At 42.7% G+C, this 505,499-nt stretch overlaps 56 protein-coding genes and 1 long non-coding RNA gene across 108 annotated transcripts; 24 read left to right on the top strand and 33 right to left on the bottom strand.

Annotated features, from left to right (window-relative positions):
* Positions 1-7,003: 7,003 nt before the first annotated feature.
* On the bottom strand, positions 7,004-9,680 carry metap1d (methionyl aminopeptidase type 1D (mitochondrial)). Of its 2 annotated transcripts, XM_047027962.1 has the most exons (10): positions 9,581-9,680; positions 8,978-9,141; positions 8,672-8,821; positions 8,443-8,591; positions 8,311-8,353; positions 8,048-8,211; positions 7,857-7,954; positions 7,698-7,745; positions 7,545-7,623; positions 7,004-7,441 (listed from the first exon to the last, which is right to left on the bottom strand). In XM_047027962.1, exons 1-10 carry the CDS (start codon positions 9,618-9,620, stop codon positions 7,357-7,359), a joined length of 1,020 nt encoding a protein of 339 aa, XP_046883918.1. In that variant the 5' UTR covers positions 9,621-9,680; the 3' UTR covers positions 7,004-7,356. The 2 variants fall into 2 exon arrangements, with proteins under 2 accessions (XP_046883918.1, XP_046883919.1); XM_047027963.1 differs by lacking the exon at positions 8,978-9,141 and having other exon boundaries at positions 7,011-7,441; positions 9,581-9,599.
* Positions 9,681-10,765: 1,085 nt separating this feature from the next.
* Positions 10,766-19,187, top strand: slc25a12 (solute carrier family 25 member 12). The gene is made up of 19 exons (XM_047027908.1): positions 10,766-11,057; positions 11,158-11,234; positions 11,940-11,993; positions 12,977-13,122; positions 14,006-14,121; positions 14,504-14,643; positions 14,722-14,868; positions 15,004-15,133; positions 15,399-15,492; positions 15,598-15,682; positions 15,762-15,843; positions 15,999-16,157; positions 16,566-16,618; positions 16,807-16,884; positions 17,049-17,189; positions 17,310-17,448; positions 17,544-17,702; positions 17,804-17,894; positions 18,025-19,187. The coding sequence occupies exons 2-19, from the start codon at positions 11,223-11,225 to the stop codon at positions 18,245-18,247; spliced, it is 2,049 nt and encodes a 682-aa protein (XP_046883864.1). The 5' UTR covers positions 10,766-11,057; positions 11,158-11,222; the 3' UTR covers positions 18,248-19,187.
* On the bottom strand, positions 19,065-25,871 carry LOC124472822 (dynein, cytoplasmic 1, intermediate chain 2a-like). 4 transcript variants are annotated; one of them, XM_047027909.1, is made up of 17 exons: positions 25,566-25,871; positions 24,743-24,851; positions 24,530-24,665; positions 23,901-23,985; positions 23,501-23,563; positions 23,179-23,306; positions 22,980-23,069; positions 22,693-22,855; positions 22,501-22,600; positions 22,284-22,409; positions 21,980-22,126; positions 21,690-21,803; positions 21,433-21,566; positions 21,206-21,350; positions 20,940-21,080; positions 20,660-20,785; positions 19,065-20,486 (listed from the first exon to the last, which is right to left on the bottom strand). In XM_047027909.1, exons 2-17 carry the CDS (start codon positions 24,848-24,850, stop codon positions 20,373-20,375), a joined length of 1,920 nt encoding a protein of 639 aa, XP_046883865.1. In that variant the 5' UTR covers position 24,851; positions 25,566-25,871; the 3' UTR covers positions 19,065-20,372. The 4 variants fall into 4 exon arrangements, with proteins under 4 accessions (XP_046883865.1, XP_046883866.1, XP_046883867.1 ...); XM_047027910.1 differs by having other exon boundaries at positions 22,980-23,066; XM_047027911.1 differs by lacking the exon at positions 23,501-23,563 and having other exon boundaries at positions 25,566-25,870.
* A 1,455-nt stretch (positions 25,872-27,326) lies between these two features.
* LOC124472819 (serine/threonine-protein kinase tousled-like 1-B) lies at positions 27,327-35,866 on the top strand. 2 transcript variants are annotated; one of them, XM_047027904.1, is made up of 22 exons: positions 27,327-27,887; positions 29,012-29,133; positions 29,307-29,375; positions 29,827-29,865; positions 30,007-30,082; positions 30,223-30,266; positions 30,357-30,452; positions 30,525-30,611; positions 30,694-30,786; positions 30,876-30,986; positions 31,088-31,224; positions 31,381-31,575; positions 31,748-31,814; positions 31,943-32,040; positions 32,142-32,223; positions 32,310-32,401; positions 32,493-32,582; positions 32,723-32,892; positions 32,994-33,129; positions 33,266-33,377; positions 33,474-33,581; positions 33,689-35,866. In XM_047027904.1, exons 1-22 carry the CDS (start codon positions 27,764-27,766, stop codon positions 33,842-33,844), a joined length of 2,304 nt encoding a protein of 767 aa, XP_046883860.1. In that variant the 5' UTR covers positions 27,327-27,763; the 3' UTR covers positions 33,845-35,866. The 2 variants fall into 2 exon arrangements, with proteins under 2 accessions (XP_046883860.1, XP_046883862.1); XM_047027906.1 differs by lacking the exon at positions 29,827-29,865.
* Positions 35,867-39,676: 3,810 nt separating this feature from the next.
* gorasp2 (golgi reassembly stacking protein 2) lies at positions 39,677-44,075 on the bottom strand. 2 transcript variants are annotated; one of them, XM_047027933.1, is made up of 10 exons: positions 43,728-44,075; positions 42,897-42,977; positions 42,470-42,673; positions 42,259-42,345; positions 42,035-42,165; positions 41,815-41,947; positions 41,488-41,587; positions 41,253-41,360; positions 40,961-41,086; positions 39,677-40,851 (listed from the first exon to the last, which is right to left on the bottom strand). In XM_047027933.1, the coding sequence occupies exons 1-10, from the start codon at positions 43,788-43,790 to the stop codon at positions 40,502-40,504; spliced, it is 1,383 nt and encodes a 460-aa protein (XP_046883889.1). In that variant the 5' UTR covers positions 43,791-44,075; the 3' UTR covers positions 39,677-40,501. The 2 variants fall into 2 exon arrangements, with proteins under 2 accessions (XP_046883889.1, XP_046883888.1); XM_047027932.1 differs by having other exon boundaries at positions 41,473-41,587; positions 43,728-44,073.
* A 2,110-nt stretch (positions 44,076-46,185) lies between these two features.
* On the bottom strand, positions 46,186-58,135 carry gad1b (glutamate decarboxylase 1b). The gene is made up of 17 exons (XM_047027981.1): positions 57,572-58,135; positions 56,441-56,586; positions 54,342-54,395; positions 52,868-53,005; positions 52,346-52,588; positions 51,220-51,310; positions 48,497-48,609; positions 48,282-48,397; positions 48,022-48,101; positions 47,876-47,930; positions 47,651-47,767; positions 47,496-47,560; positions 47,328-47,406; positions 47,085-47,234; positions 46,887-46,994; positions 46,692-46,781; positions 46,186-46,509 (listed from the first exon to the last, which is right to left on the bottom strand). Exons 2-17 carry the CDS (start codon positions 56,514-56,516, stop codon positions 46,336-46,338), a joined length of 1,749 nt encoding a protein of 582 aa, XP_046883937.1. The 5' UTR covers positions 56,517-56,586; positions 57,572-58,135; the 3' UTR covers positions 46,186-46,335.
* A 488-nt stretch (positions 58,136-58,623) lies between these two features.
* erich2 (glutamate-rich 2) lies at positions 58,624-61,370 on the bottom strand. Of its 2 annotated transcripts, none has more exons than XM_047027973.1 (12): positions 61,153-61,329; positions 60,819-60,864; positions 60,634-60,682; positions 60,497-60,554; positions 60,325-60,364; positions 60,144-60,183; positions 60,024-60,060; positions 59,810-59,904; positions 59,546-59,676; positions 59,350-59,407; positions 59,182-59,253; positions 58,624-59,061 (listed from the first exon to the last, which is right to left on the bottom strand). In XM_047027973.1, the coding sequence occupies exons 1-12, from the start codon at positions 61,158-61,160 to the stop codon at positions 59,045-59,047; spliced, it is 651 nt and encodes a 216-aa protein (XP_046883929.1). In that variant the 5' UTR covers positions 61,161-61,329; the 3' UTR covers positions 58,624-59,044. The 2 variants fall into 2 exon arrangements, with proteins under 2 accessions (XP_046883929.1, XP_046883928.1); XM_047027972.1 differs by having other exon boundaries at positions 58,626-59,066; positions 61,153-61,370.
* Positions 61,371-70,935: 9,565 nt separating this feature from the next.
* LOC124472847 (kidney mitochondrial carrier protein 1-like) lies at positions 70,936-75,721 on the top strand. Its single transcript, XM_047027971.1, has 9 exons — positions 70,936-71,159; positions 71,266-71,413; positions 71,538-71,632; positions 71,950-72,035; positions 72,499-72,594; positions 72,883-73,007; positions 73,155-73,278; positions 73,407-73,487; positions 74,043-75,721. Exons 1-9 carry the CDS (start codon positions 71,096-71,098, stop codon positions 74,085-74,087), a joined length of 864 nt encoding a protein of 287 aa, XP_046883927.1. The 5' UTR covers positions 70,936-71,095; the 3' UTR covers positions 74,088-75,721.
* Positions 75,722-84,219: 8,498 nt separating this feature from the next.
* ednrba (endothelin receptor Ba) lies at positions 84,220-88,789 on the top strand. Of its 2 annotated transcripts, none has more exons than XM_047027935.1 (8): positions 84,220-84,318; positions 84,622-85,100; positions 86,028-86,140; positions 86,277-86,481; positions 87,106-87,255; positions 87,414-87,547; positions 87,727-87,835; positions 87,999-88,789. In XM_047027935.1, the coding sequence occupies exons 2-8, from the start codon at positions 84,663-84,665 to the stop codon at positions 88,131-88,133; spliced, it is 1,284 nt and encodes a 427-aa protein (XP_046883891.1). In that variant the 5' UTR covers positions 84,220-84,318; positions 84,622-84,662; the 3' UTR covers positions 88,134-88,789. The 2 variants fall into 2 exon arrangements, with proteins under 2 accessions (XP_046883891.1, XP_046883890.1); XM_047027934.1 differs by having other exon boundaries at positions 84,228-84,529.
* A 2,555-nt stretch (positions 88,790-91,344) lies between these two features.
* LOC124472830 (ETS-related transcription factor Elf-1-like) lies at positions 91,345-98,486 on the top strand. Of its 4 annotated transcripts, none has more exons than XM_047027927.1 (8): positions 91,345-91,604; positions 93,674-94,205; positions 94,296-94,413; positions 95,393-95,500; positions 95,663-95,815; positions 95,937-96,017; positions 96,182-96,374; positions 96,535-98,486. In XM_047027927.1, the coding sequence occupies exons 2-8, from the start codon at positions 94,143-94,145 to the stop codon at positions 97,223-97,225; spliced, it is 1,407 nt and encodes a 468-aa protein (XP_046883883.1). In that variant the 5' UTR covers positions 91,345-91,604; positions 93,674-94,142; the 3' UTR covers positions 97,226-98,486. The 4 variants fall into 4 exon arrangements, with proteins under 4 accessions (XP_046883883.1, XP_046883885.1, XP_046883884.1 ...); XM_047027929.1 differs by lacking the exon at positions 91,345-91,604 and adding an exon at positions 93,134-93,224; XM_047027928.1 differs by lacking the exon at positions 91,345-91,604 and adding an exon at positions 93,428-93,497.
* Positions 98,487-98,622: 136 nt separating this feature from the next.
* sugt1 (SGT1 homolog, MIS12 kinetochore complex assembly cochaperone) lies at positions 98,623-107,152 on the top strand. 5 transcript variants are annotated; one of them, XM_047027941.1, is made up of 13 exons: positions 98,623-98,728; positions 98,820-98,865; positions 99,442-99,532; positions 99,641-99,710; positions 99,807-99,877; positions 100,266-100,319; positions 101,166-101,194; positions 101,417-101,442; positions 101,527-101,623; positions 102,493-102,600; positions 105,620-105,710; positions 105,906-106,078; positions 106,227-107,152. In XM_047027941.1, exons 1-13 carry the CDS (start codon positions 98,715-98,717, stop codon positions 106,326-106,328), a joined length of 972 nt encoding a protein of 323 aa, XP_046883897.1. In that variant the 5' UTR covers positions 98,623-98,714; the 3' UTR covers positions 106,329-107,152. The 5 variants fall into 5 exon arrangements, with proteins under 5 accessions (XP_046883897.1, XP_046883900.1, XP_046883899.1 ...); XM_047027944.1 differs by having other exon boundaries at positions 98,817-98,865; positions 100,266-100,315; positions 101,171-101,194; positions 101,420-101,442; XM_047027943.1 differs by having other exon boundaries at positions 98,817-98,865; positions 100,266-100,315; positions 101,171-101,194.
* A 1,360-nt stretch (positions 107,153-108,512) lies between these two features.
* LOC124472838 (leukocyte cell-derived chemotaxin 1-like) lies at positions 108,513-113,728 on the bottom strand. The gene is made up of 7 exons (XM_047027947.1): positions 113,498-113,728; positions 113,082-113,219; positions 112,440-112,580; positions 112,171-112,284; positions 110,497-110,650; positions 110,207-110,313; positions 108,513-109,507 (listed from the first exon to the last, which is right to left on the bottom strand). The coding sequence occupies exons 1-7, from the start codon at positions 113,717-113,719 to the stop codon at positions 109,283-109,285; spliced, it is 1,101 nt and encodes a 366-aa protein (XP_046883903.1). The 5' UTR covers positions 113,720-113,728; the 3' UTR covers positions 108,513-109,282.
* Positions 113,729-114,545: 817 nt separating this feature from the next.
* On the bottom strand, positions 114,546-118,595 carry LOC124472815 (protocadherin-8-like). The gene is made up of 3 exons (XM_047027901.1): positions 115,997-118,595; positions 115,664-115,877; positions 114,546-115,576 (listed from the first exon to the last, which is right to left on the bottom strand). The coding sequence occupies exons 1-3, from the start codon at positions 118,427-118,429 to the stop codon at positions 115,212-115,214; spliced, it is 3,012 nt and encodes a 1,003-aa protein (XP_046883857.1). The 5' UTR covers positions 118,430-118,595; the 3' UTR covers positions 114,546-115,211.
* A 20,055-nt stretch (positions 118,596-138,650) lies between these two features.
* Positions 138,651-140,702, top strand: zgc:153935 (uncharacterized protein LOC777611 homolog). Of its 5 annotated transcripts, none has more exons than XM_047027965.1 (6): positions 138,651-138,936; positions 139,083-139,217; positions 139,464-139,586; positions 139,665-139,814; positions 139,903-140,085; positions 140,180-140,702. In XM_047027965.1, the coding sequence occupies exons 1-6, from the start codon at positions 138,733-138,735 to the stop codon at positions 140,321-140,323; spliced, it is 939 nt and encodes a 312-aa protein (XP_046883921.1). In that variant the 5' UTR covers positions 138,651-138,732; the 3' UTR covers positions 140,324-140,702. The 5 variants fall into 5 exon arrangements, with proteins under 5 accessions (XP_046883921.1, XP_046883923.1, XP_046883922.1 ...); XM_047027967.1 differs by having other exon boundaries at positions 138,657-138,936; positions 139,710-139,814; XM_047027966.1 differs by having other exon boundaries at positions 138,657-138,936; positions 140,183-140,702.
* A 167-nt stretch (positions 140,703-140,869) lies between these two features.
* On the top strand, positions 140,870-144,286 carry LOC124472326 (the record flags this gene model as incomplete). The annotated part of the gene is made up of 12 exons (XM_047027101.1): positions 140,870-140,932; positions 141,112-141,195; positions 141,324-141,449; positions 141,537-141,650; positions 141,820-141,984; positions 142,164-142,358; positions 142,490-142,661; positions 142,750-142,857; positions 142,990-143,406; positions 143,489-143,608; positions 143,705-143,839; positions 143,988-144,286. Coding segments are annotated over exons 1-12 (1,998 nt in total), but the record flags the coding sequence as incomplete, so codon positions are not given.
* Positions 144,287-144,438: 152 nt separating this feature from the next.
* Positions 144,439-149,379, top strand: LOC124472824. Its single transcript, XM_047027915.1, has 12 exons — positions 144,439-144,779; positions 145,253-145,390; positions 145,472-145,609; positions 145,716-145,811; positions 146,004-146,111; positions 146,267-146,422; positions 146,536-146,739; positions 146,876-147,037; positions 147,129-147,339; positions 147,723-147,814; positions 148,161-148,298; positions 148,447-149,379. The coding sequence occupies exons 1-12, from the start codon at positions 144,443-144,445 to the stop codon at positions 148,539-148,541; spliced, it is 1,875 nt and encodes a 624-aa protein (XP_046883871.1). The 5' UTR covers positions 144,439-144,442; the 3' UTR covers positions 148,542-149,379.
* Positions 149,380-149,976: 597 nt separating this feature from the next.
* On the top strand, positions 149,977-153,051 carry LOC124472851 (SH2 domain-containing protein 1A-like). 2 transcript variants are annotated; one of them, XM_047027977.1, is made up of 5 exons: positions 149,977-150,652; positions 151,888-151,948; positions 152,030-152,174; positions 152,302-152,369; positions 152,817-153,051. In XM_047027977.1, exons 1-4 carry the CDS (start codon positions 150,462-150,464, stop codon positions 152,322-152,324), a joined length of 420 nt encoding a protein of 139 aa, XP_046883933.1. In that variant the 5' UTR covers positions 149,977-150,461; the 3' UTR covers positions 152,325-152,369; positions 152,817-153,051. The 2 variants fall into 2 exon arrangements, with proteins under 2 accessions (XP_046883933.1, XP_046883932.1); XM_047027976.1 differs by having other exon boundaries at positions 149,990-150,652; positions 152,787-153,051.
* LOC124472833 (granulocyte-macrophage colony-stimulating factor receptor subunit alpha-like) lies at positions 152,598-156,794 on the bottom strand. 3 transcript variants are annotated; one of them, XM_047027936.1, is made up of 10 exons: positions 156,711-156,794; positions 156,185-156,255; positions 155,839-156,095; positions 155,505-155,698; positions 155,164-155,369; positions 154,547-154,686; positions 154,290-154,422; positions 154,084-154,192; positions 153,619-153,700; positions 152,598-153,546 (listed from the first exon to the last, which is right to left on the bottom strand). In XM_047027936.1, the coding sequence occupies exons 2-10, from the start codon at positions 156,246-156,248 to the stop codon at positions 153,451-153,453; spliced, it is 1,281 nt and encodes a 426-aa protein (XP_046883892.1). In that variant the 5' UTR covers positions 156,249-156,255; positions 156,711-156,794; the 3' UTR covers positions 152,598-153,450. The 3 variants fall into 3 exon arrangements, with proteins under 3 accessions (XP_046883892.1, XP_046883893.1, XP_046883894.1); XM_047027937.1 differs by having other exon boundaries at positions 154,290-154,362; XM_047027938.1 differs by lacking the exon at positions 155,839-156,095.
* A 49-nt stretch (positions 156,795-156,843) lies between these two features.
* LOC124472834 (caspase-8-like) lies at positions 156,844-160,142 on the top strand. The gene is made up of 8 exons (XM_047027939.1): positions 156,844-157,049; positions 157,250-157,569; positions 157,729-157,757; positions 158,188-158,245; positions 158,354-158,382; positions 158,751-158,862; positions 159,057-159,636; positions 159,727-160,142. Exons 2-8 carry the CDS (start codon positions 157,266-157,268, stop codon positions 159,869-159,871), a joined length of 1,257 nt encoding a protein of 418 aa, XP_046883895.1. The 5' UTR covers positions 156,844-157,049; positions 157,250-157,265; the 3' UTR covers positions 159,872-160,142.
* A 54-nt stretch (positions 160,143-160,196) lies between these two features.
* Positions 160,197-163,448, top strand: LOC124472841 (ciliogenesis associated TTC17 interacting protein). The gene is made up of 9 exons (XM_047027961.1): positions 160,197-160,669; positions 161,198-161,383; positions 161,471-161,526; positions 161,682-161,768; positions 161,870-162,037; positions 162,209-162,333; positions 162,429-162,505; positions 162,593-162,681; positions 162,789-163,448. The coding sequence occupies exons 1-9, from the start codon at positions 160,585-160,587 to the stop codon at positions 162,975-162,977; spliced, it is 1,062 nt and encodes a 353-aa protein (XP_046883917.1). The 5' UTR covers positions 160,197-160,584; the 3' UTR covers positions 162,978-163,448.
* Positions 161,207-163,736, bottom strand: LOC124472857. Its single transcript, XR_006956662.1, has 3 exons — positions 163,674-163,736; positions 161,939-162,063; positions 161,207-161,775 (listed from the first exon to the last, which is right to left on the bottom strand). It is a non-coding gene; the product is annotated as an uncharacterized LOC124472857 (long non-coding RNA).
* On the top strand, positions 163,385-166,630 carry casp8 (caspase 8, apoptosis-related cysteine peptidase). Of its 2 annotated transcripts, none has more exons than XM_047027926.1 (12): positions 163,385-163,524; positions 163,702-163,873; positions 164,011-164,201; positions 164,320-164,425; positions 164,560-164,689; positions 164,824-164,864; positions 164,965-165,022; positions 165,185-165,240; positions 165,350-165,461; positions 165,662-165,789; positions 165,936-166,312; positions 166,416-166,630. In XM_047027926.1, the coding sequence occupies exons 2-12, from the start codon at positions 163,766-163,768 to the stop codon at positions 166,540-166,542; spliced, it is 1,434 nt and encodes a 477-aa protein (XP_046883882.1). In that variant the 5' UTR covers positions 163,385-163,524; positions 163,702-163,765; the 3' UTR covers positions 166,543-166,630. The 2 variants fall into 2 exon arrangements, with proteins under 2 accessions (XP_046883882.1, XP_046883881.1); XM_047027925.1 differs by having other exon boundaries at positions 163,386-163,524; positions 166,413-166,630.
* A 401-nt stretch (positions 166,631-167,031) lies between these two features.
* Positions 167,032-171,938, top strand: LOC124472843 (protein lifeguard 3-like). The gene is made up of 12 exons (XM_047027964.1): positions 167,032-167,291; positions 168,578-168,883; positions 169,035-169,108; positions 169,243-169,307; positions 169,394-169,447; positions 169,549-169,599; positions 169,732-169,771; positions 169,849-169,886; positions 170,005-170,092; positions 170,181-170,276; positions 170,436-170,489; positions 170,583-171,938. The coding sequence occupies exons 2-12, from the start codon at positions 168,583-168,585 to the stop codon at positions 170,730-170,732; spliced, it is 1,011 nt and encodes a 336-aa protein (XP_046883920.1). The 5' UTR covers positions 167,032-167,291; positions 168,578-168,582; the 3' UTR covers positions 170,733-171,938.
* On the bottom strand, positions 170,863-173,769 carry si:ch73-71c20.5 (DUF4748 domain-containing protein). The gene is made up of 3 exons (XM_047027975.1): positions 173,626-173,769; positions 172,995-173,298; positions 170,863-172,359 (listed from the first exon to the last, which is right to left on the bottom strand). The coding sequence occupies exons 1-3, from the start codon at positions 173,669-173,671 to the stop codon at positions 172,194-172,196; spliced, it is 516 nt and encodes a 171-aa protein (XP_046883931.1). The 5' UTR covers positions 173,672-173,769; the 3' UTR covers positions 170,863-172,193.
* A 15-nt stretch (positions 173,770-173,784) lies between these two features.
* Positions 173,785-179,534, bottom strand: mcm6 (minichromosome maintenance complex component 6). Its single transcript, XM_047027903.1, has 18 exons — positions 179,336-179,534; positions 179,010-179,156; positions 178,752-178,862; positions 178,529-178,616; positions 178,256-178,417; positions 177,990-178,155; positions 177,667-177,812; positions 177,378-177,528; positions 177,122-177,263; positions 176,889-177,030; positions 176,668-176,775; positions 176,395-176,550; positions 176,148-176,276; positions 175,522-175,686; positions 175,246-175,366; positions 174,942-175,157; positions 174,690-174,829; positions 173,785-174,533 (listed from the first exon to the last, which is right to left on the bottom strand). The coding sequence occupies exons 1-18, from the start codon at positions 179,431-179,433 to the stop codon at positions 174,423-174,425; spliced, it is 2,499 nt and encodes an 832-aa protein (XP_046883859.1). The 5' UTR covers positions 179,434-179,534; the 3' UTR covers positions 173,785-174,422.
* Positions 179,535-181,648: 2,114 nt separating this feature from the next.
* LOC124472837 (C-X-C chemokine receptor type 4-like) lies at positions 181,649-183,725 on the bottom strand. Its single transcript, XM_047027946.1, has 4 exons — positions 183,672-183,725; positions 183,056-183,264; positions 182,561-182,844; positions 181,649-182,427 (listed from the first exon to the last, which is right to left on the bottom strand). The coding sequence occupies exons 1-4, from the start codon at positions 183,684-183,686 to the stop codon at positions 181,832-181,834; spliced, it is 1,104 nt and encodes a 367-aa protein (XP_046883902.1). The 5' UTR covers positions 183,687-183,725; the 3' UTR covers positions 181,649-181,831.
* A 934-nt stretch (positions 183,726-184,659) lies between these two features.
* Positions 184,660-186,991, bottom strand: si:ch211-227n13.3. 12 transcript variants are annotated; one of them, XM_047027948.1, is made up of 6 exons: positions 186,468-186,881; positions 186,260-186,308; positions 185,673-186,141; positions 185,487-185,562; positions 185,272-185,385; positions 184,660-185,147 (listed from the first exon to the last, which is right to left on the bottom strand). In XM_047027948.1, exons 1-6 carry the CDS (start codon positions 186,515-186,517, stop codon positions 184,805-184,807), a joined length of 1,101 nt encoding a protein of 366 aa, XP_046883904.1. In that variant the 5' UTR covers positions 186,518-186,881; the 3' UTR covers positions 184,660-184,804. The 12 variants fall into 12 exon arrangements, with proteins under 12 accessions (XP_046883904.1, XP_046883905.1, XP_046883912.1 ...); XM_047027949.1 differs by having other exon boundaries at positions 185,673-186,090; XM_047027956.1 differs by lacking the exons at positions 186,260-186,308; positions 186,468-186,881 and adding an exon at positions 186,905-186,991.
* Positions 186,992-187,471: 480 nt separating this feature from the next.
* Positions 187,472-190,411, bottom strand: LOC124472828 (serine/threonine-protein kinase pim-2-like). Of its 5 annotated transcripts, XM_047027921.1 has the most exons (9): positions 190,336-190,411; positions 189,068-189,892; positions 188,838-188,932; positions 188,670-188,720; positions 188,334-188,570; positions 188,055-188,211; positions 187,883-187,977; positions 187,716-187,797; positions 187,481-187,636 (listed from the first exon to the last, which is right to left on the bottom strand). In XM_047027921.1, coding segments are annotated over exons 1-9 (1,635 nt in total). In that variant the 5' UTR covers positions 190,337-190,411; the 3' UTR covers positions 187,481-187,544. The 5 variants fall into 5 exon arrangements, 4 of the variants coding, with proteins under 4 accessions (XP_046883876.1, XP_046883877.1, XP_046883879.1 ...); XM_047027920.1 differs by lacking the exon at positions 190,336-190,411 and having other exon boundaries at positions 187,472-187,636; positions 189,068-189,911; XM_047027923.1 differs by lacking the exon at positions 190,336-190,411 and having other exon boundaries at positions 188,838-189,157.
* A 164-nt stretch (positions 190,412-190,575) lies between these two features.
* On the top strand, positions 190,576-194,286 carry LOC124472825 (UDP-glucuronosyltransferase 1-6-like). 2 transcript variants are annotated; one of them, XM_047027917.1, is made up of 9 exons: positions 190,576-190,745; positions 192,097-192,160; positions 192,248-192,396; positions 192,504-192,631; positions 192,710-192,803; positions 192,899-193,027; positions 193,103-193,190; positions 193,289-193,508; positions 193,612-194,286. In XM_047027917.1, exons 2-9 carry the CDS (start codon positions 192,109-192,111, stop codon positions 193,880-193,882), a joined length of 1,131 nt encoding a protein of 376 aa, XP_046883873.1. In that variant the 5' UTR covers positions 190,576-190,745; positions 192,097-192,108; the 3' UTR covers positions 193,883-194,286. The 2 variants fall into 2 exon arrangements, with proteins under 2 accessions (XP_046883873.1, XP_046883872.1); XM_047027916.1 differs by lacking the exon at positions 190,576-190,745 and adding an exon at positions 191,203-192,013.
* Positions 194,287-194,378: 92 nt separating this feature from the next.
* On the bottom strand, positions 194,379-195,489 carry ndufb3 (NADH:ubiquinone oxidoreductase subunit B3). Its single transcript, XM_047027979.1, has 3 exons — positions 195,382-195,489; positions 194,729-194,857; positions 194,379-194,626 (listed from the first exon to the last, which is right to left on the bottom strand). The coding sequence occupies exons 2-3, from the start codon at positions 194,854-194,856 to the stop codon at positions 194,476-194,478; spliced, it is 279 nt and encodes a 92-aa protein (XP_046883935.1). The 5' UTR covers position 194,857; positions 195,382-195,489; the 3' UTR covers positions 194,379-194,475.
* A 291-nt stretch (positions 195,490-195,780) lies between these two features.
* pecr (peroxisomal trans-2-enoyl-CoA reductase) lies at positions 195,781-198,008 on the bottom strand. The gene is made up of 8 exons (XM_047027970.1): positions 197,868-198,008; positions 197,495-197,628; positions 197,235-197,400; positions 197,070-197,151; positions 196,860-196,956; positions 196,661-196,771; positions 196,393-196,504; positions 195,781-196,299 (listed from the first exon to the last, which is right to left on the bottom strand). Exons 1-8 carry the CDS (start codon positions 197,977-197,979, stop codon positions 196,217-196,219), a joined length of 897 nt encoding a protein of 298 aa, XP_046883926.1. The 5' UTR covers positions 197,980-198,008; the 3' UTR covers positions 195,781-196,216.
* A 468-nt stretch (positions 198,009-198,476) lies between these two features.
* Positions 198,477-199,985, bottom strand: rpl37a (ribosomal protein L37a). The gene is made up of 4 exons (XM_047027978.1): positions 199,924-199,985; positions 199,246-199,374; positions 199,076-199,158; positions 198,477-198,649 (listed from the first exon to the last, which is right to left on the bottom strand). The coding sequence occupies exons 1-4, from the start codon at positions 199,924-199,926 to the stop codon at positions 198,586-198,588; spliced, it is 279 nt and encodes a 92-aa protein (XP_046883934.1). The 5' UTR covers positions 199,927-199,985; the 3' UTR covers positions 198,477-198,585.
* Positions 199,986-200,425: 440 nt separating this feature from the next.
* On the top strand, positions 200,426-202,602 carry cfap410 (cilia and flagella associated protein 410). Its single transcript, XM_047027974.1, has 7 exons — positions 200,426-200,629; positions 200,754-200,772; positions 200,875-200,921; positions 201,235-201,464; positions 201,599-201,749; positions 201,864-201,963; positions 202,065-202,602. Exons 1-7 carry the CDS (start codon positions 200,553-200,555, stop codon positions 202,227-202,229), a joined length of 789 nt encoding a protein of 262 aa, XP_046883930.1. The 5' UTR covers positions 200,426-200,552; the 3' UTR covers positions 202,230-202,602.
* A 137-nt stretch (positions 202,603-202,739) lies between these two features.
* Positions 202,740-207,041, bottom strand: orc2 (origin recognition complex, subunit 2). The gene is made up of 17 exons (XM_047027918.1): positions 206,912-207,041; positions 206,634-206,705; positions 206,380-206,535; positions 206,183-206,269; positions 206,002-206,091; positions 205,853-205,884; positions 205,635-205,692; positions 205,336-205,541; positions 205,160-205,258; positions 204,941-205,050; positions 204,700-204,832; positions 204,493-204,589; positions 204,252-204,398; positions 203,959-204,130; positions 203,392-203,453; positions 203,179-203,297; positions 202,740-203,025 (listed from the first exon to the last, which is right to left on the bottom strand). Exons 2-17 carry the CDS (start codon positions 206,701-206,703, stop codon positions 202,942-202,944), a joined length of 1,722 nt encoding a protein of 573 aa, XP_046883874.1. The 5' UTR covers positions 206,704-206,705; positions 206,912-207,041; the 3' UTR covers positions 202,740-202,941.
* A 372-nt stretch (positions 207,042-207,413) lies between these two features.
* Positions 207,414-210,006, bottom strand: zgc:162816 (uncharacterized protein LOC571260 homolog). Its single transcript, XM_047027945.1, has 10 exons — positions 209,838-210,006; positions 209,404-209,550; positions 209,142-209,271; positions 208,914-209,064; positions 208,639-208,819; positions 208,336-208,454; positions 208,109-208,235; positions 207,952-208,014; positions 207,768-207,873; positions 207,414-207,618 (listed from the first exon to the last, which is right to left on the bottom strand). The coding sequence occupies exons 2-10, from the start codon at positions 209,547-209,549 to the stop codon at positions 207,529-207,531; spliced, it is 1,113 nt and encodes a 370-aa protein (XP_046883901.1). The 5' UTR covers position 209,550; positions 209,838-210,006; the 3' UTR covers positions 207,414-207,528.
* Positions 210,007-210,884: 878 nt separating this feature from the next.
* On the bottom strand, positions 210,885-222,181 carry col6a2 (collagen, type VI, alpha 2). Of its 2 annotated transcripts, XM_047027899.1 has the most exons (32): positions 221,897-222,163; positions 220,771-220,861; positions 220,454-220,554; positions 220,029-220,172; positions 219,557-219,919; positions 219,269-219,289; positions 219,016-219,081; positions 218,827-218,925; positions 218,700-218,726; positions 218,495-218,521; positions 218,315-218,359; positions 218,093-218,146; positions 217,874-217,936; positions 217,730-217,792; positions 217,492-217,545; positions 217,361-217,396; positions 217,212-217,274; positions 216,910-216,972; positions 216,743-216,805; positions 216,520-216,582; positions 216,379-216,429; positions 216,147-216,245; positions 215,995-216,057; positions 215,469-215,504; positions 215,329-215,374; positions 215,059-215,211; positions 214,806-214,900; positions 214,532-214,713; positions 214,259-214,437; positions 214,114-214,152; positions 211,996-212,330; positions 210,885-211,821 (listed from the first exon to the last, which is right to left on the bottom strand). In XM_047027899.1, the coding sequence occupies exons 2-32, from the start codon at positions 220,850-220,852 to the stop codon at positions 211,555-211,557; spliced, it is 3,042 nt and encodes a 1,013-aa protein (XP_046883855.1). In that variant the 5' UTR covers positions 220,853-220,861; positions 221,897-222,163; the 3' UTR covers positions 210,885-211,554. The 2 variants fall into 2 exon arrangements, with proteins under 2 accessions (XP_046883855.1, XP_046883856.1); XM_047027900.1 differs by lacking the exons at positions 210,885-211,821; positions 211,996-212,330 and adding an exon at positions 212,539-213,801 and having other exon boundaries at positions 221,897-222,181.
* A 2,574-nt stretch (positions 222,182-224,755) lies between these two features.
* On the bottom strand, positions 224,756-239,397 carry col6a1 (collagen, type VI, alpha 1). The gene is made up of 35 exons (XM_047027898.1): positions 239,125-239,397; positions 237,889-238,018; positions 237,459-237,659; positions 237,143-237,302; positions 236,706-236,819; positions 236,557-236,577; positions 236,386-236,406; positions 236,243-236,287; positions 236,092-236,145; positions 235,739-235,783; positions 235,598-235,624; positions 235,397-235,423; positions 235,182-235,226; positions 235,035-235,088; positions 234,372-234,434; positions 234,156-234,218; positions 233,977-234,030; positions 233,844-233,879; positions 233,684-233,746; positions 233,527-233,589; positions 231,847-231,909; positions 231,624-231,686; positions 231,430-231,480; positions 231,310-231,345; positions 231,093-231,155; positions 229,390-229,455; positions 228,249-228,284; positions 228,125-228,161; positions 227,808-227,816; positions 227,535-227,668; positions 227,304-227,413; positions 226,934-227,120; positions 226,456-226,627; positions 226,311-226,340; positions 224,756-226,225 (listed from the first exon to the last, which is right to left on the bottom strand). Exons 1-35 carry the CDS (start codon positions 239,213-239,215, stop codon positions 225,603-225,605), a joined length of 3,057 nt encoding a protein of 1,018 aa, XP_046883854.1. The 5' UTR covers positions 239,216-239,397; the 3' UTR covers positions 224,756-225,602.
* Positions 239,398-241,570: 2,173 nt separating this feature from the next.
* Positions 241,571-246,476, bottom strand: LOC124472817 (zinc finger protein 665-like). The gene is made up of 7 exons (XM_047027902.1): positions 246,320-246,476; positions 245,271-245,473; positions 245,092-245,184; positions 244,878-244,976; positions 244,648-244,758; positions 244,384-244,513; positions 241,571-244,297 (listed from the first exon to the last, which is right to left on the bottom strand). Exons 1-7 carry the CDS (start codon positions 246,321-246,323, stop codon positions 242,403-242,405), a joined length of 2,535 nt encoding a protein of 844 aa, XP_046883858.1. The 5' UTR covers positions 246,324-246,476; the 3' UTR covers positions 241,571-242,402.
* Positions 246,477-247,031: 555 nt separating this feature from the next.
* On the bottom strand, positions 247,032-250,462 carry zgc:171422 (uncharacterized protein LOC100001353 homolog). Its single transcript, XM_047027907.1, has 7 exons — positions 250,327-250,462; positions 249,767-249,969; positions 249,564-249,659; positions 249,373-249,465; positions 249,181-249,291; positions 248,903-249,026; positions 247,032-248,783 (listed from the first exon to the last, which is right to left on the bottom strand). The coding sequence occupies exons 1-7, from the start codon at positions 250,328-250,330 to the stop codon at positions 247,285-247,287; spliced, it is 2,130 nt and encodes a 709-aa protein (XP_046883863.1). The 5' UTR covers positions 250,331-250,462; the 3' UTR covers positions 247,032-247,284.
* A 2,567-nt stretch (positions 250,463-253,029) lies between these two features.
* Positions 253,030-283,706, bottom strand: LOC124472942 (sodium channel protein type 4 subunit alpha-like). Its single transcript, XM_047028114.1, has 27 exons — positions 283,353-283,706; positions 278,566-278,872; positions 277,499-277,617; positions 276,352-276,441; positions 275,452-275,580; positions 274,630-274,721; positions 274,229-274,471; positions 274,034-274,097; positions 270,562-270,703; positions 270,188-270,385; positions 269,827-269,994; positions 269,310-269,681; positions 268,954-269,098; positions 268,441-268,679; positions 267,893-268,066; positions 267,005-267,361; positions 262,691-263,116; positions 260,779-260,896; positions 260,467-260,621; positions 260,044-260,217; positions 257,416-257,538; positions 256,914-257,186; positions 256,209-256,262; positions 255,930-256,067; positions 255,690-255,794; positions 255,250-255,520; positions 253,030-255,094 (listed from the first exon to the last, which is right to left on the bottom strand). The coding sequence occupies exons 2-27, from the start codon at positions 278,830-278,832 to the stop codon at positions 253,851-253,853; spliced, it is 5,880 nt and encodes a 1,959-aa protein (XP_046884070.1). The 5' UTR covers positions 278,833-278,872; positions 283,353-283,706; the 3' UTR covers positions 253,030-253,850.
* A 938-nt stretch (positions 283,707-284,644) lies between these two features.
* On the top strand, positions 284,645-291,740 carry LOC124472148 (WD repeat-containing protein 48). Of its 4 annotated transcripts, none has more exons than XM_047026812.1 (19): positions 284,645-284,725; positions 285,548-285,688; positions 285,822-285,897; positions 286,007-286,089; positions 286,318-286,447; positions 286,614-286,702; positions 286,782-286,883; positions 286,977-287,201; positions 287,359-287,433; positions 287,720-287,822; positions 287,927-288,024; positions 288,157-288,264; positions 288,379-288,475; positions 288,578-288,673; positions 289,128-289,233; positions 289,469-289,556; positions 289,738-289,814; positions 289,985-290,177; positions 290,293-291,740. In XM_047026812.1, the coding sequence occupies exons 1-19, from the start codon at positions 284,678-284,680 to the stop codon at positions 290,386-290,388; spliced, it is 2,031 nt and encodes a 676-aa protein (XP_046882768.1). In that variant the 5' UTR covers positions 284,645-284,677; the 3' UTR covers positions 290,389-291,740. The 4 variants fall into 4 exon arrangements, with proteins under 4 accessions (XP_046882768.1, XP_046882766.1, XP_046882767.1 ...); XM_047026810.1 differs by having other exon boundaries at positions 286,318-286,489; XM_047026811.1 differs by having other exon boundaries at positions 285,819-285,897.
* Positions 291,741-291,789: 49 nt separating this feature from the next.
* Positions 291,790-296,336, bottom strand: gorasp1a (golgi reassembly stacking protein 1a). Of its 3 annotated transcripts, none has more exons than XM_047026814.1 (9): positions 296,159-296,336; positions 295,591-295,671; positions 295,261-295,464; positions 295,063-295,149; positions 294,809-294,939; positions 294,578-294,719; positions 294,207-294,357; positions 293,838-293,984; positions 291,790-293,637 (listed from the first exon to the last, which is right to left on the bottom strand). In XM_047026814.1, the coding sequence occupies exons 1-9, from the start codon at positions 296,219-296,221 to the stop codon at positions 293,105-293,107; spliced, it is 1,539 nt and encodes a 512-aa protein (XP_046882770.1). In that variant the 5' UTR covers positions 296,222-296,336; the 3' UTR covers positions 291,790-293,104. The 3 variants fall into 3 exon arrangements, with proteins under 3 accessions (XP_046882770.1, XP_046882771.1, XP_046882772.1); XM_047026815.1 differs by having other exon boundaries at positions 293,844-293,984; XM_047026816.1 differs by having other exon boundaries at positions 294,240-294,357.
* Positions 296,337-296,643: 307 nt separating this feature from the next.
* Positions 296,644-302,931, bottom strand: LOC124472149 (cysteine/serine-rich nuclear protein 1-like). Its single transcript, XM_047026813.1, has 5 exons — positions 302,740-302,931; positions 300,519-300,734; positions 299,164-299,426; positions 298,721-299,023; positions 296,644-298,507 (listed from the first exon to the last, which is right to left on the bottom strand). The coding sequence occupies exons 2-5, from the start codon at positions 300,706-300,708 to the stop codon at positions 297,497-297,499; spliced, it is 1,767 nt and encodes a 588-aa protein (XP_046882769.1). The 5' UTR covers positions 300,709-300,734; positions 302,740-302,931; the 3' UTR covers positions 296,644-297,496.
* A 5,791-nt stretch (positions 302,932-308,722) lies between these two features.
* Positions 308,723-323,340, top strand: xirp1 (xin actin binding repeat containing 1). 2 transcript variants are annotated; one of them, XM_047027549.1, is made up of 8 exons: positions 308,723-308,779; positions 309,291-309,428; positions 309,527-309,569; positions 309,732-310,073; positions 310,170-310,251; positions 314,565-314,716; positions 315,057-315,098; positions 315,889-323,340. In XM_047027549.1, exons 2-8 carry the CDS (start codon positions 309,313-309,315, stop codon positions 323,071-323,073), a joined length of 7,962 nt encoding a protein of 2,653 aa, XP_046883505.1. In that variant the 5' UTR covers positions 308,723-308,779; positions 309,291-309,312; the 3' UTR covers positions 323,074-323,340. The 2 variants fall into 2 exon arrangements, with proteins under 2 accessions (XP_046883505.1, XP_046883506.1); XM_047027550.1 differs by lacking the exons at positions 308,723-308,779; positions 309,291-309,428; positions 309,527-309,569; positions 309,732-310,073; positions 310,170-310,251 and adding an exon at positions 311,517-311,784.
* Positions 323,341-323,690: 350 nt separating this feature from the next.
* On the top strand, positions 323,691-327,867 carry LOC124472858 (LIM domain and actin-binding protein 1-like). The gene is made up of 3 exons (XM_047027983.1): positions 323,691-323,817; positions 324,048-325,760; positions 326,910-327,867. The coding sequence occupies exons 1-3, from the start codon at positions 323,708-323,710 to the stop codon at positions 326,974-326,976; spliced, it is 1,890 nt and encodes a 629-aa protein (XP_046883939.1). The 5' UTR covers positions 323,691-323,707; the 3' UTR covers positions 326,977-327,867.
* slc22a13a (solute carrier family 22 member 13a) lies at positions 327,749-332,073 on the bottom strand. The gene is made up of 11 exons (XM_047027984.1): positions 331,536-332,073; positions 330,749-331,182; positions 330,532-330,635; positions 330,221-330,375; positions 329,888-330,056; positions 329,668-329,788; positions 329,294-329,388; positions 328,739-328,953; positions 328,516-328,624; positions 328,198-328,404; positions 327,749-328,099 (listed from the first exon to the last, which is right to left on the bottom strand). Exons 2-11 carry the CDS (start codon positions 331,121-331,123, stop codon positions 328,024-328,026), a joined length of 1,626 nt encoding a protein of 541 aa, XP_046883940.1. The 5' UTR covers positions 331,124-331,182; positions 331,536-332,073; the 3' UTR covers positions 327,749-328,023.
* Positions 332,074-332,457: 384 nt separating this feature from the next.
* On the bottom strand, positions 332,458-341,861 carry LOC124472986 (serine/threonine-protein kinase OSR1-like). The gene is made up of 18 exons (XM_047028187.1): positions 341,620-341,861; positions 340,805-340,917; positions 340,070-340,178; positions 338,929-339,070; positions 337,407-337,462; positions 337,126-337,235; positions 336,937-337,038; positions 336,634-336,767; positions 336,447-336,495; positions 336,293-336,358; positions 335,985-336,107; positions 335,710-335,745; positions 335,371-335,502; positions 335,236-335,291; positions 335,074-335,126; positions 334,875-334,943; positions 334,670-334,734; positions 332,458-334,530 (listed from the first exon to the last, which is right to left on the bottom strand). The coding sequence occupies exons 1-18, from the start codon at positions 341,687-341,689 to the stop codon at positions 334,456-334,458; spliced, it is 1,560 nt and encodes a 519-aa protein (XP_046884143.1). The 5' UTR covers positions 341,690-341,861; the 3' UTR covers positions 332,458-334,455.
* Positions 341,862-343,618: 1,757 nt separating this feature from the next.
* On the top strand, positions 343,619-351,612 carry LOC124472985 (1-phosphatidylinositol 4,5-bisphosphate phosphodiesterase delta-1-like). Of its 2 annotated transcripts, none has more exons than XM_047028186.1 (15): positions 343,619-343,898; positions 345,623-345,781; positions 346,950-347,178; positions 347,315-347,444; positions 347,615-347,843; positions 347,953-348,154; positions 348,349-348,493; positions 348,668-348,820; positions 348,997-349,152; positions 349,320-349,479; positions 349,672-349,788; positions 349,999-350,177; positions 350,342-350,474; positions 350,585-350,734; positions 351,073-351,612. In XM_047028186.1, exons 1-15 carry the CDS (start codon positions 343,868-343,870, stop codon positions 351,162-351,164), a joined length of 2,265 nt encoding a protein of 754 aa, XP_046884142.1. In that variant the 5' UTR covers positions 343,619-343,867; the 3' UTR covers positions 351,165-351,612. The 2 variants fall into 2 exon arrangements, with proteins under 2 accessions (XP_046884142.1, XP_046884141.1); XM_047028185.1 differs by lacking the exon at positions 343,619-343,898 and adding an exon at positions 344,821-345,296.
* A 942-nt stretch (positions 351,613-352,554) lies between these two features.
* Positions 352,555-366,452, bottom strand: LOC124472987 (CTD small phosphatase-like protein). 2 transcript variants are annotated; one of them, XM_047028188.1, is made up of 8 exons: positions 365,761-366,452; positions 358,986-359,143; positions 358,696-358,728; positions 357,241-357,342; positions 356,617-356,673; positions 356,048-356,140; positions 355,358-355,543; positions 352,555-355,204 (listed from the first exon to the last, which is right to left on the bottom strand). In XM_047028188.1, the coding sequence occupies exons 1-8, from the start codon at positions 365,834-365,836 to the stop codon at positions 355,079-355,081; spliced, it is 831 nt and encodes a 276-aa protein (XP_046884144.1). In that variant the 5' UTR covers positions 365,837-366,452; the 3' UTR covers positions 352,555-355,078. The 2 variants fall into 2 exon arrangements, with proteins under 2 accessions (XP_046884144.1, XP_046884145.1); XM_047028189.1 differs by lacking the exon at positions 358,696-358,728 and having other exon boundaries at positions 365,761-366,451.
* A 1,279-nt stretch (positions 366,453-367,731) lies between these two features.
* hhatla (hedgehog acyltransferase like, a) lies at positions 367,732-375,739 on the top strand. Its single transcript, XM_047026803.1, has 12 exons — positions 367,732-367,914; positions 369,869-369,981; positions 371,287-371,354; positions 371,442-371,555; positions 372,146-372,340; positions 372,714-372,923; positions 373,111-373,282; positions 373,400-373,544; positions 373,852-373,887; positions 373,990-374,191; positions 374,299-374,440; positions 374,665-375,739. Exons 2-12 carry the CDS (start codon positions 369,876-369,878, stop codon positions 374,814-374,816), a joined length of 1,542 nt encoding a protein of 513 aa, XP_046882759.1. The 5' UTR covers positions 367,732-367,914; positions 369,869-369,875; the 3' UTR covers positions 374,817-375,739.
* An 839-nt stretch (positions 375,740-376,578) lies between these two features.
* On the top strand, positions 376,579-380,027 carry klhl40a (kelch-like family member 40a). The gene is made up of 6 exons (XM_047026802.1): positions 376,579-377,840; positions 378,170-378,330; positions 378,610-378,717; positions 378,811-378,996; positions 379,423-379,572; positions 379,666-380,027. The coding sequence occupies exons 1-6, from the start codon at positions 376,722-376,724 to the stop codon at positions 379,775-379,777; spliced, it is 1,836 nt and encodes a 611-aa protein (XP_046882758.1). The 5' UTR covers positions 376,579-376,721; the 3' UTR covers positions 379,778-380,027.
* Positions 380,028-380,918: 891 nt separating this feature from the next.
* Positions 380,919-396,159, bottom strand: LOC124472145 (vasoactive intestinal polypeptide receptor-like). 2 transcript variants are annotated; one of them, XM_047026805.1, is made up of 13 exons: positions 395,304-395,528; positions 393,652-393,739; positions 392,706-392,819; positions 389,043-389,149; positions 388,637-388,734; positions 387,612-387,744; positions 385,980-386,133; positions 385,511-385,571; positions 385,136-385,202; positions 384,957-385,048; positions 384,537-384,666; positions 383,575-383,616; positions 380,919-383,327 (listed from the first exon to the last, which is right to left on the bottom strand). In XM_047026805.1, the coding sequence occupies exons 2-13, from the start codon at positions 393,737-393,739 to the stop codon at positions 383,136-383,138; spliced, it is 1,278 nt and encodes a 425-aa protein (XP_046882761.1). In that variant the 5' UTR covers positions 395,304-395,528; the 3' UTR covers positions 380,919-383,135. The 2 variants fall into 2 exon arrangements, with proteins under 2 accessions (XP_046882761.1, XP_046882760.1); XM_047026804.1 differs by lacking the exon at positions 395,304-395,528 and adding an exon at positions 395,797-396,159 and having other exon boundaries at positions 380,920-383,327.
* Positions 396,160-399,730: 3,571 nt separating this feature from the next.
* On the top strand, positions 399,731-401,680 carry LOC124472979 (mitochondrial ubiquitin ligase activator of nfkb 1-A). Its single transcript, XM_047028176.1, has 5 exons — positions 399,731-399,848; positions 399,998-400,125; positions 400,231-400,318; positions 400,389-400,509; positions 400,653-401,680. Exons 2-5 carry the CDS (start codon positions 400,009-400,011, stop codon positions 401,143-401,145), a joined length of 819 nt encoding a protein of 272 aa, XP_046884132.1. The 5' UTR covers positions 399,731-399,848; positions 399,998-400,008; the 3' UTR covers positions 401,146-401,680.
* An 89-nt stretch (positions 401,681-401,769) lies between these two features.
* Positions 401,770-406,606, bottom strand: eif2b5 (eukaryotic translation initiation factor 2B, subunit 5 epsilon). Its single transcript, XM_047028175.1, has 16 exons — positions 406,406-406,606; positions 405,802-405,926; positions 405,501-405,686; positions 405,178-405,355; positions 404,968-405,048; positions 404,772-404,849; positions 404,332-404,644; positions 404,099-404,244; positions 403,769-403,916; positions 403,588-403,686; positions 403,338-403,445; positions 403,155-403,245; positions 402,945-403,068; positions 402,713-402,838; positions 402,448-402,558; positions 401,770-402,273 (listed from the first exon to the last, which is right to left on the bottom strand). Exons 1-16 carry the CDS (start codon positions 406,571-406,573, stop codon positions 402,223-402,225), a joined length of 2,133 nt encoding a protein of 710 aa, XP_046884131.1. The 5' UTR covers positions 406,574-406,606; the 3' UTR covers positions 401,770-402,222.
* Positions 406,607-407,158: 552 nt separating this feature from the next.
* On the bottom strand, positions 407,159-410,561 carry selenoj (selenoprotein J). Its single transcript, XM_047027343.1, has 10 exons — positions 410,347-410,561; positions 410,076-410,142; positions 409,706-409,882; positions 409,456-409,554; positions 409,287-409,379; positions 409,030-409,186; positions 408,272-408,387; positions 407,977-408,054; positions 407,697-407,836; positions 407,159-407,477 (listed from the first exon to the last, which is right to left on the bottom strand). The coding sequence occupies exons 2-10, from the start codon at positions 410,140-410,142 to the stop codon at positions 407,376-407,378; spliced, it is 1,029 nt and encodes a 342-aa protein (XP_046883299.1). The 5' UTR covers positions 410,347-410,561; the 3' UTR covers positions 407,159-407,375.
* Positions 410,562-411,273: 712 nt separating this feature from the next.
* Positions 411,274-437,142, top strand: LOC124472481 (guanine nucleotide exchange factor VAV3-like). 3 transcript variants are annotated; one of them, XM_047027339.1, is made up of 28 exons: positions 411,274-411,690; positions 413,644-413,760; positions 417,258-417,316; positions 417,456-417,521; positions 417,858-417,972; positions 418,118-418,210; positions 418,338-418,406; positions 418,500-418,603; positions 418,693-418,792; positions 418,897-418,992; positions 420,280-420,348; positions 421,271-421,357; positions 421,448-421,533; positions 421,686-421,818; positions 422,911-423,020; positions 424,299-424,400; positions 424,613-424,704; positions 424,891-424,913; positions 425,333-425,369; positions 426,768-426,898; positions 428,825-428,890; positions 429,099-429,133; positions 429,311-429,427; positions 430,537-430,624; positions 430,793-430,922; positions 435,155-435,211; positions 435,730-435,878; positions 436,048-437,142. In XM_047027339.1, exons 1-28 carry the CDS (start codon positions 411,487-411,489, stop codon positions 436,087-436,089), a joined length of 2,577 nt encoding a protein of 858 aa, XP_046883295.1. In that variant the 5' UTR covers positions 411,274-411,486; the 3' UTR covers positions 436,090-437,142. The 3 variants fall into 3 exon arrangements, with proteins under 3 accessions (XP_046883295.1, XP_046883298.1, XP_046883296.1); XM_047027340.1 differs by lacking the exon at positions 435,155-435,211 and having other exon boundaries at positions 411,275-411,690; XM_047027342.1 differs by lacking the exons at positions 435,155-435,211; positions 435,730-435,878; positions 436,048-437,142 and adding an exon at positions 433,297-434,959.
* Positions 437,143-443,381: 6,239 nt separating this feature from the next.
* LOC124472806 (netrin-G1-like) lies at positions 443,382-474,414 on the bottom strand. The gene is made up of 7 exons (XM_047027882.1): positions 474,361-474,414; positions 469,835-470,436; positions 458,820-459,463; positions 450,985-451,157; positions 448,608-448,634; positions 447,862-447,906; positions 443,382-444,726 (listed from the first exon to the last, which is right to left on the bottom strand). The coding sequence occupies exons 2-7, from the start codon at positions 470,078-470,080 to the stop codon at positions 444,482-444,484; spliced, it is 1,380 nt and encodes a 459-aa protein (XP_046883838.1). The 5' UTR covers positions 470,081-470,436; positions 474,361-474,414; the 3' UTR covers positions 443,382-444,481.
* Between the last annotated feature and the right edge of the window lie 31,085 nt (positions 474,415-505,499).

The raw sequence follows: 505,499 nt of genomic DNA, 5'->3' as shown, positions 1-505,499 counted from the left end.
AATTCACATTGTCACCAAACACCCCTGGAAACCTTCCAGTTTCACGCCTGTCCTCTGAGATTAAACACTTACAACCCACCAAACTTCCGTTTGTATCCAGACACCACACACACACACACAGACAGACAGACAGACACACGCACACAAACACATCATGCCCTTCTATTTGATGCCAAGGAAATAGACACAATAGCATGACTCAGCCTAGCTCCCGGGCAGGAGAACTGGCAGTTAACCCCATCATGTCCAGACAGGCATGGCTGTTGGTCAGCATCCACTCCACTAGTCCTACACACCCCAGTGACCTCATAGAAATACAGTAGCAAATGGACATACTTGATCTGTAGCTCTCTAAGGCCTTCCGGTTACTCATAACATCAAATAAGGTTCAGATTTATTTCAAGCGGAATTATAGATTAATAACCGAATGTAAAGTTTAACTGTTGGTCTCTCCAGTGAGTCACATCCACTCTGAGATGTGTGAGAGTCCAAACGGCTGCAAAGTCACAAACAGATTTTTTTAGGACATTCCATGAAACACTGACCCAAAGCATGTCCTCACATTAGCAGACAACGCTGTCTTTGTGTAGCACTTAGAAAGAAAAGAGAGAAAGAGAGAAGGGGGGAAGGGAGAGTGAGGAGAAAGGGAAAGGAAAGGAAGGGAGGGGAGGGAAGAAGAGATACAGTATTTTGAGGGAGGGGGGAAAGTGTTTGTGAGAGTCACAGATTAACCAAGAAACACAAGGCTAAACCACTGGGTGTTCCTACTACTGGCAAATATGACAAATCATTATTTACCAATTCCTCGGCAGTAAGGAAGAGGGGAATAAAACAGCTGAGGAAAAAGCTTTTAAAAATCAGAAAGCTGCTTTGTAGAACCATTTGCGCCAAAATAATAAAAAAACTTATTTTCCAGATAAAAACCTAAGGTTTGCAGTAGAATCTTTTTTTCAGGTCTGCAAGGTGCTCTTTGGAACACTAAACTGTTCTGTCAGGCCACAAAATGGCATGGATTATTCTAGCCCCTTTTTCTATTGAACATTCCAGATTAGCTGTAACATAGCAGGGTTAGCTGTTGGCTGGGTAGATGGGCCATGGCTGCCCCTTAACAGAGAAGGAAGCAAGAGTCAAAGCAATTGTTTTTAAGGAGAGAGGATAGTGGGAGTTTTGTCATGCTTCCAGGAGAGACTGGGAAATACAGCATATGTGTACAGCATGTTGCCAGTGTGTGTGGTACCAATTTAAACTGTGCTGACTCCAGAACACATAACTTGTTTACATGTCTCTGCTATTTATCAAGAAAAAAAACACCTACACTCACTTCTCTCCCTTTCTCTTTGTCTCGCCCTTTAGTCAAGCAGACTGTGAATCTGATGAGATGACAGACCTATTTCTCTGTTCCATAGACACATCCCTCTCACACATCAATCATTGCTGCATGTCTGGAAAAGGCCTCAAACTGTAAAATTCCTTATAATTAGTGTGTGTGTGTGTCTTCCTTCGAATCCCTCCGTCACTGTTCTTACACTCAGATCTCTCAAACTTCCCTCTAGCTTTCTCCTCTCCTCTCCTCCTCTTCAACCACCTCATCTGCTCCTTCTAATTCCCTTCATCGTCCCTCCACCCCCCCCCCCCTCCCCTTCCCCAGATCCTCCTAACATGTAAAAGGTCACAACCTTTGTCTGCATACAAACAGCCACTCATCTGTGCTGTCTCCAAGGAAGACCCGACTATCGAGGTACAGGAGTCTGCTCTTTAGACACCCAGCCGGTCCCACAGAGAGACAGGGAACAGGGGACTTTTCTCCATTCTGTGTAAAGCATCCACAGCACAAACCTGGTGCCCTTTTCAGTTTGGATAACAGTACTGTGCCCTTAGATACAGAGTGTGTTGAGAGGGAAAACTTTCCCTGCAGGCACATTCAGACAAACAGAGGTGAGGCCACGCCCGGACTTGCTCCAGCCACCACCCTGTTCAAGATTATGCATGCATTTGTATCCTGGCGTTCCAGGAGGTGTGCTGGAGCACATACTGTGTGTGTGAACAGGGTGCGTCTCTCCATTATAGATAGCCTGAGGGGTGATGTTTTAACACAGAGAGACGTTGCACAATCCGTCACCGTGCAATGTCAATCACCCGAGATTTCACAACCCTAGCTGTGTGGCTGGTCTGAGGACTATGTTCTGATAGGACTAGTCTACAAAGAGACTTCAAGATAAACTCTGTGTCATTTAGCTACCTTCAAACCAGACAGTCCTGGTTCCCAGTATACAGATGTGGACATTTTTTCCCTTCAGGGGTGGGTAACAGATAGCGGGCAGGAAAACAGAGACATTAAGCACCGACATGCAGTCACCAGTGCTGACTCAAGCGTTGCTGGTGTACATTTTTGGAGCAGTCATGCTGTGCATATCTCTTCCAATCAAGAGCCTTCGACCCAGGGGACGCTGCAGATGTCTTTTGGGATTGTGACTCGGTTTCTCTCAACCATGAAGATACTTTAGAAATGTCTGCTGAGACATCTGCATGTAATTCATTAAAAAAAACATTTGTCATGGGGCGCAGTTAAAAAATACATGAAATACAATGTTGTTTTTTTCTTCTGTGACTACAAATGAAGAATCGATTCCAGCTGGCTCTGAAGTATTTGTTTTGTCTTCATTTGCATTCCAAATGGTTGATTAATTATTCTGATTATTGATCCTTCTACTTAGCATGTGTTTCACACTCCAATGGTTAAATCATGAAGACAACACTACTGACGTGTGCATACAGAACTACACACACAGGGGCAGGTCCTGTACCCTATTGATGAGTATATTGATTACAGTGAGCAGGGACTAATTAATGTCTTGTCTTGTCCTACAGAACAGCAACCTCCACAGTCACTACACAAATCATGCTTACCCCCCAAACAGCAAGTGTTATGTGTGTGCGTGTATGCGCTGGGTAGTTCCTGAGTTTCCAACTGTGCTCCAGAAAGAGAATATTGTGGACCCTGAGGGTGCAGAAAGGAGGGGCAGGATCCTCTTCTACCACCAGACGTTCATACCCGTGGAAGGACGTACCAGTGAAAGACAAGCTCCACCTTCACTCTACCTAACTGATAATATCTGCTATGGCTGTGGTTTCATGAAACACTATCTGCAACTGATATAGCCCTCTCTCCCCCTCTCCGTTGACTGACTCAAAATAAATACATCAACATTTAAATACATTTTTACGGCTTGTCTTTCGTGAGGGGGAGACCATTTTTTCAGTTGATAGTTTCTCTCGCTCTCTCTCTCTCTCTCTGGTATATTGAATGTCTACAACAGGTGAAATTCCAAACCAGAACACATTGAGCATGCACCCATGTCAAGTACCCTCTTTTTCTCTATCTTTATTACTCTCTTTCACACACAGACACACACAGACACACACACCAAACCAGTGAATTCCTGTGACAACAGTTCTTGCACGTTGTTGGAATGACATAAGACAGGCTCAGGTTTCTCCTGGTGTTGCTATGGAGAAGGAGTTCAGGGGGTGAACATATAGGATCACTAATATGCCTCCACTTGTGACCTTCCCCTTCAAACCTCCACAAGTCATCATCGGCGCTCACCCCAGGGGAGTATGACTGTCCCCTCAGTTGGGTTGTCTACTTGTGGGTCTTCAGATAGATGTTAAGGTGGATCCATTCTCCCCAGGTTTTGGTGCAGTGTGTGCAGGGGAGAGTGGCCAGGCGGGTGGAGGTGTAGCCTTTCTCTGTCTCTCCATGCGGAGCTGCTGCTTTGTTTCTGCGTCACGGTGGCATTTAGTGAACTTCCATCAGGGAACCTCCACAAATAAACCCTCCACTTGAGAACCTCCAAACTTCAACTATAAAACCTCCACAAGAAAACCTCCTCACAGAGGCTTAGAGAGCCCTGCAGTGTTTCTCTGACTCAGAGCTCTAGTCTGGACCTGTTGTCTCTCCAAGAAAGCAGAAGACAGTTTAATTCCCTTCTTCCCTACAGAGGTAGACACACACTAGCGACACAAAAGTGCAACCCAGCAGACAATTACTCAACTAAGGGGGCTGCTTTGGGAGATAAAAAATGTACTTGAAGTTTGTTAAAAACTTCCTTTCTGCTCACTGGATACAGTATATCAGTGAACGTAAATGTTCAAAATCTTTGGAATGTCCTCACAGTTCCTCCATTGAGCTTGGCATCATGGGTAGAGCTTCCTCCCCTGTACTATTGTTTTTGAAACACACACAGACATTGTTGTAACGTTAACAGACAAAGCTCGGGAAACGAACAACTTAGATGTATACAAAGACTTAACTGTTACTACTGCTGAAAATTATAGTATATTATGCAGTATTGCTCTTGTATCAGAGCAATACTGCATCAATATTTAGTTAATTTACTTGTCACTTTATCTTTGACACTTGAGCACACTTACATTCACTTACAAGCATGAACATAAGCAATGGGCCACCTATTGACAATTGACAACCAATGGGTCTGTCAGTAAGATGTTTCTATACAATTCCATAGGACACACTAACCCTGGACACACTAACCCTAACCCCTTCCACGCTCTTATCTGATCCAAGAATGTAACTAATGTCTCCACTAGTCCCACCATCACATGCACAGTAAACACTCCAAATTGGAGGAGAAAGGGAAGTACTGAAGCAAAATGCAGTCTCTGAAGTAAATCTGTCTAACCGGTTTTCTCTAGTTCACTGAGAGAGAGTGAGAAAGAAGGGGCATTGTGGAGGCCTGTGGCCCACAGTGAAGAGGGTTGAAAGTGTGTGTGTGTCTGTATGAAATTCCTGCAAGAAAAAGAAAGTGATTAAGAATAGAGAACCAGACAGAGAGCACAGCCATAGATCCCAGATGTTTTGTACAGCCTTCAGCAACACATACATGAATAAAATGTAACTTTTGAGATTTGCAGGCTCCAGTTAGGAACTCAGATGACATCCTTCAACAGATTCACACTTGTCTTTCACTGATTCAAGAACTAGACAAACGGTCCACAGTCTGAACATGCCAACATACAACTCCCGTACATTTTGAATTGCCTGTGTGCATATATGTGTCGTCAGACAGGTAAAAGGAGCTGACTATGCTACATGGAGCATTCTATCAACATACAAACCCTTGTGTTTACATCTCCATCTCCCCCTCTCTCTCTCTCTCTCTCTCTCTCTCTCTCTCTCTCTCTCTCTCTCTCTCTCTCTCTCTCTCTCTCTCTCTCAGACCCGCCTGAACAGGTTGGAATGCAAGGTCACCACTGAGACATGGAATTCTACTGGTCACCAAGGTGACTAAGGATTCCTGTGGTCCTGAGTGGAACAAGTCCCAGGAAGGTGTGATATATCCCACTCCCAAACACACTAGTAAACAGGCACACTAGGAGAGTAATTTTCATTAACCACATTGCACATGAGAAAGTTTTTTCACACAACTCACACATAACTCGCACACTGCCACATGGTAAGCTTAGTGAAAGGAATGCATTTGATATGAACATCATGTGTGACCGTCTTTTCTGCTGTAGTTGAGTGTGTATGTCTAACAGGAACTCGACCTGAAAAGGTATGGTCAGAGAGGAGGGGGCCAGAGAGACAGTGTTCAAGGAGAACAGGATCTGTCCCAACAGGAGAGAATTCCTCTGCAGCTCGCTCTACTCATCCCCTGCCCCTCCCCTGCCCCTCCCATTCCACCTCACACCTTTCCTAACCCTTCCCTTTTCCTCCATTAACCTTCTGTGTGTTTGTGTCTGTATACAGAAGGGGGTATACCAAGGACTGTTTGCTAGACTCTTGACTCAGAGGAATTGACTGTACAGGAAGTGTGTACTGCTCTAGGTACACACAATCCCCACCCTGCTCTTTAATCAAACAGCAAAACACTTGAGCATAACAAACATAACAGTGAAATGGAGGAAAATATCAGAAATATTGTCTTTTTTCTCATAAATTCTAAAGTAAAAGTAAATCAAGACATTTCAGTTGTTATTTTCTGAGCTGGACAGCTTGATGTTAGCCAGCTGGGACAGACTCAGTTGATCTGTTATCCATTCCATCTCCTTACCACCTGACATGACCAAGGCCATTACTAATTGATAACAGATGATAAAGAAAGATTGGTGGATGTCCTCAGCATGGATGGATGTTCTATTCCTGAGTGACTCACCTGTGTGGGATCTGATCCAACCCACAACACACCCACATGACTGACACTCTGGCAAGAGCAAAAGAACACACACACACACGCACATACTTGGAGGGGCATATGAACACTTCAATGCATGTACAAACACACACTTCACAGGTACATCAGCAGGATGTGCTGACACTGACTGACTCGCTTATACAGTAGGATAATTACCCATCTGCTTTTCTGTAAAAGAAACAGTAGGACAGGATCAGACAGCAGAGGATTTATTCTATTCAGATTATTTCTGAACTAGCATCTTATTCTTTATCAAAGCCACATGTAGCCAGTGAAGAACAGAAAGAAGCATGTGCTGCTTCTCAACTATGCCAGGAATGAGTCTTGTAACAGCCTTTTTCTTGGCGGCACATAGCAACTCTAAAACCACGGACTCAAACTACACAACCTAGTATTTTTGCAACTGGTGTCAATCCACCTTTCGCCAGTTCTTGATTCATTTAAACAGCAGCGGACTCAAATTCACATTAAAGGACACAAAGGCTTACATGCTCATACCTGAGAAGAGAACAGTGTGCAGTTTGATGAAACAAACTGTCTTTTTCAATAAAGATCATCATTAGGAACCAGTGTGAAGTGAAGAGCTGTGTGCAGTCAGCAAACACAGAATGGTTTATACTGCCATCTAGTGGCCAAGTCAAGTATGAAACAAACTAGTTTCGTTCCCTCCTTTTAAAACCTCATGCACACGCAGCCTTGCTCTGGGAGATCCCAACCATCCCCGTCCTCCTGACGGGATTCTCGGAAGCTGCATTCCAACCCGGAATAAGGAACCAAACGCGTTAGTACTTAAAAGTGCTTTATTTAAATAATGACAGACTGGCAAGTCGCAGGCAAGATTCGCAGTTCCATGTCATATGGGCAGCTTGGGTCCCATGTTCTCAGTACTGTTAGCTTCTGACCTAGTGCCTCAGCTGGACTCCTGAGGGTCTCTGATCCCAGAGCAGTGGGCAGCTGGACCAGGTTCCAAAGTGCAAAAACTGTCAGCAAACCTCTACAGATGGTTTTTCCATATCTCCTGCTGTCCTGGGAGACGTCTGCAGACTGACACTAAAACTATTCTTTTCAGCTCCTTCTACTGATGAGCCAGGGTCAGCCAGGGACTTGACTCTGATGCATGATTTCCCTCATCTCCTGTTCAGGGCTCATGCTCTTCTGGTAGTTTGGTGAGAATCTCCACGCCATCAGAGGTGATGACCACGGTATGTTCAAACTGGGCTGATCTAAACAGACACGCATGCATTAGGAAAGTCACCATCTTCACCAAAGACTTCCGTAAGATACGGCTAAATGCGAGGAGGTATTACATGTAGCTTGAAGTGTCACCTTTTTTCATCTGCAGACACGGCTGTCCACTTGTCCCTCAGGATCCTAAACTCTGACGACCCCTCCATCACTATAGGCTCTGTATGCACGGAAGAATCAGGATCAATACATAGCCAGGAGAACACAAACATGTGAAAATGTGCCAAAACTGACCAATGGTGAAAGCCATGCCTTCCTCCATGGTCATGTCGTTGTCGTTAGCTGAAAGACAAAGTAGAGGGGGGGGGGGGGGGTATAGAGGTATATAGTATAATCTCAGACAAAATCTTAATTGGAGATATGTAGATAAATGAGTTCCATTTATCGACTGACCATGGTGCCATATCTCAGGGTGCCCGTGGAAGTAGGAGCCAATGCCATGACCGATGAAGTAGGGACACACACGGAAGCCATTGGAGTGTGCTATATCACTAGAGGGGTGGAGGGAGCATATATTAAGACCATGGGGTGAGCTAATAGCTGAAGGCATGCTGTTTAAGTGTGTGTGTGTGTCTGTCTGTTACCTGATAGTGTTTCCTATAACACAGAGCTGTGCTCCAGGCTTACAGGCAGCGATGGCCTCGTCTCTACACTTCCTGGCAACTTCCACCAGTCTCTGTCCACCTTCATCCACATGACCCATCAGAAACGTCTCGGATGTGTCGCCATGGTAACCCTCCAAATACACCTAACATGGGGGAGGCATCAACCATGTACAGGATTAATGAAAGGACTGCATGGAGAGATTTGTTTCTGTGTGCAGGGAGGCGGAGGGAGTTGAACTCACAGTCACATCAATGTTGATAATATCTCCATCTTCAAGCTGCCGACTGACAACAAACAGTTGGGAACAGGTTAACATCTGTGGCAATGACAAAATGTGTGGAGAGCAATGATGAAAGAAGGTGAATTTGTGTACCTGTCAGGTATGCCGTGACAAACCACATTGTTGACCGACGTACAGACAGACTTGGGGAACCCCCCGTACCGCAGAGGAGAGGGGTACGCATTGTGACGGATGGCCTCCTGGTGAACGATGAAGTCTATCTCATCTGTCGTCATGCCAACCTGGAGGTGAACGGTCAAACATGATAGGTCACAACCCAGACAATAGTCAAGCAGTAGAGACAGTGACACACACACAGTACCTTCAGACTGCGGCCAGCGAGCAGAAGTATGTGTCTGGCTAGCTGACATGCTCGAGCCAGGCCCTGTATCTGTTCCTCGTCCTTGATCTCTATGTATCCAGGCCAGTCTGGTATGACCCCACTAAATACATAGTCAGGACGCTGGATGTGCTACCGACAAGGAGAAGAGAAAAGACAGGTTCTTCAACTTGACTGATATGCTTTTCAGATCATTTAGAGCATCTGGATCATATCAGACCAGAGTTTCTACAGTGAGTATAAAGTCACTCAAGTTCTGCCTATTGGGTAAGAGAGTTCTGACAGCACCTTAGGCACTGTGTAGGCTGGCCTGACAGTAGCAGGGCGGACAACGTTGTGAGAACTTTTCCACTTGCGCCAGAAGAACAGCCTGTGCTGCTGGGATAGGCTGCAGGCCCAGGGCCGTCCAGAACCCCTTGCACAACACCCCCTCTGAAGGAATCCTCCCAACCCTCCAGGTAGAAGGGAGATGTGGGACAGTTTGAGTTAAACGTGCTGTCATGCTATTACATCCCTACTGGAAAGGATTACTTAGCGTTTTAAAGAGCGAAATAAGTTTAATGCAGCTAAAGATAATTGTATTAATAGTAATACATGTACACATTTACACGCTCAATGCTACTCAAGTTCATGCCTAATCTCATTAAAGATAACTGTTAATTGTGACTTTGTAGTGGAGTATTGGTCGTGAAGTAGTTATAAGCAAGCTACAACAGCACGACATATTGCTAGCTAGCTAAGCTAAAAGGTGGAGTGCTTGAAAAACAATGCAATTCATCTATATGTATCAATGTAATAAAATGCAGTGCATACACGTTGTTATTTTTGGTTCTACATATAGTCGTTTGTCTTCTCACTATTAAAATAATGAGAGTACAGGAACGTTCTTACCAGCTCTTGATATGAATCTAGCGGCACAGGGCGCCGCCATGTTTGTATTTGGATGGCGGTCACGTGCTTTGCGTTCATCGGCGGTTTCATCCAAATAATTTTCGGTTTTGGACACACCCCAAGAATTCTTTTAATTTATAGCCTCTACCGTACAGTTACTTTAATTGCACCTAGATGACGTGTTTCTTTTTAATTGACGCATTATTTGAAAAGGGTTATTTATCCCTTACTTATCTCATTATTGTGATATTCGTATATTAAAGATGAAACTTGTTTTTTTCAACATGAGCTTGTACTGTACTCCAACTTTATTCTACGAACCCGAACATCATCCCGTTCCTCTTCTACCTCTACCAAGGTCATATCACCAGATAGTTCCCTCTGTTGGTCACATTAAGTATTACAATTGATTCATTGCACATCAAAACTATTATCTCTGTTTCAGCACGGGGACGTCTCTTAAAATGAAACGTGCCCTATGTCACAAAAGAATACCTTTAAATACCTGTTCAATATATGGGTCAGAAAGGCAGCCTACTTCCAGACTTATTTTAACCCAAGAAAGGCCATATCAGGTCCTGACACCAAATAATCTATAGAGCAGTGTGAGCAGTGTGAGCAGTGTGAGCAGTGTGGGCAGTGTGGGCAGTGTGGGCAGTGTGGGCAGTGTGGGCAGTGTGAGCAGTGTGAGCATCATAAACTGATTTCGTCGATTTTGAAATAGTGGTGGTGTTTTTACCAAGACCAGCATGAGTAAACTGGGTGTTGTGCTTCTTCTGGGACAGCATCAGTAAAACAGTATCTGTTCTAAGAGCAGCACTGTGCTTATTGCCCATTGCTTAGGTATGGGTCAGCTGCAGACACAGACACACTTTGTACATGGAAGATTAGTTGAGTGTGGGAGGCTCCACAGCAAGACTGCCTCACGGTGCATTTATGTGTGAAAGAGCGTAAGAAAACACCGACAAAGAGTAAGGCAATATGCCAATTGGCTTCAGATGTGCTCTTCAGTCCAAACCAATGTTAATTTAATTGGATTAACGCTACAGCTCTTGTGTACCAGAATCTACAATTAGGTCAGTCAGTGGGATCTTGTATGAGACAGCCAATGCCAACAATAATGAGGACCAGCATATCCGGCATTGATAAACAACGTTGGAGCTTCCCCACTTGACTCTTGAGGCGTGCCAAGACAGTACAACTGATATGAGATGGCTGCCGCTGAAATACTTCAATTCTAGCAAGGTTTTGGGCATTCATCGTGCATATGTTAAACTTATTTTTAATATGAAGTTTAACCCACAGTAATTGACAAAGAAAAGAGCTGCAGTGTCATGACAGCGTAACTAACGACAGTAAAACGTCAAATTGCATTACTAGCAATGACATTCCAGTGATGTAGGCTACTCACACGACTATCAACTGACAACCACTCACGAGACGACAGAACCGTAAACAGAAACCAGTTTCAAGAAAGGTAATCACACAAGACAGGCTACACAAAGGAATACGTTGTTTGGGTCACATTGCGGACTTGATTAACCCTGGCTCGTTTTGTGATTTTTTTGAGAGACTAGTTTGGATTGGAGCGCGTGCGCGTGCGCCAAGCAAGCAGATAACTGTACGTGACGTCAAAACCAGCATGGCGGTCAAGGTGACTTCGGCATCGCAAGCTTTGCGTTTCAGAAATATATATAAATGTTGTTTACAGGATTTATTTGTTTTATTGTACGGGGAATGTTGTGTTAGCAATTGGTGTTTTATTCTAAAAGCCTTTTTGCGAATATGGTGACCTCTCTGCTTCTTGCATTATTGCGCTAACGCCCGGTGTCTGGCCTTGAATGAAACATCCACAGCCAGAGCTAGCGATACGGGCTAACCGGCTGTGCATCTCTTGGTTGAACATAGATAGAAGATAGCTAGCATTCAAATCTGAAAAGCTGAGTTGACTATTCTTTCTGGGCTCTTTCACATCTGATTGCATTTTGTTTTGTCTTCTCGCTTCTATTGCAAACTCAGCTAACCTGAAACGGTAACAGTTTGTGTCCTCGTTATAGAACTGAGCATAGGCGAGCTGGTCAATTAGCTAACTTCCTTAGCTAGCGACTTAGCTTGCAACACTACTAGTCCATGACCCTAGTAGTTAGAACTAGGTGGATTTAGTTGTAGTTGCATGGAGTTACAACTTTTGGCTTTCTGCATCTTTGCAAGGAGATGCTACGTGTGTACTACTCGCTATCTTGCAAGGCAGAAAATGTATAGTTCCCTCAGTTACCTAGCTTGATCAATGAGAACCTATTTGGTGTGATTATATTGCTGTCATTGGTTTCAAATGTGACTAATGTTATTATTGCTGCAGGTGCAATCCACTAAACGCGCGGACCCGAGTGAACTTAAGGGGATCTTCCAAAAGGTAAGACAACTTTGCCCTTCAACGGAGCTTGTACATTATATATTGCTGCTTATGCGGGCTTTTGTCACTGTGTCATGGCTTGTTAGACACTGTGAGTTAATTAATCTTACAGGTTGATGACCTGTAAGGGTTTCGGACGATCATTATAACTCTTGAGATGACGAAATCATGCTACAACGATTTTGTATTGACTACAACTGATTCTATCAGCGTTCCATTCGGTGCCATTCCACGTCGACCGGTTAACTACCTAGCTAAGCAAGTCTGACCCGTAGAAAAGCAGAGGACACAAGAGGTCATGTCACAAGCGGTCATTACATGTATTTAGATAGGCATTCAGAGTGGTTCTTTAATACTCTGCATCAATAAAGAAAGAAAGCTTTTGTAGTTGGAATAAGATATGGTAGCGACTTATGTTTTGTACTCTGGCATCTGGGTCAGCAGTTGTCACAGTGTCTGTGAGTGAGCATGAGCAGGTATGGTGCCTACACTGACCTCTATGTTGAATGTGTGTGTGTCAAGGTTGTGCTTTTGTTATGTCATGGCACAGGGGTCTTAAGCTGTCGTGCCACGTATGTGCCACACAGGTATGAATGTAAGAAGATCAGATGCAACAAATCCTAAGTGATACCCTGGGGCCTGTAGTCAATCATGTGTGAGTCTACTGTTGAGCCAACAGGCGTTTCCTGTCATGTGTTAACAGAACTGTTGAAAACATACAGCTTATACAGTACCAACCCTGGTCTCAGAGATGGCTTAAAGCTTGCAACATAAGAATGAACGGTAGAGATGCAACTCCATCATGTGTATGACACATGCTTGAGGTGCTCAAAGTAAGGCCTGTAACTGTTGACCCCATTTTCCTAAATTGGTTATTCTTGTTACCTCATCTAGAAAACAAATGTGCATTGGTGTTGGAGTGTAGTGTGGATGTTACTACTGTTTATCTGACCTCTTTCTGTGGCCCCCTCGTTACCGTGCAGCATGCCAGCGTGGTGGACAAGGATGGAGAGAAGTTTATGACCCCGGGAGACTTTGTGCAGAAGTACCTTGGATTACATACACAGATCCACCACAACCCCAAAACGGTTCAGCTCATCGCTGGAGTGGCCGATACTACTAAAGACGGGTATGTGTAAAAGTATGAGCACCCTTCTCACACACACACACACACACACACACACACACACACACACACACACACACACACACATTAAACTAAAAAGGATGCGTCTCTTTATCAATGCTAAAATGATGTGTTTGGATTAATCTGAACAGTAGCTACTAGCTACCATAATTGCCACTCATTGATAAGATAAAAGACCTACTTGCATGCAGCTATGCACACGCATACTCACTGCATTATACTCTGTGAGTTAATGATTCCTGTCATTCTGAAACCAAGTATTGCTTCAAGGTCTAAACCTAAACAGAGCAATACGGCCGCAATAGAAATATGTTGTTAATTAGCTACAAGGGTCAACATTTGTTGAAGCCTATCAGTGAGTGAGACACAGAGTACATGTGTGTAGAAACGCGTGGTGTGTGTGTGTGTGTGTGTGTGTGTGTGTGTGTGTGTGTGTGTGTGTGTGTGTGTGTGTGTGTGTGTGTGTGTGTGTGTGTGTGTGTGTGTGCGTGCGTGCGTTGCTTTACGTGCGGTTGTGTCTTGCAGGGCTCATGTTCAGAGGCATACTCCTGTGTCATTCAGAGCTTCTGTTGAAAGTAAAGACCTCCCATCAGCCATCAAACTGTCAACAATTGCTGTTGCATGTTGTAATTAACCAAATACTGCATGATGTAATCTCCTTAATATATGTATATATTTATTGCTGTTGATATTATTTGAAGAATTTAAGAATATTTTAAGAATTCTGTGAAAGCAAACCTTTCTCCTTCTGATTGGGTGCCTAAGCTTTGTGTTTTAATGGTGCCATTGTCATACAAGGCTAACACACCTTTTTTTTTCTCTCTGTGTCCATCACTCCCTCACACACACACACACACACATCCAGACTGATCTCATTCCAGGAGTTTCTGGCTTTTGAGTCGGTGTTGTGTGTTCCTGACGCGCTCTTCATCGTAGCTTTCCAGCTATTTGACAAGACGGGCACAGGAGACATCTCCTTTGGTATGTACTTCTCTGTGTGGGTTTTCAGTGTATGCTCAATTATCCATTCACATTTACACAGTTGGGGCTCTGGAGTTGTGTTTCTTTGTCCAGCTAAAGGAATTTCCTAATCATTACATTGTTAACCGGATTATGCTTTCTGACTAAGCCATTGTACATGGGCATGCACGCATGCATGCACACACACACACACACACCTACCTCCTTCTCACTCTCTCTCTTGGGCTGCGAAGACTGAAGCATAGGGATGGTCACTAGATTGATTTCAACAGGGAAGAATACTCCATGGATGAATCCAGTTGTAACAAATACAACCAAATATTGTTCAACTCAACTGTGTGTTGACATGGTGTTGATGCTTTCTGTGCTGTGGGGAACACAGATAATGCCCGTGACATCTTCAGCCAGACTACTGTGCACCACCACATCCCCTTCAACTGGGACTGTGAGTTCATCCGCCTGCACTTTGGCCACGACCGCAAGAAACGTCTCAGCTACCTTGAGTTCACCCAGTTCCTACAGGTATGCACACACACACACACACTATCGTCCGAGTGTCAACCACACCTTACTCTGTGCCACCTGTTGGGCGCCTTGCAGGAGCTGCAGCTGGAACATGCCCGCCAGGCGTTTGCCCAGAAGGACATGGGCAAGAGTGGGGTCATCTCTGCCATGGACTTCAGTGACATCATGGCCACCATACGGCACCACATGCTTACACCCTTTGTGGAGGAAAACCTGGTGTCGGTGAGGACTTGACAGGGATGCTTGATATCATGACAATCAAAACACATGAACCGGTAGAATGCCAATAACATGATGGATGTTTTGGTATAAAAGCTGTTAAATGAGCCGTCCCCTGCGCTGCGTCTCCTCTCCCAGGCTGCAGGGGGTCACATGGTCAGCTTCTCCTACTTCAACGCCTTCAACGCCCTGCTTAACAACATGGAGCTGATCCGCAAGATCTATAGCACGCTGGCTGGAACACGCAAGGACACACTGGTTACCAAAGGTAACACATGCACACACACACACACTGCCACTAAAGCAGAGATGGAGTGGGATCATACTGCTACTCTGCTTTTAGCTGCAAACATGTTGTTGCAAAGTTGACTGTTAATCGAGCCCGGGAGGTCCCCATTAGGGTGACCTGGTAAGTCATTATGTACTAAGGCTCTGCTCACAGGTATTATGTGTCACATTCGGTCTCTTTCTGGTTCTCATTTTCCCTCTCTCACCATCCCTCGCTCCCTGGTTTCTTCCCCTCTCTTTTGTAGAGGAGTTTGTTCATGCCGCTAACAAGTTTGGCCAGATTACTCCCATGGAGATTGACATCCTGTACCAGCTCTCGGGCCTTCACTCCCCCTCTGGGTAAACACACGCACGCGCCAGGGGTTACATGAGCCTTGCATGTCTGTACCTGACTGGAGGGATGACAGTTATGTTATTGAGTGTGTCTTGGTGTGTGTGTGTCAGGCGTCTGAATCTGGCCGACATCGAGAGGATAGCCCCACTAGAAGAGGGGGCTCTGCCTTACCATCTGGCTGAAGCACAAAAACAGGTATTGTGTGTGTGTGTGTGTGCGCACGCTTGAGTTTTGACAGACAGTTGTGTACATCATGCCTCTGGTTGTGCCGCAGGCCCACGGTGATGGCTCCAGGTCAGTGGTGATGCAGGCTGCAGAGTCTGCTTACAGATTCACCCTGGGCTCCATCGCTGGAGGTAAGGTCACTACTCTTCACCTGCCCACGATGGGGCCTCAAGGCCTTCATAGCTGGAAAAGAGCCTTTGCATAATCCTGTGCCCTATGATTTATTATACATGATAATGAACTATAGAGCTAATGCTTGAGTTTGGTTGTGTGTGTGTGTGTGTAGCTACGGGAGCGACAGCCGTGTATCCTATAGACTTGGTTAAGACCCGCATGCAGAACCAGCGCTCCACCAGCTCCTTTGTGGGAGAGCTCATGTACAAGAACAGCTTCGACTGTGCCAAGAAAGTGCTGAGATACGAGGGCTTCTTTGGCTTCTACAGAGGTACACTACTCTCTCCCCCCTCTGTCTTCACCACGTTGTCTTACCCTTTCCCTTTCTCATCCTTTCTTTTGTGCAACACTCATTCCCCATCTCTCTCTCTTTCCATCCAGCCTGCTCCTTGGTAGAATTCTGTAGCAAGACTTCCACCTATTGGTTCTTTGCCAATGTTGAGCACTCAACCATTTTCCTTCTGCTCCCTTTTTTTCTCCTCTATTTTTTCTTTGTTACCTTCCTCTCAGCTGCCTACCTACTCTCTTCCATCTCTGTCCCATATTCTTCCCTCTGCTTCTCCCCTCCTCCCATCCTCCTTTCCTTTGCTCTGCCTCATCTCCCACCCCTCATAGAAACTGTAGTCATATTCTGATTCTGTCCATCCTGTTGGACTCAATCCCCCATGCTGCCCTGCAGGTCTGGTGCCCCAGCTGATAGGTGTAGCTCCAGAGAAGGCCATTAAACTTACGGTGAGCCCCTCCCACCATCATTCTGCGTCATCCTACCTATGACAACCTACCTACCTATAATGTATATATGACAGAAATGAAAATATATGTATATTTTCTAACAGCTTATGTTCTAAATGGTAAGGGTTAGCACTATGGTGTCTGAATTATCTGACGCCGGCTCTGTTCTCTGCCCCTCTGCTCTACAGGTGAATGACTTTGTGAGAGACAAGTTCACCACCAAAGATGGTATCCCAGCCTTTGCAGAGGTGCTGGCAGGAGCCTGTGTGAGTATGAGGCAGGACCAACTCTCCCTCTGTTCCAAACCGCCCCTCAATCCTGGTGTCTAACCTCACTTGTGTGTCCACAGAGATGGAACAACAGACAACCAAAGACCCACGGGTTCCTTATAGTTCTAATACAGCCTGTTTGTGTGTGTGTGTGTGTCCAGGCTGGTGGCTCCCAGGTGATCTTCACCAACCCTCTGGAGATTGTAAAGATCCGCCTGCAGGTGGCAGGAGAGATCACCACAGGCCCCAGGGTCAGCGCCCTCAACGTGGTCAGGGACCTGGGCTTCTTTGGACTTTACAAGGTTGGTGTGTGTGTGTGGAGGTATGCTTGGTTGGTTACATCCCACACATCTACTGCTTAGTTTCTTAGTGACCTAAAGGCTGCACACGTCTGTGTTGTGTGTGTGTGTGTGTGTGCGTAGGGGGCCAAAGCATGTTTCCTGCGAGACGTCCCCTTCTCAGCCATCTTCTTCCCAGTGTACGCCCACACCAAGGCTGAGTTTGCCGATGAGCAGGGCCGTCTGGGACCCCTGCAGCTCCTAACAGCTGGAGCCATCGCTGGTACGCGCGCTTCCTTGCTATAGAGGTGGCATTTCACCCAACTTTGAGGGGGTCCAAACCTTCTCTTACACATTGCTCCTGACTCAATGTCCCAGGTATCCCTGCGGCCTCCTTGGTGACGCCCGCGGATGTCATTAAGACACGTCTGCAGGTGGCGGCGAGGGCAGGGCAGACGTCCTACACAGGAGTCATCGACTGCTTCAGGAAGATCATGAGGGAGGAGGGATTCAAGGCCCTGTGGAAGGGCGCCGGAGGTACTGTGTGTGTGCAAGTGGGGGTGAGGGGCAGTGGTGCGCTTAGCCCGTCAAAGTGACTGGAGAAACCAGTCTATTCTAACCTCCTGACCCCTCCCCAGCCCGTGTGTGCCGGTCCTCTCCTCAGTTCGGTGTGACCCTGGTGACCTACGAGCTCCTGCAGAGGTGGTTCTACGTGGACTTTGGTGGAAGGTAAGGCACGGCATCAAAATATGGAATAGTATACGTAAGCTCCAAGAGGATCGTCAGTCGCATCCTGTCCATGCTCCTGGTGGTCACTGTGGAGCAACGCTGAGCCCTCCTCTCTCTCTCCTCTCTCCAGTCGTCCCGCAGGGTCCGAGCCCACTCCCAAGTCTCGTATCTCGGAGCTTCCTCCCATCAATGCGGACCATGTGGGAGGCTACCGACTGGCCGCGGCCACCTTCGCTGGGGTGGAGAACAAGTTTGGTCTCCATCTGCCCAAGTTCAAGTCCTCTGGCGTGGTCTCAATCCACACAGAACTCCCCAAGGAGGAGGCTCCTCCAGCCGCCACACAGGCCCCCTAAGGACTCCACCCTTCACCATCACCCCTCTTCTCCTCTGTCTGGGGCTACGCACTTTAGACACACACACACACACAGGAACATACTGTACGCACAACACACATTCCACATAGGGGCCAGTGATGCAGAATCGCAAAGATATTTGCATACATTCCGTTCCTAGGGGGCCATTTACAAACACACTAATAAACACACACACACACACTGCCCTGGCCCACCACTGTTTCCAGGGTCTGCTCCAGTGGTCCCAGCCCTGGTCCTGGAGACTGACACCAGATCAGTGTTGAAGTGCAGACACTGCCCAGAACCCTGGAGGGTTCTGCACTTCCAGTGGCTGCATGTTCCTCTCCCTTTCCACTCCTTGCCCATCCTTTCCATTTAGTTGTTCCTCCCATCTCTCATCTAAAACCAGTGTCTGGATGGAGCCTGTGTGGAGCCTCCTCTTTTTCATGAGTAGCTGATTTGATTTTAGAGCTTGTCATATTGGACGGTGTGCGTAGGGGCTTGACTGGCAGCATTGCAGAGGGCTCTCCTGTTTGGTCGTCACACAGGGAGGTAGTGTACATATTGTAGATCGGCTGTACAGAGACAGCATACAGCTACAGACCAGTTATGTTTCAGTAAAGCAGGAGAGCTTTCACTGTAACTCCAAAAAGCAACACTGTTGTGGAACGCCATTAATAGTGGCATAAGAATGGTTTCACTGTAACCTTATAAAATTGTGTTGTGGTGACATTGGATCAACGTCACACTAATATAATAATGCGGTTATGGTGATGTTGAAATGAACGACTGAAAATCACTTACTGATGTACAGACATTTTCAATAAAGTGTTTATTGATAAATGAGCAGAGAATTAGGTAATAATAAATTAAATGTATTTCAATTCATTCATTGTATTGTATTTTATTGAAATAAATCATCCATGTGGTTTTAATTGTATCCACATGAAAATGTCTTCATTTCAAAGGGCAGAAGCAACCGTTTGGTCATTACTGGACTGGAAGTGTCCCATCTCAGAAAAATGACCCAGTATAAAAGAATCTATAACCAATGACAGACCTTTGGGAACTGGGGAATATTTTAGTGCAATATGTTGTAACCAATAATTAATATGACCGGTTCTGTCATAGAATGTTAAGGGGTAAACATACATAACTGAAAATGATTCAGGCTTCATTATAACCCTTTAAAAAAGGGTAAATAAACTTGGTTTATTACTAAACATTGTTTGTGTATGTCTAACACTAAATAATACTAGCTTTGGTTCAGAAAAACAACACCTACATTAAGAACCTAGTGTTAAATCCTACAGGGCAAGTTAAGTACTTTTGTCTCGTAGTTAAAAGCTAGACGTAGTGCTCATGTTAAGAATGTAAAAGTAAAGCTATCAGCAGAAACAATACTTCGATATATTACTACTACTATGAAATGCAACAACAGGATAAATAATTTAGTGGTCAAAACACAAGTAGGACACACAACTTGCACCATTCTGCAGTGAGAACGTGTGAGAGGTTCTACTAAAGAACGTTCAAATAGCATAGCTTGAATGGGCCTCGATAACTAAGGAGGACAAGTCGTTTACCATACAGAAGTATCCTTATCCCCACTAAGGTGACAAGTCCCCAGGACCAGCTACACACGCCTAGACACCGGTAAAACATCTGTAACATATATTAGTGTATAAACACACAAAAAGGCTGTAAAAGGTCCAAAAGTTCAAAGCTTTGCATACTGTGTGTAGAAAAGGACAGAGTTGGTCAAGAGCTCTAGACAGAAACCCTGAGGATATCGTCATGGAGATAGAATGATGCAAAGAAGTTCTCCCGCCCCGCTACCCACCTCCACACACACACACAATAGCAGCCCTGTTCGACAAACAAAAACGTTATTAAAGGGTATCAGTGGTGAACTTGTCTATGCCAGACGGAAGCAGTCTGATCATGGACATGAGGTGTGACCCCCAAGCCGCTGGTGTTGTTGTTCTACTCGTTCTAACTCTATGCAACGTGATGCAGCTGGAGACAGGAAGGGGAGAAGATGCTGGAAGCAGAAAGGAGGGCTTCTTTTTTCCACTATGACACGTTTAGCAGGGCTCTTCCTGTTTCTCTGTAGCCATGGTGATTACGCCACCAGGCGCTGTGCGGCCAGCTCCTCCCCTTCATCTCGGTTCTCGTTGATCTCGGCGAGCGTGCGCACGAAGCGGGTCCACTCATCAGCCTTGGGCACGCAGATTTGCTGGAGAGGAATTCAGGGGGGGTATTAGAGAGTTCCTATTCCTACCCAGCGATTCAGACTGGTTCTGGCTACGTTTGATAGTAGACGTGTTTTACACAGGGTAAGTTGGGAGTTGGGTAGGAGGATGAGAACTGTGGGCGTTATGGGAGTTTATGGAGGGACAAACGTCTCACCTCTCCCACGTCGTAGACGAGCACCTGTCCGTCCGAGTCTCCGGTGGCGATCTCTCTCCCAGAGTGAGCCCAACGCACGCGGTTCAGCGCTGGAGCGCCCTCTACACACACACTGGCACTGGGGACCTACACACACACACACACACACACTGTTACATGCAGTGTACACTAAGCATAACTATACACACTGCTAGGAACATGTCCTTGAGTGAATACAGTACATTGGCAGCACAAACATCACACATCAAATACTATTAGAGTGTGTGTGTGCGCGTGCTACCTCTGTGTCGTTGTTGAGGTTCCACAGGTCCAAGTGTCCCGCTCCGTCCACACAGGCGAACAGGGCGGGGTGTGTGGGAGACCACATGACGTCATAAACATAGTCATTACTGTCCTCAAACGAGTACAGGGGACGGGTGCTCTGTGGGAGTGGAGGGAGAGGGAGAAGGTGAGGGAGAGAGAGGAAGGTAGGACTGTATGTAGCTGTTTTGGCAAGTCTAATGTGAATGTCAACTGTGAGAGTGAGGGAGTGTGTGTGTGTGTTACCTTGGTAGTCCAGAGCTTGACGGTCCAGTCGAAGGAAGCAGAGATGAACAGATGAGAGAAGTCGACAGGTCCCCCAGCACTGTGACAGCTCAGCCCAGTCACTGGTCCATGGTGGCCCTCAAATACCTCACTGATACCTGCCTTACTGGAAACACACACACACACGTTCAGTACACCCTCCCTCGCACTGCCCAGTAGAACCATTTTTGACAGTGACACACACACACCTCCCATGGCGACAGGCTGTGTAGACAGAGCCATCTTCACTTCCCACCACAAAGTTATTGACATCCCCCAGAGGAAAGGCCATGGAGGTGACGGCCACCGCCTTGCTTTGTTTGAACACCAGCTCCAAACTGTCCTGTAGCACACACACACACAGAGACACACACACAGACACACACACCTTTAACACCAGTTTCAGATTCTCTTCATTCAGATCTAGTCTTTGTTACGGGAGCATTCAGCACACAGGTGCTGGTACCTGAGGCTGGGACAGCATATCCAGGCTCCAGGAGCACATCTTGCCGTCGGTGGAGATGCTGATGAGGTTGTGAGCATTCTGGGTTCCCACCACGTTCACACAGTACACAGGGTGCTGCAGGGGAACAGATCCACCATGGATCCACAAATTACTAAACAACGTGAGACACAGGTCTCTAACAGTCGATGTGTGTGTGTGTGAGAGAGAGAGAGAGAGAGAGAGAGAGAGAGAGAGAGAGAGAGAGAGAGAGAGAGAGAGAGTGAGCGTGTGTGTGTGTGTGTGTGTGTTACCGTGTGTGCAGCTGCAGACAGTGGGGTCCTCTGTACAGGAGTGCGTTTGTTGCTCCTGTTGTCCCATAGGACAATCTGTCCGGAATAAGTCCCGCCCACCACCAGGTTAGGATGGAACCTGGCGAAGGCCGCTGACATCACAGCTGACTGGAGGAAGAGGCCAGACATGTGGAGATGACACACTGCCCTCACACACATGGGAACGACCACACTCAATCCCATGCACAGCTTTGACGGGAACATATTTTCTGTTCTTTTATATATGCCTGAACATATATATGTGTATGTGTGTGTGTGTGTCTACCTGGCAATGAAAGGTGTACTCTGGTGTAGTTTTCTTGTACTTCATGTTCCACACCAGAGCCACTCCATCAGGCTCATGGGGAGCATCCTCGTTGTTGTTGTAGGACGCCACCAGCAGCTCTGGGTACTGAGAAAGACCAGGGTCAAACTGGGGTCAGATGGGGTTCAGATGAGAGTCAAACGGGGGTCCGACAGGGGTCAGGGCCTCGCTGCCTTACCTGAGGGGACCAGTCCAGACAGGTGACCACTCGGTTCTTGGACCAACGCTCATCTGAGAACTGCCTGTTGAGAGACAGCTTAGCCCCCGCCTGCATCTCACTGGGGGAGGGAGGGAGGGGTGGAGTTCATTAAATATATCTGCTGCTCCACTCTGTGTGTGTCGTGTCCTTGCGCGTGAGTGAGAGCCTCACCCCTCCCTGTCCTCCAGGTCTTTCCCACTGTAGTCGAAGCAAACGTCCACGCGCTCAGAGAGGGCGCGCTCCACGATCCGGCTCCCTCGCTCGAAAAACGACATGAACTCTTCAGAGTGAAGAAGCTGCATCTTTTCTTCCTCTGTCAACTCCTGAGGAGGAGCTGTTGGACACGCACACACACAACACGATTTGCGGTAAGGCGTAAGGTCGAAAGGGAGAGCCCCACTACTGGTCGGTCATCAGACAGGAAGCAGTGTGAAAGTGTAAATATGACGAGCTCTTGCCCTCCTCCTCCTGCTCTCCTTGTTCTCCTTTTTCCTCTGGACTCTCCTCAGCTGGTGCCACTACAGCCATCTCCTCTTCGTCCTCTTCTTCTGCCACACAACACACACACACACACAGCAAGGGATGAAATTGATTAAACCATTGAACTGAAACTGTGGGTATGTGACAGTGTCTTAGGGTTACAGAAAGCATGTTTACCTGCTTTGGCCTGGGAGTGTGAGAGCGTTTGGGTGGGTGTCTGAGTCTCCTTGGAGTAAGAGACCATCTCTTTTGGAGGAAAGTCCACCTGGGTCACCTTTGCCATACCCAGCCTGACAGAACCCCGCCTGCTCAGACACACACAGAGTCTGAGAGAGGCTTACACACACGACAAGAGACACACTTACATCCTCAATCACAGTACCACTAGAAAAGATACGTGCAAAAACATGCAATAATCCCACAGTAAAAAAAGAGAATGTTTCCCTGTATTAGACCAAAAGGGCAGCAGGGGGAGGAAGGGGAGGAGGAGGAGAAGTACCCCAGTAGCTCAGAGTCGGAGTGGAGCTGGAGAGTAGAGGGGTCAGGATCCCAGTGCAACGTCCTGATACAGCCACTCACCAGAGGGCGTTAGTCACGTGGAGGGAGGAAGAGAGAGGAAGAGGAAGAGCAAGAGCAAGAGAGAGGGAGGGAGAGAGAAAAGGAGGGAGACAGAAAGAAAGAGAGAAGAAAAAGAGAAAAAAAGAGAAATAGAGAAAGGTGGGAGTGTTAGTTAAAAAGGTAGAACAGCAGCAGGCAGTAGACGGCACAGTGGAGACCAGGAGGAATTGCTATAGCATACATACAACACACTTCGCATGCAGGCATGCAGGTGACCTTTCACACACACAAACAATATGGATATACCGGCGTAAACAATCGAACACGGCACACAGACACACCTTGGTCCGGCATTTCCATCTCCAGAGTCCTGGCTTCCTGTCTCGCTGCCCACTGACTTGTTGGAAGGGGACATGGGGGCGGGGACTAAGTAGTGAAACAGACATGTGTCCTCTGTTACTACTCTCAGAGGCTCAGCTGTGGGTGTGTGGTCCACAGTGTGTGCATGCCAGTGTGTGAAAGAGGGTTGATGTAAAAATTGGAGGCAAAAAAAATAAATAAAAAGGGGGTCAAAACAAGAGAAGAACAAAAGGGAGGAAGAAAAAGAGAAGACAGACAGGGGGTCAATGGAAAGCATGCTTACGGTATCATGCAAAAGAACCAGCAGTATAAAAACAGGGTCGTAAAAACAGAGGGTCATAAAAACGGTTAGAGGATATGTGAAAATAATGTTAGGTATGTGATTAGAAAACAAGGCAATAGTCTCGGCAGGGCAAGGGTTAAGCAGATCACCATTAGATTAGATTGTATTTGTCATTGTGCAGTAAACGAAACGTTGTATGGTTTTACTGCACAATGAAAAATAAATGCAACCATGCAATGTTCACATTTGTTGGGTTATTTTCACTGGAATGGGGAAAACTCACGTGAGAATGGAAATGGCAGAAAGTGTGTGTGTGTGTGTGTTCACCATTGGGAGTATCAGGGGTGATACCCATGCTCTGAAGTAGAGCCTCTGCATCTCTTCTCTTTTTCTCCAAGTCAGAGTCTTCTTGAGGTGCTGTTGACCCACCCCCTGCCCCCTCCCCTCCACGCTTGGAATCTCCCTGTAAGGCACAAAAGAACCCTGAATAATAGTAACCAAGCCTTAACGGTGCATGTCATCTTTCCTCTTTTGACTCACATCCTTCTTTTTCTTCTCCTCTTCTTTTCTCTTCTTTTCCTCTCTGATCTGAGCAAGACGCTGTTTCTTCCTCTCCAGCTCAGCTTTCAGCTCGCTCTTGTCCGACATGCTGCAAGAGGGTAACATGCAAGACACATTTCGGTTATTTCAAGACTCAAAAAGCTGTTCTTAACAAATAGGTAGTTGATGAGCTAACTTTTGAAAAGGGTCAGATATCTGATACTGCAGCCATGGCTAGCTGATAGTTCTTAGTACATAAGTAGTTTTGATTACAAGGAGAATACGACAAATACGTCGGTAGCTAGCGGCGGTATCACATTGGTACCATGTGAACCCAACACAAATGGACTACAATATTGTCCTTGTCTGGTGATGAATGCAAGATTTAGCTCATGCAATATTACATCACTTGTACAAACCAGAACGTAAACTATGTTTTACAGTTAACACTTCTCACGTAACAAAATAAACACTGTGGTAAGCATTGTCTGGTAAGGATATGGTATGTTATACCTTGCTAGTTGTCATGTCGTAACGTTAGCTACTGTAGTTAGCTTCAGTATTGAGTAAATGATCTTGTGTAGCCAGTAACTACATAATTGAATTACTTTCTGGCACAATTCGTTAATCATAATATCAGTTAGAGAGCTAGAAAATGATGAACAAACCAACCTAAATCTGCTGTGCTGGTCGCTGACAGCTGGAACTAGAACATTGATGTTACAGTACTACTAGACTAGCTATAATCTACTGTAACGCCGCTATCTGCACTGAAAAAGCTAGCGACATATCGTTGGTTTAGCAAATATGAATGCACACTTACCTGATTGTGGGATTTTTGATCCACTAATAGTGCAGTTCGCAAACTATATATCGATACCTATAAGCTATCAAGGTAAATTAGCTGGTTGATAGCTACAGAGTGGAATGTGAGACTCCACTCCCTGACAGTTCGCTAAGCTATGAGCCGATGATGTCACACTGTGTAACCGTCAATGAAGCAGCCGGCCTGTCCGTTTAGCTGATCTGTGTCAAGTTTGACGATATTCTTTCATATTGGAACATAATGAGTTTTGAGTACGAAACTGACTCCAGGCCTGTGGTCTGCACAAACAGAGAACTCGGATGGAAGGAAAGGATAGAAGGACAACGGGGGTTTTTGGATCGCATTACCAATGTCAGATTTTACCACTAGATGGAGCTAATAGCTCAGAAATGCAACGGTAAGGGACAATAATTTGTGTGCAGCGAGACGAGGTTGTCTCTGTCAGAGGCTTGGGGAAATTGTATTGTTGTGAATTAGGCCTAACAGGCGTTTTCACCCCCCCCCCCCCCCAAAGAAAATAGAATAGGTAAACAAATAAACTAAATAAAAAGTAAACAGCCTAATTATACAGCTGTACTATAACCGAAGGTTAATTGGTGACAAACAGGGCCACTAGTTGTTTTCCACGTGTTGTGTTGCATCCCACACGTAATGTCAAAGTGTGCTATGAGTAGGCCTATATTCAGTAAATACTGACACTGGGACTTGGTGTAACTGTGCAAGAACAAACATAATTCACATAAAAGCTCAAATCTGGCTTGATGCAACATCATTAATAGTTAATTATTGTATCTAACATGTTACATTTTTCTGAGACCATTCTCAAAATGGCTGCCACTGTGCCTGCTACTGTAATGGCCTGCTCTGGGACATTCAGTGCTCATGGAATGCACTGGCTCTGGCTTTCATCTGATGGCAGCAGCCATCACAATCACTCTTCCTACATAATGGAGGTCAGGAATGGTTTATTCTCCCCCCTCTCTCTCTCTCTCTCTCTCTCTCTCTCTCTCTCTCTCTCTCTCTCTCTCTCTCTCTCTCTCTCTCTCTCTCTCTCTCTCTCTTTCTATCTATTTATCTACCTACCTATCTGTGCTTCATCTACAGTAGTAGTGTTCCCCTGTGCCTGAAAAGGTGATGGCTGTTACCATGGAAACCGCAAGTCTTAAAATTCTAGTTAGGTACTCTGAGCAGGTGCACATGGTGTGTGATTTTTTGTTTTACTGCTGGTTTCCTGATGCAATTCTTCTGCTACTGTACTGAGAGGAGGAAGAACTCTGCCCCCGCCCCTGTGTGTGTTTTTTCATGAATTTCATTTTTATGCTTTGCACCAAATTGGGACTAAATTGTGGTTTGTAGCCTATCTATGTCCTGTTTATTCTGTATTCTGTATAACTGTAAATTGATCGACCCAATGAGAAAATCCTGTAAATCCAATACAATTGTAACAAAGAGACTCAATACAAATACACATTTAATTCGATACAAATTATTAATTGGATATCCTATGTAACAAGTTTCTGTCTGTGTAAATAAAACCAGTGGTTATGTACATTGCATTCAGTTGAAAATTATCAAGGTTTGACATTTTATTATGAACAATGGAACCTCCGTAACCCCCCCCCCCCCCCCCCCCCCCCCCAACCCCCCCCCCCCTCCAAAAAAAAACATTTCAAACAACGTCGGTCTATTGTTACATTCCAGCATAAAGCTGCTAGAGACGAACTTTCGGCCATTTTTGGGGTGTCTCTTCATTGTTTTGTCTACTAAGATGCCTCTACGACTGGTCTAAGGTCTGTGTTTAGCTAGCTTCCTCTAATGAGGACGATTGCGATTTTGGGTATGTAAAGTGATCCTAGATCAGTGTCCACGGCTGTTTTCGCATCCCTGTAACGAGCTAGGTGCGCGCCAACCTCGCGATAGCCACTTCCAGAATCAAAGCCCCGCTCGCGAACTGATGCTGACAGACGCGCGGTCATCATGCAAAGGTTACATACTGCTAGATTCAGCGAAGTACACGACGAAGGCGCAGTGCAGAATTAGCTATCTAAAAATACGGAATTTGTGTACAAAAATGCACAAAAACGACACCGTCGTGGCTCTGTAGCAGGTGTCACACGATGGATGCATGTTTGGCACATCGGATTTTCACTGACGTTGGTGTGTGTGCTCGCTCCACTCGACAGTAAAGTGGCTTCATGAGTGTCCAAAGTAACAGTGGAAGTGGTGGAAGTTTGGAGGCGACGCCATCTTGGTCGCAGCTCTCCTCGTCCCCAACGATTTCTCAACAACATACAACGGCGACCGTCAAGACCAAGGAAGGTAGCTAGCCAATCCATTAAATGGCATTACTCCTCCAAGTGTGTTTAATGGAGAAGTGGAAAATGTAGCTCGCTTAACCATGTCTGACTAGTTCAAGGGAACGTGATGTCAAGTTCAACTGATCTGATGGCGTGAATTGGAAGCCAAAAGCTGTCAGCTGTCAGCAGCCACAGTCACAAGCTAGCTGGCTAAAGCTAGCGTTGGAGTGCACATACCAAAGAGAACCATGGCTTAAATTCTCCCTTCTAGCTAACTAGACGGGAAGAGGACGAAAGCTAGGATACGTTTTCGTCCCTCTGCCTGCTTGGATGTCAGATGGTGTTTTAGGGCTACTTCCATGTCACATTGTAAACATGAACACACAAGATTTGATGATTGATTGATTGAAACAATAATATAACAACGCCTGCTTTTTGAATTGCCCTTTATGCGCCATCATTATGGACGTTTATCTTGTATTGAGATTGGTATTTCATTTTTATATTAATAACATACTGGATAGCGCTAAATGGAAGACCACACCGCCGAGAGTCGAATGATTATCATGAGCATAGCTAGGTAGCAATAGGTTTTATTAAGTTACTTTTCACACCGTTTCCAAGCTGTCAAAGACGACAACAGATGACACAACAGTAGCTTTGTTTATTCACAGACTATATACCTGTTAAATCTCCTGATGGTCAGGTGTAGCTTGTTGACTCTGGTTAATGATGAATCGCTTTCCCAATATCATCTTGAAAATGCATTTCCTAACCGTCAGGTATCTCCTTCCTGTCCTTAAGTTACCCCATCAGACAACGGCCATTTGCATGTTAGCCAAAGGGATAGAATGCCGACAGAAATGTTATCCGGAAATGCCTGCTAGGAAATGGGCACGTACACACACACAGGGTCACCTGGAAGAGTTTTGGAGCACAATCTTTGGTTTCAATTGTATTCAAAAATAGACGTTAATGTTGCACAGTTACAATCGGTCAAATGTGTGTGAGTATGTCTATATTTCAGTCTGTAGTGGTGTGGATTATTATAACCCACAATCTGACCTTTTTAAATGTAGGTTCTTAGTCAAACCTACCCAATGATTTGGTATAATCAGATTAACTGACTGTCGGAATGATTGGCAGGCCCCATGGAGGAACTGCACAGCCTGGACCCCCGCAGACAGGAGCTTCTGGAGGCAAGGTTCATGGGAGCGGTCAGTGGAAACACAGGAGGCAGTACTGGGAGTGCCAGTGGAGGAGCTAAGGTCAGGCTGTAACATACGCATTAAGTCAAATGCACAGCCATTTTGTGCTCCCAGTTTGCTGTACTTGCAGGCCATTCTATAGCTCCTCTATTAGTATTTACTGCTGTGTTTGCTGGGTTGTGCCATAGCTTTTAATGCTCACATATGTTTGCGTTTGTTGTTTCTGTGTTCAGGGCCTGGCCAACGAGTGCTCCAACCACAGCTATGGCAGTCTGGGTTCCTCCAGTGACAAAGAGTCAGAGGTAACACACACACACTGGCCTAGTTTTGATGTGCAGATGTCACAGATTCCCAGGTGGTCTTTTGCCTGGGTAAAGGGGAAAAGTTTCAGTTTTGGAGTTGTAGTAAGATTAAGTAAAGATATGTGTATGCACTATCTCCATGTGTGCATTTGAGAGAAATGGATGACCACCTTGCGTTCAGATAACAAATCCTCCTTGAACCGTATGAGGTTGCTACCAGCTGCTACCTGGGCAGAGGAAAGATTGTGGACAGAGAAAAGTGGATTTGACATCTGTTTATTATGAGAGGCCATGTTGCCATGGTGTAGCCTTTTAGCTACTGGAACAATTGTATCAGGGAGCAGAATGATATTACCTTCGTCCTTGCATGTCACACCTCTCTTTGGCTCTTAACTTTCTCTCTTTTTCTGTCTTTGTCTCTTTCCCTATATCCCCCTCTCTCTCCCTCTAGAACTCTGATTTGAAGAGAGGGAGTTCTCCTGCCTACTCAGTACGTACTCTTATTTCCCACTGTTCAGCCCTTCTGCTTGTTAACTGTAACCATCAAACGTAAAATGTGTCAGAACCACCAGACGCATTACACAAAACAACTGTATAACAGCACTGTTACCCCTGTCTGTCTCTCCTACAGACCCCAGAGAAGAAGCACTCTGAGTCATCCAGAGGAAGAAAGAGGAAAGCTGACACCCAATCAGAGAGCAGCCAAGGTAGGACCGCTTGGATTGTATACTGGGTTTAGAACCATAGGCACCAGAATCAGAATGTTGTGTGTGATAAACCAAACACAAAAATCGTTTTAGAGGGTTTAGGCGAACTTCTTTGCTGAGTGCTCTTCCCTGTCATTTAGGGAAGACTTCCACACGTGGACCGAAGATCAGTGACTACTTTGACGTGAGTGCTCCAGAACTCGGTCTATAGCTCTGATGACGATAGTTGATGATATCTCACCCTGTTTCCAACACTGCTTCTTCCTGTGTGTAGCTCCAGGCAGGAAATGGTTCCAGTCCAGTGAGGGGTCTGCTACCTGCCCTCCGCTCCCCTCAGAACTCACACTCTCACTCTGCTCCTGGGTCTATCGTAAGTACGCGCACGCACATAAAATCAATGACCCAAGGACATGACCTTACATTTATTCCTGTCTGGCTGCAGGTCAGACAGAACAGCTCTTCTCCAACCAGTCTGAGTTTTGGAGAACATCTGATGAACCCCAAAGCCTCCTCCAGCAAATGTGTACAGGTAGGTAACACACACACACACTCTCAAGGTTACACGTCTTGTGTTGATCTGTCTTTTATGAAGTGTCTCCTTCTCTGACTAGACTGAGCTGACAGGTCTGAAACTGGCAGCTCTGGAGAGCAACAAGAGTCTGGATCTGGAGAAGAAGGAGGGGCGCATTGATGACCTGCTCAGGGTGCGTGTGTGTCACGTTGTGTAGTGACCCCCTCATGGTACCTATTCATCCTCGGAACAGCTTGTTTGATGTGTGTCTCTCTCCTGAAGGCTAACTGTGATCTCAGAAGGCAGATCGACGAGCAGCAAAAACTACTAGAGAAGTACAAGGAGAGACTCAACAAGTGCATCACTATGAGCAAGAAACTCCTCATAGAGAAGGTAGAATGTGTGTGTGTGTGTGTGAGACAGAGAGAGAGAGTGGTCCTATGCGTATGCTTTTTACATGCAGGTGTATGTAATGTGTGTGTGTGTGTTTACAGAGCACCCAGGAGAAGCAGTCTTGTCGTGAGAAGAGCATGCAGGATCGTCTCAGGCTGGGTCACTTCACCACTGTCCGACATGGAGCCTCCTACACTGAGCAGTGGACTGACGGCTACGCATTCCAGAACCTGGTCAAGTAAGAACGCACACACACACCTTCTCTCGCATGCACACACACACATTTGGGAGCAGAGTGCTCAAATACTTTGATCCATATGTTTGAACTTATTTCAGTAATTGGTCACTGTCCTGTTTGATGTGCATGACATGCTTGTTGTGGGTTTGTCTCCAGGCAACAAGAGGGTATTAACCAACAGAGAGAGGACATTGAGCGTCAGAGGAAGCTGCTTGCCAAGAGAAAGCCCCCAAACCCCTCCTCTTCCCCTTCACTCTCCCTAGCAACCACATCTGAACCCAAGCAACGCAAAGCCAAGGTTGTCAACGGCAACGACCCCGACCCCTTCCTCAAACCCTCCCTGCCCCAACTGTAAGTAGGCTACCCAAACATGGACACACACAGACACACGCGCACACACCTTACACTGATGGGGTGATAAGCTAAGCTAAGCTGGCGACGGACGCAGTCCGCTCAGTGGTATATTAGGTCTGGCACACGCACACTCTCACACGCAGATGCGGTTGTTGTTTCCCCGTGCCAGGCTGACTCTGGCCGAGTATCATGAGCAGGAGGAGATCTTCAAGCTGAGGCTGGGACACCTGAAGAAGGTCAGTGTGGAAGACATCCATCTCACTCCTGTACGGCTCCTCAGGAGCCTTACTTTTCAGCTCTGGGGGGGGCGGGCAGGGGCATTGTTCTGGAACAGTGTCTTCACCTCTTCTGTGTGCCCGTGCAGGAGGAGGCTGAGATCCAGGCAGAGCTGGAGAGGCTGGAGCGAGTGAGGAACCTGCACATTAGAGAGCTGAAGAGGATCAACAATGAGGACAGCTCCTCGTGAGTAGACACTCCCACCATCACGGCCTGTGTTGCTGAGGGCCTGGTAGATGTGACAGGCGAGGGGATAGCTGGGTCTGACCTATCACTGCCTCCCCCAGGTTTAAGGAGCACCCCACTCTGAACGAGAGATACCTGCTGCTTCACCTGCTGGGCAGGGGGGGCTTCAGTGAGGTCTACAAGGTAACACTGTGTGTGTGCTGGTTTATCATGATCATAATTGTTGGTTAAGATGGGTGAGTAATATGTGTGTGTGTGTGTTTCCATAGGCCTTTGACTTGTTCGAGCAGCGCTACGCAGCCGTTAAAATCCACCAGCTCAACAAGAACTGGAGAGAGGAGAAGAAGGAGAACTACCACAAGTAGGTCTCATCTGATTCTGACAGCACACACACACACACACCACAGTTTCCTGTCTGTGTTGTCATGGTAAAATGCGTTTCCTGTCTTTAGGCATGCATGTAGGGAGTACCGCATACACAAGCAGCTGGACCATCCCAGAATAGTCAAGCTCTATGACTACTTCTCACTGGATACAGACACGTGAGTCATCCCGTGATCCCTGGTCATCATGCTGCCAGTCACACAACCAGTCTGAACATGCACCTCCTCTCAGTGGAAGGTACACAGCACACTCAAATGTAATGTCTCTCTTCACGCCCTTCTTTGTTTCCTTCCCTCAGATTCTGTACGGTTCTGGAGTTCTGTGAGGGGAACGACCTGGACTTCTACCTGAAGCAGAACAAGCTGATGTCAGAGAAAGAAGCGCGTTCCATCGTCATGCAGATCGTTAATGCCCTCCGATACCTGAACGAGATCAAACCTCCCATCATCCACTATGACCTGAAACCAGGTAGGCAGCTCAACACACGCGCACACACACACACCCACCCCTGTCTGGAAGCAGACACTGCCTCACACACACACGTATTCCTAACTCTTCTGTATGTTTAGGGAACATCTTACTGGTGGACGGTACTGCCTGTGGTGAGATCAAGATCACAGACTTTGGCCTGTCTAAGATCATGGACGATGATAACTATGGAGTAGATGGAATGGACCTCACATCTCAGGGGGCTGGAACCTACTGGTGAGACACACCCGCACTCGCATACCACGATGGAGGTAGAGGATTGTTGGATTGTTTGATTCTGTTAATTTTGGTCAGGCACCTGTAAAGATGTATCAGAAGTCCACTGATGTGTGTGTGTGTGTGTGTGTGTCAGGTATCTTCCTCCCGAGTGTTTCGTGGTGGGGAAGGAGCCTCCTAAGATCTCCAACAAGGTGGATGTGTGGTCTGTAGGAGTCATCTTCTTCCAGTGTCTGTACGGACGCAAGGTAAACACCCATCTACAAGGCTAGCATACGGCTTCCGAGGACCGGCTTTCGGCTTAGTTCACTAACTGTGTGCACACGTTTGTGTTTTCTCTCCAGCCTTTTGGTCATAACCAGTCCCAACAGGACATCCTCCAGGAGAACACAATCCTTAAAGCCACAGAGGTCCAGTTCCCTGCAAAACCCCAGGCCAGCACTGAGGCCAAGGTAAGTCTCTGCCTCTCTCCCTCCAGTGAGGTCACACTAACAAACACGCACATGCAAGCCCTGCTTGGAATGCTGACTAATTGGCCAAGTGTCCTCTCTGTGCTCAGGCGTTTATCCGGCGCTGTCTGGCGTATCGTAAGGAGGACAGGTTTGATGTTCACCAGCTGGGGGCTGACGCCTACCTGCTCCCTCACATGAGACGCTCCAACTCCTCCGGCTCCCTACAGACCGCCTCCTCCTCCTCATCTCTCTCCACTTTCTGACTGGCTGACCCACATGACTGACAGGCCCCCTGGCAAATCCCACGGCAGGACTGATCCTACTACAGGAAACGTGCTCACTGTATCAGAGCTTTTCCAAATGGATCAGAACTGGTGGCTGGATGGAACTGGGAAGCGATAGCGAAATGGAGAGGTGGATATAATGGAGGCTCCTGGTGAAGATGTAGCACAGCCCTGTTGTAAGGAAGAGAGTGAAAGTAGATACAGAATGATAGAGAGAGCTAGAGAGAAGAGAGAGGGTGGAGGGAGGTAGGGAGAGAGAGGAGTGATGAAAGTGAAGGAGTATTGTCTTGAGAGTGGGGAGAGTCAGTGGAGATGCACCACACTGCTGGCTTGTGCTGGACTGGCCTCCCATTGGTGGAGAGGATCTCTAAACAGGAGGCCGGTGTTTATTTGTCCCTCCTCCAGAGACTCGGCAGTAGCAGCCTATCTGCTGATAACGGGGGTCCTCCTTCCACCCCCACAGAGTTATGGACATGACTCCACCTAGTCTCCGAGGCTAGGTGGAAGCCTGGCCATGGTGTCTACCTGGGAACAGAACTGACACAAGGCCTCTCCACAGCTCTAGATAAGCTCAGTAATGTGAACCCTATTATGGGACATTCCCACTGACCAAGACAAAGCTGTTGGACTGAATAGCACTTCCTAATCCAAGATCCTGATCTATTTGGTTTATGGACATGAAATAGTCCAGGATTATTGTTCATCTTTTGAGTCTCAGAACCAGAGGCATGTAATGTTCCCCCCTGTTTTCAGTTCTTCAAGACGTAGCTAGTTGAAAATGGCGTTGTGCCCGAGTGTGTGGCTGTAGGTGTTTGGACGGTGTGAGGATGATGATGATGATATGGGTGCTGGGTGCTTTGCTACAGTCGGAATGAAGAGCAGTGTTATCATCACAATGTTGTCACCAAATACAGTTTGTTGTCTGCCTGGATTAGTAAAGGTCAAATGAACGTGAGGATCAACTATATTAACAACCGGACTCCTCTGCTGGAACTAAATAACTCACTAATCAGAGGTCTGTTTTGTACTGAACATCTTCGCTTGGTCAGCCTTCGGACTGAACAGCTGCACCTGGTCAAACTTCAAACCAGTTTTTCTTCTGAAGGGAAAACTTAAAAAAATAGAACATGTCAGACAATAAATACTAGATTTTTTTTTCTTCAAAGCTTTGGATGCTCATCTTGCATCCCAGATTAACTAGACTGGGCAGAAGTTTTCCTTTCCGAGCTATGCTGTTGGCAACAAAGGCAGAAACCTTCCCCAGCTGAGCTGCACAGTGACACAACATGCCCATCCTATCATTCTCTTCAAGGTCGGACCTTCTCCGACATTAGAATCTCTAGGTAGAAAACGGAAGTTAACATTGTCCATGTGCGCATGTTCAGTCCATCAGAACCTTGGTTTCTCACCTTTCTTTGTTCATTTGTGTTCTGAAATGTGTTTTTATTTTGCTGCTATAAACAACAACGCTTTTAGTTTGTAAAGCTGGTATTTTAAGCTGAGGGTATGCGTACTTAAGACCTGTGATGAAAGTACACTCCCTAGGGTCATCTCCGAAGTGTATACTTCCTGTTCTTTGAGAAATAATGATGATTCTACCAGAGGGATCCCTTCAATTCATAATGTATTTGAGCGCATCAATGTTTTTGCAGTTGTCTTGAAAATATTTTATGAAAAGCAACTGTCAATGTATGGAGCAACGCCCCCATGTACTGTATGAAGAAGATAAAATATTTGAATGACATGAATGGTACAGGGAATTAATTAAATATGTCATGCGGAGAGAGGAAGCGTTCTGTGATGGTAGACATAAGGCGATAGCCATGGTGAACCCAGTGGTTGGTGTGCTCCTTCTCCACCCCGACCTTAGCTCTGTGATGGGGTACGTTTGATACCACAAGCATGAAGTCTTAATCCCCCCCACCCGCCCACCCAGGTGTGAGCCTGGTCACAGACATAGTATCACAAGCAGAACAGTCACCTTGATATCAACACCACAGCAGACAGACCACAGACATGAAAGGAACAAAGTCTCTGCTCATGGGTTTTTCTGTTCTCTCCTTGTACTCCTGAGTGAAGTGAGACCAGTTAGAGAGAAAGCCACAGCCTGTACAGTCTCGGCCTGTTTCGCTAAGCTTTGTGAGCTAAACGTTTGGGGGGCCAGTGAGCAGACCCTTGCAGTTCAGTGTTCCTAGTTTTCTCTGTGTGAGCCTAGTTGTGGTGAACACAGCAGTACTAAATGGGCTTAGTAGCAAGTGCATAGCAGGTAGAGCACAGCTGAGTAGCGACTGCTGGTGACGCCACCATGAAGACAGGTTCAGGTGCTGTCTCTGAACTGAGTTCAGATGGCATGGCTTCGAGGCAACGTCAGGTCCTGTCATTCATATGCAATAAAGATTGCCTTACAAGTCCTACCCTGGAGTGTGGCCTGTTTCCTTTGTTGCTGTTGTCACATCAAACACATCAGCAAAACATCTCATGTTGGAGCTAGTTTTATTTAGTGTTCAAATATTACTGAATATTTTAAACACAAGATGAATGCAAATGAAATTGACAGAAAAGGCTGACACTGTTGACACCCATTAAAGGAGCTATACAAGGCCATGGAGTCCATGGAATGAGGAGCGTGTGGAGAGTGTGTTAACAGGCCATACAGGAATCTGCTGTTTCAGGTTCCAGGGTCTGTATGGACCAGCGCTGTGATCGCCATCTTCCTGGTCTGTCTCAGGCCTTTCCTACTCTTAATCACCCTCTCCTCCTTCTCACCAACTTTTTCACTCTCTTCCTCCCCCTTCCCTCTCTTCTCCACCTTCTCCTCACTCTCCTTCACCCTCTCATCCTCCCTATCACTACCCTGACCTCTCCCCTTCCTTTCTCTCCCCCTCCAATTACCCTTGTCACTACCCTTCCTCTTAACCCATTCCTCCAACTCACTCCCCCTCTCCTCCCTCCTAAATCCACTACCGGCTGTGGAGCTTCCTGAGCAGGAGTCAGTGGCCCCCTGGGGAGGTCTCTGAGGGGGGTGGGAGTCAGTGTGCCTGGGGTGGGACGAGAGCTGAAGAAAGAAAACATGAATGAAACACTTGCTGATAAATGTGTGGGTGTGTAAGACAGGGAGAGGGAACACTTACTTTCCTTATCCCTGAGATTGTGGTGAAAGCGCCATGGTTGGGCTCACACCTGAAAGACCTGGAACCATGGATACTGCCATTGTTGTCTCCACCTAAGGACCAATGGGATAGGGTATCACTGTCCCAGTCCTATCTTATATAGATAGTGATGTCACACACATACACTTACAGGGTGTATCCAGGTCCACTCCAATGTAGACATCAGTGTTCTGTAAAGGTCCTATAAACCTCACAACTCCTCTCCTTTTCTCTTTTCCCCTCTGCTTTTTCTCATCTACTCCCCTCCGGTCGCGTAGTGTCACACGATCATTCACCTGGAGACGATGTCTCCGCCTGACACACACACACACGTGCACAGGTAAACATGCATGCATTTCCAAAGAAAAACATATGACGTGTACTGAAATGTAGGGCTGGATCAGTCGACTGTACGTTGTGGAGTTTGGATCCAGACCCTCTTGATAAAGTGCTGTGGCATCTTGCTCATCATTCTCTTTCCTGTCCATCTCTTCAACCTCTTTTCTCTCAGCTTCACATGAGGCACTCTTTCGCAGGACTGTCTTCTGCTCACAAACAGCAGCATGTGAGGAGTACCTTTTTTTAAATTCTGGGTTTCAAGGGTTTTATTCAGAAGAAGCTATGGCAGCACGCTCACCTTCAGAGCCTGAGCATTAATCTCTGTCTCTGGAGCCGGAGCAGGCAGAAGACCCCCTACTCTCTTCCTGACTGGAAGAAAGGAGAAGCTAAAGAAGAACCCAACACCTAAAAAAGATGGACCTGACACAGTGTTATGTGACCAGACACTTGCCTGTCGCTTTAGACCACCCATCATGCTCAGGGCCATGAGCGTCCCACTCTCTCCTCGGCTGGGGAGAGTGAGGCATGCTGGGTATCTCATTCTCCTCCACGCAGGGCAGAGAAGATGGCTGACAGAGAAGTCATGTGATGTCAGCATTACCATCAACAACAATAGGTACGTTCGACTTCATGCAGCGCCGGCGGCGCAGACAGTCGGCTGCAGCTGGCTGACTTGAAGCAGTGAATGCCATTGGCTGCTTCAAGTGCATGAAGTCGAACACACCTAGTGACATCATCATGAAATACACACACCACCCGTTCTGGTGGAGGGAAGTCACACCCACCTGCCGCCTACAAGGGGTAAGGAGGGCACGAGGATGGGGAGTCCCAAGTCGGGGCAGACAGGGAGGTGTGGTGCTGGAAGACAGACTGCCAAGCCCAGAGCTGCAGCTATGGGAGGAGGTGCTGGGGGAGGAGCCTGACAGAGAGGGGAGGTAGTGTGGGAGGGTGGGGGAGGTGGTCAATGGGGGATATGGGAGGTGATATGTGGATGGGAGGAGAGGGAGAGGAGAGGGGGAGGGAGCACCAGGGGTTGGTGAAGAAAGTGGACCCACTGGACCAGCAGTGCCCAGAGAACACAGAACCCTCAGCTCCTCTATGTGGACTCTCTGGGCCTCCACTGTCCTGTGCAGACTGCAGAGATCAAACCACACATCACAATAACACACATTGGCAAAAGTTGAATATCAACCAAAGCTAGGGTGACCACCCGTCCCGCTTTGCCTTGCACCCCACAGAAAATCGCATATTGAGAAAATGTGCCGCATTTTCATCAGTCTGTTGGTTTTTAATTATCATATTCAGAAAAAATACGTGCGTTCTTTTGCTTTTTTAAGAAAGCATTTTGTTTATTATTTTTGCGGCAAAGTTTTTTTTCCTATATCGCTGTTTATTAAGTTAGATAGACATTAGCTTATATAACAGTTTCTGGTTAGGTTTTAGTGTGGGTAACTAACATGTCCCACATTGTCCCACACAAACGTAGTAATCGTCCCACATTTGGTTTGTTTGATGGTGATCACCCTAACCAAAGCATGAGAGGTTAATGGTTAACCTGAACATTAAGGTAGGCTTGAGACCTCCGTCATGCTGATGGAAATGCAGAGCTCTTTAGAGATGTACACAACTCTTGTTCTCACCGTTTATTCTCACGCAGTAGCTCTGCAATCCTCGAACACAGGTGCACGTTGCCCTTCCTCGCGCCACTTAGGACGAACTGGACAGCCAACGACGCGATCTGCCTATCCTCCTCCATATCCCCAAGGTCTAAGTTTTGAAGAGGTTTTGTATAATCAGAAGTCATGCGGGAAGAACTATCCAAACGAAGAAATTAGTTGTATTTTTTCAAATGACTACGAGGCGGTGTGGAATGTCTTCCAGGTTTAGTCCTACCTGTCCTAGACGTGGTGCATGAGTCTGGATCCAAATCTAATGACCTCGACTTGCTTCTGGCCTTGTCCCTTTCTTTCATCTCCATTTTCTTCTAGTTTAATTTAACTTAAAATAACACTAGATTTTCCTTCGGATTTGTTAGGCTACTACTCTTAGCCTATTGACAATCATGTTCCCAGTCAGGCTTTGCGCTTTGGTTGTCCCTGTTGTTAATTAACCGTACGTAACCTGTGCGTAAACTAAATCGAGAAACACCCATGATTCGTATTGGATCAGATTTTTTTGAATTAGGAGGGAAAAAAGTAAGGCCAACTATCACATTTAAGCTTGGCCCACCCAAATCTCGCCAGATCCAGATTTTTTAATGTTTAAACCTTAATACCTTGTTTAAAATGATTAGGTCTAAGAAAACTATACACACAAAATAACGTAAAATGCCATTGATTTTATTGCTGGTACATGTTAAGAGACGGTTGTTACACAGCGACATCTTGTGGCTGTACAGTATCAGTCTTCCGTTTCAGTCATGCATGAGGAGACAATATTTTACTGTCTAGCCCTCAAGAACCCAGCCACAACTCTCAACTTGCCCTCTTTAATGTCACTTAAGACTATAATCGAATCATCATTGTGTAATTTTGTCCTCTGTAGCGTGGTCATCTACTGACCACCATTCCCACACGGCAGACAAAGGTGTTTGAAGTTGGTTCAGAATTATGGTGCATAGACATACATGGGGACAAACATGCCTAATCATTTCATAACACAAATGTGGTGCAAAAAAATGCAGATTCGTTCATAACTGAAACAATCATAAATCCATTGAGCAAAATTAACATTGGAAGGTCTAAGATAATCTAATGGTTATGATCTACAAGTAGGTAGGTGTTATAAAATAAAAAGGTAAAGCACAAGAAAATGTCTCGATGAAAGAAAAGCCCCTTTTTTATCTTATTCTCATCCCCTTTCTGTGTTGGCAAGTGTGTAGGACCCAGACAGTAGTCAGTCACATGATGAAGACTTCACCTAACCTTTCTGCTGAGTGGGACAGTAGGCTATCTTCAGCTATAGTTCTAAAATTACTCAGTAAGAAACTCAAACTGTGCCGCATGTCGGATGACCCCATTGCCTCTTGAGTAGACCTGCCTTCTGTCCATCCTGGCTAAATAAATATGAGAGGAGGAGACAAACAGAAAACCCAGAGGAAAAATACAGAGGGATAAAACTGTATGTATAGTGTAACTTCCTTCCTGTGTTACGAGGACGCTGCTGTCGTTTCCGTGGTGGCCGGTGACTCCGTGGTATCCGTGGGAACTGTTTCTGAGGCCACCGCAGGCTCTGTGGGGGTGTCGGGGCTGACCTCTGCACTGAGGTCACTAGAGGGCGCTGTTACAGTAACTTTGGAATCAGGGATGGAAACTGAAGCGGCTGCTGCTGAGGGTAGTGTGACTGCTGACGGGGTGAAGGCTACCCCCTGTGGCAGGAGAGGGAGATGGGAAGGCAGTACGGTAGGCAGGGTGGGCAGAGGGGCCAGGCCAGGCAGGGTGGGCAGAGGGGCCAGGCCAGGCAGGTTCAAGGGTGGGAGTGGGCCCAGCGGAGGGAAAGCTGAATGGGAAGAGCAACAACTCTCAGATCCCATATACAAATCTCTCTCAGCAAACCACCAAATATAAATCACTGTGGCTCTACTGTCAGATTCTCGCTGTGTGCTTACCTGTAGTTCCAGGTGGGGGTAACCCAGCGATGCCAGCTAGTGACATGGTGCTGAGGTCTGGTAGCGTGAAGTTGAGGTTGGGGAGGTTAGTCAGGGGGGGCAGGCCACCTGGGAGATGCATCAGACCTAACAACAAGAAACAGGAAAAGGGACATTTAACAATCCTCCCACAGGACTGTAATGAGGATGAGCTCATTACAGAGGATGAGCCCCCCCCCCCCCCCCCCCCACACACACACACACACACAGTTTAAAGACATATGAGTGTCATATGACTGTGTGAAGCCTCCACCTGGTAGCGTGGTGGCAGGGTTGAAAGTGGTCGATGCAGGGTTCAATGGGGTTAGGGGGCTCAGGGAGGGGCTGGTGGATGTGGGCAGCAGGGGAATGGTGGGGAGACCTGAGAGAGAGAATAGAGATAGACAGGTCAGCATACTAAAAAGACAAATGATTATATCTATGGTATCATTGTGATTTAACAGACAACTAATTATACTGGAGAAATGCGATACCTGTCTGAAGCTCACTTGGAATGGTTGACAGAGCTGAACTGATTGACAGGCCAGAAAGAGAATCTTCCAGGCCCGTGGGAACTGCAGGAGGAGGTGTTACAGCAGACAGCTGAACCTGAGGCAGAAAGAGAGGTTGTTAAAAACATTCATGAACCCCATTACCACAGCTTGACACATGCTGTGACTCGTATGCAATAATGGAGGGTTTCCATTAAGAGTGGGCACCAAAAACACAAAAGACAGCCATCAGACACCTAATATCTGTTCTACCAAAACATGTGGACAAATCATTCCAGAATGTTGAATTTACAGTGACAGGATGTGTGTTGAGGGTGGACAGACCTCAGTGAATCCATCCTTCTGCGGGCTGACTGGCTCACTGGGAAGGTGACCAGGGAAGCTGATCTTCTTCCCTTCCTCGAACGGCCTGGTGGGAATCCTGTGCAGATATCCGTACCCAATTCCACATCCCAGACTGCAGCAAGACAGACATGGGTCAGGTATGGGTGACGGGTTGTGCGTGGGAATTTGTGTGCGTGTGTGCGCGCGCATATGTGAATACCTGCCCTCCCCTGCCCAAGCACTGTTGGGTGTGATGACCACCTCTCTGCAATTGTCTGTATCAGTGTTGTACACATAGAGCTTCAAGCCTTTACCCTCATGGGTCTCTATCAGAGAAAACAGGTCCTCTGACTGAAAGAGAGGAGACAGGATGGATTAAGGGATCTAAGGAATACTTTTCCCCTTAGAAACCAGTTTCACTTGTTTGTTGGATACTTGTTTCACCTCATTCATGACCGTATCGGCTCCTATGATGTAATCAGTGTGTGGCCGCAGACCAGCCAGGGCTGCAGGAGAGTTAGGCTCCACCTCCTGATACGACAGAGAAAGACAAGAGGCCATTCTTAGACAAGTCTCAGATGAAAGACATCTCCGTCACATAGGCATTATCTACCGACAAATACATTCACATTATCAATGACTGAAGTTAACTCACCAGCACATGCCAGACATTCTCATTGGCTCCCTCGAAGCTGCAGAAGCGAATGGAGACGCCCAGCAGACCTTGGCCTCCCCACATGTTGCTAGGGGTTACGGTGGACTCCCTCAACTCCAGGGTCTTGGAGGAATAGACCAACATCCTGACTGGCTTCTCAACGCTGGCTTTCAGCAGGTCCTTCAGTGTGTCATTATCTTTGTTCTGGAGAACATGTGCAAACTTAGGAAACACTGTAAAAGTTTTCACGATGACCTGACACATAGAACAGGTGAAGGCAAAAGCTTTGGTCATCAGATCTTTAGTTACTGCTAACTGAAGTGAGGCAAGCTGTCATGCCAAACTTTGTTGCAGAAAATGTATTTTATTTAAAAACCACACTGACATCAGATTACCCTTTTCACTTTCCATACAGCCTAATGCTTACCAGTCTAGTGTCGTTGATGGAGACGATGAAGTCAAAGAAGGGCTCGAGCCCTGCTCTGTGCCCAGGCGAATTCTCTTGGACCTGCATGGAGAAGATACTTTAACCAGCTAAGTACCATCATCACAGCTCGGTGAGTAGGCTTTGAACAGTAAAATAGCTATCAAGCTAAATTGAACGCTTGTATATACGGAAATAAATTGTGTACACCACTAATCTAACTACCAACCACGAGCTTGAATTCATAACGTTATTCCTCTCTGGCAACAGTGAGTAATGATATGGCCCACAGTACGGTGACAGACTAGCCCAGCAGTACTGGTGGTAGCTAGTGGTAACGCAAACTCAGGCAAGACTCCCTAGCTAGTCACGCTTGCTAGTTACTGTTGTTACCCCGACTGCCCGACTGTCTGCAGTTGTAAGAAAGCCTGTGTCAGTACTTTTTCATCTATAAACACCTCCAATTGTACATTCTGCAAAATGCTGAATGGTTATCAGCAGTACGTAGTGTTCGCTCGACGCTCAGAAATAGCTAGTCAAGCTAGCTAGCTCAATATTTGCCGAGCGTACACAGTTGGGCCACAGAGCAGATCCATCCACGGCCTCTTTCCATACTAGCTAGCTACTGTATAAGTAGCTTGCTATATTCCTTGCAATACGGATGGAGTGTACTGTCCAGCGTAGTTAGCCTAGCATTGTTCGTAATCATAGCAGTTAGATAAATCTAGTGGCAGTACTACTAGCAAGAGCTAGATAGAGCTAAACTAGCTAATGTAACAGCTAGCTACAGTAGTATCTCACAAATATATGATCATAATAAGCACTAATACTCACCCGAAGAACATGGTAGCCTTCGGACCCTCCTCCCGGTATCTCGACACTTTGTGATCCCCCCATGACAACCCCGGTTCACGACGTTTTCGTCCAATTTTGTCCAGGTAGCCAGCTAGCTGTATTGCTTTCTTCGTTTAATTTGCCAGCTCCACGTCGCCAGCTCAAACGGAGCAGCTGAGCGCAAAACGCAGTGTTGTTACGACGTGGCACTAATTCCCGGAAACAGGAATGCCGCGAGTTTGAATCTTAATATTAGATCTATGGTTTGACTGAAATAAAAATGTGCTCCTGATTTAGAGGACATACGGTTGTAAATCAGAAGTAACTCTCCCCTCTATTTCTGTCCTGGTCTTTAGATTGAAAAGCTAGTTGTTTACAATACATCGCATCAGTGTTTGGGACCTCATAAGCATAAATAGGGGACATTTTTCTTTTATTTTGACTGAAGAAATCTTACTTCTTGTAGCTTTAAATGTTGGGATTAGGGATAGTTTTAGGGTTAAATTTCTAGATACATTTTTGTGTTATGGTTAGAGTTATGGTTAAGATTAGGAATAATCTTAGGTCTAGGTTTTTGGGGAAATAATTTTGAATAGCAATTAATTTAGAGTCCCCACAATTTTTTCGACGTTTGGGATGGGGCCAACTTCACCTAAAATGACCATACGTACATGTGTGCGTGTGTGCGCGCACGTGTGCGTGCGTTGGTGGGTGTGTATATGTAGGGCATGAGCAAGATACATCAATGAATGAGAAGATAAGAATGAACTCCAGTAACAGGCAAACTCAATTTTTTTATAGACTTCTTTCATAGACTTTATTAGAGATTAGAGACATTGTATGCGAATTAAAGTGCCTGCTGAAACCTCCATAGGATGAATCTTTTTGCTGATGGCTACACAACTTGGTCACATTAATCAGTTATTGGTCACATATAGTAAGTATATTATCATACACATTATTTATGTAATTGTGCAGTTTACATATGTGGTCCCTAGATACCATAAATACATTTAATACATCTGTTTCTGTACTGCAATACACACACATTTACAATGGAGAACAGAAGAATATTGTGCAAACATCATCAATTAGAATACATTAAACTTTTTTTCTGTACCTTGTATAATTTTTTGTGAGTTCCTGAATAGTGACAGTGCATGACACAATAAATATATTACACTGAATATATCAAGAATAAAATTGATCTAAAACAATCCTTTCCTCCAGCCACTAGGGGGAAGTACATTCCAACACAGAGCCTTAACAGCCCTGTGCTTCTCACAAAACAAAGGACTGGCTGGATTGCCAGATTGTTTAAATGAGATTATAATCTCATTGAACTGTCAATCGTATCCCCTCAAAACATTCAGTCTGAAAGACCCCCCTTCACAAGAGACACTAAACAGATTGCACTACGATTAAGGATAAATAACATTTGAGATGCATCTCATATATGATCTTGTACCTATAGTCGTTTTAAATTAAGGGTTGTGGATTGCTTCATGTTTAAATTCTCTTTCTTTGGCTGCCAAATTCACAAAATATTTTCTAAGTGTTAGACACACTTAACACATTACATTGATAACATATATAAATGTTTACAAAGAAAAAAGATACATTACAATTAAATATCTGACTCTTTAAATTCAATAAATAAATCATTCTTGTTTTAAGTATGTAAAGAGGTTTATATATATATATATAATATTTAAGTCATAGACAACATATGTGTGTTTGGGACATTTGACAGCTGCATTCACCAAATAATTTTGAGGTGCTGATCTAGTTTGCTTCTTTAAATTAAGTGAAGTGTTTAAAAGCATAACTCACCAAGGTCCAACTGGTTTCTAGAGACCGTTTCACTCTTACACACACATTGTTCCTTTGTTGTTAGCTCTGAAAACACAGTGCTGGGATACATCACAAAAAAATCAACACTGTTCCACACACACGTACACTTTCTTCATTAAACACGCATTATAGTCAGGGGTTAGTGTTGGGAGATGGGAGATGAGTTGGTGCATTTATATATATACACAATTGAGCACCAATGCATAATACTGTTTTCTCCTAGTACACATAGTACATACGCAAATCATCACAAATGATACTGTATAATCTGTGCTTTCATCATCTTAAATGATCATTCACACAGAGACACACAGGCACACACACACTTCTTTCTTTATCTTATCTGGTACTTAGGGGGTTCCTACTGTTAAAATGATGACCCCCGGGAGACAGGAAACGCACACACAACACAGGACGCTACTGCACACATGTTTATAACACGCTAGTAACAAGCTAGTCAGAGTATCTATTCAGGTTAGGGTTTTCCTATCCTGCTCAGTGAAGGAATTGTTTAGGAGAGAACTTGAAATTGTTAAGCAGAGAACCCAAGTGGTTCTCATGGTGGTGAGGAGGTGAAATCCTCAAGGTGTACAGACAGAAATGTGGCTTAGAATGTGCTAATCTATTATTAGTTTTATCAGGTATGCACGGTTCAGTTTGTAGCACAGTGAACATTTGACACCTCTGGAGAAGGCCTTGGAAATAGCCAGGGAATGACCTTCAGCCACTAGGGCTGCAGTGATTTGGCTTCTGTCTACAAGTCGTTCCCTAGCCTCTCAATCTCGTCGATAAGGAAGTCGATGTCTGATTGGGTGGCGGCAGGGTTGGAGACGACCATACGGAAGAAGTTGACCTTCTTTCCCTGAGGCTGGTAGCCCACCATGGTTGTCCCAGACTCCATCATCATCGACTTGATCTTGGGCGCCACCTAAAATAAAGGGGTTGTTTTATTTGCATAATTTTCATTGTCTATATAATTGTCATTTTATAGACAATTTTATAAGCATTATGGTATTATATCGTTATATACAAATAATGCTCTTAAGATATATAGTCAAAGAGGCAGAATGACACGTTTCTGGTTGGTTTCTGGATTGACAAGTGTCTCACCCTGTGGAGTTTCTCTCGTCGCTCCTCACTGGGGGGCATGCCTCGCAGGCTGGGTGGAATGTACCAGAAGCACACATTTGTGTGCTGGGGCTATGGGGAGAGTGAATACACACACTTCAATATCTCCTGGAGATAGTGTACAGTGTATGCAAAGGCAGAATGGAAGGAGGCAGGGAAAGGGAGACAGCCACTCACCACTCCTTCAAACACCATCTCGTATCCCTCCCTGTTCTTGATCTTGTTGTAAAGGTACTCAGACAGCTCCAAGCACCTGTCAATGTGCTGCTCAAACCCTATTGTGCCCTGTGGGACCAGCAGAATGTGGCTGAGTTTTAAGTAGTAAGAACTGTGGATTTCAGCTGTGTGTGTGTGTGTGTGTGGTAAGAGGCTTACCTTGGCCTTCCACATGAGCCAGAACTTGAAGATGTCGACGTGGCGGCCGCATTGAATGGCCTTGTCCCCTGTGTCATAGGTGACATCATACTGTTTGTCTGGCTGGAAGAGGTAGCCTGCACACATGGAGTTACAGCCCTCCAGAATGCCCTGCAGAAGACATTCATACAGTGTAATGTTAAAGAAAGTGTGTGTGAGTGCATGTGTGTGTCTGTAAGTGTGTGCGTGCATATGTTTACTCACCTTCTCTCTGACTAAGATGGCTGAACACTGTAGGGGGACACCCATCATCTTGTGAGGGTTCCAGGTGACAGAGTTTGCCCTGCAAAAACAAATTGATTTGATTGCACAAAAGCACATAACTACAGTAGGTATGTCGTGTATGTGTGTGTTGTGTGTGTGTGTACATACCTCTCTACACCGCTAAGCTTATGCCGATGTTTCCTGGACATCAACAGCCCACCTCCCCATGCCCCCTGCAGAGACAGGAACACACCGTTAGGAACACACACTGAGTGTGTTTAGCACCACCACACACACACACACCAACTACACACACTACTCACATCAACATGGAGCCACAAGTTGTACTTCTGACAGATGTCAGCAATCTCGATGATGGGGTCAAACGCGCCATATACAGTAGAGCCGGCTGTCGCGTTCACAAACAGTGGAACATAGCCCTGCAGTAAAGAGAGACCACATGTGACAAACAGAGAGGGAGAGAGGCGGGAGACGAAGAAAGAGAAAGAAAGAAACAGAGAGGGAGACCAAAGAGGATGAATACAGACCTTCTGCTTGGCATCAAGGATCTTAGCCTCTAGATCTGCTGGGATGACCCTTCCCCTGTTAGAAAGACGGAGAGAGGATGTGATTATTTGTACACTGTCTTTTAATTACAGTTATCTTGGGTATTGAATGGGCTGCATGAATGCACCTTTCATCCGTGCTCAATAAGATGACGTTCTCAGAACCAAAGCCAAGAGCTGCTCCTGCCTTCTTGATAGAGTAATGGCTCTGTAGGGAATGAAATACACCTTACAATTTACATCTGGCATAAAGAAGTACATATATTAGACATATGAACATGATTCAAGCTAATTTACTGTATTGGAACATGGACAGTTGAGCATTTTTCGAAAAAGCTTCCATCAGCACAGTCATTATGGATGTGTGAGTGTGTGTCCCGTCACCTACATGTTCTGACGTGAAGAGCACCAGGCGGGGAGCCACAGACATGCCCTTAGTCTTCACCTCTGGATAGTACTTGTAGCGAGCGATCATCACACTGTACATGTTGGAGATAGCACCCCCTGTGGAGAAAAGGGGGAAGGTCGACACCCTGGATGGCACTGGCAGAATGGCTGGGAGACCTTGATGTAATAAAGTACACACACACACACAACACTGACCTGGTGAGAATATGCCGTCCCCCTCCCCTGAGGGCCAGCCAACCATCTCTATCATCTTCTTGAGAGTCAACTGCTCCATCAGTACAAACACTGGAGCAATCTCATAGGTGAACCTGCAAGGCAGATTGTCAGGTCAGACTGACCAATACATCCATTCACAACATCAACCCATATAATGATCACTGTTAAATCCATGAATTAATAAAGAGCCGCTCCATTATCAAAAACAAAGACAATATGTATAATTGTATCAAATTCTCCTTTTCAACATCCTTTAGTCAAGTCTGTCTGTCACTACACAAACTATGTAGCCCTGGCGGACAATGAGTTAAGCTAATTAAAAACGGTCTCATATGAGATATAAAACAGACATTCATATTTAAATCTTTTAAAACTTCAGTCACCGGTTTAATTAAAAGCACACAAAGCTCTGATGGGTATCTGTCATTTCAGTCGGTCTGAATGGAGTGTTCTGATTTGATGGCTGACTGAGTGTGTGTGGGTGTGTGTGCACAGGAGGGCATGCTAAAGAGAGATAAGAATTGCTATGGTTCCCTGCATCAGAAAATGGAGGGAAAGAAAAGAAGCCAGAGGATGGTAGATGGGGGGGGGGGGGGGGGGTTGGGGAGCACATTTTTTTTCTTTAATTGAATGATTTTGTAATTTCACTAAAAGGCTGAAGCAATTTAGAGCACCATTCCATTGCCCCCTACCTAAATAAATAACACTTTAAGAAAATGGCTATTGTTTGCAGAAAGCCCTGTTTAATGCCAATACTCCAGTAAAGGTAGTAAATCGTCACCAGCTCTAATGCTAGCTTGAATGCTTGCTAGCTTACCCACTTTTACTTCCCCCTCCTACCCCTGCTATTCACCCCACCCCCTTCTCAGCACCTCCCTCCCAGTAGACCACCCGCCTGTACACCTCTGCTACACCCAGTGTCTAATAAGGACAGTACAAACCTCCATCACGCTTCCCCCCAGACACCTCCCCACACACACACACCCCTCCACAACTAGCATAGTCCTCCCCCAGTTCTTTCTCTCTTCTGTCCTCCCTCTATCCAGGTCTACTTTACAGGACGCTCTGTTTCCAGCTCAGGAGATGAAGGGAGTGTAGGTTGAGGTGGAGAGAAGAGGAAAAGCTCATAGTGTGATGGGAGAAGCAAGTGAGAGAAAGAAAATGGGTTGAAAAAGAAAAGGAGAAATAGATGAAAATATAGTCGAAAGGATGCAGAAGGGGAGGGGGGGAAAGGGGGAGATAAAGGAATAAAACATTAAAAAAAGAGAACATTGAACACATGTCCATGGCATGAGACAGGAAAGTATAACATAGAATACCACATTTTAGGACTAATGATCCAATCCAATGCTCATAGATTACATATGGAAAATCCAGTATACCTCATATTCCACACAAATCACACAGAGTAGAATACATCGAGTCCTTGTTCTACCATCTAATATGCCTTAAACTGGGTTCTGGCTTCAATAGAACCAGAGCATCTTTTCATGTTCCTGACCTCTCGCACAGTCATTTCATGCTGTAATGACAATAATGGAGATCATTATCAAAATCAGAGCCAATCATTGCTCTTTTCAGGGTGAAAATTACCCTTCAGTCACCTGCCTCTCCCACAGGACAGGCCCCTAAATGCCCTTATTATGATCATCAAGGGCACTGTGTGTGTGTCTGTGTGTGTGTGTCTGTGTGTGTGAGTGTGGGAGTGTGAGCGAGCAAACAAGCGTGCGTGCATGTGTTAATGTGTCCGTGCGAGACTAGCCAACCCCTGGCCCCCACCTCCCCCTTGTGAATCTGAGGACCATTGACTCGGTCTGTGTCCACAGGGACAATAGATGGGGAATGAGAGATCTGCAGGGAGCTGTAGCAGCCAGGGCCACGGTATGACAGGCTCCTCAATGTTGCCGTCGGCCATTGTGTGTCAGTGTGGGGCCCAGCTGGCCTATCTGCTAAGACCAGCTCACAATGAGCCTGCAGTCAATGGGGTGGAACCCTATCTGCTGTATCTGGGACAGGCAAGGCGGGTGTGTATATGTGTGTGTGTGTGGTTTTGTGAGGATTTTTCATCCCAACATTAAGTTTTTCTAGGGGGGTTAAAGTCAAAGACGAATCAGGTCTGACATTCAATGTTTTGCAAGTATGTTGTAACTCCAGGAAGGTCTGACTGTCCATTTGCCTGTTCAAAATCAAATCTATTCTTCGAATAAAATTAATTGTCCTGTCTGCTCTCTGTTAATCTATTGTCCTTGTGTAACCTGTCTCTTGTGTGTATACTAACTTACCTAGTCAAGCAATATCTAGCACTTGTTACAAGTGTGAAACTGTGATGTGTGACTGTGTGTCTGGGGGGGGGGGGAGGTTATGCCCTCTATCATGTAACTGTGAGCTCTGATCAATATGCAATCTAACCGGCCCTGCGGCTACACTTTTTGGTGGTGTGCATGTACAGTATTCAGGCCTGCTGTTCAATACAGCCTCTGTCTTTGTACACTACAAGTTGTGGCCAGTCCATACAAATGTATATAACTGCCCTTGGCAGCCATGTTGACCCTCGCGTAGGGAACACTTTAAGGGAGCCAGACCAAAGTAGAACTAATGATTGATTCTATTTTTGTATCAAAGAGGAAATCCCCACGTCAATCACAACCCATTTCACAAACATGGGAAACATTCCATACAACACAACAGCCCCAATCACTTACATGTTGGTGTTAGCAGTAGAGGTTAGCCATTCTCCAGCCAGACCAATGATGTCAAGCCCTGTGGACAACTGGTTAAAGAACCGTGGGTGGCCTGGTGGGGGTAGAGAGAAAGAGAGAGAGAGGTTGTGAGATTGCAGTCTTTTATTATCAGAAATAGCTGCAATAATGACATGCTCTCCCTCCTTTGAAAACCATGTTAATATTTTCAGAATAATGATAACAATTCCTGTCAACTACAGGAACAATATCCACTGATATTGTCAATTTGGTATATAGGAATGTATTATTTGTGACACACATGGAAGATTGGGCAGTATACTTGAATTGATTATTTTATCATTGTCATGTATTATACAACGACGTTGCTCTATAATACGTAAAATATAGAATTTCTTTTTTTTTTTTACTGACATGAAGCAGGCGAGTGCTTCTGTTCTGTTGGTGGATATTTCAGCACCACGGATAGTTCCACAGTGTAGCCAAGCAAAGCTGCGGCACTCAATAAATACTGTGACAGTAGTTTCTTCTCACTTAATGTTTCTAAATGACCAGTGAATTAAGCTACAGGTATATGGTTGCAACTTGATATAGTCCTTCTGTAGGAAATAAACCCAAGGGACAGTTTGAATGTTGTCGTTCCTAACAGCGTGTAACAGCGCGCACAAGCTTGCATCCCCTCAGGCGATACTTGCTTTAATAAGAGGGAAGGAGAGAAAGCTGTCAACCGAATCACCGGTTACACAGTCCGTTATTGGGATGGGATGTAGAGCTGAGAACAATGACCGCCATATAAAATGGCTCAGGAGTATATAAGTAAGCATTAGCTCTTTTGTAGTTATCTGAAGTTAGGCCTATCAAAAATCCACATAATTCGGCCCAAACACCAAAACAAAAATAGGATATCACAGGCTAGCCTGCATTGAAAATAATTGGGCAATTATTCAAAACGAATTCTTTAAAAATGAACATCAAATACTTTACATCTGGAAAACTGGATGAGGGCCTGTATGCCCTCATTTAAAAGTTAATCAATATGCTTGATCAAATGATCACCGGTGATTATACTTTATGTTTCGATATATAACGATATATTTCAGTATATATCGTTTTTTGTGTTTTGGCCTACCTGTTCGCACGCCATACTTAAGAGTGTCCCGGCAGTCAACGAGAATTTGCTCGAGCGACTCTGGCTGGTCAGAGAGCTCAAGGTTAAAGCCTTCCATGCCCTCGAGGAGCTGGTGCGGGTGGTGAAAATCCAGGACCTTGGTGGAGCGGTCAAACGTCTTCCGGACGTAGTTGGTGAGAATGTCGACCACTTCCAACATGAACTGCATGGTGGGCTCCTCTCCATTTTTGGCTGGCAGTAAATCTGTTGGAAGCAGACCATAATAAATATGTGTTCAAAGGAATTAAATCAAAGTGTCATTTGTTTTTGTTTGAAAAAAGGTTATAGGAAAAGGGAAAGGTTTGTAATACTGAAACTAAACTCGGTTAGGCCTATCCATGACATATACATTTTATCTCCATTTGATTATATTGACAGAGAGCAGAGACAGATCATTTTACCATTAATTTAACTTGAATCAATCTTGTTGGTCTGCCTCTTTGAAAACAAAGGATGGTAGAAAGATATCAAATAAATTCTTACCTCTCGCGAACAGATTGGAAAAGTCGGTTTCTGTGCGGCGAAAGCGCGCATCCCGGTCACTGTTGTCACAGGAAAGAAGGTTCTTCTGGCCTGCAAGCCTCCCCTTTTCCTCAAGGCTGTTGTTCTTCTGTAGGAATCCTAGGGTGTTACATTGAGGGTCGTTAGAAGAGGGGCAAGAACGGTTATTACTGCCCATCACCACAATTACTGAGTGCAATGGTTTGCACCTAAACGTTTTCCAATGTAGTGCAGATGAAATGAATGTTCCAGTTTGACCATCGAAAGCAATTCAACCACATCCACTCTCCCAGACTATCCCTATGAGTGGGTAACTTTTTGGATCAATTTAATAACGAGTACTGGTGTGTGTGTGTGTGTGCGCGCGCGCGCGTGCGCGTGTGTGTCATGTCCACTGCCCTGCCCCGCCCCAACAGTATCCAACTAATTCATGCGACAGAAAATAAACACCCAAATAAATCCAGCGATGATCATCTTCTGTCCTCACGAATATTCACGCCTGAGTGAAAGGTGCCCTGCGGAATAAAGGCCCAAAGCAGCCTATGGGTCTCCTGATTGTGCCAAGGGATTTCATGAAGTCAGATGTCTTCTAAATTTCTGTTTGTCTCGACCAGCAACAATATACAATATATTTTGTTGTTTGCTTAACTCTTTCTAGGCCTTGGCTATACATTTCCGTAAAGCCCACACCAGACACACCAACGAAACGAAATAGCCAAGGTATTGATTTGTACATAGATTGCCTAATGGAATTGTAAACTAAAGCACTATCAAAAAATCGCGCAAATGCTTGATTGTTTATCAATTCATTTATTTTCCATTTGAAATCGACCAATTAGCTATTTTGGCTTTATCTCGCAATATTGTTTAAAACACACTTTTTTTTAAACCAAACCATTACCAAACCAAAGTACTCTGTTCCACGTCCTATCAACGTCATTTAAATCAGTTAGGCAACCCCTTGTCCATAAGGATATAAAAGCCATGTCCATATATAGGCATTGCATTGAAAGATATATGATAGAAGCTTTAAATCGATCTATCTAGATAATACATGTTTTGGAACGGAAAATGTCTGCTCAACTTGTTTGTTATACCCCTTGTTTCCCCATATTCCACAATGTTATGATATGAAGTGGTGAGATTGTAGGGACACTGCAGGTCTCCAGGGGGTCTCTGTCGCGCTTCTCGAGCCCTAGGGCTAATCGCTACTGACCTTCGAAAGATGAGAACATCGAGTGACAGTCATGGACGTCCCTTACGCTGATAGGCTACTATCACAAAGCATGCATAGCCAAAGAAGACGTATAGTAATTGTTCTTGTGTCTAAAAAGTAGGTTACCCTAGACATTTTGAAATCTTGTATAGTGTAACTAAGGCGACAGGTTGTTAACTAAGGCGACTGGTGACAGAATTGTATCTGTTATGAAATGATTTGAATGGGCCTAACACTTACCACATATCTTCATCCCCAGTTTCCGAGTACATCCGTGCATCCACGCGTCATAGGCTAAAACAGAATTTTTGGGGAGATGCTGAGTGTACAACAACGCTTATCGGATTATGCCAATGCAATAGCTTGATTGGGGTGAAAGTACTAAAGCGCTGGATGGGAGTGGCGAGCGAAGGCATGAGGCAAACTGGCAGCCCAGTGAAATGCAAAAGCGGTCTCTTTGCAGGGTGTGTGACTTTTTTATTGGGGCATACAGGTTTCCTCGCCATTCGAACGGTTACGAGTCCAGTCCAATCAATATAAGCCATCAGAGGGTCGCACGGCTAATACACGCTGGCACACACCCGGCCAAGGGGAGGTTTGGAATTAACACCCGTGAAATGAGCTCGTGGAAGACGGCGGAAATTAATTGGGTGAAACACAGTATGTGACTGGCAATGTCTGGCCGGCCGGACAGGTTTAACACAAAAACAGAAGTGCCACTCTTTTTCCTCCCACCTCGTTCTCTCTCTCTCTCTCTCTCTCTCTCTCTCTCTCTCTCTCTCTCTCTCTCTCTCTCTCTCTCTCTCTCTCTCGCTCTCTCTCTCGCTCTCTCTCTCGCTCTCTCTCGCTCTCGCTCTCGCTCTCGCTCTCGCTCTCTCTCTCTCTCTCTCTCTCTCTCTCTCTCTCTCTCTCTCTCTCTCTCTCTCTCTCTCTCTCTCTCCCTCACACACACACACACGCAGATAGGAATCTTATGCAGTGAACGTAACACAAGCACGGGCAAAAATGCAATAGCGAAGAGAAGACAGCAGAATCAGAAAACAATGAAACAACTGACAGAGGCAAGGCTACAGTAAACAAATGGAGAAAAAAAATATTTTGGAAACTATTTAGGCTAATATATGAATAAAGGCATTATTGTATGATTCAGTGGGAAATCTGATCTGATAAACTCAAGATGTCGCTCAAGCCGGGACTCGAGTAGACTTTTACCAATAGGCTGTGTAGGACAACTCAAGCCGCCTCACTCTGCAGGAGTGAGATGGAGCGTGTCACAGAGATAATTATATCATCCAAAAGCAGAGCAAACTCAGACAAAAACACTTAAAAATATGTTACATGGACACTGATATTCTTCACAAATAATGATACTGCACATTTAGGCCATTGTAGCCTACAACAGCCTAACGTTGGGGCCTTTAGTTGTATACAATTTTTTTCTTCACCATTATCTTCAGAACCTGCGGATATACGATTGGGGGATTGTTTTTACAAAAAATTATGTAATTTCAATCAAGAGAATGCTAATGCAGCAGCAGGCCATTATCCACCACTGACCAAAATATGGCCTATAGCAGCATTATGCCCCCATCCGTCCACCTGGTCTCGAACGTTGCTTCCAACCTCACCTGCTGGTATTTTACGGATCCTCGTTGAACACAAAAGACAACCTTGTCTGCATAATCACAGCCCCGAGAAGATACAATAACCCGCTATTGTCCTAATTGTGCTGGTGTGATGGTTCTCATTGCAATGGGAGCCACTTTACGAATAAATTGGACAGTAACCTTTTTTGTTGTTTTGCATATAAAGATGGCATTCAATACAAACATCAAATGAGGCCAACATTTAGTTTTTTTTAAACCCATGACATCAATAAAAACGACCACTGAAAAACGTAAATTGTAAAAAATAAAATAATTATTGGCTCAGGCAGCGTAAATAGGCTATCAAATCAGGTCAGAATATTTTAAACCAAGCCAATATTAAATTTAACAAGGAGATATACTTTATTTATTGCAGGCTTTTACTTAAACGTAGTGTCCAAACAAATTAGTCTTTTAAAACATTTCCTACATTAATTGTAGGCTAATAGTTTACTCTCAGATGTCCGCTTCAGTACGCCGTTTCTCCTCGCTACAGTGGAGGTCTATGTGGCAGGAGGTGCGTTTCTCAGCGCTCGCTGCTGATCCATTAGACAGCGGCAGGCAGCTGTGATAGCTCTGTTTTTAACCCGAATGATTAACGACGGCACACACAAGTAAATGGCCTGGGTGATAGACCATTTTTAACCGTCAGAGATGGAGGGAAAGGAGACTTGGTAAGGGAGGGTAGCCTACTTGTAGATGGAGGTCGTAAATTGGCTGAGTTGGGGTCTTGGTCCCCGCCGGTGGCTGTCGGTTCGGACGTGGCCATTAGTCTTCTTTTATTCCCGCGCGCTCCGGGACTGCTATCTGATCCTTAACGGGAAATATCTATCCGGTTACTGAAAACAAACGGCCCAGAGTTAGTGTTGCCCCTGAAAAGCACATCAATAATGTATATCAGATTAATAATAGTATCACCTCTAACGAGACAATTTCCTGAGAAATAGTTTAAATTTCCTTTATCATGGGTAAGTCTGTCTAGAATCAGTGGCCTACATTTTAAGGTTAGCCTTTGCCAGACTATAAAGGTGATGAGGCAATAGACAATGATGCATCGTTTAATGCTGTAATCTGCCTCACCGATTGGAACAATTTATTCTCGGACGTCAATCGACAGGCGAATTTTGCCGGAGAGATGAAGCAGTGACAGCACAGTTTGGGGACAATTTGTCTCGTGCAATACCACACACACTCAGGCTTGCAGCCAGATCCCTGTCACTAGCCAATGTGCTTTTTGAGATGACATCTCGTGCATTTAATTGTGCTATACTTCAAATATTCAATTCTGACAGAATTGATGGGTACAAATGATTACAGGAAAATTATACCTGCCTAATCTTTTGAACCTATTTACGTACATTGGATGTAAACAGGAGTAAACATTTTTATATGTTTTTAAATCTCAGATCTTTGTAGGACTATGAACACTCGAGGTGCACACCAGGCTGTAAAGTCTGTTTAACAGTTTCATAAAATCGCGGGGATGTCTTCGTCACTGTCTTTGAATAAGAAACATTCATCAAACTAATGAATGAATCCTGACATATTTAACTAATAAACATATTAACAAGTTACATCAATCTAAACGTCTCCTCAGCGATAAACTTAGGGCAATTACAGCAATTAGGCTGAGCCACAGGTCATTTCATTATTTCTTCCTGCATTCATATTCCAACAGGCTTTTAAAAAGCCAAGGTAAACTGTGGACACGCTTAATGCGGCAGCTTTTGCATAATAATAAAAATAAAGTACAAGTGATTTTGAAACATGAGTGAGTTTGGACCAAACGGTCGCGACTGCAACGTAAAACATTTGTTTCCTTACCGTTAGGGTGCACAGGTTGTTGTGTCCAGAGTAAGGTAACTGTAGCATGTACCAAATATTAGACTTCAGTTCTGCATCCACCAACGCTCGACGCGAAACAGTCCAGAGCAACGACAGAGGAATACCAATAGAGCGCGTAAAATTCCATCCACCGACGCGCGAGTGACCTTTTTTTTCCTTCAAGAGTGTTTTATTTTTTTTATTTGAGCGCTCCAATGGTCCTGTTATCCGCTATGCGTGCAAATAAGCGTGAGTCGCAGCATTACCTCTCTATGACGCGAAATGAAGCGTACTGCTCGTGACAGTCAGGGTCCGATATATTTAGCACCAAAAAAAAGAGAGAAAAACTGTCAAAATTCAACAATATACGGGTCCCGCTTACTGTTTATACGATGACTCAACGATTCTACAGGTGTAGGCTACTTATCGAATTAGCTTAACATTGACTATTTGGAATGGCAGGATCAGGATTCAACTGATCTTATGAAATAAGGTAAGTAGCACGTTTTCAAAGTCTCACCCAAACTTCAATTTGTTCCCTTACGCGACAGCTTCATGTATATGTCAATTTATACAGCATATGTAGCTGTAGCCTACCATTCGAAGGGAATCGAGACGTCTAATCCATTTAACACCAAAACCTTTGAAAATGCATACAATTTATTTGCGTATCATTTTTTCTGACATTCAGACGAGTCGATGTAATCTAAAAAAGACTGGAGATCTATTCTCAAATAAGTGTTTAGAAACACCAAGTATAGCCTCGGGCCTACGTCAATAAATTTTTCATATATTTTCATCCCAAAGTCAATCTGGAGACAGGGATGTGTCTTTTGGATGCTCAAGTGACGACAGAAACCACGCATGTGTGACGTGGAACAGATTGCTGGGGCGTGTGTTACGTGGGTACCATTCATTGATTAATAGAAAATTGTGCATAGCAGTTACATAGCATGATGGTGATATCACTATAGTTTATCTTTATGCACGGATTACATCCTAAATTCAACAGAAACTTTCCATGATATAATAGTACTCAAGAGGCCAGAGGTATCAGGATAGTGGAGTTTATTTACAGACTGAAGAGCCAATGCTTTAGTGACAGAATAATGAGGATATACTGAAGTGTTGCACACAGCTCGCTGGAGCCCTAAACCACACATTATGAGCTGAGTGAGAGGAAAAAATTCTCAGGTTAAGAGAAGGAGAGTCAAGACTCCAACTCCAAGACTAGACTAACTGGGTAACATGGCAACTGGTGATGACTAAGGGGCTAGGTGAGAAGGTGGGCATGGTTTGTGTCTCCTCCCCTGCTTCTCATCTTCTTGTTCTTTCTCCTCCTCCTCCTCTGATGAAGATGAGGAGGAAGATGTGGAGGAGGAAGAGCTGCCTGTGCTCTGAGCTGACTTCTCTTCACTTCCCGAGTCCTCTGAGTCATCTTCGTCACTGGAGTTAGAATCATCATCCTCTTCATCACTCGGGTCTGCTGCCTGCTCTAAAGGAACAAGCCCCCAGGTCACAGCCCGTTACCCCATGTTGTTAAGCATGATTGAATAAGACACATTTTTGTCTCATAAGTTTTGTTCTGAGTGTGTGTGGAACTCTCTCACCTGTCAGCAACTTGTCCTGGATCAGCAGGAGGAACTGTGTGGCCTCTGGGTTCTCTGGTTCATAGATAAGAACTGGAAAACAAGCAAGGAGAGTCTCATGAATGGGATGCACACTGTGGTGTTGGAGAGACAAGGAGAAAAAACAAAAACAAAGTATGAAACACATACTCATCTGACACAGTTTCTTGGCCAGAAGGTAGTCTTTCTCCATCACAGACTTGAGAAACTACCAACAAACACAGATACCAAATCACTCACATAACTGTCTATGTACTGAGAAAAATCACTGATACATTTGGCCCAGTAGTATGCAAATTCAAGTTATTTATAGCCGACAAATTGCGTCATGGAATATTAGGTTCACCTCAGCCATCAGTTCAAGTGGAGCTTGGTACCCTTCACCCTGCTCCTCTTCCTCAGTGCAGTCTTCCTCTTCCTCTGACTCCGGGGAAGGGATGAGCACTGCGGGTGATGGCGAGGCACAAATCTGTTTTCCTGCATCACAACCCAAGACGATCATCATTTTCACTACCAACAGTAACATCCTCAACATGTGTGCAGTTCTGTGTGCTACTATGTAGAACAATGATAGTATTCTATTATGTGTCCTGTTACATTATCACCATACCTATTGTCTGTGATTTTGACTGCTTTGGGCTGCTGTTATCATTCCTGTTAGAGACTTGATTGGAGAATACAGTGACTCCTGCTTTTTTCCCTATTCTGGAATCATCAGTGATGTTAAGACACTGGATGTAGTTGATATTTAGAGCTCTTACTGCTGTAGACTACACAGTGAAAACACGTATAGGCTACAGTCTAGATACCACTTTGGTACTGACCCTGATATGCTCTCCCTGGATTTCTCTGGAGCTGGCTCTATGAAAGATACACAAAAAAGGATCTCTGAATATAGACATCAGGCACACCAACATGTGTACAAAGTGAAAGCTAACTCTCACCTCCTGAAGACAACACGTTCCGTGCTACTGGTGGACCATTCTGAAACAGCAATGGCAGATTTGTAGGAAATACAAGGAGTCTTGGTACAAAGAGCCACAGATGACTTTTACTGTATTCCCTATGTCAACTATGATCGTCACTACGTTGCAAAATAATCAGTGTAAGTGCATTGATACCCACCTTCATAGAATGTGTTACAGCAGTGACAGGTTGGCTCCTTCTGTTAAGACATATTGGTTTTCAGAAGTGTATTCACTCTTATCCAGCAACTGACAAACCATGTGAACTTTGACTCCTTAGAATATTAATATAAAAACTAAGATTTGAAAAACAAAAAATGCCAGTGTCTCACCGAGGATAATCAGTGGGGGGCTTTTCTCCAACAGTCTCTGGAACTACAGTCACATGACCTGTTTGGCAAAATTCAACACAGCTCCATCGTTGTGCACACTATCAAAATGAAATGCCAAGAGGAACAGAAGACTATACCTTGTGGCCCGGGGGGCTCAATGCATGCAGGGGACATCTGTAAAGTTTCCTATTGGCAGGTGTATCATACAGTGTATAGTGAGCATTAAACAAATATTACGAAAATATATATATACAATGTTCAGCTTTAAGCAATTTGAGAAAGTTTAAGAAATGTTGAGAGACATTAGAATTTAACAGCTTACCTGTTCACGTGGTGTTTGCTTTGAGGACCTCCCCACACATTCTAATCTGAAGATACAAGTGCAGTGACGTAAGCAGACATGTAGGCTAGAACTGGGGCCTACTAGTACGAATACCACAAATACAAACCCCACTGCTTCCCCTCAATTCCAATACTAGACTAACATAGTTGCATCTTTACATGAAACGTGGATGTAGCATGTATGGCAATTGCTACAGTTATTGAACGTTATTCTGTCACTAATACGTCTCAATAAATAGTTAATGCTACTTTGTAACAAGTTCGTAGCTAGCTAGAAAGACACGTTTAATGCTAGCTAGTTCTAGTCCGCTCACCTGCTCATGTGTGCAACTAGAGATTTGCCGACAGAGTTTGTTTGCAACAAATAATTTGTACTTCAAATATTTACACGATTCTTACGATTTACTATATTCCTTTATCTTTCCGACCCACAAAATAGTTAAACCACCTAGTTGTTGTGGCTAAACTATAACCAGTCAACAAGCTGCACACAAAATGAGAAGAAGACACAAACTTGCGTCTCCATGGCAACGAAGCCCCTCCGCTGTTCAGTAAAGCTCGCCTTCAGCCTAGTCCCCCATTCTCTTATTCAGATCCTTTCTTCCTGTCATTAAACCGATCGCATTTTATCTATGAATTAGAAGTAACTTCAACAGTATTTGTGCGTTTACGCAGTTACTTGTAACTATGTGTATCGCACAAGGAAATAGACAGAGGGAGAGAGAGACATACACTCTATCTTCCTCTATGATAGAGGGAGAGATTATCTGGGTCAATTTGGTCTCACCTCACCGGTCGGCAAGGTCCTGCCATATCTTGCCCTCTTAAGCTGGTCAAGTACCCGCTGTCTCTCTAGATTTTTGTTAATAATTGACTGTGGAGGAAGAACTTGGTAAATTGAAACATGTCTAGCTTGCTCAAACAGACAGAGGTAAACACATTTGATTGACAGTCTTGCAAATTATTTGGGGTGAAACAGACTTAAACCCAATGACAGTTGGGTCTGCATCTCTGGCCTTACTGCCTGCCAGACAACCACCCAGTCGGGCAAGGAGTGTCCTACTCAACTGGGATGGCAACATGCCCCAAATAATATGTTGTATGTAGACAAAGAAGAGGTAAGTAGGTTTCTCTCTCTCTTTCTATCCTCCCTCTCTCAACCCCCCCCCCCCTCTCTCTCTCTCTCTCTCTCTCTCTCTCTCTCTCTCTCTCTCACACACACACACACACACACACGGCAATTACCCAAGGCACTGGCCCTTAATGCTGAGACAAAATGCTCCTTTGGGATACCTCTCATGCATGCTGAACCATGTGTGTGTGCATGTATGTGTGTGTGTATGTGTGTGTGTGTCTAGACCATCCTAGTATTCTTGTCAAGACAGAGAGCACTTAGGAACCAGCTCACTTGAATAAGGGAGGTATAGAGTGTTTAAAAACCCTGAAAGAGTGACACTCAGTGGAGGGGCTGGGTGGAATGGTGTTTAGTGTCTTTGAATGCCATGATGAAATGACAAAAACAAAAACATAGCAAACAGGAATCCAAAACTGAAAACTTCAATTTACCAGTGTTGAAATGCCCCTCCAAAAACATATTGCCACCTTGATGCCCAGTGCGTTAGGCAGATGGATGTAACTCAGCGGACGCACACGCACACACACACACACCTGCCACAGACGGTTGGTGGGAAAATATATTTGAGACAGACGACATGATAACAGAATCATTTCACACTCCACTGAACCACCCTGTAGCCTGTGTATGGTAGTGGGCTTGTGTGTGTGCTTGATGGTAGCTATGGTAAGGTGCCAGAGACTACCTTTCACTAAATCACATGCCAGAATCCATTTTGATACTGTGAATAGAAACACATCAGGAGAGGGAATACGAGGGGTGTTTTGTTGTTGTGACATCACAATGTCCAGCTCACCGGAATCTATATCTCTGTGACAGAGCTGTGTACTGTAGTTACTGCCACCAAAACTTACATACAGAAATGAGTTCGACATAACAATGAACAGAATCCTGAAGAAAAAAAGATCACGTTTGAGACGTTTTGTCACGACAAATTGATTTTGTCACCAAAAAACAGCGTTTGTGTCCGTGCGTGCACATGTGTATTTGTTTCGACTCTCCTCATGCTTCAGAGCCCTGGCAGAGGGAAGGCTAATTGCAAATGCAAATTGCAATCAGAGGAACTGATTTGAGAGAGAGAGGATAATTACCCCATTATGGCTAGTGTCATTGTGTGTGTGTGTGTGTGTGTGCTCTTACCAAGAGTCATGTGATGACTTTACCAAAAGACTACGTGATTTTGTAGACAAATAATTAAATATCAGCTAAAACAGAGCAGATATGCTACTTTTTCTGTGTATTCTGCTGCCTCTTACCCAGAGGAGTGTGGCCTCTAGTGGATGACTAAGCTGTGGATGCCTACCCACATGTATTGAGAGTGAAGGACTAGCCAACATTAACATCACTTAACGCATGAGCCTAATACTGAATATGATCGGACAGTGCGCTTTAATATTGGTTCAGTACATTGAACTTAATGTGGTGTGGAAATCTATTGACTCATTTGCTTCAGAAGGCACCGAGGAAAGTGCATAGTCTATTTTCTTCACCACAAATTGCATAGGAACCATGCTGCTGGAAGCCAGGTCTGTTTAGCTCTAATGGCTCCTATTCTGCACGTGTGTGTAAGAAAGAGATAGAAAGAAAGAGAGAAAGAGAGAGAGACAAAGAAGGAAAAGAAATAAAGAAAAGGCAAGAGTTATTGTTTCAATAACAAGTTGAGTTTTTATGTGTTCTCATTTAGAGGCCTATTACACTTGCAGTCTTGTTTCTGTCCTTGTAACATAGGCTAAGGGGCTTTTGGCTAATCTGAATATCATTATAGAAGCTTTGCATATAAAAAGAACTCTGTTATGGTGAGTGACTTTTGCCCCGGGACACCCATTGTGTGTGTGTTTGATTTTAACATGAGTGAAACGGATAAAGAGTTCTGTCTCATTGAATGTTAGACTGTTATTATCCACAGGAGTTGTCATTGTTATAAGCTCCATAAGCGCTCTCTCTCTCTTCACTCTCTTTCTTTCTCTTTCTGTCTTACCAGACTATACCTCCCCTCTGTCAATTTATCATTCCACTGCTCATCTACTCTCTTCATCTCTTCATTTTCTGTCTCACTCCGTCTCTGTCGTTCCCTGTCTTGTCACTCTCTTCTCAATCCCTTTCTCTCGTTTCAAGGCGTCTCCTGCCTGGAGTTGCTGTTCTTCACCAGTCACACAGTTATATACATTTTAGGTTGCTTCAGGGTTTTATATTACATTTGAATCATTTCGGTGTTTTCAGGGTATTCCCTTTATTGGTAAAAAGCTCTGAAAAATGTAAATAACACCATTGTCACGAAGCAAACTAGGAACATAGAGTAAGAAGATGGTGGTGATAAATTATGTTTTTGCAACAAGACATAATGAAAGCTAACTATTCTGGATGCTTCGATGCTAAACTGGAATCTTGGGATTTTAACACGACAGACAAAATGACACACACACCCCTGGGGTACACACACATCCAATGTGTTTATGTATGTCTGCCCCCCCCCATCACTCTTCAGTGCGCACAGGGTGACGGGGGGACAAAAGCTGCTGACAAGGAAAGAGAAAAACATCCTCATTCTCTTCTTTCTGCTCCTCTCCTGCTCTCCCTCTTGAAGACATACATGATTTGGCCATTTGAGTGACAGGTAAATTGGCCCTTTGAAATCACTCGAGGGACAGAAAGACTAGTCCAGGCACTTGGCCTGCATCCTTGTATTATGTCATACGTCATGTGGGCATAGCAGTATCACATCTGCTTTAGGTTACCATAACACTGGGTATCATCAAGAAAATCCTGTCAGCACTATAATGAACGAGCCGTCAGTGTCCCTCTTCCCTACATCTTCTTTCTATCCCCCTATTTCTTCAATTTTCCCTGTCTCTTTCTGTCGTTCATGTGTGTATGTGTGTGTGTCATTTAGCCCGGTTTTGTGGGGGCCATTTGTCTTCTCTCACAATACACCTTGTGAGTGTTGATAAGGGTTGAAAAATTACTGAACACAAGTTGCTCCCGTCACATGCATGCTAGTTCAGATCACACACACACTCCCTCTAATATTTCACGTACAGAAGAAAGGAGGGCATGCATCATTCTGACGGAGGGAGAATGGAGAGAGACATCTCTCTGTTATCTGCACACGCTCACTGTAAGAGATTTATAGTACACGGCTTTAATGGTTCTCCCCACCCACCTTCCCCCTCTCTCTCTGTCTCACCTCCAACTCTCTCTCTCCCTCTCTCTCTCTTGTACAAACACATTTTCTTCCTTTCCTTTTTTTACCTCCTTCTCTACTCACATGCCTCTACTCTCCTTTCATCCATCTTTATGTGTGAATAAAGACATCAATATCTGAAGTTGAATTTGTGGCTAAAAACGATCTGTAAATTAGGACTGAGACAGGGGAGAGAAAAGAGGGTAGGAACCATCAGATAGGAGAGGGGAACACACCTCAACCAGTGTGTGCGAGTGTGTTTTGTTTTTGTAAATAAGTTATGTCCCCTAGTAAACTATCAGGCTAAGCCTTGTGACATCAGTACATGACTCCTTAATAGGGTATGTATCAGTGTAAAGCACACACCACTTAAGGATGTGATTTATAATGCGTGTGTGTGAGTGTGTGTCCAAGTGTGTGTGTGTGTGTGTGTGATTATGTTCAATCAGAGTACATCAGTCCTGTGCTCCTAATGGCTAAGATGACTGGAACAGAAAAATTGTTTCCTCTTGACCTCCTTTTGCTCATTTTATATAATAAACATGAAGCGAGTGGAAGAGAGGAACAACAAGAGGGGGAGAAAGCTAAGCTGGGTGTACAGGCAGAGACCTCTGTGTTGCCTAAATAGATACCCATCCACCATTGACCTATGATGAGTTTCAGGCCATGTCCTTCTCTCTCTCCACACCTATTCCATGTTTAATACAGTATCCACAAACTGCTGCCCACCTGTTCAGTATGATCAAGGGCAACACAAGGACGCCTCATTTTTTCTCTCCCTCCCAGTCGTCTTTCTCTCTCAGCTTTTTTTTAGCGCAGCTCTCTCTCTCTCTCTCTGTCTTCTTTCTCTTTCCCTCAGCTCTCTTTCTCTCTTTCCCCATTTGTCCCACAGCTATACAGTGTAACAATAGGCTCAAAGGCCTGTGTCTGAATGTTCAGAATTCTACATAGTCTAAAAATGTCTGCATTACTGACCTAGATCACCAATCCATAAGATTGTGTGTGTGTGTGTGTGTGTTTGTGATGTTCCAGATATTCTGTCTGTCAATCTTATTAATTGTCCAGATAGTAATTGGTACAGTCTGAATGAACATAATTTAATTTAAAAATAAAATCTTGCATGTTGGTATTCAAGGGGGGTTTGCACTCCACACCCCTACCCACTACCCCTCACCCAACCCATACAAGCACACACCCTTTCACCCACCAATAGAACCCTATAATTTGCCAGATGCAGCAAATCACTTGTTACCATGGCAACTAAAATGGGTAGAGTTTTTTTCTCTCTATTCTCTTTTTTGGCTGAGGTCTACACACACATGCAGCATAAAATGACAAACACACACAGATGCACACACACTGTGCTGTTACTGGTTGAGGTGCAGCAGAGACTAGGGAACAGAAAGAGAGATAGCAGAAGTCTCTCCCATTTAAGTGGGTGCCCCCAATCATCTGATGCCCAACACATTCTGTAAAAAAAAATGAAACCACGTCAATATGAAGAAAAAAAATACAATCGATTTTTGATGATTTTGTGTATCAGCCCTGGCATGGTCTAATCCAGTACCCTTGGAAGAGATGGAGAGGATCCTGGGAAATAGAATGAGCTGAACTGACACTAACACTGAGAGACAGGCTCATTGACTCTGAGCCATCCTGCATACTAATTCAACAAAATAGAAAACACACACAGGCAAAACACAAATACACACACACACACAGCACTGTCACTGCACAAAACGATGAAGAGGTTACCCCAATGGTCAACTGGGTATGTGCATCAAACCTGTTCTAAAATTAACATAATTAACATTTATGAAACAACCTTTATGGTTAGGTAGGAAATGCTGGTGTTTCTATAATAAGCCTTCTGCAACCCAAAGTAGGGTAACGCTGAGCTTGTAGAACCTAGCGGACAGGGGATTATCCTCACCCACACACACACACACATATGCACGCGCACAACTACACACTGTGGCTGCGTCTGGTTGGAGCTGATAAGAGGAATTTTCCTCTCCTCAGGGAATCAAGTAAGAAAGCAAATAGAGGGATGGAAATGTGGAGAGAGGGATGGGGGTGGAGTAGAATGAGGGATGGGGAGGAGTGGAAAGAGGGATGGGGGCAGGAGTGTACTGTAGCTGATGCAGAGGGGATAGTTGAGATTTGAGGGATGAGTGTGTGTGAGGCCTCCCTGTCATCTGTAACACAGAAAGGCACATGCAGCTGCCGTCATCCTTACATGCCTGACAGACATCCAGACTCTACTTGCATCTAAACCACTGTGGCCAGTATTTTGCTGGTGCACAGCACTGACCAAACTCTAAAAGCAACAAATGCATATAAATTGAGGCGAAAGCATTTTCTGAGATGAAAACGAGAGTATCTGAGCAAAATTCTAAACTGTGACGCATTCTGACAGTTTGAGAATGTTATTTGGTTGTTGCTCTCTCTCCATGTGTGTGTGGCATGCTTCTTTAAGGAGATGGCAGCTAATCAATAAACACCATGTAAAGCCACATACACAATGTTCTACAGGGGGTAAGTATCGAGCATCCGACTCCATATATCCCAATACTCCTGGCACAGTTAGCTAAGTGTCAAAGCCAGAGAAATTACGCTTGAGCATGGCTGTGTGTTTGTACATGTGTACGCATGTGTGATGATCACAGTGACGTCAGTATTCTTCCTCTTCACTTCCTGTCAAGTTATGCAAATCTGCATTTAAACCTAGAGAGTCTGCATTTAACTCTGCAGGGGTTTAATACTCTGGCCAATCAGAACTCTGCTCTGAGCATTTACATAGATCTGCATATAAGTAAAGTGCATGCAATTCTAGGCAAGCTTTTGGCTACGTGGGGCCTAAGCTAACTTGATGGCGGTCCTAGGATGGGAGCGGGGGGTGCTGACACCTTCCTGTAATTCTATTTATATATATTTTTCAGTACAAACTACCTGGGCATATCAAGCAGATCAAAAAATAGCCTTTTCAGGGTATTTTGATGACCAAGGCCATGGGTTGCAGGTCTGGATGAGAGGATCCTGCTGACAGGACAGAAGTGACATCTACTGTGACCCTGAGAAGACGGGGGACTCAGCTGGATTCAGGACAATCTGCTGAGAAGAGCACGAACAAGGCCTTCACTGGAATACCAGAAGACCTCAACCTCAACAGTGTTTCACACATATACACACACCCATAAAGCTGAACTGGCCACATAACTGGGAATGACCTGCCAAAGAGCAGCAGAGGTAAACTACATAATTGAGAAAAGGACGGTGATCGTTACTAATAATAGGCGTCGAATGTCTGTTTACGTCATGAACTTGTGGATGTTTCTACAAGGGCTCCCTCACTTAGACTTGATGCTGATTGGAGGCAGGCAGGCTGCAGCACACACTTGAACCAATCACATGGTGATGTGTCACATTTACCCCCCTTTTGGTGTCCTCGTCCTCACAGCTAGTGGGTGTGGACATGATAAGCAGCCAGGAGTCACACAAACACACACACAAACATGCTAACATCACTGGACAACCTTTCACTTCCCATTAAGTTCAGCGCTGCCCTGAGGAGGGGGGTAAAAATACCTCACCATAGAAAGGATGAACCAAAACAACACTATGAATGTATGTGTGCTTGTTCATGTGGATCATTGGTTATGCCTGGTATTGCTGACCACTGCTTTAAATTTTTGTGGTTGTAATCCAAAACTACAGCAAGTTTGAACACTATCACCATCACATTTTACTGACTGTTCAGATTTAGTTCACTCAACAGAGACAAAGGTTGTTCAGCAATGTGACTGATTAAAATGACCTTGAATTTTATTTTTCATTTTTATGAAACACGGTTATTTGCACACTTCACATTATTGGGGGGTAGAGTACAAATGTTATCACTGTTTAGCATTTACATGAATCATTCCTATAAATATTGTGTGTGTGTGTGTTTGAAGCCAGACAAAGACAGCTATCTAGGGCACTGCGTGGGTGTTTTAAGACCATCAACAGATCACATCAAATGCTCAGGCTTTTGTTGTCATCTTTCCATTTTTTTATCCATGGTTTCCTTTCTTCTCTCAAGTAGTTTTATGGCATGCTTTCGGAAGAGTGTGTGTGAGCATAGGGTTACGTAAATGTTTACAACTGATTGTGTGTCTGTATAACAGGTCAGCTATCGTGCCGAGTTGTCCACCTATCACTGCTAGTCACCATCACGCTCAAACATGATCATACGCAATCTTGTAAACCTTTTCACTCGATTAAGTGGAGGGCTGCATATTACAGCAGTGAAACCATGCTCAGTTACATTAACACACTCCCTGATGTCACTCAGCCAGAGGGAGGAAAAGACAGCACTTTTGTTGAACAGATTAAAGTCACGTCAAGCACAAACAGGAAAATACCTGTGTATAAGCACAAACAGTGACACGCACACCATGTTGACCTCAGAAAGTTGGAGATCTTTAATGGTTCACTCTGGCCTGGTTTGGCTGGAGGTGGTTACCGAGCACATGGACCAATCTAGATGCTGATGTACAGGTGTGAGATTATATATGTCATATGTACAGATCAACCAAATGGTGACTGAAACTGTACAACTCTATTAAAAAACATACGCGTATTGATACACTCACAATCTGTTTCTTTCTCTCTCTAAATATCTCAAACACACACACACAAACACTCATATGTCCACCAACAGAGATGTACTTCTTTGCCATCCCGAAACTCTGCCCTCACTACATGACAAATCACCTTATTAAATGTTGTCCTTTCAGATGCACCACACTTTCCTCTGATTATTGGTTTCAGATAAAAGCAATATTTCCTCTCATCTATTTCCGCCTGGTTGCTGTGTGTTTTGCGTGCGCACACACACACATAGACACACACACACATTTTGCCCCAGTCATTAATAATCTTCTGATGGCAATACTAAGGTTAGTGACCCATAGCCAACCTATTAATCAAACAATACAAGCAGCATATGATCATAATAAATATGCTTTAATGATTGTCCTCCTTTATCATAGATGATATTTCTACTCTGCAGTGGGTAAAAAATAACAGACCACATGTGAAAGGACCAGATGTATCCCAATTAAGGAAAGGACATGCCACCCCAGTTCAGGAGATCTAAACTCAGGAAAACCAGGGCAGGTGGACTAAGGACTGGATTAGTCAATGGAGCAGCATCCTCCAAGATGATTGGCCTACAATAGATATAACTGGGATTTGAAAATAATTGATAGATATCAAGCTGATTGGGTTTTTAAATAGTCTGTTTGTATAATTTCATGTAAAAAAAAAACTTTAGGCAAGTAGGCCGAGGTAAAAGTTAAGAACAAGTTTACATTTAAATGTGGCGTCAGTATGCCCTCCAGTGGTGAAAGATAATCAAAACCCACCAGCTGGATGATGGGCTTGTAAAGAGATGTGGCGCCACCTAGAGGTTTCAATTCCAATGTGTGTGTGTGTGTGTGTGTGTGTGTGTGTGTGTGTGTGTGTGTGTGTGTGTGTGTGTGGTGGCAAGTTGTGAATCACAACTCACATGGATTTGTAGTGCATCAAGCAACTTTTTATTTCACTAATCAAAGCATTTTTGTTTTAGTTTTCATTCATTTGAGAAGAAGTGCAGTATATCTGAACAATTAGGCTTCCCATCACTGCAGTACTAAAACACACGCAGCCACAGCTGCTAAGCAACTAGAAAAGGGGAGGAGTGGGGGAGTGGCGAGACCAGGGAGAGACAAATTAGGAGCCATGCTAAAACGAGGGGAGTCTTGGAAGGTGTGGTCTAGCAAATGCCGGCTAACCAAACAAAATAAAGCGGAATCGATTGGTAACTGCCCTAGTTCAAATAGTAGCCCCGGCCTTTCAAGAGTTTTTATTCCGGTAGGATTTCTTTGCAAAAAAATTAAGACCCAGCTTTATCAAAATGTCTAACGGCAATTGGAAACCATTTATTTTCGGTGGTCTGGCTTCTGTTACTGCAGAGTGTGGTAAGTTGTGTGGCTGCAAGCGATTGTGTGTGCATTCATTGTAGGCTACTTATTAAGTATTATATTTCCGTTTATTGGCCTAATCGTGTTTCTCATTGCTACTTAGGAACATTTCCAATCGATCTGACCAAGACCCGTCTACAAGTCCAGGGCCAAGTAGGTGATAGCAAATATAGAGAGATCCGCTACCGGGGCATGCTACACGCCATCAGCAAGATCTGCAGAGAGGAGGGGCTCAGAGCACTGTACTCGGGGTAATTGGAATGGTATTTCTTCGAATGCTCAAAAGTCATGTATTTGTAAAAGAATACAGACGGTACTCATAATGTCTACATCCTTTCCCCCTGTCCGTCTCGTCTATCTGTCTGTGTGTGGCAGTATTGCTCCTGCAATGTTGCGTCAGGCATCCTATGGGACCATTAAAATAGGGACCTATCAGAGTTTCAAACGACTACTGGTGGACAGACCTGAGGGTGAGTGCATATTGAATCCTGGACTCACGGACACACTTAGAGAAAGGTTGGTGTTGGTGGGACAGTGACATTGTTATGAGGTTAGAGAAGCCCCAGGGATAGGTGGGGATCAGTTGCTCACACAGATTCCTACCTCAAGTAATAGACTGGTTATGTTGGTCTTACCTCCATGTATTGGAAAGCATGAGAATGTTACCCCCAATACACATTACAGAGCAGCGTGGCAACTTTTCAACATAGTGTGTGAGATATGGGTATGTTTGTGAATAGGCTAAGATTGTTTCACACCTGTAGTCCCTTTTCTCTCCTCCTTCTAGATGAGACACTGGTGACTAACGTGTTGTGTGGTGTTCTGTCTGGGGTCATATCCTCTTCCATTGCCAACCCTACTGACGTCCTGAAGGTATAGCATACCTGCATGCACGCACACACACACACTAACACTGAATAGGTTTGGGATTACTAGCATATAGAAGTTTGGCTCCTGTCAGTGGGGAGTTGCTGTGTTCTTGGGATAACAGCATGTTAAAACATTGTGTATCAGTGTCTCTGCTGGCAGTGCTAAGTTATCATGTGCTTGTGAGGCTTTGGAAGCCAAGCTCAAGTTGTTCAGTTTCATCACACCATGTGATCAACTAGCTTGTTTTAATTATAGGTGGTTTTAAGGCATGACATTACAGGACCACATACTTTCACTGGACATGTTAGTGGCTATTGGCTTGACTGGAGTCATTAAATGCATAAACTGTGTCAATTTACTGGTTTGAATGTTGACCAGCTTAATATAGGCAAGAACACTTTATTAATCCCCAGGTGGGGAAATCTCACACACTACCACTCTCACTAATTCTTGTGTGTGTGCACAGATCCGTATGCAGGCCCAGGGCAGTGTGATCCAGGGGAGTATGATGGGGAACTTCATCAACATCTACCAGCAGGAGGGAACACGAGGACTGTGGAAGGTAGGTAGAGAGGGAGGGAGGGATTTCCACCTCCAAATTCGGCTCGTCCCATGTTCTGTTCTGCTGTAATGATCTGTTCTAGATGCTGTTGCGAGGAAAAGTAGGAGTGCACACACACACACATATACAGACAGGCCCCTCTGGCTGACAGACATCTCGTTAGTGCTCTGTGTCTGTCAGTAAGGTTTGAGATTGAGCTGTGCCCCCGCATACCCCATATACCCATATAGTACACATGTCTCTTCTAGATGTTTCACTTGCCCTCCATCTTCACTTTCTTTCTCTCAGGGCGTGTCTCTAACGGCTCAGAGAGCAGCCATCGTGGTGGGAGTGGAGCTGCCTGCCTATGACATCACCAAGAAGCATCTGATCATGTCGGGTCACATGGGTGACACGATCTACACACACTTCCTGTGAGCGACTTTAATGCCAGAGTACATGTACTTTGAGTACAGATTACACACAGTATTTTTCACACACAGATACACCTTGTGCCAACAAACGTGTCAGCACACGTAGGTTTATCTGTGTGTGGTCTAGCCTCTTGTCTCCTTCCTCAGGTCCAGTGTGATGTGTGGTCTGGCGGGAGCTCTGGCCTCCAACCCTGTAGACGTGGTCCGCACACGCATGATGAACCAGAAAGGAGGAGCCCTGTATCAGGGAACACTAGACTGTATAGTGCAGGTGAGGCGGCTAGGAGAGGTCTGTCTGTCTGGGTTTGTCTCTTGTCTGTCTCTCTGTCTGTCACTCGCCCTCCTGTCTTTGTAACCAGGAAAAGATATGAGGACTAACAGTGATCCTTCTTTTCCTAGACGTGGCGGTCAGAGGGCTTCATGGCACTCTATAAGGGATTCTTCCCCAACTGGCTCCGTCTAGGACCATGGAACATCATCGTATCCTTTCCATTGCGTCCCTCGTGAGCGCATGTGTTGGTTCATCGACACAGAGATGAGCTCTGTACTCATGTGGCGTCTCTCTGTGCGTGTGAGTTGCGCTTGCCTTCATGTTTGGCACATTCCGGCCAGGCCAAACTTGGATCATGGAAGCTGAGGCTAATTCTCGCTAATTCGTTATGTAATGTCCTATTTTAGCCTATCATCCATGGGCCAGGGGCCTGGATTGGGGCAGGAGGGAGGGAAGGAAGGAAAGACAAAGCTAAAACACTTGGATTAATGGATTGCTTGAAGGAGTTGAGAGAGGAGTGGTTGTACCCACTGGTTAAAGGGGGGGACTATTGGATAAAGATGGTTGAGTTAGAATCACAGAGAACTGCAAATACGTCAAGTCTGGTGACATAATCAGATTATTACTGTGTGGTAACCAGGGGGAAATGGAAAGGGAGGTAGTATGGGGGATTTGATATGGGGGGGGGAGGCTAATACCCTTTGTGGGAGCTTGGTCCTCCATGTTTCTCTTCCCCCTCTCATGGCCCTTGACTCCTTCATCAGTTCTTCATCACCTACGAGCAGCTGAAGAAGGGTCTTGAGGTCTAATGGACAGAATGAGTTTATAGGTGAGGGGAGAACAAGACCTCTGCAGAGAATGGAACAAAGACCAAATAAGTCCAGACAGATGTGTATGGAAGATGAATCCCCTGGACTGAATGTCTGTGGCTCTTCTTGGCATATGTGCGAAAACATCCAGTAGGTCCTCCAATCCGACTGGTCTACAGGGTTCACATAGCATGGAGATGCACACCTGTGTGCCAACACGTCCAAACTCAAACTATCTCCAACCTCAGTCTTCTGTGGACTATACCCCCTTGACTGGATCCGTTGTTCTCATTTGCTGCAGTCCCAAAGAAGTACAGTAGTGAGGAAGTTAAAGAAAGATGCTAAGTTCAATGTTGTAGCTTGACCAAGGGACTTCATGTTAATAATGCCGATATAATGTGTGTTAAATGACTGGGGCTACCTTCACAGTAAAATGCCACCCTGTCCTGAGGGTTTTCCATTTCCCCAAAGGGCACTGGGGGACACTGACCCAATAGCAAGACTTATGTCAGATTGATGACCTGTGGTGACATTTATACTGCTCTATGTTCCACTCAGCTGGTGAACATTAGCAGTACACTAAGTGCCTTAGTATATATACATTTACATTTATTCATTTAGCAGACGCTTTTATCCAAAGCGACTTCCAAGAGAGAGCTTCACAAAGTGCTTAGGTCACTGATAATAACAACAAGATTGCCCCACAGCATTGCGGGTAGTCAAAAACAAGAAGTACATATTGTGAACAACCAAAAAATAGTGCTAAAGGGAAGAAACCATAAGAGCATGTAGTTAAACAAAGAGCACGTAGTTAAACAAGTATATGACACTGCTGAGTACCCAAGTTGTGAGAAACATATTTAAAGACTGTTCTTTGAATACTTTATCAAACTTGCTAATCATTATGAAAGCTCAACATCATCCATGAGTTGTTCTAGATTCCCTTGGGTGTTAATAATCTGAAGAAACACTGCCCAACCTATTTTTTATGATGCATCGTGTACACCTACTTTGCTTTGAGTGTGTCGTGATTGGACAGACTCTACTCTTACAAACCATTTACTATAGCGCCAGCTGTAAATGAAGTTTGAAGATCAGAGGACAGGTGGCCACACACACCTGTTTGGGGTTTCCATTTGTTTGTTCCCTGTGGGTGACGGGTTGGAGATACCCATATTGGTCCGAACAAGATGTACAAACTGAGGGTGTAGGTCAGATATATTTAACCCAACACAGCGTGACACACAGCCCCAGTAGCCCTCACCATCTATTAATGGAACAGGCGTGTGCACACCCACACACCCACACATTCAGATGCCAGATATTATGTTGAATCAGTTAGGATTTACATTTCTATTAGGGTTGGCCAAGATGGTCGGGAATTACCTCTTCTGTAAATCCCCCTACTACAGTAAGGGTGGCAACTTTTAAGGGTACTTGGCTGGCTCTCCAATAGGCTTTTTGGCCTGTTATGTTACTTTTCCTTTGCAACGTTATGCTTTGTAAGAACATTTTAAAACAAAGTAATTTCATTACTTTTTTTTAGCTGCAAATGCTGCATAATGCTGCAGTGCCCTTTTTGTTATGTACTAGTTATTCAGTTGTAAAGGTGGATCTATTTCATTAAATAAAATACTTTGCTGTTGAAAGTGGTTGTTCCCAGTGTTTTTTTATAAAGATCAGTGCACTATGACACTGTTTAGGTAAGTCGTTGATGTAAACAGATCATATCTATTTAAAATGTGTGACCATTAAAGATAGTTTCTGAAAGCATGTTCAAAGCTCTAAAACTTTGTTGCACTGAAATGTGGAGTTAGACCGTTGAACATTTTCCCACCCGTTTTCAGCTCAGGTTTTGTTTAGGCGGGCTTAATTTGGATGGGTAATTAACAACACATTCTTCTGTGGTGTGATGAACTTAAAACTAATTTTCAGTTCCACTTTACAGCATCTTTTAAAGACATTTTCATGCCAGTGGGATCAATGTGAAGCTTTATTGCAGAGTCCTCTTCCTCCAATGGGTGGCGCTGTGAACCAAGTGTTCCGCGTTTGGTTCTCACTCGCCTCTCCTTCAGGACCAGAAATCTAGCACAGCCTTGTTGTTTCAGAGCGACACCATCTAAAACGCGCGCACACACAGTATCTCAAATAATGACTCATGAATAATTCACAGCGTCTCAGATCTAATTGTTCTTTTATTTCTGTAGATAAATTCCCAGTTTTCCTCATCAGAGCTTTTTTGAGGAGATGATGGAAACTCAGGGGACACAGTGGGAGAGATTGCCATGAACTCGATAGTGTTTGTGTGTGTATTCCTTGTTCTTTTATTTAGGAATAGGCACCATGGGACTCATTATCTATATGAGAACGGTTGTTATTGTTCTGGTGTATCTGAGCCACTAAGGGGTGGGTTCTGTCATGACGACCCTTCACTGATGACACGTAGCTCTCTGCTGCTGCTTCTAAACTTCTCTTCTAAACTTGTGTTCGGGAGGCAAGTCTGCCTGATCTGAGCTGTCCTCGGGGCGGAGCTGTGAGCCAGAGGCGCTACATTCTGTGGGTGTCAATAGGCCACTGTTGAAATCAGGCTTTCCGTGTTTCCTGTCAGATCAATGTTGTTTTATTTAGACACACACACTTTGGTGTGTGTGAATAGGGGGTTCTGTCTGCCTGTCTAAAATTGTGGTTCACCCAGGACTGGCATCACTAGCCTGGTGTCTCTGTTCTGGCACCACTAGCCTGGTGTCTCTGTTCTGGCACCACTAGCCTGGTGTCTCTGTTCTGGCACCACTAGCCTGGTGTCTCTGTTCTGGCACGACTAGCCCAGTGTCTGTCCTGGCAAAGTCTCTCCAGCAGCTGTGAAACACGAGGTGCCCTGGAGGATTCCAGCAGTCACGGACACGGTGTGATTTGGGTGTTAGTTGACTGCTGCCCCCCGGAGGCCGTAGCTGGGTCTATTGTGTTTGAGGGATCAGAGTGTCTGTGCTGAAGGGATAAGGCTCTGGCCTCCCATTCCAAACAGTTATTCTCTCTGTGATAGTTTGAAACAACTGAATGTAAGGACATACTGATGGACATACAGACGGTTTGACAATTAGACGTAGATACTGGCAGGCAGACAGAAGGATAAACAGACAGTGTGGACAGAGTGGATGTGTGGTTCGATTATAAAGCCACATTTAATTCGTTTGGCAATTGCTTTTATCAAGTCACATACAAATAGGGCATAGAGAAACTTTACTCACGAGGGACCACTGAAAAAGAAAGTGCTTGGTTCAGAATTGGGCCTGGGTTTCTGTAAAAACAGAACAAATTCAAGACCCTACAGCTAGGAATGGAAGAAGGCCCAAGGAGTGGGTAGCATGAGGGCAGGAGGAGTCAGACAGTACTGTCTGTACAAAACTACTGGAGAGGACATGAACACACTCCGACTTTCAGCTTCTCACTGGGAGGATGTTGCAGTGAAATGTTTCACGCCTATTTAACACCTTTGAACCATAAACACTCTAATCTTGCTCTTTCAATAGTGTATCAAACTGACCCAGTCAGGATCTAAGAGAGCCTGAACCCCACACACTAGCAAAGGCTTGTGGCCTACATTTAATCATCTGAACGAGAGAGCGACCCAGGGGAAGGAGGATCACATGACTGAACTGCTGGTGAAAGTGGAGGAGTGGTCCATTTAGAGACAGGAAGTGAAGAAAATGGTTCTGGCTATGTTCCATTTCAATCTCTGTAAGTGTGATTTGCCGGTTGCCAGAGCAGGTCAAAGCCACGGTCATTCTCAGGGGTTTGAAGAATTAAGAATCCCAATACATTTGGAAGAATGTGACCTTGAAATATCCTTGTCGGAGCTTTGAACTGACGTCAGTGTATCCCCCCCAGATACCTATCACACACTGTGAGGGAAATGTAAAACTGACCCTCAATGTTTAGTCCATCGTTAACACCCTTATGAACAGCCATAATCTGACCCATGTCGCTTGAGGATGGAGCAGTGTCATTGCAGATACCCAAACTGACACTGGGAAGAGCTGTTTCCCTACCGCTGTGTTGAAGAGAGAGAGAGACTGATATTATTCTCTGCTTGTCTCCCTACCCCACCCCTCTGTCACAGCTCCCGCCTCATATCCCTGCTCCAGATAAGGAATAAATATTTTGAAATATCAGTTTCCCTTGGACGCCCAATTTTGAAATGGTCTACCCTGAGGCATAGCAGTCAGTTGTGCGCGCCTCACACAAAGGCGCACACTTACAGATGGGCACACACACGCAGCCATGTTCAAATAACACCCACAAGCAGCATCAGCAAATCACACACAGTCACTTCCATTTCTGGTGGAGGCTGAAACCAGAGAGCAGCTCTTCCACATGGAGTCTGGGTGTCTGGTGGCCAAACACTGTGACTCTCTCTGTCCATCCAGATGAGAGTCTGTCGGAGGAGAGCCAAGAGAAAGACAACTGCACAAAGAGAAAGGTGGAAAGTAGAGAGAGAGGAGGTTGATTGGCGCAGACAGGAGGGATGAAGAGGAGGACGATAAGAGCAGCGGTGACAAGATAGACACAGAGAAAACGACAGGCACCCTGGCTGTCCAGCTGTGCTCCAATCCGCATCCATAGCAACAGTGAAGCACGCTGTAGTGAGGTGAAAACAACCCAATAAACAAGAACCCAGATGGTTCCTCTAGAGTACAGGGAACCTCTTACCCTTCTCTCTCAAAGAACTGTCAGACACGTTTTTCTTTCATTTTTAAGAAATATGTTTATATCAAGTTCATACAACAACTCACAGGTTCTGTATTGCAATTAATTCCGTTGCCTCACTTTGTCGCGAAAGACAAGTTTGTGTTCTTGTCAGAGAAGACTGTAGATAAACGACAGGATAGTAGACTCACCCTCACTCCAGACCAATAACATGGCCTGCACAGGAGGTCACCCTTCACTAGCTCAAAACAAAGAGAGAGAACAGGCAGAGATAGGCTACCAAAACACACAATAGTCAAACCCATTTCACGTCTGAGTCAGATGAGGGTCACATGTGGGTAGTGAGTCTATCCCGGTGATCTCCAGCACAAACAAGCCTGCTGCTGCTCCTGCTGCTTACCAGAGCACACCTTTAACACTATCACAGCATCATTTCTCATCTCTCTCTCTTTCTCTCTCTCTCTCTCTCTCTCTCTCTCTCTCTCTCTCTCTCTCTCTCTCTCTCTCTCTCTCTCTCTCTCTCTCTCTCTCTCACTCACTAACCCTAACTGAGTGATTCCCGCTCCACATCCTCACTGTCTTTCACAATGATTGTCTCTGTCTCTATATGTGGTAACTACAAACTGTTACTGTAATATGCCATGGTCATACAAGTTCTCCACAAGAAGGAACACAATTATACTGACCCTTTACTGGAATTATCTTTTTTTAAATAGAAATTCAATAGATTAGAATTAAAGATTCATAAAATCTTCCTTACAAGAGACACTTCACCATACTATACAGTCCTTCTTTTTGTAGGTGGCACAGCTGTGGAAACAAGTCGAACAAACACACACACTCAGTTCTTTCACTGAGCAATTGAGTCTATTTTATAGTTTGTTTCTTTCATCGTGGCAACCGTCTGATTTGTATACAACAGGGTCTTTCATGAAAAAAGAATAAGTTGACCTAATGGCTGATGTGAAGAGTCAGTCTGTGTGTGTCATCATGCGCGTGTGCATGTGTGTCATCATGCACACACTGGTCATGCACACACTCATGTCAGAAAGGCCTAGTTCTATCATTGGTTTCAAATAGCACAATATAGCATAACAACCTTTTGCCCTTTTGTGTGTGTATGTGTGTGTGTAGCCCAGAATAGTTCCGAACAGAATAGTGTCCAATCAAAAGACTCACTGAGCCTGACCCATTGACATCAAGAGGTCAGTTTCATTGATCGGCCTGACTGAAAATACAATGCGTAGCATTAAGAACGTCAGGAAGACAGAGAAAGAGAGGTCTTTTTGAGTTAGCTGATGGTAAAACAGACAGCCAGCCTCAGGGCCTATAGTCGTTAATGGAATTCCTTCCTTTCGCTTCACTCTCCATGTCCTGTCACCCTCCTTGTGTTTCCTCTCTCTCCTTCCATATTTCAATTGATACAAAGAGGCAACCACATTGAGGAAGAACCGAGACAGTACACATCATCCACACAGCATCTGCAGTGTACCTACATACAGTGTATGAGCTAATAACATTAGGAAGCAGTGGTCTCTCATTAAACCCTATAACTGACCACACACTCCTACCCCTCCAAAACACACACACACACACCACCACCACAACAACCACCTCTCCTCCCCAAGTCTGTACTCTTTAGCCTTTTCCCCTGTGCCCCAAGGTCGATTTACTCTAATACACAAGATACACACACACACTCACACACACAGAAGTCTCTTGTCCGTGCAGAGAGAGAGAGGCCTTGATGGGAGGCATGCATCGCCAATCTCGGCATTAACTCTTCATTCCTGCCTTAACCCACTTAACTCATGTCTCTCTCTTTCCTCATCTCCACCTTCCCCTCGTTCCCTTCTGTGCCCTCACACTGTTTCTCTGGAGCGTTGACCTGTTCATCTTCAAGGCTGTGCCTCCTCTCTCTCCTCTCCTTCATGTATTGAGCTGAGAAACACATTATTGGGTTTTAATAGTAACCTGCTCTTCGGAGCCTTCATCCATCTACTGTACTGCATGTAGGAAGCTGTTAGAGAGCTCACCAGACCATGCACCCCAGTGTCTCCTGTCCTGCATTTCAAAATGCCAGGAGCAGGGGTCGTCTCTGTCTGGCTGCTATCTGATTGAAGCACTGATTTGTTTTCATTTTCCCCAGTGAACGTATAACAGCTCAATAATCAATTGACACGCAAATCAGGTCAGTTCCTACACAATTTCATGGGAGAACCTGAAGTCAGCGTTTTCACGTGTGTGGTCTTTGTGTGTGTGCGTGTATGTGTTTGTGTGTGTATGTCTGTGTGTGTGTGTTTATGTGCATACATTTTTTATCTACCAACACCAGAACTTTGAACGTGAAAACAGACACAAGAGTAAAATGGAATATCAATCTGGTCAAATAAAGTGATGGTATTACTCTACTACCTTCTTCTGCCTGCACAGCACTGTAAACATCTTTGGGACTTAAAAGATGAAAAGGTTCCCTAAGTCTTCCTGGGTTTATTTTGTGTGTGTGGTTGTAGATTGATGTTCTGTACTTGTCATGGTTTGATATCAGAAGTCATTTCAGTGCACTTAGTTTTACCATGTGAAAGATGTCATGCGTTATGTTTTGCACAGTAAGGATAACATGTGTAATAATGGTTTTGTGGTGGTCAAATTGGATACACTGTGTGTGTATGCGTGTATGCATGTGCATATGTGTGTGTCCCAAAAGGGAACAATCAAAACATTTCACACAATCCAGCATAAATCCTCCTACATTGTTATTCCAGAACATTCCTACTCCAATAGAAACAATAACACTGAAACTTGAATCACATCCGTGTTTTTCCTTCACATTGATGGCTTTGTTACTCCTCCATTGCTCTTTCACTCTGGAAGGGCATTGGATGGATCAATAAAGGTTGGCCTCAGTTGGCTGAGTTTCTTGCCACTCACACATTGTTATGTGTGTGTCAGGAACCTGGATTACACTCACACTGTAAGTGACCTGCTAAGACCTGTTCACTGAGTTTTATCTGAACACCACCTGTCATGAGTTGGCTAATTAAGCATGGGAGTCAGAAATAAATCCATCCCACATAGACACGGATCTCTTGCGGAGTAGGACCGAGCTGAAAGCAGTTGTTTAACCCTGTAGAGGTGCTAGGAGAGCAGAAGAAATAAACGGGTGAGAGGCTGGGAGGCAGTAACACTTTTGATTGGCAGATGAAGAGGACATTAGAGTGAAAGGAGAGAGAAAGAGAGAATGAAAACCCAGTGAGAAAAGACAGTGAGCTGGCACAGGGTCGTGAGGAAGAGAGAGACAACAGGAGGAGGAAAAGAGAGATGGATCAAATGTGTGGGAAAGGGTAAAGGGTGTACTTTGAAGTTAGCTAGTATAGATAGTCCATATATTAAAAATGTTGGTTTGGTTTATTGTATGCACCTTCCTGCCAAAGTAAATTCCTTGTTTGTGCAAACTTTCATGGCGAATAAATCCCATTCTGATTCTGATTCAGCTAGAGTAACTGGAGGAGTACAAGTGATCATATGAATCTGTGTGTACCATGCACATGTTTATGAATGTTTCTGCTAGCGCATGTGTGTGCGCGTGTGTATGTGTGCGTATGCACTTTTCAGTCTTCTCGTCCAAACATATGTGTCTGTGTTTTGTGCTTGTGAGTATCTCTAACTGTCTGTGTGTGTATGCGTGTGCGCGAGTGTGGCTGATGTTCAAATTGGTCAATACAGAGCTTTGCAAAGTTAAAGGCCTCTCTCTCACCCACACACAGGCCTTTATTGTGTTGCTGTCAGCTGAAGCTCAGTGCTAATAGGCTATCACCACACAGCGAACGGGCCCTAGGGGGCTCCACACATGGTCCTCCACCCTGGGATGCCACTTAGCCTGAGGCTGGGGCTTAGCCAGTGCAGCACGGCTTCATGAGGATCTGAAGACTCTGTCAGAGGTGGACAATCTCCCCATTGTCTCCTTGTGAGAGTCAGAGGGGAATGCAGGCTACTTAAAAGACAGACAGGAGGAATAGTGTGAAGTAAAGAGGGGGGAGGGATGGAAGAGAAGGAGGAGACAGAGAAGGGCAAACTGAGGAGGTGGAGGGAGAAAGTTAATGAACAGGCAAGACGATGGGAGATGACAAAGATAGATAGAGGGAAACGTTAGATGAGTAACAAGAGGAGGTGGTGGCAGGGGCATGGAGTGGGGAGGGGGCGTTTGCCCCAGGGTTCTTCTGAGGGGTGCTAAGTTTCAAAGCCCTGGTGGTCTGTGTCTAATGAGGTCCTAATAAACTGGTCACACTGGTAGTGGTGCAGGGGTTGGAGGTCAGTGTCCCTAGACAGAGAGCTGGGGACAGGAGCAGCCAAACACACTAACCCTCACTCACATTCATACACACCCTTGCATGCATACAAACTTTGATTCGAAACTGTGTGGCACACTGTAGTCCTGATTAGTATTATACGACACAATACATGCTTTAGGACAATTCTTTTTTTCTCATCATGAGGTATTGGTTTTCTTGGAACAATCATATTCGTATGTTCATTACACACTGCAGTGTCTCAAAACACTATATACAAAATGTAAGTTACTTCACAGAAGAACAAGTACATACGTGCATTAAACAAAAAATAACCAACGATCTGATAAAGATTCTCTTGGTCTTTCTCAGGCAGACACACACACACCACTCCTTCTGGCGGGAAACCAAACAGAAAGGTGACTTGGAGAGCACACATTCTCAGTGGACCATTAACTTTGTAATGATAAAGACCATTCTACTCTGACAGACAATGCTGCACACACATACAGCCCTACACCTGTAACAGACTGCTCTACCACTATTGGGATGGTGATCACTCAAACACACATCTGGTTGTGACTGTCTTCTGGCCCAGATGATTCCCAGTTCCCAGAATCCTTGGAGCTGAGAGTTGAACAGCAAGCTGGGCCAACTGCAGGTGGGGCAATAGACAGCCCATATGGAGGATCAGACCAATGACAGAGACAGAGAAATAGACAGACAAACAGACACACATGCAGGCTGAGAGACAAACATGCATAGATCTTACAGAGGGACATACAGACAGACAAGCAGGCAGGTAGGTAGAGTGACAGAGAGAAAAGTAAACACATGTTCCTGTGAGAGTGAAGTAAGGTGGACCTTCCAATGATCAGTACATGGCCTGAAGCAAGAGACTCGGTCAGCTCGGTCCTACAGTAAGGCACAGCTGAGCATGGCCACAACATTAACACACCTCATACACACCTCTCCTCTTCTTACTTCACTTCACAGAACAATGTACTATTATTTATTTATTTGCTAAGAAAATTGCAGCTGTATCATGATTCATGCATCCCTCTCTCTTTTTCTCTTGTGGAAGGAGGAGGGGTCGATCTTTGACAGTGATCATTGTTACTGATGAGGGGCTGGTTGGTTTAAAGTTGTTAGACAGAAGTGAGAGCTAGCACACAGTTCGGTAACGGAGGGAAGAAGGTCATGACTAACCGGAGTTCCAGATCGGATTTGGAATAACGGTATATTTTAGAATATATTTTTTCCTGATTGATAGACGATGAGAATATGTCAAAATGACAATACAAGTTTCATTTCCATGAATCAACACCAGCATCCAACATCAAAGTGACGTCTAAAAGTATAAGAAGAGTGTAGGCAATGAGTGCGATATAGTATTGTAGACTTACTTTTTAATTGTCTCATTTGGTTTATCCTAAACAAATCACACAGGTAAGACAATTTGGCTTTAGTACTTGTTGTGCTGATGTCGGCTGTACATGTCAGTTTAAAATGTTTAATGGAAATCTATGTCTGTGTTTTAGGACAGAAGTGTTCTTTCAAGGACTTAACGTATAAAACCATAATGACGAAGACCTTCCACATCTATTTGCCATTGGTCCTCTCGGCGGGATATCTTCTCTTGGTTACTGGACAAGCGGACGATCATAACCGACAAGCAGCTCCTCAAAACACGCATCCTGAACTCCCTTCTGCCACACAAAAACAAGGACTTATCAGGAGAGAAGATAGTCCCATTGAGTACAATGTCTCCTTTCCCAGGCGCACACGGCCCTTACCCCCCATGTGTTCTGGACCCACAGAAATCAGAGACACATTTAAATATATCAACACTGTGGTGTCGTGTTTGGTGTTTGTAGTCGGAATCATCGGTAACTCCACGCTACTTCGTATTATTTATAAGAACAAATGCATGCGTAACGGCCCTAATATTTTAATCGCCAGTCTGGCGCTTGGAGACCTGCTTCATATCATCATTGATATTCCTATCAACGTTTACAAGGTGAGAAACCACGCACATGCCTATTAAATGACAGACCTTTGAGACATGCTTTGTCATGTTTTGTTGAACATTGATATATACTGAGTTATTTTTTTCCATATCCCAACCCCAACCACCATCAGTAACACACTGTATTGAAGAGCAGCATCTTCTTGAATGCTTTTGCTTTGCAGGCTTCTGAGACAATCTACCTCATATCCTTCACTTTCCCTGGAATGTTAGGGGGTATTGTGTATACTTAGAATGTGAGTAGCCTATGTTTGTGGAGGCATGTATGATTGTAAAAGAGAGATAAATAGGCATAGTGTGTGAGAGAGAAAGATAGTGTGACATTTAGACAAAGACAAAGATAAGAACGTGAATATTTTGTATATTTGGCCAGTGGGAGGCCAGACATATTCAAATAATTGAGTGCATTCCAAAGAAATGTGAGTGATGTAGGGATACTGCCGCATATGATTTCAATAGTCCACACACACATTCCTGTAGACCATCATAAGAAGGCAAGAAAACACACGTAGGTTAGCCAAGGTTCTGCTGTCCACCAGCCGCCTCACTAAAGCCCCAAGCTTACACAGGCAGCAGTCTCCAGATCTGCAGCAGTCTCCAGATCTGCAGCAGTCTCCAGATCTGCATCAGTCTCCAGATCTGCAGCAGTCTCCAGATATGCCTATCTGATATCACACAGTAGAGCATAAAGGGTAGAGTTCAGACTGGACATCAGGAGTGGTTTCTTTTTGTGGATGGTCTCTCAGCAGGTAAAAAAATAACAACAAAACTTTTGACATGCCACTTTAACAGCAAATGTAACCGGTTGAATAACATGCGATGACGTCCACTGCACTGCCGTTTTGATGAAAGAGCTCTAACTTGTTTCTCTCGCCCCTCCGTCCTCTCTCACTCTTTTCCTCCCTGCCTCCTCTCTAGCTGCTGGCTGAGGACTGGCCTTTCGGTGTGGGTCTGTGCAAACTGGTGCCGTTTGTTCAGAAAGCCTCAGTTGGAATCACAGTCCTGAGTCTGTGTGCTCTCAGCATTGACAGGTGGACCTAGGGCCATACACACAGTCAGACACACACACACGGTCAGACACACACACAGTCAGACACACACACAGTCAGACACATACACATGGGTTGATGTCCTTGATTGAATGTCCTCCTCCTCCCTCTCCCCCAGGTACCGTGCAGTGGCCTCGTGGAACCGTATCAAGGGTATCGGTGTTCCCAAGTGGACCGCTATCGAGATCACCCTCATCTGGCTGCTCTCCATCCTGCTGGCTGTCCCTGAGGCGGTGGCCTTCGACATGATCACCATGGACTACAAAGGAGAGCACCTCAGGATCTGTCTTCTGCACCCCATGCAGACATCCACCTTCATGAGGGTATGCAGCTGCACGCGCAGTAACTCACAAGTCACAGGTGTCGTCCACACCCACGTACACAAAAATGCACAAGATGCAGAACCCAGACTTGCATACAGTATGTGTGTGGGTGTGTGTGTGTGAGACAGTCTTCTGCTGGGGTCTGGAGGACAAGGCATTTCCTGTGAACCTTGTAGCCATGGCAGCTTACTTCTGTAAACATATATCTCCAGCCAACAGCTCCCCTGCTTCACTTGATAAACGATAGTGATAACCCTGATAAACGATAGTGTGTGTGTGTGTGTGTGTGTGGGGGGGGGTTAGAGGGGGGATTTGTGTTCTTGGTGTGTGTGTGCCAGAATATTCTAAAATTTATAGAACGAGCTTGTTTCTTGTGGTCCCATAGATGTAATTCAGTGAGGTGATAGAGGATGTTTTACCAGAATTGGAGGCACACATCTTTCTGGTCTGCCAGATGTCACTGAGGGGATATGCACTTCACAGAAGGACTTTATTAAGACTATTTAGATCATTTGATCCAATTCTTTATTTAGTTTCATACCGCATGTCATATCAGTCTGGTAAGAGTAGATTTGGTAAAGGTAACTGATGGGTTTTCATCTCTGTGTTTTGTCCTGTGTGTAGTTCTATAAGTCTGCCAAGGACTGGTGGCTGTTCAGCGTGTACTTCTGTCTGCCGCTGGCCTGCACCGCTGTCTTCTACACCCTGATGACCTGCGAGATGCTGAGGAAGAAGAACGGCGTCCAGATCGCTCTCAGTGACCACCTCAAACAGGTGCAAGGGAATGACCCGCATGGATGTCTGAACATACAGAATCTGCTGGTCAAGATATGTATTTGATGTTATCCTACAGAGAAGTGGTTAACCATCATACATGTTTGTCTGTGTGTGTGTGTGTGTGTGTGTGTGTGTGTGCGCGCTGTGTGGTACAGCGGAGGGAAGTGGCCAAGACAGTGTTCTGCCTGGTCCTGGTGTTTGCCCTGTGCTGGCTGCCTCTTCATCTGAGCCGCATCCTAAAGCTCACAATCTACGATGAGAAGGACCCCAACCGCTGTGAGCTGCTCAGGTATGGATCACATGTGGGCAGAATAAACAACAAAAAAACATCAACAACACACTCTGGAAGTTGTCCTCTTTACATAGTGTTCAAGACATGTCTGACACATTCAAAACAGCAATTTATCCATTGTCACTAATTCTTCTGTCATGTGTATGTTCATTACTATTTTCTGCTATTTCCTGTAGTTTTTTCCTGGTTCTGGACTACATAGGCATCAATATGGCATCACTTAACTCCTGTATCAACCCTATCGCTCTCTACATGGTCAGCAAGCGGTTCAAAAGCTGCTTCAGGGTAAGACAAGATACTGAGTCCGTATTATATTACTTGTTTCTTGCACTTTCTTGCACTTTCTTCTTCTCCTCTCTCGTTTTCTGGTCCCTTAAACCGTCAACACAACACGCAAAGTCCTGATTCTGAGAGTGTTCCACGATCCTCTCTGTTTTCCTCCCTCCAGTCATGTCTGTGTTGCTGGTGTCTACCAGCGGAGATGCTGATGGATGACAAGCAGTCATGTATGAAGCTCAAAGTCACCGAACGAGCCTCTGACCAGAGCAACTCCCGCGTAACCAACAAGTACACCACAGCATGAGCATGCTTTTAAGTGCAAGTGCCTTTAACTGGGGATCAGATAATCCTGATCCAGGCCTGTTTAGTGAAGAGTATCCTTGTTATGTGGAGAGAAGTGCACTAAGAAGGAAGTGTTATGAGACGCTCTGAGGGACTGATTCAGGAGCATGTTAAGCCAGAGCCACCGGCAGATGAAAAATGCCCTTATTGACAGAGGCACACACGTGTACATAGACTGTCGTTTCCCCTAAAACTGGGTCTGGGTTATTTGTTGGAGGGGGTTTAGAGTTGTAGAATTATCAGAGAAGGAAGAAAGTCTGTGTTATTTGTTTACTACTAGGTGTGGCTAGCTAGGTCTGGGAAAATTGTTGAGAAATGACTTATGAAAACTCAGAATGTGTGTGTCGTCAGCCAAAAACAAAGAGGCTGGGGTTGAGTGAAAAATCTTGGGTGGATTGGGAATGTTAGTGTTGAAAGAATGTCTGCTGTATATTTTGTTGCATGATATTTTTTGTTTAACATGTATCTGGTATATTATAGCAATTTTATTAATAGTTACCCAGGTTTTCATTTGTTTAGTTTATTGTTTATTCCAGTAAGTAATAGTAGCATTTGGCATATTATTCTGTGAGTGGATGTTTTCATACTATAAATGTTTGCTTTTGATGCTGAATGGTCCCAAAGTCCTCTGTTGTTTTGTGAACTCCCGATTAGTACAAATGAACAGTTGGGGTTTTCCATGCAGTGGATGTGAACAACTTCAGTGTCGACCACAGAGAAGGAAAATCCCACTCTCATTGAACTCTAATTGTTCCTTATTGATGTATATACTGTGTATTATTTTGTGCCTATAAGTGATAATATGAGTAAATACAGTGCTTTCGTCTCAACTGGGACAGTAAGTGAGGTCTAAAAGTTGTGTTGCTACTTTTGAAGCCAAACACAGATCTGCTCATGTAAAGTAGAGAAAAGACAAGTCATCATCAGTAAATATGTTTTGCTTGAGCTATTTCTCCGTCCAAATTGATTGCTGTGTGTCTTGTGTGCGTGTGTGTATAAGCGTGCGTGTGAGCTCTCCAGAGTTGAACCAAACGCTCCTATCATGTGAGCCTGAACGGAAGCACAGAGCACCCCTGTGAACACTAACTCATACACACACACACACACACACACATAGATCTCCACATGGAACACAGCTTTGACCGGGGAATGTTCCCTTGGGCAAAACGAGTGTCACGCATGTCACATTACCCATCAAAGACACCCTCTGTCCTATCTCTCCTCCCCGCTCTTCTTCACTCCATCCTCCCTCAATCTTCTGTCTATCTCTCCTTTATTCAGAGACACTCAGGGTTGTTCTGTTTCCCTCTTATCTCTCACACCTCGCCCCTTCTCTTTCATTTTCCCTACTACCACACTCTCCCCAGCTCTTGTCCCCTTCCAACCCTCTCTCTATTTCCCCTCCATGTCCTACCCAAAGACAGCTTGAGATTAGTTGGGTTGTTTGGAGAAAACCGAGTGTCCTATCAAGGCTCTTTATTCAATCAGTTGCCATGCCCGAGATCAATAAAGAAGCTTGTGTGTGTGACCCAAAACATCTGAGCTGTCTGCTTCCTATTACTCACACCCCCTCCACACACTCTCACAGCAGGCTCTGCAGGGCTCCTTCGCTGTGCTTTATCTCCTGATAAAGAGAACTCTGGAAAAAGTTGGCTTGAATAAATGTTCAAGAACTCTGTGATTGTCTTTATTTGGTTTCTGTTCACAGAATAGTATTTTGTTTCACTAACTTTAATTGCTATTGTCTTTTGTCGCTCTCTACTCACACATCCTTACACACACTCGTGGATGCAGGCTGTTGAGTCCATTAAATCTGGACTAGCAGTGCAAGGAGGAGAATTGTCTGGCTAAGGTTACACTAACATTTGGACAAAGCAAAGCAAATATCTGGGTGTGTGTGATTGTGTGTGTGTGTACGTGTGTGTGTGCGGAAAAAAAAAACTTCAAGGCAAAAATGTTTAATGCCCGTAAGCCAAGAGCCTAACGCAGCCAAGAGAACACCAAGCTAAGGTATGAGAGGTTGGAATTTGCGGTGAGCCCTTTGACTTTGTAAGGGGAAGACACACAAAAGAACAGGACTATGTAGTCACACCATTGATGCGTAACACAGGTTTGATCAGTTTGAAGTTCCTTTGAATGAGCATTTGTCAATATTTTTTCATCAATCTTATGGATTGAACAAACATGTTTTCAGTTTGCTAAACACACATGGCTCCACATCCATGATCCACATTCACACATGCACACATTGTAGTAATAAACCCTCTGCCTCTCGGTCCTCTGCTACTTTATAATAACAATATGGGAGTTTCCTTCTCTCTGAGCCAAACCATCACATTCTTGAACCATATTATGGATGCTCAATACAAGGAAAGAGAACAAAAAACTGACAGGAAAAGAAAGAACGACAATAACTTTCAAACTAAAAACAAGCCAAGATCCCACGATAGTGGAGACAGTTATTAAGTCTCCTGTTCTCTTATATCCCATCTGACCTACCCCAGAAAAACTGGACGCTGGACATGCAGACCAAAGCTGACCAACCTCTGTGGTCTAGGGCTCAGTCAATCAGATGAATCAGATTTAGTTTCACTCCCACTCTAGTCAGGAGACAGAGAGGGCCTCCTACAGGCCTTACATTTCAGTCCCTTATTCAACTCCTCCTGGGACGGAACATGTGAGGCACACACTTTGACCACCAGGGAGCACTAGTGGCTGTGTAATTGTAGAGCCCAACTACAGGTTGATTTTATTCCTGAAGTGTGAGGATATACAGAATATCCCAGGTAACAGTTTTGTTGCTTTGTATGTATGTAGGGGGTCAGATGGCTGAGCGGTTAGGGAATTGGGCTATTCATTTGCCAGTTTGATTCCCGGCCGTGCTATTGACGTTGTATCCTTGGGCAAGGCACTTAAGCCTACTTGCCTCGGGGGAATGTCCCTGTACTTACTGTAAGTCACTCTGGATAAGAGTGTCTGCTAAATGACTAAATGTAATGTAAATGTATGCATGTGTGTATATGTTTGTGTGCATGTCTGTTTGTGAGCGTGTCTGTCTGTTTGCTCTGATCTGATCCCTGGTGCTTTACATTGCAAATAGACCTTTGTTTACCTTTGCTCTTTGCTAACAATGGTTGCTATGAGTAACCTCAATTCAACGGACAGGTAACCAATCAAAAGCCACAGAGGGAGGGGTCTCAGGAGTAAACGGAAGCAGAGCAGTTATTTGTTCGAGCGGGAGAATCTTTCCTCCTAAAAGCTGATATCGGGTCTGTTAAAAGTGTTTTAGGTTAGGGTTAGTGGTGGATACGCTGATCCTAGCTCAGAGCCGAAAGGCAGCTTGTTTTGTGTCAGTGCGGAGAGAACAATTTCCTGTTCAGACCTGGAAGTTACAGCCAGCTGCTGCACAGACACAGTATATCAACAACACAAGGTAAGCCTCTATTCAATTACAGTAGTCTTTCCAAAGATTCGTTTATGTTGATTATCTACTTAAGTAGCTAAGACTCCAGATGATGTAATGACCAGAACAGAGTTCACATAAACCATGTGGGTGTGCTAAAGTGAAAGTGAAGGTGGTTCTGTGTTTCTGTTCAGCATGGTAGTCCCATGATCAATGTTAATCATGTCAAGATCACTTTCTGGATGATAAATATGGACATGTGAGCAGGTGCACACACACTCACACCAACATACTGTATGCAGGAATATAATCACAACCACCCACCCCAAACCATATTTTGCACACATCATATTTATCAGTGCTAGGTTGGCCAGTTCTAGTTACCCCAAGCAACAGCAGGGGCTTATCATCTCCTCTCTCTGCTATATTCTTATCTGCCTTGCCTGACATACACACACACACACACAAGCACTCACGTACACACACACACACTTGGAAATGAGTGTGCTATGGAGCTTATCTGAGTCCTTTGGGGCCTGGCAGCCACTTCACAGACTTGGATGGATCACATGAGTGCGACCATAGAGACAGACCTGTACGACCAGAGACTTAACACAAAGACAATGGAGCCTACTTGTTAGCATTACCTCTGGGAAAACCATCAGGCCTGTGGACTTAGAAACAGCTTTGAGCATGTCCAGATGGCTGGCAATGCTGATCTGAGAATCAATGTCCTATAACTGAGGGAGAATTTCATCGTTCCACTCTGCACATTTCACTTTCTTCACATTGATGTTGTTTGGGGGCATGTTTAAGTTAACTGGAGGCTGATAGGGACAAATCATTTGAATGTTTTGAGGCCAACGGCCCTTGTGGCATGCGTTTATGTGACCCTAAGATGTCAGCAGAGACAACAATGGCCCTATCAAGAGGAAGTTGGTACTCGTAAACTTGGCAGTGCTTCCTGTTTGATAACTGCCGCACTCATGTCTTGTTTTCAGTCTCACTTACACCACATGCACAAATACACAAAAAAGACATGCAAGCATTCACAAACACACCTGCACACACGTACATGCACACACACTGCATCCTAAGACTAAGCAAAACATGCTTGGGAAGCTAAGATGACAACCTAGTTCAACCAGCATGAGTCTTTCTCTCCTCTCGTTGCAAAGATGTATATGAGTTAAGAGAGTCCCTTCTCAGCCTTCACAGGAGGAGGGGCTTAGGCAGATACAGGTGTGTTGCATGATAATGTGTTTTCATGGTACTGTGGCACTGTAATTTGAGACCTCTGGCAGAGATGATTTGCTATGAACAACAACAGCAGGAACAGGATTTTCAGGTACTTACCTGAATCCTATACAAGCAGCAATAACGTCACCATGGAGACAGCATGACAGGAAGTAGGAGGAGAGAATAATTGAGGTGGTGTAACTGAACCAGGGAGGGATGGAAAAGAAGGACAGAGAATAAGTGTTTGATTGGTGGAGATGTGGCAGATCAATCAATTGAAGAATGGACTGGACATAGTGTTAGAAAACAGGAGAGGATGAGTCAAGAGGATGAGAAGGGAGCAGATAAGATGAGCGGAATGGTAACAACAGGGCACGTAGGAAGGTTAAAGGAAAGAAGAGTACAGAGAAAGTAAGAATACCAAGCACACGTCCACTCACTGTAAGCCTACATACATAGAAAGTAGAAGTGGGAAAGTGCATGGTGAATGTGCAGCCTTATTTGAGCCCATACAGCTGCTGCTGTTTGACTTTACCCTTCCTCGTACACATGCGCACACCCACACATATGCATGTACGTGCACAAAAAACACACACTGTGATGCAGACCGGATGCCTACTTCCTGTTGCTAGTTTGGCCTGTTTTAGAAGGCAGATAAGAGCTGTGCAGTGAAGTGAAGAGGGGGTAGGGGTACTGTCTACTCTGTTTGGGCTATCCTCCTAAAGGAAACTATTAAAAAAATTGCCAAAAGTATAACAGCACTGAGCATGTGAATGTGACACACATGTTGAAATGTCACGAAAATGTAACTTTTGTTTTTTTTCTCCCTCTCTTTCTCTCTCTGCTTCTCTTTTTGTCAGGTTCAGACCACAGGGCCGTTTGGCAGGCTCCACTTCCTCATTGTCAACAGAAACTGAGAGCAAGACAAAAGAGAACAAATAACTGTGACACCTGTCTCTGTTCAACGCCTCCACATTTGACCTGTTACAGTTAACTGTGTGCAGCAGGTCTTACCTCATCACAAGCAACCTGGTGTACGCAGACTTGACAGACTAAACTGGAGTGTGGATCATAAGTTGGACAGTTACTGCCAGATATGTACTAAGCAACTTACCCCAAGGTAAGGTTAGATTCAAGGACACTGAAACAGTCAGGGCGGAAAAACTGGAACCTCTGGTTCAGTGGAACATACAACGTTATCTGACTGTGCTCTGGAACGTCAGGACTTTTGCAGTGGTATCGTCATAAATACAATCCAGTTCTACACCCATGGGTACGCTGAGATTATGTCACCATAGAGTTGTTTAATTGTGTTCTGGAAAATTAAACATGCTGCAGCAGACAGAGCTCATATTTGAGTATGCCAGCGACCGTGTCAACAATGGACCTCAGGTAAGAGTGGCTTGTTCTTCAAGTGTGTGACCCTTTTGACATTTGCATATCTGTATATTACCGCATCAGTTGTCTACCTGTGTTTTACAGATGGAGGAGCATTCTGCGTTCCCTGCAGTTATTGTAGAACAGGTCCCTCACGCACATCTACTCTCCTACTCGGGTCTGGTCTGTGAGCAAACACATTCTGAGGTCCATCCAATCTCAGGTAACTCTAACTCACACTGAAAAGCACACTCTTGCCTTACAACAGTTTGGGTTGAATAAATGAACTGTATTTCAAGAGAGTTCCATTGTTTTTACCTTGGTTGGGTGAGGATCTACACATGCGTACTGGTGTTGTAGCTAGAACAGCGACCCATGGTCACAGTTTTCGATAGGCCACCGATTTCGGTACAACACCGGAATCATCTTGACATGGACCACCCCCTCAAAATGCAGGAAGTCAACAAAACATTCCTAGCTGCTCAGAAAGTGCTAGCTAGCTAGCTACGCAGCTACTGCTTGTAAATTAGCTTTAAGTTGGCCACTGTTTCTGGAATGTAGAGTTTAGCAAATCTATCCACAGTAGCTACATTAAAGCCATCCGCAAAAGTGAGTGTGGTCATTAATGTCTAATCCATCGGTATCAAACGTTTTATTTTTTCAGACAGTTATCAGTCAACTAATTTAAACAATTACAGTAACAGCTAACTAGCTAACTAACATACTGTTTTTACCTAGCTAGCTAAAGTAATAGCTGGATCGCAGATTATTTTATTAGCCAAGTTTAATCAGCGTTTAGTAAAGCCAATTGCATGTTGTCAACAATTAACGCTAGTCAAATTTGAGTTTTCTAGAGCTAACTACCAAGCAAATTACGGTAGCAAACAACTGCTATTAAATGTCCTTTTTCGCTACATAACTGTGTTGGGTATGTTATGTTCTGGCTAACTTGCTTTAACCTGGAGAACCTTTGTCTTTGTTAGACAGTGGAGTGCAAACTTGTTTGGTAGCTAGCTAATAGTACCTGGATACAACTTAAAAACAGCTGGCAATAAGTACCCTTACTGTTCCCTCCAAATTCCTTCTAAAGGTCTTACATCTCCTTGCAGTAGTCCTGCACTGTCAGTGTATTTTCTCAGTCTCTCTTCTCTGCTCTCTTATTGTCTCCCTCCGGCCTGTCTTGTCTGCCTTTCTTCCTGCAGTGGAGGGGTGTGAGAGTGGGGATGAAGAAACCATGGAGACACTGGTTGCTGCTGAGTCTATCCTTAACATGGATTCTACTGACACTCTCCTGGAGCAACATCACTACTGTAAGTCAAACACACACACACACACACACCTATAGATCTAAACATCTGGAGTATTAGTAGGTTTAAAATATTATGCCATCCACTACCACATCATTATTAACTTTTTATATCATTCCATCTTAACATTGTCTTTGTGTCCCCTCCCAATCCCCCCCCTGCCAGCCCAAATGTTTGTGCCACTTCTTGGGAATGTCATCACCGCTCCTGTTACCCAGGTGACTGTGTCAGCAGAGGGGATTGTGGGAGCTGTGGACCAGCATCAGTGGTTCACATCCACTGTGGAGAATGTTGTGGCACAGCCACAAAAGAGGAGAGGTCCGTTTTTTTTTGGGGGGGGGGGGGGGGCGCACAGCATGAACAGGACTACAAACCTAAATTATTAGTTTTAAAAGATGTCGCTTCATCACTTGCTTTCTAACCACCCTGTCTTTTACAGGGAGGAAACCTCGACACAGCAGGCCCGAATCACCCACTCCTGACATCATAGTAAAGAGGAGCAAGTATAAATACAAAAAAGGTATTCTCTCCCCCCTCTATGTCTCTTGTCTCACTAATTCTCTCTCAGACATACAACAAACTCCCTCTATGTTTAAATGGTCTCATCTGGTTTGTGTCTGTCTCCCCTCTCTCCTGGGGAGCTACTGCACCGCCCATCTCTCTGTGTGTGTGTTTGTGTGTCAGGCAACACGTTATACCTGTGGCAATTCCTGATGGAGCTACTCCAGGATAGGCAAGCCTGCCCCCGTTACATCAAATGGACCAATCCCCATGCAGGAATCTTCAAGCTGGTCAACTCGAAGGCTGTGGCCAGACTCTGGGGAAAACACAAGAATAAACCAGACATGAACTATGAGACCATGGGCAGAGCCCTCAGGTTGGATGCATTTGATCTTACGTTGTTGATCTGTGATGGCTGTGCAACAGACATCAAATCTGAAAGTATTGCTTGTGTGTGCGTGCGCATGTGTATGCGTTTGTGCACTGATGTGTGAGCGTGTGCAGTTTGGTAATACTACTGCTCTGTGCTCCTTCAGGTACTATTACCAGCGAGGTATCCTAAACAAGGTGGAGGGCCAGAGGCTGGTCTACCAGTTCACCTCGCTGCCTGAAGACATGGTCTACATCACTGATGGTAAAGAAGAAGCTGATAATGATGATAAAGAAGAGGAGGAGGAGGATAATAGTGATGACGACGCAATCTGTGACAACCCAGAGGACAGTTCTTCTAGTGATGATGGAGGTTCCTATGAGCATTCACCCCCCGCCTCTAGACCTGTCCACCAACCTGGCCGAAAGACCTCCACCAGAACAAGGGAAACAAAACCTCCGGGCCAGCCCAGATCCAGGCCTCGCCCCCCTGCCTCTGCCTCAGCACCAGCCCAGCGCGCTACGGTCCTCAGGTCCACAGGGGACAGTCTGATCCAGCAGAGGCATTTGCCCATCGTGTCTGCTGAGATGCTGCGGAATCTACAGAACCTCGAGAGAGTCCAGTCTCTGCAGCCAGGCGGCCACGCGTCTGTCTTCAAAACCGCTCAGCTGCTTGGGAGTCTTTGTGAGAAACAAGCCTCTAGTAGCAATAAAACAGAAGGTCGGCAAGGGGTGATACAGGTGCTGAACCACCCTGATGGGACTGCCACAGATGAGAAGCTTGTCTCTAAACAGCCTGCCAGCCAGCCTCAGATAGTGACCCTGCAGCTAGCACCCCTCACTAGTTTTGACCAATAAAAACACAGGCAGCAGTCTCAGGACTAACTCAGTATGCCCTGTCAGACTGTCAGTGCCTTGTCATCAGGGCAAGATCATGCGACACCCAACAACCAAATTGCCTGTGACAATAACTTTCTGATTGGGAGTCCCTCTAGAGAGTTACAATCTTCTTTGTGCCCTTATAGATGCCATTAGAAGTTACTAGATCTTCAACCAGAGACCAAAAACATGCACTGGAATCTACAGCCACTCTGCAGAAATGTATAGCTGTTTCTGCTTGCACTTCATCTCCATTGTATGGGAGCTTATACTCTGATCAATACACTGTTATTTGTTCTCTCTTTCTCTCAACCCCCCCCCCACACACACACACACACTTCACATTTGCCTTGAACATTGCCCTGCACTAATTGTAATGCACACCCTGTCCCTGTCCCTTCTTCCACCTTTCCTTGTGCTTCAGACCGACCTGATGCAACTCTTAACCAAAGACATTCCAGATCAGTTCAATGTGGGCCACTGTACTGTCGATTTTTTGAATAGCATGCTTGGTGCAAAGGTGTCGATTGTACAGGATCAAACAAACCTGAAAACACACCATTCTAAACAGGTTCTTCTTGATATGCATTCCATAGACTAACATTACGAATGTTGTTAATGGATACAAGTTGTGTCATGTAGAAATCATAAACTATAAATCTAACAATCACCAGTGCCTTGGGAACATTTCTCATGAATGACAATCAACAAACAAAAAAAAGGGATAAAGACCAAACCTGTCCTATACACTTATTTTAATGTATCTTAATGTTAGCATTTCTGCACTCAATACCGTTCTATTATGACTGTAAATATACTTACTCCACCATATATTCCTTTATGTATTTATGTATTTTGTCTTATATATACTTTTTGTGAACTTGTGCAACTTTATATTGTTGACACTTGCCAGCTGTCTCTCAGGATTGTAAAATGTTTTGTTTTCCGCATATACTCCCACCCGAACTTAATTGTCTATGCAAGGAGTAAGAATAAATGTGTATTATTTAGATTTTTACCTCCTTGGTCTTATATTTGTTGCTAGGATTCAGACAAGTGAATCTATTGACCATTTTACAAATACAATTAAACGTCTAACTAGGGCACTGCCCTTGCAATTGTCTGTGCTCGCAATTAAATGTATTTGTGGTGGAGTTATAAAGGTAAACGCGTACCATTCTTTTTGTTGTATACAATGTGTTAATTTGTCTAATTTGATAATAAAACATTTTTTGGGGAAGATTCTTATTTTCATTGATGCATAAACAACGTATAACACTAGCGCCAGATATTGTGTCGTATGTACCACTCCATGTCGGTAGGTGGCAGCATTGCATTATCACTTTGTTTTCTAGCTACTGTAGGAACTAGCCTACCACTGCTGACAGGCAAGCCCGTTGCTAACAGTTCGTTTTGCCATCCAGAACTTTCTACTGTCCCTCCACGACACAATATTTTAGCTAGACCCATGGCTACCGAACGGCAAGTTAATTAAAATAATTTAAGTAACTGTTCATGTACATTTGATTTCATTCAGCAAGATAATTGTGGCTCTTTTTTTCGTTTCTAGCAGTTTCCCAGATAGCTGCATAGATGAGGACCCCCAGAAAGCTTTGGAGGTAAACATCAGCCAGCTAGCTAATGCTACCTACCGTATGTTAGAAAGCTGGCTAGCTAGCCTACTGTAGTTCTTAACCATTTTATTTAACTATATTTGCTAACATTTACAGTTAACCTGCTAACTAGAGTGCACACATGTTGTATGTTGAACAAATGATTAAGCTCGCAACATGTTTCTACTAGCTAGCATAGCGAATGCTATTTTAGTTGAGACTACGAATTTAAATATTTCTACCTGCTCGCAAATGTTTACTATCCAAACTCCAACTAGCTATGAACCGTTTGTTTTCAGGGTTAAGGGATGTCAAAAATGTAATTATTATCACGCATATGCAGCGGACATCCTCATCCGGTATTAGGTAGCTAGCCAAGACAGCTACTTTAAAAATACCACCATTAATTATTTGAAATAGATCGGCTGAGCTAGTTGGCTTTAGCTGAATGTCAATAAGCAGACACGCTTTCAGTCTACCCTTGCCCTTGTAGGCACATCATCCATCGACAGACTCCCACATCTAAACTGTGCTTGCGATCCTAAACAGTGATCTTAATGTAAACTGTATGTTTTCATTCAGGAGCTGAATGAAGCCTTGTTGGGAAATCCTGATAATGCTGAGTGGTTTTGCCAACGAGCCTATGCCCACCTACTTCTCAAAAACTACAGTTGTAAGTCTTTTCCCAGGATGTTGGACTGTAACCGTCTGACTGCTCCATGACACAGTCATTACAAACTGAAGTAGTATGTACCTGTGCATGATGTCACTGCTGTTGTAGGTGCTGCCAATGATTCCAAGAAAGCTCAACTGCTACAGCCCAGCCTTGCACTTGCCTTCATGAGAACAGGGTGAGTGAGCAATCAAGTGATTTAATTGACCTTCGGTGAAAACACTTTTTTTGTTTAAATCTGTTGTCTTATGTCTCTGCGCTTTTCACCCTGCAGAATAGCAGAGTACCACCTCAACCACTATGAGTCCTCACACAAGGCCTTCACCCAGGGACTCCAGCTGAATGGTGAGACCCGACAGAAAGCCTGTGGACAGCACAGATACATGACTGCATCAGACCTAGCCCTCAACCATGGCTACAAAATCGGGGGAAACATGCTCTCAATAACTCCCTCGTCTGGGCAGTCAGTCCAGCTAAGCAGAGTTAGGTCTCGGCCATATTGGCCAGATGTGGAACTACCAGTAGGTAGCAGTGTCCAGCAACATGGACTTCTAAAAGAGCCCCATCAATGCAAACTTAAATGCAATCCAACATTGCCATGTTGGTTCCAGGCATTGCTGTCGACAGCTGTCAACATCAAGTCTATGATATCATGTCTGATTCATAATTGTAAGTATGGAAGAAAGTGGTGAATAGCCCCTTAAGGTTTGTTTTCTCTGTATGCACCCCACAGATTCAGACAAAGATTTTGAAGTTTGGATCCAGCGCTGTGAAGAAATGATGGGGAGTAAGTGGGACAGATGTACATATACATACGTGTGTGTGTGTGGATGGAGCGGACATGTTGCTTTGGTCTAGAACGTTTACATAACCCCCTGAAAGGGTAAAACATACACCCAAATATGACTCCCGTGTTGTATTAATGTGTTCTCAAAAATGTCAAGTGAACACAATTGTCAAGTGAAAACATTCTTACGCAATCACACACACCTCGGTTATCCTCAGCATTTGCCCCAGTGTCCCTTTCATGTGCTTAATGATGGTGTTTACTGGTAACCCACTAACTGGCTGTTTCTCCATGCTTCTGCTTCACACCCCCACACACATCAAAACACACACACACACACACACACACACACCATCTTCATTCCCCACCAGTGTGCTCCCATCACTTCTCCATTTCAAAGGCGACCTCATTTACGCAACATTATCACTCCCTTTTCCCGGCTCCTTGCATCTCGGTCTCTCACCCACTCCCGTCTCAGTAATGAAAGCAGTAAATAATGTATGATAGCTGGTTTGTAAACGGTGATCAGTCCTGTTAGGGCTCACAGGGCCTTTCAGGGGCATGGATGGACCAGTAAACAAACTGCTGGTTGTCATCCTAAGAGAGCGGTGTTTGCGGGGGGGGGGGGTGTCGGCGTGACTTTGTGTGTTCGTGTTTCCATTGGTGTGTGTGTTTCCATCGGTGTGTATGTAAGCATGCTTGTGCAATACGAGCATAGAATATTGGACGCAAGTTTAGTATCTGTCTGGTGGGACTAGGACACATCCAGCTATTCCAAGATGTAAAGTAATGTTTTGGTGTGTGTGTGTGTGTGTGTGTAATAAATTGTCTTCTCTCCTCTTCCAGAACAGAGTCTGAATGGCAATGCCAACATGGTGAGTGCTGCGCTTGCCTACACCACTTGGGGGCACTGTTGATCTCAGCATCTCCAGATCAGGCTCGCTCATACTACTGAAGAAAAACCTCCTCTGGGATCCCTTTGTGTCTCTGTCTGTCATCTGTTTGTTTTTGTCCATCTTTTCATCTAACTTGTTATCCCCTCTCTCTCTCTCTCTCTCTGTCTCTCTCTCTCTGTCTGGGATGACTGGATGCTACAGCAGCCATCTGCAGCCCCACCAGCCAAGTAAGTAGACTGATCGTGACCTGCTGATTAGGCATGTTTGATCCAGCCACCTGACCACGTGTGCTTGTGTGTTTTTTCCTTCAGACACGACTGGTACCAAACAGAGTCCCAGGTCATTGTCACCATCATGGTGAAGAACGCCCAAAAGGACGCGGTCTTGGTCAGCTTTGCGGAGAAAGAGGTACATGGGTAACACTATACACACACACACAGTCTCTTTGGCAGGAAAGTTTGAAGAATATATAAGATGGAGATGAGGAGAGCCTGGGATGAGATGTTCTGTTTCTGGAACTTGTAGAGAAGGCTTTATGGGATAGCCTTTGGCTTGCACTGGCGGTAGATGAAACGGGCATCTCTCTGTCTCACACACACACACACACACTTGAAACACGCACGCACCCATTCCCTGTGGCCATGCCTCCAGCAGTGCCTTGAAGAATGCGCCCCTTTCTTCAAGGCACTGGGAATACCCTTCCCAATGTTGCCACCCCTAAGTGTCATATCAGCACTGCAGGAAAGCCTTCAGAGGGAAAATGCACAAACAGCAGCTCTCTGTGTTTCTCCTTCCTGAGGGGTGACTAGAGGGAAACCAGAGGTCTCTTAACCTCACTCTGAAGGCAAGGTACAACTGTGTACCCCTACATGAGAGATCCTGACTCCACCACGGTGGTGCAGATACACTAGGCTTGTGTGCGGGCCAGAGACTGACACTTAGACTCCTATGAATGGGAGAGATGCTAGACCTGTCAGCCCGTCCCTCCAAAAGAGTGATAGACACTTGTGCTGTTAGCGGCTGTCTCACCCCCCTCCCCCCCCCTGCCCCATGGGGACAGTGTGTCCCGGCTGTCACACTTCCCTGAGACCAGCACACACAGGGGGACAAAGGGGACTCTCCTCTGCCATAGTGCACTAATGTCAAGTGCATTCATACCAGGATTCTTTTTGTCTCTGCATTCTATATAAAAGGACGAGTGTCGATGTGCACGTGTGAAACGCAGTGTGTGTGTGTTTCGTAACGTGTGCGTTTGTGTGTGTTTTTCCACCTCGTAGTTGTCCGCCAACATACGGCTGGCGTCAGGGGAGGATTTCGGCCTGAGCTTTCACCTTTTGCATCCCATCGTGCCTCAGCAGAGCACCTTTAAGATCCTCTCCACCAAGGTACCTGCCGCCCTACACGACGCTCCTATGGCAGGTCTCAGCAGCTCTGTGGCTTTTGAAACCGGCGAACAGCCACTCCACTGTGTCTGGGTCACTTTCGCTGGTGTCCTCTGTCCAGTGCAGAGGCTGCAGTGTTGAAACCACATCCAGAGGTATACATGGTGATACACATCCAGAAACATCTAGAAAATCCTGCCAACTGCTAGCAAAACCCTCCAGTTTCCACTTGAGAAAGGCAATCCCACCCCTCCCCACATACCCACACACACACATACAGCGGCCATTCTCACACACACACTCTCTCTCGCTCTCTTTCCTTGCCATGGCAACAGTAGACACCGCATACCAGAGGTGCACGTGTGTTGAAGCTTAAACAAGAGCCCAGTCTTAGAGACAGGGGAGGAGTCTTCACTAGACACACACACACCTTAAATACACACACACACACACACTTGCACAAGAGCGCAGTCTTAAAGGGAGAAGGGGATGGAGAGGGAGGTGGAGGTGGAGAAGAGAGAGTTCAAGCCCCCCCCCCCCCCCCCCCTCCTTCCCCCCCCCCCCCCTCCCTCCCTCCCCACAAAGCCCTGTCTGTTCCCTGGTCCACCGGGCTCCTGGGGTACGCACGGTCTTGCTGCCCACACACACACTCTTACCTTACATAACACACATAACGACACTTCAACCCAATATTAAAACACATATGATGGTAAGCGTATTCCTTGTTTTGCATTCTGCAAATCCCTGGGCCACTTTGAAAGCTCATTTGACTTCACCGGGTGTGGGTGTGAGAGAGCGTAATAGCCATCCATGTTAGAGTGCCATAGAGGACAGACGCCAGAGAAGAGAATGCTCCGTGTGGTTTGACGCTGCTGTGAGCTGAGCAGGCAGCCTCATGAGAGGGACTCTTCTCTGCCAGCGGTCGACTGGGGACGGCCCCCCTCAGAGAGCAGCCGGGACAAGCAGTCACAACAACGGCCCCGTCCTCCCAGGCTACTGTTTAATGCAGCAGTTTCCCATGTTGTTCTCCGGTCGCCAGCCCTGTCCCTGGCTCCTCTACCTGGAACAGGGGCCCTTCACCCCCCTTTCCCAGAGTTAGCGCTTCGCTTGCCTGCTCTCTTTAAAGTCACCCGAGAAGGGGAAGGCTCAGCCTATGCACGCACACACACACACACACGCAAAGCTCTTAACACACTTGTGCCATCTTGGCAGAATTTTGGTGTTCTCTAAGGTTGTGGGTGCGTGGGAGAGTGTGTGTGTGTGTGTGTGTATATGTGTGTTCCAGTGTGTGTGTGTCCTCTCACATTCTTGTCAGTGCTGCCCTATTTGACCTCCTCCTGTCTTCAACCACGACAGACTTTCTAACCCCTGGGGTCACCACGACAACAGGGAGCCAATTACATACCAGCGTGTTTGATCAGAGCAGACGGCTACGCGCGCACACACACACACATGCTCTCTCACTGACACACACATACACTCTCTTCTCATTTCAAACTCATCTCCTCTTGCGGAATAGAAAACACGGCGGCTCCCACTTTAATTTCCATGCCTGTCAGTGTCTGAGGATGTTTATGTATTTCTTTATTTATTTTGTGTGTTTATTTGAGTTTGTTTTGAAACCCGTGGTGATTGAAAGGAGGAGAAGCACACTAGGAAGGGCAGAGGGGACGGGGGGTAGGGACACGTGGGACTGAACTCCCTGTGTGTGTGTGCGTGCGTGTGTGTGTAGCCCCTGGGGTTCTGTGGGTGGTGGCCCTGTATGTGGCAGTGCTGTCACATCCCTTTAAGAGACAACGCCTTGCCTGTCACACACACACACCCTCACACACATACATACACACACACACACATATACAGACACGCGGCGCCTTCCCTGTCACGTCCCTTTACAGCCAGAAGACACAGATGTGGCAGCAGATTAATGTTGGATGGCCTCGTATCACGCGCACGTACACACACACACACACACACACAGAGCATGGTCACAGCATGGGTTTTCATTGGTTATCAGCACACATGCAAAAGCACAGAGAACAGGGTATTTGTCAGTCTTTACACACACACACACCTGCATCAACAGTACTGATTCAGCAAAGCACAGAGACGACAGCCATGCTGTAATATGTTCTAGAAGCACCTATACCATCCCGACATTGCTCTGCACCATCTCCTAACCTCTGTAGAATGGGACCATAGGGAACATCTTGCAGTGATCATATTGGCTTCTAGAACCAATCTCCTGTTCCTTCCCATCTTTTTCCTCTCTCCGTTTCACTCTCTCCAAACCTCTCTCCTGAGTCCCATCACCCTCATGAATGAATCATCTTATTGCCCAACAGAGCAGAAATGCTGTTTAATTTCACCGACAACGTGCTGGTTGTTCACTCACACACACACTCATTGCTGGTACAGCAACACCATAACGGGGGGTAAAGAACTCGGTGTCTTGCGTGTCTCACTGGAATGTGCCCTGTCAATCCTGCTCAGCATCTCGTGTGTGTGTGTGTGAGAGAGAGAGAGAGAGAGGGTGTAGATGTGTGTGCTCGTCCTCTTTCCACCTCCAAATTCGGTTCTTCCTCTCATTCTTGCCTCGTCCCATGTTCTGTTCTGCTGTAATGATCTGTTCTAGATGCTGTTGCGAGGAAAAGTAGGAGTGCACACACACACACATATACAGACAGGCCCCTCTGGCTGACAGACATCTCGTTAGTGCTCTGTGTCTGTCAGTAAGGTTTGAGATTGAGCTGTGCCCCCGCATACCCCAGCATCTCTGCCTATCACACACACGCAACGCACACCACTGCCAAGATGGAGGCTCACTGTCTAGGCCTTCATTATGATGTGTCATTTTAAGCGTCCTATATACAGAGCGACATGTAATATCACTCTCATAGGGTTAGGTTTGATTTGTTAGCATGTCACCGGCTGCTGCAACAACAAATGGGGCAAGGGTTTCATCTCTTTCTCTTGTTCTTTCTCTGTTTTCTCGCTCTCTCTTTCTCTCGCCCGCCTCTCCCAGGTGGAGATCAAGATGAAGAAGACGGAAGCAATCAGGTGGGAGAAGCTGGAGGGAGAGGGACCGGAGTCCAACATCAAACACTTCACCCCCAGTGAGTATTCCCCCCCCCCCCCGCTCTGCTTCTCTATCTGCCTCTGGATCAGCAGGCGTCAGGAGCCGTGCTCCTTCATGACCACAGTGCACACGCCTTCAGTCTGCCCGGCTCTGCCGACGCCAACCTAGCTAACCTGCGTCCATGAAGGCCCGTGGACGCGCATGGTGATGTTGGTGTGTGCGTCTCTTCCAGACCAGTACCCTTCGTCCTCCCACTACACGCGTAACTGGGACAAGGTGGTGGTGGACATCAAGGAGGAGGAGAAGAAGGAGAAGCTGGAGGGCGACGCGGCGCTCAACAACCTCTTCCAGCAGATCTACACGGACGGGACGGACGAGGTCAAGCGGGCCATGAACAAGTCCTTTGTGAGTCCGCGCGGATATTAAAGATGTTTGTCCTTGTTTCAATGGATATCAGTCGTGGATTTCATGAAATAAGGTGTGTGACTTTTGTTTTGGCCTAAACCCTTTTCCCCCTCCTGCCCCCACCTCCCTCTCCTCCTACCTCCTTCAGATGGAGTCAGGCGGTACAGTCCTGAGCACCAACTGGACTGACGTGGGGAAGAGAAAAGTAGACATGAGTCCTCCTGACGACGTCGAATGGAAGAAGTACTGAACTGAGCTACTCCTCCCCCCCCCCCAGCTCTCCCCCTTCTCTGCCTCTAACAGACTCCCCCTTCTCTGCCTCTAACAGACTCCCACCAGTCCCTTCTCTGCCTCTATCAGACTCCCCCTTCTCTGCCTCTAACAGACTCCCGCCAGTCCCCTCCAAACCCCTGACCCCACCTCCCACTCCAGGCCCATCTACCAATATTGGTTTTAGAGATTCTGTATGTCTCTCAGCCCCAGTCCAGAGGACTAGTGTTGAACCCTTCTCCTAATCCACTCTCATAGATAACTGACAGGCTCTTTTATCTATCAGCTCTGGAACAACAGTATTTCGCTAACATTCTGGAGAAGTTCCCGGGCTCCCATGTCACAGAGAGTAGTCAGGATCTGGCACCTTGATCAAGGGAGAGGGTTGGTTGAGCCGTGGACTGAGAACTAGGGTTGAGGAAGCCTAACCAAGGTTTGGTTTTTTGGTTTTTCCAGCCCCTTTGAGTGGTCCCTTATTCCCAGTTTACCAGGAGTCTGACAGTTTGTACTGCTGGGGTCTATAGCGAAGCTTTCTATGGTCCCCATCACTTCATCTTGTATAGAAAATGTAAAGAAGAAAACTAAACAAAAACACATTTGAAACAATAAGAAAGTTATAAACATGTTTTGGGCACATGTGATTTTTGTGTACACTCAATAAAAGGTCAATCCTTTTTTCCACAATAGCAATACAATATACTGATGGTCTGGAAATTGTGGGATATGTTAAACATGGGGTTAATACCAGGTTCTGTGTGTGATTCAAGATTCTGTGTAAATAAATGGTTTGTTTTTGGGTCACAATCTTACCTTGTTTTTCTGTTTTGGTATCACAGTAACAAATTAATATTGTGTTTCTTAGGATCATGACATTTTCTAACACGCAGGTTCAGAGGTTTGAAGCTAGCCTTCAGAAACAATCTGAATATGCTGGTGAGGGTTGTTGGTTGGGAGTCTATTGTCAGCCTCACTGAGAAAAAGGAACCTAGAGCCCCTGACTCCCAGGGCCTGTCTGCTGTCTCAGCAGGCTTCATGAAACTCAGCCAGCCTCTTACTTCCACACCAACCCCCTAACCTACATTCACCACTGTGCAACAAGCATGTGGGTGTTTCACTGAAGGTTGGGATGGGTCATCTACCAGCATTCTCTGTCCAGCCATCCACATGCTCCAAGGTGGTTTATCCAGCCTCCAGCCCGGTTGGTGTTGGGAAGATCCAAGATGGGAAGAACAAGGAGAGGAAGGGAGAGGAGGGGGAGGAGGAAGGAGAAGAGAGAGGTCACAGCCCAGACCAGCAGGTTGAAGCAGGAAGATTAAACCTTGCCCTGACAGCAGATGAAGCTCATCTGACACACACATACACACACACTCTGTTTGGCAGTGAGTGGGTGTTAAAAGGCACGAGAACCTTCATATGGAGATGTCTCCTCACCAAATCGTCAGCCCTCTCACACTGAGTTAAGTGTTAAATTTACTGCGCATCGTTTCATCTCTCGTGACGATCAAACGCCGCTCTGTGACTCCGGAAAGGACAGCACTTTCGCTTCTCTCTCTTACTCTCTTTCGCTCGCTCCCTCTCTCACACCCACGGCCCCCACCCTTACCCCTACCCTCGCCTGAAGCTGGTCCCTGACATCAAAAGGAGCTAAGCGCTTTGCATCGTGGGTAAGATCTCAGAGCGTGACGGCTGAAGAGTCTTTAGTCTCATTAAAGAGTTCTAGAACTGGAACTCCAACATTAAAGCAGACTTGAACTCCAGGACTGGGGAAAGGAACTCTACTCTCACTACACTTCCTTCAAGTCTACTGGGTTTGACATGTCGAAGGACTTTCAGTGAGTGTGTGTAGGGTGAATTGGGGTAATCTGGGACATTGGGTAATGTGGGACACCTAAACTCCAGAGCGTTTTTCTTCCCTGCTATGACAATGTTTAGTCCACAGAACTTTGAGGTTTAGCATGGATGTTATGTGACTGAAATCACAAAACTTGATTAGTGTGGTGTCACAGAAAGGGTCAGGGCAGAAGTTAATCAAGAAACTCCGATGAGAAAATGCATGTAAAAAACATCCCAGATTACCAAAATTCACCCTATGTTAATGTCATTGCATTGTTTGGCAAATGTGCTTGTAAAGAGCTGCCACAAGAATGGGGAACATGACTTTTAATAATTTTACTTACAAAAGGTTTATTTGTTTATTGCACTTTGTAACGGTTTCTGAAATCACTGATAAAATCACTCAATTTTGGGAAGATTGCAAGAGAAAGCCATTAGTACACTTTATTATTAGTGAATGGAAAGAAAAACACTGCCAGGGGGTCTGACAGAGTTAAAACAGTCGGGACAGAAAAATGTCTCACTAGTTTGAGGAAAATGTAAAGAAGTTGTACTATAGACCCACTGTCTGAGCAAACTCCTGTTACACTCCCTATGTCTAACAAATACTTATCTCATACATTTATTTACATCATCAAGCTAAAAGAGATAGAAAAGTAAGGTCATATGAAGTAAAAGTATCAGCCTTTTTAAATACAAGTTTACACCAAAACTTTAGTTTTCACTGATCTCCTAGGGATTGCTATGTGTTTGTGCTATGTGCACATTCCTGTTAGTTATTCTACTGCATGTGCAATATACCTAGGTTTATGACACAGCATAAAGTTATTGAATATTCATAACCAACATACCAGTTATGTTCAGGTAGTGTCAAGTAGTGACTATAAGTAACTGTGTTGATTACTTTGCCATACACATCATTTGTTTATTGCCTTTCCAACCATCTCACATGAAATTACGGGTGGCTGGGGAACTAGACGTCACTCCCTCTTTCTCTCTTTTTATCTCTTCCCATTTTATTTCCCACTCTCCCCTTCCAATCCTTCTCTTCCCACCCACTGTCCTCTCTCCTGGACTGTTCCACCGTGGTGCAAGGGGTGTTTAGAGTATGCCCATGATGCGCCCGACCCACCAGCGACAGGGCATGATGACTCTGCAGGCCACCCTGCACCCTGCATAGTGGTAGGGCCAAGGGTGGAACCCACCCAGGGGCTCACAGATCCTCTGGCACTGAGTGTGGCCGCGGCGGCACTCGATACAGCACACTCCCTGGTGGTCCAGCATGGGGTCAAAGGTCATGGTGCCCTCGTCGCCCTCTAGACCACGCTGAGGCGGGGGGGGGGGGGGGCGACAAAGAGAAACAGGGAGGAAGAATAGAGAAGGAGGGATATCAGTAAGATGTGCTCAGATGAAAGAAATTCAAAACCAAAAAGTGTCAAATAATAATGAAATATAAAATGACATATAATGAAGGCTAATATTCACATTTACATGTGTTCTTAAAAACAATCCAGTTTTGTCATTATTATAAAGAATACTATTACAAAGTGTGATTTAGAGAGTTTCTCACACCAGTTGTGTGTGTGTACGTGTGGGGGAGGGGGGCTTCTGCATCTGCATCTCAAGAGGGATTAGGAGGGAAACGGTGGGCCTTCATACAGGGAGGGGGGTATGAGGTGTGTTTGGGAGAGGGAGGGGGTAGAATAGGGGGACTTGAGTGGTATTATTCACACAGGCTCAATGACTCAAAGGGGCTTTGGAGAGCCATTCTAAAGAGGTCTGTCAGTCCAGACAGGCTCACACCCGAAACACACACATGCACACAAAACATGCATGCACGCACACACAAATTCGCACTGACAGGCTTGGCCCTTTGCAGTGACCTTAGCATCTGCTCTGACTCACACAGCTGTGAGAAACCGTGAGCAGAAACACTATCCTCAGGTACCATTTGAGATCTGAGTGGACAACAAAACACTACGGTAATAAAGCAGTTTCAGTCGTGTGTGTGTGTGTAGGACTCACGTGATATGGGTTCTCTGGGTTGAATTCTGCCTCCACATCCACTTCCTCTTCTGCCCCGGTTGCCTGGCGACGCTGACGGGGGGCAGCCCGCCTCTTCCTCTGCCCGCCTGCAGGGAGATAGAGGCTTAGTAACTGACATCCCACATGTAGGTCTGATGAGTCTGCTTCCAACCCAGCACTAACACTATTTACATTACAGTGACTGGGCCAGTATTGGATGTAATCTGAGAGACAGGCATTAACAACTGCCTTTAAAAGAAGAAAGGACTGTTGATCAGTGAATTTGTTACCATTGGGGTAGGTAGGACGGAGCCAGAAGATTGGCAGATCCCCACACAAATCCTTAATCTTGTTGCTGAGGAAGGTGGGGTCTGAGAGGGGTGTGTCAGCTGCCACCCAGATCAGAGAATCCTCTTCAAACTTGGCTGGCATCACCTCATCTTCCTGTGTCAAACAAACACACTTGTATACAACAACAAACTAACAGATTGCATAGTTACAGCTCATAGCCTGTTGCTAATAAGATGTTAGTTAGGGTTAGACTGACACTTGAAACTGATCAAACATTTAATTAGGCCAATACACTACAACCAAAAAGGAAATTAATGTATTGTTTCACTAGGTAATTATACACCTAAAACTATATTCTTATTTACATGTTTAGAGTAATGAAATTCATAATTTTCTTAATGCATTGCACAAATGTATTTGCACATGAATAAATACGCATTGTGCGTGCAAAATACCTACCTTCACTATTCTGAATGTATTGTGGAATTTCCTGTTAATTATTTCAATTATGTGTTTTAATGCAGTGTTTGTAAGGACAATAACATCAGGGATGCCCAAGGCCTTAAGCTGATTCTGCCCTGTCCTTTGCGGTTCCAGCATTTACTCACTGAATATCAGGGTTCATTAAAATCTGAACAATGCAAAAATATGTTGGCCTAAATTTTCAAGGTTTTTGAAAACAAACTGAAAAACTAATGAGATTTCCAGTGGAGAACCATAGCATAGTGCATACAGTATGTGCCCACACACACACACACACACACACACACACACACACACACACACACACACACACACACACCCTAGGGGTAGAATGCCCAGAAGGGGGCTATTCCTGGAGCATCCCAAACATTTGACAGACAGAAATATTATACTACAGCCTACCAGACATCTTGATTTTTGATGTTGAGTTATTTGCTCCAGGGACAAATAACAGCAGGGGCCCTCCTCTGCAGGACTGATAAGAGTTTATCTAAACCCACTGTGTGTGTGTGTGTGTGTGTGTGTGTGTGTGTGTGTGTGTGTGTGTGTGTGTGTGCGTGTGCGTGTGTGAGTGTGTATGTGTGTGTGTGTTGTACTTATTTAAGCCATATTTTCCATCATCATGAATTACTGCAGATGACCCGCCTGCAGTGACTATTATAACTACATCTCCCTATCAGAACCGAACACACAAATCCCATATACACACTCACACACACACGCACTCACACACTCACACACACAATAAACGAATGTTTATAAGACTGGAAGGAAATTATAGCAGCCCTGCGTAATCGTTAATTGTGTGTTTGTGTGTGTATATCTGTGTGTGTGTGTGTGCACGTGTGTGTGGTAGAGGACAGTGTGTCTTAGATGACAGTTTGCATGATGTTTAATGATGTGTGCACAAGGCATATGCAAGGCTATGCTAAATGATTTCAATAATCAGACGGCCTCCGTCCAACAGTGACAGGGTGTCTGAGTTTGTGTGTGGGTGTGTGTCAGTGTGTGTGTGTGTCTGTGAGAAAGAGAAAGCATGTATGTCTGCAAGACAGAGAAAAGGGGGAGTGTGAATGTGTGTGTAGATAGAGAAAGAGAAAAGAAGCAAGAGAGGGAGAGAGAGAAAAGAGAGTGAGAGTCTGAGTCAGAAGAAGGTAAAGGTGCTTCGTGAGAGCCGACTTGATCCCTACCAGGTCAAACAACAGAGAGTCTTTGTTGAGAGTTTCCACCTCAGGCAGACGAGCTTTGACCTGGGTCTTGATGTAGCACTTTTCTCCTCCTGCAAAGCGGATGCCTGTTATGCCCTTTAGGGGTTGAGACAGAGGGGACAGAGAGAGGGGACATGAAAGGAGGCAGGAGACAGTCTATCTTCCTATGACGTTACACACACACACTGCCATGAAAGATGCTGCCACCGTTGCAGTCCCCCATGTCTGCTGCAATAAGTGTGTTTTCTTACAATCTGGAAGTCATGAACCTCCACGGCCTCGTCTGTCCCACTGCCAGTGCGGAACCTCTCCACGTTGTTACCAGAATCGATCTCCATGGAGCCCTCCTCCACCTTGCCATTGATACTCATACTGTAGTGGACATTATACACCTGCAGACGCACAAACGTTTTAGATCAAATTATAGAAGGCTAATATGAATGCATCAGCCTTTCATACTATGTGCAAGTTGCCACATCAAAAACAGTTATATTAAAGACGTCCTCTATATTTTGTTCATGATGGCCCAAATTATATATGGCATTCCCCCCCCCCCCAAAAAAATGTGTCAACACTACAAACACAACAAAAGAGAAAATAACTTGTTCCTAAAACCCCATTCCTTCGCACACCTCTCGCCCCTGGTGCATCAACTGGACCATAGAAGAACCCGCACCCTCCGTCCCTACCTCCTCCCACACAAGGCTTCCATTCACCTGCACCATTCTAGTCTGACTGGGAGCGCTGTGAACGTTTACCCAATCATATTAACTTTATTCCAATTTCTTTGCCTTAGCGTAAACTAAGTTTGACCAGTAAGGTACCCATGCATCTTCGAGATTAGGACAGACCATTAAACAATGCGGCAAAACAAGAAACAGGTATCCTCTCACATGCTTGTTGTTATTCCAAAAGTAGAATGCTCCAATGGCCCCGAACAGCAAAAGAATCGCGCCAGCGATCAACACCGCAATCCCGGCCTTCAGTAAGCGCCCGCTGGCTGCAGGTTTGACGGCCACTGGGGTGTATGCCTGCGTTAAACCAGAAATAAGAATCCAATCGATAGTGCACGCACAACAGTTCCAGTGAGATGGAGTCCATACCACATATCCAGTGGGCTTAGAAATCCGAAAGGTAAAATATCACAGAAATGTTGGTTTACAGGCTACTGTGTTTTATGTAACGATGTATGTAAGATTGTTCCAGTTAAAGTATTAGGCTGTCTCCAAGTTAACACATGTGTTACCAGCTGAACATAACATATTTTCAAGACTTAATAGCAAAGCCCCCGCTTTACAACTGGCCTTACCGGTGGCATAAACTGTTGGAGGTCCTCGGGTCCCGCTGAGGCAATAGGTACTTTCTCCGAGCTCCCGGCCATGGCTGAGTGTCTTACTGAACACCTGAGCAGATGATTCAACAAACTCTCTCTCACACACACTCCTTCTCCCTCTTTCTCTCTCTGTGTGTCTCTTTCTGACACACACACCCTCTCTCGTTCTCTCCTGTACGGTGGAACAAACCTGCTCATTCATGCAAGGCGTGCTTTATTACCAGTCCGCGCACACCGACAGAAAATATGCGCGCGCCACCAGTTCTGTTTCCAAACAGCCATTGCGCCAACTTTGTACCCCTCTTCGAAAAGTTGAGGGTGGAATGTTGTGGTGTTGTACACTGCGATTTACAAAACCACATAGCAAACCGCAGTATCTTGTTACTCTAATTTGTTCCAAACTGGTATGTTTCAGTGGTGCCTATATTGGAGGAGGCATCCCAATATAAGTGCATGAGCTTACACATGCGTGCGCTCATACATTCTCACGGCGGTAACGGAAGGAATTGCCTCAAATGACCCTGATGTCCCTCGTGGAGTTCCCGAATATCTTTTTATGTCTCTTTCTTTCAATCGGTGCGAGAGTTGTGAAAACGTGTAAACGTCTTTGACCAAGATGGAGAAGTAGAGAGTGCTAGAGATCACTATTCAGCATCCAGATGTCAAAGAGAAACAGCTGACATGACATGGGTACTGTCTCGTCTTGCACAAATTTGCTGGACACGGAGAAAGAAACGCAGTCTGGACCACCGCTATCACAACAGCGACACCTGTTGGCTCAAATGATGAAGAGGGATTTTGTGTTTTGGAGGTATTTGGATTAAGAAGCAAATCAAGGTAAACTCGAGACTTTTTCAATGACTGCGCTAAAATGACAGCAACAATTTCCGATTTCATAACACAGTATTTCAAAGTTTATTTTCTCTTAGAAGATTGTGATAAAAATCTGTACATTATTCCTTTCAAATAAATTCGTACACGGTTATCAACTTGATACATTGGGTCTCCGGCCTCAAACTTAATAGTTTCTGGGCCATTTAAATAGTGAGCATGCTTTAGAATCATTAATTACAATCCATATTTACATTTCTTTAGTTCTTAATCATTACTTTATAAAAAATAAATTATCTGTAGCATATGTACAAAACGTTGCATAAGATATACAGTATGTCCACATAAGCATTTAAAGTGATTGGATGGACAAAAATGCATCACATTGAGACATTTAAAACCACACAAATATTTAAACTTACAAATAATATCATACATCTGTGATTCAACTGATTCTCATTATTACTATTTTTATATTAAAGGTACAGTAAGTAAGATTTCGGTCAAAAAAGAAAAGTGTTGGCCCCTATCAACATGTTTGATTGGATAATGAGGCCCTCTGAGAGTTGTTTAGTAACACAGACAACTCCCTGCCAGTGGAATGTCAGTTCATAATTCTTGGAGCGTGCCGCAATTTTCCAGACAATTATGATCCAGCAATCCTGTTCCAGCCAATCACCTTTGGTAAGGCATGCCTCCATCCCTATCTTATTTTGTGAAACCAATATCCATCAAACTGGAGCAGGAGGAAAGCAAGTGTTCATACAAGAATTGGGGAGCAGAAGAATTGACCTATTGTAGCTTTAACATTTGAATGCATTTTTTAGTCTCTCTCTCTGTCTCTGTGTATGTCTTGTTTTCAAACTTCATGAATGGGAGACCGTGTGGTGGTAGGAGCATAGACAGGGATATTGATATCACTGATCTCCTGCACGTGTACAGGTCTGGGCGGGGTGACCAGGACAAAGTCAAATTCCCTGTGCAGCACCTTCTCATACACGCTCTGCAGGCCTGTGGTCTTAGGGATGTGGGCCTGGTAGTAGTTGTCCCTGCGGTTTTGGTCCCGGGGCAGGGAGGCCGTCTTGGAGAGGCTGCTGAATGAGGAGAGGGTGGGAGCAGGAGAGAGGCCAGGTGATATTCCGGTGTTGGCCCTGACCGCCGAGGGACTCCAGCAGCGATCTGAATGGCCCAGGATTTTACACTCACTGGTGCATGCCCACAAACCTGAAGACAGAGAGGCACTGTTAGATTATGTTGGTAGATCTCTTGATAGCTTTTTCATCATGCTATTTAGGCTCTTAAAACTCTTACCACTCTGGCTGCCAATGGGAGGAAGCCCCTCTTTCTTCAGGTCTCCACTGACATCACTGTCACTGTCGTTGAAGTCACTGTCCCCTTTCCCACTGTCCTTTCCGCTGAAGGCAGGGTCTCGTGCAGAAATAGTGGTGTAGGAGTTTCCCTTCCAGATTGTGATGGGCCTCACAGCCTCTTTAACATTGCCATAGCCAGGTAGAGTGGAATAGCCCTACCAAGACCAAAGAGAAACTTTGAGTTAGTAAAAACAGAAAATATTCCCTGGTCTCAAGCACAGTTGACACACAAACAGTTATGGATTTGAGTAAAACACTTGTAGCCTCATCTTACCTCAAGTTTATTCCCACACAGTTTGCTGTCAGGGTTATACACGCAGGGTGCTTCACTGCCATCCTCCGAGGCCGAGCACAGTTCGTTCCCCCCGGGGTTAGCAGAGGAAAAGCCACCGGGCTGGCTGGAGTATGAGTGTCCTTCAAATCCGCCTCCTCCCACGTTTCCATGAAGAGGAAGCAGGGGGTTGTCGCCATGGTTTCTTCCTCGTTCAAGGGACCCCTTCTCTCCATATGAGTCGCTGTCCTCTCCAGTTTTGTCTCGTTTCCGCCGGTTGCATGTAGTTGCTATGAGGATGATAGCGAGCAGCAGGAGCGTGCAGCTCCCAGCTAGGACAACAATAATCACCACAGACAGGTCCCACTGCGCTTGTATCTCATCTCCACTGCCTGCTTGGTACACGGTCCTGTCGCTTGGCGGGGAGCCAGCTATGATGAGGAAGTGGAGCGTGGCAGTTGAGGTGAGCGCTGGCCTTCCATTGTCACTGGCCGTTATGGTCACACTCAGGATATCGTCCACTTCATGACTGAGCGCGCGGTTGAGATAAATGTCTCCGGTGGCTTTGTTCACAGAGAAAATAGACGGTTCCCCGGTGGCCAGTCCATACGACAGCTCGGCGTTAACTCCTTCATCTGCGTCTCGTGCCTCCACCCTGGTAATAACGTAACCTGATGGCGCGTCCCGGGGCAATAGAACTTCAGCGGACCCATTATTTAATGTGGGCTGCGTTATTACTGGTGAATTGTCATTCTGGTCCACTATCCGCACAAACACGTTTGCGCTCCCGGTGAGGGGCGGGGACCCACTATCGCTTGCCGTGATTCGGAGCTCTAGCTGTTTCATTACCTCGTAGTTGAAGCTCCTGAGAGCGTAAAGTGAGCCGCTGGCGGGGTCCAGAGAAACGAACGTGGATATTGGAGAGCCCATGAAATAGGTGTCTGCGAGCTTGTAGCTAACCTTTCCATTTTGCCCCATGTCAATGTCTCTCGCGACCACGGTGGCGATGTAAGCCCCGGGTGCATTATTCTCCACTATTGCCACCTCATACACAGGTTTGCTGAACACAGGTGCATTGTCATTCTCGTCCGTTAATCGAATGGTATACTGAGTAATGGTTCTGAACGGCGGGGACCCTAAGTCTTCAGCCACAACCGTTAGATTATACTCTGGAATTTTTTCCCTGTCTAATGGGCTTGTACTCACAATCATAAAGCTGTCTTCGTAAGCCTGCTGCAGCCGAAAGTGGTCGTGGCCATACAGCGTGCAGTGAACCTGTCCATTCGCGCCAGAGTCCCTGTCCGAGGTGCTGACCAAAGCAACAAAACTCTCTCGTGCCGCTGCTTCAGTAATGTACGCAATTCCCGCTGTGATAGACGTCATAGGAGTTATGGAAATCTCCGGTGCGTTGTCGTTCACGTCTTGCACCTGGACCACAATTTTACAGATTGCTGGACTAGGGTTCGGACCCAGGTCGGTTGCTTGAACGTCGAATTCATAGGTATTCTTACTCTCGAAGTCAATAGGGCTCTCGAGGGTGAGACGTCCAGTTTTTCGGTCCACTCTGAAAAGTTGCCTTATCTCAGAAGGCACCTGGTTACCAAAGCCGTACACCACCTCCCCGTTTAGCCCCTCATCCGGGTCTTCTGCGTTCAGGTCCAGCAGAAGGAACCCAACCGGTGCATCTTCGGGCAGGTCCACAGAGAAGCTGTTCCGGTCGAATACCGGGCTGTTGTCGTTGTAGTCTTTCACCTTGACGTTTATGCGCGTGGTTCCTGTGCGGGACGGGTTGCCGCCGTCCATAGCGACCAGCTCCAGTGCGTAAGATGCCTGTGTCTCGCGGTCGAGCTCCTTCATAAGCACAAGCTCCGCATATTTAACCCCGTCGGCTCTGCTGAGCACGTCGATGGAAAAGTGGCTGTTAACAGAAATTTGGTAGCTCTGGATATAATTTAACCCCACATCTTCGTCCACAGCAAAGTCTAACGGGATCCTTGTGCCGACTGCCGTGTTCTCAGAGATCTCTAGACTCGACTCTTTCCGGGGGAACTCGGGGGAGTTGTCGTTAATGTCCTTGACCTCCACCTCGACGTGAATGAGTTTGAACTGCTCTTTGGAGAAACTGACCACATCAAATGCAATGAGGCAGTGAAGGGTGTGTTTGCAGATTTTCTCTCTGTCTATTCTCTCCCCAATACTCAGTTGCCCGTCGCTCTCTCTCAAACGAATAAAAGATGAGTTGAACTGTTTCATCATCCTAAAATTATTCTTAGAGCCTGCGTGAGTAGATGAGATGTCCTTGGCCAAGTTTCCGATAACAGTCCCAGGTGCGTCCTCTTCAAATGTCTGATATTTCACCGTCTTTCCCTGTGTGAGAACAGTTAGGATAGCCAGTAAGGTGCACAGCACCAACCAGTTCCACCCAATTTCTTTCATCCTGCCACTTCAGAAAATATCCCAAATCAGCCAAACTGGCCTCACTTAACTCAACTATCTATTTGCTATAAGCACTTGTCAATTTGAATGTCTTCCTGTCCACTCGGCTCGTTTGGAACGTTGGGATTAACTTGCCATAGGTTGTCAGAGTGCGCACGCTGTGCTCTCTCGTCGAAGTGTGCTCTCTCAGCTCGAAAGGGCTGCAGTGGCGGGAGGGTTTATACGGCGCAGCATGCAAATGAGCTCCACTGTGACCAATCGGCACCATGAAAAGCAAAAGGAGACTTCTGAAAGACCTCTAAGCCTGTTTGGAGATTCCTGGACTGTGCAGGGAAACTTGGCACCGATATGTTTGCTAAACGCGGGAGTTGATTTAATATAACCTATTTAGTTTCTTTACTTGTTTATGTTCCCGAGGCTCTTAAATGAGTCTGCGCATAACACAAGAGGGCACGAAGAGATGCGCAGTGTCCCTGAGCTAGAGGACAAAGCATTTGAATAACATTGTTTACTATTCAGAAGTATATGACAGATTTAAACAATATTTGATGTCCTCGGGCAGAAAAGACACGATGAGACGCACAGAGTTCTGGATGAAGTCATGCCCAAGACGTGTGTGATGTGGCCAATCAGTTAGTCCTCCTTCAAATGAGATCATAAATGCATGGATAGGTGTATTGGAGTTTACTGAGCCGTCCAGAGACAAAGTTTTAAGACTTTTAAGAAACTTTTCAGATTAGATTTTAAATTTCAGTCACAAGAAGAGCTGCCTCAACACGTTAGATAAAAACATAAAACACTGTGTTATGCCAATATAGCCCACACACATGTGTAGGCTATTATTTTATTGATATTCACAGTGTAATTATTCAGATGCCTTATAGTGATTGGTTAGTTGACTGTCATTCAAATGGCACTTTATTCACTATAAAATCCCTTCTAGCTCAATAAAACGGTAAATAACATTGATCATACTCTAATCCAGCTCATCTGCTCACGCGATGTAGGCCTATGAGCGTTAGTGAGGATTCGTTCGTTGCCATTGTAACGGACCGGTTTAACATGCGTGTCAGTGCTTCTTTAGCGCCTCTCGTCTTGCCCTCGCCTGCCAGAACAGAGCTACGCAGGTGAAGACGAAACACACAATAACACACACATAACACACACACACTCCTGTGACGGCACACACCCGTTACAAATAGGATTTGGCTGCAAACGCCGAGGGGATTTATTGGGATTTCAATAGTGAGATTATATCAAAGGCGCATGAAGCCCTCGTTAGTAGCAGCGGTATAATGGCATGGCAGGGTCTCCCTTTGCAGACTTCGACTGGTGTATTGTGCCCATGGGTCGGCCTGCAGGAACCCCAACCCCTGCTGCTCTCACACGGCTCTCCGCCTTAACTGGAGCATAATGAGCCAGCGCCACATGCTGTCTTTGTCCCCCTGCTATCCCTGCCCCATGCCCCGGCCACAACTCCATTCATTAAACGGGAGATGAGAGATGAATTGCCCAAGACATGGGGGTAGCTCTTATTAAAATACATTTAGAGAACGGCCTGGGCCCCGTCACGCCTCTTTAAGAGATTTTCGTTTTCTTCACACACACACACACACACACACACATACACACACACGTTCTCATAGGTCTGAAGGGCAACACTTCCTTTCAAGAAGCTAATATGACTTATAGGCCTAGCCTATAAAGAATCCATCTGTCACAAAATGTTACTGCCTGTATGAACCAGGCCCAATGTCATCTCGTGAGATGACATGCCAACGCAACCCGACTGGACCAGTCAGATACAACAGCAACAATCAGAAGCATACACTTTATCAAATTGTTTCACATACGGGGATTAAACGCTTTTTATTGCCATTTTATCCAAATACGGTGCTCGATGCGGCTCTTATTCTGCTCTGTGAAAATACGGTGTTTATTCTTTGTTCTTCATGTGGCTGCAAGAATAATGGTATTCTGATAGACGTCTCGGTGTTCTAATAAAGAGGAGCAATCAAAAGCAAATTACACTATGTTGAGTCTCGCTTTGTGGATTACGTGTGTGTGTCTGTTTATGTGTGTGTATGTTTGTGTGTGTGTGTGTGTGTGTGTGTGTGAGAGAGAGAGAGAGAGAGAGAGAGAGGGGGGGGGGGGGGGGGGGGGGGGGGGAGAGGGAGAGAGAGATGACACAAAGAGAGAGAGAAAGATAGTTTAGGGACTCTTGTACAATTATACAGAACATACTTTCAAAACCAAGCTGTCCACTGAAAGAACTTGCTTTCACTAGCCCAACGCTGTGAGTCACATACAGACTCACACCTCATTCTCTCACGTGATTGGTGTGTCAATCTTGCCCGTCTGCACGCGAGTTCAACAATAGTAGAATTAGAGCGAGGCTCGAAAATCCCTTCAATTCTTCACGAGATGTATTAGCATTTTCTTGAAAAATATTTTTGGAAGGACCCCCGCCTCCCTCCGAAGCTTTGTCATCCCATTTGCTTTAGTGATTGCAGGGTATTTGAGGTCTGGAGTTGGTCGCCTGATCCCTGCCTCTTGTTGAGGCTTAACTCTTTGAGATGGAAACTAGGCGATTTGGTCTCCATTGTCCGCCTGATAAGCGGTGGTGAATGGAAGGAAAGGGGGACAGGAGGGGTGTGAAAGAGAGGGGGTCTAAGATAATCGATCCTCGAGCCGTTCAGACAGGCTCCTGCGCCCCTTCCACCCCCCGCTAACCTTTGCTTTAACTCGCGTGCCATCGCAAGCACACTATCATCTAATTAGTTCCTTGCTTGATTCAGGACTAATTATCCAATTATCACTTCTCTCACGGAGAAAGTACTCAAGGGTCTGTCAAGGAGAATGGTGTACTCAAACCATTGACAGATATAAGAAGTGTTAAGGCACCGTTCAGATCAGCACAAAAGAGTTTTAGAAGGTGAGACTGAGGTGCCTTTTCGAGTGTTGAGAATGCCATGGAACCAGAAGATAGAATCTCTGTCCATGGCCTACATTTTAAATTGGACAACATGCAGGCTGTAAAGCCCGTATTGCCTATATTTGAACTAAAATAGAATAGTGACAAAACAGCACTCTTCCAACAGAAACAAATTAACATAAATTATAAAAAGGGGTGTGTGTGGGCACATTTAGAAGTTGTCTCATTCAATATTTGTCCGATCATTTTAACACACAAGTGTTATAATGTTCACTTCCATCTAAATTGGGTTTTGGTGCAATGTACTCATCGGCGCCTGAAACATCAAGGTCCTAGACATAAACCAGGCTGGTAAACCCCATTAACTATTCTTAACATTCGATTCTTCCCTTTTTCTTCCCTCTCTTAGTTAACTTCTGGTCAGACTCATTACTGTTTGGCCCATCTGTCGCAGATAGCTGCAACACTTTGAATAAATTCCCCCATCACACAAACAAAACGGTTAACATCTCATGAATACAGCCTTTTACACCCATACACATACACATGGAAACTTTAGTGGCAGCGGAGTAGCTAGTGCAAAGAAATCTGTCTTCCGACACTCCCTCCTAGCTTCCACTTCATTACAGGTTTTGTATTCGGTGGCGGGCAATCTGTGCGGCCGTCCCGTCTAGTCCAGGCCAGATTTCTAATGACTTTCCAATGATGATTTAAGGGTCTCCTCCCTCTTTCGTGCTCCTCCCTCGCTCCACTCGTTCTCTTCGTCCTTTCAGGTCTTCTTTTACCCCGTTTGAGTCTCATCAGCCTTTGTCTTGGCTGTTTCTGGCCTCTCCGCTGTCACTGGGGCGTTTCACAGAGAAACCAAAGGTCAGACAGCCCATAAAGTTTTTCACACAAGAATGGATGTAATAGGAGTTATTTGGGTAATAATGACTTTTCTCCGTATACTTTAAAGTTAGAAGAACGTGTTGGTGAAAATAGATAAACTAGGAATTTAGAGGATCTTAAGTTGTGATCGGCGGTGACAGAGAAGGCTGTCATAGAATCAAAGGAGACAGTCACACACGTGCACACACCTGCGGCAGTGATGGACCAGATTGGGTCTAGAACAGATGGAGTGGTTGAATTAAGAAAGCTGCGCAGGGGGTGGCAGACGTTGGTTATCACTCATGTGAAGTTATGTGGAGCCCCCCCCCCCCTTCCTACCCATACACACGAACTGAACCCACACTGAACAATACTGAGCAGTTAAGGTGGATTTACTTTGTTTGTCTAATTGCTAAAACGTGTCCCACTGCGTGATAGTGTCATAAACATGAAGAAATACGGGAATCATCCCAAATGTAGAGTGTAAAATGGTTCAGACCATCCGACCGGAGGCTCATGGGGACAGAGGGATATTAGTGAGATGGGCTATCAGATAACTCAAGCGAACTCAGATCTCTAAAAAAGTCCTGGGCCCATTTAAACTCAGGCAATAACCCACTAACCTATTTACAGGGCTGATGAGTCACAGAATGCATTAAAATCCGTGGTGGAAACTGGTCTTATACGTAGTCCTTATTGACAAGCTGAAATAAATCTTCACATTTCCCCAGCTCCCGCACACACACTTTCTCACTTTCTGCCTCACTCACACATCCATTGAAATGTGAACTGCCAGGTAGCTATATCTGAAGGTATACCTACCGAGGTAGGCTAATACTGTTCTGTTAGAGTTAGCCAATAGGAATTTGCACAGAACGCTCAAGCTCATATTAATATACACGCTTCAATCTGTGGAGCGCAATTTTCTAAAGCAATTGCCAATATAGGCTAAGGGTAACCAATAGTCCTATACAGCACTGCACACAAGAACATTATAGGCTGTAACGTATCACCCGTGTTCCTGCAACAGCGTGCACAATAGGGGGTTTGAGAAGGACTCCGTGTCCCGCGGAAGTGTAGGGTACAACCACAAAAACAAATAGGCCTGTAGCTGCAAACCGCTTCACGCAGAAAGGTCAACTTTCGCAACAGACCTATCCAACACTGATCAATAGGCTATTTCAACGTGTGGTCTTGATGGTTGGAAAGAATGAAACGCATGATCTTACCAAAAATAGCTTCGTTTTTATATGCCTATTATAGAGACAGTAGCCTATTTTCACGATTATGCATATATTTCATTAATTGATGCTATGTCTTTGAGATTGCGCAAATCCTGCTTCTCCCTGAAATGTAGTAATTTATAGGTATGATATATCCTGCGCCACCAAAATGTTTTTGAACAGCAAATTCCGCTTTATTCATGTAGGTTATAACTAGGTTATATCAAGTGTTCATGAACACACACGCACACTCACAATGAGATTATTAGCTATCATAACACTTGTTTTGTGTGTAAAATGATTATTAGAGAAATGAGGGGAAACATCTCCAGCCTCATCTGTAAACAGACCCAAGCCACCACGCGAAATGTAGGCTATGTCATAAAAAGACGACCACGCCATCAAAGCCCTCCCTGAGGAGGACATGTTCAATTGAACGCGCTTCCCGCCAAAGCGTCCTATATTTTGCGGAGTTTGTAGTTCTCTTCCATCATTGTGTAAAAGGTTCCATTCCTCTCATAAAAAATGGGTGAAAACTTATAAATTCTGGCTTTGTTGCTGGGTAACAGAAGCCATGGAGAGATTTATAAAGGGGACCACGAAGTTCTGCTTCATTAAATAGAATAGCTGCTCTAAATTCAGAGTCTCAGTGAGCAATGACTGGACTAACTGGGTTCGTTTCGCATGGGGAACAACCTTTTGTATGAGGAGAAGGTCTGGAAGCCAGGGAGGGTGTCTTTTCTAAATCACTGGTTCATGTGGCCCAAGAACACCCCCGTATTCCAAGGTGTTGGGTAGTGCTGTTTATGGCTTTGACTTAAGATCATCAAGCTGATTGCTATCAAACAAAGCAAAGATAGGCCTATGCTATCTATCACAACAGTCGCATTGGCTCTGTAACCTCACTGTATTTCATTTAAACATGTCAAATATTTGTTTAATGATAGCCAAGGCTTATGGGCTGTTAATAGGAATCATGTTTATAGTGCTGTGATTGTTTTTTTATTGGCTTAAACGTCTGAGTTAGCTTACAGTGGATTTCATGTGCTTTAGGATTTTCATTAATGCAATAGGTTAATCCTGTGCACAGTCAATAATCATTGCAGTTGCGCACGTAGGCTACATTGGTATTTTCTGGGCAGATGGACTCAGCTCGCGGGGTTATCCTCACCCCTGACCCCCCACAGATGTCTGGACCAAACCAAAACTCTTGCAAGAAGGAGTGGAAAATCGGTAATACACCGGAACCGAGTTGTCAATAACAAGGACAATTAAGCGCGTTTGAGCGCGAGCTCTTGCTGAGCTGCGGCGCTCCTTACTTCGTAAAATATGTCATGATTGTTGCAAGGATGAAAGAGGCAAAGAGGTCCTGTGGCGTGCTCTATGTAGGTCTGTTTGACTGATGGGCATCGCATGCATGGGGTTGTTGTGGTCATACATAAATTAAGGGTTAAATGAGCTATCTTGTAAAAATAATTGCATTTATTGACAGAAGTTAACGTGATTTTTATCACCGGTTATGTGATTATTGGCTGCGCCAAAGAGTGCAACACGCCTTTATTCATTCATAGGCCTACTCTTTATCCTTTATGATTATTATAATTTTCTGTCTTTAAGACTAGATTTCATATGTGGGTGACCCCTTCTCCGTCTTGTTTGAGTCTTTTAAAATGTCTACTTTTCAGCTTTAACAACGTTGACAACACGGCCAACATTTCCAAATTACATAATGAGAGGAACTCCGCCGACAGGGTGTGAATGGAATGCACAAGGCAGGTGTAAATTTAAACTGCTAATGAGGCGCATCAAAAGCATCAAAGGCGTGCCGTGCTGCGTCATTCTACTACTGAATTTAAAATAAACAATACCCATCAGAGAGTTTTCCTCGCTAAACGGTATTGAATGGACGTTAGCAGCGGGAGTTATTATCCCCCCCACCCCACCCCCCGTGGACTGTAGGTTAACCAGCCAGGGGTGCGTTTCCCGATAACGATGGATCGTAGCTGTTACGAGGGTTCTCTACGATGAAAATAACGATCCATCGTTATTTCTTACGTGCGTTTCCCGAACATGCTCGTAAGGAGAACCATCGTACGTATCTCTTAAGTTGCACTTAACAAGACGCTGTCCATTGTACTGAAATGTGATTCTTCTGACGCAACTTGAAGACTTTAAAATTAAAACGTTAACCAAAATATTTGACGAATTACGGTTAACAAAAAAATATTTTCTGTAGCTACAGAAAACTTTACATTTATTATAGGCTACTTATTTGAGTACTTTTCAATGTGATGCTACATGAAGGTAAAGACAATAAGGTGAACGTGCAAACTATGCTGCATCTGAGTTTTACACCGGCGTTAGGACCTTGCAATCAGCGACACAGGATGCTAAATACCAATAGGAGGTCTTGGAAATTAAGTGGGCTCGTCTCCAAATTGAGGTGAGGAAGCTTTTGTTTGAAGAGATGAAGTTCACAAGGCCCTCCATTTCTGTGCCTATTCTTCAGCCCAATCAACAAGGTAGTGTCACATTCAGGTTACCTTATATCCTAAAGCATACCATGTTTATTTAAATTAAGTAAAGGCTGAATTGTGTATTGTATCATATATTCAGTGTTGCCTGTCCAATCCTTACATGTTTACCTTATAGATCCATGTGAGGAGCAGGAGCAGGGAGAACATACTCCCATAAAACAACTATTTCTCAAACTACTTGTGCCTTGGTTTTTAACTCTTCTTGGTACTCCACTTTCCATAGGCATATATATATGAGTCCTATATTTACTACTTGATTGAACTACAAGGTTAAAAACCATGCATATGAATGGTATCACACATGGCATGTCCCAGCTAGCATCCTAAACAATTCAATGTACAAATACAAGCATCTCAATCCAACATATTTACTGTCTTATTTTCTAGTGCTGACTATATCTACAATCTTGCATAGGCCAACAGCTTCCCAAGACCATGTTTGCAATCTCATAATTATCACATATTGGCCACAAATGACATTGTGACAAATGACAAACACATAAGTAATGAATACCCCATATCTTCAACATGGAATCATTGTTTCTGACATGAATAATCAACTCTACTTTAATTGATGGTTGATCAATTATACTCATTATGAGTGTAAGATATGTCAGATGACATCATGATATCATGATGCTCCTGAACCACATAGAAGCAGACCTGCAGAGGCTAACAAGGAGGTCCTTTGCACTGACCCCTGTAACCCAACTACTGGCAGTGTTAAGGTTCTATGCCATTGGCAGTTTTCTGGAGGTTATTGGAGATGGACATGGGCTCGCCAAGGCCTCAGTGTCAAGATCTGTGCAGGCTGTCACAACTGCATTACTTTGCCACATCCCAGACCACATCCAATTCCCCATATCAGAGGGGACAAGTCTGCAGTGCAGGACTTAGGCTATCTTCAGTGGCTTTTATGATTTTCGTACGAGTTCTCACTCCCTCCCAGCCCCTTCACCCTGTGTGACTTCCTAGTCAACCCTGTGGAGTCTTTCCATTTCCTGGGCGCCACCATCTCCTAACATCAGGCTCGGCTCTGCCACCAGCCTCTTCATCCACCGGGCTTGGCGTGCTACCAGCCCTATAATTCTAATAAACATCTTCAATGTTCAATTGTTGTTGTGTTATTGTACTCGTAAAAGCGTTACGTTAATGCATTTCTAGTTTCTATTGCACATTACAACAGCCATATTTCAATGTTATAGTATTTTGAATAAGACTGACATTTTTTTTTTTAAATACCTTCATTGCATGCGCCAAACCCACTAAATCAAATTATTTTGTGTAACCTAAATTTACTTGAGGATAAACCGGATTCTGATATTTTTTCGGCAGTTAAACTTGTATGGTTCACTAAGAAATATCCCAGTTCCAGCGTAACTGGTGTAAAAAGAGGACCAACAAAATCTTATTTTCCATCGGAATTAACTTTCAGCATGAGTTTAATGTAGTTTTCATGGTCGGCCTACGCGTGTCTCCACTGAGTCTCTGTACTACGATGCACTTAGCGATCTACGACTGGTCTGGAGCTCTCGTTGATCTACGACGATTTTCAAGTGCCTCTTTAGCTACGATGGTTTCGGGAAACGGCCCGTACAACTAAGATCCATCGTACGATGGACTCTACGATCAACTTAGGCTTACGATGCTTTCGGGAAACGCACCCGTGGAGCTCTCGTTGATCTACGACGATTTTCAAGTGCCTCTTTAGCTACGATGGTTTCGGGAAACGGCCCGTACAACTAAGATCCATCGTACGATGGACTCTACGATCAACTTAGGCTTACGATGCTTTCGGGAAACGCACCCCTGGAGCTCTCGTTGATCTACGACGATTTTCAAGTGCCTCTTTAGCTACGATGGTTTCGGGAAACGGCCTGTACAACTAAGATCCATCGTACGATGGACTCTACGATCAACTTAGGCTTACGATGCTTTCGGGAAACGCACCCCAGGGCAAGAAAATACTACAATTATAATATTTGTAGCCAAAAGCTCTACAAAATTATTTTATCTCTAGCCTACTAGCTTGAGGTGTCCACTGTTTCAATGCTTCTTGATTCAGTGGCCATTCACATTTCAAGAAGAGATTTAATTCACAATTGTACAAGTTTACATCATCATAATTTATTTATGTACCCACACAGCACTTGGTTCTGCAGCAAGACCTACAGACAAAACAACTTATGGCACAGATTTAAAAACACCATTAAAATAATATACAAAACAAAACAAAAACAACAACCCACAACAACAGCAGCGGACAATACCTCCACTACCGACTACCCCTGCTCCCCCACACCCACATATAACAGAGAAATAGCAGTGGAAATGATAGAATGTCTGTACCTGTTACTCCTAGGGGATAGTGAATCGAGATCCTGAAGGTAAAAGATGAAACTCGGCATAGAGAAGGTAGGAATTTACTCGTAAGATGGATCAAGCTTTCCTCACTACCTGACCATTGTACAGGTCGGTAGGGTGCTGGACACCTAAAATCTTACTACTGGCATTGACTATTCTTAACAGAGCAGTTTTTGCCTTCACACCGAGACTGCCATACCACCATTGAAAAAGTTACAACAGACTCGATACAATATTTGTAAAAGAGAGACATCAGGGACCTGTTTATGTTCAACTTTGACAATCTCTGAAGATAGTATATTGTTGGCTCATTTGACAAATCTCTACAAATCTACAAATTTTAAGATAAATCTATTTATCTGCCTGCTCCTGTTCCCTCTAGGTGATTAAATACCAAGTTCGACAAAGTGTCTGTGGCATCCTCCACCCTTTAACCTTGTAACTTCTACTGTAACTGATGGGAGTCCGGGAACACTACCACCTCCAAACCCCCCTCATGCCACAGGTAGGATATATTATTAATTTCTCTGCAATGAGCGTATGTGCGTATCCTTCCACGAGGCTTGAGTGCGTGCAGTAGTTTGAGAAAAAGGCAGATTATGCTAATGAGATTGTGTGACAAACTCAAGGAGGATTCCTCACGCAGTGTTTATGTTGGGCTTGCTCTCTCGTGACTCCAACAGCCAATCTGGTACTTGAGATGAAGTGACCGTGATCATATCTCAAGTAGAACTTCAATTTCGTCCTCCCTGACTACACATGCATAGGCCTGACCTATTTGGCCTGTGGACAGGTGAGAGTTTAGTGTACGTAGGTTAAGATCAGAAATTCTCTGTTCTACTACCTCAATAGCCAGACGAGACCTCCATGTGTCACTGGTTTGGTAGGGAGGATGTGTGGGCATAAGTGTGTCCTCTCCTGTCACTCAGCCGTGGGATGCACAAGAAGGTGCTAGAACACAGAACTTGCCCTACTTTCTGCTCTTATGGAGAATGTAAATGAGCTAAAGTAATTTCTTGTTAATGCCTGTCTGATTTTAATTAACATTGCATCTGTCACTATAAAACGACTGTCTATCTCACTGTGATGCCACCCTTCATCTGCAGTCAGAGAGACGAGGGAGGGAGAGAGAGCTGAAATTCATAATTTAACTGAATGCCCAGAAGCTCTTCAGAAGAACAGGGATTTCAACACGGCTTTCTCAGGTCTAATCAACATGGGGGTGTTTATCTGCCTAACAAACACACATTCACACACTAAATGAAATTCCTCCCATCCACATACGCTTCGGACCCATACACTCATTTTCATAGTTTTACACTCACGCGCACACACATACACACACACGCACACTCAGCCTCTGTCAACGAATGATTCCATTCTATATTTAATTGCATGTTTTTTTGTTTTGAGAACCAGTACTGCACATTTTCTTTCTCCTTTTCTGTCTTCCATCCCTCTTGCGTTGTTATATTCATATTGTATACCAAGTTTTTCAATCCATGTCATACCTTTATGTGTATTCATCTGGAAATAACAACATTGACAGCAGCTTGAGAGACAGAGAGAGGGAGAGAAACTCATTTCAAGCATGTAGCACTAACGAGCTGTATTGTGCTCCAGGCTGTGTGTGTGATGGCTTGAAGCCGCTGTGTGTCTTTGTATGTGTGTGTAAGTGTTGTGTATTTATCCTTATTGACTGCTGAGGGATTCAACTGCTGAGGGATTCAACTCTCATTACTTTCTTTTCCCACTCTTCTTTATTTTGGTAAGGACAATGAGAAGGGGTGGGAGTTTTTATTGTACAAACGTAATAATATCCATCTCCATTCTAATGTGTTCACACCACTGTACAGCTCTGTGACAAAGATACATGCAGTGCACACACACATGTACTCACAGACAAACACACACACATACACAGAAGCGCAGCTCTGAGCCCATTAGCTTTAATATTTCAGTAGCGTCATAACATGCGCCAGCAGCCTTGTCACTTGCTCTCCCTTGGGAGGCAGATCTGGGAACAGCCTTCCCTGCCCTAACGGAACCTCCAACATCACGACGGAAACTCTCTACTGACCCTACATCAGAGCCTGTGGAGCCTGCTGGCCCCAAGAGAGAAGACAGAGGGAGACAAGTGGAGGGAGGGAGGGACAGAGGGAGTGGGTGGAGTAGAGAGAGAGAAGAAGAAAGGGGGAAGGGCAGAGGGAGGGAATGGGGATTGAGAGAAAAAACAAGTGAGAGGTCTGGGTTTGTGTGGGAGGAATAGAGGGAGGTAGAATAGGAATGAGATAAAGAGAGAGAGAGAAAGATAGAGATAGTTTGTGTAGGAGGGCAATGGGGGGCTGATTAGGCCCTGGTTTGAAGTGCTCAGGGGCTTACTCTCAAACACACACTCTGACATGCACACGCACACACACACACACACACACACACACACACATTGTAACTAAAGCTTTTGAACTACAGAAGACAGGGTGTCACGTTTAGGCATTCTGTCAGAAACCTCTCTTCTTTCTGTGAGGTGGAATATTTCCTTTTGTTCTGAACTTCATGTCTGTGATCGTGGGGTACAGAGAGTTAGGGCTACTGCATTATGGAGATGTGCGTGTGTGAGCATGTCTGCAACAGGGAGAGTGATCAGAAAGGACAGAGTAAGGACTAGACACAGAGAAGATCACTACACAAGGAATCCAGGCTTGCAGACACCTGGAAGGTTTTCTGTAAAATACAGTTGTTTCAAATTTCAAACACTGATGCTGGCCCACACACAACACACACAAAGGATCTGGTCACTATCAACAGAGGGGTAACTCGTGCATGATTACTAAATGGAAAGCATTTGGCATCCACAACTATGCAGCCCTTGGCCTGAATCTTTCATACCTGCTCACTTCCACACACACACACACACACAAACACACAGTGGCATATTCACACAGAAGCACCCACACACACTTTGAGCTAACAGGTCAGACTCCTGAGGAAAACCTACAGCTAACAACCATGAAGCCCAGAGGAGTCGTCCAGGCAGAAACAACTGGGCCATGACAACACCTCCCAAAAAACGTATGGTCATGAAACATTAACAAACACACAACTCCATACACACACACGAGATCACACACACACTCATGATGCCTCAACAAACATGTCATCATGAAACATTCACATGCACATGCACGCAACTAACGCCTCCATAAATGTGTTGATAAATCATTTAGGTGATTGTTTAGTGGTGAATGCTGTTCTTCCTCCTCATCCTCTGCCAACTAAACATTCCTGAGTGTCTGCCAGTGTCTGTCTCTAGGACCTCTGTAACCTGGTAGAGGGGTCTCTGTGGAAGACACCAGCCTCCTAAATATGCATTTGAAAAAGAGCCAGCCAGACAGACAGCCAGACAGAAAAGAGATAGTTAGATAGTTAGCTAGATAGCTAGATAGATAGATAGATAGATAGATAGATAGATAGATAGATAGATAAATAGATACATACATACATACATACATACATACATACATACATACATACATACATACATACATACATACATACATACATACATAGTGTAGATAGACAGACAGAACCTCAGTGTTGAGTGGCTCAGTGGCCAGAGCAGACACAGAGGACAGACGTTCTCAGGGAGCGAACACAAGAAGGGGAGCGTGAAGAATGGACGGGAGGAGAAAGGGGTGGAGGGTGAGTGAACACACACACTAACACCTAAATCATCATTGCAAAATCATTAGAAATCTGGCGGGGTAGAGAGGCACAGATTGGGAGACAAACCCCCCATTCACACACACACAAAGAAGGGCCTACACACTCACACACAAAGAGGCAGTCAGGTGGAAGGGAAAAAGGGGAGTTTTCAGAGATACACCCCTTCACACACACTCCTCGAGCCCTCCCACAAACACACAAACACACACACACACACACACACAGGCAGTTCCTCCATACTTCCCATCCCCCTGACATTTATTGCTCTCTCTGTGAGAAGTAGTCAGAGTTTCATTCACATGTTAACAAAAGTGTGTGTGTGGGTGTGATTGTGTGTGCGTATGTGTGATTGTGTGTGTAGCTTGATTAGAAATTCATCCATGTGTTGTTAACTATTGTGGGTAAATGGCAACATTTTATCTGTCTGAACTCAACCCTGACCATATGGCACATAGAGTACACTATCTTATTCTACCTCAGACTGCTCGTTTTCCCTTTTATACTTCCCTCCTCTCCTTCCAAACTTCTCTCTTTCCCTTCTACACTTCTGTCCTCTCCTTCTACACTTCTGTCCTCTCCTTCTACACTTCTTTCCTCTCCTTCTACACTTCCCTCCTTCCCATCTACACTTCACTGAGTCTGCAACCACTGCTGTACTGTTTGGAGCCTCCTAGGTCAGTAGGGGCAGACATGGCTGGAGTGTCAGTTGAAATCAGTCCCTCATGTATCTCAGTAATGTGTGTATTGTCTAAACACATCACCAGAGTAACATCTGAAATGTCCATTAAAGTTCAAAGCTATTTATCAGTCCATCTCTCTCTCTCTCTCTCTCTCTCTCTCTCTCTCTCTCTCTCTCTCTCTCTCTCTCTCTCTCTCTGTCTCATTCACTTGCTCTCTTGCTCTCTCAATTTTTCTCTTTTCCAGCACATCTTTGTGTCCACCTCTTTTCTTTCTCTCTCCATTCTCCCTCTACCTCTTTCTGTCACTCCAATTCTTTCTGTCCCTTGCTGCCTTCTGCTCTGTTCCCCCTCTTCCTGTCTTTCGTTGCTCCTCCCTCCTTCGCCTTCTGTCTTTCTGTCTGTCACACTCAGTAACATACTGTGCCCTTGACATCTAGAGTGTGATTTCTGACAGGCCCCAGGTCCTCCAGGCTTTAAATGTATTTGTGTGTGTGTGTCTGTGTGTGTGTGGGGGGGGATTTGCTCTAGGGTATCCTTACTTTAGAGGGTAAGTTTAAATATTAAACTACCCTTAACAAACCGACAGCATTCCAACACAAATTCAACACATGCACACTCCTACACATGCTCCAATTCGGACAGTAAATAGCTCTCCCTTGCGCGGATCTCTGCGTGAATTTGCGTGTGTGTCAGAGAGAGAGAGGGTGGGATTTAGTCTTGTTTTTTAATCAGTGGGATTTTGCAAATGGCCTTGGGCTTCTCCTAGGGACCAATTAGTGCATGTGACTTTAGCATAATAAATAAACACACCCAGACTTTCTCTCTCCCTGTTGCTGTCGTTGATTGTCTCTCGCACTTGAAAAACACACAGACACACAGGTAGCTTGAAAAGTTAAAAAAAGGCGCACTAATTCACTGGGCGCCTGTCGTCTCTCCTGCCTCCCTCTCTCAGTCACACTGACGGTGCTGCTTCATGTGTTGACAGCCTGTGCCCAAGCAAGAGCAGAAGGTTGAGGGCCTGAGAGAAATCCTCAGGCTTTTCCTCACCGCACCCATGTCCCCCTTCGCACACACCACACACACTCAACACATACACCCATGTCCCCCTCAAACACACACACACTCAACACATACACGAATAGACACCCAAAGACACACACTGGCGCACACAAACTCTCTCTCACCAGACACACATACACCCCACACACATCCTTTCCTGGGGTGTAAACAGGAGAGATTAGCAGATCATTAGCATATCGCAAAAGGGCAAAACACTAGGGGGAGAGGGCCTGTGTGTGTGTGTCTGTGTGCATGCGAGAGAGATGGCTTTTACACACTTAATAGCATTGTGTCCTGGTCACAATAACAATTATTCCATTATGTGCTAGGGGGCCAAGAACAACATTGTCACTAATCACTACTAAAGACAAACTGACTGGAGAGGGAATTACTATATTTCTAATCTCCAATTCTATATTTTTTCACACAAATAAAAAAAAATGTGATTAAACCATTGCTTTCATAAAATAATCTAATCCATGTGTCTAATTAGAAAACTGGTTTTAACAGGGGATCAGATCTGATGCATTGTCTGTCCATTTCCTGTGACCTCAGACAGAAGTGGACCTTTGACAGATCTGGGATCAGCTTGTCACCCCAATTCCCTAAGGAGAACATAGGAAACTGACCAGACATCAGCCACAACATAATTCTCCCAGGGTATTGTGTTGGGTTCTTATAACTGAGCCAAATACCTCACACATAACCCTGCACCACTCCAGCAAAATGTCAATTTCTTCTCATAATGAATTTGTAATCCGAAACACCCCCTTCCCCTCTACTCTGCTCTCCCTTCTTCTCTTCACAATCAGAAATCAGCGCCTCGCTGAAGAGAGAAAAGAGAATTCATTAAACTCAGCCACCCACGCTGGGCTGAAGAAAAACGGGGGTAGAGAGGAAGGGAGAGGGAAGAGGGGAAGGAGAAAGCGAAAGAGGGAGAAGAAGAGGTTCTCTCAAGCTAGAGGCCCATCGAGTGAAGTGGAGGGGGGTCACCTTAAAAGGAGAACTCTTTAGGAATAGAAAGAGCAGAGAGAAAGAAGAGAGTGCATCAAAGGACTAAAGGAACTCCTGATCAGCAGCGAGAAAGAAAGGAGAAAGAAAAGAGAGAAAATCTCTGTGTGAGAAGAGAGGCAGTATGTTTGACCATACTCTTGAGAATAATTAACATGCACATTGCACACTCAGTTCTTTGAGGTACAACCCTACTGTGTATTTATTTATACTGTATGAACTATATATCTTGTTTAAGAAACAATGACTGGCAGAGTTTGACCCTGTTGTCCTGACTAGAACCCAGTGTGACCCAGGCCACCTCTCCATCACCTGATGTCTGGCCCTGCTTTTACTGTAATCCAGGTGCTCTTAATCCTGCACATCCAGGTCTGGTATTGTTCTGGGAGTGTTGTTATAATCCAGCCAGGTTTAATCTGGCCAAAGCAGAGGCTTCGCATCAAATTAAACCCATAATGACCATTTATGACTGATTGACATAGATTACTGAGTTAATTTTCCAATTATCATAATTATAGTGTTAAATACAGTGTGAAATAATGACTAACCCATGCTGACACCTGAGAGCAGCTGTATGGTGGCGACACAGTCAGAGTGGTTGCATACCAAACAAAGAAGCAGTTTCTATCTTAATTATCCTCTATCCTCTAATTGTTTTTCAGCAATACATAGAAAATAGAACAATTAGCATCTCCTCTGTTATATTGTGAAACCATCTGTGACCATTTCTACATACACACATGCGTGTGCACACATTACAGTAACATACACACACCTTGTACATAAAGGCTTTTTACAGTCCTGAATGTCAGGACTCATCTCCAGCACCTTGGACTGTCAGAGAGAGAGAGAGAAAGAGAGACAGAGAGAGAGAGAGAGAGAGAGAGAGAGAGAGAGATGGCATGGTGCAGGGAGGAGGGGTGTCCTTGAAAAAGGACAGAGGTGTTCTACTGGATCTAATGTGACGGAAGGATATGAGGAACCAGAGCACTCATTCTGGCACACAGACAGATACACACACACACACACAACACACACAGACACACTTTGTGCAATTATATGGGGTTACTCAAGTTCACATGATTATACAGCCCTTGAAGTAGTGATAGCAGATGTAGCCCTTCAGAGTTATCAGAAGGCAGAGTGAAAACTCCATGTCTGGCTAATCATGGAGGAGCACTGGACCACACTACCTGAGACAAAATCCTTCCTCACCAACCCTGCCTTAAACACCCTCCCTCTTCACCAACCCTGCCTGGGACATCATCCCAAGGTCCGGCCAGTGGAGCCAAACTTCCGACTCCATATTCTCCTCCCAACTGGTTTGACCCCACATGGTTTCATTCAGTTCAGTGGGAATACCGTGTACCGTCCCGGCCCAAGACCAGGACAGACAGCATGGCTTCATACGTCTGGTACTGCAACAAGAAAACACTTCTCTCAACATGTCAAAGTGCCTGGTGTCTCTCGTCCCATCTACAACTAGACCTGACAGCGCTCCAGTCACCATCTACTGGTGCTCTGAGGAACTGCACCTCCAATCCTGTCAATCATCTGTGGAGGGCAGATTTGAAGTAGCCCACTTAGTTTCAGACACTTATCAAAAACTGATATGTAACGTATTAACTATATGAAAAATGTTGTTTTGAGCAAAGATGTTGGTATCACTGTTTTTCTGCACCGTAGTACTGATGATGTTTCATTAATTTGGTCATGTAAAGTTAGTTACTTCTCATCTGGAAGCATGCTGATAGATGATGTTCTGGAAGACACCAAGTTGATGCAATCATTGTGTTAAAAGATGAGCTCATACGAAGTCTGTCAAGTCTCCATCATTTGCTTCTCAAAGGGTGTTAAAATGTAAAACCAAACACACTACCAGACACACACACACACTGCAGTGTGAAATTGGGTCAGCAGTGGAGAGTGGGCTTTAATGCCGAGCACATACGCTCTCTAAAACTGATCTGCATATTCATGTGGGTGGCTATCAAAATGACACACAAACACATGCACACACACACACACACACTGTGGAGAGACTTCCACACAAATATAATGACATGCAGAAACATGCATACACATACAAGCACACGCAAATACATGCTGATGCTGATACTGAAAAAATGTCTGCAGAGCAAATGAGAGATGATCATTCTGTCATCTCTATAACAGATGTCTGGGTTACACTGTGGTATTAATATATACTACCACTAGTAATCAGTAGAAATTGATCATGGATAAAGGTAATGCTAAAGTCAAGTGGCTTGAAAATTCAGCACACACGTTTTAGTAAAAGCACAAAATAGAGACAAACACACACAAATCATCTCTGTCATCCTGCTGAACTAACATACTTTGATATGGTGGAGAGAGAGAGAGAGAGAGAGGGAGAGAGAGAGAAAGAGAGAGAGAGAGAGAGAAAGAGAGAGAAAGAGAGAGGTCTCCCCAAGGATGTACTTGTCAAAGCCCCTAGTTTGCATTTCTGACTTTCTCTAAGATGAACAGCAATTTTCTCTGACAAAGCATTTTCCTGCTTATTTGCCGAGTGAGGGAAGAGACAGGCTCCAGAATGAACGTGAGAAACAGCAAGGAGGTAACAAAGGAATCAGAGGCAGTAAGCAGATAGTTATGAAGCCCTCATGGGGGTGGGGGTGGGTGGGGGTGTCTTTTGAAGATCGAGACAGAATGTGTGTGTATGCGTGTGTGTATGCGAGTGTGTGTGTTTGGGGACTCACATGGCGAGGTCTGGGCATGTGATTTATTTCAGAATATTAATGTCTCTTTGATCTCTTCCGCTTAAAAAAACACCCTGCTGGGATAACACACACACACAGACACACATCATTGTTGCATTCCTCTCAATTCACTGTTCAGCAGGCCACATTTATGCATGCATGCACACACACAAACATACACACACAAATATCATACACCCACACAGGCACACTCCAGGGTGTCTAATCTACTTTAACTATCATCAAATCCATAGAGATCCAATTACAAAGATACAGGGATATTTGTCTTTCTGTGTGCACCCTAAAAGACTAATTAAATTTTCATGTAAAGATAAAATTATTTGATACAACACAAACGTCTTTTCATTTTCATAATTGCTCTTTGCTGAATAATATATTTCGAAAATATGTGTTATGACTCCGAATGAGACTACATTTCAGAGAGGACGATTTCTGGCATTCTTATCTGTCATGCTCTGCTTTCTTGTGTGAGGATTAGGTCAAACTAAACTATCAACCTTTCCTCTGATCTATCTTTCTCTCTCTCTCTCTCTCTCTCTCTCTCTCTCTCTCTCTCTATCTCTCTCTCTCTCCCCCCCCCCCCCCCCCCCCTCTATCTCTCTCTCTTTCTCACGTGTGCGATCAAACACACACAAGTATACACGCACAGAGTGCAGTGATGTACAACCTATAGGTACTAGGAGTATTGAGAAGCATGTCTACATTCACGGAAGAGGCCTTAATCATGTACTCAAAGAGTTGTATCGGTCTCCTCTCATACAGGTAAGCAGCGGAACAGGCGAGTTGCACATTAACACTTCGTTGATTTTCTGTGCTAGTTGCGCCACCTCGTGGTTAGTCGTCCTTATGCAGAAGTTTCGCCTGTCATCCTTAATCATTTTCAATACAAATTAAGAATAATTGAAAATCAGATGAAAGCTTAGTCCATACGTTTTACAAAGATAAACAGACTAGAGATCGTATTGACAATCTACCATCAGTTCAGTCTCCCCAATTGCAGCAGGTAGCTAGGCCTACTGAATCAACTACAATTCCCATTTCCAAAACTTCCCAAAACACATCTGTCATGGGCGGGACTTACTGTAACGCAAGACGCGGAAACTCGATTCAGTTCGTTGGGTCAAACTATTTTACATTCAGAAATAATGGTACACCACGAATTGACTGCACGTCTCAATGATGGTGGGTATAAAAACTGGCTTAAGGCTGGAATCTGTCTGCTCCATCTACGGGAAGGGTTGCACGCGTTCACTAATAGGGAGATGAGACGTTTCCATGAAAATCTACTCAATCGAAACCAGAGCCTCCGGCGGCCGTGTCAGCGTTCTTGCAGACCTAAAAACAACCAGGTTGTCAAACCGAATCTTCGATCTTGTCACCATTGCCATGCCGTACCAGTCAAAACAATTAGTGTTTCATGCTCATATTTTTCACCCGATAAAATGTGCTTTTGTGATAGTTGTAATCAAACTGTGTTTGTGTGACCTACCCACAGCTGTATTCTGAGTGTGTGGTGTGTGCGGAGTGGCGGTCAGAGATCTTAAAGCATCACACACATCCTGCGGGGACAGTAAACTGGGGGAACTGCAGACCCCAACTCTGGTCACAAGACCACTGGGAACTGGCAAAGGTAGGGTACAGCTCATATTGTCCCTCGCCATCCCTCACATAACACCTGCTTTTTAATCTCTCGGTTTCTCCATCCCATCCCTGACATTTCCCTTCATCCTTATTCATTGAATCGCTCTTAAGCTGCTGTCAGATGATGAACTTCTCTGCTAACCTACCACACCGATACCCACACCTTTTGATTTCCAAGAAATGTAAATATGGCATTGAGGTTTATGTCATCTCTCTGGACCTCCTCCCTCTGCAGGCCTACATGCCTCGGGGGCAAACTGGGGAGAAGGGCTCAGATAAGTGTGATGCCTCAGCTCTGCTTAACCTCCTCAACTACTGTGATCACTTCAGCTACATAGACCAGGAACGGGTCAGAAAGGTGACACACCCACACACTCACAACTATGATTTGTTTTTCTCCTTTCTCCTTTTTTAATGTGTGTGCATGTCTCGACAGGTGATCCATTGCAGAAATGAGCTGATGCATTCCTGTGGTATGCAGGTTGGTGATGAGTGGATGAGGCGATACAAGGCGTGCTTGGAAAGGCTCCTGCAGTTGCTCACCAATGTTCCAGAGGTGGCAGCAGCCAATCAGCAAATACACAAGGTCAGGGAAGACTGCCGGTGCTAGTGTATTGGGTAGCTGTATTTTTGTGAAGTTCACCCTAAATATGTTTTTGTTCATGTGTTTTAAGACGCTGACTGCTGAGTGGTCAGTCTGTGTTTCTGGGGTGGATCAAGTGGACATGTCTGGGGAGGACAGACTTGAAATTGATTGTATGAGCCAATGGGAAATTGAGGCTGGCTCCATTAGCCAATGGGAAGTAGAGCTGCTGAGAGAACGGTTGCAGGAAGTGCAGTTTAACGCTGATGCACAGGTACTTACTTTTTTATTTTTTCGCTAACTTTGAGAGCACATTGGATAAAGCTGTACGGAGCCTAAGTGAATCCTTTTTCCCTCTCTCCTGGTAGGAGTTTGGGGAGATGCAGAGCCTGAGGGAGTTTCTTCTTGCCAACCCAGATCTTGGAGAGCAGTTGTCTCCAGAGCTCCTAGAGATCACCTCACTGGGGAGGAAAAGAAAGAGAGAGGAGCAGAGTGAGCCTGTTCAGGACTGATGTTACCTTGGGAGATCTAGGATTTCGCCTCAGTCCATCCTTACCCTGTGTATAAATCCTTAACATGACCTCTGTTTAGTGTAGCTGCGGGCTTGCCTCGTGAATACATCTCCATAAAACATCAGAGGCACGTAAATTCAAAAATGCGTTTTAACTGTTCGTCCGGAATTTAGGTATCTTATTGTTCACGTAGAAGCCTTTTCTCTATGTATACAGGCTACATATTGCATTTTATTAGACTCTTCAACCTCTTGTGTTTCTACTTTGTTTATGCAGCCTATGAAGGATTACTGAAAATCATAAATGTTTGTTAAATGTCTGTTCTTATGACTCTTTTGCAATAAACAGTGTACCTAGTGAATGAGGTTTGCTGCATTGACATTGAGTGGTCTGTGTGCTCCTTTCTATTTGTAAAAGATTTTAGATTTTTTTATGCGATAGCCCAAGTTTTCTCTTATGATTTGTTTATGGAGGAGAGCAAATAAAACACATTTGGCCATTGAACCCACCGTTTGTAACGAACTTGTTCATTTCCATGATGACGTGATGCCTTTACGCACGCCTCCAACACAGACAGCGAAGCAGGGCCGGGCGCTTAGACACAGAATTGTATTTGTCTGTGAGAGGTGTGACGTCCATCAGAATAGACTTGGATAGAAGTCGATCTTCATTTGAAATTGGCATCGTCATGGCTTGTTTCACAAGGTTTGAAGATGACGGGTATAAAAATTGGATTAAAACTCAAATGGGTCTGCAATCTCTTAAATTACTCCTACAGGATTTTATAGAAAACGAAACCGAAACTTACCATACGTTTCTACGTAATCGAGTTAAAGGAGCCAAGTGTCAAAACCGATGTGAATTTAAGAAAGGGAAGTCTAATCAGGTGATTGTTTGACAGATCATTGTAGGCTATCTCATGATTTACTGAATGATAGTTCAGCTAACTCTAAAAGGACTGTTGTTCAAATGAACGAATCATTATATTTTGTCTCCATAGGTTTCTGCTGTTTGTGAGCGCTGTAAGCCTTGGAAAGATGAGATCCTGGCAAACTCCAAAGGTCCTCTGTTCTGGAATAATTGTAAACCCTATCTCTGGCCAGAGAAAAAATGGGAGGTGGCTAAAGTAAGTACTGAATCACTACTGTAGCCCACACTTATTCGATTCATGTCTGGGTGTGTACATTCATTGTATGTGTTATTGCATTGTTAGGTCTACATGGCTCGTGGCAATGACAAGCACACGTCTGTTGACCAGTTTGATATTTCTGCTTTCCTGAATCTCATGACCAACTGCAACCACTTTGACTTTGAGGGCAAAAATAAAGTAAGTACCAATACCAGTACCAATACAAGTAAATACCAATACGTTTCACACCAGCACAAGTACAAACATAAATATTCCCAAGCTACAAATACTTATTTTTTACTCTAAGTTAAGCATTTATTTTCCGGTAAGCATCTATAAACATCATGTTGACTTTTACACTGTGAAGACAGTCATGCAGGTGACCAATGTGAGGAACCGGGTCATGCATACAGCTTCCTGGCATGTGAAGAGGGAGGACCTAGAGGTTAACCTTCAGCGAATCAGAGAACTTGGTAGAGCACTGGAAGGAAAGGCACCCAACATCAGAGCATTGGATGACGATATCAACCAGGTGTGTATGTGTGTGTGTGTGTGTGTGTGTGTGTGTGTGTGTGTGTGTGTGTGTGTGTGTGTGTGTGTGTGTGTGTGTGTGTGTGTGTGTGTGTGTGTGTGTGTGTGTGCGTGCCTGAGAGCATATGTGTGAGCATATCTTCTAACTGAAGTTACTGAGTGAATGATAACTTGTTTCAGCTCCAGAATATAGACTTCAGTCTGATCATTGAGCTCACCAAAGGAAGAGCACAAGGTCATACCAGTGCTGGTGTCAAGCATTCAGAGAATATGCTAAAGTTGCAAAAGTTCCTCAGTCAAGAGCAACAGATCCTGAAGGATCAGTTGGAGTCCCTGTCTAAATGCTATGAAGAGGACAGAGAAAAAGCTTTGACTGTAAGTTAAATAAAGATGCAGTCAGACGTATACCACACCTATATCTCCATGGTAGACACACCCACAATAAGATATGGTATGTAAAGAAACACACACACTCGAGTCACAAAGGTCATGTGTGTGTTTCACAGCAGGAGGAGCTGCAGGTGTTGAGGGTGTTCCTGGAGGTGAACAAGGACCTGGCGCAGAGTCTGGCACCCCAGTGGGACAGACTGAGGGAGGTGCAAAAGACTGTGGAACAGCACGGACAACAGATAAACACACTCACAGGCAGAGTGGACGTACTGGAGCAGAACTCTCCAGGTAAGGGAAAACCATTCCAATTATTTTCAGCCTCTGCATAGAAAACTCTCACTGTGAAAGGACACCGAAATGTGTGTTTGTGTTGCAGATTTTGAGTTTGGTGCAGGTATCCTGATGTTTAAAAACCATCTATTTGAGGAGACCAAAAAACGCGGATGGCCTGAACCGATATTCTCTGAGCGTAGAGAATCCGCTGGTAAATGACCTGACACAAACACACACACACACACAAGGACACATGCAAGATGAGGCCTGAGAAATTCATCTTTCAGTCAAGGGACTAAAGGCCTTTTCAACTCAACCTTTGGTTTTGTATCTGTGTATTCAGGATACAGAGGCATCGTGAAAGTCAATGGTCAGACATTTACTGGTTCTACGGTTTGTGGAAGTATAAAGAGAGCACACCAGGAAGTGTCAAAAAAGGCTCTTGTGGGCCTACCCAATCAGACTGCAGACCTCAGTCAGCCAGCCAATGACCAGGTGGAGGTAGAGGCCTCCAACATGCCACCCAATCAGACTGCAGACCTCAGTCAGCCAGCCAATGACCAGGTGGAGGTAGAGGCCTCCAACATGCCACCCAATCAGACTGCAGACCTCAGTCAGCCAGCCAATGACCAGGTGGAGGTAGAGGCCTCCAACATGCCACCCAATCAGACTGCAGACCTCAGTCAGCCAGCCAATGACCAGGTGGAGGGGGAGGCCTCCAACATGCCATCCAATAAATTAAGAAAGCTCTCAGTCACAGGTACAATTCCTCTCAACAACCTTGTTTAAATTGAGCACAATTCACATAACATCAATAGGTTCCCTGTCACGTGACTCTGCAGGTTTGGCCTTCTATGGAAGTGTCAAAGTGGACCTCAACCATGACATCTGTGAAGAGGGCCATGAAGGGGATGCTGTGAAATCTGCATACATGAAATTAGCCCTATTGCTTGGTCTGCAGGGTTAGTAAAGTTTCATGAGAACATCAGCCAGCGTGTCCTATATTCATGCCCTTGTTTATTCACAGTTCTTTACCTGCAGATCCCTACTGTCCCTAGTTTCCCCAGGTTCGTCCTATAAGGAGACAGCTCTGCAGTACTGTCAGAGACGGGATGTCCCGCTTCCACAGGAGATCAGCCAATCCACCGGCTGCACCCTCAAATTCAGTGGACCCATTACCTATCATGACCAAGGTATTGTGACCAACACCAAACCTGTCTATTGTGGTTACACACAATATCATGTGTGAAAGATAACTTTCAATAAAATTACACATTTGTTTGTCAATATATATCAATTTTTTTTTTACACAGACACTTTTTTACATGTTTTTCCTTATAGAGGGCTCCAATAAAAAGAAGCAGGCACAACAGCAGGCAGCTAAAAGGGCCCTGCAGGTCCTGTGTGAGTTCCTGGGGAAGAGCGAGGTAAAGGAAGACAACTACATTGGAGCCCTGAAGGAACTACTAGAGGCTAGGGGACAGAGTAAACCTGTTTATGACGTAACCGACAGAAGAGGAGGTACAGGGGAGGAGAGAGGGGCGGCCATGGTTGAGGAAACAGGGGAGGAGAGAGGGGTGGCCATGGTTGAGACAGGGGAGGAGAGAGGGGCGGCCATGGTTGAGGAGACAGGGGAGGAGAGAGGGGCGGCCATGGTTGAGGAGACAGGGGAGGAGAGAGCGGCGGCCATGGTTGAGGAGACAGGGGAAGAGAGAGGGGCAGCCATGGTTGAGGAAACAGGGGAAGAGAGAGGGGCAGCCATGGTTGAGGAGACAGGGGAGGAGAGAGGGGCGGCCATGGTTGAGGAGACAGGGGAAGAGAGAGGGGCAGCCATGGTTGAGGAGGTAGGGGGGGATGAGAGAGAGGCGGTCATGGTTGACAAGGAAGGAGGACAAATGTATGTCAATCAGAAAAGGAAGGGTGAGAAAGGAGGACCATCAAGTTCAGGTGAGAGAGGGAGTAGTGTGGAGGGTACAGGAGCTAAAGGCCTTCAGCCTATAGCTGCTCCCATGATGCATAGTGTTCAGGCCTGTGAGGGGTTTTCATCAATGGACTGGACTTCTGTACCCATGGATACCTGTAAACCCATGGAGGTCACACCCACTCAGCCAGAGGAGTGGAGCATCTCTGGAGGTGTGCATGTTTAACATTCAAACTAAATGTATCATTCATTCAGTCCAAAATAATGTTTGGTTAAGAGCCTAAGGAAGTTAAAGTAATGGAAGAAAAGTAGAAAACATAGGATAAGATAATCCTTTATTTGTCCCGCAGTGGGGAAATTGCTGTTTGCAACAGCAGCAGGGTACAGAACAGCACTCAGAGTACAATTAAATATAGAAAATATAAAATACACGAGATACAAGACATGAATAAGTAATGAGTGACATACAGCCAAGTTATTGCACGTGAGAAAAAATATTGCACGTAATATTATTGCACGTAATTGCATAAATAAATATTGCACATAGTAGTGGTTATGGACATGGTTCAGCTGCAGTGTCAGCAGTGTCATGACAAGATCATAGGGAGTACAGCATCTAAAGGGTGCTGTGCTCGGGACAGTATGTCTGGTTATAACGTGAAAATGTCCCTTATCTCAAACCCAGGGAAGTTCATATGTTGTGTGAAGGTAAGGATAAAGAAGGAGCTGGCACCCTCTGAAGCCTCCTGCCAGGAGGGGGCAGTAGAGGAAGCCTACATGAGTCTTCTACAAGCTCTGTCTCTAGGAAAAACAACTACACCAGGTACACACACACACACATGCACACCCTTGACAATATTGATTAAATAAAAGAATGACTGTTGACCTTTTGGGTCTTTTCTAGGTTGTGAGCGTCAGCGTGTGCTAGAGTTCTTCAAGCAGTCAGAATGTGTCCCCCCGGTGGAGGAGAGTGACATCACAGCTGAGAGGAAACACAGGTGCAAACTAAGCATCATGGGAGAACTCTCTTTCCACAGTCTAAGTAACTCTTTAATTTCTCACAAAATAAGTGACTGTGTTTTCAACTTTCATGCAGTCTATTTTCTAGCTCTCTTTCGCTCTCCTTCCCTGACATGTTTTGTGTCCAGAAGGGGCAGCTAAAAAGCAGCAGGCAGAACATAATGCAGCTAAGGAGGCCCTGAGACATCTGAAAGGTCTGCTCGGAGGAAACAGACAAATCCCAGGTCAGCATTCAGAATTGGACTGCTCAGGCAGCCTAGACAGGTACTCCATATGACCCTGGTCATAGTAAGAAGCCACAACAAGAACTCCAGGCAGTCATCAGTTTCTCCATGTGTTGGTTTAAACCTACTCAGCTTTGGCATTAAAGTAATAAACATTATCCGTGCCATTGTGTTACCATCCTATATTTACAGATTCAAGTGAGAACTACAAAGGTAGGCTGCAGGAGCTAGTCATCAAGCATGGGGGAGGAGTCAACGACATTGCATACCATACAACCGAGAATCACAACACTACAGCAGGTTTGGCATTGATGTGCAGAAGTTCTATGAGAGAGAGGTTTCTCTCTCTCTCATTCTTACTTTCTCTGTACTCTCCTTCTCTCCTATCCTATCTCAAGTTGTCTGGAGATCTGCCTCTTAGATAAACTTCAGCCTATACTTACTGTCTTCCACAGCAGGTCAGGTCACAAAGGAAAGCAGAGTGGTCTGTGGTTCCAACCCACGTGCAGAGGGGTCAGTTAAACATGCTGTTGCCACGGAGACTACACCTGAAAACCGTGACCCACCTCAGGATGAAAGAACTTCCAAGATGCACTCTGACATACTGACAGGTGACATTACATACACTATTAGATTACATTTCTTGTTGTCTGGGTGTGGCTTGTCTTGGCTTTCATTTTGATATGCTTGTATTTTTCATTTCTTTACATGTGTGATTGTTCAGGGATGAAACAGTGGCTGGCGTGTTCGGGTCTGCGTGATGTAGAGTGTGAGGATGTGACTGTAGAGCAGAGGTATGAGTGGAGAGTTTGTGTGGGGTTTGAAGGTTTTACCCTCCAGATCAGGGAGACGTTTGGTTCTAAGAAGGAGGCGATACGCCATGCCTACCTCCGCTTGGGGCTCGCAGGACAGTTCTGCCACCAGGATGGTGAGTTTTGTTTGTCTGTCTGTAGGATCATCGTTGTCAAGGATGTTAATGCTAGTCGCAGTCATTTCTCTATTTTTCTACAATATGGCTCAAGCACAAATCTATTTCTCTCCCTCTTTCCCTCTCTCGTTACAAGAGTTGAAATCCAAAGAAAAAATGAATCGTTTCTTCGCCAAGCATTCCTTCTCTAAACCTGGGGAGACTGTACACGAAACCAAAACCGGACCTAGTTTGACAGGACTTAGTTTCTCCTGCTCTCTCACTGACATCACCTGTGTGTTCACCTACTGTGGAGAGGGTATGGTGCTGTAGGAAGAATCAATTACTTTTCATTTACATGGATCCTCGTATCTGAAAAAGTGGTTCACTACTTTGTGTGTAATTTTCAGGTTCTACGGAGGCTGCAGCTCATCTGTCTGCTGTACAGAAAGCTCTTTCCTGCCTGTGTCCCCTCTTTGGCTATGCAAGTCTTTCCATGGACAGTGTAGTAGATGAACATGAAAGACTCCGGACTCTGCTGGAAAAAGAAAACCTTAATCTAGCTAAATCCGTTCCAGAAAGAACTTGGTTCAGGAGTTCAGCCAAGCTGAAATTTAAAAGGTTAGTCCTACCGTAGAATACAGTATTTCACTCTTATTCACAAGTGTCCACAGAAACACAGAATTTCCATTTAGAGCAGTAAGTCATGGGAAGCAGGGAGTGGTTCATTCAGACCTTCCATCAGGCCCTGTGAGGTCATGGTTTCACAAGGCTCACATTAGCTCAACTCACTATTGATCAGTTCGGAATAGAAAGGCTATACTATATTCTTTGCAGGGAGTCATGAATTGATGTTTGCTATAAGAGTATTATTGTAGGCTACTTACAAAGCCAAGCCTTACAAAACCTACTACAAAGCCGACCCTGATTTGACCAACTTTCCTCCAGACAATGTAAGCCCCTGTGTTGGTGGAGGGGTTTCTAAACCTTTGTCTCATTTGCAGGTACAGTGTAGAGACAGAGGGCCAGCAGAATAAGAGAGATACCAAAAACCAACTTAGCAGGCGTTTACTACGACTACTGGGAGAGGATACAGGTTTGTGCAACCACAATAGCATACACACAAGGGCTTACACAAGAGCTGGAACATGCTGGACAAACAAAGTTGTCAAATGGGTAGCTCATTGTCTTCCGATGCTCTCGGCTGCTATTACTAGAGGTGTGTTTGCAATGCTGCTTTGTTGCTGCCTCCACCACCACTGTTCTATTTTGTTATGTTAAAGGTTGGGCAATCTCAGGCATATAGCTTTTTTAAAGCATAACCAGACCAGCAATCTTAAGGATATTTGGAGAAATAAAAATGATCAACATTGAGAAATAACAGATAAACAGACTCTTGCAAACAAATACAGATATTGTCTATCCACCTGTCTATCCTCCAGCCTCCAGCAATGTTTCCCCCAAGAAAACTATGGAAGAGTGGTTTGTAAAGAACAAGCTGGAGAAACCTCAGTTTGAAGAAACAGATGGGAAGTTTGGGACCAGAGTCACCTTTTCAGCCCCTGTTCACTGCATCACAGGTCTTTTAACACACGTACTCACTTCTAAATAATAGCTGTCAACATGTTAATGTATTGTTTATGAATAATCATGAATAATATATTGTTTTTAATAGAGTAAAAGGTGTTTATAAACTGTATCACAGGAGCACATGTTATCTGTCTGTAGATTGGCAGGACAGGTATGAGGAAACAGAAAGGCAACTGGTGAAGGAGCTGGGGAAGAAGATCCAATACTTGAGTGATGACAGCAGTAACCCTTGATTCTACTACGTAGGACTGGATTAGGTCTTGAGTAGGGATACACCTCTGTAGATGCACAGTCAAATAGACCCAGTATGGTTGTTGATCCAGCTGCAAGTGTCACACATATTCATTGTACTCATTCTGATTTTTATTTTAAATATATTTCAAACCTTATCATGTATTTGGTGATGGAAAGACAGAGGGCCAACTGGTGACTTTGTCAATTGGTTCGGAATGACCATATTCATAAACAAGGTCATTGAAAGTTATTCACTTTGATAATTCAAAGTGAATCAATGAATTATAAATGTTCTAGCCGTCCTCTGAGGATGTACTACTTTATAACAGGTGAGATGAGTCTTGCAATCTGGTTTTCAGGCTTTTGGTTCGGGTTGGTAATTGCTACTTCTGCATACAAATAGAAACCTGTGTAAACACTAATATATGAATGTTACAAATATACTCTTGAGTCACACCTTCTTTAGCTGTTTGTTTACCCGTCCATATCAAATGGCGAAGAATGACCAGATTGACCCCTTGCTATTAGACTTGAACCCTGTTCATTTGATGCTTTGTATGAGTAAATGCCACAGAAGTTTTATCAGAATGATGTAACTTAGATATGAATGTGTAGGCCTCGGCCTTTGGATGAAAGAGTTATCTGTGCTGGTCTCAGCTTTACAATTTGTGTTGGAAAAAGTAGAACAAAGACACATTCTGATAACATCGTCACCAGAGTTAGGAGAAAGAAAGAGGAGTACCAGTTGGCACTTGATTTCTGATCCTTTTCTGATCCACCATTTTTGTAATGCTCTGTTCTTGCCTGCAAGCTTGTATTAAACTCGATCAAACATCAGAACTCTTGGTCATTTGTTACTTGGTCGTATTCAAGACCGACTCAACAAACCAGGGAAGCATATTGACTTAGACACTAACAATGCATTGAAAATGAATAAACATTGAATAAAATCTGAAGGCACAGTAATTTACGTAGGTTTCATAAACCGCGTTCACACAGTGCTCCTCTGAAAGTTCATATGCCACATCCTGAAATGACAACAACGTTTCAACATGGGTATTTTTGTGGTAATGTCATCTTGTGTCTTGCCATGCACATCAAAACAGCAAAATAGTTCAAATCACACACTGATCAATTAATTAATAATTTAGGAGCTTGGATATAATTTATTTGATATTTGAAATTACCATAAGGCTGCACTGCAGATTTTAGACATGTGCGATATGGATCAACTTCTGTTTGCCTGATATGTATCATTTCCTGTTTAATGCAGACAATGCTGTTGTAGTTGCAACCGTAGAAACCAAAGAGAGAGGAAGGAAGGGGAGAACAGGCTGGATTTTCAGAAACAGAAAGTGGGTGGCTGGTGTATTTTGATAAGAAAAGTGATATTTTGATCCAGAGTTGGATACCTCCCTCCCCCCCCACACACACACACACATACCAGGTGCCTGGAGACATGTATAGAGAAGTATAGTTGGTTTATATGTGTATATATATTGTTTGTGTCTTTGTGAATTTGTTTGCTTACAGTGTCTGCTCTGTGTCCAAAAAAACATTATGTCAGTGTAACCATTGCTTACATTTAAAAATGTATTTATTTTGTGCAGCAATAAGCAGTTGCAACTGACAATTAGAAAAGCAGGAGGAAAACATTGTTAAAAGTTCAGAAATCATTTTTGAATAACTCCTGACAAGGTAAAAAGAAAAGACCCCTGGCCTCCGCCTCTCGCCACACTCATACAACCTAATGTTACCTTGGTACAGAAAATACATTTGTTATGACCAAAGAGAAAATCAACTGTGCGGCAGTTTCACTTATGATATAAAGGTGTGAAATCCGCAAAGATACAGCTTTTCCTGCCTCACGTCCTTTACCTCCATTGATTTGCAGTCTACCCTAGTGATACATGTGAACCATGGCTAGTCAGAGTAACGGTGGCTTAAATCTTCATGACGACATGATGGAGAGCGCTCTGATCCGCTCTATATACTATGGTAAAATCAGTAAGGAGCATACGGAGAGGCTGCTGGAGAGACATGGGCACGAGGGCAGCTTTTTGCTAAGAGACAGTGAGAGCGTGCAAGGGGTCTACTGTTTGTGCGTACGGTGAGTTCACAAAATACAGTAGTTGCCGCCTAGGACTGAAGTCAGAAATGATTAGTCTTTCTTTTGTCTACCCAATACGTTTTTGTGTAGTTTTATAGGAGACATTGGTATTGGGCTACTAATTCTTCAACCATACTGCTTTTTGTATTTTTTCCCTTTGGTCGATTGAGAGCACCTGGCCTTTTTAATGATGTCACAAATGCAAACAACCTTAGGAATAGCCATGTAATTATATTGTATAATAAATTGTTAGTCCAGTTATATTGTATATGCGTAATTATAACTACTGAGAAAATATGTTGTGACATTTATTTGACTTAAATATATTAATTTGACAAATGTCAAATCTTTTACCCTAGGTCTCTGTATGATAAAGATAGAAGAAACATACAGATTTGTTATCTTTTATTTCTTTCTCATCAGAACATGAATGGATGATGGGTTGAGTCAAATGGATGTCTTGACTATTCTATTTTGTACTGCATAACCTATATGTCCATCAGTGCCTCATGTCTATGAGCAAACCACAGATTATCTGTGATATATTATGCTGTCTAAAGAGTAATTGCTTCAACATAGCAGAGTTTTCACAAATATTTTTGACATGGCACAAAAATGTCCTAAATTCAAATGTTAATCGATGTAATTTAAGTTTAGCCATAGAGTTGCTTTTAAAGCATTCTCTTCAAATTAAATGTTATTTTTTAAAGGAAACATCTCATTCATATTTTGAGTTGTATTGATGTGAGGAAAATAACTAGATACAATCAAGATTATCTAAAACTGTGGACAATTTTCACACCGTGTGAAAAGATCTTAGATTTGTCTTAAACAAACGTCAAAAGAGTTACATAGAAAGTACCAATTGTACAATTTCCAGACATCAGAGCAGATTACTTAATGTCAGATTTAATCTCAGTTTCATTTCCAAATTCCAAATCTGAAACCTAAATGCAACAACAATTATAAACATTTTTTCTATGCAGCAGAGCAAATATTTTTCTCATGAGTTGTGGATAGATCATTATTGTTTAGGTTAACACAAACACATGCTTACACACACTCACATACACATGCATGTAACACACTGATTACTACAATGAGAGGCGGAAGCATTCCAGCACTACCAGGTCTGAGACACTATCCCTCTTCAATACTTCAAAAATCGGAGTAGATTCAGAATTAACATTTTAATTCTGACACTTATATCCTTCCCTACACTTGACTGTTTCTAGGCAGACTCCATATGTCCACACCTACAGAATCTGCCATTCCTCTGAAGGATGGGCCCTTCAGGTGAGTGAATGGTCCACACAGGCACAAACACAACACATAAACATCTACTGTCAACATGTGTGTTTGTATGTGTTCATGTAGGTCGCTACAGGAAAAAGACAGCAGCATTTCAGGACTCTTGACAGGCTGATAGAAAGTTATAGAAGAGGCGTTGCCTCTGACATCATAACCCCCCTGACACACCCACTGGACAAGACACAGCTGCCAGACATAAGGCCAACAACAGGTATTTTGTGCTCTTAACCTATGTTTTCTCTCTTTCTACACACGTTTTATGATGTTCAGTATCCCGTTTTAATCACGCATACGTTTTAATTTCTGATGCAGATGTCTTTGATTGATTTTTCACACAGAGACGGCCTATATGGAAATGTGAAACTAACAAGTCATTCTCAGTAGAGGAGACTCTGCAACTGGTCAGGTGTGTTTTTAATGTGTTGATGTTTTTTTATGTTTTTTTATTTTTATTTTTTTATTTCACCTTTATTTAGCCAGGTAGGCTAGTTGAGAACAAGTTCTCATTTACAACTGCGACCTGGCCAAGATACAACATAGCAACAAGACACATACAACAGAGTTTCACATAGAATAAGCAAGCATAATAATCACAGTAATTACAGTAAAACAGTTTAACACTGAAGACAACAACAGTATTTAAACATGTTTTATTACAGTGTATACAAATTTAAATATGTAGTTTTACTTTGTTTTGTCTACACATATGGGCAGGGTTGCGGAGGGGGGGGGGGGGGTAGTGGGTTGGCGTAAGTAAATAAAAAACCTTGGGGAGGTGGATTTTGAGGAGTGTTCATTTGCTGTTATGTTATGTGCCCACCAGGTGGACTTACTCCTCTGTTTTTTACCCAAGATACTTCAAGCCTGCCCACTGATTGCTATGAGGATGTATACTGATCCAATATCTGATCTAAAGTGACTCCTACCTGGATGTGCAACATATGCCATGTGCTATTATACCAACTCAACAAAGCAAATGTTTATTTCAAACAAAACGGCACTACAAAAATGACCAGGATTAAGTCAAACTTTTTCCCAGCTTTATACAACTTAAAAAGTATTAATTTTTTCGTGCAATAATTGCACGAGTCATAGCATAGCTGCATGGCGATTGATGTATTACACAATCTACTTAAAACCTTTAGTCCACTGACTGTTTTGTATAAAACACGAGTGAATGAGTCCACATGGTATTCATGGCCACTCCCCACTGCCTACTAAGAGGCAACATTTCAAGCTTTGCTGTGCACCATTAATAAAGCACACCAGTTTCTGAAATAACAGTATGTATATGTGAGTCGCAGACACTTTCCATTTCATTCACAATTGCAGTTAATTTAACTCATGTTAACTATGGTATGTCATCACTTTTCCAATTCTTCTCACCATTGGAAACTTCTTAGCCTAACATAAATTGCTGTAAAGGAGCTGATTTCAATATGGATTAGGGTTAAAGAAGCCAATGGTGCTGCTGTCTCCATGCCAGCTTACCAGCTAGTGACTGGATCCTTCTCTGGAGTCTCTTCTGCTTCCTCCACTATAGTAATGTCATCCACGTATTTGGATAAGGGGGTAGGGACAATCTGACCCAAGGGACAAACAAATATTAGGCCTGGTTGTAGGTGTGTGTGTGTTTGAGTGTGTTGTACATTTACCTGGAACAAGTCTTCTCTTTCAAGGAGAAGTTTAATCTTCTTGGGAGGCTGGGGTATGGGTGGAAATAGAAGTTTGGACACCCTGAAACACACACACATGACACACATAGGTTATCAAAGGCCTGGAATCCTTACTGGTTTCAGCAGTTGCTGGTGGTAGGACATTGCAGAAACACTTCTGATGTGTTACTTTCCTGGCAGTGAATTGCTAAAATAGATAATTATTCATCTGCACATTTCCTCTTTTTGTTGTTCTGAGCAAACAGATTGGGGCTTTCCATCTCTTCTTTGAGGAAGTATAGTTAGTGTCTTTGTCTTGTTTATTGTTCCTCTCTTGCTCATCTTTCTCTTCTTCCTCACAGCCAAGTTGGATTGATACTCTTGAATTTAAAGACTACAGTGCGTTTTCTATGTATAAAGTAAGCTGAAGGAACCGGAGAGAATAAAGAGAGAAAGGATGCGTACCTCTGGGGCCTGAACAATATCAGAAATGCCAGGAGAATCATGGGTATTCCAAGGGAGATACCAATAATCACCAATGGGTTGAACTGGGTTGATGTATCCGCTGGCACGTCTAAACAAAACATTACACACACACACAAACACAAATTGATATGGCAGGTTTGGATGAACTCAAGTTATTACTGTGTTATATCATTATGATTGCTCACCAATGGCACTACTCCAGGCACTCCAGTGGTGAACTTCATGGCACTGCCCACTTGGCTTTGTCCTGATCTTTACCTGATAGGCGAGTGAGGGGTCTGCATTTGTTTCTATGTGAAATTCTACAATCTTCCTCAGCTTGTTAGGCACACAAAAAACAAAGACACAAACACACAGTTGTTTTACAGAGTTCAGTCAGCACACATCGTTTTGCGTAAACACACATAGGCATGCTGCCACAGGCGCGCTGTAGTGGTTGTACCTCTTTGTTGTTGATGGATAATTCGTATTCAAAGCAATTAGGCCCAAAGTTCCACTGGCTGTAGGGAGTAGCCCACTGGACTAGCAAATCCCCTCCCTTGACCCTTTGAACCGTGACATTGGCGGGAGGACTCAGCACCACTTTGAGAAACACAAACATAACTATATAAGACCACACATCCAGACACCCAGATCTGTAACATTTATTCACAGACACCCAGATCTGCAACATGTATTTATCCTTTGCAAAGTAATGCTCCTTCTGTTTTGTACATTAATAGTTTTATAGTTAATGTATTTTTTCATAGCAAAAAAAAATGTGTTTTCCAGTTGCATTGTCAATTGCTTGGAGGACCATGTAAGTTAAAAAACCACACAACAAAACCCACATGTGCTACAGGAAGAGGTGTGGTAGCCTTAGTTTATGTTTACTTCCAATTTTCAAACAAACCAGTAATGTCAGCTATGTCATGTGGTCTATCATCAGAAACATTTGGTAGACCTCTGGACTACACTTCCTGACAATGTCCTTCAGAGAATGTCAACATGGTACTTAGTTTGTATGTAAGTGTGTACTGTATATCTTCAGTACTAGTAGTGTGAGTGGTGGTCACTTACCTATGTTTTTGAAGTGAAACTTAGTAGTGTAGAGGCACGAGATATTAGGTGTAGACACGTTCACACTGAAAATCAGCGAATCCGCAGAATCTTTGCGAATAGCATCCACCTCTCCATGGCAATTGACCATGGCTCCGGACTGAGTTCCTCCACCAACATTATTCCCCACACAATCAACAGTAGAGATGGCGTTTTTTTTACACACACTGGGTGATGAAATCACACGTACATTCACACAATATACAGATTATATTGTGATTTGAATTAATACTTAACTGCTAATTGTCAATCTAATGATTAAAAACTGTGAATGACTGAGTCTGAATAACTGTGGGTCTTACATGACAGAGGCAGAGTATTGGCTGCCATCAGGGAGCTTGTGGGATGTCCAGGAGCAGTTGAGTTTATTGGACGGGTAGATGAAGCAGGAATATTCCTTTAAATAGTGACACTTCTGCTCTCCTGAGGCTGAATTGCAGTCCTTTCCCGGAGGATCTCTTAGACATTCTTTAACGAACGGCTTAGAAATGGTGGGCTACAGAGAGGAGAACAGCAGTAATACAGTTTAAAAAAACGTGTTCTGACCAGTCCATGTATTTATGAATCGGTTGTTGTTGTTGTTGTTGTTTTATAAATGTACATATTATACATTTTACAAATAATTTATAATCTTACTGATTCATATTCATAATAATCCGGAATATTATCCTGACAGAGGTTGGATGGATAAGGTTCTTCTCGACTCAGCAGGTCTGTCTGTTGAGTAGTGTGTGTGTGTGTATGCTCTGTTATTTGGTGTGTAGGTGAATCAGTGAGGGTATGTGTATGTTCTAATGTTTGGTTTTCATTCTGTTCAAAAGGATTTGTGTCTGTCTTGTTCCATCTCTCTGTTCCCTCAGTCACATTGGGTTCAGTCTGATGAGTCTCTGTCCCTGTCAGCACAAACCCTATTAACATCCCAAATAAAACACACATGTTTAGGCCTACCTAAAGACACACATATGAAAAACGTAAGACTCACCTCCATTCAAGGTAGCACCGGCAAACAAGACCCAGAATAGGGCACAAAAAAGAGAAGGCATCATAGTGAACCTAGAAAATATATAAAGGAACAGACAAACACACAAATAGGCATGAACTTACTTAACATATCTTCATCCAGGCACAGTTTCTATCGCAGTGTCATTTCCTAGATAACAGCTGCCCACTGACAGCTTCAAACATTGATCAATGAGCTGTAACTTCTACCTCAAAAAAGAAAAACTGAAAATGCCAGTGTTCAGGGTATAAATATGTCACTTATACGATGGGCACAACAAAAACAGTGTAGTGTGTCCTTTACACTACACTCCATTCATAGCAGACCACATATTTCAACTTTAGTGATGTATAGGGTGTCATCCAAAAGGTTTTTAAATACTAACGTGTCTGCAGTAGCCTTTACTAGCATTTATGCTAGATAAATATAAAAATTCATATATAATAATTAATCAAAACAATTAATAAAAACGTTTTTATCACAACTTGCTAATCTATCCTTCCCTTACCAGTTATCCTGTAGTGTTGTGCTTCAGTGCCTATCAGTCTGCTGCTCGTTTGTCTGTGAGATTGAGAGAGGCTGGACAAACACCCTGAGAGGAAGGAAACATGAAGGCGTCACCGGTACATTACGCCAGGTTCACACTTAAACGGACTCCGTGGTCAGAGGCTGGGCATAGCAAGACAATCTCTTTTGTAACTGGTTGGAAACGTCTTTAATACATCTGTTTCCTGATTGGTCGCAGGCATTAGACCCAACTTTTTTATAGGCGGCAAACGTAAAGAAAAGCCAAGCTATGCCGCTAGGCTAATTCTAAACAAATCCGGACAGTAGGCATATTCTTAAGGTAATTTCTTGTTTAATCGTGATATGTAATTGGTAGGCTATATAAATAATTTTTATTTGTATAGAATCAGTTGGTAATTTGAGACACAGTCTCGTAAAAAGATTAGTAACTGCTTACTGGGGGTTGGTTTTGTTCACCGTATTGAAAAAGAAAGTGAAAGACAACACAGCATTGTAACGACTGTCCACTTGTTCTTCCAGGTGTAGTACAGACATTATGGCACCTAATCGAGACTTTTTGAGAAGAAGAAAGACAGATTTTATAAGTATTCTGTCAAGTGACCCTTTCATCTTCGACATGGTGGATGAAAGAAATATTTTGACTGATCGAGAATGCAAAACCTTACTACACACGTTTCATTACGACAAGGAGGGAGCAGCAAGAACACTAATTGATAAGGTTAGAGATAAAGGCGAACCGACGAGCACAACATTTGTGAACTTACTTGAAGAGGAGTTGATTTTGGACACCTACCCCAGGTTGAAAGAGATCTTCAACTTGAATGCCAATCTCAGCAAAAGTATGCTACTATTCTCACCACAAACCTATCCTGTTATAATCATGTAATGAATTGTCAGTGTTAATGTTGGGAATGCTGACACACTAGATGTAAGTTGCTGTGCTATATTTTACAAAGCTAAACAAAAGTTAACACATGGTTTCTTTAATTTATATCTAGATCTTACACAAGAAGTTGGAATGATCGAGGTAAGGACTTTGACTGAAGAACTTCAGTATTAAACTATTGTTGTTACTGCAGATTTAAATGAAAATGCTAACAATTCACATAGACACGTGCCTACTTATAAGAAGAAACAATTATCTTCTAGTCCAAACAAATGGTATTGCATGCACCTTTGCTGTTATACAAACTTGTGAGGTTGTCTGTTGGGAACACATTAAACACATTTAACAGTACATTAATGATGATGTTATAAAGAGGATTCTTAAAACTTCTGCCCTGGTTAAAAAGATAAATTTAGCTTTTATATTTGATAATATACCTACAAATGGGAGACTGTTCCACACATAAATCAGGTGTGTATGCTATGCACGTGAGTATATTTTGGACTAAGTAAATCATTTTGTATGAACTTAATTAACTCATTTAATGATGCCCCCGTTTCTTTTCTCTCAGCGAGGAAACAACCCTCAGACACCAGTGAGACCGTCTGTGACTGTGACACAGCCCAGCTGTGAGTCTCCCTCTCAAACACACCCAACCAAATACTTGTTTGACATTTACTAAAGATAAACACATTTATTGTAAGTGATTGAACAAGGTTTCTTTCATTTATATCTAGATGTCACACAAGAAGTTGGAATGAACGAGGTACAGTAAGGACTTTTGTTGAAGAACTTCAGTATTAAACTAAATATTGTTGTTACTGCAGAGCATAATGATAAATGTAAACAAAAAGTGCTAACAATTCTCATAGACATTTAGCTACTTATAAGAAGAAACAATTCTCTTCTAGTCCAAACATGTATGGTATGCAACTTTGCTGTTATAAAAACTTGTGAGGTTGTCTGTTCGGAAAAATATGAACCAATTAGCAGTATGTTAATGACGATGTAGAGGAATCTTACAACTTCTGCCCTAGTTAAAATTTAAATTACAAATGTAGCTTTCATATTTGACAATGGGAATTTAATCATACAAAATTCCACTGCTGCTGTTTTTGTTGTTTTGTTTTTCAGGACATTTCCTATATGATGACCAGTGATCCACGAGGAATCTGTGTGATCATCAACAACGAGAACTTCAACGAGAACCCAAATCAAAAACGAAATGGAACACAGAAAGATGTTGGTGTGTACCATAACATAAACTTGTTTCTGAGTTTTGAAATAACTTGAGATGGATTTAGCTTTCGTGCATGCCTATGTACACAAGGACTTGGCTTGATCTTAAGTTAACTCAGAAGTTTGTGGCAGGATAATCAAATAGAATGGTGATTGTGAGAGTTGTAGTATTTTATATTGTGTGTCTTTTCCTCCTTGCAGATGCTCTGGTGAAGGTGTTCAGCAGGCTGAGATTCAGAGTTGTGTTGTGCCAGGACCAGACCAAGACACAGATGGCTGATGTGTTGCGTCATTTTGCGTCATTGAATTTAGCTGAGCTTCAGAAATGCAAAGTTAAGGAGTGGTCTGGCAGTCAGTTTACTGAGATTAAGAATCCTATCATGCACGGAGATGCCCTTGTCTGCTGTGCCCTGAGCCATGGTGAAAGAGGAGGTATCTATGGAATTGACGGCACAGTCCTCTCCATTTGTGAAATGATCTCCACTTTCATTGGGAGTGAATGCCCTGCCCTTAATGGCAAACCCAAGGTGTTCATCATTCAGGCATGTCAGGGAAAGAAAATACAGTCCGGAGTGTATGTGGACTCACCAGAGAAAGAGGAGGAGATGGAAACCGATCCCGGACCAGGTTCCACTTCACAACAATCAAACTACATTCCTGAAGAGGCAGATTTCCTAATGGCTATTTCCACTGTAGAACATTTTAAGTCTTTCAGAGATAGTGTTCAAGGTTCCTGGTTCATCCAGTCTCTCTGTAAAGAACTGGAAATAGGTTGTCTAAGGTAAGGTTGAATTCAATTGTGAAGTCAAAATAAAAAAGGCAAGGTCTGTGTTCATAGTGTGTTCATCATGTGCTGTGTTTGTGTCTCCAGGGGGGATGACATCCTGACCATCTTCACACGGGTCAATAACAATGTCAGCATGAAGGAGGCTGGAATTCTACCGGGGAAAGCAAAACAGATGTCAGAGCAAAGGTCAACTCTAAGGAAAACACTTGTCTTTCACTGTAAAAAGTAAATTCCTCACCCTGATATGTCTCACACTGATTGAGGCTGATGTAAGGGCACTGATTTACCCTTTTTTTTTCATAATTGTAATATAAACTTTATTGAAATCTTAGCCTATTTTACATTTTTACTTTTCTTAGAGACATATGCCTATGCAGTAATATGAAAACTACCTGAATAATAGGCTACATAATAATGTAATAACAAAAAGGAAGAACTTATACTTTCTTCTGCCAGAGCATTACATTTTGGTTGACAATAAACCTAATTTGTGAACCTGATTTAAAGACTCCTGTCCATTCCATTTACTTCCCAAAGTCCAGTGACAATGGTGACTCCTTTGTCACAATGGTGACAAAAGAAATTCATTGGTCGTGCTCGGTCAGACTTGTTGATACAAGTTACTGTGCAATTGTTTTCTAAAACCAGAACATCTAAGAGTACAAGTAACTGAATTAAAGTATTTTCTTCAAATTAATTCCGTTCTGACCAAATTTTGTAGAATTGCGCTGCGCTTATGCTTTTTACGGTATGAAAGTGGCACCGTTGTCTGGTATCGTTGCTAGGGCAACATCTTATGTTGATATAGGCAACAACATGCTCGACGACATCCATCAAGTTAGCCAGCTAGCTCTGTCTTTAGTCAACAACACAGTTAGCTTCCCAGCTCTCGCTACGGTAACTTGGTTCTAGTGATTGGTATCAACTGTATGTTTCTTCAACATGGAAGAAAATGTTTCTGGGAAAGATGCTGATATCCACGAATTAAAAGCCTCTGTAGAAGCCATTGACTTCCTATCCAGCATTGGTAAGTTACAACCTGTCCGCCAACTAGAGTACAGTATTAGTAAAAAAGTAAGTTCGATAACCGATTGCAAAGTATCCAGCTGGAAATGTATTGGTGCAAATTTAAGTAGAAGATGCACAGTCTCGGTACAGTATCATTAGTCTATTGCTGAAGTACCACGGAGGAGCTTATTAGCACTACGGAAGGGGCATCTGGTGGTGGCACCACCCATTGAGTTAGAGTCCACATTATAAAATAAAGCACCGTGCTGGAAAGAGCATACAAGATTTGAATATATACTCCCAAAATTCTGGATTGACATTCAAGCATGTATCTTTGAACCAATAATGTTTATTATTTGCCCTAACTAGATATTGGAACACACAGTGGACCAAAATCATTGTCATCATAAGCTTTATTTCGGACACGTACTGGACAATCTGGACACGGTCCATAGATTAAAAGACAACATACAGACAAACTTATAATAAAAACACTGAATGCCTATTTTACTGTCCTATGTGTAATGAGTATCTTCTTAATTTGCAGAGTCTGCTGATTTGCAGAGGTGTGTGTTCTCAGACGCTCTGGTGACAGTGTCTGAGGGGGGCAGGGAGCTTGGGGAGTTCAATGTGACGGTGGAGCGGGTCTCTCGAGGGGAGCAGTCATGCTTTCTGGTGCATGCTCACAGCCACGGAGCTATTGATAACACACCCTGTGGAACAGCTATAACAGGTGAAAGACAGATGCTTGGGATAGGAGAGTCTGTATTCTACTGGTTTTGTAATCTGTTTTAACATGGCTTTACATCTTTCCAAACAGCATACCTGTCCACGAGTCTAGAAACACTTGAGCAAGATCATCATGAGTATGTCAATGTAAGCCAGTTGAAATTATGTTCCCTTTCATTTGAGTATAAAGAAGTTGATAGCAGTTTAACAGGAGTGTTTACTGTAATGTTTAGTCCTTTTATCAACTTGCTTATTTCATGTGCTGTCTTGTTTCATTAACTTCCCATCGATCCTACTCTCAGCTTCAGGAACACATGCTGGACAGACGGTGTCACATGGTTCAGCAAGACGGACAGATGGTTGTCAAAAAAGTCACCACTGTAGGAGAGGTGAGAGCTGGATAGTTTTAGGGGAATATGAACACAGATTAGGATCCAAGATGATATATGTTTGTGTTGAACACTTGCAATTGTATGTGTTTGTTGTGAAGGAGGTGAAGAAACAGACTGTGTGTTATCCACTGGCCACTTTACGTGGGCTGGTTACTGAGGGTTCTAACCTGCTGCTGCTGAGACTTCTTTCTCTGAAGAAGAACGTTCCAGAACACATGACCTTCATCTCTTTTGATCAGGATACAAGCTTATCCTCCTCGACTTACGTAAGCTTGCGTGTGGGCTCCCATTTCTGAAAATCAAGAATGTGATATAGGATTCAGAGGTAGCAGAATAGATCACCTGACTGAACCATCATAACAGTTGCAGTCACTTCAATCAGTTCTCATTGTCTCACTCTTGACCTATGATTTTGACTGCTGTCCATCTACTTCCAGAGGGGTCTGGGTCTAAAGCAGCAGGCAGTGGGAGATGAGGTACTGGAGGTGTTTGGGATTGAGCGGTCAGTTGACTCAATGGAGGACATCCCTGCTACATGGCACTGCTATTTCCTTCCAGATGGGTAAGGAGACATATACTCTAAAGTATCCTGGATGCTAAATAATGAACTACATTAAAACCTTTTGCTGTCAATTTTCCTGTGTGGTTTCTGTTTAGTCACCTGGCCAGCAGAGTGCAAGTGGGTTCTCCTGTCACCATGAGGCTCCTGCAGTTGCCCCCACGGTCAAACAAAGGTATACACACTCACAGTAGTAGCAATAGTCTTGAGAAATTTAGAGACCAGTATCACAATAATTATATTGCGTGTATGTGTGTTTTAGAGGTGAGTGATGATAAGCCTGTGTTTGAGAAGAGGCCTCTGGTGTGGGAAGAGGACATGCAGATGCACTCCAAGTTCCTAGACAGAAAGGTTGGTAACTGACTCTTGGGAAAGTCCTATCTTTCCATCATTACAAAACTCCTTTACTTCTGGTGCTCACAGACCTGTATATGTGTGTGTGTATCCATGTGACCCAGGAGGAACTGAAGGCTGAGCATGCATCCTACCTGAGGCAGCACCCAGAGCTCCGTGTCATAATGGCTGACTTTCTTCAGTTCCTATTGCTGAGGAAACCAAGCAATGTGTTTCTGTTTGCCAAAGAATACTTCCTCCCTTTCTCATCTTGTCATCCCCCAAGAGGAACATTTAATTCATCATCACCCTAAGAATTGTATAGGCCTCCTTCACTTTTCTGTATCATTATTGTCAACCAGTAAATGCTTTGTTTCCTGTTAATTTAGTCTTCTTTTGGTCATGACTGGCAGGTACAGTAAATAAATCAAGGACATCATACTACCATTTCAGTATGCCCCAAGTAATCATAATAGGTTTCCTACTCTTATGTCTTTGTGTCATTTAATAAATAAGTAAAAAAATTAAGTCTTTAGAGGATCTCATTTTGACCTTTATGATTTATGTTTGCAAACCGTCAATATAGCTTTAATTTGACGCTTTTCCTCCCACCACATTAATTCACTCAGTGTAATATTTTACTGACTCCACCCTCTGACAACGAGTTAGACCAATGAACAGAGGCGAAGGCTTTTTATGTTCATTGCAAACTGAAAGTAAAAAAAAAAAAAACGAAAAACAAGAGGAACGGTTCTAGAAACTGTTGTTAAGTTTACCGTCACATTACAAACAAAAATATTGTCCGGTTTGGATAGATTATGCTATAAAGGTTGTGTTTCGCAATAAAGACTGCCTTTGAAGGTGAGTTTTGATTGTTGTACAATTTTTCAAATGAGTTACTTAAAAGCTCACTGACAAGCTCTTTGAGGACTTTTGCTAGGTAGTTGTTCGTTCGCTAAATACCTGACATGATTGTTACTTTGACACAAAATGGTTGTTCTGTAACTCACGATATATCTGTCTCCTTCTCTTCTGTAGGTCGTTATCTCTGTGTCTGGTGGTGTATGTTGTTGTGACCCCCCAGTGTAAGTGTGTTAGTGTGATGGACATTCTTAGTCTCTCTCGCATTGATGAGGAGCTGGACTCTTTTGAGGTGGCTGCCCTTTGCTTCCTGTGCCAAGATGTACTCAATAGGAAACGGCTGGAGAGCGTGAGTATGAATCCAATCAGGGTTCTGTTATATTATACCATGCAATAGTGTGAGTCACAGAGGAACACAAAAAATCAATTAAACATGACAAATGGAAACTGAAATGTTTGGTTTAATACTTTTTTTTGTGGTTTAAGGTGCGGGAGGGACGAGAATTATTCCTGAGGCTAAGAGAAAAAGATTTGTTAAAGAACAGCCATTTTTTGTCCCAACTTCTCATTACCATTCATCGAGAGGATCTACTCAGCTACCTAGAGACTGACAGTAGGCAACCAGAGCAAGAGTCTAATCCACAAACAGATGCAAGTCCTGCACTCTCCCAATACAGGTAAACACATATATAGTTTCACTTGTTACATTTCTGTTGGCGGCCCATCTCATGAAACATTGATGGATCTTTCTTATTCTCTTACCCTTTCTTCTCTCTTTTGTCCTTTCTCTATCAGGATGCTGTTATATCAAGTCTCTGAAGATGTAACCCAGGAGAACCTAAATAAGATGAAGTTTCTACTAAGCAACAAACTAGCAAAGGGGCGACTTGATCTTTGCACAGTAAAGACAAACACTCAAAACACTGAAATATATGACTTTGTAATTATATACTGAGGGCCTTTAAGGCCAGGGGCCCTGTTTACAGTTCTATTGTGTTTTTGCCACAAGCAAGCTAGTTTTCTTTGATGTTCTAGACGGCTTTGGGTGTGCTGGCTGAGATGGAGAGGCAGAATTGTCTGTCAGAGCAGACACTGGAAGTATTAGAGGAAACATTGATGGAATGTGATGCACAGCTGGCCATGAAAATAAAGCAATACAGAACAGGTACCCCACACACATACACACACAAGCAAGTTAAACTTCACACATATAACTTCTAATGCTGTAATGGTATGGTATGAAGGCTGTGCTGTTTCTGCCAAGAAGAGTGCCTAAATCATACTTAATTTCATGGACAGGGGGCTTTTTGTCACGGGAGACTGTTCCACACATAAATCAGGTGTGTATGCTATGTACGTGAGTATATCTTGGACTATGTAAATAATTTTGTATGAAATTTATTAACAAATTAATTGATGTCCCTGTTTCTTTTCTCTCAGCGAGGAAACAACCCTCAGACACCAGTGAGACCATCTGTGACTGTGACACAGCCCAGCTGTGAGTCTCCCTCTCAAACACACCCAACCAAATACTTGTTTAATTAAGACATTTACTAAAGATAAACACATTTGTTGAAAGTGATTGCAGTACACCCCTAGTGAACTACACAGACATAGATTTGTGTCAGATCGGGGCTTTCACTTGTGTTACTGTACACAGGTGAGGATGGAGAGCGCCTGTTCACAGATTCAGATCCGGTGTTCCCCTCTGATTCGGTAATCATTTGTTATTCAGAAGAAATCTCCTACAAATAAGTCCTTTTTGGTGACCAAGTCTTGTATGACAGTTTATTTACTCACTACTCTTTGTGTATGTCTCCTGCAGATTGGATATTATCCCATGACCCACAATCCTCGGGGGTGGTGTCTCATCATCAACAATGAGCACTTCGAGACTGATGAGTTAACCAACCGTCCAGGGACAGAGAAGGATAAGAGTATGCATTGTAGCTTGGTTGTCCTCGTCACTGTCTAGTCATATAGGGCACAGATTTGAGGGTTAGGGCTTTGAGAGACCAAAATACAGTAATTGTGAGAAAGAGACATAAGGATATACATAAGAAAATAATATAAGCTATTGAGAGATAATTGACATTTCAATGGTATAACTGCTTACTCTTTCTCTTCCTCATCTTAGGTGCTATTGAAAGCGTTTTCTCCCGGTTGGGGTTCAAAGTAAAGGTGTTTGATAATCTGACAGCAGCTAAAATGTTGAAGGTGGTTGAAGATCTGGGAAAAATGAATCATTTTGATGCAGATGCACTGGTGAGATGGGATAAAAGTTAGGCTTGGTGGAATATAGGCCGTCTTAAAAGTCTTAACAGCCTTATCCGTATACACCTCATTACCATGAAGAGTCTGTTGTGTACAGACTTTATATTTGTGTCTCTGCTTTCTGTGTGTGCTCATAGGTGGTGTGTGTTCTGTCCCACGGAGAGATAGGGTGTGTGTTTGGTGTTGATGGGGGAAAGGTGACCGTGCGTTCCCTCACCTTTCCCTTCACCAGCGGGGAGTGCCGCTCCCTAGCAGGAAAACCCAAACTGTTTTTCATCCAGGCCTGCCAGGGGTCAGGGTACCAGCGCGGAATGTCGCCAGCCGTGTCCCCAGAACAGACTGAGGGTCGGGGGACGTTTGAGTCAGACGCAGGCCCTGTCCAGTCCATTCCCTCAGACGCAGACTTCCTGATTGGCATGGCAACAGTTGAGGAGTGCAAGTCATTCCGTAACACTAAAGAAGGTTCCATCTACATCCAGGAGCTCTGCAGACAACTGGAGAGGGCAGGAACCAGGTAAGAGGGGATCATTTCACAGTGCCTGTGCAGTGTGGTTTTATGGTGTGTATTTGTTTTTTTGTGTGTACATAATGTGTTCACCTATGTTGTCTTGAAGCAGGGAGAATATCCTGACAGTGCTGACTTGTGTGAACAGTGAAGTCAGCAAGGGAGAGTACTTATACCATAAGCAGATGCCTGAGCCCAAGTACACCCTTACCAAGAAACTTGTACTGCCCTTCATCTGAACTAAATCATTATCCAGTGGGCCGATACACTGCAGAACAACTGGATCATCCAATAATGGACTCTCATTTGATTGTTCACAACATCATTGAGAGAAAAGGTAGAGAATATTAGTTTGTGATCATACACATAATTAGCTGCATAGTGTTGTCACACTAAATGCTACCTATTTATGTTTTATTAACTATCATTATTCATCATTATCATTATCAAATTATGTTTGTAAGGCAGCAAAAAAACATGAATAAACCCATGAGTTTTGATTATTTGAAAGTAAGTAGGTCTACTGTACCTATCCTAGAACAAAAATACTTTTATAAAATACACTGACTTCAAAATAAACAAAATGCAATGATAAGCAGTGATATTGTTAAGATTATATTTTTGTATTTGGCTATTTGCTTGTCTTCTATTTCTTGTCTCACACAAATAAACTCACGTTATAAGTTGTGAATGTATTGCATTGGCGGATTCCAGAGGACTCCACCCTACTGGCTGAAAGAGCCCTACAATTCCAGGAAATGTTCTACAGCGCGAGATGACATCTGTTTGCCTGCTGCTCAGAGGAACATAAGAGCGGTTCAAAAGAAGGAATAGTTCCGAGTTATCGAACTTTCGGATTTAATACAAAACATACTTTTGTCACCCTTAGAACATCTGAATCAAGTCTGCACTTGGTATAAATACATTTCAAGCCGTACTAGCTCGGTCTTCTTCCAAACCGGTGTTGTTTTTCTTGGATATTTCTGTGGTGAGTAATTGTTTCTTATTAGATCAGCCCCATTTTCCTTTTCAAATGTTTTTCTGAAAGATTTGAGAGCTTTGTGCATAGCATATATAGCAAGCTAGAGTAGCCTACCTGGCCTACATTTTCTCCCTGAATGGATCTTTTGTACACTGTCGCTTTTCCTACCTGAGTTTTCTTTTTCTAGAAACGTGTGGTTTCGAAATTGTGGGTTGTGACAAGGTTGAAGTTGTCAGATAATCATATTTAGATTTTGATGATCACAGGATAAACGATTATGGTGATTAAGAGAAGCAGTAAATATGCCCCTACTCATGGTGCCACTCACAAACACACACACATATTTACAATCTCCTCCTACTTACACGACTATAGGAGCATTATTGTGTATAGTGAGAACCGTCATGACTGGTTCATTCACACAGCCTACAGTTTTATGCCTTGAGTGTGTGATACGTTTTTTCCTATCCACGTTTTTTCCACCAACAATTTTGATCCTGTTGCTTAGCGATAACATGAGATCATGGCATAATGATTCAAGCCAAGGGTGTGTGAGCAACTGAATTTGGGTGTAGGCCTGTGAGTGAGAGGCCTTGTTTGTACTAGGGAAAGGTAGGAGTTTCAGAAAATTCCCTACTCATTCACTACAAATCTTTTAGTAATCTTTCAAAATTATTGACATTTGGAGAGAGCAGGGGGTGAAAGAAGGGAGGACATGCAGAAAATGGCCTGAGTTGGATTCAAATCAGTGAGGAAATGTTTACTTACCCAGTGAGCCTTCAGGTCGTTGCCCCTCCTCTAACTACTCAGACTTCCTTGTTCACATTGATTATTTCAAAAAGTACTAGCCTAACTCACCACATTTGACCAAAGTAACAATTTACGATACAAATAATGATAAACTTGATGTATGGTTTATGCAAAATAGTATTACAGTGGACATTTCCTCTTAAACGTTGTTTTTGGTCATGTCATGGTGGTTAGATGCAGACCACAGAGTATTAGAAACACACTTCCTCAATTTCAAACTGATCTGCTGCAGGTGGAATAGCCTCTTTTGTCATCTTTTTGCTGCTGTGGTTTTTCTCCAGAAAAACAGAATCTAAGGTTTAGTCTTCATCTTCACTTAATCTTCATGTTGTAGTTTAAAATGGACATATGACTAACCGATCTTAAAAATCTGAAAAAGGGTGATAACTGTAGCTTACCTGTTAAATGGCATTGAATGGCCTCAGTGTTCTCTGAACTAAAAAAACTCTGTATTGCTTTCTATCCCTCCCTTCTCTAACCAGGCAACATGTCCAAGTCGGATTTTCCTCCAGGGTACGATGAGTCTCATGACCGCCTCTACGGGCCCCAGGGTGGAAACTACCCCCCTCCACCAGCCTATGGTTTCCCTGCACCACCAGGCCAGCCCTCTGCTCCCTATCCTCCAGGTCCACAGGGACCCCCATACCCTGGACAACCAGGGGGCTACCCTTCTGCCCCATACCCAGGTCAGGGTTATCAGGCTGGGCCTCCCGGAGCAGGGTACCCCACCCACATGCCCATACCACCCATGATCCCCCCTACCATGCCTACAGATGCACTCAGCTCAGGTAAAAGATGTGTATCATTGAATTTAAAATATTACTAAGTCACATAGGAATGTTTTAGTTGAGTTCTGTTTGATAATACCTTAAATTCATGAATTTATGTTTTAATATTTATTCTATAAAAATTAGATAACTACATCCTCTGGTGTCGTAGGTGGAGAGGAGGGGTTTGCTGCAAGTGGTGCCAATTGGGACAGTCTGGGTGTGCGACATGCCTTTATCAGAAAGGTTAGTATCACAGACACTTGACACAATTTGGCACATGTCATTAGATGGTTGCATATAACTTAAAGATTTTCTGAAATTAAACCCATCGAACTGTTAGTCAAAAAACAAAACTAATCTTTTATCCTATCTCTCAGGTGTATCTGATCCTGGCAACACAACTGCTCATTACTTTTGGGATTGTGGCTGTTTTCACATTTGTGTGAGTTTTTTTTGTGATTCTGAATATATACACATTTGTGTGTGACACCCTGTATATTTGCCTGTAACTGTCTGTCTCCTTCACAGTGATAAAGTACGCCTGTATGTGGTCAAAAACCCAGCATTATACTGGGCATCATTGTAAGTGCTCTTCCTACCATACTAAAATTGTTTTTCATCAGCTTTATTGCTTATCTCATTTCACTGTTTGATTGTCAGCTTTTGTTGGTCCGTCTTCACAGCGGTGTGTATTTTGTGACTCACATTGTGCTGGTCTGCTGTAAAGGACCCCGGTGAGTACATAGCATACACAACAAATGGATACCTTATGCATATACACTGGCATTGTTTTTGCCTGTCTTTGAGGATATTAATAAAGTTGTACGCAGTGAAGTACCACCCTAAACCATATTCTCTCCCTGCAGGAGGAAATATCCATGGAACATTATCCTGCTGGCTATATTTGTAAGTTATTATGACCACTTCATCTATGAAATATATTTCTTTACTGGTTTGACTGGTTTTATTCTCTGTCTCTGCAGACCCTGGCCATGTCTTATATGACGGGGACAATATCTAGGTGGGGGATCCTGTTTGCCAGTATACACACACACAATTGACAAGGTTAACAGAACTTAATTTACCTTTAAAATTGTGCATGACATTAAGTACTTTATTTGTTTATGTTTACTTTACAGTTATTATGACACGAAGGCTGTGTTTCTGGCTCTGGGCATAACTGCCATTGTGTGCATCATAGTCACAGTCTTCTGCTTCCAGACCAAGGTAAGACATGTGTGGAAGTGTGTGTATAATGGTTCTGAATCCAAATGGTTGTCTTATTCTTGGGTAACAATTGCGTTTCCCGTCTCAGGTGGACTTAACCTCATGCGGAGGCCTGTTCTGTATACTGGGCATTGTGGTCATGGTGACAGGCATCATCACAGCCATTGTGCTGTCCTTCAAATATGTGAGTTCTGCAAGTGCATGTAATAAATATTATACTTCTTACACCTTTCTTCTGATACTGTGCTGGAATAGACTGCTTTCTGGTCATAATGTCCTTAGAGGGTTCTAGATCGTTCTTTCCACGAGTTAAAATGTTCATGAAGTATCTTATCTCTACTAGATACCATGGCTGCATATGGTGTATGCTTCCATTGGAGCCATAGTCTACACACTGGTGAGTGCACTACACCGATAGTATGGTCATGCACTGAACATTTAACATGCTTATGATTTTTGGCTAATATGTCTGCATATCTCCATATCTTAGTTCCTGGCATACCACACACAGCTGCTGATTGGAAACAGGAAGCACTCCATCAGTCCCGAGGAGTACGTGTTCGCGGCTCTTTCCATCTACGTTGACATTATCCAGATCTTCCTCTTCCTACTGCAGATCATTGGTGCCTCCTCAAAATGAGTCCCACAGGGAACAAAGACCTCTTTCCCACCACCAGACAGGGAAAGCTGCATCAACAAGGTGTTCAAATGCCACACTTTTTAAAGACATTTAATATAAATTTGATATGATCATATTATTTTTATATATATATATATATATATATATATATATATATGAAATTATATATATTTATTATTAGTTATGTACTAGCAAATTGACAATTGTCTTTGGTGTTTGTCAGATATGCACTCAAAAGGATCTGCAATGGTGTGTGTATAACATTGTGTTCTAGCCAAACAATAAGGTATCTGTTTCAAGTAAACAATCCAATTTGGTCACAAGACGACAATCCAATTGTGGTAAATACAACAGATGCCTTGACCTTACACTATTGTAGATCTAATGTATATGAAATGCATTGGAAGTTGATTCAGAATAAAGAGTAGGTATTATTGCTAATAGGTAGTATAGCTAATGCTAACACACAAATTAGCTGTTTTTTATTTAATAAAAATGAAATCACTTCCAATGAAATGATTTTTTTTATACGGGATAATCTAAATACTAAACTACAATGCCTTTTGCAATACTGTTTTCTGATGATGTCACTGTACTATGGGTAAAATGGTTCTAGGAGTTTCTGCATGGCGTTCGGTTTTTATTGTGACCCTGAAGTGTTTCTGGAGTGAGATGGTCGAGACATGTTCTTATTCTATTCATGATTACTATTTATGATCTGATTGGTCAATTAAGTGTTCTTTATACTTCTATGTAGGTTATATAATCATATTACGCTTTTTGGTAATACGGGTGTACGATTATCATTACTCTGTAAAAAAGAATGCGATAGACTGAATGTTTAGCACCCATGTGGAGGATAATGATATAGTAGACTCATGTCTATTATAGTATTGTCTCATTCAGTCTTCCTCCCACCTCACATGTATGCTAGTAATCAGTGGTCCTCTTAACTTGGACCCAATAAAAAGCAGAAAATAAATTAATCTTTAGAGCTAGTTGTATATGTTTCAGGAGCATACAATTACCCAAGTCATATCCCCTTCATTTGCACTATTATAGAAGGATATGAGGGAAACACAGGGTACAGTCTGGATATACGTCACTGTTACAGTATAAAGCTATGAGGGACAGACAGCATTAATAAACACACATTGTTTTGTTTTTGCTTTTCTTATCAAATAAAGGTTTTATATCACCATTCAATCCATTTAAGATGTCTGATTTACTGCATCATACATAAGGGACAAACAAGTTTAACTGTTTGTTTTTTTGTTGAGATAACATGCCCAACAGTGTAGGCTGCATCCACACAGTTCATTCTCACACCATCGCATTCTCTGAGCAATCATCATAAATCCAATTGGATTGTGAATCTGTGGTACCCTTTCGGCTTTCATCATCAGTCCAGTTTAGCCATTTCTGTGTTGCGGTAGCGACTCCCCTCGTACTCTTTCATCATCAGTCCAGTTTAGCTGTATCTGTGTTGCGGTAGCGACTCCCCTCGTACTCTCCCTCGTTGGATCTCTTCATTCTCTGGCGGACTCTTAGCTGCTTCAGACGGTTCTTATCCACCTCTCTCTTCGCCAGGATGAACCCTATTACACCAGCAGGTAGACCTATCATCCTGCAAACCAGAGGCGTTGTTAGACATAAAATTCTACTGGGGCACCACTAATTCATATCCCTTTTTTCTTTCAAGCTTGCTGTGCACAATGCACTACTAGGCTATAGAAACTCCCCTTGCTTCACCCAGTATACAACAGTTCAGGGACACAAGTTTGATATCAGCTTTGGCAAGGACATCAATAGCTAATACAACCTTGCACATTTATTTGAGCGCAAATACTATTTTTTTGAGCTTCATGTAATATTGTTTTTATGTTTTAGTCAAAATAATCTGAACGGTAGGCCTATCATTTAGAAACTATCTTTAGTTTTGTAATGTTTTCTTAGCCTACCCCACTTCTGACTTGTGTGCAGAGTCCGACACCTTGGGGGTATTGCAGAAAGCAGGTTATGTGACATACCAGGGTAAGTTAACTCCCCAGCTGACACCAAGCATTGTAGTAACATTGCTGGTGGGTTAATTTACCCGGTTATGTTGCATAAACTGCTTTCTGGAATATCCCCCTGGACTTCTGTGTCTGTGCTGCAGTGGCTATTTGGCAAGCTCAGAAGCTGCTGGTGATGATAAATGTTGCCAAGGGTGCCAAATGTGCTAGGACTGGTCTTGGGTGGGAGGGAGATATGTGGTCTCACCAGGCATATCCAATCTTCATCATGGGGTTCTTAGCCTTTCTTTGGGGGATGTACTCTGGACCCTCGTCCTCGTCTTCCTCCTCCACAGTTTCTTTCTTCTCAGTAGTTTTGTGTGTGGGGGGGCTTTCCTGTGCGCCTGTTTTAGTGGTGGTTGTTGTGGTTGTAGTGGTGGAGAACATGTGGCCATAGGGGTGCATTGGACGGTTGTACCACGGGACACAACGGGGATTTACAAGGCCCAAACACTCTTTATTGCTTTCCATTCTACACGTCCACAGACATCGACTAGGCACCATATTAAACCCTGAAAAGTAGATTTCAATGTATTATGCAATACTAACAGGTTCTGTAGGTATAAAGGTAGGTAGGTTTGTTGGTAGGTAATAATGTGGCAGAACAGCACTATTGTTCGCATTCTAAACTTCCCTGCTAGTGGTCTTATGAACTGATGACAGACATTTTAAATAGTACATGTTACGTAGCCTACGTTGTCTTTGGAAAATAGGCTTTCAGGCAACTAAACTGAGTCATAACATTTACTATTCGAACTAGTTACATCAAGCCTAGGTATATTATTTTCTCACTGTGAGTACTGTAGAGTAAACATTTGTTTAAAGCAGCAAAAACGTACCTTTTACAAGAACCGACCTCACAAATTTCCTACAGGGCGCCGCCATGTTTGTTTAATGCCCTTAGTAAAGCGCACGCGCATTGCGCTACATTTACAAAAGACGAACTCGAATCACTTAAATGTGTGTACGAGGTAGCAGATTTGTATTAGGTGATTAGGTTTTATTTATTTAACATCTTACAACGACAGTAGTCCTTGATACAGTCAAACTAGTTTTGATGTACCCACTCAGGAGCCCAACGTTCAGTGGAAGGTTCTACATTTTGTCTAAATCATAGTATTTGCAACTTGCTCTGGGTTACGTGATGGTTTGAATCATTGATGACACATGCATCATAGGGAAATTAACGTGTATACTTCTATTATACAAAGGAGCAGGGAGCAAGTACTACCACCATCTCATGTCAACAAATTGTAAAAACTATTTACAACATTCAGCAAAAATAACTTTAAACTGAAAAGTTATCCTCACCTCTTAAATGGATATTGAGCATATAAAAAAAAGCTTTGAATCCTATGACTCAAACATACAATTGCCACTTCTATGGAAAAACCAAGCAGCATATTTACAATGATGAAATGGCTAAAATTAAAAACATTAACAAGACTGGTTTTTGAAATTGGAATCATTAACTCCATAACAGGAAACAGTCCCTATAAAAGCTGAAATGCTTTGAATGTCGTAATTATGTAATGTGTCATACATAAGAGCATTCAGTAAAGAATAAACAACTCCCCACAGGAGTTCATTATAAAACCAGGAAAGTCTTAGAAGGAGAAGGCATTTAGAGCCTACTCTAGTCATCCAGGGTATAGTTAGGGTTGACCACCAGAACAACTTCCTCTTCTTGAGTCTCTGGCTCCGCCCCCTTAAGTCCAGCCTGGGAGAGCTCGATCAGGATATGATCCTTATAGTTGGAAAAGGAAAATGAAGGACAATAAGGTTTTACAAGTATTCAGGCACACTGACACCAAATACATAGCTGTTGTAGCTGACCAGGGAATACTTTATTGCGATGAATAAGCTCGATGAAGTGGGTACATGTTCAGTTATGTTTACTTACGTAGTGCACCAGTCTGTGGATGACCTTCTCTATCAGCCCCTTCCTGTTGATGAGTTCCTCCTCTGAGTCAATATCAGACTCCACCTCCTTCAGGTACCAGTTAACTACCGCACTCTTCTTCAGCTCCTCCTCCTCCTCCTCTGTAGAAACACACGCACGCACACGCAAACCTGTCAGTCATGTGGAGGAGAGAACTAGAGAGGGAGCTGCCAGGATGGAGAAGGGGCAGAGCCGAAAGGAGGCGTGGCTTACCTTCCTCCGCCCTGCGCAGGTGTAGGACCAGCAGGTTGGAGATGCGACGGTACTCTGGGAAGGACAGACGCAGGGAAGGCTTGGCCTGGCTTCCATTTTCCCCCTGGGCGTTCACACCGTGACCGTCGGCGTGTCCGTTCGTCCCGTCGGCGTGTCCGTTCGTCCCGTCGGCGTGTCCGTTCGCGTGTCCGTTCTCTCCGTTAGGGGCGTCGTGACCTGCACACGCAGAGCAGAGGCTTCAGGAATACACGTTTTCAGACCGTGTGATGTCTGCGGAGTGTGTGTGTGCTGCGTGCACGCGTACCGTTCTCGTCCTCAGCCTCCTCCATGTCGTCGTCCTGCTCCAGGTTGATGTCGGGCGTCTCCACTCTGATGATGGATTTGTTCAGCAGGCGGAATGCTTCTTTCACATGCTTAGGTTGCACCTGGGACAACAACAGACACACGCCATTAATGAAAGAACAACATCATGAACAGATACACAACCAACCCTTACAGGTATAGTTATTATACAAATACTGTAACCCAGTTAACCTGTGAAAGAGTGTGTGTGTGTGTGTGTGTGTGCGCGTGTGTGTACCTCATCACAGCAGTGCATTCGAGCCATGCCCTCCGATAGGCGGATCATGCTCTCCAGCTGCCTCACTGTGATTCGCCAGGCGGATTTGGACACGCCTCCAGAAGTATCACGCTGCCTCAGGCGTTTGTACTGCTCGACTATGAACTCCTCTGACTCACTGGAGATCTAGAGAGAGAGAGACATAAGATAGGTACCAGATAGCGATGCAAAGGTAACATCAAACCCAAGCATGCAAAAACCACACTAGATATGTCATTGGTTAACTGTTAATCGGTTAAGAAACACGCTAAACAAAGTTTGGTTTGGGAGTATCACTCCAAAAGGCAGCAAAGTTATACAGTTGTCCAACGTTATTCTATTGTTGATGTCTCTGAGGCCATCACCCAGTTTGTGTGCCTAATATAACTGATATGCTGTTAATCAGTGTGGTAGAGGCTAAGGGATTGAAAGTGCTGGTTCGGTACATGGAGTCTGAGTACATGATGCAATCAAGAGCTACTGTGACTAATCGCATTGAAAAACACTTTGAGAAGAATGATGATAAAAGTCAAGATAGTCAGGGGAGTTAAGCTAGCGGTTTTGCTTTAAAATGAACTGAAAGTGACGTCCCTACACCCCACACACACCTTAGGTTTGAACTGTCTTGCGAAGAGCAAGTATCTGCGGATCTCATCCAGAGAGTACAGTCTGTCCACAGAGTCCTGAATGCGGGAGTGAAGGTCCACAATGCGCCTGGCTATGGCGTAGTCCGTCACCTACAGACACACCAAATGGGAGAAAGAGGAAGAAGCAATTAGTTTCCATTTATACTGTATATACAGTATACAAGTAATGATCTCAGACAGGCAGACATGAACTCTCTCTCACACACACCTCGTTGCACTCGTCCACCAAGATGAAGAAGAGGTCAAAGCGACTCATGATGGGAGCAGACAGGTTCACGTTCTGCTTCAGACTTTTGCTGCGGTCGTATCGACCACCGACCGGGTTAGCTGCTGCCAGGATTGAAGTACGGGCATTCAGAGTGGCCTGGAAGAAGAGAGACAGAGTAAAAGAGAAAGAGAGAGAGAGACATGACTGATGTGTACCCCTTGTGTCTCAGCTGATTGGGACGTGTCTCAGCTGAACCGAGATTGAGAGATGTACCTTGACTCCCGCTTTGGTGATGCTGATGGTCTGTTGTTCCATAGCTTCGTGGATCGCCACCTGGTCTCTCGTTTCCATCTTATCAAACTCATCGATGCAACACACACCCTGCAGACACACCACGTACGCACACAGTTGTCAATCGACTGGCAATCCAATAAATACAAACCATGAAATTGTTTGCATTGTCAGGAGCATGTATGGCCGGACATAAAACTCACATTATCAGCCAACATGAGAGCTCCAGCCTCGATGACAAACTCGTGGGACTCCTCATCTCTGACCACAGCTGCGGTCAGACCTGCAGCACTGCTAGCCTTCCCACTGGTGTACACCGCCCTGGGACTGAACTCCTCAACATGCCTACAAACACACGCACAAGACACACCAACAAGGTTACACACTGGGGCCAGAACGTCTGAGCAGTTTGTGGGTGCTTGTGTGAGTTCCTTACTTCAGGAACTGGCTCTTGGCAGTGCTGGGGTCTCCTACGATGCAGATGTTGACGTCTCCTCTCAGTGAGGTTTTCTCCATGGTTGTCTTTGGAACCCCCCCAAAAAGCATCAACAGAATACCACGCTTCACCTCGTCGTTCCCTAGACACAAGAGATGGTAAATACAAGTATTATAATAGCACAGTTGTAGGCTTTCACAGTCCAGTCCAGTGCTATTGGAGGTGTATTCTGCCTTGTGGATACAAGAGTACTGACCGTGGATAGTGGGGAAGAGGCTGGTGCACAGGTTGTGGTACAGGTTCTTGTCTTGGCTCATCTCAAACACCTTCTCCCACTCCTTCACGGACATCTGGCTCTTGATGCTCTCAGCGGTCTGCTCCTCATCTCTTATCTCCTTCCCTCCAAACTACACAACATTCACACACATGATACTTCATATAAAACCCAGGAGAGGTCATGAGGGCCTTAGGTCATAAGTGTGGCATCGGTCGTGTGTCATGTCTGAGTGTGCGTGCAGCGTGTTACGTGTGTGTGTGTGTCTTACACGTGGGTTAGTGGGGGCTACGTGGCTAGCGAGGAAGGCCAGTCTGTAGGACAGCTCTCTGACTCCCAGGGCCTTCAAGCCCCTCACACCCTCAGTCTCGTGGCCCTGTCCTCCTCCAACACGAGAACTAGTCTCTGAGCGCACACCTGCAGGACAGGACACACATACACACACAGTTCAGTTCAAGCCGGAGATCAAATCAGTCCTCCCAAGTACTAGTTGATTATCTGGAAAGTAATGTGTGTGACCATATATTTAAGCTTCTGTGTTATAGTGAATATATAAGTGAATATCATGGGGTCGGTGTGTGTGTGTGTGTATACCTGGCGTGCTGAGCTGTGAGACGTCTGGCACCACGATGAGAGAGCCGATGATGTCACAGCGGTCTCCAGCCTGGGCGGTCTCCACAGCCTCGGCCCGGAGGATGACCTCCAGGGAGCGAGGGATGGAGCCTCGCGGCAGCTCCGCCTGGGTCTCCTGGATACGCACCTGCAACACACAACATACATGCACAGCCATAAACACAATAGCCCTCCTTTTGTTTGTCCTCCTTTCTTCCTCTCTTTCTCACACACACACACACACATACCTTCTGGAAGTCTATGAACTTGGACTTGTGGGTGTCCAGGTGGAAGCGGCTTCTGTTGTTGCAGACGGGGTTTCTGCAGACGGTTGGCGGGGAGTACTTAAACTGCTGAGGAACGTCTCGGATCATCCCCTGGCAGTCCATGCACATGAAGCAGCCACTCACCTGGGAGATCACACACAGCACTCAGATTGGAGGCCCGCCACATAGCAGACTCTGTATAGTGTGATAGCCATTTTCAATGTGTCTCGATGTTATTGGAGTGGTTGGTCTCACCAGTTCAGGGTGTACTGGGTGGGTCCTGACAACCTGGCCACTGATCCTCACCAGAGAGCCGATACGTAGGGAAGACAATTCACGAATCCTACAACAGACACACACCATATATACTGTTGGGATGGCTATTCTTAGATCATTGGAAGACTGCATTAAAACAAACACTGTTTAATACTGCTACAATCTCTGAAAAGAGCATGTGTGTATGTGCAATGTGTCTTACTTGTGTCGTGTAGGCAAGTCCTGGATGGCCACATAGAACTCCTTATTCACGGGGACATTTCCATGGTCTCGAGCAAAGTTACGCACAGCGCGGCATAGGAAAGGATACACTCTAAAATGAATGGAAGGGGGAAAGAAGCATAAATGGTCTTGTTATTTACTACTTTTGAGCTCCTGGAGTGTAAATCCATAGTGTGCATAGGTTTACGACGAATATAATATGCTACCTTTCTGAAGATGACATAGGGTTACAAATTACCTGTAGAACTCTTCCTGTATGGTGGTTGCAAGTTCCTGGTTGAAACCTTCCAAGTCAGTGAAGCTTACAAGTAGAGTGTTTCTCTCAGGTCGGATCAACTCCTCAGCCTCACGAACATACTTCACCTCTCCATCCCCGGTTTGATATCTGTAACACACACAAAACACACGTAGGTAACTGGTTATAACCTGTCAAACAAAACAAATGCGTACAAAAATCAACAGCAAAAGTTGAGAATGTAGTCGTGGTGGTAGGTAATATAAGTAGTTAGCTAACTTAGCTAGCTACAGGTATCGTGAACAAAAAAAGTCTATTGTCTTACTTACTCTTCCAAGAATGCTTGAAAAAGCTTTTGACATTTCTCTGCCAACTCATCTTTCACCATCTGTCCTGCATTCTCGACGGTCGGTGCAGCAAGATCCATCTTATTATGGTATAAGAACTGTAATAAAAAAATAAATGAGCAACGTGAACTATTTTTTCCTCCACGGATCCGACTGTTCCAAGCACGTTGAGGAAGAAGCAGTCTTTTCGCGCGAAAGTACAACCATGTGACATTTGGCGCGCCACTACAAACCAATCATGTCCTTAGAATTGGACACTATGCAAATAATGAACTACCAAGCAACCAATCAACATTTTTCATTCAGATTTATGGCTTATTTTTTTATATATATTTTTTTAATATATAGCACGCCTATAATGTGGCCTGTACAAAGGCTTGGAAAGTAATAAACAAATAAAAGCAACCCCAATTGGTCAAGATTGTCCTGTTAGAACATTTGACTGAAATAGCATGTAGATGAAAGGCCGAGGGTCAAAATATGCTTTTAATCTGTTGCTGAGCAATAGAGCTAGACTTTCCTGGACAGCAAACGTCAAAGTGAAACACTTATATGGGCTATCAGCTGCAAAATGTCTAAATAAATACGGGCGAAAATAAACTTCTCAGCGAAGCAACAATAACACAATCTGACCACGGGGGGGCGCTACACCGCTTTTAAAAAAGGCCCAGGTTAGAGTTGATCTATCTCGTTTTTTTTTACATAGACCAATAAAAGAAGAACGATAACGAAGGACTATCAAATAAAATGTTACCTGCTAAACACAACTATGAAGCAAGATGCAAGATGTTTTTCGTTGAGGTACAATGAGTCCTTGGCAGTGGTTAGAGAACCACAATGTGCAAAGATCAGTTGTCTGTTCTGTGCCAAACATCTTAAGCTGAGGGGGATTCGAACCCTGGCTTTAAGTTCTCCTCTGCTTTTTACCTGTGGTTTCAACTAAAGAACCATACCATGCTATTTCTTGTGCTCATAGTGAACCGTTCACCTCATAATACACCTGTAAAATATGTCAGGAAGCTTTTTTACACTATTAAGAGGCAACCCATCTGTCTTTCTCTCTATGATTTTCCCACGATTGTTCAACTACAGGAAACTGTCTGTTTTACTCGGACAGAGAACTTGACCATCTGCAACCAGGTCACACACACACATACACGTTCACACACACACACACACACATTCACACACATTCACACACATTCAGGCTTACAACAAACAAACAAGCAAACAAATAAACAAACACACACACTCACACACACTGGTCCAGCTCAGGACCATTGGGAATTAGAAGGATGGGAAGAGGGGATAAATATGGAGGGGAGGATGAGCATGGGCACATGCATGAAAGAGCAGAAGAGGAATGTTTTATGGTCGGGGAATGAAAACCTAAGTAATGGATTAAAAGGTTGTGTAAGAACTGCATGTCGATACTGTTAATGTGGCATTGTAATAATGTGTTTTGCTCCTTGTTTATTTGAAAATAAGGAGGAGGAAGCATATCCTGTTTTGAAGACCCTATTAATAGAAGAACATTGTTTGTGTGTGTGTGTGACGTTGACATATAAAAGATGCAAGGCGATGATTGCAACAGTAGGCCTATATGTGAGCATGTGGAAGGTTTTATACAATATCTATATACAGTAGTTAGGTGTTGCTTCCTTGATATATCCCCTCTTCCTTCTCCATTTATTTATCTCCTTATCCTTCTCTTCTCTCCTACAGGAAACGTTGACACAGTACGCTTCCAGCTTCTGTTTCTTTCACTTCCAGGTGGAAATGTGTAAGTGGGAAATGTTTGTGTTTGTGTGCGTGCATGAGGCGCTGGGAAAATGGACTGACAACCACCCCCCTCTCCCCCTTCCCCCCTTTCTTCCATCAGCTGGCAACCGATTCACAACACAAGGTTTCCCACTGTCTTTACCCCCCCCCCCACACACACACACACACACAGACACACACATACACTGCAGTTCATAGGGTGTCCTTCACCAGCCTTCATGCAGTGACTCACTTACAAACACCTGGCCCAAGCCACTAGTCTGAAACCTAGTTTCATTCTCATTGTAATGTTTCAGTGCTTTTGCAGAAACCATCATGAGAAGTTGAGTCATAGTGGGGTGTCTGATGATGATGATGACAGTGATATAGACACATCCAAGACTACCAGCACTAACTGGAGAAGGAGCAGGGTGAACACCTTCAAAATAATTGAAACTCTGCGAAACCCAAACACACACACTGACAACTCTGAGAAACAGGAAGAATAACACAAAAGGTTAGAAAATTGAATTAGAAATTTTATTGTAAATAAACAAACTTAAAAACAACAATAGTGACCCACAAACCATATTTACAGAAAAGTTCATCTTTCAGACAAAGGCAAGTCATGGACCAGCAGACTACCCTCTACTCATATACAGGACAAAACATCTACACCCTCACCCAACCCACACCTACATCCACACCCATATTCTGTTAGCTGGAGTGTAGACTAGATGACTCAGACTCTGTGGTAGTAGAGGTTCCTGGGCGTCTACGAGGTAGAATCCTCAGACTGGAGACGCGACTTAGTGTCAACGCCCGTCTGGCGGAGCTCTTAAAGCCCGCCCCCAGGAAGGCATACAGCAGTGGGTTCAGACAGCAGTGGGCAAATGCCATTGGTTCAGCCACCGCTAGCCACACACCCAGCACCACCTCCAGACTACAGCCCCTGGGAAGGACCTCTAGGCGCATGAGGGCATCCACAGTGATGCCAGCACCATACGGGAGCCAACACAGGAAGAAGCAGAGGACCAAGGCCACAGTGGTCCTGACTGCTCTGCGCTTCTGTCTCTGCCCCCCCAGCGGGCCGCGGGTCAGCCTGGACACGATGACACAGTAACACACCAGCAAAACTAGGCCCGGTACCACCAAGCCCACCAACACCAGCTGCAGGTGGAACACTGACACCCAGAGAGGAGCGTTTTCAGCTGGGTATAAGCGCTGGCACACCATCACCCCATCTCCTGCTTCCTGAGTCCTGGCAAACACTATGTCTGGCACTGCCAAGAGAGCCGCAGGCAACCAGGCTCCTGGAAAAAGAGAGGGTATAAGGGAGACAAAGAGATTTGGTGGTTAGATCAGGAGATAGGGAATATAAGTGAAGATATACACAAGTACAGAGGCATGGCGAGAGAGATAAGGGATAAGGCTAGAGACACTCACCTACATACACCAGTCTACGTGCCAGTAGCTGTCTCATGCCTGAGGTGTGTGTGTCTGTTGCTTTGACCACTGCTAGGTAGCGGTCCAGACTGATGAAGGCCAGGATGAGCACACTCCCATACAGGTTCACAGTGTAGATGACGTGCACGCCCACACAGGCGCCTAATCCGAAACGCCAGTCCGTCAGCGCCGCATCCACTGCCCAGAACGGGAGCGCCAGCACGAAGAGAAGATCAGCAGCAGAGAGGTGCAGCCGGTAGCGGTCTGTCAGACTCAGTTTGGACCTGGGGACAATCAGATAAACACTGGTCATCTTCTACATCAGAATCTGTTTTATTCGCCATGTAAGTTCACACAAAGAAGAAATTTACTATGGCAGGAAGGTGCATACAAAAAACATATAGGGATCTTAAATAAATGAGTAGAATGTACAAAGTCTTACTAATACAGAAGAACTAAGCTAATCTCATCATCCTCATCCATCTTTATGCTCACCTGCGCTGACACCCAAGCACCATCACCACCAGGCCGTTCCCAGTGATGCCCAGGACGAAGATGAAGCCGTAGACCACAGGGAGGAACACTCGCTGGAGGTCAGGGGTTATCACTTGATCCAGGTCACACGGCTCCTCCAGGTCCCCCCCCAAGTCACCAGAACCAGAGCCAGAACCAGTGTCGTTTATGTCATAGTCAAACACAATATGCTGTAGGGAGAGAGACAGATAGGAAGGGGAGAGAGATGGCAATGGTCATGAGATACATAGAAAGACACTAGTAGATGAAGTGAGAGAGAATAAGCAGTTTCACAAGCCTTAACTTGCCTTAATAAAAAAGGATGAAATCCTGTTCAAAACCAAAAAGATTGCTGACCAAATAAATATTTTTCTTTTTGCTGAGACCAATTTTCCAGTCTAGAATGATTCTTTATCCTTTTATAAATATCCTTTATCTGAAGATAGATTTCAAAGACCTGTTATTACTAAATAGACCTGCCACAGGACTGTAGGGCCTTCCATTTGAGCAGTTAAAAATTATTATTTAAAATGATATTCAATGTGCACCTACAGATCATAGATACAAATACAACAAAGCTGAATAAGACCTTCCATACCTCATAGTAGGACATGATGGAGTGGAGCCTGTGTCTCTGTCTCCTCTGCTGAGTGGAGCTGAGTACAGTTCTCACTCCAGTGGGGTTTAATACCTCTCCCCTCCATCCTCCCTCCCAGCTTACTCTCCTCCCCCAAACACTCATTCACATCTGGGCTTCGTCTGAAACGCTTTTCCTGTTTTCGAGGTGTCAGGTGCTGATAGTGGCTCTATCGCAGGATACTGTGTGTGTGCGTGTGTGCGGACACTGTTGGTTTTATTGTTTTGGTCCTGCTCATATTGTTTGACCCTTGACGACAAAACTGTGTGAATTTAAATGTTGCCATTATGCAAACATGCTGTGGACAATCTAACAATGAGGACAAGGAAATGCAATATGGGGATTCCAAGCAGCTGCATTTGAGGACACACTTAACTACATCTGAACAGTACTCCCGAAAGTGGGAGTTTCTGCATGAAAATATTTGCATTGCCATCATCTGATATTATGAACATGTGTCAGCTGAGATATGGGGTATTTTGAGATTGTTTTGAAGCGTTCCCCGTTTCGTTGAAAAACTGCCGGTTTCTCTCCCATGTGTCTGTAAAGGAACCATGTGTGTGAGATTACCACACATCTTGACACAAGACACATCTTGACCTGTTAGCTGCAAACTTCTCGACTCCAGCTGAAGGGTGGATGAACTGGAGACTGTGAGGCACATTGCTGCATTCACTCTGCTGTGTTCTTTGGCCTCCCGTCTAAAGTCGACACGTTTGTGACGTGACTGTGCCTCTAACAAGAGGATACATTTCCTGAGTGGACTCAAGTGTCTCTTAACCCTCTCTCCTCCCCCCACATCCTCATCCCTACGGCAACCTGTCAGCACTCCTGTCAGTCATCAGCTGATTCTTCTGGACTGAGTGTCAGCTGCAGAGTGGCACCATCCAGTGGACGTTCAGGAGTTGCCAAACACAGATGTAACACATTATGCAACAGTTGGCAATTGAAAACCAGTGTGGTTTGAAGTTTATTCTACATTGTTTATTTTAGAAAGTCATAAATAACAAATTTACAAATAGGCATGCCACACACTAAGATGTGGACATTCATAAACAACACTTTATTTTAAATAAGGTACATTCATGCGGACGTCACATGGGTGCTTCCTGAACTATGACACTGCGGTTGCAACTAAGCTGAGCCAGCAAGTCTCTGAAACTACTCTTCTTCCTCCGCACCTCCGGCTTGGGCTCCCCAACCGGCAACGGGGGGGTTTCCATGGTGACCGTTTTGGGAATGACATCCAAGATGAGCACGTCGCTGTCACCTTGCTCCGGGTTGTCTGAATGAATGTCGTTCTGAGGACCTGGGTCGCAGTCCAGAAGGTGTTGCTTGGCAACATGTGCACTACGATCAGAGCTGTGGAGCCTCCTCTTTCTCTTACCCCTTCTCCTTCCACTGCTCACAGCCTGCCTGACAACGCCCCTCAGGATCCTGTAGACACACACAAACATCAGGGCTGGGGTTCAGTCACACATGATCCAGGACAGAAGGTTTAGCAGTTCAATTTCCAGTTATTATGCTTGAAAAGGTTGGCCTGACAAAGGCCTCTGCGTACCTCTGCAGGAAGATGTGTGGTCTTGAGCAGGTGAGCTGACTGGCTTCAATCTGCTTCCTGTTCCCCTCGTTCTGCTCTCTCTTCCTGATACGACCCACATGGGTCCAAAGTTTCCTGGCAACATAGAGACCATGGCAATTCAGTGTCAGTGTATGCAGGTTAAGCTTCAAATCTCAAGGATAGCATTAATAAACACACACATAGCACACGCTCACCCTTTTGTGTTTGGAAGTCGTCTTGGTCTCCATGGTTTCTTCAGCACCCACTGGTCACATGACAGGTCTGAAGGAGCTGCAATAAAAGAGGTTTTACACATGAGCTCAGTGGGAAATGGAGTATAGCTATGGTGAAGTTGTGAATGACCTGGCAGAAGGAGCTGTGGTGTCAGTATGCAGGCTCACCAGTTATCGGGAAAGCGTCTCGCTGGGTCTTGCTTTTCTTGGCTTCTCTGAACAGCTTCTGACAGCCAGAACACAGGTTGGGATGGGCAGTTGGCTGCAGAAGAGATGCTTGATCCCAGGGGTAGGAGGGGCCTGAGGCTTTGCTGTCCAATGAGCAGCAGGAGTCTGCATCAGATTCTCCATCAGAGTCTGCACCGATCTCTTGCTGCTCAGGCAACTCTAAATCGATCACTGGGTGCTTGTCGTGCTGCTTGTCGATGCCGTCAATGATATCCAAGTCTAAAGCATTGTCTGTGATGGTGATGGAGTCCTCCAGCCTGGTGTCCAGCGTAGTCTGCTGTATCCCTGTCATCCTCGCCTGAAGGGCAGCATCGCTGTGGTTACCAGTTTCCTGGTGCTTCTTGCCATGTCTGAGAGGCTGCAGGGAACGCATGGAAACTCTCCAACTAACAGAGTAATGAAGTCTCACCTACAAAAATCATTCCACTCAGGGGTGCAGTGTCTTCACAATGGAAACAACAACATGCGTGTGTTTGAAACAATGAGAGATCATGTGGTCGTTTTCAGTTTCAGTTGGCAATGCCTACCCTGGTGTACTGTAACTCATTGCTTTTTGGAACATCAAAACTCGGGGATCTAAGTACAGAACCAAGTTAGAATAGATAGCATTATAATTCCCGTTATTGCTCAAGTAACCTACAATCACCTCAGGTTAATGTTGTATCAACAATTGAATGAAGCCAAGCAGCTAGCCACGACTTGAGCTAATGATAACCTAGGCAGAGCGTCACTTACTTCGCTTCAAAGCGTCCATGGTTCATCCGTTTTAAAAACGCAATCACCATACTGTATCTGTCCAGTTCTTTAGCAATTAGCTACCTAAAACACGTCGTCCGTTGGTGTCGACAAACGCTAGCTAACTAGCCAGAATAGTAAAAGTAATTCATAGCCTGCAGTTTACTCTCAAGTTTGGCATTAAACTGTATACTCACGAGCTAGATAGTGGATACCTTTTATATGGGGTTCTCCTGCTACTAAATTTGCGCGCCACACAACATTCGCGTGTACACCACTAATCAGCGTCATAGATGGACCAACATATGTAGGGAGTAAGAAATGGGACATTCATTCGTCACAAAATAGATCGTGACTGAAATGAGAGAAATGGGTCGTAAAGACATGAAATGTCTACGTTTCTTTGATCAAATTTTTTTTCATGCACTTTTACATACTTTTATCGACCAATTATTTTATTTTCCGCCTTCAATGTAGAAATGTAGGTCTGAATAGGCTCGATGACTCCCCATTTTCACCACCAGTAGGCGTGGGCAGAGCTCTAGGCGTGGCTAACGATGCTGTTAATTCGTTTTTGTAAATAAAGGCGTACTCCAGACTAGTGCCACACAGAATGAACACTGCGTTTCCAGAAGCAGATGTTCAGAGTAGTGTTTAATATGTTTGTTGTAGGTCTAGCCACTTGTAAGAATTGAATACTTCACATCAACAGTTTCCATTTCCCTTAATGAGAACTGAATTGTTGTCAATAGTTAACATTTTGACAAATGAAAGATAACTTTAAAGATTGCTAGCAGTCAAAAATACTGTTGGCTATGGGTTGTCTTGGAATTTTAACGTCAAAAACAATTATTGATATCTACAATTGCTTTGACCACTACTGATTACATATTTAAACGACTTGCCATACCAAAGTTTCTCCATTTGTATAATTATTACCAAACTGTGGAACTGTTAAATTTGATAAATTTGGAAGGAGGAAAAACAAAATAACAAACCGTTTTGTTAATGCTCATATTGTTTATTGTTTGGCTTCATGAATAATTGTATGAAAGGTGGTTGAACTCTTGTGTAGTTTTATTGCATCCATGGGTGCTCTTGGATCTGTTCCAAAGTTGGTCGGTCATGAGGACACACAGCTAGACATCTGCGAATCAGGTGACGACAATCTGCAACACACAATACTGAAGCTGACATTCAAGTAAAATGCGCACACACACATACAGAGACACACTTTGATTTTCCTACCTCTGGATATTCCACGTGGGAAGTAAATAGTTGCCTTGGCAATGCTGGCATCATTGTAGAAGGGAACATCACCCCACACCATCTAGACAACAAACCTTTTCAGCTGAGTATTAGGACTGGCTCAATAACTGAAAGGTAAGTAAAGCGATGAAGACTGTGAGGTGTACCTGGAACAGAAGTATCCCCAGTGACCACACAGTGGCTGGTAAGGCAAAATACTCCCCTTTCAGCACAGTCTCAGGAGGAAAATACTCTGGAGTTCCTGTCAGAACAAGAAAAAAACTAAATAAAGGTGTCTTTTATCACTTTGTGCTTTATTGGCACTGTGTGTGTCGTCACCTGCCACTTCTGTATAGGGCCCTTCTTTGAGTACAGAAGCAGAGCCAAAATCTAGCAGCATGACATTGTAATTGGTCATCTGTATGAGGATATTTTCTGGCTTCAGGTCCCTGTGCACCACGCCCCTAGAGTGGCAGTGTTGCAGCGCTGACACTACCTGAAAACCAGGGGAGAGCCACAAAAATAGAGAGACAATCTACTACATATGTGCAGGAAACAAGTATTGGTTGTGAAATCCATTGGACTTCTGTGTGTAAGAGTGTTGTGGCTGACTCAAACCTGCTTCATCACTTGACGTGCCATCCCTTCTTCTAGGTAGCCTTTCTCTTCCTGCATGTAATTAAAGAGGTCCATGCAAGGGATTGGGCGCTCTAGAATCAGGAGATAAACTCCCACCCCCTCTGGCCCTGGGAACCAATAGTAGTCCAGCAGTTGGGCCACCTCTTTGCACCTGGGCGAGCGACATACATGACGCAGCAGAGCAATTTCCAGTGGTAGTGCATCCTCATTTTCTAACTGGAAACATGAACATAGACAGATAAATGACTCTGCACATGTTAGATTAATTAGTAATATGGTCAGGATAATATTTTCCTCAGGTTACTATATAATTACCATCTTAGCCCACATCTTAATTTTCAGCTGATCCATAAACTTCAATGCCACCTGTTTGAAGAGGGACAGGTCTTACTCTACATTTTATACACACCAGCTGGCCGAATAAACCTTGAACACCAAAAAGCTAGACAGCTCTATGCTGTCATAGTGCTGATCTGTACATACTGGTTGGTTGTCTGACTTCCTGAATCCAGCATAGACACTCCCATAGCCGCCATTTCCTATCAGCTCACCCTTCACATACCTCTGCTCATATCTCTCTGTAGTGAACACATAGCCACACATACATGCACAAACACACACACCATCTATAATTGCCTACTCATATGAATCCCCTCAAAGGAAAAGTGTGAACACAGCCTACTCCTCAACAATCACAGAAACTGCCTACAAACCTTTTCTTGCCCGTGTGGGTATGTCAGTGTTCCTCGGACTTATTGTCTTTGCTGGAGTTTGGGAAGGGTGTGGGGAACGTGCTTCTGCCAGCTGAGTGGGTGGTGTGCATTTGACCTTTTTGAGTGTGTGTAGGTCCTGGGCTGGTTTGTCATGTGTACATGTAGACAATGTGCGTTTGGTCTTTTGTTGTTGTCTCTGTGATTCTACTGCACAGTGCGGATTGCTGTGTGCATTAATGCAAAAGGCTCTCTGACTCCCTGCTTTTTTGGTGGTGTGTGTGGTGGACACTGGGGTGTGCATGCATGTGTGGGGTGTAGCGTGAGTTTTTCGATTAGTGTTGGTGTTCTCAGGGGGAAGTGTCTTCGTCTTGGTGCTCGCTGGCCTCTGTGTGTTGTTGTGTGTTGCTGTGGAAGTCCGTGTCTTCTGCTTGTAGTGTATACTGGGTATATGAGGATGTTGTAACACAGTTCCTGATATTTGTCTCCATCTTGCCATGCTGCGTGTTCCCAGAGCAGGACCAAAAGCCAGCCTCTTCCAGCGATCCAGCTCATGGCAGTATCCTGCTCTTATCTCTGCTCGTCCACTGGGACAGTTAGACTCAGTGGCTATTTGTTTGACTGGCAAGTGGTGCCGACCTGTCCCATCCTTCCTCAACCCTCCTATCTTCTTAGGATATAGCTGGATTTCTTTCACACGCCCTTTTCTGACACCCTCAAAAGAGGACTCTCTTTTCCTTTTTCCTTCTTCTTCTTTCCACTGTTCCTCCTCTCCTGGCTCCCCGTGAACAGATACCAAACATGGTTTGGGACCAATGTATGGGGCCACTGGGACAGAATGTACCATTACTTATAAGCAATCTGTCAACAATCAATAAAATATTGTACATCGACTGATCTCATCAGTGTTCAACAATGAATTCATTTTTTGATCCACACCATATTATAATGTTAAAACGTGAATCTCACATGATGTAGCGTTAGGCTAATTTAACTAATTTGATTAAACAACATTAAAAAACGAAAGAGATACTACAGAAAGAAACTATAGGGGTAAATAATTCTAAGTCTAGCTCTGTATTGCCTGGTCTTGTTTACAGGGATGGCCTGCTGCAATATTACCCATTTCTTCCATATTTTGGTGCCTATGACTAGGTAGCAGACCCACAGATGCATACACACTGCGGGCCTAGCCACCCACCCCATTATGACCTCACAAAGATAATGTACACTGCAGACAGAAGTCATCATTGATTCTACAACGCTCTCACTTTTAATATTCTGGGAATTTGATGTGGATATTTCCCCCGGATGTTTCACAACATGAAAAAAGCAGCGGTTGTTATATAATCCGCTGTTTTGTTCGGAGCAAAGGAAGAGTGCCCTGCAGGACTAGCATTATCCTTATGCGGTTCTGTAGCGACATGTCGCTCTAAAGCCCCTTTCCCACTACTACTCAAGTCTATATCAATGCAACAGAGCATACAGAGGGCATATTGATCTGTGCTGCTCTTAAAGTGGAGTTCTGAACTCCACTAAAGTTTAAGGTCTTTTTCTTTGGCACTGAAGTCCACGCGCGTGGCAAATTGCGACGGTTGGCAGAAAGGATCAAAAAGGAGGACAAAAGGGCGTAAAGGAGGACACGTACTGTCCGGACTGTCTGGACGTCTGGTCATCCTTGGTGAGTCTGGGTGCAACAGCAGACCCCAGATACAGAAATTCAAACTTGGCGAGACTAACCAAGCGCTATCCTCGACCGAGGAATAGCCTTGTTTGTAGGTTTGGATTAGTATATATATTTTTTTTTGCAGTAGTAGTAGGCTAGTCCATCGCGGTCTCAAACTTGCCCTCTTGTATGTTCTTGTTCTTGTAATGTTCTGTCGAGATAAGTGCTGTAGCCTCCGTCTACACTCAGCGGTTGCCACAATGCTCAACTTTTCTGCTGAGCAACCGAGTAAATCAATAAAGAAAGTAATTCCCTTTGGTCTTGGTGAACTTTGAACACACTCGCATGCACGCAGACTCAAAACAGATATTTGCTAATCCAGAAAGGCATTCTGCCAATGCGGTGCAAGTAACGCTAACGGGTTAGAGCATGTTGGATTAATGTTATACAGGCTGTAGACTACAGCAGGAACATACATTTTAGAGGACCACAGCTTTGCAGTACGAAGTATTCAATCAAAAGTTTTTAAAGACTGTGACCAAAATCTGAACGCTGTTTGGGAAGATAAGGGTGAAAGAGTAAGAGACTGAAAGAAATCGGCAGTGAGAGAGATGGGTGCATCAGCCGTGTTCGTGTGTCTCCTGGTGTGTTTAGCCCTGGGACTGATTGGAGCAGCGGAGACAGGGGAGACTGGGCCTGCAGTAGGGAAGAGGCCTAAAGGGCCTACTGGTAGTGAAACGGATGAAAATGGAGTAACTGAGCATATCACTGTTCAAAAAGAAGAGGCTAGTAAATCTGTTGAACCTAAGGGTAAAATTACTAGTAGTAATGTGAATGTGACTGGTAGTGAAAAAGACACAAACGTAGGAAATGATGCTGCACAGCAGACTGGAGAAGGTGTTGGTGCGATAGCTGGTCCCACTGGTTATACTGGTCGACTACTGGTGGTGCCGATGGACGGGAGTCACTGGGTGGGTGTGAAAGCCATTGCTGAGGAGATGGGACGCCGTGGACATCAGGTCACTGTGGTTATACCTGAAATCAGCATGCGTATGGGTCCAGGTAAGCACTATACCACAGTGACATATCCTGTGCCATATGGGCAGAAGGACATTGACAAGCTGTTGGAAAGACACAAAGACATGATGAGTCAGTCCACAAAACCCGTGATGGAAAAGATATCCTTCCATATGAACAATCTTAAGAAAGTATCTGGCTTCATTTTTACTACTGCTGAGGGGTTGCTCTTCAACGCGTCACTCATCTCCCATCTATCACAGCAGGTCAGTGTGTGGACAGATGTTTGAGTGTGAGGAATTTAAAATCTCTCTCTTCTCCTAACCTCCCTACCTTCTATCTCTTGCAGGGTTTTGATGCGATGTTGACTGACCCCATGATTCCTACAGGATCTCTGATAGCCAGGAAGTTGGGTGAGTGTGTCTGTATGTGTACATGCTTGGTTATGATTGTGAAGTCAAATGTACCAAGCCTTTGGTTTTCGGCCTTCCACCCCATAGGTCTCCCATCCGTGGGTTTGCTGAGAGGAATCCCCTGTGGCTTAGACCTCAAGTCTGCTGCCTGCCCCTCCCCTCCCTCTTATGTACCACGCTTCTTCACAAAATACACAGACGTTATGTCCTTCAAAGAGAGAGTCGTCAACGTAGTCGTAAGGGCACAACCTTCATGCACACATGCACGCTCACATGCACACAGACATGCACCCAGCAACCTTTAATTCAATGGTTTTTGTCTTGTTTGTGTATCTGATGAAAGGTGAGCATGCTGGAGCCGTTGCTGTGCACATTTCTGACCTGGCACTTTGACCAGATTGCCAAGGACTTTTTGGAAGAGGATGTGGGCGTGGCCGAAGTGCTGACAGACACTGCTATCTGGTTGATGAGGTTTGGTATTCACACACACACACACGCACATATACACAAACAAACACAAAATAATAAATGAGAAATATGTATACACAGGTATGACTTCATGCTGGAATTCCCTCGCCCCCTAATGCCTAATATGGTCCTTGTTGGCGGCATCAACTGCAACTTGAACAAACCCTTACCTGAAGAAAGACTGCTCGTTTGTGTCAAAGTGACCATGCTTTCACTCCATATTACAGATGTATTCCACTGTCAATACCCCTTAACAGTTGTTCTGTATAGGATCTGGAGTCATGGGTCTCCTCAGCGGAACATGGTTTTGTGGTTTTCACCCTGGGCTCCATGGTGTCATCTATGCCAGAAGAGAAAGCTGCTATCTTCCTTGCAGCATTTGAAAAGATTCCACAAAGGGTAAATATCAAATAAGGCACATTCAAATACAAATCACAGATTCTGTGATCTGAAGATTGTCTGCTCTTGCTGTAGGTTCTGTGGCGGCACACCGGGCCAGTTCCTGACCATATACCCCAAAATGTTATGATAAAGAAATGGCTTCCACAGAATGAACTACTGAGTGGGTATCATGTTATCCACAATAGCCCACTAAATATCATTAACATCAGTTGACATAACTTGTTATATGTTGTAACATAATTATGTGTGTGTGCTTAGCTCATCATGGTGTGAAGGCTTTCCTGACCCATGCTGGGAGTCACGGTCTCTATGAGGCTCTGTGTCACGGAGTTCCAATGGTGATGCTGCCTCTGGGTGGAGACCAGACTGACAATGCTTACAGATTAGCCGCCCGAGGGGTGGGTGTGGTGTTGGACATCAATGAGATCACTGTGGAATCACTGCTGCAGGCCATAAATGAAGTCATCAACACAACACGGTGAGGGTTTATATGGTATTACCAGTTATATTTCAACCTAATTAAAGTGAAGCAAACTGCAAATGAACCATGTCAGTGTGTTACAGTATGTCTTTGTGTGCAGGTATAAGGACAATATGATGAAGCTGTCTGCCATGCATAAGGATCGCCCAATTGACCCACTCGACCTTTCTGTCTACTGGACAGAGTTTGTGATGCGGCATAAAGGAGCAGCACATCTTAGGGTGGCTGCACATGATCTCAACTGGTTCCAATACCACAGCCTGGATGTAATCGGCTGTTTGCTTCTGGTGTTGCTTGCTGTTGTCATGGTGATAATGAGATGCATAATGCTTTGTGTGCGGCGCTTTACCAGTAAGAGGAAACAGGACTGACCATAAATAAGATCACGGGTATTGTACATAAAGCAAGGCCGTAGCCATGGACTCAACATTGGGGGGGCAAATTATTTTTTTAAATTATAATTTCGGACAGCGTGCGTGGTTGCCTGTTTAGCGTAGCACATTTATATTTTTATATCAATATATTGGGGGGGACGTTTTGACCAGATTTGAATATTGGGGGGGATGTCCCCCCCCCAATGTGTATTATGATTACGGCCTTGACATAAAGCAATATAAACCAGAACACAGTAGATTATAATGCACTTGCTGGTGCCATTGTGTCTAGGTGTGTTATTATATGAATCATGCCATTAAAATAAAAGCATTTTAACTATATAAAGAGTGCCTTAGTCCTGCATGCCTGTAAACGACAAATTAAAAACTTTATTAAATACCTCCTTGAGTCTAAATGATCTTGTGTTGCACGTAAAAGTGAGTTGAATTGGTTAAGCACACACTTCAGTATAAAGACACACAAAGCAACAAATTGATATACACAGTTTAATAATGTACAGAAAATAACTTTATAATATGGTATAAGGTTGTTTGGGGATGTCAAATCTGGTAGGATCAGACTTCTGTGGTCAGTGGTCACTCTTCTTGGGGGGGAACAGGGCATACTCAACAGCCAAAGCAACAGCAAAGGCAGCAAAGCCCCATTTGAACCCCCTAAACAGGACATTTCCAAAAGTCACTGGCTGTGCAAAGCCACCCATGTACCTCCATGCCTCATTGCTGCAGATGGGATGGGGATAAAGAGGAAGACACATTTACTCGATTACACATACATGCTCTCAGTCAGATAACCAATGATGTACCCAGAGACAGAACACTTACCGTGCCCATGGGTCCTTGAGGCCCCTGGCTGCTAATCGCTGCTGTGTGAATTCCAGCGGGGTTCCATCCGCTTTCCATTGTCGCCAGTCTGGCATGTTCAGTTTACTGTGGCCATGGTCACCTCCCATTCTGCACGCACGCACACACAATCAGATGACTGTTTTGACATAATTTAGACTTCATTTGAATGTTACAATGTGACATGACACACCGGTTGTCAAGAATAACAGTATGGATCAGCTAGCAAGCTAATCTTGCGACGTCGTTTTCAGCTGTGTGAAACATGTTAGAAACAAGGTAGAAACATGCTAGAGAAAATACCAGGAGCAAGGATATATTAAATGGTTGTATTCGTCATTCTAAAACATGAACTAGGGTTTGCTTGTTCACTAACTGACCCTAACTTACCTAACACTAACTTAACCCTTGTTCATTCTGATTCACAGCAATGAGACCAATGTACTAGCTAACTGCAGAAGCCCTGCTAGCTAGCAATAATATTCCTCGTCGTCCCGGTGTCAGCAAGTAATATCAAGGTACAGATCAGGATTGATATCAATTTAAGTTTTGATTTGGATTGAGATGATACAATGTTATGCCTTGCGAGTGTGTAACCTATAATTGGCAATTCAATTAATACATAAACGCTTTACCTGGCTGAATCGTTGTTGTGACCTCTGTGTTTGAGACGCCACTGCGACACTTGCTTCTCATTTACGGCTCCCCAACCTACGGTACTTCGTTAGGCTCAAACCAAACCCTAGACTGTAAAAACAAGGTTCAAACCATTGTTCAAACCAAATACTATACACAAACCTCTTGGCCACACCGTGGACTCAGGCGAAAAAAGTACGCTGGGTTGGACCAATGTCTACTAAAGCAGTATAGCATAACTATGGTAATAACCTTTAAAAGTAGCTCTGGCGTATTTGTGTGGTAGCGTTTAAAACTGAGCCCAATTATTCATTATGCCATCAGTGCACTACAATTAAAGCATTGACTTCAAAACTGATGTAAAATAATTTACGAAAAAGAAGTTCAGAATACTTTTGTTATGGTTGATTTATTATTACAATTTTTATTTGAAGACAAACATATATATTTTTTTATGACAACGTTGAGTCAAGACAACAGAATTCCTTTAATCTGCTATTACATGCTGATATTGTTAATTAGATACATGGTTGGTTTTTAGAAACATTCTCCCTGTATTGTACATTATTATGGAAACATTTTACAGCATTACACCAATAATCATAGAACTTACGTCAGACTTTCATTGTTAATATCTGAATTATCTACAGTTATGTACATGAGATAGAAAAGGCAGATGGGTGTCCAATTTTCCATCCTATCAACAGTAGATGATGGCAAAAAAGATTGTGATTGCTTGTAACTGATTAATGCAATCCCCTGCCATGGGACTTTACAATAATGTGAGGTGAGGATCTGATTCACTCTCACACTGTTCTCTGATGCCATCAAGGGTCAGAGTTTGGATTTAGGGTTGAGGAGTTCTTTCAGTGTGTCCAGGTTTTCTCCCTCTGGAGCTTCAGGCCATGCACTGTGATCTAAACACAAACAGAGATTCATGACAACCTGATATCTCACACCAAGAGACAAAGACTCTCTCTATGTACGTATGTATGAGTAGGTGTGTGTACCTGGTATGTCCCACATGGAGTGGTACAGACTTTGTCCAGCGTCCACCCGAAGAGTGGCTCCTGAGATGTAGGAGGCGGCTGGAGAGAGCAAGAAACACACTGCGGGGGAGATCTGAACAGCCCCCCCCCCCCCACCCCCCCCCCCCCCCCCCCCCCCCCCCCCCCCCCCCCCCCCCCACACACTTTTAGTTTTTTACTTTGCACCCAAGTAGTAGGATGTAGATAAACAATAAAAGATATGTTGCCTGGTGGACTGTACCACGCATACCTCCTCTGGGACCCCTAGTCTTTTAGCAGGGCTGAATGGGACAGACATCTTAAACAAAGTTGGTCCAAATTCTTTATAGTTCTCCATTGCTGTCTTAGAGATGATGGTACCCTGCACAAAAACACACGTCAGGTGACAATAGAAAATACATAGAAAAGTGTACCCTGTACATTCATCTGCTTCACACACACATACGCACTGGTGCAATGGCATTGATCCTAACTCCCGAGCTAGCCCACTCAATGGCTAGAGTCTTGGTTAGGTTATCTACAGCTGCCCTGGCTGCACCTGTATGGCTGTATGAAAGGAAGATGGAAAGAGGGGGTAAAGTATGAATAAGACAAAAAATAAAAAAGTGTGTGAATTAGTTGAAACAGAAAGAGAGTGTATGTTAGTGCAAGTAACATACGCCATTCCTGGGAATCCCTTCCACATATCGGCAATGATGTTGACAATCACCCCTCCATGGTCTTTCATCCATGCAGAGTAAACTGCAGACACACAATCACAGTATTACAGAATACCCATGCAACAGTAAAATGTCTTCCATTCGGACATGCCATGCCTCACCTACCTTCCTTGCAACAGTGGAATGTTCCAGTCAAGTTGGTGTCTATGACAGCCTTCCAACCTTTGAGCGACATTGATTCTACTGGGCTGCTGAACTGGCCTCCACCGTTATTCACCAAAAAGTCTATTTGACCATATTTCTTGAGTACAGATGAAACCAGGGCCTTCACCTACCCCCACACACAAGCAAACCACAATACAGCAATTAAAGCATAAATGAATCCCAATAGATACCATTGACGTAAATGCAAGGAGTGTGTGTACCTCATCCTCGTGGCGGATGTTGCAGGCTATAGGTACGACAGATGCCAGACTAGATGCAGGGATTTTCTGCTTCAGCTCCTCAGCAGCAGCTTCAAGCCTCTCTACCTTTCTACTGGAGATAACCACATGGCACCCTTTGCGAAATACAGCAAGATATATGGTTATAAGCCATTCATCATGTTGTAGCCTAGAAACAATTTTTTAAGTACACACAATGGACATGTCTAATATTCGAAGGTCTAGTTTGTCACTCGAGTCTGATATAGGGTAAAGTTCATTAACTTCAAGTCGCGTCTAGAATAAATGGCTCTGTTAGCAACATTAGTTTGCTAGCCGCTGAGCGGTGTAGCTATAAATTACACATGACTCTTACCGAGTTCAAGCAGCTCGGCAGAGATTGCTTTACCAATACCAGTCCCGCCACCAGTTACAATCGCTACTTTGTTATTAAACAAACCCGACCTGAACACACTTGAGGCCGCCATACTTTTTGGAAAGTGACACTGGTAGACAATCGCATGAGCGCCCTCGTGTGGACTTTTCAGTCTCTTTAAATGCAGTCATTGGTTTCTCTCAAGATCAATTCGATAACCGATGGGTTGTCAACTGTTCAAAATACTTTATGGTTCATGATACTTAAAACAGGCCTGATTTCTACGGTAATTAGTAATATAAATCCGAGGTGACAAATGGTACCCGTATGGGCACAATAACACCCTGCTCCCAGTGGTGGTGTCCATTTGAAAATTAATATACTTTCCCAATGCCATTAACCAATTATGTACATCCATTCTGACAGTCACCCAACCATTCATATTACCCTATACAACCAACAAGTCCATTCTGGTTTAGGTGGATGTTCTTAAATTTAGTCTCTGCTCACAGCCAATGATTTAATACACCACCAGGCATTCCATTCAGGCACTCATTGGCAAAAACATTTACACAGGGGATGATGGTGAAAGAACACAACACACAGAAATCCGTTCCAGACCACTTTATTTTAGGATGTCTGATGTTGTAATTCAATGTCCAGGACGGAGACTCTATACAAAACAGTCCCAAATCCCCAGTAGCGTAGTTGTACTGGTTTACTGTTCCTTCAGCTCCTTCAGTCTCCTGATGGCTGACTTCACTGTGACAGCAGAGGTTGTGCTAAAAAAGAGGTAGAACACATCATTTAATTCAAATAAGTCAAAAGTCAAAATCCAGTATCAACACAAACAGGATCAGCACTCAAGCTTGAACTCCAAGGTTAACATTTCCCAACACAAATTCAAGGTGTTTCGGAACCATTAATATTACAATGGTATATTATGCACAAGTATGCCTTTGCTTTCACATGTAGGCAGCATTACAACTGTACATAAGTCATTTTCTGTGATGTATCCTTAATCAAATCTGTCCACTGGATTAGTCTTTATGAACAGCATAAAGCATATACATGCACATTTTTCATGTAAGCATTAACAATATACAATGACATTATGCCCCGGGTATGCAGTATACCGAGGACACAGAATAACTATGCAAATCTTCCAAACCTGATGGCCTGAGAAAGTAATCACAATGACAACTTACTTGTATGTCCAGGCTCCTCCAGCCACAGTCTTTCTGCAGGACCCACAGTGCCAGATACCCACTGCCCTCCTCTTCATCTTAGTCTGGGCAAACATACACAAACAGACGTTAACAAAACATGGCAAGACAACATATCTGTTTAGGAGGCATGACAGCCTCTATACACTTACCTTGCCACAGAAGGAGCAGGTGTATTTGGCGTGCTGGCTGATCTCAATCTTCTTCACCATCTTCCTGAGCGACGCACCATAACGCGTGCCATACTTGCCAACAATCCCCACCTTCTTAGTGCGCTTAGCCTATTGGAAATGAATCACAATTTAACGATACCTAAAACATTTGGCGCTACATCTGTTTGTCAGCATCCAAAACACAACTTCGTTCATTGCCTTCGTACTAGTCCACTGGCAGTATGCAGCTAGACAGTACTAGCTATGCTAACTGACCACACATATAGTTAGCCAGCTACACTGAAAGAACTTGTAGAGTAGGGGTCGGCGAAAGACTACAACATTGTCAAGGTCTAAGCCAGATAATCAGGAGTGTGTTTACAGTACTGGGATACAACTGTGGAAATTAATGTAATCATGTTACTGTCAAGAAGCAAGCAGTCTCTAACCGGTAGGCTGCCGCAAAACGTTCTGCGTTCATGGGCGGCCATTGCTGCCATCGGATAACATGATTAGGAAATAACGTTTTATTTAACGATATTATTCCACAATCTATACAAATAGTTGGCAGATCTAACGTTTAATTGTATCTCACAGCTCGTGGGTACTTTATTATTTGCAAAGACGCTGTGAGATAGTTAGATTTACTTGGATTCAATAAGGGCAATTCGGTCTCACCATTGCAGCAGCGGAGACGGCGGTCCAAAGAGGGAGAAGCGTAGTGCGCAAGCGCAATTTAGCCCTGGATGGAAAGCTGCATTGTGGGGCATTGAGTCAGCTGTGTATTTGTGGCTCTTGGTGGACATTTGTGAAAACCTTTGCTACAATAATGCCCCATTTGGGTACAGTTCAATTATTTTGGATTCGTGGTTGGTTTATGATAGGTTAGGTTAACTTTCAATACATTTGGTTAAAGGAAAGATAATGTCAAAAGGAGTGGCTTTGCAGTAAAATGTGTGTGAATTATAGACTGTGGTCTGGGTTACGGTCATTCGGGGCACAAAGCGTATTCACCAAATCTGATTTTATTTCTATTTAAATCGGTGTGTGTAATAATATTGTTGTAAATAACGGCACATTGTTAAGTGTAAATATTCTTTATAAATAATATCGCCAGTGTTATCATGGGAGAATGGAAACCAAGTAACTACAGACGCTAGATCTTGGTATCGAGGATAGGCGCATGCGTATTCGCGCAGTTCAGACGGCAACGCATTACTGAGCCAGTCTGCAATGTAGTCCCACCGCTAAAAGCAAATTATTTCGACAAACAAAGATTGTGCAAAATATTCGCAGATTGCAACAAAATGAAACTCACACGGAAGCTAGTGCTTGCCAAGGCTAAGGCATCTGATCTAGACAGTGTAAAGAAACTAAACTGCTGGTAGGTGGGAAAAGCTAGCAGAGCTTGCTATCCAGGCAAGAGCTACCTAGCTGTTTATCTGCACAGTAAAATTAACATGTTGCTTGTTGTTGTCATTAAACATTTCAATTCGTTTTGCCCACAGGGGCTGCAAATTGACTGACGTGAGTGTTTTCGTATTGTGTTTCACGTTGAGTTGTGATGTCAATAACAGTCCCTTTTCTTCTGCCGAGTCTAATTTATCAACGTAACTTTTGTCTCTTCAGATCTCCATCTTCTCCCAGATACCCAACATCGAAGTTTTGACACTTAGGTTGGTCCATGTAGCTCTGTCTCTGTATCTCTCAGAGCTAAATATATGTAGGGACTGAGACAAAACGAACACATTTAAAATAGGCTTGTGGTGCGTCCCAAGACCCATACTACCATACAATATAGTATGTAGTATCTCCTGTACTGTAATAGTATGGGTGTGGGTATGCACGAAGAGAGAAAGACAAATTAATGTAAGACTGATTAGCTAAACTTAACTGTCTAGCTAAATCAAAAGAAAGTGTGTTTTGATACACTTTTAGACTTGTCTGCTCCACCCAAAAATCTGGTCTAAAACCTCCCTTGTTCTCCAGTGTGAATAGTATCGCATCTCTGTCACCTCTCGCTGGCTGCCTGTCTCTCTGTGAGCTCTACCTGAGAAGGAACTTGATCCCGTGTCTTGCCGAGCTCTCTCATCTCCGCCCACTCACACGCCTGCGAGTGCTCTGGTTAGCTGAGAACCCCTGCTGCGGAGCAGATCCCAGCCACTACCGACTCACGGTGCTGCGCAGCCTGCCTCGCCTACAAAAATTAGACAACCAGGGTAAGTCTAGTAAATCTCTCTTTTAAATCTCTCTTTCATTGGAGATTTCTGTGAAGGAGAGTTCTGTTGAGTTTGAAGCTTCAAAAACAGTTTGTGGTGTTCACCTGAGTGTGTGTGTGTGTGCGTACATGCAGTGGTGACAGAAGAGGAGATTGCACTTTCCTTGGTGGAGGGTGATGAGATAACCACACCCCCTTCTACAGCTCAGAACCAACCCTCCACCAATGGCCAAACAGATGTGGAGACAGAGAATGACTCTCTCAACTACAGCATGGAGGAAACCAAGTGAGGCCCACCTTTTTACTTAACTCAAGGTTGAGGTGCTGGGCTGTGTTGTATAAACGAGAGTGGTTTCATCTCTTACACACAGATTATTAACCCACACACTTTGCTCTGTAGTAAGATCCGTGAGCAGTTGGGGATGAAGCTTCTTCCCAGAGACAAGTTCCCCTCCCTCTCCTCCCCATCCACCCGGGAGACCAGGCCTTTGGCCAGTAAGGTAATAACTACATTGTCCTGATACTGTATGCCAATCAGTGTATTTGTAAGCCTTTGTTTGTGAGGGTATGTGATGACTGATGTGATGGTGTTATCACTTAGACACACACTCTGGAGGCGGTGTTGCTGTTGCTGAAGGACTTGGATGAAGAAGAGCTACGCATTGTTCACACTGCAACACAGAACAAACTCAGAACATACACATTCAGTTGTGAAACACTGTCACACACTTTGCTAACAGAAAGAACCACTAATATGGAGCACTGACAAACACACACTTCGGGTTGATACACTTTATAATTTTGGCCAAACTGATGTGCCCAAACTGTCTTGTAGAATTCCCATGAGATGTGGATTGCATCTGATGCACTAACAAAAATGTATTTGGCACTAACCAGCTGTGCTAGTGGCTGGACAGTTTTACCAACCCTGCAAATTGCCCATTCTTTACATTCAATTGTTTTAGGAGCAAAGATGATGCCCTGTGTTGGTCATATTCCTAGAGTGAGTATAACAGCATGACAGCCTTTTCTTGAACATAAATTGAATGTTTTTTGCGTTGTGCTTTGATGAAGAATTAATATGCCTGTATTATTGCCTTGTGTAAATAAAGAAATCTGAGATGCAAAAAAACATTTTACTGAAATTGGACATACATAGATAAGACACATACAGAGTATGCATGCATGCAAACAAACAAATACACACATACCCTCTGCCTGTAAGACAACAGTAATGCACCCTCTGAGGGTTGTGATGACTTGTACCTCAGTTATAATGTTACTTCATGTTTCCAGATTTCCATAGATTTGAAAACTAGATATTGTGGATATCTCAGTAATCTTACATATACTAAAGATACATGCTGGTGTGAATATACATCGACTTTCCCAGGGACTATACTTGTCTCAGAGGATGCATTCATGCAAGAGAAATCCACAAAAACACTACGGCAGAAGAAGATCCACCTTAATTCTTTTTAATCCATGTCCTCTTTCTCCAGGAAGTCAGTCAGTGTGCTCGTATCCACGGGAACCAGCAGGTACTCTACGCCATCGGCATGCTGGGTGAAAAAAAGAGAAGTCAGCCAGAGACAGATGGTCTGATATAGTGTAGAGAAGGCAACAGGCCAGGGCCAAAATAGCATGGAGTACGTTCATTAAAGGACTAGTCATTAGGTGTATATATGTGGATGCAGTTGGTGTGTTGTCTTCACCTTTCGTGTTCGTATCAGTTTGTGGTCTCTAAACTCCGTGAGCTGGGTTCTCAGTGTCAGGTCTGAGTTAACCAAAAACGCTTCCCGACAACGCTGGTAGAAATCCTGGAACGACAAACCTAGACGACACATGCATACAAACGTTGACCATAATTCACTCGTCAAATAAGAGACCCACACATATACTACAAGAAAGACAGCTTATTTATTCACCTGTGTATGCAGGGTTGTCTTTGTTCTCTATCTGAAACTCCACCAGCAACCTGAAGATGCCCCTGTGCAGTAACAGACAGATGATGCTCATAACACACTGTGGCCCTTAGCCTGGTTGCCAGCCCAACTTAGCCCCACTCACAAACATTTTTGGGGGGTCGGGAAGTTGGGTCTGGGGAACCTCGGTTCGGGATAAACTATGTCCGAACAGGAGCTGTTCGGACCAATCAAATTGTCAGGGTGGGCTTTATACGATGATGGACAGATGATCAACAGTAACGTAATCAACCACGTCACCAAAGAGCGCTTGGGTTGAATTTGTTTTCAACAGACAATGTATTACGTTGCTCTGATTGGTTGTAGGTCTATCCAATTGAGCGAAGAGGCATTTGTTTTACGAGTTCGGTTGAAACACGCCCCATACTCACAGCCCAACGGAGATTTCTCAGACTCATCTTCTGACTAGAATTATGAGTATGACAACGTCAGGCTATGTGGCCCTGCATTGAGCATGGTAAATCTGATCTCCATTGAAGAGGCACAGGTGACAAAACAAGTATGCGTTACCTGGCGTTGGAAGTTAAGCTGCGGAGGACATGTGTGAGTGAGGACAGAGCGAGGGCCCCTGTCTGCTGTACAAGGAGAGAGTTCTCGTACGACGTTTCCTCAATGTAGCGCTGGAAAGACACACACTCCCACCACAGCCAGTTAAACTGGCTCTGCTTGCACTGGTCCCACACTAAAACACACACAAACATACAGGTTATACAGAGTAGCTGGCCTCACAGCCATTGTGAAGCCACTTCAGTACAGTTCTCGCAGACACATATACCCAGTGCTTCGGTACAGTCCACCAATACCTAGTGGGGCGTTGATGTGGTCGATGGAAGCCACAAGGTGCATGTTGGGAAGAGAAGCCAGTTGTCCTAGTGCACTCTGGGTCTTGTCCCCTCGGAGCATTGGCCCGTCAATGTTATGGATGATCAAGTAAACATGGAGGTCAGGGTCTAATGAAAAACATACACAGAAAATATCTTGCACACCAAAAACTAAATCTAACCCCCTTCTCTGTTAGAACTAAAAGAAAAAACACCAACTCACCGTCTTTGAGGGATGTGGCGATGAACTGGATCTGATCATCGGGGTTCCGGAAGGTTCCCTCATGCTCTAGAACCTCAGCAGTCAGAGAATTCAGGATCTGCAGGAGAATACCGACATAACCCACATAGTCATATTCCTGCTTGCTTTAAACATACTTTACATGAGGTATGATGAACAATCGTGCTGAATGACCGGGTCAGAACTGACTGATTTGAGGGTGATGGAGGGGAAGAATCCATTGACCACCAGGTGAATCTCCTGAGAGAGATGAGACAGACGGAATTCTTCTAGGAGAGGCTTCTTGCTGCCAAGGCCATACACTAAGACACTGAAGCCCAACCTGCATAACAGACAAGCAACAGTTTTTGTTCAGATTTCATCACACAAACAGATTGAACAAAACAAAATTGGGACACATTTTAAAAGCAAGCCCAAAATGCAAACGTACTGTAACTGTAGCATCCATTTGTTAAAGTGTTTCTGGTGTTTGTTGTGAAGCTGCTGGATCTCAGAGGAATAACAGGAGGGCTTATCCTTTAACACCCGGAACAATGTCTCCTACACAGAAATGGATGCACGTTAAAAAAAGTATCAGTTTGCTGACATGTGAAGAGTACTTACATCTGACTTGAGATCTGGCAAGTGGGTTAAAGAGTCCACAACAAACCCTGTCCAGTTTTGGAGTGGAGAGGCGCTGAAGAGTGCGGTCTGATGTCAGGACCTTGGAGCTGCCATGAGCCTCGAAATACTCCTCAACTAGACTGGGCTACAGAAGGAACACAGTTACAGTCCACAAACCAAACCGTACGGCATGGTATAGTACAGTACAGGAGAGACAGACACCTGGTTCAAGATCTCAGGGGCACTCTTGCTCTTCTTAGCTGGGGTCTTGTAAAGAGCAGCAGACTGGGGCTTACTAGGAGTTCTGGGCTGCTTGACATTCTCTTTCTCCTCCGTCTTCCCCTTGTCTTCTTCCTCTACACCATCCTCCTCCTCTCCAGAGTCAGAAGCAGACAATTCGCTGTCACTGTCTGACCTGAGGCTGGGGGCTGTGAAAACACAAAAATACCAACAGTTTACAACTGGACTTGCCATGGCGATTAAAAGCCTGGTAGAACTGATGAGCCAACATGGTACCCCACCTGTCAGTCTCTTCCTGAGTCTATGAGGTGTTGTGGAGACAAACTGCACCTTCTTACCCTTAAAAGGAAAGCAGCACAGTCACGGTATTGAAAGGCTCACTTATGCGGGCACTGTAGTAAAGCTCCATTAAATCATGTCAATTGCAAGTAAAGCTGTCCTTGTAGCCAAAAGGGACTTTGGTATCCATTGGTCTCACTGTTGCTTCACTCAGTCTTACCTTTTGAGGGGTTCGGCTATCACTCACATGTTCTTGAGAAGACAGAGAGGGAGAGAGGGATGCAAAATAAACAAAAGAAAACATGGATACAAATATAGTTCAAGTTATCACACTGCCTCAATAAGAACGCTTGGGTTGGCTTGACTTACTGCGGCTAGCGCGGGTAGGCGGTGGGAGTTCAGAGTCAGCCGTTAGATTAAAAGCCACATTCTTGCCCGGTGTTCGAGCCAACTCAGATGCTGCACACACAGATCAAGTGGGTATTATCATGCATACATGTTAGCTACACATAGAGAGAAAGACAGAAGCATGTGCAGCCTGCAGTATTACCTGTCTGGGCCAACTTGTGGGAACGTTTGATAGACTGGAAGGTGAATACAGAGGCCCCTGCTACCCCAGATAAACATTCTTCTCCGTCTAAGAAACATGGAGCAACATACTCACTTAGCTCCTACAAGTCCCACATACATCACATCTATACACTACGTCCTCACATCATAAAAACACACAAGCTCAACACACACAACCTTCTGTATTATCTGTTCCCAAACACTGGATGTAGTGCTGTTCATTAAGGACCCCATCTTCATCTTCATCCTCGTCGTCCTCTTTACTACTCCACCGACCTGCTGAGTTCTTGAAAATCACTAACTTCTGCACCTGGTCACTGTTGCCTTTTACACCTGCGTACACACACGAACATGAACATAAATAACTGCTGAGATGTGGCTGAAAAGATACAGAGCTGATTCAGATGTTAAGTTTGTGTCATTGTCATTACCGTCTTGTTTGTCGACTATGTGCTCCAGAACTTCTCCATCCCCCACGAACCTCACTTCCAATACACTCATCCCTAAAACGAAACAACAATGACTAGCCTGGCCATCAGTAGTAGGCTTTGTACAAAGAATCGCCAATAAGTACTGTATAGCTTTTGAGTGCTTTCCAGACAGACAAAACAAGCATGCATGGATACCGTATGGCTAGCTAGCAAAGGTTTTCGGAGAATGTGAATGATCAGAGCATCAAATACATTTGTGATTGCACCGCGTGACTTGCCTTTCTACTGTTTTAAACTGGTTTCGTGCAAACGTGTTTCAAGAACATGTACAACACTGTACAACAATAATAGAACTGGGCTAAAAATGTGACACCATCTCTACACTGTCTACTTCATGACAGCTCCAGCGCGCCACATGAAAAAGTTTTTAAACCACGTGACAAGTGAAAGTTCACCATCTGACCAATCAAATTCTAGTATGCAATAAAACAACAATTCCCACCATCCATTGGGACGTGGTCTAGCCCTTCTCACACTTCAACAAGTGAGAAGGGCTAGACCACGTTCCCAAATTAAATAATGTTTCGCTGTGTTTAATTTGACATTCATTTGATATTCATTATATTCCATACAATTTACAGTGCACTTATAACTTTGCTACGACAATAGGTCTGTAGGTACGTAGGAGGTGACTTTATGCACGAGAGGTCCCAACAGAACAAACAAAGTCAAAAGCAAAGGTTTCATTTAAACAAACAACAAATGAAACGAAACTTATGCAAGTGTACACACGTTTTTTATTTCACTGAAACAAGTGTTGATGCCTTCTAAAGTCAACATCCATAATGTACTGTAAAACCACATTTCCATCCCCACGGTGCTTCACTGCATCCCATCACCACCCGCGTGTAGGCGTCCATCTCTCCACTAGACGGCCCCCAGAGTGAACATGGTAAACAGAATGCATCATGGCTGTTGCACACGACTGAAGTCAAAAAACAAACACAAAAAACACAGAGTTGGAATTTACACTACACTAAACTGATACTTTTCTGATTGTTTTCCAAAACTTTAGCTTCAGTAGCAGCCAATACAGTGTAATGCAATGGCTCTTTAATGTTCAGTGGTACTGACATGGTAGGGGATGAGTGTGAGGAGGGAGCCCAGGGGGAATCTGTCATAATCCAGCTTCCCTGAGATGGACTCCACTCTGCCATGCTCTTGGGTCATAGACAGGAGTCTGCAAGGCGACAGATAGTTGTATTATCGTGGATTCACTTCTGTCTAGTCTGTGATGGAAAGAGGGTATCTGTAATACCTAAGGTCTGGGTGTCCTTCAATCATGGCATATCCAGTGGGAAGTTTTCCAGCTCCATCCAGGCTAAGAGAAGTCAACAGGAAGTTAATACAATAACAAGATTAAAACTCTTGTAATAACATATTAAGCAACATTGTTTTCAGGACAACTGTGGTACCTCAGTCCAGTCCAGCCACAGTCTACGAGCAGCTGGTTCCTGTGAGGGCAGTGACTTATGACCCTGGTCAGCACTCTCACAGCCACATCCTCCAGAGAACAAGAGCCAATCACAGACTGCTGAACATCTACAAATAAAGACAACAGTAAAAAGTGATTTCACATTTAGGCTCTTCTGAAGAGATTCATGTCTTTGTATAAAGGACACACATATATTCTATCACTGACCATAGAAGGTGTAATTTCCTGGGTGCACCTCGCTGAGTTTGGCCATGTCTGTGACAGGATAGCTACAGGAGGGGGTGGAGCCAATACTAGACTTGCAAGTGATGCCCAAACCTTTCAGTCTGTGGAGAGACAAGCAGTCTTTGTGTGTCTTACTGTTCAGCACAGACTATTCCAAACTACATCCAAACCTTTATTGGAAAAAAAAACTACATTCAGCATTTCACACAATGGCCACTTGGAAATGTAATACCCAAGTGTGTTTGTCTGAAGGTTAAGAGTGTCGTTATTAAAAGTGGGCCTTACTTCTCTATGAACTGCAGAGTGAATGTGGTGGTATCCTGAGCGACCGTCTGTATTTGCTCCACCCCTCTGCAATTATAGCTGTTCCCACAGTGGGCATAAATCCCAGTCAGCTTCACTCCATCAGCCTCAGAAATGGCCTGAGCCAATCGCAGGGCCTCAGGCTCAGAGTGGAGCACGCCAGCTATGGAACAGAACACTCCGGAACATTATCGGACATACTTAAACTCCACTTCAGCTTCCAGGGTTTGACATGGACAGAACTAAGCGTTCTTCACCTCTCCCATTGCCACAGTCCAGTTTGAGCCAGACTTGCCACTTTTTTCCCTCCCCTAGCAGTCTCTTTCTCAACTGGTCCAGAGCATCATGGTGGTCCAGTAACACCTGGAATAAAGTCAACTTCTCTGACAGGACAGCACAGCGCTCCACCTACACACACACACACAAACTGTAGGGTGAGCTGTGAAGGGTGTATCGTACCATTTCATTGGGTAAGAGAAGGCTACCTTGTCAAAGGGTAGAGGGTAAGCATACAGGATGTCATCATATCCATGGTCCGCATAGAAACAGGCCTCTGCAAGAGTAGAGACAACGATGCATCTCCGAGATCCTCCAGTCATTATGTCAGCACACTCACTAGTAGACACACACACATCAAGAAAAACTCAGATAAAATGACTGATTGGCATCTGTAGTTAATCATAAAACCCTGTAATTTGCTCTAAAGGTGTGTTATAGTTTATTTACATGTGTGTGGTTGCCTCTTACAGGGTTTTATGGGTCTTCATATGTGGTCTCAGTTGGATTCCCAAGTTCTGACAGCGTTCTTTCATTCTGTGAGAATTCCTCTTCACAATGTCCACATCCACCACCAAGGCAGGCGTGCACAGGGCAGATATAGGGTCCCCCTCCATACTACAGCAATTATTTTAAAGGAATTACTTTCAAGTTATGTCCTTTTCACATAGTCCAAAGTATCGTAATAAGTTGGTATGACCTCTTCTGAGTCCAAAATTACAGTAGGGAGTAGTTCTTTGAAAAATAAACCTAGGACAAAGATTGACTAACTGCATAAACCAACAAACAAGGCTCAATTAAATCAGTGCGCCTGACTAATTTCGAACATAGAAATTAGTAGGCTAAAGCACATTGAACAAGTCTGCACACCAAAACGCTTTTACAGCATCAAATTTGCTACTCACCCACAATTCGTAGCAGTAACTGTTTGCAATGACGTTATTTTAGCTAGGGCCTACAATTTAAGTTGATTAGTTTGCGAAATTGTGGACATTCCCAGGAAAGTCTAAACTGTGTTTGTTTGGGTCAAAGGCTGTCAGTGTATATTCTACGGTGTCCTCAAGTGATCAAAATGTAGTCTATTCACACGAATTTAAGATGACGCGTCACGCCTGCATATACATTAATAAAAATAAATAATGATCAACTGTATTTCAACCTTTTAAATGCTTCTCATTTTGTTAACCAAAAAACGTTTGACATGTAGGCTATATGATATGAGATATAATTGTGTTTGAAGAACAGAGCCTGTTGTCATATCGGTTAGCCTAACATTTGCAATGGTGCGCATATAGTATTGGGAGCATAGCATTTATTTTGAGTTATTTAGCCTAATTATATCTATATATATTTTTTTTAAATTATGATTATTCATAGCCTACTAGTGAATTTCCCAACAATCATAAATGGAGTAGCTTTCCTATGCAGTATATATTTTAAACATCAGAGGGCATTCTGGAGCAAGTGTGTCTTTAGCTTCTTTGTACAGTACGGTCCGCTGGCAGCCTTTCGCGAGATACATTTATGTAGGCCCTATATGCCTATTTATCAAGAATCGGTCTGCCAAACATCAACACACGCAGCACTGCACATCCTTGGGTCCTGAGCAATGACTGTAAAACCTTTTTAAGGTTAGATAGGCTAATGTGTTGTGTGGCTTTAAGGAGTAACTCAATTTCAAAACTCTTTGGTTAAAGAGTTGAACCCTTAAAATTGGCTTAACTCCCAGACCAGTTTTGATTGACCTCTCATCTATGAGACATCTGGGTGCCAATGTGTATGACAACAGGGCCTGTAGGCTATTTTTGATCCAAAGCAAGCGGTCTAGAATGGACACAGATGTTTCACCTCAAAGTGAAAAGGAACCAGATGCAACACATATGAATATTTCAAAGGCACACACAAATACAAATGCAGTAGGTATGTCAATGGGCACACATACACACATGGGCTCACAACAGTTGGCTTTATTATACTTCATGTTTACAAATGCACTGAACTTTTTTACTTGTGTCTGTGTGTGTGTGTGTGTGTGGTGTGTGTGTATGTGTGTGTGTGCGAGGGTGCGCATGTGTGCTATAGAGCAAATAACTCAGACATTTGATGTTCAAATGGTCTGGTCTAGAAAACACAACAACAATAAGAGCCATTTATTGATTTTAAACAGTTTGACAAACATGGAGACAGCATTGTCTGTCTACTTTAGCACCTTTTGTGTAACTACTGACTTAGTGATATCGACACACAGGGAGTTGTCTACGAAATAAAAATGAAACAAAAAACAGAACACCTACAATTGAAGTTCTACACATTCAGTATCAGAACACCCCTTTTCTACTTTGAGTGTCTTTGGTTTGCAGTGCTGACCATAGAATTAGAACGAATATAACAGACATTTCTATTCCAATTGACGACTTATAGTGTTTGTGTGCCTTCTGTTGGCCCTAGTTAGACTGTTGGGTATACTGATATGACTGATCATAATTATGGCTCTCTCAGTGCTTTAAACATGCAGTAATTGCCACAATGCCACTAACCTGGATGTCCATGGACTTAATAATTTGTGTATTGTTTTCATTCTACTTATTCTAATTCTATGGTATTGAGCTTCTTAGATGCTCACTAGCATATCCAGCGAAGGAAGCGGTCAAAGAAATTGGGTTTTTCCAGGGTGGTGAAGTCTGCCCCTCTGAAGATGGCCGAATGGTCCCCCAATGCGACCTTATGCAGCACTTCCTGGTCTGTGTCAGTTCCCATGGCGATCACTGTGGAAACTCCCTCTGCCCTCCTCATGGCAGAAACACCCTCATCCAGACTGTCGCTGGCAGTGATGCCATCAGTGATGAACACGAACGACAGCTCAGCGTTACGACGTGCCAAACGGCTGCCCTGTGACACACAGACATCAGAATGGACATGTTTGGACATGGTTTCAGGTTAGTAGTAGCTGATGTACTGTAGATGAGCGTTCAAAAGTAGACTGCCATTGCATCATCCAGGTTTGTGGTTCACACAGTGGCAATCAATCCCTGTGTGTAGGTGTGTTTGTGTGTGCTTCTTTACCTGCGACATCACAAGGTTGTTGACGGCGTGGATGATAGCGGTTCCCAAAGAGGAGGATGAGTCCATGTACGTCATGCCAGCCAGCGAATCGGCGATCACTGTCAGATTATGTGTAAGTGCAAACTCCACCCTTTGCTCTGCTTGGCTTCCATACTGCAGCAGGGCGAATCGTGCATTCCTGTCATCGGATTGGTCATTGGCTAGCGTAAGGCGGCGAGCCACATTCTCAATGAATGTGCGTGCCCGTCTGTGATTCTCCAGACCCATTCTTTCGGAACCATCCAGCATGAACACCACGTCTACAGGGCGCTGGACACAGCTGGCCACCGCGGGTTCTGAAACACAAACACACACACATGAATGTGAACCCCTTTTAAATGTCTGTCCCATATGATGTAGCAAAAACGTTAAGTATTTACATGTACCAAAGACAATCCTAATTCAGGTCTCACCAGAAATGAATGAATCACACCAACAGTAACACGTCAGAACAACATGACCGCTTCACTTTGATGTAGAACTTTATTTCACTTCATGAAACATACACAATTTAAAAGATATGTCACATTAGCATGTTGCAGTCATAGCTAGCGTAATACAGTAAGGTTGCCTCTCTGAGACCTCTCACAGATCATGATTTTCACAGCCAAACATTTACTCATTCTCCTATACAAACAAAGCTACATGTATGCAGTAAAACTATAGCAAATTATTATTATCAAGTAAATGAATAATAATAATGTTTTATTTGGATGTTTGGAATACGGCTACATATTTTATTCTCTTCCAGCGCGCATCAAGCAGTCCCCATGCAGTGTAACTTAGCTACGCTGGATGACTCACATATACACTTCTAGCCTACAATCTATCACAACCATCCATCACAGCCATCCATTCATAACCTAAACATGTAATGCATTCAGCCAGCGCCACCATGACATTCAGAGAAAACAGGATGTCAAAGTAATAGCAGGGATAGCAGTAACTATGGTGATGTGCAAAACTGCAAAACAATCCTTCCAGAGTGATTCAACGCTAGTGGTGTGGTTCACGGTGGAAACATGGGTGTGAACACAGGCATCTATGAATGGCTGCATACAGCCTGAGCTCACTTCACTGAGCTCTGTGTGTGATGGACTAACGACATCACCATGTTCCAATGAATGGAAAACCTTGCTCGTTATGGAAGGAGAAATATCTGTCATTTAATTGTTTGATTTCCATGATGGTTTCATGAGAAAAAATAAACATTGCAACTAAGAAGGGACGATTTGCAATGGATAACAACCAAGAAGTCTGAAGAAGTCCACCTGTTTTCTGACATTTGGTCCAATTTGAAAGCTTAGTACTCTTGATTTTTGCCCAACAGAAGCGTAACGATGACCCTATAGATTATAATGCCCATGGGTGAGTTAAAGTGCATTATTATCCGCAAAAACACCAAGAGCTTAGATTGTCATGACAGAGTTAAAATTTAAGCAGAGACTAAGTCTAACGCTGGCTAGCATGGTTTTAACTATTTGCAGAGTCCTAGGGCTTTTTCAGGGTCTCCCATAATGTCACCGTAGACTAGCTTGAAAGAATCGATGAAAAGCTGGGTCCACTGGTGCCTGTCAGGTCCCTGGGACAGCTTGGCCCTCTGGGCTGTGTAGGCCATGGTCGCCACGCCAACCCCATACTGCTTCTCACTGAGACCGCTCAGCAGACTGGCCACGCCCCCAACAGTGGTGGGAACCAATAAGGGGCTGCCTTCCTCTGACAAAGGTTCCCAGGGGGGAGGGACCAGACCATCCAACATACCCCCTCCTGCAACAAGTGGGTGGAAAGCTAGAGTGGGCGGAGTCCCACACCACGACGCAGCAGAGACCCAACTGGGTCAAATCAAATGGCCCCTGATAGTACCTAACGTTACGCTAAGCACGGAATTATACGATGACGTCAGTTAGATTACGAGACAAACCCGCAGTTGACACTCAAACCCAATGCTGGATACTTTGGATGAAAATCGTTTTTCTGGCTCTGGAGTATGCGATTAAGATGGGAAAGCTCCCACGGCAATGTGTAGGCAGCTAAAAGACAATATTCACACCTACCCCCCCAACATGAAAACAAACTTACCGGTTTTACAGGGAAGGTCAGGGCAGACGATGACAGGCTCTGGGTGAGAAGACAGAAAGAGTGGGCTCCGTTTCATAAAAACTCTTATAGACTAGACGAGTGGATGTGTGTGAAAGGTTGTTTTTGGGAGGGGGTGTGTGTGTACCTGGGCAGAGCACATGCTCTATCCTGTCAATGAACTCCTCGGCCACCAGATCAGCAAAGCGTTTCATTCCCATCACCCTGCCTTCTCTCTGGCAGGCGATACTCTTCAGACTCTCGCTCTCTTCCTCCTTCTCAAACATGTCCCCAATACCAATAGCATTCACATCCACACTGGGATCACTACACACACACACACAAACACATTAGAGAGCTGCAATATCAATTCCCTCCCCCACCCCCCAACACACACATTTCACACACACTCCCATGGTACCTGCACAGGTAGGTGAGCAGTGTGTCGTCGTCTCGTGGGTCAAAGCGTCCATCGGTGATGACCACAACAGTGACGTTGGCTTTAGCTCGGCGACTGTCCTTGATCAGGTTATCGTAGGCGTACTTCAGAGCTGACGGGGTCCAAGTCCCACCAGCAATCCACTCCAGACGCTTCACCGCATCCTGAAGCGGGAGCCAATCAGAATGTAGGAGGGTGTGTGAGAGAAGAATGCAATATACTAACTGCGTGTGTTTTTGTGGGTGTGTGTGCATACCTTGAAGGCAGACAGCGAGTCGATCTTGGAGTCGTTCAGACGAATGGCTTGGAAGGTTCCACTGTGACTGTACTGTACAACACCCACTCTAGTACCTGAGAAGAAATATACTGTTACTACACACACACACACACACACACACACACACACACACACAGACACACATACACACACAGACACTCATGCACAAACACACATCATGTGCCCATGCCCGTGCACACACACAAACACACACCAAAGTGAGCCTGCTTACCTGTTTCTGAATTGGGGTCTTTGGCCATAGAGCCCAGTCTGTTCATGGTATTGATGACAAAATTCTTCTCCAGAGTGAAGTTGGTCAGACCGACTGACTCAGAACTGTCAATTACAAACACAATGTCCAACGCACCGCATCGCTTCTCACAATCTGTAGGAAGATACACAAGAACCACACAATCACACTTGGTTACATGTGAACACACACGTATACACACACATAACACTGTAAGGAACATTGTTTTAGATATTCAGTTATAGTACTAACCACAGCAGCCGCAGGTCTCTCTAACGTAGTTCATCACATCACACTCCTACAAGAACATCACATGAAATCACTTGACATCACGCTCAGACAACATCAAATGTCCATGATAAAAGTGGTACAGTGGAAGGAGATGTTCTTACTGTAAGGCCAGGGTCTCCCTGAGGGCCGGAATCTCCCTGGAGAGGAAGACAAAATCACAACATGTCATTCTAGTGTTGTGGGCTAGTCATTAGCTCTGCGTCCAGTACGTAGGCATCCTCGGTTTGTATACAGATAAAGACTGAAGCAAAACATCTGTGTTTAGTCTGGTTTCGCTTGGCTGACGCCCACATAAAGACATGCATCGTATGAATGTGAATGAATGTTGGTGAATGACTGTTGGTGGTGGTCGGAGGGGCTGTAGGCGCTGATTGGTAGCTACGCTTCTGTCAGTCTGCCCCAGGGCAGCTGTGGCTACAGTTGTAGTTTACCACCACCGGTTTGACTGTGTCTGAATGAATACTGGACTCTGTAAAGCGACCTTAAGTACTTTGAGTAGTAGAAAGCGCTATATAAGATCAATAAATTAAACATGTGATATGGGGTATAGATCAGACTGGTAGACAAACAACATCTAGGTGACGTGTAGGCGGTGTGATATGGGTTAGTGTGTATGTTAGTGCTTACGTCTGTTCCTCCGTCTCCTCTAGGTCCTCTTGAGCCAGGTTCTCCCTGTGATCCCGGATCACCCTGTGATTCAAAGAGAAGCGTGTTGGACAGAAACCGTGCCGGAACGTTATTCAGCTCTTCAGTCCAGATGAGAGGAACATGTTACTTACTTCTTTTCCTGGAGTTCCTTTGATACCTGGTCCTCCCTTTGGTCCACAATCTCCTCTGCCTCCTCTGGGGCCAGGGCCACCCTTCCCTCCTCGGTCACCCTGTGCGCACGCACGCACACACACACATACACACACATTTATTTGATTGGTGTATAGGTGTGTGTGTGAGAGACTGCTTTGTACTAGTTAGAATATGACATTGTTGGGTGAAAGTGTATGTATGTGTTTGTACCGATGGTCCTCTGGGTCCAGGATAACTGAAACCAGCTCTTCCTTGGTCACCCTAGATGAAGACAGAGACATGTCAGACCAAATACTAAATTAAAACATCTTAAGTCATGTGGACCACACACACATAAACACAGATGTGTACCTTAGGTCCGGGGGCACCAGCTTCACCTCCAGGTCCAGCATCCCCTGGGTCACCGCGGGAACCCTATAAGACAAATAGCGTTGACCACAGAATCACAAAAACCACCACTACAGTTCTGAGGTAAATCTAACGCTTCTTTAATGACGTCACTTGGAAATGAGGAAAGTTCTGGAGCATTTGGAGAAAGCAGTCTAAACAGACCAAGACACACGGTTGAACTCACGTTTCTTCCTGGTTCTCCTGGGGAACCGGGTAGGCCTCTTGGCCCTGGTAGTCCGTTGTCCCCCTGCACATGTCAAGACAAGAGGGTGAGGAGTTTGTCTGTGGACTGGTGAACTGGGTGAGTGTGCAGGGTGTATGGATTGGGGTTATGGATTCACTAGACATTACCTTGGTTCCTTTGTTTCCTACTTCACCTGCAAGACCTCTCTTCCCCTCAGGCCCGCCCTCACCCTGAAACACACAAGCACTTTCAGAGGAAGGCACTGCTATGTCTACAACCCCACAGATATAGTGGTATGAAGACTGACTTCACAGAAAGGCGTTTATTAACGTTGATTCATTGAGCCTTACTTTGATTCCTCGACATATTGTCGGCAGGCTTGCTAAGAGAACTCTGAATACTCCCAAACATCATGGAGACAAACTTCAAGTGTGTGTGTTTGATTGTGCGTGTGGAGCAGAGGACATACTCGTTCTCCTTTAGATCCATCTGGTCCTTGAGTTCCCTTTGGTCCAAAGTCTCCTCTTCTCCCCTACACAGGCGAATAACCATCAGCCAACCAAATACACCACACCACTCACACATGCAGAATACACAGGGAGGTCAAAACGTTCTTACTGGTTCTCCTTTAGATCCTGGTCCTCCATTAGTTCCCTGGAAGAGAAGATTACGCTCGTAAATGTACACACAAAGAGACACCTCGTGTTTGTTTATGTGTGTGTGTATGTTTTGGGGGGGTGGTATCTTACAGGAGATCCTTTCTGTCCTGGAAAGCCAGGTGAGCCAGGACTCCCTCCCTCTCCCTATGAAAAAACAACATGGTTAATCTCTGACCTCATCAAATCTAATCTTGGACCTCATGAAGAGAAACATATACCCCTGGAGGAGGCTCATATTCTGACATGATCTGTTCAATGTTCTGACTGGTAGCTACAAGACTCAGGTTAACACGATAGGCTACATGCAGGGATGTCACTTCCTGTTTACCTTCGGTCCACCCTCTCCTGTTAAGCCAGGTGGGCCTGATCTTCCTGGGCGACCTGAATCTCCCTGGAGACAGAGCACACACAGTAAGCTATGTAGCTAGGTAACAGTGGAGTAAATGATCTGGTGTGCGTGTATTTCTTGTACCTTCTCTCCCTCTGTGCCAGGCAGTCCTGGATCGCCCACGTTTCCAGGGTGACCATCAAGACCCTGCCACATAATAAACACAGAAACACATGAGACACACACACAACCTACCAAAACAATGGTTCTTGTACACCCGAATCTTAAACCCCTTGGTAAATGTGTGTGTCTACAATGTCCCATGAACACACACAGTGGTTATCTAACCCACAGTATTCTTACCCTGTCACCTGGGTCTCCTTTGCAACCAGGAGAACCAATCCGTCCAATTTTTCCCTGAGAGAGAAAGACAGAGTGACAAATGCAGATAGAAAAGAGAGAGGGAGTAGTAGAACATAAATACAATCCATCATCAATCAAAACTTCCCACGGTAAAGGTTCCATTGACTGAAGTCGTTCCTACTTCTCCTCAACCATTCCTCTCCTCTTCTTCTCCATTCTTACCTTCTGTCCATCTGTCCCGTTGCGTCCGGCGAGGCCCCCTTCGCCCTGATAAGGGAGAGATGAGGCGAGAGGTCATTTAGAAGAGTTTTAAATCAGAACTCTGATTTAGGTGATGATTGACTGACTATTTGAAATCGGCAACATACTGTCTAAACATGATAGATATGTGTGGAGACCTACCTTCTTCCCATCAGATCCAATTTCTCCCTGTAACAAAACACAGGATGCACATATTTTTAATGTTCCATCAGCACAACAACAAGTCAATATTCCATATTGCAGCATCATTGTGAATAAGTGAGTTGAATAGAATTCATATCGAAATAATACTCATCTGATAACATTAGATTTCAATGATTGAGAAGTCAGACAAAATGTCTCTCACCTTTTCGCCTCTCAGACCTGCCTCACCCTACAAGGATGAAAGGATAGGACAAAAGTTAGTGAATACAGCACAAATCATTACCAGAATGTATTGAGTGTGAAAGACTAAAGGAATCATGGAATCTTACTTTGACACCGGGTTGACCAATGGGTCCCTCAATACCGGGGTCACCCTGTCGCCCACTGTCACCCTTAGGGCCAGGGTCTCCATTGTCTCCTTTGGCCCCCTAGAAAACACACACAACAGAGTAACAGAAATGTGCAGTGTATAAGAATTGCTATGTATGTGCTTGTGTGTGTGGTTGTGTATAACTCACTTTTTGCCCTCTGTGTCCTTTTGGGCCGGGAGGTCCTGGTGTCTCGAGACACTTCACCTCATAACACTGGGAGAAAAATGAGACATCATCAAAACCTTGTTTTATGATCATATTACACCATTATATCACAGTGTAGGTCTACTGTGATACTCTGCATCAAGACACAAATCCATGCAGTTCCAATCACAACATCGGGATGTGAATTGGTGCTGCCCCCTGCTGGAGAACCCTTTAACAGCAGCTTATGACTCACCTCCTGATATGCCAGATGTGTCTGTGAACGGAAAAAGACAAGCGTTAGAAATGCACGTAACCCAGGATCAAGACACAGGTGCGTTTGGTGAGTGTGTTTCTTTATGTGCGTTTGCATGTGTATGTGTTTGGTGTGTGTGGTTTGGAGTGTGATTGTGTATGTTTGATGTGTCTATGTGCAAGTGTGTGTGTTTGGTGAGTGTGACTTGTGTGTTTGTGTGTAATTTGGTGCGTGTTTCTGTATGTGCATATTTGCGTGTGTGTGTGTGCAAGTTTTTGTGTGTGCTACCATGGTCTGGATGATGCGGTCGATGGTAGCGTCCTGTATGATGGCCCTGCCCTGGCTCAGGTCCACGGCCAGGAAGTCCCTCCTGTACACGGCAGCTGGAGAGTTGGCGATCTCTTTCAGACCCGTCTCGTCCACGTACTTGGATGCCGCCACCACAAACATCTTGATGCCCGCTTCGCGTGCCCTTTCTGCCGACACCTTGATCCCCTGGCAGGGGTTTCCCGTCACATGACCATCGGTGATGACCACAGCGAATTTCCGAGAGCCGCTGTCGGATGGATTGTTCACCATTTCTTCGGTCATTTTTTTGAGGGCACAGTCAATGTGGGTGCCCTTACCCAGGTACCTGATTCCCCGGACAGCCTATCATAAACAACAACAACCATAGTACATGAATGTGACTGATATCATCTCCAGGAGTAGGTTTGTCTTTGAGAGCGTGTGCCACAGTTCCTGAGTGAGCGTTCCTCACCTGGATGAAGGTATCCTTGGACGTGATGGGACTGAACACCTGCTGTGTTTGGGAGAAGTGCAGTCCGCCGATGGACCAGCGCATCTGCACCAAGCCTTTGTACTCCACATTTTCAAGACGCGATGCAAAGCGCTCTGCAAACGTCTATGCACACACACACACACACACATAACGATGTTCATCATTATCTATCATTAAAACATATTGAAGGTATTTCCATGATGTGAGGATGGAGTGACATTTATGTTATCACACTGCGTTACAACAATTGTTGAGTGGAAGTGATGAGGTTTTACAGAGATCTAAAGGGCTATGGGTGCAACTACCTGAACTGAACTATTATCATACATAATTATATTATAGGAAATGGACAATGGAATGCTAAATGTGGGTGCCAGTATAGATGGTGATAGTCAAGCAGCAACCTTGATGCTCTCGACCAGTGCTCCAGGAGGCTGCTCTTGTAGAGCGATGGTCTCAGACGTGTCAATCACAAAATATACATCCAAAACACAGTCATGTTTCTCTGGAAGGGTAAACACACAGCCTGGTTATGACGTCCAAAAGTGTCTTCAAAATTGAATCCATCAATTATATGATTCCTTCCCTGTTCAGTACCAGATTTTTTTTTTGTAGCACAACAGCTATTAGAAATTATCTGCTCAACTTTAGGTTGACTGACATCTTATTTGACTGAATGTGATTTTGTGTTATAATTCGAAGTTAGCATTTGGACACTTACTGGTGCAGTCTGTGGGCATCTGGGCTTGTACCACAGCTCCAAACAGGAAGCACAATGTGATGACCTCTAACCCCAGCATCATCCTCTCCACCTGCATGATGAAGAGATCTGAGTCAAAGACTGATTGGTCTCAATGTGTGACTGTTCTCTCTCTAGTCCAATTGAGAGAGACCCTTGTTGACACAACCCTTGTTGACACAACTCTGGACAGCAGAACATGGAACCCATGGCAACAACATGAAAATAATGTCCATGTCTATGTCAAACAGTCAGAGAAACAGACCTAACCTTTACAACATCAAATGAAAAGTTTCAAGTATTATTTTTTGCTATAATACTAAATTCAACTTATTTCCTGCAAAACATTCACTTGCCTATTCTGACAAGAGAAAGGGGGCTGTCCAGTCAATCCTATCAGTCGATGGTTTGATGGTGGCTGCACATGGTAAGTACAATAAGGATGACAACCAACTTGCAGGGCTCTCAAGTGTCAGGCATTTGCTGTGAGACTCACATATTTCAGCCATTTCTTATGCTCTCACACAACACCTTGTATTTCTCACGCATTTCCACCATCAAACCCCCCTCCCCCAGTTCAAGGAGAATTTGAGAGCCCTGATGACAACTAATGTGAAGTCAAGACTCTCAAGATTGCATGCATTTGGGCCTTCCCAATTATGTTTTACATTCCGCACCAGGCGCGTAACTGTTGCCCCCTCTGGTGGTCAGACAACGAAACATGTGGGAATACGATGCAGAGAAGACGGGGGAATTTGGTGCCAGCGTTGAGTCAGTCAGACAGTACTGCATTTCACAATATCATTCTAAACTGTTAATTGATTTACAAATATTGTCAATCCATGGCCTCTGATGGAGGTCTTCTGGAAAATATAAGTCCTGGTTTGATTTTCTGGGAAACATGATCGAGTCCTGGTTTGAGTAGAAGTATAGTTTCTTTAATGGCAGGTTCCCTTACTGCCGTCAGTCAACTAAGAACAGAGCCATAAAAAAGAATGACAACGGACAGAGAGAGGCATTCAGGAAGACAGAGAGAAAAAGAGAAGGGGAAAGAAAAGTAGGAAGGTGAGAGGCTGGCGGACGATGTGCGTGCGTAAAAGTTACTCACCGTACTTTCGAAGACCTAACCTTCCAGACAGTAACGTTCCAGACAGCAAGATTTTGTCGGTCAGTTTATCATCTCTTTGTGAGATACGGAATTAAATGTGTTCAAGGGGAGAGGGGAAAACGATGATAAAGTCCCTGATGCGCGCTTGCTAACCGCAGAAGAGGCGCTCGCTCTCCCTCTTCAGCCAAACTCAGTCGCCGTGATCCCTCCTCCTGTACGGGTTCACAGATGCTCTTCAAATCTTCCACTTGGAGGCGCCGTGGGTCCATTCGTCCAAATCTGCGTGCGTGTGTGTGTATGTTGTTTATTTCACTTGGAATTTAAAAACTTAACATTGACATACATACAGTCCCCCCCCCGAACCCTAACCCCCCCCCCCAACCCTACCCCCCCCCCCCCCCACACACACACACACACACACTTATAAACAGGTTGCCATGTCCGTCCGTCCCTACAAAAAAAATGTGATAACGTTATTACAGTGCCTTGCAGTGGATATGTGCGTAACCTCCGGCGCACGGTGCTACTTTCATGTTTTTGAGCTGGAGTTTATCTGGTCTTTTGTTTGTAATCTGACACATGTGGACATTCTGATTAAAATAGAACTGCATAAAAAATACGAATTTAGTCTATCCCTCTCTCTTTCCAAAACCACAAGGATTATCGGCCTCTGTCTGGTTTTAATTTGCAGACACATGGACGGAGGGGAGTTTATACACTCAGTCAGTCCTGTATACACTTTTAACAACTCAATATCACTGTATATCTGTCCTGGATGTTTATAAATGCGTTGAGTGGTGAATGTATATTTTTGTTGGTGGTCATGTGGGAGGTCTATACTTGCTGGTTTACACTCACACATTTATAAAAATTTGTGTGTCAAGTTATTGTGCAGGTTTTACTGCCATTTTTATGGTGTACAAATCCACACTAATAACAATAGCAGGGTGCAATCTAGAAGTATGTGTTTGTCTGTGGTTATTGTGTTTAGTGGAAGTGTGTTCGGCTGATTATGGATACAGCCCAACCTTACAACCACAATATGGGATCAGTACAGCACTATCGAGGTGAACATAACAGTAACTTGTTTACTTGTTAAACAGTTCATAGGTAGGGAGAACAAGAGCGGTGGATGAAGGAAGAAAAGAGAGCAGGATGGTATGAAGTGAAGAGAGGGAAAGCTACTACTGACCAGGGTTTTATATAAACACTTCAACTTCTCCCTGTCTTGGCCAGGGCAAAATGTCTCCTTAAACAGAGAGGAGAAAAGCGAGGGACCGGCGTTTGTGTGTATATGAGTGTGCATGTGTGTGTGTGTGTGCGTGTGTGTGTGTGAGAGAAACACAGTTGTGTGGTGGGGGGGATCTGGTCTCTCTCAAGAGTGACTCATAGAGCAGGAATGACCCTCCCCCCCCTTCTAAATGAAAGAAAACCATGCTATCTCTCTTTTTCTCCCTACCTCTTTTACCCTTTCTCTCTCCCTATCTAACTTGGCTCTCTTTAGTTTAATTTTCCACCATTTTGTTTTACGTAGACTAAAAGTGTTTCAGTCTGGAGGGACTGAGAATAATCACGTCCAGGTTTACAAACCCAACTTTCCAAATGCAGGACTCCACAGAATGTAACAGGCTGCAAACATGCAAGACTCACACACATATATGCATGCACCCTTCTAAATAAATATTCAAACCAGGCCCGGCCCAAGGCATAAGCAAACTAAGCGGCTGCTTAAGGCCCCTATGGCTACCAGAGGGCCCCCAAGAGCAAATGAAATGACAGTTTAATGTAATATGTGAAAATACATATATATTTAACAATACAATACAATAACAATAAGCGACGCCGAGGGGCCCCCAAATCAATTTAGCTTAAGGCCCCATAAAGGCTTGGGCCGGCCCTGATTCAAATACACACACACGAGAACATACTTGTGTTCCTGTTTGTCTGAGAGGGAGTAAATATAACTCTCTGATCATCACCCTATTGTTGTGTGTAAGTGTGTGTCTCCTCTAACTGCAATATAGGTCAGACTTAGTGGCGCTGCATCTCTTAGAACAAATCGTTTTCATCAGTGAGTTCAACACTTAACCATCCTTCTAACAGTGTTGCTGTCCTTTCTCTCACAAGTCCCTCTCTCCCCCCTCCCCCTCTATCCTCTGCCTTCCCTGTTACCCTTTCATGCTCCAGATGTGCTCTAAAACCAGGCAGCTGGGAGTTGTTACATCCTTGCACTCTGCCATCACATGCACGCCTGTCCATGCATGCATGCACGCGCACATACACACAATTACCTTCTTCCCATTGCCCATACATTTCTAGCAAATTTAGGGAGAAATCCCCACAGAAATCCCCACAGCTCCCTTCCTTAAAAATTCATGGGAAGACAGTGTAGCATCTGGCAGTGGAAAGACCTGAGAATCACAGGGCTTCTCTTTTCTCCCTCTTTCTCCAGAAACCATAGAAGGAGTATGTTGGAAATTGAGTCTCACTGAAGTGATAGGACAGCCAAAACAAATTTCTGTGGAGCAGACACACTCCCTCTCTCACACACACTGACCCTCTCACAAACACACACATATGTACACTGGAATGTTACGATAAATGCTATGAGGTTCAGAGGAACCTATTTTTTAAGTGTAGCTACACTAAGGAAGAGACAGATATACACACAGTTACTTTCTCTTTCTCCTTTACAGACACACACATAATCAGACATTCAGGTTGCTATAGGTGTGTTGAATTGATCTTATATAATCAGGATGTGTCTGACAATATAAATACATATAACTAGAGTTAACTTGTCTATTTATATTGAGTCTGTGTGTGATGCAATACAAAGTGAGAGAGTGAGCAGACTTGTTGGGTTTAGCAACCTTTATTGAAGGAGCTTTTACAAATCTACTACTGGAAAGTGTATCCAGGTAAGGTTTCTTAACAACAATTGTAACAAAATAAGTAGACAATTACACTATCAGCACCACAGATGACACATTGACTCTGGTCCAAAACATCAGCAATGTGGCTTAGCATTAACACTGTAACTTGACCAGGCTGAAGCAAACATACGGGAGAGTGAGTGCATGTGTTGATTAGGGGGACTGTGGAGACTTTTTACCATATCAGGGCTGGAAATGCAGACGTGACAGATGTTTTCCTGTCTGACTGAAGTTGTGTGTGAGTAAAAGGCAGACAGTTCTGGTAAACAGATGACATAGAACAGTTTTTGGACCATTTGACCCTAGAAGAACTGTTTATAGGGATATCTCCATTGGCTATACATAAAATGGCACCTACGTGTACACACATACACACACAGCCTTGATTGATTAGCACCAGGTCAACTGAAGAGTGATGTTTTCACAAAAGCTCATCAGATAGAATTTCCTGTCCCCTGTGGGTTGACGTAAGAGCAACATTGAAAGGGTCCATGTCAGACCTTGAACACAATCCTTCAGACCAGGGGCACCCTGGTCCTGGAGAGTCCCAGAGGAGATGGGCAGAATGGGGCTAATCACTGATGTGCTGCATGGATGGATGGAGCTAAATCAGAGAGAAGCCAGGATCTTCTCTCCAGGACCAGAGCGGGCCTGCTCACACAGACTATACTGTCTTGACACACAATCGTTTTGTCGCTTTCTGACACATCAAACACATAAACACAGTGATTGTAAATGGGCAAAAATTGATATTTGTAAGGGGACTGAAACTAAAGCGTGCGGCCCAGGCTGGACTTGGAGATCCTGTGGGACACGGTTTGGTCGAAGACTCCCTCCAGCAGGGCGGAGTAGTCCGCGAGGCGGAACAGGTGGTGCTGAGCGGAGGTGACGTCGTCGCTCCGCCCTCTACTGGCCATGTAACGCAGGTTGCTCTCGTTCACTTGGGTTCCTACGGAGATGACATACAGCTCGACCCCTGCGTCGGCCAACTGGCGCACGCGCTTCTCCAGCATCGCTGTGGTAACGCCCTGCGACCTCCCATCAGAAAACAGCACCAACTTCCTCTTCTTGTTTGCCCCCGGACCTCTGATCTGGAAGCGTTCAAAGGCGAAGCTCATCGCCCCGGTAACATCCGTTCCGTCGTTCTGGAAGGTGGCCGCTTCGATCTGATCGTTCAGCACGGTGAGGTTAGAGGTTAGCTCCGCCTCTATGCGAGACGTCCGGCTATACTGGGCGACACCAACCCTGACGTTAGCCCGCCCTGTCTTCTCTGCAGTGAGGAAGCGCTTGGCTAAACGGCGGACAAACGTCTTGCTTGTCTCAAAGTTACGCTGGCCCACGCTGGTAGAGCTGTCCATCATCACCACAATGTCAGTGTCCTCGTCAAAGGAAACTACAACACACACACAAAACAAGATTTCAGGTCAATGATGAAAGGACAATATCTCAAACCAAGATTCTGTCAAAGCTGTACTTACTCTTGCATTGGTATTTAGGACACTTCTTGTCTGTCGATGGATAGAGAGAAGAAAATGTTAATACAATATTACACTCAAAATTGTATTCATTTCAAGGCAGAAAAATTATCCGGCCACTGATATAGTATATTTGTGTGCTGTGTACCTTCACAGATGCGTGCTGTGAGGTTCTGTAGGAAAGTGTCATCGAGAAGTTCAGCAAAGTTATCCAGTACAAAAGAGAAGCCTGGTGTTGGATCGCTAGTGCACACCACCTCCCCGAGCTGTTCCTGGTTGGGCTGGCGACCAAAGTTGTCCTTCACTCCCAGTCCACCCACCTAGAGCACCACCGTGACAGAGGAGATCTGGTTACCTCGCTGCTATGACGAAGCATGGTACTTGGAAAATCATGTGAAATCACTGAGGTCAGGTCAGTTCAGGCACCAGAACCATGTTGAGGGGTATCCATTTGGCACCGGTATCGTAAAAACCCAATCGATACCCAGAATCAGAATCAGAATTGTGTTTAATCCGCAGGTAAGTGGTCACAAACAAAGAATGTACTTTAGTGGGCAGGTGCATACAGTGAACATTTAGACATAATGAAGCGAAAAAGTGTGAGTGTATGTGGGAGTGTGGCTCACCTTGATGCCATTACCACACAGGGTGTTGAGGGGGACTCTGTCCCTCTTGGTGTCAGAGCGGCCGTCAGTGAGCACCAGCACTACACGGTTATCATTCTTTAGCTCTTTGATCAGTTTGTCCAGAGAAAACTTGAGAGCCTCGCCAGTATAGGTGGCTTCTGCTAGCCAACGCAGGTTCCTCACAGCACTACACACACACACACACACACACACACACACACACACACACAGGAAAGGAAAGACATATTTAGGTATGACTGCTAATAATAATACAAATAAATCATATTTATAATGCACTCAATATTTGGACAATCTCTGAGTGCTGTGTAGTTGTGTCAGTGAGAGTGTGTGTCAGAGTGTGTGTGCTTACTGTTTGAGCTCAACAAGGTTGCTAATGTCGGGGTCTCCCAGCTGGACGGCCTCCTGAGCACTGGAGCCACTGTACTGAACGACGCCCACTCTGGAGTCGTTGAAGCCAAACTGGACAGAACGTGACAAAATGGCTCATTTCTTTAGCGTGAACTCTCCTTTACCACACCAGAGTTCAATTTCACACGTTCCAAACCATTCGAAATCCTGATCAACATGCACTACTACTCACACGGACTTGCTGGTCTTTCATGAGTCTGTCTATGACGGTGATGATGAAGTCTTTGGCCAGGGCAAAGTTAGCGGAGCCAATACTCTCAGAGCTGTCCACGATAAATGCCAGGTCTAGAGGACCACACTTACACTCTACACACGCACACACACACACAGACACACCCATACAATTCCAAGACAGTTTTGGTTGACAGTTCCTTAAATGGTGGATTTGCAATGGAGATGATCACATACTTTAGTGTGGGTGTAAGGCAGAGAACCATAGACTCACCACAACATGCTGTGGAAAGAAAGAAAAGTAAAAAAAAAAAAACACATCAATGTTCATGTTTTGGCTACCCACAATGTTATTTTCTCGTTGGTTATGATCATTGACCTATGCACTTTTGTAAAGCTCTCTCTTGGAAGTGGCTTTGGATAAAAGCATCTGCTAAATGAATACATGTCAATGTCAATGTTTGACGAGCAACAGTGGTGTGGGTTTACGTTCTATGGCATGGGACAATAAGATGTTAGGCTCCATGGGGCATGTTTACGGTTGTAGATTGGTAAGTGTGCCTGTGGACGTGTGTGATGGGGGACACTTACAGCACATTTTCATGATGATGTCCATAATCTTACACTCCTGGAGGGAGGGGCAGAACATAATTACATGGTATACAGACAATACACAGACACGTACGGTCAAATAATGAAGGGATATATAACTCACATCGACTCCAGGTGGTCCTGGAGGGCCAGGAGGTCCCTGGGGAAGAGAGAGAGACATAGAAGGGAGGGGGGGGGCGATGTCACTACCTCTCAGAGAAATAACGAAAGGTTTATTCAGATTCAGCGCTTATCTGTTCGAAGGGAAGAAAGAAAATAGCTAGCCTGGCCAACTTTTTCTCTGGGATAATAAAAGAAGATTCAGAGGAACCGAGAGTCATATCTTCAGTAAGACTGAGGCAGCGTTTAAACAACAGCAGTGTCTCCAGTCACACATCCGCCCACTGTGCTCCCTGCAACAACAAGTCTTCTAGCGGTCATAAACCTCTCTCTGTCACTCTCCTGCCTGTCAGGCAGCTAAAGACCCATCTGTTTTTCATTATAGGAAGATACAAAATAACTTATTATATTTTCTTGACAATGACACAACGTGCACACACATGCAATCACACAGACATACACACATGCACACATACACACTCACACACCTAGAGTCACACAGACACACACACACAAAATAGTTAATTGCAGCCTGGGTTGAGGATTCGCCCTACACCAACATAACTCACAGAAATATGCAGCGGAGTCTAAAGCCAAAGCTGAAAGAGCTGGAAGGAAAGAGGGAGAGGAAGAGGAGGAGGGGTTAGAAGTTAGGGGAGAGAAACAGGAAGAGAGATGGAATGAGATATCAACTTTGTATCTAGAAGATGAATCTGGGTGTGGTGTCTAGGCTCAAATTGAGGAAGTCATTGTTTTTCCGGTAGCAAGTCCATCAATGTTTGAATGGATGAGGGTTTCATTGTCCCCCCCCCACAAAAAAGTAATGGACGCAAAATGACTGGATTACTTCCCTTGTTGTTAACGTCAACAGGGACGGTGGGACTGGGGGTGTGGGGAAGGTGGGACTGGGGGTGTGGGGAGGGTGGGACTGGGGGTGGGTGGGACTGGGGGTGTGGGGAGGGTGGGACTGGGGGTGTGGGGAGGGTGGGACTGGGGGTGTGGGGAGGGTGGGACTGGGGGTGTGGGGAGGGTGGGGTGTGGTGGAGGCTTGGACAGGGGGTATGGGGAGTGGTCTTAGCTCTTTCACTGTCTAGACAAGCATGAACATGCATCCCCATAAACACACACACACACAGATAGCTTACCGGGTTGCCCTCAGGTCCTCTATGACCTTTGGCCCCTTTAGGTCCTGGAATTCCTGGACGAGTGTTCTGAGAAAGGGTATAGGAACAAAGAAAGTGAAAGCAAGAGGGGGAAAGAAAGGGCCACATTCATTTTAATATAGGTTCATGACAAATGCAAACTGCTCCCTTGCTTCTCCTGTAGAGCTGCCATCCTGCACCACCACGTCTGGGCAGGATTCTCCAGCTGCAGCCCTCCCAAAGCCCAGTTCCAGGAGCCAGGACCCATGCAGCTGCCATGTTAACCCAGAGCTGATCCAGCGTTAACAGGTCAAGAGCACGGCTGGACATACTTGCACAGGCTGTTTTGGGAACCCAACACTTATCCCAAATCATTCATTTACACATTTGAGAACTTTTGGAATTCCATTCCCAGAGCGTCCTGCTGGGAACTGCTTCCACGCTCAGTTTGACAAATGACCAGTTAAGAAGATGAAAGCGCTGGTTTCATCCCACAGGCCTGATCTTTAGCTCAGCTTACTGACCACCAGAAATGTCACTCCATGTTGGACTGGAACACATACAGCCTGCTGACAGGCTAACCACAAATCACTGGTCCTGTTTGATGTCACAGTCAAAGGTAATTTAGAGCCAGCTGGATTAAGGTAATGGTTGCCATACCCTGGGTGTACGTCACGTCATGTGTGTGTAGATTGAATGTGTTCTGCAGGTTAGCGGAGGTAAACTAGCCACCTGGTTTGTGAGACACACAGACACATATCTGCGCACACACCAAAACACCCATGTAGAGTTAGCTCACAGACACTCACATATGGAAGCTATTACCACACATTCCTAACTTGAAAGAGACATATAAAACATGACCCATATGATCATCAGAGAAAACATACCCACAGTCACACACGCACACGCACACACACACTGCAGGAAAATGAATGACGTCACAGTTTAGGACATCACACAGAGATAGTCTTCTTTTTTAAGGATGGCGAAATAAAGAGAATAAAAGAAGAAATAAAAGAAGAAAAGGACATTGAGCTGTCACTGAACCAAGCTGGAAAACATTAATTACAACGTGGGGAATTTTGAAAAACACCAAATGCCAGTCACACATTAAAGCTATTGTCTGTGAATAATGTTTTGTAGTCCAAATGGTGCTGAAAAACATACACATCTCCAAGCTAGTTTTGGGGTTAAAACTCAAGCTTTCTCATAAGTGGAGCAGAAAGATTGATACATTTCAAACTGCAAAGAGTAAAAACCCCCTCTATATTCCTCCTCCTTCATTTCCGGGTATCCATGACAACAGCATATACACAGCTGCATCAGCTAAAAGCTCCCCAAACAGACATACACACACGTGCTCACAATATACACATTCAAGATGTTGATGCTGTTTTTGATAAAGCACTTCCAGCTGCAAAATGGAAAGAGAGGGAGGGGAAATGAGAGAGAAAAGGGGGAGGGGGTTATACAATACAAATTACTTAAAAATGGGAGGGGGGGAGGGGGTCACAGCGGAAAAAAAAAAAGTCTGAGAGAACTATTAAAAAAGAGGGTGAGTCACATCCTGTCTGTCTCTGCCAGGACCAGATTAAGGAGTTAAGGAGAGATAAACTTGGAGAGATGCATGACTATAAAAGAGGACAAGGGAGAGATGCATGACTATAAAAGAGGATAAGGGAGAGATGCAGGGACACACTCACATCCAGGCCTGACTCTCCAGCCTCTCCATCATCTCCTTTGGGTCCAGGGGTACCCTTGCCGCCCTGCAGTGGACCAGAGAGAAGAGGCCACAAAGCAAACAATTCAAGTGTTTGATAGACATCTGAGTTCACGTCTGTAGTTAAGTACTCCAGATAGATAAAGTTAAGAACAATTAAGAGGCTCTTTGGAGCTGGGTGTTTGAGGGCCTCATCTTACCGGCTCTCCAGGATCTCCACGTGGGCCAGGGTAACCCTGTTGATGAGACACACACACATCAGAGGTTGCAAGATACCAAGCAAAAAGTTTCATACAAAACATACCCCTCTAAATATCTACCTGGAAACCATGGCAACCTTCAGTTCCATTTCCTGGGGAGCCATCCTCTCCCTGTAACATAAGATACAGACCACACAGTGGAAGTTACACTACCGCACACACACACATTACCCACTCAGTGCAGGGCCAACAATCATCTATGTATCCTCATTTTTGTCTGATTCCACTGTCCCCCGGCCCTCTCATTTCCTCACCCTTTCCCCCATCAGGCCTCTGTCTCCAGGAGCTCCTTTGATTCCTCTTGGTCCTTTCGGTCCCTGAGGGACAGACAGAAACATGGACTTGACAAATGTATACATGAAACAGTCACAAGACAATAAAGAGAAATGAGAAAAGTCCAAACGACAAGACGTGTGTGTTTGTGCATTTTGGGTGTGATGTATGTGCACGCCTGTGGGTGTGTGTGTGTGGACTCACCTCTGGTCCAGTTTGTCCCTCATCTCCTCGATATCCTGGAGACCCTGGCCGTCCAGGCTCCCCCTGTAACACAGTTAGAACATTAGTTAGAACATCATTAAAGCAGCCCTACAGGTGACACCAGATGCACAGCAGGGGCTTGGCTATGTTCACTATGCTAGGCTAAGACAGCCATTAGAGATAGATATTGCTTCAAGTTGCCTTATATCCTCATTTAAATAGGCTGGATATCAAGCAATTTCCTGTAGAGTGTTTTTGCTGCTCCACCTACTTGGCAGAGGTCTTAGAAAGTTTCAAGTTCAGTAACCTGACCCAATGTTTTATTTTAGGCAGTTCATAGGGTCAATTCATTTTATAATTCAACAATACTATGTCAATGATGGTGTCACAATGCTCCAGTGATGGTGTGTGTCTGTATTTTTAATTGTATTATGTGTTTGTGTGTCTGCTGTCATTTATTCCCATGTTTGGTCAGCTGATTTGGTTCGGATGAAGGAAGGAGGCAGGCTGAAAGCACAAAAGAACCTTTCACAGTTCTGCCGTTACGGAGGTTACCACAACTAAAGTGTTATTCTTATTGCACTAGCATGGATATTATTAACCAAGCCAAGCTGTGGTTCTGAGAGAAATCCCAGAGAAGAACTGAGTCAGAGAGGAAAGAGTGAGTTTGAATGTTCCCATGAAGGAAGAGAATGGGAGAGAGAGAGGCAAAAAGGGAGAGGGAAAGAGAGAGACACAGAGAGAGGGAGAGAGAGTAGGAGAGCAAAGTAGCAACCTTGATTCCTGGCCAGATTTCCATTTACTAAGGCTACTGGCTTTCTAACTTCCATATACACATGGACGCGCCCACACGCCCACACAGGCATGTATGGGCCAACACACACACGCACATACACACACACACACGCACACACACACAAGCGTGCACATACACATATATACAAAGACTTACACACACAAATGCACTAATACATCCATAGCCACACCCATACATGCACACAGCCTCTCCAACAGGAAAAATGGATGCTGCCAAATAAGAAAAGATGACGCTGAATATGAATGGTCGTCTACCGTCTACAGTAAGAGGATTCAAACACACCCACACTGGGCATCACAGCCCAACTATGCTGAGGATCACTGATGGCCCACATGAAGGGGTTTACCCTGGAAATTGTGGTTAATGCAACCAAGACCAGGGGATTTCATTTTACTGGATGGTTTTCAAATACAGAGGTGGGCTGAGCAGGGAGAACTGAGAGGATATGCATTTAAAACAAGGCCTGGAAGACCATGCGTGTATCTTGGTCAATTGTTTGCTTCACTCTCCTTCCGACCTCGCTCCCACAGATCGTTGATAGAACTCGTCATTCAACTACTCCATTGGTGGGAGTGGCCAATTCAATTCCAAAAGTTGCGGCAATTGGTCGGACTGGACTCGTGAGTTTGTGTTTGAGTACTGTGGCAGACGACAGGGAGAGATGAGGGGAGTGGTGATTGAGGGAAGATGTGTGGCAGCCCGTTGGCTCCACCCTTGAGCCAGGTAGGGACTTCCTGCAGCTACGAGACACTCTCGCCTGCCAGATATCTTCCCTCAATCACCACTCCCCTCACCTCTGCCTGCCGTCTGCCACAGTATGTTTGTGTGAAAGTGAGATGATGGTGAAGGTTGGATGGACTTACTGAATCTCCATTGGGACCGGATGAACCCTCCCTTCCTGGCTCTCCTCTTGGGCCTGGATCTCCCTAATAGGACAGAAAAGGAAATCATTACAATTAACAGACCCTGTATGCCCATCTAAGGTCGAGCAACTTTGTCAGCATCCTCCTCATCACTCACTCCATCTCCTTTAGGGCCCCTGTTCCCACGGGAACCTTGCTCGCCCTTCTCTCCTGCCGTACCCTGAGGAAGAGTGGAGGAATGTTAACAAACACCTTAAAAGGTATCCAAACACTCACACACACATACACAGCTAAGCCAAAACAAGGTGCACAAGTACTCTGTCTCCTCGTGGTCCATCTGGTCCTGGAGCGCCCTAAAACACACAAAAGAAGTGATGTCAGATATGTCCTCTATAACATAATGAGTCTCCCATTAACCTGATGCCACTAGGGTCCTCCACTTTCACTTACATCATCGCCCCGCTCTCCTTTGTCCCCGTTGGGTCCTCGTGGACCCGGGTCACCCTGTCAGAACACAACATATCATGTGACACAACGTCTTTCATATGGGGAACCTTTCGTCACGTGTACCCATTCGGACACTCTTCATCTCCCCCGACATGTGTCTGCAGCTGTCCTGTGACACCTACCTTAGGCCCTGAGGGGCCGTCGTTCCCCTGTCTCCCAAGCTCTCCGTCCTTCCCAACATCACCCTGGAAGAGCAAGCCCACACGTCACACACCACCTCTTTTGATCTTGTACATCAGCCTTCCATACTGACGGTGCAGCATTATTTGTTTGTGTTTACAGTTATATGCTCACAAAACAATATTAACGAGAAAGAGTGCGTGAGGGTTCAATCTTACTTTTCCTCCTTTGGCTCCGTAAGAACCGGAATCTCCCTTTGGACCAGAATCTCCCTGAGTACCCTGAAACCAGAACACACAAAGAGTTCTCACCATGAACCCGGAAATTACATCAACACCAGTACACCCCAAGCTGTAAGAGTCATGCCACATGTATAGGTACGTATGTACGTGCGTGTGCGCGTAAGTGGATGTTTATTTGTGTGCATGTGCATGCACATGTTTACAGTATGAATGTGTATGCCACTTTAAACAATCTGACTGTAAAGAATGTAAACACAGTGATGAAAGGGTCACCCCCCCCTGCTGGCCCTGTCAGAGCAGAGATTAAACATGGGATCGGAAGAACCAGGACTAAGATAGAGGACTTCTCTCTGACACAGCATAGCACATCCGCTTAGTTTGTCCAAGGCAGCTGTGAACCACCACTACACGATGCTATAGAATGTTTTGATTAGCTAGATTACAGCCTACAAACAAAACATGACAGCATGTCTGGATGCAGTTTGTTCTGGATCAGTTCCAAGTGGTCCAGATTGGAAACCTCTCTGTTAAAACTGAGGCTCTCAGAGTCAGGGTTGGAGCAGAATGCAGTTTAAGGTCCAGACCAGAGTTTTAGGTCAAGATCAGGGTTTTAGGTCCAGAATCCAGTTTGGTACTAACATCTGGCCCAGGAGATCCTTTACAGCCAGGAAGACCGGAGAACCCTGCATCACCCTACAAAAGAGGAACACATGGATTTCAGATTTAACACATAAACGCACACTTTATACTGTTTGAACGTTGACTGAAAGACTGCATGAATCTCACCTTCCGTCCATCCACTCCATCTGTCCCCCTGTGGCCTTTATCGCCCTGAGAAACAAAGAGAAACAGGAAGGTTGTGATGGAGAGAGAACAAAGAAAGAGGAATGGAGAACGTGAGGCAGAGTGGGAGAGAGATGAGGGAACATACATTAGCTTTCAGAGCATCCACAAATAAGAGAGAAGACTTCAAGTCACCTACAAATCAGAAACAAGCTTACCTTGTAGCCTTTATGACCTCTTTCACCCTGAAGTAAACAGAGAAGAGATTGATCAGTCCTGATACAATTGCCATGGTACCTCATAAACATCACCTCAAGGATTATTCATCAGGAAATATATCATACATGCAAATACATCTAATCAATTAAATCTTTATATTATTCATTTATCGTTGCCATCTTTGTTTGTGCAGATACTACCTTGCCTCCACGTTCACCACGGTCACCCTAGAAACACAAAGGACCATTATCACTGCTGTTTCTAAACAAATCATCTTCTGTCTTCACTTCCATCATCACAACGTTAAAGATCCTCTCCTTCACATCCCATGGGTGTCATACCTTCATGCCACGGTATCCCACAGGGCCAGGGTCTCCAGGATTTCCCTGAATAACACAGTAGAAAAGTACAGTAGAATAACACAGTAGAATAACACAGTAGAATAGTAAAGTACAATAGTATGTACAATTACATATATATGATTAAATGTACAATATATGTGTTATTATATATATATATGTGTTATATATATATGTGATTATATGTACAATAGTACATATAATCACATGCAGGGGTATTTGTGTGTGTTTGTATTTGTGAGAAAAAGGAGGGGCATGTATTTCGCAAAGAGCAATGACGTGGAAATGCAACCCAGGTCAAAGTTGGGGATATGTGCGTGGTTGTATGTACGTACTGCTGCACCGATGTCCCCCTTCTCTCCTGGCATCCCCTGTCTTCCTATCTCTCCCTGTGGAGAAGAAACGTTAGTAAATTCAAATGTGTTATTTTATGCGAAACACAATGCACAATGAGCCAGAATGATTCTGTACAGTGTGTTATCTCACCTTAGAACCCAGCTCTCCGTCCGGTCCTTTGGGACCTCCTTGGGCCTACAGAACAGACACAACCAGTCGTATCATCACCCATAAACAAGCAATAACCAGAAATGACAGAATGGGTTTCATAGAAGCATATAAGGCATACTTACATTGCAATCGAACGAGCAACACTGAAAAAATAAGATAAATATTTAAAAGTTTGCAGTGGCAACTGATGTAATACATAAAAACTGTTAGATGTGTTGTATATATAGAGTACACAAACAATTTTCTGAAATAACATACACATAGTAATATACAAACACAACGCCAAGACTCACCACATCCTTCGTCTCATTTGTCTGTAAAGAAAGAGGGAGATGATGTTACAATATATCACTACTGTGTGTTTTTTTAAGCTGAGGAAAATAAAGCAGAGAGTAGAAGAGAGTAGAGGAGACAAGAGAAGAGGACAAGAGAGGGTACATACGATCATATCTATGATGGTGCGGATAGTCCTCATCTTGGTGGTCCTGCTGTCATCGGCAGCAGTGAAATTCTGTCTGTAGTGCTGGTCTGTAGCGATCACAGACAACCGGGTGTCCTGCAGAGAGTTATAGCATAGAGTCATTAGGCTGATGGTTCGACTGGTGTAGTGCTCCTAGTGACCATCAGGTAATCACCTGATCACAGTCATGTCTGAATTACGTAGAACATATTATAATTATACAAATATCAAAAAGATAGGCTACAAAAAATATTTGTACGAACAAGCACACTGAAATGTATGATGTGAAGTAGAGATGCATACCTACAGCTAACACAAGCTCCAAATGGACTGAGATTTTGGATTTTGCTATCCAATCCACTCAGACTGCATATAGGGGGTAAGGATTGGGGGGGGCAGGTGTGTGTATCCTAGCCTACCTCCTGGTCAGGGGAGATGGCAACAGCAAACACTTTAACGCCGTGTTGTCTGGCCTCATTGGCCGCCTCCTGCACTCCTCCACAAGGCTCCTTGTAGCCCGTGATGGGATGACCATCAGTCACAACCACAATGTACTTATTCTCATGGTAGTGAGAGCCCCTGCACAAAAGACATTCGCCAGCACACACACACACACACACACAGACACACACACATAACCAGACACAGAAATTAGCATCAGTAGTTCATTGCAATTACAAATGAACTTTTCTAGTATATTTATGTGTGTGTGTGTGCTTGTATCTTGTTTGTCACCCTATTAGCAATTCTGCCAAGCCTCTCTTGATGGCACAGTCGGTGTGTGTCCCCTTGCCGATGTATTTGATGGTGTCAACGTCGTCTTTCAGTGCCTGACGCTCGGTGCTGATGTCACTAAGATGACGCACCAGGATGATGTCGTCACTGTAGTGAAGTGCTCCAGAGTTCCAGGTCAGGTAGCGGTCACATGGATGGCGCCTAGGATGAACAAAAGACCAACCCAACACAACCCACAACACAAAGACTTTCAGCTAACAACACAATATAACATACAAAGAAGAAATACAATATTGAAATGAGTTTAATCCTATGAATTTGATTTGGTACTTCAGAACCTATGGGTAGGTGGAATGGGTCATGTAAGGTTCCCACTACATGTACCATGTAGCCATGGTAACTAGATGCAGGTGTATGGGTTGTGTCTTACATGTCCTGCAGCTCATCTATGAAGCGCTTGGTGAAATCTTTAATCTGATCGATGTAGAAATTGGGAGGTTTGACTCTGAGGGCGACACTCTCAGACGTATCCAACACGAAAAAGAGGTCAACAGGACATTCTGCAAACACACACACACACAAAATATGATGTCAGTTCAATCAACTATAGACAAAACAATGAACATGATGCCATTAGCCTGGCTTCTATGGTATTTTTGCTTCCACCACTATTGCTGCTAGTGTTGGAATTCCCAGACCCCCCATAAGAGTTAAAGGACCCCCCAAAAAGTGAACTTGGGGAATCCCATGGTATTTGTGCTACCCAGTCCCCACCCACCACCCACCTTGGGGACACCCCAAGACTTCAGACACAATTCAAACACTGATTGCTATTACACAGACAGCATGGGCCAGAGGCTACTACAGTTAGCCTGGCTAGCCAGCTTGTTACCCAATGACGGATGGATTTACATCCACACATCAAGACTGAAGATAGGAACATAGATTAAAGGAGAGGCATCAACAGAATTGATGTTAACCGTCCGTTAGCACACTTTTGTACTACTGTTTGTGGTAGGCAATCGGAGCAATGGGCCCCTAGGGGCAGGCAGTAGGGGGTCAGTCACCCACAGGACAGGGCCGGAGTGTAGGCCTACCCCTATTCACACTGCATCCATATAACTGTTCACATCTCTGGGTGTGAGTCTCCATCCTTTAATACTGAACATCAACAGTATCTGGAGTTTGAAGCAGACTGAGGCCTGGGATACAAGTCACAAGGCCTGTGAGGTTCACTGCTCCTTCAAACAGTTTCAAACGTGTAGGATCATCTGCAACATGGTTGACATGTGAACTAAACTAAACTGATCAGATATCAGTGAATATATTTAACCATCATGCAGCTTCACCCTCTTCGTTTATCTACACTTAAGTGTCAACAATGACAGACGGACAGGAGTAGGCTACATGTGCTGTGCGTCAAGGCAACTAAACGAAACAGTAAACCTACCCACATTGTGACACCATCATCTGTCTGAAATAAAATTCTGCAAAGGAACCATTACGTGCTCTATAGTCCCGCAAGTATAGTACATTCAGTTAATATAGCCCACCGTCCTTGCAACGATTACTCCACCAATCTAAAGTTCGGTTTGGACGTCAACAAAAAGGGGTAGGATTTTAGAAACAGTTTTATTTAAATTGATTAAGTTATTCATATACTCACCAGCAAATTTAGGTCTTTTGACTTGAGCTCGCGCCCCAGAGAATAGCGCTCCGACGCATAACAGCGCAAGAAGAACTCCGAGAGTCTCCATGATGGAACTCTCAGAAAACTTACTTTAAACCCGACCCCAGAATACACCAACCCTAACCCAAGACCTCCAAATCGATATGCCGAAGTTTGGGTAGACTTTTTCAGATCTCCGCTGCCCTCAGTCCATCACACAAAACCAGGAGCGCGCGAAGGAGGACCAGAGAGTCTTTTAGAGGAGGAGTTCACGCGCTTTCCTAGGAAGTCTTAGGGCACAGAACGCGCAGATATTTAGATCAGTATGTGTGCAGAACCATAGGCTCCAGCCAGGAACAAATGTTCTGACATTTTCTGTTTAGCGTAGACAGAAATAAGTTACATCAAGCATATCATATTCAAAATTTCGTCAGTGTCCCTTTTGCGTTCTTTTCAAGTAAATACTTAGAGATTCATTAAAACCGTTCACTGTAAGGTAAATGAACCACTAACAATTTCATAACCAAGCCCACACACACGCACATTCCACAATTGACATGTTTACTATTGTTAAATGCTTAATGTAGGCTACATGCACTGCATTTTCTAAACTTTATTGTAATGAAATACAGATTAAATATAATACACTTATTTAGATACAATGTAGGCCCACTTCTTTTCCCTGAGAAAGAAAGAAGTTTCCAAACATCTGTTACACTTTAGTGTCCAGATCTGACCTGAACATAAAAGAGAAAAAATGTTTTCAAAATATATTTCAGATGGAGACACAGTGCCCCCTATGGTTAAAAATGAAATACAGAGAACGGGTCAGGAAGACTACGGTGATGGAGTGGCGGGGAGACACGGCCAAAGCAGCTCAGGAGAGCGTGGATGATTGGGTAGAGGTTCTGGCAGGTGAACAAGAAGGGTCTATTTTTATGGGGTGTTGATGGTATAAAGTTGTGTGTATGAGTGTGTCTGCCTAGCTTGTGAGTCTAGGAGAAGTCTGGTCTGAACTCAAAGTTTCCACTGAGATCACTGTTTAAGAAAGACAAATTGTGTGGGAAGGCAAGAGGAGTGAGAGAAAGTAAGAACGAGAGGGGGGACTCATTAGCTGCCAGAGAACCAGACATGGTGCCGATCAGGAAGGGAAAAGAAAATGGTAGGAGGGAGGAGAGTGAGAGAAGAAGGGAAGGAAAGAGTAGGATGGGGGAGGGAGACATCTGGTTATAATCTTGTTTACTAGCACAATCTCATAGTAAATCTGCTGGGGTTTTTGGCGACTATGTTTGTGTGTGTTCCTATGGGGAAGTGTACTGTACACTGATGTAAGTGTAGTGTTTTGTAATGAATCATCACTCTTCAGCTGTGCCATCTGGGCCTACATATACCACTGATGGATGGCCAATTAAAATATTACTGCAATAGTACTGATAGTACTGATTCATGATCAAAACCAACTGTTTTTAATTGGGAAAAAAACATTATTGTGCAACAGCATCTTTAATAATATGGCAACCCAATAATGTTTGGCAATGATGTATGAGAGTCAGTGCAGACTGAGTCAGATTCCACAGGCATCCGCCATTCTGCTATGCCAACTGTGATCCGGTCAGATGATCACAACATGAAACAGACAACAATGAATGACAAATTCACATTCAACTTTTGTAACTTTCATTAAGAGACAACATTTACAGGCCACTCCCTTCTTGAAAATTGTTGCATGACAGGTAACTTCTGCATGATTTGCATCAGATTTAAAATTCTGTCCCTGCATGGGAGAACTGATGGTGGGGTGTTTTGCAAACACGAAACAAAAGGCAGATGAAAATAAGAAGTGGGTGCAACCAAAATTCCAGAGGAATCCACTACTCTTTGTTCTTTTTCTGTTAAAAGCTAGAAAGAAATCTTCATGCAAGTGAAGCCCATATGGAGGAGATTAGGGTGTGTTTTTCATGTGTTTAAGGGTGTGAGTCAGAGCATGTACATGTTATCAATTAGAATGTGTAGATGTAACTGATGGTTCTAGTTGGGCTCACCAGTCCAGGGCAGAACAACAATAATAATTTTGGGAACATCAAAAGAGTGCTAGTTGCACGTTCATGACATGCTTTGAGAGTTGATGGAGGAAGTGGAGGAAGAACTCATCAAGACTCTAATGACCTACATGTAAACAATGTTAATAGCAGGAAATACACCACATGAACCTCCAGTGGTCAAAATGTCCAAGCCCCCTGTCCCCATTTTAAAAACTATTTATCTAAACCACTCCCTTGGATTTTAGAACTTTGCAGTTGCCTACTGCCCGCTAGTGGACAATCTCTATAATGGCCTTTCTGGATAAGGTTTCTGCTCCATTTGTATAACACTGAGCAGCCCTGTCTTTCTGGACCCTCTATAGTGGGACATAAAAAATAGGACAGTCGTTTATTTTGAAAGGTATGAAAAAGTTTATTTGAATGCCATGAAAATCAGTATTTTCAAATAGAAGGGGTAAACAGAAAATATCAACCCAGCTCCAACAAAATGTTCTCATTTTAAAATCCAAAATATTTGAGTAATTCAAAATGAATATCAGACTGACTTTTATCATCACTGCTTTTGAAAGCAGAATTAATACTTTCAACAGCATAAAACTTATTGAAGCACTCATGTTTTACCACAATAGTAAGTGGAACTTTTGACTTATTTTGGAAGAATTAATTCTTAAATGTGGAAACTTAAGCAGCTTAAGTTATGGAGTGACATCCTTTGTTAATATTTCCACAATAATTTAGGGCAAAAATCTTCAATTTCAAAGACAATTGTGATAAATGTTTCCCCTCATTAATTTCAGGTTTACAGTACAGTGAGAACACGAGTCAGTATGCCTTTTCTCTGCAGCAGTACAGAAGTAGAACGCAACTGGTTGAACAGCCGATCAAGGACTGTCACGTCCACAGCTGTGGCCTCGCTTTTTTGGTTTTGCCCTGGCATAGTGTTTCCCTGCCCTAGTGTTTCCCTGTGTCTGTCATCGTCTTCAAATGTGTCTCATAGAGTGGTTTCAGTTCTCATTAGTCTAATCGTGTCCACTTGTGTCTTGTTTGGTTCTGTGTGTTTAGGTTCCTGTTTGTGTCCAGTCTGTGTCTCGTCCTTGCACTGCGAGGATCCTGTCTGTTTCAGAGTTTAAAAATAAACCCTTGTTTTGATGCTCTGCCTCGCTACCTCTCCTGCATTTGGGTCCTACCCCACCACTCACCGTAACAAGGAAATTTCACAAGGTTTCAAATCAGTCATTGAGCATGAGTCTTTAAGTGCCTTCTCAGGTGATTGAGGCAGGTGTAGGTCTTAGTACAAATCTGACAATGGTATGGTCTAACTCCTGAGTGGTTCAGCATATGCTGTTTCAGCACATTTGCTTCTGTGAAACCTCTCCCACATTCAGGGCAGATGTATGGGCGCTCCCCAGTATGCACGCGCATGTGCTGCGTTACCTTGCTGGCCATCGTGAATCCTTTGCCACAGACAGTGCATTTGAATGGCCTCTCACCTGTGTGGGTGAGCCTATGGGTCCGCATAGCTCCCATCTGGGAGAAAGCTTTCCCACAGTCTGGACAGACGTGGGGCTTCTCACCTGTGTGGACCCTCATGTGACTCCTCAAACCTCCTGCTGTGGAGAAACACTGGGAACACTCTGTGCACTGATATGGTCTCTCTCCTGTATGGGTACGTACATGCTGCTTCAGGTCATACCTGTTCCTAAAGCCCCGCCCACAGTGGGGACAGACCTCTGGTTTCTCCTCGCTGTGCCGCAGCTCATGGTTTGTCAGACATTTCTCGGAAATGAAACTCTTGCCGCATTGGTTGCACTGGTAGGGTTTGTCGTGATCATATCTCTGATGCAACTTCAACTCGCTGATCCCTGGGAAAGTCTCCTCACAGTACCTGCACTTGAAACGGTGGTCTTGGCTGTAAGGTAGCTGGTGTTCGCTCAGCTGGTGGTTCCTCAGTAGGTGGGACATCGGGAAGCTCTTGCCACAGTGTGAACAGTCATAACGTTGGGCCTGTTGTGTACACTGGTGTCTGACCCTGTCATGTAGAGATCTAAAGTTTACCCCACACTTGGTGCATATGTAGGCGGCATTTTTGCACTTCCTCTTCCTGTGCCCGGCCAGGTGGGCGTCTGTTCTAAAGGCTTTCACGCACTGAGAACATTTGTAAGGCTTTACTCCTGTGTGGAATCTTTGGTGGTCCAGAAACTCAAATCGATACCTAAAACACCTCCCACACTGGGGGCAGCTGTGGGCGTATCTCTGTCGTGGATAGACAGTTTTTGCTGCATTCTTCGTGGAGGACACTGAAAATGTGGTTGAGAGGGAGGTAGTCTGAGAAACAGGACTTCTCTTGTGTTTTGTGCCAGTCATTGACTTGGCAGCCCCATGACCCATTCCTTTTGACTGAGACGAAGCTTGCTCGTGGCGTCGTTCATGTTTCGCCAGACATTTAGTGGAAATGAAGCTCCTGCCACACTGGCTGCACTGATAGGGTTTCTCATGATCGACCCTCTGGTGGTACTTCAACTCACCAATTCCTGGGAAACCCTCCCCACAATGACTGCACTTGAAGAGACGGTTCTGGGCATGAGTGAGCAGATGGTCCCTCAGGTTACTTGTCCTTTTGAAGCTCTTTCCACAATGTGGGCAGTCTAGCTTCTTGCCCTGTATTTGTTGCGGGCACTGGTGTCTAAACTTCTCAACAGAAGATCCAAAGCTGCTCCCACATTTAATGCAGAGATAAGCAGCGTTCCGGCATTTTCTTAGCCTGTGACCAGCAAGGGCAGTGGCTGTGGTGAAGGCCCTTCCACACTCTGAGCACTTATAAGGCTTGACTCCTGTGTGGGATCTTTGGTGCTCAAGAAGTTCATACTGATACTTAAATGTCCTCCCACACTGGGGGCACTTGTAGTGGACCTGCTGTCTGACTCGAGGGGATTTAGAAGGTGTGGTACATTCAGTTGAGGTGGAAGGAACTTGAGAACTGATTAACAGTTCATCATCAAGCATCACAGACTGAGGAACGCCATCATTGTCCTCTTCACAGACCCTTTGTTGGTGGGATGAGTTGATAACCTCGAGCGAGGTTGGGAGAGATAAGGAAGATACAATGTGATCCTCTGTATTAAAAGGAGCTGAAAGTAAAAATGAGAATAAGAGATGAGAATTCATTCAGGGAAAATAAGAATGACTTGAGTTATGAATAATAATCAGCGCTTACTTGTACTACTCTTGGCCAACTTTCCATGACATTGCTTGTTCTGCAGCAGAAACTTGAGGTCATCCCCATTAGACACACACTGCATGTACTCTTCTAGGACAGAGGGGGCAGCACTGATCCAAGAAGCAGTCTCGGATTTTAAGAAATATATTCATTAAAGTATTTGAACACAATACAAAATAAAACACTTCTGCTTAGCGTGCAATTGGAAAAGTACTAGGACACAAAATATCAGATTAACATTGTTGTTCGTAGACTTAACACCTGTTTGAAGTCTGGCACTGGGAGCAGCTCCTCTAGTCTGGAGAAGAACTCATGAACCAGAGTCTGAAGTGCTGTGTCAAAATCTGGCCCGTACTCTACAGGAAACACGTTCTGTGATCATAATAACAATGGAGAGGGTATAGGAAAGATGTTGATAGAAGTGTTAGGGCAGGTCAATGAAGGGCTCTTGCTCAAAACATGAACCTTTATCAGGTTCAGTGGCATCTTACCTTAAGGAAATGCTCCCTTCCATCAGAGTCCTCGATAAGGCTTTGCACCAGCTTCATGAAGTTTGCCTCAGGTGCTTCAATCATAACTTCATCTGTTTGCTGGATAAGACACATATTTTAGTTGGACATTTGACACAAGAGTATACACCTAGTACCACATGAAGGGGAATGCTAGCCCTGTTTTAATATTTTCTGTATCATACAACCACCTCACCTCCTCAATGCAAGATGATCGGATTCTGTCAAGGTGAGCTTCAACGGCCTTGAGATCCTCTGGGTGTTCAGAGCGCAACAACTCCAGAGTTGTCTGAAACAGATGTTTGCCAAGTTTACTCCCATTAGTATGTTAAAATGTATCTAAATTGACTCTTGATCATGTGGCCATGCGCTTACCCTTGCTCTCAGCCCAAGAGCCAGCAGCCTCCCCTCCCTTTTACTCAGAAGTTCAGGAACGGCCTCTGTTACAATCGAGACAAACTCCTCCAGCTTCCCATAGTGCTTTATATTCCTCTGCCGTACCACCTCCCACATAACGGCTGACATAAGTCTCAGAGGTGGAACCAGGAGACCCAAGGATGACAAGGGTACATGTGGTTCTGTGAGAAGAGAATAGGAAATGTTTAATACCTTAGACTTACAAATTACTTTGTATGATTTCAAAGACCCGAATGCCTATGGTTTTTAGAATTGGTGCTTGAGCTTGGAGCATAATATTGCCATCACATTTCTGCTCTGACATACAAACTTCTAACGTTTTATGGTGAAACTATTTTCCAGACAAAGTAAATAAACTTACACAGCCATTGTTTCATTCACACCGATTTGAGTTACCTTGATAGATAAGCTACTTCGCATAATTAGGCTACTAGTATGTTTGCATGCTTGCACCTAAGTATCCGTGAAAACGTGGTTGTATTAAATACAAATATGTATTTTTGTATACACAAACCAATAGTTTAGATTAAAAATAAAATGCTCTTCAGCCTACAATCTAACTAGTGTCGTTTAAATACCCCATCGATAAATAATATATATTTAATAAACAAAATTATCAACTTGAAAGCAACAGTCCCATTAAGGCACTGCAGATCAGCAGTGGGACGATGTCGTACAGATGAAGATGGTCTGGCCTATACACAGCAGGCCAGAGCCATTAGCAGCACATGCTAGCTTGCAAAATGAGAACCATCCTGAGTATTATTAATCAATGCAGTGCATTCATGAAATACACGTACTGTTGCGTATGGCTTTAAAAATAATCTACAGCAATGCACCTACATACTAAGTGCAAGGACGGGCGTTTCTAACACGGCTTTTTGTAACCTGGAACATGGAACGCACTACGACTCCTTCCATTCCAAGCATTAGCCCGAGCCGTAGTCCTTTCTGCTAGTGCAAAAATAGTAAGATGGATGGCTATCAATTGAAGCATAAATACATACCCATGTCGCCACTAGTAATTGTATTGTCACAGAGCCTGATAAAATGACAAATTATGTTTCACATGTATGCGCTAATTAACACACTTTTCTTATTGAAAAAAAATAGTAGCTATCTTGCTAGAAGAACTTCAGCCGCCAACTTCCTTCCTAGTCAAGATCCTAGGGTTGCCAGGTTGTGCATGATTGTAAATCTACCCTGTTATAACAGTAATGCAATGCATAAAACACTTTCACAATCTTGACGCTTATGTACAAAGCAAATTGCTTGTGTGACCTTTTCTTAACAATTTCACCGCAAAGTCCTTAGAGGATATAAAAGTGTCAGCATATGGGGGGATCTTGTTCAACTTGGCCACCAAGGGGATAGAGCGATAGGGAGAGGAGGAGGACACAGTTACATGATACAGTTACCAATACAGCTTTTAGAATTTCTTTTATTTCAAAATAAGAGTTTCACAATTTCTATGACGATATTAAAATTGGTCCAAAATGTATAAAATAAAAGTATTTACATATTGGGAAACCCAACCACAAGTAGCCTTTAACTGAATTCCTTGGTTGCCAAACCATGTTCTAAGCCAGTGGTTTTCAATCCTGGTCCTCGGGACCCCCTGCCCTGCATTTTTTTTTATATTTCCCTGCTCCAACACACCTGATTCAAATAAATGGGCCTGATAACGACTCATTCATTTGAATCAGGTGTGTTGGAGCAGGGAAATGTCTAAAACATGCAGGGCAGGGGGTCCCAAGGACCAGGATTGAGAACCACTGTTCTAAGCAATGGTGTCAAAGTATTTTGGTGATATGTATCAGTATAACATGACAATATGATTCCAGTGAGGGTTTCATGTACAAAACGGCCTCAGAGAAACATAGTAAACTTACTGCATAGCCTAGTGTCTAATAGAAAAGTCATTTTCCTGACAAGACAACCGACTTCTATAAATGAAACTTTCTTGACTGTTTTATGTATGGGTTTTTAAGTGTCTCTTCAGGTGATTGAGGCAAGTGTAGGTCTTTGTACATACATGGCAAGGATATGGTCTTACTCCTGAGTGGTTTAGCATGTGTTTTTTCAATTCACCCCCACGTGAAAAACCTTTCCCACACTGATGACAGACATAGGGACGTTCTCCAGTATGGACACGCATGTGTAGTGTCACTTTACTGGCCATGGTAAACCCTTTGCCACAGACAGTGCACTTGTATGGCTTCTCTCCCGTGTGCGTGCGCCTGTGGATCTGCAGCTCCCCGGCTGATCGGAATGCCTTCCCACAATCTGTACAAATATAAGGCTTCTCCCCGGTGTGAGTCCGTATGTGTATGTTCAGATTCCCTGACACCGAGAACCGTTTTCCACAGTAGGTGCACTGATATGGCCGCTCTCCAGTATGAGTACGCATGTGGAGATTCAGGTCATATTTATTCTTGAAAGCCTTTGCACACCGCGGACACACTTGGGATCTCTGCTGGCCGTGACGCTTTTCATGGCCTACCAAACAGGCTGTGGAACTGAAGAACTTTCCACACTGGTTGCATTGGTACGCTTTGTCTACCTGATGAATCCTCTGGTGAGCTCTTAACTCACTCATCCTGGGGAAGCCTTCCCCACATTGTCGACACTTCAGAAGACGGTCCCCGGTATGAGTCTGCTGGTGCTTTCCAAGCATGTAAAACTTCTTGAAGCTCTTTCCACACTGTGAACAGTCAAACCTTTGGTCCTTGGGCATCTTCGGGCACTGGTGTCTGAACTTCTCCTGAATAGATTCAAAACTGCTCCCGCATTTGATACAGATATAAGCTGCATTGGTGCACTGTGACCTCCTGTGAGACGACAGATCGGATGTTCGTCTGAAGGCCTTCCCACACTGGGAGCACTTGTAGGGGTTCTCTCCAGTGTGGAGTCTCTGGTGCTCGAGAAGTTCGTAGCGATAAATGAAACACCTCCCACACTGACTGCATTTATGGGCCACTCGTCGCCGTGGATGGCCTGCTGTGGTGGAACTGGAGGCAGGGCTTTCCATTGAAGTGGAGGGACCTTGCAAGATGGCAGACAATTCATCTTCGGGCATTAAAGTCTGTGCAGCAGTAACGCTATTCCTCTGTGCGTCTCCAACCGTAGGTTCAGAAATTCTGTTTGAAGCTTCTCCTTCAATGTCAGGCTTCCATCCTAGACTATGCACCTTTTCCCCTGCCTCTACCTGGAGATCAGTCCTTCTCGAGTCTCCTTGGTTTTCTTCCATCTCTGTCTGGATTACATTGTCATCTAAACTTGGTTTCAGCTGAGAACACTGGTCACGATGGTTGTCAGTTACAGTCCCCAAATCCATTGTCCTGGGGCTTTCATAGTCAGGGCAAGTTTCCGATTCATCATCACTGATTATCTGTTGGGAGGCATCTATCTCTCTGAGTGAGAGTGGGAGGGACAAGGAAGCAAAGAGGCCATAATCTGATGATGAGGCAACTGCGCAGCAGGACCATGAAAAGAGAAAATTGAGAGGATTTAGCATTTTAAATGTAGACTAAAGAACAATAACTGATATATTTATTCAATGATTAATTTAGAGCATATTGATGACAAACCATTATTGGCCAACTTCCCATGACATTGTTTGGTTTGAAGTAGCAATTTGAGGTCATCTTCATTGGAGACACACTGCATGTACTCCTCTAGGACAGATGGGGCAGTACTGATCCAGGAAGCAGTCTGAAAGAAAAGGAAATCACGTTTGTAGCAAAAAAGTCAAAAAAGCTTGAAGGTTATTTTGAATGATGTTGACTGTGGTTCATCCATAATTCAGAAAACTAATTGAGCTGAATTGTTTGCTTCACAGGATCCCTGAGACAAGAGGTGTTTGTACCCTTTCGAAATCGGGTACTGGCAGCAGCTCCTCCAGTCTAGAGAAAAAGTCATGGACCAGTGCTTGAAGTGCTGTATCAAAATCTGGACCATACTCCACAGGAAACACATTCTGTCGGTTACATTGAGAAAGAAGATTAGACAAAGTAAACAACATTTACATTTAAAAAAATATGCATGAGCAGTGAAGCACCTTGAAAAAGTGTTCCCTGCCATCTGGGTCTTCTAGAAGGCTTTGAACCAGCCTCACAAAGTTCAGCTCAGGATCCCCCATTTCTGCATCCGCCTTAAACAGAAGAGACTCAGAATAAAGCCAACTAAAAATCTCACAGGCAGAACCTTCTCTGAATTTTGTGTACTTGTTTCAGTTTATAGGCTATTTACCTGTTGTATAAAAGATGATGGCTTTTGCATTTTGTCAAGGTGACATTTAACAGTCTTAATCTTTGGATGCTCAGCCCGTAGTAAATCTAGAGTGATCTGAAACAAGAATAGACCGGGTTATTTAACATACTTCAGCAGTCGATTAAAAATCTAAAAAAGACTAAGCTTCAATGAGGCCACCTATGCGTCTTAAATTGACTAACCTTTGCTCTTAACCCAAGAGCAAGCAGTCTCTTTTGTCGGTTACTTAGAAGCTCTGGAATAGCCTCTGTTACTAAGGATACAAACTCTTCCAGCTTCCCGTAGTGCTTTATGTTCCTCTGTCTTACCACCTCCCACATGACGGCTGACATAAGTCTCAATGGGGGAACCAGGAGGCCCAAGGATGTCAGAGGAAAGGGGGATTCTGTGGATTAGATTTACAACCAAAGGACGATACATCAACAATATGACAGCAAAGCTTATATTTCCAACAATGAATTAATCTAGGTATGGGTAGCCAACTCTTTATGTAAAACTCATGTTTAAAACAATTTCTCCAATCAGAAACTGGCTAACATGATAATATTAGGGCTAAACCAAAAATCGTACACAATCTCTGCCACTGACTAAAAGCCAACCACAGTTCCTCTTTCCCGAGAGCGGAAGAATGGCTGGGCTAGCCAGTACTAGCAGCTCAACAAGCGTCTCAAAGCATGTCTTTAGGTTATGAGGCTACTCTTCTATATACTGTGCCTACATAGGTCGGCAAACTAGTACATACCCATTTTGCTTTGCCAAAGAGTGCCTGCAGTATAAGGATGAATAAATTTGCAATGTATCAATAATGATAAAAAGCCTTAGCTTTGGATCACATCTCCACCTCTACTACTACAGCAGATGCACAGCTGAATCTGAACAGTTCCGGGTCTTCCAATGTTTCGACGTCAAAATAAAAGTCCGAATGACAAAAAGGTTACAAAAAGTCAGTCAATTATTATTTATAGAAAATGTTAAGACATTTAAACAAAATGTAGTACCCAATGTAGTTCTCAGTAAACAATTAATTAAAATGACACTATCATTAACTAAGTTAGAAATGTATTAACTGAAATTCAAAAACCTTTTTTTTACTGCCTTGAGTTGCATCATATCCAATCTGTCAAATGATAAACTGATCAAGGTTATACAGTTCCTGCTCTGACAACTATGATAACGAACTGTCCCTACATCTACATCTGTTCACTTGGTAAAGAGATTATTTTGTATATGCACAAACTGCCAGTGGGAGGCAGTGCACTTACCCTGAAAACACTTTATCTGTCAGAAAAGGGGAAAGCATTCTAGACGTAATTAGATGGTGCCTCGCCAAACCATCTGGGCAGTGTTTGCCCACCGTGACTAAGTAAATCCCTTGCTCCCCCTTTCTCTCTCCTCTCCATCACTTGTTTTCATTTGCGACAGACGGGCTCTGGCCTGAAAATAAAAGCGTAATTTCCTTTTTTTATTGTCAGCTACTCTGCCATTTTACATTGATGTCTATTATCATGTCTATGACATTTCTGAACTTCTTTGATTTGGGAGGGCCACGTATAACTGAACAGGACGAAATGCGTATTTCTGTAGTCTGAGAAATGTAGAGAGCACAAGTGCATAAATTGTTCAAGTAGTATAGTAGTTGTCCTCTAATAGAAATGGACCTAATGGTTTCAGAGTGACTCTGGGGCTTAACCCGGCTTCTCTCTACTTATCATACATCATGAGCCAAGAGACTCATGTTTTCATTTATATTTTAATGATCATTTAAGGAGAAAAAAAACAAAACTTGACTTCAGAGCAAACTGCACTTTTTTGATGGTGGTTTTAAATGAATGCAATTGTTCTGCAGTGATAATTTAAATTAAATAGAGATATTGTGTACATAATCCTTTTGTAAAACAAGCACAGGGCCTATCTTTTGTATCATGATAGCTTAGCAATGTATTTTATCCGTATATAGTGAAAATAAATTGAAAATGTACTGTTGAACCATGTGATGTTGCATTTCAGTAATGACAAATAATGCTTTTTTAATCTTTTTTATGTTTTCTCCCTGAGGCCTTAATCCCCGCCACATGTCGAATGCTTAAATATCAGATCAATTACCAAGTCACTTTCATTCAATTCAACATTGTCCATTTATTCCATGCACAAACCCAAATTTAATTCAAAGTAGCAAAGCATCTGTCTGTAATGAGGCTCGATGAAAAAGTATGATGTGTGTATGGTGGGAGTAAGAGAATTTATGTTGATGTGTTTAAGTAAGAGAGTGTGTGTAATTAAAACAAGTGTTTTTTTACACAGATTATCCCTCTATCCCAGCTGGTCAGAGTTGGATTTGACCACCCTTACTACCCGGGAAGAGGAAATCTCTCCGGGGCTAAATCCAAATTGGCTCCCTTGGTGAATATGTTGTCAAACCCCCAAAAATGCACTTGCCTTGTAAAGTCAGTATTGTATGTTACAATATTTCTTTATTTTGCAAGTAAGTAAGGTATGATAAGATGATGGAAAAAGTAACATGAAGAAAGTAATCATAACCAATCTTAGTTTTATGTTATGCCAGGTTGCTTTGCATTGTCTTGTCCTCATTTCAGTGCCCAGTCTGACCTTGTGTTGTTCTGTGCATCTGACAATAAAAGACTTGAACTTGAACCAATCTACAGTACTGTAAGTAACCATTGATTCTCTGTGTGTGTGAGCAAGCATGTGTGTTTATCCATGTGTTCGACCTTTCTCACTTTTCCTTGATTATTGTTTTAACATGTGCTTTAGAAAAACCCCTTGTCTACGCATTTTACAATGAAATATTTAGCTCCAGGGAGTTCCACTTAACATGAATGTGAACTTTATTTGTAATGAGCAACTTTGAATATAAACTCTGAATTTTAGTATTTTCTTCATTATAATCTGATACAAGCATTAAACTTGCAAGGAAAGTCCACTACAGTAGAGAGTGAGTTAGGTCACAGCTATCTGGTTGAGTCCATACAGTCAGAGTAAAGGATTTAACAGTGTCGTAACCCTCCTTTCTAGTAGGATGAGGTCACAGCCGCCAACAGGTTTTTCATATGAAAGTTGCATCATTTGAACTTGAATGATGCTTGATAACAGGAATGGGGTGCCATTTATCCAACGTCTGCTGCAGACACCCTTTTGAAATCTTTTTACGGCAGTATAGAACATAAATATTAGTAGATGTGCATTGGTTTTATTACAAAGTTACAAAGCCACGAATGTCAATGCACTGTACACTGCACATTGGGCTACACGTTCACATTCAATAAATAAACACGGAATAACACCTTCATGATAACTACGTATGGTGTAATTTAGAGAACTATTTGATATACTAATCCATAAATGACCTAGTTAAATGTAATTTGGATAACAGGAAAACATCTCCCATATAAAAGAATGAATACAGTATTCACATAACTCTCTATATTCCTTTAATTTGGTGGCATACCATTGAAATATTCTTAAAATATATGTACATTACAAAAGTTATATACAAATTCGTTTTACATATATGACCCCATAAACCTTTAAACATATTATTTAAAAGGAAGCTTGAAGTGCATCCATGCTATTACAATCCATCAAATCAAATTAATTGGTAAAAGGGATTTCAAAGTGTGCAGAAGACAAATCATCACAAATCAGGCACATGATGCTGGAATTACTACGCAGACCTTCATCATCACTATCTGGGATGTTTTGGAATATTTCAAATCAGGATTAAATGAATTTGAACTACTACTTGCTACTTTTAATCCAAATGTGTAACCCAACTTTTCATGAGAATGTTCTACAAATGTTACAAGTGTCACACAGAAAATACTAAATACGGTTTCATAAAACTTTCAAACCTTTGTGGTATTTAGCTAGCTGCCATATATCTGACATACATCACCTGAAACCTACATGCATTACTATTTGATTCATTGTCATTGTGCTTCTTGTACTGTAGCAAAAAGATTGTCCAATCGCGTCCTCTTTAAAATAAAAGGTTGTCAGTTAAAATCAGTGCATAACTTTCTATATATTTTCATAGATATTTTAGGTGTAACATTTGGATATAAAGATGTCGGACACACTTAGATTTTCCGTAGGTATATATACCTCATCAACACATCATGATTGTATACTGGAAATAGACTAAAATCAAAAACATTTTATCACAAATTTCCTGGGAGCCATCTTTTTATTTTTATTTGTTTTGACTTTGTTTAAAAAAGACCTAAATACTATAAAAATATTAATGTCTTAAAGAAATGTCTCCTCATATATTTCAGATGAAGGTCTGGGCTCCCCTAGCTCAGAGTGTCTGGAGACAGGTCTTTCTATTTGAGAGAGGTCACTTGCGACCCTGGTCACACTGTCATAAGATGGTGGCAATGAGGACAGTGTTCCCTCCATTACCTCCACAACATCTACCTCTCCTGTCCCATAATGTTCTTTTATCATGGAGGCTATAAGGCCCTCCTTCTCTGGAGCAATCTCCACATCAACCACATGCTCCTTGTTGATTTGTCTATACAGAAAAGAGGCTTGTTTCATCTGTCGCCGTACCAGATGCCTCCTGTAACATCTCTGGATGATGGTGGCTGATACTTCTTCCTGTTTACGCCGCAGTGTGGAGGTGATGGGCTCGTGGGAAATCTTGGACGGATTGGCCATCATGAACTTCTCCTCCATTTGCTGCTTTAGAGCATCCATCTCCCCAGACTCTCCCAGGACGCGCTTGGTGAAGGCAAACAGGATGTCCAGGCAGTGGATCTTGTCCCCACTGACCATGGGGAGGTCCATGGAGATCAACTTGATTTTATTGGGTTTAGCAATCCGCAGTGGTTCTGACAGATTGTCAGCAAAATTTGAAAGCTTGGAAAATTCTATGAACTGAGAGGCTTCTGCATCAAATTTCTCCCAGACCTCATAGAACATCTCAAAATCGTCTTCACTGAGAGGTTCTGTGCTTTCCTCTGTGGCTACGCTGAAGTTTTCCAGAATGATAGCTATATACATGTTCACCACAATGAGGAAGGAGATGATTATGTAACTAACGAAGAAAGCAATTCCTACCGAAGGGTTGCCACAGTTCCCCTTTGCATTCGTACCGGTGTTGACAAAGTCTAGTTCACATTCCTCTGGGGAGTTAGCCATTATAGGACTGAGCAGGTTGTCCCACCCTGCCGAGGTGCTTATCTGGAAGAGGCAAATCATACTATTCCCAAACGTTTCAAAGTTGAACATGTCATCAATCCCGTCTTGCTTTTTCACATAAGCAAAGTTAGCCATACCGAATATAGCATATATGAACATGACAAGGAAAAGCAGGAGGCCAATGTTAAACAACGCTGGCATGGACATCATTAAGGCAAACAGTAAAGTCCTTATTCCTTTGGCTCCACGTATTAGTCGAAGTACACGTCCTATCCTTGCCAGTCTGATTACTCGAAACAGAGTTGGAGACACAAAGTATTTCTCGATGATGTCAGCTAAGACAATACCTGCAAAAAAGAAATATAAAGTCAGAAAGTTAGCATCTTGAATTTGTTTCTTTGTTAATATTAAATGAACTAAGAAGCCATTCACTGAACATTCAGTGGGGATGAATCCAGGAATCCAACCATATTACTTGAGCAAATAAATTGTATCCACCTACCCACAATGGAAAGGATTATCACCACAAAGTCAAAGATATTCCAGCCAACTGTGAAGAAGTAGCAGCGGAGGGCAAAAATCTTGATGAGGCATTCACTGGTGAAGATGAAGATAAAGACCAGGTTGATCTTGTTGAGGATGGACTCCATGCGTTCCGACTGCTCATTCGTCTCCACCATCATGGTCACCATGTTGACTATGATGAGCATCATGATTATTATGTCAAAGGCTTGCTTGGCCACCAGGTCAAAGAAGAAGCCTTGAACCACGTTCTGGGATTGATAAATACAGAAATTGTAATTAGTGCACATAAATGTATGATTACTCCCCATGTAGGCTTTATTGTTATACAGTGTCCGGATTATACTGTATTTATTTCCACAAACAAGCTGTATCATATTCACATAAATACATATCAAGGTTGTTGGAACATTTCATCACCATGGGTCTTGGAATAGGCTTTTGGGGCTTTTTAGATCCTAGTTTTTTCATCGCATTGTAGTACTTTTTCTGTTCTTCAGTCATGAAAATATCTTGTCCCCCTAAGTATAATAGATCCAGTCAACATTATTTTATAGTGAGATCAACAGAAACATTTTCAACAAGATTTGTACACACAAGAATGGGACACACTCGAAAATTGTTGTAGGGAATAAAGTATGTTGTAGTAAGTATACTTATCTTTCTTTTCTGCTGGTTAAAGTTGTCGATGATGACACCAATGAAAAGATTTAAGGTGAAGAAGGAGCCAAAGATGATGAAGATGACAAAGTATAAGTACATATAGAGGTTGATCTCTCTAATGGGTTGTTCTTCCACCTGTAAACAAAGACAGTTATTAGAAACTATTCACACAAGAATAATATTGTTGTGAATTCCGTTTTATTAATAGTATTAATAATATTTTGGTCAATTATGTCTACAAAGTTGCATAAAACAACTGCATAGAGGAGTACTCACGCCTCGTGAATCAACAGCTGCATGCATTATTTCCATCCATCCTTTAAATGTTGCCTGAGATATGCATAATCAATGGTTTAGCATTATTGAATTGACTTCAATTCAATAATGTATTTTAATAGGAAAAGTAGTGAACATTCTATACGCTCACTGACTTTCTACAATTACATGCAATCTCTAAGATTTACTAAGTTTGTCAAATTTGATCACTTAAGATAACATCTTGCTTATTGATTTACAATCAATATAGTTCAGAGATTCATTTAAAGCCAAGTACTGTTATTTAACTGTTATTTCAAGTACTGTTATTTAATGAACCTTTATTTTGAAATACTTGAATTTATTTCATGCAATTTCCAAATAGACTCACATACTGTATAAGTACATGGTAAGGAAGAGGCTTGGAGGTCAGGAGTAATAAAAGCTAGTCTATAGTCGGCTTTTATGAATCTATGGAGACAGTCTATTTCTAGAAACAAATGAAAGGTTTGTGTCAAGTGAGGTCAGAATGGAACTGAGTGAACAGTGAAAAAAACCTTGTTGCTTGGTTACCACACCAGATAATTCGAGTGGTATCCTTCAAGAGAACAAGGATCTGGTAATGGGCTTTAGTTAAAAATAGAGCTAAATGGTTGATTGATGAACACATGGTACATACACATTTTAAACTTTAGAAATAATGCTAATACCACGAAAGGAACTCACCACTTGCAGCAGTGAGAGGTAGCCGAGTCCGACGTTGTCGAAGTTTACCTTCACCTTAGTCCAGTAGAACTGGGTATCATTCATGGCTAAGCAATCGGACTTGTTGTTCACTAAGGAAGCGTTGTGGATGAATCCAGTTCGGTTTACACACTTCCCAAACTTTCCAGCAAACAGGTTGACCCCCATGATGCTGAAGATGAGCCAGAAGATGAGACATACCAGCAGCACGTTCATGATGGAGGGGATGGCCCCAATGAGGGCGTTCACAACCACCTACAAGCAAAGAAAGTCACAGTCTTACGGAATGTCAATTATAAGCTCTTACGGCAAAAAAACATAACGTGAATACTGTGGTCCAGCCACTATCCTTTAATCCACCAATCGCTCAGAATACACAAGTCAAGTAAATTATCAAGTTGATAATTATTATTTGTCAATGGCAACATTTGGGATAAACACGACTTTCTTTTTATTAAAAGGGGGCATCCAAAAAACTTCTTACACGCATGCCCTCAAATCTGGATAGGGCTCTCAGGGGTCTTAGAGCTCGGAGCGTCCTCAGAGACTTGATCGCGGTAAAGTCTGAATATCCTAGTGAGTTTGCTACCAAGCTTATCAAGGATACCTATGGGGACACAGAGATACATGTATTAGCTTTGTAATTGTTTAACTCACACACTGCATAATTTTCATGTAGCAAAGTGCATTCCAGGGCATCCCAATAATACCCTTGCAGAAAGAGCAACAATGTCCTGCGATAAAGAATTAGAGGAGCTTAAAGTGGGCTTAAGGAAAGAATACTTAATCATAGAAGCATTAAATCTTTCCTTCAGATACAGTACACACCTAAGCATAGATAAGCAACAATTCTTTGTAAAACAAGAACATTTCAAATTTGACATTTTTTTCAGTAGTATTCACTGGCCATGGCCACCTAAACTTTAGAACATAACATTCTCTCCATAGAACCTAACATTTAATAATCAAATTATCAATAAATAGAATTTTAATGCAGTTTATGATCCTTTTTTAAGAAGCCTACTGTGGCATTTTTTTTTATACTTTGGGACATTCTACAGATAGGAACACAATTTATCAATTTGAAATTTTGATGTTGATGTTTTATCAAGTTTAGACTTCCACTCTATTCTACATCCAAAACAAAACAGAATGGTATTCCACTGTTGAATGGCCCTTGGGTGACAGCTATGATTGAAAATGACATGACATCTATGGATAGTTCTGAGTAAATATGGCTGGAAGGAATTAAAGACACAAACAAGTATCTATATATGTACAATGAATATGCACATGCATACATACTCAGCTATATATGTATATGAAATATGCATATATATGAAATAGAGGGAGGTTTTATAAAGAATGGTTACACTATTTCCAATATATATTTTTATAACAACTGTTTATCATCCAATTTGTATCCATGTCCTAAATATTTCAATTTTTGAATTTAGTCCCAAAAATCAGTATTTCTTTATAAAAGTACATTTTGATGGTTGTTCCAATATATCTAAAGAAGATACTCTGATTATCTAAATGCAAATAAAGATATGTCTTTGGGTCAAAAAAGTCCAACATAAACAATATTAAAACCTTATAAAAACAAGAAATAAGCTGATACACAAAGTGTTTAACAGTCAGTGGATCTCTTGCACCAATAGCTTTGCAATCCATAGCTGCAAATCCCCCAGAGACCACTAATACAACTGCTGAACTCGACTAGCCAGTTTGTTATGTAATTTGATGAACCTCTCCTGACATCATACTCCATATAGACCATTTGCCCCATTTTGCAACACACTGACATACATACAGTACATGTATGAACTAACAAATAAGACTTACATGACTAGCAGGATAATTATTACCAAAAAGCAACATTTTGGACCAAAACAACTTGATGCCTACAAAAGCTAATGAATATTAAAAACAACTGATCTTCTCTAGATAATCCTTTGAATACATGGTAGTGCATTTGTATAGGATATAAAAGCCAAGGTCGTTAATAAATTGAAAGGAATCAGGAGTGAAAACAATGACACATACGCTTTTGCGGATAAACTAAATTGGTCTAAAAACCAAAAGAAATAGACGGTGGCTTTTGATATCGCAACGTCACACACTTACGAGTGAGGAAACACAGAAGCGTTTGTGATGCAATGTAGTTTTCTGGTTCTGGAGTCCATACTCACCTGAGACCTGACAACTATGACTTACCCTAGCAATAGAGGAGTCTGTAGCAATCTGTGTATTAGCGGATGAAATCAGAAGGAGTAAGGTCAGGGCATGGATATGCAGCCCTTTGGTGCTATAGTCTATTTCTAATTGGTGGTTAAAGGGTTCCCCACTTCATAGTGGTAGAGATGCATTCTGTTTATTGCCTCTGGATAAGTTTATCATCAGTCCTAAGCAATCTTAAAGTGATGTTAATTTCCAAAGCTGACTACATATATTATCCTAAAGTAAAATGAGCTGTATAATATATAGTTTCCCATTGACGGTTGTACAGATTCTTTATCCGGTTTGAGTTACCTCACACGCAACAGTATGAGCCAGGTTATATTGTGAAGTCATGTATCAAGTACAAAGCACTATAGAGCATATTATACCCACTGCAAAATATAAAAATGTAGAAATGTAGTGTTTACAGCCACAGGTTCGCTCACTTAAGCGGTGTAGGACACAGCAGAACGACACATCACAAGCACACACACACATACACACACCACAGCTATCTAAGCAAAACCACACACTCCAAGATAACACACCAAAGATCTACCTTTATAATCACTGCCAGAAAGACCAACCAGGACTGTCAGTGCCCACTGCTGACACCTACTTGCACCTCAACAATCAAAAGCTTCCACATGCTCTGTGATGAATTCACTGCAAATTCACTGCAAATTCACTGCAAATTCACTGCAAAGCCTAAAGTCGTCCTATAGAGTGGTACAACTGTAGAATACCAAACTGTGTGTGGTCGTCAGATTGGTTATTCATTTGTGGAGACTCTCATTTTCTCTTCTTGAAAAGTCACACATATTCCTCACTGTGTAGTTTATAATAAGTATGGCATAACAGTGTACATGGTAATGTGTAGTTCACTTACATCCACAATAAGGAAATCCAGCCAGCACCAGTAGTTGGTGAAGTACTTCTTGAAGCCGTATGCTATCCACTTCAGAAACATCTCCAGGACGAAGATGTAGGAGAACACCCTGTCAGCATATTCCAGCACCACCTTCACTACTTTCCTTTTTTCTATGTAAATATCCTCAAACGCCTACACAGCAGCAGAGGGGGGATAAAAGCAACATAACTTTACCTTATCTATTCAAGCATGAAGACCCGTATGTTATTTGTTATAAAAAAGTATGTTTCTGAAATGTCAACAAGGCTAACTGCATACTGTATTGAGACTTGAGATTTGCAGTTGAGCAACAGCACGTGTAATCTTTACACTGTGGCCGTGAGATGACCACGAACAGGGGCCATGGGTGAGGGGTCATAGGTCAGGGTAAATCAGCCTTACCAGTGCCCCGCTACTAAGCAGGATCATGAATATGATGAACGTCTCGAACCAGCTGTGTTCTACAATCTGGTAGCAGGTCTTCCTCAATCTCCACCAGGCCTGGCCTAGGCCCTGTGTGGTGTTGATCTCACAGCATTTGCAGTGCCTCACACAGACTGAGACAGACAGACATTCAGTAACATATCGCTATGCCAAACTTTTTAAATAAAACAACAGTACACTGATAGTATTTACTGGTTTGAAAAGAAAGCATTGCTAGACCAACACAACTTATTACAAACATCTACACAGCTCGCTGCAGTGTGTACACACATTCAGGAAAGCAGTCATCTGGGTCCATTAGTTCCTCTGCCAGCTCCGAGAACTCATCCTCCTCCTCCCCTGGCTTCCTCAGGTCCACTGTGCTGCCCTCCGATAGGCTGACCTTTTCCTGAGAAAGAAATAAGGACATATTTAGTATGGATGCCAATGACTTGGCTTCTGTTAAAAGTGACATAATGTCCCATATGTTTCTATGGTGATCCTGTATAGGACTAATACATTACTGTCACTGTATATGTCTTTACAGTATACCCTATATACTGATATATACAAATATCTAGCATACACTGCTGTTATAAATGTCTATACAGAATACCTTACTGTAAAATGTGTCTGTACAACACACATGCACCAAGTGATTGTCAACTGTAATGCTTCAAGCTGACAGCAATATGGCTTAAATCTCCATGTCATGTCCGAATTCAATTCAACAGTGTGGGGTTCGAGCTATTCTATGCCCTTTGCTATTGCCTGGAAGTCTTGGTGCTATTTTGATGAGATTTCCATGTGTAGTAATGGCAGCATATTTAACACGATTTACTAGGATTATTGGAAAAGAGGTGTTGCATCAATCCAATAAACTTAATCCAGCATTAAAGAATGTGTACATGGCCAAGAGATTGGATTATGATCATCATCATTCTTAGGTTGCGTGATGATACCTATTGATGTCATCCACTGACTACATACAAACAACACTCAGATCAGCACACCACACAAATAATCAGACAACATGAAATGAGATTTGTTCAAACAGACAAGATCAGTATAAAGAGTAATAAAAACGCATGTGTGTGATCTAATCATATTCAATAAATACAAAAACAAAAATTAAATTGTTTCTTGATGGTGCTTTTCCACTGTTTAAAGCCATTCATGTGTGAGGGGCATTTTGAACCGCATTGCAGCTTTTATGTTTAGTTAAGTTAAGCTGTTGGATAGCTGGATACAACATTTTTCAGAACCTTAATTGCTGTGGAGTGTGTGGGGAATACCAAGAAATGAGAGACAAAGCCAGACTACTGCCCAGCCAAGCCCCATCCCACTTTATCCTATCCTGCCCAACCCTAACCCAACCCAACCCAACCCCACACAGCCCAGCCCCACACAGCTCAACCCAGCCCTACACAGCCCAGCCTTGCCCTGCCCTGCCCGCCTGCCCAGCCCAGCATCACAAAGGCCAGCACAGCTGTGTCCCGCCCAACCTTTGTCCAGCCCAGTACAGCCCTAGCAAGCTCCGCCCATCCTTGCACAGACAAGCCCTACCCATTCTATCTAATCTGCAGTTATTGAACACCTGGAAGCAAACATCCCCTCAGCCTGATCTATGGAAGGATTTAAGGACGAGGGGAATGGAGGTTAGAGAGAGAAAGAGACCGAGAGAGTTCAGTTCAGCTCAATCACTTTTGTTAAATTGTAACCTCGAATATCTCTGAAAATAAACCCCAAAAAGATGGCCTACTTGAGATTTTTGTGTGTTGACTTGCATTTGGCTCTTACGTAACCAAATCTCTGTGTCATCAGGGATCACCTTGTCTGTGTGGCAGATTAACAGATTATATATCCGGAAAGCCTCCGCATCCACATCCATTTACCACCCCCACCGTAATCTACTGTCTCTCCCTTATCATCTCATTGACCCCTAACCTCATGTTTGCTTTTAAGTGACATGAGCAGCAACCAATTTGATCCCTCTTGATAGGCCTGATATGTCCATCATTTTGGGAAACACTGAACTCAATTGAATGAACATACGAGATGTTTTGTAAAGAGCATTATCTCTAATGAACAAGACCAACATAATACAAGGTTCTGGTATGGAAATGGAAACATGAAACTGGATTTCAACTTACAAAGACCAATCACAGCAGTTCATTATTGATATGAGGGTGGAGACATTTACCGGTTTGTTCTCCTCATCTTCTGAGGACTCGGAGATCTCCTCTTCCTCCTCTAGGAACTCCACGTCTGATTCGCCAGGGGCGATGGGAACACTTATGGTCAGGTTGGGATTAGTCATGTAGCTGTCCTCCTCTGGTACAGTGTACTTTTCCCCATAGCGTCCGATAACTCCCACAATGCCATTGCCCTCCATGTGGTTGGCCACGGGCTGCAGTTTGATAGAAGCCCTGGCCTCTTTGGCCTTTAGACCTCGCTTCCCCAGGTTACCGTTGAAAAGGTCGATGAGGAATTCCTTGAGCCAACTGATGCCGTTGTGGATGCGAGCGACGGCTATCTGGATGTTGTTCATCTCTCCGTCCTCATCAGGAGATGACAGGTTGTCAGAGCTGAAGGAGCTGAGAAGCAGGGCCAGGAAGAGGTTTAGGACCTGCGAGGTGAGAGAGAACAACTCTGAATGTTCTTGGATGGGTTATTTACATCTATGACGGACGCATCCATCCATGACAGAAGATGAATATCTTTGCAGTTCTTGCTGTTAAGGCCTGATCAAATTGCCTTGTTCATAACTGTATGCTGGTGCAATGCTTTGATCTTAAAATTGCAGCGACTTCCAGCATATCTTCAAACCATCTGTAGTTTGAAGTGTGTAGTTTTATGCTGATAAAATGTCTGAAAGCAAACCTTAGATTAGATCTGGAGGGAACAAACCTACCTCGTTTTAAAGAGCCCTGACATGACTGCATACAGATGATACATCCTCATGTTTGTCAACAGAGATAAACCCTGTGGCATAAGTGCATGAGGGTGGGGCCAGCCATGCACATATGGTTGCCATGAATACTTACAACATATAGACAAAGATTCAAGCATCCTATTGCATGTAATCTGTCTAATCCCTTTTCTGAGCGGCTTGATGTGATATACCTCAGTATTTGGTGTATGATGTAAACAGTTGGTAAAAGACTGACTGTATTTTGACCTCTGAGCCTTTCTGAGAAAAGGAACATGAACAGACGATCTGCAATGAATGTTCTTTGACCTTATCACCTTTCAGCATCCTGGATTATCTCTGGTTTGTGAACCCCAAGAGGATGAACAGCTTTCCCTTGATTCATGTGCTGAGAAGTGTTCAGTCAAAGGGTCAAATTAGTGGGGTTACTATAAGATGTTGCACTGTGGCAGTTTTCCAAAAACAGTAAAGTTTAGAAATCTTCATGTTTTGCCCAAGAACTTCATTTACATATATATTTAAAAACATGGGATTGAATATTGCAGAAGGTGACCTTTAAACGCACCAGGATGAGAACAGGTGTTTGAGCAGTGTCTAACAGGAACTTAGTTCTCAAAGCCCTGCTCTTTTATAGCCTGACAAGGTTTTAAAACAATTACAGAGGACTGATTTGACCATAGGGCAGGCAATGCCGGTACCTTAGAGTATTATCGTATTTTAATATGTGTGCTTGGATATGACCTGGAAAAGCCAGAGCCTGGTAATACCCTTCTCTCCTCTCGTCTGTGGACTTGATTTGTCCTTGATTTGTCCTGGATTACACAAAATGATGACCTAATAGGGTAGTTCCTTCATGGCTGAAAAAGTCACTTGTCATGCTGACAAAATATTGAATGTTAAATGTCCTTTAACTAAATGAATTGTTGACCATGAAAAAAAGACTAGGCATTCAAGCGCTTTCAAGTATAAATTACCTATTTGTATTACAAGTTGAATTACAGACTAAGGAACACTTTAGAACTGTGCTCATGAAAGACTGAATTCAGCTCTGAAATATTCTTCAACACATTCAACTACAGTGAAACTATGTGAACATGAATGAATGAAATGTTGCTGCTGCTGCATGTATGGGATTCTGGGAAGAAGGTTTTGATCTCCTCTCATTAAACCTTGGTTTCCAGGACACAGCTGGACAACAAAGCACCACCATCTGGATGGGCAAACCAATATTCCCTTACTGTGGCGCCAAATGACAGCCGTTGTGTAAAAACAGAGCTGTTACTTGGATTAAATCATTTTTCATAACATCGTCCTAACATGGGGCTTTGTTTTATGGCATCGAGGTCTCAATAACTCCTAAAACATTCAATACATTCGGACCATACTGTATAAGAATCATAAGTGTCCCATTTGAAAGGTATCCAAATTGACTAGACAAAACCTTGAGTTGTCATGGAGAATGTATAGTGTTAAATGTGCTTGTGCCCCTTGCTTGTGTCTGCATAACAACATTGATTAGATAATAAATACAGTGCCCTCCAAAAGTATTGGAACAGTGAGGCGAATTCCTTTATTTTTGCTGTAGACTGAAAACATTTGGGCTTGACATCAAATAATGAACGTGAGACCAGAGATCAACGTTTCAGCTTTTATTTCCAGGTATTTACATCAGGATCTGATGCACAACTAAGAAAATATCACATTTTGTTTGAATCCACCCATTTGTCATGTGAGCAAAAGTATTGGAACAGATATACTTAAAACATATTTAAGTGAATAAGACTTAATATTTAGTTGCAAATCCTTTGCTTTCAATAATTGCAGCAAGTCTGTGACCCATTGACGTCACCAAACTTTTGCATTCTTCCTTTTTGATGCTTTCCCAGGCTTTCACTGCAGCCTCTTTCAGTTGTTGTTTGTTTTGTGGGGTTCCTCCCTTCAGTCTCCTCTTAAGCAGGTAAAATGCATGCTCTATAGGGTTTAAGTCTGGAGATTGACTTGGCCAGTCTAATACCTTCCATTTCTTGCCCCTGATGAACTCCTTTGTTGTTTTGGCAGTGTGTTTTGGGTCGTTATCTTGCTGCATGATGAAGGCTCTGCCAATCAGTTTGGTTGCATCTTTCCTTAAATTGGCAGACAAAATGTTTCTGTAGACTTCCGAGTTCATTTTGCTGCTGCCATCATGTGTTACATCCTCAATGAAGATTAATGAGCCCGTCCTAGAAGAAGCCATGCAAGCCCAAGCCATGACATTACCTCCACCGTGTTTCACAGATGAGCTTGTGTGTTTGGGATCATGAGCAGTTCCTTTCTTTCTCCAAACTTTAGCCTTTCCATCACTTTGGTAAAAGTTAATCTTTGTCTCATCAGTCCATAAAACTTTGTCCCAGAATTTTTGAGGTTCATCTCTGTACTTTTTGGCAAATTCCAGCCTGGCCTTCCTATTCTTCTTGCTAATGAGTAGTTTGCATCTTCTGGTGTAGCCCTTGTACTTTTGTTCATGAAGTCTTCTGCGAACAGTAGATAGTGATACCTTCACTCCTGCCATCTGGAGGTTGTTGCTGATCTCACTAACAGTTGTTTTAGGGTCTTTCTTTACAGCTCTCACAATGTTTCTGTCATCAACTGCTGATGTTTTCCTTGGTCTACCTGTTCGACGTCTGTTACTTAGTACACCAGTAGTTTTCTTCTTCTTCAGGACATTCCAAATGGTTGTACTGGCTATGGCCAATGTTTCTGAAATGGCTCTGATTGATTTTCCATCTTCTCTAAGACTCACAATTGCTTGTTTTTCACCCAAAGACAGCGCTCCGGTTTTCATGTTGTTTTCACCTCTGAATACAGTCTGCATAGACAAAACCTATCTTACCCAATCTGAACCTGAGTGTAGACATTCAGTGGTATTTATTGATTGAATAATGTATGTAATAGGACACACCTGGGCAACAAAACACACCTGTCAGTCATATGTTCCAATACTTTTGCTCACGTGACAAATGGGTGGGTTCGAACAAAAAGGTGATATTTTCTAATTTGTGCATCAGATCCTGATGTAAATACCTGGAAATAAAAGCTGAAACGTTGATCTCTGGTTTCACATTCATCGTTTGATGTCAAGCCCAAATGTTTTCAGTCTACAGCAAAAATAAAGGAATTGGCCTCACTGTTCCAATACTTTTGGAGGGCACTGTACATAGTTTGACATTCTGCAGGGGTAACAGACAGTTTACACTAGATTTGCTTTGTTTCTGTACACACACAGAAATACACAGAATCTGCATTTGCTTCTCCATAAAAATGTTGAACATGTATCTTTTACATCCCAACATCTGCTCGAAGCGTGATGGACCTCCAGTGAAAGTCTCCACCCCTCCCTACTACGCCTCATTTCCGTTGATTTAATCCCTTCTTACAGCAAACATCCTCACTTGGTCCTGATGGTGACAAGACCAGCTTGCTGCCATTCTCATAACATCCACAAAATCATTTTAAGCTCTCTTTTCACAGCACTTTCACAAAAAAACTATTGTCATGTTTATACAACTTCTCATAGCTTATGAATAAGTAATAGTGACCCATACTCACCACCAGGTTTCCTATAACCATGACCAGCATGAAGACCAGGATACAGAGAGGCTGTCCGGCCACTTCCATACAGTCCCACATGGTCTCGATCCACTCCCCACATAGCACCCGGAACACGATCAGAAATGAATGGAAGAAGTCCTTCATGTGCCATCGAGGCAGAGTACAGTCTTTAGAAATCTTACACACACAGTCCTGGTAGTTCTTCCCAAACAGCTGCATGCCCACCACAGCAAAGATGAAGACAATTATAGCTAAGACCAGCGTCAGGTTGCCCAGAGCGCCCACTGAGTTCCCAATGATCTTGATGAGCGTGTTTAACGTAGGCCAGGACTTTGCGAGCTTGAAGACTCTCAGCTAAAAAGGAGATCAAATGACAGTTTACTCCATGATAAAATGCTTGAAAAACATTATATTTGCCTTTATCTAAATAAAGATAAAGTAGAAGAATAATGTGTCACTGAAATCAAACATACGTCTTTACAAGTGCAAAGTACAATTTTAGATTTTAAGGAAATATTGAAGAAACACATATTGAACATGTTTTCATATCTGACATTAAGAAGCTATTAAGTTAATGCAAGTGTCTCTGTTGGTAGTGTGTCACCCAGTTCCTATCTACTGTATGTGATAATATGACTCAATTATAATAATGGACAACAGATTAGAGGCCCTCCAAGTGCACGTGCTACTGTATACTACTGTAGCTTAAAGTTTACCTCCAACATAGTATTAGGACTGACTAATCATAATACAGTAACATCTGTTGATTCATTTGAAATGGGATTTGGAGATACAAAATACATACCATAAGAACTAAAAACCATAACAGTTGACCATTAGTTGACTAAATGAAACTGAGTTCACCTAAATATAAAGGAACATTACCAGTCTGAAGGAGCGGAGCACAGATAGGCCTTCAACGTCGGAGAGGCCCAGTTCCATCAGACTGAGACAAACGATGATGCCATCAAACATGTTCCAGCCCTGTTGGAAGTAGTAGTATGGGTCCAGAGCAATGACCTTAAACACCATCTCTGCTGTGAAGATTCCTGTGAACACCTGTCATCGGACAGAAAGATTCCAGAATCAGCAGGAGAACTGAACGCTCTACACTTGAATTATCCTTACCAGATACATATGTATTTGTTTGTATCAAATACTACATCAAAGATGTAGCTATATAAAATGTCCACAACATCTGGATTGTTTTTTTGGGCACAATGGTATGTCCTTCCCTAGACTAAGAAAAAAATTATATTTAACTTGCAGAATATTTAGGAGCCCATTATCAGAATTACAATATACTGAACTTCCTTTAGGCTTCCTACTGCTGTTGAATAAGCTGGGATCCCCTCCCATCCAATAGCACTTAAGGTGTTAACGTAGTGTCCTGGGAACAATCCCAATCTTTCCAGCCCATAAAGCCCCCTTACCAGATTGCCGATGGAAAGCATCCCATTAAACTTGTCTGTCATGGGGTAGTGTTCCAGGGCCATGAAAAGGGTGTTGAGGACAATGCACACAGTGATGGCCAGATCTACGAAGGGATCCATCACCACAAACTTGACCCACTCCTTCACCCTCAGCCACATGGGGCTGCAGTCCCAGATCAGGTACTTCTTAGCGAAGGTGTACCAGCAGGGGTGGCACTTCTGTCTTGACTCTTCCAGCTCTGCAAAGGGAAACCAAAGAGGGTTCGGTTTGGAAACATTTTAATATGTTCCTCTGTCAAAAGCATAGAGCTGAATTCGAACTGGAAGTCCAAGTATTTAACTCTCATTTGAATGTAAATCATGCAATAATGGCAAAGGGAGATTTCCATAAAAAATGAGAAACAAACATGGAGCCCAAATTAGGACCCTGTCCTAGTTCTGAGAGGATTGAAATCTTATCCAGCTAAAAAAAATTCTGGGTGTAAAAAAGACCCTCAGCAAGTGACCTCTAACCTCTGAAGTGACCCTCACCCTCCATGGCATCGCTGAAGAAGCTGACAGAGCTCAGAATTCTCTTCCTGCGCAGTGGGGCCTCCAGCACATCTGGGGAGGGCTGGGGAACAGGATTAAGGCTTGACTCTTCCACACAAGTGGGTTCCTTGAGCAGATGCAGGTAAAGGAAAAATGTCACTGGATGTACACAAGGACACAATAGGTTATTTTTATGTGGTTCTTTTATGGCTATTTTTGATTTTATTAATGAGGGTAGGATGTGTAGGTGTATAAAGATTCCTACGTGACGTAGAAGAGAAAGAAATGCTGTAAAAATCGAATTCAAGGTCACAGCTGTGGCCTTCAGATGCACTCACCGTGTCCTCTTTGACCTTCTCCATGCTGCAGGCAGGCAGAGAGGTGGGGGTGTGCAGCCCCATGGTGGTCACTCCATTCTGGTCCAGGGATATGTTGAGTCTGCCGTTGATGTTTAGGCTGGGGGTGAACACCTGGGAGCAGTGGCTCCTCACGCTGCCAGTTCTCTTCTTGTGCCACGGGGTGACAGTGGAACCAGCACGACTCCTCACCGTGTCCCCATGGAGACTGTACTCGTCGTCACCAAAGTCGGCCTCGGAATTGTTGCGTGGACGGAAAGTGAAGATGCTGATCTGGCTGCCTCTGCGGGTGCTGAGGGGGTGGGAGGACAGGGAGGCCAGGAAGGGGTGCACAGGCAGAGGAGACGTGGGGAGCTGCAGTACAGGAAGAACAGCACACACAGTAGAGTCAGAACAGAAGAGTAAAAGACACGATCGTGATCAGCTTCCAACCATGAAAGATAACGAACAGCAGCCAGACGGAATTCATTAGAATGTTCTGTTACTGATGACACCGTACCATGAGCTCATCCAGGGGGTCAAACTTCTCTTCTGCCTCCTCTGGGGTTTCTTCGGAGAGCGTTCGGTGGGATCTCTTCCTGCTCCGGCGTATACTGCCCTCCTTCAGGCAAAAGGGGGACATCTGGGGGGAAACCACCGATTCTGTCTCGTGGTTTCTCCGTGCTGCCTACAGAGGAACACAAGATCAAAACAAGGGCATTGTTGTTGTGCACATATGTCAGTGTATAGAGAACAGACAGTATACATAGAACAGTAATGCAAAATAGTGTTTTCATGAATGTTATATAATCATTTATCACAACTATATACAGTGTGTCGTGCAATGTATAGCTTCAATATGACACCTATATGAAAAGTACCCTCTGGTCTTTCCTCAGGTGTTCCATAGCCAGTTGAAACTCTCTCTCTTTCTGCCACGCCTCGGCGATGGTGGCCTGGTTCTGCTCCTCGTAGGCCATGGCAACCACGGCCAAGATCAGGTTGACCAGGTAGAAGGAGCCCAGGAAAATCACCAGCACAAAGAAGACCATGTAGGTCTTCCCTGCTGATCGCAAAGTCTGGGGGTGAGGAGACACCGTCAGTGTATGCACCATACCATGCACTGGTTTGGCAAAAATACAACGCACACCTCATTAAAGGACTGAAGGAATATGAATAAAGAGTAAAATAAGTAAGAGTTAAACAGTAATATAGGAAATGGTTGTATTTCCGTGTTTTAAGAACAAGGTTGCACCTGGTGATACAGATTCTCCCAGTAGTCTTGTGTCATTAGTCGAAAGAGAGCCAGAAAAGCCCATCCAAAGCTGTCAAAACTGGTGTAGCCATAGTTGGGGTTTCTCCCTATCCTGAGGCAATCAAACCCATCAGGACATTTCCTGTAACATAGAATACAGATTTTGTACAACAGGAAATTAACTCAAGTGCTTCCTCTACTTAAATAACCATCCCTGTGATAAGCAAGAACCGTATAAATCCCATTTACAGCCAACTGAGACGACGGAGGGAGCATGATAATAGGATACAAGATATCATATGATATGATCTCATCAAGGCTAAAACAGGCTAAATATGGTCTCTACATGGACCCAAGTGTCTGTCAGCTCCACAGTGGCGCGGAGCGGATAACTGAGTAAAGCATGCAGAGCTTGGTATCATCAGCGCTGTGACTTGAACTGAAGGAACTTGGAACTTGTTTCCAGGCAGGGGCTCTAAAATCGGAGCATCAGGGAAAAAAGATTACGTTGTGCCAGATGGATATCAAGTTGCTGTTGAATTTTTTAACTTGATGCTTCCGTCTCTGATCTTTATTGTTACTACTGCGGCATTACAGCAAATGTTGCAGTCCAGCCACTGAGCGCAAGCTGGGCTTCCGAGTCAATTTGAAAGCTGAACAATTTAGTAATGGCAGCAAAACAGCTGGGAGGGAGGGAACCACTCTGAAAACAGCTGTAGATCTTGCCAGGATCACTAATATACCGGCTAGGAGGATTGGCCTGCAGCATTCCCCTGTCAGCATTCTGCTGCTGCAGACTAAATGTCATTTTATCATGAGAGGGGAGCGATGAAAGGATTGGACTGTCAGGATGCACCTGCCCTGGTCTCCTGAGGAGACACACAGGTGTTCAGCAGGAGTCATAGGTTACACACACGCTGTCTGCATATTTACACCATGTTCCGTATTTGATCACAAACAACATATGTGGTTTCCACTGACAGATAATAGCCATGTAATTGTGTAGAAACTAGATCAGTTTGATTTTTGGTTTATATTCTACCATTGACTTGTTGAGATATAGGCATTATGTAAGATTCCTCAAATGTAGTTAGATAATCTCGTTATTTGACGTGTACTGTAAATGCTTCACGCTATTATCTGGACTTAAAATGAATGTGACCTTCAATCATGCAGGGAGCTCATAACATGCACCTCACTATAAAAACAAGAAGCATGTTGGGAGAAGGGAGGTTTAAGATTCTATAGTAACTGTGCCCTAGAGATGGCTGTTGCGTGTGTTGCCTCTCTTAATCTGTCTCTGGAGTGCGGTGTAGTCCCTCCCTAGCTGTGGAAGCAATCTCCAGACACTTCATCATAGCTGAGCTCCAATACCTTTGGCAGTGGATAACTGGCTGCCATGCTCCCATATTAAACTCTTAAGGCATAGTTTAGAGTGACAAAAAAACATCCATTACAACTCAAGAGGCAAAACAACAGCTTTCTACTAAATCCAACAGATTAATCCAAATAAATCCAGCAATATTGCTCAATCTTGTGTTAAGCTTTCCCATTTTTTTGTGGTAAAGAATCTGTAGAAACACTGCGGTTAACACCCAAAATGTGTATGGTAAATGTAAAGTAACATGGCACCAAAATAGCATATGTAAACCATGTCAGGCTCATGGAGTGATTTTTGGATTTAACCCGAGTATAGCTGGTGTAGGGCAAAAGTTCAAAATGTCTGCCTGTGACTCCTGTGTCAGCCAGGAGTAAAGTGTGTTCGAGGATAAGCAAAGTCTTTAAAATCTACATTAGGCATGATGTTCGACAAAGCTCAGTTACATGTAGAAAAAACTCACATACAATTAAAAATCTTGAAAATGTGAAGTGTGTGTGTGTGTGTTTGAAAAGAAATTACTTAAAGATTTAAATTGGAAATCTATGTGGGGATTACTTGGTGGAACACACTCAAAAGATTATACATTCTCTGTGTTTTACATGCTCTCTTTTTACTGGTTCACAGTAAAGTCTTGTATCCAACGTCAAGTTAAGATCATTCCATCAGCATATATAGAATTTTGCCCAGAAACTCCCAACACTACAAAACTCTGCAATTGACCTGCATCTTTGACATGATTTTCATAACAAATAAAATTACAATTAAAGAAAACAAATGTGCTTTTTGCTATGGTGGTCCAGTTTTCAAATTAAATGAGAAAGAAAGAGGTCTAATCCAGATTGTTCTGTTATAGTCCAAACGGCCATTATCAAACCCATTAGAGACTGAAAAAAGAGATTAAAATGGCTCAGAAGTGAATCTAGTAGTGAGGAAATCCTACTTGTGGGTCTGTGCTCTCTTGTGTTTGGGGTTAAACCACTCCTCAGAATGGATGTATGACCCTTTACAACCATCCTGCAACAACATGCAGTGCAAAATGGAGCTAGTTGCACAGAAGGACCTTATTATCTTTATCGTCCCAGTTTATCAGTGTCCTCACATTTTTTTATCAGAATTTCCTTGTAGAAAACACAGCCCCCACGCTTTCTTTTGAGGGGACACTAATAGCAACAGTCCCTGGGACACTGGATTATATGTGTTCACAATTAAATTCTAACTAGTTTTAATGATCCTACGGTTAACAAGAACCTGGACCTATTCGCTGAAAATCCTGGGATTTGTAATTTCATACAGATGGGTACTTAGTTCAACATAACCCTTGAACTAGTCCTGGCGTTCTGCTGTTAGAAAATCATTGGGATTTAATGGCTTACGAGGAGAGTGGGCTGAGTAGCCTGATTTGGATGGTTTCACACTGGACCTGTGATTGGGAACAAGGTCCACGTCCTCCCTCTAAGACAAAATGTCATGTATGCATCGCACACACACACATTTGACATTATTTACAGATATTTCCAATTAAAGCTTTGCTTTTTACACAGTAAAAAAGAATACCTGCAGAATCTATATGAACTGAATGGTTTCCTCAAAGCTATAGTATCCAAGAAAGAAAATGCAGAAAAGGGATCTGTCTGGTCTGGTTAACCTAATTGTGTTATAGAGCTTATGAAATGATGAAATCCCAAGCCCATCTATCCAGCTGGCAGCTGTATATTTGACATGTAAAGGGTTCCAATTGAAGCCGGGCGATTAAATGAACCACATGCCATCTTGTGTGATGCCTCTGACACGCGACACCAACACTGGCTGGATTGTGTTGGGACACACGACATTATAACCTCTCTCTTAGTTACAGTAAAACAACAGCCACAAAATAGAACAGAATCGAGAGAGTTTTGAGAATATTAGTGGTATTGGTGCTTTCTACTGCTCTAGGATATGTTCATTTGTTAAGTACTGTATATGAGGTAAACATGCAACTATAAATTTCACGGTCATAAACTATTTAAAGCTAAACAACTTCCTAACACTCATGCATTGTATACAATACAAGCACAGACAATCCAGCTGTGAGGAAATCAGCTCACTTACCCTGCATCATTTCCATATCCACATATTAAGGCATCCTTTGCTCCCACAACTTTGTAGAAATTATCTGAAAAGCAGAGAAAAGTCAAATGAAACACAATATTATACTATATAAGTATATATATAATACTAATATAATACTTTTCTACCTCTCTCATACAAACACAGTAAGAACAGTGATGTGGTATGTGGGCGCACCCTCATTGGTAACAAAATCTAGCATTGAGTTCCAAGTCCTGTTGTTGCAGACAAAAGTGTCATTGGGGTTGAAGGTGGAGTTGACGCAGTGGGCCGTGCTGCGGATACACTTCTGACGTAGGATCCCCATGAAGAGCTGCAGGCCGATGAGGGCGAACACACTCAGACAGAACACGGTCAGGATCATCACGTCGGCCAGCTTCTTCACTGACTGGATCAGAGCGCCAACGATGGTCTTCAGGCCTGGAGGAGACATCTAGTAGTTAAATATACATCCTCATATACCCAAAAGATGATTCTTTGAAAGCTTGAGCCTGGAAATGTAATGGTGCTCTACGAGACTACAAGTAAAAAATATTCTGGTTACATCATGAAAGTTAAACGTTTGTTTTCGCCCATACCTGGGATGACTGAGATGGTTTTCAGAGCACGGAGTACCCTGAAAGTTCTTAGCGCAGACACATTGCCAAGGTCCACAAACTCAGTCACGTATCTAGAAAAATATACAAGTAAAGAGAGGGAAATGATCAGCAGATTCTAAGACATATTAGATATTTGTGATGGGTAAAAAAAATATATAAATAAAAAGTAAAATGGAACAGTGATGTTGAAAATGACAAAACAGTTAAGTGACACTCTTGTACAGAACATCCCACAGATAACAACTAAAGCATTTATTCAGTGCATATGTGGCCTACTAACAAAGGATACAACAACAATACATTTTCACGCGCAGTAGGTCAACTACTGTACAGCTACTGTACTATAAGATTATGAAGTGAAGCTCCCCAATTCTATTTGATTTGTTGTCAAATTGCCATCTCATCCCCATTGACATGAGAGGATGAGGCTACATAATGTAAATAGGTCACCTGTAATCTCTTACCTGCACAATGAGTCACGACACAAAGATGTATGACCTCCACAAGTTTATACAATAGGTCATGCTGCACTACACCATACAAAATAAGGGACAGTAGTACATGTGATGATTTTAAAGATCAGTAAGAAAACCAACAAAGCAATTTGGTGGAAGAAAAGTACACTGAATATCTGACCAGATTCTAACTTTTCAATACAAGAAAGGGAAAAGAAATGAGACATGAAAAGACATATCACCAATTGCGCACAATCCGTTTTGAACTTAAAACGTTTGCCATAAGCTCCTCTCTTAAATCACTGAAGAGACAAAAATCATACGAGAGTTGTGAAGAGTGACTCACGCCATGACGATGACACTGAAATCCAGCCAGTTCCATGGGTCTCTTAGGAAGGTGAACGGTCCTACACAGAATCCTCTTGCAAATATCTTTAGTAGTGACTCAAACGTGTATATACCAGTGAATGTGTACCTGGAATACAAAAACAGGCATGAATGAGAATGCAATAGCAAAAAACGTAATGAAAAGAATGTACATCGTAAGGGTTGTTTTAGTTAACCAGCATGCTCCTTAATCAAAAGAAAATTGAAAGAGAGCCAAGTAAAAGTACGTAAAATTAAGAATGAATTATGAGCAAGCATGACAAGCACATGAGCTTGTTTGCAATCAGTTCCTGAAATGTTTGTAATAACTTTCATTAGCTAATAAGAATTAAATAAATAAATAAACTTCCGCTATAGTACCTTATACTATACCCATGTTGAAGAAGTATTTTGTTTACTGATTCACTGATACTTTTTTAGTCAACATATTACGAAACTGTACGAAACTATAATCAATGAAAGTTACTACAAAGTTTTTTTTCTTACTTTTCCTAACAATCTAATTGATATTCAATCAAATTATGATTATTTAACCTGGGGGTGAGCATGGGACATTCCTGCTCATAATTTTTATGTAGTTCAAAACACAAACTACAAGTGTACAAACAAGGTTCAAGCTACTGACATCAGGCCATACCACATGCCTTATTATCATTCATTCAATTTTGCCATTCCAAGTTGAGAAAAAATTACATGCTTGGAGTACTTACTCAACCTGTCATCTTACTCACCATCAGAATTCACAAAGCAACAAACCCTGGTCAAGCTTAACATTGGAAACATTTTGGAACAGTTGAAATTCTTATTACATAATTGGGAAGGATACACTAAGGGTAGGCTAAATGTACGGTATACTCACTCCAAGTACTTGGTCCATGGGGCCGGATCAGACATTGCCATAAAACAGCAGTTGGTCAAAATAGTGCACATTATAAAGAGGCTAAACAATGTGAAAAGACTGTTAAGGAAATTATGTTATGTCTCAACATATACAGTAAGCATCAACATAACTAATAACATGTTATAATGATAACTAGAAAGCAAACATCCTTGCTTAGGCAGCATTACTTAGATAAAATAATCCTAGGAAATAAAACCATGTAAAATTGCTGGCCACTACGGATTCTAGTCACATATTAATCATATAATCAATATGAACGGCTTTAATTCCAAGGTAACTTAGCATGTGGTAACATGCAGGGATCCTGCACATCAACCAGAAACCTGGTAAAATTTTGTCTGATGCTGTGCAAAAGTAACAGTACCATACCATTATTCTTTTCTGCAATACAATTATTATTTATAATAATAATAATTCATATATTCCATACATGTGATGGGATTGCAGAGGTACTATAATTGTACCAACAGCAGCTTTAAACTGATATTTGGAATCCATCATTCGGTAGAGGACAGCTAGAGAGATTCAGTCATGCATGCAAAGGACGGGCAGACTGTCTGAGAACTAATAGGCAGCCATCACATGACGTGAAATCTCCTTGCTCTTATTTCATTTCGGAGATTAAAAGAGGGATATCAGGGGATTTGGTTTCCGATGCCAGAGAGGAACATTACAAAGCTGTTTCAAAAATGGGACTATGAAAAAATCCAATAGAATCCTACAGGGAATCTGTAAATATTATAAATTGGCTTATTTTACAATTTAGGGTGCAGAGTGTGGTTTTTGAATGCACAAGTTAGTTAACAACTAGTTAAAGTTTTTCAACTACCGTTTTGTACATTTGTATAGAATATATAGTAGATAATCAAAGTGTTAATGGTACACAGTATACTGATTAAAGTGCCTTAATACAGCATGTTTAACATAACAATGTTGAGAAAGGTAGGTCAACCTAGCTGGCTTATAATGACATAACTCCTATACATAAAATATAATGTGACTATGACATTACATCATTCTTTGTGTATTGTTTTGTTACAACTAAAGTCTCTGACACAACATGTCAGCCAACAAACAAACAAACAAACAGAATTAGAAAGGATATGAATGGACTAAGACTCTTATAGAGATTCTTCTGATGAGGTGAAAAGGGGTAAATATGTAAAGCGCAGACGTGGCACTGAATCGGAAGATGGCCTTCCCTTTGTTAAGTACTATAAAGGTCTGGGGGCAGAAGACAAACAGAATGTCAAATTAGCAACAAGAAAATGTGCTGTTTAATCTGCAAAAATCACAACTGTTATTTGAATCAATGGATGAAATGCATGAGAACTGTTGGTACATTTCTGAGACAGAAGAAAAGAGGTGGTGGGGACAGTTAACTGCTGCCAAGCTCTGATTGGGTCTCCCATAAATGTTCACCTCCACCAAGCTGCTGTCGTCCAAGAAGGCTGTGGACCATTGTGAGCAGAAAGGGGCAGTTCAGATAACAGAGGCAACTCCAAAGCGGGCTGAACCTTTACTGAACAGATGTGGCATTTATTTAAATATTTATTGGTCTTTGGTTAATCCCCCCATCCAGCAGCGTATCACTTGCCAAAACAAAGAGACCCTGAAAATGACTGCCGCATCCTTTTTCTATCTCTCCATAAGCACTCGGTTAATGGACAGAGGCCTGATCTACAGTCTGCAAATCGAAACTTGTTAATCCCATTTCAGGGCTTCACTAAGAGGCCTAAAAAGGTGCTCTTGCACTGTGCCCATCACAGTTAGCTAACTGGTCCAAAATGCCACTTTGACCCCCCCCCCCCCCCCAACCCCCCGCACCCGCACTGACAGTTCCACGGTTTACATGTAATGTTCTTGGAAAAAGCTTTTTTTTTTCTTAGTTGAATGCCAAACAGTTTATCTAGAAATGACAGACAGTGCAACTACCAGGAAATTAAGTCATGTTAATATGCCGACCATCAACAACAATTCCTTATTTATCTATTATCAATTTATTAAAATGTATGTCCCCTATGGTCATGCATGGGTGCAACTAATACAACAAAGTATTGCCTTGTAGTGTAAGTGTATAGATGTTTCAGTAGAGTTATTTGAACAGTTCATCACTCCTTGAAAATTAAACATGATGTCCACCCACTGATTTAACACTCATATAAATCTCACCCTCTGGTTTTTGAAGTAAAAAGGGTCGATGTCATCCAAAGGAACCCCAACAAGTCCTGCTGGAATGTCACCAAAGATGCGTGGAAGCTGCTTGCCGGCCTCCAGGTCAGCCCTGGGCTTGGGCAGCTCCACATTCCCCAGATCCTCCTGGTAATCCTTGGCGTTCTTGGCCTGCTCCTCCGCAATCCGCTGCTCGATGGCAGCCAGGGAAGCGCGAGTGAACTGGCGCAAGCCATCAGGACCCGTTGGTAACAGCATGGCTGCCATCTTTTCATCCTGATTCTCCTGTACAAGAATTTACTTACAGCTGCAAGTGAGGTAGTCAAGAAAAGAGGAGGAAAGGGGGCTGTGTTAATGTTGCTGTCTGCATGGTTCTGTTATATACAGCAGTAAATAGTAGTTGATAGTTTTACCAGACATGTCCATATCAATATGATCCTTGTTGAATCAAGTAATCGGCGTGGGAATTAAGATTTATGTTAATTATTTAGTATTTATGGTAAATTGAAGTACCAAATTACATTGGAAACACTACCACCATCATTCATATGATTAAACTCCATTGTTAGTGGACACACACTGTCATCCTGAGTTCATGATCCAACTGTTGTCCCTGTAGACTCCTTTAGATGAGTGTAAATGTTCGAGATAAAGGGGAATTATGGGAGCAGTCTGTGCTCTCAAGAGTTGATTTCCCTAAAGGATTTTCTGACCCAGTCCAGTTTTAACAGACTGTGGAGGCTCTAAAACTACACTGGGCTGCCTGCATGTCGTGTTACATTAAGATGAGTCTTCAAGTGCACAAATGTAGGAGCTTAAAGGCTGATCACAGAAATTACATAATTCATTAATACACAACCACAGTAGCTGTAGCACAATGATGTACAGATTTGGTCCACGTTGTTTAACAACTCTTATGAATAATGGGGGCTTCCAAGTTATAATTTTTCCTGTAACAGGCATTTCCCCCATCCCCAACCAGTACATCCTAGCCATCCCTTAGAATGTATTATAACAGTTGGTAGGACTATAAAAGCGCTGCTGAACTATATACACAGTATTTAAAATGTGTTGATTATTTCAAGGTGCACTGCAAGTCTGCAACATACAGTGGAGTTTTTACAATCAGACAATGATATTGAAGAAAATAAACAGTTGTCATTACAAGCTTTTTAATATACAATTTGGCAAATAATATCAAGGGAATTTTCATCCATACTTGCTGATCTTCTTACATTCTCTATTTTGGCCATCATACCTAAATGTGTTGTCTAAAGCCAAAGCCAAAATCCAGATTGGTTAAAACGTCCTCGTTGGAGGTTGCATAGGGAACTCTAAAGACTATGTGGGACGACTATAAGTTTATTACCACTGGCCAAGGCCCACTTCCTGTTACCCAACAGTTTCTTTCAAAGTAGGCCAACCATTCTCAGTCAGAGGGATTAAGTCCACAAGCATCGCCCCAAACTGACATTTTCACTGGTTCTGGTCATAGATTGAGAATGGGTGGCACTTGTCTCCACTTAACTAAGCTGGTGGATTCTGAACTGATGAAACTACAGGGTCCTGCAACTAAGAATACTCTACTGCTGTGTGGAGACATACATGAGGGGTTACGTTTCAGAAAAATAAGATGGGGAAATTATTTCATCGATAGAATTCAGGTCTGGTCAATTTGACTTTGAAGGGACTATAATAAAATACATCCACATGTGTAGATCTATATTGTATTGTACTGTACAGTATTGAATAAAGAATTAATGTTGTGGAATAACTGACCGTACAGTGACTAATGTCTACATTCCAGGTGGAATGACTAAGTGAGTTTTTTCTTACAGTACTGCAGGAATCAATATATAATTTTGTGGTGGTATAGCACAGTGAGGTCATACATGATTCCTTCTCAATGACTGCTAAATTGCACTCATGGGTATAAAAGTCGTCAGTCTAAAATGTACACGTTAAAGAAAGTATTTCACAAAATGTTAGAGAGTAAATGTATTTCACATCTCTACCTAATCAACTGATTAATTTTTTTTTCATTAGTTTATCTCTACCTGACCAACTGATTTAATTTACTGCACCTATTTGATTACAGCTTGAATAGGTTCAGAAAGACAGTAAGTCGAGGTTGAAAGTAAAGGTGTTATTTCTCCCTGACAAAACCCTTGTTATACCGCACAATGCTTACATTCATAGCGATCTGTGAGTTAAGAGTGGGACTTCGTCCACACTCAATGATGCATGTCCGTTTTTAGATTTCTAACTGAAATTGTTGTCATCAATAGAACCAGCGTTTGGTATCTTTGTCTTCAAACCAAAGGCAACTAACCCTACTATTTTAACATTAGTTCACAAAATCTACAGTGAAAATACACAGACAAAAGGAGGGTCAACTCCATTTTGGAGCAGGCTGATATAATGGAGGAAATGGTGTAAAACCATTACACAGCATAGAGAAAAAAGTATCTTAGTTAAATGAAATGTCCTTCTCATGAGAGCCAGATGTGATAGTTTCTTTGCAAATAATTATCATAATTAGATTCAAAGTAGACAGGGGCAGAGGGCTAACAGCCTCCCCATCAATGTCTACTGTGGCACTGTCATTCTACTGTATTTTCTACACCGATCTACTTAAAAACGGTATTGGACCTCAAGTGTACGAGCTGCAGACGAGAAATTTAGACTTTTTTTTTTTTTTTACAGATTTGTTATCTTTTCAGAAGGATGGCCTCTAGATTCAAGACTAAAGTGGCCCACAGATTTCAAGTCTGTCAATGCATTCACCACAATGATACCAAAGCACATTTCTAAACCTCCTTAATAATTTAGGCCTAAAGATCAGCAGCATCTTCGTATACAGATCATCTCTATGCTTAACACATTTAAGCTCTTACATACAGCTGTGTATTCACCTTTTCAATAAATTGTAAAGGTTAGTAGAGAATATATTACTGTAGTTGACTGCCACAATAAATTGAAAATATCTATCCATCCATCCATATATACAAGTGTCATATGACATATGTGTGAATATGCGAAACGCAAAAACAACATATGATTAAAATCTTTCCCCATACATTTTTATATTTAGATACATGATGAGAGTGTCGTCATTTCAGAGAAAGTGAAATTCATAAACATATTCAGTGAGAGGATTGAAATACCTATAAAGAGGTTAAGTGCTAGTGCACAGAATAAATCAAGTTGTTGATTGTATTTTGGGATTTTCCAATTTAAGTTGTAAACAAATTGCTCTTAAACCCAGTGGTCATTAAAAAGACAGGGTTAGCTCAGGACAAACTAGTCCAGAGTAATCAATGTCTATGTCTCAACAAAACAAAAGCAGATGATCTCTCCTAATAATTTCTTAGCTAGGTTGCTTGTCATATACTGTGTTCTTGATACGATGCCAGGTTTTAGTCCCATTTTAAATTACTTATCAATATTCTAAAAATTCCTGATGAATTACAGAAAATAAAAAGCTCAGAGAAGGTGATTTGTTTTATCAATTTGTACTTTACCTTGTGGTAAGGCTTATCACGTCTATTGCCTATTTAGCCTATTTAGGTTGACTACCTATTATGTGTCTAGAATCCTTGAGGCAGAGATTGTGTGCCCTAAAATCTAAAATTAAATAGTAGTGACTTGACTTTGGCCATGATCCTAAAACCATGCTAAAAACAACATTTGCTGAGCTGTTTACTTCTTCTTTATTTCCTCTCCTTATTTGCACTACTCTATCCTACTCTTTGCATCTAAAATAATCAAATCCTTTGGTCCTTATCCAAATATGGAAAGAAAAAGGCATTCACACAAAACACAGGCAAACACGTATTTTTCAAAGTGGGCTGATATGTGGCAACACGGTAAACGAAGTGGGCCAAGAGAGGCTCTTTACCAGCCTACACATCTGTCTACTATAAGTTCTACTACAGTAAGAGCTGTTGAATAGTGAATTGCTGTGTTGCAGTGTTTAATATGGGGCCTGATAATGTAGTGTAGCGGTTGCTACAGTATGACCTAATTCTTCCTAACCCCAAACCTTTTGCTGTGATTACAGTAGTCATTAGGTTAGCGTCCTTGCAACCATCAGGCCTACTGTCGCACAGAAAGCTTGCAATGCAGCACCTTACAGTAATGTCACATTGAATAATGAAAGTGCATTTGCTGGGATAATAATAATATGCTCTGAGCCCTTATACAGAATTTCAAAATACAGTGGAGAAAATCTGTCCACAAGTGCAATCCCCAAGTCGATGACCATCTACCCAGCTGAACAACTGGGACATGAACCTACAGTCCTACTCCTGCTGTCTCTGATTGGGATAGGTGGCATTGGTGGCATCTAGACAGCATGGGAGGAAATGTTGAGGGAAATGTTGCTCTTTTAGCTCTGATCAGAGTTTAAAGAGCAACCAGGTTATCCTTGGGCATAAAGACTTAATTAAGTATCTTCCCATGAGGTGCAAAGCTCATAATATTAAATGAAAACGTTGTCAGCCTACTACGTTTTGGGGAAAAAGATCGTATTACTAACTACACAACTGAAATACCTCGGCTTGTTAAGTACGCCAACGGTTGAAAAAGAGTTAACCTAATACATTAAGCGACGCTTTCACTTTTTAACAGTTCCATTACCTGTGACATAACTATTGACTAAGTTGTACGTTTATTAGGCCTACATAGCTACAAAAAAGACCTGTAGCCTGCCTTTCAATGCGTTGTATGTATGTAGGCCTACAACATAACAATTTGGCCAGGTAAATATAGGATGAGCTACTTACATGTGAAACTCCGACATTTACGGCATAGCTTCCCGAGTTAAGTTCTTCAGGGTGTTGAGGACAGCAGAGCCAGACACATGTGGAATCCATTATTTTCATCAACAAATATTCCAATCAAATAGGCGACTGATGTGGGCGTAATTACTGCGGTGTCAATTTCAGTAGTTGTCTGTCAAAACGAAGTTGATCAAATTCCCTTGCGCTGAGCATCTTGGCTGCTTCAGGTGCGACGGCTACCTAGGATCCTTCCAAGAAGTAGTCGTTCTCTTCCATTTCATTACCAGGTCATATTTTTTTCCAAGCGCACAAGCCTCAAAACCTCTCACCATACACTCTCTCGCCTGAAATGCATGCGCTTCCAAAACTCGTAGCGCTGAAAGGGAAAAGTCCTTTCTCCGTTTGCCCTTGAGTTGATGGGTTGGGGAGGGAGGATGATGCTTGCCTAGAAAAGAGGATTAAACCTGGGCATCTCATCTCATATTCAAAAATCTAACATTTCGGATTATTGTTACTGCTACAGTACACTGACATCAAACTTTCTCCATTTATGTTCACTCCTTAATGAGGACCTACTTTTGGTAGTTTTATAGGCCTAGATTTTGTTTGGGGGACTGTATGAACAGTAGGCTAATGTCTTCTTTGATAAGGCAAATAAGAGATTCCCTTAAGAAATACAAATAGCCCATTAAGGATAAAATGCATCGAAGGACGTTGAAACGACAAAAATGTGTGCCTACCCTATAATCGAAATGGACATATGGCCTTCCTAAAAAACTTAAATGTTATTGAAATCGTCAAATTTGCGGCAGTAGCCTGCTTATACCATAACATTTTTCCTGCAAGCTACAGGTGAAAATTATACTCTGAATTGGCATTTACCTCATCCTTCAAGTGGGTACTACCAGTTACAGTTGTTGCACTACAGCACCCTCTAAAGGAATATTATGTTTTAATTAGGAATGAAAGGAATTTAAATAATAAACTAGACTACAAAAGTCTAAAATTGCTGGTTAATTTCTTAATTGGATCAATGTTCTACCTTGTGACTATCCCAGCTTGACAACTCTAGCCTACATTACAATGTTAAAACTATATTGAAAAGGAGACCCACAATATGGGCCCATAATATATATCTCTCTCTCTTTTTTACTTTTATTATTGTTATCATATCTTTTTTTTAATTGTACTTCTCCCTCACATAATTAGCAACTTCAGTGAATTGCAAGAAGTAGAACTCATTTACCCATAAGCCCCAGTTGACACATGGGAAGCAGTGTGGCTTATTTTCGGATGTGACATAGGTGGATTGACTGTCAACATGTAAGATGGCGACTCACCACAGACAGAATGCTGCTGGGCGGAGGAAAGTACAGGTACGTTGTTTTACTTTTAATGAACGCTATATAAATAAAATAACAAACATTTCTTCATAGTCTAGGAAACAACACACATAACCCCAAAAAATAAAGTCAAAGATGACCGGATTTAAAAGGATGCTCGCATGTTCAAGTATCGTCCACTGACGTCCCAACGGCTCAGTCTAATTCCTGGAACAACATGCTACAGGCAGTAGCGTGCAACACGAAACAAAATAAAACACACACAATGGGTACACCTTTGCATAATTACATTGTTGGTTTTTTGAGCATTAAGCTGTATGTTTATTTGCAAATGCAATTTATGGAAAATTGTAAGGGAACACCACTTCCCTGAAATTGAATCGCTAAATGCAATATTCTTGTTCTAGAAGGATAACCGGCTACAGCTAGCTCTAGGTAGCTTAATAAATTTAGTCTACATAATTATTTATTGACCCTCGAGAATAATTTACGTCGTCGAAACACACGCTTTGTAATAGCACGTAATGCTTGTCATCTCTTCTGAGCTGTGTCAAACACTGTGGGTGCGTCCCAATACCCATACTACCATACATGGTAGATAAATACAAATTTGTTTGGAACTGTGGGTACGATTATGGGTAATCGTAATCTGCCAATACATCTGTTCGGTTGGTAATTACTTAGTGTTGGTATTAGTATTTTATTGGTCACATTCTATATCTCAAATTCATTACCGAGTCTATCTCCTTTAGGCCTACTTCAGCCACACTTAAATATTCCACTAATGAAGAAAAAATACCTTGGCGTTTGATTGGCTGTGGATCAGTTCTTAATGTTTTATGGTGGGGTTCTCAGGTTTCATACGTCATCAGAGATGAAGTTGAAAAATACAATCGCAATGGGGTGAATGCTCTTCAGCTTGACCCAGCCTTGAATAGGCTTTTCACAGCTGGGAGGGACTCCATCATCAGGATATGGAGTGTCAACCAGCACAAGGTAGAGTTTCACACAACGTTTAATTAAGTTAATCCAGTGTAAAAAAAAATATTGAAGGACATGTATGCATGTAATACTACATTGTCTTTGGAAGTAAGCCATTTGTTTTAACCTTATGTATTTATTGTAGCAGGATCCATACATTGCCTCTATGGAACACCATACAGACTGGGTCAATGATATCGTGCTCTGTTGCAATGGAAAGACTTGTGAGTTAAATTGCCAGTAGTGTCCTTAAGGGATAATACAAGTGCTATTATTTAATTCCAACTATTATAACTAACATATTTAACACATGTACATTTTTGTCTCTTGCAGTGATATCTGCTTCATCAGATACAACCGTTAAAGTCTGGAATGCCCATAAAGGCTTCTGTATGTCAACATTACGGACACACAAGGTGCACTTTATTATTATTTGTTAGTTTTTTACACATTTAGTCATTTTAGCAGATGCTTTTATCATACCTATCATTCTATCAGACCTATCTATGTTCATCTTTTCCAAACTGTAATAAATTGTAAACCCTCCTATTTGAAATGCTGGATATACAAAAACTGTAATACTGGTCAAAACTAAACAAAGATATTCCATTGGCATACATTGTTTTTGGATGTTGGATCTACAGGATTATGTCAAAGCTTTAGCGTATGCTAAAGACAAGGAGCTGGTGGCATCAGCTGGCCTGGACCGACAGATCTTTCTATGGGATGTGAACACATTAACAGCTTTGACAGCCTCCAACAACACTGTCACCAGTAAGGACTGTTTCAACCTTTTTGAACACTCTTCACGTCAAGGTGAAATTGAAAAGTGGTTCAGCAGTGACTTCTGTTCAGCAATGTAGCTAAACATATACTATTGTTGTTGACATTCCAAAAGACGCATTTATTTGAATGTTGAGACTTGTTTTGTTTGTGCCAGCCTCTTCTCTCAGTGGGAACAAAGACTCCATATACAGCCTGGCGATGAACCAGATGGGCACAGTCATTGTGTCAGGTTCCACAGAAAAGGTTTGAGTTTCACTTTTGACATCCAATTGTGGTCCCCCTTCAAAATGCAGCCACAATTTAAACATTTGTCTGCTCTTAGGTTCTTAGAGTATGGGACCCTCGGACATGTGCTAAATTGATGAAATTGAAAGGCCACACAGACAACGTCAAATCGCTGTTGTTGAATAGAGATGGCACCCAGGTAAATTTAAGATTTAATCAGAGCCCTTTTAACATTTGGTCTGACTGCTCCGTAGTGTATCTTACAAACCTTTCCTCTTTTGTTTTTCGTCAGTGTCTGTCAGGCAGTTCAGATGGGACCATCCGTCTGTGGTCTTTGGGTCAGCAGAGGTGTATCGCCACCTATCGTTTCCATGACGAAGGTGTGTGGGCTCTGCAAGTCAATGAGGCCTTCACACACATCTACTCTGGAGGCCGGGACAAGAAGATCTACTGCACCGACCTGCGTAACCCAGACATTCGTGTGCTCATCTGTGAAGAGAAGGCTCCTGTCCTCAAGGTAACAAACTAACCTGAACCCTGACCTGCAGCTGGTGCTGTTGACCATGTTTAGTGGATACAGATTTTAGTGGACATTGATATATTAAACATCAACTTCCCTTGTATTCCTGGCAGTCTGTTATGAGTCTCACTTTTCATATTGGTTTCTTCCTCAGATGGAACTGGACAGATCTGCAGACCCACCTCCTGCTATTTGGGTCTCTACCACCAAGTCATCTGTAAACAAATGGGTAAGCATGCGCGTAACTCCCCTCTAAGTTCAGTGGGATCTGTCAGAGTAATGACTACAGTACACTACAACCCTGTTTAGTTAGTCATCCATGCTTTCAGACTGTGGCTAATGTTGTTTAGTGGTCTACTGACTTTTAATTTAATTTCAACTTAAAATGCATGGTAGTGAGTATAAAGGTTAAACACACATATTGCTCTTCAAACCAAGAAAATCCTCCGTCAATTTTTATTACTTCATGTCACAATGTTTGTACACAATAAGTTAACTAAAACAATTATATTCAGTCTTTGAAGGCAATGCACAACTTTAGAGCATCAGGGGACTATGACAACGATTGCAGCACTCCCCTCACCCCACTCTGTACGCAACCTGAGCAAGTCATCAAAGGTAGTCATCACATCAACTTGATCTATCCTTAAAGCATTGCTTCCCACTGCTGAAAAATTCACATTATTTAACCTTCTAATGAGTTTCCTAATGGCTTTGTTCAGGAGGTGCCAGTATAATTCAGTGTCACATACTAAATGACAAAAGACACATTCTTACCAAAGACACCAACAACAATGTGGCTTTCTGGGATGTACTGAAGGTAAAGATTTGTTTCATTCATGAACAAAAAGTTCAATTATGTTCTGTATTTGGTACTCATGACTGCAGACAGTAAATTGCACTGTGAATGGAGAAGGCAGTTAACCAAGAATACATTCGGACATCTCTTTAGGCTTGCAAGGGTGAGGACCTGGGAAAAATTGAGTTTGATGAAGAGATCAAGAAGCGTTTCAAGATGGTCTACGTACCAAACTGGTTTTCTGTCGATCTCAAAACAGGGGTAGGTCTGAAGCACACACCGTTCCTGCACACTCAAACATCTGAAAGTACCTTTCCTCAGGATATGTTCCACGGCCGCATGGATTTATTTGCCACTTTGTGTGATTCTGGATAGATGCTGACCATCACGTTGGATGAGAGCGACTGCTTCGCTGCCTGGGTGTCGGCTAAAGATGCTGGATTCTCCAGCTCAGATGGATCGGATCCCAAGTGTAGGACTTGGTGTATTAATATGGATAATAACTTATTTTAGGAGAATTGCTTAAATAAATACATCTGAGATGTTTGTAACCCTTCACCCCTCTTGTGTGTAGTAAACCTGGGTGGACTGCTGCTTCAGGCTCTGCTGGAGTTCTGGCCTAGGACACATATCAACCCCATGGATGAGGAGGAGAACGAGGTCAACCATGGTGAGTAGATACACACATACTCAAATTTGTTGGTACCCTTACAGCTCATTTAAATAATTTTTCATTCATCCTGAAAAGTGATGACATTAAAAGCTATTGCATTATATAAGGCAGGGGTGTTCAATCCTGGTCCTCGGGAGCCCCTGTCCTGCATGTTTGAGATGTTTCCCTGCTCCAGCACACCTGATTCAAATGAATGGGTTGTTATCAAGCTCTGTGGAAGCCGGGTAATAACCATTCATTTGAATCAGGTGTGCTGGAGCAGGGAAATATCTAAAACATGCAGGGGCTCTCGAGGACCAGGATTGAGCACCCCTGATATAAGGGGTACCAACCAATGTGTCCACATTCGACACACGTGTTGACATTTCAGTTTATTGATCAGCCTTATCTGAGGCATTGTATGGGAGTTTGGAAAAGGGGTCTCATGTTGAAAGTTGTCCCATTCCCTTAGTGAACGGGGAACAGGAGACCAGGGTGCAGAAAGGGAATGGGTATTTCCAGGTGCCACCTCACACTCCGGTCATCTTTGGGGAGGCTGGAGGGAGAACTTTATTCCGGTATGTACCTCATGTTACTTCAACCCCTGTTCAGTCTTTGATATGTATGTACTGTAGGCTGTAATGCAGTTTTAAGAAATGCCTTTCAGTCAGCTAATAGGGACACTAAAAAACATTCTTCAGTCCCTTGTTAGTTTAATGCTGTATGTCTTTCTTTTGTTCAATGAATTTAAAAAACGAATGGTTTATGTTTGATGTCTGATGTTGTCTGATGTTGACTTCCTTATCTCCAAAGGCTGTTATGTAGGGATTCAGGTGGAGAGACTGAGTCCATGTTATTAAATGAGACAGTTCCACAGTGGGTGATTGACATAACTGTGGATGTGAGTATTTCAGACAAAATATGTATTTGTATTGACATGGTTTTGGAACTTAACTACTAGACTGGATACTTTACTTGACCGTCCTTTGTAATGGGTTAGGGGACCACAATCATTTATAGATAATCTATACATCTATGATCTTTAATTCATAACGCACCTAACCTTTTCTCTCTTTTTTCAGAAAAATATGCCCAAGTTCAACAAAATTCCATTTTACCTCCAGCCCCATTCTTCTTCCGGTGCAAAAACCCTGAAAAAGTGAGTTATTTATCATCCTTGGTCCTGTTTGCATCATTTGGAGTTAATCTCTACATACAATGTGCAGTAGTCAAGGGATGGTTCGGCTATTCATTCTCCTGGCCACTGGAAACATCAACATGTTAGAAATGGTGTGCTCTCTAAAGCCATTGTGACCTCATGTTCCCAAGGGACCGCCTGTCAGCCAGTGACATGCTGCAGGTGAGGAAGGTCATGGAGCACGTATATGAGAAGATCATCAACCTTGACAACGAGTCTCAGACCACCAGCTCCTCAGCCAATGACAAGCCAGGAGAGACAGAGAAAGAGGAGGATATGGCGATGCTGGCAGAGGAGAAGATTGAACTCATGTGTCAGGACCAGGTGGGTGTTCGGATTGTCCATCTCCCAATGTTATCTGATCTACTCCTCTATCCTAAATCACTTTAATTTATTAGTACTTCAATAATTGTAAGACATTTTTACCTTTATTTTGTAGGTCTTAGATCCCAACATGGACCTGCGAACAGTTAAACATTTTATCTGGAAGAGTGGAGGGGACTTGACGCTTCACTATAGACAGAAAGCAACGTGAGACTCAACGCACAAAGAAAGTTTTAGTCATTTGCCAATCACCACCTAACATTGACATGCAGTCCCTTCAATCCTATTGTCATAAGAGAGCTGGAAAATCGTTGAGGACCCTTTCAGTCTGTCTGGTCAGCGTTTGGGAGATTCTCCTTGTGGTGTGGGCATCTGAAGATGTAGATCAATCTGAGGCTCGCTCACAGAGGCTGGCTAGACCAGAATGGAGCAGCCAAGAGGGAAGACTATACCCTGCAATTTTCCACTTAGTTGTGATTTGTACAATGGAAGAATTGAATCCAAATGTTCTATCTAGCACTCATAGATTATTTTTTACATATTTGATTGCTTTGCTTTGTAATATCATTCATTGCATTTCTTTTGGGAGTGACTGATGTACAGTATGTGTCCATATGAGTTTGTATGCACATGGATATTGAAGGTTGTTTATTCTAGTACATTCCAGACACGGTCCTTACTCTACCAACACTCCACCCTATTCTAGTATCACCCAGGACTACACTTGTGCCTCTGGACAGCCTAACAGCTATCCAGAGCAATTGATTTACTCTGGAATGGAATGGTGTTTCACGGTCTCAAAGTCTGCTGAGATTTACTGGTTGGTTTAAATACTGAATTAAAATGAATTGGTAAGCTTAATTGACATACCTGTCTCTTAAGAATCTTTGTATTTGAGTCTAAAACCACGGCCGGTTGTGCGATCATTCAAGATAATCTTTCTTTTTCTGTAAATATATGTACAACATTTGTACAGTTTTAAGGTCAAATACACTAACAATATAGGAAGATTGATTCCACCCCCCCCCCCACATATTTTGCAAATTGCCATATCTAGTTCATCCCAAAAATGTAAGCTGTTACCTGTATCATCTTAGCAAACAAGACAGGCAAGGAATTTTTAATCATGACTAACAAAAGTTGCCACTTTGATCTGTTCTTGTATCATGAGTAAATCAATATATTCACATTCAGGATGACTGTTGTGTAGTAATTCAAATAAAGTATCTGTATTGTATATCTTGGACCCTTAAAATAGAAATTCAGTGGATTCTGGAAAAAGAGGGATTTTTTGTCACTCAGGATATTAGCTAAGTAAATCATACAATGCAGGCAATTGGAGAAGTATTCATTTCTTGTACTCAAGGAAGATTATATTTGTAAGGCATGTATTCCACAGTCACAAAGTTTGAGTGGCCTCTTTCAACTGCTGAGTGCCATTTTTTGAAGACAAAAAGTAAAGGAATATCCAAGATCTGCAATTTATCCTTGTTTGTGTAACTACAGGTATATTATGTACATTTGGGGCTTAAAACAATAAATTAGAATGGTTTAACATCTCCACTTATGTATCCATTTTGTGATGTTAAACGGTCTGGCAAAAATACAAACATATGTAACAAATTTTATTTTTCTTCCAGTGATATGTCATTCTTTTCACATTGAGAGAAAATTAATCAATTTCACATTCAGTCTTTGCACCCATTCTTAATAAAACATCCTCACCATTGATAAATTCTTAGCAAAAATACTTCCAATTTCTCCTACAAGCAAGTGTCTACTCTATAAAAATGTGGAAACCATAAACCATCCCCATGCAGAAAGACATTCCTGATCTGGTACCCAATGAACAGCAGTGTTATTATCTCAACAGAAATAAATGCATACAAACTCATGACAGCTTTTATGGTATAAGCATGAACACATTGCAGCATACAGCAAAGTCACAACTCTACTTCTAACCTGGTTTACACATATTGCATAGATAAAGTTTAATGAATATGCCGAGGTAACATTGGGGAATGAGACAAAGGAACATCATTATTTGTTATAAAATAATGCCCTTTACATTAGCAGGCTATAGACCTGCTTGAACCAATGACCAATACGATTACACTTTTTAAAATAAATATACTGTATCCTAGTGAAGGCCCTGCATTTCTCTTAAAAGATAAGATCACAGACAAACTGATTCCACCTCTCACATTTGTAAACACAGCATAGCTTCAGCAAAGTAAAATACAAATAAAAATGTTTATGTGTACTATAAATCTATGCAAGGTAATTCCCTATGTCAATGTTTTTTAAACAAAAAATCTAAGATTCACAAAGACATTAAAATTAAAAGAAGCAATCAAAATCTACTACAGTTGCTATAAGATGTGCTTAGAGCGACTCCCACTGATAGTGTAATTAGTGTGTTAAAAACCTTGTTGTCATAAAGATTAAGGTGCAACTGTGCTTTGTTATTCCACAGGGGTGGAATAACCACAACTGTAGTTTTATAATATATTTAAATGTAGATGTATTTATCTTTGGAAATATTCCATGGCCATTCCAATACAATATTTTGATCTACTTTTTTTCTAAACAGTCAACAAAGACTGTTACATTGCTGGTTACAAGTAGTGTTACAAGTAGTGCTTGGCACTACTTGTAACATTGGATTTTACCCAATACAAGGTAGCTATAACTATAGTACTAAATAACTAAGCTACTTAGAATTTGTCCTACATGGTACCTCATCATACAACATAATTACTTCGATACTGTACCTGAACCTATGGAAGACTTGTAATGTTTACTTGTAGCCAATTATGAATAGTGTGAGTTTTCCCTGTCTTGGATTAAGGTCTTTCTCATAATTGCCCTATTGATTGTCGAAGTTCAGCTTTTCTGTAGTGTTTCCTAAGTGACCAACAGCCACCCTACTCCAGGGAGGGTTCCTCTACTGCCGTGTCTAGATGGATTTCTTCGTCGTCGTGGCAGCATTGTTGGTCAGGTTCAACTGCCCCTGATTCCACAGGCTCCTCAACTGAGCTGATGACATCAGGCTCAGGTCCATCCAGGATATCCTGACTGGTGGAGTCATCAATGGAGGGGGGGTCAACAGGCTGTGTTGGGAGGAGGTTGACAGAAGGTAGGGAGGGCAGGTCTGGGTCTGGGACCGGGACAGGGGGCTCAGTAGGTGGAAGGGACTCTTCCATGTCTTGGTCAAGGGATACATCGGGCAGGTTAGTAGGTGGATCATTTGACTCAATAGGAGGGGTTATTGACTCTTCAACCAGGTCAGGGGATTCCGGCGGTGGAATAGGTGACTCGGTGGGTGTGTCTGAAGAAGTGATAGCTGAAGCAAGGGGGGACGTGAGGTCCACGGCTGCCTGGGAGATTGACTGTGGAGCGTCTTCCTCCATCTGTTTGTCAGGTGGTGAGAAAGGCAGCTCATTTTCCCCTAGCTCCTCTGTGGAACAGAAGGAAACATCAAATCAGCATCACAATACGGACATGCTGTATTGCACAAACACCTCCCCTTAAGCGACACTGTTTTAACATGAGTATTTGTTCACAGCCTGTTTTATTCAATGTATTACCATGTGAAACATAACATGTCCAGACAATGCAATATACAATGGTATGTTCCTTCTCTCAACAGAAACATACCAATACCAGAGATGTTGTCGATGTCCTTCTCCTCATGCACAGCCAGAGATGTGTTGGTCATGTCAATGGATGAGACGGACAGGTCCAGCCTGTCTGCCATGTCCGAGGGGTCAGAGTTCATGAAAGCCACCTCAGATTCAGAGAAGCCTTGGAAAACAAACACTTATGTTACAATTACTGCCATCTGGGGGAGACAACATGAACCAAGTCAACAAGCAAGTAGCAGCACAGCAAGCACTCAAAAAATTAAAAGTTAGCCAACGTAAGGTTTTGAACGGTTACAGAAGCTGAAAGTGTTCAGAATCAGATGCAAAAAATTATCCAATTAACGTAATGTTGCCTTGCCATGCAAATGATCAATTACTTCACCTATAACTGGAGACTGAACTTCTGTGATTGTACCTGGGTCCATTACTCTCTGGATGGGTGGGGGCAGATGGCTGTCCTGGAGGTTGAGGTCCTCTAGGTCTTTGAGCTCCTCACCCTGGATGGGCTGACCAGAGGCTGCCACCAGGGATGCCTGAAGAGACAGCACAGTTGAAGCTTGTGACCTGAGTGTTCCCTCATGTAAACATTGATGAACAAGACAATGTCCAACCCCCCTCCACGTGACATCGAGTAGCTTCGGGAGGGTCTACTTTTTGGACTTCACTGGACATGAAACCGCATCACAGTGAGTTGTGGGCACCAAAAGGTAGCAGCCAGTTTCACCTGATGCCTGAAAGGAAGTGGCTTCATACCTCAGTGTATCCATTGGTAGGCATCTCTGGGGAGTCCATATTTTCAGGAGGGGGGGCAAAGGGCATTTCCTGTTTCTGTGTCGTGAGCTGGGATTGAGCTGGGATCCGATGCAAGTATCCATAGCCGATGCCGCAACCCAGACTGCAGGCAACAGAGCACACATTCAGTTTCCTGTGCACTGACAGCTCATGGTGCTACCTGTGCCACATGTACTGATGTGGATGGCGTACCTGCCCTCTCCTCCCCAGGCTGAGTTGGGTGTGACGACCACCTCACGGCAGGCATCTGTCTCAGTGTTGTACACCAGCAGCTTTAGGGGCTTCCCTTCATGGGCCTCAACCAATGAGAAGAAGTCTTCCGACTGGGGAAATGCAAATCAACATGACACGACGGAGAGTTACGGGTTAAAGACTCAAACAATATGAAAGCATTTCACCTGAAGATAGTAGAAGATAAGACGGGGGAAAAAAACGATGATTCTTACATCTTGCAACACCTGGTCCGCTCCCACAATGAAGTCACCGTGGGGTTGAAGGCCTGCCAGAGCAGCTGGTGAATTCACATCCACATCCTAGGAGTGGAAACACAATTCATTATGGGACAGTGCATTTTAGAAGAACTATCTAATTCACCTTAAGCCCTCATCACCAAGCCCACAGCAGTCTGATGAACCCCAACTTACCAGTACATGCCAGACGTTTTCATTGGCTCCTTGCCAACTGCAGAAGCGGACACTTGCCCCAAGCAGACCCTGTCCTCCCCACATACTGCTGGGCACCACCTCCACCTCCCGCAATATCATGGTCCTTGTACTGTAGACCTCCATCTTCACAGACTTCTCCATGTTAACCTTCAGAAGTTCCTTGAGGAGGTCATTTTCCTGGTTCTGCAGCAAAGAAGTTGAGGTAAATAAACAAATAATTTATTTTGTTTTCTTCAACTGAATTTTCTACGTGCATTGCACTTCCTCCAATATGACTACAGGTACAGTATGGTAAGTGGACTGACTTACAAGTCTATGATTATCCAGAGATATTATGAAGTCGAAAAAGGGATTCAAACCAGCTTTCTCTGCAGGCGAATTCTCCTGAACCTATAGGACATAAACCACAATAAAAAAAATAGTCGATGAAATGTATCATTTGTTGTATACAACATATATGAAAACAAACAAAAACAACAACAAAAACATTACTATATACAAGAAGGTTTCTAATAGGCTCTAGGCTTCAAGTGTGCTCGTCACAGCAGTATCAGAATTTGCTTGTTACATACATTTTGTGAGGCTTTCACGATATCATGAGGAATGCTGTTTTTCTCGTTGTGGCGAGAGCGCCTTGCATTAAAATGATGCTCAGTTCAATTAAACTATTTTATTGTACGTAAAAATACATTGTTTTGTGTAGGTATGATGGGCAACACTTTGTCATGATTATGAACTGAATTTACTCGACATCTTCTGCCACTTCATAATTTCGGCAGGCCCTTCTTCGCCTTATGCTAGCAAGCTAGCAATTTGGCAATTGGAAACGTCACCCTCCAACGAAAATGTAAGTGTATGTCAAGATCTCAATATTTACCCCATGCACGTGATATCCATCCGTTCCTCCTTCCGATGCACCTGAGCTTTGAGACAACCCCATATTGAAAGAATGCTAAAATATCAAAATTATATTTCGCCTAGGCTGTAAATGACTGCAGCTAAGGAATTCCTAATGCTTCGTGGCCATCTTGTCCCGTCAATCTATCTCGTAAGTCCCGAGTAGTCGAAAACGATGCCAACGAACAACACCAGGTGATGCGAGCGATAACCGGTCACTTAACAGCCGATCAGATATTACAGTGGAAATCTCCCACAGGAGCCTAATACAGATCTTGAATACCCAAATGTTCTGAAAGTGTATACTGAAATAAGCACAATGTGATCTATATATTTACCATGATAAATAATTGGTCACCCATGGTGTTGTTACCACAGTAGCCTACAAGTATGGGTGCACACGTGTACCAAAAGCACTACAGCCGCCTCCGTTCAGAAAGACAGATTATTGGATACAAAAGAAGATGATTGACAAATAAAATATTTATTGGAATGAAACAAAATATCGACTGACCAAGAGGAACACACAGGTACACAAAAATCAGTCCATAGAGACATTTCTCACACACTTCACCCAGTGATGATGGGTTCTGTAGTTGGTGTTTATACAAACAGAATAAATGTATATAGAATATACGTTTTGTATCTGGTACTAAGTACAATAGACATGTATGCCCTTGCTATATATAAACTAGAGCACTGGGTATAAATAAATGAGAATGATGATAATTTAATTATTCTGTATTGCTCTAACAAATAAATACAAATATTAAATTATATAAAGTAAGTTCTAAATGCCCTCAGCACCACTGGTATTTGACTAACTGCTGAAGTTTGAGACTCATTTGGAAACAAAGATCTCTTCTCTTAAACTCCCATTGAGTAGCCTTTTCATGTTGAACATAAATTATAACAATTTTAAATAAAACCCACCAGACACTCCATAAATTCATAAATTATACTTTTTTTGACTGATAAATAAGTGCAGAAACTGTCAAACAATGTATTAAATATTAAATAGAGCTATAGATAGACAATAGATCAATATCAATATTATCCATCTCTAATGCATGTTATACACTATTTGACTTTCAGATATGAGTAAGCATGAGCAAATGTTCCTCTTTTCCAATCACATTTAAAACAATTAGCCTACTAAAAAGTACAAATATACATGTATAAAAGTACATGTCCTTAAAAATTACTGTACAAATGGTATGTAATAAATTGTAGAAAAATACAAAACTGTGCTCTATTCAGGTTTTATGCTAATTAATATCCATGCGTGTATCACTTCTCATGAAACATTGCCAGTTGGTTACTGGATCACTTCAAATAGTTGACTGTCAGTAAACGAAGAATTTGGTTCTGGGGTAGGTTCAGATAAGCCTATCAAAGACTCCAGGAGGTGAGTACTTGTCTCATCGTACTGTGGGTGATGTGGTGGGCTTAGCAACTGCAGATAGTGAAAGTTGTCTGGGTAAGTGTGTCCTTTGAAAGACTTGTGAAGAGGGCCAGAACTATAGTCAGGGAAGTTGTCAAAGAACTCCAGGTCTGATTCTGAGGAGAGGCTGAGGTCCATATAGCTGTTTGATGAGTAGTCAATGGAAGGAGAGGGAGTGTTAGGATACTCTTGAATAGGACTGGTAGCGAACCGTGTGGCGTCTTGGTTAGCATTTTCATCTAGGTACTCTGCTTGGCAAGAGGCAATACTTTTGTCGGTGTGAGAATTGGCTGCGTTTGTGACAGCATACTTCCCCGAGTTATTGAAACATTGATATGACTGTTTGATGTGCCTAGCCTCACTGTCAGTTCCCATAGAGCAGTCCTCGGTTTCTGAGTCAGAGAGTTTGAGCATGCGGACCAGTCCTTCATCCCCCTCCTCAAGCAGAGGCTGGTTGACAAGAGGTGTTCCCCCAGACTCCGAGTCTTCGCTGTTGGCAGAGGAACAGGACATGTCACTACTGCAGCTGTTTTCCCCCACCACAGCCAGCTCCATACTGAAATGGAACATAGGGGTGGTGGGGATTGTGAGATGAAGGCCATTATCCTCTGTAGTTAACCCAAAGGGGCAGCTCTTCTCCTGGACATGCTGTTGCTCATCCTGGTCTTGGTCCTCTTCCTTCGGGTTCTCCTGGTCCTTGAGTGGAACCCTTTTCTGGTCCAGGCAGTTGGGTGTGTCATCATCTTGCAGTCTCCTCTCCAATTCTAGCCTCATGACAGTGTGGAGGTAGTGAGTCTGCACACGTCTGGAGTTGAACTCCACTCGGCCATTAGTGTTGCCACAGCCGTCCCTTGTGCAGCCGCATGGGAAGCTGGAGCGGTCCATCTGTAGGAAAGCACGTGAGCAAAGAACATCGTTATGAAAAGCTTTTTAGAATATCGTTTTGAGAATAGTTGCTATAGCTGTTGAATCTATAGATGTTTAGTCCTTAAGAATAAATGTGATGCATTTATGCAAATGTAAATGCATTTCAAACATCTCATCCATAAACGACGTCCAAACTAGCAACAGTTTTGTTTATTATTTCTCCTGCCGTACCTGGCACTTGATGCCTGCCAGGCTGCATGCGCACGTCTCCGGCTCACAGAAACCCTGGCAGTCGCAGCCACACTCCTCCCTGGAGAGACGCAGAGCGTGCAGCTGTCTCTTCTCCTCCCTGTCGATACGCTTTACCCCTGCGGCCCTGAGCAGGGCTTGTCTCTGCTTGGATGGGTATGGATGCAGGAAGCCCCCTTCTTCTAGGTCAGCATCACTGAGGTGGATGTTAAGGTCCTCGTCTGGGACTTGATCTATATATGGTCTGTTAGCTTCCTCCAGAAGTATGGCTCCGTTGGTTGTCATCTGGTAAAGTAAGGTAGAATATGTCACTTAACAGACCAATGGTCTTCTGCTATGAAGTATATATATATATAGTAGAAGAAAGTTGTCTCTCTGGGTGATGTCTAAGATTTGTCATAATTTTGGGGGGGAAGTCTACTCACTTTGTTCCTCAGTTCCTTAAGTTTCTCCTGTCTGAGTCTTTCTCTGAGCCTCTCCCTGCATCTGTGCTGGCGATCCAGGGCGTGCTCTTCCAGTGTGTACCTGCGGAGGGAACTGTGCCTCCTCAACATGCCCAGGGTGGCACCCCCCCGGCTGGGCACGCTGGTGAAGCCCTGGCTGCGCTGGAACAGGAACACCGTCACCAGGTCAAAACTGACCCTGCCATGGCGACGTGTGGGCTTGGCCTTTTTCAAAATGGACCGAACTGATGAAGGAAAAGAAGGTGAGAGAAAATGTAATTATATTATTATTAGTTGTGGAACTACAGTAGCGGGGGTCAGTTAGGTTGGGCCAGGAAGGTTCAGGTAAACTGGAGATATGAAGCCTCTGAAGAGACATTTTGGAAGGTCATTTGTGTGCACATCTGTTCTTGTGCAGTTTCCTAAGTTGCCACTAGATGACAGTACAGGTGAGTCAGTGGCTGTCTAAATGGTCAAGAGTACATTTTTCATACTTTTTAAAAGGAAATACCAAGGAATAAACAGTTATTTAACCACTAAGCATGAGGACAGAGTAATGAAAAGAATGGAATCTGTAAAACAGTGAGACCCATCATTAGATCTTCACAAGGTTTAGTAGGAGTTTACTCTACGTTTATATTGGAAAAAAAGTATTAAGAACATTTCTGCTACAAGAAATTTGTATAAGGTTAGCTGTTCACTCGGCAGCTTGGTAACACCAAATCATATGACTACACTCGCTTGAGAATGAACTCTGGAGACAGAGGTCAGTAAACAAGGAAAACGAGCTGACCAAGCCAGTTCTGCTCTCTCTCTATCTGCCTAAAGAGGACACAACTCACTGGGGAACTGTTTGTTCTGTCACTCAGCTGAGGGAGCACAGCTAGATGGCTACAAGGGTTGAGTGAAAGACCAAAAAAAACCAAGTGGTAACTGACCCCTTTACCCTTCACAACTATTTTACTACAACCAGGTTAACTTGATTTTCCATTACCATTACCAGGTCTTTGAGCAACATCACAGTTGAGCGATATTTACATTCAGTCATTTGAAACTGCTTTGAGTTTTAAAAGGAGTTTGTGTTATCGTATTCAAATTGAATCCACAGACTATTGCCTAAGCAAATAGTTTGACATTACAATGAGCTCAGAGCCTTTCATTGTGGATTATTAAATGTCTGGTCTCCCTCTAGAGTAGCTTTCAGTACACATTTATCAGGCACTACTAACAGCACTGGTGCAGGCTGATAAGAGACTCTCCTAAAACACACTCATGGGCAATAAGCCAGATAAAAGGTTTGCATAATTTCAAAGAAGGAAAAAATAATTAATTCTTACTGGGTAAACTGGTTGCGGGCGAGGCAGGGATACTGGGTGTGAAGTCTTGATCGTCACTTGAGAGGCTCATTCCGTCAGACTCCCATTCCAAGGAAGCAGAGGAGGAGGGGGAGGAGAAGGATGAGGAAGAGGCGTAACATGGGTCCTCCTCATCCACCTCAGCAAATTTTCTTTTCAAGACTCCACTCATGTTCTTGACTCTGGTGGTTCAATGATCTGTCAGAACACAAAACATTGCCATCGCAACAATCAAAGGGATGAACACCACAGTTGTGGTTATGACATATCCTGTGACGATGCTGTGACACTGACATTGGCACTTCTCTCTTTCTTTGAGTGCATTACATTTAAGATCAAAGAAATCACATGACATTTTCTCATGTAATCTGTAATCTACTGTCCAAAGACACAGTAACTAGAAACGTATGTGTTTGTTCGTGACACTTTCTAGCCTAAATAATTGTAAAATGTGGCACTACTGGTTGTTTTTACTTCTGATTGTTTAGTCATTAAACTCACATTAATGTAATGTTTACATCGTGACCAGACTTTTGTATAGTATCAAAATCCAAACATTTCACTTCAGTTAAAGCAGCCTATTTCAGCAAGGGATGGAAATCAACAGCTCTTTCTTTTCCCCCTGAGTAATTAACATTCCAATGATTCCTTAAGTTTATTGGAAAGAAAACGTGAAAACAAGCAGTCCAAATACAACAACATTCTAGAGGGATTATGGCCAAAAGAAGCTGTTATATTTGGCTATGGACCTTTTACACGTGTTTTCAAAGGAAAGAATAGAAGAATGTGTGCTTAATAACAAGCATGTTGTTTTTAGAAAGATACATCTCTCTGCTGACTGATCTCTGGCCCCCAGAACAAGCCCAATAGATAGGGGTTCTTCTCAGGAATGTCCATCCACACAAGGCTAAAGTACGATCACAGAAGCCTTTGTGTCTTGTCTTGTTGCTGCTCATCTGCTATTTTAAGACTGTATATATGAGCAAAATTATATCTGACAATCTTGGTCAAATAATCTTCTATAAAGGTTTGATGGAGAGCTCTACACTATCCAAAATAAATTGAAAGACAATGACCTCATATGTTGCCTGATAAATAGAGAATAGGGAATTTGTGACTGTTCAAATGAACAGTGCATGGTGTGTATATGTGAGTGAGAGTGTGTGTGTGTGTGTGTGTGGGGGGGGGTATTATAGCAGAGGGGTGACAAGAGGACACAGGGAGTGGCTAAAAAGAACAGTGTGCACTGCAGTTCAGTTCACCTGGTCGAGGTCTCCTCTTCCTCTGTAAACCTGCAGTGCCAAGAACAGACTGTCCTCTAGACAAGCTAGTGACTCATGGCAACCCTGGTATGTTACACATAGTGACTGTACACACAGTCTCATAATCTTCCTCCTTCCTCCTAAAAATATAAGAATGTGGGTGTATAGACATTAACACTAAACTGTTGACCACACCTCATAGATGATTAGGCTATATGATGATAGATGTAAGGAGAAACCACCAAGAACTATCTGTTGCACATGTTTGTTTGTGATGAAAAATAAATGGAAGATCTAAAAGTAAGTCAAATAGCATCTGTTTTTCCGTTTAAAGCCTCAGTGGCAGATATGTTTGCCTGGCATAAAGTCTTGTACAGGCATGTACATTTGTGCGATCAATTAATTAATAATTAATCTATTTTTTGGTCCCAATAATGAAAGGTATACACTTGGAATCAGAAACAAGTGGTTTTCAAAATAGCCTATATATTACAAACAAGCAGGCCTATATGGTAAGTAGTTATCACTGACCCAACTATGGGTCTTTGTCACCCCGTCATTTTGGCAACCTTAACTTCCGCAACTGACCTCTTCACCCCGGGTGATACATGTAAGCTACAATGACAGCATTGTTCTCCGTCTGGGTTGGGGTCGCAGTTCCAAGCTATTAATCAATCCACTCATGGTAAGCTGTTTCGTATAGGTCTGGGTTTTTACCACGACAAAAAGATTTCAACAATAAAGTCGATCCCAAACTCGTAAACAATGAGGCTTTTTGATAAAATACTACCATTGGTTTTCACTCTTGGCATACAACTTTTGAAAACTATTTCTATGCAGTGGGACAAAAAGTTATATTGAAGGGAGGATACAGTAGTACTGAAAACCCTCCGCTGTATAAATGGTTATTGTAACCAAATACCCGCTGATCGGCCACTTACCATGAGTGTGTGATGACCACCATATTCGGTTACATCCACAGATTCCGTAATTCGAGATTCGAGTGTGTACTCAGCCCGCTGTGACAGTGGTATTCTCTCTTTATCAAACCCTCAAGGATTTGCTGATCCGTGACACAGCCAGCTCCTTCTCTTCCTCTCCAATGTTGTAAGAGAGAACGGTGTACTCATCGGTACTCCCCCTGCGCGTCTGACGTAGACGATCACAAGGAAAGGGAGCGGTACGCACGCAAGCACGCACGCACGCACACCCCCACACAAACACGCACAGACACACACACACACACACTGATATATATCGCAAATTTAATCATGGTAAATATTTTAACCGTTTCTTGGGGAAGCTCCCACCCTGGACAATGCCGATACATATATTTTTGAATAGCCTATAAAACAGTGTAAATGAATGATTCAGATCAACGACAGCCTTTCGGGTTTCACTCATAATGTTTTAAAACTTCTCTCTCTTCTTTTTTAGATTGAGTCCATTCAAATAACTCTAATAGGTTTACAGAATTCAGAATTAGTGGAAGAAAATCGAATCGAGTTGAATTTCATTTAAATAGTTTTGGGAGAAACAAATGTAACAGGGTCTGTGCTTTCTAAAGATAATCACATGGTTGAGAGAGAAATCAGTATAGTGAGCAAGTAACCCTTTGGTCACATGGAAGGCACAAGCAGAAAAAAGGGGAACCAAAATATCCCACCAGCTGCTCCCCCCTTCTTGGCTGGACAGGAAGATGAGCTACTGCCGTGTACGTCATTCGTTTCTCAAAACTGAAATGTGCTTCCAAAAATCACGTGAGCAAAATGTTACTGAATACTACGTAACATTCATGATACACACGTGTGTGTTATCACGTATCACTTAACACGCATGCACAAGCACACACACATACACGCAGTTGTCTATGTTGTCAAGACAATAGCGCTTTTACCACTGTAAAAATAATCAGTCTCCAACCGTCCAGTTGTCATTGGAAACAGCAGTCCTGTTGGACAAAATACAAATATGTGCAATTAGATAGCTGAACCACAATAGGAGGAATCACCGCAAAGTGTCCCCTGTTCCATTGACCTACATACAGAATGAACACCAGATACAGGCAAAAGTGCTAACACACAATCAATGTCAGTAATAAGCAAAACCTATAGAAGCTTGCTTTTGATCTGGCAACCATGCTCAATTTTGATTTGACTTTGCCTCTCCATCATTTGAAGATCATAAGTATCTTAATTTTCGTTCCTCATCAAATTGAAATTAATATAGTGATAAAAAAATAATATAAACCCTTTTGAACTTTGTATCTTGGTCTTTGTCTAAAAGCTCAAGGGCAACTGTTGTCTTAATCCAAAAGGGTTTTCCTATGGGGATGTGGTACAGTAAACTAAGGCTGCTGAGTTTTAATCAGAATATCTTAACAAATACTATTCTCATATATTGTGTTTGTCATTGTTTCTTGTTTCAGTCCTTTTCCTTGACTTGACAGACTTGTAGTTCTTGTCGTCTTGATGCTTGAGAAATTAGCACTCTGTCCATTGAAAGGGTTTCTCTCTGTTTCTCAGTCCACCTTGATGTTTCCCCAGAGGTCAGGAGAGATGGAGTGGGGAGGAGAGTGTGAGTCATGAAGTGAGCCCCTGTAAGCTACATACACGGTGAAAAACTTTTCAACACCATCATGGCCAAGAACTCTTCACTGCAAATGGAAAGAAATAGACAGAATCAAACACATTTATTTGAAGACATTTGATATACCATTCAACCACCAATTAAATGTAATTTCACCAAAACACAGACCCCTCCAGAGATCATGTCCATTTTATTTCATTAAAGTTGTAGGTTATGAGACTAAATCAACATTGTCTTGGGAGTACATTGGCTACGTTACATAACTTGCTGTTAACCTACATTTTGGCTTTCTTTCAGGTTGCTGCCACCAGCTCTTGTGTCCCAGTTTACAGTCAAGCTGTGCCTGTGATGGCCTACATACGAGGAGGTACCAACAAAGTTTTGACAAAGCTTGGAGGCATGTGAAACTGTGCCCCAGTTCCTTTTCCACAAATTCTTTTCCAGAACTACAGTACAGTGATGCTCTCCATTTCCCTGGGAGTGACAGGAAGTACAGTATCATGTAGCACCTTATGATGCCTCAATGTATTATACAACCATACCTTACAGTACATAATTGTTTTAAACATTGGTTTTATAATCTAGCACAATGATTGTTTGCCAGAGTTGTTGTTAGATGAGAGAATGATTCAGATGCAACATCACACAGAAGCTCTCTACTGTACTGCACATGTTCTTCCTACTGCTCCATGGTGTGCTCTTCCTGTTTGCTTGTATATCTAAAGTGCTGTATGTGCTTCCAGATGATGAGTCAGTAGAACTGTAATGACCAGTGGAACAAAAAAACATGTTTTTCTTATGACAACAGAGACCTCCCATTGCCTTCATCCTTCCCTGGATGGGTTGGCTTCTATAGTTCTCTGTTCCAAGCCTCTGGTGCTTCACTTGTGGGAAGGCCACATGGACCAATGAGCTCAGCCGACTCTACGTTTGCTCTTATGTCATAATGGACAATAGCTTCCATGGTGACGGTGGACAACGGAGAGTAGTCATTGGCTTTGGTTGTAAACGAGGGGAGGGAGAGGGAATGGCCGGGTGAAACTGCATCATGAGGATGATTTTAGTGCAGTGTTGTTTGTTCCTAAAAAAGGTAGCAAAAATGTTGCTACTAATAACATGGATGACCACACAGTTAAAAACAACTGAGGATGAGTGTGAAGTCTCTGGTTGAGTCTACTGGCAGAAATAGGTTACGGATTACTGAGGGGCAGATGGACAAGTCCACACTGTCTTATCAACTATCAACTATAAATACACATCCTCAAAGACCAGCAAACAACATAAGCTAAGCATCCATGAGCAAATGAGCTTCTTCAAAATGCCTAAAAACAAAAAAGTTGTATCATATTCCCTATTACTGTAACTGTTCACTTTCATAGTTCCACTCTAATAAGGTCAGTCAAAACCTTGAGATAAAGTTACACGACAATGACACCATAAGTGATAGTTCAGTTTCCATCCCTTTGTCAGTGACAGGGTTGTTTTATGGAACACAACAGTGAAAACAAAGGGACTTCCTGTGACAAACATAATGACACGTCTTGGCCCCAGGCCAGAGGCACTAGGGGCTAATCACTAGCTAGCTTAGGGTGTAAGATAATATCTTGGCAGTGAGATAAATGGCTCTCCTGCTACACTGTCTGTGTCAAGGGGTTTTATGTTTGACGTGAGAAGGTTGTGTTCCACAGAGTTTAAGTGCAAATCATGTTTACAAACACTAAATGTTCAAATTCCATTTAAGTGTAATTAGTTAGTTGGAAAATGCTGGAACTCATTTGGATGCGAAACATGCTATGGTGGATTCAAGTTTTAAACATTCACTGTCAAGGCATGTGTCAAACTGCAGCTTTGGATAAGAAACTAGGTTATGCAATCATCTGCAAATACTTCACCAGAGTGATCTTATCAGCAGTTGTGTCGTGAACAGGAGAGACAGAGTAGGCAGGAACTGTTAGATTTGATCTGGCTGCGCACAGAAAAGCATAAGCAACAAAACTCCTGTTGACAGCTACACTGCAGTTGTGACCTTTTTAACAAAACATGTATGACCTGCATGAATAACTGGATACAAAAGGAGTTCTGTCAGGAGGCATTACCAGAACAGTAACATCTGTGTTTTTCCTTTTATTTACATTGGATGTCTTCTAAATTCATCTAAATACGTTGTGTTGTGAAGTAACATGAAAATGGCTTCTGTAGGGAAGTAAGAGTTCACTAACAGACACAGTAGACTGGGAGGGGCAAGAAGGACTGCCTGCATGCAGTTGTTGTTATGTGTGTTTGCACATACAGCGTGTGTGCTTGTGCATGAACTAAATATTCTTGAGTAAGCCATTATCATCTCTCCGCTATGTGCAACTGATTTTAGTAGCACACACTTGGATGCCCTGCTGTGCCAATGTCTGTGTGCTGGCTAGCTTCAACACACTGGGTTCTCCTGTTAGTGTGGTCACATGTACCTCCATGTGAGGCACTGCAGAGGCATGCAGTCAGTGAAGAGAGGCCTGCTCAGTCCAGTACTGTCTGTTCTCTCCGGCTGTGTGACTGAACAAATCTACCTCCCTCCTCCTCTCCCTCCCCTTCCTCCCTCCCTCTCTCTCTCTCCCTCCCCTTCCCCCCTCCCTCTCTCCTCCCCTCCCTCCCCCTCTCTCTCTCTCCCTCCCTCTGTCTCCCTTACTATCCCAGTGCAGCTGTCAAAACACAAGCAACAAAGACTCTCAACACAACTGCAGAGGCTGAATGCTCGCTTACTGACTGCTACTATTTGCAGGATTGTTTGTCATCTGGGTATTTAAGTGGCAACTTGTACTGTCTTGAAGCATTAAAATGTGTTTTTGTAAGACGTTAAGTGCTGTACATGGACGCTTTAAACTGTTGTAAAAGACAAGGTGCAGGGAAAACTTGAGCATGGTCATTCACCGATGCTAACTAAATTTTATATCTGCCTTTGTTGATGAGATGCTAAAGTCTTAACAACAATTAAATGTACAGTAAAATACATCTGCTAAACAGCACATGGTCACATCAGCATTGTGGTCTGCATTACTTTCCTGACATCTAGTGGTTAGAACATGTAAAGGATACCAGTGGACATTTTTAGTTTGAGCTTGAGAGTTTTAGCAGTTTTATCTTTATCGTGTATTTAGTAAATCAACAAAAATGACTCTTTTCAGATGATATGGGCAAGTCCCTGTAGTCTTTTACTTTACCTCAATTCTCTATCCTTCTCTCAGTCGCATTCAAAGTGAGAGGGAATATTTAAAAGGTGACTATTTTGTGAACAGTTAATGTTTACCCCACTTACCATGGAAAAATCATCATTTGCATTTACCTTTGGCTAACCATTAAAAAAAGATCCCATATAAAAATGCCTTTGACACATGTTTATAGTGTATGAATTTCATGTGTCGACAAAAAGTATAACTCATAAAAAATGACATGTGGAACATTTGTGACCTTTAGGAAGTGGAGGTACAGTAAAACAATTTTGCTTTGCTTTTGATTCGGCTGCATCAAGTCGCTTTATAAAGACAAACTGCAAGACTTTGTTGTTAATATACATTTATTAAGTATGAGAACTGTAGACAAACAAAACCGTTTTTATGTGTTGGCATAAGATACAGTAACATGACGGCTTTGCCAAAAAGACTAAGACTGACATCTGATTAGGCCAGCTGGTCATAATAGACCTAGAGAGAAGGAGGAAAGGGGGAGCACCTTGAATCCACAAGGATCAACAATGCCTAGCAGAATGTTGCTATCGGTCATGATACATATAACCAGACTGTTGAAAATTGTTGTTTTAATGACGGACTGGCATTTGTGGGAATAGTGAGAGAAAATGCTACTGTCTCCCATCACCTCTAGCAACACTAACAAACCTAAAACTTCCAAAAGGTCAAGAACTGTGAAATATGTTTATAGTTGTAAATAAAAACAGGTATAGACAATGTATTTGATTGTAAAATGTTTGATATGATCAGCTTGACGATTGGCAAAGCAAGCCAAAATAAAAAATATTGTCGTTCCCATCTAAGTTGAATAACAATGAGAACCGCTGCTGTTGGCACCATGCATCCTAGTCAATCACACATGATCAATGCATAAGACATGACTCAGTTACTGTACAGGTGATTTTTGCATTACATAGTACAAGGTGGTTGTGTACGTGTAATTGAACGTGCTTTTTGTTTTATTGCATCACAAGGACACTATCAAAGAGTTGACATTTGTGTCCAGGAAGAAAATCTTTTCTTTTTTTCGGAAGCTAAAACCTCAGTGTATAAAAAAGAGGACTTTGGTCACTGGCATGATTGAGTCTTGTGAGTGATGTTCCGAACACATGACTGAAGAGCAGAGACTGGAATGCCAGGGGTCTTGTTCTTCACGCAGGTATGTGGCTGGTAACAAAGATCTGCTTTCATGACTGCTGTGGTGATGATGTACTACTGCTTTGTCGCATATAGTTTTTATTTGTGAAATTCAGAGGATTGGGGTAAGTACTGCTTTGTCGAATGTAATTATAGGGTAGTTAGATACAAACTGTTGCTACTCCAGGATAAGGCATTACAGTATACCAAGTTTAGAAATACAGAGAATAAAGTGCAGGAAGTCTGTATTTGCACTATATTTGAAATAATTGATATTAGGTGCTACAGTAAAAAAGATATCTAACATGAACTTAAATGCTCTAGCAAATTCTGCAGTCTAATCAGTGATTGCAGTACACATTAACAGAGTCAGATGACAATGTGTGTGACAAGCTGTCATTTCACACAGCTGCCTAGCAACATGTCTAATGGAATCCCATAAAATAAGGCGTAGTTGATGTTGTGTGCCACTGTTTTCCACCAATACAAATTGGAGTTCTCCCTCAAGGTCACTTCCACTCTGATGTTGACAGTGCTTGAGGACTCACTGTGGAAATGAGCAACCTAAGAAGGAGTCAATCTTTGAAGAACCTTTCTGGGGTTCAGGAGAGGTCATGGGTGGCATCTTCTCTTTGGGACAAAAAGAAGTCTGTCTCTCAGCTTGTACAACAGTGAGTGTGTTGCAGAAAATCACACACTTGACACTGGATGTTCACGTTATGTTAATGGTTACATTTATGTTTTAAAGACATTATCTCTTTCCTCACAGATACCAGAGCTGTGCAGAGTTACGGATAACGGAATCAGCTGAGGTATAGGACAAGTTACTTGATAATAAATGATATGATACATGGGTTGATGAATCCATTATGTCCTTTAAGCGATACAAACAAACAAACATCAGTGGTAGTCTGCAGCAATGTATTTGACACAAAGCAGTTCTGTATTCATTTGTTTGACTCCCACTTTTTTAGGCATCTGTGTTGAATCGGTCCAGTAGATATGAAGACTCAGAGATCAGAGTGGACTCTCTGGGGGGGCATAACGAGAGCAGGGAGATCAGAGGAGGCTTCCATCTGTCCAGAAGCCGATCCATGGACTACCTCCCCCCGAAGGAGCCTGTGGGAACCAGCGCCCTGCGGGCCCTTTTTGAGTCGAAGGTCACCTTGCGGCAGGACTGTTCCAGCTCCCCTCGACTGAGTGTGGCTTTGTCTGCCAGTAACAGGGAGGAACAGTGCCTCCCGGTGGTGAAAAGGGCTCACAGCACTGCAGGGACTCCAGTAAAGAAAGACAACCCTCCCCAGGTGGATTTGTGTGTGAGTGTTTGTATGTTCATGAAAGAATCACTATGCTGTGGATTCAATCTTTACGCTGATTGCTGATTATAACTCTAAACTGTTGATGATTCACAGCGTGTTGTCCAGCCAGAGAGGCGTAGACAGACCTCAACTGGTGTCCCGGAGTCCTGTGTCAGGGGTTCCGCAAACTCACAGGGTGAGTAGTTACAGTTCAACATTCAGCATGTGACATGATAGGTCTGGTGGTACGGGGGATGGCGGGGTTCCTCCAAACCAATGAGGTCACCCTTTTTTTTTAGGAAATGGCTCAGGTCTCCTGCAAATAGATACAAACAAGAAATTGTGATCAAATTTACAACCTTTTTTAATTTCTTTGAAGACAGAGACTGTTTTACCTGATTTGGGTGAGTTTTGAACTTGGGGTTATGAAGGACTGGAAACAGGAAAGTTAGTCTTTGAAATTAGGATATTTTTTTTATATACAGAACCCACCCATGGTGGAGCACACAAACGTTGAGGGCATTCAAAGTCATTCACATCCACATATCCACAGAAGCTGCTTTAGGTTCCCACAGAAGGAGAATGTGACGGCTGTGGCGACCATGTTAAAAATATCACAAGATAACCCAGACATTGCACGGTCTCAACACACCATAAGAAAGGAGAGAGAGCGATTGGTTGTCCAGCAGCTCCTGTTCCCTGGCCTTGAGAGCCCCAGGTTGCTATAAAAAGAAGCGGATGTGGATGTGTAGACACATAACTATGCTCTGTGCACACATGCTCAAGACAGAAGGTCGTCACTGACATTTATGACCATGAAAAAGGTACAAGCGCTTTGAGCCATGGGGGGACACACTTCTAGAAAACTGTCTCTGACTGTTTGACCCCATGATGCATCTATGAGACCTGAACAGTTCTTCTGACAGGAATAGGATTGACATAGAGATCCCATAGACCGGAGGTTGACCCTCAGTGACAGTAACAGCTGAGTAATGGATAATAGATCCCATAAGAAATTGTGTATCCCAAGAAGTCAAAGAAATCACTCATACTTTTGGCTGACAATACAAGAAAATGTATTAAGGAATAACTTCACATTTATGTTTTGAGCACTATGTAAGATATGTGTGTAACTATCGTTTCAGTCGTAAAGTGGTTGATGTATTCACCAGACTATTATTAAAACCACTGTTATGATAGGAAGCATACTTATTAATAGAGAAGGTGTGCGATCAAGCATGGACTCTTTGACACGCTTATCATGTGTGTGTGCGCCACTTGACCAAAATAGGATCATCACTGAGGAGTTGAAAGTGTTTTTATTGTCTAGTCCTCTGGGCACCTAGTGACATCAGTGGTCCCTCCCTGGGCCCGTTATAGGAGGTGACAGTGGAGCGTTGGGAATGGGCAGGGGGGTGACCCCGTCTCTATGACTAACAGAAGTGATTGACTCAGCCCAGAGAGCAGCCGCCACCCTCCCTCCCAAAATAGCCAAAACATCCCAGTGGTACAACGGATCTGATAAAAATCAGCTGTCACTAGGACCACAGGACTAGAAAGAGGCACAGTGACCTGACAAGCAGACAGATAGAGGAACGGAAGGAAACGGTCTACTGGGCTAGCAGCACGGGGCCATCTGAGAGCCAGTACAGGAACTTTATCTGACCAACAGCGACTGAAACTGTTTTTAAGTTAGAAAACATTTTTTACTACACTGGACATTACTTTTGTAAGTACTATCAATTTACATATTTATTCATATTCATATTGATTATTTATGTGTTTTGATATGTGATTTTGAATTTTTGTGTCAGATGAAAATGGCAGGTATATTGTTTGGTTAGTAAGAAAAGCTGTGTTGGGAGTGGTAAATTCAGATTTTTTGATCGGATTTAGAATGCACATCGCAATTATTCCCAGAATGTTTATGGAAAGCATTTGCTGCCTTGGAAAGTAACACAAAATAATAACATCATAATTGTAAGATGTGACTAGATTGTTCTTCACCTGAATCCAGGACTCCTCATGTGGAGGAGAATACCTCCATCACATGGAGAGTCTGTCAGACAGCTTTAGCAGAACAAATGAAATTGACATAACATGCTGTGAGCTATGAGGAAAGGATACGTTCATTTAAAAAATATTTTCTTTGTTCTATACTGATGCTTCAGGTGTGTGTCTCTATCTGAGTTTGAAGAGTTAATAACTAAATGGAGCCTCCCAAGGGGCCAGAGACAAATGTCTTAACTTTTATTTTCTCTGGTATCTTTACGATGTCCTAAGTGAGCATCATTTCTCAGCCCATAATCCTCAGACATGTAAGGAATGAGGGTTCAGAGAACAAGCTTGACCAATCACTGGCTTTCTCTTGATGACCAATACATTTACATTGTAACACTTCTGATTATAGATTTGAATTAGTACAGCGATCCATCTTACATTGTGAACATTAACAGTGATAGTTTTACAGTACAGTATATGTTGCATAAATAAATATGATTACCAGAGTGACATTGTTTTCAAAAACATTCATGAATATTAGTTTGTTTTACATGAGGGCTTTGATATTGATCTAGTTCTCCTTCAAGTAGACTTGACCAAGTTTGTTAAGTGTGTTTTTGATTATAGTCTATGTATGTGGCTGCAACAGAAAGCAGCTGAGGTGGCTGAGAGCAAATACCAACCGTATTTGACAATCATTTGGACAGCTGTCAGCAGCGTAAAAATTTGCTGTGCCTCTTATAGCTCCCCTCCATTCCTGTGGAGGAGAGAAGGGATGAGGAACTCAACAGGCCCAGGGGACAGACCAACCCCTTTGAAACGTATATGAAAATAACTTCCCCATTCCAAAAAACCTTGAAGATGACTATGCTACTTACAGAAGTTCTGTTTTGTCTAAGTGCAGCTACAGTGCCTCTATAATTACACACACGCTGTGTGATTGGTAGTTCTGAAAACCTTTCTGGTTTTCACGCAGAGCAATAGTATTTTAAATTGTTGCATTGCATATTTTTTTAAGATACATGCGGTACTATTTGCATCTCCACAGAACTTAAAAATGATAAGCATCAACAACACGTGTGTGATTGTTCAGCGTTAATTGATAGGTTGACCCCTAAGTTCTCTGGGATGAAACCTCTACAGGACTCGCAGGGCGTAATGTTGGTTCATTCTGTCTGCTCACCCAGCTATGAAAATGCTTTAAGTCCGGACTCGTGAGAGGCGCCAGCTAGCTAGCCTGTCCTTTTGTCTGACGAGAGCTTACTGCATGAAAAGGGAGGTATGTTCGAAATCTGTCTATTAGTTACAGCTAGTGGGCCTATGCAACAGGTCCAAGCTGCTGACCTCTCAAACCAGGCTGCAGGGCTTAACCTCTGTTGTTTTGATTCTTATAACAGGTTGAAAAATATGTCTATACTAGTCTGGATTGGCAGTGTACAGCCAACCATCCAAAGTATTTATTTAATTTTGATCATCTTTCACAGAGATAGTAAAACATCAGTTGTTTCATCACTTATGTCTCACCCTAAGTCGTAGAAGGTGTTCAATCATAAACAAGGGGTTTATGACAGGACTGGTGGCAGGATATGGGAACTATGAGATTGTTCACTTTGTTACCCACAGCAACAGACAGTAGCATTCTTTTGGTCAGTGGTGATGGCACGATGGAGATGAGGTCACACAAACAAAACAACCAGGGTTGCTCCAGCTGAGCTTGCAGTTGTTGTTTTTTCCTGGTCTCTCTGGCTATTCCACGGTATGCTATTTGTTGAGGGGCGAAGGCAACTGGTATGCTATGCAAGGCCATTTGTCTTGTTGGCTAAAAGGATCAAAGCCTCTATTACCCCCTTGTCACCTGGTTGGTCTCACATTGGAAGTTGTTTTGGAGGTAAACAAAGTATATTTAACTTATGTTGATTAATTATTAAATGCAAAGCAGAAGTACTGTAATTAACATTTCACAACATTTAGACAAAATAAGTTGAGACATTTAGTGTTCCTGATAGATTTCATTGGTTTGTTTGTGACTAAATATGTATCCTAACTGTTTTGTCTTGTCTGGTCTGTACAGCACGTATTGCTGTGTCAGAGAACACAGCAATAGTTTCCGTAGACAGCATAGTTTCCACATGCTTAAAGGAATGACAGAAGATAAGACACATTGCAACACAATTCTGCTATATATACACACTGTGCTGATGCCAGAGAACTGTTTTAGTAGCCCTCTGCTCTGCATACCACGGGTAACAAGAATATCTTGTCACCACAGGTTACAAGACTGTTGTCTTATCATTCTGAATTTGGCCTGGGTTCTAACAAATATCCATGATGCACAGAAGCACATACTTGTGTCTGTTCATACTGTATATGATTTATCACTCATGATATAAAATTACATGTGTCTTTTTTTATTATTCAAGCATCGCATAACAGTCACAGAACTGTACTTTAGAATACATCATAAAATCCAAACAGCAGCTCAGTAATCAATTGTCTCTGCTCTTGTAGATGACAAGAGGCATCCGAAATTGACCCACGCAGAGACCCCATCAAGGCCGAACCGTGAGAGGAGATCCACGTGTGCCTCAGTGAGAGACAGATCAGCTCTCTATCTGTCAAAAGTGGCAGCTGCAGACTCCACAGGAGGATCACCACATCCAGTGAGTGCATGACCTTCCTCCCATTCCTTGCCAGTCACTGAGGTCAAGGGTTCACAATGCGGAATGACCATGGTTTTTTCATTCTTCTTATTTACTGTACAGATGTCCCATACAAACACAGCATACATTTCACATTTATATACCCCCTGCACAGTTTTTTTTTCCAATCTTATTTAGCAAATGATGACCACTGTCTTTTTTGTTGTTGTAGTGGAACTGTATGTTAAACATTCTAAATGTTCATGTCATTTTTATGTAACTGGATAACAAACAATTTAGCAAGTATGAAACAGTACTGCAGTGTAATGATTAGTTGAACCATACATGTGTTTGTTTTTAGGAATTCACTAGTTCATCAGAAAAGAAGACTAAATTAAGCAAGGTACTGTACAGTATGCCTATAATCCCTTAGTAGACTAACAAAAGTGTGTGTGTGTGTGCATGCCATGGACTGAATATAACTTTTGTCAACATTTGTCATAAACTGGAGATTCAGAATTTAAATTATCAGTATCCAAACACACATGCAACTAAACAGGGTAGGTTTTATTGCTTAATAAATGTTCACTGCGCATCCAGAGAGAACAAAAATAATATCTTTAGACCCCTATTTGGCATTGTCTATTACTTGATATCACTTGGCAACAAGGTACATTGTTGCCCTCTTCATCCAACGGGGTAACTCGGTTTTGATCAGGACATCTGCCTTAACTTGAAAGCTTCTGCAATTTCGCCGAACGGATCAAAGTACTACTACTACTACTAAAGCCCACCAGGAATCACATTTGGTAAAATATCACCTTTATTTCAACAATGTCTTCATCTCCAATCGTGGAACACTTCTAACCATTTTTGTAACCAAAACATCATCAACTCCATAGAGTACTCCATAGTGTTGCAACCTAAACTACTAAATAATGCTTGGTGGCTCAGTAGTTCCACATAACACTTCGCTGTTCTACTAACCGTTGTGAAGTTTTCCTAACCTCGGTTTGGTGGAAGATAGTTTGCTGTGAAGCACATTCATCCATCTCAAAAAGGTAAATTATGGCATCAGTTTTTATGTGCATGGCTCTCTAATATTTTGTCAAAATAATATACTAATACTGTTTTATAACAGAATGAAAATTACAATAACACAAACCCCCTCCCCTTTCTGTTTTCATTGGAAGATGGCAGACGTAGCCAAGCAAATCAGGGTTTCAGAGGCTTCTCATGAAGAAGACGACATGTCTTTCCCTCCACCTCCCCCTGTACCACCCCGACCTCTAAACTATGAAGAGTCTGCAAACAGCGCACCCTTACTTCCTGTACCACCACCCAAGGAAACCTTCTCAACATTCTACCAACAGCGACAAAAGAATGAGTTGAAGAGGCTCTTTAAACACATTCACCCAGACTTAAAAGGAAACCTCAATGATGTTGTTGATGATGAGCTGGTGGAGGCCCTACAGTCAGAGATATCTGCAGAAGATACAGGGTATCAAGGCGAGGTGCAATCCATGAGGTGGATCTTTGAAAACTGGACACTGGACAACATTGGGGACCCCCATACAACAAAGAAGCTGTTGGAGGAGGAGAACTTGCAAGGTGGAGATGTTAGGGGAACATCTTCCATGTTTGAGCATTGCGAGATGGATGACACCCAACACAGCTCAAGGGCATTTGCTGAAAGGCAGGTGTCTGTGAGAGGGGATGTCAGGACATCCACATGGTTGTTTGAGACCAAGCCTTTAGATATCCTGAATGAGATCAACCAAGAAAAAGGTGAGATGGTGGAGGCAGTGCTGAAGGAACCCATCCAAGGAGGAGATGTCAGAGGAGCGCGGCTACTCTTTGAATCCAAACCACTGGACGTCTTAGGCCACTGCTGCTCAGTCGAGAACCAGAACTTCCTCAAGCTGAAGTCTGAGCTCCAAGAACAGAAGGGAGACGTCCAAAAAACGGTCAAGCTCTTCCAAGCAGATCCCTGTTGTGCCATTAGAGACAACAGTGGAAACATCCATGAGATCAAGTCAATCTGTAGAGAAGAGATCAATAGCAGCAATATCAGCACTGCTCGTTGGCTCTTTGAAACTCAACCTCTAGATGTCATCAGGAAAGACACTTCTGCTGTAAAGATCATTCAGGGGATATCGCTGGAAGAAGGGCAGAGAGGAGGCGTAGATAGGAAAAGGTGGATGTTTGAGACTCAACCCTTCCTCAACACCCAGGAAGGCATCGAGGAGAACAAATTCCAGCGGACCGTGGACGATTTTGTAGGAGAGGCTGATGTTGAGAACAAACGAAAACTCTTTGAGACAAAACCCTTGGCAGCTCTGAAAGGGGAGTGTACTTCCACAAACCAGGAAAAGGAAGAGATCCTAGGTGGTAATGTCAAAACATCTTTGTGGCTCTTTGAAACTCAACCAATGGATACTTTGAAAGACAGCTATGAAATTGGACATCTAAAGGAAGTGTCGCTTGCTGCAGATGAACAAGGAGAGGTGAAGGGCAAAAAGGAACTGTTTGAAAACTACAATGTCAGAAAAGAAACATCGGTCAGAGAGCTTGACATTGAAAAGGGGGATGTCAAATCTTTTAAACATCTTTTTGAAACAATTCCTCTTGGTGACATTACCCAATCTGAAGAAGTGATGAATGGAAAAAGTGAAAAAGACATCACAGTAGGGAATGTCAATGGTAACAAAGAATTGTTTGAATCTACACCTTTGTATGCCATAAAAGACTCTTCAGGAAATTTCCATGAGGTCACAACTGTTAGTAGAGAGGAGTCTATCAAAGGAAATGTCCAAAACTGCAAATGGATGTTTGAGACCAAACCGCTTGACCAGTTTCAAGAGGGAAAGGGGAGCATGGAGGTTATAAAAGGGATCACTAGACAGGAAGACGTAACTGGAGATGTGAAGATGGCAAAGTGGCTCTTCGAAACTCAGACACTAGACTGTATCCATTCAAAATTCAACCACGAGGCACCAAATCCATTGGTGCAACAGGATGAGTTTCAGAAAGGTGATGTCAAGACCTGCAAGTGGTTTTTTGAAACCCAACCCACGGACATTTTGTCTGACAAATCAAACAAGCTCCAAGATAAAGAAGCCATAGAAAATGCTAACGTTAAATCCTTTACTTGGCTTTTCGAATCACAGCCACTGGACAGTATCAAAGCTGGAGATGAGCATAGTTTGAAATTATGCAGCACCATTCAGGATGGTGTAAAAGCTGAGGCTGGAGTTAAAACTGTGAAGCATCTTTTTGAACAAGAACCTTTGGATAAAATAAGGAAGGACACAGACACAGAACAAGATGTCAGATATGTCAGCCAGATAAATGTTCAGTCAGGAGATGTATCAAGGGTCAAGGAAATCTTTGAGTCTCAGTCTCTTGATGAAATAGGTACAGAAGCTGAAAGCATGTCCGACAGAGAGGGTCAGGATGAAGACATTCAAAAAGGATCCGTTCACAAATTCACCTGGCTTTTTGAGAACCGTCCCATCAACACGATCACCGAGAAAAAGCAAAATGGAACAAGCATGTATTCTGTCAGCGATGATGAGGCTGGCGATGTACACAACAAGAAGTTCATATTTGAAACGTTCTCTTTGGACAAGATCCAAGAAAAGCCTCTCGAGGACTCATCCGCTTCCTTGGACGAATGTGAGAGCAGTGTGGATGTGAAATCCAGCACGATGCTGTTTGAGTCTCAGCCTCTGTATGCCATCAGAGACAAGGAGGGACAATTTCACGAGGTCACCACGGTCAAGAAGGAGGAGGTGATGAGTGGCGATGTGAGAGGTGCTCGGTGGATGTTCGAGACAAAGCCCCTGGATTCCATCAAAGCAGAACACGACATTTATGTCATCCGGGCCGTTACCCAAGAGGACGTTCTTAAAGGAGATGTCAAGTCTGCCAGGTGGAAGTTTGAGACGCAGCCTTTGGACACTCTCACATGTAGAGAGGAGCCTTCAGTCAAGGTTGTGGAGGAATTTGGAAAACATAACGTGCAGCTTAACAAACAACTCTTTGAATCTGAGCAGTCCGCTCACAAGAAGTATGTCCGAATGGTCAGTGTTACTGATGTCCAGCAAGGAGATGTCCGAACGTCAACCTGGCTTTTTGAAAACCAGCCTATTGACAGCCTGAAGGGAGGAGCAGAGGAGCAGGGCCCAGTGAAAACTGTCCACAGAGAAGACAACCAGAAGGGAGAAGTGAAACGTTGTACCTGGCTGTTTGAATCCCAGCCTCTAGACAAGCTCAAAGAGGTTGATGCCACCTCAGCCCATGCTGTTGAAGAGAACATACCAAAAGCAGATGTGAAGAGCACCACCTGGATGTTTGAAACGACACCACTGGATAAAATCACCGTTGGTAGTGTGGTAGACAGTCTCACTCGTCTTTCTGAACTTCAATTCATTCACTCAAGTGGCATTGTTATAGAGGCAAATGAGATCAGTAATGTTAACATGGCAAAATACCAGCTCATTAGCAAAGAAAACATAGAAATTCTGAAAGAAGAAAGGGTAGAAGGTAACATTAGAAACATCATGTTACAGTTGTTATGCAAACCAAACATGGAGCCAAGGATCACCCTTCTAAGTGAGGGTGAACAGGGTAACGTTAACACCACAGTTTTGGAACTTCCAGTCAATCAGCCATCTTCAACTGTCAATCTAGATGGTGACCAAAGAATGCAAAACATTGCCGAGATGATTGAAAGCCTGTTAGTTGAAAATAATATAATGAAGAAAGGTATTGTGATGCAAGAATCTGCCAGGGGCCAAGCAGAGATGACTGTGTACAGCCTCTTCTGTCACACTGAAACCAGAGCTGAATCTCAAGACATCACAAGGGGTGATGTGAAGTCCACTATTGGAAACCTTCTAGCCACCGCCAATAGTCAGAGAACCTCTGTTTCGTATAGATTAGATGAAAATGAGAAAGGGAATGTGAACTTGTACAGGAACTGCATTGAGAAAGGAGATCTTCAATACCTGAAGAGTCTCCAGAGTGAGCCAGAGGAGAGTGATGTACTTGACCTCGGAGCAAAAGAACAGATTGAAATCCTGCAGGGAGATGTGAAGGAGGCAAAGAGAATTCTCTGTCAGAAAAAACAGCAGGTGGAGCGAACAATTTCAGATGTCCTGCCAGGAGACGTGAAGAACGCCAAAAAAGTGTTCAGCTCGGAGGGGTCCATTGACCTTGGCATTGAACACTGTGTTCCAAAAGAAAACATAATCCGTGGGGATATCTCATCAGCCAAGCAACAACTTGGACAGGCAGTGAAGCAACCTATCACAGTGGAAAAGGAGGAAATTGTAGCTGGTGACATCAAAGCAACACTACAGTCCTTAGAGCGGGCAAAAAAGCAAAGCATGAATGTGGAGCGGGAAGTCATCAAACCAGGAACCATATATGACATTGACTTATCAGCTCAAGGTCCAGAACCAGAGGATAACGACTCGCTGAACTTCAAAGAGGAAATAGTGTCAGGAGATGTGAAGGCAGCTAAACAGTCCCTCGAGTTGGCAAAGAACCAGAGCATGCGAGTAGAACGGGAAATTGTTGTTCCTGGCAAAATCTACAACGTGAATGTCTCATCACAAGAGCAAAGGTCAACAACCACAACACAGTCTACATCTTCGTGCACCTCCAGAGGTCAGCGGATCACCACGACTTTTCGAAAGGTCAGTGACACAGAAACAAAAAAGGGAATCCATGAGGGGATTGAGGCTTGCCCTAAGGGAGCAGTGTCAAAGAGTGCAGACGTAGTGAATATCTGTGTTAGTGAAGATGCCTTCCATCAGTCCAACACCATACCATCCCAATCTTGTGTTAAATCAGAGTATCATGTTGAAAACACTGATGAAGAGACAGAGGCTGAGGTATTGAGGGGAGATGTGAAGGCTGCTATTAAGTCTCTTCAGAATGCTGCGACAGAGCAAAGGCTTCTAGACAAAGAAGATGTTATAAGAGGTAATATGCAATTGGCTTTGCAATCTCTTGAGAGGTCTAGTGTAAATGTGTCCAAAGGAGACTTTAAAACTGCAATGATTTACAGGAATTCAGGTAAAGCTTACTCAGGGCCAAGTAAGAAAGTGGATTCTGAGACTGTGCACAAACAAGGTGTTGTAGTATCTATGCCTCCATCTGACACTGAATTGTCTCCTTCGGTTTCAGTAACTTATGGAGAGCCACCTGCCATGACAACACTGAATTCAGATCCTGTCACTCTTACACACAAAACGGAAAACACACCTTCATCAGAAGACCAAAGGCCACCTCCACTTCCCCCCAAAACAAGTGACAAATCACAAGAACACAAGAAACCAGCCCTACCGCCCAAACCACAGCGCTCAAAATTATCAAGTGATACAGCACAGAATATTCCTTCTCTTTCAAAAGCACCTTGCCCTGTTAAAGTTAAATCGCAAACCCCAATAATCACTCCCAAGACAAAACTGGAGAAGTCGTCTTCTCCTTCCACTCCCCGTGAAACATCGGCAAATAAAAGAGAACACAGACAGGATTTACCACAGAACGACCATTCAAGAGAAATGAGCATTCTAAAAACCACCAAAGGTGCAAAGCAAGGCTCACCACAGATCATTTCAAACAACGATACTCAAGTTTCCAGAGATTCAAATACACTACAATCTGATAGAAATGTACATAGGAAAGCATTAGAAGACATAGTGGAACCACCGGTATGTGAAACAAAAACAGACAAGAACCTGACAATTGCAAATTGCAATGAATGTGTTATGGATAAAAATGAAATTCAGAAAATAAATGCAGCAGAAGAGATCCGAATGTGTATGCAGAGCTATGCAAATGATAGTTGCACTAAAACAGAAATAAACATGGGCTTTCAAGTTGCTCTCCAGAACTTTGGGGGAAAGGATAAGAACACTGTGGACTCATTCCCTGTTTCTGCCAAAAAAATCCATGCAGTTAAAGAAACTGTTAGCCAAGTAAAGAATCAGAACAAATCCACCATGCAACAGGATACACAGTACTCAAACGCAGGTCAGCAGGAATCGGCATCAGCCATCATCGCAAAGAGATCTCCATCTATTCAGAATAGCAGAGCTGGTGAGGAACAGGTAAAAGCTGTGGACAAAGTTGTACTGAGGAAGAAGAAAGCGAAGAAGGAGACAGAGGGTGAACGACGACAGAGGCTGTCTGTCCACAAGGACGAAATTATGAAGGGAAATGTGACAGCAGCAATGGAAATCTTTGAAAATCTAAGGAAACGGGAGGAACTCAAGACGATCTTATCCCAAGTTCAAGAGATAGAGGGGGAGACTAGCACTGTTGATGTGGGTTCCTTAAAAACATTATTTGAGAATGTTCCTGCTTGGATAGTCACTCCACGTAAAACTGAAACGCAAAGTCATTTGAAGAGGGAAAAGAAGGTTGAAAAAGAGTCATTGAATACTGAAATGGAAAGTGCCTCAGTCGAGGCTGCATTTGTAGACCTGGAAAAGGCAAGCCATGAAATAATGAATCTAAAAGAGCAAACGTTGGCAAAACTCATTGATATAGAGGAGGCAATACGGAAAGCCTTGTATTCTGTTTCCAACTTAAAATCTGAGGCCGATATAGCAGGGTTGTCAGGACTCTTTAATGAATCCTTGAACTCTGAGCAAAGTTGTCAAGCTACTCAAAACAACATTCGGAAAATTAGCATTGTGTCCAGCAAAACTAAAACAGAAAAGGTTAAACCAACATCAGAGATAAAAATGAAAGGATGTTCAGGTCAAGCAAAAACGTTAGAAGAAGCACCTGCTCAAGTGCTCAACACGCCTCCTGTCAAACAATGCATGAGCTCCCCATCCTCACCGTCCTTCATCTCCATTCACTCTGCTGCCAGAAAGCATCCAGAACAATCCACGTCCCCTAAATCATCAACTTTCAAGACAAAAGCAAAGGGTTGCTCTCAAAGTTGCAATGGAGTCAATGCTGATGTGGACCAACTCACTTCCTCTCGATCCTCCAACCAATTCAGCAGTCCTGTGAGTCCAAAACGTAAGGTCAGCGTACTAGAAGTGCAAACTGTCCCGGAAGCTCCTGCTGGATTAGTTGGCACAAAGACCGTCAGTGAAAAATATGAAGAGACAGATTGTTTTGGTAACAAATTTGTCTCCTCCAAAACGTCTACTTTTGTCACCAAGCAGTCTGAGACTAAAACTGCCCCACTCTTTGAAGTAGTCTCCTGTCCAACAAGATATGAAGTTATGGCATCCCCTTTAATACGAAGATCTGGACACACCTTCACAGAGAGTGCTCAGTCCAGTGTCAAAGAAGGAGGAACTGTTTTTGTAACATTCGGTCAACAAAAGGCTGGGAAAAAGTAACATTTTGTGTTGAAACTTAGAACTGTTTTTCTTGTTTTATCTAATTATTGTGAGGTACAATTATCACTTTTGTTTTCATGTCCTTTGAATAATTTATCTTAGTGAAACAATACATTCTATTTAATAAATAAAAAATACATGTATTAACATACATTTTATAGATGTTTTTTGTTGCTTTTTATACTGTATACATGGTTTTGTATGATAAAACCCCCTCTGTTGACTGTGTTGTTGTGTAAATTATCAAATAAATGTCTTATACAATTACTGTGGTTGAAATTGTATATCTCATACTTTCTTTATAAGTACTTAATATTCAGTACATGACACATTTTGCTGTCTATCAACAACCAGTGAAAAACAATGCTTGGTACTACATCATCCTTAGGAAAAGGTGTTTACGTTCTGAAAAACATATCTTCAAGCTTATATCCTCATGTACCATCTTTAATAAACTACTTTCAAACTGTTTACTTGCCCATCTTAAAGTATTAAATAATGGCCAACTTTGCTCTATGCATTAAGAATTTCATTACACATTTAGTAAATATATTCTCATTTCAATGTTCTACTGTATAATGTCAAATTCGAATCATGAAGTTGTTGCTATCAGTTTCAGTCACCTGCAAAAGAGATGTGTTCAGCCTGTTTGACACCTGTATACCCAATGGAGAGAATGATGGCCAATAATCTTGTCCTCCACAACAACTGCTTTTGCTGTAAGCATTGTAAAAAGAAGCTCAGGTGAGATTTTAGTTTTTTTTCTTCCAGTCTGCAAATCACTCCTTTCTGCAATGTGTATTAAAATGCAATCAACTAAGGGTTATCTGACAAATACATCCAACACAATTCAATATTTTTTAACTGCCTACTGTACAATTGTAGAGGCCTAGTAATTAAACAATTTCAATCAAATTCTTCTCATACCACTAATACAATTACTACAATATGTGTTTTATTCTACTCAACTGCAGCATCAGAAACTCCTCTTCTCTTTATGGAGAGTTCTATTGCATTTTTCACTACCAACAACTCTTTAAAACAAAGGGAAATTATGATGAGGGATTTGGCCACAAACAACACAAAGACCGTTGGCTTCAAAAGACCGAAGAAACAGAGCCAGACATGAATGTGACTGAGAAAGCATCTAAAGCCAACTTGATGGTTGTTGATCGCTCAGTACAGATCTCTGCAGTGAGGCTGGCTCCATTGCCACCCAAAGAACCTTTGGCAAACAATGGTACTGATAACAGGAACAAACTGAAAAAGAGCTGGCCACCAGAGAAAAAGGAACCAAGGGGCAGTCCAGCACAGCAAGTTAAGACTTGGAAGAGTGTGTCCATTACTGACCAACAAGCCAAAGAAAAGTCTTGGACCAGTCCTATTTCAGAGAAACACATTGACAGAAATATATCAAAGAGGGACCAGGTAAAGGTCAGAACAGGAGAACAGGATAAAACATCATCTAAAGTTCTGACTCAGAAATCCAACAAGACTTTGTCACACCCAACAGAGATCTCAGAATCAAACAAATCCAAACCATGGAGTGTTTCTTTCAAAAGAACACTTTTTCAAGAAGACACATCAACAACAGTAGTGAATTTCTCTTCCTCTCGTATGCCTACAGGAAAGTCATTCCCCATCAAAAAACAGACAAGAGATCAGTCAGATCACATTCAGGCCACACCACCTGCAATCAAGAAACAAAATTCAAGTTCTGAAGAAAAAAACGACTTTCTTAGTAAAGCTAAAAAGTCTGTCAGGTTTGCCCAAAACACTGATACCAATCTTGATAATTCATCATCCTCTGAACTGAGCTCAGGCGTACGAACTCAGAATAAAAGGGAAGAACACTCAGATGATGCATCTCTTGAGGTAATTGTTGACAGTAGGAATAACATACATTTTGATGCAAGCACAAAAGAGTTTGAAAGTGAAGTGACCCCAAATTCAAATGAAAAGAATCCTCAGGATACAATGGATGGTTTTGGTAGAGGACAGGTTGATGTTTCAAAAGGATTTCATGCAGATGAGGATATCACTCAGGACAAGCCACAGCCAAACACCCCAGGAAAGGTCAACAAAGACAGTATGAGTCTGAAGAGACACACAGTGAGTCCAGGGGAATCCGAGGTTGTCAAGGTAACTGATGATGAGGAAAACAAAGCAGAGCGTTCAGAGGAAGTATCAGATGGAGCTGAACACTTAGATGTGTCTCATTCAGGAGATCAAAATATGAGGAAAAGTCAACCAGAGTCTGAATTTAAGGAAGTGGTTCCAATCATTTGTTCCAATAATGAAAAACAGCTACAAAATGATGCTCCAGTAAAAGGGTCAGAGAGTGGAGGTCACCGCGGAGTCCAGAGGTCCAACTCTTTGATGGGAAAACAGAGTGAGACAACCCAAGCGAAAAGGGGATCCTGGTCTAAGGGGAAGAGCCCTTTGTCCAAACTTTTCATAACAGGTAGCAATGAAAAGAACAACAAGGTTGAACCTACAGAAAAGAAGAAACCAGACCCTAAACCCAGGGGTATCTTAGGAAAACTGTTCCAGTCATCACCAGAGAAAGATACAAAGAAAACTGAGGAAGCCGAGCTAAAGGAGCAAGATGGAACAAAAAAGACTGTTCAGGCAATGGAGAAACTTGAGGGGGTTGAAGGGGTGAAAGAGGATGCAACTGAAAAAGAAAAGGATAGTAGCACATTTAAACACTCACTTCTGGAAGAAACAGAGGTCATAGACATTGTCAGTGAAATCTCTGATTCTGCTCACCCCAATCCATTGACAGGCCTTTTACCCACGCTGGAAGCTTCCACTGCTTTGACTCACCACATAGGTGACATTTTAACACTGGACAAACCCGTTTTTTCAGCCTCTGAAGAAATCGACAATGTTACTAATCACCCATTTGGTAATCCTGGACCCCAGTTTCAGAGTCTTGAGACTGAAGGCCATTCACTCATAAAAACAAGCATAACTAACGACACGTTAACTGAGGACTTAGCTAATTTTAAAACAACATGGGGTAGTGATGCCATTTTGGGAAACAGTCCACAGGAACTCGCAGGTGACATTTTTAAAGATGATTTAAATGTCCTACCTCCCGAGTCATTGTCAATTAAGATAAACACAGACAGCTCTTTCGACCAGTCCAATGAAATCCTTGACTCTCCAGAAGAGAGACAAAATGATGTCAGTACAGGAATGCTTTTTGAACTGGGTCAGGACATTCCACAATACCCCCTCAATCCCCTGGATCTATCACAAACAGAGAAGACAATAAATAGTTTAGGTGACACAAAAGCAATACTTTCTCCAGGTATCGACATTCTTTCAGCTGGTGCTCCCCCTGTTTCTCTCACAACGCACACACTTGATGTCTTTGATCAAACGTCCAAAAGGCAAGATGAGAATAATGGTATTAAAAACGAATCCTTAGAGGGGCATAACCCAACTTGTTTTGAATTCTCTACACCCATTCCACCAAATGTTGACTTTGATATATTCAGCACAGAGCAATTTACTGCCAGTATTATTAAGCAAGATGGAGCAGACATCTTTTCTGGCCCAAGTATCTCTGTAATTCCTGATAATATTTTTGGTATGAACGATAGCTTGACCAATGGAAGTGTTTCCACACAGCTGCCCAGTCAAACCAACCCTAATAGCTTTGATGACTTTCTGGCTTTGGATGACACAGCGGGGTCCCCCCCTGCAGTTCAAAGTGATTTTTTCCACCCTGACATCCTAACATCAGAATCTGTAATATCACACACGTCTCCCGCGAGTGATCCAAATGCATTCATGGATTCCTTCTTTGATCCTAACAGTAGTGGCAGTAGTCCAGCACCAATAGCACCTCCAAACACTGATAACAGCTGGATGGATGATTTGTTAGGCTGATAATGCCAATGATTGAGAAGCTTGTAAATATGATCATCATAAACTTGATCATTGATTATATCATTAAAATGCACTGGTCAAACATCATCAGCTCTTTATTGACAGTTATACACCATGTTCAAAGTATCATAAAGGTATGTTTCAGTGCATCATTGATTAGGTTGAATTCCAAGATTATGTTACTGTAATGACTGATTATAAATGTATGGCTCAGCATTCATATTGTAGTTGTACTTGTTTCCAGTGACATCACTCAAGTATATACAGTACCTATAACTTCCCTAATCCTATGCAAACCAGTGATAGCGTACATTTAATTATTGGTTTGGATTTGGAAATATAAAGCACCTACATTAAGTATTGCACTATTGAAATGTCTATCTTAACATACAATTCCTTGTGATTGCCTAAAGGTATAAAATATGTTTAAAACAATGATTGTTGCATTTTATACACAGGGCCTTTTGTTGATTGTTGTTAAAATTAAAACTAAATAGACATGCGTTGTAATATTCAGAAGACATTCTGTTAAATCCAAAAGCCATTATCTAAAATATATATTTTCAAGAAAAAAAGGCTCAGTTTATTCAAACAATACATACACAATGTCCTTACCTGTTTAACTTGTACCTTAACTTTTTAAGACAATTGCATTTGAATGTGCTATTAACAATCAATAATATGTATGTGTGAAAGTCTTTAAATATATAACCAAACAATTGTAACAGTCAAAATCAACTTACAACTTTGCTTTTGAAATGAAACACGCCATAACAGTGAATTACTTTAATGCCATTAAGTATTTTCACATTTTGTGTAAATGTTATTTTTAATGGTTATTCTAATAAAAAAATAAAGTTGACCTATAATGTGTTTAATCAACCACTTTTATTATGTGATATATGATATGTGAAATAGTTTCTAAAATAAAAATATATGATTTCTGTCAATCTGCCTTGATACCCCATATGTACTAACTTGATTGTCAATTACGTAATAAACTGCTAGCAAAGCAATAAGACCGTTTTTGAAAATGGGTTTGGTCATTTAAAGCTTAGTTGACTTAACACATTGTGGATTATCCTCTATATGGACAAATCCTTTCTTCTTCGTCATCACATTTCTGTAAAAGAGTACATAAAGAAAATGATTATTCATTATGGAATGTGCTGGCGTCGTTCACTGTCTCAGTTACGTTTCTGTTCCTCCCGGCTGACTCACCTCTTCCCCTCGGCCTCGTCAGTTGAGTCAGGCAGTTCTGTTCTTGTAGTCTCAGGAAGAAGAAAGACAAGAGCCCCTCCAGCTAATGACAGACTGCTGTAGACTATGGTGGGTATGGCCCAGTGGAACATAACTAATAAATTCAGTAAAGGGGACAGCATTCCAGCAACGCGAATTGCTATGGAGCCCAGACCCGTGGCAGTTTGTCTGAAAGTAGGAAGAGGCTTATGGTAACAGCATAAATACACCCAAGTTTAATTAATAAAGTACAAGTCACATTTATTTTACTGGCAAGTTTGGAAACTTAAAAAGACCTACCTTACTGATGTGGGAAACAGCTCCTGGACATAGACATTACATACTGATCCTGCCCAGTTCATGAAGAACCTCCCTGTGGTAGCAAGGGCAGTAATAACAATAGCATTGTCTGAAATGTTAGAAAAGATGCACAATATATTCCAGTTATCTGTAGCCAGGAGACACAATAACATACAGAAACAGAAGGCAATAGCGGAAAATGATGCATCTCCCTAAACTATACCTTGTGGAACAACAAGAATAAGTGTGCAAACAAATCCACCAATCAGAAGGGTAGACATCAATGATATTTTTCTCCCCACGACTTCTAACAGCCAGATGCAAAGGATGTGAGCTGGTATCTCTGTGAGTCCGAACATGAGCTGAGTCAAGAAGATGTCCAAGCCAAAGTTCCCAACATTGAATGACAGGCAGTAGTAGGAAAGATTTAATGAAAACCTTGGATTTAATTGAGAAAACATTATCCTGTTAGTGTTGCAGATTTTTTTTTCAGAATTGAAAATAATCCAACATTTCCTTTAGGGATTCCACTGGGTAACACTTCCAATTCGACAATGAATGTATAGGGTGCAGTGCCATATACAGGTGTAACAAGGAATGGGATGTATGGAAAGAGGTCTCTTATATATAGTCAAACATAAATGCTGTTTTTCCATGGCCTATCACTTCTCATTGATACTGACCTGTGGTCTAATTGTGATTGCAGTACCTGTGCAATCATCTTTTCAAAGTTAATATTATAATTTATTTGGTGTTAGGTGTGTAACATTGCACTCACCATCCTATTGTAATTGTAAGGAAATACTTCCTGAGTACAGGTGATTTGATGAGAACACATATGCCTCCCCTCTGCACACTTGTTTTCTCAGTTATCTGTAAGAAAGCACAGTTAGTTAGTGTCCAGACATTTTTGATAGGGGTGGCACCAGGGGTGGCCCACCTCTGACTGGGCATATGGCCAATCATATATTGGGGTGGCCAATCAGATTTCAGGGGTGGCCCGTGCCACCCTAGGCCACCCCCTGAACACGCCCCTGGTTCTTTGTGCATGGAATGTAGGTGAAATCTGCATGCACTGAGCCTGTCTGGTGCATGAGATATCAATTATGTTTTTTTACTCAGACAACAGTACCACATCTTGGAGTACCTTACCTTTTCTAACAAAGTATCTGGAATTTGGCGTTTGTTTATTGCTGCTGCCCTGAGAATCAACTCCTTTGCTTCCTCTGTTTTCCCCCTGTCCAGTAACCATCTAGCTGACTCAGGAATAAACCTGGCGAAGAAGTGGATCAAAATATAAGAATTAGTCATTTATAATTGATTTAGGATTTCAATTTTGTTTGTCAGTTGATTATTTTAGGAAGATACACACCATATATACATGACCACCACTGCAATTGGGGAAGCCATGACAAACTGTGCCAATCTCCAGTCACGGATATAATAGATAGTGCCAGCAAGGATACACTGCCCAATTCCACCAAAAAGCTGACTTACACAAGAGGCGTAGGAACGCTTGGTCACCCCAATCCATTCTGTCGCTAAAAAAATTAACAATCTCAACTTTACTCAAACATTGTGTTTGTTGCTCTTTACTGCACAAGGCATAACTGTATGATGGAATAAATGTTTGTATTCAACGTAATTACATCCAGCCTGACAACGACTAAATAGTAATTGTCTGATGTATTACAGTAAAGAGTACCTAGCACAATGCAGTTGATTCGAAATCCTCCATATGCAACGCCAACCAAAAACTGGGATGCTAGATATAGATAGAAATTGGGACATAGCCCTGTTGTAACAGTAAAAATTAACATGAGGACCATGGGAATCTGAGTTGCTCGTTTACGACCGAATCTGGAGAACGAAAAAACACAAATTAGTACTAAAAGTCTCAAAAATATAATTGTCTTCAATTTCTACTTTAATTGTGCACATTTTTTATTATATAAATATGATTTTAACTGAAAACTACAAAGAAAATGAAATTTCTGGACATAAAATACAACTTACGACTCAACAAAAGGCCCAAACAAGAGTGAACCAAGTAGAATTCCTGCCATGAACACTGTTTGTGCCAGTCCCACCACATTAGCTTTGCCACAGACAAGATTAAACTGCAACAAACCACATCTGATATAATTTGAACTGGTTAGGCTTGAAAGCCAGTTTTTTTATATTTAATTTAGAATGGCATTTTAATGTGTTTTGTTCAGACTCATATACTTACATCAGTTACAATGGTGGCCTTATACATTGGATTGTTGTACACCCATCCACTCTGGCACTCTGTGGTGTCATTGAGTCCATACTCCCTGATGGTGTTGATGTCCCAGTCCACAGGAACAAACATCAGGCACTTACTGAATGTTCCATCCAGCTCAAGAGGAACAGTCAGATTTAGCTGCTCCTCTGTGGTTAGATTAGGACCAGCTGTAAGGATCCAGTCTGTGTTACAGTGGCGACTGGGATCTGCATCAATAAAAATCAGGCTGGCGAGGTGGAAAGGTAAGATGAGATTTGGAAAGCAGAGACCAAACAGAATAAGCTTCTGGAACAATCCAAAGTCACCGATGGTCCTCAGGATCTCTCCAAAATCCGTCATGTTTGCCAAACAATTATTTGAAAAAGCACTAGAATGACAGAGGGGAGTCCCAGTAGTACCTTTGAAAAAATAAATGAATGTTTAACCACAAAACAATGGCAATGATTCAGCAGATTACTTCACATGTCCAACTTTTAGGTCATAAAACATTAGCACCATTGTAAAATTCATTGGTAACCTTTATCTATAGCTTTCCAGCTAAGAAGGCCATTTTTGCTCTGAAGAATTAATTTAATTGTACACTATACGATATCTCATACAGTAGAAATGCACATCAACAATGTTTAATATTACTCAAACCTTCCTACTATACAGTCTATCCTAACCAAAGCAACAAGCCTATCTGGTTCAAATGATTAGAAAAGCAGAAACATTTATATAATTGTACTCATTGTTTAAGAATGTGACTTACTGTTCAAACAGTATTCAAGCGTTATAAAATGTTGTTTTTTCTCTTCAGGGTTACAGTTGTTGCACAGACAGAGAAATCATGCAATGATGTTGTTGGGTGTCTGTCTTGTGACTCTTTACAGGTATAATTTAGCTGACTTTTGTCCTCCAGAGTTATATTACATAACGCTGAACATAAATCCCAAGGCTCCAAGACAACGTGTAATACACCAGGAGTAGGTTGCACACACTGTACTGTAGGTAAATTAACATTGCAACGTCACATTTACCTTGTATTTTATTTATTCACATTTGTAGTCTTTGGGATTTAATTCAGTTCCTGATAAGCTTGCCCTCATTAATTGGTTTTAGCAAGACATTGAACACTTTTAGATGTTCTGTTTAAGTTATACATCTCTTCTGTGAAGATGGTCCACAAAGAAAATCATCAGGGCAATAAACCAAGTTTGACTGATGACTGTTGACATGTGATGTAGTGATTTCGGTATAGCTGGTCCTTGTAAAGTAGTGAGCTGCATAAGGAGCTGTATGCTATAAAAGGTTGAGATGTGCTTAACTGAATGCCAAGAAAGCTGTCCTGCTGAAGACCAATCATCCTCTCAATCCTCAGCCTACAGTACACCACTTTAAGTACAACCTTTATAATTTATACATAAGACAAACGTCACAAACTTTGTCTGTGAAACATTAAACTTTCCATGTTATTTATAGAAGTGGTAAATATTTTACCAGGATATGTGATCTGAAAAGAGCTTTGATCCCTTGTTCTCGTCACAGTTACATAAATGACAATAACCTTTTGATTTACTTGGATTTTTGTTTTTAAGAGGGCAATTGCAATGGTAGTAATATGCTAATTACATGGAAAAAGAAACCCCAAAAAAAACCTCTACAATAGCAAAGGGAAAAAATTGACTAATTTAGTGAATTCCATCATGTGACTTTATTTATCTGCTTAAAATTATTTTGATATAATCATAGTGTAGACCATTTTCAATTTCCATACATTTAATCATTCCAAAAGGGATCTCATTTGAATGACATCAAGTTCTGAAATACAATGCAAGATTTCAGCACAACATTGTTCAAATAATATAATGAACACATTTGACTTTGACTCATAGTTTGTGAAGATACATATAGCAATGTCCAATATGTATAATAGTTGATTAACAATTGTTATATCTAAATGAAAAGGAGCAACATGAAATTAGTCAAATGGAAAAATAGATAAGCATCATTCACAGACTTAAGAACGAAACAGGTTTTCAGATTGGCTACAAAATAGTTATAGAAGTTTGAACTTTGTCATTAGCCCTCCCCTTCTCTAAAGCATTAATGAAGCTAACATTCTCACACTCATAACAGAGCACTGTGTCCAGTATGCCGCTTGTCGTGTCACTTGTTGAAAACTAAGAACAGAAAAGTTGTCACTGTTTCATCTGGAAAACAACAATTTGACAGGTTTAGGTGAAACAATTGCATATAGCATGACATCAAGCACACAACACGTGATTACAAGCTCTCTAGTAAACTAAAACAAGCAAGATATTAGATCAATAAGGTGCCAATTTGACATATCATTTGTGCATGATTACCAACACAATGCTGTATTAGTGACTTTCTAACATACAAAGGCCAACAGTGGAAAACTCAATATAAAAACGAACAACTCACAGAAGTTCATTTATTTAGGTATTTTACTGGATGAGTTACTGATCAAGTATTTCAGTTGTCTGCCATGATCATTATGTACAACTACATTTCTTTTCTTTCCAATATCAGAAATGTATTCAGAAACAGTCCATGCCTCCAACTCCCTCTCGAGGTGGATGAGTGATGGTGCACGTTGCATCAGTTGCTGTATCACATCTTGAAATACAATATCGTTAAATACACCACGTATAACAGTACCTGAACTACTACCCATCACACAGCCCTGGCACACCGTACAAAAACAAACATACTGCTAAAATGGGAGAGACAACAGTGACTTCTAGGTGAGTGGAAATGGAGGACTGACTACAGAGTACCAATTAATAATCCTAGGATGAAAACTGAAAAGTATATCGAAAACAGCAATAGAGGCAATGGTCAAAAGACAATAAAAATAATTGTTGCATAGTCCAAGAAAAGAAACAAAGGTCTCAATCCAAACTGTAATAACCATATCCATGAACACCATGACCCATCTGAAAGACAGGCAGACTGTTACTGCACTCTGAGCAGAGTGATTACTGCTGTGTTAAGACAATCCCATATAGTGTATATTCTGTTATGAATTCATCAAACTCTTCAGTGCACAAGTGACCAAACCAGCAAGCAACTGAAGGACTGGGGTTTCCAATTTTATTAGTTTAAAGTCTGGAAGTTATTTAACCAATACTTATATGGTAGGTCGTCAAAAAGATTTCCAAATAAACTATACACAAGCGGTCTCTTAAAAACAATGGGCTATGTTGTCTGATTCCTAAATGTTAACCACAGAAATGACTATTTCCATCATGCTAGCTAAATCCAAGTCTCTGTTTACGTTGAATAAATTCCAATACTAGTATCAAGATGCTAAATAGCCGTGGCACAACACTTACGTTGTGTGTTCAGTGGCACATTTGATAAAAAGGCCTTTATTGTAATGACTTCCAGTACTGGCAGGAGTTTGCATGGATTGCGCTAATGTATGAAAACAGAAAGAAAGCCCAAGTAGTTGATTGCATCCTCCCATTAACATGCCCGCTGTAAGCTCGTCAAGATTCATGTTTTGTACTGGGCCCTTTCTGAAACAGGTCCACCTGCAGCCAGCAGTCCTGTGGGATGATGACTTAGCTCTTCTCTTTGGCAGTAGTGGTTTCTTGGAATTGAGTACTATGCATCTGTGCAATACCATCTCTTGTTGTCCTGTGTTGTCCGTTGTCTGTGAGTTAACTTATGCTGAGCTGAGCAAATCCCATAAGCTTTACATCGTCAGGAATTTCAGACTCATCCAGGCCGGAAGCCTTGAAAGAACAGCAGGGAATAAGGTTGAAAGAATTAGAGGATTGAGCTGGGAAATGAAAACATGAATGTTTGCATGGTTTGATTTTTAATTTTTAAAGGATGCCAGAGAATGGAACATATGAGAATGTCATAACTTACAAGTTTAAATGTGACATTTTTATTGTTTTGGGGATCATCAACAATTTTCTGCAGATTGGCAGCCACTGCAAAGAAGACAGAACAGTGATGAGAAAACCTTCAAAGACTTTAAGTGTCTAATCTGGCTATCAGCACAAGAAGTATTAAAACAGACAAAGTGAGTTTTAAACTTCTTGAAATGTTTATGTAATTGCTTTCTACTTACCAACAACTAGGTCTTTCCCATCAACCAGCCCTGCAGAAACCAACTCCTGAGAGACCCCATCAGCTGAGTCTAGGGGGAGGGCAAGAGACAACCACATACTGCTTAGAAATAATACCACATCAACCAGGTAGTTAAGTCTCTGACAGTATGCTACTGATAAGAACAGAAGAGTCTGTGTTGACAAGATGAATAAACCCACCTCTGCCTGGCATGAACTCAAACCGAATGTCATTCAGTTCTTTCTTTAAATTCCTGTGGGAGAATAGTTACATGTTGAGGGCATGACAAGATTACCATCCACCACACTACACAGGTCTGATAGACTTCAACTGAGGACCGTGCAGAGCAAGAGGATACAAACCTCAACCTCAGTACCAGGCTGATAGGAACTTTGAGCACATTAGGAGCTGCTGGGTCCTATAGTGGAACAAATGGAAAGATTATTACAATGCAGAATCAGTAGGGTGTCCAATAGTAGGTGTGTGTGTGTGTGTACCTGTGCAGAGGGGGCTTGTGAGAGGCTTGCCGTCTGGGTGGTTTCTGCCGGGGCCTGGCTGGTGTCTGAGAGGTCCTTGACTGGACCTGAGGGCTGCAGGAGCCCAGAGCTCCCGTCTGCAGGGGGGAAGATCTGAGAGGCGCAGTGAACACATCAATGGAGCAACGCAAACCTTCCCCATCCAATATTCTCAGGAAAAATACCCAATTTGAATGGCTTCACTCGAATACAACTGCATGCACAATTCAAGGTGAAGACACCCATGTATTTGTATTAGATCAATCAACATATCAAATCATGTCCACTTAATCAACAGTTACTATGATTCTTTGGACTCACCTCTAAATTTTGAGATCCATCCTTCACTCTGGGTGACTGTAGAATGGGCACGATACAGAGATTGTAAGAATCAAGAAGAACATGCACGGCAAGTAACCCCATTTAAATTAAACATCTCTCGTTCAAACAGTGTTTCCAAAAGACAACAATTAAACATCCTGACAGAAACAAGGGAAGGGCAAGGAGGGTAATTACACACATGCATAAATACCACAAGAGCCACAAATGAGAGAACACATGTTAACCATCACCGGTAGAAGGACCCAGGGCCTCACCCTTAGTGCTGCCACAGCAGCCTTCCCCTCTTCACTCTCTTCATCCAGCTCGTCGTCACTCCACTCCCACTCTCCGTCCTCGGTCTTGTGGAGCCGGCCACTTGAGCCAGGGACCCTTCGCACCTACAGACATGACCCCATTGGTTTAGCAAAACCAGTTCATACACACACTCACACACCCTATATGAATACAAATATACAACAACTACTCCAAAAATATGATTTCAGGGTGTATTATAATCAGCCATTGGTAAAAAGTTATGAAACTGAGTAAACTGTAAACTGAGAATCCTAATAGGTTCTTGAACCTTTTTCGATCGGTCGGTTATCGTTGGCCCCTTTTGAAGCAGCTTCTCCTCCAAGTACTCATTACTCTGCCGGGACAGAGAGAACATGTTATGAAAGCTGGAAGGAGCCAAAATGTTTGACGTCATCAACGGTCCTCAGTGTTACCAACAGTACCTTTGCTTTAGTGAAAAACTTGTGCTTCAGAAGTTCAGCAGCTGTTGGCCTGAAAGACAGCATGAGACAAACCGCACTGTTTAGCCCTTATACCCTGGAGCACATGCTCAAGAGGTTCAATTTACCAGGTAAACATGAACATATGAGGGCCGACGAAGGTTAGTGGCTGGTGTGTGTGGATGGTTACCTTTTCTCCGGGTCCTTCTGTAAACACAGAGAGATCATCTTTCTGAAGGACTTGCCGTACTTCTTTACCATCTCCTTGTCTGTGATGCCCGTCTCCAGAGAGGGGGGGTCATTCTGCAGGGTCAGCATCAACACCTGAACAGAGTCACATGGGTGTAAGATCACAGGAACACCAACACTTACATTTATGTTTGCATAGGAACAAAACTTTATTGAATTATTCAATCAAATCAATTCCAAATTGTCCAATGTGGGTATGTCTCAATTTTATTTCCAGCTAATATTCAAGTTACTATATGGTTACCTTCATGGGTGGGTATTTATGATAAGGCGCGGCTCCTGTGGCCAGTTCGATGGCGGTTATCCCGAAGCTCCAGATATCTGCTTTGTAGTCATAACCCCTGACCTGTGGATAGTGTACATTAGTCATATGGAAAACAAATGACTGAAGTCCAAACAGGCAGATCACAGAGGATTCTGGGGAGGGACCAACCTGCTCCATCACCTCCGGGGCCATCCAGCAAGGAGTTCCAACAAACGTCTTCCGCACCTTGTTCCTGGTCATGTCACCTCCGGCTGCTAGAAAGGCACTCACACCAAAATCTGGAGAGGCGGAGGAAAGAGGGGATGGAGACCGAAAACAAACAACATTAACCTGAAGCACGTCAGTAGATGTTGCTAATGACATTAGAAGAGAATCCATGAGAATGTTAAAAAACGAATTCTATACAATGATTAGAAAGTAAAGAGACAGGGGATTGGTTGTGACCATACCCGCAATTTGCACCGACCCATCGTCTCCAAGCAGAATGTTTCCTGCCTTCAGATCCCTGGGCACAGATCAAATATATAGATGACTTGCATCAAAAAAAAAAAAATATGTAAGCCTGACAATCAATTACACAACAAATTAAGGGGTGCACCGACAATATCATACAAAGCTTAGACAAATAAACAATGCACAAACAATATCACACAAACCTTCAACAAACAAACTAAACAAGCGAACAAAAGTTCCTCCCCCCCAACTGGTCCAACTTGTATACAAATGAATAGCTCCTTTCGGACCGAGGATCTAGCCTGTTAAATCGCACCCTCTCAGGGACTGGATTTCCTCCTAGACCTCCTCTTGTTTGCATACACTGACGAACCACGGCTGAAGTGGGAGAGTGGATTATCTCTCCAGCAGAGCTCTGCCACAAGCATGAGCTGATCTCTGAACGCCCTTCACTCTGCTCACATGGACGTAATCAAGTTAACCAGGCATCTGATCTCAATCTGCAGCAACTCTGACCTGCTTTGATGTACTGTACCACTAAGCGACTAGGACACTCCTCTTTAAGTCCATTCCAAAAGGATCATCAAGACGACAGTATAAGCCCCTTTATTTAGCACACTTAACACATGTTCACCCAAATCCAACAGTTACAACCATGTTTGAATTGTGGTCATAGTTACAAAAACGCTACAGGAATAGTGTGTTATATCATAAAAACAATAAGTCATACTGGTAACACCACAGCACTGCCAGAAAAACCTGTTTCACTCATGTAGTGTTTTTCTGAGAAGGATAAAACCAGCCTCTTCAATAATGAAGAATGATACTCACCACTGAGTATGAAATATTAAAGATACAAGGACAACGTGCAAGCCAGGAGTTCAAACTGGAGCAATGTTAAAGCTGGAGTAAAGTTAACCATGAATGGCAGCTTGATTGAGTTAAATGAAAGGGAATCTTTCTTTTACTTTAACTGTCTTGTTTACTCAAGTAAGCAGGCAACCACAACGCCTCATCTGAGAGAATATGGACAGAAAGTATGGACTGAACTTGCAATGCCATTCCATCTGAACTTGAAAAGCCATTTCAAAATGCAATCTGCTTAAAAAGCCAAGTAGATGCTAGCCCTACCGGTACAAAACACTTAACAATAATATGAATGTAGGTCAGTTCATACGAGAGGTCAGATGGCTGAGCGGTGAGGGAGTCGGGCTAGTAATCAGAAGGTTGCTGGATCGATTCCCGCCGTGCCAAATGACATTGTGTCCTTGGGCAAGGCACTTCACCCTACTTGCCTCAGAGGGAATGTCCCTGTACTCACTGTAAGTCGCTCTGGATGAAAGTGTCTGCTAAATGACTAAATGTAAATTGTAATGGATTCCTTAATATTTTGTTTTGCCTATTTTCAACAACCCAAAAATATTTTACCATACCCCCCAAAAAAATATATATAAAGAGTTAAGAGTCTTACATACAATATGAAAACCCAAATTGTGCTCCCTTTCTTCCCAGCCCCACCTGTGAATCTGTCCATTCTTGTGAAGGTACTCCAGGCCCTCCAGCACCTCTCTCAGGATGGTGGCAATGCTGGACTCATCCAGCACCCCGTTCTTATGTTCCCCACGGGAGATGATATGCTTGATGATGTCCAACACCGAGCCTGAGTCGGAAGAAAGAGGAACCAAATTCATGTGAAGGTTTTAATCATGTATTGTGTGTGTGTGTGTGTGCTTGTGGAAGAAAATCAAACAATAATTGTTTTAAAGCGAGTAATAGGCAATGTAAGGAGGTGTTAGCTGGAGAAGGTAACAGACTAGGAAAATATGCTTTCTCTCTTTCCCGGGCAATGCATGCCATGGAGAGGCAGTCTTCGAGCCAAGATGAAAGAAAACTCAGCAAATTCTTCATCACTGCTACGAGCATTCTAACATATGGCCTAGGACAAGCTAGGTTAATCAGACCAGTCACTAGGCTCAAATTTCATTTGACTCTTATGTGCCTGGTATCTCTTGTATGGTAATCACCTGACGACTGGATCATCCTCAAATCAAATCTGAACCACCTATTTAAATGTACCACATCTGCTAGCTACGTGCAGTGTTTCCCCTAGGATTGTGTTCAGGGGGCGGCGGACAAGAATGTTGCTTCTCATTCATTTTCATTGGAGGTCACGTGACAGGCCTCGCAAGGCAGTGTGAGATACCTGGCAGCACGAGCAGGCTTCCGAGCAACAGACTATTCTGTGCGTTTATTAGGGCATTTGTAGACGAGCAATGCCAGTATGTTACCAGTCAAAACAACACTAGCTTGCATCGCAACGTTGCGCAAACTTTTTGTCGCAACTTTGTAGGCGACAAGCAAGAAACAAAAGTATGTGTGTAACAGCTTTATCTGGCGTGTCCGTAAAAAATAATAATAATATATATATATATATATATATATATATGTATAGCCTTATATATATTTTGTCATATTTTGAGGGGGGCGGGAGGTCGTTTTATGGGGGGCGGGCTGACCCTCCAAACAATTGTAGGGGAAACACAGAGTAGGGCCTATGGTTCTTATATACTATATATATGTAGTTTGTTCCACTAGATTCTCCATCCACAAAGGCAAGCTTTAGACTTGGAGCAGACATAACCTAGGTATCAGTACTTACCACCACTTAGCAGCTTCATGACCAACCAGAGCTCATCCTTCACTACAAAGGAGGTGTAGTAGGAAACAATGTTTGGGTGATGGCACTGACTCATAGCTTGAATCTCTTTCTGCAGGGAGTAAATGAGTTGGGATCACAGAAAATGCTAATAAGAGGAAGAATGGATACCATGGAATAATGAAAGGCTTGACAAATTCACAACAAATAATGGTGCCCATATGTGCACTGGCAACATCAAGTGAAAGGCCACCACTATTACCACATGGAGTTTTAGCATTATACAAGTTTCTACAGAGACCTGGTCGAAAATTAAGTCAGTCCCATGGCCTTTTAACCACACATTTAAACAATCTTCCTAGTCATCCTGTTTGGGCTGAGTTAACTTAATTCAGCTCTGCCCAGCTCTGCCCTTGTGCTGACGGGTGAGAAGGAGTGACCTGGGGAATGTCAGCACTATTCCAGAACCAAAAGAGCCTTAATTGAAGCAACAGGGCTGGGTGCATCCAGGGCCAGTTACATAAGGGCTGAACAGCACTATGGTGTTAGTGTCCAGCTGTTGAACTGACCATGTCCGATTAAACGGATAGATATTCTACTGCAGTCTCACCTATGCCGTCTTTTACAGTTAGGCTAGATGAGACATGGTTTGTACTGGTAGACAAGTTGCTGAAATCTAAAAGGAGTCTGGACTTGTGTGCCCCCTTCAATGTTGACTAGACTTCTGCAGTATTTTACCAGGAGCTCATCCATGCTGGTCTGACATTTCTCCAGGTTGATGCGCTTGATGGCCACTCTCTCCTTTCTTGGCTCACAGTAGGCTGCCTGCACCACTGCTGTGGCACCACTCCCTAGGATCACAAAGGGAGGAGGGAAGGTGTTAGGGGTAGGAACTCACCCAGAACAATAACTTTCAACACAGCCCGAGTGACTCTTAACTCATAAAGGACCGTGTACTTTTAAAACAATGGTTATTACATTTGCTGTCATTCCTCATGAGGGGCACGTTAACTAGCTAACGTTAGCTGTATAGAACAGATCTTGGTTCACAAATGCATTAATGTCCAAACACATATTGTGACCTTTTGATAATTACTTAAAACAAGCTAATCCGGACTGAAAGCATGCATGACTCACTAAGCCATATCATGCCTCCAGCAAAAGAGCACCACCCATTTCGGCACTTCACCCTTCAGCCTGCGTGCTCTGTTAGCTCGTGTAGATGGTTAGCTACCTTACTAGCTACTGGTAGCTAGCTAGTCAGCACATTGTTAAAGTGGTTTTCTAAACATCGAAAGGAAGCAAACGAGCAAATTAATTAAATTATTGCCATCCATAGACCATTAAAGACGAGTCTATGAAAATAGTGATGCCCGTTCCATGTTACTTTATACAATGTCAGCGAGATAGTTACTAATGGCCTGCTGAAGCTGATACAAATTAGCTAACTAGCTAGCTAGCCAGCTGGCAATTGGGTTGAGACAGACAAGCATAGGAAGAGATTCAGATGGTTAGCTAACTAGCTCTAGCTAGCTACTGTACGGTGTACTCACCTATCACCTCATTGAGAACATAGTCATCCTTATTGATGGACCATGGTTGAGTACTTTGGTCCTCTGCCATTGCTTCGTTGTAGATTTACACTGTAAGCAGTGTTATCTTAAACAATGTTGGTTGTTTTTCTTGACAAATTGCGTTATAATCTCTCCATTCGGGTTCGCGGACGTTAGCTTGCTAGCTAGCTAGTTCGCTTTGACAGTTCCTGCTGCTTCTGTCAACACTTGACGGGCGCCTCGCGCATATGCGTATGTAACAGCAGTAGGACTTAAAATTTCGCCATCTTGTGTGTGGCAGTCAGTGCACTTGAAGCCTTGTCTTAAGAATGGAAGACACACAAAATCAAGTGTCTTGCATGTACGATGCCATTTGAATGTACCTAGTTTGATCTTTCAAAGGTCCTCTTTGTGAATGAGACGTCCAGACCTTTTACTCAAATATTGGACAAAAGCTGTTTTGAATTTGATTAAAGTTGAATTCCAGGAAGTTAATATTTATTAACTTAAAAATCCATTCTTGTGATTCTTGAAAATGTTTTAAAGGACTTGTTTGGCAATTTCAATATGGAAATAGCTGTCCCATTTTCTTGTCTTTGTAAAGACATGTCAAAACGAATTTCTGTAGGTAATAGTTGTTTTGAATCAAACTAATGTTCAATGATCCAATATTTGTTTCAGCATGTATTTCCAGCGGCAGTCATGTCATTAACTACTGAATATTTTGAGTCATCTTCTTTTTCTTTGAAAAGGTCTGGACACTTACTGTACTCTTGACTAATGGTACAACATATTGTATGAAATATATGTAGTGTAGGCCTATCTAAAAACGATATCAGTTCATACCAACATGATCACCAAAAATAAGAGTGTTTCCAATGAACGTGTTTACTCCCCTTACAGTATTTCAAATGAGAGTGACTCTTTGAAAGAGATTTCGATTCCAGCTTTTTCAGACAGGTAAGGTGCATAATGCAGTGCTGATGTTGAAACTTGCACAACTGCAGATGGTATTTATGACATTATACATACGTAATGTTTCTAGTCATGCTGTTTCTTGTCTGCCATGGAAAACTTGGCGTTGCAATACTAAAATGGATGGATGTTATTTTGATTAGATTCAAATGAATCATATTAGTTCAGAAAGCAAGACACAACTCCTGGGTTTTTAATTGTGCTTAATAAAGAATTAATCACTGCTATTACAACTAAACCCCAATAATACACCACAGTTTCCCTGCTTCTTCCCTTTCTCTAGACCTGCAATATGATGGATTTAGAGCACAAAGGCACTTCCCGGAAGCACTAACTGATGCTGTATTCAAGTTCACTCATTCCTCTGCTGACTCTGCGTTGAAGTTAAGCCAGACCTGAAAGGAAACTGCTGAGGGTTACCATTACCACATAGACCAGAGACCGGCCTGTTATAAACTACTGTATAGTACACATGGTAATAATAAAAAAAAAAAAGGAAATCAAAGACTTCCGGTTGTTTTCCTAAAAAAGTGCCAATTTTCCACACCCTTAAAGAATGCACCCCTTATGCAGGACCCTGATATTAGAGGCAGAGACAACATACATTTTTCTGTGAGAACCTCAAAGGGTCTTTGGAAATGTGATAGATTCTCTTTTCTAAATCTATGCTTGGATTTAGTCAAGATTCTATCAGATGTATTTATTCATCTAAAAAGTAATGGTGCTCTGTGGTATCCCTCTTTAATTCAAAGTAGGATGACAAAGCTGTTGACCACTGGCAATTACCAACTAGCCAACTTGTACTGCTTTATTACTTGACCAATTATGGCTTGTGGGGCTAATTTTATTGCACTAATGAGAAACACATTTGAAAGAAAAAATATATAATTCCTTTTTTTCAGGTATACCGGTGTTTGTTCAAAATAAAATAAAGTCAGGATACAGTTTGCCACAGTCAAGTAGCCTAAGACAAGTTTAACCTGTGACATCACATCAACAACTCATAGGCTTGTCAAACCGGTGTTGGAGCATAGAGGAGTGGCTGCTGAGCTTAAACGAATTTGCCCTAAAAGAGGCAGCACTTGTTTGGGTGTAACTGAACTGCGTTTTTCATTTCACATGATATTTAAGTACGCTGTTGATTTCAATCATTTGCAATTACTATGGTGCCTTTCTGCGTGTTGTGACCTTACAGCGTTTGCCGACAAGGGACAAAACTATCCAAGAGTTCTTTGACAGAGTGAACAGCGTGAAAACGAGACATTTCTACAGAATGGAATTAAATGGAAATGGCTGTAAACATGGTAAATCTAATTTTATTCAATTGCATAAATGTCTCCGGTGTTATCAATATCATCAATTTTCCTTTTACACCTGAAATAGGAAATCACATGTGTATATGAATCCAATGCACAACATGAGCTAAAATCCCGTGTATGATTAGACTTGTTGATAAAACCACAGTAGGCTAGTATATAAATGTTGGCATTCATCGGTAAATTAGCCCATAACTTCTCTTTCGCTATTTTACATGAGTTAGGCTAAATAAATCTAAGTTGCCTTTTACTTGGTTGTTTGTAAACTATTAGGCTATACCCTTTAAATGACCAAAGGTGTTGGTTTCATTCCATTGACGCCTACATAAGGTGTGGCTCCTCAGCATTCTTTTAATCCAAGTTTCCATAGTTGCAACCCAATAAATAGAAGGCCTTCAAGAAAATAGGTGGAATAGGTGCTGACCGAGTTTGGGCCCAGCATCAACATCAGTGTAGAACTTAACTGACCTCATTTATTGGAACGGTTTAACTGTGATAGGCTATAACTCAGTTTTATGGGTTACCTGTATTGACCCTTTGGATAGTGTGACACTGGATTTGTCTGTCACTATGTCCATGTACGTGGGCTGCAACTTAATCTGGAGTACAATAGCTGCATTTAAATGATTGTCCATGTCACTATCTAACCATTATCCATGACACCGCAAGAGGGGGCAGTAGCTAAACTATTCTGTCGGACTAGGTTACCATGTAGACTCATTAGCCTACCTTTTCAGGTATCAATAACATGTTCCATTAAACATAATGTCATTATATGTGTTATCCTATATGTGTATCCTCACATAGCGTAATACAATAGAAGTAAGAAAATCAACCTGCAATAGTAGGCCCTACGTAGGCTATCTAAAAATGCTGGTATGCAAGACTGGTTGCGTGGCAGGAATGTTTGCTTTCTAGCAACCTACACTCTTCTGATGATTCGTCAGTGCTGCAGCCAGCGATTTTAACAACCTCACGAAGACAGCTAACGTTATGTCTTTACCTGGGAGACACAGATAAAATGGGAGCAAAGTAAACGTCGTCATATTTTGTTTCACCACAAAAGGATATGGAGTGTACTTCATTTTAAAACGAGAAGTGAAGGCTGGTATTGGATGGGCAAACAGATGTTTTCTTATCGGTTGAACCGAGGTTAGGCTTTGCCTTACGGCAAGTAGTGTAAAAAGAATTTGTGAACTTTGAGTAGTACACGCCCAGATTAAGAGACTCTAAGCGTACGTCTATAGAGACCTCTCAGAAGTTGTTTTATATCGTGGAATTGAGTCATGCAGTGCTTACAAAGACAACCAAAGCGCTCGGGATCCGAAGAATCACTCCATAATAAAAGAATCAAGAAGACAACACATGTAAATGTGAAACTTTTAGGTACAGTATATCAAACCTGGGATGTAAACAAAACTTTACAATTAGGCTACAGGTGTCTTGTTGACCTGATGTCAGTAGAACACTAATCTAGCGCACAGTAACAGCTATATAAAAAAAGCTTTCTGCCACAAAGGTATCCACATTTTCCAAGTGAAATGGGTAGATGGGGAGCAATTGCTCTTTCCGTGTAAAATAACTGTTAAAAATAGTGAGACGATCAGGGCTTTGGGAGAATTCCACTAAACATGTTTCAAGTGAAACTTCTATTTTCACTTTGGAATTACCTTCAGGGAACTCTACTGTTTTGACTTGTCTCATCTCCACAGGGCTGGAAGGAGATTCCGACCTCCAGTTCCTACTTGTAGGAGGAGACCTTCTGAAAGTGCGGTCTCCCTCCTGGAAGAAGACCCGCTTTTTCAAGCTACAGGAGGATTGCATGACTATGTGGCACGAATCCAAAAAGACCTTTAAGTCAAACCAGACATGTAAGTGCTGCAGCACTTCCAACCCATGTGTTGTGTGCGTGAGTGGACCCTCTGTTCAACCTCCTTTCCTCCCGTCTCTTTCTGGGTTTGTGGTGGCAGGGAACAGTTTTGCCATAAAACACGTAACGTTTTCCGTACACTTGTTATTCTGTTTAAATAGATGTGTGTGTGTGTGTGTATAAATATCCTCTCCGGTCATTTTTATGTTGTTTGTGTTCTTCTTAGAAAAATGTGTTTAGTAACAAACACATTGCTAGTGGATTGTAGTAACAGTAGATGTATCAGATGAGTTGGAGGAGGAACCAAGCCTTTTGTACAGAACAATGGCTCCAGTGCCCACAGGCATTGTTCTGTCACCAACATGGGAATGGTGAAACTGGGAGCGGCCAAAATCTTTATTGTGGCATTATTTCATAAAAAAAAATATATAATCCTATTGGTTAGGGCAACACTCAGTGACATCTGTAATTAATACTAAAGGGTGGTTTAGTCTATTCCCTACCTTAATAATTTCATGGTATTTAATATTTAATTTGTTGCCAACCAGAGTTTAATATGACTGTGGTAAAGTGGGTTAATGGCACTAGTCAAAGGTTATTGTGAGTCATAATGTGTTGGCAATTTGTGTGGATAGGTGTTGTGGGTTATAGTTGTTAACATTCAGTTAAAATTCTGAGTCTAAATGTTTAGTTTGATAAGTGTTCAAACACTGGATAGTAGGTCATATTATTTGATCTACTGTGTAATTTGACACAAAAGCACAATAACACTTCACAAACATGTGAGGAAACACCCCATGGTGTGACCATTTTACAGATTTAAGGGAAACAGACACTAAGGAAAGGAAACCCTCTTAACTTGAGTGTGCAGGTTTCCTGTTTCTTATCTCACAGCCCCTGTCCTAATTTTTTTTCAATAATTTTCTATGTAGATCTGGTCTGTTAAACCTAGTTCCTGGAGAGCTATTGTCCTGTAGGTTTTCATTTCAATGCTTATCCAGCACACTAGACTCTAGGAATTGGCTGGTTGACAAGATGAATCATCATCAACAACTGGGGTTAAAGTGAAAATCTACTGGAGGATAGATTTGTTGGAGTAGGTTGGGACAGCCCTGATGTAGAATATGTTCAGTCCACATTTATTGCTTTCTGTCTCCTCCCATCCCCAGTTTCCATGGATGACATCATGGCGGTGCGATCTGGCCGCCAGTCGGAAGGTTTCATGAAGTACACCGAGGATCAGGTTGATAAACGCTGCTTCTCCATCATCTTTAAAAGTAAACGTAAGAACCTGGACCTGATGGCCAGCTCAGAGGAGGAGGCCAAGCAGTGGGTCACCAGTCTGGAGAAGCTCATCAACAACATAGGCAACCTCAGTAGCCAGGAGAATTCTGAGCAGTATCCATTTACTCTTACTACAGTATAGTATAAGCTTTTAGGAGGCTTGTGTAATTGCACTGTATAACATCATGAGGTAAATGTATGGTTTGTGTCCATATTATCTGTTCAGTTGTTCTTTGACTAAGTGCTACAGTTGGATCTTCAATTCTATGAGAAAAGCAGACAAGAATCTTGACAACAAGCTGAACCAGAAAGAACTAAAGGATTTCCTGCGCCATATCAACATAGAGGTGGATGACCGCTATGCAGGGACAATCTTCCAGGTGATGTAATATAAATGACACTGTAATGTGATTGTGTGGTATAACGCTAGTACATTTAGTCATTTTACATTTACATTTATTCATTTAGCAGACGCTCTAGAACATGTAATATTCTCTTTCAAAATAATCTGCAACTATTAAATGTATATTTTAACAAATATACTCTTTAGAAATGTGACACATCCAAAACTGGCCATCTTGAGGGGGAGGAGATTACACAATTCTACAAACTTATGACCCATCGGGAGGAGATAGATGTGATCTACGGGGAATACGCCAAAACCTCTGGCTTCATGAATGCTGACAACCTTCTGGAGTTCCTGCTTAAGGAACAGAGGGAAGAAGTGTCACTCACGAATGCACAGAAACTCATTGAGAAGTATGAGTTGGATGAAAACGGTAAGAGTGAGAGTGACAGAGGCCTGTTGACTGTGTTTGTTATTAACGGCTGCAAAGGTGAAATGTGCATACTGTAACTCGCCACCTTTGTTGTCTTGGATGTCTGCAGCCAAAAAAAACCAGATGATGACCAAAGATGGCTTCCTGATGTACCTACACCGCTCAGAAGGAATGATCCTCAAGCCTGCTCACAAGGAGGTGTACCAGGATATGACTCAGCCCTTTAACCATTACTTCATTTCTTCATCCCACAACACTTACCTGATGGAGGACCAGCTCAAAGGCCCCAGCAGCACAGAGGCCTATATCAGGTCAGGGTTGGCCTCTTAAACCATGTTTAATAATTGGAGGATTTCCTTACAGTGGCAGTTGGGTGGGGTTTGGATAAGTTCCACTATTATTGGTACTTTATTGACAGACGAGATCAATCAAGCATTTGAAAATATTTCTGAGAGTATTTCAGCATGGGTTTCAATCTGTTACTGAAGGATTTCTTACATTGCAGGGCCCTCATCAAGGGCTGCCGCTGTGTGGAGCTAGACTGCTGGGATGGCTCTGATGGAGAGCCTGTCATCTACCATGGCTACACTCTCACCTCCAAGATCCTCTTCAAAGACACCATCAAAGCAATTAAGGAGTACGCCTTCAAGGTGCGTCTGTCTCAAGACTGGAAAACCCAGTTAAACCCCACTCCTCGTCCTCTTAACCCACTGAAGGAGAGGCACTCCTCTCATTAGTAAATATATGGGGCAGATGTGATACGTTGTCTGAGTCCAGAATATCAGACCTATCTGAACTGTGATTGGGTATCTTTCTATCCACAGACCTCTCAGTACCCTGTGATCCTGTCCTTGGAAAACCACTGTAGTGTTGAACAGCAGAAGATCATGGCTCATCACTTAAGCTCCATCCTGGGCAGTGCCTTGATTACCAAGCCCCTGGGAGACAAGATGCCTACTCACTTCCCCTCCCCAGAGGTGTGTTTGTATGTGAAGGATGGGAGGTGGGGAAGGAGGGAAACACGTATGATGTCATGTGAATGATCTTGTATGGTTTAGGTTGGAATAGAGTTCCTCTTCCAACTTCCTGTTCTGGGGGACATCAGTGTGTGATTTGATATTCCTTTTCCACCCTACTTTCTGTGTGTTTTAAGGAACTGAAAGGAAAGATCTTAATCAAAGGAAAACGGCTAAATAAACTGGAGGCCTGCTTTGCCCAAGGGGCACCATTAGAGGTAAAGACAGACCTTCTGACAGAAGAAGAGGACGATGAAGATGATGAGAATAAGGGAGAGAAGAAGAAAAGCAAGGTAGGTTTAGGAACACGCTACCAGAGACTAACCTGTGAGACATTTGGAAAATAGCATTTCATTGGATAATACTTTGGTGCTCATTTTTACAGCTGTTAAAACTAATGAACAGGGCGCAATGCCATTGGTAACTGTTGGCCTAAAAACATGCTATCATTTTGTTGCAGAAGGGAAAAAAGATAAAGCTAGCAAAGGAGCTGTCGAACATGGTGGTCTACTGCAAGAGTGTACACTTCCAGAGCTTTGAAGATTCTAAAGCTCACCAAGGGTTCTACGAGATGGCCTCTTTCAAGGAGGGGATAGCTGTGAGACTTGCAGAGGAGTCAGGTTAGGAAAACCTCACAAAGGTCATAATGCCATAAACAGGAGCTTATCTTCCTCTGCATACAAACTTTGTCACCAACTTTCACATTCACATAAGCAAGACTGGCTAAAGCATGTTGCACCAGCAGGGGGCAGACTTTTTTTGGTGGTGGTTTAGGGTCTCCTGATGTCTGTATGTGTCTCTTTCCTCCCCAGCAAATAACTACGTACGTCACAATGTGGATAAGCTAAGCCGTATCTACCCAGCAGGGTCCAGGACAGACTCCTCTAACTACAACCCTGTTCCATTGTGGAATGCAGGCTGCCAGATTGGTAGAGAAAACGAAGAAAACTCTAATCCAAATGAAATGAACGCTAAATGAATGACAGAATGATGTGATGTCAAGATCCCATAACAACTGAACATTTATCTTAAATTGCACTACAATAAGGGAGGAGAGATAGTTTGAACTTTGAACCTTCTATCGGTGATTTTATCTGTCCCATTATCTTTCTCAACATCTCATTCTCCCTTATTTACAGTGGCCCTCAACTTCCAGACCCCTGATAAAGATATGAATGTGAACCAAGGGAAATTCCAGACCAATGGTAAGAGTGGGTACATTCTGAAGCCGTCGTTCCTGAGAGACCAGGCATCCATGTTCAACCCCCTCACTCTAACCAAAGGAGAGTGGCTGCAAGACAAAACCCTCCACATCATGGTGCGACATGCATTCATATTAATCAACTACTCAACGGATGTTCAGAATTCTTTTTGTAAATGAGCATTTGGTAGACAAATTTACAGTTTGTAGGTGCACTTTTAGTATTGCAATGATGTGACATGTACTTGGTAAATGCAACACCCACACTATTTTGTTAACAGATCATCTCTGCCCAGCAACTTCCCAAAATAAACCAGAAGAAGACTTCCATCGTGGATCCTCTAGTCAGGGTGGAGGTGTACGGCGTACCAGCTGACGTGGCACAGAAAGAAACCAAGCACATTGACAACAACGGTACTTTTCCTCCTGACACCCAACTCAAACATGCAAACCCACACGCACCATCCTCTACATTTTTATAGAATGGGGTGTGTGTGTGTGTGTTAACATTTATGTTTTCTTAGGTTTTAACCCACAATGGAATGAGAACTTCAAATTTAATGTGCACGTGCCAGAGCTTGCAATGGTGCGCTTTGTTATTGAGGACTATGACTCAAAATCGTACAATGATTTTGTTGCGCAGTACACCCTGCCATTTACCAGTTTACAGTTGGGTGAGTATGCATTCTTGCGTTTCCCGATTAAAATGTTTTTAAAAGAAGAGAGGTTTATTCATCTTACTAGCTTGACAGACATACACTTGTGCAGGGAACGGCAACACCTGGAAAAACACATACACATGCAGGAAGTGTCTGCCACATGTCGGAAATAGTTACGAGTTTAACTCTGATGTTTGTCTAAGAGTTGTAACACAAGGACACTTTTTTTATCCTCTGTAATGATAGAGCAGCATTGTTCTCAAAGATACACAGAAACTGATTTTAAAGCCTTGTGTTAGCTCTTCTCTGCAGTCCCTGCTTATTGACTGACCATGGCATGTCTGTGCCCACAGGATACAGACAAGTGCCTCTGCTGAACAAGAATGGAGATGTCCTACCCTCTGCTGGACTCTTTGTGCATGTGATGGTCATGGACGCTAACTAAGTTGCTGGCTTGTAAATGGCCTCATCTCCGCGGTGTGCCCAAGACATTCTTCTACCTCTCTACTATCACTCAGGACTACAGATGAAACTTTAGTTGCTTTCACATTTATATTGACTTTAATTTTTTAGCTCTTCAAATATTAACTTTGAATCTATACAAATTTTTTAACACTACGTATTTTTTTACTTTTTGCTTGGGCCACTGTTTTTGTATTTCAATTGAGATCAAGAAAAATTATATGTATGTATGTATGTATGTATTAAGAGTACCTGATCAAATGTTTAGGACCAATGCTTAAATGGTTAGTCATAATGTTGCGGTATCAATATACTACAATTGTTTTAACTGACAGATGTCCAGAATTTCCTTTAGGAATTGTATACTGTTTATTTAAGTGCTTTTTATTCAAATCCTTGTTTTATAAATGTCAGAATCACTTCAAAAAGCATAACTTCAGCTTGTATGTCCTCAATCAGGGTTGACATTGATCATTACTGTACCCAAGACTTTAAATAGTCATGGCCATAAGCTTTGGCAATGACAAATGTTGTGTGAAATTGTTAGAAGTCAGTTTATGCCAAGGCCCAGGAAGCTTTGCAAACACAACATTTCACTCCCAATACTTTTGGCCACGGCTGAACTTTCTGGAATCCACAATCTGATAAACATGGAGCACACAAAAGCTGACTGTGTATTTTACTTCAGATATACAGATCTGTCCGATCATTCACTAAGCCATCTCAGTACAGACCAGTTAAGGTCATTACTAGTTTTATAATGTCTAAAAAGATGTTAAGGACTAGTCTGAGATCTGCAATGACAAAGGAAGATGTTTGTTAGTCCCTGCTGGGGCTAATAACTTGGTTGGTTCTTCAAACTAAGGTCTCAGCTCAGGTCCTGACTGCTACAAATACCCTCTGACCTCTGGTTACATTCACTACTAAACTGTACATTTTTACAGTCTATATTGGTCCCACTTGGTCACAAGGGCTGACATGTGTTCCATCCAATCAGTCTCCTTTTAACTCCAGTGAAGAGCTGTTTTAGTCAGAAACCAATACAATTGCTGAAGTAATTGTAGTCAGAAGTAACACTGAGGCACGCAGTACAAACATAACTAGATTTCATAAAAAGGTGCTTTATTGTGATAGGTTTGGAAGGAAGTATGTTGTAAATGATGAATAAAAAATATACTGCAAACAGGGCACAGTAACATCCCTCCCTGTGGCCTTAAGGGACTCATGAACAGAGTACGTGAACAGAAACATGGAGCTGTCAGGGAGCTCACTGTCCCTCAAGTCTTCTATGATGATCCTTTGGTTTAAATTAACATACAATATAATGACACACGTATAGCACAAAACTGGAAATTAAGTTCACAAGACATGCATTAAAGAATATTTCCAATACGCCTTTTTATTACAATTGAAAAGACAGCTTATTCAGGAAGTTGGGGGCAAACATACACTCGCAGGTAAACCAAGAAATGTTGTAATAATAATGGTGACCGGGGGGGAGGGGGGGATTGGCAGGGAGATTAAAATGTGATGCAGGTGACTTTGAAATCAGTGTTGGACAACTTCAGTGTTCAAAACAAAGGCTTGATGTGCTTAAGTGGGCGTGAGTGAACAGGTGTCAGAGTGAGTATATCAACCAGGAGACGAGAACGCAGGCCCCTGTCGTGGAGGTGGAGACCCTAAAGAACAACCCAACCAAAACTTGTGAAAGGGATGTTACCAAGCTGAAAGGAGAGGGCAAGGGGTTTGGGGAGAACAACAGCAGCTGTATATAATGGGTAATAATATGCAATTTTTCCAAACCAAATACTGACAAAGGTAACTAGAAAAATATCACAATGACACGAACGATAGTTAAGGAGAAAGTCAGTCCGATAGAGACCAGTACACTTCTTATGAAAGACATTGCATTAAAACCAACACCCTCATCAGCAATTCATAAACATTATCAAATGCTTACGCCAACAATAACAGGTTATGATATATCTATAGGAGCAGTAATATTAGTGTAAAAATGACTGGGATCTCCTATGAAGGATGACAAAGTCTCATACAGGACCTTGGGACACTAATGCATCTAAAAGGTTCTACACATATGAGGCTTTATTGCACTTCACATGAAGATACTTGGAGTCAAGTGTTACCAACAATACTCTTGACATACAGTAGCAACCTTGGAATTCATGAATGAGAATTGCTTTATGCCTGAGCAGGCAGTAAGGCATCAATGCCATGATGAGGTGCTGTGTGGTCCTTTTACAGTGCCCAAATGTGTTACAACCAAACCTGTATGGCTAGCCGTCAAGTGCTGGATTCCCACCCCTTAAACAATCACCCAGGATAGAAGCTCCCGAAAGGTTATTGCCATGGTTACTACAGCACTAAGAGTATACGGCTCCTCTGGACTTAGGCACTGAGGTGAGGAACTGTTAAGACAGCGTGTGAAGACTGCATCCACACGCCCTCTCTACGGACTGGACCACTGTTGAATGTCAGAAATCAGAAACAGCACAGTGTGGTTTCAACCTTGACCATTCCTATACTAGATGCTCTGAAGAGACGGGTTTCTCCAGGAGAAACCCTTGTAATAAAACATGGCACTCTACCCATTAACTGTACAAGACCAGTTCATGTGAAACAAGAGAAATATATTTGCAACTGTGTATTGCAAAGGTGTGTTTCAGAGCTCCTCCTACTGGATAGACCAATATAACTGCAGCTTTCAAAATGAGTGTGCAAATATAAATGACTGGTACTGTATGCTGGTAAAAACGTAATTGTTTAAATGAATAACGAGGATCCAAATGTGTGACAAAAAGATGGACTGACTCAATTTGCAGTCTAGTCTACTTAAATGGTTATTTTGGATTTTACCAAAGAAAAATATAACTTACTGATGAAATATAAGAACATTTTAGCTTAACTGAGAAATAAATGATGTATGTATATACTGATAGGGGATATTAAATGGCACAATATCAGCAACTCAGAGATTGTTTTCCAAATATCTCATAGAAACTAACATGGGGCCACTGTAGGTTAAATTTCACAAATGCAAAAATAGTCCATTGCTTCTCAAAATTAACCATACACTATGCTAAGTTTAATGAATGACAGCAAGAGAAAATGAAATCACTTCTAGATGATGGCACGAGCAAACTGGAAAAAGATAGAGAATACAATGGAGACCTGTACCCAGCCTTCGATGTCAAAACAAACAGCTAAAATAACTAGCTTTTACAAAAAGACATCTCTGTCTCTCTTTTAAAGCATATCCTTTCTTTGAAGTAAGATTGAATTACTCTGGAAATACGCCATGTACAAAATATCTCCCCTAAAAACATTCATAAAAGGCACTTGATTCGGTCAGGGAAAAAAACAAAATTCACAGTCCTTTCTCCTCCCAAAACTTGCCTGCATAGCAACAATAACAAGGTCAAACAGATAGAGAACTGTTCTGTTGTTTTTATCACAAATAAAAATCCCCAGATAAAGGATAGGTTTTTGGTTTAAAACAAGCACTTGACCAAATGTAAAACAGTTTCTTAGTTTCCAAACGGAGACTTCAGTCCTCTCTTAATATGTGCCCTCCCAGTCTAAGTTAACGGACCACAACACTCGGTACACGTTTCTTGAGACTGTGTCATGTTTCCAGCCTCTGGAGTCTGAAGTGCATTCTGTCAGGAGAAGCCACCAGGAGGCCCAAACAAGGGAGCAGCTGACAGGGATCCACAGTGAGGCTCCAGAGCACACCCTTGGGGCAGAGGCATGGGGGGGAAGGGGCTTAGAGGGAGAAGTGCTTCTGCCAGAGCCTGAGAGGGTGTGGTGGAGTGAAAGGACCAGAGCGGGAGAGAGACACTGAGAGAAGCACACTGCTGGTGCCGGCCGTCCGTCCTGCTACCTGCCCCTCAGGTTCTGCAGGACTCCATAGACCTCCTCCTCTTTGCTTAGTCCCTCAAAGAAAGGCAGCAAGTCCAGCAGCTCGGTGTCGTTCATATCGTCAAACCAAGACTGGACCGGGACCTGAGGAACAGGACACAGGCCCACCAGTTAGTCGCTGCAATCAACCTGACAGGTTGACTGAGACACCAGGCCCTGGTGAAGCCGACTCCCAGTCACAGAGACAGAATGAGAGAGACAGACAGACAGACAGAGCCCAGAAAGGAAGACACTTACCGCATTCTCTGGATGGAAGATGTAGGAGGCGGGGGAGTTGTCAACGATGATGACGTTGTTGAGCTCTCTGCCTAGCCGGCTGAGGTCTTTCACGTAGTTCCCTCTGTGGAACACACAGGATTCTCGGAAGAGCCGGGCCCGGAACACCCCCCAATGGTCCAGCAGGTCTGCCACTGGGTCGGCATACTGGGCAGATCAAAGAGACTGTTAGACGGGGACACATACCAGACAACAGCGTCCCTAAAAACAATTGATAAGACTCAGCATTGAACTAGCAGCAATCTGGTTTCTTTTGCCTGAAAAGGCTTTTCTAGAGCAGAGCAAGGAAGGCTTTACTGGAAAGCTCAGTTGCAAAGAAAAACTAAGCTCACTCATTGCCGTCTAACACACCAACCCTAGCTCAAAGCCCGTCAAACACAAGGGGGTGGGGGGGTCTCAGTAGGGGCACAGAGCTCACTGAAAGCAGGCGTCTTTGCCACATTGAGACACTTACCCGGGGCTATGTCAACACTGACAGACAGTGATGCACATGAAGACACAAGGACGGCAACAACATTAGGACAGAGATAAGAACACGCAGACCCAGACAGCCCTGACACCGTGACAACCACCCCAATATGCGTCTCGTGAAGGGAGCCACACTGTTACCGTGGGATGGAAATGACGGGAAGGACACCAGGTTTGACGCACCTTGGCCAGACTGGCTGTGAACAGGACACATTCAAACAGCTCGCCCATCCTCTGGAGGAACTCGTCCACGAAAGGTCTCTTCAGCACGTACACCTGCAGAACAAGAAACGGCCTTAGAACGGGACATGCAAATGCTCCCCTGCAGTACCCCAGAGTGGCCACAAAGCTGCCTAGATGTCTTAGACAAATTCAAAGAGATTCTGTGTATTCCGTAGACACCGTTTATGCCTTGTGTTTGTATTAGTTCTGAATGTTTGTATGATCAGTCTTTGGCCGTGCCATGTTTGACTTTCAGGTCTTGACAGAGAGGATTGTAATAGCCCGTTGTCGTCATAATCTTCATCTTCCCAGTCAAGTGGCTGTTGCCCAGTGCAAGTAATCATGAATAGGCCAACCAGGATACACACAGCCTATCCTGGATTACTTGAACAGGGTTACAACCCTTCTCTCCTCCTGCAGACTCCTTCACAGGCAGCAGGCACACAAGCTGCTTCACGAAGTTCAATAAGGAGAGTAGTACATCCTTATATCTGGCTTCTGCTAAGACGTGTGCGGAATCCATACCGTACCTGATGAACTGTTCCATCTATCTCCACAGGGACTATGAAGTCAGCATTGCTTATGGGCTGTAAATGGAGAGATAAACAGCAGTATATCAGGGCTTGGGAAGAGAGTGAAGTACCACAATGACACAGCAGAGGAGGCCAGAGCTCTTCAGCTCGACAGGAAACACGCCAACTCAGTTTCAAGAAAGCAAGCAAATCTTCTCCTATCCCTTTTTCCACCAAAACAAATCCCCCCGCCCTCTCCTTGTTCTTCTCCTCCTCACTCAATCTCAGTGGAAAACAAGACTAGGAGTAGAACGAGAGGCAGCCGACAGGCAGTTGGAGAAACTAGACTAAGTAGAGGGGGAGGGAAGGGGGCAGGATTAACAAAGAGTTGTGGATAATGACAAGGCCAACCAAGGTCACTGTTACTGTTTCTTAAAAGAACACAAATCTACATGTAAGGACTGACAGAAATATTAATAAATAAAAACATGAAGATTTGCTGGATGAAAGTGACGTTTCACCGTGTTCTTTCTACCAGTTGTCCTCATGGATGACTAATAAATTCAGGCAGACATAACGGGAGAATGCATGAACTTCACAAAGCCAAATAAACGTGTTCATAACAGGCTTTCTTCATAATACCTTGAATGAGCTGTGGACAAGGGTTTCATCCAGATCGATCACCACACACTTCCTGCCATAGTCAGATGTGTTCATCTCTGGTAAAAGGTATCTGGCTGGGGGCTTTAGGAGAGAGAGAGAGAACAGAATATGGGAGAGAGACATAGAGAGAGTTATAAATACAGAGAGTGAGATAGAGTGAGAAAGGTCGGCACTAGTATCATTAATGAATGTGTGAGGCTAACTGGATTAGGGAGCAAAGTCAATAGTGACTCACAGAAGCATGACAGGCTTCTCCTGACGACCTAGGTTTTTGACTGAGATAACAGGTATCCCCTTCTCGAGTCACAACGTACCCGAGCCATGGCACACACTAACCCAGAAAATGGAAAGCTGTCTTTAATCCCCCCAGATTTCTGTCTAATCTGAGGAGATTAAATAAACCAACTCACACATTCTAATAGCATGGGGGGCATGCAGAAGTTCGCGGACGCAGACAGTTCCATTTTCCAAGTACAACACGGACTAGACTTGCTGATTCCCTCCATGAGAAGACTCATAGGGACCCAGCATCAAGTCCTGATGGGTAGTGTGTGAGTGGGGTTGTACAGCAGCTATGCCTTGCACAGGAAGCTCACAGATGGTACTGTTGGAGGCACACAGCAAGCAAAGACATTTGTGCAAAAGAGGTACAAAAAAAAGAGAAGAAAATAAGTAATTCTGATGATTTGAGACAGCTGAAGCACACAGGCCACGACTGACATCGTTTGTCGTACGAACGAACGTACGAAAAAGATGTACCTCAATATGTCCAGGCTTCTATGCTCGCGGCTTTGATTCAAAATGGAAAGCTAATGTGGTGCTCTCTTCCCAATGAAAGGTTCCTTGAGACCACAAAACACCACATTAGGGGTTGTAATGAGTCAGATCTATAACCTTTCAACTAATGAATCTGATTTCCTGTACCAGTCCAGGGTGCAACATAAAAACCTCCGGAGTTAATAGCCTTCCAGGGCTCAACAGAGGCAGTGATAAGTGAACCAGGAGTTCACTTAACACTGTTAACTGACGGTTCCAATGATAACAAGCTCAGCTCTAATTCCCTCTTTGACTAATGAGATGAATTAGCTTAGGCCTGTCCCTCACTAGGAGCAGATTCAAGGCCTTGAATCTTGCTTGACACACTCCGAATTAATCTGCAAGATCATTTGGTGGAGTTTATTCAGCACGTGGCTTTCCCACATTATCTTTCCCAGACTATTTTACAGATACGTTATGTTGTTAACATTAACATACATTAGTCGAGAGGGAAAAATGCAACAATACTGCACACCGTTCATGCAAGGGATTATTCTGAACCGCAGGTGCAAACTCATTCTTTAACCCCAACAATCCTACTCCTCCGCAGAGGGTCTGAAGGCTCCAGTCACTCATACGGCATGCACAGGGAAACACATGAGAAAAATAGATACATACACTAGGGACAGGGATGACCTCGACCTGGTCACACTACAACACGAGAGAGAAAAATAGGGAGGGAGGGAGAGGAGGGAGGGACACACCAGGTTGGAAGAAAACAAAAACAGATGGACAAAGAAAAAGAGAAAATACACACACTTTTACAACACGTATCGACAGGGGCGTCAAAAGAATAGTCATCTAAGTTTCTCCAATATACTTCTTGATAACATCTGCTGCTACTTATGGGTCTTGTCTTTACAAAGTTACTGAGTGAGGTTACTTTGATTGGCGTGTGTGGCACTCACCTTGGGAGGGGTTCCATTCTCCTCAACAGGTGGAGGCAGGGAGCTGGTGCTGTTGTTGGTGGTGGGGGGTTCCACATTGTAGTTGCGGAAGCAGCAGAAGAACGTGCTGAAGATGCCCCGACTCCTCTGTTTCTTGATGCTGCTGTTGGACTGGGAAACTGTCAACACAAGTAGGAGGAGAAAAAGATGAGGCAAAAATCTTTATTCTTGTTCATTGCTGCCTAAAACTCGGGTGACAGCCATGTAAATACTAGCCTGAACTTCCAACACGACACATTCAAAGTTGATCCAATGGAAAAGGCCGGAAGCACCCAACAGTGTGACATGCTCACCGGCAGCGTTACCGTGAGAGACTCCCACCGCAACATCAATGAGCAGAAGTCAGCAGAGATGTGCGGTGTAGACCTGTCCTTAACAAAGCCCACCGATCAGAAAAGAACCTGATTGAGCAGTGCTGGCTTTGCAACGATGACATCACCAGCCATAGTTAGTCTTGGTTGGCAGAGCGTTCTGGCCTGATTAGAAATCCCTTCTCTCATTCCAGGGCTGCATGGCGGAGCCTAAATCAGACACCGGTTCTTTATTAATAGTGACAAGTTGGAAACTGAACACCAACAGTGACTGTTAAACCCCCCCCCCCCCCCATCATGGTCCTTCTCAGTTATTGGTCAGAGGTACTGACTCCATTTTGAAGGCTTGTCTGTCTGTGTCTCCCCTCTGGCCCTCCACTCTTTCATGTGGCAGGTGAGTGGGTGTAGTGGCAGTAGGAACATAGCGTGTGGGGGGGTGTTACGAGTCTCCCGCGGAACCCTCTACAAGGTCGCATTCCTCTCCTCTCTCTCCGCCCACGCCACCACCTCCCCCCGTTGCTTTCTCCACACAGGCTGACAAGAAGAGCCCTCTTCTACTAGATCACAACACCTCCAGCACTGAACACACTTTTAGGTTACTATTGATGGCTCTTATTGGTGTTTTTTACAGTTAAACAACCCCTGCACATGAATATACAGACACCGCAATGGGTCTGACCCTTCTTTCAAGACATATCTTTCAGTTCTTGTAAGAGGATCCTTCTACTTTTCCAAGACATTGAAAATATGGAAGGAACACACAAACCAATGTGACCTTGGGACTGCCAGATACAGAAAGATCTCTCGTTTGTTCTGACATCGTTCATACTAAATATAATTAGTTTGTTTTTACAGATTTTGAATAATTATTTTAATCTAGTGTCACTGCGTGGAAGCATTCACACAGTCCAGGAAGCATTCACACTGTGACTGAGCAATGGAACATCGCAAGCTAACCGCGTGATTACCCTTCCACCCCCGCCATTTCTGCCTTTCTCCATCCACCATTCTCCTTCATCCAGTCAAATTAATCAGTTTCTCTCACTGCGGCACGCTGGGCCGAGTACTCCAATCTAATTCTGTGGCACGAGAACCTTTCAATCCCACCCTGGGAGATCTAGGCTGCCGAGGCTAACAAACCACACTATGGGGAACCCATCGATGAAGGAGCTAGGCCTCATTCGATGTTTCCAATCACCAGCTTCTGACGTGACAAGCCCTCAGTCAGCTGGCCTCCTCAGTATAAAGCAGCGGTCTTCATCTGATAAGATACCTCATTTACTGGGACGACTGCCTATGCTTCAGAGGGGGTCAACAGACATCTTAGATCAGGCTGCTGGCTTAACCCAGTCGTAGAACCAGTTACCAGGCTGGTCTTGGGATACATGGACAGTCAAAAACCAACAGGAGGAGCCTTGCTTGAAATGTACACAGAGAAGGGGAATAAGACAGGAAGTGTAGGAAATTCCAGAAGCTGCCAAACGCTTCCACATAATGAGTGCCAATCTGGGGGAAAGTACCGAATATAACAGAGTAGTCTGCTCTGCCCTTTCCTTTCATCGCATTTTCTGTTTAAACTGTCGATGAAACTCTTAGACAACGATGCATTCCTGCTCTTCCTTGAGACTCAACACGGCAACCGGCCTCTAGATTTTCGAGCGCTTAATAAAATCATCTTATTATATGGCCAAGGCCTGTATGCATGGAAAGAGATATGTAGAAATGGATAGAACACATATCACAAAAGAGTACAATTACAGACCCCATCTTTTCATTTACTTAATAACCTTCAACGCACTTCCAAGTCAATTGACCTGCTTAGACGTTTCATACTGCCCTCCTCAATTACCAGCAGAGTCAGGCGGCACTGTGAGAGCCATGAGAACTAGTCCTCCTCTCAATACTGCTGTACTCCGTCCACATGCAAACTGTTGACACACTCCACAATAAGTTATTAGGGAGTAGGTCTAGATGTGGAAACCACCACAGTGTGGTCGTCTGACAGCCTCAGGAGAACATGTTCTTTCAGCAGGCCAGCAGACTGGACTGCGGTCAAGGCCCAGACTTGTGGGTGGATTGGTGGTTGTTGACATATCGTATGCTTGTGTGGTTGAGCAAGGCCTGGGTGCTCCCCAGGTCTTGCTCATTGCTGGTATTGTACTGGCTGGTGGTGTATCAGACAGCACATAATAGGGGAAAGGTGGATTGCTTGAATTGTTCCCCTCTCAAACTATGAAAATTGTTATAGTCAAATTTGTGATGTGTAGGTTTTGATTACAATAGTTTAGGAGAAACATATCCCAAAGTAATGCCATACCTACATTTACAGTGAATAATAGTAGCAAGGTTATGGTTATTATATGCTGGTTTGCTACCTCAGACCAGTATCGCATAGGTCTACACTACTGTATCATAGTTACCAAGTCCATCAAGTCCACAACTAAATTTGTAGAACATTCAAATGAAAAGTGTTTGCTGCAGGGACAAAATGTATGCTACATGCACATTTCTAATAGGTTTGTAAGGTTTAAATCAATGATTGTTTGAAAGATGGTGAATATTAGGAGTGGGGGGGAAATCTATTCAATTGTTCTTTTTTTCTTTTCTTTTTTTCTAGAATAACTAAAACAATAAATTTCAAGGTTTTGATGCATTGGGATTTGTTTGCCTATCACAGTCAAATAGAAACAAGTAACACTAAACAGCAAACTGGAATCAAATGTAAGCACATATTGAATGGAAATTTGATTTAAAAAATCGAGAATCGATTTTTAATCGAATCGTGACCCCAAGAATCTATTCGAATCGAATTGTGAGGTACCAAAAGATTCCCACCCCAAGTGAACATGTGTACATGGCACTATATAAAGTATGAATATGTATGGTGTTTGAAGTGAACTAGGCTATGGCTTTAAAATGTGAGTAGTAAACAAGAATCCATGGCTGTGGGATTGAAATGTTACAGTGAAAATAGATAGGCTTGGTCCCAGCAGTCCACGAAGACTTGCTATATGCCTCCTTAAGAAACCATATTCCAAAAGGGTGCTTCAGTTGTACTACAGGGGAGTCATCTTCAGGAGGGTCAGTGATCATGTAAGAGGAGCTCACTTAACCCGCGGAGGAACTGAGGGTCCCAAGAAGGCGGATCACTTTGAATTTCATTGAGTAGCTGCTTTAGAATAGCTCAAATCCCCCTCTAACCCAAAGATGTCTTCCTAATGTTCCCTTGTTGAGTCCACCACTTCAGGAGACAACACTGCATTCACAATTTGCGCGAACGGGTGCAAAGAACTGTTATATTGTCCTCAAGTGAAAAGACAGGAGCTTTTCTGGACCCCCTTCAACAGTAGTCAATAACATGGAGGTTTACAAGTTAACTTGCCATGAGGACAAAGATACGATGTGGGGGGGAAAGAAAATAAGAAAAAAAAGTTATGATCAAAGTGAAAGTGTTCACTTTGTGCTAGGGTTGAAACTAAGTGTTCATGGTCCCTGCTGCAGTACCGAGAGCTCAGAGGGGCACTTGGTCTATCTTTAGACTACACAGCCTGACCTGGCAGGTTGACAGTGTGGGGATGGGGGCCACTTGTGTTGGCAGACATCCAGAAAAGGTCCACTTAGGTCAAAGGTTACCTTCTGTCCAGACAACTTGGAGCCTGTTCAGTAGGGCTGCTTCATAATGGCAAAAATCACAATAATTAGCTCATTATTCATAACAGCATTATTTAAAGCGATTACTCTTCGACTTTGGAAATACATTTATTGAACTTGGAAAAAAAACTTTTAAAAGGCTAAAATTCAACTGGGGTTAACCCTCTCCTTAAAATACACACCAGTAGTTAGGAACATTACTGGTTAGCGACCCATTGACTAGCATTTGTAGCAGAGTGGTAGCTATGTAGTCACAACAACGCAATAAAAATGAGCTGGGGCTGTAACGTGCACGTGGCTAACGGTGCGTTCACATTGCAGCGATGCGAGCGACAACATGTCTTCCATTCATTTTCTATGGAGCCACGCGAATCGCTTGCGTGGTGCATTGTGGGTAGCGACGCAACGGAGTTGAGATTTTGTCAACTTTATGCAAATGAGGAGCGATTTTCGCTAGCGATGGCCAATCGCAGTGTTTTCTTGTCTGGAGTTAGAACACGAGACAAAACTACAGCATTGTGGCAAATCTGAATGCGGTACAATAATAGTTTTCAATTATCATAATCGCTAATATCTGATTCGAAAATACAATTATTTCAATCATGAATCGCCCAATCCTACTGTTTAGCACATTACTATTTCTAATCTGATATAGTATGTCCTGCCTTATCATTACGGGAAACGCCTAACAGTTGCTCCAATCAAATGCCACTCTCACTCTGAACACCAATGGCTATGCCAGTGGACATGGGCACATGATTTGCAGGAATCTTGGTCATGACTGGTTAGGCCAGCCAGGAGAGAGGAGTTGAATATTAAACAATAATAAACTGCATGTTGCAAGTACAAATAGTTAAGAGGTAACACTTCTAACCAAAAACAGTCCAATTTGATGTCAGTCTTGACACAGAGGAATGCATGCAGCCGTTTGTCAGTTTTCACTGATCTATCTGCTCTCAATGCTAAAATGACTTATTCTGCCTATCAATGCAAAGCATGTGCTCTTTCCAGTAGACTGGAGTGTCCTCTAGAAGAAGTGGGCAAAAAAAGATTGTAGACATCCAATCCTCGTTATAATGGTAATGTTTGCATCGGACCCTTGGGCAGAATGCTGTATGAGTCATCCAGAGCTTGAAGTGTGGGGAATGTGGATGTTGGTGTGTGTGTGTGTTTGTGTGAGTGCCCTCAAATATGACAACCACAGAGACACTTTCCAGCTCCGTTCCTTCTCTGCTCTCTGGGCCAGCATCACTGGGGAGAGGAACAGTGTCATCAGAGTTACGCAATGAGAAAGCAATTCTCAAACATTAACCTGGACTATTAAGAGTAAGACCACAGCATTTCTCCCTCTGCAGTCAGCAATGATGGCACCACATAGACAGTGTATGGTTGTAATAAGTGTGCATCATCTGCCCAAAGTTCCATACCACTGTATCATGTGTTTCTAAACAGTACAGGGGCATCACTAACCTTAGCACATTACATTGCACCAAGAGCAATTTATGCTTAGACATTGGCAGGCGTCCAGGCAACAAGATTACAACAAAAGCCATGTTCATCTAATGAAACAACAGCACAAGTCATTTATCACAGTGGTATCTACTCAAAGCCACTTCTGAATGAAATGATTTTGTTTTGATTGCAGGCTCAGGTTAAACATATCAATCTAGTTTTCTGACTATGCAAAAGGACCGGAGAGTAGCCTGGATGGGGTTCATTTTCTATTGGTCCGTATCTCTCTCTCTTCCTCTAAATAGGTGACACCGTCATGTTTTTTCAATGAGCATGAGCAAGCCTCCTAATGCGTGTGACCCGATCATCCTAAATGACCTTTGTAATGTCCTGTTTGAAACTACCTTTTTGTGGCTACTGTGTCGGCAAATGGTTTTTCTTTATCCTCACATATAGGACCTTAAGCTGTAGGCTACTTCTGTGCTGTCACAACTGCACGCCCACAAGAACAAACACACTGTGATCTGGAAACGTGCTGTCCTTCTCTGGGGTATATGTGACTTCGAAAAGCTGCTCTAGGACTGTGTACTCACTGTAACACGTTATCCAAGTTGAGATAAAAGGAAGGCTTAATGTACATTGTAGTTTTGTGGGTAAATGTCAGCATATTCAAGTCTACCTTTCAGACCCTAGTATTGAACCAACACACCACATCAAAACTCACTTACTTGATTACTTAGTTATTATGGGTCGACATAACAGCTGTAGTCCTGACATAAATCCAGCTAAATATTTAACAGTGAAAAAAAATTGATACCTCATCACGGCCGACACCTTCATAGAAAATGATATATGCCATGCACAGAAATAAAGTGACCTATTGTAAAAACACACATAGTCGCAGTTTAACCCCCTACATGATATTTTACTCCTCGACTATGGAAACTACTGGCAAGGAAGCCAAACATATCATACATCAATTAGGTCTAGCTGAATGTGCGTACAACAAATGGTCTAGAATCATGTTAGTATTGTACAATGACATAAAACTGCAATTTCACATTTTGATCGTAACCGAATGGGGACTACGGAATTCAAACTGCAAATAATTGTTCGAACTGACCATCTCTCTTTCCTTAAGAGGTGCACAATATATTGCAGTACAACGTTTTGTTTTCATGAGTTAGAATCCAGCTGACTTTACTAGTAAACTATAAATGCACGCTCAATAGATACGGTACCGCAACAGTGGCTGGCTGATAATGCTAGGTATTGGTAGTTATGATCAACATTAGTCTATATTATAGGCTGCCACTGCTTACCTTTTTCCTGGTTGAATGATATGATCTCCTCCTCCTTGGGGTTAGAAACCTGTGTGATTATGGACGTATGGTCCATTGAGACAGATAGTTATTCTCCTCTTGGTTAATGAATGTTCAGCCAGCTAGCTCGGTAGCTACCTACGTGGGTAGCTATTTTCTCTCTCCCTACCTGGTAGCTAGCTAAAGTAGCTTGTTCAAGAACGCTAGCTATTGCGTTAGCAAGCTAGCTGTCAACCAGATAGCTAGGTGAACTGGCTAGCAAGCTAGTGGTGGTTTGGCAAACGTAAAATTCCTCCACCGACCTCGGAATATCCTTGTCGCTAGAAATATCTGAATTTGTTAGCAACATCCAAGGCTAGTGTGGAAAGAACACACTCCAACGTAATGTAACTGGATAGTTCGCAAGCCAGCTAGTAAAAAAATAAACAAAAATATATACGACAAGAGACTCGAGTTTGCTAGCCAGCTAGCATTGCTGTTCCATTTGCATTTCACATAAATTTGACGTTATGGAATACAGGTGAAATAGTGCAAAAACGAAAAATAAAGCGTCTCTCAAGCTCTAAAACAGATGTAAAGACAGTTTCAATAATCCAGTCATATAAAATTCACTTTTTAAAGAAATTGTATCCGACAAGCTGTTTGTGTCCAACATGGAGGCGCCATGTATTTGATATTCGCGAGATGGATCAGGCAGGAGCACTCAAATTGGAGGGGGGCGGTTCCAAGGATTCTCTCTCCCTCCCTCATAAATTGAACCAGCCCCAAGCTGTGTCATAGGCTACTGTTATGAGACTATTGTAATCATTTGAATATTTTGAAGAATCATTGTTACCCAAATATCGAATTAAAAAAAGAAAACCAAAGAAGTTGAAGAGTGACACGAAACGCCTAATCTGCTGTATCTCTCTAGATCATTAATCGGCCAGGTTCGAGAACATACCTGACTACGCATCATTTCTTTTAATCATTACCCATAGGCCTAAAGCTTAAAACCATGTTTTTCACTTGAGTGTTGTGTTAATTACTGTAATCACACGATGCATTCACTAGGCCTGTCACTAAACAATTTATTAGCCTATTTAAATGCAATGTAATCATTATATCTACTGTATTTAACATTTAAAAAAATATGGAAAACATAGGCTTGTCACTAAACAATTTATTAGCCTATTTTAATGCAACGTAATCATTATGTCTACGGTATTTAACATTTAAAAAAATATGGAAAACATCACACAGTAGTTCCATTGCCTACATTGTTCACATGCCTCTGGTTACATTAGGCTACCTTTCAACTGGCAGAACAGGGGCGCCCTCTGGTGTCTATTGCTTGTCAAAACGCTTGGATTTTTTGGAAGTCACCAATTTACGCACTAGTGCAGGCATTCAGTCCTGCTGGAACATACACCGAACATACATTATGACCACCTGCCTAATATGGTCCGTGTGCTGCCAAAACACTAGCATCAGATCCTTCAAGTCCTGTAAATTGCGAGGTGGAGCCCCCGTGGGTGGCTCGGATACCCTAACCCCCCCTCCTGCAGAGATGCTCTGACCAGTGATCTGTCTATACTATTTTGTCCCTTGTCAAAATTGCTCAGGCTTTGACTCATGCATCCAGCACGCAGGCAGACTATAAGATAACTGTTTTCTTATCATCAATAGATTACCTTCGAGTGATCAGTTTTGGCTCATCAGATGGCTCATTGAACTGTATATTGTATCCCATAGAGTTGATATTTCAAATGCAGACGATTAAAAGTTGACCCAAAGTAAAATACAAACATTTAAGACAATTTTCGTTTTAAAGAATGTGCATTGGGCTATCTTTTACTAAAAGTGAAAACCAGTGAAAGGTTTTCCATTCCTGTCGTGCGTCTGTATGACATACATTCTCTGGACCACCAGCCATTGCAGTTTTGAAAGATAAATATATCTTGTGGGCACCCCCTCCCTGCGTTGAGTTCGCAACATCCCTACCGGCTGCGGCTGGCTATCATAGGGTAGAGCACCGGCACTACCATTAGCAGGACGGATGAATTAGTATATCGCATTATCCACCCTTTTTTACTTTTCTTTTTGCATTTTGAGGAGGGGCTCCAATAAACATTGTCCCCAGCACTCTGACCAACAGTGAAAAGCGGATACAAGGTCAGTAACATAAAAGCACTTTATAATTGTGCTTTTTGCATGATGCAGTAGTCTGAATACAGTGAGAACAATTCAGTGTACAATTAACATGCTGTCAGCGTAGGCGCAATAAAGACTTACGCAACATAGCCTAATCATTCTATTTGTATGCAACACACTCCTATTAGACATTCATGGTAATAAAAGGATCTCGCAGAAACATACGATTTATTATTCTAACCTAAACAACTTGATATTGCTATATTCCGGGCTAGAAAGAGTCGTTCTCATCTTCACAATTAGTCTTCAATGGAACTTTTTTTATACATGTCTCTGTATCCTAAAGCTCCATTATTGGTTTTTCAAGGCAGTGCAAATGTACACTCTGGGTCCAGGGTAGCCTGTGTCTCAGATTATAGCACTGCAGCAGCTGTACCGTGGCGGTAAGCAACTGCAAGGGCTATAATAGGAAGAGAGCTAGAATTGCGCAGCTGACGATGCTGATTCTGAGGAGCTACGAGGCGTTGCAGACCAATTTAAGTCGCTCGCGCGGCTGTCCTGGCAGTCATTTAGACTTATTAGTAGCACGTCAGTCAATTAAAGTCCTTCCATGTCCATAATTACACAAAAGTCTACACATCGCTTGATGTTCAAGGTAGCCTAACTTGACAGTTATAACCGTTTGAATAAAGGACATTTAAAGAGGTGGGGTACATTCCAACTAAACTCAAGCTGGATTCCATGTGGGTCATAGCTCGTGTTCCAGGGTTACATTCAGTATAGCCTACTAGCCTGTTATATGAGGAGTGTACATTAGCTAATGGGCAAAACGTTTCAGATGCCAGGATCTAAACCCACTGTACCCACTGTAGCTACCACAAATAAGGCATACAATACATTCAGGGGCGTCTTAGATCTCTTTTACTGGGGCACGTGCACCCAGTATAAATCTGCTGTGCCCAGTAAAATCTTAAATTTGACTTTTAACAATTTACTTTATTAGTCAGTGCATTAATTTGTTTGACAATCCAGAAAATGTACGTAGTATTTTTACGGAAAATTTACGGATGTATTACACATTAAAATGTTGTGATACATCCGTAGGCCTTTAGAATTATGTCATTTTCTCACAGTAAAAGTTAAAGAACGTCGTACGAGGGTCCCTGCATTGAGGCGCGAACTCAGGAATGAACTCAGGATTCCAGATTCGCATGAACAATGTTGGCGTACAATGCTTTAACAAACTACACCACCGAAGAAATCATTACTTTTTGTTGCGGGTGGACGGACTTTATACGATATGGTCTTTATATCAATTAAACTAGATAACACCGATTTTTTCTTAACATTTGTGATATGTAGGTCTATTGTGAACTGGGGGAACTTTATTTTTACAAATTATTATTACTGTTGACAATGTTGACGAATCATCAACATTTGTTTTCTGGGCACTGTATAGACCTACCTAGTCCTATCATGTTACGTTTCATTTCAATAAAATAACACAACACAAATGCACGGATTTATAATTATTACTATACGGATTTGGCTAAATAATAATGACTGATGGAAGAAACTCTAGCGATGCCTGGTGCTGCTTCTCTGACAATGTGAGATTTGTCTTTAACAAGAAGCGGTGGCTTCGTTCCTTCCATGGCTCTGGTTCAGAAGAGCGGCAAAACTTCGAACCAGTTCGTGACGTTTGAAGCATTGAACGTCATCTGTCACGTGGTTTCGTAATTTGATCCAAGCTCCAAAACACTTTTTCGAAACTGTGCGTATTGGTTTTGCGACACAAGCATCGATGCGTCAGTGCCATACGTCCCATCCCTACCTGTGCCCCAGTAGAGTGTTGTGTCTAAAAACGCCTCTGAGTATATTCATGTACATTAGTTGGATTACACCACATTCCATCTGTTTGTGTTCATTCCATGTGTGTGTGTGTGTGTGTTTGTCTATATGTGTGATTCTAAAGATTCAACATGGGAATAAAGGCTGCCCTTCCCAAATTGGAGTTGTACCTCTACACAACGGTGCTCGCAATTGCTTTGGTGTGGGCCGGGACCTGGATACTAGATGCTTCCAGTGGTGAGTGGTCTATCCTTGCCTTTGAGCAAATGACCTGTCAATAACGGTGTCATTATATCTTAATTTTATGAAGGATGCACATTTCTGAGTTTGCTGACTTATCATAGGCTACTTAGTTACACTTGTCTTTGATAGCTAAATCCATTAGGGTGCCTGATTTGTGATTCTCTGATTAAGAGAACCCCGTAAATGTTCCTGTTAACTTATAATTATACAGGTGAGACGAGAAGAACCGTTTTTATTTAAAACTAACTCCCACTCATTATAGCCTCATGAGGATGAGCATAATTTTTCTCGGGCATTAAAACAGAAAGCCAACATATCTGTCCCTTGGGGAAATTGTCAATACTTTTCAGTAGAATGCTGCAGTCAATTTCATCATCAATTGATCTGATCACACGGGGTAGATTATGTAACCTTGGTGTCTGCATGTGCAGGGTACTAAGGAGGTTACAGTCTGTGCTGTCAGATCGTTGAACAGAGCGCATTGTCTCTCAGTGTTCTGTCTCTTCTATCTACACAGCCATTCACATTTCATCATTGGCCCATTAAATATGGCTGAATTAAGGATGTAGATTGAAAAAATGTGTTTTACTTTTCTGTTAAATTGTCAGTCATGCAGTGGCCTCCATCTCTCTCTCTTACTCTCTCTTTCAACATATGATATCCCTCTTTAAGGCCATTAGTGTAATTAGAGGAACCTGTAGACAGGTATTGCCAGTCTATGTACCTGTGAACTGAGGACATCCGTAGTGAATACCTATTTATTGATGTTCACAGTAATTTCTTGGGTAACCTAGTGTATATTATCTTTTAATTTAATATCAATGTCAGTACAGAATGCTTGTTTTTCACCCTGCATGAAGTATTAAAAGTATAAAAATGTTAGCACCATGATTATAATTCTCTCCCAAATAGATCAACGCTCAACTATTGTAGCATTGTTCCGTTAAAAGCTTTGTGATAAGAAGCTTATGACACTTGAGTGTTAACTGCCTGTTAGCAAAATGCACTCGCCAGGATCAGTGCTAACAAAAAGAAAATGTAAATTATGTTTTGGTAACAGTATTTGACTACAGATTATGTTAGAAACAGATTATAGAACAGGATATTTAGAGAAGAATACAGCAAAATCAAACAAGATGAAACTGGGTTGTTTTATTGGCTACATATTCTAACAAAAGTGCCCTTCAGAGATGGTAGAGATGATAGATTGTATGGAACAGTTCATATTTCACAATATAATCCATGTCAACATACTGTGTCCAATGTGTCTCGTAAAACTGTCCCTTTACTGATTTCCAGAGAATGTCAACAGGAAGGCATTCAAACAGAGTGTGAAGCCAGGATGGCACTATTTTGGCAGGAAAATGGCAAGTTTCCAAAAGACTGTACAAGCATTTAAATGTTCATTTGTAATTTAAATTTAACTTTCTTTCATTTAATCCTTTCTTTTTCAGGATGTTGCTGACTTTGAATGGGTGATGTGGTTCACAACATTCCGCAATCACATCCTTTTCGCTCTGGCTGGTCATGTAATCTTTGCCAAGATCTGTTCCCTCCTATCTCCCAAGGTGTGTGCATGTTTGTGTGTGTGTGCACGTGTCTCAGTACAGTCTACCTGCACTGACTGTATGAAATAGATAGTTTATTTTGTGTTCCTGCATGACTTATCTGACTGATTTGTGATTAACTTGATTGGTATAGTATGTGATTAACTTGATTGGTATAGTATGTCTATGTATGCATTCCTCATCAATTCTAGTTGAGTAATAATGTATTTCAAGGAAATGTCTTTACAGTATGTCAGGCTTTATGCAACTTGAATGTATGTTTTGCTTGTGTGTGTATGTTAATGTATGTTTTGATTGTGTTCTTATCTGTTCTGTTCTTCCAATGAAGATTGGTATTGATGGATGCAAGGTAACCTTGACCTAACATGTTTCCTTAACAACCCCTTCTCCACACATCTCATACAAACTGTCACTGTATATTCAAACTGTTTGTATGCCATAATTTTTCACAATTTACATGCATCCTGTACTCATGACACTAGCAGGTAGTCTGACATAGGATGTATGTGAAATTGCATACTGGATTATATGACATGGTTACATCACTCATTGTCACACCTTTGTAATAGACATTGGCTTCTCCTCCACAGCGCAGGTCTCTGATCTTTGGTGTATACGGTGCTGTGGCAGTCCTTATCACCATGGGCTGGACCTTCATGACGCTGGTGCTGTCTCACTGCATCATCCTCTACAGTGTGTCCCTGGTCAAGAGGAAATGGATCTGCTTCCTGGCTGGCATAGCTAGTCTGGCCTCCATCAAGATGGAGCCCTTCAATAGCTGGCAGGTGAGTTGTTTTGGGAGGAGAAGCCAGCAAGTTTCTCTGGATGAGCTTATTTAGGTCACAGATTTATATTTGGCAAATGAGATAGCATTAGGGCAGGGCTGCCCAACCCAAGGTTGTTCCTGGAGAGCTACCACCCCTAATTCAGCACACGGGATTCTAGGAATTGTCTGGTTAACAAGATGAACAATCTTTGTTACAACTGGGGTTGGACTGAACCTCCAGGAAGGCATGTCTCCAGGAAAAGGGTTGGTCTGCCCTGCTTTTGGGTGATAAAATATGCACCATCTATAATCGAATGATATTTTGTGGTTCATGAATGTTAAACATGAATGTTGTGATCCCATGTTCATTATGTATCTGTTCTGTACCCCAGGAAAGCTTAGTGACCGGCTCCTTTGACCTCCAAGACATCCTGTTCTATGGAGGGTGTGGCTTCAGCATCATGCGCTGTATGAGCTTTGCCCTTGAGAACTGTGAGAAGAAGGATGGGAACTACTCGCTGTCTGACTTGCTCAAGTACAACTTCTACCTCCCCTTCTTTTTCTTTGGACCCATCATGACCTTTGATCTTTATCACGTTCAGGTGAGGAGGACAAAAATGATGACTGTCAGTTTATTCACTAATTCATCTCATTGTGTTTATCTTTTCTTAGTAAAAGACAATGTATGCATATCATATGTACAGTATATTATGTACATTATACATGTATGCCAAATATTTAATTTCCACTGCAGTTCAAGTTATTTATTTTACCTGTGCAACACCCCAGGCCAACAACCCTAACCTGACGCGCAAGGATAGAGAGATATGGAACATCACCACCCAAGCCTTAGTGCATCTGGGAGCCATTCTGGTGGTGGACGCCTTCTTCCACTACCTCTACATCCTGACCATCCCCAGTGACATGAAACTTGTCAAGCAGCTGTCTGACTGGTCTCTGGGTCAGTGAGTGTACCTGACTCAAACTCTAACTAAGCCTGAGGGTCAACTGAAACGCTTTTAAGCAAATTCTTTTAATCAATATTTGAAAGATAATTTATATCTGTGTACCTTTGTAGCTGGTCTAGCGTATTCCAACCTGGTGTATGACTGGGTGAAAGCGGCGGTCATGTTTGGGGTCATCAACACTGTGGCTAGGCTGGACTACCTGGACCCTCCTCAACCGCCCAAGTGCATCACCATGCTCTATGTCTTTGCTGAAACGTAAGTGTGCACCAGTGGAAGTTATGCAAAACTTTGTAATCCATAGTGTACAGTAGAAGGCAGACACGTAGATAAATTAGCCCCCCTCTTTCAACAGTGTCATTGTAATAGGTGTATTTTGATTATTAGATGTACTGCACTTTACAATAGTACACTTAAAACATATACCAATTTTACAAGTATGGTAATGTTAGAAAAAACACAACATCCATAAAACGGTAAACTGTTTGTGGTGTCAACAGAAACCATATCTGTTATACAGAATGATGTCATAAGATTTACAAAGACAACTGTTTTTTATTCTCAGGCACTTTGACAGAGGCATTAATGACTGGCTGTGCAGGTGAGTGTTTCATTGGAAAGTTTTCCATGAGATCCATGACAGAAAATGTGCCTTCCACTTAGCATTGATCTCTTGACTGAGCCAAATTAAATGTCTTCTTAGGTACGTTTACGACTTCATTGGAGGAAACCATGACCAGATTTTCAAGGAGCTCTTGGCCACCATCTGCACCTTTGCCATCACAACTCTATGGCTGGGTCCTTGTGAGTTGGTCTACATCTGGTCCTTCTTCAACTGCTTTGGTCTCAACTTTGAGCTGTGGGTTGCCAAGTTATTCTCCATTCGACCCTTCTCAAGCATTGAGGTAAGTTCTCAAATGGCTGAATATCCATTAAAACTGTCACCTCTTAAGGACGAAAAAAATCTGAAATCATGTGATTGATTTGGCCTTCCTGTTTGGTTCCTCTGCAGTACGCTATGGGTGAGGCCATGTCTCGTAGGATCAGAGGGGTGTTCAACGCTGTCAACTTCTGGACCATCGTCCTCTACAACGTTCTTGCTCTCAACAGCCTGGAGTTTGCCAAACTGGTGGGCAATCGCCTGATAGTTAAAGGTACGTTTATCAGTGGCATTCCTGTGGTATTCAGTCAAGTTGTTCAAATTCAGCTTATTAATTGAGCCTACATGCACATGCAGACACATTTCAGCCAGATCAAGATAGAACCTGAGCACATAAGAAAGAGGCATCACTATGCATCATTGTCTAGTTCAGCTGGGATGAGATGAACCATATATGAAAGGGGTAGCTGAAATGGATGCTGTTCTCCTCTGTCCCAGGTTTCCCACTGTCTTCCCTATCTGTGCTGCTGGTGACCTACTGTGGCGTTCAGCTGGTGAAGGAACGTGAGCGGCAGCAAGCTCTGCTGGAGGATCCAAAACCAGTGGAGGCCCCAAAGCCTGTGGAGGAGATCAAAGAGAAAGCAGAGTAAAGGAATGAGGTGTCCGTTGGTTGAGGACCTGAACAAACCGTCCCTCTCACCATTTAACTTACTTGGTCTTCCTGTATGTAACCAGGCCAACAACACCTCATTGCTTACACTATACCAGTCTAGCTTTAGTTTGACATACAAGGCCTTGTTTTTAACTTTGAAATGTCCTAAAGTGCACTTGATAATCGCCACATGTTCTTCGGCACAAATACACAATAGTGCATTTTATATTCACATTTTAATCTAAGAAATGCTTTTGAAAGGTATAGGCATGCCAAATATTTTCTGCAGATATAATATATTAAAGCTATATTAAAATGGAAAGTTAAATGTTTTGTTAAATGTATCAATCATCTACTCTAAGGATTTGTCTTTTGTCTGGATAAGACACAACCAAGACAAAACAAGACAACTTTAAGCAGGCCATCCCACAACACTTTACATTAAGGTTATAACATCTAACATTGAAGACAATTCTAAACACTAAAAAATCATTTTGCCCCGTAGCCTGATGTGAAGCCTATCCATGGTGCACAGATCCTGGCTGTTCACCTCCCCCTCCTCTTTTATCTTCTGCAAGAGATTAGATGTGGCATTTCAGCATATCTCTCTTAGCCCCTCTCACATGATTCAGACTGCACCCATGCCAGGGTTCCTGGTCACACTATCAAAGCCAGTGGGTTTCAAAATCAGGGAATATAGGTCAAGCAGAGTCCTGTCACCAAAACCTGCTTTTTGTCTCCTGTGATGGAGAATGTAGGCTACACTGTGTTCGTTCTTTGTAACTCTCCACTCAGGTTTCTATGAAATTTTGGTAATTTCTTTACCTGAATTGGGGACATAAAACTATAATTTATTCTTGAAGATATGTTTCTGTTCAGGCTGTGATCTGTCGCAATAAAAGAAGAAACTGGTTTTGAAAATCCTCTGAATCCTCACAAATTTTATGAAAAGTTGTTGCAATTTATTACAATATATTAGCACACACTGCATATTAAGAAGAGGGTTCTTGGACAGTTTCTACTGATTACTATACCTTTTAAAATTGCTTTGAAAAAGATTACACACTAAACACCACAAGAGGGCCTCCACTCCTGCTTCTAGTTTATCACTACTCATGTTGTGTTATGACACATGCATTGCCATCCATCCATACATAGGATTCCCATTAAAATAAGTGACTCAATTCTATTCTACTGTAGTTGATTGAGATGGTGGTGGTGGGGGGGGGGGGGGGGGGGGGGGGGTGTTGAAAGAGAGATGGTGGTATATTCCAAAACAAGGGATCATGATGAGGTCATGTTTTAAAAGGTTTCTCATGTGGTACTGTCTCATATCCTCACCCTCTTGCAGCCTGTCCAGACACAGATACAAGCTGTGGAGGTGATAGCCAAATGAAGGACAGTCTCTCCCTTTCAAGTTATTGTCCACCATTTTACTGTCACTACTCCAGTCTTGTTGATAGTCAGCAGAGAGAATACTGAAGAGGCTCACCAAAGTATTAGTGTTCACAGTGAGTGGCTGGGGGTGGGGTGGGACCATGATGACACTACCCCAGATAGTCTTTCAGCTGTTGATGGGTGTGTGTGTGGGTTGGGGAAGGAGGGTGTGTGAGGGAGGGGGAACGATGTGCAGGTCAGTGCCTGAATAGGGATCATCTTTCCAGTCCACCCAAAATCTTTGTGAAGTCCCAGTCTATAAATATACTCCCCAGAGTTACACAGACTGACAGCTTGAGACAGCTGCAGGAGCTAGCCTCGACTGCAAGCTAACCAAACCTAGTTTTGTCACTCTCTTTGCGTAACACTGTGAATACTGGCAGCACTGTTCTGCCATGGGAAGCAAGTAGGGTGCCCCCCATCCTAACTACTCCCACCCACATTATTGAGCGAGGTAAAGGACAAGATGGCCGCCCTGACAATAGACCCGGTGGAGGAGCCACGAATGTACCAGCAGACGCTCCTTCAGGACGGGCTGTGCGACCTGCTGGAGAATGACAAGTTTGTAGACTGCGTCCTCAAGATCCAGGACAAGGAGTTCCCCTGTCACAGGTTGGTGCTGGCCGCCAGCAGCCCTTTCTTCAAGGCCATGTTCCTCTCTGATCTGGAAGAGAGCAAGAAGAAGGAGATAGTCCTCAAAGATGTGGAACCCGGCGTCATGGCCATGATAGTTCGTTATATCTACACCTCTGACATTAACCTGACAGAGCAGAACGTCCAGGATATCTTTATGGTGGCAAACATGTACCAGATCCCCTCCATATTCTCCGTGTGTGTCTCCTACCTGCAGGAGAAGCTGGTGCTGGGAAACTGCCTGGCTATCTTCAGGCTAGGGCTGCTGCTGGACTGCCCCAGGCTGGCTGTGACTGCCAGGGAGTTCATATGTGAGCGCTACCACCTCATAGTAAGAGACCAGGACTTTCATCAGCTTGGCCCTGGAGAGTTAGCCGCCATCATTACCTCCGACGCTCTAAACGTGGAGCGGGAAGAGGTAGTGTTTGAATCTCTAATGGACTGGGTCAACTATGATAAGGAGGACCGGCTAAAGGACCTGCCCGATCTGTTGCACTGTGTACGCTTCCGTCTGATTCCTAAGGAATACTTTTCCAAGAAGGTTGAAAGCCACAAGTTGATCCAGTCCAACCCAGATATCAAAAAAGAGCTGCAGCTCATCAAGGATGCCCACAAAGGAGTTTTCCCCAAGGCCAAGAAGCCTGACGACATGAAGTCTGGGGCAGAGGGCGGGGAAGAAAAAGATGAAGACGAGGAGGGTCTGCTTCCAGGGATCCTCAATGATAACCCTCGGTTTGGCATGTTTGAGACGGACCTGATACTGATGATCAGCAATACGGGGGCTGTAGCATACGACCCCGTGGGGAACGAGTGCTTTGTGGTGTCTGAGTCCACAGAGATTCCCAAAAACCACTGCAGCCTGGTAACCAAGGAAAATCAGGTGTTTGTGGCAGGAGGACTTCTGTATAATGAGGACAACAAAGACGAGTCCTTCAGCTCCTACTTCCTTCAGGTACTGCAGGCTTGTCAGCATTACTACAATGGTTGGCTCAATAGTAACAGGCAGGCTGTTTTTCCAGTGTACTTCAGTTTAGTAAAACATGGATTTGATGCTATTCTTCTCATATGAAATGTCTGTGAACACTGTCACTTGATATGCTGACAAAAGGGGGGTGTTGACGTACTGCTTTCTTAGTATGTGGCATTATATTAAGAAATGTGATAAAACACATGCAGTGTCATTTGTATAGCTTTCAAGTTTTTTCATAAATCTCCTGTATGTTGTTAAAGAGTGTTCTTCCACTGTATCAATTCATTTTATATCTTTCTGTTTGACTCCAGTTTGACCCTGTGAGTTCAGAGTGGCTGGGGATGCCCTCACTGCCAAACCCTCGCTGTCTCTTCGGCCTGACCGAAGCAGAGAACTCCATCTTTGTTGTGGGTGGCAAGGAGCTGAAAGAGGGAGAGCATGTCCTTGACTCCGTCATGATCTACGACAGACAGTATGACATCACAATCTTCAATAACTCTCTTGTTAATCTTATAACAGATTTAGTTCACTGATTCACACTGAATGTTTGATTTACTCATAAACCCACTTAAGAATTGTATGTCGGAATCTCTTCATGTTTATAATAATGCAATGTTATAATAATGTGTTTGTTTAGCAGAGGCTTTGGTTCAAAGCAAGGTACAGAGAGGGATTTGAACCCACGACCTCTGTTGCCAATCTGCCGTCAATTGCTCAACCTGAGCTATACCCATCCTCTGTGTGTGTACAGGTCATTCAAATGGGGGGAGTCCGATCCTCTTCCTTATACAGTCTATGGCCATGGAACTGTGTCACATAAAGGGCTTGTCTATGTCATCGGAGGGAAGGCAGAAAGCAAGTAAGTGACGCATTTGACTCTATTTTAAATGTTCTTGTGTCACCTTGGTTAGATCTGACCATGGTCTATCATGTCTTGTTCTTTCACCTGTAGAAAGTGCATTAGGAGGATGTGTGTCTACAACCCCACCAAGTTTGAGTGGAAGGAGCTGGCCCCCATGAAAACAGCCCGTTCTCTGTTTGGGGTCACCGTCCATAAAGACCAGATCTACGTAGCGACGGGGATCACGGACTCAGGCCTCACCAGCGTCGTGGAGGTTTATGACATTGCCACCAACATGTGAGACGTGGGCTTCATGTCATTGGACTAACATAGTAGTTATATGTGTGTAGCAGTACAGCAATGCCTACCAATGATGTATGGACCTCATGTTTGTTAATGAATGTAATTACAAATGGCAGGGCAAGACATTTACATTTTGTCATTTAGCAGACGCTCTTATCCAGAGCGACTTACAGTAAGTACAGGGACATTGTCCCCGAGGCAAGTAGGGTGCCTCGGGGATAATGTAAGTGGATAAGTGCCTTACCCAAGGACATAACCTCATTTTAACACGGCCGGGAATTGAACCAACAACCTTCTGATTAAGAGCCCGACTCCCTAACCGCTCAGCCATCGGACCCCCTTAGACAAAACACTGTACAATTTGGTGTATCTTATGTGTTCTTTTACCATAATGTGTATGTGTGTGTTTGTTGTACTCAGGTGGTCCGAGTTTTTGGAGTTTCCCCAGGAGCGTAGCTCGCTCAGTCTGATCACCATGGAAGGGTGTCTGTACGCAGTAGCGGGCTTCGCCATGATGCCCAGTGAGACCAGCGAGAAGCCAGTACCCACGGAGATGAACGACATCTGGAGGTGAGATTTGACATCGCACAAGCTCATTGTTCATCCGACAGATTTCAAAAATAAAATGGTGTTCTTCTAACTGCCGTGTTCCTTCCAAATCAGATTTGATGAAGAGGAGAACTGTTGGAATGGGATCTTGCGAGAGATAAGCTATGCAGCAGGTGCCACAATTCTTCCTGTGAGACTCAACACCCTGCGTCTCACTAAGATGTAATCATCAAGACGTTTCACCCACAGAATGAAGATGCCACTGCTAATGAACTGTTTCTGGGAAAAACACTTGCAGTGTGGAATTTTGACGCTCTGAAGTTTTGAAGTTTTGCCTACAAACAATTTCCAGTAGGGGGAGCCAAAATATGAAAAATGTCTGTCTTTCTGAAAGGTGTTTGTTAAAATCGAATTTGTACATCTTTTTTGCTTTTTGCTATGTTTTATGAGCAGAAATAAAAAACAAGATGGGTTTCTGTAAATGAGTTTTTGTACTCATAACATATGACACATATGATATGTATTTGTCACAGACCATCACAGACTATCCTTTGAAAAAGAAAATCCCTTCACACTAATAAAACAGTCACACTCTTCAATTGTGTTTATTTACATCTGGCAACAGTCAATAAAGGTGCTGTGGATCGAACAAGAGGACAGCCACGTAGACAAAGAAATGTCCTTGGATTTTCTTAACACATCTTGGCTGTTAAACCCATTAAATTGTTAACATCAGCCAGCAAAACCATGGAAACAAGAACCAAAGATCACATTTGTGTGCCCATTTTATCTTATATCAATACACTCTTCATACTCTGAGTATCCTTTAATAGAGGACTAAAACACATGCTGATAGGGAAGGACAAGTCACCTGCGGATTTCAACTTACCTCAAGGTGCTGCTTCTCACACTTTGCTAATTAGGATCGTGTGCAGGATTTGGGACAATGTTATCAAAAAGACATACTCCATATCCTTTATATCACTGAGTACAGTTATGTGTTTGTAGTACAATGTCTGATTAAAGAGACTAATTATTTTTACTGTTTATATACAGGGAGAACAATAACACTGACAAGAAGGATATCAGGGATAGTTAAGGGATTAGAGATGATAGGTTAAAATCCTTTTAGTTGTATTATTTTGTATTTTCATTTTGTTTCATTTTACATTTTTATGTATGACATTTGTATGGACATGTTCAAGAAAATAAAAAGGAGCAAATTGTGAACTAATAATGTTTATATTTGTATGGATATATGTACACATGTATACCGTACAACATTGTCAACTGTCAACATTCTCTACTATAAACATTTACAATTTTTATACAGGGATGAAATGTCCCCAAACTTGAATGCTGTTTGTCTGTGTTTTCTTAATTTGCCTCTCTTTGTTAATAGGGATATGGAAGTAAAATTAGTAACTTAGTAAAATAATTTACAGTGTAGTTAATTTCTTCCAAAGACATTTATTATGTTATTGTCCTTACAGTAAAACATTTCTGTGTGACGTGGTATGTCCTTTAGGGTGGAATGTACATATTGTCTTAATGTACAGGTAAAGACAAGCCATGGTGAACTTTAACCTATTGAAAACCATAAACTTTAAAGTAAAGGAAACAGGAACCATGACTCCCTCCCTTCCTCCCTCCAGAACTCCCAATATGCTACCAGAAACAATGACAAACCCTTTCTCAGAAAGAACCTTTCAGTGTTACAAACATAACCATTTTCAGCTGTAATGTGCTAGCTGAAGCAAAATAATGACAGAATTGTAAATGTAAGTTTTTTTTAATTCTTGCAACAGATTCCATATAGACTGGCTTATTAGTGAATATTTACAAAGACTTTGCAGAAACATACATAGTATTTTGTGTTATGCAGCATAAAACACTTGAAATAATATTAACACAATAGTAATTTATATGTATAATAATACATTGTGACTGGACAAATTATAAAAATACTACAAATGAGGAACATATGTACATTACATAATTCACTGTAAACAATCTGTCCACACCTGAGAACTGTAAATCTGAAGGATATAACATGGTATAAATCTGTAGGATACTTTTGCCATATATTACATTTCACCACAACAATGCAAGGGTTATTAGGGTATTATTAGAGGTTCTTTAACTTATTCACATTCACCCATTTATGTAGTAAAACACCATACTCTGAGTTGACACGATACCCTGACTTAATGTGAGTAAACTGACATTTACCAACTCTGACCCAAGTTGAAAACTGGATTTGGGTGTTTCAACACCCATTGACGCTTCCCTGCTATAAGGGTATGTTGAGCCTGTGTTCTTTACCTCTCTTTCACTAACCGTCTCTGGAGGAGGGGATCTCACTTAATTGCTCCTCCCAAGGTTTCTTCAAAAAAAATTCCCTCTAGTGAGTTTTTGTGGGAGTCATTCCTTGTTTTTCTCGAGGGTTTAGGTTGGTTGAGGGGCAGTTCTATAGGCGTATGTGAATCCCTCTGTGACATTGCTTGTAAAAAGGGCTATACAATTAAATGTTGACTTGATTCGACTCCAACCACAGAGTTATACCCTCTAATCCCCTCCGTACCGTCGGTCACATTCAATAAAAGTGGCTGCTTAATGAACACATTACATTATTAACAAAATTCACATACTTTGACCAACAAGCTGATTAAATACAGCTGGCTTATCAGTTGAGGCTCCTAAAACGAATGACTGCTCAACAAACTATGCACTCAGACACAACTAAGAGCATCTGCTACTGCAGAGATACAAGAGAGCCTTTTGTTTGAACTCTGGAATGTTATTCAACTATATATTTCCACAAAAAGTACGTTCTCAAATAAAACCGTCATCTCCACTGGCTAGGCCTTTGGCTGGGGTGTACAGGCGACCAGATGCTCCCATGATAGATAGCTGATGGGATGTGAGCGTTCAAAGGTGATCGGCTCAGTCTCATAGTCCTACTAACTTCTTATAGGTCCCAGGATACCAGCATGTTGAGCCATTAGATTAAGTGGTCCTAATCCTCTTTTACCCACACCCATATCTCCTTCAGTACAAGATGCAGTACTCCCCACGCTCTCGGCTAAGGACAATAAATAGTGACGAATACTTATATTTATATATTAGATAGATAAATACTGTGATGTCACTAAAAGCCCCTGAATCGTCCTGATGACCTCAGCTATTTCCATGGTGCTCTGATGCGGTGAGTAAGACACAAAATTCAGGGAGGATTAAGCTCTGTAAATGCAGCTTCAGTATGGACGTTTCTGAGTCCAGTTTAGTTCTGTGTCTTGCTAATGCCCTCCCCCCTGAACTATGAATCAAACTCCCATCACATGCTGGGCAAAGGAACCAACCCACGAACGAAGAAGTAAAATACACAGTCACATGCAACACTCAAACACACAGGTAGAGATCGTACAGAGGTTTGATGGAGATGTTTCCAGCTCCATAGAGACTATCTTGTGAGGTAACTAACCACTGGTTTGGATAACCTCTAATCTACTGCTGCCTGGGTGCAGGTTGACCGATCTACAGTACACTTGGGTTTCTTCCCAAGGTTGCTTCAGTCCTGGTACTCAGATAGATGAAAGGTCGTCTTGGCAGTCTGAGGCCCTGCGTGTGATGGGGCTGCACTTAGTCAGCATTGTGATCTGGGTGCTGAAGTTGTTGCCGTTGCTGCCCAGAGAGGGCTGCTGATACTTAATGTCGGCACCCAGTAACCTCTGCAGGAGCCACCTGCGCCACTTGCGCTTAATCTCAGCCTGTGCCTGAGGGGAGAGAGAGTGGTGGAGAGAGAGGAGAGGCAGGAGAAAGATAAACATTGACCAGAGAGGGACATTTGTCATGGAGGATGGCACAATTATAAGGAGAGAAAAGTCAATCACAAAATTATATTTTTCAGACCATTTTGAGATGTATTTATTCATTTTTATTCAAAAATGTATTTACTTTTATTTCGCATGCAGTTCTAACTGAAGTACAGTAGTTATTTTGTGTTTGAGTGTTTGACTTTACCTCTCCATTTAAGAAGCAATACAAGACTGCAACTCCAAAACCCTGCAGGAGAGAAAACAGATTCTATAGAGTAGATTTTTCTAACACACGATAAGATAGATTTATGGATGGATGGATGGCCATGTGGACACAGACAGTACAGCTGTGCAAGTAATCCACTTTTTTTTTTTTGACAAATTATGTGATTTTGGCCAAAGTTAAACTAAGACAAGAATTTGCTTCTCTGAAGACCCTCAAGGGAAATCAGAATTCAGGACAGATAAGAATAAATACTGCTTTCATATCCATATTTGTGCTTGTGAAAGGCCATAGTATTTGGAGCAGAAAACGTAATCTTATACACAAGCTCATATTGAATTAGAATCTTAGTGTGTCATAGTTGAGCATCAGAGTTCAATGATAACATGTCTGTCTAACTTGTATATCTTACAGATCAGAAATGTTCTCCATGCTGCTCTTCAGTTTGTGCATAATTATTAAGAGATGTATTCATCAAATTGGAAGGATTTTCAAAAAAAAATAAAAAAACATTATGCAAATGTATGCTTTGCATATGAAATGAACATCTCAAATGGGTAGTCGAATGGGGACTTTTGGATGAAATTGATTCGTAAAGTTCATTGGAAGTTACGTTGGTATTATGTGGCTGTCTGACATTTGATTATTTTCAGCACCTACTTAGTAACTGTGAAACTCTATTCCAGTGGTCCTGAACCATGGTCCTCAGGGAAACTTTGTCCTGCATGTTTTAGATGTTTCCCTGCTCCAACACACCTGATTCAAATAAATGGGTCGTTATCTACCTCTGTAGAAGCCTGGTAACGAACATGCATGTGAATCAGGTGTGCTGGAGCAGGGAAACATCTAAAACATGCAGGACAGCGGCCCTCGAGGACCAGGATTGGAGAACCCTGACATAAAGGAAAACTACTTGTCAAGATAGCATTATTAAACAGCCTTACCTGAAAAGAACCCAGAATAAGGTCGAAGACCAGTCTCAGTCGTGGGTGTATGTCATCAGGAATGAAGGCAAATATTATGTAGTTGATCCCAAATAGAGGTATCAAGAGCAGTGTCGACTTTGCCAGTCTCCTGTGCAATCACAACAGTTGTTAGAATCTATATCGTACAGCTTGGGAGATCACAAAAAGTATATAAATAACCATTATTTATTAAGCTATTATACATTTTTAAAGCATTGATGTTATTGTGGTTTTCATTGACGGATAATACATTTATACAGGCAGGTTTTCTGTCATATTTTTGATGGTAGCAAAACAATAAAGGTAAAGGTGTTACAATACACACATGCATAAAGGAAATAGCATTACAAATTGAAACAATCCCATTAACAATGTTTACGATGCTCAATGACAACATACGAGTACTGATTTGATTCCTTTCTTCCTATGTCTCGACAATTTATCTTCTGGCGCAGTATCCGGATGATACAGATGAAGAGAATGAAGTTCACCTGAAGGTAGAAAATACATGTTTTATTCCATCACATTATGCAGGGGTGTACTACATGCACTTAATGAACTGCCCGTTTATGACTCACAAGTATGGTTGCTAAGATTGGCGTTTTAACGATCCACCAGGCATGGTTGTCAATTGTATCCCAGCATCTATATAGTAGAGAAGTGTCACATGCTCGCACACACATACCTCGGATAGGGATAATACAAATGAGTAAAATATTTGTTATGCAAGGATTTATTTTCTCTAGGGTGTCTTTGCATATTAAATTACTATAAATAACCATCCATTGACCTTCACAGGTCCTTGTTTTAAATACCTAGTGTAATTTTAACAGCATTGCCATTATTAGTCACAAACAGAAATTCTGACATTTTCAAGTTTAATAACCGGGTCATGAAATATCAATATACTGGTGAAACACTAACTTTCAACTGCTAGAAAAGGCTGAACTTACCCCATATCATTTGAATAAGCTTTAGTTATCACCCACGCAGTAATAAAGACAGCTGGAACACCTAAGAAGAACAACCAGAACAGAGTGAACTAAAATGGAGACTTTAATTAATAAGGTACTTCAAACCAATGTCTAGTAACACAAGGATATGGCAAATGCAGTCTTTTTTACACAGACCACGGTGGCTTTTAGTTGGATTTGGTGTGAAAATACATAAAAAAAACAGGATTCCTAGTACTCTGGTGAACAATAATTAATTAATCCATCAACAATCAATTATCCTGGGTGTGGAAAGGTTCTCAATACCTACAACGAATCCCTTCAACTTTTTACTAAATGAAGCTTTATTAAAAACATGAAATGGCTCCACTTGCATACAAATCAGGTTAGTCCTCTTAAAAAGCCAAATCAATCCATCAAATGAAACTCAAGAATATCACAAATTGTCTGTACTACTCGCTATACATACCCCACCCTATCAGAATATACCACCAGAAGTACTTCTTCTCAGAGAAGAATGAGACAGCCAACAGGGCGTGAAGGTACAGACCCTCCACCAGGAGCCAGAAATAGCTGGCCATGATGCCATACTGGAAGAACACGATCACCACCTTGCAGCCCACCTATGGGGAAGCAAAGGACTGAATATAGGTCAGAAAATAAACATAAATCATTGTCAAATGAATAGGAACAAAACTAAAATTATCTGTTGGTGCTATTTAAACATGACATGGTTGCAGGACTAACAAGCTGGTATTACTTGGATTTGTTCATGCAAATACATTTCCGTTAAATGGAAACCACATTCAGCCCCTAAATTCAGGTACAACTGCCAAGGTAAACAGATGTACAGCCAGTATTTAGGCTAATTGTCAGTTATTGTTCTACTGAGCCAGGGTGGATAAAGAAGTCTGGGGAACATAGCTTTCCTTCGTTCGGGCCTTCGTTCTCTGGGTCTTGATTCAGAAATTATTTCTTAAATGGACATTTCCTAATGTCTCATTGGAAATGTTCAGTTGATATACTGTGCACTATGCCTAGTAAATACAGACTATGCCTTGACAACTTCTTAATACTGTTAGAACTATGTACTTCTGAAGCTTGATCTGCTGCTGTACTTTTTAAATTGTATGTCAGTTTGGATAAAAGCTTATGCAAACTGAATACAATGTTAGAAGTAGTAGACAATACCTAAATTCTCTAAATCTTAGCCATGCCTCTAAGAGTCAGCAGCTGTGTTTACAGAAGTAAATGTTTACCTATAGCTTAGCGGAATAATGGGAGACAGTGAGAGAGACATCCTGAAATGCAGTATGAACTTTGTCAGTAAAACCATTTTTATAAAAGCTCATTCATATACAAAAACGAATAGTTTCTGTAACAGACCTGGTACTGTATGTGTGAAATGACACTATATATATAGGGGTGCTAAGTACTGTACAGTATACACACTTGGTTTCAACTGGAACAAGGAAGATCAGTGCACTATATAGCTAAATTTGACCTACTTTTTGTTGTTGTTGATATTTACGTAAAGTTTGTATTGGCTTTAATTCATAAAAATGGTCTCTTCCGCTGTGTCAGTAGGGTATTGTTGAATGTGTTTGGCATGTTTTGTTGTGAGGAAGTCATTAAACTATTTCTAAAACCTTTAGTGTGACTCATAAGCTCTCCTTGTCTTACAGGCACTTCTACCTGCAGGTGAGCTTCAGGTGATTTAGCTTTCAGCAAACTCTTGACACCCTGCTGTGTGAATTCATTTAGCAACATTCAGATACGTTTAAGAACTTGACAAACACTGCTACACCCAATTCTCCATAAAAGAACACTTGAACATTTATTGCAAAAGAAAACCCGGAGACAGAACTTGTTGAGTAATAGATCATACGCTTGTTTGTCTGTGTTCGACGTTTACACAGAACACGTGTTAAACAGTCAACTGTGGACCAAATTCAAAGACTATCAGAGGTAAACTGAATCATGCAAGCAATGTACATTGGCTTTCCCTCCCAATCCTCTTCTTCTTTAGTTGTGATCTCCTCTATTTAAGCATGGATGTGCAGTCTAATTCAACCGGAGTTTCACAATAAGAAGGACTTACCGGCCCTGGTTGGCAGTTATCAGACTCCCCAACTTCATACAGAACCACATCCTTAATGAACACGGCAATGGCTTTCAGTATGAAGGAGACAAACAGGTTCATGTGGATGTAGTTCCTTGTACAATGCAACTTCCTGTTGAATAAAAGTTGTGAGTGTAAATTAGAGTTCGAGCACATTCAAGTCCATCGAAATCTTATCAGAGCAGCCTGGGTGTGACAACAGACTGTCGGGCAGCTGTCAAAGCCTTGCTGCATGTCTGCCAGGAACTGCGTACAAACACATGGGGATCTGAGTCTGCACATCCTGTGTGCTCAGAAGAGCACAGACTGCTGGTAAGTCCAGAAATATGTGAGTTCTGCCATCGTAAAACTCATGGAATAAACATACATCACCTGATGTTTACTAAGACACACACACACACACAGACAAAAACCATCCACATAAACAGATCCACGCACACACATTGGGGGTGATCTGTTAGAGTGCAATGGAGTGTGATATCCTTTAAAAGCCACACAGGGAGGCCACTTAACCTCTGAGTAATGACCAACAGAGAGGCAGCTTGTACCCCACCCACCCCAATACACACACACACACATCCCAATACACACACACACACACACAGAGACAGAACATAGTTACGCACAGTACAGTAAATTACGTGAATAGCAATTGTACCTTTTAGTGGTTGTGTTTATGACTGGGTTGTGTTCTGAGCCTTCTTTGTTTGAGAAACAGCTAATGTCAAATTTTAACACGGTGTTCAGAACAAACTTACCGGTGTTAAATGAGTGTATAAAAAGACCATAAAATATTCATAAAAGTACACAAATAGGGGGCAAAGTGAGAGCACTTTGGCATCACTGTAAAAATGTTTAACTTGGTAAATATTCAAAGCAAGTAGCCTATGTAAGTAGAATAGAGTAGCACTTTCTTAGAACCGCGTAACATTAGCTATGATAATGTTGACACTCTCATCACTCTCTTCCATGCATAGAGAACACTTAAAGAGACAACTCCTTACCTGAAAGTGCACAGTATAATGATGGCAATGGTGAGGGAGATGAGCGAAACACTATGGCCGATGGTATAACCTACTTTGACCGCCCAGTAGAACTTTCCCTGAGGCACACACACAAGTATCAGATGTACAAGAAACGTAAGTCATGTCACACCATCATGAACACACAGACTGAAGACAACAACTAATGAGTATACAGTACATCAAATGTGCGCCTAAATATAAGAGCCTGCTCACTAGACTTCCTGTTCAGCAAAATGTAACATCTCAATCATGTGTGGGTCAAGTAAATATTTATGTGGGTCAAGTAAATATTTACCCCTCAAATATCGCTCAGAAATGACACTAGCTCGAGTATATTCTGGCCCATACAAGAATAATGAATCTGAACACTTGTTGCCATACCTACCGCCTCTTCACCTGTGGTACTATTCGGATTGTATCCACAATCCAACGCATAAGAGTCCGGGTTGATCTCTGACCAGCCGTCTATAGTGCAGGTCTTTGACAGATTACCTGGCAGAGGAATAGGAGCATTTTATAATGAATTTGGCCAATTCTGTGAACGTCGTAATTTATCCACATAGCATGAGATTCCATTCAATAACCTAGAGCCTTAACTAGGCCAAACTCTTTTGTTACAGATTTGCTCATTATCTCAAAGCTTCAAAGAAACAATGAAATACTCCCAGTGAGGGGGTAGGAAAATGAGACCTTCTGTCGGTGATGTGTACAAGTATTACTATTTAGAATTTCTAAGGCAAAACTTCAGCCAGTTCCAATTATCTCATGCTGAGCAGTCTCAGTGGGATACCCCCCACTTAAGCAAATGGTGTCACCACTGCAGGCTAGCTGCTGGTCCCAACTGGCCTACTCTCTGTCAGACGAGTCCCATGTGTGAAGACTCAATCTGTTTCTTAATCACTCTCTGCCATTTCAGACAGACCAGAAAACTGTTGTGTTCATTGTAGCCATTTCTGACTGGCAGTCTATGGGGAGAACCCTGGAAATGGTTTATGTACCATCATGGGAAACTCCCTGAAGAAAGAAATTGCGTTCGTTAGAAGTTAGACACTCTTATGGTTCTCAAAAATGCACAATACTATTGTTAGCCAAGGCAGAATAATGCAACAGGAAAATAAGAAATAATGAATTCTCTACAGTAAACTGTTTTTTTTTGGAGTAGATTTAGTCCTAGACATGTGACTGAAGAATGTGATTGAAGCCTAAATCAGGCTGGAATAAAATAATAGTGCTGCCAATGTGAGCCAGGAATATCATCAGGTATTGTGCTACCTGGTGTTGACCAATCCTTATCCTCAGTGCTATACAGTTTTTATTGTTATTAAGAGGATAGAATTGCTGGTATTGTTGTGTAGGTAATCCATGGGTAATCCGTAGGTAATGCAGCCTCTCACTCAACCATGTGATGCATATGATACAAAAATAGATGTGATAGTCTTTCCACACTTTACATTTCCAGTCAAAGAACATTCCAGTAGACAATCCTTCCTACTCTATCCTACCCTCACTATAAGATCAATCAATTTTAGATTAAACTATTCCTCCATAATAGTTTTTACTTCTTTCTCAATAATACTTTTTAGAAGCATATTGAAGAAAAACCCCAAGTGTGATAACAAATACCTGCATGTTGGATGCTGAGGACACAGGCTCAGCTATGCCAGCTATCTTAAACAGTGGGACAAGACACAGAGGGAGAGATAAGCCTCTGCTGTTTCAGTCCATGCCACCGCTGGATCTGCTCAGAATGAGGGCTTTCCAAAAGAATGCTTTTATCATCCACAAAACAAGAGCGGAGAGATTTTCGATGTCATGCACAACGACGAGTGGAGCTGAGGCGAGGTAATCATCCTAGTGCTGTGTAGTTTCAGTGGCTTTTTGATGGGGGGACCTTTTCTCCCTACTATGAACAGGGCCCTGCAGGCTGTCATTCTTAACTGCAGATTTACAGCATCTTAACATGTCTGGGAGGAAGACTGTGATAAGAAACCTCCAGAGACAACCCACGGGGGATCTGGTGTGGATGAAATACGTTTAACAAAGTTTGAAGGTAATCAGAGTTTGAAAATATGTTTAAACACTGAAGGCATAACACACAAATCTAGAGTTTGACATTTAGATTGATAGATTGTGTGCTTTGACCTTCAAGGTAAAAGGTTCAAATGCGTTGTGAAAACGTTAAGGGCTCCACCCTCACAAGAATTTATGACCTGGCCCCTCGACTGCTTTGGCGCCATGTGTCGCAACGCTTGTTTACCCCTGCATGGGCATATTAAAATGAATGGCTTCTGATGTCTAGTTTCTTTGGCAATTGTAATTGATGGTGTCGGAGAGCTGACAAAGTAAGAAAAGCTCAATGGATTTATACTGCACACATGTTGTGTTTACAGTGCTCTCAAAATATCAAAGGCTTTAGACAGACAGTGCCTTGGACTTTCATAGGTCACTACAGATAGACCCATTCATGGTCAAACCATACATATGGGCAGGTACTAACACTGTTATTCTAGATACATTTTCATCTCAATGCATATAACTGCAAACCTGGATAATTGATATACAGTACAGTTGACCCTCTACAATAAACATTTTCCGCAAAATGTTACAAGCCATGAATTTGTTCTACTAAATGGCTTTTTGACCCGGTCCTCTGCGCAGTCTTACATGGTTGGCTCTGTAGGATTGTTGATCTTGTAACCCTTTGACAGATCAGTGAAATACACCTCTTCTGGTTGTAACCCCACATTCTCTCTAATCCTTCCTTTGGCCTCGCCCCCTGGTCCCCTGAGGCCCTCTCTCCTCTCAGGTCAGCCTCGCTCCCATCTAGGTCACATCACTAATTCCCAGAAGTTGCCTACGCTGTGAACCCTCTCTGCCACATGGTAAAGATAAATAGTGAGTCTCATGCCCCGAATGTGACATAGGAAATGGATAGTTTATGGAGACTTAGTCACCTGCACACCAAATGTTGTTTATGCAGTTTTACCAGTGGGAACATCCATAGCTATTCACCTATCCAGAGGAGATTCACTTCATTCACATAAAGAAGAAAATAACAAAAGACGACTAGTCACTTGATGTTTTATCCTCAGCTCTTCATGAACCTAACACACTTGGATGAAAAGCAAGATGATCGTAGGTTCAGTGACATTTGAATATTTGACTGATGTAATGATACAAATGGTATACAACCAAAGCCTGATGGATCTCTGAGCTGATAATTAATCTTCCAAACCTGTCACCTTTGAATAAACAACTGCCTCGAATGCAGCTTGAACTATTATCCTGGTGATATTGTGACAGTAATGAATGAACAGTTGACAGATAAGACAGGGTTAAGTCAAAGGAACAGGTTTTTTCAACTGCTCAATCAGACTCCCATTCAGCAAGCTACTTTTAAGTCAACGATTCCTTGAAAAACATAATTAATAATTACTATTTCCTATCAGACTGCTAAATTAAAGCACCCTTGAGGGAAACAAACAAACAAGCAACAGAGCAAAAGTTTCAAAGTTTTCACTGGATTCATTAAAGTCAATTAGGAAACTAGGATGTTGTGCAAGTCTTTTTGAAGCTGTTATATTAGCTGATATCACTGGAGCTAATCATTTATAACACACACAAACACTGAGTTGTGTATGACATGAAAAGCATTTCTATGGTGTTAGGGTTAGGGTTGAGAGGCCATATATGTTGTCCTGCCCTTGCCCTACCCTCGTTGCTTTGCAGGATCCATTCTTTCCATGCAAGAAAACAGTTTAACCTCTTTTAGGAGTAGAAACAACAACATACAGTACAAGATTCAACAGTAGTCCAATCTTTTTGTGGTTTGAAAATGCATCATTACTTGTCATGACACTTGGTGAGACAGGGAGGAGTCTAGAGCACCTTGTACTAAACTGTTTGATGTTTCTACACGAAAGTTCCAACTGATCATCTTCCCAGAGCAAGAGATTATTATACGATGCATGACTTCACCTTTTCAAGCTACCTGTCTTTCTAAAACACTCAAACACACGCAAACACGCACACGTGGTTAGAGTCTTACCCATGTGGAAATGGTTAGTAAAGTAGGTAAAGTACTTGGGACAAGGGATGGTGACCACTTTTCCCACTCTTGCACTGGGCCAGCAGGCCACCTTGTCCCACATCCCGCTGCAACCTGGGAGGTGAAAGAGAGATCGAGAGAGAGAAAGAAAAAGAAAGAAAGAGAGAATTTCAAAACATGTGAAGACATGCACACTACATTTAGCAATACAAAGAAAAAGCCCTGTCTTTCATAACAGGCTACATTGAAAACAACCGTGTGATTAATGAAGTGCCATGGCACAGAGCAACTGAACTCATGTTATTTAGGAAGACTGTGCCAGAGTTTCCATGACAGCAGATCCAGTCTTTCTCAGGTCATGTAACATAAGCAGATGCTGCAGCCCCTAGACCTACCTCATGACTAATCTAATCAGGGATTTTCCTGCATAAAACACTTTCATTGACTTATTCACAATTGACTGTCTCAACCCAAGGGTTTGGGTCCCACACAAGAGAAAGTCATTGAGAGGATTTTCAGTGAGGACACTGTAAACAATAATTGCTTATTGCATATTGGGGAAGGACATTTGTGTGTCATGTCATATTACCCAAAGGACGGTGCCATTTAACTGACAAAAGTGCTACAAGGCAAAAAGCTGTCTAAATTAAAATGGCAATGAATGGCTAGTGATTGTTCAAAGGACATGGGAAACCCCAGTGCATCTTGCCTATAGTACAGGATTTTTGAGTATTTCCAAATCAGGATTTTCGATTATTTCCAAATCATCTTGTAATGTAAATATCACAATGCAAAAGAGTTCACAAAATCTCTTGACATTTGCATTGAATCCAACTATGAAATTAGAGTGAACAAACTGAATGATATCAGTTAATTGATGCAGAAATTGAACTTTCCCTAAAACATTGAGAGCTTTCTATTGTATTATAGTTTGCACAAACTGTACCTGATGTTGTGTTTTCCATTTGAGCCAGGCATTCGTCTCTTTCCCTCTCAATCTCCATCATGATGTCACACATCTGCAGGCTGTGCATCTGTGGAGAGAATAGTCTTTACATCCTCCAGTCTGTCTATCCGTATGTCTGTCTTGCCATTTTTTTAAACTTGTGTCTTGGGTGAACCACCACTGACAACAACCGACCATGGTCTGGTTTTCATAACAATGCATCACAATACAGATGCGTGTACCGTCAAAGCAAAAATCTATAATTTTAAATGAAAAATGCAAGATTATGAAAAACATGGATTCCTGTGATCAACTTGATGGCGTGCCATAGATTCTCCCACCAAACACACTGCAATGTACGCACCAACCTCCTGATGTAGATTTACAGATTGAAAATAATTTTACCATTGTGTTTTTGGAAATACCTAGGGAATTATATCATAAATCATCAGTCATCGGTACAATTTATCTGCAGCTGAATCCAATTTTGCTCTCGGCGTTGATGTTCATAATCAGACCCTATGTTCTCTCCGCCATCATGGTCCTCCAGAGAACCTGGAGATTTATGGCCTTCACTTAGGTGGATGAGCTTCTCCAGCGAAGGCATTAATCAAACGTGTGCTGTGGCTATTGTTAGCCACAGCACCATGTTGGGTCCATATGGCTTGAGGTTCTCCTTCCTAGTCAAGGAGAGTCCTCCATTAGGGCCAAAGGTAGAGCCTGGGCGTTTGCTTTTCATGGGTCCTACGGCTGTGAAACTTCTATCCTGCACTTCTGCCATCTCCCCACTAGGACTCTAAATGGGTCAGTTGTTAATTCCTGGTTAGATAATAAGGATCCTGATGTCCTTCTGGGCAATTGGCAATGAAGAGCAACGAGGAGAATATGTTGGGTTGTAGTAACACTGCCAAATCATAATTGTTGTCCCCATAATTATTGTCATGATCTTGACCACATCCATCGTCATCTTCTCTCTTCGGCATCATCTCTAAACTGTTCTCCTTCCACCTACTCAGATGTACAACGTGGTGCACATTAAACAATAAAAGGGATGATGACTGCATCTAAGACCAACTGCTCATATTGATATGATAGTTTAGTTTGAGGGGGTGGTTGACGTGCAAGCCAGGTTAATCAAAGGAAGTGCTAGGTCTGAAAGCTAATGGTGAATCACCAGTGTTCCTCTATAGAATCTCCATTGTGATCAAGGACAGTAGTGACAGACTGGACATCCTGCAGCAGTGGCACACAAAAGAGGTTGTTGCCATGGAGTCTTATAAAGAGGTGGATACCAATACACTGTAGCATTACTTCAACGAGATGAAAAACAGACAATATAACTGAACTATTTGCTTTGTTAGACGAACACACTAGGTGGGGAACGAGACATTGTTGTAAAATTAGACACCGTGTACACAGTCTGATGAACTTAAAAATGTGAAAGTGAATAAACTGATAAATCAATACAGGGGTTCACTATAAAACACCCTTCAACTTTTGTTATATTTAAGACAGACCCAATGAGTCTACTGTACAAGCACGCAGTCAGCTACAGTGACAGCCTTTAGGGCATACAATAATGCACATTCAAATGACTGTAAAAGTAATCGATCAATACAGATTGATTAGTCAGCATCTGGTAGCTTACATACCGTTATGTTCAAACATTTAGGCTGTCAAGAAAGGGGACGCGTGCTATCGAGGTCCCGTCCATATGATTCGGTCGAAATTTGTTTTTAAACAACATCGTAAAGCATCAATTTTACAAGCGAAAAATATGTTTCTTCATTCTACAGGCAGCTTTGTTTAACGCAAGCACAACTTTATACTGCAACATTATGACTCGACCAGCTGCTACAGCCTGCAGACAGCCTCACAGCTCTCACGCGCACCATCTCCTACGGTTTGTGCGCGCTTCCTTCTATGGCCCTTGATAAACTTGATTAATTTGTGGCCGAAGTGGGCCAGTCGATACAGATAATATCAGTGTCCAACCATTTTGGGGGGGTCTCTCTAAAGATTTAAGTAATAATCATCAATAATCTTTCCTAAATAAATCGTTGACTTCATCACAGCACGTGCAGCGTATTTCAAGTTCAGTTCAACAAAATCCATCATCAAAAAGAATTGTATAAGTATGCTCACCGTTCCAAAGGTGCAGGACAATGTTAAAACGAAGAAACTTAATGAAACATCCATTCTTATACAGACAATACAGCAGGTTCGGCTGGTGAACGGTTAAATGTAATCCTCCCGTACAAAACAACTATTCGCGCCACGTACACTAAGTTTTTTTGCAAATCGCTGTAACTTCAGATAAGTCTCTAACCAGCAGTTGATACCCTCGAAGATGAGTCAACAGTGCGTCCTCCTACTCAGACCCTCCCTCTTTTGACACTAGTCCACCATGCCCACAAGCCGCTTGCACCCAATTGGCACCTAATGAAACGTTAACGTAACAGGTGAACGTCAGCCTCAGTGAGAATTTGCGCCACGAAGCCACCCTACAAATGATGCCGTTTGTTCGAATTTGTTTATATACCTTTGCCTCTGGGAGTAGGGAGCGGAGGAGAGAAAAATAATGCAGCTTCAAAGGCAGACTATTCTAATCAAAGATTAGGCAACACGTAAAAAAACAAAAAACAATAACCTATATCTTCAGTATCGCTGCTTCATGGTTTTGCTGATTACATTATTTAGAAAATATCTGTTGTAAATTAACCTGAATTTCATCTGTTTGACAGTCCTGAATAGGCTATTGTTTATACATACCATCCTTTTGGGAAAAGGTGTCTATGGACATCTCACCAGCGTCGCAGTTTTCTTGGTTCAACTGGGTGGTTCTGTGGTTCAGATGTACCCCTTTTTACACGGGCACGTGCACACTCAATACACATAGGGAGCTGTGAGAGTATGACTTTTCTTGTAACCCTTTTCCTCAAAAACAATATTCCACGAACATTCAGTGCATAAATAACTCAATAATAGCAGTAAAGCATCCACCCAATATGCCTTCCAAGCTAGAATGTATTGATTCCTTTGAGTGTTGGATTTAATAGTTCTTTCACATATTATGTTACAGCTAAACACATCATAAAACATTTAAAGTACAATTTCTAATGCTATAAGACATTAATGAGAAATATCGCAGCTGTAAAAGCAAACTTACGGTCACTAACGTCCAGGCAACAATCTCACATAATTTAAGTTACCTTTACCCATTTTGCAAGGTTCAATTGTGGGCTATTTTGCACACTATATGCTGGTGACTGGTTTTGGACGAAATATTTTCATATAAAATAACATATACATACAAGCCTATTCAGGACAATTATGTCTGAAACATTTCTAGACATTTTTATTTTTTTGTCTCATAGGTTTATGCCCGGTATGTTTATTGTTGCCCCACAAGTCTAATTGTCATGGATGCAGTATGAGCAAAGAAAATGAACATTTATATATGTATTTAAAAAAAAGATATCTGGTTTCTTTCATCTATAAGCCTTATAATCCCAGGAAGGCTGTCTGTCAGTCAATCTGATCTACCAAAAATGAGATGTTAAAATGTTAATGAGAGTAATTCAGTGTCTGAAATTTTATTTAGCATTTTGAAAATGCAAGGGTTTAAAGCAGAATGAAGACATGTTTTAATCCTATCCGCTGTGTAGTGTAAAAGTGCACAAATCACTCTAACTGAGAGGAGGAAGGCTACCCCAGCGTTATCTGCAAAGATGTTTGTTGACCTCTGGTGCACCAATATATTATCTGTGAAATAAGGAACATTATTGTATAATTGTCATGTGGATCTCAGCAGTTACTCACACCATTTATGGCACAGGATGAATAAAAAAGAAAGAAAGAAAGACAGAAAGAAAGAAAGAAAGAGAGCAATTATTCTTGATGTGCAATCAAGGTTGGTCAATGCAGGTAAACCACACCTCATTCATTTATCCAGTTTGTTAGAGAGTTGGAGTTTTGCCAGGATCCATTTAATACATAATTATGCTGGGACAAAAAAAACATTAATGGTTATTGAAGACGTGTTATGAATTGGAATGGTATAATCCAAAGTATAAATACAGGCAATTAGACAATAGTTAAGCATTATACAACCAAAGGAAGTTTCATATACTGTATAGGCACACAATCAATCATTCAATAAGACAACATTTGAACCCTAAAAACCTACCACAAAGATTTAAAAAGTTGTTGTAATTGGTAATTGAAGCCAGTTGTGTTTACAGTAATACAGACATTATTATTATTATTATTAATAGACCAGTATGTTTTTACTGAGGACAAATTCCCAGAGATCATCCAAACCAGGCAAACATCCAAATATGACTCAAATCACAAAAATTGCTTAAACCGAAGGTTCATTAAGGTTTAGTATGACAACATTGTACATTTATGCAAAATTGTCAATGCTGTTTCTGAAATCCGTATTTTACTGGCATAATCCTATATAATATCGGTCTCCTGAATAAAGTAAATATATTGGAAATGGAACGCTAGTTATACAATTGTCACAGTAACATAGTGGTGTTCAGCCAACTGTTGTTTAGTTGTTTTGCACATTAAAGCAAGGTTGGTGAGGTATCGTTTCAGAAGATAACATTTTCTGGCCTCTACCTTGGTTATTTGTAGCAAAGTTTTGTAGGATGGCCTAGAATTATGTTTTACTACAAGCTGCATGGTGCCACTGTGACTACATACACCCAAGGACACATACAAACAAAACTTGCACTGGGAAACTTCCTCTTTTTGTCAGCTTATGACATTATTATGAAATAGAGCACTTTATCAAACTAAACCATGAAAGCAGCACAGAAAAACTAAAGTGAATGAAACATGAAACAATCCTTTTGGTTGTGTAAAGATGATCATATGCACATGATGCACATGATGCACATCATATCAGCATGTGATTCAAAAGGTGAAGTGGGGTAGCAAAACATTACTACTATCCTGAGTTGACTGGAAAAAGTTCCAGAGATGGGAAAGATTGACTACATTTTAGCTCTGTTTCTTGTTTAAAAAAAAAAAGTGCATGGATGCCTTGAAGATTAAATGACTTTAAAGAAGATTGGTTTTTCGAGAGGCTGTCTGGGCAGAATAACACCTTGACAGCAACAGCTGGCTCAGGAGGTAGGGCCGTTCCTGCGGACTATATTTCTTCCACTTTGGGTAAACCTTTGAAGCTTAACAGCTAAACTAAGACTAGAAAATAAGACTGGAAACTCAGGAAAAAGGGGGAGTAGGTGATGAGGAGACGGCAATACTACGTGTCCTCAGTAGGTGTCAAAATGATTGATAGTAGCGTAACTTTCTGTACACTGACAGAATAAGGAAGCAGTTAATGACGTATTCCTTATGAGTCACTGTACTGGAAAAAAGCTGGACTCAGTCCTATGATCACAAACCCACACATACAACAATAGTATGCAAACAATGCTCTCGTATAGAAGAGCCTCAACAAACAGAATGTAGGGATAGAGGTGTGACTGATTAGCATGAGAACCTCAAAGCTTTAGAAGACAATGTGTAACCCATTCTAAATTCTGTACAAACAGCTTGACCTTTTGATTATCTTCTTGATTTGTCTCGTATGGAAGCAATGGATCTTGGTTGTGAGGCCTAATTTTGTTTCTTTATTAGGTTGTTCAGACCAGAAATGGAATCTGACTCTCACAAATCTTGATCTGTGTAAGTCATTGGTTTCAGACAAGACCAAAAGACCTCTAGATGAAGACCTCAAAGAGTCGTTTCCTGATAAAAGGTCAATATTACATCAGTTTGACTCGAGACATCCTTAAGATTGAATCAATGCAATGATCCTTGAACCTTGAATGCAATGAAATGAATAATTTCCTTTTACTCTGTTTATGTCTGATACAAATTGATATGTATTCATTCTGGATTGTGTGTTACAAAATCCAGTAAAATATTTTTTTATGTCGGTAGGGGATCGTCTCGAAGCCAGAATATTGCTGCCACCTGGTGGAACAGTCACGGTGCCAGCTTATCTGAAGCTGCAGTAGCTTGCCTCCCCATTGGCTTAGCACGTGTAACGCAATCAACGTGCGCTCTAAACAAGGAAATGAAACATGTCACAGCTAGAACACAGTTTCGTTTTCAATTTTTGATGAAGAGCTTGCTGCTGTCTGCAACTTGAATTTGGCCCAACGTATTAAAAGGTGAGCCTGCTTTGGCAATATTCTACTTGGGTGAACATACCTTGCAAATTGGCTACATAGCTAGCAGGGACATGTTTCTAGTTGATGCTTTACTTAAATACCAAATAATGTTGAAGACAGTCTAGTCATAAAATAAATTTCCTCTCCAGACACTGAGACAATGAGCGACTTTCAGATCAATCCCCTGGTTCTGATTGGAGTTGGATCCAGCTTTGCCTTCTCTGGTTTGTTTTATCACTTATACAAAGAAAAGAAGGAGGAGATTCGAAAACTAAAGGCAAGCAATTCAGAATTCTCATATCATACAGGTCAATTATTTATCTTAACAAATCCAGTTATCTAAATGGTTATCATTCTTTCACTCATTTCCTGTAACATGCAGGAGATTCCAACTTTTAGACCAGACCAACACTTGGTAAGACTACTGAAGGCATCCCCTCACAAACGACTGCAGTATGTGGCAATAGAAGGTAAGAGTTAAGCTAAGAAATCATAGCTTAGTGTGGAGAGAATGCTTTAAAAATACTGCTCTTGCTCCAGGGCTGGTCCAGGCAGAAGGTGAACCGCTGGCCAGTCAGTTCGTCCCACGGTGCTATGGTGTGCTCCAGAGGATTTCTATTCAGGAACACTGGAAAGTATGGAACTCCCTCACCAGAACATGGTATGTGCCATACGTACAAATCAAACTATAATATCCATTATTATGTATAATAATAACTAAGTAAAATAACTCAAAGACCATGTGTTGTTGGAAAGCTTAGCACTTAGCATATGATTCCAAAACCACCTGTTCTGCATTCTCAGGAACTCCAGACAGAGGAACAAAAAGGAGACCAACAACTCAGTTCCCTTCTGCCTGGTGTGCCCCGGAGCGTACATCAACGACCTGTACGTGAAGGTTCAGGCACCACTACAGGCCTCTGGTTGCTACCTGGAGCGGGTCTACCACCGAGTCCGGCACGCGGAGGAGGGCCTGGTGGACATGATGGTCCAGGGCCTCAGTGGTGAGAAGCCTGTGTCCCAAGAGGAAACAGAGGAGCTGCTCCGTGTCGGGAGCACACTGACTGGGTTTGGGGAGGTGGTGCTGGAGGGGGGGCAAGTCATGAGGCTGCAGGCTCCGCAAGGTGGCCGTCAATACATTTTGGTGCCAACTGACTATAAGAGCTTCATGGATGGACATGAGAGCTCAGCCACCATGTGGAAGGGACTGACCGCAGCTTGTGGGATCACAGGGGCCTCTCTGTTGTTTGGCATGCTCCACAGCTTGTTTGGAGGAAGGGACAGAAAGAGAGAGTAGGTGTACTTGTGACGTGGTGGTTATCCACCTACTGTAACAACTGGGATGATTACAGTTTACAACATGCCAACCTATTTTGAGTTTCTATGCTATTGCCTCAAATTGTGTTCATGTATGAATTACTATGTTGTCTGCTCCCTCAAATGGACAGAATACCATATGGTTATCAAGGACCACAGCCATACAGGGACAAGACTTTGGTGGCAGTGCCAACTCTAATTTTTGTCATACCCTAAAGCACCTATATAGTAATTGTGCCTTTTTTCATTAAGGAAATTTACGTTTAGGCATTTAGCAGACACTCTTATCCAGAGTGACTTACAGTGAGTACAGGGACATTCCCCCCGAGGCAAGTAGGGTGAAGTGTCTTGCCCAAGGACACTGTCATTTGGCACGGCGGAGAATCGATCCGTCAACCTTCTGATTATTAGCCCGATTTTTACTGTGTTTTTAACATCACATTTATAGAGGATAACTGTCAACACTGTTTATAGTATGAAAATACAAAATGTGTTCAAAAGGCTACTTAGCCTCTATAGTCAGCAGTACAGCTCCAAACATCAGCCTGTTATTCTCAACTACCTCTTAATGTGAAGTCCAAGGGGAAGAATGGGAAACATACCGTGGTGTTAATCTTTTATTCACTCTTGATATTTTTCTTGGTGTCTGTCTCTCAATCATAAAACAAAAAAACAACTCTATAGTAAAACAAAACCATATCAGTAAATCTGAGTTTCATGATGCATCTTTTAGTAAGGCTCCATGCTGTTCCTGAAATGTAGCTCAGTTCCATCTTTTATTTAAGTGTTGACATTCAAGATAGCCCTTCCTCCACATGGCACAGTGGGATATGTGTTTTTCAGTTTGCATTTGCGTGAAGTGATGTCAGTTAGCACTGTACATATCTACAAGACCACTAGCCAAAGGAGAAGCAACAGGACACTGCAACTGAGTCAACACTGACCACCACAAAAGCTTCTAAATGCCGATTCTAACCCAGGTCTCTAGTATGTACTGTATGCCCTCAACAGTCTGAAGTCAAAGTCTTTGTATGGTCTTGCCCTTGAGTGCACGCTGTCACTCGCCCTCCTCCTCTGCTTCTTCCAACCACTGGATGAACTTCTGAAGCTGCAATCAACAAAAAAACAACAACACTTTAATACAGATGCTACATACATAAAAACAAACATTTTTACCCGATTACATTTAGTAAATACAGTGGTGTAGTAACTTGAAAGGGATTGTTCTTCCAAAACCAACAAAGTGCAGTCGTTTGTGACGGGGCTAGCCCCCCTGGCTCACCCCCTGGTTCTTGCGCAGCCGTTTGCTCTGGTCTGTGGTGGCTCCCTGGGAGAACCAGCGCAGGATGGTGTCCTCCTCCAGGATCTCCAGCTGGTACATGTTCATCAGGACCTGAGATACACAAACCCCAAGACATCACGCTCTGTTAGGTATGATATGCCCTAAAGTGCATGATCTATTCTCGGATAACAAAGATTGATTTTAAGGGGTAGTTATACTACATAAGATTAAAATGAGGAGCCAGGTTGTCTGCATCCAGACTCACCTTCACCATAGCACCCCAGTGAGTCTCCTGCTCAAGGAACAACTCCTCTATGGCCGACAGGCAGTCCAGGTAGTCCTGCACTCTCTTGATGTAGTTTTTGAAGACTGGTGCCCACCTTTTCAACAGCTGAGAAGAAAAGGAGACAACAATAATGATTTTCTTTGTCTGTGTGTGTGTGTATGTATCAGTCCATTAACTGGAGGTTTGGAGAAACAGAGGATCTGGTACGCACAGGCAGAAGGAGAGACGTGTACTGGGGGGTGGTGAGCTGATGACCCTGCTGTTGGAAAGGGAAGTCCAGAACCACTCTAGTCAGAATCTGCATGACCTCCTTCAGAGTGATGTTGTAGGCATATCTGTAAGAGGAACATCCAAATGTGAGGTTGGGGATATCGCAAGAGCTTAGAAAAGGGATATATTATCCAAAGAAAAAAGTGCTTACTTTAAAGAGTTGATCTCCAGCACAAGATTATCACAGCCGATATTCTCCTCTAATCCCCTCTGAAGAGTACCCAAGACTTCCAACTGGAAAACTACACAAACACAGTACGGGAGTCTGAGAAGCAGCATCCTTGGACACATATCCCTCTATTTTACATCAAATTGAGAGGGCATCACCCCTGACCTTTGACATCGTCCATCTCTGGAGACACACTACGACTTCCAGGGTCCTGAGAGTCCTCACTGGCCTCACTCTCGCTCTCACTCTCTGGGTCAGGGTTCAACACCAGCCCTTGGATATAAGCACCAGCAAGCATACATCTCAGATGCTGCTTCACAATGACAAGGCAGCTTATGGTCTTTTGCAATAGGACCAGGTAAACAGCAATACTGTACATCTCACTGCATGATGTCTCCATCCCACGGCATCTTACCCCATAGGCACTGGGCCAACTCCTCGTCGTCGTCGTCCAGACAGCTGGCCTTCCAGATATAACCTCTCCCCTCTGCTCCTACCTCCACAGGGTTAAAAGCTGTGGAGGAGAAGATGGTTAGCATATGTTTGACTTGACTAAGGTTAGCATACATTCACGTGTGTGTCATGCGGTGCCCTACTCTTCTGCTTGGTCTTGTCCTTGCTGTTGCCCACGTCTCTATCGTCACTCAGGAACTCGTCATCATCATCCTCGTCGTCCACCTCCTCTGGGTGGTGCATCGACACCACGCTGCCTTCTGGGAGGGAAATGCTTGGTCCTATCACCACCTGCAAACAAGGCACATGCATATCTGGGTTACATTTACATTTAGTCATTTATCAGACGCTCTTATCCAGACAAACTTACAGAGTTTCAAGAGAATGTGTAGCTCCTTGAGCGCTTGAGGGGGAAACGTCACGACTGCAAACTAACAAGACATGCTTTGCATGCTTAAAAACTTGTAACTTACGTTATAGGCCAGCACACACTGTTTGTTTAGCCTGACGCCCACTTTGACCTCGGCTCCGTCACACACAACAGACTGGCTGATGTCCACATTGTTGGCGATGTGAACGTTATTCCAGATATAGGCGCGGTCCAGAACCACGTTATCCCCTAGCAGAGGACATTATCGGAGTTGTTTACTCACAACATAAACTTTACTGAAGTAAAAAACGTAAATTTGTGTGTAGGACACGGTACCTATGGTGCAGTTGTTGCCGATGACACTGTTTGAGATGTGACAGTTAGCCCCAATGCTCGTGTCAGAGCCGATCAGAATGTTCTCCTCCATCTGACTCCCATGACCCAGGCTAACCCCCGACCCCCGGTATACGTTGTGACGGGAGTGTGTGCAGCCACGGCCCTTCTGGTCGGTAAAGTTGGCCTCGGGCGTGAGGGGGTAGACCCAGCGACGTACCATGTCCGACGATACAGAGTCGTACATGAGCAGGTTAGACACCCGAGCTCCATAACCATCCTTGGTCATATGCATGTGTATCTGGTTTCCCAGGATCTAGAAAGGGAAACGCATAGTCAACATTATAAGATACAAATACTAACAGTACTACAAATATTACTGTGTAAGCAACATATTATTATTTTTTTTAATAAATAATTATCGACTGTGAGTTCTTCCTTACCTCCTCATTAACCAAAATCCCTTTTACAAAGTCATTCCTTGTTTGGTAGTCAAAGTTGTCAGTGAAGAGCTCAGCTACCTGAAATGAACAACAACACAATTGCAGTTGTGTAGTGCTCATTAGTCATATGTCAATTTCAGATGGGCTCCAGTTGTGCAAACAGCCCAGAGCAGCATCTTACGGAAACTCACAGTACCTGTGGGGAGCAGATGCTGATGTGACAGTCCAGCAGGTCATATCGGATTTCAAACTCATCACTTCCACTGTGGAAAATATTCTGCAAGCGAGAAAAGACTAAATATATTTAGTTGCTACATACACTGCTTTGTATTGTATTTCTATTAGGCTCTAAAAGGGATACAGATTGCTAGAATTAAACAGGTGTGTGTTGTGAGGGAACATTCACCATTGGGAACTGCAGCTTCTTCAACCCCTGTGTCTTCTGATAGTGAAGAATGCGTTTGCTCTTGCTGTCTATGCCAATGATGATGTCATCCTCCTCACAGCGTGACTTGTGTCCAGGCGAAGACTCTTTGAAGATCATGGTCATCACAGAGATGTTCTTCTCCATTTTACGACGATACCTGCATGGACAGAAATTCAGCCAAATGCTTTGACAACACACCATTTTCTACACACAAAAACATGTAGTTAGGGAACATGCAAATCAAATAACCCAAGCATCCTTGAAATAACGTGAAGACAGGTACAGGACAGGCTGCTCTTTACCTGTGCTCATGCAAGGCTTGACTGACATCAATGTTTGACACCACGTCTCCATAGACGAGCACAAAGTCTGAACGGACCAGGGACTTGGCATCTACATCCCTCAGCACATCGCCGAGAGAACGGTACAGGTCCGAGGTGATGATGTGGACTACATTCGGAGAGGTGGGGCGGCACCATTTTGATTTACTGTTGGGGGGAAAAGAAAGACGTGAAAGTGTCACCTAACGATTTGCAGTAAAAGGAGACTATTCAATAATGGCACAAACAGCCAAAAGCGAAGTGATAATAATGGAGTGCTTACAGCAAGTGCTCCTTGATCTTATTGGACATCCAACAGCAGAAGACAAAGGTTTCCTGTACTCCTGTTGATGTCAGGAACTCTAGGGTGTAGTCAATCATCGCCACATTGCCAAGAGGTAGTAGAGCCTGGACCACACAAACACAACAGTGTATCATACTAACCTGCTTCCATGGCACATATAAAGATTTAAGTGGGAAAGACACTTTTGAGAAAAGAAACTATTGGTTACAGCTCACAGGGCAAAATTGCCACTTCCCATCAGAATTAAGTATTATTCAGCAAATGTGTAACATCTGTTAGCTAACAATCTGCCTAATACACTTGAAGGTATTGACTGTTCTGCCTTATTAGCTAGCTAACACTACAGCTAACACGCATGGACTCCCCAATATCCCTGTCTCACTCTCCGTCCAGGGCCATAACATTTGAAATTAGAGTTTTCATATTTCATCACATTTCTAGCTAGCCTAGCTTTAGTATGTGTTTAGCTAGCAAGCAAGCAGTTACGTTAGCTGGTGCTAGTCACAACCTTGTTAATGTAGTTATAGGCTACCAGCGTAGTCATTCTGACATGCACTGCACTCCTTCATTTTCACATACGTACTCTGGGCTGGTCTTTCGAGATGGGGAAAAATCTCCGGTTGAAACTGTCAGCAACCAGCACTGCCTGTAGTGGTTGCTCGTCCTCATCTTGATCACCTACTCCTTTCCTACCTGAAAGACCAGGACATGAACGGTTCTGCTTTCCCCCTCTGACAGCCATGTTTGACATCCCCCGTGTTTCCACAAGCTTTCGTCAGAAAGTACAACTACGGTGTCCTATACAATGCAAACTTAATTGGTTGAAGCGCATGCTACAACAACAATTTTTTGTTACATGCACTACTAAACGGTGTGGCCCTTAGTTATGGACAACTGACTACGTCACCATTACACATGCATGTCTGCCCTTGTTGGACATTCCATTGTAAAACCATGGGTTTTAATATGGAGTTGGTCGCCGTTTGCGTCGGTCCACAACGTTTTAGTGTCTGTGAGAATTTGCTCCCATTCAGCTAGAAAAGCATTTCCCACAAGTACAAAGCAAGGTTCATACATACATGTTTCGTAGAGTTGGTGTTGAAAAACTTTACTTGACCCAACATCAGTGCCCAATCCCCCTAATGCTCAATTATAAAAACATAATGGAAACTCAATTTTCTGTATACTGAGCTGTGTTCATAGTATTCTTCACATATTTTATACACATGATCATTTTAAAAGTGTTGTTCTATGGGCAAACTCTAGTTCAATAAATACATAAATCTCACAATTTACTGGAGGGGTACCTCTGACAAAACCACTCATTCAAAACACCTTAAAGATGGGTTAGTTTTTTTTATTTAATTCACAAGTAGCAACATCTTCGGTACAATTGAGATTTAACATAAACACACTCATCCAGCTCAAACCCGACTGTAGTTTAGGCAAGATCTTTCATGTAGTGTTTTGTTAAATTTAATGTAACCAAAGATGCTCATAGAACCGTTTGAAACACTTGTAAATGTTACAATTACATTGAAGAAAAAGTGTGACTACATTTGGTGGTGACTTGTAACCTTCTTTGCATGTAAGAGCAGATTGTTATAACGAAGAGTCTTGGTCTTCCATGAGTTAGAAATTCCCTGAAGCCCAAACTGTAGACGTAAAAAGCAAAAACATTTCAGAATATGGTCTTTCTTTTCAGAATATCATAGCATAACATTATCTCCAATGATATCTCTACTGCATTTAGTAGTGTAAGTCACTCGGTAAAGGCCACATTTTAACGATCTTTAACAAACTAAACTCTGTCGAATAATACAAACTTAAATGTGGCCATAATCATAAAAAACACATCAAAACAATCATCCTACCTGAGCCCCAAGACAAGCCCCAATAAAGGAGCTTCTGCTACAGGTGCATCCCCCGCAGCGCATGGTGTCTCTGACAGCCTGCTCATACCCCTTGGCAGTCAGGATCCCATGCAGTGCTGCTTGGAATGCACCAGGCAAACCTAGAGGAACCAAAACAGAGAGATTAAAGACAACCCTGTTATCAATTCCAAACCCATGTCTAAAACCTTCCCAGAGCATGTGTTAGGATAACAGACTTTCTCTCTGATATTGCAGCATTGTGGGAGGGAGCAAATCTTACCTCATGCGTTTGTAAACACAGCAGGGATCAGTTCCTGGGGACTCTTGGATAAATTCTCTTTTACTTGATAAATGTGCCCTGAAAGCGTACATTTTATAAGAAACATGTTAAATGTTTTATGTTAGTCTTTGTTGTTTTTTGGTATTTTTGAAATGCTAAAATAAATCTAACGCCATATACCGTAATATTTCCTTTTAAAACGCTAAAGCACATATTGAAGAAGGTTGAATGTCTTCCATGTCTTTGTCACATGATGTTAGTGTAGTGAAGCAACCATGCAGTGGGCGTCACATACCAACCACAGCTTTGTCCAGGTCCTGGGGTTGCTTCCTCTCTGGGTCAGTCAGCTGATCAAGCACAGAATCCACTGCATTTGGATCAGGACCGTTCAGGATAAAATACTCCAGGAACCTTTAAAATAAATAATAATAAATAAATACGATACGATGAACTTTATTGTCCCGCTCAGGGAAATTTGTCTTGGTCTCTGTGGTGCGTCATCATAAATGCCTTGACAGTCACGATAACAACAAACAATACATCGTCAGCCAAACATTATCAACAGTTACATAACAGTATTGCACATATCCCATAACATAACACATACATACACCTCATAATAATACATGCTAAAAGATCATCGTAATAAAGGCACTATAAAGATTATTACATAAATGTCAGCCTCAAGCAGCATTGAGAAGTTTTAGGGAAGTTGGAACAAATGAGTTCTTAAAACGGTTGAGTTTGCAGTAAGGGACTCTATATCGCCTCCCTGAGGGTAGGGGGTCATACTCTGAATGGAGAATGTGAGAAGGGTCCCTTGCTATTCTCTGGGCTTGACTAAGAACAGATTGTTCATAAATAGACTGCAAGGTCTGGTAGCTGCTTTTTCCAATGACCTTCATGGCCATGTGCAAATAAAGCCATGTGGCTTTTAGATAAAGTCCAACATATAGGAATGTATTGCAATGTCCTGTCTTTTGGAAAAATATCAGCACAACTGTTTAAAAATCATTTCAGTATTTCAAGAAAACTACTGGATGGCTTGCTAACCTGGCTGCTGCGAGAGTCTCAGCTACACATTCATCACTGTTCTGAGTGACACGAATCGCATCCTCAACTTTCTCCAGCATGTTTGGCTTTCCCGCATAAAAAGCCACAACAGGAGCCATTTTTGCTATTCCATCTATCTGGAAATCTGTATCACAGCCTGTTAAAATAAACACATCATTTTTAGTCCTTAAAATCTATACCCCAGGTAACAAAACATGAATCTTGAATAGTTGTGTTGACAAAGCATATCGTTTTACCTGTCTCTTCCTTGCCTGCATCCACATTCTTGATGAAGCTTTTTAAACTTGCTTGTCTCCATGGTCCATCAATGGGCAGTTCTGGTCGTGGTCCTTATATAACAAAACACAATTAACATGGAAACTCTTTCTTTACATAATGTATCACTCCTTAGTAAGCTTGGTTTACCTCCTTTCTCTCTATAGGGGTTATTGACAGGGGTGTCATACTCTGACCCAGGTCCAAAGAATTTGTATGTCCGCTTCCTAAGGTCATCAACATTCAGACCTGGGAAAATAACAGATGGGGGTCGGATAAGTAAAAACTGCCACACGGTCACAGTCTGTCAAACACACAGAGTAAGAGTAACCAGGATATGCCCTTTAGACTCACTATGAGGTGAACACATGACCCCATGACTGATAGTCTTTAACAATACCTTCACATTCAGACAGTGACTCCAACAGCACATATGCTTGGTCTCCATAACAACTCTGTGAGCCTGTTTCCCTCTTGTAGAAGGGGTTGGCAGACTGAGGCCGGAACTCTGGGTAGGGTTCCTTAGCTAGAAGTTCTGCCAACTTTTGCAGATCATACACCCAATGGAGTGGTTGAGCTATATTGAGTAGGGATGAGGAAAGATAAACAGGTTGTTAATGGATACTTGATAGTGAAATAGGATGCAAGCTTGAGTTTTGAAGCTTACTGTTGGTATATGATAATGCAACTGCCAATTTAATGTTTATGATTAAATAGTCGGGCAAGACTTTGGTTTAGCAAGATAGGCCAGTAGTATCTAGGGCCCTCACCAGCTGCATCAGCTACAGCTGATCCAATGATGGCTCCTAAAGCTCTGTCAACCAGAGCCGAGGCCATCTGAAACAAACAGAACCATCATCAGGCAAATTATGCAAGTCGTACCCTTCATCGGGCAAATGGTTTCTGTCAACAAATGGCTGTCGAATGTGGGCTGTATCCCATAACTGTCACACGAACGGCATATAAGGAGACTCCGTCAGGAGTCAAGAAACGTCCTTCTCTGGGGAAACATTTAACTGTGAAATACTTTAGTTGTCTTACCCTGGAATCCTCTTCTGTTTACGATGCTTTTCGGGTATTATGAAACAATGACTTGCTGGATTTCAATTCAGCGTAGAAACCGTCAATTGCTCCTTCACACGAATCAAATATGCTATGGGCCGGATCATCTGTATGATATGTAATCAATTTTTGGGGAAATCATGCTGAACAGCCATTCCTCTTGCCAATCCTGCTAGTATAGAGATTTGTCGTAATCACGCAGCAAGTCAGGAAAAAACACGCCCCTTACTACGGGTTGTTGGTTTTGATTCGCCGAATGGAGGCGGGGGCGGAAGCCCAACAGAGATGACCAAATCCGTCGGAGTTTCAAGTATCGCTCCCTTCTGTCTTGTTTTATCCTTACACTCTTCAATAATAAATAAATAATCACTCCAATTGACTCTAAACGGGAGGTTTGAGCCAATGACTGGTTATGATCCACCCTCCATATGGAAGTGGTTTACCATGGTGTGAAATAAGTTAGTTTAGGGGTTTTGCTATAAGTGGACAACATTCCTGTTATCCTTTCAAAAACAAAGAGACCTTTCTCTTACAATGCCGTCAGATTATAAATGAACAGTCCACATTCAAAGCGGGTAAATCCATTTGGAATGTCTGCAGCGCTAAGATTTTGCCTGGCAGTGTGTTTCACAACAATAATTAATCGGAACCAGCATTTAGGCTACAGTGCATAGAGTTGATGGGTTGACATCACAAACATGCGTTTAATTTAGTACAGGAATTTTGCTGACCGTTTGTGGGAAAATGCAATTGTATTTGCATCAAGAGCCGATATCTATTAAGCTACTGAAATAGCCTCTCAGTTATTTATGAGCCTGTCTAATGAACATATCACCCTAATTCTGCAGCGTAGGAGGCCCATAGAGGAAGAGGAAGTTAACGCCGATCTGACTAGTTTTACAGTTCAAAGTGATAAGCACTGCCTCAGAAGCCGAAATGTCCTGATGAGCGCAAGCCTCTCCGACACGCTAGAGAGGAAGTAGTGGTTCTTTCTGTATCTCCACTAGGGGCTCAAAGAGATTACCAGTTGTGATGTTTGTAGCCTACTTCTGCGCCCAACGCTGTACCGCACTTTTACATTAGTCCGACTAGTTGAATTAATTTTTTATCGTCATTGTCATGGAGTACTGGAGGCAATGCGCCCTGTGGCTAATCAGCTGCAAAGTGCTCCCGACTAACCACCGGGTGACAGGGGAGGCTGCCCAGGTGTTCGACCTGGCCCAGACACTGCGGGATGGGGTTCTTCTGTGCCAGCTTCTAAACAACCTGAAACCTCACACTATCAACTTGAAGGAAATCAATCTCAGGCCACAGATGTCACAGGTAATGTGCGTTTCCCTTTTATATGAGCAATAATACAAAATACTACAATCTCGTGGTGGCAAACACTTTCGATTAGAGGAATTGTGGTTTGCAGGGATGTTAAAGCAATGTAGGTAATCCAACAGTATGAAATGCACTCAATTACTACACTATGTAATTCACCCAGACACATGATCAGCAATATTGAAATCACATGTTCGCTGCAGGCTCGTTTCTTTTGTGGAAAACGTTAGATACTATAAATGTAATGTAACCTAAACAATTTATAAATGTATTAATTTCGGTCTAGTCTAGGTATCATCTATCAGTCATTAAATATTGCGCAATCATTTGTTATTCAAAAGTCTTTACAAATGTTTACAGATAATATTCTTAGATTATTATTAATCACTATGGTTTAATTATTAATACAACCAGAATCTGACAAAGAAATACAGAAGACTAGTCCAACAAATAAGCTCTTAGATTCTTAGATTCTGGGAGCCATCGGAGTTCTGTCCAGGCTAGACTTCCTCTCCCTCAGCCCCTGGAGAGCCATGATAACAACCTAACTCTGATCCACCCATAAGTTACACAGATTGTGTTTGCCCTGTCGAGGCTAGATGGTTTCAATACTGAGCAAGTATAGCTTCATGAGTGACTTTTCAGACACGTATGTTGCCAAGTTGTGTTTGTCTTTGATATAAGGTTTCTTAATCAATCCAAATATGCAACATTTTAAAGATTTAAAGATTAGTTTCTTCTGTGAAAATACAATGTTTACACTATACAGTTGTCTGGAATGTTTCCTTGTATTGTTTACTAATGTATTTTAGTTTCCTCAGTAAACACACTGTTACATCAATAATGCATATCTGTATAGTTTGGCATTGTGATTCCAGATATCATCTGGATAGTAGAGAATTAATGGAGATCCAGGTTTATAGTAACTTAAATGAACTATGAAGGTTCATAGCCTCTAGCTATAGGCCATCTGGCCATCACTGAGAAAGCCATGTGGACCAGTGTAGGCCAGATTTTAAATGGCTATTTCTTTGTGCACTTCTAACCCCAAGATCTGAGTGGGAATACAAGCAAGAAGATTATTGAATAGAGAAGGGAACAGGGGTGAATCGTACTGTGATTAAGTAGTTCTCTGAATAGCTATTTCTTTCCCAGCATTTCAACCGCAGTCTAGATGTAGTCTGAAATATGGAGCAGCCTGTAAAATATGTATGCATGCATGGCCACGTAAAAAGCATCTCCAGCAAAGTGAAAACTTTTGGAGATAAATGTGCCTGTTCTCTGTGTGTTATCAAGCTGGTTGCGGTTGGTAACAGTACAAGTACAGGTACAGTGGAATTTGGTGTGTGTGTGTGTGTGATCACATTATCCACAGCTTCCTCAACAGACAGACAGATAGGGCTGTAGTTAGTGGAGAAACTACAGGCGTCTCCGTGATGTGCAGTTGTGATAAAGAGGAGACTATCAACGTCACATCCTCAGATGTACAGTGTCAGGGCCAGACAAGGAGGCCACCTCCTTCACAAAATACACTTTTGCAGATACGCGAAACTGTGAAATTAAAACCTTATAGAGCAAAGAAGAAACAACAAAATCATAGAGATACATGCCACAGATGTTTGTTAACTCTGCTTTGGAACTGTATTCACTGTTTTTCTCCTCACTATCATGACAAAGCTTTCCTTTCCGGTCACAGCCACATTAAATAACTCATTCTGATTAGATTTCCTGACCCCTGCTGAGAACACTAATTGGTATGAAAACATTAGTCCTATTAAGCTCTAGGTAACAGGCAGTAACATAAATGTTGATATTTATTTATCTGAACCAGAATCTTCTCCAAAATCTTCCAAAAAGTTTTTAAAATAAATGATGATAGAAATGTATTATATATATACTATATAAAATAATTATAAAAACATACATTATAAATCAAAGATGTCTTTTCAGTTCCTGTGCTTGAAGAACATCCGAACCTTCCTGAACTCATGCTGTGAGGTGTTTGGGATGAAGAAGAGTGACCTTTTCGAAGCCTTTGATCTCTTTGATGTCCGGGACTTTGGGAAGGTATGAGTGCACACTTGACAGTCCACTGTGTAGCAAAAAGTACTAAAGCATAAAAACTATGATGTGGAATTCTATTCTGTCAAATTATGTTAGGGTCTAAATTATGTTAGAGCATGTCAGGTCTCTTTATCCAGAACTGTTCTGCTATCGCACACATAGAGGGGTCTGTCTGGGGCTCCGCTCATTGGCGGCTGGGTGGCTGGTTGACTGGCTGATTGGCTTTCCTCCCAAGGTCAACGCTGATCAATACAGTAACCAACTGATTGCCCTCCTTGTCGGGTGTCACTTTATGTTGGGGTTGGCATTATCTTTCTGTTGCATCACTAAATTATGAAAGCTGCCCTATGCAGATCACATTCATCAACTATATAGTCCAAACAAATTTGATGATAGAACTTTAACCAAAAATATGAGGATGGCATACACACACAAACACGCAGGCACGCACCCACACACACACACACAGACACACACAAACACACACAGACACACACACAGACACACACAGACACCGGCCCCTTGGAGTGGGATGAATCATTCATTCAAAGTACAGTTATTTGCACACAGAGGAATCAGGTCAGTGGTTTTACTGTCCCATCCTTCTAGCTCCTGTCTCCCTGGGGCCAGCTGCTGTTAGCGCATGCCTGTAAGACAGTCTGGCTACAAACAAGGAAGGCAAAACCTCTCACTCTACCTTGTTGGTGCCATTGCACTCTACAACCAATGCATGCACTGAATGTTGCTTTTAATGTCTGACCACACCATTCACTCAATATGATAAAAGATGAACAATTTTGCCACACTATCTTGTGAAGGCATCATACACATGAAACGTCTCAAACGCATGATAATGATAGTGTTGGGCAAATACACTCACATCTGTACCCTTAACACGACACCTCCAGAAATAGAGCAGCTGGTGGTTTGCATGTCCCTTGTGAACGACATGAGTTTGACCACAAAGACTCTGATACCCCAGTATACAATAGATGTGTTAGAAAACAACCCACAAACAACCCACTTGCAGCACATTTGGCTAGCGTGCCATTTACCCACATACACTTGGCTCTCTCAATTCATGGTGTTTTTAGGAAGATCCCAGTTAATCTGAAAATATAATCCCGGATGGGAGGTGACCACAAAAATTCCCATCAAAGTTTGCAGAGTAATCTCAGATGTTGAAGCAGATTTATTTTTTGGAACCCGATTTAAAATAAACAACATGAGAACACATCCCTAGTTCACGGGATGACATTTATTTCCAACTGGTGAGGCTAAGGATGTGTGGATGAGTCCAGAGATTGGGATGGATGACATCCAGAAATGGTTGTTGGGCTGCAATGTTATCATGTACAGAAGGAAATGGACAGGACAAGCCTTAGTTCTTGGTCCATCAAGGAGAACATGATAAATCTCAGACAGTCTGATGTGATTTGGTCGAGATGTTCCCTGAGTTTGAGCATTAGTTCCCTGCATATCTAATGAGGGAGGTCTAATCTACATATCTCCCCTGAGTTCCACCAGCTTGGCCCCAAGCATATTAAATGCTGACTGACTGTTGCTGACTGGTCACTAGTGGTCTCAGAGCTTTACCTTAGGGGAAGTTCCCACTTTTAATGGCTTGTTAAATCATTGTAGACTAGCTTTGTGGGTCAGCATAATATCCTCCGTTTCTCGGTTTGTTTCTCCACATTGACAGTGGTTAGAGATGTTCACTGGAATACTAATCCTCTCCAGTCTTGTCAATCACACATTTGAGACTAGTGGTTTGGCGTAGGTCTCATCTCTCTTGCCTTTCCTGTAGCTGCTCCTTTCAACTCTGACAACATTTCAGATGTGTTTCCTGTCAAGCACAGTTTGAAATGACTAAGAGCAAAAGCTCAGATAAAACAAAGTATACTCAAATCAAGACATTACTATAAGAACAAGGTCTGTGTTCATATGTGAGGTCTTAGGGAAACATAAATAACCGAATCAATCTTGGTGATCGCTCTCACTGTTCACCAGTGTTGTGTGATAAGATCCTGTGAGACCCTCTGTAAGATCCTATGTCACTCATTATTCAATGTCACTTCAATATGTTTTGAAATGCAGCATGAAGCAACACACACAAACAACTTCACCTCAAGCAGATGCAATGAAAGGAGGGATATTTAGAGAAGAAACACCGGTGGTGGGGGCAAAGCCACAGCATTCACTCATGCAGGAAACTAGACTAGATTTGAAAAGATAGTAGCACGTTCATGCCTGAGAAAAATCTCACGTCAATTCAGCATATGGCACATACAAATGAGTACATTTCAGATTACTTTCACTTACAATGTCTGAACAAGATGCTCTGACGTTGATCAAATAAGCATACAGGTGTAGTCACTTTCAAGTCTTGACTACAAAGCTTTCACACAATTTTTTTTATAGTGACTCCAGTCCAAAGGAAAATGTCACCAATTAACCAACGTATTAAATGGAGAACCTGTCATAGTGTATAAAAGACAAATTAAGACAAAGACGACAAAAACTAAGAAGAGTGTCTAGTGCCATATACCTTTGACACCTCCACTTCACATAAATATGTTTAATATTCTAGGCTATTCTGAAAATAGGTTTATGTGTTTCCTCTCATAAACATAACCTGTGCAGAATGAGACGGTGTGATTGGAAACGCAGCCTGGTAGATGCCTCATATGCTTCCATAAATAATCCCGGACAATAATTAACCTAGTTTCCACCCACGATTCAACAAGAATCTACATTTCAATTTGACAAAGATTCTGATTTACTTGAGGCTTGCGGCTTCTTTTAGGCACAGAAGACCAACACACAATAACATGTCATAATGGATTAAGTTTTAAGACGTTGAGCTGTTATTTTGGTGTATTTAATTGTACATGTTCAAGTGCAGTGCATGGTCTCAGTTCCACATTGGTGTTTTTACACAGAGACTGGATGATATTCTCAAAAGGATTAGTTTAGATATTCAGTTATGGTAGATGACAAATAGTTAACTTAAGTATAAATAGCAACAACAGCTCCTTTATACCTGACGTGTACAAGATGTTGAAAAGAGCGCAGCCGGAATAAGACCGACATACTTCCTGAGCTGTGACTTGAACCTGGGATAGGAACATGACCACTTCCTGTTCAGATGCTCAAAGAGGGGCTGCAGTAAGGCCTCCGCTCACACGCACTGGGATGTGAAAGGTAGATACTAAATAAGGGCAAAAACTGGTGTGTGTGTGTGTGAGTTTGTGTGTTTTATGTTGTGCTTAACCACCTCTACAAAGTGAATTTGCCCCTAGTTGTTTAGTGAACCAGAAATAAATCTTGTCAGATTAGCTCATTCTTCTTGTGGACGTCAGATAAGTTAAATTAATAGAAAAAACTAATTTTCAACATTATATTTTTGTACACTGTACAAATATATATATATAATATATGTAGCATATACTGTGTAATATAGGATGCTGTTAAGCAGTCTCTATACCTGATTTCCCCAGGTCATGGACACTCTCTCCAAGCTCTCTTACTCAACCATTGCACAACAGGGAGGATTCAAGTAAGTCCTATTAACTTGTTGTCTTGTTCTAAAACAAGATGAATTCAAGGTTTGTAACTTTGCAAACACAACATTTCATAAAATCCTGAAGCAAAATATATGAAAGGATGTTGCATTCTTATTTCTGTTCTTTCTATAGGCCGTTCCCAGCAGAGGAAAGCTTCAAAGACGAGGACATATACAACCATCTGGAGGACCTGATTGAGTATGTATAAAAGCTGATGATCTTTCCCTAATATGGTCCTATTCATCAATATTTGTACATGCACAGTTCAGTACTGTATTTCATCTCTCTTGGGTTTACACTCCCACGTGTTTCGGTAAAAGCTTGGCTTCATTTCTTATTAACTGTCAGGGGAAATAGATGAGTAATTTCACTTTTTCTCCCTCCCACCTGATGCTGCACCACTGATGCCATCAGAACTTTCATCCTCAGGAGAGCGACGAGAGATCATTCCATGCAAAGTTGTTTTCCTAGGAAATGATGAACACTTCCAAACTGTACACTAATGTTCCCTCTTTGTGGGTGTTTGTGCCACAGTGAGAGTGTCCCTGAGGATGAGGACTTGTATGCAGCCGTGTATAGACTGGATGACGATGATGAAGGAGGAGAGATCTACGAGGATCTGATGAGGACAGAGCTGTTTCCTCCGCCGGTGACTTAATGACGCGCGTGAACGCATACACTCAAACCACAAACATACACATACAGTTGTCTACAGTATGTGTCTGTGAAAAACACATTATAAATGTATCCTGGGAGTTGTGTGTAAGCTTTTGGATTCATGTCTGTTTCTACAGAGGCAAGCTGAGGTTGATGTCCGAAGCTGCTGCCTGGCTGAGATCAAACAGACAGAAGAGAAATACACAGAGACACTGGAGTCCATAGAGAAGGTATGGAGAACATGTTGGACTTTACAAACTTTCATAGACTGTTGTGCACTGTAGTGCAATGCTTGGACTAATTCTGAGATGAGGTTGAAGGAGGGGTGTTTCAACGGTCTTTAAATGATTTCCACAGTACTTCCTGAATCCCCTCAAGACGTTTTTATCAGCTGCTGAAATGGATCAGGTTTTTGTCAACATTTCGGTAAGTACTGCAAATCTGGTTCATTCACCTGTCGACATGACTTTAATCTGAAGTATATATGAGTTCAGAGCCTTTTCTTCTTCTATAATACAGGACCTGGTAAAAGTTCATAAGAGCCTAATGGTGGAATTACAGGAATCCATCCTCGATAAGAATGCCTTAAACCTTTACCAGATTTTCATCACCTACAAGGACAGGTAGAATGATCTCAGTTCTAGATTAATTCTCTCTTTCTCCTCAATTCATTGTTTGCTCTAATTGAGTTTCTTCACACTGTTTTGTATAGGTTGCTCATCTATGGAATATATTGTAGCCGAGTAGAGATAGCCATTGCTCTGTTGGATACTATCTGTAAGGAGAAAGAGGATGTTCGACTGAAACTTGAGGTGAGACTCTAAACCTCTGAGGTGTGTTTTCTGGTGACCTCTTTTGCCCAATGTGTTGTACTAGCAACCAGTAAAATGGACGTGACTATTGCTGTTGGTCACAGGAATGCTCTAAAAGGGCCAACAATGGGAAGTTCACACTGAGGGATCTCTTGGTTGTCCCAATGCAGAGAGTCCTCAAGTACCACCTTCTCCTGCAGGTAAAGTTAACCATCCACTGACATGCACTCTCACACACTCCTTTCTGTGGTGATTAATGTTAGGCTCAATTAAGCACATTGTATAGGTTCGTCCAATTTCTGTTAGATGGTGTCAGGTTTTCTGAACGACCACTTGGGGGCGACATAATCCATGTCTTTGCTCCTTCACTCGCCCCGCTGGAGTTCAACTCCTGGGGAGCACGCAGGACTAGATCCCAGGCAGAACCTGCCACTCATCCCAGCCACACTGTATTTATTCATATTTCAGTTAGTCTGTAACAACCCTGGCATGTTCTATCTCTGAATTACGTGAATGAGAGGCTACAGCCCAGGCAGAAAGGAGACAATGAGGGGGGGGGGGGGGGGGGGGGGGGGTCAAGAGCTGTATATTAATAAAGTGGGATGGATCCCTGGAGGCCTCATCGCCATCCCGTGGATAGACCTGGGAAGGGAGGGGGGTTGAGGGGCAAAGGGAGGTAGGGAGTGGTGGGTTTCAACCACAGATTCCAAATCATGCACAGATATGTCGGTCCACATGCGAGACACGCAAACGCACACCACAAATACACACACACACAAACACACACGTCAGTAGTGTAGCCACAAGGGGGCCAAGGGGGGTCTAGGCACCCTCATTTACATGTCCAGCCCTCCCAGGTTTCTGATTACTTACAATACAAAATTAAGGAATTGTTTATTTGTTTATTTTAAAATCTAGCCCCCTCATTTTAATATGGGACCCCCCCCCCCAAAATACAATTCTGGCTATGCTCCTGGTGCTCTCATGCACACAGACTCACTTGATTTTGATCACAGTGTAGGTTGAGCTGTGTAATTGCCCTGAGTATTGCCTTGAGTTGTTTTGGTGTTTGTGTTTGTTTCTTCATAAGCTTGTTTTGAAAGAGGCAAAACAGAACGCCATCTCAGAGGAGCGTAGCACATTCCAAAAGTCTGTGCTCACCAACAGCCAGCTCCCAATGTGTTGAGTGTGTCAGGTGCATGTTAAGAATGTCAGCGGAATAAGCGATAACAAAGTCTGCTGTTGTATCGTATCGTTTTCCTCGACGCAGTGATTAATGAAGAGGGGTTTATTCATGTAGACAGGAACCCCTGATGATGGTTCTATCTTGGTGTCGGTTTATTCCCATCAAGTCTTGATGTTGAGCTGTTGTTTGTTTAATGAGTGCCACTTGGTGAAGCTGTTTGTTCCCCTCACTCTGGTAAACTGTCTTTGAATCTTGAGAAACGCCATTTTGAACTTCTTATCCGTTTGTTTCCACCTATTAGGAGCTAGTCAAACACACTCATGATACGACAGACAAGAACAACTTGAAGGTGGCCCTCGACGCCATGAAAGTAAGTGCAACACTTCAGAAACATTTTGAGTTAGTGTGTTGAAAGTGAATCCCTTTTGTAGCTTTCTTTTTGCAACATTTTACCTTTAACCTTTTTAACATTTAACAATGGGTTGACTATAACAATAATTTAAATACACACAATACATATTGTAACAACTTTGTAGTTATATATATGAATTGCCATGTAGTTACACTTATACTAGTCAAGCTATTAAACAAGTAAAACTTGGTATGGGGGAGGTTGGGCATTGTCAAACATTGACCTTGTTTTGTTAAAACCTCCTTGCACCCCTTACACCCCTCCCCCACACCAGACCTTTTGACCCTTTTGTACCTGTATCGCTAACGTGTGACGTAACATAACTATGTGCCACATCTGGATTCTCTTCTCTTGGTTGCCATGGTGATTAGAGTAGCTGACTATGGGGGGGGGGGGGGGGGGGTAAATGTAGGGATGGATAGTTGAGGACCTAGTTGCTGGAACACAAATCCCCTTGAGGAAACTCTGGAAATACCTTTTGTTCAAGTGATTTTTCTAACTCAGGTTAGGGAAGCACAGAGGGGCTAAGCGGCATAATGAAGTGTTACTTGTCTTTGCACCTGCTAGTTGTTACATATAGATAGATAGATAGGAACTTTTTTCATGCCTTAGGGGGAATTACAGTGTAACAGCAGTGTTTTAAAACCAGTTATACACAAATTATAGTTCATAGTATAGTTCAACACAAATCTTATACCGAAGTGTATCAAAACAAGCTATACACAAATTATATATATAAAGTATAATGTATAAATCCTGCAAATTCTTTTTTTTTTTATCTTACTGCACAGTTGCCATTGTTGCCTCAAAGAACGTAATGAAGAGGTTCTGTAAGTAAACCATGTCTTGATTTGATGTTCCTCTTGTGTGTGTCGCTCAGGACCTGGCTCAGTATGTCAATGAGGTGAAAAGAGACAATGAGACACTCAGGGAGATTGACCAGTACCAGAAGTCCATCGAAAACCTGGTTAGTTCAAATCATCATCCTCATCATCTGCACCTTAATCCCCAAACCAGAAATGTGACTTACTTTTCCCTCCCAAACGTGTCCCTGCAGAACCAGCCTTTGGTGAGCTTCGGTCGGCCAAAAGGAGATGGTGAGGTGCGCATGGTGCCCCACTTCGACAAGCGGAAACAAGACAGGTGAGAAGCAGCCAGGACAGAGATAAACCTCTTTTTTCTCAGTCTGAAAAGACTGTGAGAGGGTGTGCCTGCTTCATGCCTGTGTGCAGGTCCTGCAGGCAACATAGGTCTGTTTTTCCTAATGCTGGAATTGTGGGATTTTGGGGCAACAGGCACATCTTCTTGTTTGACGTGGCAGTCATAGTCTGCAAGAGGAGAGGTGACCTCTACGAGATGAAGGATGTGATCGACCTCAACTACTTCAAGATCACCAACAACCCCACCACAGACCGAGATAGCAAGAAGGTCAGTGGGTTGGAAATAAAACCTTGTCAGTCACCATCAATATCAACAAACATGGCTGAATAATACATATTCTCTCCCTCTGTGAGTGGGTTTGCTATGATGGTATAGAAACTCCAGTGAGCTCAACTCTATTTTCTCTTGCAGTGCCAGGGAAAGGTTGTTTGTCATTCTTCAGGAAAATATGAGTTTGATTAGTGTCGAGACACTCACACAACACAAAGTGTTGTGTACAAATATGAACAGTACGTTGTGCACATGCACACACACAAACTATCTCAGTCACTATTGAGGTTGACGTCCACAGATGGTGTGTTTTACCCCTGCTGCTGTTAGCTAATGGGAGAGTGACACCTTGCCAGGAGGTGATTACTCTGTGGGACTTGATCTGCCATTCGTTTGGCTGTATGAACATGGCATGATGTGTGAGGGGGAGAGATTATTATAGAGTCTTGGAAGTGGCCTCCATCATATTTTTCTAAATACAGTTCTTGTGTTGATGATGGCTACTCATTTGATTGTTCAGTGTAAGGGAGAAGAGTTTCACAGCTCTGTCCTTGCTCCTCCTCCCCCTCCTCCTCCCAGCTCCTCACAGTCTACCTCTCCACCTCTCCACTTCAAAACCTCAGTGGACCATGCTCCTAACACGTACACACTTACATTTATACAGACACACACACACACACACACTCACGCACGCTCACACACACACAACCACACTCACACACAACCACACTCACACGCAACCGCAAGATGCTAAGGGGGATGCTAATATCAGGTGATGAATGTGTCTTCCAAGGCTGCTCATGGCTGTAGATCATTTTGTAATAAATGAGACTTCAGAGTGAGTGTGCTCTGCTCCCCCTCCCCCAGACTGCCCAGCGTCACAGATGACTCTGAGCCCCAGGGAGGGCGCATTTCTGGAAACTCTCAACATAGATTTACAACGTGCAGAATCAGCTTATCAGACTGTCCTGTATAGAAATGCTGTTTGTCATCACAGTTACATAGTATTACTTTCATATTGTGATTACTATGTATTCAGGGCTGTATGAACATGTATTAATTCTCTCCCCTTCCTATGGCTCTCCACAGTGGTGCTATGGGTTCTACCTGACCCACCAGCAGGGGCAGAGCGGCTTTGAGCTCTTTTTCAAGACCAAGGATCTCAAGAAGAAATGGTTGGACCAGTTTGAAATGGCAATGTCAGTATGGGTGGGTGTGGGGGTGGGTGGAGCTTGGGTGATGTTGGAGCAGTGGACTTATCAGTTGAAACATCCCTGAATACATCTGTAGATATCTATAGTGATTCACACCATTTGGGGAATGGGTAACATGCAAACAGTTTGACACACTGTGTTTGAGAAAGACATGCTTGTGTGTGTTTGTTTTTCCATGGCCGAGAGATGTGTTGACTCTTTCATCATTCCCACTGTTTGTTTAGGTCTTAACTCTTATCAGACATGGACCCATGCCCCCCTCCCATGCCTCCCCCCCCCTCCCTACACACACACACACTCCCCCCACACTCACACACACACACGCTCACAAACACAAAGACACACATGTACTGTACACAAACTAAACAAGTGGTTTGGATTGTTTGCCATGGCGATACATTGCCTATCAGCTGTGTGGGGGTAACTCTCCTGGAATTATTATAGGCCGCTGTCAAAGGTGGTGTGGAAGTGTGCTGCGGGAGTGTTTCTGTTAACATATAGAAAAAGGGTTATTGGCATGACATCTTGTTTAAGTGTTGTCAGTGAAGGACCAAAATATTTCATCACATTAAACTACTTGTTGTCTTGTTTGCGTCTGTTGTCTGTCACAATAGTATAAATTAGGAACAGTGGCGTATCTCTAGACAATAGGGTGAAGTATTCTCTCAGCGGTTGAACTAATGGGCTTGAAGTGCACTGGAGAAATTATTTTTTTGAGAGTTTCCTTTGAGAAGAATTGAAGAGACAAGCCGCAGTATTTTTCAGATTACAGTAAGAAATGGAGATGGATATTATATACTGAGGGAGGACCAGCTGAGTGCTTATAATGTTGCCTCTCAGTTCTCATGGTGTCGTACTTGACTGAGACCTTTGTGTGTGTGTGTTTGTGTGTGTGAGTGCGTGTGTGTGTGTAAATGTTGAATAAAATAGCCCTGCAAGAGCTGCAGAAAACAAATTGTACCTTCAAAGCGAATATGGGTTCTTGATGCAAGACTCAATCACAGAAGCATTCAGCAGAAGTTACAAAGACTATATTGTGGCAGTTCTTTTTACTCCAACTTCAAAGAGGTGTTTCTTTCAAAGGCCCTGCCACATATATAGCTTTTTGTGATCTCCGTCTCAAATGTAAACACATGCAATACATCTCACCACTCACTCAACTCTCTCAGATACATTACTTACATGCCTCTCTCTCTGTCCCCCCCCCCCCCCCCATACACACACACACACTCCCTCTTCTGACTGCCATCTCTCTCTGAACAGGTCAAACATTCGACCGGAGGATGCCAACAACAACTCACACCAGTTCCGGATGCATACCTTTGAGAAGATCACTTCATGTAGCTCCTGTCATCTGCTGCTGAGGTGAGATGACTTTCAGACATGAAACTACGCACCGTCATGAAGGCTAGAGGTCCGCCAAGTAAACTATGGAACTCAAAACACTTTTCAATTATGATTGACAAAGTGCTGTCTTGTGGATTTTGTCTTTTAAAGACTGCAATCTCGTTACAATTCTCAAATTCAATGCGTACGAATGAATTTCTATACCTATTCCTGTCCTCGTTCTCCTCCAGGGGTATCTTTAACCAGGGGTATCTCTGTCCCAAGTGTGGACTTGGTGCTCACAAGGAGTGCCTGGGTAGACTTGGAGTATGTGGAAGATCAGGTAAGTGATCTGACTTCACTTCTTTGTTCTCTGTTCCATAAGGACAGAGGGCAGGCTCTTTTGTCAGAGCATAAGTTTGAGAGCTTATGTTTGCACAAATATAATGTAAATGTGTCCTGATACTGTATCATCTTTCACCTGCATCATCTTTGTTTCTCTCCATTCCACTCTCTCACCTGACAACAGATTGTTCCACCTTCAGGCTGCAGGTACGTAAGACCAGCTGGCTGGCTTGTTGTCACGCAAAGGGTTAGGGTTTAACTACTGTCATGCCCTTCAACGTCCACAAATGCTATAACATGAACATAGTATGTACAGAATAATTAATGTGATGGTATTCATGTATGGCTCACATAATGAGATGCAGAGTAGCTTGACATGAATAAGAATAGCTGTAGTCATGACAGTCACATACATGTAATTATACAGTCATACTTAGCATCATGTTCATATCATAAAATGACTATATATATATCACATCTTAATATTGTGTCATAAATTGTACTGATATTGTCCTGCTCCTGTACTCCCTCCCTCTCTCTCTCTCTCTCTCTCTCTCTCTCTCTCTCTCTCTCTCTCTCTCTCTCTCTCTCTCTCTCTCTCTCTTATATATGTAATGCATTCTTAGAGAGGTACCATAATGACTCGGCAACAAGCAGACCCAGGTCAGTGTGGCTTAACCTTCTTGACTGTGTTTTAAAAGCCTCTATGGGGTTGCTCTCAATGCTAGCATGGATCTCTTCAAAATTCAATGAATGTCAAGTGTGGGTTGAAAGGTCCAGAACTATGATTAGGGTGAGGATCATTGTTTGAGAAACGGAAAGGGAATGCTCCCCTATGAGATGATGTTCCCTTCTAAGACTTTCTGATAAGGGTTAGGGTTATAAATAAACTAAAGTATAGGTATACATAAATAAGTTTATTAACTAAGGAAAGGAGATTAAAAAATATATATCTCCAACGACACTGTTAAGGAAGTTGACATTTTACAGCCAATACAGGCACACAACCAAAAGCCAAACACCCACTGAATTTCTGTGGCATTAACAGTGTAATACGATTACTTAGATTCTTTTCAAAGTGACTTGGAAATATAATGAACATTAAAAAAGGCCATTCTCACCACCTCCACCACTGTGTAAAACAGCAATGTGGAGATGAATAGAAGTGGGTGGATTCATTAAAGGACAGCCTCAGCAGGAGTAGAGCTGCTGAAAACCCTGCAGCCCTCCACAGGCCCGGCTCCTGACGATACCACTTAAGCCAGTGTCATTTTGTGGGAAATTAATTTCCATAAGATCTTTATGAGAAAGGATGGCGTGCCTTATTGTCTTTATCGAGAAGTATATGGCTCACGGCTGCGTGTTATTTCGGTAATCTGAGTTCAGTGTCAGCCCTGATCATTTCCTCTGGCAGTGGAGGGTGAGACTGTGACTGGGGCTGGAAGGTAAATGGGGAAGGGTTGGCTGTGCTAGCTGGCTGCGAGTGAAGAATAAGAGGACCTGTCTACTTCTCTGGCAGGGATCTTTAGTGTAGTCCTTAGCCTGATGCTAGTGGTTGTGTTCAAAACTGCCACGCTGTACATACAAAGGATTTGCACTGCAGCTGGTGTTTTCCACTCCTGTTAGCTGCTCTACATACCAGTCGTCTACTACACAGATGGTCTCACATATCCAGAATAGGATCCTTGTTCAATCCTTTATTTGTCGTTTCTCTGTAAGAAGTCTATAAATCTATAACTACTAAAGTTACATATTGCTTTAGGTCCTTTAGTTCAGAGTTCCATGAACATTCGTAACTTGAAGTGTACTCTGCTATGTCAATAGAAGGGTGTTAATTCTAAAGTATAGCAAATATACAGTATTCATCATATATATGAGACATCTCTCTCCTGGCTCCTTCCTGTTTCATTATTTCTTTTCATTATCTGTCTCTGTGGGTTCTTGGTCTCTCGTACTGTCTCACTCTGATTTCATCTCTTTCTGACTAAATCTCTCTCTCTTCATCTCTCTCTCTTTATCTCTCTCTCTCTCTTTATCTCTCTCTCTCTATCTATCTCTCAGGTTTACCCAGGATGTTGGTGATCAGAGACTACAGGGGCATCCCCCCGCCCCCGAACAAACCCCCGTTGAGTGTCCATGCGGGAGACATCATAGAGCTGATCTGTGCCGACCTCCACAGCTCCTGGTGGCAGGTGTGTGTGACACCTCTGTTCCCAACCACGGCTCCCACTTCATCTTCAAATCTAGCCTTCATTGTATGTCTGTCGAGGGAGTTGCCGGGCAGAATAACACCTTATTAATGGCATCTTACCTGACGGTACTTTTGACACTGAATGGCTTCCCTTGGATCTATGCATTTAGATATCCTCACTTAGATATCTGCAATATTATACAATCAAGAGAAGGAATTATTACTACACACATGGGTGCTCTTGTGGCTGTGTGGTTTACTTTCCACTCTACAGTGGATACGTTATTGAGTCATTTCCATCCCTTTTGAACATGAGTAGCTCTGCATGGCTCGATGATTTAACCAATCACATCCTTAATTGATCCATAAAGTGCTACAGAGAGCCAATCAACTCCAGACATTATATTCCCGGGTAAGTTTATTAAGGCCGAGTGTAGTGTCACATACTAAACTGCCATGTTAGTGACCATTGCATGGTTTTAACATGCGCTCATGTCGAGAGGAGCGTGCTTCCTCTCGGGGGTCCACGGGGATCCTCCTTGGCTGCCTCCTGTCTCGTTTTTACGGCAACACTAAAAAGCTGGTCCTCCTTCCTGGTGCTGCTCCAATCAGACGGCAGGTTGTGCCAACAGCTCGGCTGGGAATAGGCACTTAGCCTGATTTCCCATGCTCTTGGCTTACTGATCTCTGTTTGATAGCGCACGAGCTGGCAGGAGGAATGAGCGCCTGGAGACCTATGCTGATCCCTAATGCTTAGCCAGTTGAGTGGAGTTAAAAGACTACGATAGACCGGGCTGCCTGATCGCGTGTACGTGCTGCCATGGTTACCTACGTCTTGGGTGGGGTGTAATCTGGGCCTCTGAGTGATGCACATTTGTGTGTTTATTTTATCCCATGCATAACGAGGGTGTAATAAGGCTACTTTATCTTCCCAGTCTCTCGGGTGGCAAAGGATGGAATTATAAAACTTTGAGAATACATATCCCCTGTTACTTAGACGGCAATTATCTCCATCCTTGTGGCAGAACAATACAATCAATCACTGTAATTTCATTTGATCCTTTGGCTGCTGTCTGTTTACTCAAACAGGGTAATAAGTTTAATCTTGATCACGCTCCTATTGGAAGCGTAACAAATAGCAAAGGCTCTTCAAAAACTCTGATGAAATGTTGAACAGAGATGGGTTGCGATTGGCTTTCCAATCTAGTTACTTGAAAGGGTTTGCATGGACCAGAAATGCATTTGATACTGTAATAAAAGGGAGAGGTGAGGAAGAAAGCCGACTCAACCAGGAGGATGAGGGAACAACAGTACACAGCCTGTACTCTGACTTCCTCATAGACTTCAAATGGACCTTTAAGTCTGAGCTAGGAATGCTCTGTTATGTATACCTATATTCACTTATGCTGAGTGTAATGTTGATATAAGTCTGTGGTATACCAGCAGCTGCTGTATTATTAAAAGATCAACCATATGGTATTAATTCATTAACATACAGCATATTATTCACATATATAAAAGCAACTCATGTCATATCTTGATTCCTTTGCTGAAGACTGGCTTCCTAATGCTGTGTTTGGCAAAGGACTAAATTATTTTCATAAACCATAGTTTGCTTGTGGTGGTTTAGATAAAAGCGCAGTAGCCTGTTTTCAATGAAAGTCAGGACTTACGCTGTTTAGGTATTCAAAGACTAGAATATGATTCATTATTTTGTGTTAAACGAGCCTTTTGTTTTGATGCAGTAAAACCTAACTGCAGGCAGAGTTTGAACCATAATTAACTTTGGCTGTAAATTAGATGCGCTGCTTGTTGTGAGCTAATTGTCGAGGATTTATTGAAGCAATGGGGGAAGGAGGGGGGGGGGGGGGGGTGGAAGTTACTCCCAGACGAAAATAATGCGATTAACAGCCAATTGCCGTTGCAGGGCAAAATTCTTTCAACGAAAGAGATTGGCTTCTTTCCCAGTGATGTCGTCAGGCCTTGCCCATGTGTAAGTGAACACTCTACACACCCTTATGTGTTGCCTATTGTCATCTGTTGATGTCTTTATTTCTTCCCTCAAAATGGGGGGGGGGGTCTAGGGCAGCCCTGAACCTGTAAATAGGGGTTCAATATCCCACATTGTTTGTATATAACCTCCAGCACATATATATATATATATTGACTTCTGTATAGACTAGAATTTTTTTCTGTCCCAGGTTCCAAAACCAGTTGATTACTCAGCTCAGCACTGGTAAGTGAACAGACATATTAGGAGAGATGGGTTCACATCAAGTGCATTGTTTTGGAGATTAAAACGATTTGATCCAGCAGTAAGGTTTGCCTTTTTACTGTATGCTTAACCATTTGATCTGCAACCTCTTGATCTGTAGTCAAAGGCTCTGAGCTCCACAGCATGCGTGTGTGTCAGGTTTGCAGGGCCAATGGAGAGACACCAGGCCGAGGTGGAACTTATTGAGAGAGGAAACAGCACCTACCTGGTCAGACACAGAAGCAGAGAGTTCACAGAGTATGCCATCAGTATCAAGTAAGTGCTGATGTCCCCAAGCATTCCGAACATTGTGCCTTTAACTAGTCTAGGTGTCTTCTATGTTCTATAGTAATGTAGTCTAATCTTGCTAGTGTCCAGACACTGTGACACCATTCTGCCAAGAAAAGATGTCAAAAGAAAATCACAGATTGACTGTTAACATAATGATACAGTGTCCAAAGTAAGGAATTAAAAAACAACGTGGTCATTAGAGAAATAGAATGTCTGTGTGTGTAATGTAATGTGATTCGCTTCACTCGAGGTATGTTCTAGAAGCTAAACAAAGTACACTGGCACTAGCCATTATCACGTGGGCTACATCGTGATATGGTGTTGGGCCCAGTGTGGTCTGTGTCTTATCCATGTTCAACACCCATATTAAGTCATTAAACCCCTGACAAGTCGGCCTGTCTGAATGAGGTCTGAATAAGTCCCTCTTGAATAAGGATTTCTCCTTTGATGTGTTGAAGTTTTTAAATGCTCCAGTCCTAATTGCCTCTCTGACTGCTCAAGATTATTATCTAGAGGTTTGTCTGAGATAACGGAGTCTAACTAACAGTCGACATACACGGAGTCCCTTAGTTTGTGTGTTATTTAAGGACACACACATGTCTGCATATGCACATTGTGTTTTTGTGCAAGCTAAATGCCATTCTGTTTGCCAGAGAAATAGGACATATCTCTGCCATCAACAAGCAGTGACCATTAATCTCAGTGTGTTGCGTTATAACACATGGCATAACTTAACATAAATCAATAATTTATTACTTAATGTATACAGAGTATACATTATGTATTACTGGATTTGCAACATGACCAGGGTTTCCCGCAGCACTTTGCAGTCAAGGCGGCCGCCTTAACAACACACGCCTGCCGCCTTGACTACGTGACAAAAAAAAAAAAACTGATAACAATATTGTATTCATCTATAATACAGCACATTTGGGGTTTGGTCATGAGACCTCCAACCCATGTGACTTGCTCATCGAGAAACGCATCATGGATCTGCGTTCTGTCTACTGTACAGCGCTCTGACGTACTCTGCCTACTCTGGCCGTGACCAGTGGGCTTTGCTTTTACATTCATGTCATATTCTTCCTTCACAGGTTCAATAATGAAGTGAAGCATATTAAGATTCTGACCAAGGATGGGTGCTTTTACATAGCAGAGAATAGGCTGTTCAAGACTGTACTAGTAAGTGTGTTCAATAAATCCAAATACTTCTTGTCTTCTGATAAAAGGATTGCTTAAAGCCATTTCTCTAAAATACGTTTTAGAGGACACAGGATGTGGCCATGGCATTCTTCTTAATAGCAACTGTATTGTCGTCTCTGTTTCAAACTGTGGGTTATGTTGACCCAGGACTTGGTGGATCACTACCAGCTGCACTCTTTGAGGGAGGGCTTTAGAAGTCTGGATACCACCTTGCAGGTGCCCTACAGGGAGCCAGGCAACGGCAACCTGCCTACAGGCCTGGTCAACTCTACCACTGGTGAGTGTGTATCACATGTTTAGTACCACAGGAATATAGCTGTACGTCTAGGGAAAAGCCAGTCATTTCACCTAATGTGTCTTAAGCTCATGTTGGCAGGGCATTTGCATGTGTTTCAGTTAGTGAATGAAACCACCAAAATGTCATACCTAGAAAAGTCATACCTATTAGACAACGCTGACTCTGTTGTCACACAAAGTGAAAAGTGCGTTCTTCCCTATTCACAGTGTAGGGCAGGCAGACATGGGGGGAATATGTAGCAAAGAACAATGAGGTAGCGTGGTTTTGCCAATGCCATCACACCTAGGTGTCTGCGTCGAGAGCTAAAATACTTCTGCTGAGATGTTCCCTTTGTTTTCTAACAATACTAAACTGACAGATGTAAGCACACATGTAGGTGCAGCAAAGTTCAAGCACACAGTGCAGACTGTAGCGACTCCCTTTTGTTATTTAGTGCACTCACGAGAGTTATACTCAGTCAGGGCATGCTCTATTGTGTCTACTCAGACATTCCTTTATGTAAACTATATATATACAGTGCCCTCCAAAAGTATTGGAACAGTGAGGCCAATTCCTTTATTTTTGCTGTAGACTGAAAACATTTGGGCTTGACATCAAACGATGAATGTGAAACCAGAGATCAACGTTTCAGCTTTTATTTCCAGGTATTTACATCAGGATCTGATGCACAAATTAGAAAATATCACCTTTTTGTTCGAACCCACCCATTTGTCACGTGAGCAAAAGTATTGGAACATATGACTGACAGGTGTGTTTTGTTGCCCAGGTGTGTCCTATTACATACATTATTCAATCAATAAATACCACTGAATGTCTACACTCAGGTTCAGATTGGGTAAGATAGGTTTTGTCTATGCAGACTGTATTCAGAGGTGAAAACAACATGAAAACCGGAGCGCTGTCTTTGGGTGAAAAACAAGCAATTGTGAGTCTTAGAGAAGATGGAAAATCAATCAGAGCCATTGCAGAAACATTGGCCATAGCCAGTACAACCATTTGGAATGTCCTGAAGAAGAAGAAAACTACTGGTGTACTAAGTAACAGACGTCGAACAGGTAGACCAAGGAAAACATCAGCAGTTGATGACAGAAACATTGTGAGAGCTGTAAAGAAAGACCCTAAAACAACTGTTAGTGAGATCAGCAACAACCTCCAGATGGCAGGAGTGAAGGTATCACTATCTACTGTTCGCAGAAGACTTCATGAACAAAAGTACAAGGGCTACACCAGAAGATGCAAACCACTCATTAGCAAGAAGAATAGGAAGGCCAGGCTGGAATTTGCCAAAAAGTACAGAGATGAACCTCAAAAATTCTGGGACAAAGTTTTATGGACTGATGAGACAAAGATTAACTTTTACCAAAGTGATGGAAAGGCTAAAGTTTGGAGAAAGAAAGGAACTGCTCATGATCCCAAACACACAAGCTCATCTGTGAAACACGGTGGAGGTAATGTCATGGCTTGGGCTTGCATGGCTTCTTCTAGGACGGGCTCATTAATCTTCATTGAGGATGTAACACATGATGGCAGCAGCAAAATGAACTCGGAAGTCTACAGAAACATTTTGTCTGCCAATTTAAGGAAAGATGCAACCAAACTGATTGGCAGAGCCTTCATCATGCAGCAAGATAACGACCCAAAACACACTGCCAAAACAACAAAGGAGTTCATCAGGGGCAAGAAATGGAAGGTATTAGACTGGCCAAGTCAATCTCCAGACTTAAACCCTATAGAGCATGCATTTTACCTGCTTAAGAGGAGACTGAAGGGAGGAACCCCACAAAACAAACAACAACTGAAAGAGGCTGCAGTGAAAGCCTGGGAAAGCATCAAAAAGGAAGAATGCAAAAGTTTGGTGACGTCAATGGGTCACAGACTTGCTGCAGTTATTGAAAGCAAAGGATTTGCAACTAAATATTAAGTCTTATTCACTTAAATATGTTTTAAGTATATCTGTTCCAATACTTTTGCTCACATGACAAATGGGTGGATTCAAACAAAATTTGATATTTTCTTAGTTGTGCATCAGATCCTGATGTAAATACCTGGAAATAAAAGCTGAAACGTTGATCTCTGGTCTCACGTTCATTATTTGATGTCAAGCCCAAATGTTTTCAGTCTACAGCAAAAATAAAGGAATTCGCCTCACTGTTCCAATACTTTTGGAGGGCACTGTATATTCTTACATAATATGTAAGAAATGGAAATGGTATTATTCCAGGGACGTATGTGCCCCTTCTGTACAGACCCCCGCCCCCTCCACTCCACCAGAGACCAGGTCGGCTCAGAGAAGCCAGTGGTGTGTAGTCAATACCTTTCACCCTGCCTCGCTTCTCTCCCCACTTGATTCCAGACTGAGCTGCAGTGAGTGTGGAGGCATGAATAAATGCATTGCTCTGCTCCAGTTGAGCCAGCACAACCACCACCAGGCAGCCATCAAAGATGCAAACGCCGTATCTCCTAACTGAGGCAGTAGCAGCAGTAATAGCACCAGCAGCAGTATGAGCAGCATGGCTCACCCAGTGGGCTTAGCAGAGCCATCCCTGCTCAGGGCCTGGCATGCCCCAGGCAAGCCCAGGCAAGCTGCTGCAAACGGGGCTTGCACTCCCAGGCCACACTGCTCTGCTCGGGGATGGATTCGCAATTTTCCTGACAGGACATGACATTTCACTCAGAATGACTGCAGTGAAGAGGGTGTGACAGCTGCTGACGGGAAACAGCTCAGGGACACATCCAATTCGAGTTCTCACAAGCCGGAAAAGTTCCTAAATGTTGTGAAGTGAAGAAGTGGAAGATATGCAAGATAAATAGACTGGAGCACTTTCAGTGAGACAAAATGTAAACTACAATAACAAGGAAGTTTAGTGGACAAAAAACCTTTACAAAGTAAAAGTTAGTGTCTCCTGAAGTAATTTTGCCACATCGCTTGTCTTTCCTCCCCTCCTGCTCTGTTGGGCTCTCAGTGTGCTGTGCTTCAAAGCCCCTTTGTGAGGAATGTTTGTGCTAGCCTGTCATTCACTCTGGTTCCTTCACACCAGAGCCTTGACAGACTCACCGCTCCCTTGGTGCATTCTGGGACATATTCCCTGACTGAAGTCCTCCTCCACCCTCATCAGCTCAGATCCGGTCTAGTGTGGGTATCGAGGCTGCAGCACGGCGGCGTTCCCCGCTGGCACTACGCCCGTCGAAAAGCAGAGATGTGTGGGCTATAATTGATGAAAGTCTCAGAGCCAAAATGGTCAGCCTCTCAAAATGAATGACAGAAGAAGAAACAGCCAACCACTAGCACTGCAGAGGCATTGCTTTCAGACAACAGACTCACTTTTTTTACATTCTAGAAAAACAATAACCCCAAAATATTTTGGAGGTACATATGAGGTACACATTGCCAGTTTCCAGAGATCTTCTCCTACCCCTGTCCCTCACCTACCATGTCTGACTCATGAGTTGGAAGGATATGAGGGAATAAAACATAAAAAGGTGTGAGCGTATGTGTGTGTGCCAGTGTGTATGTACGCTGGTCAGGCAAGAGTGGAGACATATTGGCCTGTGTTTGGCAATCCCTGTGGGGGTGGGGGCGATGCAGGGAACCATATTGCAGAGTTGACACGAGCTAGTTTACCCAGCATGCTGGTCTGCCTACTCAGATGGCCTTTCAGATGGGAACAGAAGTTGCCGGCTGTACGATGGGGAATTGGAGCCGCCGCCTTGACAGGGATACGTGCTGTGTAGAGTCCCACCTCATGCTGTTACTTTGGCATTAGGGTGTGACTTGCATCAAATTACTGTGAAAGTCCCAAAGTCACTTTTTTATGTTTGTTGTTGTTGTTGTTGTTGATCATTTACTATGTCGGGGTAAACATGGGCAGAGAAGTAATACAACAGTGGATCAGTGAATTGTTATAGAAGTCTCAGTGTTGTGCTTGCTAACTATTCTCCCTCTAGCTTTTACTTTTACCTCTTCTTTGACTTTGCTCTCTCTCTCTCTCTCTCACTCTCTTTCTCTCTCTCTCTCTCTCTCTCTCTCTCTCTCTCTCTCTCTCTCTCTCTCTCTCTCTCTCTCTCTCTCTCTCTCTCTCTCTCTCTCTCTCTCTCCCTCTCCATCTTCCTCTGTGTCTTTCCATCTTTGTGGATGTTGTGTTTACTGTTCTCGCGTGTCTCCCTGCACCTCTGCCTGGTCCAACCCCTGCTGCTCTGCGAGCTGCTCTCAGAAGTTTCTGCTGGCGGCGGCAGCTTTGTTCCTCCTTCCTCCTCTCCTTTCTGGTCAGGTACAGGTACCTCCTTTCTACTCTCTCTCTATTTCTCTCTCTCTATTTCTCTCTCTCTCTATTTCTCTCTCTATTTCTCTCTCTCTCTATTTCTCTCTCTCTCTATTTCTCTCTCTCTCTATTTCTCTATCTCTCTCTCTCTCTCTCTCTCTCTCTCTCTCTCTCTCATCTGTCTGGCGTTCATTTGGCTTCTTTGCTTTACGCCCACACTTCTGGGCTGCCTCTTTTATAGCTTCCCCCATGCATCTCATACCTGTTCGTAACATTGAATGTAAACTTGTGCGTGTTATTTTGCATCTCTGTCTGTGGGTATACATCATATTGCAACTAAGGGTGTGTGTTCTGGACTACATATGGCCTGATTAGCATTGTAATTCTAGAGTTATGTGCCACACTAGGCTACGTACATAATGTGATTCAGCCTTGCACATTTCAGAGATACAGAATAGATGTATTCTGTATACATCTATCTGCTTTCTCATCCTGACTGTTGTTGAACCTGTTGGTGTGTGTGGCAGTCTTCTCTCCTAGGGTGGTGGGTTTGGCTGTGGTGCGGTATGACTTCAGCTCCAGGGACACACGGGAGCTCTCTCTGCAGGAGGGAGACGTGGTCAACATCTACACCAAGATGGCCAATGGCTGGTGGCGGGGCGAGGTCAACGGCAGGGTCAGCTCCGCATCTGTCGTGTGCTATGGCAACTTGTTTTGTTTTGTTCTGGCAATACATCGTTCATGTCCATACACGGTCAGCTTCACTAAGACTCTACTGGCGGTTGTCAGAGCTGTGCGTTGACCTGCCTACCGGGGGTTCTGCTCTCTCTGTTGGTTTTTCTCAGGTGGGCTGGTTCCCCTCGACTTACGTGGAAGAGGAGGACTGAGCTGGGGGGAGGAGCCTCTCTGACCCAGGCTGGATGCTGGACTGCTGTATGGGGGAGAACCTGACTCTGTGTCTGTGTGGTGCTGTTCTTTGTTTACAGTACCAATAATGTGGACTTGGGCATCGGCCTCATAATAGAATCCATGTATTCACTCCTCAGTCTCTATATCCGACAGACAAAAGGGGAGAGTAGTACAGGATAGCATTCAAGGGGCATCATCTTGTATCTGCCAGTCCGGCCCTCTGGTTACAGGGCAGTCTAAACCCAGACCCTCAACTTCGACCCCCCGTCCGTCCGTCATTCCCAGACATCCCTCAGGCCTCTTCATGTCTCCCTCGTCCAGACATGGACCCCTCCGACAGCCATATGAATATTTCAATTTACTCTGGCAGCCCAGACTTCCCGAGGCCGACGAAAAAGCCCTGAGCACAGTCGTTTTTTTTTTTTTACCACCTGAAAGGCACCAACCTTTACTGAGCACACCTCGCTCACCTTGGCTTATTATTGATGACTCCATTGGCTGGTCTTGCAGAAGGGGGTGGGCGTGAGGCAAGGAGGATTCTGTCACCCAGCCAGAGCAGAGTTAGGTAACGTCCCCTGGCTGTGCCCTCGCACGTACGACACCTGCCATCACCTCAATCAGGGCTGGGATATCTGTTATCAGGTAGCAGAACGCCAGGCTTCTCATTTGGAATTGATCTAACCGACAGTTTAGGCATCTGTGTGCTTGTATTATTTCAATGCTGTCTTGTTATTTCTTGTCATTAGCAAAGCTCTTTTTGGACAGCACTGCCAGATGTGATTTTTCAAAGATGTCAAATAATGTTAAATAGTAAGGCATTTCTCTGATGTTTCTAAAACTGTTTAAGAAACAAGAAACCCATTGTAGTAAACCACTGCTATCATGTACTGTAAATGTATTTGATCATTTCATTGTCAGTATTTCCCTCCCTGATCATGTACTACAGTATATACTGTGTTGATATTACCGACATTTGAAATATGTCAGTGTTTTTTATACTGTTTTATACTCTAGCTATAAATTATTTCCATTGTTATTATACATCGTTTTTTTGGTGAGCATTCGATTCTCATGATCTCATAATAGCCTTAGGATATCAGTATTCTTCGAATGCAAACAACGCCTACATCATGCTATCACAGACCAAATAGGTTCCCATCTCTCTAATGGCCCAACCTGGCACAGCACAGGGGAGTGGTGCCTCGCACAGTGGAAGTCTTCCTGCAACATGGGGCTGAAAGGATGGTTCCCCTAATACTCTTCTTCTCCCTAATCTGCCTGTTCCTCTCCTATACACTTAGATGAAAGGCAGCAGCAGGGGTTTAGACAGCACTGAAATAAAGGCAGTAGGAGAGGGGGGAAGGCAGAGAAAGCTTATGAGAGAGAAAGAGACTAGAGCGAGCGAGAGAGAGAGCAAGAGAGAAAGAGAGAGAGAGTGAGTGAAAGAAGAGCTGGTAAAAACCATGCTTTGTCTCCAGCTGCCTGCATGATCTCGTGTAACCCTGGCTCTGGATTTTCAAGCCAGTCCTCCAGGATCTTTAATACTGGTGTTAAATAGGGATTTAGGGGTGGGTTGGAGTGGCAATCAAAAAACGGTTACGGCTTACAGAGGTTCCCGCAAGGGTTCAAACTTTCAGAAACACTTTTTGTCTCAAAGTTTTTCATGCATCTGCTGTCATAGCAGAATCTGACCATCTCTGTATGTGTATCCTCTTCTATCTGGTGGAGGGAGGCTGGGGAGAGGAACGAGTGGGATGAGGATGGAGGAAAGGTAGAGAGGCGGATTAGAACGAGGGAAAAGCAGAATGAATGAAACGAATGGCAAAGAAAGAGAGGGATGAGAATTTAGAAGTGGAAATGAGATGCAGGAGAGGGGAGAGAGAGGGAATGGGGAGTCAATGCTGGAGCCTTTACCCGGTGTTGTAACGATCAGTCTCCATGAGGAATCTATCAGTGCTATCAAGCAATTAAGTGTTCACAGATCAGAGAATTCTAAATGAGTTAATCCAATGAGAGCCTCGTCTCTCTCCCAGACTCCCCCCATGCAGCATCACTTCAAACAGCAGAGAGAGAGAGGGAGCTGGAAGACCAAGTTGGTTTGATGTGCTGAGCAGAGAGGGTGAAGGAGAGACTACCAGTATGGCCTTATGTGTGACAGGTTGGGTGCTACTTTCATAGGTCTTATGATAATTACTGATCGTGAGTCTAAACTTTGTCAATATACTAGACCAGTGAGTGCTGTATAGTGGGGTAGATGATGCTGGCACACCCATCTAATATGAGTGTGGATGAGTACACTCATCTACATGTTTTTCTTTTGCACCATAACAAGTCACATGTCTGGTGAAAGGGAACAGAGGTTGTTCCTTTGTGTAAGTCTAGCACAACAAGCTCTGAGGTCAGCGGACTAGAACCACGGCTGGTGGACTTCATCAAATAATGACAGCGTTGAGGTCAGTGTCTGTTCACATGAGTGTGAGTGTGACCGCTCCTTGGCAGCTCCGCAGTGCCATTATCATGTAAAAGCAGAGCATCTGCCTTTGTCTCCCAGGGCTGGGTTTAACGAGGTGGCGGTACTCGTCATGCGAAGTGTGTTGGCACGCCTCGCCAGTCTCGCTAGCCAGTTATCCCTGCCTGCCAGTGTGTTTGTGTTTACGTCTGCCTGTCCATCAGGGAGCCACGGCTTCATGGCATCTGCTTCTGATAGCTCCGCTCTTTCTCTCGGTGCTCTTTCTTTTCAAGTACCTTTTTTCGTCTCTTCTTGAAGACGTGTCTTTCCTTTGTCTTTCGCTTCATATTCCCTCCTATCTATTTCTTCCCTCTTACTTACAATGTACCTGTCAGTCTCGTCCTATCTCCCTCACCGAGGTTGGTCTAGAAAAAGCTCTTAGGCCAGAAAATGCCTCCTCTCCTCATGAAATTCACAGGCATATTCTTCACAGTGCAAGGTGATGTTGGCATACCACTTGCTCAACTGTCTATTGCCTGTGCTCTGTAAGCAGAGTGCCCTCATTATCAACATACTGCTCTGAATTGGTTGGAATATAGTGTTGCTTTCATGTGCTTTTTCCTCGTCTATATAACACTGTGTGATTTGGATCTCCACACTTACCCGGCTCCTACCTCCAGTCCCCTTAGCACATGTTTAAAATGAGGATAAACGGTTATATTCCAGGCTCTGGGTGCACAGAAGGCACTGACTGAGGAGAGGCATCTTTTATTTATGGACGCCGTTGGTCTGATACATAAATAATTTCTTATACAGGGTGTTGGGGGTTGGCGGTGCCAATTCCGACTGGGTCTGATTTGCAATTGAGGCGTGGCACTGAAGGCCACGGGTGCTGGATTGTACATTGAAAAAAATGCCAAAGAGCTATGATTGCACGTAACACCGAACTGGAGAGAGAAGACATTAGCATGTGTAGTTCCGGAGTGGATTCAGAGCCTGTATTGTGGCAAGATGAGTTTCTGAACATGCTTGGAAGGGAGGCGTTTTTTTATTCACATTTTTTCTATTTTCTATTTTATAGGAGCCTTGAAGATGACTTGACCCAACTCAAACAGGGTCAAGCTAAAGTAGCGTGCATTTCGTTTTGTATTTTCACCGGATGGATTTAATCATGTTATGATGCATGGATTATAGAATGTACCATTGTAATTAAGCATGAAGTGTTGTAAATGTGCTACAAGGCATGTCTTTGTTCAATCTTAATCTTCTTTCTTGAGATACTTTAGCATACAATTATTCTTTTGATCAGATTCTGTCTTGTTAGTGAAATCTTAAAAGTACAGGAGAAGGAAGGCAAACAGGAATTCATTTCAAAGGATGGTAATGCAAGCTGAGCCCCTGTAGCTCCAACCCTTTCTGTCCTTATTGATTACTATTTCCTGAATCTCTGTAAACTCTATCCCACTGTGTCCTCCCAGTCCAGTCACCCTTGGTTTACACTGTGTCCTCCCAGTCCAGTCACCCTTGGTTTACACTGTGTCCTCCCAGTCCAGTCACCCTTGGTTTACACTGTGTCCTCCCAGTCCAGTCACCCTTGGTTTACACTGTGTCCTCCCAGTCCAGTCACCCTTGGTTTACACTGTGTCCTTGCAGTGTGCCTTGCAAATGGGTGCTTCATAAAACCACAGATGGCATGCATGTCCCAGTCTTCCATAAGTGCCATTTCTGATGTGTTGCAGTGTTAATGGATGGGACTCTATAAAGTCTACATCGCTGGGGTAAGCAGATCGATTAAGTCTAAGAGAACAGGAATTCTCACTGACGAGTTTAAAGAACAGTGAATGTGTAAGTATGTGTGTGTTTCTGACTATAATTCTCATAGAAGGCCCTCTACCTGATTCTCTTCCCATCCTCCAGTTTGTCCATCTGCCTGTCAGTCAGCTCAATCCTCATATACAGTATCAACCTATCGGTCTCCAAGTGGGAGGAGTTGCAATGGCATGGCTGCCCGCTCCAGTGTTTATTGATTTGTCCTGGAGGAACATCTTAATTACACGCTCACTCCTTTGGAATCTTACCCATCCTAGCGAGGGAGGAAAACAAAACAGTATTTGATATTCCGTGGATGCCTTGTGTGCACTTTTTAGGCAGATGTATACAAACAAAGGCATGGTCAGCATTGCAGAGTCCTGTTGCAGGTTTCTTTTCAAAACAGGAAAACAAGTGTACATTTTCCTATTGAATACTTTCAACCCTGAGGATACAATACAATGGTGTTAGCTATGGTTACATTTGGTCCTTGGTTATCTTAAAATGAAACAACAGTTACATAAGTATTAATTTTAGAGTTGTTGTTAACAAACTGGTGTTCAAGCCTAACTATGCAGTGTAAGTGGCTGCAAGGCCTTTCAGGAAAATCTGATGTTTCATTGTAGTCTCAAACAATAGCTGTGAATACTGTTCATCATTGCCATGGTGACAGATGATGCCAGTGACTTAGCCATTCTTTGTAAATTTTGGACTAGACTTCTTGCTTGAGTCTGAACATGATGCATATTGAAATAATTGTCCGATTTGGGGACACTGTGAAGCAGGGTATGATCAATAGAAACTTATTATATATGAACTGAAGTCGTCAGTTGCGTGGCATCATTTTCTTCCTTTTTTTTTCTTTTCTTGCAGAATGACAGCCAAAGTTTGCTGTCTCCCTGAACAATTCTATCTTGTGTTTTGCAAGCCTGTGTCTAGTGTTTTGCAGCGACATTAACGAATTGAATATGGATATTGTATTGCTAATAAGCCCAGTGTCCCGGTATAGCTGCTGAGTTAATTCCTGTACAGATACAGAATACTCTTCGTCTTTGGGTATGTAAGTCACTGTAGCTGCCACCAGTGCTGACAGTGGCAGAACCCAAGGACTACTCATGTCTAAAAATGTCTGCCTAATACCCTCTCTGGAGCCTTCAAAGTGAAAAAAAAATACACTGCTGTGGCTTGGAACAGAAGTATACACAACTGGCTAACATGATACCCAGGCGTGTCCTCCTGCTTGCACACACACTGTGACCATCCAGCGTGTGACAATGCCTCCACCACTCCATATGTTAGCTCCACGTAGCAAATACACCAGACCCCAACAGGCTTTTATTCGACATTGTCATGGAGTTCTCTGTATGTTGACATTGACCTAAGCGCACTCTGACAGTGATCCAAAACCATGATATTGTTTTTACACCTGAAACTTCACCCTGTACATCATTGTTTTGAGGACGTGTATGAACAATGTCATCACTGAGGGCTCCTGATAGGGCGTGCACGTTCCTCATTCACACGCCCATCCTCTTAGTAAGCAGGAAAGGTACTGCACAGGACAGACAGGATGTTGCTCATTTTGCTGCTGTGGTTGGGGTCAGATATTTCAATAGTCTTGCACCTGCTTCGACCCCTTAGAATAATTGTCCTTTTACAGTCATACACCAACCCTGTGGGCATATTCTGTATCTAAGTGTATAAGACAGACATAAACTATCAAACGTTTATTTTTTATGGCCAAATACTGGGGAGCAAACCCTGGAACATATCCCATAACAGTCGGTTTTATTGCACCAGGACTCATCATAAACCCTTCCTTCTACACACAGGCGCACATAAACAGTACACACACGCACTCATCGGATCTTCACTACCGGTCTGAAACTTCTTATTCTCCTAATGTTATCACACACCGACCCAAATGTGCCACTCCACTTCCTCAACTGCCAATTTGGGAAACTGAGTCATGAGCAAGCTCATTCATCTAAGATAAGTGGTCCAACTGCACTGCCACAGACTTGTTGCTGAGCTCCTCACACACACTTTGGACGTTTTCCTAGAAAGATTTACGCACGATTCTGAGCATTCTGGACGTCAGAGAGCATAACACTCTGTGGTATTTCTTATGGTGGTTTTGTTCCTTGCATACGTAATTGTTATTTTTGTATCCAGTTAGTGGAGGCGATGGTCTAATCCTTCACAAAGCCAGTGTTTTGTAAGTCATTAGGCATAAAGAATTGCTTAATTTCCTCATTAAGTGAGCTGAGGTCCTATGGTGGACCGCTAACCTACCCCCTCTGTTTCTCCCTTGAACCATACTTAGATTTGGTGGGAGTTTGTATTTGAACTTCATTAGACTTTCAGTTAATGTAATCAATTCTCTCCCCTGTGTCGTTACATTCTTCTTTGTATTCTAAGATCAACCTGGCTGAGCAGCCATATCTAGATCACACATTGTTCCTCCAGATGTGGTTCAATCAGCGTTTCTGAAAAAGAAAACCCTCTTCTTGTGACATTTCAAGTATACCACCTATTCCTCACACATTTCATGATATATCTGTCAAGGAAATTAATCTCTCAAATAAAATCCCTCTCGACGCTCAGTATGTCACCCACAGAAAGGGAATTCATTTTCATTCAGCGACCCTCTTATTAAAGCTAATCTCCGTTGTCAGATCCTCATAGAAATGCCCACAGCAGGACCTTGATGTGCACCTCAGCAAACTCTTCCTCTTCCGACAATCAGTTTATGGATTACATCTGATCACCCATCTCCGCTGGAGGGTCACCAGCTGCAGTCAGGCTCTCAAAATCTCATTTTCGACCCTCTTGGCAAATTTACACATGAATTATGGGTTCCTACATGAGACCAAGTGAGAGTTCTCCCCCAGTCAGTACCTGGGAAAGAACAGTAGATGAGTTGCTGAAAGTTGATCTCTGCAGTTCCAATGTGGCCCTCAATGTTACGTCTGCCAACTTGGTAAGACAGTAAAGGGTTGGTTAGGTTTTAACTGTTGAAAGCCAAATGGCCTGAGGAGATCTATTGGCTGGATCAGAGGACCAAGGGAGAAGGTGTAGTCACTGATAGGGTGTGGCACTGCTGACAGACACTTTATCAACATAAAGGCTCTTCTTCCGTTTTGTCTCTATTCTGAACATACAAACCAGAAATGCATTTTAATTGTCATGACTTGTCTTATACACTGTTTAACAACAAGAAAACCTTGATTGTCCTTTGGTGGAACTGCTTTGAAGAGTGTGTGTAAACATGGTCTTTGTTCACAATTCTTTCATGAAGCCTCCTTGCCAAAGGCAGGAGAACCATGTAATAACTTCATATTTTACACCTCCAAAGTTGCCCTGGAAACAGGAAGCCGAAAATATAAAAACAAAGTAATACATCTTTTGATTTGCTCACTCATGAAAATATTTTTTTTTGTACAAAAGTAAATACAGTTAGTACAGTATGTTACATATTTTCCATACAGGTGAGCTCAAGCATGACTACAAACGCTTTGACCCCCAAAAACTAAAAAATCACATTAAGGTACTTCAGGGTGTCTGAAAACACATGTGCAGCTGTTGACAAACATGAATGCCATCGGCCAATGAAAATCAGCAGTCACCAAAACACGTACAGGAAGGGTAGGGGAAGTGAGGGAAGGAGACATGGGAGGGAAGAGGACGTGAAGAAATAAGTTCCAACATTCTCTTTGTAATGCCAGAGGATTTTCACGTTTAAGTGTTATTTTTTTTGTGTGTACAATTTAAAGGTGTTGGCTCATGTAATATGATAAAGAGTCTCAGTGTGTCTTATTTTAAATCAAGGGTCCTAAACATCTTTTGTTCTTGTGAGATGGTACAAAAGCCATCGCTGTTCAGCTGTCTCTCAACATCTCGCTCAGCCTTGTCCACTTCATTACCACAGCACATCGCACTCCCAACCCTGTCCTCGTCAAGCTGGCCTTTCACACAGAACAAAACTCTCGGCACAGAAGTGTCCTTGTGTCTCTTACTTTGTCTTTGGGGCTGAGGACCCTTCTTAGGATCTGCGGTGGTTGAGTTGAAGGCTGGGGCTAGTCCTTCTGCATCAATATCATAAAAGTCTCTCAGCAGAGACATGTGACCACTAGGGGGAGAAGTACTGGGAGAACAGCGTGAAGGCGGTAGAGGAGAAGAGGATGATAGATGGATGCCTGCCCAGATAATGAGTCGTCACACTCTCCGGGGCCCTGGCAGTGCCGTGCCCTCTCACACAGAACGCCCGTGAAGCCTGGAGGGCAGTGGCACCGTTGGTGGTGATGGCATGTGCCACCATTCTGACAGCGCAGCATCGCGTGGTCACACACTCGAGCTGTGACAAACAAGCAGAGAAGGAACAGTGGGGTGAAGGGGGGTTGATTAACAGATCATTCATAGCTGATTAATAGCAGCTATGATTCATAACAGACCGACATACCGAAATATCCAAAGCCACATAACACATAACACATTTCACAACACTGATTCGCATGTTCCTTGTCTCCTCTCCTCTACGTCCTAATGTCTGAGTTGTCATGATTGGATGGGGTGCCAACGATGACCTTTGTTGAAGTGTTCAGTAAGGAGAGGAGACAGAGTACTGGAAGGACGGAGGCCACATATGAGTACCCGGAGACAGCAACTTCCTTTCAAAAACAGAACTATGAGAGTGTGAATGATTGTCTATGACAGTGACCATGGAAAGACCTTGCAGGAGTATTTTTAGGAGACCCCAGGGACTTTCAAGGAAAACAACCAGAACAAAAAGAACAAATAAACCATATAGCAGCAGCAGCAGCGGTGAAATTAATAATGAGTGAGCTGGGGGTTGCCGGAGAACTGTTGATGGACGCAGGTTCTTTCGCGGGGAAGCAGAATTGAATTGGATTCCCTGTGGCTCTTGTTTAGAAGAGGTTGGGCTTAAGGGCATAGATGCACAACCTTTATCTACTCCACCCTCCAACCTAGCAAGCTGTGTGATTGGTGGATTTGATATGCAAATTTGCATGCGCAGAGATGGCTCTGCAGATCTTTGTTTCTGCAAACAGGATGAGGGTGCCATACAGCACACATCAATTTCAGTTTGAAAAGGTAATGATAGTTGTTCTTATTCCTATGGAACACCTTACAGCTCCACTCTGCAAAGCAGTGTCTCCTATTGTCAGGAAATCCAGGAAGAGGTAATATTTGCTGAGCGATTCAAGCATAATTGGATACTCCTTCCTGCATAAATAGTTATTTAATTTCTGAACTACGAATGGGGTTCATGCATCAGAATGCTCTCAACAACACCATCGTCTATGCATGCCAATTAACTCAATGATTCACTGATCAAAACAGATCAAAACCGCATTTATTGTGTATTTCAATGTCCTCCTAATACAATATTTACATTATAATGTATATAATATAATAATATTAACATTTGAACGGACACTGACCCATTTTCACTGTGACTCATGCTTGGTATTGTTTGGAAGTCACTCACCAGACCATCTCAGATTGTAACATCTAATCTGCAGACTTAATGAGTTAACATTGTCGGCAGTGGCCGAAGGATTATCCTTGTGCTCACCATCCTCAAGCAGAGCCCCACGACCATTGTCTTTGTGAAAGCATCTGCAGCCCAGATAACTGAGTTTAGGAGGAGCTTGGGCATAGAGAGAGCAGAGAGGAAGGCAGGGCCAATGACAAGTCTTTAACAGTCACTACAGCTCTATTAAATGCCCTCATTTGTTCAATAAAGGCAATATACACCAACTGTAAATCAAAGGATCTTAAATGTAAGTAATCTAGATTGTACTGTATTTGTTAGTACATGAGAGCTTAATATACTTTTGCATCTTGTTTTAATTGATGCTTCTATAAAAAAGGCAAATACAACACGTTTACCATGTTGTTGAGTTATCTTTTAGCCACTAGCAAAGCCTGTTTATAGGACTTAATTCAAATCACTCATGCGGAAATTCTGTAATAATGTATTTGCATTAAGGTTTGCATTGCATTAAGGTTTGCATTTGAAGCTTGGATGTGAAAAGACTGCTACAGTATGATGGCTTCAGTATAGAAGAGTTCCTTTAGACATGGCCCAATGTTGTCTAACCTCACTTGCATTTGCACTTCTGTTGGCTGTTGACACAAGTGAGAACTGTGAGGTTCAAATCCTGGCCAAGGACCAACCCCTTCTCCCTGAGACATATGTGCTGCATGGCACCTTTGTCAGATGGTGTGACAATTTTGCAGGATAACTGTTATGACAGATACATCCTTGGGCCAAGGTGTTGCACGCATCACGTCCGGGTACACTCTCTCTGCTATTATGAGGAGAGGAAGCTCAATAACTACACAATTAAAACATAAGCCAAACCTAACAGATGGAGAGAGATGGATTTTCCAAATTAATTTAATTATGTAAATGATGGTCAGTCATGTCATGGCTAATACGTTTTTAATACATCTTAAGGCTTTTTTTGTACATGTAATCTAAACTATGTGTATCAATGTTTTGCTTTTCAGAATCAGCATTTTATAATAGTTTTCTGATATGTTTAGTCTATTATTGAGTTGCATGATATAAAATACTTAAATAGATCCATCAGTACAATTAACTATTACATTGGAGACAGTTTTCAGATACATGATTTGCTAATTATATGCAGTGAAACGGAATCGTGTTGCTTCAATTACATCCGATCGATATCTTCTGCCATGATGTCAGGTTGAGCTGAAATTCAAGTTCAGCCACCTTCTTTGATTCCATTAGTTAGCAGTCTGGCCCATTACTTATGACTGGAGCTCAATATGAGCTATGAGCAAGCAGCCGCACTAGACACTGACAGTGATACAGTATAGGACGTGCATCGGATTATTTACATAGTCAGGCCACTCTCCCTAGCCCGTGGAGAGGAATGGGAAGGTAACCATTGAAGATCCCCACTCCGCTCTCCTTGATCCTGGAAATCCCTAAAAGTCTCCTTTACATTTTTTCTTTCCTCAGGCTTTGGGGCCAGTTACTTTCTACTCTTCCAACACTGGCAATCGGTGCATGAGGATTAGCTGGCAATAGCTGGAGATCAATCTACATACCCCCCCCCCAGTGTCAGTCTCCTCTTCTTCCCTCTCTCCTCCCCTCTTCCCTCTGTCTGTGAAGATGGCAGAGGTGAAGCACCCTCTGAGAGTTTACAGGGTAATTAAAATGGGGGGCATGATTAAAAGGCTTGAGCGCTGAGGAGGCGAAGGTGAGCATTGAATGGGGGCCGTTCCCAACAGTGTTCAAGAACAAAGGTGTAGCTTGCATGGGGCAGAGATGCATGTTTGTTTGTGTCAGTTTGTGTGTGTGTGTGTCTTTTCTATGGATGAAAGACACTGTGCATCAGGTGCAGTCCTAGAACAATGACATTTCCTGCTCTGTTTTATTTTATAATTTCTTGGTGGTGACGTTTGATGTGGCAAACCTTCCACAGCCTACCTTGATTACGATTTGCAACACCAAGAGATGAAGCATTTGCTCGATCTGTGTAAAGATGGGAGAGGTCATAAGTTACAGTGAGTTGTTTAATAAAGCTGTGATGGATTGAATGCACACAGACAGCATGCACACATGATCACTACAACCCCCTGTTTTAGATACTATCGAGACCGAGCACATGTCTTTAAGGGCACAATCAGAAAATAAGAAGATGCACTATATATTGCATGCAACACACATGTTTACTGTTTTGAAAACTAGACATGGCTCAGAGATGTGCCATGGGAGTACCATATATGGCATGTTTTTGCTGAAACAACGAAGCAACTTGTCCTCATGCTGCACACAGGGACCACGGGCATGCTGTCCAGTCTCTGGCTGTGTGCTCATAGTAATGGGATATGAATGCTGTGTGGAAGTGAACAGTTTGTGTTGCGCAGCGGCCTATCCAAGTTGCTGCATGACAGCTGGATTACGCAACCCAATCAAAAATCCCCACTCGGTTGTCAATTGTCCCACGATGCATGGTGGGAAATGTCTTCACGGAAACAAATGCGATTTGTGTCCGTTTGGCAGGACAACATATGTTAGGAGTCGAGGTTTCTGCTGACTCGGAGAAGGAAGACACTGCTGTTGTTTCTGACATATCCTGAGACTCCACAACCAAATGTGTGTAAAAAATAAAAATAAATGCTAATCATCTGTTCACTGCTAGCATGCCAGTTTCTGAAATTGTATGTACTTACGCACTGGTCCATGATTGCTAGGTGTACCTGTGAGGAGAAAGGGAAAATGAATCAAGGAAGTGTGGATAAAGCTCAACCTAACCCAGAAAAGACAATAACAACTCAATCCATTAACAGTATTACAAGAAACCATAGAAAAATCTAACACCATTCCAAAATTGCTCACAATGTTTTTCGTTGTGATCATTAGAATTGAGCTAATATAATGGACATGTCATTGCCAAGACATTATTAATTGACTGGGTGTTTTAGAGGCCTCTTTAGCCACTTGACGCCCCACCAATGAACAGCCTGGTGAATTGTGGACACCGAGAAAACTCTTACCAATGATAATCATGGTCTTGTAATTGCAAAATGTACGCAGAATAAAATAACCAGTTCACTCTACAGACAAGTTTGCCCTTTTATCAATGGACCAGAACAGAAATCCCTGTATCTTTAAGCCTGTATGGTTAACTACTTGATATACTGCAGATCTCTCTCTAAAGATCTTGGAAGACAATTAAGTGAAAATTACTCTAAAATTGGATGTCGTAATTACAAAGTTCTGTGTCTGGGGAGGTCTCCGTGGGGTCCACCAAGGAGCCATGTTTGGAGGTGGTTCTTACAGTACACATATCAGGATCGGGCTGCTCACCCTTCAGTTATTGTTCTGGGTTATTTTCATCAAGAGATAGGCTCCTCCTCTCCTGCAATCAAAAGCATCTCCACGCCTGTTCAATAAGTCTCCATTGTTTTGGCTGCTTTTGAGTGAAAGACTGCTACTGATTATATTTCATGAAGGTTTTCACCATCCTTGTGGTTCCATTCATCATCTAATCACTGGTTGATGCAGTCACAACAACCACTCATAATTACACACCATGGCAGATGAACTGTATTTGTATTTTCCACATGCAAAACTACAAATACTGTTTGAGAGGAGTTAAGGAGATGGAGAGTGGGCAGAAATAGTATCTGGTGCCCAAACCCATTCCAGTGGTTATTCCAAGCTCCAACATCAGGCTTCCTCAGCCTCTGGACCTGTTTCGCAACACAAGGTGACTGGATGTTCCCTCCAAAGTAGACTGTTAACTTAATTCCAAAACCGATCCCTCTTCCTCGCTTCAGCCAACTTCCAGCCATTCTTTAAGCACACGGAAAGGAAGCTTGACTTTGACACGGAACAGCTCCCTCATCCCTGCTCCCACTGGCCTTTTGGCCCATAGCAACAGGGGGACTCGATTTCCCACTGCTAGATTAGATGGAGGGTCACGTAGCTCCATAGATCTCCATGTGCAGAGTCCTGAATATGTAATGTCCCCTGTCTCTATCTGGGAGATAAATTACCATCGTGATTAAAGAGGACAATCTGATGACAGATGAAAGCTATTAAACCATAATTACATTTTGCACTTTCAGCAAATTTGTCTTCATATGACTGCCTTATGTTTAATATCCTCCAAGGAAATATGTTGAGAGTTCAGGAAAAAAAACATGTTGGGAGGCTGGGTTCTAGTTATGTAAAAAAAAAAGTGTGTTTCAAGAAAAAAGGGTATTAACTTCATCCCTTAGGGATTAATACTATTACGTCAGTGTGATATGCAACATTATTGCATTTTTACGTTTCTGCCAACAAGTCTTAATATTGCTTTTGATATGGCTAGACCTCGGTTTCATCAGTTCAGTGCAGATGCGTCCTAGTGTTGGACTTTTTAATAATGGTCTGTCAATCTGAGAACCAGCCTCACTGCAGGGAGACTCATAACACAGGAGATGTACAGAGGGAAATCAGGCGATATGTCCTTAGAGTGCGCTCACACACGCTGTAGCGCACACACACACACACACATTCAATCACACTCAGTAGCGCACACACGCACATACACACTCAATCTGATCACATGACCAATAGGTCAATACATTGCAAACTCCATCCCTGTCCCACCAGTCAGGCTCCATGGTGATCTGTATAGGGGGGAACGTGGGCTGTGTTTTCCAGTCATAGAGGCTCTCTCCTGGGCTAGAGCTCAGACTGGAGATCATGGTGCCTGTTTCCCACCATCTGGTCAGGGCTGGGCCGGATAGGCACCTTGTCCCTGGTGTGGTGGTAGTGCCTGTATTAGATTAATTAGAGCAATGAGCCCCCTGCCACAGGGAAAATGGAAAGAACACCTCCTGCTTTTAACAGGCCATGTGAACTGGGAAAGACATTTCCAGACAATATTCCCTAACCCGTGCTTATTGCCCTGGCATTTAAAAAAGGCTTATATTTGTGGACCACTGCATAGTGATGTCATTTCAATGCCCTTTTATGTACTGTAGACTACTAGATTAGAACATCAGTGAGTAGTTATGATGCAAACACTTGGACAGCGAAGTGGCAGATTGTACTTACATATGTTTGCCGTTCCTTTGGGAATGGGCAGGTAGGAACCTACACTCCAGGCCCGGCCGTGGTAGTGTCTCTTACAGCGGCCGCAGTCTGGTCCTGTTGTGTTGTGCTCACACTCACAGCCCAGCTTCCCCTTGTCAAACACACAGCTGTTGGCATGGAGATTGCATTTGCACCTAAGAGGGGAAAAGACCATATCAAATAAATACATCAATGGAATCCTGTAATACCTAGGGACACAACTGTAATGCTTTTCTCCTTTCTTTTGTGGATAATTGCACCTTTCTTTTTTTTTTTTAAGAGGTTACATTGAATTCCTGCTGGGCACATTCTACTTTGATTGTACCACATTTGAGGGAGAACAAGCTTCATTATCCTCCTTTTAAGGCGAGGGCTCATTTGCGACCTCCCCTGTGGAGAGAAGCAGGCGGCAAATAAGGTCACATCAACTCTACAGCTAAATGGAAAGGCACCCTGTGACTGCTCGCAAAGTTGAATTGACAGAGAATGAAAGTTTGGATAGATGCCAGAGAAATGAAAGAGAATTGTTTCTCTGATGTATGAGAGGGAAAACCTGGAGACGGGAAGCTTGGTCGTCGGTGTTTGTTAAGTTCTCTGCATACACTGAGGAAAGGAGACACATTCGCTCAGATGATTGTATTTACTGTCACATGAGACAAAGTGGTTTCATATTTCACATACCTACATCCAAATATAACCCTCATTATCTGATTTTGCTCCCGAGGAGGTAAAAGGTTACAACTGGCGACCGACCTCTGTGTCTCGTGGCAATCCTGATAGTTAATTGTGAGACTATCGAGTGAATCTGACATCGTAGCCCTCTCATGGGGGTTGGTCGGCTCACGATTTCATATCATGGCTTATGTTTGTTGTTACAGAGTGCTTCCGAGGAAAGATTTCTCCCGTTTGAGGTCTAAGTGGTACGGATATGCTGCCAACCTCGACGGTGAACATGAGACAGAGAAATTACTGAAACAGTCAGAAATACATCCATTCTAATTGACTTCCTGCCCTCTGTGACATCTCTCTCATGAATGATAAATAATGGCGGGAAAGAGGGAAAACTACACCGCGATTCTCTCCGAGGCTGTATGAGTGGGAAGTCACTGTGTATTAAGGAGATTATGCTAAGCTAATGTGGTGCAGCATATAGTATGCATTTTAGTTGCTTAACAAGCAGTAAAGTTTCATTTCAGAGACCCTCCTCTGGGGCCTCTGTGTGTTTCCGTACTGTACTCACTGTCATAGCATGTGATGGGGCTGAGATTTAGTAAATGTTCATCAAAATCTCTGCAAGCTCTCCCTATAGCCCTAAACTTTTAATCAATTAAATTAGCAGGCACCGTAATGAATGCCTGGGTGGACCTCCTCTGCTGTGCAGAAAGCACCAGCTCCCTGAAGTAAAGAGCAATGAGATTTGACCTTCCACTTAATTAAAAACCAGCAAAATCTGGATCATCAGGCCCAGGCCATGCAGCTAGATAGCAGAAGATAGCCAGGGACACAGGGGAACTTCTCATGGAGGACACCATGCTTTTGCCGTGGGCATTGTCATATTCAAAGAGCAAGCCACTCTCATTTTGTGCCGGTCACAAGAGGAAAATCCCCATGCAGCCAGCCCTTGAACTGGCACCATTACAAAACACATTTCATAAAGTTTTAATGACCTTTTATCCTCCTAGATGGCCCCACTGCAACTGGTATTATCCATTATCTAAACAAGTGACTATCCCCGAAGAGCCCTCCAGCTTTCCTCTCCTCCCCTCCCCTTCCTTCTTTTTATTTCCACAATTTTTTTTTTGTAACAAACATTCATTTGTAAGCCTACAGTGTAACCAAGATCTAGAGGTAAGGAGTGGTAATACACTGTGATCAAACTAGCATTAAAACACAGAAAGACATTCATGTGCCATGTGATTACTAATGTTTCCCACCAGAATAACCATCTCAGTAAATAAAGCCCTTTCAGTAGCACAAAGATTCATCCATGTTAAGATAGAAGTCTTCCATACATCAACATTCCTGTGTGCAATGTTGATTTCTACGTGAGCTGAAATCTCATCAGTCGTCGAGTTGTTATGGAATAAGGTCACACTATGTTGTAGCGTACTTTATGTAAAGTCAGAGTTTTGAGACATCCTGTACTGTATATAATAAACAACATATGGAGTTGTTTGTAAGGAGTTCATAAAAGGTCAGTGTTTTACCCACTCACACATCCGTTTATATCTCTCTCAGCATATTATGCAGTGAGAAACGTTCCCCAAAAAAGGGCTGTATTACGCGCTGGGAGCCTCTAATTGGCAGCCATGCCTGTTCCTCACACTGTCTTTAGCTTGTTTCCGTGGGGCTGCCTCACAGCTGACAGCCTCCACACACCCTAGATCTGTCTGTGGAGATTCTTCAATCCTGTGACAGCTCCGAAAACCCATGATTCCAGACATCATACACTGCTGTCTCCAAAAGGGAGTATGGGCATTGTTAAACAAGGACCTACAATAATGATTGCAAATGTAAGAACAAAAAAATATGAACTTTGAAAAATGGCATCCGAACTTCCGATGCCATTGTGATATAAGACAAGATGATAATTGAGGAGACAGACAGACAGTTGTCCCGGACAGACAGTTGTGGAGTGATAAAGCAGCTAAGCGTAAACTTTGCCCGACTGAAGTTTTGATCACTGTCTGTGTGCTTTCGGGTTGACCTGAATGACCCCCTGCAGCACCTTACAGGAAGGAGGGCTTCCTTTGATGTCTTGCACATGAGAGGAAGAGGCACAGGGATGCATGTAAACTGCAGGTGCAGAGAGAGTACAGAGTCCTATCAAAGCCGAGGAACTCTGTCCTCCTGTCATGCTGTTTACTGGGGGCAAGATCCGTGTGGAGCAAACAATATTGCCGGTTTATATTCACCACTGAGTGCAATGCGGTAGGAGATGGATTTTGTGAGTGGAGGTTATTCCTCCATTATTATGTGTATTATTGTGTCTCTAATGGTTTAACGACTAGCCACCAAACCACCCAACAGTGCTCTGAATAGTAATGATTGAATATTTGTATTGTACAAGATTGACAGGGGCATTCTTTTCAGCCATGAAACACAGCTATTCCAGATGCTTTGTAAGTATAAGATATATTTCATTCAAAACATAGAACAAAGTACAACCCCATCTTCCCTTCAACTCCCATCTGAAACTATTTTGATAAGCTAATTTCACAAGGTGACATCATGAAAATCGATGTGTAAATCGAGAGGCTGTAAAAAATCTAAAATTCCCATCTCGTCACAATGAGAAAATTAGACATAGCAGAGTTATAATATAACCATTTCAGTCAAGGCCAGAGGAGTCACAGGCAGACGGAAAGAGCTGGATCAGAGACATGGAGAGAAAAGGGCCATGTAACGTGCAGTAATGCACCTCACATCACGTAAAGCATTGATGTTGGCAGGTCTAAAATACTGTGTCTTGGGGATCTTTCTCGACAAGTCTGTGTTGTGAGATGTTCTGACCATAATGGGGGTGAAAGCATATGATATTCTCATTTTTATGCATGGATTAAGATGCACTGTGAGACTCTGGTAGCATGGACATCCTACTGTAGACTTGGTGGTCTAAGTCAAAATATAGTATGAAGAGGCTAAGGTCACTCAAATCAAACATAGCTAAAAGGTAGTCCCAGGTTTCAGTCTGATGCCAACACATGATAGCATGAAGGCAGCCATGGAGGAACATCACCTGTACCTCCAAAGGGCTATGCTTTAGTGGTGGCAATAGCCAATAGTAAGACTAGATATTGACTCTTTTTTTACATCTTAGCTGTAATGAAACTTTCTATGAGGACACTTGTCAGACTTCACCTCATTATGGTATGTTGTGTCACCGTGAAATTGAAGAGTCCGATTAGGTTCTGTGTTCTGGCTTTATTTTGTCATTCCTCTGGGTGTAATGTGTTACATCTCTGGCAAATTGTTTGTGTCTCACCCTGCCATATAAAGTAGGCCCGCCAGGGCTTCCCAAATTGTCCGAGAAATATTAGGAATGCATCACAAGTTAATTCCCCCTGCTCCAATTTTCTGGTGAAGCAAATCAAATTTGAATTTATGTGGCCTGGGCAGGCACCACTGGAAGCCATGCCTGTGATTTGTTTCAATGACAGGGCCTATTATGAAGGTGGTGCTTGATGTAGGCATACAGTATGGTAATGTGTGGAGGGCCTCCTCAGCCTCACACTCAGGGGCTCAAAGACAAGCAGGGAGCAGTGAAGGGAGCAATTCTGGGAAGATGCATTAATATGGAAATAAGAGGGCGGGTGCCAGATTTAGCATTTGTGTGTGCGGGTGTGTTTATGTGTGTGCTTATGTGTGATATCAACCTCCTCCCATTCCATGTTGGGGTGAGATGAAACTTTAGAATGTGACATGGGGAGACAAAGCATAATTGGATGTGTTTACAGATTTACCAACACCGTCCCACTAACTACAATAGGGAAACACCACAGTGAGATAAGACATGAGGCCTATAGCTTGTACAGCCTGGGTAAAGCCTGATTGTCCGTGTATTCATGTCTATAACTGTGCCTTTGGGGAAAGTTTATGTTGATGTGCTTTTTCTGGCTCTCATTTATAATTGAAAAAAGAAAGGAAAGCCTCTAATGAGGGCTGATTAAAAATCGGAACAAGGAAAATGATTGGCAGAGAACATTGCAACATGTGACACACATCTGGTCGGTGATAAAGGAACGCTGAGAGAGCCAGACCTGGACTGACAGTGGCACCACAGAATATTACCGTCAGGAATTAGGAACAGTTGCAAAGGTTTGTTAAAAGTTTTTTTTTTTTTTTATCACATTATTGGTGTCATGTTTGAATACCTAAACCACAGAACAATTTATACTGTAGATATTAAACTTTGATAGATAATAAAATTTTAAAACATGGTTTGTAAATGTAATCATTATTAGTGTTGGTTATTATTTAGTAAATTAGAATATGTAATTACACAGAAGACATTTATTAACAGTGCATCATACACACATGCTTTATAAATGGCTTCTAAATGATAGTAATTACACAGTGACTCTCATCAATCTTTTGGTATGCTGGAAAACAATGAAACCATTAAATGAATCCCTCTTAAAGAATTAATGGTTCATGAATGATAACACGAATTATGAACATGGTCTAGGGAAGATGAGAATGTAAAGGTTGGTGAGCATTTGGCTTTGCACAAGAAGGATACACACAACAGCAATAATTCAAACCTTTTAAACTAAGAGCCTCAAAGAAGCCATGATGGCCTATGCAGTTTCATCCTGTCCCCAGGGTAAAAGAGAAGAGTACATACACATCAACAAGGTAGTGATATAGGATGGGCCCTCTGGAGAGTTATGCTTGATGTCACTGAGGAGCGATTATAACCTAAAACCTCTTAATGCAACCTTTGAAGTGTGAGATCTATCATTCAACAGGCACTCATGAGGAGGTCATGCAGGGTTTGCCTACAGCCAGGAAGAACTGGCAGTGTGTTTTATGTCCCATATCAAAAACAACCAAGATTTACGCGTAAACTAGCGTTTAAATAATTCACCTTAATGTCCTAATTGACTGTAGGGAGAAGAGTTTGTTGCACGTTTGTTTGTGGTTTAGCTCTTTCAGGCTTGAAAGTAATGTTGTAAGAAGAGAGATAATCGAGAGAGAGAGAGAGAGAGAGAGAGAGAGAGAGAGAGAGAGGGAGAGAGAGACAAGAAAGAAGTAACACATTAGCACATATGGATTAGCTGCCTCTCATTCCCAGGCCCCAGTACAGCCCTGTAGATGGCTAGCCCTGACCGTGCAGTCAGACAGTAATGGCCGCTGTCTCTTAATTAACCACAAGGCATTGATCAATAAGTTAGGAAGAACGTAGAGCGAGACGTGAAAGGTGGGACAGCTGGAATGGTTCAAGGTTTTTGTTGCCAGTATTACATTAGAAATCAATACAACTTCTTATTGAATCTGATAATGTTTTATGACTAGGATATTGTGTTGGCACCCACATTGTAGCTTCCTCTTCACTTTGAATGGATGTTATTTATGGCTTGCATTAATGAAATAAACACTGACAGAAAAGCAGACTGGTGTCAGGAAGGCCTTGAAAAGACATCTGGTGTAACAATATTGGTCAAAACTTTACTGTAAGCTTACGTCCCCTACCATGTAACCATATAGTAAAAACATTGTAGGTACATAGAAATGGCTCAGTAATTGTATGTTAGGGGGAATAGGTTATTACAAAAACGTTAGAAGGCACATTATGGTAAAGGAATGTAAGGAGTAGGTGGAAGTTGTAGAGGAACAGGTAAAGTTTCTGTTACCAAAACAAGATCAACGTTCCCATCCACTTACCTCTGGAAAGCCCAATCTCCTCTATACCAGGTTTCACTGGTCTTATAAAGTTGTACAGCTAAACATTTCCTAAATGACTACAAAGTTGTTACTAAAAGTACTATGATGAACTATGATGGCAGTCAGTTGATGTAAAGTGTTGCCCAACATCGTTGACAGTGTTAGACCCTATCAACCTTGACCTCAACAGGATATTTTTCAAAACACCTGACACAGCGAGTCAGAGGCAGGGGATGTATACAAGTTCCTGTATGTGGTAGAGGCCAGCACAGTCAACATTCTTTGACAGGACAGCCATTCTGTGGAAAGGCGTTTCATGTCTGTATGTCGCCAGAAGGCTGCTGAGGCCAGAGAAACTCTAATCAGCCTCTCCACCCCCCCCCTACTCTTTCAACTGTGTTACTAAAACACCCCTGATCAGAAATGGTATATTTCTTTTCTTTTTCACCACAAACTTTGGTGGAAAATGAATTTGATGCCTAAAGGCACGATGGAAAATTGGGGAAAATAACTTCTTTCCCCATTCCCCCTCTGCTGCTCTATCTAATGAATGGTAAAATAAAATATCTGCAGGAGATTGTGCTGACATACTGGATAGGCCATCCTGCAATCCAGGGCCCATCAATTCATTTGATATGGACTGTAAGTGTGACTGTGAAAAGAAACATTGGCAGTGGAAAATTATTGTTGGTATTATAGTTATGCACAGTACGAAGGAAATAGAGCAGGTGTAATGAATACTGCTCAGAGCTGGTTTACTGGTTTAACATTGAGATGTAAAACATGTTGACACTTAGCCAATATTAAACATATTCATTGAAAGACACAACATGTATGAAAGAATTAGAAAGTATACTGGAAAAACTGAATTCTCCTCATTATCACACATGGAGAGCCACAGTTGAAGGCAAGGCCTTGCTGTGTGACGTCTTCTGGTTTCTCTGCTTCAGTGATGTGTCCCCAGTGGTTACTATTTAATCATCTACAAATGCTCTTAATTACAAGATTAGTCTTCCACCAATCAGCCAGCACTCTACATTGTTCTAATCCTCCATTGAAGTTAACATAATTCTAATTTGGAACTAACTGTTTAAATTCACCTGGGAACAATCAAAAGGGTTATTACAAACCTAGTTATCTTTACATAAACCAACTGTAGCAAGCCACGCTGGACCCATTTGGAGAACAGCTGTAGGTAACTGTAAGTTTGTACTATTATTTTAATATATGTATCATAAAAAATTGATACCTGGATTGTTTTCATTCCTTCCAAACTGTTGAGACCATGAACTATCCAGTGAATTATCATACAAGCTGAGGTAACTAAGATAAAACTTCTGTTTAGATCCCAACTACAACGTATGGAATGGACATGCACGCGAAAACACAACATACGGTTTGTACATTTTGTATAAAACCGAGTGTCCTACCTGCCCTGGACTTTGATGTCAGAGATGGCGTAAAAGTATCTGGACAAGTTGTTTTCGTCCACCATGGTGGAGCCCGTGGCGGGTTTTAGTAGCCGTATCCTCAGGTCGGTGATGGTGAAGAAGTCCCGCAGGTTCTTGGTGGTGTCCAGCTGGCCGTACAACGATGCTAGGTTGTGGAGGCGTGGCCCGGCAAAGAGGGCGAAGCGGTCCTTAATCTCGAAGCGCACAGTTTTGTCGTTCTTCCACACGTAGCCCCTGGAGTAGTCTTCAGTACAGATGATGTCCAGTAGGGTGCGCTGTGTCAGCTCGTTGACTGTCTTGGGCTCCATGGTAAAGGCATCCAGGCAGTCAGTAGCGTAGAACTGGTATGGTGTCCAGGTGCGGCCGTAGTCTAGCGATTTCTCCAGAAGCATTTGCTCCGGGCGTCCGGACTCAAAAGTTAGAACTATGTCGTCAGTCAGCTCAATGGTTTTGTTCCAGGACAAGGTGATGTTGACCTGGAGGGGCTTGGGGTATTTCTTCCAGGAACTGGACTGCCAGAAGGTTGTGGGGTTGCGACCCTCAAAGTCAAACATCAACTCCGTGGGATGGGCCAACTCCTCTGTGGTGGCGTCACATTCGTTGTTGCACATGTAAGGATTTTCCTATGAAACACAAAAACAAGAGGCTAAGTTTAATAATTTTTTAGTCTCAGTCTTTTCTCCCTGTCAAACTTTTTGACACCTTCAAATCGTCTCTGGGATCGTATTATATTTGTCAAAGGGAAAACGTGGAGTGAAATAAAAAAATGCTACGGAAATCTTTCACCCGTTTAAATTCTTCTGAATGTGAGACCATTCCATAACCCTTCAGCTAACAGCACTCAGTATTGCAGGGTCACCAGGGGTCACTACTGGTGGAGCGAGGCAGTGTCAGAAGGCATCCACCTGCCATCCCCATTACACAGTGCTCTCCTACTACCACCACTCTGGCCTACACTGACACCCAAATAGCAGATGTGATTGATATTCCTGCTGGTATTCCACTGGAGATGGGAGAGGCATCCTGATGAGCAGCTCTTATGAAACACACTGAGGGACATGCATTTTTCATGGCTTTGCGTCTGCCCTGCACCACCCAAGTCCCCACTAGGACTGTGTGTCTATAACACATTGTGTGTGTGCGTGCATCTGTGTGTGTGTGTGTGTGAGAGAGAGTTCCACAGTTCCATTGACATTCCTCTCACCTCTGTCCAATGGAACAATGAGGCTCACAGCCAATTATATTTTGATAAACTATAAAACAGGTTGATTATTAGTAATCATCAAATGTGAAATCATCTAAAAGGGAAAACCAGGAGTTATCACGGCGTGTCATGTCAGTGTGGGGGTTGAGATACATTAAAGCCAAAAGTTCTCTTTGTTTTTTCCCCTCTCTCCTTTCCTTCCATTTGATCCTTTCATGGTCATCAGAGAGCAGAATACTGATATATCTACACCGCTGTTCTGCCACAAAGATACAGACACTGGGATGCCTGCTGCTTTTCTTTCCTTGAGAGAGAATTGCTAAGTAATAATACGATGAATCTTTTATTTCACAATGATTCTTTATCCTTCGTTTTGTCCAAGGTACAATCACACCTGCTCAGAGAATCTCATGTAGTCAGTATGTTGTACTCCAGGGACTATGATTGTGATTCTGTGTGGAGATGGGGGGGATAGGGTGTCTGAGAGGGTGCACCATGTCTGAGTGATGGTGGGTCACGAGGTATGGTTGATGCTGGGAAGTTCTCCATTATCCAATTAGAATAAAAAGAGCAATGTGGACAGATAGACTGAGAGAGAGAGAAATAGGGGTTAAGGTAAAGAGGGAGAGAGAGAGAGAGGAAGAGAGTGCAAAGTAAGCCTTAATAGGTAGGACGTTGTCTCCTTGTGGCTCTGGGACAATGAATCGTAGTGGTGTCAGCCATTTACCTCATGGAGTGTGTTGATCTCTCATTATATTCCCTTCTTTCTCTTTACAACAGCCTTAGAGGTCTGCTCAAAGGGTGGTATTACACACAGAAAGACAGAGAGGGAGTCAATGAGAGTGAGAAAGAAAGTGAGAGAGAAGAGAGATTTCGTATCTGCCATTTGAGAGTGTGAAGTTTCACTTATATTTCTGTTTCATCTGATGTCACGGTGACAACGTGGTTTCGTTGTGTTGGAAGGCAAAGTACTGTAGCTTGATTCCCTTAGAGTCGACTTATTCATTCACACACACAACGAAATACTTAAATGACTGTGTCCCTGGTTGGTAAAAAAAAACGATACCCCACTTAAACACCAAGACAGAGAGGGAGAGCGAGAGAGAGAGGAGAGAGAGAGCAAGAGGTAGAAAAAAAGAGACAGCACGAAGAGATCCTATCTAGTATAAGAGCCAGTCCAGCTGAAATTGGAGTAGAACATAAATTCTATCTATTATCCGTCTTGTGCTGCCAGCGGAAATTTCAGCCCTTCAGGACAGTAATTATTCAAGCCATGGAATATACTAGCTGAATGGACTGCCCTTCTCATAACTCACCAACTCATCATCTGCAATAACAGCAGAATTTAATGATGAGAAAGCTCACTTCCAATCATACATATAGCATATATCTGTATTGATTTCCCTCTTGGTGGACCCACCACAGTGAAGCATCTGGATATTGCACGGTGGCAGAAGGATTGATGGTGACGAACATAAAGGTCAAGACCTTTCATTGGATTCCCGCAGCGGTTATTTAACAACAAAGCATTGCCTTATGAAGATCAATACACTCCGTGGTCAGTCAACAGCCAGGCCCCGCTGGTGCACTGTGGGCTGTTATTGAAAAACGATGAGGACTCTCTGTTTTAGCCTTTAGTGGTGATCATGGACTGGAGGAAGGAGGTTGACGGGGGGGGGGGGGGGGGGGGAGAGAGGGTTGAGGGGAGGAGGAGGGGGGGTAATGGTTGCCCTCTGATTAGAAATGCTGACATCTCCATTGCCACCAGTGCCACTGTGTAATTGAGCCCAGCTGTTTTCTATCAATGCTATCTGATCCAGGGCAGTAGCTCAGTGCGGGTTACTTGAACAGAAAGGTTGTGGCAGATCCCAGTTAATGATGTCCTGATCCCTGAAAGCCATTGGGGTCAATCCAATATCAGGAGGTCACAGAGGGAGTGAGACAGGGATACGAAGGAAGGAGGGAAGGAGTCACTATTGCTAGACTGGGATTGCACATCATAAAATCTGTCATCTAATGCCAGATGCTGCTGATGCTATGAAAGCTATTAGGCCATGATAATTAACTACGAAAGCTCAGTAGCCGGTACTAAAGTGAATAGTGATAAAAATAACCCCACCCACATATAAGATTATATTATAATAATGATTTGGTAGTACTGACTTAAACACTAACACAGTCATGCATATACCCTGCCACATAGCCATACAAAATCAAATAAACACACACACACACACACACACAGGAACACAAACACATAAACTCATTCATACAAACCCACACACTAACACAGGCACATCCCCACACCTGAGTGGGGTGTGAGATAAACAGATGTTAAAGTGAGTGACATATGACCTTTGAGACTGACAGGTGTAAGCTTAAGATGATGTGCTTCCTGACACAGTATGAGGCTGCGTGAGATAAAATTCACTGGCCAATGACAGACTAGGTTGATGGATGGGAAAAGGCAATCCAACCAATCAGTTTGGTTGACAGATTCTCTGGACTTCTACCCCACATCCCAATGAACAAGCATTTTTCTGCATCCTTCAGTCCTCCTCTCCAACCATCCCTCCTTCGCCCTCCTTGTCCTTCTCATCACCTCATCTATCAGAACAGTTGTCAAATGCAATTCCAACAATTTCATCTGTATTAGCCAAATACCTTTCAAGAGACTCATTTTCTAGGTCACATACTTTCAGCTACATATTACGCTTGCACAATTTTAATGGACATTGGAAAGGATGCCCTAGGCTGGATTGTAATTCAAGGCAAAACACTACTGTTCCAGAGGTACTGTAGGCTTTAAGAAGTCGCTGTGAATGTTGGCTAATCTGTTATATCTGCTTCTCTCTCTTCTATAGAAGAGGAGCACACCCTATTAAAATGCATCATCACGCACACCTCCCATTTCTCAACACTTTTCGACTTCAAGTCCTTACTCAATAAGACACGCAAATCTTTACTTTTCCAAATCCAAACATGATGTTGGCTTGCATTCCTCCTGTGGAATAACACCAAGGGGAGAGGTGATTGAATAAGCATTTACATGTGTGGGAAGCACTGCACTGTCATTGACTGGGATGGTAAGGCACTTCATGTAGTAGTACACATAGTTAACATAGTTAAAACAAACATACTTATTATTACATGAGTTGATTTAAATAAAGGTGTTTGCCAACTGACTAAAATGTAAAATGTGAGAGAAAAGGCACTTGAATGGATGCTTGTTAGAGCACATGGCCTTTCTGGGTCACTGACTGTCTCAGCTCTGCTCACACGGCCACCTACAGGGAGGGGAGAGACATCTCTCCTCCTGGATTTGAGGTGTTGCTACTTTCATTAGTCCATCCTCCTGGTTGCTCTTACACCTCCTTGCCCACCGCCCTCCCCCCAACCCCCCCCCCCCAACCCCCCCCCCCCCCCAACCCCCCCCCCCCCCCCCCCCCCCCCCCCCCCCCCCCCCATTTCAGACCTTCACTTTCCCACACTTGCAAAGAAGCGGAGGTGCTTAACCCGGGATCAATGTGAATTGCCGACTCTGTGTACCACAATCACAGACACCTCCACATCTCCTGGTGAAGATTACACCCAGATCCTCATAGAAGAGAGGTGCTTCGCCGGAGCGGCTCATCTCATACCCTCTGCCTTAAGGTGCCGGGAGCCGAGAGAAGGCTCAGTTCTGGAGGAAGGAAGGTGTTGAGTCTGTAAGGGGAGCTGCCGTCTGTACCTGACAGTAGAGACAGCTCTCATGAGGCAGGGTGAGATATTGGGAGAGGGAGGGCTTTGGCAGAAACTCAATAGAGCTTTAATGACCTAGAGGGTCTAGAGGTGCCTCACAGCAGAGCTGGGGTTTATCGTGCTGACCTTCAGAGAAATTACAAAGGACAGCAGGCCGAAATCTTGTAAGTTCCCAGTTCCATCTCATATGGATCTGTGGGCTTGTGAACATCTACAGGTACTGCAATTTGCTTAATAATTGCTGTTTTGTACCAATGTAAGTGTACATTATTAAGCTCAAATATGACAGGCCACGAGGAGCTACGCTTGAGCAGTAAAAAAAGGATTTCCTTTATTTTACATGATCAAAGTGGAGGATTCAGACCATTAAAATGGCACATCTCATTGTGCGATAGGACAAATATACAACATACAACAACATTCGAAATCAAACGTTGTCAGAAAAGTCATTACATGTGCGTATCTCCACAGAGATAAATAATAAAAACCTGATCAAAGTCCTGACGTGTCTAACCCTGTTAAGTAACAATGTTCAACTTACTCTTCCCACAAAACATAAAAGCTTACATAGTAGAAGACAAGATGTGACCACACAGCTGACATTCCCAATGCCCACAGCAGGCTATTAAAACCAATTAAAACACAAACCAAACTGAAGCACAACTTCCTATGGGTTTGTACACTCCGTGCCAATGCCCGTTTGGAATAAGGACCACCCCAGCAGTCTCTTTGAGGATGGCTGCCTAGCCAGTCTGGCCTTTTGAAGTGCACTGCTTGGCAAATCAACTGCTGCATGTTCTATTGGTAAGGCTTAATTTGGATTCACAGAGTGCTTGCAGACGCATCGAGAACTCTGCATTCATTAACACCTGCCCTCATTATCTGTCCCATGTGGCCCCCGCCCCCATCTAGGGTACTCTTAACAGCACTTTATTATTAAGGGTGGAGGTGATAGGGGTGAGGGGGGATGGGAGTGGAGGGGCTTGCTTAGGGTGGGAGTAGTGTGGCCTGAAATACTGTTCTGGGGAGAATCAGCTTCTCTCACCAGACATATATGAGACTTTGTCATGTGTGTTAATATGGCGTACACAGAAATCTGTCTCTCTGGTACAATGTTACATGGATGTACTGTCTGATATAATCTGATCTGCCTTTCTTCATGTTTGTTTTTCGGGTGCATATGACTTTTTATCTGGTGAATAAGGTATTCATGAAGTAACTGACAAAAGCCATGACAGAAAACTTATAGTACACTGTGTGTACTACTTTGAACCAGCCTTAGTCCTTGAGACTTCTTTCTGCTGTGCAGAGACATCTTCTAGGACCTAAGTGCCACTCATCAGCGACAGTACAGAAGTTTGTCATTTGCGTCTGAGGAGCAGGTTGTTGGAATATTAATAATATTAAACATGAATGTGAATACCTTTACAGCCATTGAGGAAAGTTTTGACAAATCAAAAAGATTTGAAATAAAGCACCGCTTATTCCTATCATACGTCATGCTAATCTTGTCATGATGGACAGGCCAGCCAGCCAGCCAGCCAAGGCCAGGGACCTCTGGGCATGGCCAGGGGTGGTGGGAGATTCTCCTCTTGTGTATTGACAGAACCTACTGGCAGGAAGTATTGGCAGCCAAGCAGGCATCCTCTGCCCAAAAATCTGTTATTTAATTGATTTATATTTTGGGTTGTGGAGAATCTTCTGTCAAAGAACATTATTGTGAAACAAAGTGAAATTCACTTTCAATTCTCTCAGTGTTCAAAGACACATACATTTTTGGATTATGGTCTATTATTGATGAACAATGACTCTGCTTCACAACAAGCACACAGAACACAGGAAGCTTGTACTGTCTGCCACTTGCTGTGACATGACTTTAAATAACTACCTTACTGAGGTAAGACTACAGTAACAGCAGCCCTTTTGGGACATCACTGCAAGTGATGAGGCGCAGAAGGAAGTACTACTGCAACATTCATTTTACCGTGCCTGAAAGAAACATTTGAGAATCAGTTGACATAACAATCGGTTGACACAACCGTCTGAAGTGTAAGCTAGCCTAGGCTCAGATGTGTAAGCTCTCATGTAATGAGCTAAAAGTGTTTCCTTTCAGACTTGGATAATTCATATGTGAAGAGCTTTCATGATTCAATATGTAAACATAGTCAGCCATCATCGTTATCTAACTTTCCAGCCAGTCTGAGACATCATTCACCTTGCATATATGCTTACATATACAGCTAAGAAGAGTTATAGAGATGGTTCTCTCTCAGCAGTGATCTGTGATTACTACAACATTAAGGTTGCACTAAGGTTATAGTGTGTTAAACAAAGAACATGATGATGATTATCAGCAGTATACTAGAAATATTCAATTTTAGACATCATCTTTAAAACAAACATCTTCTGACATGCTGTTCTGTATAAACAAGCTGTAATCAATGCATGTTCAAATCCTTATGCTTACGGCTCCATTGGAGGTATATTATAGTCAACATTCATGCATTCATTTTCAATATGGTTGTTAATGCTAGACTGTTCCACCACAAAGCCATCAATGTATTTTCAAGTCTGCATGAATTATTCATCCCTCTGTGTATTTACATCCGCCAATGAATTAACCTGCATCAGATCCCAAGGAGTAATGTCAGCATATATATTTATCTGTCAACCGCAACATGCCTTATATGGACATTAGTGAAGCCGGCAATGTTCAAAGACTGCATGAATATTACACAGCAGTGGGTGACAGAAAACAAGGGACATGGAAATTAAAAAAGGAGGATACAAAAGGAGGTGGCAGGGAGAATAAATGATGAATTCTTCTGTTCTGTGGAGAGTCTAGGGACATGTTCAGTGTCATCTCAGTGTCTGAGAGAGCACTGGTGCGCTGCTGACGTGCTGGGCAGGCCAGGTTAGTACAAAGTCAAGGGCACAGGGTGGCAGAGGAGCTAAATGTCCTCACCACTGCCTGTCTCCAAACAAATGTATGGATGAGTGAGTTTGCAGGAGGGAGGGAGGGAGGGAGGGAGGGAGGGAGGGAGGGAGGGAGGGAGGGAGGGAGGGAGGGAGGGAGGGAGGGAGGGAGGGAGGGAGGGAGGGAGGGAGGGAGGGAGGGAGGGAGGGAGGGAGGGAGGGAAGGAGGGAGGGAGGGAGGGACTGTGACAATCTTTCTACATGGCTTTAGAAGCTGCCTCCTAATCTTAGAATTTATAGCCTACGGTATCAGCGGAAAACAATTGCATGTTACATCCTGAACAATCAGGACTTTGTGTTGTATTTTCAGAATGAAGGATGATGTGCTTAGGGTCGTTGTTTCAGACAAGGTTTAAATGAGATAGGGCTCCTGTGGACTAACCCTGACCGTGGATACTGAACAGATATGTATGCCACTGTGCTGAAACATGCTTGCTGGGCCTTGGACTACACTGACTCATAATAATAATAATAATAATGACTCTCGTCATTTCGTACAAAAATAAGTCTGCTGCAGTGATGGTCAGTGGCAGACTGGTCTCAAAGCAGCTTAGCCAGAGCGCTCATCTTCTCTTCCTCTTGTAAGCTTCCCCAGACACCACATGGTGCACTGGCAACTCAAGTCCCTTTCATCCACACCGAGAGAGCAGCACAAAGTTCTGGAGAATTACAATAATCTTCAGTTAAGATCCACTGTCTGACAAATTAAGTGCCATTTGTGCATTGGGTTTGTGTTGCTGTTAAGGAACTTGGCAAATTGTGAAATAATTATTAATAGTTTTAATACCAAAAAGTTTGTACTGTTTGACAATGTCAAAAGTAATGAAGGTCAATCATCAGTGCTAAATAACTCAAATCAAAATAACTATTCAACTTTCGAACTGAGCAGTGCTCAATATCAAAAACCTTTGTGTTAAATAATAATTTGAGCTAAGTTGTGTGCCTTCAAATAGGCCATTCAATTTCAGTAATTTGCGAAAACTTTTTCTCATTAACGCACAAAAAAGGTCCCATCATTGTTAAAAAACGTAATTAAATCGACAACAACTGAACCCATTCAAAGAAGAGGAGGAAGAAGTGAGTAATTACAAACATATTCAGGCTTTTTGTTCACGTCTGGACTGATAGTGTCCAAATTAACGTTTTTCACACTAGTAAGCATTACTAGTCATGGTTCTTTAAGTCCATGCGGTGCAACACTCTGATAATGGGTTCTCCTCTGCACCGTTTCCATGGTTTTGATTGGATAATTTGTATCAATTAACAGGACAAATGTAACACTTAAAGCAAAAAAAAAAAAAAAAAAAGATTTACATTTCGTTAATTGCATACGCTGGTATGAAAAGTATGACACAATCAAGAAGTTTGACTTTTCATCGTGACAAAAGTAAACTTGAAATCAATTGGCCCTGAACCTTTTTGCTCAATAAATATATTTTTTGACCGCCATAAGCAAGTATTTCAAATTGAGAGCAAGTCTCCAGTATACTGCCAGACAATGCAACATTATACTCAGTAAATAATCCACATTGTTCTGTGTTTGCTCAATGTAAAGGTCACAAGAAAAGTAGAAGCAGTAACTACTATGTTTCCAGACCCTGAAGCTCCAGATCTAAAAATAAAAACAGGGCTAACTCCCTGATGCAGAACACCTGTCTCAGTCTCTGCCTGTCGTCCCACCAAAGAACAATACTGAATAATAGTGGACAATAGCGTATAAGCAACAAATAAATATTCCTCCTGTGAGACACTTCCTGTGCTCTATTCTGCCAAATCATTCAATCTCATAGTTTAGATAATTCCCTTGTGTATAGAGATTGTTTCAATAAGGGATCATCGTAATCTGAAACAGATGAAAACACAATCTAAAAGAGAGGCAGGCATGAGGGAACAAGAGGAGCAGAGAAATGGAAAAATAACCCCTTGAAATCTGAAAACCGTCCCTTCACAGATGAAATTCAAAAACTCGGGGGGAAACGGATTAGCCAGCTTGGTTCAGACCAGCAGGGTGCATTGTGATTGGCTGGAAAGAGCTCATTTGCATGCACCCTGCATCTTTCAAGTAACTTTCGCAAGGCTTCAGTGGCTAAGGTCACAAGTGTCAGTCTGCCTGAGTGCCGGCAGAGAATGTAAACAGATGAAATAGAAAATAGGCTCAGAGTGTGGCCAGGATTTGCCCCTGTATTAACAGAGGTAATGATAACCGAGGAGCAAAATGTTCAGGCAAGGTTGAGGCAAGGTTGAGCCATGATGGGAGGGTATGATCTGGATGAGGTACAGTTTGAGGCTCATGACTAAACACAGTATTCTGTTTGGACACTGAAAAGTCCCTGCTGCTCCTGTGGTCCTGTAACTAAACTAACCAGACTGTAATCAGGCTGATCCTGCCTAGGAACTAAACAGTCAACCTGTCATTGTACAAATGGGAATTTTCTCTTTCACTTTCTTTTTCTCTCTCTATCTCTTCCTGCATCTCCACAACTCTTTTTGGTCACCCTCTTCCTCCCTCTCCACAATTTTTATTTTCCATACTGCTGTGTTCTAGGTGCTTATACTGGGATTTATCTACAGGGCTGTTGAATCTTTTAAGAGTTTGTTTTGATAGAATTCTGAACAGAACAGTGCACACGACCGGAGACGTGCTCCTGTTTCATCCTGCAGTGCCACTAAATGTCTCCCTGCCATCTGGAGTTTTAGAGTAAAGCTCATCTCAGGAGGCCCTTTTTAATTGGTAAATATTTACTTTGCTTTCTGCAGGCACATGGAACTGCTAATACTTAAGGTGTGTCAAATAATTGCTTCTATAACTTGAGTACAACTTTACAGTCAAACTAAGGGTACCAAGGGTTTAAGTAGAGGCCACCGCTGTTCCGTACTGTATGTATATTGATGAGGTATTTTCTTCTTTTTATCACTCTGTGTGCCTGTGCTGTATGTATGTTCCCTATGGTATGAAGCACAGCATCCATTCATCTTAGTGTGTGCTCGACTACAGTGGTTCTCAACAGTGCTGAAGGCCAGCTCAGTCCCACCCCATCCGTCATCCAGAGAGACAGCCCAGGCAGCGACTCACCAAAGCGCAGTAGGTCTCCGGTGGATCCCCACACGTGATGTTGGGCGGGTCAAGGGTCACCCTCAGGTACTTGGTCATGTCGGTGGCCTCTGGCTGACAGGCCATGTAGTCCCAGGCCAGGCCCTCCTCTGTGTAGATCTGAGACTTACACACATCGTAGTGTCCCCACGCTGCTGGGTAGTGCTGCATGCCGTGACACACAGCCACATACACAGCTGGCAACGCAAACAAGACAAGCCAGTGCATCGCTGCTCTGCTTTTGTGTGTCCTTTGTGATGAAGTGCCTGTTTTTTTTTGCCGTCGATGTACACACGAACAAAGACAATGTGTCACTGAATTTTCTTGAGTAGCCTTAACTTCAAAAGGCGGGAGTTTTCGGCAGCGCTGACAGCATGCTAGCTTTGTGTTAGCCTCTTCAGGCTACTGGTACAGCCTTCACTCAGTGGTTTTCATGTGAGTGGACTCCAGTCTGGAAGTTCATAAATGGGTCAGGAACAGCTTTAAGGGGTGTGGCCAGTGTGTAGGTACTCGCTCTTCATTGGCCAATGGGTGTTGCATGTCTCAGGTTGATTTTGATCATCATTATCACCAGAAGCAGGGATCTATATGAAAGGAGGAGAAAAGGTCAAAGACAGAATCTAAGGTCATCATCGTGACACACACACACAGATACACAATTATAAACTTTTACATTTACAACAGGTTTCCTTGCTCTTATGCAAGGTATAATCTTCATATGACTTTCATACAAATTATTCCACAGGTATTTACACATTCAGTCTTTGTGTGTTTGTGTGCGTGTGTGTGTGTGTCTTGGGGTGGTGGGTGGCAGTCATTTGGAGTGGTATTTGTATACTCCAGCAACAAACAACAAATGCATTTATACTGTAGCAGATGACAATATTGAAGGACAATTGGTCTGTTTGATAGTTAGGTAACTCTTTCAGCTATCACAAACCATCAGTCAGATAGTGCCCCTGGTCCTATAATAGTGTGTGGACCCCCACAATCTCTATCAGATACAGCTGTCTTGAAAAACTGAGAAACTGATGGCTGCTGTTACCTGCCGACCTCACACAGAGTAAATAAGACAAGTCTGAATGAGAGCTGAATGAAACGTTTGTAACATGTCCTATAGTACCTCACTCATGGCTGTAAAACGCACCTCTAAACCATGTTGTTCTGAACATTCTATAAAATGGCTCCATTTGTGTACGATACCGATGAGTATTACTAATTCAATATTTTGATCAGTGGCTTTGAGTAAGACAACTACAACTTTACTACAACTCTAGAAATATTATTACCAGCTCGCTTTGATTCATATGTGATTTACATGTCTTATACACTTGCATTCTGTATCAACTCTAATGGCAAAGGCCTCTGCATGATTGTGATAGCTATCAGCACAAGCACTTTGTATAAGAATATCAGGCAATTACTTCACCCATTATACCAAAATAATGCCACTGTTAAAACGACTTGGGGGCCAGAATTTCATAAACACATTTAAGAGGAGTTTATTGCACAAAGGCTGTTGTATTTTATCCTGTTATGTCCTTCAAATGGAGCCCTGTGAGAAAGTCATGAACAACAGCCTTGGTTAGTTATTGGCCTACCTCCCTGAGAAGGGAAGGAGGCGAGTTGCTGGATGGAGGTAAACGTTCGAGGGGCGACAATGACTGTGCTGATGTCAATCAGGGAGCCTTCTAACAAGAAGCTAATTTCAAGTTTGACAGAAATTGGATATTTGATGTGATGAATAAGGCTGTTTCTTAATGGAAATATAGTATGCACCATGTTTAATAGATATAGACATCATTCCCTAGCCACAGAGGCATTTAACTGAAGCCTGTCGATCGTAAAGAGAGATAGACACTGAAAAAAGGAAAAAGGTGAATCGGTGAGAGGTTTCAGGAGCTGATAAGAAACATGGCCAAGATCACATATAGACCACAGTGCTATCATACGCACATTTGAGATAAAAGTGCTCTCTCATTATCTAGTGCTTGAGTTTCATTACTGGAGTGGTCAGATTACATTTCACATTTGCCTCTGATCATTTCAGCGGTACTTTCTTATCTGTCTGCGCAAAAAGGGAAATTCAAAGCTTTGTGATCATAAGTGTGACTGACCATATGCAGATTGCTTTGCATTCATGGCAAAAGTCAAAAGTCAAAATGTCGGCTAACGAGATGGTGAACTGGTACATTTGAAGATAACTGTAATCATATGGGGGCTCCCATTCCCCATTCATCTATTCACCACCTACACGCGTATGTAGTCCACCATACCGTCACTCATTGCACATGTAGGTGAAGGAGTTTATTTAAATAAAATACCCGTTTTTCTCTCAGTGGCCTACTGAACGTTCCAAACACGACCGGGATTCTTTTTTACGGGGTCAGGATTCCAACCACAGAAGAAGATGTGGGGGCGCATTCTATATTAAAAATCATAAATATTTAACTTGTGTTCTGTATGGACAGGGAAAGAGAAAGAGACGGTCGTGCAAAGCTTCTAACCCCCCCCCCTCCCCTTCCTCTCCCTCTCCTGTTGTTTTTGAAACCTCTGAAACACCCCCTTGTGTCCGCTTGTGTTCCATCCCCTGGGCCGCTCAAGCATGGCAGAGTGTTTTAGAAGTCAGTAGGCAGCCTGCCCTGTGGCTTATATTGGTTACAACCTCCTGAGTAGACTCTTAAAAGTGTGTGGGTTTATTCCATTCATTTTATAGTCACCCTTTCTAACCATCGGTGTCTCTTTCTCTCTCTCTCTCTCTCTCTCTCTCTCTCTCTCTCTCTCTCTCTCTCTCTCTCTCTCTCTCTCTCCCTCCTACTTTCTCTGTTTCTTTCTCTCTCTAACAGTTCTCGTTCTCTCCTTTCCCCTTTTCAGCCTTGAGTCAAGCAGTGAAGGGAGCTGTCCAGGTGCTGAAATACAGCCTGACAGATCCTTGCCTCCTTGCCACTCAGCTTTCTCCCTCTCTCTCTCTCTCTCTCTCTCTCTCTCTCTCTCTCTCTCTCTCTCTCTCTCTCTCTCTCTCTCTCTCTCTCTCTCTCTCTCTCTCTCTTTGTCTCCCAAGCCTTGGAGCTGCTAATCAATACATAGCTTAGGATTACTTTAGCAACTTGTTATGCATTTGATTTAGATGGAAATTCTTTGTAGCTGGCCAAACATATGTAGTTTGGTGCCCAAATTCAATCCATGTTTAATTGGCCATTAACCAAGTCCTTTTATATACGCTACAGTGAAATCAACTCTCAAAGCACATTGAGCTGACACCACTAACAGCATGACACCCTCTTGTTCAAAACACTGTCTGGCTATGGCCACATGAAATGAATGTCGGAGAAGGTAACTTTTAATCCTGGCCTGGGTTGAGTGGCAGAGACATTGTCTAGTTTTACCACATGAGCTGGTTTTTTCCTCATTGCTTGCGTCTGGTCCTTGGAAGGAAGTGTCTGGGAGAGGCTCTACAGTACTGCCAGGCAGCTGTCACAGCCACAGCCACATGTGAGAGCCTTCATACATTATTGATAGCTATTTTTCTTGAAAGGCTAACATATGCTGAAACACTGGACCAGCAACATGGTCCTGAGAGAGTTCTTCATGCAGGCACAACCATGAGAGGAAAGGCACATTTGCCTGTAATTCCTTTAGGCTTTCACCATGCTTAGAGTATAGCGGTTGCCCATACAATCCACAAAAACATGATCTCGTAGTCAATTTCGAGAACAAATTAAATATGTTTTAAGATACCATTTAGCGCTACGCTGGTTGTAATCAAATACATTTTTTACCAACCTGTGCAACAGGTCAAAACTACAATTATTCATTTTATATTGAATATATTTTCATAAATATTACTAATAAGACATTAGCACTAACTAAAAAGTATGGATGCAGCGTAACACTTTCATAAGGAGCCAATGGGCCACTGAACCAATTACAACAACATTATAACAAACTGTAATTATCTATAATTATAAATGGTCTGAACAAGTGAGGTGGTGCACCTGGGCACCTCGGTTTATCAACTCTGCTGATGCAGAAACATTGCATCATTGGACAGCGATAAATACATTCTTTACAAAAAAGAAACCTGCTCATTATGCCGGGAACAATAACATTATTCCCTTAGTACTCACAGTTTTAGAGACGCTGAGGCAATGAAGCCATTCAACAAGTTCAGTATGGTCTCACGAACTGCGGGCTCGTGTCGTTCCCCAGCTCCGTGCCATGTTTCGATAACAAACAGCTGACACTATAGTCTAATGCGTGCGTTGAAAAGGCATCAAACAGGGATGCATTATTTTCCCTGCAACAATGGGATGTCAGCAACTTTTCCCTCTAACTTCGGGTTCGGTTTTCGGTCCGCTTGCACGAAGGCATGAAATCTGTATTGGGTCGCCACCTAGTACTTAAAATCTAAAAGCTCCACTAAATGGAGTGCAAAGTCAAATAAACAAGAGTAGGCTACCTTTAGACTTCTTCAAAAGAAATTACAGTGGATCAAGGAATTAGCCTACCCCGTGCGGACAGGAAACAAGTTATCCTTTATCATCTGCGTCCTTTACGCAGCGCAGTCCTCCACGCAGTGTTCGAGGGAACGCGCTTGCCTGTTCTTCTATACCCGTTCACCACCGACACTTACTGGAGCTCGAAAGACAAACCGATCTCATAGGCTATATCTTTACTCACCTTATATGGAGTTTATTTGGGGCATCCACACCGTATAGCATTTTGGATAGCTGCTGCAACGTTATGGTTTAAGCTTGTTACAGCCAAACAGAAAGACTCAAAAAGGGCAAAATATGCCCAAAACAGCTGAACATAACCACATCTAGTGTATTCTAGTTCGACATTTCTTTGCTCCGCTGGGTCCTAGAGATAGGACAACCTTGACATGGGATGAGAACGATATCAAATCAGCCAAACATTTCGACTGGAGGAAATGTTCTTCAAATGCGAGTGCTAGGCATAACTCTAAAGGCCAAGGCTTACAACAACTTGAGTAGTGTAACCAATATACAGGATAAATGCCAAAAGTTTTGGTTAAATATTGCTTCGAATTCATTTAGATATTAAAGAGTGATATCTCACTGATAATAACCTTACACCAATGGATGTAAAGTGTGTAGGCTAGAAACATTTAGCCTTCCCTATTTGCAGCCCTTTGCTGCAAGTATTTTTTATAATCCTTAACTTCGAAAGAGATAACCCCAAAATTACTTACCTACCGTTCATATCGTTTGTTCGTCGTTTAAGTACGTGCAAAAAAACATTTTTATATTGTCAGTAAAACTTTTGTGCCAGGTGAATGGAAAGATAAGCTACAATAAATGCACGGCTCGATCCCGCGGCAAGGAGTCATCGATGTCACACTCGGCACTACAGGGCGCTGAACATCGTTGCAAACAAGTGTCGTGACAGGTCGATTTGAACAAGCAGCCTAATTTTGGTCTATGGCCAATGTTGGGAGATGGCAGGATAAACGCATCACCGTGTCTATACATTCCTCTGATAGGTTTAAACTACATTCCAGTATCCATATATTGCATGATGATTATTGGTAAAAGCACTCCAGTCAACTGCCCTTTTGAAATCACAATCTGGGCGTGAAAGAGTTAGTGTGAAATGTGTGAGATAGAGAGGGTTGGCACAACATAGGCTATACGTCGCTCGACTCCAAGATGGGTTTAGAAAAAAATCGGAATTCGTGGTTGTCCCTGCAATACGCCGTACATGATAGTGAGATAGTAATATCTAGTTTGTGAGATAGTAATATCTAGTTATCAAAGTGGTCTAGGCGGTTACAGAACCATTATCTCATCTCAGATTTGTATTATGTAGCTACAAGCAGTTGTCCAGATCATATGGATTAAGGCTATAGAACGAGGGAAAATTTGAGTGAACTTTACCGCAAGTTAAAAGTGACGTAAACATCAACCGACTCAAATCAAACCCTCTTCTGAATACCGACCCATTGGGGAATTCATCGGTTACATCTGAATGTGAACATTTTATGGCGTACCAGAGGAATTTTCGTTAGCTGTACTGAGCAGGCCTAGATATAAATGATTTTCATGCATGGCGTGTTTGCACCTTGAGGCCATGTAGCTGCTTTATCCAGAGCCAAAAGGCAGAATTTAGAGGATACTGCACTACACAAACTGTTCAACATTTTTTTCATCTGATGGTGCATTTGAGGACTTTGAAGAGTAAACTTTCACCGTTATTGTACACCTTGCTTGAATGGTAAGCTGTAGGCTATTGTATGGGAGCATCGATATTCAGCATGTTTATATGCAATGACAGACTTGTAATCTCATAAAAAATGTGCATGCTATTTCCATTCTGATAAAGGAGGATTTTGGAGCAGTCCAGTCCTGAATGACAAGCAGCTTCTCATTTGACTGAGGTAAATGACTCCAAAAGTGTCTGAAGGTTCAGCCCTTGCTCGGAGCTACTACCGCTCTTGACATTTCCAATGAATCTTAGGTCTTGGAATGTACATTCCTGCTTTTCCAAATACTATCGGCCACGCAACATGGTGAATTAGATCCAACGCACACCTGATGATAATAAAATAATATTTAGATGTAATATTAATTATATAATATTTACTGCTGTGGCACAACAAATGGTAATTTGTTATGGCTGTCCTTTGTAACTTAAAGGACATTCAGTGGGTTATAGTATTTGTAATGATGTCCCAGGTGAAGTAGCTACATTATGTCATGCCTACTATTTCAGTAGCATTTTGGGTTGCATGAATAAGACATGTGGCAGATCCTCTTTCTTGGTCATTAGACCATAAGGTATCTCGCATGAACAAACAAAGACCTCATGAAATCACATCAGAGAGCATTCTTTCACTGCTCCAGACTTCTCCCTGATTCATCAGAGGTGGACAGAGCTGAACCTGTACCTCTAACCCCTCGCACATCCTCTCTGAAGGTTTCACACACACCCGCCTGACCAAGATAAAGTGCCTCTTGTTTGATTCCGGTATCAGGGGATCTACTCATAACTTCAAAGGGGAAGTCCACCTGCCAATGCTTTAATCATCTGTGACCCTATGCCAAAGAAAGACAGCAGGGACAGGGGCAAGGGATAGAATGTGTAGAAAGTGCATGTGTCTGTGTGTTTGGGTATGTGTACAGTATGTGTGTGTGAGTAGGTACTGTTAGTTCTCAACATTCTATCATCAAGATCTTGTGTGGGCTGAAATACCCTCAATGGGTGTGTTGGTTTCTGGAATTAAACAGTTTTGATTCCATCAGGCTTGAGGCTTTTACTTTCATGAAACATTTCTATCTGTTTAATCTAGATTCTAAATGTATTTAATCAGGTTTGCCTCCTGGGGAGAAAGGGAATGAATCAGCTTACTTTGCATCAACACAACTTGTGCTTACAACATTAAATCAATGTATTCCAAAATATCTTTTTAAAGCAAATGTTGTAATTATGGCATGCAATTAGGAAGGGTATTAATATTAGATCATTCCAAAAATCCCAGTGAAGTTTGATGTTATTTTCAAGCGTTGATCTTTTACATAAAATTGAAATCTCATAATTGTGAGGTTTTAACGACTGAAAATGGGGTTGATTGAGGCGGATGGGTGGCACGTCACTTCACAACAATGTCCTGTTTAACTTAGCCATCGCCCCTGGAGGCATACGGTCATGTCCACAGGATGTGCAGTGTGAGAAGCACAGTTTGAAGCCTGCACACAGGGTTTTTATGGGCAGCAGCCAGACACGTGAATAAGATATCAGGAGGCTGTGAGCAGAGGCAGCATTCCTGTAAACAAACAGGACATAACGGGGAGGAAGACACTAGGAGAGTAAGGAAACAAGGAAGAGCTCATAGGCATTTTGTGTGCATGTGTGTTAACGTTGCCCGTGTGTGTAGCTTTTCTAAGTATGTGTGCATTTTGCCGTGTGTTGCAAAAAGCAAGTGTGTGTCATTTGAGTGGGTGGCACTCTTTTTTTGCCAGCAACAGTGGCAAGCTGAGTGTCTTCAGCAGTGCTGAAATCAGGGCATATAAGCAGCTGGAGCTCAGAGTCTCCAAGTAGAGAGAAGTGGGCCTCATGCCAACCTCTCAGGGAGTTGTGCTACATTTCACCACATGATGGATGACGTGAGTCATTTTTAACCTTAACAACACATCAGTTCATCAACAGCTCTCATTGCTCTTTGAGAAGATATTGTGCCAATGGAAGGATTTGTATTAGACTAGGTGTTCTCTGTCTAATTCCTTTTGATGACAGAAGTGATAAACGGTATACTTGGCTCATCAAGTACAGTCAGCCGAAGACACATCAATCTAACTTCCAATAACAAGAAGAGATCATACTTTCATTTCCTTGTGTTGCCTTTATTCTGGCTTGTTCAAATGATCAGGAGTGTTTGATCATGGATGTACATATTGTACATGAAGGCATGTGAAAATGGACCATCAGAACACTCCAGATGGGAAGAAGAACTTAAGATTGACAAGGATAAAAAGGAGCAATCAGTATGTCATGAGATGAAATGTATCCCTTTGGCCCTGAAAGGTATTCCTTTCAACTATTTACTGACACAGCTTTTGTTCGGTCAGCCATTGATGTGGTACAATAAATGCATATTACAATTTACATATTAGTTGTATTATTTGTTATTTAGAAATTACTTTATTTTAAAGGCAATACAAACCTGCAAGGTTGTGTCACTGCTGTAATACTTGTCTGGCTGGTATTTAGTGAGAGTAGAAGGTTGATTACTGGTCATTCTGAGAACATTTTGTAAGAAAAAATTACATTTATTAAATCAAATCTCTTTACCGCAGGATTGTATGGAACAATTAGGCCCCAATGAAGGTACTTGCATGTGTGGAACTGCAGTCTGGCTGTGAGGCTGTGTCCTGGCTCAATCAACCGGTCATCAAACTGTTCAATAATTACGGTCACTTCCCAGAAGCTCACATGCCAACTATGGAATTCATTCCAGAATCAATTATGTTGCAGGAGGATTGTATTGTATTACTGTGATACACCCTGTGAATATATGACAACCAGACACACTGGAGAATATCAAGCAACAGAGAAGCCCATAGACCTACACCGTCGGCATGTTAACATAGTTTATCAGACACAAATGGTCCTCCCCTCATTAATTACAATTCTTGTTGGCTTTCCATTATTCATTGTTCATCAAAACTGTATTCCATGAGATGGAAAATGCCTGGGTTGTCTGCCAAAATGTAGGACTGTTAATTGATTGGACTCTCACTGTTCAGATTTATTAATCACGACCAATATCAATTATATCTTTCTATATAATCTGTGCTAATCGTGTCAGCCTCATATATCATTCTATTTATGCCTACTGAAAACGGGGAGGTTCATTTGAACAAGTCTTGGACTTAGGCATCACCCTTATGTCATTGACCTCTGCCTAATGTTCCTTGGAATGAGAGCAACATCTTATCAGATACAAATCACTTGGAGTCTTGTTGCAAATGCTGCAAATAATACAAATGAGCAATATTATTTACAGCTCATTCACATTACAGACATTTATGTTATACACACTATTATTACATATATGAGAAGTGCACTTGTGCATCTATATGTTTGTAGTTAGGAATTCAGTCCAAAAGATATGCTTTCACACATTTTTCTTATACTTGTTAACTTTTTGTAACAATCCAATGCTGTATTTCATTTGGAGCAAATGCTTGGAGCAGCCACTGTGTTGTTAATGGTGAAACATCTCTGACTAGGGAATTACATCAGAAATGTACAGCAAATTTTGGTTTGTTCCATGTGAGACATAAGAGTCGGGAACCTTTTGTGGATAACTGACATCTATCTTTTGTCTGCCAATCTCTCTCTTATTCCTGAAAAATACATCATGCTCTATGAAGAAAAGAGATCTATACAGTTTCACATACACATAGGCAAACACACACACACAGGCAAATGCACACACACAGGTAAATGCAAAACACAGATAAACACACAGGCAAACACACACACACGCACACACACATAGACACAAACCAATGTATTCTTCTCATACGTCTCCTGCTGTTTTCTCATTCATTCTCCTTTTCTGAGCTCCTTGAAGTAACCTTTCTCATTTGAGAATCTGCAGTGCAGGCTTTCTTCATTTAGGTGAGTGTTGGGTGGGCAGGGTGGGGACTGCATTATTTATTATGAGGCAAACCAGCCCCTAGTGACAGGCAGAGATAGACACACGAGACATCCCATCATGCCAGAATGAAGCAATCAGCTGTGGTCTTGTTGCATTTAGCACTGCCTCAAGAAACCTTCGTTCACCTCTGTTTACAAAGCTGTGCATGTTTCCACAGTGAGACTGGGAACTCAACAAGGATGTGGGGCTTCTGAATTGGAGGTTGTCAAGAGACTGAGCGTTACCAATACTGTTCATGTAAAGGACAGTGAAACTCTATTGGGTTGTTTGTCTGTTGGGAAGCAAGGTAGAATCATGATGAACACAAACAGACAAACAGGGACAGCTCAATTTTCATTCCTTATTGGATAAACAATCCTTGAACAAACAACTATTTTCTCTAAAGAATGTTTTACTAGTATACGTTTATGTAATGTTTCATATACAGACCTCAACCACACTGATTGTACTTCTTTCGGCAATGGCGGCAAAATCTGACGCAATGGATTATTCTGAATTTCCTACACGGTCTCAAGGCTGACATGTCTGTCTAGCTCTGTAGAATTTAGAATATTTATTACAATGCAAATATCTCAAAAATCATCCCTATCAAATAAGGCCATACAAGGATTTCAGGTAAGAATCTCTGAGGGATTAACTAATGGACAGAGACACATCTGTGATGTCATGTTTTAAGTAAAACATGTATAACCGCGGGAGTCATATAAATGTATGTGTCAGTAGTAAATCATTTGAATAATTGAAGATACATATAGAACAACATACAGTGTCCACAAGGTCTATAAAATCCAAATCCTTTTCATATTTAGGCCCTGGTAAGGTGTAGCTAGCTTTGTGAAGTGGGAGCAAGGGAAGATGCCAGGGTGAGAAGGAAGCTGAACGATTCACAGGCCAGATCCTCTGAGGACTCTCATTTTCATAGGTATGCCAGACAGACTCCAGGATCCAGCCAAACCTCTCAAATATTAAAGGCCTACCCCCTGCGGTTTCTTCACACCCTTTTCAATAATGGATGGACACTCGTGGAATGCCTGATGTTTTTGTGTGCGTAAGAGGATGTTGCGACGACATCTATCTAAAATTCACTGTCATAAAACCCAAACTCATTTTGTTTACAGTTTCACAGATCAGATGTCTTGGATCCTTGGGTCTTACATTTTGAGATAATTTTGTGGGTTTGCTTCATCATCATCTTTTCCTTTCTCGGATAGATTTTAATCCTGGAAATGGATTCCTGCAGCGAATTGGATAAGACTAAATGTCGGCTTCATTTTCCAGATCAAAAAAGTTCCCTGCTCCTGGCTGGGATGGATCTGGGATTAAACTGGTATCTTTGATGATTCACTTAACCAAATTACAATTCTGTCCTTGAAGATTACCCAGGCCAATGTTTTATAAGGACAGTCAATCAAAGAATTTAAGTCTATCTTAAGATCCTAACAAAAGAGAAAGTTTTGATCTTGGCCTGCAGCCTAATCTGATTTCATGAGTGAAGTGAGGATTACAATTAGCTATCAGCAGACAGATACGGTACTGTGTGGAGAAAAAAGATCAGTATTTTGTCATTTTTTGGGTTCATGCCAAATGTACTTCATACTGTAAAATGTATGCCACGTCATCGTATGTGTTTAATAGTCATGTGCTGCAAGTTTAAAAAAACAGGACACATTAAGATATAGAATATGCAACTATCCCTGACAAGGATGGGATCCTTTTATTTCCCTTTAAGATTCAATTCAAGATTGTAAATCGCAGTGGGGATTCTCACATATTCCGAATTGACAAGACAATGCATTTTCTCTCAGATTGGCAAGACCTTTCAATTATTTCAGTTTCTAAGGATGGAATAATTCAGGTATTCCTTATGGGTGTATGTCTTTGTCTTCCCCAAGAGTTTAAGAGAGATGTGAGAAAAGATAGGTCCTGGTGGATTTGACAAGGTTAGAATAGTCTGAATGTCAAATACCTCAGCGGGTACGTCCATACCCCTAGCGAAACTTTAGACAATGAATCATGGCTCTAAACACAGCCGACTGAATGCAAGCACAGGGAGGGAACACCTAACAAATGGAAATGAGGTCTCTTCAAGCTTTATCCCTTTCACTGCATCAATCTGGGTAGTCTGGAATCAGTAAGTGGTCTGGCAGCCTTTGGGAATATCGTTCTTAACAAAGAAGCAATGCCTCTAAGCACAGTGCGTCCAAAGGTTTCTGTTAAACCTTTTTCAATGAAGCTGCATTGAAAGATGGTCCCACAACCTCACAGGTCAAGGCAAAGCATTCCTCCCTAACAATGTGTTTGCTGTGTTCAGAAGGTCTGCTTTTTAGCTGTGGCACTGATGTGTTAACATACAAATTATGTTTTGCCCTCACATTTGAATATAATCTACAACAAGTGAGGTTTCCAGCCTCTCATTCACACTGTTTTTTTGTTGTTGATTTAAAATAGAATAGCTGTTTGTACAGCGTCACCATTTGAGAACATGACTTCACTTGGGGATAATATAAAACTATTCATATTGTTTGTATAGTGCAAAAGAAAGCAGCTGATATTCAAAGCAAAATCCAATTTTATTAAGCTATGTATGCATCTAGATAGAGATGGAGAAATTACTGAGCCCAAGTTATTGTCAAAATAGAAGAATGTCAGTATGAAACTGAACCAACCAAACCTGGCCTGTAAACTCTTTGGTGTATTCCTGAAGAAGCTGTTTGGTGTAAAGTACCCCGCTTAAATCCACAAGACTTTGACGATAAAGTGGATCCCCATTTAGGCCCAATCACCATTGAAAACCCCATTACCTGTTCCACCAGTACATATCCTTAGTGAAAGAAGACCCAACAATATGCCCTCTAATGGATAAGTCTATCTATTTGCCTGCTCAACTGTATCAACTCAGATCTGTCCTTTAAAACGAATCCCTTTCAAAAAAGACCAATTCCAAATGCGCCACCACACAACCGATGGGCCAGAAACCCTCTTGTGAGTTTGACTTGATAGTGGTAACAGGTCTGAACAGGCGCTATTAGGCTGTGTTTCGTATGCCGCCTCTATGTCACCATGTTGGCTGACAGCTGTGACTGGCAGAGACAGAGAGGTCATAACATCCAGATCTCATCCCCTGGCTGATGGGGAACAACTCAGACTCCGTCTGTCTCTGTCTGTCAAGGCAATCCAGAGCTGCACTGACAGATTACTGATACCTGGGCTTTAAAAGAAATGAGAAAGAGAGCAGAGGAGGGCATCATAATCCCTCTGGAAAGGTTTTCTATCTGTCACAAACGCTGGTGACCAGCCCTGGTAATTTCCCCATAGGATTTACAGAGAACATTAAAAAAGGGAGCTGTGTTATATCCCCCCATCCAAGACAGAGAAACAGACAGGTAAAAGAGGATATGAAGATCCACCCTTTTCATTACACTTGGAAAGAAAGCCCACACACAGTGTGTTTGTGTGTGTGTGTGTGTCTGTGCGGACAGATATATGTTACAACAAATACCAACATGTTTGTGACATGTAGGGATTTATCACATTCGTTTAACCACACAGAGGGTATAAGCATTGGTGTTTTTATGGACTTTGTGTTTGAATGCTTTTTTGTGTGTCTTTCATTGGTGACTGTTTTATACAGTTTGTGAGTTCTTAAGAAAACTTTCTATCATTATGTAATAGACAATAAAGTCTTTGAAATTGAATTTATATTGAGACCAGTTTTAAGGGTTGAATGACTGATTGAAACTTTGTATCAAACTTTATAATCAGTATCCTTTATGTAATTACATACCATGATTTCTTCTTATTTTTTTTACAATTTCATACTATCTATTACCAAATAGTATGATAACTGAGCCTTGAATGATCAGTAGGAAACTTGAAGCATAGAACCAGTGCATCACCATGACATTTGACTTTGACTCACTAAATATACCCACAGAATGGCTCCATGCATTTACCAATCTTGTTATTTTATACCTGTTAACAAACTTTGTAGTAGTTGTTCAATTGTTTCATAAATGGTTTCCAAAACAGTTAAAACACGTAAAAATAAAACATCCTTGGTGCTACCCAGAATTATAATGAGGATAATGCATGTCCTTGGAATTAGGCTTGTGATGTTTGCCCTTGATCTGTTCAGTGCTGAATTAAAGCAGCATAAAAACATCTACACTCTGACTTGGTGAATAGATACAACACAATGAGGCCCTCAGCTGGAAATCTCCTTTTGCTGAAGGCTTGACTCAAAGTATCATCAAAACCTTGTCGTGCATCATGCACTGTTTGAGTTTATACTCCATAATCAGATGAAAAGACTTGAAACAGACGGAAATGTATGTTTAACCGAGCCTGTGAAATAAGACTACATCTGGTTGCTGTTCAGTGTGCCTTGATGTTTGTTGATAATTGAGCTATATTTTGCTTGTTATAATATCTTCATAGCCATCTTTCCGGAGACATTAGGAGGAATTGCAAAGAGGAGTAAAAGAGGGAACCATTCATGAAATTATGCAGAAAAATATGGATACATAGGATTTACTTCATGGGTCCAGCAATTCCTGTGATACCTCTGTGCCACATCAGTGGTCCATCTGAATCTGCCTGTCCTCCATATTTAGTGACCAAAGCGTGTGCAATGTAGTGAATAATTAACTTAGAAAATGATACTGCATGGTTATTTTATGTAATGTTTTTCTAAATAGTGCAAGATGCAGCAGGATCATTTCAAAAGCTGAAGGCTTTGGGAAAGGTTTTACTGTTATGACCATAGGGTTCAATCCCTTGCAAAGTACAACTCTTTGAGATACTAGTGCCTGTTATTGGAGGGTTGACCTGGTTATCCGGTTAACTTTAATCCCATGTCATACACTAATACTAAACTACAATTAAAACCTAATTGTTTAATCCCACACCAGTCTATGTTGAAATAGTGATTCATGCACGCTAGGGAATGATACAGGACTGTCTATGCAGTCATGACCCTCCATTTCACAGAAACGGTGCATGGAGTGGGTCATGGACTTACTGAACCACTGTGCTGTCACAATGAACATCGAGGCAGTGGAGTGAGATTACCACAGAAGAGATGTGGAGAAGGTGTGGAGGATCCGGGCTAAGTGTTCTATGGAGGGAGATGGTGACCTCGAGGAAAGGTACACACCATCCCAGTTCATGAATTGGTTCCAGATGGGAACTGGCAAGTGGGAAACGCGGAAGAAAATTGTATTGACAAGCTGTGCTGGGCCGGGCCCCTGAGCAAGGCCATTAGCCATGCTGCAGAGTCACCAGGGAAAGCTCTGTCACTCCTAGATTTCACCTCACCTCTCTGTTGATTTGAGCTCTCAAGCCAGCCTGAGAGACACAGCAATAGGAATTCTAAACAAGGCACTGAAGAGAAAGCTCCCAGATCGTAAAGTAATGAATATATTTACCCTGAAGAGTCGTTGAAGATCACAATTCTCGCCATCCATTTCTAATGTGCTTTTTAATTACATTATTACCAAGTTCCATTACCCAAATAGGCAGTCCTGACCCATGTTACTTTGAATAATAAACGCTATCTTCCGTTATCTCAAAGTTTAACTAGGAGCAAATCCGGAAAGTTCCCAACATTACTGATATAATGTTATCACTACCAGTTGTGGCTGAATAAAGTCCAAGGCAAAGACAGTAACACATCATCATCATTGGACAAACTATGTAAACAATTCAGTAAAATCAAGATCATTCATTTTAGCATAATATCAAATCAAATGTATTTGTATATTCCTTTTTACACGCAAGCATGTCACAGAGGGCTTCACATGCGCCCATAGAACTGCCCCTCAATCAACCTAAAGTTGCTAAACAACGAAATAATACTATTTCATTTTTGCTGTAACTGTCCCAACCCTCAACCAATCCAGATTACATGCATTACATAGCTCTAACTTCAGGCCGAAATGATTTTAACATCAATTGATTTGATTTTCTATTCTTTTGTTTGGAAGAATTTGAACACCTTTCAAGTGCTTACCAGGTGCTTACCCCAAAAAGTTTTACGTTGGCAAAAAGCCCCATCTGTGGCAAGCCACAGACATTCTCTTGAGAGTTTAACATGATGCCACAAACCATCGCCATGTTGCAAATTGAGCATTGAACTGCAGTCTCCATTTTCTGACAATGGTGACAGACTGTGATGTGTTCCCCCAGCAGCGCTGAGAGAACTGTCTATTCTGATCTCCTCTGATTGGAGCAGGACATAAGCAGTGAACACTGTCAAAACCCTCTATGGTCCACATCTCAGCAGGAGACAGTCTGTGTACATGAGACAAGAGCAGTACCTTCTACCTACAGTACACGGACTGGGGTGGGAGCATATGCAGAAGTATGTGAATGGGAATAGACTTTACAGTATGATGACTGTTCTGGTTTTCTGAGTTCTGAGAAGGTAAAAATGAAATCATACTTTTGTGAAATGAAATATGTGAAATATCAAGCTAAAATGATATTTTCAGAAGTCAAAAAGGGCTTTAGCATAGTAATGGACTTGACTGATAGAAGTATACAGTCATCCATCTATGTCATCAAATCACATTCTGTATTGTTATACACTATTGTACAGTGTATAGGTAATGGATGACATATAATGTGAGGTGTGACAGAATGCATGAAACACAATCGTCTGACTGGAATATATTTCTGCCTGATTATTCATTGTAGTTTATTTATCTTACTGTGGATGTTTGTCTTTGTTAAGTTGTGTGTGTGTGTATTTGTGTGTGTGTGTGTGTGTTTGCGAGTGAGTGACAATGTCTGGCAAATTCTGCACCAAGGATGACAAGGGAGTTGGCTGAGAGTGGTTGCCTTGGTTTCTAGCTGAACATCCAGCATACCATCTGTACAATACAAAACAGGAAGACGGTCTGTCCTTACTTATCTAACAAGTATTCAGTTTGCAGCTCACTTCCTGTCCAAAAATGTTACATATCATACCCCGGTTCATCTGATATTACTGTCACATACTCTTGGGAAAATGTTGTCTGGTGTTATCCCCATGCCTCTACAGTATGTCTTTAAACAATAAGCCAGCCTAAAAGTGTGACTCTGTGTCATGTTAGTCAGCAGCCAGGGTGACAGAACATTGCAATGTTCTTGTTTATGTAGAAAACAGTGGCAGTCCCAGTTCAGACTTTCTTCCTGGCTGATGGATCGGGGCACATATAGGCACATGGTCCTTGGGAACTTCTAAATGAATTACAGAGGCCTGTGCTGGGCCATTTTTAGCCCTGTGCTCTGAAAGCACACCACACCATTCAGCTGAAAGCCCCCAGTATGATGCTGTGCTTTCTTATGATTGGTTAGCAGCTATCACATGTCCAAGGAGATGGTGTAAAAAAAGAGGGAGGGGGACTTAGGAAATTCTAATGATTGAATTAGTGGGCAACTCTTGTTCGGATCAAGTTGCACTTGTGTAATAAAACAAAGTGCATATTATGTTGGAAAATTAGCAAAAAATGAGTTAAGAGCTTTGGATCCCAGAAACATGAGCTACTGCGTTCCCTCTTTACACTGTGGCACCTCACTGAAAGCTCTCTCTCCCCCGAAGCTCTGGCACAGACACAGAGGCACCAGTAGACATATTTATTCCCCAGAGATTCATGTCTTCCATCAATATTTGAGTTTGTTTATGTTTTGTGTTGTTACCTTGTACTGTACTGCACTATTCATCAATGCACATACTATACATCAATAAGCAGGAGGCTTGAGGCTCCAGGGAAGGTATTTCTACTAATCTCTGATCGTGTTTCTCCATTTATAATGCATCCTTAGGCCAATCCATGACATTCATACAAGTTATGCTTTATATCTACTGCTCTACATTGTGAATGATTGTTTTGTGTGCAATAACTTAAGCAGAATAGCCATACCTATCTTGTCCATGAATATGATATCAACTTGGTACTAAGTTAACTAAGCCTATAACTTACCCACTGTCTAAGCAGGTGAAAGTATGCAAAAGTATTGTACCTATGTAACAGACGTGGTCTTGCCAGTTCCGTCAGAGGCACTGTCCGCTATGACCAGGAGTCAAACTTACCACCTCTGACTTCCCAAGCGCCACCACTACCAACTACGCCAACGAAAAGCTAGCAATTTGTTGACGCGGGTGGCCTGTTACATACTTGAGGAGTGAGTTTCACTACACATCGGCTACACCTATATTACAGTTACCTATATTACAGTTCATACCTTACAGCTGCCTATTACAGCTTTTGCCCAATGAAGTCTCTCATGTTCAATGTAACATTATAGATTCTTTGCATTATGAGTGCAGTTCTGTTCACCCATCTCTGCAGGTGTTGCAAAAGATGAGCAGTTCTTTGAAGTCATAGAAGTGGAGGAGGCCGTGGATATAGGTCATGGTAACAGATAAGGTCAGATGTGTTTCCGGAGATGTCTCAGATAGCAGTCCAGTAGTCTCTTGGGGACAAACTACAGAACAGAACATTAGCATTGGTGCACAGGTGCGCTTTCCAAAGACATGGAAATCAAGTACATTCCAGTGTTTCCCAAGTCAGATTAATTTCAATTTAGCAAAAATAAATGGCCTTGTTTTCATTTGAACTCATTTAATACTGTCTATTAACTGAGGGCTGGAAGATATCCTGTCCCCACCTCTCACGCTAAAAACTGGAGTTGCTTTTGCTTGAAGGTCCTCACACCTCATTGTGTGACTTACTGTTGCATTGGTAGTCATATGTCGATGAGTAGGGAGTCAAGATGTGGTCTGATCGAAAGGGCAAAGTTTTGGTTATTTGGCCAATATAAAACTATATTTTATGGGAAGAGATTCACTCAGGATAGATGGTTTAAAAGGATGGTTGTAACCATTTTTGGTCATCAAGATACCTTTATGCATTTACTTATATTAATCCTTTTTCCTGGAATTTTACTTGATTGAAAAAAGCCCTCAGGTGCCTCAATAAAACCAATTTTGAAATGATGTTTTGTGCTGTCCGAATGTTCTGGAATTACAATATGTATTACAGTAACTGTCTGCTGATTCTGAGTTGGGGTGTAGAGACATAACTCAATTTACATTGGATCTGCAATTTGGTGCTTCCTTTGAGATTACATTTATGAAATTATTTTTCATCTCCTAAGGGATGTAATACAGAAATCTCATGCTCATACCTTAGACAGCTTTCTTATCATCCAACCTTCCATCCAATTGACTTCCACATGGTCGAGCCATTACTCTATCTCAGGTAGCGTCTATCTCACCATCACTTCTTCCCTTTTAGACACAGATACAGCATGTGAATATCCCTCTTCTCCATCTTCTCACAGTGTCCTCAAGTACCACTTAGGCATTGAAGGAAACGTTCAAGAGCAGATTTAAGAGCACATTAAAGTCTTATAAAGTCTCGTCAGTAGCCTGATAAAGGGGCTGCAGAGAGAGGATAACAATCTGGATTTATTGAGCACTCCTTTGTGAAGGAACTGATACTGCAGCAGTTTGTGGAAAGGGACAGGAGCAGACAGTTGAGAAAGGGAGAGAAATATTTTTCTATTTGGATATAGTCAGGAAGCATTGTACTTCATGCTGTGTGGAAATAGTTTAGTCTTTGTCCTTGTTGTACGTTAATAGTTGTCAAAAGCAGACAGTTGTCAGTGAGATCCAGATCCAGAGAGGATATCAATGAGAATATGATTTAGATTTTTATGTTAGAGATCTCCCAGCCAGATGAAAGATAAACTGAACTGAAAGAGAGTTGGTCATGCTGGATGAAGTCCAAAGCCAGGGGCCTCTAATGGGATTTTACTGACAGGTTGCTTTGGTTTCTTATGACAAGGAATTCATAGACCTTATGTCATATTGAAAAGAGATTTTGACCTTGAAAATTATTTAGAATTTTACACTCTTTTACCTTTTATGTTTGATGATAGGAACATTAAATGACAGGGAAGGAGTTTGAAGTTATGCCTTGCCAAATGATCACTGCTTCTTCGAAGGTGATCCTTAATGTGGCCACAGAATTCTGGATCTTACTGAGTTAAAATTGTCTTAGACATACACAAATCTCAGTGAGTCTTTTTTCTTTGTTAAAAAAAGGTTTTGAAAATAAATAAATAAAGTTTCACAAAAATGAATTGCATGAAATTCACCCACACCCCTACTATATACTGGGCATGCTGTTTAATTTTAAAGTACTAATCATGTACTTCCACCATAACAATGTACTTGACTGGTGTACAGCTAATAGGACAACTCCCCTCATTAAGTGAATCATCACAGGAGATGGCTAATGGCTGCATAATTGTTTATGTGGCCGATTAATTTCTGTGTTAGAGATCCTAATACACAGACTTGGCTCTCAAACAATTAATTACATGTTTGGCTAAATGGATAGTCTGTTCTGCTTGATTGTGGATAGATTAGAAGGGAGTGAGTATGAGTGAAAGTGAAGGACGCTGTTATGTAATGTGTTGTCAGGGTCAATTGATGATAACAATCCAGAAGTGATGTCATCAACATACAGTACTCTGTCATATATTCAAATACAAATGTAAAAATTAACAGGACAAATTAATATGACATCTCCTCATATCTGTGCAATATTTGTTACCTCCCTTCCCTAATAAATGTGTGGTCTTACAATATGTATACTGTATATATACTGTATACTGTATATATGCACAATATTGTATACTGATATACTGATCAGTTGATTGCCAAGTAAGTTGAAACTGAAGCGAAACCTGTGAAACGTGTTTTTGATTGAGAATTCTGATTTTTCTGTGGTAGTTTCTTGACAAAGCACATTACTTAAATAAGTAGTTTTTTTTGTAACTACTTTTGGAATTAATCTTTTACAGTAATACACAAACATCATCCCACAAAGAATCCACATTGAAGTACATGAATGTATCATTGCATATAATTCATTAAATTGCTGATTTGGTTTTGGCTGGAACACGGTACCAAATTTCTGCCTGCGGGAGTGATGTGAACCTTCCATTGGGTTCTACAAGTGAAGTCTTCATCAGTGAAGCATCAGACAGCCGAAGACTGTGTCAAACTCAAATCTCCAAGCAACAGAGCTTGAATGATTTATGCATTTGTCACCTCTTATTTGTTGAAACAAGGTGTCTACGTTTTTGTTCTGTTACACTAGTCAAACCTGCAGAGACAGCGAGAGCCTTCAGCAGTTGCCCTTGGACACAATAGCAAAGTCAACCACCCAGTGGTCTGTTAGTCCATAACAATGCTTGCTAGTCAGCACTGAATATACGTTTTAATAAACCTGAGAATAAAGCTCCTTAAAGTTGGATAATTCAACAATTAATCTAGCAGAGTTATTATAAAATATTGACTGAGAAATGCATGTCAACAAAAAGGAGTAATAAAATACTGTTTGATTAGTAGACACGACTCCAGATGTCTCAGCTGTTGACTCCAGACAGAGCTCAATAAAGATGCATATTGTTTTGTGATCCCTTTGATGAATCAGCTGGGCATAATTCCCTCTCTGTCTGAACTGTAAGGATACTGTAACAAATTATTTTACTAGAATGTTGAGGAAAGACGGGGTATATTGAATAATTGGAGTTGGAGTAATTTGTAATATGTTAAAGAGTTCAGTTTCCGCTCAATCTTTCATTGCTCCCACTCTAATGTTACTACACATTGACTTAGAGAGGACCTGAGTCAATGTTTGGAACACTTTGAACCTACACAAATATGCACTCTATGCACCCTTCATAGTCAAACTCAAAGTTTCTGTTTGTATTGAACATATGAACGCGCGCACACACAAACTCCCAGAGCAGTAAAAAGAGACAGTTTGGGTGAGCTTGGCCTCATCCTGTCAGTGCAGTAGCTGAGAGACAAGCAGGGTGTCTCTACTGTGCGTGTCAAAGGAAGTGGTCCAGGAGAGACCCAGGGGATTCACCAACTGAACTGGGAAAGGAGATAGAGAGGGTGTGTGTGTGTGTGTGTGAGGGAGAGAGTGTGTGTGTGAGAGGGGGGGGTGGGGGAGAGGCGCCTCGGGCTAAGCAACCTGTAAGGGTGGCAGGGGGAGAAAGCTCCCTGCTGCCGGAAAACGAGACAAAAACAACAAACTCGAACGTACACACTTCAAGACTCCATCCTGTAAGTACAGAAACAGTAGGCCCTTCCCCTTAAACACCCTGTCACCTGTTTACTCACTTGCATGTTTCTAATGTTAGAGGTGACATTTTGCGGAATAAAACCGAAAAATCAGATTACTATTAGAAGTTGTTAACTATACACATGTTGGTATATAGACATCAAACTCACAGTCAGGAAGTAGATGCATCAAATATGTCACATTGATTCATCACATGGAGAAAAAATGACAACACCTGAAATCAATGCAGTTTAGGTAGGACAGAAGGACTCCAGCAGGTTCACCTCTCCAGGTTCAATTACTGCTGATGAAACGGACGTTTTATCTGGCTGACATCAGACAGGGATTAGGGAGAGAGATTTAACCAATGCAGAAGGGACGAAGGAACAAAGTCTGCTGTAATCTTCTAAGGTTTTGGATGGACCCACTATTTCATCCACCAATGAATTTAGCATGAAACAAAGAATCATTTAATCTTAAATGTGAGAAAATGACTTGGCTAATGGGTGGTTGCTTGTATGCTGTCAAGAGGAATTACTGTACTGTTTGAACAACAGTAACAACATCCAAAATGTTAATTCTATTTCACTGTATTTTTTGAGTCATTTAAAAATGTGTTTTGGGGGGATTATTGAAGAATAATTAAACATTTTCAAGCATGACTAATATTAAGCAACAATTTAAACAGGCCTTTGTGCAGATAGTTGTAAGAAGCTGACAGAAAGCCTCTTTAGATTAATTAACTAATTACACAGGAAAGCTATGCTAAAATAACACTGTGATTATTCAATTCATTTTGTAGCTTAAGCAAGGGTAGTTGTGTTGCATAAAACACAGCCATGCAATTAAAAACCTGTCTACATTTCTAATTTGTGTTCTAGTTAATGTACTGATAGATACAAGAAGATTCATATCTGAATGTTTAGGATTATGTAAAACAGCACAGGCATCTGGTATTTGTACCATACACCAACTAATGTCTTTGATCCATTTTGTGCCAGGTTTCCATGAGACTGTTTCAAAGCTTTACTATAAGAAAGGAAAATGTGTTTTAAATGTAAAAACATACATGACTCATGTGGTGAGGGAGATATGTAATACTGGTCCTAATAAAAATAATGTTGTCATAGAGTTAATGGAGACTACATAATATTTTTTACAAGAAGATGTGTGTTTTGGACCTGCAGATTAATACATAGTTTGAATATGAAAAGGTTATAGACATCTGTGGAAGCCTGCTGATATCAGGGGAGTTGTGGCTGCCTGAGGGTTGCACCAAGTAAAATATCCTTCAATGCACTCTTGTGACAGGACTGCATCAAAAAAAGAAAAAAAGAGATGATTTCATTCTCACAGGAGTCTAAGCAGGAAATATTTCCCTTCAGTCTGAAGGTGGTAAACCAGACATGTTCTGTGGGTTTGGAGATCTTGATCTGTGTATTAATCTCCAGCTGATTACCATCAGCCTATGGTTCAGCCTGTCAGCCTGCTGGACTGGCACTGGTCTGGAAGGTATAGTTTGGTCAGGGCAGGGCACTGCTACCTGCCAGGCACACCACACCAGGGTTGCTGTGTCTGCCCTTTAAAACGGGAATGCCTTGATCTTTCTTGTAATATCACGGATATCTGAGGTATAACTTGAATGGTGACCTTAAATGACTCTTGGCCAGGGTCGGACTGGCCGTCAGGAGAGTCGGGAGATTGCCTGAATGGTCGGTCAAACGGCTTTGGCATAATGCAAAAAATATATATATATAATAATAAAACACAGTTGTGGGCTGGTCTGCGTTTCAAATTCCCGGGCCATTTTTCAGTCCCAGTCCAGAACTGCTCTTGGCGCATGATTAGACGATTTTTTAAAGTAATGAAAACACTTTAGATTCAAGTACTTGTAATTAGCGTCAGTAAATAGGTAATAATTACTTAATACCAGATACTACTTAATACGAATATTAGTGTATATGTACAACAAATTAATAAGTTGGTAAATGTTGTGAACATGTAAATGATGAAAATAATATTCTAAGGGCATTAGTACCCATTAGACTTAACCTATCCCTAAACTTAGCCCCAACCCTAACTCATATTATTAACACTTATATTGTCTTATTAGAAGATAATAATGTTAATAAGTATCCTAAAAGGGCCTGATTACCTATTGACTAACGCGTATTACAAGCACCTAAATCTAAAGTGCGACCAAAGCAACATTTGAATGAGTAAATAAGATTAAATAAATAATAACCAAAAAGTACACAAGGCCGTATAACAGGGCCCAAATACTGTATGAAAGACCGCAGCACTATTTGGATTAGTAACTGTTTTCTTGTGGCGGCATGGTCCAATTTATTGGTACAGTAGCATACTCTATGCTTGAATTTCGTGATATGTGGCATCATGAAAAAAATTCAGTCATGTGATCCTAATTGTGTACAAACAGTAATTTAAATCTAAGGTTTGATAGCACGATTCCAACACCCAGATCAACATAAAACAGCATAAAACAACATAAAAAATAGTTGATCATAAAACACAAAGATCAATCATGTGTAAAGCGGACATACAGTATGTTGTGAGTAAAAGTAAAGTGGATTACACTTTAATCTCCTCACTGGATTAAGATGCCAGAGGCAGAGTTTGGACAAATCCATGCTCCTCTATTCACATAGCTGTGCTGGCCTCTGAAGAGTCTTCATCTGTTTTGTATTCCCGGGCAGGTCCTGCGCTTTTCGTTTAGATGCTCATGGCTTTTTTGCCCATCTGATGAATTCTAATGGGAGATTTGAATTTAAAGACTGATGTCTCAGATCGTGAGGTGGGGAACAATGGGTTGTGTCGGCTGAGGCTTCACACACTGATGACAGTATATCCTGCTGAGGCATACCTCAAAACAGCCTCATTTACAGGGAAATGTGGCTCAATTCTTTTATTTTAGTTTTCATGCATTCACTTTTTTTTACATGGAATTTGTTACAGCAAATACTCTGGGCTGGAGGTTTAAAATGTAACATTCAACCTCCTTGATTGCTTTGGTTCAAATTAAATGAAAATAAAATGGGTTTGTGTAGATGTGTTATTCACTTTCATCATTCTGACTCAATCATTTGCACAAACAACCCTATTCACATGCATGCCTGCGCTTAACAAAATAAGAACATTCTATACAGGAAAAATCAAGCTCTCATGATGCATTCCGTAGTCAATCATAATTACTTTCCTCAAGATGTGTACTAACACACTGCATAGTAAATTTATACAAAACAAAATCATTATTTTGGTGGAAACCAGACTCACGATAGCCTAAATGTCAAGGACCAAACTCTTTCTTTCCAGGGCACCATGGGCAAGCTTTGATTGACAGAGTTATATTACAATGGCTTATCCTGAAACTCTTCACAATAATCCACTCTCAGTGTCAGCCACAATTTGATTTGTATGAGGATTTACCAAGCTTGTAATGTATGCAAGAGAGCAATGGAAGGTCGCTAATGCATTCATCAGGTGTTTCATTAGTGAAGACGTCCTATTGTGGTCTATCTTTTCTAACTCACCGGAGGACATTGAGGAAAGAGAAGGAGTTCAACACAAGCCACTAAACACTGATCAAACAAACACTGATGAGTTATTCAGCAATAACTAATGATTTAAACTTTGTGTAGGAACAGATAATTGCCTCATACTGCAAGTGGAAGGGTGATCTGTGTTTCATAAGCTGTGTGTCAACTGAGTGCTTTGTATTTCAAAGGAGATGGGTTGTATACTGGTACTCCTGTAATTGTACTGTGGTGCCGTGAGTCTATAGGGGCTAACTGTTGTGGCACGGTGCAATTTGTCATAGTTCAAATCATGGTAATCAGCAGCAGAGTAGTATTGTCAAATATCAGTTCTGATACAGTATGACTGATGAATCTAGCTGAATGATTGATGATGTTTAATTGTATTCCACACCAAATTATTGAGTAACCAGCAGTGGCATTTCCAAATCTTCAAGCTCAGCTTCAGACAGAATTATCAAAGTCCTAGCACTCAAGTGGGTTTTTGGGCTGTAGCAAGCAGTTAGAGGACAACAGCTTAACTATCATTACAGGTAAGGTGGTGGAAGGCCAGCAGGCCCCCTGGTACTGGGAGAAGGGCTGGCTAGGCCCACAGCAGGGTGGATCTCTTGGTGCTTGGCCTATCAGCATCACAATCCAATGCTCTTCGCTTTATTTCAGTCCTGCTGATTTGCTATCATGTTGTCTCTTTTCTCCCGGTTGATCTTCACCCTCACCCAAATATTGCCCAGCTTTCTACACCACACCACATGCTCTCTATTAGCTGAGACAGCTCTACTGCATGTTCCACATGTCTTGTTAGAACATCTTACTGCCAACTAGTACTGAACATTAAACCCCCCCAAAGGATTTCACCAAACTGTGGTAAATTGCATAAATAGTGAGATACATTATGTATGTGTACGTTTGTAAGAGGAACCAAGACAAAACAGAACAGAAAAAAGAACTGTGCAGTATTAATACTTGTTAAAAGAACCTAACCACAGCAATGCTGTTTGTTAAGTTACATAAGATGACTAGGCATTATGGAAAAATCCGACTGGGCACTAGGGTGCCACTTGGAACTTAGGAGTATAATAAAAGCTTTTATTTCCCCTTAAATCGTTTGGTTTTCTCAGGTCAAAGGAAGTATTAATCAGGTGAATTCAAATGTGCTCTGTTATTCATCAGGCAGGGAAGAGATGCCAATCACTCTGTCTTATTCAGAACGTGCATGCCCAAGTGTCGGAGGACCGGTGTATGTTTATGTCAGACTTGAATCTGGATAAATAAACTGAGCTCCAACTCACAGAGGACAGTGCTTTTAAATGCTATTCTTTTTGGGATTGTCTTCTGTCTGGGACACATTGGTAGGTAGAACACAATAGGGGGTGTTTTCCAGGAAAGCAAACCCTTTCTGAAGCAGATGCTTTAAACAGTATATTGTTTATTACATGTAAATACTTGTAATTATAATACATTAAATGTTTGTATGAAATACAGTCATAAGTCATCGATACTGACAATAATTTCATCATCATAATCATAATCATTTCAGTGTATTTTACATTTGTACTTCATCTATATTAGTTTTTCATCTACGTATACTAGCTCACGGCTGGATTGTCATGATTGATTCAACCTTGCCTGAAAAACATTCACACTGATGATTGATATCAGAATTATCCTGTATGTTTACTGCTTGATTCTCTCCCTCTCTCTCTCTCTCTCTCTCTCTCTCTCTCTCTCTCTCTCTCTCTCTCTCTCTCTCTCTCTCTCTCTCTCTCTCTCTCTCTCTCGCTCTCTCTCTCTTTCTCTCTCTCTGTCCCTCTCTCTCTAGAAAACCACTATTGTGGAGAGCATATTTCTGCTTCAATGCTGAGAGTATTCTTTCTGCTTGCTTCTGTGACCTACAATATGTGAATTTGTGACCGTGTAAACTGCAGGGGGCCTTAGTCCCACCTGTGAGTCACCGGAACTTGTAGGGAATCTGCTGAAGCCTATCTAGTTACAACTAGATAAGGTTTCTTTGAGTAAGAACACACATTCAACTGTTTTGTTGTGATGTTGCATGTGGCTACAGGATGGGCAGAGATGGGATTGAAGGTTGCATCAGTGTTACTAAGTTGAGTTAGAAACCTCAATAATTAATTTAAAACTGCCTTTAGTGCCATGGTTCAGGAAAGCTGCCATGGAATGAATTAACTTAAACTACATCACACATCAAGCAAATCAAATACTGCAAAGTTGGATAAGAGTGTATTGAGGGACTTGCTGCACTTGTTGGTTAGTTGTAACTTTTTATGCTCGCTGTGAATTATATTAGTGTTGCTTGCTTTCGTCCAGGTACACTCTAGCACTTTTGAGGTTCATGTTGTTCAATTATAATTTGTTTAACTACATGCTCTTCTGATTCTTCCCGTTAGCACTTATTTGCTTTTCACAATGTGTGCTTCACATTTTGAATACCCACAATGCTTTCGGGGCTATCTTGATGTTTATGATCATTGACCTATGCACTCTTTGTAAAGCTCTGTCCTTGGAAGTCGCTTCGGATAAAAGCTTCTGCTAAATTAATACATGTAAATGTGAGTGTGAGGACTTTGGCTCCTTTTGGTGTGAACGCTGTGTGCTGTATGATACGGAAGTACTTTCTAGTAAGCTAAACCTTACTGTATCCATAACCATCTAAGTGTATGCCAAAATCGTATCACAAGACATTCCCAACCCTAACCATAGGGACTGCTAAAGTTGAACTGGAACCAAGATATGCCTGCAGTTTTGTACACTTGGTAACACATTTATTGGTGTAATTTATTTTATTTTCATAGGCAAATGTTATTTCATTAGGAAATAGCAGAGGAAACTATTCGGTGTTGGTGAATTCTACAGATTTAAGATCCACCACAGTTACTCTGTGTGGAAAGTATACATGTTCAGAGGTCTTCTCATTATTGAAATGCCATATCAGAAGATGACTGGAAGCAATAGTGGTGTGCTATCTGCTTGGTGTCATAAGAATTAATTGGCATCAACAGTTACAAACACCCACCCATAAGGATGAGTTCATAAAGGTTTTCATTTGCATCAACAACAAGATGAAGAAACGAATATTTTTGGTGATCATTTTCCAGCTGCTCACTGTGGGAGACTTTGTCCAGATAACTCTCATCCTGACAGATGTCGAGCAATCAAAAATCTTGTTGAATACCATCATTTTACCCACTGTACTCCAGATAAAATGAGCAAATAATGACAGATGCATGTTTAGAAAAGTTGCCAGTTAAGGACTTGCTTAGATGACAACTCAGGAAAGGCAATGACAGCAGGAGGCAGCTGGAGGCATGGTGGTGCAGTACCATGCACTGGCGCGTCAAAACAACAATATCCTGGGTTTGATTCCCGCATGAGGCATCGTTCAGTGCTCTGGTGGATTATCTCATGGGCTCTCAGAACCCCAAGAAAGTGGGGTCAAACCCCTGGTGGGGTCATGTATGTCCTACTTCAGCCAGTTGTTGAATTTCTTCTGTGGACACTTACTGCATGTGTGTGTTTCCTGGCATCCCTGCTTCCTGTACATGGTAGGCTATGTGTGTCATTGCGTATAAGATCAATAAATCTTTCTTCTTTTTCTAAGAGCATGGGGATGAGGATGAAAGAGATTGAGAATGTAAAGGGGCAGGAGGTACACAGACCTTCAGCAAACATACATCCATGGGAAATTATACACTTCGATTGGGGAGAATGTGAAATATTGGAAAATAAAGCCTGCTGACCATAACTGATTATCTCAAAGAAAACAAATGGTTTAACCCCATCAAAGTCATAACCCAGTGTGAGATTGCTCTGTAATTGCAGAAGTGGCTTTCCGGTGTGATGCCACAGAGTCCTAAGATTGCAATACATTTCCAAACACAGGGCAGCCAATCGACAACATAATTGATTCACTGATTAATGTCTCGCCCTCCCTCTGGCATTCAAGCCAGGAGACATAATTTTCCTGTTTGCATGATCAATAGCTGCATCAAAGTGAGTGAATGCTGTTGTCAGAGAAATGTGTCTTGTTCAGCCAGGACACTGGCCAATGGGGACTGCTACGCTGAGCTGGAGCTTGATTATGAATATTTTTATTTAGAGCTCAGAAAACGTGTTTTGTAAGAAAGTGTTACTGTTTATGTTTGTATTTGTACTTGATAAACTTGTATGATGATAGGGAGTTATTGAAGGCTTGTCTTTCCCTCGAAGTGAAATAACACATTAGAGAACTACCTTCAGTGCTGGACTGCTGACCCCTCACTCTCAATGTGACGAGCAGAGATAAAATATGTATAGCCTAATCTAAATTTAGCCACATCCTCCCTCATCACTTTCAAACTTTTGTGCTTAAAAATATACCCAATTAAGATCATCAAGGAAATGACTATATCCACAGCATGTCTGTGATCATACTATACCATCCTCCAAATCAGCACACAATTTTTGTATCAGACATGCATACACAGTATGTCTATCATTTAAATAATGCAAAACAATGTAAAACATTAAAAACCCATGTCTTCTGAAGTTTTTAAACCAAAAGACAAGGAGCGTTTGTATGTGAGGTCGTCTGGTTCTGGGCTTAGAGGTGAGCTCTGGTGCTGATGACTTTGAGAGAATAATTAAAGTGTGGGATAAGTGTTGCCCTGGGATGTTTGACATGCAGTAGGAGGACAAGGGCTGGGCTGGGGATATTGATTACTGCTGGGATCGCAGCACCACAAGCATATCCCCCAGTCCAAAGATGTAATCATCAGCCATCTACTTGTGATGCTCAGGTCGCCACAGTCTCACCAGGGGAGAGAGGGGAAGAGGGGAAGAGCAAGAGAGAGAACAGATGTTTTAAGCTTAAAGTTTTATTTTCCAATGTCCTTTAACACATAAATCTTTTCTTGCTGGGAAGAAAACAAATTCGAAGGCACCAAAGAGCTATTTGCACAGTCTATTAATGGAATGCATTTCGTTTACAACATTGTGTTCTTTTTGATACTTTACTACGAGATATTTTTAAAACAGTTAAAGCTAACTTCCATTCCATTCCTTACAGTAATAGAATGTAAGTAAAACGCTGATGTCAGTCAACCAATGTTATAACTTCTTTTTGGAGTCTTCCGAGAGAATATATGAATCTGAATCCCTTAATCTGAATCCTTACAATTTAGAAGCACTTTATCTTTGCCTGAAATGTACTGCTCTGTTGTCAGTGAAATTATGAATTTACTACTACACTTTAGACTGGCCCAGTTATCATTAAAGAGTATCATCGTACAGTACAGAACAAGCATTGTAAATCCAATACACACCACAGAATGTTTAGTGCATACAATGCTTTGTACTTGGTTTAAACGTGTCTATACTTTACTTGAAGAGAAAGTAGAGAAATGCCCTTGAAGTGGTCAAGGATTTTGGGAGTTATTTGAGGCACTGAAGCCTGGGGCTATCCCTTGAAACCTCCCATCTGAGCGCAGAAGCCACGACAGGAGAAGAGAGCAGGTGTCACTAAGCTGCAGTCTACCTCCACTGTCATCACCTTGCCACAACTTCCACAACGGAAGTGTTCTTTTCCATAACTTCCTGATAAGTCTGAGAGATTTCAGGTTACAGTTAGAGGAGCTCGGCTGTGACTGTAAACAGGTTGTTGGTTAGGGATGGGATGCAGTCCCCTATTGTTCATCTGTGCCTGTTCAATAGTGGTATCTCTGATTGGCCATTGTTTTGCTTCCATTGTTTTCACACTGACCCCATCATCTCGAGGATTTGGAGTTGACTGTGTAAGTGAATGAAGCGTATTAGATCCTTACAATTTAGGCGGGAAAGAAGCCTTAGATGTTGTTTCAAAAGACCAGTTGTCTACAGTTGTCTCTGTGTTCAGCTTCCTGTCAACTATTGCGCTGAGGTACTTTCTCAATCTCCCATTCAGTTTCTTGGCCTTGGTATCTGCCTTTGGTGTCTAAGTCTTGGTAGGTGATCAACTCAGGGAAGGTATGTTCACAACCACTGTCCAATTTGTTAACTGGGATGAATGATGAGTGAAGCCAAGCTAGTAAAAAGGGCTGTGCAAATACAATTTAAATAGATTTGATTTGCATTTAGAGTCACTTGTCCAGTACAAAGTGTCACTGAATGTTTGATGAAGGTCATCTCCTGGCATGTGCTCCACAGTCACTGGTGTAAAGGGAGATCAAGACATGGAAGACAGAGCCCTGGGGTGAGCCTGTTGATATGTACACCTTTGACGCAATGGCTTTTCCACTATAATCGGTGCTTTGTTTGCAAGAATTATCATAAAAAAATAAACATAAATGTGGATATCTGACTGAGCACAGCAAAACAAATTAAGGATCAATAACCTTGTAAAAAGATATGCCCATTGCATTCAAGGATATATAAACTAAACCTTTAGATCAGCTTGATGGAACCTTGACCACCAGGCAGCGTCAGCCAGCAGGTCAATCGTCAGAGAAGGGAGCCGGATGCTGGATGCTGTCAATACTCAATCAGGATGTGCCTGGTAGTGGTGCTGGTGAGGTCCGGGACCTGATCCTGGATAATGATGATCTTCAGCGTCAAGAGGGAGACACAGTGGGGCTTCATTCCCTGGGGGAGCTGGAATTGGCAGGGTTGTAGATAACCATCCTCTGTGTGGCTGAAGTCTTCCACTGACTAGGCCCATAAAACACAGAGAGGGAGAGAGGGGGGGGGGCAGAGGGGCAGAGGGGCAGAGGACTGGCTGCAGTATAATACACAGACAGCCCATGGTTTCATATTATAGAACAGGGCAAAACACAGCAGAGGGAATCAGAGCTGAATAAATCAGCCGAAAGGAAGAATCTGATCTGAATAAAATGAATCCCAAATGTTCTTCCTATGTGTTTGAATTGTCACTAGAAACAAGGACAGTTGGCGAAAGGCAGACTGGACAAACTCAGCTGTTCAAACCCCTAGATGGGCTTTCCTGCATCATGGAACTGGCCTGCATTTATTTTGAATAGAATACAGATCAACATTTTGTTATGCCATTGTTAGTTATTATGACCCTACATTAAGGGAATTTTGATTATGTGGAACATCAAAATATATATATTTTTTTTTACACTTGACTATCCATCAGCCCCTTGGCAGGCTGGGAATTCTTGGGTTTAGGCAGAGCTGTGTCTTCGGGGGACTTTAGGGTGGCACTTCGTGGAGGAGTGGAGAGAGATAACCTCAGGGCCAGGAGATAAGTGAATCTTAACACCTCAATAAAACTGGAGGAGCCAATGGAGAAGGGAGAGAGAGAGACACAGAGAGAGAAAGAAGAGGAGAGCAGAAGGTAGGTATTAGTCCATCCATCATCTCCCCCACTGGCCACATGAGAAACCAAAGAAATCCATCTCTTTCAGTCCGTTTAGCTTTTTTCCCCTCAATCTTGGTCATTGGTAGCTAGATACCCACCATAGACAGGCAATTAAGCCTTGTGCTGTGCTGTCAATAAAACTATTGAAACAATTAGGGCATATTGATCCCAATTGATCTTTCGTATATTTTTTCACCACAGTAAGATACAAATGTCTTTCTCCTAAATTCATGCCTGATGAAAAAGAATCCCCTAAAAAGCCCACACAGTCTGACATCGCATTAATGGAATTCTTGCTGAGCCTCAGTAACCAGATCGATAGGGAATTACCTTTTGTCACATCCTACGCTACATTTAAAGTCTTACTTTAAGGTCAGACAGAAAGAACCATGTCTTTCCTGCCCCCTTTGATCTTTATGGGGTGATTTGATGTGGGGCACTAAAAAAGGTCATTTACTTTATGTCCAGATTTGCCACATCTTCAGCCAGATAATGTTGGTCTCACTAAAACTCAAAGCAGAGGTCGACACTTGCAAATGAATTACATCGAGAGAGTAGGCCTTGTTCCTGGAAAACATATTGATTGAGGGTGTTGAATATGTAAAACATCCATCCTGAAAAGACATACCCTGAGTGGACTACCTCCCCAGAATAGAAAGTATTTTCCAAACAGCATTTAAAGCAAAACTGTCTGTAGTCTGTTTTACCAGGTATTTGCACAAGTCTGAGTACAGTATGTCCATTCAGTTTGACTGAAGGTCTCCCCATAGTTTGGTAACATTATATTAATCATAGCAATGGAAAGGTTATTGTTTTAACATTGTGTTGAAAGACACCCCATCTCCTCATGTGTTTGCTTAGTCTCACGTAGAAGTCTGAATCTGAAAGCCAGTTAGATTCTCCAGCCGTCTTCTAGATGCTATTACTTTGAGAAATATGACCATGACTCACCTGCTTTAGATGAGGGAGCATTTGCTCCCTCTCTCTCTCTCTCTCTCTCTCTCTCTCTCTCTCTCTCTGTTTCTCTCTCTCTCTCTATTTGTAGTGTGTGAAGTGGAGGACCTCAAAGTAATTTGTAGTGAGTTTACACCCCCCCACACACAGACACACACACATACACTATTACATAAAGTTTTATTTAGCTCTATCCCAAATTATGGACCATGCTCCAACGCAGTACATAACAGGAATGGAGATGCAGAGTTAATCTGAAATTCCTTACATCTCAGCTTGAAAGGCTTCATGCACTTGTCGTCTGTGGCCCGCCGCTGACACTCCCTCTGTGACTGGGATGACTGTGCTTGTGATTACCCAGGCATGGATGCAGGGAGACGGTGGGGCAGGCGAAATGTTTCCCCAAACTGAAGGATTAGACATACAACCAACATCCTCAGCTAGTACCAGTAAAAATGTTCTTGGTTTGAATGCAGATCAGACTTCTGAGGTTAGATTGATAATCCCTTAACTGGAAATTAGATGTCGTGTTAGTATTCTGCAGATGTACAGTTTCACCAAATGTGAGCACAAAACATCCATTATTCCAACCCTCTCAAAATTTGTCAACAATTCAGTGTTTGCTTTGCGGTCCAGACTTGCTGAACTGTATTGAGTCTTCAAGTGTCTTCAGTCTCCATACATAGAGCACAGGTTAGCGTTAATGAGAAGATAAACCTAGCGGCAAGTAGCTCATTACTCCTTTAGTCAACCTCTGTCTGAATCAAAGGTCTGTTGAGCAGACAGTGCTAACCACCATCAAGATGAGATAGTCAGAGTGCTCTCAGTTACAAGCCTTTGAGAATCCTCATTACCAACATACAATTTGAACTAGGATGTTAAGGGCTTGAAACAAACTCAAAGTTTAAAAGTACAGAACCTCATAAAACGCTCTCTCTCTCTCTCTCTCTCTCTCTCTCTCTCTCTCTCTCTCTCTCTCTCTCTCTCTCTCTCTCTCTCTCTCTCTCTCTCTCTCTCTCTCTCTCACGTACACACATAAACACATACACACACACTGTAAACATACACACAGTTAACAGATGTTACACATTGATGGAAGTGGAGGAATAGAGATAAACACAGTCTGGATTTAAACAAGGAAGGTGTAAACTGTCTGTCAACCACAGCTTTGTTTTATTGTGCCTACCGGCCGGTGGTACTCTCTATGTTATTGTGATGCTATGCTAAGTTGCTGCGTGATGCCTCACAACAACTCTTCAGCTAGCATTCTTGCCATGCAACAGTTCAATCACAGTTTAGACTAACAGCCCCACAAAAAATGCTGGGAAGATCCGTGCCCCCTGAGTGAACAAACGGTGGCACACCAGAGGGGCCAGTCAGGTGCTGCGTTTATAAAGCTGCTGAGACAGATATACATAATTTAAAGACGAATAAGAGGCATAAATAAACTGAAAGCATGACAAGGCCCAGC

The sequence above is a fragment of the Hypomesus transpacificus genome, chromosome 10, assembly GCF_021917145.1.
Source record: "Hypomesus transpacificus isolate Combined female chromosome 10, fHypTra1, whole genome shotgun sequence".
Classification (NCBI taxonomy): domain Eukaryota; kingdom Metazoa; phylum Chordata; class Actinopteri; order Osmeriformes; family Osmeridae; genus Hypomesus; species Hypomesus transpacificus.
This window is presented reverse-complemented; position numbering and strand designations above follow the sequence as displayed.

What these genes read in the sequence shown, in the direction of transcription:
- erich2 (XM_047027972.1), bottom strand. An exon ending in CCCCCCACTGATTATCCTCG is followed by an intron (nt 60,365 to 60,496) that starts GTGAGACACTGG and finishes ATGTCTTAACAG; the next exon opens with AAGGAGCCAACCTGTCACTG. An exon ending in GTCAAAATCACAGACAATAG is followed by an intron (nt 59,677 to 59,809) that starts GTATGGTGATAA and finishes GTTGTGATGCAG; the next exon opens with GAAAACAGATTTGTGCCTCG.
- LOC124472817 (XM_047027902.1), bottom strand. An exon ending in GAAGGGAGCATTTCCTTAAG is followed by an intron (nt 244,759 to 244,877) that starts GTAAGATGCCAC and finishes TTATGATCACAG; the next exon opens with AACGTGTTTCCTGTAGAGTA. An exon ending in GTTGGCCAAGAGTAGTACAA is followed by an intron (nt 244,298 to 244,383) that starts GTAAGCGCTGAT and finishes TTTTACTTTCAG; the next exon opens with CTCCTTTTAATACAGAGGAT.
- LOC124472858 (XM_047027983.1), top strand. Translation starts at nt 323,708, where the DNA reads ATGTGTTCAGCCTGTTTGACACCTGTATACCCAATGGAGAGAATGATG. An exon ending in CATTGTAAAAAGAAGCTCAG is followed by an intron (nt 323,818 to 324,047) that starts GTGAGATTTTAG and finishes ACTCAACTGCAG; the next exon opens with CATCAGAAACTCCTCTTCTC. An exon ending in GAGGATGCAACTGAAAAAGA is followed by an intron (nt 325,761 to 326,909) that starts AAAGGATAGTAG and finishes TAACAGTAGTGG; the next exon opens with CAGTAGTCCAGCACCAATAG.
- eif2b5 (XM_047028175.1), bottom strand. Translation starts at nt 406,573, where the DNA reads ATGTCAAACATGGCTGTCAGAGGGGGAAAGCAGAACCGTTCATGTCCT. An exon ending in AGAAGCTGCAGTTCCCAATG is followed by an intron (nt 405,049 to 405,177) that starts GTGAATGTTCCC and finishes TCTCGCTTGCAG; the next exon opens with AATATTTTCCACAGTGGAAG. An exon ending in GGCTGCGCAAGAACCAGGGG is followed by an intron (nt 402,274 to 402,447) that starts GTGAGCCAGGGG and finishes TGTTGATTGCAG; the next exon opens with CTTCAGAAGTTCATCCAGTG.
- gorasp2 (XM_047027932.1), bottom strand. Translation starts at nt 43,790, where the DNA reads ATGGGGGGATCACAAAGTGTCGAGATACCGGGAGGAGGGTCCGAAGGC. An exon ending in CCATCAACGACACTAGACTG is followed by an intron (nt 42,674 to 42,896) that starts GTAAGCATTAGG and finishes CATGTTCTCCAG; the next exon opens with AACAAAGATAATGACACACT. An exon ending in AGAATGTCTGGCATGTGCTG is followed by an intron (nt 42,346 to 42,469) that starts GTGAGTTAACTT and finishes CTGTCGTATCAG; the next exon opens with GAGGTGGAGCCTAACTCTCC.
- slc25a12 (XM_047027908.1), top strand. An exon ending in AGTTCACCCAGTTCCTACAG is followed by an intron (nt 14,644 to 14,721) that starts GTATGCACACAC and finishes GGCGCCTTGCAG; the next exon opens with GAGCTGCAGCTGGAACATGC. An exon ending in TGGCTGAAGCACAAAAACAG is followed by an intron (nt 15,683 to 15,761) that starts GTATTGTGTGTG and finishes GTTGTGCCGCAG; the next exon opens with GCCCACGGTGATGGCTCCAG.
- orc2 (XM_047027918.1), bottom strand. Translation starts at nt 206,703, where the DNA reads ATGAGTGTATTGGAAGTGAGGTTCGTGGGGGATGGAGAAGTTCTGGAG. An exon ending in GCCTACCCGCGCTAGCCGCA is followed by an intron (nt 205,885 to 206,001) that starts GTAAGTCAAGCC and finishes TGTCTTCTCAAG; the next exon opens with AACATGTGAGTGATAGCCGA. An exon ending in CGCCACATCCCTCAAAGACG is followed by an intron (nt 204,399 to 204,492) that starts GTGAGTTGGTGT and finishes GTTTTTCATTAG; the next exon opens with ACCCTGACCTCCATGTTTAC.
- xirp1 (XM_047027549.1), top strand. Translation starts at nt 309,313, where the DNA reads ATGAGCAACCTAAGAAGGAGTCAATCTTTGAAGAACCTTTCTGGGGTT. An exon ending in GGATAACGGAATCAGCTGAG is followed by an intron (nt 309,570 to 309,731) that starts GTATAGGACAAG and finishes CCACTTTTTTAG; the next exon opens with GCATCTGTGTTGAATCGGTC. An exon ending in CTCCCCAGGTGGATTTGTGT is followed by an intron (nt 310,074 to 310,169) that starts GTGAGTGTTTGT and finishes GATGATTCACAG; the next exon opens with CGTGTTGTCCAGCCAGAGAG.
- LOC124472149 (XM_047026813.1), bottom strand. Translation starts at nt 300,708, where the DNA reads ATGAGTGGAGTCTTGAAAAGAAAATTTGCTGAGGTGGATGAGGAGGAC. An exon ending in GCCCGCAACCAGTTTACCCA is followed by an intron (nt 299,427 to 300,518) that starts GTAAGAATTAAT and finishes TTCCTTCATCAG; the next exon opens with TTCGGTCCATTTTGAAAAAG. An exon ending in TTAAGGAACTGAGGAACAAA is followed by an intron (nt 299,024 to 299,163) that starts GTGAGTAGACTT and finishes TTACTTTACCAG; the next exon opens with ATGACAACCAACGGAGCCAT.
- LOC124472806 (XM_047027882.1), bottom strand. Translation starts at nt 470,080, where the DNA reads ATGCACTGGCTTGTCTTGTTTGCGTTGCCAGCTGTGTATGTGGCTGTG. An exon ending in CAAAGGAACGGCAAACATAT is followed by an intron (nt 448,635 to 450,984) that starts GTAAGTACAATC and finishes TTCTCCTCACAG; the next exon opens with GTACACCTAGCAATCATGGA. An exon ending in TGTTGCAAATCGTAATCAAG is followed by an intron (nt 444,727 to 447,861) that starts GTAGGCTGTGGA and finishes TGTTTGTCACAG; the next exon opens with CTCGAGTGTGTGACCACGCG.
- LOC124472986 (XM_047028187.1), bottom strand. Translation starts at nt 341,689, where the DNA reads ATGGCAGAGGACCAAAGTACTCAACCATGGTCCATCAATAAGGATGAC. An exon ending in CAGAAGGACCCGGAGAAAAG is followed by an intron (nt 336,496 to 336,633) that starts GTAACCATCCAC and finishes GCTGTCTTTCAG; the next exon opens with GCCAACAGCTGCTGAACTTC. An exon ending in CTGCTGTGGCAGCACTAAGG is followed by an intron (nt 335,746 to 335,984) that starts GTGAGGCCCTGG and finishes CCCATTCTACAG; the next exon opens with TCACCCAGAGTGAAGGATGG.
- LOC124472822 (XM_047027909.1), bottom strand. Translation starts at nt 24,850, where the DNA reads ATGTCGGACAAGAGCGAGCTGAAAGCTGAGCTGGAGAGGAAGAAACAG. An exon ending in AGGAGAAGAAAAAGAAGGAT is followed by an intron (nt 24,666 to 24,742) that starts GTGAGTCAAAAG and finishes TGTGCCTTACAG; the next exon opens with GGAGATTCCAAGCGTGGAGG. An exon ending in AGGAGAGCAGGAGGAGGAGG is followed by an intron (nt 22,856 to 22,979) that starts GCAAGAGCTCGT and finishes CGTGTCCAACAG; the next exon opens with CTCCTCCTCAGGAGTTGACA.
- LOC124472833 (XM_047027936.1), bottom strand. Translation starts at nt 156,248, where the DNA reads ATGATGCCTTCTCTTTTTTGTGCCCTATTCTGGGTCTTGTTTGCCGGT. An exon ending in TGCCTGGAGTAGTGCCATTG is followed by an intron (nt 154,193 to 154,289) that starts GTGAGCAATCAT and finishes TGTTTTGTTTAG; the next exon opens with ACGTGCCAGCGGATACATCA. An exon ending in AAAGAGAAGACTTGTTCCAG is followed by an intron (nt 153,547 to 153,618) that starts GTAAATGTACAA and finishes CCCTTGGGTCAG; the next exon opens with ATTGTCCCTACCCCCTTATC.
- LOC124472985 (XM_047028185.1), top strand. Translation starts at nt 345,197, where the DNA reads ATGCAGTGCTTACAAAGACAACCAAAGCGCTCGGGATCCGAAGAATCA. An exon ending in CTTTAAGTCAAACCAGACAT is followed by an intron (nt 345,782 to 346,949) that starts GTAAGTGCTGCA and finishes TCCCATCCCCAG; the next exon opens with TTTCCATGGATGACATCATG. An exon ending in GAGACTTGCAGAGGAGTCAG is followed by an intron (nt 349,480 to 349,671) that starts GTTAGGAAAACC and finishes TTTCCTCCCCAG; the next exon opens with CAAATAACTACGTACGTCAC.
- LOC124472145 (XM_047026804.1), bottom strand. Translation starts at nt 395,850, where the DNA reads ATGGATGTTTCATTAAGTTTCTTCGTTTTAACATTGTCCTGCACCTTT. An exon ending in AATGGAAAACACAACATCAG is followed by an intron (nt 392,820 to 393,651) that starts GTACAGTTTGTG and finishes TTCACCTCCCAG; the next exon opens with GTTGCAGCGGGATGTGGGAC. An exon ending in AAGGAATCAAATCAGTACTC is followed by an intron (nt 384,667 to 384,956) that starts GTATGTTGTCAT and finishes GTGATTGCACAG; the next exon opens with GAGACTGGCAAAGTCGACAC.
- LOC124472843 (XM_047027964.1), top strand. Translation starts at nt 168,583, where the DNA reads ATGTCCAAGTCGGATTTTCCTCCAGGGTACGATGAGTCTCATGACCGC. An exon ending in GTCTGCTGTAAAGGACCCCG is followed by an intron (nt 169,600 to 169,731) that starts GTGAGTACATAG and finishes CTCTCCCTGCAG; the next exon opens with GAGGAAATATCCATGGAACA. An exon ending in GAGCCATAGTCTACACACTG is followed by an intron (nt 170,490 to 170,582) that starts GTGAGTGCACTA and finishes TCCATATCTTAG; the next exon opens with TTCCTGGCATACCACACACA.
- sugt1 (XM_047027940.1), top strand. An exon ending in CCAGGGACTCCAGCTGAATG is followed by an intron (nt 99,878 to 100,265) that starts GTGAGACCCGAC and finishes TGCACCCCACAG; the next exon opens with ATTCAGACAAAGATTTTGAA. An exon ending in TTAAGATCCTCTCCACCAAG is followed by an intron (nt 102,601 to 105,619) that starts GTACCTGCCGCC and finishes CGCCTCTCCCAG; the next exon opens with GTGGAGATCAAGATGAAGAA.
- LOC124472851 (XM_047027977.1), top strand. Translation starts at nt 150,462, where the DNA reads ATGGCTAGTCAGAGTAACGGTGGCTTAAATCTTCATGACGACATGATG. An exon ending in GTCTACTGTTTGTGCGTACG is followed by an intron (nt 150,653 to 151,887) that starts GTGAGTTCACAA and finishes GACTGTTTCTAG; the next exon opens with GCAGACTCCATATGTCCACA. An exon ending in AGACATAAGGCCAACAACAG is followed by an intron (nt 152,175 to 152,301) that starts GTATTTTGTGCT and finishes TTTTTCACACAG; the next exon opens with AGACGGCCTATATGGAAATG.
- LOC124472815 (XM_047027901.1), bottom strand. Translation starts at nt 118,429, where the DNA reads ATGAAAGAAATTGGGTGGAACTGGTTGGTGCTGTGCACCTTACTGGCT. An exon ending in TGTGTGGGAATAAACTTGAG is followed by an intron (nt 115,878 to 115,996) that starts GTAAGATGAGGC and finishes TGGTCTTGGTAG; the next exon opens with GGCTATTCCACTCTACCTGG. An exon ending in TCCCATTGGCAGCCAGAGTG is followed by an intron (nt 115,577 to 115,663) that starts GTAAGAGTTTTA and finishes CTCTGTCTTCAG; the next exon opens with GTTTGTGGGCATGCACCAGT.
- zgc:153935 (XM_047027965.1), top strand. Translation starts at nt 138,733, where the DNA reads ATGGTACACCACGAATTGACTGCACGTCTCAATGATGGTGGGTATAAA. An exon ending in GCAGACCTAAAAACAACCAG is followed by an intron (nt 138,937 to 139,082) that starts GTTGTCAAACCG and finishes ACCTACCCACAG; the next exon opens with CTGTATTCTGAGTGTGTGGT. An exon ending in AGTTTAACGCTGATGCACAG is followed by an intron (nt 140,086 to 140,179) that starts GTACTTACTTTT and finishes CTCTCCTGGTAG; the next exon opens with GAGTTTGGGGAGATGCAGAG.
- gorasp1a (XM_047026814.1), bottom strand. Translation starts at nt 296,221, where the DNA reads ATGGGGTTGTCTCAAAGCTCAGGTGCATCGGAAGGAGGAACGGATGGA. An exon ending in CGGACCAGGTGTTGCAAGAT is followed by an intron (nt 294,940 to 295,062) that starts GTAAGAATCATC and finishes GCATTTCCCCAG; the next exon opens with TCGGAAGACTTCTTCTCATT. An exon ending in CGACAACATCTCTGGTATTG is followed by an intron (nt 293,638 to 293,837) that starts GTATGTTTCTGT and finishes TCTGTTCCACAG; the next exon opens with AGGAGCTAGGGGAAAATGAG.
- LOC124472830 (XM_047027927.1), top strand. Translation starts at nt 94,143, where the DNA reads ATGCTGCAGCAGACAGAGCTCATATTTGAGTATGCCAGCGACCGTGTC. An exon ending in GTGTCAACAATGGACCTCAG is followed by an intron (nt 94,206 to 94,295) that starts GTAAGAGTGGCT and finishes TGTGTTTTACAG; the next exon opens with ATGGAGGAGCATTCTGCGTT. An exon ending in CCTGGAGCAACATCACTACT is followed by an intron (nt 95,501 to 95,662) that starts GTAAGTCAAACA and finishes CCCCCCTGCCAG; the next exon opens with CCCAAATGTTTGTGCCACTT.
- LOC124472481 (XM_047027339.1), top strand. Translation starts at nt 411,487, where the DNA reads ATGGAGTACTGGAGGCAATGCGCCCTGTGGCTAATCAGCTGCAAAGTG. An exon ending in TCGGCAACAAGCAGACCCAG is followed by an intron (nt 425,370 to 426,767) that starts GTCAGTGTGGCT and finishes TCTATCTCTCAG; the next exon opens with GTTTACCCAGGATGTTGGTG. An exon ending in GGGGCGAGGTCAACGGCAGG is followed by an intron (nt 435,879 to 436,047) that starts GTCAGCTCCGCA and finishes GGTTTTTCTCAG; the next exon opens with GTGGGCTGGTTCCCCTCGAC.
- cfap410 (XM_047027974.1), top strand. Translation starts at nt 200,553, where the DNA reads ATGAAACTCACACGGAAGCTAGTGCTTGCCAAGGCTAAGGCATCTGAT. An exon ending in ATCGAAGTTTTGACACTTAG is followed by an intron (nt 200,922 to 201,234) that starts GTTGGTCCATGT and finishes CTTGTTCTCCAG; the next exon opens with TGTGAATAGTATCGCATCTC. An exon ending in TACAGCATGGAGGAAACCAA is followed by an intron (nt 201,750 to 201,863) that starts GTGAGGCCCACC and finishes TTTGCTCTGTAG; the next exon opens with TAAGATCCGTGAGCAGTTGG.
- LOC124472942 (XM_047028114.1), bottom strand. Translation starts at nt 278,832, where the DNA reads ATGGCAGCCATGCTGTTACCAACGGGTCCTGATGGCTTGCGCCAGTTC. An exon ending in AAGATGAGGAGAACAAACCG is followed by an intron (nt 260,897 to 262,690) that starts GTAAATGTCTCC and finishes TTTCTTTCTCAG; the next exon opens with GAAAAGGTCAGCCTATCGGA. An exon ending in TGGATTTCCTTATTGTGGAT is followed by an intron (nt 257,539 to 260,043) that starts GTAAGTGAACTA and finishes GTGTCCCCATAG; the next exon opens with GTATCCTTGATAAGCTTGGT.
- casp8 (XM_047027925.1), top strand. Translation starts at nt 163,766, where the DNA reads ATGGACATTCTTAGTCTCTCTCGCATTGATGAGGAGCTGGACTCTTTT. An exon ending in GACTGTGACACAGCCCAGCT is followed by an intron (nt 165,023 to 165,184) that starts GTGAGTCTCCCT and finishes TACTGTACACAG; the next exon opens with GTGAGGATGGAGAGCGCCTG. An exon ending in CTGGAGAGGGCAGGAACCAG is followed by an intron (nt 166,313 to 166,412) that starts GTAAGAGGGGAT and finishes GTTGTCTTGAAG; the next exon opens with CAGGGAGAATATCCTGACAG.
- LOC124472825 (XM_047027916.1), top strand. Translation starts at nt 191,342, where the DNA reads ATGGGTGCATCAGCCGTGTTCGTGTGTCTCCTGGTGTGTTTAGCCCTG. An exon ending in TCTCCCATCTATCACAGCAG is followed by an intron (nt 192,014 to 192,096) that starts GTCAGTGTGTGG and finishes TATCTCTTGCAG; the next exon opens with GGTTTTGATGCGATGTTGAC. An exon ending in AGAGAGTCGTCAACGTAGTC is followed by an intron (nt 192,397 to 192,503) that starts GTAAGGGCACAA and finishes ATCTGATGAAAG; the next exon opens with GTGAGCATGCTGGAGCCGTT.
- LOC124472837 (XM_047027946.1), bottom strand. An exon ending in GTGCTTGGGTGTCAGCGCAG is followed by an intron (nt 182,845 to 183,055) that starts GTGAGCATAAAG and finishes GATTGTCCCCAG; the next exon opens with GTCCAAACTGAGTCTGACAG. An exon ending in ACGTAGACTGGTGTATGTAG is followed by an intron (nt 182,428 to 182,560) that starts GTGAGTGTCTCT and finishes CTCTTTTTCCAG; the next exon opens with GAGCCTGGTTGCCTGCGGCT.
- col6a2 (XM_047027899.1), bottom strand. Translation starts at nt 220,852, where the DNA reads ATGATGCTGGGGTTAGAGGTCATCACATTGTGCTTCCTGTTTGGAGCT. An exon ending in AAGGAACTCCAGGAAAAGAA is followed by an intron (nt 216,058 to 216,146) that starts GTAAGTAACATG and finishes TTTGAATCACAG; the next exon opens with GGTGATCCGGGATCACAGGG. An exon ending in AGAGACCTGCGGCTGCTGTG is followed by an intron (nt 215,212 to 215,328) that starts GTTAGTACTATA and finishes ATCTTCCTACAG; the next exon opens with ATTGTGAGAAGCGATGCGGT.
- ndufb3 (XM_047027979.1), bottom strand. Translation starts at nt 194,856, where the DNA reads ATGGGAGGTGACCATGGCCACAGTAAACTGAACATGCCAGACTGGCGA. An exon ending in CTCAAGGACCCATGGGCACG is followed by an intron (nt 194,627 to 194,728) that starts GTAAGTGTTCTG and finishes TCCCATCTGCAG; the next exon opens with CAATGAGGCATGGAGGTACA.
- LOC124472979 (XM_047028176.1), top strand. Translation starts at nt 400,009, where the DNA reads ATGAGCGACTTTCAGATCAATCCCCTGGTTCTGATTGGAGTTGGATCC. An exon ending in AGGAGATTCGAAAACTAAAG is followed by an intron (nt 400,126 to 400,230) that starts GCAAGCAATTCA and finishes TGTAACATGCAG; the next exon opens with GAGATTCCAACTTTTAGACC. An exon ending in AACTCCCTCACCAGAACATG is followed by an intron (nt 400,510 to 400,652) that starts GTATGTGCCATA and finishes CTGCATTCTCAG; the next exon opens with GAACTCCAGACAGAGGAACA.
- pecr (XM_047027970.1), bottom strand. Translation starts at nt 197,979, where the DNA reads ATGGCGGCCTCAAGTGTGTTCAGGTCGGGTTTGTTTAATAACAAAGTA. An exon ending in TGCCGAGCTGCTTGAACTCG is followed by an intron (nt 197,629 to 197,867) that starts GTAAGAGTCATG and finishes TATTTCGCAAAG; the next exon opens with GGTGCCATGTGGTTATCTCC. An exon ending in ATTCCACTGTTGCAAGGAAG is followed by an intron (nt 197,152 to 197,234) that starts GTAGGTGAGGCA and finishes GTGTGTCTGCAG; the next exon opens with TTTACTCTGCATGGATGAAA.
- rpl37a (XM_047027978.1), bottom strand. An exon ending in CCTGCTCCTTCTGTGGCAAG is followed by an intron (nt 199,159 to 199,245) that starts GTAAGTGTATAG and finishes ATGTTTGCCCAG; the next exon opens with ACTAAGATGAAGAGGAGGGC. An exon ending in GGAGGAGCCTGGACATACAA is followed by an intron (nt 198,650 to 199,075) that starts GTAAGTTGTCAT and finishes CCTCTTTTTTAG; the next exon opens with CACAACCTCTGCTGTCACAG.
- LOC124472847 (XM_047027971.1), top strand. Translation starts at nt 71,096, where the DNA reads ATGTCTAACGGCAATTGGAAACCATTTATTTTCGGTGGTCTGGCTTCT. An exon ending in TTCTGTTACTGCAGAGTGTG is followed by an intron (nt 71,160 to 71,265) that starts GTAAGTTGTGTG and finishes ATTGCTACTTAG; the next exon opens with GAACATTTCCAATCGATCTG. An exon ending in ACGATCTACACACACTTCCT is followed by an intron (nt 73,008 to 73,154) that starts GTGAGCGACTTT and finishes CTCCTTCCTCAG; the next exon opens with GTCCAGTGTGATGTGTGGTC.
- ednrba (XM_047027935.1), top strand. Translation starts at nt 84,663, where the DNA reads ATGACGAAGACCTTCCACATCTATTTGCCATTGGTCCTCTCGGCGGGA. An exon ending in TGTGCTCTCAGCATTGACAG is followed by an intron (nt 86,141 to 86,276) that starts GTGGACCTAGGG and finishes CCTCTCCCCCAG; the next exon opens with GTACCGTGCAGTGGCCTCGT. An exon ending in AGACATCCACCTTCATGAGG is followed by an intron (nt 86,482 to 87,105) that starts GTATGCAGCTGC and finishes TCCTGTGTGTAG; the next exon opens with TTCTATAAGTCTGCCAAGGA.
- LOC124472838 (XM_047027947.1), bottom strand. Translation starts at nt 113,719, where the DNA reads ATGAGCAGGTTTGTTCCACCGTACAGGAGAGAACGAGAGAGGGTGTGT. An exon ending in TTTGGAATAACAACAAGCAT is followed by an intron (nt 112,581 to 113,081) that starts GTGAGAGGATAC and finishes GTGCGTCTGCAG; the next exon opens with GTGTATAATGTCCACTACAG. An exon ending in CCGTCCTACCTACCCCAATG is followed by an intron (nt 110,314 to 110,496) that starts GTAACAAATTCA and finishes ATCTCCCTGCAG; the next exon opens with GCGGGCAGAGGAAGAGGCGG.
- si:ch73-71c20.5 (XM_047027975.1), bottom strand. Translation starts at nt 173,671, where the DNA reads ATGGCGGCGCCCTGTAGGAAATTTGTGAGGTCGGTTCTTGTAAAAG. An exon ending in GAGGTCGGTTCTTGTAAAAG is followed by an intron (nt 173,299 to 173,625) that starts GTACGTTTTTGC and finishes TCTACTTTTCAG; the next exon opens with GGTTTAATATGGTGCCTAGT. An exon ending in ATGAAGATTGGATATGCCTG is followed by an intron (nt 172,360 to 172,994) that starts GTGAGACCACAT and finishes TCTGGTTTGCAG; the next exon opens with GATGATAGGTCTACCTGCTG.
- LOC124472834 (XM_047027939.1), top strand. Translation starts at nt 157,266, where the DNA reads ATGGCACCTAATCGAGACTTTTTGAGAAGAAGAAAGACAGATTTTATA. An exon ending in GAATGCCAATCTCAGCAAAA is followed by an intron (nt 157,570 to 157,728) that starts GTATGCTACTAT and finishes ATTTATATCTAG; the next exon opens with ATCTTACACAAGAAGTTGGA. An exon ending in TGGAACACAGAAAGATGTTG is followed by an intron (nt 158,863 to 159,056) that starts GTGTGTACCATA and finishes TCCTCCTTGCAG; the next exon opens with ATGCTCTGGTGAAGGTGTTC.
- LOC124472841 (XM_047027961.1), top strand. Translation starts at nt 160,585, where the DNA reads ATGGAAGAAAATGTTTCTGGGAAAGATGCTGATATCCACGAATTAAAA. An exon ending in ATCATCATGAGTATGTCAAT is followed by an intron (nt 161,527 to 161,681) that starts GTAAGCCAGTTG and finishes TCCTACTCTCAG; the next exon opens with CTTCAGGAACACATGCTGGA. An exon ending in CCAAGTTCCTAGACAGAAAG is followed by an intron (nt 162,682 to 162,788) that starts GTTGGTAACTGA and finishes CATGTGACCCAG; the next exon opens with GAGGAACTGAAGGCTGAGCA.
- hhatla (XM_047026803.1), top strand. Translation starts at nt 369,876, where the DNA reads ATGGGAATAAAGGCTGCCCTTCCCAAATTGGAGTTGTACCTCTACACA. An exon ending in CTCTATGTCTTTGCTGAAAC is followed by an intron (nt 373,545 to 373,851) that starts GTAAGTGTGCAC and finishes TTTTATTCTCAG; the next exon opens with GCACTTTGACAGAGGCATTA. An exon ending in ATTAATGACTGGCTGTGCAG is followed by an intron (nt 373,888 to 373,989) that starts GTGAGTGTTTCA and finishes ATGTCTTCTTAG; the next exon opens with GTACGTTTACGACTTCATTG.
- zgc:162816 (XM_047027945.1), bottom strand. Translation starts at nt 209,549, where the DNA reads ATGGAGGGGGACCCTATATCTGCCCTGTGCACGCCTGCCTTGGTGGTG. An exon ending in ACCCTCTACCCTTTGACAAG is followed by an intron (nt 209,065 to 209,141) that starts GTAGCCTTCTCT and finishes GTGTGTGTGTAG; the next exon opens with GTGGAGCGCTGTGCTGTCCT. An exon ending in ACTCTGCAGTTCATAGAGAA is followed by an intron (nt 208,455 to 208,638) that starts GTAAGGCCCACT and finishes GTCTCTCCACAG; the next exon opens with ACTGAAAGGTTTGGGCATCA.
- LOC124472824 (XM_047027915.1), top strand. Translation starts at nt 144,443, where the DNA reads ATGGTTGAGGAGACAGGGGAAGAGAGAGGGGCAGCCATGGTTGAGGAG. An exon ending in GCCAAGCTGAAATTTAAAAG is followed by an intron (nt 147,340 to 147,722) that starts GTTAGTCCTACC and finishes TCTCATTTGCAG; the next exon opens with GTACAGTGTAGAGACAGAGG. An exon ending in ACTACTGGGAGAGGATACAG is followed by an intron (nt 147,815 to 148,160) that starts GTTTGTGCAACC and finishes TCTATCCTCCAG; the next exon opens with CCTCCAGCAATGTTTCCCCC.
- LOC124472819 (XM_047027904.1), top strand. Translation starts at nt 27,764, where the DNA reads ATGAGTGTCCAAAGTAACAGTGGAAGTGGTGGAAGTTTGGAGGCGACG. An exon ending in ACTCTGCTCCTGGGTCTATC is followed by an intron (nt 30,453 to 30,524) that starts GTAAGTACGCGC and finishes GTCTGGCTGCAG; the next exon opens with GTCAGACAGAACAGCTCTTC. An exon ending in TTCTCACTGGATACAGACAC is followed by an intron (nt 32,583 to 32,722) that starts GTGAGTCATCCC and finishes TCCTTCCCTCAG; the next exon opens with ATTCTGTACGGTTCTGGAGT.
- slc22a13a (XM_047027984.1), bottom strand. Translation starts at nt 331,123, where the DNA reads ATGACGGATTTTGGAGAGATCCTGAGGACCATCGGTGACTTTGGATTG. An exon ending in AATCAACTGCATTGTGCTAG is followed by an intron (nt 330,057 to 330,220) that starts GTACTCTTTACT and finishes TAATTTTTTTAG; the next exon opens with CGACAGAATGGATTGGGGTG. An exon ending in CTTACAATTACAATAGGATG is followed by an intron (nt 328,954 to 329,293) that starts GTGAGTGCAATG and finishes ATTAAATCCAAG; the next exon opens with GTTTTCATTAAATCTTTCCT.
- si:ch211-227n13.3 (XM_047027948.1), bottom strand. Translation starts at nt 186,517, where the DNA reads ATGGTGATTGCGTTTTTAAAACGGATGAACCATGGACGCTTTGAAGCG. An exon ending in AGACGCTTTCCCGATAACTG is followed by an intron (nt 185,563 to 185,672) that starts GTGAGCCTGCAT and finishes CTTTTATTGCAG; the next exon opens with CTCCTTCAGACCTGTCATGT. An exon ending in CCACACATCTTCCTGCAGAG is followed by an intron (nt 185,148 to 185,271) that starts GTACGCAGAGGC and finishes GTGTGTCTACAG; the next exon opens with GATCCTGAGGGGCGTTGTCA.
- metap1d (XM_047027962.1), bottom strand. Translation starts at nt 9,620, where the DNA reads ATGGCGGCGCCCTGTGCCGCTAGATTCATATCAAGAGCTG. An exon ending in TGTCACGGCATACCTGACAG is followed by an intron (nt 8,354 to 8,442) that starts GTACACAAATTC and finishes GTTTGTTGTCAG; the next exon opens with TCGGCAGCTTGAAGATGGAG. An exon ending in GTTATAGGAAACACTATCAG is followed by an intron (nt 7,955 to 8,047) that starts GTAACAGACAGA and finishes CCACCCCTCTAG; the next exon opens with TGATATAGCACACTCCAATG.
- gad1b (XM_047027981.1), bottom strand. Translation starts at nt 56,516, where the DNA reads ATGGCCACGTCCGAACCGACAGCCACCGGCGGGGACCAAGACCCCAAC. An exon ending in ACTGGGGATGAAGATATGTG is followed by an intron (nt 53,006 to 54,341) that starts GTAAGTGTTAGG and finishes GTAACACCCTAG; the next exon opens with GATTCCTACAGAAGAACAAC. An exon ending in GACGAGAGAAACTCCACAGG is followed by an intron (nt 46,510 to 46,691) that starts GTGAGACACTTG and finishes CCTTTATTTTAG; the next exon opens with GTGGCGCCCAAGATCAAGTC.
- mcm6 (XM_047027903.1), bottom strand. Translation starts at nt 179,433, where the DNA reads ATGGATCTTGCTGCACCGACCGTCGAGAATGCAGGACAGATGGTGAAA. An exon ending in CTCACAGCTCAGCACGCCAG is followed by an intron (nt 177,813 to 177,989) that starts GTATACACACAC and finishes CCTGTCCTGCAG; the next exon opens with GTGTGCGCTCAGAGACTAGT. An exon ending in CAAGACAGTTCAAACCTAAG is followed by an intron (nt 175,687 to 176,147) that starts GTGTGTGTGGGG and finishes CTCTCTCTCTAG; the next exon opens with ATCTCCAGTGAGTCAGAGGA.
- LOC124472148 (XM_047026808.1), top strand. Translation starts at nt 284,678, where the DNA reads ATGGCGACTCACCACAGACAGAATGCTGCTGGGCGGAGGAAAGTACAG. An exon ending in TGTCAGGTTCCACAGAAAAG is followed by an intron (nt 286,703 to 286,781) that starts GTTTGAGTTTCA and finishes GTCTGCTCTTAG; the next exon opens with GTTCTTAGAGTATGGGACCC. An exon ending in AGATGGATCGGATCCCAAGT is followed by an intron (nt 288,476 to 288,577) that starts GTAGGACTTGGT and finishes TCTTGTGTGTAG; the next exon opens with TAAACCTGGGTGGACTGCTG.
- zgc:171422 (XM_047027907.1), bottom strand. An exon ending in CTCTTGGGTTAAGAGCAAAG is followed by an intron (nt 249,660 to 249,766) that starts GTTAGTCAATTT and finishes TTCTTGTTTCAG; the next exon opens with ATCACTCTAGATTTACTACG. An exon ending in GCAGGGAACACTTTTTCAAG is followed by an intron (nt 249,292 to 249,372) that starts GTGCTTCACTGC and finishes TGTAACCGACAG; the next exon opens with AATGTGTTTCCTGTGGAGTA.
- col6a1 (XM_047027898.1), bottom strand. Translation starts at nt 239,215, where the DNA reads ATGGAGACTCTCGGAGTTCTTCTTGCGCTGTTATGCGTCGGAGCGCTA. An exon ending in GTTGCTCGTTCGATTGCAAT is followed by an intron (nt 236,288 to 236,385) that starts GTAAGTATGCCT and finishes TCTGTTCTGTAG; the next exon opens with GCCCAAGGAGGTCCCAAAGG. An exon ending in AGGGACAAACTGGACCAGAG is followed by an intron (nt 231,687 to 231,846) that starts GTGAGTCCACAC and finishes TCTGTCCCTCAG; the next exon opens with GGACCGAAAGGACCAAGAGG.
- klhl40a (XM_047026802.1), top strand. Translation starts at nt 376,722, where the DNA reads ATGGCCGCCCTGACAATAGACCCGGTGGAGGAGCCACGAATGTACCAG. An exon ending in GGAGGGAAGGCAGAAAGCAA is followed by an intron (nt 378,718 to 378,810) that starts GTAAGTGACGCA and finishes TTTCACCTGTAG; the next exon opens with AAAGTGCATTAGGAGGATGT. An exon ending in TATGACATTGCCACCAACAT is followed by an intron (nt 378,997 to 379,422) that starts GTGAGACGTGGG and finishes TGTTGTACTCAG; the next exon opens with GTGGTCCGAGTTTTTGGAGT.
- LOC124472828 (XM_047027920.1), bottom strand. Translation starts at nt 189,911, where the DNA reads ATGGTACATTCTGTCCCAGTGGCCCCATACATTGGTCCCAAACCATGT. An exon ending in TTAAGATGTGGGCTAAGATG is followed by an intron (nt 188,571 to 188,669) that starts GTAATTATATAG and finishes TCATGTTTCCAG; the next exon opens with TTAGAAAATGAGGATGCACT. An exon ending in TGGGGATACTTCTGTTCCAG is followed by an intron (nt 187,798 to 187,882) that starts GTACACCTCACA and finishes TTTGTTGTCTAG; the next exon opens with ATGGTGTGGGGTGATGTTCC.
- LOC124472987 (XM_047028188.1), bottom strand. Translation starts at nt 365,836, where the DNA reads ATGGACCATACGTCCATAATCACACAGGTTTCTAACCCCAAGGAGGAG. An exon ending in AGAATGGAACCCCTCCCAAG is followed by an intron (nt 358,729 to 358,985) that starts GTGAGTGCCACA and finishes CTCGTGTTGTAG; the next exon opens with TGTGACCAGGTCGAGGTCAT. An exon ending in TCTTCCATCCAGAGAATGCG is followed by an intron (nt 355,205 to 355,357) that starts GTAAGTGTCTTC and finishes CCTGTTCCTCAG; the next exon opens with GTCCCGGTCCAGTCTTGGTT.